At 45.4% G+C, this 505,213-nt stretch overlaps 1 protein-coding gene across 2 annotated transcripts; it reads right to left on the bottom strand.

Annotated features, from left to right (window-relative positions):
* Positions 1–17,831: 17,831 nt before the first annotated feature.
* On the bottom strand, positions 17,832–280,519 carry SHISA6 (shisa family member 6). 2 transcript variants are annotated; one of them, XM_070389507.1, is made up of 7 exons: positions 280,395–280,519; positions 279,082–280,108; positions 255,485–255,645; positions 148,725–148,820; positions 30,249–30,305; positions 25,808–25,960; positions 17,832–23,980 (listed from the first exon to the last, which is right to left on the bottom strand). In XM_070389507.1, the coding sequence occupies exons 2-7, from the start codon at positions 279,720–279,722 to the stop codon at positions 23,430–23,432; spliced, it is 1,659 nt and encodes a 552-aa protein (XP_070245608.1). In that variant the 5' UTR covers positions 279,723–280,108; positions 280,395–280,519; the 3' UTR covers positions 17,832–23,429. The 2 variants fall into 2 exon arrangements, with proteins under 2 accessions (XP_070245608.1, XP_070245607.1); XM_070389506.1 differs by lacking the exon at positions 30,249–30,305.
* Positions 280,520–505,213: the final 224,694 nt, after the last annotated feature.

Raw genomic sequence — 505,213 nt, 5'->3', positions numbered from 1 at the left:
TCAGATATATATATGTAGTCATCTAGAGAAAAGGGAAGGAGTGATTATTACAAAATTTAGATTTTGATCCCTTCTTGTTAGGGTCAAAGAGACATGGGATAGTAGAGCTTTTATGTTCCTGGTAATGTTTTATTTCTTAACCTGGCTTACGTGTTTTCATTTTATCATTCTACGTAAACTGTACATCCTAATTCTGTACTTCTTTGTAAGTATGATATACTTCACAATTATAAACAATAGAAATGTGTCACGCGAGTGTATGTTCCTCGGTTCTTTGTCTCGTCACAACAAAGATTTGGAGCAACGGACATTAAAGCCCTCGGCGCGTCACAGCTCTCAGGTCTTGGACAAACCGTGCTACAGCTCTTAGGCAAATCAGTGTTACAGCTCTATTTTATTTATAAGATAGGAGGAGAATCCAAGACTCAAAGAGAAGAGAGTGGAGAAGTGCGTGGGGAGGGAGAAAGAGAGAGAGAGAAAGAGAGAGAGAGAGAGCGCATGCACGAGGGAGAGAGAGTCAGAGAGAAAGCGCTTTGGCTCCTCCTTTATTATGTTTTTTCCTCCACCTGGGCCTGCCCTATGCAAATTGGGCTTAGCCAGGAGTGCTGTTTGTTCTGTTTGTTCTACCTGAAGTCTTCACACTGGTCCTCGGACCTTCCTTGTCTTTTAGCCGCCGCCATTTTGGACTCGTTTTCCCTATTCTACCTACCTAACAAAAGGATGTGTCATTTCTTGTACTCTGAGTATTGTGGGGCAGTTCATTTCAGTTGTTGTTTAGTCGCTGAGTCGTCTCCAACTCTTTTTCGATCCCATGGACTGTAGCCCTCCAGGTTCCTCTATCCATGGGACTTTGGGAATAAATGCTTATAATTCATTAGATTTCTAAGATTAAATATCAAATATTTTTAAAATGTTAATTGATCAATTTTACAAATTTTTACTTAGGTCTATTACTGGTGACTTCTTTCTCATCAGATCTATCTTACTTGACTTCTTGGCTCCGTTCAACCCAGGAGAGTTCAGATTCACTGATCTCTTTGCTTCCATGACAGCAATCTCTTGTCAGCCACTTCCTCTCGTACTCTTTTTTTGCCCATCCCTTCCATGTAGGTGTTGCTGTGGCATCTTTCAGAGCTCCTAGTCCTCTCACTTTAAAATCTCTCCTTGTATGAACTTGTATGCAATTCTTCCCTTTATGCTGCTGCTGCTGCTGCTAAGTCGCGGCAGTCGTGTCCGACTCTGTGTGACCCCATAGACGGCAGCCCACCAGGCTCCCCCATCCCTGGGATTCTCCAGGCAAGAACACTGGAGTGGGTTGCCATTTCCTTCTCCAATGCATGAAAGTGAAAAGTGAAAATGAAGTCGCTCAGTCGTGCCCGACTTTTCGCGACCCCATGGACTGCCGCCTACCAGGCTCCTTCATCCATGGGATTTTCCAGGCAAGAGTACTGGAGTGGGGTGCCATTGCCTTGCTAATGGCCCCCAAACCCACATCTCCAGCCCAGAATTAGAGAGGTATACCATTGTAGGATAATACCCATGTTCTGTTCAAAGCTATATAGAAATTATCCCACAGTTTCCTAAAGCTCATTGTTGGAGAGAATTCTGAAGCCAGCTTGATTTTTGATCCTTTGTAGGTAACATTTTGAAACACAGGATTGTTTAAGGAAGTTTTTGTCCTCCCTTTTTTTGTGATTTTTAAAAATGTTTTAGGATATAGATAATGTCCCATTGAATGGATTTTTGCCTGAAATTATGACAGCTTGTTTGGTTCTCATAATGACGGGTTTCTTCACAGCACGATTTATTGTTGCAGGGAATCTTTGACTCCGTTGGCACTCTCTGGTCTGGTTTTCTGATCATGTAAACCGATAGCGTGTGCTAACAATTGCAAGTAGGGGGTGCATTTTGAAATACTAATTGAGGTTTTCTATTCCTGTGTGTTTGGATGTTGCCCTGTGGCTCTTTTACTTGGTGAGTTAGTGACATTTAATGCCTCGGGGAGTGTGACCGCAGCCTGAAACAGTCCATTGAATTTCTCAATCGTTTTTAAACACAGAGCAGAGACAGTAGCGATGAAAGCCATGCTACTTCTTCTCTTTTATTGTGAAAGCCAAGCATTTAAGGGGGAGAAAAGGTTTATGTTGTGTTGCTCCTTTGGTTTAATTCCAAGAGCTTGGCTTTGAATACACAGGGCAGTCTGGAGGAATGAGAGGTTAGAATGTGAATGCTAAGCTGTAGATGGATAAAAGCCAGTGGTGACTTGATAAGCAGATTTCCTTAAAAGGAGAAATGAGAATTCTTGCTAGGATTGGAGTAGGGGGACTTCCCCATAGCTCAATGGGTAAAGAATCTATGTGATTTGGCTTAAGCTAACAGGATTATTCCATTCCCTCGGGGCAGTCACCAGTTTTGCAATGGACATGTGACTCCACTGGGGCTTCCCAGGTGGCTCAGTGGTAAAGAATTCATCTGCCCATGTAGGAGACACAAGAGATGTGGGTTCAATCCCCTGATTGGGAAGATCCCCCAGAGAAGGAAATGGCAACCCACTCCAGTATTCTCGCCTGGGAAATCCCATGGAGAGAGGAGCCTGGTGGGCTGTAATCCATGGGGCAGCAAAAGAGTTAGACACAACTTAAGCAACTAAACAACATGTGACTCCATCAAAAGAGCAGAGTCAGACCCAAGGCTTTGGTTTGACTGTTGGGATAAATAATGTCTTTCTAATTCCTCCTGGACTTGAACCTAGAAGGATAAGGGCAGGGCTTCACACCAGTCAATCCTAAAGGAAATGAATCCTGAATATTCATTGGAAGGACTGAGGCTGAAGCTGAAGTTCCAATACTTTGGCCACCTGATGCAAAGAGCTGACTCTTTAGAGAAGATCCTGAGGGAAGAACTAAATGATTAGAGAAGATCCTGATGCTGGAAAGGATTGAAGGCAGGAGGAGAAGGGGACAGAGGATGAGATGGTTAGATGGCATCACTGACTCAATGGACATGAGTTTAAGCGAACTCCGGGAGATGGTGAAGGACAGGGAAGCCTGGCATGCTGCAGTCCATGGGGTTGCAAAGAGTCAGATACGACTTAGCAACTGAACTGACTTGAATGGGACCCCCTTGGTACCATGAGGGGAAGAGTCATCTGAAAATGGAGCAAAAAGGAATTCCCTGGGGGTCCAGTGGTTAAGACTCCACACTTCCACAGCAGGGGCCATGGGTTCAGTCCCTGGGGAACTAAGATCCCACATGCTGCACTGCATAGCCAAAAAGTTAAAAAATTTTAAAAAAGAAAAAGGAAAATGGAGCAAGAAATGAAGATGGACGGCAAAGGGATTCAGCCATGAATCCCTATTACAACATTGTTAATTGGCTATACTCCAGTATAAAATAAAGAGTTTTAAAACGTCTACTTATCTATTTTGCCTGTTTGTTAATCCAGCATTAAAACAGTTTTTAAAAGCCTGTCAAAGGGTGCCCATCGAAGCAATAAACTTTAAAAAGAAAGAAAGAAATGGAGAAGAGAAAGCAGTTGCTGACAACACTGTTTGAGTCCACACTGGACTCTTCATTGACGTGAGCAAAGACATCCCCTCCCCAGGAAGCCAGTTGCTGTCCCTCTTACTTACGAGTCACACCGAAGCAACTGTCAGGGAAAGAAACATTTCTCCAGGAAAGAGGAGAGATGAAGATATATTTTGGAATCCATCAGGGAGACACTTGAGGAGAGAAAACACAAAAGGGCCTCTTCCTGGAACAGTTCCTACAGGACACGTGAAGGGTGAAACTTCAATTGCTTCGTTTGTCATATAAGGACTCCAGATCACGGACTCCGTTCTTGATTTTCACCCTGCTTTTAAATCGAGGCAGTGAACCAGAAATTAATACGGGCACATTTCCCTGTGTTTATTCACCATTCAATGTTTAATTCCCAGAAGGGTGAAAGAAATACTTACTTAATTAAACGTGCTGAACAATAACCATCCTCACTTGCTTTTCACGTAGACTTGTCTCACAGAAATACGCCATGAAGAGTCGATGAAGCTATTTTTAAAGAAACGAATTTCGCACACCACTTAATTATAATAATCTATAGAGTGTAACTGTACATTTTCCACCCCAGGAAACAGGTGGGCAGAACAAGGAAAGCTGCAGAAAGCACACATTCTCAGCTCTTTTTTTGTGTGTGTGATTGCGAGAATTCTTAGGGCTTGGCATTCACTTTAGTCCTCGGCTATGAGCCTCTTGATTTCGAAAGAAATAGTATATTTCAGATGCCTGGGGTACTAACCCTTCCGGTGGGGTGATTACATATTTTCTAAATATATATCTTCAGTCGTGACTGCATCATGAAATGAAGTAGGACATGTATTATCAAACATCTGAAAATTTCTGTTCATCCCTGAGCTGCTCATGTGGGTGGGTGTAGAATGAGGAGGGGGCTGGAAAAGAGTTGTGATTAGAAAATGAAGTCTATTCTTCATGGTGCCTGGAACTAAGGAGAAGAGAAAAGATCCTTGAGTCTTTATCTCATTGTTATCTGCTGTCATATGCAAAGATAACTTTCCTGATTTTTCTCCAGTAAAGATGAAGTTCTCAGTTCTTTTCCACTCTCTTCCTCTTCTTCAGGGGACAACACCCTTCCTAACAGGAGACACAAAACTAGATGGACCAAGTTACTTCTAGGATATAACAGATATCCCCAAGAAGAATTTTCCAAGGGGTTACATAGGTCTGTCTAGTCAAAGCTGTGGTTTTTTTACAGTAGTCACATACGGATGTGAGAGTTGGACTATCAAGAAAGCTGAGTGCCGAAAAATTGATGCTTTTGAACTGTGGTGTTGGAGAAGACTCTTGAGAGTCTCTTGGACTGCAAGGAGATCCAACCAGTCCATCCTAAAGGAAATAAGTTCTAAATATTCATTGGAAGGACTAATGGCTGAAGCTGAAGCTCCAATACTTTGGCTGCCTGATGCAAAGAACTGACTCATTTGAAAAGACCTGGTTGCTGGGAAAAATTAAAGGCAGGAGGAGAAGGGGACAACAGAGGATGAGATGGTTGGACGGCATCACCGACTCAATGGACATGAGTTTGAATAAGCTCCAGGAGTTGGTGATGGACAGGGAAGTCTGGTGTGCTGCAGTCCATGGGGTCACAAAGAGTCGGACACAACTGAGCGACTGAACTGAGCTGAACAGATGAGTTGGAGCTTCCCTGGTGACTCAGTGGTAAAGAGTTCAGTTCAGTTGCTCAGTGGTAAAGAATCTGCCTGCCAACGCAGAAGACAAGCATTTGGTTTGATCCCTGGGTCAGGAAGACCTCCAGGTGAGGAAATGGTAACCCACTCCAATATTCTTGCCTGGAGAATCCCTATGGATGGAGGCATCTGGTGGGCTACCATCCATGGAGTCGTAAGAGTCAGACATGACTTAATGACTAAGCCATTACGCTAAGCCATAGATGTATGAGGGTAAGGAAGCCCAGCTCTGACTGACTGACTTGGAACTTCTGTATTTTTAGTTGAGCAACCAAACCATGGTTCACAGACATGTTGTGTTTAGCCAGAACACACTGGCCCAGAGAGTGTTTTCATTTTAAATGAATTGCTGCGTTTAAAAATCAGTGTACTTTTCATCCTTTAACGTATTAAAGACAGGCCATTCTGGGCCGGCATTTTTATGTCATAGCGACTCACTGGAGGTGTGCTGTGCTGTCTGGTTTCATAATCATCTCTCCCTCCTAAGGGGTCTCACTTGTCTATATTGGGCCAACATTACAGATAGTCTAGAAATTGTGTCTCCTTGAAGGCAGGAGTTATTGTCTTATAAGGGATAAAGCAGGGAGTGAGGGGGACTAGGAGAACCAGAGAGGGTGTGCTTTTACCAAGGGGAAGAGCAGCCACTCATTCTGCCCACCCGACCCCTGTGGCAACTGTCGATTCACCAATTCCTCAGTTGCGAGCGGGACTGATGGACTCTGCCTATCAGAGAGCTGTCAAAGCTGGGTCCAGGAAAGGAAGAAAAAGGGGGACAAAGGTCAGAGCAGGTGATGCTCGACTCTTCCCCTTAAGGTGTGTGCCCAGTACACCTTCTCCCTTTGGTGCTTGAATCTACCACGTTTAAGCCAAACCCTGGATGAGCAATGGGGCTCCCTTGTAAAGGAGGTTCTGCTGGAGGATGGTTATGTTTGCTACTTTGTTTTCTGGAAACATGTGGCATCTTTATTCCAACTGAGTCCTCCAGTCCCACTTATTTTAAAAATTAAAAGGATAAATTTTACTTTTTCCATAATAAAAGGAATGCATGTTCACTATGGAAAATTGGGAAGATGCATGCAAGTAAAAGGAAATTTAAAAATTACCTAGACTCACCACCAATAGTTAAGAGTAACTCACTCTTAAAAGTTAAGAGTAAGTCACTCTTAATAGTTAAGAGTAACTTTCTTCCAGTCATTTTGCTACACACACACACACACACACACACGGAGATACATTTATATACAAAATGATCTTATGATGTTTATAACATTGCCTATGCTGATTATGTTCTGATTATAAAAGTAATGTATGCTCATTCAGTTCAGTTCAGTTCAGTCCCTCAGTCGTGTCTGACTCTTTGCGGCCCCATGAATCGCAGCACGCCAGGCCTCCCTGTCCATCACCAGCTCCCGGAGTTCACTCAGACTCACATCCATCGAGTCAGTGATGCCATCCAGCCATCTCATCCTCTGTCGTCCCCTTCTCCTCCTGCCCCCAATCCCTCCCAGCATCAGAGTCTTTTCCAATTATAGAAAACTAGAAATTATCAAGAATTTAAAGAAATAACTATAAATCAAATAGAGTCCCCACCACTTAGTGATGATTTGTTGCTATTATTTACTTACTCTTTTATCTATGCATTTTATACATACATATGATTCAGAGTTTTTTAAAGTATTGTATAAACATCACAGTGCTAGATGAATGATGACTAGAAAAGGGGGACTTGTCACAAATACTAGCTACTGCCAAGTAGTTTATTAGCTTATGTGTATGTATACATGTTTGTACAGGTACACTTGTATGCACACATATATATTTTGGCTCACTATGTGGCATGTAGGATCCTGAGTCCAAGGATCAAACCTGTGCCCCCTGCACTGGAAGGCAGAGTTTTAAGCACTGGACCACCACATAAGTCCTAATCTATAGATTTTTGTAAAAACCATTAATGATGTGGATAACTCAGTATGGTTTTTAATCATCAGAAAATGACTCAGTCCTCAAGAGACCCCTGTGTTGCCCTGTGCAGTTGAAATTTTGAGGACAGGGTGAAAGTTCTGGTTCAGCACAGGATCCACATGAGTCTCCCTGGTCTCCCTCCCTTCAGCATGAAGTCCTCCAATCCCTCCCTGCAGTAGAGTCCTAGGGATCCCTCTGAAATAGAGCCTTGATCTTGTCACCATGCTTCCTAGGGGCCTCAGTGCCGTCTCTTTCTTGGGATAAGGCCAGACCCCTTAACAGTGGGGGATGCAGTAGTTCCTGCTCACGAGGAGACAACAGGAGGGTTGAATGAGTTAATACATGCAAAGTGCTTGGGAATCATGCCTTGACTTAATGCCAACTATCACTGTTCTTCTTTTCTGCATTTTTTCTCCATACTGTGGGGGACAAGGGTACTCATAGCCCTAAATTCATATCATTAAGACCCATTCCTTGAGAAGGAGGGAATTTTCTCTCTTTAAGTTTTGGTTTAGAAACGAAAGAATCGGACTGGTGAGGGCTTCCCTTGTGGCTCAGCGGGGTAAAGAATCTGCCTGCAATGTGGGAGACCTGGGTTCGATCCCTGGGTTGGGAAGATCCCTTGGAGATGGGAACAGCTACCCACTCCAGTATTCTGGCCTGGAGAATTCCATGGACTGTATAGTCCATGGGATTGCAGAGTTGGACGCGACTGAATTGACTTTCACTTTCACTTTCAATTGGTCTGGTCTGCATTACGCACCTGTGCTGGGAGTTGGCATGTGGTGGTGTCTAATACCCAGAGGCGTGTGGGGCACCACATGGTGGCCAGGATGATGGAGGATGACGAATCACATGTCTGTGTGCCACCTTCTCCCTTCCCATGCTAGCTCTCTGTAGGATTTTTCTGCTCCTGACATTAAAGCCTTGTCTTCTTGTAGCCCATTGACGATGTCATGGTTTCTCATTCCTACAGCTTTATGATCCTCTTTTGAGGCTTTTCCATGAATGTTTCCTCTACTTTGATCCAAGACATTGTGCAAAGGTCCCATGCCAGATGTGTTTATCTATATAATCATTACATTGTTTATATAATATCAAGCAAGTAAGTCCTACAACTTAATTCCTTCCTTCTGTCCCCTACTTTCCAGGTTATTCTTAGAAAATAAGTCATTTGGTCACTTCACAGCTTAATAATTAATATGCCTAGTTCATTAGAACAGTAACAATTCCAAATTAATGCAACACTAAAGCATCTTCCTGGCCTAAGCTCAGGTATACTGGGGTTTGTCAGTGTCCCTTTGATAAGGGAGGGGCTGACCAGTGACAGTGGAGAAGGGGCAGCTTTTCCAGCCAGTTCCTCTGTGGGTGAGGTCATCCCTCTAGGTCACCCAGAGCACAGAGCTGAGATTCCTGTGCTTTAAAGCAGGTTTCCACTAGCTGTCTTACACATGGGAGTACATATGTGTCAATCCTCCACCTCCCCTACCTCTGAGGGGTGGTGTATAAAGTATCTGATAACTGCAGAAGCACGTATCAAAATCTAGATATCTTCTCATAAGTCAGATGCAAGGAAACGTGCAAAAGAGTGAAGTGATTCTACCCTTGTTACTGTATTTTTGGAAAGTAACAGTTATTTCTCACAGCAGAGTGTTATTATGTTGACACATCATGGATTTATTGTTTTTATTTTAAAATGACAATATATAACTTTTTAAATGGTCTCCATTTTTGATTTATAGTATAATAAATGTATATAGATATATCCCACCCAAAAAAAGTTCTTTGGGATCCTCAATACTTTTTTAAAAATTGGGATATTAGTGCTTTAAAATGTGTTAGTTTCTGCTGTACAATGAAGTGAATTGGCTATTATATATATATATATATTTTTTTTTTTTTTCCTTCCTCTTGACCTCCCTCCTAGCTCCCCATCCCATCCCGCTAGGTCACACAGAGCACAGAGCTGAGATTCTTGTGCTTTATAGCAGGTTCCCACTAGCTGTTTTACACGTGGTACTGTATATATGTCAATCCTTCTTAAGAAAATGAAGAGGTAAAATATGAACCACTCTTGAAAGTGGGTCTCAGGATATGGGTGTCCCAGGTTTAAAATTCATGACTGTAGCTCAGAAATACAGATATTTCTTCCTTTCTCTGTAACAGTGGTTCCATGCTGTCGTGGGATCTGAAATTCCTAATCTTCAGACATATCCTTCAGATTCCTAGCCAGGGCACTCATTGTCACCTGAGTGCCTCTGAGAGGTGGGAGCCTGGTGTTCAAGGTGGGGGAAGGGCTTGCTCGGGCAGGGTTTGCTCTATATAGATCTGTCTTGCTACCATTGCCAAGCTGCCATACCTGCCATATTTATCAGGAATTTTCCTCCCCGAAGCTGAGCAGAAGTCTATTCTGACCTCAGATCCTCCAATCTGTCTGGAGGATTCTGTTGTTCCCCACCCTTGTCCCCCCATCCATAGGAGCCCACCCAGTGGTGATGATCAGGACCCTCAGAAATACAAGTGTCTTGCTCTCTTGCTGTCTTCTGTGATTCTCCGTGAATCTCTTCTCTTGATGCAGAAAGGTATTTCTCCTGTCCTGTACAGCCGGGAAGGACTCTCCCTCCACATTCTATATGCAATCTACTGTGGTTTCTTATCAAGCAGGGCTCATTGATACTTAAAGGTCAGCTTTCAATATCATAGGAAACAATTTCTCTTTCCACTCTGTGGCTCTTGCAATTACATGACAAGCTTTGCTCCTGTGAGCTTGACAAAAGTCAATTTTGAGAGTCAAGGTTGAACAAGCCTTCTTCCTCTGGTCTCTAGCTTTTCTCTAGGAGCAGAGAGGTGGTGGGTAACTGTTGTTCGGACTGGTGGGAGATAGAGTAGGGGTAAAAGGAAACGGGGGCGGGGGGAACCATCAGTTTAAAATCATCACTCTGTTGTCAGGAAATATTTTAATGCAGTTTCACAGAATTCACTGTTATCACATCCTGTTCATTGTCTTCTCTGGAGTCTTAAGGTTGGAATTAAAGAGTAGATGCTATGTTTGTGGGCTGCTTTCTTAATATCTCAAGGATGTCCAATTGTAAAGACACTGCTCAGAGTATGGGCTCATCCTCCGCTTCTTTTTCAGAAAGCTGTCTACAACTCCAGGGGTGGTGGAGTATGTGATCCAAGGTTCCCTGACCACAGTGATGGGACCAGGGATAGATTCTTGACCCAAAAGGTGACAGATTGCATTTTCCAAGGATGATCATAGCCGTCCCTTCCATCAACATGCTTTTCTTACAATGAAACCTTGCTACAGTCTCTTTAGGTAGTGGAATCTGTGTCCCCTCTCCCTTGAACCTGGACAGAACTCCATGACTTAGCATACTATGTAACTTCTGAGGCTACAGCACATGACATGCTACAGCTTTTTACCTGACTTACTCTCTCCATATCTTCCCTATGCCCACTCCCTCTCTTTCATCCTATCTCTAGATACTTGCTCTGGGAACCCAGCTGCCATGTGGTAAGGAAGTCCAGGCCACATGGAGAGGATGCATGTAAGGGTTCCAATAGGTAATCCTGTTGAGGTCGTGACCAGTACCTAACAGCCAGACAGGTGAGTGAGGAAACCACAGAGATGCCTCCAATCCCAGCCACCACCCAACAGCAACCACATAAGGGACCCTTAGTGAGTCTTGTGTGGTTGATCTCACACAACCCTCAGAACCATGAGGGATTGCAACAGTAAAGAATTGTTGTTTACACTATTAAATTTGGGGAGCTTTGTCATGCAGCAGTGGATAACCAATACACAAGGGGAATTGTTTATAGAGATTTTTTGGATTTTTTCCCAGACTTTTTGGAACTGAGGTACAAAGAGACTGTGTCAGCTTGCTACATGGGTTAGATCTAGGAGATTATGCAGATAGGACTGCAGGTGTCACCTTAGTCAGGTTCAGCCATGTGTGAAGGGAAACACGAGAGAGGAATGGAAATTTGCAGAGAGAAGGAAATGAGATAGGGAGAGAGTGTTGCTAGGGTTTTGGATGACTTTCTGTCTCTTTTTCAAAGAATTTCACTGAAAGCTAGTATATTATTATTATTATTACATTTTGGCTGCACAGCTGGGCCTGTGGGATCTTAATTCTCTGACCAGGGATCGAACTCACACCCCCGAGATGGAAGTGCAGAGTCTTAACCACAAGACTGCTGGGGAAGTCCCTGGATGGCTTTCAACTTCTTAGCTTTGAATAGGCCCACTTATATATTCTGAAAGGAAATCAGTCCTGAATATTCATTAGAAGGACTGATGTTGAAGCTGAAACTCCAATACTTTGGCCTCCTGATGCAAAGAACTGACTCATTTGAAAAGACCTTAATGCTGGGAAAGATTGAAGGCAGGAAGCAAAGGGGACAACAGAGGATGAGATGGTTGGATGGCATCACTGACTCAGTGGACATGAGTTTGCACAAACTCCGGGAGTTGGTGATGGACAGGAAGGCCTGGCGTGCTGCAGTCTATGGGGTCACAAAGAGTTGGACACGACTGAGCGACTGAACTGAACTGACTGATACATTCAAGAATTAGATCCTGTGAGATGCTTTTATATCTAACAATGATAATTAGTATTAAATTTATTTTCATTTAGTGTAATAAATAATCATTATTAAATTAAATATTATTACTACTATTAAAATAATATTATCTTTTGCCTTGACTAATTTCAGTGACTTTTTGTTTCTTGTAACCAAATGACTCCTGATTAAAACATCTGCTAACCAATTTGAAATAGCTATGGACATACTGGGCTTCCCTTGTGGCTCAGTAAAGCCACCTGCAAATGTGGGGGATTCGAGTTCAATCCCTGGGTTGGGAAGCTTTCCTGGAGAATGAACTGGCAACTGACTCCAGTATTCTTGCCTGGGAAATTCCATTTACAGAGGAGCCTGGCCGTCTACAGTCCCTGGGGTCGCAAAGAGTTGGACACAACTTAGGGACTAAACAACAACGGACATGCCACTGGCTTTATATAGAATAAATCTGCTGCAGGAAAGTTTTACCTGCTTTAACCCTGAGGACATTTTGAGGGTTTTGCCACAGAGGAGGACCATTTGCCTCTGTAAATTCCCAGTCTTTGGCTGTCAGCACAGCATGGCATCTGTGATGGTCACTGATGCTACTCACTGGATACTTCCTGCTCCTCCTCTAGCTGGAAGGTCATAAAACCACACGTCCTGGCTCCTCTGGGGTGGGTGAGACTGTGTAAGCAGACCATAGTGGACTGATATGTGTCACTTCTGGCTGCCTTTTAAGGATCCTGGCCAGACCTTCCACAGCTCTCTTTTTTCTCGATGGGAGGTGGTGGGGGGTTGGGGGAGACGGGGAACATGACAGATAGTAAGGGCTCCAGCTGCTGCTGAGCCCTCGAATAAGGACAGGGCAGGACCACAGAACGAAGCCCCCGCTGATCTGCAGCAGAGTGCGAGTAGAAAATAACTTTTTGATAAAGGAGATTTGAGAGTTGTTTATCACTATAGCAGAATCCAGCCTATCCTGCCTGATTCAGTGATTCTGCATCATCCATCGCCAAAAAGACTAGGACCCTCCAGAGAAACCTCCCCGCACAGCCCCTCCCACTTCCTTCACCTTGGCCTCTGTCTTGCTTCCTTAAGAAGTTCCAGAGGAGCTGCTCTTCCTCCTCTGATCCTCCTACACCCCAGGGAATGGATCTGGTCCTGGGTCCCCATCCTCACCTGATTCTCCTTTCTCTTCAAATTTGAACACTCTCAGGTTTGTGCATTGGAGAAGGAAATCGCACCCCACTCCAGTGTTCTTGCCTGGAGAATCCCAGGGACAGCGGAGCCTGGCGGGCTGCCGTCTATGGGGTCGCACAGTCAGACACAACTGAAGCGACTTAGCAGCAGCAGCAGCAGGTTTGTGTGGTCTTGAAAACTTCTCATCAACCTATCTGTTCTTCTATTAAACTTTCCTACAAATAGTTTTGGGCTTCCCAGGTGGTGCTAGTGGTAAAGATCCCACTTCCCAGTGCAGAAGACATAAGAGATGGAGGTTTGATCCCTTGGTCAGGAAGATCCCCTGGAGGAGGGCATGGCAACCCATGGTCAGAGGAGCCTGGTGGGCTATGGTACATAGGGTTGCAAAGAGTCAGACACAGCTGAAGTGACTTAGCACGCATGCATGCACAGATGGTTTATACACCCTGCTTCAGTTTCTTATTTCCCAAACAGTTAATCCTCTGTAAATTCATTTTTTAAAAAAAGATTGAAGTATAGTTATTTTGCCTTATTGTATTAGTTTCAGGTGTACAGCCAAGTGATTCAGTTATATGTATGTATTTTTTCAGATTTTTTTTCCATTATAGGTTATTACAAGATATTAAATAGTTCCCTGTGCTATACAGTAAATGCTTGTGTAAACTCATCTTTGTTCTGACCTCTTCGCTGAAGCTGGTTGCCTGAAATTGTTTGGCTCCATAAATCAAGGCTGCTCTGATCCCCTGAATTCCAACTCGTTATTATCATAGGATTATAGAATTTCAAACTGAAAAAAAAAAAAAATGCCGAGAATGGGCTTCTCAAACTTTACTGTGCATAGAGTCACCTAGGAATCTTGTGGAAAAGCAAACTCTGGGGGCTCACCTAGAGATTTGGAATCAGTAGTTCTTGAGGAGGACTGGCAGTGTGCATTGCCATGAGCTCCCAATGGCACTGATGTTGCTGTGGACACACTGGGTTAAGTGACAGTGTTTTGTTTTTTTCTCCAAGTCTGAAATGAAGACCAATGTATGGACTAATATCATTTGGGTAGCGGGGGAGGTCTTTTCCATGGTTGCCATGGTGAACCAGCAGGAGTAGCTCTTATCCATGGCCCAAGAAAGAATCATTAGTGTACACACACTGGGGAACAGCGGTCCCAGTATTCTACACTGGATGCGTATCTCCAGAACTTGGCCTTGGGGTTGAGATTGAAGCTGGAGGCGAAACAACTTCTCGTCTCGGAGAGAGCTCTTGTCCTGAAACATACATCTGAGCTGTGTATCCATGGGCAAACACAAAAAAATAGTGAACTGTTGAGGACTTTCTGTGGAAATGCATTCTTTGGGATTTTCTTCTTTTAATAGACAGGTTGCTGGTTTTGGGAAATCACAATAAGTTAAGTTAAACAGAAGAGGTAGCTTTCTAAGAACCTCATTCTTCCAGAAGCTTAACATGTTCTTTTCCTCCGTAGCCGTCTTATTGACGCAGGGTAGCCATGCTTGTCACTGGGGAAATGCTATTTCATAAGTGATGGTTCCTGCCAGGGGTTCTCTTCTGTCATCCCATCACTCTGCCCTCCCACTGTACCCTTCTGCTGAGACTTATGCTACTTGAGCTTACCAGCTCCCTGCAGAGTCTTGACAAAGTCACAGAAACAGGCTAAAAAAGATGAGAAGGATTTTTAGGACTTTAGAGCGGTCTGGACCACTCGTTTTGTTTTAAATGAGAACACTGAGATTTGGAGAGGAGAAAGATGTCTTTCAAGGTAACAGGAAAATGCCGGCAGAGCTAATACAGTGAACCAGAACTTCTGATACCCAGTCTGGTACTCTTTGACTGCACTCTAGTCTCATGGGATGGGAAAACTGAGATGGCAAGGCCAAGCAGGATGGGATACTTCCAGTTCACTGGGCTACCAAGAAGCCCAGATGAAATTTGAGTATTGTGCTGTGCTAATTCAGTGATAGAATATATCAGGCATGGTTTTGTTTCATTTTGTTTTGTTCATCTAATATCCTAAATTTTACAGATGAGGACACCAAGGACCAGTGAAGACACTGGACCACATACCCCTGGTGTAAAAGTTACTGATTCACTCATTCTAGAACTTTCTAAGCATTCATTCCAACCTCTGCTCTTTCTGACTTTTCCACTCCTGACACATTTGTAGCCCTAACCATTAGTGCCATTGGATTTCTTCTTAGAATCTTGAAGGAAAATCTTTCTTATTCCTCCCTAGAGGTTTTGTGCTTCCTTCACGCTCAGCCAGAGGAGAAAGGTCAGTGTTCAAAGCGATGTGGAAGGTGAAAGCCTGGCTGAGACCCCTGGCATCTCAATGCTTCCAACATGAGTTTTCTCTGGCCTGGCTTATTAATGATGGTGTATTAAGACCTCATTTTTATCTCATTTTTATAGATCTCACCAGTTTGGGATTAGTGACAGTGGTGATAGAGGCCAAACTGAGGTTTATCTATGAGAATCAAAGAGGAGAATTTGAACAAATTGTTCATGTTAATGATATTTAAAAGTGGTTATTTATAGAGAACAGGCTATGGTTGCCAAGCGGGAGGAGAAGTAGGGAAGGGAAGGAAAGGAAGTTTGAGATTAACAAATGCAAACTATTTTATATAAGGTGAATAAATAATAAGATCCTACTTTATCATACAGGGAACTATTGGGTTGGCTAAAAAGTCTGGATTTTTTCCTTAATCTCTTACATATATATTCTATATACTGTGATAAAATCATAATGGAAAGAATATGAAAAAGAATGTGTGTATAAATATGTATAACTGAATCAGTTTGCTGTACAGCAGAAATTAACACAACATTGTAAATCAACTGTAATAAAATAAAATTTTTTGAAAAGTGGATGTTTAACCAGTTTAAGAGAAGAATCCTTCAAACACCATTATGTTAAGAACTCTCTGACTCAAATGTTTTGACTGTTTTTATATGAATTGCACATTATTCTTACCTATTCAGTAGGGAAGGTCTCCAGTGATTTTCTCTGAGGGAACATGTTGGTAGTCTAACTTAACCCTTCTGTGTATGTGAGGTAGTAGTACAGTGTTAGTTGCTCAGCCATATCTGACTCTTTGCGACCCCATGGACTGTTGCCTGCCAGGCTCCTCTGCCCATGGGATTCTTCAGGCAAGAATCCTGGAGTGGGTATCCATTCCTTTCTCCAGGGGATCTTCCCAACCCAGGGATCGAACCCAGGTCTCCTGCATTGCAGGCAGATTCTTTACCATCTGAGCCACCAGGAAACCCCATGTATGTGTAAACATTGTAATTAAATTTCACGTCTCTAAAAAATTTTTTTTCACCATCTCATAATTTTTTTTTCCCTTGGGTTTCCTTCCAGTAATGAACATAGAGTAATGAAGCTTTGCTAAACTTATAATGTGCGTGTGCTTGCTATGAGTCATCATGATTTAGAGACACCAGGACTTCAGACATAATCCCCTGTAATAATGATTGCATAGTGAGCAAAACAGGCTTTAGAATATGTGTGGTTATGTGTTACTATGTATTAGAATAGTAAACAGATTTGTAACTTTGTCCTAGGTAAAGAATGCCATTGGTGGGAGATAATAAAGGGGCTTTTGTGCTTTTTTTAAAGAGGACCATTTTTAAAAACTTTGTTGAATTTGTTGCAGTATTGCTTCCATTTTCTGTTTTGTTTTTTGACTGCAAGGCACATGGGGTTTAACCTCCCTGACCAGGAATCGAACCTGTACCCTCTGCGTTGGAAGGCAAAGTCTTAACCACTGGGCTTCCAGGGAAGTCCCAATAAAGAGATTTAAGGAGAAGGGTTTTGATTACAAAGGAATCAGGCAGTTGGTAAGTGAGTATGACTGACTGTGAATTCTAGGAAATACGGAGGTGCTGAAGTTGGCAATAAGTCATGTCCTGTTTGGCAATATTTTGTTTGCTGCAGCAGAGCCCACCAGTAACTAGGTTATGGAGAAAATTCAGAAACACAGAAGAACAGATGACCTTAGCAGCAAAAGCGAATATGGGCCAAAGAAAATAAAAATAGAAAATGAGTCCAGAGAAAGAGGTCTTGAGCAAGACTCCAAATCTAGATCAGTTTCACTGTACAACCTGATTCTCTGGTTAAAATGGCATGGATGTTTAGCCACCTTTACTCTGGTCACTTATGGCAACTACAAGCACTAACTCTAAAACTATGGATTCCACCCTAATAACGATTGTCATAGTGAGCAAAAGAGGCTTTAGAATATGTGTGGTTATGTGTTGTTATGTATGAGAATAGTAAACAGATTTGTATTCAACTAAAAAGCAAACTAAGAATAATAAGGCTAGAGTAGATGAATATGGATACAAAGTTGTGGGATCTTAGTTTCCCAACCAGGGATCCAGCCTTTGTTCCCTGCAGTGGAAGTGCAGAGTCTTAACCACTGGACCATGAGGGACATCCATACAAGACTGTAACTTCTGATTCTGTTTTGAGTTGGTGCACCTTATCCACTGGCATTTATCCTAAGCCTGCCTTCCCACGTTTCTTTTGTTCACCATTTTGAAAGCATTATTAAAGTCTAATTTGCACATCATACAATTCACCCATTGTTTTATACAATTTGATGACTTTTAGTGCATTTATACAGTTGTGAGCATCACCATAATCAGGTTTTACAGTGCTTCCATCGCCCTAAAATTTCCCTCATTCCCGCGGTCAATCCTTGTTTCTTCTCCCGTCAACGATCGTCTACATCCTTTTGTGATTTTTTTTAATTACCTTTGGCTCTGTGTTTGAAGGAGCAAACTATTTGGCTATTTTAAGAGACATAGATTATGTTGAAACGGCTTTATTGTTTTTTTTAATCCATAAATATCTGTTACTGACAAAAGTGGAAAAATCCTTAAGACTAAATCTTACTAAAGTGATACCTGTTTACAGTACATATAGAATGTGCTTTGACGGGTAAGTAGAACGATGAGATTTGTACAGAAGCGGCAGTTACAGGAGCACTGCTCACCATGAAGCTTACTTATGAGGATGAAGAAACGGGCAAAGGTACAGATAGAAAGGTACTTTTTGTCAGTACTACCATATGTAATAAACATGGAATCCATAAATTGGGCTAATGCATAAAAATGTTCATTAATCTCCCCTTAGGAAATTGTGTCCCAAACTAAAAATATTACAGTAAGAATTGCTTTTTTTTTTTTTTAATTAGAGAATTTTAAGAATTCTTTACTACAAAATGTCTAGTTGAGTTATAGAACTAGAGGAATATTTGCCACTACAAAGCAAATGACTGAGTCCTCCCAGGGAGTGGCATTCAAAGGTCATGGCAGGAGTGGGCAGCAGAGAGGAGCAGGGGTATTCCTCTCCCCCAGGAGGGAGGGCGTTAAGGAAACGCAGGATGTCCTTTCTCTGACTGATGGATGGTGGATGTGTTTGCTGATTTACAAGATGGGTTCGGTGGTACTGACTTGTACTCTCAATTCTGGCTTCTTCTCAGGCTTTCACCGGGAGGATGGTAGTGTCACGAGAGGAGGGGCTAGAGAGGTACTAGGATGGGGTAGGTGCCCACCTCTTAGCAGCCCAGGGTGGTGCCTCCCCCTCCTCCAGGTGGTGCAGAGCACCGTGTCGGGACTCAGTCTTCAGGACACAGGTTCTGGTGGGAGACATGACACCCCTCGCTGCAGAGTCCCTGCAGTGCATTCTGTCCCCGCCGTGGCTTGGAATGCATCACCGAGCTGATAGCAGATACAGACTTTGTGCCATCGTGGGCCCACCTCTGGATCTGTCTCCTCTAGCCCATGCCATCTCGGAAATCAGAACAGCCTCCCTCCAGCTCTAAGGACCACATCAAGATGAGCACTTCAGAATTCCCCAGTGACTCAGACACCTGGGGTGATACGGATGTGTCTATATGGGGTGGGGGTGGATTCCAGGACACACAGTTGGTAGCCCACTGAACGGGTGGGGCCCTCCGTCTTCAGATGGGAGAGTGTCCTGGGGCAGCCGTGACCACGGGGCCCACCCCGGGCTCTGGGAAGGAGTGCGGAGACTGCCCAGGGCACCTGACCATGTTGCCGTGGGCACGTGGAATGGGGTGTGTGTAGCCCAGCTGTGAGGGAAGGGATGCTGAGAAGAGGGGGTACTAATGGGGAATGGGAGCCCTACATGTACGAGTGGGATAGAACTTCAGAGCTCATCTGGTCCAAGCCCCTGCTTTACACATGGGAAAAGGAGGCGCTGAGGGAGAATGCAGCTGGTCCTCGGTCACGTGGCAAGACGGAGACAAAGCCAGCACAGAAGCCGACTCTCCAAGAGCCTCAGCCCCATGGTTTTTTCCTCCTGTAGTATGCTGCCTTCAGAAATCAAATTCAGAGTGCAGGAAGACACAGCTCTCATATCAAATCTGTCACTAAAATGCTGCATTTATATATAAAAAAATACATAGGAACCCTGAAAGATACATCACTGAAGCACAATGACCTTCCTAGAAAATACTCCAGAGCCAAGTTTCCCAGGTTTGGGGAGAAGGGTGGAGGATAGTGTGTGGGGAATACAGCAGGTGTTTCCTAGGATCTTGTTCACCAGCTGTACCTGAAGGTCAGGTTCACAGTTGCCTCTGACTGGAATCTGAGGCAGAAGGCTGGGGCAGACAGAGTATCTCTGAAGAAAGTAGACTGTTTGGTGGTAGGGTTACTGGGCTTGCTGGAATGGATATTTCTCCAAGCTCAGACAGTCATGAGGCTCTCATCTTTTGGAGACAAAGGGAGGTCTATGATACACACAAGCAGGACAGGCATAACTGAGATGAAATAGTGGCCGAGAGCCCTCAAGGATATGAATCTTTGGCCAGAGCAGGAGCCTCTGGGCTAGTGGCAAGCCGGGGCAGGGGCTTCAGGGACATGCCAGCTGCAGGAACCAAAGCCAGTCTTTGCCCAGGATGCCTCTGACAGAGTAGCTTCCATCCTTTATCTCATGGGGGCAGGAGGTGAAGGATAAACCAATGAGGCCAACAGACACCTGAAGAATGTCTCATTCTGGGACTGTCTTCATTGAGAGCTCCACATTTTAGAACCAGGGGGTAGTGCAGCAGGACCAGGGAAAAGAAATTGGGGATGGAGAAGACCAGGGCCAGGGAGATGAGGGGAGGAAGGGCTGAAGGGCATGGAAGAGTGAGGTCAGTTTTGGGCTGAGAGTGGAAAGAGGGGAGGAGACATCTGAATGAAGAGAGGGATGGGAGCTTTGTAGAAGGCAAGCCCATCGCCCAAGACACTGGGGAGCCCTGTGGGTAAAAGTCCATTTAGGGGGTTAAAGGAATTCTTGGGAAAGCATTTGTGACTTACGAGCTCCCAGAGCCAGGAGTTCATTGGAGGAAGTGAGGCAGGAAAGGTGGAAGGGCATGACAGACAGTGAGAGCTCAGCTGCCATCAAAGGCCAAGCTGACCAGCACAAACCTTCAGGGCAGGAGAGAAACCATGCAGACCTCAGTGTTTCCCCAGCAGAGCAGTGGAGACTCAGAGAGCCAGACAAGCTGAGGCAAACATCGGGCTTGGGGCTACCTTTAGTGGGAGAGCAGGGCTTCCATTGTGGAGGAAGGGCCAGCCCTTCCATGTGGGTAGTGGCCACCAGCCTGGTGGTGCTGGAAGTCTGGACACCCGTGTTCCAGCCCCAGAACTCTCTCCTCTCTGCTAAAAGAACTTGTCCAGTAATGCAGCTTTGCTCTTCCTACAAACATGGATGGCACGACTGATAAACAAGATATTGCTGTGTCCTAGTTAAGACATCATTGTATGGATCCTGAAATGAGGGGACTGAATTGGAGCTTGTCTGTAGACCTCTTTCTCTTATTTTTTTCCTTCCTTCCCTCCCTCCTTCCAGACTCAAGGGTGAATCAGAAGAATCATTACAAAGAAGTAAAGGGGTCAGATAGAAATTTTTTGATCCAGCCGACAACCAGAGGTTTTAAACTGGGCAGCAGAAACGCTGGGATGAGAAATGGTTCAGAATCAACCTACCAAACAGACCCCAGACAGACACACAGGGCTAGGGAGAAGCATCATTGCTCTGAGGGCTGGAGAACTTGGTGCAGAGAGGATGCTGCAGACATGAATGAGAACCAGTTTCGGTTCAGGTCTATGTTTGTATAGATTCACATCCACCCACGTCCTTTCCCCGCTCTGCACCAGCCTTCAAGGGGAGTGGCCAAGGACTGGATTAGAGAGCAGTGGGCAGAGGGGAGCGGCTGTGACAGACACGTGTTCCTTTCCAGGAGTAGCTGATTCCTTCCAGCCCAGCCCTCTTAGCTTCATCTTCTGGAGCAAACTCTTCATAAACCCTTAGGGACCAGCCCTTGAGATGGTTTATGTGTTTGTCAAGCACGGAAGCAGAGTGTTATCCCTGACCTCACAGCCTCACAGCCCCAGTGACACTGCTCCCTTGGGGACCTCAGGGCAGTGTCCATCACCCCCAGCCTCAGTCCCCCTCGTGATTCATGTGATGGTGAGCACTGTGGTAGGGAGGGGAGGACAAGAGCTTTGGAATTCTTGAAAAAGTAGGAGGAATCAGTCAATTGATTTCTCTGTGGATTAGATTAAAAATTCCCAGGGCTGACCCTGGGGTGTTCTCCCTGCCCCATGCCTGCTTTTTAAAGGGTCATACATGTTGTATGCGGAACTGGGGAATCTAAAAGCTAGTTTAAAGTCGTTGCTTTTGGAGTCTGACTGTGGCGGCTGTCATATTTGTAGTATTATACCTTTGCCCAATAGTCTGAAGCCAGTTCCCCCAGCTTCAGCCCAGGGAGGTATCCTGGCCCAGAGAATGGAGCCTTCTCTCCCCCCACCCCCCACCAGGCTCTGGTCTCTGGGTAGTAGATTCTACTTTGTTCACTGTCTGCTCTCCAGGTGGGTGCCACACCCTGTCCACCCCACCTACCCCCTGCTACCCCCCGTACCCTTTGGAGGCAGAGAAGAGGCTGAGATGGGCTGCGGGGGAGGGGGCAACCCCCCCAATAGAGCTGAGGGCATGGATGTGCCTGAGGCTGGACGCCCCCTGCAGGGGAGCACTGTGGAGGTACCCAGTTAGCCCCCAGACCAATAGCCTGGAGTACCATTATTTGCGTCTGCTAATTGATCTCTGTCAGGTAGATCCAAAGGAGACACTGGAGAAAGAAGCAGCAGCCAGGAGAGAGTCCTGAAGCTGCAGGAAGATGGGAGATGTGAGGCGAGGGGGACAGGGTGGCGGCAGGAGGGGAAACTGGCAGAGAGCAGGTTCTAAACAGAGACAGGGCCAAGCACAGGGGTCGGGGGTCGTGGGGTGGGGAGTCAGTGATGCAGAGAGTGGAGAGGTTGAGGTGCAGAACAACTAGAACAACCGCCTGGGGTCCTCCTTTGCCTGGGGCTGGGCTGTCCACCTAGTAGCCACCGCCTATGTCCTGCCTGGTGAGTGTGGCGGAAGCCCTGGGCTAGTGGAATGGCCAGCCTTCGAGGCCCAAGGTGTCACAGTGGCCTCCCCACAGCTGCTCTTGAGCCAGGGGGCAGAGCCTCTTGGGAGAAGAGCCAGGGAGGGGAAGGCAGGCCAGAGTGGCAGGTCACGGTTCAGACAGACCTGGAGGCCTGGAGGAAGTGTGGAGATCATTGGGTTGCTGGGGAGAGCCACCCCAAAAGCCCCTGCACCCCATCCCTACTCTGTTCTAGAATGACCAGAGGGAAGCCCCAGAGAACCCAGGGATGGCCTCTAGGGCTGGGGGCGGGGCAGGGCCTTGTGGGCAGGTCAGCCAGCCGGAAAGGGGCGGGGTTCCCAACCTTGGGGCGGCAGCTGAAGGAAGGGAACACCTGCCAGGTCCTGGGGCTTGGGGGAGGGGCACAGGGGAGTCAGCAGAGAGAAGGGCCACCCAGTGGGGATCAGAGAGTTCCAGCGGGCAGAAGAGAATCATTATTGTGCTTATGGACACAGCAGCTCCCTGGCTCTGAGAGAGCGAGCAGGCAGTTTTTAGGCACTAAGATTTCTGTGATGCGGTTTTAGGTGAATGAGAGACCGTGGAGCCTATTCCGTCAGCCCATCGGCCAAGTCAAATCCGGGCAGGCAGCTTCCGGCCAGGGTCAGGCCAGGGTCTCTTGGCGGACGGACCTGCAGCTGAGCCCCCAGGAGGAGGAGGGGGACGTGGGACTGAAAGGGACTTGGTGACAGTAGGGGAGGGGAGGGAGACCCGGGCCTCACCCCTCTCCTCCTTCCCCTCCGATTCTTCTGGAACAGTGAGGGTGACCCCTCTAGATCCCAGGTCTGCGCACGCGCTGTGGCAGGCCACCGGCCGAGTCCCAGGAGTATGGCTTTCTGGGACAGGCGGCCCACCCCCGGCCCCAACAAGAGAGGACGAGGGGAGGGGACCCGTCCAGGCCTGGAAGCTGCAGCCCAGGCCCCTGCCGACCCCGGGCCCCCGCCGGTCACACGGTCACTTCTGTCTTGCTGGCTGTGTAGCAGGTGTGGTGGCCCGGGATGTAGTGCAGCTGTTCCACGGTGTTGTGTCTGCGCGAGGCGAAGGCCTGGCGCTTGGCCGCCGTGCGGCTCTGGCCCAGGGTGGCGTACGAGTTATCCGAGGCACTGGGATGCGAGTGCATCTTGGTCATGCGGTAGCGGTCCAGCACAGGCGTGGACACGAAGACATCCGTGTGCGAGATGGCCCGCGCCAGGGACTGCTCCGGGAAGGCCGTCCGCTCCGGGGACAGCAGCGGGTCCTGGGAGTGCAGGCGCTCCGTGGAGAGCAGCTGCTCGTCCGAGAGGAGGCGGTCGTAGGGCAGGCCGAAGTCGTCAGGCAGGCCTCGCTCCAGGGAAAGGACCCGGTCCTGCGACATGGCCCGGAGGGGCCGGCGGGGTCGCTCGCGAGGCAGCGGCTTCTGTTGGGACATCTGGATGACGTTGAGGGGGAGGGTGCCGCGGGCCGCCAAGTCAGGCAGGTGCCGCCGCCTCATGTAGTACTCGTCAGCCTCCTTGTCGGCTGCAGGGGAGAGACAGGGTGAGAGCAAGAGAGAAAGCAGTGAGCCGAGGGGGACACTGCAGTGCTGCAGCCAGGAACGCGCTGGAGTGATGCAGCCCAGAGGGGTCGACGCTGTGCTTCTCCACTGCCCCTGCAAGTTAGTCTTCGGGCTGGCTTGGTTGAGTCGCTCGGTTGGGTCCAACTCTTTGCAGTCCTATGAACTAGCCCACCAGGCCCGTCTGTTCATGGGATTCTCCAGGCAAGAATACTGGAGTGGATTGCCATCTCCTTCTCCAGGAGATCTTCCTGACCCAGGGATTGAGCCAGGTCTCCTGCATTGCAGGCAGATTCTTTACTGATGGAGGGACCAGGGAAGCCCTCCGGGGTCTTGTTAAATGCAGAGTCAGATTCAGACCTGGCTCTGGGGTGGGTCTGCAAGTCAGCCTACTTCTCCAACAAGCTCCCAGGCGATGCTGATGCCCCTACTTCTTGGACCCACTCTGGGGTTAAGGGATTCCCTCAAGGTCCCCGTGGAGTTCAGGGCCAACTCCACGGCAAGCCCATGACCCTGAACTCCTGCTCCAGGACTGCTTCTGTCACACCATGGTCCCAAAAAAGAATAGCTCCCGGGATCTTGCTGAAACTCCCAGGTAGCAGCTGGCAGCTTTCTGATGAGGTTCAGAACCTCTGTCCAAGGAAACAGGGTTGAGAACCAGCCTCCTACTAGAATAAAGCAGGATGCTCCATCCAGGAAGCACTTGTGAAAATGCTTCCTGGTTACTTAGGAACATACCAACACCTTCTCTGGAGTAACAGCCTATGCCTGGGAAGCCAACACATGGCACAGGTTCAAGTCTACACATGCTTCGCCTGTACCTGCAGCACGAGCAGGCCAGGGCAACCCCATATATGCACCTTGTTCAGATGCTGCGCCTTTCCCTGGATCCTGAAGCTCACCCTTGAACTCACCCAGGATGAACCTGCCTTACCCCACAGTTGAGGAGTGAGGCTTCCTACAGACAGCCTTCCAGATCTCTGCAGAATGTGGGATTCCCCACATTTAACCATAGAAACTCACTGTGCCACTTTGGAGGTGGCCAATGTTGTCTCCTGAGCTGAACTGCTATCACAGTAGGTCACTCTGTACCTTCAAGTGCATGCTCGGCCCTGTAGCTGGGTGGTCATCAAAACAGACTCACCGGGCAGTGGGGGCAAAATGTCCAAGGGTTGGAAAGCTAGAAGAGAAGACTCCTCCTACCATATACCTTCTTGATATTGTAACGTCTGAAACATGTCAGTCTCAATCGCCTCCCCAGACTCAAATGGCAGATCTGGGATCGTGGGGCTCAACCTGGGCTCAACTCACGAAATGGGATGTGTGCACGGAGTGAGGGGTCTCAGGTTCCCAAGACAGAACTGATGGAGTTAGGGAGAGAGCTGGTTTATAGGCCCTTCCATAAGCCCAGGTCTCTGGGAAGAGCCTCAGAGAAAGCTCTGGCTTACTCCAAGACAGAGAGCAAGGGAGGCCCAGGGTTTGAAGAAGGTAGGTGCGGGGTGAGGTTGGGGGAAGGCTTTCTCTTGCAGTTAGTGTAGTTCATGAGCTAAACCACTGCCTCCCATGGGAATGTGGGTCTGAGGATCCCTTGGCCTCCACTCTACCGAGGGAGAAGATGGACTCATGCTCTAAAGAACAAAAACGAGGGGCTCGTCTGTTCTCTCCTTCCACTTTCTGTTTGTTCTTGGGACCCCACCCCATGCCCTCAGGTGCGGGGCAAGAGAGTGAGACACCAGAAGATGTCATGGAGGCCTTGGAAGCAGCCCCCAGCCCTGAGAAAATATCCCACTTACTTAGCCTCTTCAGGGATGAGTACTTGCTGGGGTGGGTCTTCACTGCAGACTCATAGGATGGGGGCAGGTGGGCCAGGTTCTGGAAGGAGCGTGAGAAGGAGAGGTCATAGGGCTCGGTGGCCGATGTCAGGATGTTGTTCATCCGAGGCTTCTCTGCAAAAGAAGAGAGGGGTCGTGGTGTTAGTGGGGATGAAGTTTTGCAGGGGCAGGCAGGAGGAATGTGTCCAGGTTTCAGCTCTTGAGCCCATCCTGCTTTCCTGGGACCCTGTGCTAGGGCACAGGCGATTCTGGTGACTTGATTTCCCTCTGCTCAGCTCCAGTTGCCAGCAAGCCGGGGGGGCAGGAACTTTTGGCTGCACTGGCCATAATGGCAGGTTACCCTTCCTTGAATGGCAGACTCTTTCCTCAAGTACATCACTGGGCTGTCAGATGAAAATGGAAGCCCAGTGGAGCTGATGAGTTGGGTCATAAAATCATTCATTTTGGTGTGAATAGTATTAGGCAAACTAGTTCTCAGGCTCAGAAAAATCTAAGTTTGAAGGAGAAAGAGGGAGAGTGACTGATCTCATCTGTGTACCCCTAGGACTGGGTCCAGGACCTAGCTCCACTGAGACTCCAACCCACGCTGTCCATGGGTCATTTCACCTCTCACCCGCCCCTTCCACCTTTAGCTCCTCCAAGCCCTGCTCCTGACAAGGCACTGTGAGCTGCAAAGCTATTTCCTCTTATTCCAGTTCCTTCCTCTGAATCTCCCTTAACCATCTCTCAACTGCTGGAGGAAAGAATGTAGGCAAAATGTCTAGCCCGTTATTCTGTTTTTCTTCCTCCATCCCTTGAGACAGAACCTTGAGATTCCAAAGTCTAAGAGAGAGAAGGGAGATTGTTCAATGCCAGACCTGCAGAAAAGAAGGAGGGGAAGACATGGGGGGAAAAGACCGAAGAGAAGTGAGATGAATGACTAACGAGGTGAATGAGCTGGTCTGGGTTCTGGGGGCCAGATTAGGAATAATACAGGAGTCAGGGGATGGGGGAGAGAAAATGCAGGTATAGGTGATGAGTGGCCATGAAGATGGGGAGCAAAAAGGAATGGAGAGCCCGGACAGGAAGACAAGCATGCCTTGGTGCTTGGATGACTTGATGTACAGCAAGAAGTCAACAGGGAGTGCTGGAGAAACAGTGGTACCGTTCCCAGAAATGAGGCAGCTGGGTGGCTCTCGAATCATTCCTTCTGGTTTGGGACTCCCAAGTAGGGGCAGACTCTAACTTTGGACAAGTGTATCAGAGGACTGTGGTTCCCCATCCCCAGCAAAGGGAATGCTATGAACCTTGAGACAAACAGAAACTCTTCTAGGCTTTGTTCAAGGACAATCTCAATACAGGAAACTCCTGGCTTCTCTATCCTTTCCTGCCCTCATGGTACCCTCAACTCTGGGGATGGAGCCAGGGAAGCCCAACCAATGATCAGGTATTCACGCCAGCTCAGTACATATGTGAGGGGGTGGGGGGATGCTCTACATCCCTGGGTGATCAGAACATGCTGTACAGAAAGAGCCTCCCTTGCATGGATGAGGCTGGTGCCAGGGAGTGGAGTGGGTAGCGAGCCAGGAGCACTGCTATCCAGAGCTGGGCAGGAGCTACCAGCCCCTTAGCTCTTGTGTCTTCACTTTGGGCCATGCTCGAGAAAAACGAACTTCCTCTGCTTGTGGGCATCTTTCTTCTACTGAGGGCATCACGCAGCTCACCCACTTCCAAATGCAACGTTGCTGGATATTCTTACCCCTCACTGTTCTCCAAAACCTGCCATGGAGCCAAGGCCAACCCTTCCTTGCTTTCTGCCTCCACCGTGATTGATTGCTTCTGCCCCCTCGCTCACGCTGTCTCTCCTCTCACAATTGTTTCCTTACTCTTCCTCTATCCAAATTCTCCCCTCCCTTAAGACTCTTTGCTGTGACAATATGACATCTTTTCAGCCCAGAGTGGTATCTGGTCTTCAAGCCCCTGTTGCTCTTCTGGTCAGTTCCACCCAGTTTAGTGTCTGTGTGGTCTCTCATCATCTGACTCTAGCTGGTCTTGTTGATCTCCAAAGATTGCCATCTCCTTGACAGCAGAAGTTTTGCTTTCCAGTTTTCCTGATGCCTTCACAGTGCTTGGCCCAAAATAAGAATTCAGTTAATGCCCGTTGGCTAATCAAGTAGACACAGGCCGCCTCCTCTCTTGAGAGTTGCTCTGCCAGCTCCTGGGAAAAGTGAAACATCCAAGGAAGGAATGAAGGGAAAACCCTGCTTCCACTGAGCTGCGAGTTGTTCAAGTACAGGTACTGGGTCTCATCTATCCTCAAGCTTCTCACATCAGGTGCCAAAAGAAGACAGGAAGAGGAAGAGGAAAGGAAGGTTCCTCCTTAAGTCCATTCTCTTCATCTGCATCTCCATTCCTTCCCTGAAAATAGGTTCATCAATACTGTTTTTCTATATTCTGTATGTATGTGTTAGTATCAAGAGGGAGATATATATAATTAAGGCATATATATATATAAAAACTATGTCTGATTCTCGTTGTATGGCAGAAACCAACACAACACTATAAAGATTATCCTCCAATTAAAAAGCAATAAATCAATAAATAAAATTTCACATGGATCACAGCTTTGAGTAACTCAATGAAACCATGAGCCCTGCCATGCAGGGCCACTCAGGACAGATGGGTTATGGTGGAGAGTTCTGACTGACAGACTGTGGTTCACTGGAGGAAGGGAATGGCAAACCACTTCAGCAGTCACTCTGTCCTTGAGAACCCCATGAACAGTATGAAAAGGCAAAAGTAAATTAAATAAAGGCAAAAAACCCCAAAAGATTGGGTCCTCCATTTGTATTCAGGAGGCTGTGCTTGTGTAGGCTTCTTCTGGGGAATATCAACTCAGAGTTAGTCTTTCAGAATGATACTGAGCAAGCAGACATCCTCGCTTGCCTTTTCTGGATCCTCTTCCTGCTGCTGCTTCATCACCACGGGTGTCCCCCAGGCTTTCTGCTTCTGCCTTCTGCTTTTCTCTTTCAGCCTTCTCGCACAGATTGCCCCTACTCCCAAGACTTCTGTTGCTGCTTCCAAAGCATAACTTACATCTTCGGCTGTTATCTCCCTCCAGACTTCATGTCTGTATTTCTAACTGCCTTATTGAATGATTTTCCTTGCAGATCCTATAGTCATATCCAGCTCTCGATGTCCGGATCCAAACTCACCATCCACAGCTCCATCCTACCAGCAACACTGGCTGCTTTCCTGATTTCTTAGATTGCTTTCATAAGACCTTTCATCCTCTCATTGATCGTGACTCTCCATTTCACTCATAATTGACTCTTATCAGCCATATTCAGTTAGTAACTAAGACTTCCCAATTCTTTCTCCCAAATACTTCTTAGCTGAACCCTTCTTCCTATTCCTACTGTCAACATCACTGGTGGTACCAGCTTCTTTTAGCTGATCAGTGTGATCAGTCTGACTTCCCCCAGTTCTACTTTTTCCTAGACCCTGCAACTTGAAACACCTTATTAAACTGTTGCTTTCATCACATATTTTCATTAGGAGCCTAGCACTGGAGGGGGACCTCAAGATAGTTCACTTTTGTTCTCCAAATTCTGCTGCAGAAACAGAGCATAGTCCGACATGAGAGGTGTAGATCTCTCTGCCAGGTGAGCTGCAGAATTTATCTTTGTTTTGAGTTTCTCTCTCACTAAAATTTAGTGATGTTTTCATTTTTTAGCAGCAAAGACAGAAGAATGACTGATAGCTCATAATTTACATGGCTGTCTTGTGTTCTATCAAGTTTTAAGCATGCACCGAAAATAGTTTTTCACTGCAGTTCCAAATGATAAGTTGTGATCTGACGGGAGGATGTTAACACGTAAGAGGGAAACATGGTTTTGTAACTCTTTGGCACTTTGCTGACACACACAGGCTCTGCAGCTTTCAGGTTCTTCCTCTGTTGGGAGCTAAAGCTCAAGTCATCCAGTTTGGTTTTGAGTTTTATCCAATCTTAATTAGTTTGGGGGAGAATCGATAGAGTTTTCCACATCTCATGTCATTCCTAAATGGCACCACAAGTAGCCCTGGGCAAAGAAGAGTGTTCACTCCTTGCTGTGGACACATGAAATTTATGGCTGCAAGAAGTGATCAAGATTGTAAATGAAATGGATTAAGAAAGGGGCTTTCTCTTCCCCTTTCATGGCAGAAGATCACTTTGATATCAGAGACAGACATTAGGGGGGCAATGATCTAAAAGTGAGAGTGAGTCACTGTGGCCCTAGAAGAGGGCGGATACCCGGCTCCTTACACCACCCTAGCTTCAGTGAGCCAGTGACCATGCTTGATGCCGTAATCGGCATCAGTAGCTAGGATGGAGCCACTTGGGATGAGGATGGAATGCAGAACGCTCTCAATCATCTCTCACCATGTGTAGGGGTCTGGGTAGCGCTGCTTAAAATCGGATGGTTATACTGATGATCACCTGAAAATCACAGAAAAAAATTTTTTAAAGAAGAGTTCAGGAATTGCGTAGTCTCTTCAACACAGCAGCACCTCTGTTGACCTCTGCTATGCTTCTCTGAGTCAAAGGAAGCACTTCCAAGAAACTCAGGCCTTTGCATACCCTAGAAACAAGGCAGGGTCCTTCCTCTGATGCTTCTGTTTCTCTTTTTCTGCATTAGGGCTTCCTCTGTCATCACGGCAACCCACCTACACCTGTAGATCTGGCTGACCAGCATCAGAAGCTTTGTTGGGGTGGAGGAGGAGAAGAATGGAGACTAGGGGACATTTGGCAAATATGCATACATGGGATAGAGAACTGAGCAGAGGAAGTAGATCTTTTTGGGGGGAGGAGGGTGTTCAGGCATGGTTGGCCAGGAAAGGGATGCCCTAATGTAAGGTGCTTGCATCTTATAGAGCTTTAATTTGTCCCGGGTCTTTATACACAAGTATCTGGGTGTGTCCTGAGAGGTAGTAAGCTGACATGAACTATCTACCGCCTGGGATCCAGAGTCCTGGATCCTGGTCGCTGTCCTGCCTATAAGTGACACAGCCCGCTATTTCAAAAGCATTGGTTTTAATTAATGCAAAAGTCCACATTGATTGAACAAGCCACACAATGAATAGAGTCATAGTTGCTAAAGTCAGGAGTTCAGGGCTTCTAAAACTGAATGAAGATTTGGCTTACCACCAAAGCACAGTTCAATATAGTATTATTGCTTCAGTTCAACATTGTATGTTTGCTTTTTGTTGGTATGTGCATCTTATTTCAACCAAAGCAAAGGAAGGAGGAGGCATGAGGGCTTAGCTTGAGTTTATCTAAACCATGGGTCACAGCCCTGCCACCCTCTTAGGTCTAGATTTGCTTCCATTTCCTGGATGAAATCATCTTTCCTATCTTTGGTATTATACCCTCTTGTTACTCATCCTTAAGCTCTTTCACTAGATCCCCTTTTCTCTTTAATTCTCTAAATACTAGCATGTCATGAGGCTCGGGGTCTATCTTCTTACCCAAGTTGAGAGGTTTCAAGTCTACACCTCTGACCTGAGATCTATCTGGTCTGTGGGGTTAGATTTTAAGCTGCTTATGTCTGTCACCATGAAATTCCTGCTCTTAACCCAAACCATTGCATCCTAAAGGGAGCTCATCATGTTATTCTCTGCTGCTCAAGCCCTGTCCATGGTACTAATGTTCCATGGGATTGGAAAGCTAAAGTGAAACTTCAGTTCTCATTCACCATTTCCCTCCCTTCATCTTCCATATCCATCCAGTGAATGCCCAAATTCTCCTCATATGGCAACCTCCTAAATCCAGGCCCACAGTATATCTTTTTTCCAGATTTCTCTTAGTTCTAGTCTCTAGCTATTTCCAAGACAAACCGTCTTATGTACTACCACCAGACAAAATTTCCCATACCAATGGAATTATTTATATCATTCCTTTGGTTCAGAGCAAGGTCTTTAAGGACTCTATCCAGTGGAATATAGTTTGGGGCAGGAAGCCACCATTTCTCACACAAAGACCCTCTACCTTCTCAAAGCAGAATATTAAGTTATTTCCAAGGAAAAACTATTTGACAGACACTGAACCAGTTCTACCCTGGATCTGGATTTTAACCAAGAAGAGAGAATCCAGGAGGAGAGATAAAGGGTAGTTTGTTCTGCTTGTCCTCTGGAGGCGAGGAGAAAACCAACTTCACTGTTTTTTGTTGTTATTGTCATTTATTTATTTGTTTTTAAACAATATGGCAGCAGCAAATAAAGCAGTTGCAAGTAATGAGAGAACTCAGATTAAACAGTGGAGAGTGGCAGAGAGAAATACTTCTTTTTTTCTCACTTTTTAAAAAAGTTTTGGCTGCATTGAACAGCATGTGGGATCTTAGTTCCCTGACTAGGGATTGAACCTGCACCCCCTGCATTGGAAGCATGGAATCCTAACCACTGGATCACCAGGGAAGTCCCAGAGAGAAGCACTTCTAATCTTCCATTTAAGAATCCAGGTGTTTCTAGGAAAGGGAGATGATTCAGGTTCATTTAATAATTCCTGGTACCCAGCTATGCCCCAGGCTATGTGCTAAACACTTTCATATACCTTTAAAAACTAATCTTTGCAATGATTTTCATTGCAATATATCAATATTGATATATTATTGACTTGCTGATTTCCAGACACTGTGAAAAACCCCTCAAATATCTTATTTGAAGTAATTATCTTTTTTTTTTTTTTTTTACACATGAGTTTACAAACAGGATAAATGTCTTGAATTTAGATAGTTTGTTTACAAGGGCAGGGCTTTTCCTTTTGTTTGAATCTCACTTCAGGTATTTTGCTAACATTTGATTTTTTTTCACATACTGAAATTAAGCAAAAGCATCTACAGAGGTAGAAAATTAAACCATCGTAAAATAGTCATGATATTTTGTTATCTTTTCTTTTGTTTCCCTCCCCCAATACATTACTAATGTATTACTACATTACTATTACTATTACATACACACATATACACACCCAAACTTAAATCGCAATGAATAGCAATTTGCATTTTTCATTTGCACAAGTGAGAATCAGATTATGGTGCTTAAAATAGAGAAAAATATGGTGATTTGATCATTACAGTTTCATTGAATAACAAATGCATAAGGTTATTATTCCCTGTACCATTTTTACAGTAACAAAAGAAACAACCCTTAATGTTCATACATACATGTACATATACATATATACACACAAAAATAAATATGTGTAGTTTCCACATATGTAAGTATTTTCTATTTTTAATCAGTTTCTTTTATACTCAATGGACAACATATCTTGAATATATTTTCATGTTTTCAAATAGTCTGAAATATTTTATATAGTTTCACAATAGCCCTTTCTATAGAATAACCTATAGTGTATTTCTACATATGACTTAAACATAATGTTTATATACATATATATATACATAAACATTCCCTTATTAATGTGTATTTAGATTATTTAAAGTTCAATAAATTTACACCAAACAACCTTGAACACAACTCTTTGTCCATGTCTTACTTCTTTAGGCAAATAATTAAAAATGGCATTTCTTGGTCAACACAATGACAGTTGCCTTGTGATGTGATGAAGTGGGTTAGTGGACTGCTTCCTATTGAACTATTCGTCTATTCCTAGGAAATACATTATTTCATTTTTGTGCCTCATTCTTTCCTTACAACATTGGATCCCATCTTATTTAATTCCTATGTATTCATAAAGAAAATTTGCACTTTTGTGCGAACATGGCAGGGCTTTTTGTATCAAGATAATGATTCTGTAAAATCAAGTGCACTTGTTCATCTTTCTGTATGCCTTGGAACTATTAATAGAGCATATGAAAGATGTGTTCTTTGAAAGTTTGAAAGACTGCAATAAGAAAAATGCCTGCTATCTTTTGGGGAGTCTGGTTTGCACAGTGGTAGGGAATTGGCTTGTCATTTTACTGACTTCACAACAACAACTTTGAGAGATAGACGTTGTTATCATCACAGATTTAGTGTTAAGGAAACTGAGGTTTGGAGAGGCTGAATAATTTGCCAAACAGGTGAAACTGGGATTCAAGTCCAGGCAGGCTGGTACTAGAGCCCACATCCTTATGTACTCTGCCTCTCAGGCTTGGCAACATTTTCCTTACATATTGATTCCTTCACATTTTCTAATTCTAATTTCAGTTTGTAATTTCCATTTTTTATAAGTCCATTGAACATTTGAAACTTTATTAGCTTAAAAGTGTAACATACTCTCAGAAAATCTCCATACAGGAAACTATATTTCTTTTCTTAGTCTCAACATCCTGTCTTAATATTTTTCGGATCATCAACGTATTCCCATCATTCTTCTTTTTCAAATAACTACTTCTTTACATATCAGAGCTTTTTATCCCTTCATATCTTTATTTTATGCTTTTGGATCTGTTCATTTCTGCCTCCTAATTTTCTTTGGTTTGGTTCGTTATTCTTTTCTAATTTTCGAGCTTGAATCTTTTGTCTGTTTATTTTTACTCTTTTCTATCAACAATATCGGGTCTCTAGCTCTGAATTTGTCTCTGACACAATCCCCTGAGTGCTGATATGCAATGTTCTTCTTGCTGTTAAGCCCTAAATGATCTGTAATTACAGCTTTGATTTTTCTCTCTGACCCAAGATTTCTGTAGCAGAGTTGTTAAATTTCAAAGTGTTTGGGTTTGTCGGTTTGAACTTTTGCCGTTAATTTTCTGTTTTATTGTATTGCGGCCAGAGAATGGAGCCTGTACAATTTCTGCCTTGGAGACTTCACTTAGGTTTCCTTTGTGGGCTAATATATGATCAATTTTTGTGAATGTTTCCTGAATTCTTTAAGAAAAGGTATTATTTTCTTCTCATAGAGTATAAAATTGACATATATCTATTAAATCAGACATATGAAATATATTATTCAGCTCCTCCCTACCCTAACTCATTCTTTGCCTGCTTAGTCTGTCGAAGACTGAGGGTGGTGTCTCCACTCTCCCACTATTGTTGGAAGTGAAAGTGAAAGTCGCTCAGTCGTGTCCGACTCTTTGTGACCCCATGGACTATACAGTCCATGAAATTCTCCAGGCCAGAATACTGAGGTCGGCAGCCTTTCCCTTCTCCAGGGGATCTTCCCAACCCAGGGATCGAACCCAGGTCTCCTGCATTACAGGAGGATTCTTTACCAGCTGAGCCACAAGGGAAGCCCAAGAATACTGGAGTGGGCAGCCTATCCCTTCTCCAGCGGATCTTCCCAACCCAGAAATTGAACTGGGGTCTCCTGCGCTGCAGGCAGATTCTATACCAACTGAGCTACCAGGGAAGCCCCCACTATCGTTGAGTTCCTGTCATTTTCTGTCTGCATCTGTTATAATCCTGGTTTTACATATTTCACAGGTATCTTGTTCAGCACAAAAAAACCTCATGGTGCTTATGTCTTCTTTGTGGCTTGTACCCTTTATCAACATTAAAGAACCCTTTCTGTCCTATTTAATGCCTTTTTTTTTTTTTTGCCTGTACGTCTGCTTGATCTGATATTTATATTGCCAACCCAGCTTTCTCTTTGTTTGCATTTGCCTGATAAACTTTGCCCATCCTTTTGTATCTAACCTTTCTGTGTCATGTTATTTTATCCTTGTCTCTTGACAAGAGCATAATTTTAAGAAAATTTACCTATGTGCTTTGGTGTGTTCTGGGTTGCCTTGATGGTGAAACGTGAGTCCTCCTGGCTCAGAAAAATTGTCCTTCCTTCTACTGTCATATCCTCATCTCCCTATTATACATGCATGTGTATGATATGACTGCCCTCCACATGGCTCAAACTCTAGGTCATGGTTAATTTGGCTAGGTATGAATACTTGACTCACTTGGGCCCATTGGAGCTCCTTCTCCAGAAATCAGGAACCATTAAAAAAGAGAGATGTGGTCTCTCTGCATGGCTGGACACATGACTTTTAAGCTAGGTAGCTATGGCCAGTCTTGTCGATTTGGAAGAGAGAAAGTCAGTCTTCAGAGACGGTGCTGCATCATATTTTATAAAAAAATAAAAATGGTGACATTATATTTCTCGTCCCACACACTCTCCTGAAACCTTCCCGTTCCCCCACTGGATAGAATATATTCTTTTTCTTGAAACTGGAGGGCGCTCCTGACTTCCTCAATGAGCATGGTGCAGCAGAAATAACACCGCATGCCTCCCAGAGCTAGGCTGCAGAAGATGATAAGGCTTCACCTCGCTCACTCTTTCAATACTCGCACTTCAATCCCAGCCACCATATTGTGAAGAAGTCCAGACCATGTGCAAAATCTGACTTCAGAGGCTGGCCTAAGGTTTCCATCAATAACCAGCATCAACTTCCAGATGCGTGAGTGAGGAAGACTTCAGATGATTCCAGCCCTCAGCCTCATAGGTGTCCAGGTTAACAGAAGTGGGTCAGAGACGAACTATACCCAGTGAAGTGAAGTGAAGTGAAGTTGCTCAGTCGTGTCTGATTCTTTGCAACCCCATGGACTGTAGCCTACAACACTCCTCCGTCCATGGGATTTTCCAGGCAAGAGTACTGGAGTCGGTTGCCATTTCCTTCTCCAGAGGATATTCCCAACCCAGGGATCGAACCTGGGTCTCCCACATTGTAGGCAGATGCTTTACCATCTGAGCCACCTAAATCCCCCATACCCACTGAGCCCTGCCCAAATTGGAGATTTATAAGCAAAATAAATGTTGCCTTTACTGTACTGTTTTCTAAAATTAAAATTTTAAGGGACTTCTCTGGTGGCCCAGTGGCTAAGACTCTGAGCTCCCAGTGCAGGGGGTCTGGGTTTGATGCCTGGTCAGGGAACTAGATCCCACACGCCACAACTAAGAGTTCACATGCCATGAAATAAAACCCAATGCTGCCAGATAAATAAATAAAAAATCTAAAACTTACAATCATTGTTGATTCACAAACAATACAGATGTTTTGTATATTGTTTAGCCAGTTTCCCCAGTAGTAACATTTTGCAAAAATATAGTACTCTATCAGAATATTGACATGGATACAGTCAAGATATGGAAGGTTTCCATCACTAGGTAAATTCCTCATGTTGCCACATCCACTTCCTTCCTGCATCCACCCCCGCACTAGCCCCTGGCAACCACTGAAGTGAAATTGAAGTCGCTCAGTCATATATGACTCTTTGTGACCCTCATGGACCGTAGCCTACCAGGCTCCTCTATCCTTGGGGATTCTCCAGGCAAGAATACTGGAGTGGGTTGCCATGCCCTTCTCCAGGGGTTCTTCCCAACTCAGATATCAAACCCAGGTTTCCCACATTGCAGGCAGACTCTTTATTCTCTGAGGCACCAGGGAAGTTTGGCAACCATTAACCTATCCATCATTTCTAATTTTGTCATTTCAAGACTGCTATGAATGGATTCATACAGTATGTAGTCTTTGAGACTGGATTTTTTTTTTTGTCAAGCATAATTCTCTGGAGGCACATTCAGGAATGCATCAATACTTCATTCCTTTTTATTTCTCAGTAGTAAATATTCCATGGTGTAGATGTACCACAGTACCAACTGTTCAACTGTTGAAGGACATCTGGATTCTTTTCAGCTTTCTGAGATTATGAATAGAGCTGCTGTAAACATTCACGTGAAGGTCTTTGTGTCTAGGTCTTCTCTTATCTGGGATAAATGCTTAGGAGTGCAGTTGTTAATTGTTTAGTAACTGCATGGCTTGTTTGTTTGTTTTTAAGAATCTACCAAACTGTTTTCCAGAATGGCTGTACCATTTTACATTCCACCAGCAGTGAGTGAGTGCTCCAGTTCCTCCACATCCTTGCCAGCATTTGGTGTTGTCACTGTTTTCTATTTTAGCCATTCTTAACCATGATAGTTATGGAGTGATATCTCATTGTGGCTTTAATTTGCATTTCTCTAATGACTAATGATGTTAAACATCTTTTCATGTGCTTATTTTTCATTTGTTTATCTTCTTCAATGAAACGTCTCTTGATTACTTTTGCTTACTTTCTAATCAGATTGTTTACATTTTTCCTGTTAAATTTTGAGAATTCTTTTTATATGGCAGATGATAGTTATCTGTAGGATATATGGTTTGTAAATATTTTCTCCCTGACTGAAGCCTATCTTGTCATCCTTTTAACTGAGTCTTTTGCAGAACAAAACTTTACATTTTGATGAAGTCTAATTTGTCAATTTTTTTTCTTTGATGGATTGTGCTTTTAGTGCCAAGTCTAAAACATCATTTTCTAGCCCTAGGTCAGAAGATTTTTCTCCTTTCTTTCTAGATGTTATATAGTTTCATGTTTACATTTAAGTCCATGAACCATTCGGCATTAATTTCTATGAAAGGTATGAGACTCAAGTTGAGGGGTTTTGTTGTTTGTCTTTTTGCTTGCTATCCGATGTCCAGTTGCTTCAGCATTGTATTTGAAAATACTCCTTTCCTCCATATAATTGCTTTTACACATTTGTCAAAAAATCAGCTGGACATGTTTGTGTGGGCCTACTTCTGGGTTTTGTCTTCTGTTCCATTGAGCTACATGTCCGTTCCTCTACCAATAACCAGATAGTCTTGCTTCCTGTGGCTACATGATATTTCTTGAGTTGAGTAGACCGATCGCTTCCGCTTTATTTTTCCTTTTCTAAAATGTTTATTTATTTATTTTTGTATGTGCTGGGTATTCTTTGCTCCGTGTGCTTTCCCTGGTTGCAGGGCGGATGCTCCTCTCCACTTGCAGCGCTTGGGCTCCATCACAGTGGCTTCTCTTGTTGCAGAGCACAGGCTCAGTAGTTGCAGCATGCAGGCTAAGTGGCTGTGGATCACGGGCTCTGTGCGGGTCATAGAGCGCGGACTCTGTCCCACATAATGTGAAATCTTCCCAGTCCAGGGATTGAACCCATGTCCCCTGCATTGGCAGGTGGATTCTTATCTATCGTACCACCAGAGAAGTCCTATTTCTCCTTTTAAAAGGTGTTTTAACTATTCTAGGTTGTTTTTTTTTTTTTTTTGCCTTTCTGTATACCTTTTAGAATAATTTGTCTGTATCTTAAAAAAATCTTGTGGAGATGTTGATAGGAATTTTGTTAAATCTGTGTACTATTTGTGTGTGTGTGTGTGGGGGGGAGTTAAATGGAAAAACTGTCCAACACAGATGCACTCACTCACTGTGACCAGTGCTACTCTATTATGAATACATCTTGAAGACGGTGGAGGGCGAGGGGGTGGGAGGAGGTGGGCAGATGTTGCTCTAGATAATATGGAGTTGTGGGGTGTGTGGGCAGCTCGGTGTTAATATGGAAGGGTCAAAGGCAGAACTTGTGACGTACAAAGAGTTGTTGTTCAGTCGATAAGTCATGTTCGACTCTTGGCAACCCCAGGGACTGCAGCACACCAGGCTCCCCTGTCCTTCACCATCTCCTGGAGCTTGCTCAAACTCATGTTCATTGAATCAGTGATGCCATCCAACAACCTCATCCTCTGCTGCCCATTTCTCCTCCTGCCCTCAATCTTTCCCAGCATCAGGGTCTTTTCCAATGAGTCAGGTCTTTGCATCAGGTGGCCAGAGTATTGGAGCTTCAGCTTCAGCATCAGTCCTTCTAATGACTGTTTCGGGTTGATTTCCTTAAGGATTGAGAGTAGGAAGGCTAACGATTCCAGAAATCAGTCTGGAGCATCCTCTCTGCAGCGACGCGTATACAGTCTGTTAGAACAGGCATCCTGTCTCCCCTTGGACTTATCCACAGATCACATCTCCACTCCCTCAATTACTGGTCTCCCCTGTCCCTCCTCCTCAGGGAGTCCTGGGCCTTGGCACAGTGCCCAGTCAGGGCCATCGGCCTTCTGATGAATCGAGCTGGATAACATAACAATTAATTAGCGCTTAGGACTCACAGATCGATATGCTGACAAGACCACAAAGTGACAAAACAATCTCTATCAGAGCTCCAAGGCTGCTTGAAGGAAGCCAAGAAGCAAGGCGGAGCCCTCTGCCCACTGAGAGCATTGACGTGGACCATCTGTGGTGAACAGGCCGCTTAGAATCAGAAGATTCTGCAGCCGCCTGGCCTCTGCAGCCATGGAAGTTTCTGGAGCTGGCAGAATGAGTTTCCCCCCATTGGTGTCTGGTTTAGCTGCTAAGGAGAGTGGCTCGTTTTCTCTGGGGAGCAAATCAACTGTGTGCTTACACGTGTGTGTTTGCAGTTCTGTGTTTGTATGCTTGCTTACACGCATGGTTGGAAGGGGGAGAAGGTGAAAGAAAAGAGTGATTTGCTTGGTGTTGGACATTTCTGGTATGAATTCAATGAGAGATGTAGCAACAGTAATTTCTGTTTAGTGAGTCACAGGAAGGTTGCAGGGTATGAATAGTACCCAAGTGATGTGAGCAATGGGATCCTGAGAATACAAAACAAAGAGATAATATGCATATTGGTTATAGACCCTCATATCTCGGGTCTCATCACCACACCCTGGGTGAGATTTCCTCCCTGCCTCCAATCTTTGCCCCTATGGATCCACCTTGTGCGCTACTGCTAGAATAGTCTTTTTTTTTTTAATTTGTTTATTTTTAATTGGAGGATAATTGCTTTATACTATTGTGTTGGTCTCTGCCGTATATCAACGTGAATCAGCCACAGGTATACATATGTCCCCTCCATCTCGAACCTCTTTCCTACCTGCCACCCTTTCCCACCCCTCTAGGTTGTCACAGAGCACCAGACCTGTACTCCTTGCATCATACCGCAAATTCCCACTGGTTATCTATTTTACATACAGTAATGTATATGTTTCCATGCTACTCTCCCAGTTCATCCCACCCTCTCCTTCCCCCACCATATCCACAAGCCTGTTCTCTAGGTCTGCATCTCCATTGCTGCCCTGCAGATAGATTCATCAGCGATGGTGGTGGTGAAGTTGCTAAGTCCTGTCTGACTCTTGTGATCACATGGACTGCAGCCCACCAGTCTCCTCTGTCCATGTCATTCCCAGGCAAGAATACTGGAGTGGGTTGCCATTTCCTTCTCCAGGAGATCTTCCCGACCCAGGGATTGAATCTACATCTGCTGCATTGCAGGCGATTCTTTACCACTGAGCCACCAGAGAAGCCCCAGGTTCATCAGCCCCATCTTTCTAGATTCCATATATATGTGTTAATATACGATATTTTTCTTTTTTCAAAAATGAGTTTTATACAATTTTAAAAGGTTACTTTCCATTTACAGTTATTATGAAATATTGGCTATATTCCCCTATGTTGTACAATATATCCTTGAGTCCATACTGTACCCAATGGTTTGTATCTCCCATTCCCCCACCCCTATCTTGCCCCTCTCCACCTCCCCACTGTAAGCACTAAGTTCTCTGTATCCGTGAGTACGCTTCTGTTACGTTCTATTCACTAGTTTGTTGTATTTTTTGGATGCCACATATAAGCAGTATCATACAGTATTTATCTTTCTCTGTCTGACTTATTTCACTTAGCATAATGCCCTCCAAGTCCATCCACATTGCGGCAAATGGCAAAATTCCATTCTTTATTATGGCCAAGTAGGCTAGTCTTTCTTCAATGCCAATTTCACCCTGGCCTTTAGCCTCTAAGTATTACAAACTACCAATAGACTAAAGCTTAGATGCCTAACAGCAAAGACCTTTGAACTGCTATACCTAAGAGTGATCTGGAATCCATTAAAAAAAATTGAGCCCTTCTCTCATCCCATAAATTATGAGTTAGGTGACCTGAGACAGGCCAGAGGAATTAGCTTTTTTGAAAGCTTCCTGCATCTGCAACTGGAATCTGGACCACATTTTGAAAAATGCAGGAGATATCACTGCATTTTCAGAGCTGCCCATGATTTAGGCCTATTTCATCTCACCCAACAAACCAGTGAATTCTATTGACTGGTTTCCTCTCCACTATTCCCAACCCACATCAACACCTCAAAAACATCTTCTACCTGGCACTTCCCTGGCAGTCCAGTGGTTAAGGCTTCGCCTTCCATTGCAGGGAGTACAAGTTCGATCCCTGGTCCGGGAGCTAAGATTCCCATGTGCCTCACAGCCAGAGAAGCAAACCATTTAAAAAAAGAAGAAGAAGCAATATTGTAACAAATTCAACAAAGACTTTAAAAATGGTCCACATCAAAACAAACAAACAAAAAATAAAACACACACAAAAAAAACCCCCACAGAAATGTCTTCCACCTAGATCACTCTTTCGCTCCTCTCTTCCTCCAAACCCTCCCAATCCTTGATGATAAAACTCCAGTTTCATCTGCATAAAGTCGTCCTCAGGCCCCGCAGTGCTGGAGCCTTTCTGGCCACACCCACTTGCTTTTGGTGCCGAATTGCATATCATTTTGCTTTTTCACTTCTCTGTAGCGTTCTTTCCCTCTTTCCAAGACGATTAAATACTTCTGCAGGCAGGGCACTTCTACGCGGCTGTGAATACGTTGAACCTTGCTGGAGGTGGAGAAGGATTGTACTTCTTTTGTGTTTACTTTAACACAGTCCTCCCCAAGGCTGGGCCCCCGGGGTGGAGGGGGACGCTTGTACAATTCGCAGAATGATGAATGGAAGTGTCAGTGAATCCTCTCTTGAAGTGGCGGAGAATGGGCAAGAGGCCTTGGCGATGAGATTTGATCGCCTGTCCTCCTTTCTCCCTTCTTCGGCTCAGAGTGGCAGATTTTCTGGGCCCGTAGCCAAGCGTGTGGGCTGCAATATTTTGTACGCGTCTGAATATGAGTGTGTGTGGAGGAATAAGGCACCCTTGCCTCCCCACCTCAAATCCAGCCCACATTTCACGCTTCTTCTTGAGGATTAGTCGCCATTCTGATGCACCCCAGCACGATGCTCATCATTTTGGTGGCATGGTAAGGTCAATGCAGAGAGGCAGGCCTGTGAGTCACAGTGTCCGAAGGTGGAATTCCTCCCAAGACAACTGGTTGGTTGCCAATGACACCACGAGGTCATCCATGCCTGTGTCATTCTTTCCTCCTCTTCAGAGGCTTTGATTCGGGGTCCCCTCCGGGGAGTCCCACCCCTGGAGTCTGGCTTCATATCAGCTCCTACCCCTGCTCTGCTTCTCCATGTCTGGCAACAATTGTCATTTTCATTGCTGCCTGAAAACACGGGTTGTCATGCCACACAGGAAAACAATGTGTCTTCTGCCAGAGTCACTTAAAAAGACAAACGTGGGGCTCCGCGGGAGAGCTGCCTGACACCTGCTGGGATCTGTTTTTCCAGGAGAACTCCGGTTCATCCAGGCCTGGAGACACCTGAGTGGTGTGCTCTGCTAGCAGTTATGGTCACATCACCATGAGAAGGAGTCCGACTCCAGCGGACTGATGGTCCACCTGGTAATAAAGACTGGAGCGCATCCCCCAGAGCTATTTGAATCATACCCACGGGAAGTCAACCCTGGATGCCATGGGGTTACCTGGAGCGGGATAGGGTATGAGCTCCAGGTATGTGATGCGGTGGCTCTAGGGGAGAGTGGGACGGTCTTAGCCTCTGATACTGGGCCAAGCTGGCCCATCAGGTGGGCTTCCTAAGGGGGCGCTACGATTGCTGGGAGACTGAATGGCAAATTCCAGATTCTCCTCACCCCCAGCTGTAGGCACCCTGTCCTACAATTTCCTGAGCTTGATCTAGGCACCCAGCATGTCTCCTGGGTGATACAAAGCAGCTCAGTATTGCAAAAGGTGACTCCAGTTGAAATAACTAGAACAGAGGGATGACTGATATTTAGAGGGCCTGTAGTCTGTGGGGAAACCCCAAAATATCCCAAAGAAAAAGTAGGTCACTGGAGGATCTGCATCCTGTAACTACTGTGAGCCATGAGTGTACCTGACATGGAGCTGTATTTCCCTTTATGAAGTGCCGTTTTTGTGTGTGTGATCTGGGTCTGTATTTTAATTTTTTTTAATTAAAAAAAAGGGTATAATTGCTTTACAATGCTGTGTTAGTTTCTGCCATATGACAATGTGAATCAGCTACAAATATACATATATCCCCTCGCTCTGGAGCCTCCGTCCGCTCCCTCATCCCAGCCCCCTAGGTCATTGCAGAGCACAGAGCTGAGCCCCCCGTGCTGTGCAGCAGCTCCCCACTAGCGGCCTGTTCCACACATGGTAGTGGCTACATGTCAGTCCCGTCTCCCATTCATCCCAGCCTCCCCCCTCCACCTCCATGTCCACATGTCCATCCCCCACATCTTTGACTCTATTCCTGCCCTGAAAATAGGGTCACCTGCACCGTTTTTCTAGACGCTACATATATGCGTTAATATACAATGTTTGTGTTTCTCTTTCTGGCTTACTTTACTCTGTATGACAGACCCCGAGTTCATCCACACCACTACACATGACTCGATTTCATTCTTCTTTATGGCTGAGTAATATTCCATTGTCCGTTTTTAATCGACACATTTGCTCTCTAAGTTACAATACCGACTGGAGGACATTTTAAGCCTCATGCCTGGCCCAAGAAACCACACTGGCATTGTTAAAATTCCCAGTATAAATGGAGTCTTACTGGATTGGGCAAAGACAATCATCTTTTCCCTATCATTTACCATTTGTTGCGTCAGGCACTTACAGTGCTAACTGACAAGTATCATGTCACTGAAACCTTGCATTATTCTATGAGGTCATTCACATTTCATTGGTGGCACGGAGTTGCCCAGGATGGCACAGAATATATGTGGCTGACCCCAGATTTAAGCTCACATCTAAAGAATCGAAACACAGTGTCCTTTAACTCTACCCTGTGCTGCTCTCTTGCTAGAACAAGCAAGCAGAGATTCATCTGCAGCATCAGTTGCAGAGCTGGATGGAGTTTCTAGGGGGATCTAGGTTCTCTTGTTTTTATTTTAATCACTGTGTTGTGTCTGACTCTTTACGACCCCATGGACTATAGACTGCCAGGTTCCTCTGTCCACGAAATTTCCCAGGCCAGAATACTGGAGTGGGTTGACATTTCCTTCTCTAGGGGATCTTCTTGATGCCAGGGGCTGGAATAAAATGAAAAACAAACAAAAAAAAGCATTTATAGGATGGGGAAGATCATGGAGCCGTTGATGAATGCCAATGTCATAAATGTAAACGACTTCGTAAAGGGACTAAGTTCTTTGCATGTAATACTCTATCTAATCTCTTAGGGCCTCCCTGATGGCTCAGTGGGTAAAAAATTTGCCTGAAGTGCAGGAAACACAGGAGATGCAGCTTCGATCCCTGGGTTGGGACAATCCCCTGGAGGAGGGCCCACTCTAGTATTTCTAACTGGAGAATCCCATGGACAAAGGAGCCTGGTGGGCTACAGTCCAAAGGGCGCTAAGAGTCAGATATGATTGAGCAACTGCACACACAGGACATAGGAAATTATATTATTCCCATTTTATAGGTGAGAAAACTGAGGCAGACAGTGGTAACGTGCCCAGGTCATGGCTACTGGTCAGGGCACAGGCTGATGAACCTCAGCAGAAGGCCCTCACCAACTGGATCTGAGCTGCCGTTGTATTCCCCAATCCATCACAGTTGATCTTGTCACAGGCACATTCTACTCAAATCAGTTACTAAGACAACTGAACAGACTTTATTGGTCTCCCGGGAATCCTGGCCATATGAATATTACAGTAAAATAACAAACATCCGCTGATATCCCCAATGGGGAAGAAAGGACGATTAATAGATTTGCCATTTGCTGTACAATTCCACTGTGAATCTGGTTTGCCTGTTAGGTTGAGAGACATCTACCTTCATCACAGAGGTCAGCTCCCTTGCTAGAAAGCATTGCCTTTGTTTGCTTGTGAAAAATGCACATGCTGCTTCTTTTCCTGATGTGTACAGAGAACCTTCTGCCAAGAAGAACATCATAAATAAATGACCAGCCTCGAAAACAGACGTGTCAGCGATGCTACTTGATGCCTTGGTGTTCTGAGACTTTCCTTCAGGTGTGATAAAGCTCAGACGCCGTGGAGGAGTCATCCCACCCCTTGCCCCTTTCCTGGGCTCCAGGAAGACTCTGAGACTATAGCTGTCTCCCCACTGAAGACAACTCTGTTATTGGTGGTCCAGTGGCTAAGACTCCACACTCACAATGCAGGAGACCTGGGTTCAATCCCTGGTTGGGGAACTAGATCTTTCATGCCACAATTAAGACCTGGTGCAACCAAATAAATACATTTTTACAAACCTATATAATTAACAAGGCTTCCCAGGTGGCACTAGTGGTAGAGAACCCACCTGCCAATGTAGGAGATGTAAGAGACGCGGGTTCAATCCCTGGGTTGGGAAGATCCCCTGGAGCGGGGCATGGTGACCCACACCAGTACTCTTGCCTCATGGACAGAGGAGCTTGGAGGGCTATGGTCCATAGGGTCGAAAAGAGTTGGACATGACTGAAGTGACTTAGTATGTATGCATATAATTAACATGTCATTGTTGAAAAACTAGAAAATAAAAATGAACTAAAAAATGTCTAATTTGTCCACCAAAAACAAAAGCTGAACAAACTTTTGGGACACGACTTTTCAGTGACAAAATGCTGTGGATATTTTTCAAAGTCAATAATGAACTCTTCCATGACCACTGTAAATAGTCCCTTAGCATTCCGCCGTATAGAAGAGCATCAAAATCTAATGGGTGGCAGTTTGTTTGCTTCACCATTTCCCTGTTATTAGATATTTAAGTTGTTTCCATCTCAGTGGTATCATAAACAATACTTTATATCTCTATACAACTCTGTGCTGGTCTTGTTTTCCGTAGGAAAAATTCTAGAATCAGAGTTTCTAGGTTAGAGGGAATGTAATTCTTAAGATTTTGGTTTAATTTCTTGTCAGAAATGTTGTGCTGATTCATATATCTTTTGATTGCTAATTTCCCCTCACTTTGTATATCACAAGTATTATTTTTTGGTGGTGGAGAGTAGTTTTTGCCAAGTTAAAATGTTGTATTTCATTGATTCCTACGGATGTTATTCACTTTTTAAATTTCCCCTATGTTTCGCAGTGGAAATATCTTTAATATATGTTTGACTGTGTTTGATAGTGACTTATTTTTATTCTTTAAAACTATTTGAGACTTCCCTGGCTGCCCAGTGGTTAAGACTACACACTTCCAATGCAGAGGACATGGGGCCGATCCCTGGTCGGGTAACTAAGATCTCACATACTGTGCAGCACGGCCAAGAAAATTTTTAAAATTAAAAAAACAAATTCTGCATATAGAGTTGATTGCTCTCACATCTATCACACATCCATTTTTTAAAAAGCATTTGCCTTTTAATTTTTTGACTCATAAATATCTTAAATTCAAATGCAGTCAGACTTGGGTGTATTTTCTTCTCTGTTTTGTCTCTTTGGCAATTTATTAATTTATAATTCAAAAAGCAATATCAGGGCACAGACTCTGGGCTTCGTATTGAGATCTGCTCAAACAGATCATTCCTATTCCCAGATGGCACAAATATTGGTTTTTCTCTTCTTTTCTGGTTTCAATTTTGGTATTTTAGCCTTCAGTATACATGAAATTTATTGTGTTAGGTCAGGAGATAAGAATTTAATTTATTTTAAAGTGATTAACTATTAAGTCCAACACAGCCTTTCCTCACTTTTATGCAAATCCATCTTAATCTTATACCAAAGAATTATCTATCTAGGAAGCCCACGTCTTTGGCGGCTGAGTGCACAGGCTATTTAGATAAAGCGATTGTAAGGGAAGGTTGTCCAGTGAGAGGTATGCAGGGCGAACTGCCTATGATCTTATGTCCGGAAATGATCCAGTAGTTTTGAGGCTATTTTGATAATAGAGGAGCAACTAGGGAAATCAAGATTTTGTCTAGGAATCTATCTTGTAAAATATTAAGTAACAGTTGATTATAAAAGAAAATGAAGAGCTGGGCTAGGTCATCAGGCAAAGCTGGCCTCACGCAGGCTGCAGGGTCTCTATTATTAAGTGGGCGCTTGCTTCCACCAAAAGGCTGAGTTTCAGCGCTCTCCATGTTGACCACAATCCATCCCATGCGAAATTCCGAGCTGCTTCTTCTGTCACGTTGCTCCCACTCTCACACCATTCTAACTGTTAAATTTTCATGTTGCCTTTATTTTTTAAAATTCATCATCATGGTGGGTTAATTTAATATACCTTTCCCAGGAAATGATAGTTCAATCATGTTCCCTTTAAATATCTAAATCTCTAACAGTACAAATGCCCACCTATATTTCTCATGTGTGTATATACACATTAGTCTCAAGCATTTAGGCTTTCAGAGGTATTTTAGTATTATGTTGTGAAACTAACAAGTTTAGATTTTTGTTTGGAATTACATGACATTTATAGATTAATTTGAAGATAACTGGTGTTTTTTTTTCCCATTTAGGGGGACAGTATATATTCCCCATTTATCTTTTACTGTGTACCTTGCTTCCCTGGTGGCTCAGACAGTTAAGAATCTGCATGCAATGCAGGAGACCGCGGTTTGATCCCTGGGACCGGAAGATCCCCTGGAGCAGGGAATGGCTATCCACTCCAGTATTCTTGCCTGGAGAATTCCATAGACAGAGGACCCCGGCAGGTCCATGAGGTCGCAAAGAGTTGGACACGACTGAGCGATTAACACTATGTACCTTACTTAGTAAATATATATTGTATTCTTTATGTAGATCCTGCAAATTTTATTTTTACTAATTTTAAAAATTTTATTGATGTATAGTTGATTTGCAATGTTGTGTTAATTTCTGCTGCATGGCAAAGTGATTCAATTATACATATATATGTAGTCCTTTTCATATTCTTTTCCACTATGGAATATCACAGAATATTGAATATAGTTCCCTGTGTTATACAGTAGGAACTTATTGTTTATGTCCATTTTAAAAAGAACATCTATTTGTAATTATTTCATATTGTTCAAGTACAGTGGATATAAGTGCCTAGATTGGTAAATCAAGTAGCCAGAAACAACTTAGGAGGTTATGACTTCCCCAAAAAACTAAAACTTGGAAGTATCTCATGGCACTTTGGACTTCCCTGATAGCTCAGTTGGTAAAGAATCCGCCTGCAATGCAGGATCTGCTGGAGAAGGAATAGGCTACCCACTCCAGTATTCTTGGGCTTGTCTTGTGGCTCAGCTGGTAAACAACCCACCTGCAGTGCAGGAGGCCTGGTTCGATCCCTGGGTTGGGAAGATCCCCTAGAGAAGGGAAAGGCTACCCACTCCAGTATTCTGGCCTGGAGAATTCCATGGACTGTATAGTTCATGGGGTTGCAAAGAGTCAGACACGACTGAGGCCTTTATATATTTAAAGTTAATGTAAAAGTTCTTCATCTTTGAAAAGAAAACTGATGAACCAGCCACCACGTAGTTGTGAATAAACCTATTAGGAAGGGGCTTGCTAATAGATTTGGCAACTGGATCAAAGTTGTCCAACACAGAGGTGTAAAGTGACCTGTGGATGCTCACATTCCAGATGACACCAGGGGGCGCCCACCTGTCTCTCTAAAACCAAGTCACTGCTCTGATGTTGAACCTCAGGCTCCTTTTCACTTGGAGTCCAGCAGCTGAGTTTTAAAAACAAGCTAGAATGGAGCATTCCAGAAAGGTGTCTACCTCCAGGGCTGCTCCAGGGGCATCTGGCATGATGGGCTCCATGCCTCACTGGCTTCTTGACCTTAACAAGCATGCAGGTGAGTTGCTACCTGCCTGGATCTCAGGTGGAGATCTTATCTTCCAAAAGGGCAACCCTTCACCACTGCACACTGCAGGACCTATTTGTTTCCTGGACATTTTACCCAAAAAATTAGCTTCTCACTCAATTAGCTGTGATTTTGGGTTTCACCAGGGCAAGGTGTCTTATGCCGGATGGTAGATGTTAATCTTGGCTATCCCCATAAAGACATAAAGAATGTGTCTTCTGGGTTAGTGAGGAAATCTGTGCAGAATACAAATAGACCCCATAAAGATTTGATAGGCGCATGGCTAGGAATCAGGTAAGGGTTATGCTGTAAGAGTCCCACATAGATCGATGGTTTGGATGGAAGTATAAAAACTGCACTACAATTTTACTATCAGATCCGGTGAGATTCTCCAGCTGAGTAGATTGGTTTGAATTTGGTTTTGTTTGTTATTTCTGAGTCTACTGTTGGATGACTTGCACATAGCATTTTTACACATATTGAGATGAGAAGGATAGTCAATCTTTTAAAATTGAATGAATTTTTATATTGCTTATTTTATTAGATGATTAAATTAGGAATAACCTGATGAGAGAGCAAGTCTTTCTGGGTAATTACTGCCGAGAATGACATAGATCCAATGTTGGCAAACTGTGGTTTGTGGACCAAATCTGACTTCCAATCAACACTGGAAACAAAGTTGGTGGTTTGTTGTTGTTGTTTTAGTATAGTTGCTTTACAATAATGTGTTAGTTTCTGCTGTACAGCAAGGTGAATCAGCTACATGCATACATATATCCTCCCTTCCTTGGATTTCCTTCCCATTTTGGTCACCACAGAGCACTGTGTAGATTCCCCTGTGCTATACAGTTGGTTCTCATTAGTTACCTATTTTATACATAGTAGCAAAAGTGTGTATATGTCAACCTCCCAATCCATCCTACCACTCCCCTTCCTCTCTTGGGACCCATACACTTGTTCTCTACGTCTGTGTCTCATATATGCAGTGGAATATTACTCAGCCATGAAAGGAATGAAATTGTGCCATTTGCAGAGACGTGGGGGGACCTGGAGACCGTCATACAGAGAGAAGTAAGTCAGAAAGAGAAAAACAAATATCATATATTAATACATGCATGTAGAAACTAGAAAAATGGTACTGATGATTTATTTGCAAAGGAAGCAAGGTTTTATTGGAGCCCAGCTGCACCACTTGTTTGAGGAATGTTTGTGACTCTTTCATGCTAGAACAGAAGACTTGAGTAGTGAAGAGAGGTACTGTATATCTCGCAAAACCGGAAATATTTACTCTCTTTTTCGTTACCAAAAAAAAAAAAAAAAAGGTTTCTCAATCCCTGACACAGGTCACTTTCCAGACAGCTGAAATTACTATTTTGATAGTCCCTAGCTTTTCTCTAGTTTGTGTAAAATCTCATGAGTTACCTTATTCATTTTGCATGTTGTTTATCCCTGAAGGTGTCACGATGTGGCAGCGTTCAAACTAGAAATTCCGTGTTGGGAGTTTTATTTACCCAGAGTGGGCATGTGGTCAAAGATGTCCAAAAGTCAAAATGGTTTTGTCCCTGCTCTGGGGGGTGGGGAGTGGGCAGTGCAGATATAATGCTCTGGTCGCCCATATGTATCCACGAGGAGCAGGTGGAAAACAATGGTGTCCATGGCAATAGTCTGGGGGCATCTTTTCTTTAAAAGCGCCTTTGTGGAATGCTTTGAATTTTTTGCAGTTTTTGTGTTTTTGTTGTTGTTGTTGTTTTCTGTTGGCTGTGCCAGGCCAGTTGTGGTATGTAGGACCTTTATCTGTGGCATGTAAATGCTTAGTTGTGACATGTGGCATCTAGTTCCCTGACCAGGGATTGAACCTGGGTCCCCTGCATTGGGAGTGTGGAGTCTTAGCCACTGGACAACCAGGGAAGTCCCTTGGCGCATCTCTGACTCAAGTCTTTCTAACAAAGAGTCAGGCATTCTTGCCAGGCTTTTTCCTTTTCGCAAGCAGATGGGAACTGCTCTCAGATTCATCGTCTGTTACACAATGTAAAGTATTTGCTCTGCCTGGGAGCACAGTCTCCAGCTCTACCATGCAATATTTATCAGTAGTTTGGTTGGAAGAGACAATAGCCAGGGAGAATTGTAGGAAAGAAACATAGGCCCCTGACGCATCTGGGTCAATTGGGTCAGCAGAGAGCAGGGTGCTCCCAGCACTTTGTAACGTGGTCATCATTTTTCACTGACATTCACTCTGAAGTCTGTTGAAGGCTGGGTCTGTGAACCTCATTGTTCAGGATAGCGTGGTGTGTTACATGGTTCAGTTCAGTTAAGTCGCTCAGTCATGTCCGACTCTTGGTGACCCCATGAACTGCAGCACTGCAGGCCTCCCTGTCCATCACCAAGTCCCAGAGTTTACTCAAGCTTATGTCCTTTGAGTCGGTGATGCCATCCAACCATCTCATCCTCAGTCATCCCCTTCTCCTCCTGCCCTCAATCTTTTCCAGCATCAGGGTCTTTTCAAATGAGTCAGCTCTTTGCATCAGGTGGCCAAAGTATTGAGTTTCAGATTCAACATCAGTCCTTCCAATGAACACACAGGACTGATCTCCTTTAGGATGGACTGGTTGGATCTCCTTGCAGTCCAAGGGACTCTCAAGAGTCTTCTCCAGCAACACAGTACAAAAGCATCAATTCTAAAGCGCTCAGCTTTCTTCACAGTCCAACTCTCACATCCATACATGACCACTGGAAAAACCATAGCCTTGACTAGACAGACATTTGTTGACAAAGTAATGTCTCTGCTTTTTAATATGCTGTCTAGGTTGGTCATAACTTTCCTTCCAAGGAGTAAGCGTCTTTTAATTTCATGGCTACAGTCACCATCTGCAGTGATTTTGGAGCCCAGAAAAATAAAGTCAGCCACTATTTCCACTGTTTCCCCATCTATTTCCCATGAAGTGATGGGACCAGATGCCATGATCTTAGTTTTATGAATGTTGAACTTTAAGCCAACTTTTTCACTCTCCTCTTTCACTTTCATCAAGAGGCTTTTTAGTTCCTCTTCACTTTCTGCCATAAGGGTGGTGTCATCTGCATATCTGAGGTTATTGATATTTCTCCCAGCAATCTTGATTCCAGCTTGTGCTTCTTCCAGTCCAGCGTTTCTCATGATGTACTCTGCATATAAGTTAAATAAACAGGGTGACAATATACAGCCTTGACGAACTCCCTTTCCTATTTGGAACCAGTCTGTTATTCCATGTCTAGTTCTAACTGTTGCTTCCTGACCTGCATTTGGTTTCTCAAGAGGCAGGTCAGGTGGTCTGGTATTCCCATCTCTTTCAGAATTTTCCACAGTTTGTTGTGATCCACACAGTCAAAGGCTTTGGCATAGTCAATAAAGCAGAAATAGATGTTTTCTGGAACTCTCTTGCTTTTTCGATGACCCAGTGGATGTTGGCAATTTTATCTCTGATTCCTCTGCCTTTTCTAAAACCAGCTTGAACATCTGGAAGTTCATGGTTCACGAGCTGCTGAAGCCTGGCTTGGAGAATTTTGAGCATTACTTTACTAGCGTGTGAGATGAGTGCAATTATGAGGTAGTTTGAGCATTCTTTGGCATTGCCTTTCTTTGGGATTGGAATGAAAACTGACCTTTTCCAGTCCTGTGGCCACTGGTGAGTTTTCCAAATTTGCTGGAATGTTGAGTGCAGCACTTTCACAGCATCATCTTTTAGGATTTGAAATAGCTCAACTGGAATTCCATCACCTCCACTAGCTTTGTTCATAGTGATACTTCCTAAGGCCCACTTGACTTCACATTCCAGGATGTCTGGCTCTAGGTGAGTGATCACACCATCGTGATTATCTGGGTCATGAAGATCTTTTTTGTACAGTTCTTCTGTGTATTCTTGCCACCTCTTCTTAATATCTTGTGCTTCTGTTAGGCCCATACCATTTCTGTCCTTTATCGAGCCCATCTTTGTATGAAATGTTCCCTTGGTATCTCTAATTTTCTTGAAGAGATCTCTAGTCTTTCCCATTCTGTTGTTTTCCTCTATTTCTTTGCATTGATCGCTGAGGAAGGCTTTCTTATCCCTCCTTGCTATTCTTTGGAACTCTGCATTCAAATGGGTGTATCTTTCCTTTTCTCCTTTGCTTTTCACTTCCCTTCTTTTCACAGCTATTTGTAAGGCCTCCTCAGACAGCCATTTTGCTTTTTTGCATTTCTTTTTCTTGGGGATGGTCTTGATCCCTGTCTCCTGTACAATGTCATGAACCTCCGTCCATAGTTTATCAGGCAGTCTGTCTATCAGATCTAGTCCCTTAAATCTATTTCTCATTTCCACTGTATAATCATAAGGGATTTGATTTAGTTCATGCCTGAATGGTTTAGTGGTTTTCCCTACTTTCTTCAATTTAAGTCTGAATCTGGCAATAAGGAGTTCATGGTCTGAGCCACAGTCAACTCCCCATCTTGTTTTTGCTGACTGTATAGAACGATTCAACTTCAGCTTCTTCAGCATTACTGGTTGTGGCATAGACTTGGATTACTGTGATATTGAATGGTTTGCCTTGGAAATGAACAGAGATCATTCTGTTGTTTTTGAGATTGCATCCAAGTACTGCATTTTGGACTCTTTTGTTGACTATGATGGCTACTCCATTTCTTCTGAGGGATTCCTGCCCACAGTAGTAGATATAATGGTCATCTGAGTTAAATTTGCCCATTCCAGTCCTTTTAGTTCACCGATTCCTAGAATGTAGACGTTCATTCTTGCCATCTTCTGTTTGACCACTTCCAATTTGCCTTGATTCATGGACCTGACATTCCAGGTTCCTATGCAATATTGCTCTTTACAGCATCAGACCTTGCTTCTATCACCAGTCACATCCACAACTGGATGTGTGGATCCATCCAGTTGCTTTTTGCTTTGGCTCCATCCCTTCATTCTTTCTGGAGTTATTTCTTCGCTGATCTCCAGGAGCATATTGGGCACCTACCAACCTGGGGAGTTCATCTTTCAGTGTCCTATATATTTGCCTTTTCATACTGTTCATGGGGTTCTCAAGGCAAGAATACCGAAGTGGTTTGCCATTCCCTTCTCCAGTGGTGTTACATGGCAATGCCCGCTTTAAGAAAACCACTGGGACAAAGAAGACTGATCTTCATACCAAGAAGTAGGCATCTTTTAGCTGAGGGAGTTGTTTTCTTCTTCTAGACACTTTGAGTTGCATACCAGAGAAGACTCCATGTCTCTGGCTGGCTCTTACTATAGAACAGCCATGTCAAATACATGGGTGAGTTCAGTTTAACTTAATTCCTGCTTTACTTTGTCTCTACCTGTGTGTTACTCTCTCCCCTTCTAAAGTCCTCCTTTGCCTTGGAAAGTGAAAGTTGCTCTGTTATGTCCAACTCTTTCCGACCCCGTGGACTGTAGCCCACCAGGCTCCTCTGTCCATGAAATTCTCCAGGCAAGAATACTGGAGTGGGTTGCCGTTCCCTTCTCCAGGAGATCTTCCGGAGCCAGGGATCGAACACAGGTGTCCTGCATTGCAGGTGTGTTCTTTACTGTTTGAGCCGCCAGAGAAGCCCTTGTTTGCCTTGGAAAGTCTCCTTTAACCCCTTCTGAGGCAAGGTGAGAGATAGATGAACAGAAAAAGTCAGATAAAACAGTAGCTACCAAACTCTGCTGCTCTTGCCTGTGTTACGTACAAGCGAATCTTCCACTTCTGTTCCAAGGTTTTTGAACATGTATGAGTTACTTTTCAGGATACTGATCTAAAAGTCAGAAAGCCAAACCACTTCCAACCTCTTCTTTTTGAAAATGGAGATTTACCGCCCCCCCAAAAAAATCAGATTACAGCAGTAATTGATGTTGTGGCAAAACATCAGAAATTACAGAAAAATAACTACACTCAAATAAAACTACCTACAAGCCCACTACTCAGAGAAGTGTCTTGTTTCTAAAAGACATATCTAGATCTCATCTGTAATCCATACCCTCCAGAAGCCAGCCTCCTCCAGAGCATTTTCCTTATAATTCTGGAGCATATTAATCTTTGGGGCTTCCCTGATGGCTCAATTGGTAAAGAATCTGCCTGCAATGCAGGAGACCCAGGTTCAGTCCCTGGATTGGGAAGATCCCCTGGAGAAGGGAATGGCTGCCCACTCCAGTATTCTTGCCTGGAGAATTCCATGGACAGAGGAGCCTGATGGGCTACAGTCCATGGGGTTGCAAAGAGTCAGACTATTAATCTTTAGAGGGGGAAAAAACCCACCAACTTGTCTTTCTTAAAGGGTCATTTTTATGCCCCACTTTGCCACGAGTTGTTATCATATGATTCCGTTAATAACGATTATCAGTTTCATAACCCAAAAGGCAGGATCCAGTCTCTTGCTCAGGAGTTTTGGAGGCCCTGTTACCACATGGCACAAGTGTGACCTCATTGTATGGTTCAGACTTCAGAGACTGTAACTGGTAAATAACTGTGTAGAGAATACAGCAGATCCATAGAAGCACATTTTAAGTGAACATCGGTGCATTGCACACAAGCAGGCATACACACCACGTTAGAACATCCTAGTTTGTGTAATTAACATCGGCCTGACTCTTGGCTGGTGGCCAAACCCCAGGTGCTACCTTCGACGTCTCATCAAGCACTGAGCAAACGCTCTCTTTCCTGTTTCAGGTCTATCTGCCTGGCCCACGAGAGACAGCTGCCTGCCTCTGCAGTGATCTTTCAGCATGTTTATTTAGCTACACTTTTCGATGTTTTGTCAGATTCCCTTTGCAGACTTGAATCCTCCCACAGACAACATCAGGAATAAATTGCCAGAAATGAAGACGAGGGAGCAGCAACCTTTGAGCAGTGGCAGCAGATCCGACCAGAGCAAACAGGATGCCTTTCTCATTTCTCTTTCCTCATCTTTTTTCATCTCTCCGACTTCTCGGTTCAGCTCTAGAACATGTCTGTACACACCGTCTGTGCCGGTTCACTAACACGCTTGCCTGGTGGCTCCCAGAAAACTCACCACTGGGGTTGTTTTGTTTTTGTTTTATTATTTAGAGGCCCAGGGAACACTCACTGCCAATATGCGAGATGAAACCGGTGTAAACATCTGTTGAGAGACTGTTTAAAATATTCTTTGAAAAAGTCTCTTCAAGCAAAGGGTACCAGTTGTTTTGGAAAATGGCTCTGGAAACAGGGAACCTGAGGCAATCTGTGATCTCAGGGCACGTCTGGGGACTTGATAAGGCAGAGAAGCTTCCAGAAGCCCATGCGTAAAGTATGATTTCCTGCCACTCAGTAGAAAGAGGTGCTTGTTGGAAAGACTTCACTGGAGTGAGGAACAAAAGCACAGTCCGAACAATGTGAACCGTGTCATCCGTTAATGAGACAGATCTCGGTGGTGACCCTTGGATTTATTTTAAACACTCAACGTACAAAGCACATCTTTTCCTAAGTAGATTTTCCCTCTTCACTCTTCCTCTTCTGCCTCTTCAAGGAAAGAAAAGATAAGCTGGGGGAGAAGAGCTAATGTCTAGCTGGTGTCTTCATAACTATTTTTTGAAAGCCAGCCATTACACGAAATAACCTCTGAAGTTTCATAGCCAAAAAGCCTCAAATGAGCTTCAAATATTGTTAAAGTCAGGCTGATCTGAAGCCTTAAGTCCTAAGAGGGTTTTGCCTGAAGCTAAGCATGAAGAGAAGTTGATATTAGGGATTTCTGAAATGGATACCAAATAAAATCTTATTTTTATAAAAATTTCACTTTACCAACAAGAACCTACTGTATAGCACGGGGAACTGTACTCAGTATTTTATAATAACCTAAAAGGGAAAGAGGACTTCCCAGGTACTTCAGTGGGTAAAAAATCTGCCTGTAATGCAGGAGATGCAGGAGAAGGGGGTTTGATCCCTGGGTCAGGAAGGTCCCCTGGAGGAGGGCATGGCAACCCACTCCAGTATTCTTGCCTGGAGAATCCCATGGACAGAGGGGCCTAGTGGGCTACGGTGCATAGGGTCACAAAGAGTCGGACATGACTGAAGTGTCTGAGCAAGCATGCAAGCACCTAAGGGAAGGAATCTAAAAAGATTTAAACATATATAAATAAATTAATCACTTTGCTGTACATCTGAAATTAACATAACATTGTAAATAACTATAATTTTAAAAATCTTGCTTAGTACAAAACATAAATGGAATTATTACCCTCAAAATCTTGCTTTAAAGAGAAATATAATACATTGGTTCATATGGTTTGAGATCAGCTGTCTTAATGCATTAAATTTTTATTAGTCAATAAATAACTAGGGGGAACTTCCTTGGTGGTCCAGTGGTTAGGACTTTGCCTTCCAATGCAAGGGGTACAGATTTGATCCCTGGCTGGGGAGCTGAGATCATGGGGAGCTGGGGAGCTGAGGCATGTGGGCATGCCTCATGGCCAAAAATCCAAAACATAAAACAGAAGCAATATTGTAACAAATTTAATAAAGACACAAAAAAATGGTCCATATTAAAAAGACCTTAAAAGGAAATAAATAGGGAAAATTCAGGATTATAAATTTCTGAAACATGACCAGAAAAGTTAACCTCAGTATAAACCCAAGCTTTAAATATAAGGCATCATGTTACATGATGACCCTATACCATAATCTTAATAAATGAACTTATTAAGTCCCTTTTCCCTTAAAGACTTAATGAGTGAACCATGCATGTCCCAGTTCAGTTCAGTTGCTCAGTCACGTCTGATTATTTGTGATCCCATGGACTGTAGCATGCCAGGCTTCCTTGTCCATCACCAACTCCCGGAGCTTACTCAAACTCATGTCCGTTGAGTCAGTGATGCCATCCAACCATCTCATCCTCTGTCGTCCCCTTCTCCTCCTGCCTTCAAACTTTCCCAGCATCAGGGTCTTTTCCAATGAGTCAGTTCATCACATTAGGTGGCCAAAGTATTGGAGCTTCAGCTTCAGCATCAGTCCTTCCAATGAATATTCTTTGATTTCTTGAATGAATATTCTATTGATTTCCTTTAGGATGGACTGATTTGATCTCCTTGCAGTCCAAGGGACTCTCAAGAGTCTTCTCCAACAACACAATTCAAAAGCATCAATTCTTTGGCACTCAGCTATCTTTATGGTCCAACTCTCACATCCATACATGACTACAGGAAAAACCATTACTTTGACTAGACAGACCTTTGTCGCAAAGTAATGTCTCTGCTTTTTAATATGCTGTCTAGGTTGGCCATAGCTTTCCTTCCAAAGAGTAAGCATCTTTTAATTTCATGGCTGAAGTCACCATCTTGCAGTGATTTTGGAGCCCAAGAAAATAAAGTCTGTCACTGTTTCCACTGTTTCCCCATCTATTGCCATGAAGTGATGGGAGCAGATTCCATGATCTTAGTCTTTTGAATATTGAGTTTTAAGCCAGCTTTTTCACTCTCCTCTTTCACTTTCATCAAGAAGCTCTTTAGTTCCTCTTGACTTTCTGCCATAGGGGTGGTGTCATTTGCGTATCTGAGGTTAATTGAAGAGGACACTATTGGTGGGTCTCTGGAAACACAGTGGTAAGTCCAACAGACACAGAGCCTGTGCTCGTGGAGTCCAGTATTTATTAGCAGTGATAGGTAATAAAGAGTTAACAAGTAGGCAAATTGTTGATGGTGATAACGTCTAAAATAGTAACAACTGGATGTAAGAAATGGATGTTGACAGAAGGTGATGCCTGTTTATTGCATGTGACCAAGAAAGGTGTGCTTCTCTGCAGAATCAACATTTATGCAGAGATCTTAAGGATGAGAGGGACCCACCATGTGCATGGACAGGGAGTGAAGAGGAGGGTTGTAAGGGAAGGAAGAGCGTGTGCTTGCATACTGTGTGTGTAAAGGCACTCGGGTGGAAAGAGTTAAACTGGGTTGAGCACATGCATGGTGGCAAAACTGAAGTGACCCGTTGTGGCTGAGGGCAAAGAGCAGAGAGGCTTGAGATAAGCTTGAAGGATAACAGTCAGTCAGGACCCTAGACCAGCAAAGAAGCTACTGCTAGAAAAATGATATAGCTGTTCTTATATGCAAAGCAGAAATTGAGACACAGATGTAGAGATCAAAATATATGGATACCAAGGGGTACTAGAGGGGTTAGGATGAATTGGGAAATTGGGATTGACATATATACACTACTGATACTATATATAAAATAGATAGCTAATGAGAACCTTCAGTGTTGCACAGGAAACTCTACTCAGTGCTCTATGGGTGACCTAAATGGGAAGAAAATCCAAAAAAGAGGGGACACGTGTATATGATAACTGATTCTTTTGCTGTACAGTAGAAACTAACACAACATTGTAAAGCAGCTATACTCCAATAAAAATTAATTTTTTAAAAACGAAGCTACTGCAATAATCTAACAGAAAAGAGAAGGTGACTTAAAGAGGTGATGGACACATAGAGAAGTGGGCAGATTCCAGACACATGTTGAAGGGAGAGCTGTCAGGATTTGCTAATGGACTGGAGATGGGAGAGGAGGGAAGGAGAGAAATGAGGTATGCTACTCAAATGTGGAGAACCCAACCTCTGCTGAGGTGGGGGAGAATGTTGGATGCACCATTTGGGAGCAGGAGGTAGCATCAAGAGTTCCCTTGTGAACACAGTGTATGCACACTGAAATAGTGTGGAGTTTAGGAGTCTGGAGTTCCGAGAGAAAGTTGAGGCTGGAGATGAAGCTGTGAGAGTCATCAACCTCAATAAACATATGTAAAATGATGAGAGGAGATGCGTTCCCCTGGAGAAATAACAGATTGGAGACAGAAGATTCAAGAGGGGACAGAGGAAACCCTTAATTCTATGACCTCAGCCTGGGGCTTGGGGTTTTGGCATGGGGGGCAGATAGGAGGAGAAAAATGAGAGCGTGTAATGTCATGGAAACCAGGAGAGTGGAGCATCTCAGGAAGACAGCTGGGTACTTCAGCAAGGTTAAGTGAGGGGGGGAATGGGAAGGTGGTTGCTGGCTTTGTGAAAAAGCATGTCAAGGTGACCTTGGCCAGAGCAGGATTAGTGGAGTGCGAGAAGCAGAACCCGGAGTGGTTGTGGTTTGAAGAACACATGCGAGGTTAGAGTGAGGACAGTATGTGTATATAGCTATTATTATTAATTGTGGCAAATATGCATGATGTGAATTTTGCCATCTTAACCATGTGCAAGAGCACAGTTCAATGGCGTTAAGTACGTCCATCGTGCTGATCAACCGTCACCACCACCCATCTACAGAACTCCTTTTTCATCTTCGCAAACTGAAATTCTGCACCAGTTAAGCCCTACTTCTCCCTTGCTTTTCCCACCCAGCCCCAGGCAATCATTTTTCTACTTTCTGATTCTGTGCATTTGAGTGGAATTCAGCCGGTATTTGGCTTTTTGTGACTGGCTTATTTCCCCTGGCATATCGGCCTCATAGTATCATCCATGTCGTAGCCCATGTCAAATTAGCACGTATCAAAATCGCACATTTTCTTTATCTGTGCTTCCATCGATGGACACCTGAGTCGTTTCCACCCCTTGGCTGCTGTGAACCTGAACCACGCTCTGGCTCTTTGGTGGAGGGATGAGAGGGTGAGAGCTGGAGGGGGTACAAAGTCAAGGAGAAGGCTTGGTTTTGATTGTGGTGTTGTTCTTCCCTAAGCTGAGGGAAACCAGGGGATGCTGTGTGCCTTTGGCAGTGATTCTGTGGAGAGGAAGAGGCAAATGCTGAGCAGAGAGGGAGGGCAACTGAGGAAGGGGGAGGGGAAGAGCTCAGACTCTAATGGCACGTGGGCAGTTGGACCCCTTTCGTCTGTCGAGAAGGAGGAAGACTTGGCTTCACAGGCAGGGGCTTCAGTGGTTTTGGCAATGGCAGTATAAGGACAGCTCCTGCAAATGGCTTTGGTTTTCTCCGTGATGGAGGAAGCAAGCATATCAGCTGGTAGTTGAAAGGAGAAGAGAAGATGGAAGGATTAGAGGAGAGAGAGATCTGAAATGATCACCTTTAAGGAATGTCTTTTCACCTCAGTTGCACTTTAGAATCACCTGCAGGACTTTCCAAATATTTTCACACCTGCTCCCTGTTCCCTATCTGATCACAATTTAGTTGGTCTTGGGTGGGTTTGGGGTAGCCATAGTTTTAACTATAGTTTAGTTAAAAACAACGTAATTTTAGAGTTTAAAGTTAGTATAACTTTAAGTGAGTTATACTCGCTCATGTACCACCCGGGTTGAGAACAGTTTACGAAGAAAAATATTAGGATTGCTGAGAGAGTCAGACCCTCATTTGAGATGTGTAATCATAAATTTCAAATGAGATGAATTTGTACAGGTTACACATGTGGATTTGTGCATGTGTGTGTGTGTTTCTAGCTTAATAAGTTAAACTGCTTCTCAGCCTTTTTTCTTTTTAAGCTCACACGCTTGAGTCCATCAATTTCTCATCGATGATATCTAGCAATAATGGGAATAATCACTGTCACCCCGTGCCAGGCACAGTTCTGAGCATCTTAGTTCTCTTCATTTGTTCAGCCTCACAATACCGACATCTCCATTTTACAAAGAAGCAATGATGCACACAAATAAAATCAGGCAGCTGCCAATATTCACATAATTAATGTGTGATACACAGTGGGACCTGAGACCAGGAAACTTAGACCAAGAACCTGTCCCCTTGACCATGGCCCCATGCCACTTCTGTGCGCATAATCGAAAAGACCTAGTTCCAGCCCTGCCCTTCCTATGACATGAAACAGAGATGAAGCCAGTTGTTGGCGGATACCTCACAAGGTTTGAAGAAATACTTGGATATAAACCTTCTGGTTTATCACATACTCTGAGGATGTGAGTAGCAGAACCAGAATTGCAATGTAAGACCTTAAATGAAAAGTCTGAACGTGTGGAATTAGGCCCTGAGGTTTCATCATGAGGAGCTGTTTTGACATCTGCTGCCAACACCCGGGCTGGCCGGGCAGATGCCTCCCGAGTTTTCCATCGTGGATCCCTGCAGCAGGGGCAGCACTTCTACTTCTGCGGTGCTGCGACTCTGGAGGAAGGCCCTCGATTTTCCACATGCAGCCCTGGAGGGGAGGATGGAGACTTGGGAGCATCTTCCTGCTGAAGACCTGGGATGAGGTCACAGCATTGACAAATCTGTAATTGGAAAGGATCCCTGGCACTGCCCTGACCTCTCAGTTGGAACTTTGTTTCAGATGAAGATGGGAGGGATGGTAGCTCCTAAAGACTAAACAGAGAGCTCTGGCCAAGGAACGTTTCGGAGCACACAGCCAGAGCAGAAGTCTCTGCATCAGGAAGGGAAGATGGTCACAATATCTTCCCTTAATTGGCCACATCCAGTATAAAATAGGAGAAGGCAGTGGCACCCCACTCCAGTGCTCTTGCCTGGAAAATCCCATGGACGGAGGAGCCTAGTGGGCTGCAGTCCATGGGGTCGCTAAGAGCCGGACACGACTGAGCGACTTCACTTTCACTTTTCACTTTCATGCACTGGAGAAGGAAATGGCAACCCACTCCAGTGTTCTTGCCTGGAGAATCCCAGGGACGGGGGAGCCTGGTGGGCTGCCGTCTATGGGGTCACACAGAGTCGGACACGACTGAAGCGACTTAGCAGCAGCAGCAGCAGCAGTATGAAATAAAAAACATAATAAAAGTTCTTAAAAGAACTTATATCTATATTAACAAGAAATTCATAGGAGAAATTCTAGAAGAATGCTTTGCACTTAGAAGGTGATTCATAAATATTTGTCGAATGAACGAAATAAAAGTCATTAATGAACATATAGTAAAATATCCAGCCTCAGTGATCAAAGAAATGCCTATATAATAGATACCATTTTCCTCCTCTTAGGTTTAAAAAATTAAGAAAAATACATAATATAAAATAATGCATGTTTCTTTGAAAAGGGAAAGGAAAAAGGTACTCTGATGTAATTACTACATAATTTCTCGAAATAAATCCAGTGATGTGCATCAAAAATCTCAAAAGTATATAGACCATTTTGTCTAGCCATTTCATTAATAGGAATAGATCCCAAGAAAATAATTGACCATGTTCTCTGTAAAATGTTGAGAACAGCAAAAAATTGGAAACAACTTCAGTGTCTAGCAATAGCAGATTTGTCAAACAAAATACAGAAGTCCAAGCAATGGAACTTTACCATCCAGCCTTTACAATACATAATGTAGATAATTAAAAAATTTTATACAGGTTAAGTGAAAAAAATGCAGATTGAAAAGAGCATAATACAATTCTCTGTTTTAGTTATATGAATTATTTGGATGGAAAGTAATCTGGAAGGCTAGATAATAAAAGGTTATCTTTGGTAAGATTGTTGGCATTTTTATTTGCTTTTCCAACTAATTCATATTCTCTAATTTGTCCAAAATCTACGTATATTGTTGGAATACTGAAAATTACTTAGAATGAAAAATGAAAGTGAAATAAATTTTGTCAGTTTCCATATGGACTTGATTCAACTTATAAGGTATAAACAAACAGTTACAAAGTTAGACATGTAAGTTTACCAAAGAATTCACTACAAAAAGTAGAAGCGTGAGCAGTTAGTGGGTGTGCGAGGTGAGCTAGGTAATTGGGTGCTGCATTTATTTATCTGTGAGTGTCTTGGTAGCAAGGGCAAAAAGAACCCAGAAGGTGGGACCATTTTTATTTTCATGAAAGGAAGGCAAACAGATTCACCTGAAGGGTTTATTCCTCAGGGCTCAAAGGTGGGAGAGGATGTATTCTGTGTGAACAGCGCAAATAAGGCAGTGGTGCTTTATCATGTAGATCATCAAAACCTCCTTCAAGGAGGTGATTTCTGAATAGAGCTTTCTTTAAAAACAGCGTGTAATGTTAAATTGTACTTTGAAATCACCGAGTGTCCAAATTGAATGAGAGTCACCTCAGGGGATCAAACTCTATTACGGAGGAAGAAACCGAGGGTCAGAGTGGTGACGTATTAGAATTTGCTCAGTGAGCAGGAGAAGGGGGACTAGGATTCCTGTGTCTTGATTCCTAACTCAGGGCTCTTCGTACCAGATTCCAAAGTCTCCATCCTCTGTGCCTCTGGTCGGTCTGTCCCTTCGGGACTGGATGGGCTGTTACCAGCCGTGAGTCAGTTGTGTTTGTGTCTGACCCACCCTCTGGATTAGGATGGTCTCTAAGCAGAAATCTCTTCCTTCGCTGGTACCTCCTTCACAGGGCTCTGCCCCGGGTGGGGGGTGGTGCTGGGCTGGGCTGGGATCCTGCACAAGATGGAAGTGTTGGAACATAGTTTTGCTTTTTTGTAACCTACTTGTACATAGCTTTGGGCTTCGCTGGTGGCTCAGACAGTAAAGAATCTGCCTGCAATGCGGGAGACCCAGGTTCGATCCCTGGGTCAAGAAGATTCCCTGGAAAAGGGACTGGCTACATGGAACAACAGACTGGTTCCAAATAGGCAAAGGAGTACGTCAAGGCTGTCTATTGTCACCCTGCTTATTTAACTTATATGCAGAGTACATCATGAGAAACGCTGGACTGGAAGAAACACAAGCTGGAATCAAGATTGCTGGGAGAAATATCAATAACCTCAGATATGCAGATGACACCACCCTTATGGCAGAAAGTGAAGAGGAACTCAAAAGCCTCTTGATGAAAGTGAAAGTGGAGAGTGAAAAAGTTGGCTTAAAGCTCAACTCAGAAAACGAAGATCATGGCATCTGGTCCCATCACTTCATGGGAAATAGATGGGGAAACAGTGGAAACAGTGTCAGACTTTATTTTTTGGGCTCCAAAATCACTGCAGATGGTGATTGCAGCCATGAAATTAAAAGACGCTTACTCCTTGGAAGGAAAGATATGACCAACCTAGATAGCATATTCAAAAGCAGAGACATTGCTTTGCCAACAAAGGTTCATCCAGTCAAGGCTATGGTTTTCCTGTGGTCATGTATGGATGTGAGAGTTGGACTGTGAAGAAGGCTGAGCGCTGAAGAATTGATGCCTTTGAACTGTGGTGTTGGAGAAGACTCTTGAGAGTCCCTTGGACTGCAAGGAGATCCAACCAGTCCATTCTGAAGGAGATCAGCCCTGGGATTTCTTTGGAAGGAATGATGCTAAAGCTGAAACTCCAGTACTTTGGCCACCTCATGCGAAGAGTTGACTCATTGGAAAAGACTCTGATGCTGGGAGGGATTAGGGGCAGGAGGAGAAGGGGACGACAGAGGATGAGATGGCTGGATGGCATCACTGACTCGATGGACGTGAGTCTGGGTGAACTCTGGGAGTTGGTGATGAACAGGGAGGCCTGGCGTGCTGCGATTCATGGGGTCGCAAAGAGTCGGACACGACTGAGCGACTGAACTGAGCTGACCCACTCCAGTATTCTTGCCTGGAGAATCCTATGGACAGAGCAGCCTGGCAGGCTACAGTCCACGGGGTCACAAAGAGTCGGACATGACTGGGCGACTTTCACTTTCTTTCACTTTGAATGTTTAGGTAACATTAACAGGTGACAGTAACAGGCATGGCAGTATGAGTTGCACCGTTACTGAGTTCTTGCTGAAAACCAGGCAAGCTCCTAAGACCTGTTCATACATACACCCTCTCATTTTATGGTCCCAACTCCATGGTGGGGGTTACTGTTCCTACCTCCATTTAACCGGTGAGAACACCGAGGCACAGAGCAGGAGACAACACGTCTAGAAGACGACACAACTGCGGTGGGAACCCAGGTGGAATATTCAAGAGACCCAGGCTCAGGTACCAACCACACTGACTCTCCATCAGTAGCGAGAATGATGGCGCCTTGTTATCTGGTGAGACGGTTCATGGTCCACGCACTGAGCAGGGTGAATGCTAACATACAATGCTTTTTCGAACTTGATTTGGAGACAGACGTGAGTTATTTACCCCAGTCCAAGACAGGCAAGTGGTGAGACTCGGATGGAAAGCCACCTCTCCTAAATGTCTACACTATTTTTTGCTGTGTCCTCCACAGCAGACAGGGTCCCGCGATAGGACACGTTCTGAATCTCTGCATGCGAGCCAGGTGAACAAAGATTTAACTCACCTCGTGGATGGAGCCTGGGATCTGTGGCTTAAGCATTGCCAAGACAGTCACAGGGATATGAGGAACTTGCCTCACTGTGGGCCAACCCCATCACTAGGCAAGGTCGACTGTGTGACTGTTTCTGCATTTTGAGGCCTGGGAAAATTCTTGTCCAACCCAGAAGGCCTTTGACTGAAGCAAGGATAGAATCTGATTCCTTTCTTCCCCACTCAGGCCTCACTGAGCACTCGGGCACTCCATGGTGCTGTGAACAGATCGCTCTGTAGTGTCCTAGTGGGGGAACCAGGGGAATGCATCAGAGAAGGCTTCCTGGAGATGGTGATATCTAAACCTGTGATACCAAGGAAGAGTCAGAGGCATGAGCTCTGGGAAGGGGGCAGCAAGCGACGTGAAGAGGGACAGGGCTCCCCCAGGCTGGGAAGATGCCAAGTTACCAGTATCCCTGGAGGGTTCCAATCTGTACAGAGCTTCAGACAGACAGGGGGTACTACCCTCCCCCCACCTCCCACCTCAAGTCTGCTTCTTCCTTCATGGATCTCTGCTCTCAAAGCTCCTCTCCCCAAGACATAAGTGGTCAGTGGAATGCCACACTTTCCTCCTCCCAGGACAGTTGGCACAGAGCATCTCTCCCATGTAGAGCTGTGTGTCGTCCCCTCATCCTGCCATCCTTCCCCTGATACCTCAGCTTTCTCTCTTCTATCCCAGGGTGGGACCCCCCCTGTCGGACTCACCCCATTCCATCTGGGGTGTCGGTGTGCTTGCCCTGGTCTCTCTGAGTCTGGATGACCTTAAGGGGAAGGAGTTGCCAGGCCAAGCAGAGCTGCAGAGGATGTGAGTGAGGACTCTTTGCTACCCAGTAAACAGCTCTCCAGGTGGCTCAGTGGTAAAGAACCCACCTGCCAGTGCAGGAGATGCGGGTTCGATCCCTGGGTTGGAAAGATCCCCTGGAGAAGGAAATGGCAACCCGCTCCAGTATTCTTGCCTGGGGAATCCCATGGACAGAGGAGCATGGTGGGCTACAGTCCCTGGGGTTGCAGGGTTGGACACAATTGAGCACACAAGCTCTCTGGTTCTGGCAGGGTGCTGGTTCTGACTCCACCCCCAGGAAACAAGGGAACCTGGGACATGACTCTGAGGTTCCATGTCCCATCTGCATGGTCACTGCTTTGAGAAGTCAGGGGAGGTCGAACATGCTTTGTAGATGGTAAAGTCCATCGTGTAGGTATGGGCCGTGTGCAATGCTGTGGTTGACCATGAATGTGTGCTTTTTGAGGGCTTCACCCTCAGTCTGGCCTCCCCATCCCAGGATTACTAACAGGCTTTGGGTGAAGTCTGAGGAGCAGGCTCTCCTCACAATATCTGAGCAACTTCTTCTGCCTACGCCCACGGTCTGTATAAACCTCCAGCTAAAGAATTGGATTTTCTAAAGAAGAGGGGAGATATATACACACACATCTGATTCACTTTGCTGTACAGCAGAAGCCAACACCACATTGTAAATCAACTCTACTCCAATAAAAATGAACTAAAAAACAACTGTTTAAAAATAAACCATCAAAAAGAAAAAAAGAATTGGGTTTTCACACCCTGCTTTGAGCCGGAGGGTCTGAGACTGGGGTTGTGTAGGCGTGGTGTCTGCATCCACTCCGCCCGGCCCACCTTTGAGACTCAATCAATGCTTGATGCCAGCAAACCTTCCTGGGAGGATTTTAACACGGCATTATTATCCCATTCAAGTATAAAATCTTGTCCCCAAAGCTCATTATTCCTATAAATGAGAATGATTGATTTAGACTCTTTTAATGTAATACTCAGACAAATGAGTGCTTTGTTGAAACTTAATAAATATGATCACCTGGAAAGGAAATTCCCTCCTGAGAGGCAAGGAGCCAGACAGACTGCAAGAGAGACAGTAGGAGAGAAAGCCCTGTGGGAAAGGTTCAGGTCTCTCCCCGCCCTCCCTCCATCCCTCCCACCTTCCCTCCCACTCATGTGTGTGTGACAGATGGGGAGAGAACAGTAAGGGGACTAGGGGTGGGCACGTGGTGTCTGAAGTCTGAGTCAGGGAGGTGAGAGGATGTATTGACTCATCAGCCCCATTTTTCATCCAGTCGCCTAGACCAAAATCTTAGGGTCAACCTTGACTCTTCTCCTTCCTTCACACCTCACATCCACTTTTTCAAACAAATTGTCAGCTCCAAGTATAAATGCAGCCTGTTTGGGGGAGGGTCAGCATTCTCCTGTGGTGTCTCCTTGCGCTCAGAATAACACCCGGACTCTCTCTGGGGCTCTGTCTTCCTCTCTGAACCCAGCTCTCCTCTCTGATCCATGTCTCCAGCCCAATGAGCCCCATTTTTATTCTTCAAGCACAGCAAGTCCATTCTCACCTCAAAGCGTTTGTCCAGTGGTGTACCTCTGCCTGGAATTGTCAAGGCTAACTTTTCCCCATCATTCTAAAAACACGTGTTTCTTCCTTGGGCAGGGCAGTGTTTTTTTGATCTCCCATCTAAAGCGTGTACCGACTGTCCCTCCTTTGTATCCAGTTGCCTTATGACCCTTATCATAGTTCACATCTGTCTTATTTACATGCTTAGTCATTGATGGTTTCTTTCTGGAAGATAAACTTTGGAAGGAAGAGACCATTTTTGCCTTGTTCATGTTAGTATCACTGTAACTAAAAGAGTGCCTGGTGTATCGTAGGGAACTCAATAAATATTTACTGGATGAATGAGAAGGAAGCCATAAGATCGCACAGCCAAGGAGGCAGCGGAGAAGGATGCTGTGTGATCCTCTCGTACATGGCACCCACCTGTGAGTACCACCTGAGGGCTGTGACCAAGGAGCCTCACTTGGCAGGGTGCACATCGTGATGTCCAGAAGGGCTGGCTCAACCCCGGTGGACCAAAGTCAGGGATGCTGGCTTCAGTTCTTTACAACAGACCACATCAAAACTTGGAATAGGTCTCCCAAATGGATCAAATTCTCTTTGGGCTTCTGTGTCCAGGGTGGAAAGGGCAAGGGAAGAGGGAGGGACAGCTTTCTCATGACATCTGGAAGGGCAATTTCTCAAGGTCAGATTTTGCAGAAGCATTTAAAGCTTCTACTCAAGACCCAGGGCCAGGGAGCTTCCACGGACACCAGGAGACTCAGTCTGCTCGCAGCTGCCTCGTTCCTGAAATTGAGATTTCACACAGAATGCTCTGGATCAGAACAGTTCACCTGCAAGGCTTGTGAGGTCAGCCCGCCACTCTTCTTCCTCATACGTGAGCCCCTTCTCACCTGCCGACCTTCAACAGAGGGCTGAGAGGTTCAGGGACCCTTCCAAGGTCGATGGGAAGTTTTATCCACCCCGCTGCCTTTCGGTAATAGCTCGAGCATCCATCCCAGATAAATGAACATCTCCCTTAGGTTTAAAAATCGCCAGAAGGCGTTGCGTTCTTTTGGTTCTGTTTTTATTACATCGTGAACATCAGTACAAGGTTAAATACACACAGAGACATCAGAAGGCTGCAGAGAGAGTTCACATTAACATACTTGTACAGAGAGAGACCGACAGAGCACACACATACATGGAGAATAGAGATCCCAGCCGCCGGAGAGCTGGCTACATCTGGGGTGCATTCCTACACAGAGATACAGAGAGTAGATGTCGGTTGATAAACGTCATCAATTAAACTCCAGCCATTTGTGTTACAGTTGACAATGACAGGGGTATACAGAGCCTTATTACATCTCCGAGGGTGAAAGGTCCAGGGAACCTCAAAGAGCTTACCAGAAGCATCTCAGAGGCCAGGCTCTGAGGGGAGGAAAGAAGCCAGTGGTGACCACAGAGATAACGAGGGGAAGAAAATGGACCATCAGTCGCAGGAGCCACGGGGCAAGCCATGGGACACTGGAGGTGTCATTTGGTGACATTGAGACAATCGAAGGCCCTCCTCCGCCTAGAGCCTCAGGGCCAGCCCCACCTCCATTCTCCAGAGGTTGAAAATGGCCCCACAGGAGCCTGTTTCTGCTTTGTTCGAGTTACATTTGGTGACTAAATTTCCAGAGCTGAATACAAGGCAAAGGGCATCACTCCTGCATGATGAGAACTGCCATCAAAACCTCCAGCTGTCAGCCTTGGGGTCTGGCCCTACCTATTCCGCTGACTAGCTGGGTGATCTGGACAAGCCACTTAACCTCTCTGAGTCTCAGTTTCTTCACTTGTGATATAATGGTCCTGGCTAGTTGCCCTCTAGACTCCTGCTAGCTCTTATAGAGGGAAATTCAGGGGACTTTTAATAGCATCTTTTTCTTTATCAACTTTTTATTTTGTACTGGGGTATAACAGATAAACAATGGTGTGATAGTTTCAGCTGAACAGCAAAGGGACTCAGCCATAAATATACATGTATCCATTCCCCTCTAAAGGAGAAGGCAATGGCACCCCACTCCAGTACTCTTGCCTGGAAAATACCATGGACGGAGGAGCCTGGTGGGCTGCAGTCCATGGGGTCTCGAAGAGTCAGACACGACTGAGCGACTTCACTTTCACTTTTCACTTTCATGCATTGGAGAAGGAAATGGCAACCCACTCCAGTGTTCTTGCCTGGAGAATCCTAGGGATGGGGGAGCCTGGTGGGCTGCCGTCTATGGGGTCGCACAGAGTCGGACACGACTGAAGCGACTTAGCAGTAGCAGCAGCATTCCCCTCTAAAATACCCTCCCATCCAGGCTGCCACATAACCTTGATCGGAGTTCCCTGTGCATAATAGCACCTTTTTCTGAAGAAATAAAACATACAGGAAATGATTGAAAGAAGGTAATTGATATTCACAGACACCCGCCTACCCACACCCCACTGTCACCCCCAGACCCAAAGCCAGCAACCAGACAGCTTGAGACCCGGCTCTGTGCCCAAAGCCATCACAAGGCACTCAGGGCAGACTTCTCAGAATTAGGAGCCACTAGTGCCTGCTCCTCAAAGGCAGAGGTGACATCACATTTGCTTTATAGACCCCAACCCCCAACCTGGTGCCCAGCTCGTAGAAGATGTGTTGTCTTAGCCTCCTACAGCTTTATCAGAGCGATTGGACTGAAGTTCCGCAAGGTTCAAGTCCAAACATTTCAGCCTCTTCCTTTGTTTCTGAGGCTCAACTACAGGGACTTCAAAACACCAAAGTGGAAACTGGGAAAAATAAAGTGATGTGTATCAAGGAACTGGCCACTGCCTGGCAAAGTAGTGGCCGGGGAACACGGCAATTCCTCCATCATCTCTGCCTTTCCCTCTCTTTTCCTCTCCGTTTCCACCATCAGGAGAGGGAACAAGACCCCTTATGTTCTTGTCCCCTGTCTGCGAGTTACCACTGAGACTTGGAAGGGTCTGAGACAGGAGATTCTGTTCTCTGAATGTCTCTAGGTGGCCACTGTCATCACTCTCTCTGTTTTCTCGACTGCCCAGTGCTCAAGAAGCACTCACCTTGGGACCATCTGAATTCTCTTCGCTCCTTGGAGGAGTCACTTCACCTCTCTGAGCCTGAGTCCTTTCATCTGTACTAGGCTGGCTGGAGAATGCGGTGAAGTGACGGATCTGATGTGCTCAGCACTGAGCCTGGCAGAGTCACTCAATAAACCCTTGTAGTTTCACTTCATTGTTATCATTACTGTTACAAAGCAGGAGGAGGGTTGGGAGAGGGTGGATGTGGCAGTGACACTATCCTGCTGTCACAAGCGTGCCCTGTGGGCCTCCGGGGCTTTGGCTGCAAACAGCTGGGGCTGCACCCTGAGCAGCAGCAACACACGGCTGGCTTCCTAAGGATGCATAATTAACATCCAGCCAGCGGAAGCTTCTCTTCTGAAAAGAAGGACAAAGACACAAACCCCAGGGTCCACCCTGGAGCAGGACGTCCACGGGGCCTAGAATTCATTGCCTCCCTGAACTGGGAGGAAATGGAGGACCCTGGGAAGAGGTGGTGGGAGCAGCATCGTTGTCCAAGGTGTTGGGGGAGAGCCCTGGCAGAAAGGGCTGCCCAAGAAATGGGCGAGGAGTACCACTGTCCCTTCTTTTAGGACCTTTCATCCCCCTACAGCACTTTTGCATGTACCCACCCCCCACCCCACAATACACACATATGTGCCTTTCAGCTTCACCCCCCCCACCAGGTCCTACAAAGTCTCCTTCTCTAGGCAATGACAGGCTCCAAATAGCTCTCTGCCTTAGCAAGACATCCCTCAGCTATTTAGCGCCTTAGGACAGGCTCATTTGTGCACTAAGGCTGCCTGTCTACGAGCAATGCCTCACATTAGTCCCTGTTAAATAGTGGCTACAAACACGTGCAGCATGTCTCTGGAGGCTGAGACCAAGGCAGAGCGTTGAGTCATTGGTCCAGGCAGTATTGACCAAGGGAATCTGACTGAACGCCTGACGCAGGCACTCTTTCCCTCCTGCCCAGATTGCATTCTGAAGTGGCCTGAAAGCCCCTTGCAGGAGGTCTCCAAAGAGACGGTCTGGAAAAGCAGCCTTGTCAAGCCCCAGCATATTTAGGGATAGAAGCAAGCTGTGAAGTCGCACAACTCCAGGGGGCACCCTTCACACTGCTGCCTCAGTGCGTGGAACCGCTTGTCTGCAGCAGCGCTGGGCACAGCCCATGTGCTCATTCAGCAGCCCTGGATGGAGGAGTCCTGGAACAGTGGTCAACCAGCCAACTTTTATAGGTGACGAAACTGAGGCACGAAGGTGAAATGACCTGCCCAAGGTTCCCTCCTAAGGGGAGACCCCCCCATACCCAGCCCAAGACATATTTTATACCACACTTTCCCTGGTTTGCTCAAAAGACCAGCCCTTCCCTCCTACAGAGCAAAGATGTATCTATCCATAGGTCACCACTGGCCCAGATATGTTTATATATACATAGACACACATATATATAGGATATATCCAATATGGTAGCCATGGAGCACACATGGCAATTTAAATTTAAATTAATTCAAATGAAATTTAAAATTTCATTTTCTGTGTTACACCCATCATGTTTGAAGTATCCAGTAGCTATATGTGGCTTGTGGCTACCATATTGGGAATTTCCATGATCTCAGAAAGTTCTACTGGGTCGGTTATAGATTATACTGGGTCCACAAAGAGACTGGGAGGTGGGGCAGAAAGAGTTGTGGTTTTCCTGTTTATCTGTGTTTCATTCATTGCCCGGTGTGCCAAGCACGGTGGTAGCACTTCGCCTGCCTGACCTCATTCATTCTTCACAAGCTCTGTGATGTAGGTATTTTCACAAATCCCTTTTCACAGTTGAACTCAACAAGGTTAAGTAACTCGCCATGATCACACAGCCCATAAATGATGAGCCAAGGCTCTGACTCAAGTCTGTTTGATTTCAGAGGCCAGGTACTTAAATACTAATCTCTCCTGTTTCCAGTGGATAGAAAAGGATATAGACCCAAATGCTGCTATTAGAGGCAAGCAAACAGATGCTATTTGCAGGATGGCAAAGACAAGGAAGGGGCTCAGAACCAATTACAGGAATTAATGAGGCTTGTTGGGTCCTAGAAGAGAAGATCAAGGGGTGAGTTCATCCTGTCCTCTAAGAATGGGAGACGGCCATGCAGGCAGTAGCCCTCCGTGGGTACCAAAAGCCAGGTGTGGAAAACAGCTTACCCAGTGCAGCTCAACCTATGACCTGCAGGGAGAGAGACCAGGTGGTGAAGTGCTCCGGGGAGAAGTCAGCCCCCCAAGGTCACAGGGCTCCAAAGTGCTGAACCCTGAGGCTCGTGCTGGGTGATTAATACCCAGAACAGGCTCGACCTTGGACCAGACAGCATCACCCTGGGGCTTGGGTTTCCCGCAGGTAGAGCCCTGCAAAGTGGCCACAGGCAGAGGCAGCTGCTTGTCCCATTTGCCTGAAACTTCCCTGGTTTTAGCCTTGAATTTCTCACCTCCCAGGAACCCCACATTCCTGGGAACCCTCAGAATGGCTGGTCACCCTCATCAGAAGGTAAGTCATCCTCCCATGGTCCTTGATTTGACTGCATATCGGATGCTTTGAACAATCTTAATGACCGACTCCAGACATTTTGATTTAATTGGTCTAGACGTCAGCCTGAGAACTGAGCCTTTTAAAAGCTTCCCAGGTGATTCTAATGCACAGTCGAGGTAGAGAGCCACCAGCTAAGCCTGAGGAATCTGGCCTGATCCTGTTGCCAGGTTAACCTATCACGGCTGAGCTTTGTCTGTATCCCTCTGTGATGTTGTGATTTATAATAAGAAATACACATTTCATCTCTGCCTCGTTTCTGGCATAGAACTCCTAAAACCCTTGGAATTCCTAAGCGAGGAGTGCAATCAGGGTGTCTTTTGTTATGCTAATGAAGCGAGTTTTTGGACCCCCCCCACCCACAGCCGGGGGCTGGTTACCAGGGAAACTGTTATAGTCATTAGATGGTTGGAACTTTCAGTCCTGCTCCCAGACCTCCAGGGTGGGGAAAGGGGGCCGGAGGTTGAACCAATCGCCAATGGTCAATTATTTACTCAATCATGCCTATGTAGTGAAGCTTCCAGAAAAACCCCAAAGGCTGGGTTCTGAGTGTTCTGTGAGCCCATGGAGGTGCTGGGCGAGGGATGCACTCAGAGGACGTGGGAGCTCTGAGCCCCTACACACCGTGCCCTGTGCCGCTCTTCCATCTGGTTGCTCCTGATATCATTGATGATTTCCCTGTATAATTTGTGTGTGTGTGTTTAGTCACTCAGTCATGTCTGACTTGCAACCCCATGGACTGTAGCCCACCAGGCTCCACTGTCCATGGAATTTTCCAGGAAAGAACACTGGGTCAGTTGCCATTTCCTACTCCAGGGGATCTTCCCATCCCAGGGATCGAACCCATGTCTCCTGCACCGGCAGGCAGATTCTTCATGACTAGCCACCTGGGTTGCCCGCATTCGTTTATAATAAACTGATATAAAACAAGTAGAAAGGTAGAAAAAGAAGTAATCCAGTAAGTAAAATATTTTTCTCTAGGTTCTGTGAGCCGCTGTAGCAAATTCATTGGACCTTAAGGAGAGGTCAGAGGAACCTCCCACCTATAGCCAGAAGCCTGGGTGACAGCCTGGACTTGGGAGTAGGTCTGAGGTGGAGAGGGGAGGGGCAGCCTTGTAGGACTCAGCCCTTATTAACCTGGGGAATCTGACATCATCCACAGTCTCTGGGTAGGGAGCATCAGAAGTGAGTTGAATTGTAGACACCCAGCTGGTATCAGAGGATGGCTTAGAGTGGGGGAAAACCCACACACTGAGTGTCAGATACTACCCTCCAACCAGGCCCAATATAAACCCAGCCTGGCATCCGAGAGCTTGCACACCGTGGCTCCAATTTAATTTTCTAGCCACTTCATCCTAGCTAGTGAAGCCAGCTAATGTCGCTCAGTTGTGTCTGAGGCTTTGTGACCTCGTGGACTGTAGTCCGCCAGGCTCTACTGTCTATGAGATTCTCTAGGCAAGAATACTGGAGTGGGTTGCCATGCCCTCCTCCAGGGGATCTTTCTGACCCAGGGATCAAACCCAGGTCTCCTGCACTGCAGGCAGATTCTTTACCGTCTGAGCCACCAGGGAAGTCTCATCCCAGCTAAGCGCCCCATTATCTTAAGCAGTCACTCTGGGAACCCCTGATGCAAGGAGTCAATAGATCATACTTGGAGAAACTCTGTTCTCACCTCCACCTTCTGAAGCCCCCTGTTGACTGGACCGTTCTGTGTGGATGCAGAGGTGGTGCGTTTTTGCCTATATGCGCTCTAGCTGGTAAGTAACTAGAAATTGAGGTAACAGTTTCAGGGAATGCAGGGCTAGGTCTGGGCAGCGACACGGTGGTGGGGATCTGGGCAAGCACAGTAAGCAATGGACAGGCAAGACAGAGACAAGGACAGGATTGAGGGGTGGGTCTGTGTTGGCAGGCACTTTAATTCTGGGGTGGAATTCTGACGAAATAGGAAGGGGGAGGGATGAGGCAGCTGTTCGAGGGTGCGGGGAGACAAAGCCTCTGCTCCTGCCACGGCCCCCTTGGCTCCGCTGGGATAAAGCCCCACATCCATTCAGCTCATGGACGTGATCCCGGTTGGGGGACGGGGGGCCCTGGCTGTGCCCCAGTCTCCAGTATCTTCATGGGGAAGGTCTGCCCACTTGCCCAGCCTGACTTAATTGGTATTTCTCCTAATTATCAGATTTAGTCACTACCTCTCCAGTGAAATAATTTTTGACTCAAATGAGAAATTAGTATAAAAAAAGGACAAGTAGTCAAAGAAATACAAGGGAGAACAGAATTCAGTACAGAAAGCATTTTTAAATGGCGTGTGTGTGTGCGTGTAGTGAAACATTATTTCCTGTTCATCGCTGTCCATCTGACAGGAGCCCTGAGGCAGGGTCTCTGAGGGGCTCCTGGACTTGGCAGCTGTCTCGGGCTGGGCGGGGGGAGACCAGGGGCTCTGAGGCTGGCGAGACTAGGAATCTGGAATTCAAATATGGCTCTCTGGCTTCGGGGCAATCCGGACAGCACCCCTGTGCCTGGCCCCTTGCTGAGGGTGGGAGGTGAAGCACCTGTGGCCTTTCTTGAACCAGAGGTTGGAGGGGTGGGCAGGTGGGGGGAGGGGGAGCGAGGAAGAGGGTGAAAAGGTGTGTGTGTGTGTGTGTGTGTGTATGAGAATTGTATCTGGCTGACCACTGAAATGGCCACAGTGATCAGAGGTGACCCTGCTCTATGGGTGAGGAAGCTCCCATGAGCTCATAGTAACCCTGACTCAAAGCTTCTTGAACATTCTTTATACTCCTGGAACACTTACCTATTAGTGTTTAGAGCATCTGGGAAAGGTCCCCATTTGCCAGAAGGCTGCCCTCCAGGGTCCCTTCCTATTGCTGTAGGAATTCTGGTGTGGAGGTTGGGAAAGAGACTGAGAGAGAGGAGCAGAGAGGCGTGGAACCTGTGAAGAGAGCTGACTCTGTGACCATAAAGAAGCAGAGGGGAGCAGGGCTTGGGGACCCCAGGAGCGCCAGAACACAGGGAGACCTGGGGCTGGGGTCCACCCTCAGGAGGAGGCTGCCCTCACCTTGACCTGTCATCCGGTGACTAGCTGAGACTTCCAGAGAATTCCAGTGCTGGGGAGACTTTTCCTGGGGAGACTGTTTCCTAGGGAGACAGTGGAACCAGGCAGAAGGGCCACCAGAGGATCCCAGATCCCTAGAGGGTCTCTGTCCTCTGTTCACAGTCAGGCTGGGATCTGGCGTGAGACCCAAGTTTGAGGCCCACAGCTGCGCTTGTCCCACTTCTGCTGGGAGGTCCAGACAGGCTCACAAAGCTGCAGGTGGATGGAAGAGGCCCTTGAGCTGAAAACGCCCCTGTGGACGGACACTTTTCCCTGGGCCTCTTAGCCCCCCATGGATTCATCAACAGACCCTCCTCTTGCACTCCTCCTACACCACCACTCTGGAGGAAACGAGACAGGAAACGTCAAGGAAGGCCTCTGGCCCAGGTCTGAGCACAGGCGGCTGGGAGTCTGGCCACCTGCCCTTCCTTCTGCAGCGAGTCAGGACCCGACACCACCAGTGGCTGCACCTCTCCAGAGGGTAGTGGAGCGTGTGGGCTCAGAAGCTGCTGGAGCAGAGTGTGAATAATGGAAACTGCTTCTGCCTTCATTAGGCTCACATTAAAATCTCACTCCCTGAAGCTTCAGAGGTGGCAGGGAGGCCCCTCCCTCCTCCATGGCCCTGGATGCCCGGGTCTCCTTCCGCCCAAGTGCACACATCCACGCATCCCTCCCACTCTCCCCTTCTCCTTCATCCTCCCCGGGCTCACCATCTGCTCCACGGTGACCGTCACTTGCCGTTGTCCCCTCCCCCTCCTCCTGCCTCCGTTCCCTTGGGCACCCCACAGCCCTGAGCAAAGCAGCTACTCCAGCTCTCTGCCCAGTAACTAGGAGCGCAGGCCAAAGCCTTGGCACGCGATGGTCCTGTGAAAACAAGGGTGGATGGTGGGCAGAGGGGGTCCTTCATTTGTGTCCGACTCTTTGAGACCCCTGTGGACTGTAGCCTGCCAGGCTCCTCTGTCCGTGGGATTTTTCAGGCAAGAATACTGGAGTGGGTTGCCATTTCCTTCTCCAGGGGATCTTCCCGACCCAGGGGTCGAACCCCAGTCTCCTGCACTGGCAGGCGAATTCTTTACCACTGAGCCACCTGGGAAACTCTACCCCCACCCCCCACCCCCAACCCCCACTTTGGCTTCTTGTACTGGCCTGTATATTCCCAACCTCCTTCCGATAATGAAGAAAGAATGGTAGTGGCTGATTTGCTTTGTGTATGACTGAGAACAGAAGGGAAAGCCCTTAGGAGATGTGGATGGAAACTTTTATTTTCAGATATTCCTAAGCCACGGTTTCTCAGACTTGGGAATACTCCCATTTGGAGGCCAGATAATTCTTTGTTGTGTGTGTGGGTGGGGAGAGTTGAGGAGGGACTGTTCTGTGCATCGTATGAGGTTTAGCAGCATCTCTGGTTTTGACTCAATGAGGCCAATAAACTGGCTTCCTTCTGCCCATCTGGCTGTCCCTGGGGAGCAAAACTGTCCCAGCTTGAGAACCACTGTGTAAGACTGGGTTCTCATTTAGGCATCCGTGTGGCCCTGGTGTGTGTGTCTTGGATCTACCACCACCCATCCCACCCCCAGCTGCCACCCTTACTTCCTACCATCTACCCTTGAGCATCCTGGAGCTCTCAGAGTTGCTTTTTCTTTCATTTGACAGATGAGGACGCTGCCAACTTTGCAGATGGATGTGAAGAACACGAGATAAAAACTCCAGAAAATATATTTAAGCACTACACTCTGTTATTATTATATGCAAATAAAACTAAGTCTATATACTCAAGGGAGAGTTAATTTTAAGTGATGATGGATAAGGGCACTTCAGAAACTCAGTATGATTAGATTGGGAGATTTGTGAAAATAGTTTAAAAGGAGGAAGGGACTCAAGAGTCAGGGTGAGAGAAGGAGAAAAATGTGGGAGCAGGTGCCAAGAGAAATATTGCCATAAAAACCAGGGTCTTGGAAAACACGGGAAGTCGCAGTTGGTCTGGGGGTAAACAGAGGGGCTGATACGGGGATTCAAGGAAGGAATGTGTAGGTTAGGGTTGGAGGAGGTGTGTGATTATGCTAGGATGAGGATTTAGGAACTTGGAAGCTAGCCAAAGAGGGTGAGCAAAGAGGAGAGCCTGCACAAGCAAGATTTAAAGCAGGAGACCGACCCACTCCACAGTAGAAAATAAGACAGCTTCAGAGACAGAGTTAGGGATGGGCAAATAACCAAGTGAGGCTGGTCAGGGCCAGTGAGCCTCAGCCTGCATTGCTGGAAAGAATATACTCTCTTTCTCCTGAGGTTGGTAACCTGGAAGAATGTAAAGGAACCTGTCTGAGGAGGCAGCAATGCAGAACAGAGAGACAAGAGATAGATGGCTGATGATACCATCTGTACACCTGGATCCAGCCATGCCTGAACTCCAGAATCCCAGGCTCTTTCAGCAAAATAAAAGATCCCTTTCACTAGTGAATGTGTTGATTCCGACCAGTGTATTACCAATAATTGCTGCCTACAAATAGTGAGCACCACAAAGTCCTTTGTGCCAGTTTCTGGACACTGTTGAGCTATTATGTGCTGATTTAGTTATCCATTTGCCCACTGAGAGCTCACAGGACCGGCCTTGGACAAAGCTAAGTCAGGAAAGTTAGCTCTTCTCTTCTAGCATCACAAAGCTCCAGGTTCTTTAGTCCCGGTAAAAGTGAAAGTGTTGGTCGCTCAGTCATGTCGCTTAGTTGGGTCCAACTCTTTTGCAACTCCATGGACTATAGCTCGTAGCCCACCAGGCTTCTTAGTCTATGGAATTCTCCAGGCAAGAAGAATACTAGAGTGAATAGCCATTCCCTTCTTCCGGGATCTTCCCGACCCAAGGATCGAACCTGGATCTCCTGCACTGCAGATGAATTCTTTACCATCTGAGCTGTCAGGGAAGTTCTTAGTCCGGATGCTTTCAGCCAAAACAAAAACTGACCTGATGATAGATTTCTTTTTTTGCCCTTTAGTCTGAATGAGATTTGAACAGGTTTTTGCCTTTTAAAGAAATTTAGGCAAACATTTGTTTGGGCTCCCAATAATCTTTGCTGAGAGGCACTTTAGGGCCCTCAGGGCAGCTGGCCAGAAGGTGAGTTGTCACGGGTGACTTGCTATCAAGAAGAGTCACATCCCTAAGACTAGACCCCAGGTTCTCAGGAGGGGGCAGTGCAAGCTAATTTCATTCCAAGCTGGAATTCAAAAGAGTCAGGCAGGCCAGAGACAGGATATTTACAATAGGGTCTTGGCATTAGCAAATTGCTAAATTGAAATGTTTCCAGCCTTAGAAAGAGTCAGGGGCATTAGGACACTCTGGCTGAAGCTAATCCTATTATTTGGAACTCTATCAGCACCAGCTTCTGGCTGGAGCCTAATCTCAGCGGTGGATTACTGAGTGGGGGCTGCTTTTCTTTTCTGTTCTCTTGGCTTTCATGATATTTCCTGGGTATGTGGCTGGATTAGGACGAAGACTGTGGCTGGTCCTTCCCTTGCTCCCGTCCTCCTCCTAGCCAAATCCAACAACTCCCTGGGAACGGGGTTTGTGGTTAAGAGTGATAAGCTAGTAAGAAACTTTATTTCGCAAACAGTGAAAAACAACAAAGGAAATCGACTTTTCGCTCTAACTTGCAGGCTGGACTCAGCACAGTGATTGTCATATCCTCTGAATGCCCAAGAGAAGAAGAGAGAACTTTGCTAAAACTGAGAGCTTCCTTCCTTCCTTCCTTCTTTCATTCATTTGATTGTCCACTCATCCATTCATTCATCCATCTGTTCATTCCTTCATTGCGGCGGCCCTTTGTGCCTCCTGAGGGTAGGCATGGTCATGAGCCATCAGTGCTCATACAAACCTAGACATGTGCATGAATGGGGCTGCCTGTGTATTTCTGAGATCAGGGACTCAGTAAACTTCTTCTGTGAGGGGCTGGAGTGTAGGCTATGTGTTCTGTGTCACAACTATTCAACTTTGCCATTGTGGCCTAAAAGCACTGCAGATAATAGATTACAAATAGCATGGCTATGGTCTAATAAAACTTGTGAAGGCAGATGGCACCAGATGTGTGGCCTGAAGTGGTAGTTGGCTGACACTTGGGCTAGCCACCAACTGTACTACTGACTCAGTTTCCTTGTGTGAACTTAGTAACCACAGTCTGCCTATTTCTCTGCACCCTTTCTGTGGTGGGTGTTGGAGACTGATCTTCCTGTGTGTTAGTACAAGGATGGGTCAGGAAGGCAAGCAAGGTAGACCAGATGGCCCTTGAGATTCCTCCCGGTGTCTACATGCCAAGTTTTAGGGTGAATGAAGACTATGAAAAATCACTTGTTAAATGTGTCTGTTTATGGTCTGACTGTGGGTGGTGTTCTGACTGACCTGGAAAGGGTCCTCAAAGATAAAGGGGCACAGTGCCCACCCAGGGCTGGGGTCTTTGCAACCCATCTTTTGGATCTGTTGGTTGGGTGGTTTATATTGTATATGGCATATTGATTCATTCAACTCTTTGTTCTTCTCTGTAGCTGAGCTTAGTGGAGGTGTCTCACAATTATTTTTTGATTATCTCCTAACTCCATGTGCAGCCTTTTGCATGACATTCTGATTTCAGAGGAAAAAGACTTGGGAGCTCACAGAGTAGCAGGGAAAAAGAAAAATTAGCAATTAAGAGTCCAATGTGCTAAGTGTGGTGAGAGCAGTAAGCAGTCATGTAGAAGGACAAGTTGGTTCCAGGGCTATATCAGAGGAAGGTGGGGTAATACCATGTCTCTTTCTGGGGCTGCATTCCAGAGCACAAAGAGCCTCTTGGAAGAAAGAACTCGCCTCTCGGGGGCCACCCAAGGACCACTGCGCCCTTCACCTGCTTAGGACTCCAGAGCGCGGCGGCTGAGGTCTGGGGAGCCCGTTTGTAGGAATAAAGAGCGGCCCATTCAAGGCAAAAACTTCCCCTATTTGCTTCTTACAGCAGTTTTTGTTTATCTCATTATCTCCCAACCTGAAGAACAGGACCATCTGGCATGCGGGCATGTTAACAAGATCATAAATTAGGAGGAGAAATGAAGCCAGATTTCCATAATGGTCGCAAGACAGAAATCAACAGCGCTGGGAAGGAATTTGCCGGGAAGGTAGGGTGGGAGGGAGCCGAATGAAAAACGCCTCAGCACATCCAGCCTGAATGAAAAACACAGATCCAGAGCCATTTAGGCTTGTTTTTCAAAAAGTGCTGGCGCAGCAGTTGCCCCTCCCCGTCTTTCTCTCCCTCCTCTGTCTTCTGGGTCCTGCCTTCGGAAGGGGGCCAGCTTGAACCCCCTCGCTCTCCTAGGTCATTAGTGCAATTACTGTAATAATTGTTTGAAGACTCCCTCTGCATCTCACCCAGTGCCCAAGGCCTCACGCGCTTGGACCAGCGCTCAGGCCACTGGTATTTCCATAGGCTCTGCCTCCTTCCAGGGATCCTGGGCCAAGACAGCGACGGCGATTAAGTGATAAGAGAGGACACTGCCCATCCAGGACCCAGATGTTAAGAGTGCCCCAGTGCCTGTGCACAGAGCCTTGCCTGGTGTCACCATCAGACTGCCCTCGGCTTTTTGGCAGAAAGCCCCTCCCCGTTCCCTGAGTGCCTTAAAGAAGCATAAGAGCAGACATCCAAGATTTTGGGTCGGGTTCCAGAATCACTGCGAGCAAGTCACATGAATCCTTTGGTTTCCCAGTGTCTATAAAATTTATATTTACGTTATACTGTAGTCTTTTAGGGGCTTCCCTGGTGGCTCAGATGGTAAAGAATCTGCCTGCAATGCAGGAGACCCAGGTTCGATCTCTGGGTCCAGAAGATCCCCTGGAGAAGGGAATATGGTCTATTAAGTGTTCGATTGAGTTATGTCTAAAAAGATGTGACACCTTAATTGAAAAATACTTTATTGCTGAAAAACGTTCACCATCATTGGGGCCTTCATTGAGTTGTAACCTTTTTGCCATAGTAACAACAAAGATTACTGATCACAACTCATCATAACAAGTATAGTAATAATGAAAAAGTTTGAAATATTGTGAGAATTAACAAAATATTTCAAACTTTTGTTCCACTGATTACCCATCAGGGAGAATGGTTTCTCCTTTTCAAAAATCAAAAGCACGCTTGATAGAATGAGGCTGAAGAAACCAAAAGGATGATCATTTTTAAGTTACCTGATGGAAGAGGAGGCTGATATTGTGAGGGTAAAATAACAAACTTCTGTTTTTTTTTTTTTTTTCCAGCTGGGGAAGTAATATCATAATAGATACACCTCATGAATGTGTTGATGTTAGGTAGCACAAGGCTCTAATACCACCTGCAAATTTATCTCTACTCAGTTTCTTCTCTTAAAACTATTTCCATTTATTTATTTATCTTGGCTGCGCCGGGTCTTAGCTGCAGCATGCAGGGTCTTCGGTCTTCATTGCAGCATGGAGACTTTTTATCTGGGGCATGTAGAATCTAGTTCCCTGACCAGGGATCAAACTCAGGTCCCCACTTTGCAAGCGTGAGGTCTTAGCCACTGGATCACCAAGGAAGCCCCTCTGCTCAGTTCCTTTTCAAGGGGCAGTTCACCGACAAATTTTTCACTCTCTGCCATGACTTTTCACCCATTCAAGCCTCTACATTTTTAAACAAGTCAATTTTGATCATTTAATGTTTCCTATAAAATTGCTGTTTTTGTAAGTATCTTCTGTATCTATGGTTTCTTCCCCTATCTTGGTGCTTATTTTGTGTCTTTCTCTCTCTCTCTCTCTCTCTAGCTCTTTCTCATCAGTGGACACTTTCTTTGTATATTTTATTTGTATTCTGTTTCAGCCATAATTCTTGAATTGACCAATCCCTTCTGTTTGTAATCTATTCACTTCTGCTTTTATCAGTTATACCCTGCAAGTTTCCAAGGATTATTTAATTGGATCTTTCTACACTCTGAGGTGAATGAGTAGTTCGTTTGTTTTCATTCATTTTTATTCAGTAAATTCACTGACCTTTTCTTTATAGCCCAATATATGTCACATATTGTAAATGTCCCACGGCCACTAGAAAAGAAAATATTTTGACTTCTTTGTAGGTTAGTGATGTAAATATTTAATTATTGAATATTTATGCAGATAACTATGGCTTTATTTATTCTTTGAATTCTAGATTTCTTAAGAAATGCTCTCCTTTATTGTTTCTGGCAGTTTTTTTTTTTCAATTATGTTTGGGCTTTAGGTATTTTGATATAATATTGTTATGTACATGAAGATATAGGTCTATTAGATCTTTATTATGGATTATTTATTTCATGAGTAAAAAATGACTATCCTGTAAATGATTTATCTCTTGAATTTTATGCACCACTGCTTTTTTTCCATCATCTGGTATTTTTCTGTCCAGCTCTTAACTTTAAAATTTTTGGAGTAATTATGCTTCAGGTGTATTTCTTGTAGGTAATACAAAACTAAGTTTTATTTCTTGAACCATTTTGAAAGTCTGTATTTTAACAATGGAGTTGAATCTATTTATCTTTTTTTTTATGTACATGACCTGTTCTTATTTTTGCATTATTATTGTTATTATCATTTTGGTTTTTTGCGTTTTATGTTTCCTTGATGCTTATTTCATACCATTAGCTTTATGGGACCATGTTTATAATCCTATAACGTTATTTTTAGTTCTACTGGTAGTTACTGGGCTTCCCTGATAGCTCAGTTGGTAAAGAATCCACCTGCAATGCAGGAGACCCCAGTTTGATTCCTGGGTCGGGAAGATCCACTACAGAAGGGATAGGCTACCCACTCCAGTATTCTTGGACTTCCCTTGTGGCTCAGCTGGTAAAGAATCCACCTGCAATGCAGGAGACCTGGGTTCAATCCCTGGGCTGGGAAGAACCCCTGGAGAAGGGAACGGCTACCCACTCCAGTATTCTTGGGCTTGCCTTGTGGCTCAGCTGGTAAAGAATCTTCCCGCAATGAGGGAGTACTTTCAATTTTACAAATATTGTCAAACTTGTATTGTTTTATTTTATCAAAATCAATAATGCAACAGTGCCTCATGACTTATGTATAAATAGGAGAAAAATATTATCACATATTTATATCTTTTCCTCTCTTCTTCCCAGATTGACTTGGTATGCTGTCAAATTTTGGGCCCTGTTTAACACTGATAAATGATTATCCTTACATTCTGCTTTTTTTCCCCTTCAAGAATATTTGCACTGTTCTGTCAACCATTTTCCAGGCCTGTTTAAATGATCTCTGTGGTCAGTACCAGAGCCATGGTCTTCTCTTGTGAACCCTTGACTCAGCTTCTGGTTGTTAGGTATACATCTCGGTGCACTTTTTTTAAGGATAAAACTGCATAGTATACTTTTGGAATCTTTGCATCTCTGAGAAAGCCATGGTATTGAAGAGTAAACACCACCTTGATTGTTAGACGTGTTCTTGGTCTTGGATCAAAACCTCTCCTTCTCTGTGCAGCATCCAGCTCTGTCTCCTTGCCTCCCACCTGCCTCTATCTTTCCTCTTTCTTGCTCTCTCTCTCTTTTGCTTTCCAGCTGCTTTCTTCTGGAATTTACACCATTCTGTGTTACAGAGGTCTCTGCACCAAATTGAAGTAGTGCTCCTTTGTGGATAGCTTTGTTCTTCTTTAAATCCTTTGCTTGGACATTTGTCAAGTTCTTTATGCTTGAAATGAAAGAAGCATCATCACTGTTTGCCTATGCATTGGATTACTTTCAATTCATTGGACCTGGAGAGTTCACTCCATCTACCCATTCTAGTGTTTCTAAATTCAGGAACTTTTCCTTCTACTCTGTCCTATTTTATCTTCTGTTTCCTTTTTTAAAAAAATTGAATTTCTCTTCTTTAAGAATTCTTTAAGAATTTCCTTTATCTCAGTGTTGGGTTTTACTCTCAAAGGTCCAACTCCCAGGCCTTCCCTCTGCCCATTTCCATCTCTTCCTCCTTTTTCCTTTAACATCTGGGGAACATCCCTTGACCTTCACTATCTCTGTTGTTTGGTATTTTTTGTTGTTTGCTTGTTTTGGTCACACTGCACAACATCTGGGATCTTAGTTTCCCAACCAGGGACTGAACCCACATCCCCTGCCTTGGAAGTCAGGTGTCAGGAGTCTTAACCACTGAAGCACCAGGGAAGTCCCCTGTTGATGCTTTTTTATGGAATCTGTTTTTCTCCCTGCCATCTCCAAAGACATCATTTGCTTCCAAGTGTTTTCCCCTTAACCCGCCTTGCTCTTAGAAACACCTGCAGGCCATCATCCTAGTCCTCTTGGTTTAGCTCCTATTTTATCAAATGTGTGGCCTCTTATATTTCCATGAAATTAGATGCCATCTGATATTTACATATGTTTCTAAATACTTAAAAAATATTTTTTCTAATTCTTGAATACTGTGTTTGTCTTTTCATATTTCTTGTGTGTGTGCTCAGTCGTGTCTGACTCTTTATGACCCCATGGACTGTAGCTCACAGGCTCCTCTGTCCATGGGATTCTCCAGGCACGAATACTCAAGTGGATAGCCATTCCCTTGTCCAGAAGATCTTCCTGACCCAGGGATCAAACCCAGGTCTCCTGCATTGCAGGCAGATTCTTTACGGCTGAGCCACCTGGGAAGCCCTACCTTTTCACACTTGTCAGGGCAAATGGAAATCTCCACCCTCCACCACACATTCCCTGAAGGCCAAGTCATGACTTTGGTGCTGACCGAATAGAACCACTGTCTCCCTCGTGTCTGCCCTGTTATTCATTTTAATCCTGTTTCACCTGCTTTTGGGGGAGAATGAGGAGAGAAGACCCCTCTGGAAGGCTGGATCCTAGCTGCTCCCTAGGACCATGTCTCCTAATCCTGGTTGAAAGAGAATCCAAACAGGAGGGTGGGGTGACCTTGGAGTCACCTTAAGGGGGACACTGTTTCTCAGTAGGAGAAGGGTGGGGAGTGTCACGTTTTTATGTATGTGCCTCTGGGGACTGAGCTCTGTAAGAAGCCTTCCCTACAGACCTCCTGGAACCCCCTCACACTAAGTGCTCGTAATTGGCCATGAAATGAAGAAAACAGAAAAGGTGCTCTGAGGTAGCCCAGCACCATGAACAGAGGCTTTCAAGTAGAGGCAACACCTTGACCATCCAGGATGAGGGAAGCCAGAGCTGGAAGGGCTGGCTGTGGAGGTCAGACAGGAACTCCAAGAAGAGAGACCTGCTTCCCCACGATGCAGTTTAGTCTAGATCAGCAGCTCTGCTGGGCACCAAAGAGGTGGCGGAGACAGAGGAGGGGGAGGAGGAGGGCAGGGGCCGGGGACACAGGTCCAGCAGGGCAGAGATGCTGGGAACCCTCCCGTGGGGCCCATATGAACCAGGGAACCCAAAATGGTGGCCCACGGGCATCGCCTGCTGTTTTCTTCCTTCTTAGGGGCTGTACTGGGGCTTCTCAGGTGGCTCAGTGGTAAAGCATCCTCCTGCCAAAGCAGGGGATGTGGGTTCAATCCCTGGGTTGGGAAGATCCCCTGCAGAAGGGAATGGTAACCCACTTCAGTATTCTTGCCTGAAGACTCCCATGGACAAAAGAGCCTGTAGGGCTACAGTCCATAGGGTCACAAAGAGTCAGACATGACTGAGAGACTAAATAACAGCAACAACAAAGGGCCCTATTAGCTGCTCATTGGGGCTATAACAAATAACCACAAACTCTGATGTTTGAAACAGGTCTTGCTGGGCTGAAACTGAGGTGTCATGTGGCTGTGTTCCTTCTGAGGTTCCAGGGGAGAATCCGTTCTCTTGTCCTGGAAGCCGCCTGCATTCTTGGCTCATGGCCCCTTCCTCTGTCTTCCAACCTAGCCATATAGCATCTTCCAGCCTCTCCCTGACACGCACTCTCCCACCTCCTTATATGAGGACCCTTGTGAGCACATTAAACCCACCCAGATAATCCAGGGTTGTCTTCCAGTCCTAAATCCCCTTTGCTATGTAAACACCATATACAAGGTTTCAGGGCGTGCGATGTGGGCATCTTTGGGACCATCATTCTGCCTGTGCTGAAAGCTTCCTTCTCTCTGGACCCCAAGTATCATCTTCAGAGGAAATGGGAGAAGCCATGACGTCTCAGGCAGGACAGGGTGCAGGTTGAGGCCTCTTCAGGGACAACCTTTCCCAATCAGGTGGGTTTGGAAGGGAGGGCAATACTGGCCTGATGAAGGTGAACCAGGATTTGGTGGGCGACAGCAGCAGACACGTCAGGAGGTGTCCTCCCCAGATTCAGCCCCCGATTCTGGGAGGGCTGGCTGCCCCCAGTCAAATGCATTCTCAGCCCTACAATGAATGCAAAGCTAGGGGTGGAACCCACCCCACCCCCACCCTGGGCTGCACAGCCCGTGTGGGTTCTGACCGCATTGGGCTAGTACAGAAAATTAAGGTCTTCCATGGCGAGCTCAGGGAAGCCCCAAGCCCTTCCCAAGACACCCACCTGCACTGGCCGAGCCTAGGGGAGGGGGCCTTGGGCAGTCTGTGGCTGCAGCTCCTAGCACCATGCCAGGCTTCCAGCTTCCCCTTTTGGGAATCGGGCTTGGCCCAGCTGGTATGCTGACCAATCCAGGCACTGTCTTGGTATTCCTCCCTCTGGGAATGACCTTGGGGTAACAGGGCCCCCCCCCTAAGGTGAGTGTACAGATGAAAATGGGCCTCCAGCCCTCCTGAGTTCTCACTGTCCTAACAGAAATCAGGCACAGTAGCCCACTTTCTTGCAAGCCTTTGCGTGCGGGCTTCACCCTGGAGGATGCCCCTGGTGCATCCCATCCCAAACCTGTCTTATGAAATCTGGGCCTTTCTGTGTGCAGCTTGTCCCTTCGCAACCCAGTTACGGTGCCCGAAGCCAAAAGGAGTTCAGCTGCACTTGAACCACAGACAGAGAATCTCCAGCACCCATGTAGACAGTGTGTCAGGGAAGCGAGGAGTATGAGAGAGCTCAAGGCGAGAGCCGCTCTGAGAGCGGGTTGGGGGCGGGAGGCCCCAGGGGTGAGTGGACCGTGAGTGGAAGCCGGGGGAGCAGAGGGAAGCTGTGATGGATAAACTCATCTCACCCAAGATGCTGAACTGGGAAAATTAAAAATATAAATTAAATAGTGCATCTGTTCTCCTAGGTCCCCTCCAGCTTTAAAATTTTATGCTTCCATAAGCTTTGGGGGAAAAGAATAAACCAACCACTAATAGCAAGGAGATTTTGAAAGCTTTAAAGGTTTTAGATGCTGTTCGGATCAGGAGCAAAGATGCTGGCTGCACACACACTGGAGGTCTGAGGGGAGAGATGGGGCTTGACTCTCCATTCTCTGAAGGGAGGCTTACGCAGAGCAAAGCTCGCTTTCAGAAACTCACATGGCATCTATTCTGCCGAACGAAGCCCTTGGAACACGGATACTGTTTTCCTCTTCTACCAACAGAGGCTGCAAGAAGAGGCTTTGTAACCCACCAGGTAGTTCCCACTCCCCAAAGAAGTACACACTGGTTAAGACAGGATGCAAAGGCATCCCTTGTTAGAAGTCCTGACGCGGGCTGGACGGAGGCTCTGAACTATGTTACGTCTGACCATGAGGATCCTGGGGAAACGCCCCTCTCCTGCCCCACCTTCCTTCACTTCCCTGCATTCGTGTGGAGACACAGTCAGCTGGCATGGCTTTTTGCCATCTAATGAAAAGCAGAAGAGACTGGGGAGTCTTTGAGCTCAGGGTCTTAATGGGGTCAAAGTGAAAAAAATTAGAGATGATCTTTGTTTTTCATAAAGGGAAGTGTGGTCTCTACTTGAAGTTGAATGTATGCGAGTGTGTGTGTGTGTATGTACATAGCTTGCTAGTCCATAAATGCTCTAAGGGCAGAGACCATCTGTAGCTTGTTCATCATTATAACCCTGAGGCCAAGAGCAGTACCTGGACAGAATAGATTCCCTGGTGGCTCACTGGTAAAGAATCCACCTGCCAATGCAGGAGACTGGGTTCGATCCCTGAGTCGGGAAGATCCCCTGGACAAGGAAGTGGCAACTCGCATCAGTATTCTTGCCTGGAAAATCCCATGGACTGAGGATCCTGGTGGGCTACAGTTCATGGGATCGCAAGAGTCAGACATGACTTAACGACTGAACAACAACAAATACATACTCATTGAATGAATGAATGAAATTAGGAGGGAAATAAATCTTCCTACCCATGGTGGTGATTTAGTTGCTAAGTCGTGCCCAACTCTTGCCCGTCAGGCTCCTCTGTCCCTGGGATTTTCCAGGCAAGAATACCAGAGTGGATTTCTGTTTCCTTCTCCAGGGGATCTTCTCAACCTAGGAATTGAAGCCAGGTCTCCTGCATTGCAGGCAGATTCTTTACCAACTAAGCTCTGAGGGAAGCCTACCCATAAGAACTCACTTTGATTCGCTTGCACATATATCTTGGTAATGTCCCCACGAAACCACTGAAATTAGCCAGAGGGATAGTCCATGTTGAAGAAAAATCTGTAATTTTTTCAAGTTCTGGGGTTTCCTTATGGCTGCTGAAAGGGAAGACCTAGAGATGTAGTCCTCTGTTTAGAAGGCATTTCGTAATATCCAGGCCATCCTAAAGGAGATCAGTCCTGGGTGTTCATTGAAAGGACTGATGTTGAAGCTGAAACTCCAATACTTTGGCCACCTGATGCGAAGAGCTGACTCATTTGAAAAGACCCTGATGCTGGGAAAGATTGAGGGTAGGAGGAGAAGGGGGTGACAAAGGATGAGATGGCTGGATAGCATCACCGACTCAATGGACATGAGTTTGGGTAAACTCTGAGAGTTGGTGATGGACAGGGAGGCCTGGTGTGCTGCAGTTCATGGGGTCGCAAAGAGTTGGACACGACTGAGCGACTGAACTGAACTTACTGAATATCCAGGAAGTGAAAAAAGTAAGCCTACAAGGGACAGATGGGGATGAAGAACTGAACCTGCATCAATCCGTCATAAATGAGCAGAAGGAAAAAGCACAGGCAGGTCGCAGAAGGCCAGCTCAGGGGAAGCGTGGGCCGGAAGAAGATCTCTGTGGAGGGCAGTGGTCAATGAATTTCGAGGATCGACAATGTCTGACATCAGCTTAGAAACTGTTTCCTGCTCTCCGCTTTTATTTTACCCTCCTAACCTCACATTTTTCAGAACAAGTGCTTATAAAACCTCTCATGTAAGGGGATGCTTTAGCAAATGAACCGAAAAGAAGGATGGGGTCTGGGGTGCGTGGTCTGGAGAAAGAGGATGCCTGATGGAGGAGAGAAGGGACAGACACATAAACGTGTAAACTGTAGTGTGACTCAGGAATGGACGTGGGGGGATGCAAACACAGCCACCGGCAGGCTGAAGAGTGGCCCCCAAACCTGTGAAAAGTCACCTGCATGACAAGAAGGGGCTTGGCAAATGTGGCCAGGTTAAGGGTCTTTTTATTTTAACTGAACTATAGTTGACTTTCAATGTTATATTAGTTGCAGGTGTACAACCTAGTGATTCAGTATTTTTATGGATTATACTCCATATCAATTCATTATTTAATTTTTGCTATATTCCCTGTGCTGAACATCACATCCTTATGTCTTATTTATTTTATATCCAGTAGTTTGTACCACTTAATATCGTATTTTTCCACAGAGAGCTAGGAAAAGCTCACTCTTCAGAAAAGGAGACAGATGAGTGTATGCGGGGGGGGGGGGGCGGGTACTAAGTTCTGATCACTTGAGCATTTTGGTTCAGTAATAGGCAGTTCAAGGAGGGGAGGGATATTCCACCCCATGGGACTCTGAGCTTTCTGGCTCCTTTTCCAGGAGACACCACACATTAATGTCAAGGAAGTGAGCATGTGATGGTGGGCGGGGGGTAGTGGGGGTTACATGCCAAGGAAAACTATGACCAGGGAGAGGGGGTTGGTTTTACCTTGTTCCATAGGATTGAAAATCACTCAGGCAAGATGGAAGATGCCATCTCTCCACCATGCGTGCATGCTAAGTCACTTCAGGTCTGTTCAACTATGTACAACCCTGTGAAATGTAGCCCATCAGGTTTCTCCGTCCATGGGATTTCCCAGGCAAGAATACTGGAGTGGGTTGGCATGCCCTCCTGCAGGGGATCCTCCTGACCCAGGGATCGAACCCATGTCTCTTTTGTCTCCTGCATGGGCAGGTGCATTCCTTACCACTAGCGCCAGCTGGGAAGCCTGCCATCTCTCCTCTCTAACACCCCACATCCATGAGAAGCAGGTTCTCCTCTGAGCAATTCTAGGGCCCAGGTGGGCAGGGGACTGAACTAATCATGATGTTGACAATGAGTCCATACAAACAGGAAGAAAACTCTACCAGATCTACTGATCGTATGGCTTAGCGTGCCTTGTAAATTTAAACAAAATCTTCTGAACCATCTTTAATGCAACAGCTCTTTCCCAGATGCCTTACAGGTAGGTGCTTGGCATGTATTTACCGAACATAGAAGGAAAAGATTTCTTGCATAATATCACACTCAAGATCTGTGAGGATTATGACCTAAATGTCCATCTACAAGAGACTGGATAAATAAATGTTGGCATATTTATACTGTGAAGTACTATGTAGCCATGAAAACAAGAACATACTTGAACTGAATGAGCTGACCAAGGACGTTCTCCATGACATAACCTCCCATAACACATTCCAGACCAACAAGGATAGTATGCTTTCGCTTTCGTATGAAAATGTGTGTATAGACACACCTAGATAAGTGGCAAATCATGGCAAAATATCACAAAAAATTCTCTTGGAGGCATTTTAAGTAATAGAGGGTGGGACTGGAGGAGAAGGGGCTGAAATTTCCACTTTGTCTTTTAATCATTATAAAGGGTGCGATGTAAGCAACTTTTATTTTCTTCTTATTCTTCTGTATTTTTAAAAAACAAAAACCCTTTAAAAGATTCCTTAAGGGTTTTCACTATTTAAAGGAGTCATTTCGTAAAGTGAAGAAAAATAACAGCTATTATTTGCTGAGAGCTTGCTGTCTGCCAAGCCCTGTGTCAAGAGCTTTACGACATTATCTCGTTGATCCGGTCCCCTTTGGAAGTAGATACCTTATTATCTCACTTTGTGGATGCGGAGACAGGCTCATACAGGTGACGAGACTTGTTGGAGGTCCCACCGCAACAGGTGGTAGAGACAGCATTTCATCTGTGGTGTGGTGGCCGCAGAGCACCCCAGTCCCCCTGCCACCCAGGGCACTCTGTTGACTACTCCATTCAACAGCCTCCTAGCTGATGGCTCTGCTCCCCGTCTTCCTCCCTGAAATTCAGTCTCCTTAGAGCTGCCAAACCAATCTTTTAAAACCCATGAATTGGACTTCCCTGGTAGTTCAGTAGTTAAGACTCTGAACTTCCACGGCAGGGGGCATGGTTTCCATCCCTGGTCGGAGAAGATCCCACATGCTGCCTGGTGCTGCCAATGAAAAAATTGAAAAAAATAAATTAAAAAGCCCATTAATTTAGAGAAGTCCTTGGTGGTCCAATAGTTAGGACTCTGCGCTTTCACTGCCAACAGCATGGGTTCAATCCCTGCTTAGAGAACTAAGATCCTGTAAATCACACAGTGTGACTAAAAATACAAAACAAAGCAAAAAAGCCTTCCCCACCAACCCCATTAATGTAATCACAATCCCCTGCTTCGAATCCTCCCACTGCCCATGGAATGAAATTTCAGTTCCCTGATGCTCCTCAGAGTTCAGTTCCTGGAATAAGCGATGCTCTTCCTGCACCGGGGTCTCTGCTTTCAGCTCCATCCGTGTAGAAAGCACTGACTCTGCCTTGCAGGCTGCCTTCCTCTCAGCTTTCCCATCTCCATTTCATTTGGCCCCTCAGAAAGGCCAACCTGATCTCTCCAAATAGGCCCACCTTATTATTCTCCTCCACACACCCCTGTTGATTTCTGTCACTGCAGTTACACAATGTGTAATTAACTAAACTAATTATTTTGTTTACTTATCATCTCTCTCCCTCTACTAAACAAGGGCACAACCCCTGTTTCTCATTTTTTTGTTGTTGTTGTTGTGTCCCCAGCACCTTGCACACAATGCCTGCATCTAGCAGGTGTTCAACAAATTCAAGGTCACGTGAATGAGCTGCCTCCAAAAATGACATAGGGTGTTGTGGTTGACAAAACACTGTCGGCTGTATTTATTATCTCTGGAAGGAGGGACGTCAGAGGAAGCTCTCGTGCAGGCTACAGAGACGATGCTGCCGGTAACATATCCCATCGGCCTCCAAACAGCTCTTCATCCTGGGTCCAGCTGTGGGTAGTTTCGTTGGTTGTCTGTCCACTCCCAGAGGCTACTTGGTAGACAGCTGGGTAAAGATGAGGATCATCTGTGATCCTGAAACAGCTCTTGGCCCACCCTGGGGACAAACCCTTCCTGGTGGCCTCCTCAGTCAGCATGCATTCTTAGCTAGCACGCATCCTCACTGGATAAGCCATTCTTCCTCCAGGGCATGCTTCGCAGAACATAGGGCACAGAGTCTTAACCACTGGACCACCGGGGAAGTCCCCTTATTTTCTGTATACTGGATACTCTGGCAGCTGGGGCCATGCTGACCTGTGTTTGCGAATTCTTAGTAATAGTGAGTGACTCGCCTGTGGACACACGTTTCCTGTGCAAACTAACCAATTCAGAGTCCTTATCCCCCTCCCCCATCTCCTCCATGTGTCTTACAGTCTGGACCACTACCCACCTGCCTTACTCACTGGACAGACAGCTAAGGACAGCCTCTGTGCCTCAGAGCCTACTGAAATTATTCAAATTATTCAAATTATTCAAACCCATTTGCCTTGCCTTGCCTGCAGAAATTACATGCTTCCCCATCATTCTGCCTGCCTCCTGACCGACCCTGGCGCTTCTCCTTGTAGCCTTTTTTGCCTTCCGATTCTAAGGGTCTGAGAATATCAGAACTTCCTCCTTCATGATAGCTATTTCCATATCTCTGTGTCTTACTGTGTTGCTGTTTTTTTAGTCACTAAATCATGTCTGACTTTTTGCAACCCCTGTAACCCGCCAAGCTTCTCTGTCCATGTGACTCTCAGGCAAGAATACTGGAGTGGGTTGCCATTTCCTCCTCTAGAAGGTGTCTTACTATACCTTACTATAAAACAAATCCTAAGCAAACGTTAAAATGAGAGTGTTTTCTATTGAACTGTGTGTCCAAAGATGCTTTTTATATCTATTGTCAGTGTTTTTATTTTTAACAGATTCAGTTATTTATAACAGCTGCAATACACACTCTGTGTATACTAACAGTTCCTGATGAAGACAGAAACCATGTGATATTCATTCACAAATCAATTGATTAAACTGATGCTAAAAACAAACAATGCCTCTGTGTGGAGAGCATATTCCTTATCCCAGCCACAGTCCATTGATTTTGGCTGTCAGTCACTAACTGATTAAGACATAGTCAAAGGTTTGTCACCTCTCTGCAGACTCTCCCATGCCCCGGGGCTGGAATCAGGACCCCCATCAAGAGATGGGCTTTGTTCCATCAGAAATTAGGTATCTGGGATTCTCTCTGGACCCTCTTCCCCTTACATCCTGTCTAGTGGATTATCCGAGTCCTGGAACGGCTCAGAAGGAAGTATAAAAGCTCAGCACTCTCTTTATTCAGCCCCAGATGCAAACATTGTTGGGTTTCTCTGCTAGACTTGGTTCCATCATTTTTGCCAAGAAAATCAGATTATAAGGCTGCTTCTTGGAGGCCATCGTGGCGCCTAACTGTGCCGACTGTCGGGCAGTGGAAAAGTCCTTCCTGTGTCTGAACGAACCCCCCATATGGCCCGCCGCGCCCTTCTCTTCTGTCCTGGCCTCATCCTGCCGGGTGTCTCCATCCTTCTTGCAGACAGTTTCCACCGGCTTGCTCATTGTTATTTGTTCTCCTTCACAATATATCAAACAGATGGCTTCATCCTTTCCTCACAGGTCCTATTTTCTGGCCTTTAATCATGTTTGTGGCTTAATGTGGACCGATCCGCCGGGCAGCCATTTGTCTGAGACCTCTGTGGCCGAGGCCGTCCACGGTGCCTCCTGAGCTCGTCTGGGTTCTGGGGTTGGATGGGCAATCGCTCTTATCCGCGGGCTGGATATTAAACAGCTGGGACTCTTTGCAGCCATTTCAGGGATTTGCGCATAAGACGAGGAAGCAATTTCAGGGATGAGAAGCAATTGCTTCAAAGACTCCATCCAGTTCCCTCAAAGTGATGATGGCAGGAAGGAGCTGGGGTCGTGTTTTCAACTCCTCTACCGTTCCTGTTATTGGGTTGGCCAAAAAGTTCATTGGAGTTTTTCTGTAAGATCGTGCAGAAAAACTCGAACAAACCAATATTTTCCATTCACATCACCAGCTTGCTTGACTGGGGCTCCTGAGTGTGAACCCTACCACACCTTCTTCCTCCTCCAGACTCTGAATAGCATGTGAAAGATAACACATGCTTCTGAGTCCAGGCAGAAAAGGGTCTTCATTTTTCATTCTCTGGACATTCTCCAAGCATTTCTCATGTGCCTGGCCTTGTGCTCCTCATGGGAAAGTGAAGATGAAGGATGAGTAAGATCCAGCTGCCGCCCGCCTGCCCCATTGACACGGATCTGGTGGACAGATACTAGTGAATAACTCTTTACTATCCAGGGAAGACAGTGAGAAATGAGATAATGGGGCGGGTTGTTAAGATTCAGGAGGCAGTGCACTGGAGTACATGGGTCTTCCCGCGTGGGAGGGGAAGGCCTCATGATGGATGGATGGAGCTTTGGGAGTTGGTCTACTATTCACAGCATCTTTCACACAAGACTCCATTCAGTTTTAATGTCAACCCAGTGATGCAGGCAAGGGTTACAGCCATTTGTCAAGTGGGATATCAGGGTTCAGGGCAGTTGGGTGACCAACCAAAGGCCACCCAGAGGGAAGGCTGGGGATCTTCAGGGAGCCCGTCTAAGTCTGGGGGCATCACTGTGCCATCTTGCTCCTCAGGGGACTCAGGCAGGCCAGGTAAGGGCATTGCACCTGGGGCTGGTTGTCCAGTGGATGCCCAGCTGGTACAAGGGCACAAGGTGGTTTTAGCTCTAAACAAGGGGGCCTGGTCCAGCCTATGATTTTGCAGAGGGGACTCCTCATCCCAGCTGACAGGACTGTCTATGTCTGTGGTGCATTTCCCCCGAGACTGCAGATCCTCCCAGCACATGGCCTCATCCATCCTCACTAGCTCATGGTCGACCACGATCAACAGGGCAACCACAGAAACATCTGCTGTTCCCTCCATGTCTGCTTCAGAGCTCACACTTGGCTCCCTTGACCTTTTATATTCCCTGGCACTAAATCCAGAGGAGGGAGAGAGATGGGCAGCCGATGAGGGTCGTGCCCACCGACTAGCCCCGCAAGGCTTGCATTCTTTCCTCATTTCATCCATGTAACATCACAACGGGCAGCCAGTCTCTCCAGCTTATGGAGGAGAAAAGGGAAGCCCGAGGGAGTTCTTTGATTACTCAAGAGATACTCATTTGACTTAAGAAAGATAAGCCTTGTCAAGAATCTATAATACGTCTTACTTAACACATGGTACGTGCTCAATGAATGCTACTTGTTTTGTTGACGATGTAACTTTGGGGAAGCATCAGTATCTCCTCTATTAGTACCTCCTCTATTGTTACCACACTGGACATCATTGGAAAGCTGGAGTCTCTTCGTGCAGAAACTAGTCTCATGAAATTCACAGAAAGCTTCTATTAATATTCTACAAGGGGGGTGGTGCTTAACCTGAGTTGTAACTGTGGTCTCTGCGAGTGGGAGCATCATTCAGAAAAGTGGAATGTGATTCTGGGAGGGGTGGAGGTGGGCTAAGGCATAAAAGATTGATGGTTTGGGATTAATGCCCATGGTAGAGAGAGGACTGACCAGAACAGTGCTAGGGGCCGAAGCCACAGCCCAAGGAAGGCTGCACGCATTAGAATGACCGCTTGTCGATAAGGGAGAAGACAGGACCCTGTGGCGTTTTCCTGGCATAATAAATATTTAGCCAGTCACCATGAATATTCAGTGGGGCAGAGATTTGCAGGGAAGACCCTTGAGAGAGCCTGAACTGACAGGGGGACAGACTTCTGTTAAGAATCTCCCAATATCGGGGGAGCGTATGCCAACAGCGGAGGAATGGACAGGCTCACAGGTGGAGGCAAAGAGCTAGAAGCTTCAGCGAAGACAGGTAGGTGAGTGACAGCTGGCAGGAGCTGAGGGTCTGCAGGAATGGCTTGGAAAGCCTCGCTCAGTTGGATGGCCAGGCCACAGAGCAGAAACACAGGTCTTATTATTTTCATTTGTGTGCAGCTCTCTACCATCTCTAGGGGATATTTTCGTGCTGGGAAGGTTCTCAGAAAGTCACAGGAACATAGCTCTAAAGACAAAGTTAAAGACAGATATCAGCCCCCATGGTCCTTAACCATGTAAGTGTGCAGAGGGGATGGCAGGCCCCTACCTGCCTCCCAGAGGACATCCTCAAGGTCATTTCCTTGACTTACTGGCTTTGAGAACAATTTCCTCCAGGGACACGGCTCTACAGCTACAAAATGGAATTTGTGAGAAACAGCTCTGGCCTCCGCATGTATCATTTGACAGTGGTGGATGCCGGGACCAGAGGAGGGAAGACTCTGGTTTCAGTGACAGAACCCAGGCTGAGACACAGCTCCGCTCACTCCCAGTCCAGTTTCTGCTGTTTTCCATCTGCAAAGGAGGGTGTTCGTGGAGCCACTGCCAGCTCACTTGGTGCCTTTGGGTGAATTAGGAACAGGGAGGGTGGTCACCGCCCCAGGGAGCCAAAAAAAAAACCAAAACACCTCTCTTCCAGGTGCTTCTGTGTTGAGCACAGCCTGTAGGACTCTGTGTGATGAGAGACTAGAAGTGGGACCAGGGGGTTGCTGACTCAGCCTCTGTCTGCCCTCTGGTCTCCCACTCACTCATTTTTTAAAAATGTGTGCTTCCATCTTTTCAATGTCATATGGAACAAACGCTACCGAAGGACTGTTTAGTGAATGTAGTTAGTTCTGCTCACTGTTTACTATTGATTAAATGTATTAACTGTCCCAGAAAAAAAAAAAAGTACAGTTAGTAAATGCCTCCTGTATGCACAGTAACACCTTCCTGACTCATCTGGTACAAAATTCCACTGGAAAGGTAAAGAAATGGGTTTATATTGATGAAGGGTTTTCCAACTATGACAACTTTACACCAAGATGAAGGTATGAGACTGGTAGGAATCGTGGTACTCAGAGGATGTGACTGAGGGGACGGGTGTTTTTAAGATAACATGGACTCCTCTCTCTGGATTTCTGCTGTCAAACCGCAATCCTTCATGCTTGGTAGGAGAAAGCGGGGTTAGCTCTGAACAGCAGTGATTTAGAGAATATCTTCAAATGATGTTTATGGGTTTGAGGGCAGGAGTGTGTTAAGAACTTTCTGATGATGAGAACAGTTTAGAAGTGGTCCATCATCAGAGACTGGAACAGGCCCCGATGCACTGCCCTGTTGGGGGAGGAGTAGACCCTTCAAAAATGAAATGCAAGACCCTCTCATGGTTTCTTTGCAAGGTGGATGAGAATCATCACTTCTGGGCTATTCTGGGGGCAAACTATGGAGGTCCGTGTGCTGTTCTCATGAAGAACACCATTGGGTGCAATGCATCTGTGTGTGCATTCATTCATTGAATATTCTTAAAACACCTACTAAGTGCCAGCAGCTAGAGACGGCCTAGATGAGATCCCTGCTTTAAAGTTTGCACAGCTTCAGTTGGGGCTTCCCATGTGGCACAGTGGTAAAGAATCTCCCTGCAATGTAGGAGGCCCGGGTTCAGTCCTGGGTCAGGAAGATCCGCTGGAGGAGGAAATGGCAACCCACTCCAGTATTCTTGCCTGGGAAATCCCATGGACAGAGGAGCCTGGTGAGTTACAGTCCATGGGGGTCACACAGTTGGACATGACTTAGCAACTGAACAACAGCAACACAGTGGCTTTACAGTGTTGTGTTAGTTTCTGTGGTACAACAGAAATATAACAACACTGTAAATCAACTATAACTCAATTAAAAAATAAATAAATGAAGGAGTTATTATATTTCCATTGTGTGTCTCAACATACCAAGCATCATGGGGAACACACAACAGACCATCACATCAGAGTCCAAAGTGTCATTAGAAAGTAAGAAGCACTGTTATCCTATGCCCAGGACCACTGCCCACTTCTGTCTTTTTGCTTGATAAGCCTTCTGTTGGCTAATCAGCCCTTCATCATCAGAATTTAGCCCCCTCGTACTCTATGGGGGCATTCCATCCATCCCAGATCATGCCAACCATGGAACACTGGGGTTGAGAGCGGAAGAAAATGCGAAGAAGAACAATTCATCGAGGAGATAATGACAAAACTTGTGATAAGGACTTAAGTAACAAGGCTGCTCTCCTGTGAACCCATCACAGAGGACCAAGGAGAAACATGACAAGTCAGCAGATTATTATATATGGAGACATGAAATGCCTACCTTCTCTCTGAAAACATTTAGCCGGAAGAAGAAAAAAAAAACCTCACAGAGGCTGGAGTGGGGTGAGTTGCTGATGGGTCTGGCATTGAGAGATCTGTATTAACTGGAGGGAGGTGGCTCCATCCCCAGGTTTGATTCAGCCCATTCTGGGGAGCAGTTGGGGGTCTTCTCTGAGGTCAGCATAGTTAAGCTAAAACATTCAACTGCTCATTATTTCCACAGATTATACCACTTTCCTCAGAGTATTTTAGAAACAAGACAACAGCTCCGTGCTGGGTGAGTTAGTCCAACCCTAAATTTTTGAGGATTTCATCCTTCATTCAGAGATCCTTCCTTCTCCTTAATTTCCTTCCCTCCCCAGAAAACCACGTGCTGTAGGTGACTCTGGTTCTGAATGTCACCTCGACACTGTTTCTCATGCTGAAAAGCGCATGCCTTGTTTTTCACACCTGTGACTTTATTTACATCAGAAGTTGGTTCTTCATTATTACTGAGGCACAAGCCATGGTCCTCTGCTGCCACTGGAAGAGGCAAGATGGCGCCCAACCTCAGAGAACGCTCAGATGGGGCTCCAAGAGTCTGAACAGAAGCAAGCTCACAGTTTGAAGACTTTTAAGGAGGCAAGGGTTGGGGATGAGACTGTCCCTGCCCCTTCGGGGCTCTGACCAAAAGAAGTAGAAAGTTCTGGAAGTCCTATCTTCCTGGCTTTCTCTCACTTCTGTGGGAGGGGAGCAGGCACATGTATTCCTATTTGCAAGACAAGGAACCTGCAGCTCAGACTTTCAGTGTCTTGCATAAGATCACAAAGACAAACACAGGGTGAAAATCTCATGAGCTCCATGAACGGAAGCTAGATCAGGTTTGACTGGTCAGAGATGTTCAGATAGTAAAACCAAGACTTTCTCCTGGGCTGGACACAGCAGGACACCACATCAGACACGGCATCTGCCCGTGTGTGGATTTCATTTTTACTGGCCTGCTGCAGTTTCCTTTCACTCAACGTTTGTCTAAGAGTGTTTTGTTGACAGCTGCCTTTCCAGGGCTTGGGTTGAGGAACTGGATTAGGAACATTGTATGCTAAAGGTCAGAGTCACAGTAATTAGCGCAACAGGCTTGAAGAGCGGCAGCAACCAGGACGGAGAGCTGCTGAGTCTCCGGAGTTCCTAAGGCTCTGAATCTTTGTTTTGGAAAAGGTCCCAGCATAGACGGAAGCCCAGTGAATGTGTGTGTGTGTGTGTGTGTGTGTGTGTGTGTTGTTTGGGTCTATGTGTTTGTTTTGTTTTGTTTTGTTTTGGGTTTTCTTTTTTGGCTGCACTGCATGTGGGATCTTTGTTCCCCGACCACGGATGGAACTTATGCTCCCTGCACTGGAAGCATGAAGTCTTAACCACTGGGCTGCCAGAGAAGTCCCTGATCTATGTGTCTTTATCACACATAGATTCATGGGACCACCCCACAAAAGACATACAGGGTGGGATGAATTGTTACCACATGTAACATAGATAACCAGGGCGAGTTCAATGCGTGAAGCAGGGCACCCAAAGCTGGTGCTCCATGACAACCTAGAAGGAGACGGTGGGGAGAGGTGTGCTGGGTGGAGGGCACGCTTGTATACCTATGGCCGATTCATACTGCTTTATGGCAAAAACCAGTACAATATTGGAAAGTAATCATCCTCCAATTAAATAAATAAAATTTTAAAAAAGACACGCAGATTCATCCAAGCACACCTCTCTTTGGTCCAGGCTGTCCCCTCCACATACAGCATTGTTTCTCACTCACTGTTCCTTGGTTTGGCCATGTGCTCAGTCGCTCAGTCGTGTCTGACTCTTTTGCAACCCTATGGACTGTAGCCTGCCAGACTCCTCTGTCCATGGTATTCTCCAGGCAAGAATACTGGAGTGGGTCACCATTTTGTATCTCAGGGGACTTTCCCAACCCAGGGATCGAACCTGCGTCTCTTGCATCTGTTGCATTGGCAGATGCATTCTTTACCACTGTGCCATATAGGAAGCCCTCGGTTTGGCCAACTCCTGCCCATTTATCAAGACTCAGGCTGCAGGTCATCTCCTTTAAAAAGCCTTCTCCAATCCCCTGTCTACTTGTGGATAAGAGATCTGGTTTCCTTTACCTGGGACCCTGTGGCTTCCACTGCTTACCTGGCTAGAACTTTCCTTGTCTACTGTCATCTCTTCTCCTGGCCTTTGTGCTCTTAGAGGTTAAGGGGGTGTCCTTTCTACCTCCACATCACCAGCACTTAGCATACACACGGTAGGGCCTCAGTCACTGTTTGCTGAATGTAATCAAATTTAAAAAGGATAAATATCCCATGACCGAGGGCAAAAAACCATTCACAAGCAAAACTGTTGTGTAATTGGGATTTAATATACTTAATTAATACTGGTATACATGCATTGCTAAAACATTAATTTTTAATTAATTTGAGTTATTTTGTAAGAATTTATGTGCGAGTATGCACGGTGATGCTTTGCATACAATTACGTCTCTTCTTTCAGGAGTATTAAGTGCTATGAAGATCTTTTCAATAATTTCACTGAGTTTCATTTTAGTGTTACACTTCTAGCCTCACCGTTTTGAAAAAGTCTTATTAAAAACCACATCTCTACACCTGTGTTTTCTATAAAATTGTTACTCACACTGCCTTCTACACAACTTACCTGCATCATGCACTACATTTATTTGAGAATTTGACACTGAGAAATTCATGTTCTCCTCCATGGAACTGGTAAGCTTCTATCTTTCCTGTCTGTATATGTGTTAGTCATTCAGTCGTGTCCAACTCTTTGCAATCCCATGGACTGTAGCCCGACAGGCTCCTCTGACCATGGGATTTTCCAGGCAAGAATACTGGAGTGGGTTGCCATTTCCTTCTCCAGGGGTCATTTACAATAAGTTGTTGCAAATCCTTTACAGAAGGAAAAGTGCCTCTACATGCAACACAAACGTCATAGATTCTGTGCATCTTTTCTGGCCTAACCCTCCCCGACTCGCGTCAACAGGAGAAATGGACACCTCCATTCTCTTTGATCTGAGGACAGTTTTATCTGTTATTGTTTCTGTTGTGGCATAGATAATATCATATTGCAATTATGATGGCGGAGAATCACCCTAGACTCTGAGCTTCTTGAAAGTGAGTGATGGACCCCATTATCTTTGTGTTTCATGGGCATGGATGTAGGCAAGTGACACATACTTTTTTGAGCTTCAGTTTCTCTATCTAAAAAATAGACGTAATAATAGCATCCTCTGTATAGGGTAGATGTGAGGATTAACAGAGATAAGCCAAGTAAGGCTGGCATATAGATAACCGCTGAATTAATGCTAGTGGATATTTATTATTATTAGGAGAAGTAGTAGGACCATAAGGTCTAATATGCCTAGTATTAGGAGTGCCTGCCTCAAGGTAAAGAATCTGCCTGCCAATGCATTAGACATGAGTTCAATCCCTGGATCAGGAAGATCCCCTGGATAGGGGAATGGCTATCTGCTCTAGTATTCTTGTTTGGAGAATCCCATGGACACAGAAGCCTGGTGGATTACAGTCTATGGGATTGCAAAGAATCAGACACGACTGAGTGACTAACATTAATACATAGCTTGCTGCTGCTGCCAAGTCGCTTCAGTCGTGTCCGACTCTGCGCGACCCCATAGACGGCAGCCCACCAGACTCCCCCGTCCCTGGGATTCTCCAGGCAAGAACACCGGAGTGGGTTGCCATTTCCTTCTCCAGTGCATGAAAGTGAAAAGTGAAAGTGAAGTCACTCAGTCGTGTCCGACTCTTCTCGACCCCATGGACTGCAGCCTACCAGGCTCCTCCGTCCATGGGATTTTCCAGGCAAGAGTACTGGAGTGGGGTGCCATTGCCTTCTTCGAATACATAGCTTAAAGCTCAATAAATATTTGCAAAGTAGATGCTGGGTGAGGAATAGACACCAATATGCTATCCCTCTCCTGGTGAGGGTCACCATGCTGCCCGTTTCTGAGAAGGGGATGTGGAAACAGAGATTTAAAAAAAGATGGAGCCGAAACCAGAAACCAGGTGTGCAAGTTCCTGGCCATCACTTTCAGCCAGCGTATGCAGCTTTGTCTGAGGGCTTGCGAATCTGCAGGAGAAAAGAAAACCTTCAAATCCCAGGCTGTCGTCCTTCGAGGCTCCAAAAGACGAGGCTTCTCAGGCCGGATCAAGTGCAATGTGTCAGAACTGTCAAATGCAGCCTACACTCAAAGACCCAAGACTGAAGAGAGAGCACCGCAGACCTCAGCGTAATCGCAGGCTCTTCAACTTCAACCCAACTTTGATCTGGTTCTTAGCTTTCTCTTTCTACTAAGAAGTACTGAGATGGACAGGATTTAGCCTGACCTCCTCCCCCTTCCTTGCCTGAGGTGCTAACGAGCTCAGCTAAAAGGAAGATGGCAGATGGCAAGTGAGGCATCATTAGTCTAGATGCTCACTGGTGCCCAGGACCCCTGTGCTAAGGGCTCCAAGGCTCCCCACCTCCAAAGCTCCCTCCCAGCACGTTCATATGTGGGGAGAACGCTGTCTGTAGGATATGCCTTTCAGAGGTGAACTTCTATCGCTGGACTCTACTAGCAAAGGCAACTAGTACTGAGCCTTTAGCAGGGGATTCCCTGGTAACTCGGACGATTAAAGAATCTGCCAGCAATGCAGGAGATCCGGTTTCGATCCCTGGGTTGGGAAGATCCTCCTAGAGAAGGGAATGGCAACCCACTCCAGTATTCTTGCCTGGAGAATCCCATGGACAGAGGAGCTGGCCGGCTACAGTCCATTGGGTTGCAAGGAGTCGGACACGACTAAGCGAGTAATACTTAACACTCTTCAGCATATGTCAGGCACTGCGATAAGTATTTTAAGTGTATTATTTAATCTTGGCAACAGCCTTCTGAGGGAGTTACTATTATTGGTCCCACTGGAAGGTGAGGGAACCGAGGCTTCAAGAGGTTAAGTACTTTGTCCAAGGTCACACAGCTGGGGAAGGCTGAGCTGGGACTAGGGCTCAGGTCCCCCTGGACCCACAGACTCTGCTCTTCATGGCACAGGTTTCTCTCTGCTACTCTCTCAAGAGCAGGGCTGCGACAGAACGACAAGAAGGATAGGTAGGCTTATGAGTCGGGGGCGAGGGGAAGATGGGGATGCACGGAAGAAGAAAAGGCCGGAAGCTTGGGAGGCTCTGCTGATGGGCGGATCCGAGTGGATCAGCTTCAGACTGACCCCTGCTGGAAAGTTCCACCTCCCTGACTGACCAGTGGTCACATACCACCCCTGTGACTTCGAGTCTGAAGCTCCATTTCTTTAGCTACAAGATCAGGATGACAGCAACACTGAGACATAACAGCATGCCAAGCTTCAGATGCCAGCATGTTGATGAGCAACCCCAAAGCATGGTACTGGTGTTGTGAAGGTGACGATGGCCATGAAGAAGGCACGGAATGACCAAAAAGGGGACGGGGGAGGAAGGAGGGCCTTCCTACAGGAGGTGGACTGGTGACAGATTTTCCGTTTAGCTTTGCCCCGTCTGTGCTGAGGACTTGCTCTGGGCATGTACTTGTTAGGAACAGAAAGCCTGCAGCATTCTCTCATTTAGCAAGGGCGAGATGTCCACAGAGCAGCTCTCTGCTCACAGAAGGCTCTCTTCGACGTTTCTAATACATGGGCCCCAGCGCTGAGTCATTGGCGTTCATCCTGGGAGCAGACACGGGTCACTGTCCACCCAAAAGAAGTTAGTGTGAAGAAGTGGCAGGACTCAGAATATATGTCAACTTAGTGTAGGTGAAAATGTCTAACACTAAGACTCGTGGGCTTCCCAGGTGGTAAAGAACCCGCCTGCCAATGCAGGAGACTCGGATTTGATCCCTGGGTCAGGAAGTTCTCCTGGAGGAGGAAATGGCAACCCACCCCAGTACACTTACCTGGGAAATCCCATGGACAGAGGAGCCTGGCCGGCTACAGTCCACTGGGTTGCAAAAGGGTCAGACACGACTGAGTGACTGAACAACAACAATGAGACTCACAGTGGGGATGAAAGTATTTTGGGTTTGAATCTTGACTCTCTGATGCTGTTTTTGTCTCCACTCCCCACCATATACATAACACCACGGGGCACATTTTGGACAGCAACTCGAGTCTTTTTTCCCTCAAATAAGAAGTGACTCTTAGAAAATCTTTGATGCCTTTCCCCACGAGAATCTCACCAAGCTTAAGCTCTGGGATGTCTGCCGATAGTGTTTCACTCCTGTGGTTTAGATGTCTTCACACCTTTCTTACTCGAAAGAATTCAGACATGTTCCTGTCCCTGATGGGTTCTTTTTTTTTTTTTTTTAAGGTGAGTCTTTTTTTTTTTTTTTTTTAAGAAAATTGAATTTCTCATCTGAGTGAAAGATTATCACATATCTATCCCTATAGACATCTCTTTTCAACCCTTCCCCATGAGAGTAGTTTGAAATCTTCACTCTTTGCTCTGCTGAATTTACCTTGTGTGCTAAATCTCTTCAGTCATGTCTGACTCTTTGCGACCCTATGGACCGTAGCCTACCAGGCTCTTCTGTCCATGGGATTCTCCAGACAAGAATACTGGAGTGGGTTGCCATGCCCTCTTCCAGGGGATCTTCCCGACCCAGGGATCAAACCTGTGTCTCTTATGTCTCCTGCATTGCCAGGTGGGTCTTTACCACTAGTGCCATGGTGGCTATTTCAGGGAAGGTGGCCTTGGGGACACACTCGCTGTGCCTCCAGCCTGGCTTCCTGATAGCAGAGGGACTGGGAAGGGTCCGAGATGGGTGTGGAGTGGGTTTCCTGAGTGGGGAAGCTCCTTTGTTCACTGAAGGGCCTGAAGGTTTATGGGAAGATGGCGGTGAGGGATTCAGCTTCTCCTCTGCTCGTTCCCCTTTTCTCATATTCCACTGTTGTCCTCCCCTTTATCAAGTAGTTCCCTCTTCTTCCTGCCTCCTGATTGGTCCTTTCTCCCTGGACCCAGGCAGTTTTTATCCCACCCCCACAGATTTTCCGTTTCTCCATGGAATAAGGCGAGCATGCTTGAGGCTGTCTGGGGTAGGAAGGACCAAAGCCAAAACTCTGGTCATTACCTACATTGGGTACTAGACACAGATTAGGAGTAGCAAAGGCAGCTGCAGTAAGAACGCAAAAGAACCTCCATTTGTTAAAGGGCTACTATTACAATCCGACTTCCCAGGGCTTCCCAGTTGACTCAGTAAAGAAACCTCCTGCCAATGCAGGAAACTCAGGTTCGATCCCTGGAGGAAAAAATGGCAACCCACTCAGTATTCTTGCTTGGGAAATCTCAGGGACGGAGGAAGCTGGCAGGCTACAGTCCATGGGGTCACAAAGAGTTGGACACAACTGAGTCACTGAGTATGCATGCTCTATATTTCAGGACTTCCCAGATGGCCCTAGTGGTAAAGAACCCGTCTGCCAGTGCAGGAGACTCTAAGAGACATAGGTTCAATCCCTGGGTCAGGAAGATCCCCTGAAGAGGGGCATGGCTACCTGTTCCAGTATTCTCCCCTGGAGGATCCCATGGACAGAGGAGGCTGGTGGATTATAGTCCATGGGGTCACAGAGAGTCAGACATGACTGAAGTACCTAGCACTCACGCCATATTTCAGGCACTTGCTCTACATTATCCCTGATTCTTACAGCCAGTAAAGATGTGCAAACTGATGCTTATTCAAACCCACAGAGAGGTAAATACTATAGCAACATTTAAATAAATAGCCCCAAGACTACTTAGATCCGATTCCAAAGTCTCCTTGCTACCATGCTTCTCTGCTTCTTCATTTGCTTCTGGAGTCAAGTTCAGTTCTGACAGGAGTGCACAGAGAGTAAGGAGGAAGGAGAAGGTGGGAATCAAGGACTAGTAGGTTCTCCTGTTACAAACTGGATTTGCCCTCATCCTTCTTCCACATCCCCTCTCTCCTGAAGGAAACCCACAAAAGTACCTGGATGACGGGAATTGTTGGCTAGTGTTTGGTGTGGATGATGAATTAGCGAATTTTTGCTTTGGACTGCCACCAGTCTCCTATTTCTACACCTCCTTCCCCTTTCTGTGGCTCCTAAAGAAGAGAAGCTTCTTATAGGGCAGATTCCCAGTCTTGCTCCTTCTTGCTTCCTGGGGACTTGGTAGAGTGTGCAGCACTGAGAGAGTACTAGATGGATATGGAATGAATGGATGAATGAATGAATTCTCCATGCCAGCAAACTCAGGACCCATAGGCTGCCTCCTGCTTACTTGGGATGCACCTTACTATGCCCCACCTGGGTTATCTTCCCCTTTCCTCCATCAAAGTACAAAGAGGGTTGATCTCAGTAGGTTCTGAATCATAAAAATGGATGAATCTCCTCTCTTCTCCGTGAAGGATCAGAAAGCATGACTGTCAAACCATAAATCCCTCTCTCCTCAAAGTGCTGAAAAACTTCAGACCAAAACAGAGATAGAAGGAGACAGAGTTGCCTTCTGATGATTCAGGAAGCAGGTGTGTGATTACTCAGAATAAAGGGAAGATGACAGTGGAAGGGAAACTAATGTTTCTTCTTCTTTTTTTTAATGTGGACCATTTAAAAAGTCTTTATTGAATTTGTTACAACGTTGCTTCTGTTCATGTTTTGATTTTTTGGCCACCAGACATGGGGGATCTTAGCTCCCTGACAAGGGATTGAACTCACTATCCCTGCATTGAAAGGCAAAGTTTTAACCACTGGACTGCCAGGGAAGTTCTCTTACTGTTTCTCAATTGTTCCTAAGTGTCCAGTAACCTCCCAGGCGCATTATTTATGTGTGATCCCGTCTTACAGATGACATTAGGATTAGTGCCCTTTTACTTAACTTGAGCAGTGGCATCACCTGCTTAAGTTACCCAGTCTTGTAAGGTGTGGTTCCAGGATTCACCTCGAATACACAGGACTCCAGTCCACACTGTTTATTTTTCAAGAGTCTAGTAAGAGGCCTCTAGTTTTTGAAGTTTCTACTCACGAAGTATGTCTCTCTCCACTGCTGTATACTGGGGCTTTAATCGAGGGGCAGGAATGGTTGGTTAGGTCAGTCATATTTCAACTCAGTGTAGCAACAGAAGCAGTTCTTCAAATGCTGTCCAAGGGGGACACTGAAAACACACGTTAGGTCAGGGAAGAGCTGTTCTGTATTTGTTCTTCACTTAAAGTACCTAAATCTCCCTTGGAAGATGGTGCGCCACACACCCAGGGAACAGGTGCTCTTGGGCTGCTGCAGGGTGGATACAAACTCATGTGATGGAAATTTGAAGATGAAATTGCTAGGGGAAAAAATGTCTTGGATTTGAGGACAAAGAAGTAAAATTCAGAGCTGGGGATGTCCATGTCGTCACTCCCTCAGGAAAGAGGGCTTTTTCCCTTAGACCAAGGGGAAAGACTAGCTCTTGTATGTCATTGAAAATGATCCTTCTTTGACTCAGTTGATACACTGAGATCTTTGAACCAAGTCCGAGGCAGCCATAGGACCCTGTGTGGTGGGATGTTTGGGGGGTGGGGTGGGTATGGACCGATAGGACAGAGACGTAAGGGAGAGTGCCTCTCTGCTATTGCCTATATGGAGGATGCTGCCACCTCCCAAGGGAGCTGCATCCATCCAGGAGTCGTGCGTGGATGAGCCTGTGAAATTCCTCAGTGGTACTCAAGACAGTGGAGAGGAGCACATGGCTGGAAGGAATCAAGCTGCCAGGCTGACAATGGGAGAGACGAGTTCCCAGTGCAAGAACGTGCGAGTGGCTGATGCTCGGTTCGCACGTTAATCTGTGCTTCCGCCCCTCCCCAGACCATCTCCGATTTTGACATCGCAATCCCGTGCGAACCAGCCCCCAGCCCAGCCGAAGGGAGACTTGTTCAGCAAACGCCAGCCCCAGCCACCTAGGCCCCTCGGTGACAAGCCGGTGACAAGCTGCGTTGTGAAGATATGGCTCCCTTCATCCTCTCTCGAAAGCCTCTTCCCGCTCTGTGTGCGTCGCAACAGGCTCAGGCAGTGGTAACAGGCTCCGGCTCTGTTCCTGCTCTTTGCTGCGTTCAGAGTGAACGTGGCGGCCGGGTTCACAGCCTGCCTCGGAGCGATGCTGTCAGTCACTCTGGTTATTCTACAGAGGTGTGTCCGGAAATAGAAGCCGGTCTCTATGCAGGCAATATGGAGTGCAGGTAACTGAGGCGAGGGTGTGTACCGTGGACGCCCCGCTGCAGGCCCTAAGACAGCACTGAGCCCCTCTTCAGGCAGCCTCACACCCCCAACTCTGTTCCTTCATCTTCTGTGTGACACATCGGCCAGGAGACTGCATCCCACCTGCTCCAAGCCACAGGGCCTCAAACAACACAGGTTTATTTTTTGTTGGTGCCAGGTGCCCACCGGGGGCTGCTGCTGGGGTGGATGAGAGGGTCCATTCATCAGAGTCACTCAGGGAATCAAACTTGACTGATAGTAGAGGGTAAAGAGGCCTCCGAAGGGTCCTGCAATTAAAAGCTTGGGCCTGGAGGGAGGGGACACATGTATGCCTGTGGCCGATTCATGTTGACATATGGCAAAAACCATCCCAATATTGTAAGACTTTTTACTCCTACTCACGATACATGGCCAGAAGTGGCCTCCTGCCCACCCCCCACCCACCCACATCACACTAAGGCCAGAAAGTGCTGTGTCCTCTTAGTGGGCAGAATGGAAAATATTGGACAGATAGCGCTAATGACAGAGCTAAGTGGAAAGAATGTGCCTTTTAAAAAAAATTTATTTATTTTAATTGGAGGATAATTACTTTACAATATTGTGATGGTTTACTCTGTGTAAGAGAGGGGTTCCCTGGTAGCTCAGCTGGTAAAGAATCTGCCTGCAATGCAGGAGACCCTGGTTCGATTCCTGGGTCAGAAAGATCCCCTGGAGAAGGGATAGGCTACCCACTCCAGTATTCTTGGCCTTCCCTGGTGGCTCACATGGTAAATAAACCATCTGCAATACAGGAGACCTGGGTTCAATCCCTGGGTTGGAAAGATCCCCCAGAGAAGTGAAAGGCTACCCACTCCAGTATTCTTGCATAGAGAATTCCATGGACAGAAGCCTGGTCGGTTACAGTCCATGGCTTTGCAAAGAGTCGGACACGACTGAGCAACTTTCACTTCAGTTACCTTGTGTAAACATAACTTTTTTTAAGTTTAAATTATTAAAATTTATCTATTTTGATGTATTAAGTTGTGAGAGTGATCCAAAAATAAATGTATTCTTTTCTTGCAATGCTATGAAGACAAATGGTTTTCAGAATCTCCCTTTCTATTTCTGATGGCACGTGCTGTCTTCTAAAAATCTACGTAACCCGTTCTTCAACCACTTATGTTTCATTTTTACTAATGGACAATATTGCATGGCCTGTAATGTTCATCATTCTCGTCTGTAGTTCTAATTAGAACTTATTTGACTGATCCTAAAACTACATATTTCAAGCAAATAAGTCTCTGATCATGAATACTGGAATTTGGAAGCCAAAGATGTGCTTATCTCTGCATGGCTCCTTTTTACAATTAGAATGCTCCTTACTTTTAAGATTTCCCTCTCACCTTCCATCTTCCGTATGAAAAGAGACTGTCTACTCCGTGAAGCTATTTTCAAGCTTCTAACTTATTTCTTAAAAAAAAAAAAAAGGTACAAGGAAATTCCCTGGCAATCCAGTGGTTAGGACTTGTCACTCTCATTGCATGGGTTCAATCCCTGGTTGGGGAAGTAAAATTCCACAAGACTCGTTGCAGAGAAAAAAAATAGAATGAGACCATGGAGCGTAAGAGGTGGGGTCTGGGGACTCTGCTCCACTCTGCTCAGTTGTGCTGTAAACCCAAAGCGACCCCCCGAATTAAAATCTATTTGAAACATTAAAAAAAAGAGAGGCTGAAATTTCTCAGACTGTCCTTATTGGGAAATCCTACATTTTGCTGGTTATTAAGCAATTTGGGCTGAATTTCCTGTCACTTGAAGCTAAGGGAGTTTTAAGTAATACAGTTGCAATAGTGAAAGCCACTGTTATATCCAAGAGCATGGCATCTGAAAACTTGAAGGGAGTGGAGCAAAGGAGTGCTGGAAATGGAAAGGATCTTGTTGAATAATCAGCTCCAACCGCGATTCCTTCAAAGATGGGGAGACCGAGATTCAGAGAGGGGACATCTGGGCATGTGCTCGGCAGCAAGAGTGGGAACGGGACCTGGACTTGACATCCACTTCTCTCTCTCTCGCCTCTTCCCACTTAGATTGGGACGGACTCTCTTCTTCTACAATAGTGAATGTCCTCTCTGCTTTGTTCTTCCCATTCTCCCTCTTCGTCCTCGTTGATGTAGATTTATTTCTTAAAAAAAAATTCTATTTTGAAAATATTGCAAGCACACAAAAAATACAGAAGTAAAATAGACACTATGACCCTCCATCTAGTTTGAATCAATGTTTTCCAGTTTTCCTGCAGATTTTTCTTTTATTACAAAAAAAAATCTAAGACATTTCTGTTATAGCTGAAGTCCGACTGCCTTCTCCATGCCTTCTGCATCCTGTCTAGCCTACCAGGCAGGAACTGCTATCTTACATGTGGTTGTATGTTTCTCAATATTACTTTGCACTTTAAATAAAAAACATGGATACTTCAAGGCTGGCTTTTATAATTTTATGTCAATCATAATGTACATATCCTATTGGAGCTTGCTTTTCTCACTCACTATTGTGTTTTGAGATTTATGTTGATAGAGGTAGATTTCTTAACCTTGAATTCTGCAAAAATGTGTTTATTTTGTCTCACTTCCTGAATGATAGTTTAGCTGGTTACATATGACCTACATACAACCCTTCAAGTTGTGAACTTTCAAAGATATGAACATATTATAAACCTATTACAGTGTAGTACTATACAGCTGATTGTGTTAGTTGGGTACCTAGCCTATGTTGACCTTATAAACAAACTGGGATTATGAACAAGCTCTCAGAACACAGTTTGTTCCAATGTAGGGGACTTGGTTGTATAGCCCCTTAGTTCAGTTCAGTTCAGTTCAGTCGCTCAGTCGTGTCTGACTCTTCGTGACCCCATGAATCGCAGCACGCCAGGCCTCCCTGTCCATCATCAACTCCTGGAGTCTACCCAAACCCATGTCCATAGAGTTGGCGATGCCATCCAACCATCTCATCATCTGTCGTCCCCTTCTCCTCCTGCCCCTGATCCTTCTCAGCATCAGGGTCTTTTCCAGTGAGTCAACTCTTCTCATGAGGTGGCCAAAGTATTGGAGTTTCAGCTTCCCCTTAAGTTGATGGTAATTTTGCTTCATCACAGAATTATTTGGCACAAGTGTGTATGTTGAGAAGTCTTCGCCAGTTCAAATTTGTTCCTGAGTAAAGAATCTGTCATTAATTTCTATCTGCTTTATAATGTTACTCGTGATTTTGGGGTTTTGGTTATTTCACCTGATGAAGGTCACTGTGTTTCTTGAAATCATGGATTCAGGTCATTCACTAATGCTGGAAAAACACTTTACCATTATTTATCCAAATACTGTTTCTCCCATATTTTCTCTTTTCTCCCATAATTATCTTTTCCTTTGGAATATACATTAGATACAGGTGGGATCTATACATTTTAAGCTATTTAACCTAATTTTTTCTTTTTATATTTTCTCTCTGTATAATTTTGTATAATTTCCTCAGAATTATTTCTAATGTATTAATTCCCTCTTTGGTGGTGTTTAATCTATTATTTAGTCTCTCTACTCAGCTTTAAATTTTAGTTTATGCCTTTCTCCATGTCCAGAAGTTGTATGTGGTTCTTTTTCAAAGTTTCCTGTTCTTTTTCATATGATCCTCATCTTTTATTTGTGGGACAAATCCTTTTCTTTATATTTTCAGTAATTTTAAGTACACTTTTAATATTCTTTTTCCAAATGCTCTGTTCAAGTTCAGAAAGTCTAGTTATCAGATAGTTGGTGTGGCCGTATGGTGAAATGGTCTTCTGTAAGATGTTCTTTTTACTTTCAGAAATCCTGCAATATGCCTTTCCACTCTATTTCTGTTTGTGCTTCTACTGAGCACCCTAGGAGTAACACTATCTCAGGATCAATTTTTATGCTTTATGCTATATTTCACCTTGATGGTTTCCTGTACCTTTTCAGCAACATAAAATCAGACCTTAAACCTCTAAGAAATACAGTCCTGGTTTTTATTTTTCCAAAGAAATTTTTTTTTTTTTTTGCCAAATGCAGGCAGAGAGAGAAGAGCTTCTTTCTTGCTGCCTCATGCTGATGAGAACATGTTTTCTAGTTTTTCGAGGGATGGGGTCCTTTGAGAGTCATGAGTCTATGCTTCTCACTTTGCTCAGGCCTGAGGTTTTGTGTCCTTTCTCCCATAGGTTACTGGTATCAAAACCCATTCTTTCCCAACCTCTAAGACTAGCCAGAAAACCAGTCTCTACGTTGACTAATCTTGTTTTAATTTCCTTGTTTTTTTCTGGGACTAAGTATTTTCCCCTTCTTTCAAGTTCAGCCGTGAATTTTAATTCATTTGTGTTCTATCCAGTGTGGTGAAAGGATTTTCAAGTTGACTTAGTGTATGTAACCCAGTTGATTTACCTCTCCAGACACGCTTGGTTGTGTTTTCCTGTTGATGGTGAAGCCTCCTGGCCCAACTGCTTTCTTGTAGATGCAGAGGGACTATTTGTGCCTCTTTCATTGCATTCCACTCACTTGGCTGACTGGGGTCTCCTTAGTGACTGCTTCCAGGTCCCCCATGCCAGTCACAGGCACGTCTGATTCCTCCATGTGCGTGCCTATTGCTTCTCACTTCTGGGCTCTCCTGTTGCTACTGAGGCATGAGACAGCCTGGCCCTTTGCGACACATGCGATGTCTTGCCCAGAGGATGCAGGTGGAGGGATGGGAGGACCACTGGCTCACTTTGATCACGGACTCAGCCTGAGGACTGTGGCTTGTGCCATGGTCGCTGCCCTCCTGGGTCCCAGGGTCCCAGCCACTCCTAGGTGGCTACTCAAGGGCCTCGGAGGTAAACCCAGAAGTACAGGAGACTCCATGTCACACGGGACAACTTTCACCAAAGAGAGACAAGAAAAAGCATAAAAATCCTCTTCCCTTCCACCCTAAGGTGGACTATTAAAGCATGCAGTGTTGGGGAGGAGTAAACAAGGAGTTTGGGACTAGCAGATAAACTGCTATGTATAAAATAAATAAACAACGAGGTCCTGCTGTAGACATTGGGTTGGCCCCAAAGTTCATTTGAGTTCTTCTGTAACATATATATTATAGAGCATAAGGAACTATATTCAAATCTTGCCATAAAAAATAATGGAAAATAATCTAAAAAGACTATATATATATATGTATATATATAAATGAATAACTTTGCTGTACACCAGAAATGAACAGAACATTGTAAGTCAACTATGTTTCAATTAACAAACAAGCAAAAATAAAGCAAAAAGAAAAAAGCAAAACCATGCCATGGTTTCAGGTGACCTCTCTGAACACATCCTAAGAAACTGAGCAATCAACTACGCTTCTTGTAAAATCCACAACACAATCCCTTAAATTGGCCTTCCTATCTTTCCTGATTCACTCCTGTTTTTTCTGGCACTCTCTTGTCCGCCCCCTGGGGTTGTACTTCCCCACATACTAATACCTAACAACCTGCTCCAAGCTCCACTTTCTAGAGAATTCAGCCTAAGATACTTCTTTGCCATCCTATAGGAATCTGCAAGTGGTAAAGAACCTGTCTGTCAATGCAGAAGATGCAGGAGATGCGGGTTCAATTCCCGGGTTGGGAAGATCTCCTGGAGGAGGGCATGGCAACCCACTCCAGTGTTCTTGCCTGGAGAATCCCATGGACAGAGAAACCTGGTGGGCTACAGTCCATGGGGTTGCAAAGAATCGGACACGACTAAAGCGACACACACACATTCAGGAATCTGCAGCCCCTCTATTTCTTATCCAGCAACAACTACGGGAAGGCAGAAAGCCTCTTGAGAAAGAGGAACGTTCCTTCCACTGTTTATTTACTGGTTTATGGATATCAGCTTTGAACTGACTCTCAGAGCACCCACTCTTTCTACCTCTCGGTGCTGGACACAGGCAAAGTGGAGACGGTGTATGGAAATGGCTTGTTATGGGCTATAAGTCCTTGACTCGTGTGACCTCTGTTTTGATTTATAGATTGAAGTGGGACAGTGGACATTGATGGAACCTGAGAAGTCCCCCTGGTGCTGTTATTCCCTCTTCCTTTTGGTTGAGCGAATTATCTTTTCCAGCCTTGCCTCTCTGCTGAATCTGCAGGATCCTTCTGATAGTAATCTTCATTTTAAATTTCAGGCTCTCTAAAATTTCATCATGAAAACAATGTTCTCACCATAGTGCTTTATCACCAGGGGAATGCTGCATGGAAACATTTCATCATAAAATCTCAAAATAGGAGAGCTGGAGACACCTCACCGCAGTGCATGATTGGTGGGAGAGATTCAATATTCATTCAAAGACTGAACACATCTATAGGAGGAAACAAGATGGTAGAAAGGTCTAGGAGGCTGGAAATGATGAGAGGTGGGATTTAGTCCAATCGTTTGCGGCCCTAGGGTAGGTCATTTAATCCAAAGGGGCCTCAGAGTGACTTCTGAACACCTTTCCTATGCGGGGAGAAACTCCAGGAGAGGTAAGAGACAGAATCTTGCCTCCTAGTTTAGAAGACAACTATAGAAGGGTTTCCATGTCTCAGCATCTTGGCAGTCAGAGTGCAAGCAGTAATCTGAACTTGGCCAATCGACTGGTCCACCCACGTCTAGAGCAGATGATGCTATAAGGCACTGACTACTTAGAATTCATTTGCGTGGTGGCCGTGTCAACTTCTTCGGTGGTAGCAGCAGTGGGACCAACTGTGAAACAGCCTGACTACACTCTCCTAGGGTCCTGTTAGAGCGGCAGCTCTGTCTCCTGGCCTCTCACTGATTCCTGGATCCTGTATGAGCCTGCATCTTCAGCTTTGCTATCGAGTCTGTGGATTACCTGATGGTACTCCAATGTATTCCTTTCCTGCTTAACTTATAGACTTGGTTTCCATTGCTTACCACCAAAACCCTACAAGTGGAAAGTCTAAACTTCTTCCCTGGTTCCTAACATCCCATAAACTTCTCTGTGGTGCTTTGGGCTTTGCAAAGCACTTTTATACACATTGTCTTATTTCACCCTCAAAATGCCCACATGGGAATTTATCATGTGCGTTCCATGTGCGTGAACAGATGGACATCACAAGGGTTAGTGGTTTGCTGAAACTGACACAGTCGGGGACTTCCCTGGAGGTCCAGTGGTTAAGAATCCGCCTGCCAATGCAGGGGGCATGGGTTCAGTCCCTGGTCCGGGAAGATCCCACATGCCACAGAGCAACGAAGCCCGTGTCCCACAACTTCTAAAGCCCGTGTGCCCTTGAGCCCTTGAGACACAACAGGAGAAGCCGCTGCAATGAGAGGCCCTTGCACTGCAACTCGAGAGTAACCCCCACTCGCCTCAACTAGAGAAAAAGCCCATGCACAGCAACAAAAACCTGGCACAGTCAAAAATAAATCCATGGAGAATTTATAATAATTAAAATTATTAGAATAAATAATAATTCTGTTAAAAAAAAGAAATGTTTACTCTCAGCGAATATAACATAAATTCTCAGAGGAAAATAAAAAGCGACACAATTGGTTCAGAAGAGTCGAATCCCATGCGCTTGTTTTACGTCACCAGTGGACTGTGGCCAGGTTCAAACGGGATGATGAACGTGGGGGTGTGCTCTGGCCTGCAGAGAGATGTATGATTATTATTCCTGATTAATTACCTAGGAAGAAGGTGGCGGGAATAGGAGATAAGACAGAACTGAGCTCCAGCCCAGTGCTATTTTTTATTAACTCTCCCTTCAAAGGATGCTTTAATTACATTTATAGCTTACTTTTGGGGGGGGTGCTTATTTTTTACAGGTGGTTTTGGGATAGAAATAAGAAAATCTCTTGGTTACGTTTAAAGAATTTAAGAAGTCTTCACACAGTGTTTTCAAAAGCCATGTAAAAATGTCTCCACTCCATCTGAATCCCTAATGGTTTTCACTCAAGGTCATCTAACAGTGATTTAATCACACCTCTAAAGTGAGTTGATGATAACAATGGAGGACCAGTTCTGGAATTATTCCGATACCATCCAAATTGTCCTCACAGTGTTCCTTTCTCAGTTCTCGTCTCTTTTACCCTCTCTTCTCCTTTTAATTTTTTTTTAACTTTTTATTTTGTATTGGAGTATAGCTGATTAACAAACAATGTTGTGATAGTTTCAGGTGAACAGCATAGGGACTCAGTCATACATATACAAGTATCCATTCTCTCCCAAATTCCCCTCCCATCCAGGCTGCCACGTAACATTGAGCAGACTTCCCTGTGCTACACAGTAGGTCCTTGTTGGCTACCTGTCTTAAACATAGCAGTGTGCACATGTCCATCCCAAACTCCCCAACTATCCCTTCCCTCATCCCTCCAACCCCGTCTTCCTTTTAAGCCTTGTGACTCCCAGGACCTTGGGCACTCATGGCAGCCTCGCATCTCCAGGTAGGGAGGAAGAAAGCCAGGTTACAGAGGAATGGAAACACAAGCACGCCACACTAAGTTGTACCTGCTGAACAAATGGAAACAGCATAGAAATGGAATGGTCTCCACTGACCAGAGAAACAGGACTCAAGTCATCAAAAGGGAAAAGCACAAATCCGTCATAAACCCAAGAATGTGATGGCAAAAGTAGGTGGGTGGGGCGGGGGGAGAGGAGTGCCTTCCCCATCAGCCTTTCCAGTAATCACAATGACTGACAGCCTCTCCTGGGACACTTACGCTCTAGTGGAGAAGGCGGGGTAGAATATTAATAATCACAACAACAAGCTTATATTAGCACTTTACAGCGGGCAAAGTGACGTGAGCAGGGCAGTTATTACTTCTCGATTATATACAAGGAAATAGCCTCCAAGAAGTTAAGAGACTTGTCAAACATTATATAGCCACTGGGGAGTAGAGCTAGAAATCAAGCCAAAGTGTGTGTGTGTGTGTATTTTAGAGGAGGGGGGAGATGAAAAAAGAACAAAGAAATAAGGGAAGTTGATGGTTGTGAAGGGTAGGTGGGAGAAAATGTGTCAAAGAGAGGCCTCCAACCAGATGGAACTAAGAAGAATAAAGTGATAAAATGTCTACCAAGATAAAATGTCATACCCTGTATGAAACTGAGAGAGAAAATTCCAGCCGAGTAACAGAGATGGTGCGACATGCCTTCATGATTTGGATGCCAGGATGTGGACATTAAAAAGAGTCCTCTGTTGATAATGACTTAAAAGAAAAAAATCTGCCCTATTACAGATCACGGAGAACCATGACTTACATTTCACATTTTTGTTTTTTTGTGGTGATATTTTGGACATATTTGGTCCTACTTTGAACATTCTGAAGGTCCTATTTTTAACATCCTGAAGTTCAAGGGTTAAGGAGGGGCACATATGGCCTGTATTGCACACGCACACCTGTTCACAAGACAGGCTAATGTACATTTCTTGAATACCTCTCTTTGCTGCCCTTTCCTGAAAATGGACCAAGCTAATTCCTGGATCTCTTCCCTGATGATAATAATAGATGATTAATTTATTCAGATAGAAGCATACATTCTGACCTCTGATCTGTTCATCAGTTTACTTCTTAAAGATGTAGACTCTAAGGAATGGATAAAGAAATCACGGTACAGATATACAATGGAATATTACTCATCCCTAAAAAAGAACACATTTGAGGCAGTTCTAGGGAGGCGGATGAACCTAGAGCTTATTATACAGAGTGAAGTAAGTCATAAAGAGAAAAACAAGTTTCGTATATTAACACATATATAAGGCATCTAGAAAAACGGTACAGATGAACCTATTTGCAGGGCAGGAGTAGAGAGGCAGAGAATAGACTTTGGACACAGCAAAGGAGGGAGAGGGTGGGATGAACTGAGAGAGCAGCATCGACATATATACGTTACCATAAGCAAACCAGATAGCCAGTGGGAGGCTGCTGTATGTGCAGGGGGCTCAGCCTGGTGCTCTGTGACAGCCTAGAGGGAGCCCCAGAGGGCGGGGATATATGTATACTTATGGATGATTCACATTGTTGTATGGCAGAAGCCAACATAATACTGTAAAGCAATTATCTTCCAATTAAAAATAAATTGAAGGGAAGACCCACACTCTAGCTCAGTTTCTAGAAGCTCTGCTTCTACCATGACCAAAATGCCAGCAGTGACTTTGCTTAGAAGAGGATCTGAAACATCTTAGCTGAGCCCTAATAGAAGTGAAGGTTATTCTCCGAACTGGTCCCCCATCTATGAAAGGCCAGAGCTGTCCCAGAGAGTCTCATCGATTTTTGCCAACACCCCGAGGTGAATCTACAAGGTGCCATTTTACTGAACAGACTGTCTAGCTGGCCACCGGGTGGTACCCAAGGGCACGATCTGCCTGAGCATCACTGTCTTACATAGTCTTGCAATCAGAAGCCCCAAACAAAAATCACTCACTAACACATCCATTTACTCCTTCAGCCTATCTACGTTCTTAGAATAAACCATCTCTTAGTGGTAATAGAGTTAATAATTTTATCACCTATTTTGTGAATTAGTAGTTTGACCTTTCAGAAAATAACCCTTGTCAAGCTTTCAGGGCTATTCTCTAATTTTCAAGTCTCGTGAACAGAATAGATTGGTTTCTTAGTCACTTTTCTTGGTTTGAAAGTGAAAGTCCCTCAGCTGTGTCTGACTCTTTGCAACCTCATGGACTATACAGTCCATTGGAATTCTCCAGGCCAGCATACTGGAGTGGGTAGCCATTCCCTTCTCCAGGGGATCTTCCCAACCCAGGGATCGAACCCAGGTCTCTCACACTGCAGGTGGATTCTTTGCCAACTGAGCCACCGGGAAAGACTAGGAATACTGGAGTGGGTAGCCTCTCCCTTTTCCAGGGGATCTTTCCCACCCAGGAATCAAACTGGGTTTTTCTGCACTGCAGGCAGATTCTTTACCAACTGAGCTACCAGGGAAGCCCACAACAAAAATTGATTACAATCCCTTTTAGCCTATTCTGTCACAAGGAAGTAATACAGCTGTTGCCATTACTATTATTATTAGTTTGCCAATCAGATCTCTTTTCAAATGGTAGCTTTTCTATCATTTTATTTTAAATCCTTTTGCTTTGTTTTTTGTAATAAATAGAATGTAAGTTTTGGAGTCACATAGGTTTGGATTCAAACCCTAAGTGATTTGCTTGCTGTGTGAAGTTAAATAGTTTGATGTATGTGAGATGCAGGCTTTGCATTTGAAAAAAACCTCAAAGGGTTTTGAAAGGATTAAGTCAGACATAAAAGTGACTTTCAAAAATGTTAGTTTCCTCCCACAATTCAGTTTACTCATGTCTTTCTTGAATTTAGCACCAGAAATACAAAATAATACCCAAGTGAAGGTACATCTTATTTTGTACATAATCAATAAACATAAACAGTATAATGAATATTTTCTTTGATGTTTTAAAAGTCGACACATACGTGCCATTTTTATTGGTCTTTAGGTAAATAAACATGAGGAGTCCTAAATATTTAAAAGCAAAGTAATGTTCACTGAAAATGAAAATCACTTTGGGACTTCCCTGATGGTTCAGTGGCTAAAACTCCGCACTCCCAATGCAGAGGGGTGTGGGTTCAGTCCCTGGTCAGGGAACTAGAACTGTGTGACCCAACTAAGACTCAGTGCAGCCAACTAACTAAATAAAAAATAAAAATAAATATTTTAAAATAAAATTTAAAAATGAACATCATTTTTAGGAGAATGAGAAGCAAATAATCCCAAAACACATGAAATATTATGATATTCACCAGTGGAACTGGCGATCTAGACAGTTGAGCTGACACTATGAACTCTGTTCATCCACAATGAGACCAGGTTAACTAGCAATTAAATAGTCAGGATTTCTCATCATGCAGTAAGACCGACAAAGCGGACTGTACTGCTCTCTTGGAAACCCACAACATGCAGATGACAATATGCAAAAGAACCTTTATAATAAACCTTGCAGGAAACAAACTTTAAATGTTAGTGAGTCCTACATTTTACAACTGTATTTGATTCATAGAACCCGTACAAACATAGAACAGAGCTAATATTCTGTGGACCATAGTTTGGGAAACACTAATCTCTTGGATCATACCAAAATCCTATAGCACAAAAAATCAAACAATAAACAACAATCACAAAGCCGACAATAAAACCCAGGCCTGTTAAGTGTGGTTTAATGTATATAAATGACATAGCTAGTGAACAACTTCATTAATAAGGCTCTTGTTTACACCTTTTAAAACTATCAATAATTCTCTGACTTAATATATTCTGCTTCATTCAACAACACAATGGTCATTAGAATCCATGAGTAACTGCACGTTCATTTGAGTTTTAATCATTTTGGCTCTCAGTCAGTCAAGACTGTCAGCTGAAACCTACAAAGCGTAAATTATTTTCTAGGCTTACTCATAATTACTTTTGCTCCATGGCTGATAAATAAACAGAACGCAGAGTGTTCTAATAGCCAGGAGCCAGGGCTTGAGGCTAGATGCAGGTGAATTTGCACCCTGATTCTCCAATCCCTGATCTTGGAGAAGACATCTAAACTCTCTGTGCCTCAGTCTCACCATCTGTGAAATGGAGCTATTTCCTACTTTCTTAAATGGTTCGAGGGTTAAATGAGATTATATAACATGGTTTGCATATTACCAGGCATGTAGTAAGTGCTCAATAAATGTTCATTATTATTTCATGAACTTGAGAACCTGAGTCGATCCATTATTTTTTTTCCTTTTGTGGATAATAACCTTCTTTATCCTTGGGGTATATATAGCTATTGGAACACCAATGTAGCCAGCACATTTCTGCCTCCAGACTGATATTTACCTACATGCCACTTACAAATTGTTCGGCTTTCAAATAAGAATCCATAGGGAGCGTTATTACTATATGCGGGTATTTGAAAGTCTGCTTCATACTTTCTCTGAGTGTGTGTTCCTGAGCTAATAAACTAGCAGGGAGCCAAGGCGGCCCTTCCATGCTCTGTTGCTTTGCAAGAGTTTGCACTGACTGGCGTTTCAATGGCAGGGAGGGGCAGGGAAAGAAAAGAGGCATATTTTCTGTATCACTCACCCTGCTCCAGCACTGCAGTGGGACCCCAATGCCATTTCAAAGGCTGCTTGGGTATAAATGAGTGTGTCTAGGGATATACTGATAGGAGTGCGTTGGAACTGAGGTCTCTGACAGTCTAATGGGGATGCTGGTCCAAGAAGTTTATTAGCAAAGTCAAGGATGAGGGTTAAATGATAGGGTGGGTGCTGCAAAGTGATTTATCCCAATACTCTTTCCCTGCAAACTTTTCCCTGGCCAGTCTCTATTATAGTGTCTGGTAAAGCTTATAAAAAAGAAAGAGAAGATGGAGGAGGAGGAAGAAGAAGAGGGGAGGGAGGAAGGCAAAGCCAGGCCCTCACTTGGTCAGTTCAACTTTGGCTAATGAGTCTGCGGTAGATGATGGCCTCCTTTCTCCAGCCTGCCCTGTATGCACATCTCTTCTGCAGCCAGAACCAGCCCAGGTGAGGCTGCAGCATCATCCTAGACACGTGGGCAGACGCCCCATCCACAGAAACTGATCCACCCCACTGACCACAACCAACCGCGGACACGTGAGAAAACCCCACCAACAAACAAACAGTCTGGTTGAGCCGCCCCAAAATGCCTCCCGCATGGATGTCAGTTACATATTAACACATGGCTGTTGTCCACGCCCACTGTGGGCATGGCTTCTTAGCTGCAATAGAGAAGTGCTACAGAGGCAGGTTTCTTGTGGTCCTCCTCTCCTCTGTCTTCACTTTTCTATCCTTGGAATGCGACAGCTGAAACTTTCCAGCCCTGGAGCAGCCATGAGGGAAAGAACCAATTGCTTGGCTTGTGAGGTCAACAGACTCCTTTTGCTTTAAGCCAAGTTTTCCGTTTTTCAGCTTAACACAATCCCAGCTGAAAAGGAGTGTTACTCAAAGTCTGGCAGGAGTTAGGGGGATCAGTGATGACAGGTTGTAGAATGGCATACTGAAAGAGGGAGTGACCTTGGGGCTGTAAAAGCCATGTGCATTCATTCATTCATTCTTCTCAGTCATTTAAAGGTGCCCTAGTACCTCTCTGCAGACCTGGGAGTGCGGAGAAGCATAGCCCCCAGGCTCTTGTGGTTGGGAAGGATGTGACAGGAAGCTAAGTCCTGTCTCTTTGCAAAATCCCCTGCACAAGATCTCTGGCAGGCTCCTCACTGCATGCAGACCCCTCTAATTGTCACATCCACTTAAAACATAATCTGCCTACTTGTTACCTTCACCCCCGGCACAGTTGTGCTTCCCAGTTCTTTCCAGATTATTCCTGTGAAATACGGCTAAGAGTAAAGGGAACAGATACAATACATGGGGGCTGGGGGGGGGTGCTCCAGAGGGAGGTGATCTATATACACATATAGCTGATTCATGTTGTTGTACAGCAGAAACTAACACAACAATGTAAAGCATTTTAAATCCTCCAGTTTAAGAAAATCCTATGATAAACCATTATGAAAAGAATATTTTTTAAAAAGGGGAGTTTGGGGGGAGAATGGATACATGTATAAGTATGACGGAGTCCTTTTGCCATTCACTTGAAACTGTTACATTGTTTGTTAATCGGCTATAGCAGTGTAGTCACTCAGTCGTGTCCCACTCTTTGAGATCCCATGGACTGTAGCCCACCAAGCTCTCTATCCATGGAAGTCTGTAGGCAAGAATACTGGACTGGATTGCCATTTCCTTCTCCAAGGGATCTTCCCAACCCAGGGACTGAACCTGGGTCTCCTGCATTGCAGGCAGATTCTTTATTGTCTGAATCAAAAGGATGCCCTAATCTGCTAAACCCCAGCACAAAATAAAAAGTTTAAATATATTAAAAAAAAAATTGCACTGCAGACAAGATAAAGAAATAAATCCAAACAAAATCAGCAAAACCAAATCACTTTGCTGTAGCACAGAAATTAATGACATTGTAAATCAACTATATTTCAATAAAAATAAATAAGAAAAAATATATCCAAGGGTGGGGCTGGTGGATCATCCAGAATACAGAGCAATGAAGTGAGTTTATTCAAGTCTAAATTTCCGCCAAAATCATGCTTTATCTTAAAAATTCAAAAACATGTCGGAGAGAGTAAACAGAATTTTAATATAGAATATTAATGTTAATAGAGTGTTAATATAGAAATCACATGTATATTCCTTACCATGGAACCAATTTGGTCCTTAAGGAACATACATCACATTTATCAGGTGGCTTCCTTACCTCTACGCCTGAGGAAATAAAGCCATTTCATTCTCCACGGTAATAGTCATCATTGTTATTTATTTGACACCTACGACATGCCAACCACTTCACTCTCATACTTTGTAATTCTCACACAGCCCTATGCGGTATTATTTTCTCCATGTTAAAAATAAAAAGGAATGTTCAGAGATTTTAACTGATTTTTTTCCCCAAGGCTTCAAAGCTGGTAAAGTGGAAATGACATTTAAACTCAGTTTCATGGATTCCAAAACTCATCTTTTCTACTACATCTTTCAGTTAATAAGCAACAGCCTCACATATTCAGAGACAAGATTTTCTTATCTTCTCCAAGTATCCCTTAGAGGGAAAAGGTAACTAAAAGAAGATCACGTTCTCGTTTCAAAAAGGAATTATAAAATGCTAGGCACTCATTAGATAAAACAGAGGGGAAAGGCAGAGTTCTTGCTTTGTTTTATTTTGTTTATCGAGTCACTGTACCCTAGGAAGTCTGGGGACCATTTAAACACACACATTAGAATCCTGTTTCCCAGGTGGCTCAGTGGTAAAAACCTGCCTGTCAATGTAGGAGACACAAGGGTTGTAGGTTTGATCAGGAAGGGTCAGGAAGATCCCCTGGAGGAGGGCATGGCAACCCACTCCAGTATTCTGGTCTGGAGAATTCCATGGATGGAGGAGCCTGGCAGGCTACAGTCCATGGAGTAGCAAAGAGTTGGACATGACTGAGCACACACATATGCGTGCACACGCACACACACACACACACATATTGGAATCCTAGGTGCATGTGTGTGGTGAGTAAATCTCTAGGTACCCACAAGAAAATCCAAAGTGGGGGAAAATCCAAAGAGACCCTTTTCTGCAGGATGGAGAGGTTCTCCCTGTTGGGCCCGGGAGTTCCGTGATAGCCTTAGTGAATTAGAAGTGATTTTTTTTTTTAATTTCATTGGAGTACAGTTGCTTTATGATGCTGTATTACTTTCTGCTGTGCAGCAAAGTGAATCAGCTATGTATACATATACACATAGCCCCTCCTCCTTTTTTGGTATTTCTTCCCATTTAAGTCACCAAAGAGCATAGATTAGAGTTCCCTGTGCTATACAGAGATGTGGATGGACCTAAAGCCTGTCATACAGGGTGAGGTAAGTCAGGAAGAGAAAAACAAATAGCATATATTAATGCACATATGTGAAACCTAGAAAAATGATGAACCTATTTGCAAAGCAGAAATAGAGATGGAGATGTAGAAGTGATTTTGGCAAAACAAAAACCAATATGAGAGGTTTCAAAGTCAATCTAAGAAATTTCTGAAATACATGAAAGACAGAAAATTAGTGAGGGAGCAAATAGGAGAGGCCAAGGAGACCAAATTTAGCCTCTGTTTTCGCCTGTATGAAGGGATACATTAGACCAATGGTTCTCAGACCTTGCTCAAAGCAGGAGAACCACTCGGAGGAGGTGTTAAAACCCAGCCTGTTGGGTGCCACCACCAGAGTCTCTGATTCAGTAGCTCTGGGGCCAGGGCTGATAATTTGCTTTTTTTTTAATTTATTTATTGTAATTTATATTGGAGCACAGTTGATTAAGAATGCTGTGTTAGTTTCAGGTGTATAGCAGTGATTCAGTTATACATATTCATGTAAGTTGTTTATAGGTGGTATGGATGCTGTAGGTCCAAAGACCAGACTCTGACAACCACTCCCTCCTAAACTATTCCTGGAGCCAATCAATCAGTGTGGAATAGAGGATGCCTGGGGCATCCTGGACCTAAGGGATGGGCCAGGGAAGATGCTAAAGTCAGCATCTGCCCACTGAATGTCCACCTTATCACTCAGCCAGGTTATCAGAGGGCAGTTTACTGGGTTGACCCACTTTCATAAAAATGACCAGGGAAGGAGAGTTAGATAGACCTTGCTAACTTAACTGAGTTCAAATACTAGCTCTGCAGTGCAATAGTCAGGCAAAGATGGGCAAAGGCACTTATTCTCTTTAACTTTCCTTTTCTGCATCAGCACCAGGGAAGTTGTAGAACCTACCTTGTAGAATTGTTATGGGAACAAAAGGAGACAGAGGTGAAGGATCTGCTGGCAAAACATGATGTTCAAGGATTAATACTGCTTCAGGGCATTGGATCAACGCATCCGACTTCTGCAGGTTGTCAACTGGGGACATTAACACTGCACAGAGGAGGTTTGAGCCAACCTGAGTTACTCTTCCTTGCTGGAGCTGGGCCCTATGGATTGCACCTTCAGAGCATCAAGGCTGATTTAAAGAGGGGTCTAAGAATCAGGGCTGGTTCTTAGACTCCCGGGAGACTGAAAGGCATCTCAGTCTTAACCCCCAGCTTGTGTCTGCTGCCAATGGGAGGGTTGGTGGAGAGCTGAACTCCTCCACCAATGCAAATAATTCTGGAAGCCTTGTAAATTTTTACCACTCTGTTTCCAGTGACATAGAAACATTTCGTTTTTGGTGCCTCTGAACTCAGAGAAAGGAAAATGACCCAATATCTGTGTATCAGAAACAACATATTAGGTCACACCAGTAGTCTACCCAGGTAAACTGTGGTTGTGTCCCCCAAGGGAGCCTTGAATTGCTGATTCTTTATGATGTTACCCATGTGGGGCTTCCCTGGTTGCTCAGACTGCCTGCAATGCAGAAGACCTGGATTCAACCCCCTGGAGAAGGGGATGGCTACTCACTCCAGTATTCTTGCTTAGGAAATCCCATGGACAGAAGAGCCTGGTGGGCTACAGTCCATGGATTGCAAAGAGTTAGACATGCCTATCACAATGGATGAGGTGATATTCCCCAAACGACTAACTTTATCAAACAGACAGGACATGTCAGTTACTTACAAAGACAGCCCTGGACAATAGACCTGGAACTATGGATCCCGTGAACATGATGACCTTCAATTTCATCTTTTTAAAATTTATTTATTAAGGTAAAAATAAATTGTATTGGTTTATAAAGTTCATGTGTGCAACATGGATGGAATACTTGCTTTTTAAAAAACGTTTTATTTTATATTGGAGTATAACCAATTAACAATATTGTGACAGTTTCAGGTGGACAGCAAAGAGACTCAGCCCTTTGGCTATACATAGATATACATGTATCCATTCTCTCTTAAACTCCCCTCCTATCCGGGCTGCCACATAACACTGAGCAGAGTTCCCTGTGCTACACAGTACGTCCTTGTTGGTTATCCATTTTAAATATAGCAGTGTGTACATGTCCATCCTAATCTTGCATTGAACCCATGTTCAATTCTTCCTTCCTTTCTTTCTTTCTTCCTCCCCCCACTCTTCTTTCTTTCCTTCTTTTTTTAGAGAGGGTAATTATAACTAGTATTCTCCATAGAACTGTATTGGAAAGGCAAGTTACTTAGTACCTGACCTAATTAGGCACATAACTTTTAGAAGCTGTACTGGCTTCCTCGAAAAGAAAAGCTAAAAGTTATTTTAGACACTGAAGTTATAATGACACAATGATACATGGGTCTAATGAGTAATTTTATCAAATTAATTATTTCTGAAAGGATAAATTTTTATGCTCAGAAAAAAAAATATCACTCCCGCTTTTTAATGTTTTCATCTTTGTAACTAATTTGAAAGATTGCAGTGAGCCCATTCCATTTGCTCTGTGAGTCTTGCAATGGCCCCCGTCAAAAGCGATAACATTCGAAATTGACCGAAGCCCCGGTCTTTACAGTTTCTCAGCATGTCCTGTCACCCTGGGTGATTAAAGTCGGTTGGTTAAATTAGCTTTCAGAAATTTTCACCGTTTTAATATCACAGCTTCAATAAGGCAGCTGTGAGCGAGGAAGACAGCTGAGCTCTTCCAAGTCAGAACCATCTGAATTAATCATCAGCCTCCAACCACATCCCACCTGCCTTGATCAATGGGGAAATAATGGTTTGTACAGTGGGGAGGTATTTTTCTGGGGTTAGTAATGAATGGATGGCTTCAGTTCCCCAGCAGTTAATGCCTAGCCCCTTAGAATTTGATGGAAGCTTCACGCCTGGTACAGAACTCCATTTCTAGGTAACACCCGCTGAGATCTGCTCTAAGGACTTGATACTTGAGTGACGGATTCTTTGCATCCATCTACTTGGGTGAGGTCATCAATTAAGAAGCATATCTTAACATTATATATCTTAATTCTTTATGACAGTGGCTCTCCAACTTGAAAGTGCATCGGAATCACCCAAGCATTTTTTAGAGCACACACTGTTGATCCTCACACCCAGCGTTTCCCATTCAGTGGGGCAGAGGCCAAGAATTTGCGTTCCTTTGTCTGTGTGTGTGATATGGACCATTTTAAAAGTCTTTATTGAGTGTGTTACAATATCACTTCTGTTTTATGTTTTGGGTTTTTGGGCCGTGAAGCATATAGGATCTTAGCTCCTTGACTAGGGATTGAACTCTCGCCCCCTGCATGGGAAGGTGAAGTCTTAACCACTGGACCCATAAGGAAGTCCCAAGGACTTGCATTTCTAACAAATTCCCAGGTGAAGCTGAGGCTGCTGGTATGGGGGCCACACTTTGAGAATCATTGTTCTAGAGACATTGATGCTTTAGTTGATGTTTTAATTTTTAAAAATTAAGTCCCATGGGGCGGAAAGAGGACTGAGAATACAGACGCTATTGTGATGTTCTTACCTTGCTGGATTTTTTTTCTTTGGCAGAAGAAGAGTCTGCTGTAGAGAACCTGGTGAAAATCATCAGCTCCCTGTTTCTCCCACTGACCTCAGAGGTGGGAAGAGGCAGTGTGTCTACCTGGTCTGGGCACAGCAGGTCCCATTTGTTTATAGATGTTAGGGAGAGCCCATCTTGAAAGAAATGACCATGCAGAAATATCAATGCCAAATCTTGGCTTTTTCAAATGTGAGGTCACCAGTGAAATGGTACACATAAACGGTGAGAAACCCAGGAATGAGGGCAGATTCATTTCACAGAAAGGTCCTTGAATGTGTGCAAAGGACCCAGAACTCTCATTTTCCTCCTGGAGGAAGGGGACTGGAGGGGACTGGAGGGGACCCTAGGTTCCTGCTTGGCCCCCTAAAAGTCAAGTGAGGCAAAGAGTGGTATCATTCACAGGAGAAATTCAGACTCAGAAACTGTCAAACTCCTGATCCTATTACCCCAGTCTTACATCCAAAAACAGATAAAATTCTAGGGGAGCAATTGTACTGTTCTCATTCTGAGTAAATTGGAGTTTATAGATAAGTTGTCCACAGAAGGTTCCTAAGTCTCTTATTTCCCTAGAGATGGTTGTGTGTATGTGTGTGTGTGTATTTAAAGAGAGAGAAAAAATAAACTTTATATTCCTAAAACTTGAGGATTGATAATTAGGGTTTCCCAGGTGACTCAGTGGTAAAGAATCTGCCTGTAATGCAGGAAACCTGGGTTTGATCCCTGGGTCGGGAAGATCCCCTGGAGAACGGAATGACAACCCACTCCAGTATTCTTGCCTGGAGAATCCCATCGACAGAGGAGCCTGGCAGGCTACCATCCATGGGGTTGCAAAGAGTCGGACACGGCTGAGCAGCTAACACTTTCACTCTAATAAGATGGAGACCCCTAATGGTCCATTCTGCTTTCAGGGGGCAAGTGAGATATCTTACTAACACATGAACGATGTGGGAATATTAGCAGTCATACTGAGAAATTTGATTCAAGTTGTATCTTAGAAAAACTTGGGACTTGCCTGGTGGTCCAGTGGTTAAGAGTCCACCTGCCAAAGCAGGGGACATGGGTTCGGTCTCTGGTCCAGGAAGATCCCACATGCCTCAGGGCAGCTAAGCTCATGTGCCACAGCTATTTAGCCCATGCACCCTGGAGCCTGTGCTCAACAACAGGAGAAGCCACCCCGATGAGAAGCCAGGACACTGCAACAAAGGGTAGCCCGTGCTCACTACGACTAGAGAAAGCCCACATGCAGCAAATAAATAAAAATATTTAACTAAATAAAAGAAAAAAAAATCTGCTATCCCCATGAATAACACAGGCCTGATGCTAGACAACCTGGTCCCAGTAGAGACTCTTCCACTTACCAATACTAGCTAGATAATCTTGGCCAAGTTTCCTAATGTCTCCGTGTGTCACCTATAGAGCTGAGGCACTAACTGTACTTCTCTCCTCCCATCACTGTTATGTTAAATAAATGAATTAATACATGTAAACCACTTAGGGGAGTGCCAGGCACATAGGAAATGCTCTATAAGCTCTAGCTGTTATTATTTATGTCCAAATACCGAACCATCCTTCTCCTTTTGTTCTATGCTAATTCCTCATGCTAATGCCATTTAGATTGGCTAACACCCAAAATTTAGACTTCTGCCGTAATTATCTACATATGGCAGCGGGATCATTCCAGAGCCACCCTAATGACTTTGATTAGAACCAATCACCTGTGCCTATTCACACAAAAGAATGATTGGCAGGGTTTTGGAAGGATTGGGCAGTCCAATTAGACTCTTGTTGGGTATGAACCAGTTCGAGCGAATATGCCAGTCTTGCTGAAACAGATCCATTTCTGTATGTTTTATACAATCCAATAGAGAAACCAGAAAAAAAAAAAAAAGAAATAGAGAAACCATTGATTCTTTCAATAAAAATGGTTGGAGCTTCTGCTGTGTTCTGAGCAGCGTGCAAGATGATGCAGATTGAGAGGTGAGCAAGCCACCCCCGCTCTCAAGGAGCTCATCGTCCAGTGGGCGAAACTGATTAGAAAATCAAGTAATGCCCAAGAGACTAAGGCTGATAATAGACACTCATGGGCTGCTGGAAGAGTGCAGAAGAATTGCCTAGAACTGCAGTGCTGATCCTGGTCTGGGTGAACTGAAAGCCAAGAGGGTCCCCATCATGCCAGCAAGGTGGGAAGGGCATTCTGAGCCATGAGGGGTACAAAAGCCCAGAGGTACAAAAGAAGATGGAAGAAGGTGGAAGAGGTAGGGAAAGTGTCAATCACTCAGTCATGTTCAAATCTTTGTGGACTATAGCCTGCCAGGCTGCTCTGTCCATGGAATTCTCCAGGCAACAATACTGGAGAAGCTAACAAGACACTAATTCTTTAGACCTCTTAAGGATGGAGGGGGGGAGGATAGAAAAAGACAGGACGACAAAGATGAAGGGACAGCGATTGATCATCATATGCATGTGGGCCTCCCAAATGGTGCTAGTGGTAAAGAACCCGCCTGCCAATGCAGGAGACATGAGATGAGGGTTCAATCCCTGCGTTGGGAAGATTCCCTGGAGTAGGAAATGGCAACCCACCCCAGTATTCTTGCCTGGAGAATCTCATGGACAGAGGAGCCTGGCGGGCTACAGTCCATGGAGTTGCAGAGAGTTGGATACGACTGAAGCAACTGAGCATGCACACATACATGTGGTGGGTCTCTGTACCACGTGCCTCTGTGGTTGTGTAAGTGTGCAACACAGATTGCTCTTGGAGAAGGAGAGAAGCCAAGGAATCATTAACCAACAATTGGGAATTACTTTTCTGTGCGCAGGGAATATACTGAACGTACCAGCTTTGGTAAGGTCGCTGTTGGTTATCTTAGAAACAGATACGTTTCCTCGAGCTCTTCTGTGATGATATGTATTGTCTAGCCGGCTGGAAAGAAAATGCAGTGCCCAGCTGGTGGGAAATGGATTCTGGAGAGTGGTTGGGATGGGGAATAAGGAGCAGAATCACAGACCCACTCTGGCAGGAAACAGCTCCCAGACCAGCCCTTCTCAGCAGGGCTCATGCAGTTATAACCTGGGAAGGTGTAGACATGACTCAGATACTATGACTCAGGGGATTGGTCGGGGGTTCAGCCTGGACAATGGGTGTGCATGCTAAGTTGCTTGAGTCATGTCCAACTCTTTGCAACCCTATAGACTGTAGCCCACATGGTTCTTCTGTCCATGGGATTTCCCAGGCAAGAATGCTGGAGTGGGTTGCCACGCCCTCCTTTAGGGGATCTTCCCAACCCAGGGATCGAACCTGTGTCTCTTATGGCTCCTGCATCAGCATACGGGTTCTTTACCACTAGAGCCACCTGGGATCCCCAGGGGATTCTAAGATGTGCCCAAAGTTGAGAAGCTTAACTCTCTACCTTTGTCACCTAAAGCTTGTTCCCAGACCAGCATTAACCCCAGGAGCTTGTCAGAAATGTTGTATCACAAGCCCCGCCCCAGACCTATTGGGTCAGAATCTGCATTTTAACAACATCTCCAGGTGAATCAGATGCACATGGGAGTTTGTGTTGCACTGACCACAGCAGAGCATCAGAATCACCTGAGAAGCTTCTCAGAGTTACAGATTTGCACTTCTGACAATGATGAGTCAAGAGGTTTCGGATGTAGCCTTCCATCTGCAACTCTTTTTTTAAGCTTTGGTGAGTCTGATAAGCAAGTGGAGATGAGGACCACTGCCCTACTCTGCAGAGAGAGTTGAACGAGGGTCCAGCGTGGAAAGATCTGGGGAAGACTGCTCTTATGCAGAAAGTGGGGAGCAGGTGAGGTGAGAGCTCCCCATTCTCACATAAAAGGAGCCCACCTTGGGAGGAAGAGCAGCCCGTAATTCAGAGATTTTGTACGAGGGCTGTCCAGCCCCTTGTAGTCGCAGAAGGAAGAGATGGGGATAATGAACAGGCCCAGAGGTTTACATCCTTGTTGTGCTATTAAACGATTCAACTTCAGTGTGACTCTCCAGAAAGAAAGTCTAGGGACAGAGAGCTTACATCTGCTGTGCTTATCTGCACGTGTCTACACATGTGTGTGCATATGTGTGTGTAGTGCCTCCCTGGTGCCCGTCCTTGGCATCTTTAGTTCTTTTAAGAAAGTCTCTCCACTGAGGAGTCCTTGTGAGTGCCCGCTGCACTGTCAGAAGGGAGAGGACAAACAGGTGACGGGCCAGAGAGAAATAAAAATGTGACTTAACCACAGGCATTTTCTCTCCTCTTCCTCTGTTGGGATGGAGTGGGAAACACTTTAGTGTCTGGGCCACCAGGGTATTGGGACTCTGCTCCACCCTCATTCTGATCTTCAGTGCAGACGAGGGCCCTGATGTCATGCCCTGCCCAGTGAGATTCTTGCCAATAGATGTTCCAGTACCTGGCACTGGGTCAAATGCATAGAATGAATGAATGAATGGGTGGATGAATGAATGAACGAACAAATGAATGAATGAATGGGTGAATAGATGAATGAATGAATTGTTAGCTAAGTAGATGAATGTATAAAAAGTCTGTTATTCCTATTGCAACTATTCTGTTCATTCAGAAGAACAAAGGAGAGCGTCTCAGAATCACCTGTGCCAGGAGTTTTCACTGAGTCAGGCTCTGATCTCCCTGGAAGCTTCTAATATTTTTCTTTTCCTTTTGACAGAACACCTCGCTTCTTTGGCTGAAGTGTATAATTTCCTACCTAGGACTTGAGTGGTGCCTCAGTCCTCATCAGCAAGAACAAGACAAGAGGTGTGAGGGTTTCCTGAGCCCAGGGTGTGGCCTTGGGGCGGCAAGGCCTGCCCCCTTCGCCCCCACCCCAAGATTTCCCAGGGTTGGTGCCCCTGAGTGGCCCCAGTGGGACCTCCCTGGGACTGACTGACAAGGCCTCTGGGAATACCTCCAGCCCTCCTTCTCCTCTGCCTCCAGTCACCCAGGGAGGGGAGCGGATTGAGAACATATTTAGAAGATGTGTTCATTGTTGCTTTAAAAAATCTCCTCTGTAATTAGGTACTCTGGGGGTAGTCAACCACGAAAAGCCACAACCAGTGCTGTCAAGTCCCATAAAACAAAAGAGAAACCAATTAATCAAAATGAAGAAGAAGCTGGCTGAGTCTCAGCACCTGTCTGAGCCACTCACGCCTCCAGCCACCCAAATGGCAACCTCGACTCTCAGGCAAGCCCCCCTCCACTTGCGCTTTCCCAGAGCCTGTGTTGTGTTGACGCAAGGACACTAGGTCCTTGACCACTCTCCCAAAAATCCAACTCATCAATTTTGGGGCCAGCGGCTTTGTTGTATTCCCCCAGTAAAACTTCCAGAATGGGCCCTTGAACCTGTCTGTGGCAAGCAAAGTAAAACAATCAGGTTCTTAGTCTTTTTGCATCATAGTGGCTCCTAGGACATATCTGAATCCACAGGAAGAGACTGAGGTACAAAGACTTGCTTGGCCTCCATCCGGTGACCTGATAGCTTTTGAACTTTCTCCAGTCAAAGGTGAGTCTTAGGAGTGATGGCTAACAAATTGAGTGATTCCAGAGAGTGTGGGTTTTGGTGAGAATGCTTCATGAAGCCTCAGCTGTATTAGCATAACCGCCAAGAAGCATGGTCTCTCGTGGCCACTGAGCAATCCCAAGCCACAAGGGATGAATTCTCTCTCAGCCCTGCCTCTTCATGAAGGAGATGCTTCTGGGTACCAAGGACCAAAGACAGGAGGAGGCTGTGAGGCAGTCAATCCAGGCAGAGTACCACAGTGCTCTCCACCGAGTGCAATCACCAAGTATTGTCTGACCCTGACCCAATGGAAGGACCTGCACCTCCCTGCATCTTCCAAACGACACCCCTTCTCATTGCCTTATGGGAGGGAGTCAGTCTCAACTGCCTAGCCTACAGCTTCCACTGAGCAGCAACACACCCCAGACTAGTGAGTATCTGATTGCCTCTCCCAGTGCAGGAAGGACACCTCTCTCTGCTCTCTTGAAGTCTAGCATGCCCCCGTGGCTAACTCTGGCCAGTGATGTGAGTGGAGGTCCCATGCATCACATCGAAGTGGGAGTATTTACAGGCTGCTGTGCTGTTTCTCCCGCTGCTGTTCCCCTCCCATGTCAGCTGAGGAGATCCGCATTTTAACTGCATACAGTGACTCCGGGGACTTCCCTGGTGGTCCAGTGGTTAAGACTCCGTGATTCCACTGCAGGGGGCATGGGTTCAGTCTCTGGTCAGGGAACTCAGATCCTGCATGCCTTGAGATGCAGCCAAAAACAAATAAAAGCTCTTTTAAAAAATTATTTTAAATAGAAGTGACTCAGAGTAAAGTTAGGGTATGTCTCCCCCCAACAGTGAATCTGGTGGGCTCAGAACACCTCTCTTAAGTGGGAGAAAGAGGTCTGGGGCAAAGGGAACAGCACTTCTGAGGACTGAGAGTCAAGGACAGTGTACTTTTACTAGCCCTTGGAGTCGATGCGAATCGATTAGGTAAGAAACCTCCTGCTTACAGAGTGAACTTCTAGAGGAACAGGGATCCTCTACTTAAGCCAGCCTTCCCCAACCTTTTTGAGACCATGAAACCAGGGACCGGTTTCATGGGAGACAATTTTTCCACGAACCTAGAGGGGGTGGAGGGATGGTTTGGGGATGATTCAAGTGCATTACACTTATTATGCACTTTATGTCTACTATTATTACATCAGCTCCACCTCAGATCATGAGGCATTAGATCCCAGAGGTTGGAAACCTCTGCTTTAAACAGTCTTTGAGAGCTCTGACTCTCTCTGGGAAATGGTGGACTAAGAAAGCTGGATCATTCTCAAGACATATTCCTCCACACCCACTTCCGATATGGCCAAGAGAGATCATGGGAAATGGGGAAACTTCTGGAGGGTGGAACCAGCGAGCCAGAGCAAACACTGAATGAGCAAGTGCCCCCCACCCCATCCTCCTCATCTGCCTCTCTAGGATGACGACAGAATTCTATTGTCAATGACATAAGATTTAGTTCTCTATCCGTTAGAACTCATGATCACCAGCTAGGTTTTCCTCAGTCAGTGGCAAAAGCAGAAAGTCACTCTTGCATCACATACAACATAAGGCCATGTGCTACGGTTGATCAACTAAGACTTTATCACATGTGTGTAGCTTTATGCATTTGCCAGGATATTCCACAAACCCTCTCCATCTCTCTGTTGTATAATACAGTCAAAAGCATCATAATCAGAGAGCCTTGGCCTTCATTCTAGCTCTGTTATTTCTAGCTGTGTGTTCAACATAACCAGAACCTGCCCAGATTTTAAATTACATTTAACGAAAGAAGATGAAATGGTTGGATGGCATCACTGACTCGATGGACATGAGTCTGAGTAAGCTCCGGGAGTTGGTGATGGATAGGGAAGCCTGGCATCCTGCAGTCCATGGAGTCGCAAAGAGTTGGACACGAGTGAGCGCCTGAACTGAACGAAAGAAGAAAAAGTAACAAATCTCAGCAAATTATCTTTCTAGTCCCCTCTACAAGCCTTGTGGTGAACAAGGTCAGCCTGGAAATAAAATAAACTATATGAAAGAGAGCAGAGAAGGAGATAGCAGCAAGCCTAGGAATGATCTAAAACTCCTGTCAAAATGAGAAAGTTCACCCTAAGAATGCAAACACAGGAAAAATGTTCTGGTAGGTCAGAGTACTGACTACACGCAATTCAAAGCGACAGTCTTCTGAAATATTGCATCTGGGTGAGAAGAAGGTAAAAGTTAAGGAAGAATCTTTGGAGATTGGCTGATAAAAAGAACAACCACAGCAAGGCGGGAATGGGGCCCTATAAGACAAAAGAACACAAAAATGTCTAAGGACATTCATCTCCTTCCTAATAATAATATGTTAGATAAATTGCATTTTCTATACTAGTAGAAAAGATACCATTTCAATAGGAATCTGATCACTTCCACCAGTCATAAAATAGATAAGAGACTTCCCTGGTGGTCCAGTGGTTAAGAATTCACCTTGAAATGCAGAGGACTCCAGTTCTATCCCTGGTCAGGGAACTAAGATCCCACATGCCTCGGAGAAGTAGAGCCTGCCTGCTGCTACTAAGATCCAGTGCAGCCAAACAGATAAAGAAAACAGACAGAAGGAATAGGAATAAACACACAGGAATCTACCGTTAAAAAACATAAGATGAGACTTCAAACACCTCTGCTAATAACAATTTTCTTCCAATCCCGCACAAAAATAAACATGAAGCAAAAGAAAACTGAACACGACACTCTGAACTGAGTTAGATTTAAAAACGCATTTGTGGTTATTTAAAAAAAAAAAACCACCTTGAAACAGAACTTCAAAACATTAAAAACAAGTGGCAAAAGGGAGACAGAAATTTAGAGAGAATTCACTGAACACACAAAAGATGTGAGAGAAAAAGACAAAATGAAGACTAAAGTACAAGATGCCTAGGAAAGAAGAGAGCCAAAACAAAACGTATTAAAGGCATGGTTGAAAAAGGCACGAGGCGAACGAGAGAATAAAAAGGAACTAGTGAAAGCAAAACAAGTCACATAAAACGTGGCGGCACGGGAAGACAGGAAGGGAAAAACAGCGTCCCTATATTTAGAGCCCATTCAAGAGAAAAACAAAACTGTGGAAGATAACTAATACACAAAAATGTAATTCAGCCAAACTTGCTTTAAATTAAAAGAAGGTTGGATGGTACCTATCAAGACAGTCCACCAGGTACCTGGAAGATGTACTCAGCATGATCATCTCTGATGTCCTTGAAGAACTCACAGACTTCAAAAATAAAAATTATCAAGGCTTTCAAGCAAAGAGATAACTTACAAAATCAGAAGAATAAACTGTCAGGCTTCAAAAGAAATAAGATTTCTAAAAAAAAAAAAAAAAAAATACCATACAGAGCAAGGCGACGCTGGAACAGCATTTCCAAAAATCTCAAGAAAATAAAGGGCATCTTGCAGAAAAGTTTACAGGTAGGCAGAGGCAGATGCAAAGAAGCAAACTGATTCTCCCCAAGATCACATTCACCTGCAACAACATCTCAGGGCTCCCCACCCCCAGGTTAGTGCTGTTTCAATCCATTCGTTCATTCATTCACTTGTATATTGGCAAAAATCCACTAATCTTGAAGACAGAAGAGGAGAAAGGAGGAAGGGAAGGGGGTGGCTGGTGACCATCAGCTAGAATTTCGAACTCAGTCTGTGTCTATCCTGTGCCTGGGAAACTCAGGACTCTGCCTCCCCCCAGCCTTTCTAGTTTCCTTTCCTGCCGTGCCGTTACAGATGTGCTATGACCCCATCACTCTCCTGCCTCCCACTACAGGTGTGGTATGGCCCATCACTTTCCTGCACGCCCATGGAGGTGAGCTATGGCCCCTGAACCCCTGTGTGGTATCATCACCCACCATCACACTGGCGTTTCTACATCCATGCCTTTGTTCCAGAAGCACCCACCCACACACAAAGTGTCTTCCCTGTCCCAGTCTTGGCTCACGTTCTTCCAGCCCTGCAAGGATCATCTCCACTCCTGTCTCCAACAGGTGGCCGTTTAGGACTCCTTCATTCAGAGGCAATGGTTTCCTCTTTTAAACCCCTTCTGCTTTTCTCAGGATCAGGATTCTTGGCACCTCTCAATTGTTTGCTTGGCAGGAATCACTGCCTGGTTTCTGGAAGGCAGGCACCATTGTACTTATCTTTGCTCAACTAATACTTAAGTTTCATTGAAGTGGATAAATCCCTATGACTCAGACTTCTGAGCAGGTCACTGGAGTCTTAGGAGGTCCTTTTGCCTCACCCTCAAAGCTTAGGTGTGGGCATGCGTGCTCAGTTGCTCATTGGTATCCAACTCTTTGCGACCCCATAGACTGTGGCCCTCTAAGCTCCTCTGTCCTTAGGATTCTCCAGGCAAGAATAGTGGAGTGGATTGCCATTTCCTCCTCCAGGGGATCTTCCTGACCTAGGGATTGAATGCCAGTCTCCTGCATTGCAGGCAGATTCTTTACCACTGAGCCACTTGGGAAAGCCCTAATTAGCAGTCCTCAAGTTTTAGGAATATGCAGTTGCCGTGAAGTCCTGATAGCTGTTGATTGAGAAGCATCCTCTCCTGGTGACAGACTCCAGCTGGCAGAGATAGCATTGCCACCGCCTTTCCAGGACTGGACGGCCCAACAGCTTAGCTGTCAGGGTTCCTAAGACTTGGCAATGAGCAGCAGAGAGGGAGGAAAGCCATTGCCAAGGGCTGGCTCCTGGGAAGGGGAGATTCCTAACTTGGATGACCAGTCAGTGCCAAGATCAGTGCCAGGAAGAGACTGTACTGGCCTGGGGTCATCTTGAGCTATGGGTCACAGCAAGAGAAACCTTGGACCTGGCACCAGCAGGAGACAGAAAAATAAGAACAGAGCTCAGAGCTGCAAGACCTCTGGCTGGGCCAGCTGGCCTCTGCGAACAAAGAACTTGATCTTCCTTCTCTCTCAAGGTCACTCATTCGTATCCTACTCTTTGCAACCCCATGGACTGTAGCCCGCCAGTTCCTCTGTCCATGGAATTTTCCAGGCAAGAACACTGGAGTAGTAGCTATTCCCTTCCCCAGGGGATCTTCCCAATCCAGGGACTGAACCTGAGTCTCCTGCACTGCAGGCAGATTCTTTACTGTCTGAGCCACGGGAGAAGCCCCCTTGACCTTCTGTCTTCTCCCAATGAGGCTGAAAGAGACTATTAAAGAGTCAGGGTGCTAAAGGCATCCTGTATGCCTCCTCCTCCTCCTGTTTGAGCAGAAAAGGAGTCAGGCTGGCAGAAGCCCAGGAGTGAGGGGTGTTTCCTTGACCCCAGTGTACCAGTGAGACTTCTCTCTTGCCCCACTGGTAGAGACTAAGACCTCACTCTACCTGGGTTACTTCTCCCTGGAGAACACCCTACAGGTAAGAGATGAAACTTCCCAAGGCAAGATTTACAGTGCATCCTTCTCCTTGGTTCTGTAACACCCCCCCTCTCCTTACATCAGCCCAGCAGACTGTCCCAGTGGACTGGCCATGTATCCGACGTGGGCTGACTGTGGTGCCCACAAACAAGCATTAAACACAGACACGTGCAGTCCAGGACTCAGCCAATGGCCTGATGGATGGGAATCTTTCTCTGTGTCACCTTTACCAAGTTAGTGTGAATTGGTGATACTTTCAACCTAAGAACTGCTCTTGTGAAAGTGTTAGTTGCTCAGTCATGTCCAGCCCTCTGCGACCCCATGGACTGTAGCCCACCAGGCTTCTCTGTCCATGGGATTTTCCAGGCAAGAATACTGGAGTGGGTTGCCATTACCTTCTCCAGGGAATCTTCCCAACCCAGGGATTGAACCCAGATCTACTGCACTGCAGATGGATTCTTTACTATCTGAACTACCAGGGAAGCCCAGAACAGCCCTGAAAAGGATGGAAAACTTGTGGACTGATGTCTTGATGCCTTGAGTGAGTCTCTCAGTGGTAAACTGGGTAGTCCCACCTCAGAGGTGGAATTGTGGGCAACTCAGGAAGTGGGCCCAGGGCACCATGCTTCTCAGATTGACTTGCAAGGCTTTAACTGCTGCTAAAACTAGTCTCAGTGGAGAGGGAGTCCTGGGCCACACTGAGGAGGGACATAGAGCCATTACTTCTTCCTGGAGAGTCAGGGGTGTGCTTGTCAGTAAGACTAACATGGAAAAGACGGTCCTGTGGAAAAGCTGCCTTTAGGCAAAATGGCTAAGTTTGCAAGTGGAAGTGGTCCATTGAGCAGCTCTCAGAGGGACCACCCTGGGTTTTGCATTGTCTTATTTTCTTTTCTTCTGTCTGAACAGCAGTTACATTGAGAAAGGGATTCACTGGGTGAGTGCCAAATTCAACATTCATGCAGATCCATCCTTGCTTCTGATGCAATCAATTCTGACCAATTAGCCACCAGGTGAGGTTGGCTCAATTCTAACAAAACACGGCAGCACACTGATGCTATGCGTTTATTTCCCTGAGTGTGAGGCTTAGAGGTGGTCTGTGTGTGCTGACTCCGAGCGAGCAAAGTACCACTGAGTAAAGCTGAGCACACCGAGGCCTGGTTCTCAGTGTTCAGTGGTTAATCAGGAGTCAGTAGGCAGAGGAAACCAAGAGAGTGGATCAGAACCATCAGTAGGCAGCTTAGAGCTTTGTTGCCCTCAGCCCAGAATTCCAGAGGTTCTCTGGCCTCCTCCCACTCCATCCTGGATCCCCCAGCCTACGGAAAGGCACAGGATAGAACACTGCCAGGTGGTGCTGGCTTCTCAGAGGCCGGTCTCCGGCAAGCCAGGCCCACCTTCATCCGCTTTCACTATAGCTCCCAGTTAATTGTTGCCATGGCAACCGGACGCCTTCTGAGCTCTTGGAGTCCAGCCCTTAAACACCTTGGTGTAGTCAAGCCCACTTGCTCCCCTGGCTCCCCAGAGTGTGGAAATATCTAAGCTGGATTTCTGGAGCCAAATGGCACAGGGGTCTCCTTGCCACAGTCCACAGGGTGTTCAGATCCTGGTGCGGGGGTGGTGATCTCTGGTTCAGCAGAGGCCGATGCACCTGTTCTGTCATTTCCAGAAGAGCAGATCTAACTTCAAACCTTGCGTTACAGGCGACCATGGCAGCAGCTGGGAGGGGTGAGCATGGGCCCATGAGTGCCTGGGGTTCAGGCCAGCAGCGGGGCTCAGACCAGGGCTGCGGGCAGACAACACAGCAGAACAGTGCTGGCGGTGGAGGACCACAAAGCCCACCCGGAACCAGAGAGCCGAAGCAGGACTCCTGCAACTGACCCGCCGCTCCATTCAGTCACCCACTCCCACTGTTACCCCTCAGACCTCATCATCACAGGAAGCTCATGCCTCCTGTGTCCACCCATCACGCTGATCACAAGGCTCTAGGCCTCTGCCCTGATGTTTTGGCCCTGGTAGACCTTTTTCTCAGACTCCTCACTGGCTGACACATGTGCCTTTGTGAGTGCTAGAATCCATATCTGGCCTTGTTCTCTTCTTGGGGAGCAGGTGCCACTGGCCCAGCCTCTAGAATTCCCCCAAGCCCCCTGCCCCCAGCTGCCGTTGTTCCTCTTCCTCTTTGGATTTGGGGGTTGAGCAGCTGGGGTGCCACCTCTGCCACTGCCCTCCTTGCTGAGCCCCCCAAAACTGGTATCAGGATGGTCACTTCTCCAGTTCTGATCTCAGCACCAGCTCCAACACCCCCCACCCCCATAGCATTTACACACCTCGCCTTATTCTCTGCCTGAGACCCAATGGAGAGTGTGCTCTGCGGCAGGAATGGGCACTCCCAGCCTAGTCCCAGGGAATGCCATCTACACAGAATGAAGCGATCCATCCAGGGTCTTTCTGTGGGTCTGGGATGCACCCCACAGGGCTCTGGCCTTGTCTCCATCTTGTTGAGGGGGATCCCAAGGCCTCTGAGGCTGTGTGGGTACCAGCAGCATTCTCATCCCACTTCTCTGAACTCTAGAGATGGGTGTGGAAGATGCTCTGAAACCAGACAGGCTGCGCCTGCTCACACATCCTCATGAAGGGTGACCAACTGACCTCATCTGCCCTGGACAGAGGGGTTTCTTAGGACACAGGCTTTTCTGAGCTAAAACTGGAACAGCCCTGGGCAAACTGGGATGTCTGGTCACCCTAATACACTGGATGACCCTGCTTCCTGAATCACTGAGCAGGGATCACATACGCCCATCTGCGTGCATCTGTGACTGAATATCCCACCTGAAGTCTGTGACTCTGGGCGGATTTTGCTCCTAGACAAGGCCAGCCCCTCCCCTGCCGGGTGACAAATGCCACTTGTTCTCGCCTATTAAAGATGTCACTTCTAAAATACATCCCTCCCACTCCGGCATAATCAGTTTGCCCTTTGTTACTGGACCATTCCTATCAGCATACGAATATCACATGTATTGTGATTTCCCACATCAGAAAAAAAAGAAGACTCTTTACATCACACTCCTTTCTAGCTTCCTCCCTCATTCTCCACTCCCCTTCACTTTAGAACTCTGGAGGGTTGTCTGTTCCTGCAGTCTCCTTTTCCTCTTCACCCTTTTTTAAATAATGAAAGATTATTTTCACAATCCTTTTTAACTTTTATTAGGGAACATTTCAAACATCTCCCCGAATAGTGAGACAAGCGTAATGAACCTTCATCTTCCCATCACTCAGTCTGCTCAGATCCTGTAGCAGCACAACGCAGGCATCAGTCATTCTCTCTTGCATCCATCAGTCGAAAAGCCTTCCCCAGATCGCCCCTGCCAAGCTCACATGACCTCCACGTTGTGGGTCACACTGTGGTCACTTCTCAGGCTTCATCTCCTCCTTCATCTCACACCTTATCACAGCTGATGACTCTCTCCCAGAAACATGTTTTTTTTTTTTCCTCCCACTTGATTTTCAAGATGCCACCCAGCCCTGCTTTTCTTGCTTCCTGGCTGCCCGCTCCTGACTGGTCTCCTCTGCAGGTCCCTCCTCACCTTCCCACCGTCATCTCTCTCCCGGAGCCTCTGCTCCCCTGGGAAGCCTCGCTCACCCTGGGGAACCCATGTCACCAGCGTCCGGCTTCCTGTACCAGAAACTCCCACGGTTACATCCCCAGCCAGGACATCTCCCCTGAACTTGTCCACATGGTTGATTAAGAAGCCTCTAAAACTTACTATGAAGCCAGAGTGAATTCGCATCAGCCCCAGCCTCTGTCAAGACCCTGGTCCTCCCACTGACATCGTCTTCCTAACGCCTCAGGGCACAAGTGTTATGTTTTCATTCCACCTGGATTGGCAACCAGATCCCTAAGTGGTCCCCAGGCCCTGGGTGGTCCAGCCCCGCTCTGACCTCACCCCCTCCCGCCCGCAGCCTGGCCCCATCTGCTCCAGCCTCACAGCTATCCCTGTGCCAGCTGGTAGGGTGGGGGCAGTGGGCAGCTGTTCCCGCCACCTGGGAGACCCTCCCCCCAAATCCCAGAGGACTTGACCTTTGACCTCCTTCGGTCTTTGCTCAAATGCCACTTTTATTCTCGAGCATCTGGATGTTCTTTTCAACAACTCCAGCTCCTCCCGCATTCCCTGCCTCATTTTGCCCCATAGCTTTTAACTCCCTGACATGCTTCGTAGATGTACTCCTTTACATCTATCATCTCTCTCTGGCATGTAAGTCTATCGGCTGCATCCTCAGGCCTAGAGGAGTAGCTGGCATGCAGCAGGTGCTCAGCTTACGTGCTGACCTGGGCAGCAGTGCCTGCCTCTTCCAAAGGGGACTCACTTTGAGGCACCTATCTGTCAGCAAAGAATCTATCAGTCCATCTTTCTCTTCACACACACACACACACACACACACACACACACGGGTGGAAAGGACCGAGGACAGTGCGGGTTGGCACAGGTGTACCTGCTGTCACTGCCGCTCAGAAGGACTCTAGGCCTGGTGTGGCCTGGGCTACCCTGGTGGAGGCCATAGTAATACAGTATGGTCATGTGGGGCTTTTGGAAAAGAGTCTTCAGGGTCTCTCCTGCAGACTTAAAAAGAACCACCCTGCTTGAGATCTTTCACCAAACTGCCCAAATAGCAGAGGGTCTCCATAGGGGTGTTCATTGAGACAGACTTTGAAAAATTATCTAAGAGGAGGCTGAGCTTCCTCTCTGGAAGGACAGACCCTACTCATCTGGAGTAAATGCTCCAACTCCTGATTTGTGTTCCTTTTAAAAAAAAAATTAAAAGTATATATGAAGTATGCCATATATGTGTATTACATACTTTACATATATTACCATTTTAAATTGACTTACAGTGTGCTGTCAGATTCTGACCCATCTTCTCTTTATGGCTTCCTCTATTGCAATATGTGTCTTCTATGAAAGAGCCATCGCTCACCAAGTGCTCACGACGTGTGGGTCTCACCGACCCACCACCCACACGCCACCTCAGCCCCCTCCATCCTCACGAGGCAGGATGCGTGGGGCTTGAGCAGCATCTTTAGAAGCAGGTATGAATGTAACCTCACGAAGACACCCCGAGCCAGAAGCACCCAATTGAGCTGCTCCCCAGTTCCTGACCCGCAGAAACTTTGTGAGATAAGAAATGTTTATTATGGGTTGAAAATGCTCCCTTCTAATTTCTTTCAGAGTGATGGGTATTTATCCCAAAGCAGATGACACGGAGGTCGCACATCACAGCCTTGAGTTGATATGAGTGTGTCTAGGATGTCTAGGTTTGTATCTTTTACCAGAAAACCCCTTCCCAAGTCATCTGGTCCCAATTTGATTCTGCAACTCTCAGGAGCCACAAATGCCACCTGAATCCTCAATAAACTTTATTTAGACACAAAGAGACACAACAGAAAATACATACACAGATACAGATTTTTTTTTTCTCTATAGGATGAACAAACATCACATAGGGAATTTAAAAATTGGGTGCACGGAACGTAAGAAAAAAAATCGCAAAGTTCCTTGTTCACTCACACTTGGAACAAACACATATTTCAGAGGAAGACAGGGATACACCATCCCTACAACAGAATTCACAGTTGTCTATCACAGTACACAGGTGTTAGGAAGGTAATCAAAGGGCGGGGGATCCAGTTACTCTTGGTATGACAGGATGCTCACAAGACTAGTAGAACTCTGTTGAAACAAAAGACAGGATGGAGGATGCCACACCCCCTGCACAGATGCTCTGCAAGCTGTCGGCTAGGTCATAAAGCAGCTCAGCAGAAATGCCACGTTAGAGTTCAGCTTGTGGCTGGAAGGTCTGTGTAACCTCTACCTTCGTGTCCCCATCACAGAGAGTTTACATAGACACACTTAGGACGCTGAAACTCTCGACATGCGTGCCGGCTTCAACAGCCCCCAGGACAGAACATTGACATCGAGGTGTTAAATGTGGCTTTCAAACGGAAGAGGAATAATAGCCAAGAGGAGAAGGAACACTTTGCGTCCGTCAGCAGTGTTTCCCGCCATGCTGCCTGTGGCCCCATCCCACGGGGAGCCACGGGCATCTGTGTCCTGCTCCACGCCATGGGCGGGCCAGGACGCATGCCTCTTGGGAGTCTATTATTGCCTTCTAAAGTCACACCTGTGAAGCCACGCATGTCATCAGGGTAAGCAGCCATGGAACCACCCCACTTATCCTGTCCCGGACCAGCCTCTGGCCTCCACACCATCTTCGCCTTTCAGATCGGGGTTCCCTAGGCAACCTCTGTATTTTAGTAAAAAATGGTTTCCACTGTACCCTTCGTGTGTCCTCTTCCTAATGTGACAAATCCAGATGAGATGAAGTTATGGAGATCAGGTCCTCCACTTCGGTAAGCATCCTTCCCATAATGTCCTGCAAGAAGATGGGGCAGAATTACCTGGCACATCCATGACACCAACAAGAAGACAAAGGCTGCTGTTCCAGTTCACTCGAAAATGGCGGTGAACTTAATTTCAAATCAGCAGCTAAGTCAGAAGGTAGAAGCAATCAAGGAAGATATATATATATATAAAATATTATTTCATAAATTTATATATAATATATATTATAAATATATAAAGTATATATGAAGTATGCCATATATAATATATATTACATACTCTATATATTAAAATTTTAAATATATACACATATATTGTGTATATATCTATACACACACACACACACACATACACACACATATAACTGCAACAAAGAAGAAAGTTCTGGGAAGCTTATGTTGGAAGCAGAGGTGGGGGAAAGCACTTGACTTTGGCATTTCTGACTGAGCACATCAGCACTTCAGTCTGAACTGAACTTGGCCTACCATCCTGTGCTTTGTCCCAGCTTCCTCCTTTCTTTTTCTTGTCTTATTCCTTTGGTTTCTTTCTTCCTGGAGCATAGAAATGTGGTTCTGATCGAAATGCTCCATGTGTGTGCATGTTTATGAATCATACCTCATCCTATGAACTATAGCCTTGGGGCTTAGGAGAAATCCAACGTCACTGAGGCTGACAAGTAGGGCGGTGGCTCTGAAACACTGGGAAAATATTTATGTGCTTTTCTCTTTCAACTTTCTGCAGTAAGATTTTATCCCTCGTCAGCCTCCTCTCTCCGTCTACCTGTGGGGTTGGGGGTGAAGAAAAGTCTTAGACCCTGGGAGAAGACATGCAAAGAGAAAAATAGTTACTGTTCTGCTTCTGACATTTGATGTAGGATTTCACAGTACCCCTGAAGTACAGGCCTTAAAAAGAAAGAAAGACCTCTCTAAATGCCATCTTGAAGTATGTACATGTGAAAGTGGAGAAAGCCACACATATGTCATGTTGCCACAAGAGCATGTTAAAAACTGTACTTAACAATTAAACACTGAGAAGACTACCTAAGATGTAAAGTTAAGTAAAAAAGTGGAAGAAAATACTATAGTAAGTATGACCACAATTCTGTAAAAAGTGCAAACCAGTGTAGTTTAAAACAACAACAACAAAAGAACAAGATTGAAAGAAAACACACTGATACCGACCACCACCTTTAGATGGTTGGAACACGAGTTTTATTTCTTCTCTGCTTTCAGCTTTTCTGTATTTTCCAAGTTTTTTCCTATAATGAGCATGTCACTATAAATAGGTGAAATACATTTCTAATGGAAAAATGTACAATAAATGTAGATAACCTAAATCACATTTTTTTCTTAGCAATGCATCCTCTGCATTAGATATCAAAAAATGGGTGCATGTTGGATTCATCCAGAAGCTTTTAAAAATACAAATGTCCTAACACTGCTCCAGGGATTCTGATTCAGTTGATCAGGAGGTGTTTTTTTGTGTTTTTTTTTTTAAAGGAGGTCTCCAGGTGGTTCTCATGTGGCTCATATAATAAAGAATCTGTCTGCAATGTGGGAGGCCTGGGTTTGATCCCTGGGTTGGGAAGATCCCCTGGAGAAGGGAATGGCAACCCACTCCAGTATTCTTGCCTGGAGAATTTCATGGACAGAGGAGCCTGGTGGGCTACAGTCCATGGGGTTGCAAAGAGTTGAACATGACTGAGTGACTGACATTTTCACACAGGGAAGAAGAACCACTGCCCTAGAGTAAACGTATAAACAACCGAGGTTCAGTTTGCTCGTGGGGGTCGGGGGGGCAGTGAGCATTTGCTGGAGTCCTCGTGGGTGCCTTGCCCTGCCCTCTATTTAGGTCCTGGACTCCAGCATCCTTCCTCTGAAGAGTGGAGTCTGGCTGGACTAGTTTCTGCCTTCTCCCAGATCAGAGGGTCTCAACCCTGAGTGTGCGTCAGAAAAAACAGGAGGGCAGGTTAAAGCCTGCTGGGCCCCACCCCCAGAATTTCTGAGTCATTTGATCTGGGATGGGCCTCAAGAGCTTGCATTTCTATCTAGTCACCCTGATGATACTGCTGCTTGAGTCTGAGATCTGTAATCCAAGTGTATCAGGAATATAAAAGAATTTTACCACTGTCTCCCATATGTCCTCCACTCTGGAATAAATACCTCCTTCCTTGGGGCACACAGCTTTCCACGAGGAACTTTCTGGCTGTAAAAGACTGTAGTCACAACCCAGAATTTTATAGAAAAGAATTATTGGAGCTGAACTAAGAGGCTTCTAACCGTATCCCAAGCCATGTCACGACTCCAGAAACCCAACTCTCATCCCAGAAAAATGCAACTTCATTGAGGGATGAAGGAGAGAAGGACAAGGGAGTGTGGAGGGGTACAGTACAAGCCCCAAGAAGAGGGGGACCCTTGTCCTGTAACGAGTTACTTCCCCCTACTGCCCCTCCCAACAGAAGAGTAAGAAATGGAAGTAGCAATTCCGAAATCTCATAAATTTGGACCTCGTTAATTCAGAACCTCCGATACATCCTTCAGAGTTTGGTTTATTTTTGTGCTCCTTATAAATAAGATTTTTGATAAACCAATCAATACCGAGAGAGATGGCACAATAAACAGTACCTTTGCTACTTGAAATCATTCTTATCTGTCAGCTGGAACAAGGTCCCTCAGGGCTAAGTGCTGCTTACTGCTTTGGGGCTGAGCTGACTGAAAGCCAACTCAATCACCCGATCCCTACTGTGGGCCAGACAGAGGCACAGAGCCTCTGAAAACAGGGTTTCATCTGTATGACACAACAGCAAACATTCCGTAGCATTATGCAGTTTACAAAGATCGTTCATACACAATTTTCTTAAAGTTTTAATCATTACTGCATTGTAAGTTCTGTATTATTAAAATATTATTCTCCCATTTTATTGGTAGAAAAACTGAGGCCAAGGGTGGGAAGTTGGAAGATGACTGAGCCATCACTAGCATCCCAGTCTTCTTTTTTTTTTTACTTTTTATTTTGTATTGGACTATAGCCAAATAACAGCGTTGTCATAGTTGCGGGTGAACAGCGAAGGGATTCAGCCATACATATGCATGTATCCATTCTCCCCAAACCCCCTCCCATTCAGGCTGCCACATAATACTGAGCAGAGTTCCCTGTGCTATACAGTAGATCCTTACTGGTTATCCATTTAAAATATACCAGTGTGTACATGACCATCTCAAGCTCTCTAATTATCTCTCCCCCCTCAACCTTACCCCCTGGCAACCATAAACTCATTCTCTAAGTCTGTGAGTCTGTTTGGTAAATAAGTTCATTTGTATCATTTCTTTTTAGATTTTCCACATAGCATCCTGGTCTTCTGACTCCAAACCCCCTTGTCAGTTCTCTCTTGCACACCTGGCTTCATTTCCTCCTCACAAGAGCCCTATGTAACAATGGTCAGTTTTCTAAGTTCATGGAGCTAGGCAGTGGCAGACCCTGGATCCCAACCACGTGTACCCATCCCTACACCCACAATCTTTCTATAGCTCTCCCCAAGCCAGCTCACCCCTCGGTCTGAACACGTGTCGACATGACTCTTCTCTGAGACTTGAGCCAGGACCCAGGGGAATCGCTTCTCTTTTCTGCAGCCTTGACCCCATGCTTGACCCCATGACTTGATGCTGGGCCTCAAGGTAGGCCACAGCAGCACAAATTTTGCCCAAGTTGCAGTTCCAGAGAAACAGCCCTATACCCAGCAGAGCTCCAAATAGAGGCTAGGGGGCGCTCTGTGAGCACACTCAAGTAGTGTGGATTATCCACGTGTCAACACCACACACACACAGCCCCCGATCAGGTCCCACAAAGGTGGGGCTTCCCTGGTGGTCCAGTGGTTAAGAATTCACCTGCCAAGGCAGGGGACACAGATTGTATCCCTGGTCCAGAAAGATGCCACTTTCCTCCGGGCAGCTAGGCCCGTGCAGAACAACTACTGAAGCTTGCACACCCCCAACCCGTGCTCGGCAAGAGGAGCCCCCACAGTGAGAGAAAGCCTACATGCAGCAACAAAGGCTCAGCAGAGCCGGAGTAAATAAGTTATATGTATTTTTTCTTTTTTTAAAAGAAAGCAGCTTTGAGTAAACAGAAAGTTTCTCTGTAAAAGAGATGTGCTATAAAAAATAGGAGGGGGAAAATGAGGCAATATCTGAATGACTTCAATAAAATTTATGAGAATTTTGCATTGGTTAAATTCCACCCACAGCTATGGGAGTGAAAGAAAGTAACCTAGGCAGTTTGCCTGAGTTGTAAATATGGACAAGAGTGTGCATACTGAAGAAACTGGTGAAGTCAATTCCAATGAGAGAGGCCCACTGGGTACTCAGTGGGGAAGGAGAGAGAAAGGAGAAAAGATGAGAAAAAAAAAAAAAAGGACAACTCTAGAAGTTACTATCTGTTTAAAATAAGATGCCCAGGAGAGAAACAGAAGAGATAATTCAGAAGCAATAATTACAAGTTAATAGACTTTTTTTGAGCAGATAGAAGACTTTAATCTTTAGTCAAATATCAGACATACATTAGAAGGATCGATATCTAGATATATTCACTAGTGAAATGCCATTTAAGAAAAAAAGGGAGAAATGCAAACCAACTTCATAAAATACTAAACCTACAGAAAGTAAAGCAACCTTTTAAAGACTTTTGAGACCATTATTTCAGTAGACAGGAGAGGATGGAGGAGAGACAAAACGGATGAAGGAGATGGAGAAGCACAAACTTCCAGTTATAAAATAAATAAATCATGGGGGTATATAGTTCAGCCTGGGGAAAGTAGTCAATAATATTGTATTATGTTTGCATGGTGACAGATGGTAACTAGGCTGACTACAACGATCATTTTGCAGTGCATTATACACAAATGTCAAATACTAATATAATTTTGTATATCAATTATACCTCAATAAAAAAATTCAAGAAGTGTTTTTTTCTTGTTTTGTTGAGTTTGTTTCTTTGTTTCTGGTTAAATCACCTTCTAAAAGCAAAGGTACACTTCTTTTTGTTGAACTTTAACTAAAGTTGAGACTTCTGTATTAACCAGGAATGAAAATAAAACCTGTGCTCATTCATAAACCAGAAAGAGTTAAACTATGATACTTCAAAAGCAATCATGAAACTATAAGTCAATGGATAGAAACGTATGTTTATATTAATATCCAGAAAACACAAATAACTTCAAATTAATAAGAAAGTAAGACAACTCAATAGGAAAAATCAGGCCAAAGAGATGAAAAGGTAAGTCACAGAAGAGAAAATTCAAAGGTCCAATATGCATAAAGTGGTGTTCCATCTCAAAAGTAATCAGGGAAATTCAAATTAAAACTATAATGAGGTAATATTTCGCACCCAGTAGACTGGCAAAAATAAAAATTCCTGGGACTCTGGGCATGTAGAGGCAGAAACAAGAACTCTTGCACACTTCTGGTGGGAGTGTAAACTGGTGCAAGTGCTTTGGAAGGAACCCTGGTGATGGCTAATAAAGTTGATGATAGATGTACCACAGAACCAGCAATTTCACCTTCAGGTCTGTGCCTGAGATAAATCCTCAAATGTGTGCATAAGGAGATACATGCAAGGATGTTCATGAGCAATACTGTTTCTAATAAACTGGGGAAAGAACTCCTGGGATAAATCAGTTCAGTTCAGTCGCTCAGTTGTGTCTGACTCTTTATGACCCCATGAGTCACAGCACGCCAGGCCTCCCTGTCCATCACCAACTCCCGGAGTTCACTCAAACTCATGTCCATTGAGTTGGTGATGCCATCCAGCCATCTCATCCTCTGCCATCCCCTTCTCCTTCTGCCCCCAATCCCTACCAGCATCAGGGTCTTTTCCAATGAGCCAACTCGAGGTATATTCATATAATGTAACCCTACTCAACTCTGTACAGTTGAAATGAACCAGAGCTCTAAGTATCAACATGGAGCATTCTTAGTTGCAGTGTTAAGGACCACACTCAACTAGCTGAAGGTAAACAGGATGACATCATAGAGAGAGAGTTTTAAAACCTGCAACACCCTCTCCTTCCCCTGCTGTATCCACAAGTCCCTTCTCTATGTCTGCATCCCTATTCCTGCCCAGGATGAATTGAGAGAATAACATCAACATACATATACTGTGTGCTCAGTCACTCAGTTGTGTCTGACTCTTTTGCAACCCATGAACTGTGGCCCACCAGGCTCCTCTCTCCATGGGATTTCCCAGGCAAGAATACTGGAGTGGGTTACCATTTCCTTCGGGAGGGGATCTTCCGGACTCAGAGATCAAATCCGCGTCTCCTGCGTTGGCAGGTGGATTCTTTACCACTGAGCCACCTGGGAAACCCCAACATAAATATACTACCATGTGTAAAACAGATAGTTGATGCAAAGCTGCTATATAATATAGGGGGTTCAGTTTGGTGCTCTGCGATGACCTAGAGGATGGGATGGGGGAGGCAGGAGGAAGGTGTGAGAGGGAGGGGATATATGTATACTTACAGCTGATTCACGTGTTGTACACCAGAAACCAATACAACATTGTAAAGCAATTATTGTTCAGTTAAAAATAAATTAAAAAAAAAAACAAAACATATAACATACCACTGCTGCTGCTGCTGCTGCTAAGTCGCTTCAGTTGTGTCTGACTCTGTGCGACCCCATAGACAGCAGCCCACCAGGCTCCCCCATCCCTGGGATTCTCCAGGCAAGAACACAAGAGTGGGTTGCCATTTCCTTCTCCAATGCATGAAAGTGAAAAGTGAAAGTGAAGTCGCTCAGTCGTGTCCAACTCTTCGAGACCCCATGGACTGCAGCCTACCAGGCTCCTCCGTCCGTGGGATTTTCCAGGCAAGAGTACTGGAGTGGGGTGCCATTGCCTTCTCCGATAACACACCACTACATTGTTTAAATATATGCATATATAGTGTTATATATATTGGAGAAGGAAATGGCACCCCACTCCAGTACTCTTGCCTAGAAAATCCCACGGACGGAGGAGCCTGGTGGGCTGCAGTCCATGGGGTCACGAAGAGTCGGACACGACTGAGCAACTTCACGATGACGATAGTGTTATATAAGTACCAAGAAATTCTTGGACGTGATCAATACTGATATTAGGAAACCAGATACTTCTGTGGACATGTCTGACTCAAATAAGTATTTTATTTTGTTTCTAAGATAGCTATAGATAGACACATTGATGGATGATGGATGAATACACAGATTATATAGACGATGGATAGATACAAAGATGGAACTGTTGCCCAAGTATTTAATTCACTGCCAAATTATTCTCCAACAATAAAGGAAATAAAGAGTTTCCAGTTTTTAAAAACTCAGAGACTAAAATATCCTCCAGTCTTCACTAGGAGAAGGAAAAAAGCTGCCTGATGATGAAATCTGTCAAGCAAGAAGTAAAACTATAGAATTTCTAAAGTCATGGATGTGCTTATTTGTAATCTATACAGTACACAAATCCAAAAATTCATTAAGAAAAGACTGGTGAATTAGATTATACATAACATTTAACAAATTGTCTTTATTGACAGAAATAAATTTGAGTAATACTGGAGTTGCCCTGGAAAATCTGGTATGCAAATGGGGCAATAAAATACATTACTGTGATAAAATAAAACCAGAACTAGCTTCCTTCATCGGGGGAACAATGCTCCATCGTTAGAGCCTGCTTCCAAAGGACTGCTTTGCTCAGAACAGACGGGGGAGCTGGTCTCTGGCAAGTTGGAAGGAAGCTTGACGGTGCTGGCCAGGACCCTGCTCTGTAGCCATTCCACTGGTGATCTTCTTCACAGAAAACAGGCCATAGACCAACATCAAAACACATGTAATATCCTACGGTCTAATGTGTGAGAAAGGGGTTTCCCTTCATTTACAAAAAGCTCCATCATATCAATAATCCTGCGTGCGTGCGTGCTAAGTCGCTTCAGTCATGTCCGACTCTTTGCAACCCAATGGACCACTGTAGCCCACCAGGATCCTTTATCCATGGGGATTCTCCAGGCACTAATACTAGAGTGAGTTACCATGCCCTCCTCCAGGGAATCTTCCCAACTCAAGGATCAAACCCGCATCTCTTACATCTACCTGCGTTGGCAGGCAGGTTCTTTACCCACTGGCACCATATGGGAAGCCCATCAATAATCATCAGTTCAGTTTAGTTCAGTTGCTCAGACTCTTTGCGACCCCATGAAGTGCAGTACGCCAGGTCTCCCTGTCCATCACCAACTCCCAGAGTTTACTCAAACACATGTCCATCGAGTTGGTGATGCCATCCAGCCATCTCATCCTCTGTCATCCCCTTCTCCTCCTGCCCCCAATCCCTCCCAGCATCAGGGTCTTTTCCAATGAGTCAACTCTTCGCATGAGGTGGCCAAAGTACTGGAGTTTCAGCTTTAGCGTTAGGCCTTCCAATGAACACCCAGGACTGATCTCCTTTAGGATGGACTGATTGGACCTCCTTGCAGTTCAAGGGACTCTCAAGAGTCTTCTCCAACACCACAGTTCAAAAGCATCAATTCTTGGTGCTCAGCTTTCTTCACAGTCCAACTCTCACATCCATACATGACCACTGGAAAAACCATAGCCTTGACTAGACGGACCTTTGTTGGCAAAGTAATGTCTCTGCTTTGGAATATGCTGTCTAGGTTGGTCATAACTTTCCTTCCAAGGAGTAAGCGTCTTTTAATTTCATGGCTGCAATCACCATCTGCAGTGATTTTGGAGCCCAGAAAAATAAAGTCTGACATTGTTTCCACTGTTTCCCCATCTATTTCCCATGAAGTGATGGGACCAGATGCCATGATCTTAGTTTTCTGAACGTTGAGCTTTAAGCCAACTTTTTCACTCTCCACTTTCACTTTCATCAAGAGGCTTTTTAGTTCCTCTTCACTTTCTGCCATAAAGGTGGCATCATCCGCATATCTGAGGTTATTGATATTTCTCCCAGCAATCTCAATTCCAGCTTGTGCTTCTTCCAGCTCAGCGTTTCTCATGATGTACTCTGCATACAAGTTAAATAAGCAGGGTGACAATATACAGCCTTGACGTACTCCTTTTCCTATTTGGAATCAGTCTGTTGTTCCATGTCCAGTTCTAACTGTTGCTTCCTGCCCTGCATACATATTTCTCAGGAGGCAGGTCAGGTGGTCTGGTATTTCCATCTCTTTCAGAATTTTCCACAGTTTATTGTGATCCACACAGTCAAAGGCTTTGGCATAGTCAATAAAACAGAAATAGATGTTTTTCTGGAATTCTCTTGCTTTTTCAATGATCCAGCAGATATTGGCAATTTGATCTCTGATTCCTCTGCCTTTTCTAAAACCAGCTTGAACATCTGGAAGTTCATGGTTCATGTATTGTTGAAGCCTGGCTTGGAGAATTTTTAGCATTACTATAATCATAACCACCAAAAATAATGATAATAATAAAAATATATGAGGGAAAATGAACAAGGAATATGAATAGGAAATTACCCTAATCCCCCCCCAAAAATTTAAAAGTCAATGGAGATATAAAAATGTGATTAACCCTAACTCATCATTAACTGGGCTTCCTTAGTGGCTCAGCTGGTAAAGAATCTGCCTGCAATGCGGGAGACCTGGGTTCGATCCCTGGGTTGGGAAGATCCCCTGGAGAATGAAATGGCTACCTACTCCAGTATCCTGGCCTGGAGAATTCCACGGACTGTACAGTCCATGGGGTTGCAAAGAGTCGGACATGATTGAGTGACTTTCACTTTCATTATTAAGAAAATGCAAATCAAAACATGAGCTATTTTTTTCAAAAAAAAAAAAAAAAAAACAGAAATCAATTTGGCAAAACTGAAGCATTCAAGGAGACTCAGTGCCAGGGGAATGAGCTCTCTCATTGCTGCCAGTGGGAGGATACATTAGTGATGTCCCTTTGAAGGACAGGCCATTGACTCAGTATCTCAGTGCTAGGAATTTCCCCTACATGTGTGCTCTCAAGTTTTTCCATAATATATGAATTAGGCTAGACACGTGGCAGTGGTTTAGTCACTAAGTCGTGTCTGACTCCATAGACTATAGCCCACGGAATTTCCCAGGCAAGAGTACTGGTGTGGGTTGCCATTTCTTCTTCCAGGGGATCTTCCTGACTCGGGGATTGAACCCAGGTCTCCTGAATTGCAGGCAGATTGTTTATCAACTGAGCCACCAGTGAAGCCCCAGGTAGGGCTGTGAACCGCTGATTACAGTAGTCTCTGTCAATAGGAGGAATCATCCAAGTGATAGAATAGTACTTAGCTATTAAAAAGGATAAGGGAGGGCTGCATTACATGCCCATGTGGGAAGAGCTTTAAGGTACAAAAAGTGGAGGAAAAAAACCCAAAGGGTAGGGCAATGTTTCAGTATCATTTCTTTTATATAATGGGCTTCCCAGGTGGTTCAGTGGTAAAGAATCCACCTTCGGATGCAGGAAAAGATCCCCTGGAGAAGGAAATGGCAACCCGCTCCTTGCCCGAGGAATCCCTTGGGCAGAGGAGCCTGGAGGGCTACAGTCCATGAGATCCCAAAAGCTGACTTAGAGACTAAAGGACAACAACACAACAAAATAAAAATGAAAATACTATACTCAGAGAGTCTATACAGAGACCCATTACAGGTAGTCTGCTTTATACTAAATTTTTTTTTTCCTGCAAATAATCATGAAGCCAAAATACTAAAACTTTCTTTCCTTTGGGGAGAGAGTTTGGAAGGAAGGGATGTCTTTACCTTTGAATTTTTTTAAGATTTTTTTTATACGGACCACTTCTTAACATCTTTATTCATTACAATATTGCTTCTGTTTTTGGTTTGTTTGTTTGTTTTGTTTTTGGCCACGAGGCATGTGGGATCTCAGCTCCCTGGCCGGGGACTGAATCTGTACCCTCTACTTTGGAAGACAAAGTGTCAGCCACTGGACCAGCAGGAAAGTCCCTACCTCTGAGCTTTATCACTTCCTTTACTGTCTGAATTTCCTAAACACGTATATGTGTTATTTTTATTTTTGTACTATTGACAGAGGTTATCTGGTATTAGGGAGTGAGATCACAGGTCATTCTTTGTTTTTCTCTTTGTACTTCCTCATACGAAAAAAAAAAAACCCACGTCTTATAAATGTCATTTATAAAAAGAAGTATAGGGGCCAGGATGTGAGGGGGGCCACTTTTCCTTGTGTAAATGACAAGGCATTTATCCAACACAGACACTAATACCCACCTGGCAGGAGGGTGGTGAGGATTAAACGAGATCCTGTGTGTCAATCGTTTTGTCTGATTCTCTGCACCAATAAGCCTCAATATATGGGAGCTGCTACTCACGTCAAGACCATGGTCTTTCCTTTATCCCCTGCAGGGAACTCCCTGGGGTCCTCTTGTTCTGCATGTGCCTCAGGCTGACCTCAGGACAGAGAGAGTCAAGGGCAGACTGCAGAGAGCTTGAGTTTTACTATTTGGCCCGAGAGCTCTTCTCCAGGAAATCCTAGGGCTCTTCTAGTTCCCAAGAGCCCACACCCACGGCTCCACGAGGGATCTGGGGCTGAGAGTCCCGAGGCCTGCGTTCCTCCATGCAGTACCTTTGGTTGAGTGAATAAAGTGGCTCTAAGCTCATTGTACCAGTGTAAACTGGGGGCAGGCCAGGTCTAATTGCAGCTTGAACTGACAATGACTATTTACTAGTTTAAAAGTCTCTGGAGAACAGCTACTGGGAATGCTTTGTTTTATGTGACAATTCAAGTGCTCACATAAGCACATGGGGGCTGTTTCCTCCAGAGTCTGTGCAGTCAGTGGAGCTGTTGGTAAATACTCCAGGCAAACCCGAAGATTTCCCCTCTGGCATCTACCTCTGCTGACTCTGTAGCCCGGAGACCTGGGGAGGGGGCCAGGTGTGCAGCCCAGCTGGTGAAGGCCAGCTGGTGAAGGCCAGCTGGTGAAGGTGTTCACAGCTATGAAGGCTGAGGTAAGCAATTCTAGATTGCCAGAAGAGTATGGGAACCACCTTGCCCGATACGCTCATTGGAAAAAAGAAGAAATGTAAAACAGAGAGAGGGGAAAGAGACATTGTCAAGGTCACATTGGTAGACAACTTTGGAAACGAACCCCTGACCTTGACTTTTGGTTTGGTGCTTTTCATCCTATTATCGTTGGGCCCTAGGAAAACATGGGATTCTCATCAAATGCAGATGAAAGAGAATCTCAAGCAGGGTGGGGGTGGGGGCAGAAGCTAGACTACAGGTTGGCAACCATGGCACTAGGCTTCCAGGTGGCTCAGTGATGAAAAAATCCACCTGCCAAGGCAGGAGACACAGGTTCAATCCCTGGGTGGGCAAGATCCCCTGGAGAAGGAAATGGCTACCCACTCCAGTATTCTTGCCTGGAGAATCCCATGGACAGAGGGGCCTGGTGGACTACAGTCCATGGAGACGCAAAAAAGTTGGACACAACTGAGTGACTAAACTATAACAACAACCATGGCATTAGTGAGAAATCTTACAGAAAGTCATTCATAAAAGGACCATTTCCATTCAGATAAATGTCCTCTGAATCATCGGTTTTGCTGGTTTGTATTTACGAAAACCGGTACTTTGTGCTTGAAACCAAACCAACCAAACAAAAAACATCAATATGTACGTTGTGTGAAGTGAAAGTGTTAGTTGCTCAGCCGTGTCCAACTGTCTGCACTCCCATGGACTGTAACCCACCAGGCTCCTCTGCCGATGGGATTCTCCAGCAAGAACATTGGAGCAGGTAGTCATTTCCTTCTCCAGGGGCTCTTCCTGACCCAGGGATCAAACCCAGGTCTCCTGGATTGCAGGCAGATTCTTTACTGTCTGAGCCACCAGGGAAGCCCCATATACTCTGCATAGGTCTCTATATTTGTCAAGGGCAAACTCTAGGTCAACTTCATCCACTGTAATAGGTGGGCTTTGCTGTGCTCTCTTGTATATTACTCTCTTGTATATTATGTATGTTTTAGGGTTTTTTTTTTAAGAAAGCATCACATGGCTCAAAATTAAAGTTTAAAAACCATATCTCTAGTGCATCCTAATTATTTACCAAGGGAGTAAGAGAGAGTGAGAGTATTTACTGGTGGTGGCATTAATTTTCAGGGTTTTTAGAAGGATGAAGCCCTCCTCCTCCCAGGATACAATCAGGGAATCTTAGAACTGGAGGAGGGTTCAAGGTCACCTTTTCTAGCCTCGAGATTTACAGATGAGGAAACTGGGGCTTGGGAGGGAGAACGAACAGTCCAAGGTCATTGCCAGCTGTGACAAAAATCCGCACATTTCCAGATCAGAGCTCTCCCCGATGCCCATGCAGCCCATGGCCTCCTCTGTACCTAGGAAGGTACAGAGATGGATTTCTATTTCAGGAGACCCCAGTGTGCCACTTATTTTTTCTTCAGATGTGCTAGCTGTAATCCCCTTGGAAAGATGCCCAGCATCTAACCAAAACTTCCCGTCTCTGACTATGACACCATTTCACTTCTGTCTCATTGAAAGCCAGGACCCTGGCCAAGAGGAGATCTGAAGCAGGCCTGGGGAGAAGGGGCAAAGGATGCAGGCAGGCAAGACTCCTACGATGTCCCAAACCTTTTAGGAGATTAGGAGAGACGCAGGGGTCAACCAGGAAATCTGTGAATCACTCAGACTCTCTCTTCATATTTAAAATAAATTTCTTGTGATGTGAACCATTTTTAAAGTCTTTATTGAATTTGTGACAACACTGCTTCTGTTTTATGTTTTATTTTAGGTTTTGGGGCCACGAGGCACGTGGGAATCTTAGCTCCCTGGCCAGGGATCGAACTCGCACCCCCTACATTGGAAGGGGAAGTCCTAACCACTGGACCACCAGGGTCTCTTTTGTTATCACAATGCAGATTTATAGGCAGTGACTTAGCCATGGGGTGATGGGGTCTGTTTTCCCCTCTGTCTCTTGACTTCTCTCAACAAAAACACTGAGCTTCTTTCTGAGTGCATCCAGATTAGTGGGGGGTCAATGGAAGGATGCTGAAAACCTCTAAATCTTATAGAGTTTTATCAGGTGGCATTCCATGGAGACGTTGGCAATGAATGCCTTTTATTATCTACAGAAAATATCTGAAGACCATATTAATATTATCTCCTTTCTGCAGATGAATCAACAGTCTCAGAGAGGTTCAATAATTATACAAAGTCCCAGCATGACTCACCAGTGATTTAGGACAGAACCTAAATATTCTTGGGGTTCCATTCATTCAATCATGCTTCTAGGAAAGCCATGCTTCCTCCCTCTGCTCAAGGGACTTCATCTCTTCTGAAACATGCAAGAGAGACCCATGTGTCCAACAGACACAGAGCAAAAGGAGCAACTGGAGAGGCAAGAATTGCAGGGTGGGGGGCTATCATCTTTTTTCTGACTCTATCTCCCAATGGGAAGGCAATTTAATGTGCAAACTAGTGTGTATATCCTAGAAGTTATCAATGAGAATAGATTTATATTCATATACCCCAGACATGTCTCAATAACAGATAGGTGGTAAAAGCACAGACTTCCAAAAAATCAGCCTGGCTCTGACACAGGCCATATGGCTCTGGACAAACCATTAGCCTCAGATAGCCTCATCCATAAAATGGGAATGCTGCTGGCCTCATAAGGATGTTAGGAGTTTGAAGTTAAATGCATGAACACATATAAAGCACAGAGCATTTTACACTTCTTTGATAAGTCATTACTATAATAATAATTATTACTAGAGGTCCAAACCTTCTCTACTGTACTGAATATTTCCAAATACTCCAGGCAGAAAGGAAAGAAACAGTCTTAGGTTCACAATTATCCAAAACTCCAGAAAGGTCTTTCTGCTCCCCATTATTTGGGGAGAATTTCAAGGTTCACGCTGGTAATATTGTCATCCCTTGGCAGTTTAGGGTACTGTCTGCAATCGTTAGCCATGTGTTGGAAAATGGGGCTTCCCACGTAGCTCGGTGGTAAAGAATCCACCTGCCAATGCAGGAGACGCTAGAGTTGAGGTTTCGATCCTTGGTTTGGGAAGATCCCCTGGAGAAGGAAATGGTAATACAATCTGGTATTCTTGCCTGGGAAATTCCATGGACAGAGGCAAGCCAGGCGGGCTACAGTCCGCGGGGGTCACAAAGAGTCGGACTGAGTGACTGAGCATGTGCTTTGGAAAAGACAGCCTTGTGAAGATCTAGCCAGAGGAAACCACGTGACATCAAGAGGAAGCCACTCTGTCTCCCCTCAGGCGGCACTGGTTCCTCTGCGAGTCTGCTTCCACCCCACAGAATGTTCTCTTTCACTTTCCAGTGTCTTTTCTGGTTTCTCCTCATTCCTGGAACCTCCAACACTTCCGGCTCCCCATCGCCTCCATCTGATGACCGGGCTTCCTACTCCATGAAGAGATTGGAGTGGTAAGAAAGAAATCTCTCATTCATAGGAAATGGACATCCACCCTTTCCCTCTGTCTCCCCCCCTACTGAAGCGGGTGAAACACCCTTGTCAATACCCACCCCCTCTCACCTTCTCAAGGACTTAGTTCCTCAAAGCACCCCACTCCTTCCCAGTCACCAGGCTGCCTCCCTCGACAGGCTCAGCCACACTTCAACTCCTCCAGACACTCACAGCTGTAGACACAATGCTCTCCTGACCCCAGGCCTCCCGGCCCAGTCACTGCCCCGCTTCTCTGCTGCCCTGCAGAAGATAATTCGCTAAGAGCTGCTGAGAGTCACTTTCTTCCCCTCATGCTTTGTTTTCAGTTCCTTTCTGCCAGCTTATATTTCCATCTCTCTACTCAGCTATTCCTATAGCATCAGCCGCTGTAATGGACAGAGCTTCGCCCTTCCTTCACTGTGACCTCACTGTCACTTGCTTACATTTGCAAAAATCCTATTTCCAAATAAGGCCACGTTTACAAGGACTCAGGCTTTAGCAGATCTTTCTGAACTTTTTATTTTGTATTGGGGTGTAGCCAATTAACAATGTTGTGATCATTTCAGGTGAACAGTGAAGGGACTCAGCCATATACATGTATCCATTCTCCCTGAAGTCCCCTCCCATTCAGGCCGCCACATAACATTGAGCAGAGTTCCATGTGCTCTACAACAGGTCCCTTTGGTTATCCATTTAAAATATAGCAGTGTGTGCATGACTATCCCAAACCCCCTAACTTATCCACCCGACACCAACATCCGCCCCCGGCCGTCATAAGTTTGTTCTCTAAGTCTATGAATCTGTTTCTGTTTTGTAAGTAAATTCATTTACATCATTTCTTTTTAGATTCCACATGTAAGGGATGTCATACAATATTTCTTCTCTGTCTGACTTAACTTCACTCAGTATGACACTCTCTAGGTTCATTCTTGTTGCTGCAAATGGCATGATTTTATTCTTTTTAATGGCTGAGTAATATTCCATTGTGTATATGTACCACATCTTCTTTATCCATTCCTCTGTTGATGGACATTCAGGTTGCTTCCATGTCCTGGCTATTGTAAAAAGTTAGGCAGATCTTTTTGAAGCACTCTATTCAATCCATAACAACCATCAGAAGAAACCTTGACTTCTATAGCTCCCGGAATAGTTTCTACCTACTCTTCCTCACCACACTTACCCAGTCCTAGAGCCTTGATTCCTCTCTTTATTTCATCTTCCCATCATCACTGAGCCCTCTGAGGACTACCTGCAAAATGCATCTGATACCCACCCAACTGCTCTCCATCTCACTTTCTAGTCAAAGCCACCACCACCTCTCGTCTGAGTCCAAGGCAGCCTGCCTCCAAGTCTAGCTAATTTCCTTCTCTACACAGCACTGCTCAGAAAAATGGCCTCTGCCATTCTCCTGCAAGCAAGACCGTTCATTGAAATTGAGAAAGTAACTCTGGGAGAGCCGACCCCAGGATAATGAACAGCCCAGCAGGCTCCTTTCAAAGAAAAATAATGCATCCTGGAGCCGGCCAGGAAGAAGGGATGAGACAGGATTCAGGGTGAAGACTGTGGAGTGAACAGGCTTCAGAGCCAAGGCTTGAGCTCTACCTCTAATAAAGCTGTAGCATCTGAACTGGCTGATGCCGGCCGAACCACAAGGGAGACGGATTCCAAAGTAGCAATGAACATGCTGGGAAGCAGGGAGTATTCATCTTAGCAGCTGGCCCGAAGACACTGATTCCACTAATAAACTCAGTGCAACAGCTGACAAGGCGTTTGAGCCCAGAACTCCTACTGAAGTAGCGATTTAAGTAAAAAAAATGATTTTCACTGAGAGGTGAAGTCAGGCAAAACCCCAAAGAAATGGATAAGTCTCTAGGTTTAGAAAAAGAAAATTTTATGGACAGAGGAGCCTGGTGGGCTACAGTCCATGGGGTTGCAAAAGAATCAGACACAACTGAGTGACTAAGAGAAGGCTGACTATTAATAAAAGGGTCGCCACATCTAAGGTGACACTTGACTATTTGCTTTAGATAAAATCTCATTTAATGGAATCCTTGAAACAACCCCACATTCACTACCTTTGTACAGCATGTAAATAGAATAAAATCTTCCTTGCTTTAAATAATCTGTCCCAAACTGCACAGCTTATCATGTAAATAGGAAAGATTTGAGCAAAACACTGTTTTATCCCAGGCCTGTGGCCTTTCAGCAGCCTCAGGCTGCCGTGAGAAATAAAGACATATTAAACTGTAAGAAAGGGAAATTCATGAAAAACATCAGAAAGGAGGTCAGTGGAGACTGTGTTCACAAGAACTGGGTCCAGGAATATGGGATCAAGATTTCAGCTCAATGGTGAGAAGTGAAAAAGAATATGGTGTCAATCATGAAAGTTTTGCACCTTGTTTTATGTCCCTGGATATGTTCCAGGGTCTCCCAGTTTATAGTCTATAGGAACTTGAATAGAATTTGTATCTGACTGTTGTGCGAAAACTGTATACATCTTAATTATGTTGAATTGATTCATAGTACTCTTCAGGTCTACTCCATCCTTCTACTGTATATTCATTCTATTAATTTTTGAGAGTTTGATATTGAAACCCCACTTAGAATCTTAATTTATCTACTTAAAAAATAATTGTACTATATAGTGGAACTATATGAAACTTTGTTTTGTATTTTCCAAGTCTCCTGTACATGTGTTATCATATGTTCATAATTGAAAAAAAAAAGAATATTGTGTCCAATATCCTGGCCCTGAGCAATTCTTTGGTCAGTCCTGCAGATAACATAAAACATAGTTTAAAAATAATTCTCACGAGAACCACGCATACATGAACTAAAAAGCTGACAAGTTGAGTCTAACATCTATCTGGGAAACACTAATGCAAGAGAAGAGCCAAGACATTTTGCAAAAGGATGTGCTGAGAGGATATTCTGTATTATAACAGAATAAAGCAGATATTCTGTATTATAACATTACTAAACAGTATATTTACTATCACCAGGGACTTCCCTGGTGGTCCAGTGGCTAAGACTCCATGATCCCAAAGCAAGGAGCCTGAATTTAATCCCTGGTCAGGGAACTAGATCCCACAGGCCACAGCTAAAGATCCCACTTGCTGCAACTGAGACCCAGCACAGCCAAATAAATAAGTATATTAAAAAAAGTATGGCATAAATATAAGAGTAGATAAGTGGAAGCAAATGGAAAACCCAGAAGAAAGATCTAGTAAATTTAACAAATGAGTCTATGATAAAGTCAGCTTCCAAATCGGTGGAGAAAAAAAAGGAGGTGGGGGAGATATTGGATGGCTGATCCAAAATGCTGCACAGCAGAAATTCATACAACATTGTGGGACAATTATAGTCAAATAAAAAAAGAAAAAGAAAAAAGGTGGAAAAGAAACCAGAGTGACATCTACAGTGTCTCTTCCTATAGACTTACTGAGGTGATCGGCCCAGCCATGCATCCCTTCGTAAGACCCACACTAATTTTCTGATAGAGAGGGTGGACCTGGAAGCCTTGTTTTTGTTTGTTCGGGGTATTTTGTATCACACGACTTTTTCCACTTTCCTGGCCAGAGCTCATTGAACCAGAAATGAAAAAAACAGACACAGGGAAACCAACCCAGGAACTGTGTTAAACTCGTCAGTTTCTTGCTCTCAAGAATGTAAAGTAAGAGTCAGCAGCACTCCCAGTCAGGGTATTTGGATGTGTCAAATCACTGAGTCAGTGCTGGTGTCAAGACACTCCAAGGCTCTGTCAGTCCGTTCAGTTGCTCAGTCGTGTCCGACTCTTTGCGACCCCCTGGACGGCAGCACGCCAGACTTCCCTGTCCATCACCAACTCCCGGAGCCTGCTCAAACTCCTGTTCATCAAGTTGGTGATGCCACTCCCACGCAAGGTTCTGCACACTCCCAAACCACGTGTGACCACAAAGACCTGGCCCAGAGACAGGAGCGTCATTGGGAAGAGGAAGGCCCCAGAGAGGGGCTTTCGGCTCCGCTCTCACGAGGCCCAGGAGTTTCTGCAGCCTCAAGACACCCCTGTGTTGTTGAATAAGCTTCCTTTCATTCGAGGTATTCTGAGTGGGTTGGTGCTTCTTGCAAACAAAAATACTCTGAGCAGAACATACGCCATTCATCAAAACACGTTTCAGTTAAGAGTCTAGAATTTAATAGGGAAAGATGAGTTAGTAAAAGAAGGCGAAAAAATTGTTAAGATTTTTCTCCACCTTGGCTGAGCAAGACAGGAGGGCCCAAGGAAAGGAAAGACGGATGGATCAGACTTTATGACAATGTTTAGAGGTTAAAAATCTGCCTTGCAATGCAGGGGACGTGGTTTCCATCCCTGGCCAGGGATAACATCCCACTTACTGTGGAGCAACTAAGTCTGTGTGCCACAATTAAGACCCGACACAGCCAAATAAATAAAACAAAAAAACTGTTTAGAATCACATGTGTCAAAAAGCATCACTAATGTACATCTATGTTCAGAGCAGCGTTATTCAAAATGGCCAAGATGCAGAAGCAAAGTAGCTGACAATCAAGGAATGAATAGAGAGGACGTTATGCTGAGTGAAACAAACCAGTTATTAAAACAAACCAGTCAATACAAACAGTATATGATTTCATGTACAGGAGGTGGCTAGAGGGGTGAAATTTATAGAGACACAAGGTTGGGTGATGAGTGCCAGGCACTGGAGGTGTGGGAATGGGGAATTGTTTAATGGGGACAGAGTTTTCATTCTCCAAAATGAGTAAGTTCTAGAGATGGATGGTGGTAGCAATCTGCACAATAATGTGAGTATACATAACATTTCTGAACTGTACACTTAAGAATGGTTAAGATCATAACTTTTATGTTGCGTATCTGCCCATAATTAACAATTAAAAAACAACAGTTTCAGTGTACATAAAAAAGTTCCTGCAAGTAAAGAAGAGATGAACTTTCTCAGGAAGAGGCAAAAAACAAAACAAAAACAGGCTGTGGACATGAAGAGGCAATTCAGAAGAGAAGTATCCATGAGGTTGAAAAAGAGTTGGACATGACTTAGCTACTTACTAAAACAACAACAATCTCTTTAGGGCAATTAGTGATGTAATTGACATAAGATATGATAAGATATTTAAAACATGCACCTCTTTCTACTTAGTTATTCCACTCATAGCAATCTATCTAAGGGAAATAATTACAGACACAGCAGAGATTTATGTATAATGATTATCATCACAGTATTATTTATAATAGTATCAAATGAGAACCAAGCTCAATGTGATTAATGGGGGGAGGGGGGCACTAAATAAATCATGTCGCTTCCCAAGGCTGGATGCCATGGAGTCATTCAGTGTGATCTTTTGAAGAGTATTTTTATTCTGCGGAAAATTCTCATGAAGTAACATTATAACATCTTCATAAGAAAATAAAGTGGGGTGGGGGATATGCACGGGGTTGCTCTCAAAAGGTTTATGGGGATTATGAGTCATTTCCTATACTATTTTGTGTTCCCAGGTGGCTGGTAAAGAATCTGTCTGCAGTGTGGGAGACCCGGGTTCAATCCGTGGGTCGGCAAGGTCCTCTGGAGAAGGGAATGGCTACCCACCCCAGGGGAGGCTTCCCAGGTGGTACTAGTGGTAAAACAACCCGCCTGCCTGTGCAGGTAGATGTAAGAGACGTGGGTTTGATCCCTGGGTCAGGAAGAGTCCCCTGGAGGAGGAAATGGCAACCGACTCCAGTATTCTTGCCTGGAGAATCCCCTGGACAGAGGAGCCTGGAGGGCTACAGCCCCCTTGGTCACAAAGAGTTGGACATGACTGAGTGACTAACACTTCTGTCTTTTTCAAACTTTCTTTCATGGACAGGTATTCCTCTTATAATCCGAAATACTCTATATTAGAAAGAGAGTGCATTTCGACGGGAGGGGGTTACTAGCAAAAAAAGTCGCAATGCAAGATGGGCTCGCCCACAGCATCATCTAGCCACCTTGGGCCTCCAAATCTGTGCAGCGTCTCTTCTGCTTGTTCTCTTCCCTTCTCTCACACCAGCAGAGAGGGAAGGCAACAACCCTACTCCAGCCAGGTCTCTGCAGCCTCCACACCCCTAAACCTTCTTCTTGTTCCACGAAGATGGCTTTCCTGGAGTGACATTTAAAGGAACAGAACAAGACTGACACGAGCCCCACCCTCGCCCAATAGGGATGACTTCTCTGCAACTTTAAGGGGACACCACGGGGGCTTGCGTACCGAAGCAGCAGCTGGTGCGCCGCTCTCCTTGAATGAACAGGGGCTGCTGTGAGTCAGTGGCTCGCCCGCGGTGGTCCTCCACCCACAGGCTGCTTCAGGACCAGTGGGGCTGGACAGATGTACACAGACCCCACAGCTGTCAGCCAAGGGGAAGAGGCCGCGCGATTTTCTGCTCATTTAGGGGCAATTAGCCATCAACCCCCTCGTCTCCTTGAGTGTGAACTTTAAATAAGATGTTCCAGCTGAAGTGGGGAGAGGAAGCAGCTCTGCTGTGACTGGGGAGAGAATCATTGTGTTGCGTGTTTGCATCTGCTCAACGGCAGCTCTGGGAGCCGGCTTCATGCAAGTGAGACAGACGGAGGAGGGGAGTCTGGGGGAGCCGGGCTGGAGGCAGCTGCCTTCGCCCCGGCTGACGGAGCAGGGCTTCGGTTATCCCTTCTAACTCACGTGATGTGTGTAACGCAGACTGGTGCCTGAGCCTCTGAGAGCCCCAAGGGCACAGCTGCTGTTGCTTTGGTTGCTCTGTCGTGTCGGGCTCTTTGTGAGCCCACGTACTGTAGCCCGCCAGGCTTCTCTGTCTGCGCAATTTTCCAGGCAAGAATACTAGAGTGGGTTGTCGTTTCCTTCTCCAGAGGATCTTCCCGACCCAGAGATGGAACCTGTGTCCCCTGCATTGGCAAGTGGATTCTCAATCACTGAACCATCAGGGAAGTCCCAGCCTCATTTTCGAAGTTAAAAAAAAAAAAAAAAAAAAAAAGGAATAAAAATAGCGAAGACCAGCAAAGAGAAGCCCACACCTGGGTTTCCAGTTGGGAAGGGCCTCGATTTGGTGGAAGGACGTCTCAGGATAACAAACAAGCCCATCTCAGGCCTTCGGGGCTTGAGGACAGATGGGCCTGCAAAGGGCGCTCGGCTGACTCTCCCTAAGCTCTGGGTGCAGAGGCCTGGAATACAGGCTCTCAACCAGTCTTTCTGTGTTTTAACCCTAATGTGTTAATACTTAAGTGCTTGATACATGACACTCTCTGTAATTATTTGCATTTAATGGGAAATAATGCCTCGTCTAGGAATCCATTTCTCCAGGGTGGGTGAAAGGGAAGGTGCATGCCTGCATGCTTAGTTCTTCAGTCTTGTCCGACTCTTGGCGACTCATGGACTGCAGCTCACCAGGCTCCTCTGTCCATGGGATTCTCCAGGCAAGAATACTGGAGTGGGTTGCCATGCCCTCCTCAAGGGGATCTTCCCAACCCAGGGATCAAACTGGCATCTTCTGCATCTCCTGCATTGACAGGTGGATTCTTTACCTGCCGAGCAATCGGGAAGCCTGAAAGTGGGGAGTAGGTATCTTTTCATTTTGCTTCAAATCACGACCCTCCTTGGTTTCCTAATAAAGCCAGCTGCTCGGACTTTTAAAGAAATTTCTGTGATTAAACGTATTCACATCGGAAGGCTCAATGGCGCGCGGACTGGAAAGAAAGAGAGCCTTCAGTGCTATTTCATTTAAAAATGGCCATTCTGTTTCCGGAGGGAAGGGACAAATGTGGAAATGGCTGTGTGAGGGTGGGGGATGCACGTGCCTACAAACAAGGCAAGACCATCTGGTCCCATTAGCTGCCGTGCCCTCCGACCTGCACCCCGCGGACTGACTCGCAGCTGCCTTGGCTGGTGTGTGAGCAGCTCTGGGCCTCTCCAAGGCTTCCGGGGGGACACTGGAGGCATGACAATACAGCTAGGGTGTGCCTCCTTAATTTCCTCCATGCCTCTCCAACCGAGAATTTGGAGAACAGGACAAGGAGTAGGAGGGCCCCTGCATGGTGAAGGTCCTTGCTGAGAGGAGAAGGAGGGGTCCTGGGAGGACCCCCGCTGCCCCCCAGTCTCCACACTGTGTGGTGGGAGGATTTGTTGGAGAAAAGTCAGGCAGAGGGAAGACCTTGCTGCCCAAGGTGAGGTCCTTAGGGCACCAGCATGGTCATCACCTGGGAGTTTGTAGGGAATACAGAGTCTCTGCTCCAGAACTACTGAGTCAGAACCTATATTATTTAAAAAAAAAAAAAACTTTTTGGGACCATTTTTAAAGTCTTTATTGAATTTCTTATAATATATTGTTTTGTGTTGTTTTAGGCATCTGGTCCCATCACTTCATGGGGAACAGATGGGGAAACAGTGGAAACAGTGTCAGACTTTATTTGGGGGGGGCTCCAAAATCACTGCAGATGGTGATTGCAGCCATGAAATTAAAAGATGCTTACCCCTTGGAAGGAAAGTTATGACCAACCTAGACAGCATATTCCAAAGCAGAGACATTACTTTGCCAACAAAGGTCCGTCTAGTCAAGGCTATGGTTTTTCCAGTGGTCATGTATGGATGTGAGAGTTGGACTGTGAAGAAGGCTGAGCGCCGAAGAATTGATGCTTTTGAACTGTGGTGTTGGAGAAGACTCTTGAGAGTCCCTTGGACTGCAAGGAGATCCAACCAGTCCATTCTGAAGGAGATCAGTCCTGGGTGTTCATTGGAAGGACTGATACTAAAGCTGAAGCTCTAGTACTTTGGCCACCTCATGTGAAGAGGCTGACTCATTGGAAAAGACTCTGATGCTGGGAGGGATTGGGGGCAGGAGGAGAAGGGGACGACAGAGGATGAGATGGCTGGATGGCATCACCGACTCGATGGACATGAGTCTGAGTGAACTCCGGAAGTTGGTGATGGACAGGGAGACTTGGTGTGCTGCGATTCATGGGGTCACAGAGAGTCGGACACGACTGAGCGACTGAGCGACTGAACTGAACTGATGTTCTGGTTTTGTGGCCCTGAGGCATGTGGGATCTTAGTTCTCCAACCAGGGACTGAACCTACACCCCTGCATTGGAAGATGAAGTTTTAACCACTGAACTGCCAAGAAGTCCCCAGAATTTGAACGAGGTGCCTGGGTGATCCTTAGGCACCTTGAAATTTGAGAAACACTGAAATGTAGAGCAATGGTTCTATACTGGAGTGATTCTGCCCCTCCAGGTGACATTTGTCAATTTCTGGAGACATCCCTGCTCATCACAATGGGGGTGGGGGTGCCCTGGGTAGAGGCCAGAGATATTGACAAATATTTGGCAATATACAAGACCAGACCCTCAACAACGAAGAAGTATCCAGTCCAACATGTCTAAGTACTGAGGTTGAGAAATCCCTGGGTTCGAGAGTTTTCTTAGGAAAGGGAAAAATACAATGGGATCTGTTCTCTTTCTCTGTGTTTCTTGCAGTTCACCTGAAATCGTTACTTAAACATGAATTTATCCAACATGCCCAAGACAACTCTAACCAGATGTCTCTTTTCAGCATCTGGTCCCAGAAGGCAGGAAGGCTGTCTTCCATTTCAAAGCAACATCAAAATCTAAATTAGGAGCAGATAAATTATCTTCCCTTCATTCCTCAAAGCATCTGTCTTTTCCTTGTGTTTATCACGGTGCCCTCTGAGTTCCTGTATGACAATGTTTGTGGGGGGGGGGGTCCCTGTGGCTGTGGGCAGACCTAAGCCTTGGTTTTTGCTAGAGCTGGAGGTTGAACTGTGTGAACTCAATTTATGTATCACCTCTATCCAGGCACTTGTTGGTCAGGGTCACCAACACTGGCTTAAGCCAAGAAGACAGTTTTCTGTTCCAGATGGTGAGGACCCTTTTCAAGGCCAGATTCTCAAGGAACCAAGCCAAGGTCCTCACCAGGTATCTAATCAGTCATCAATCTTATAGATTCTTCCTTCTTTATCTCGGCTCTATGCTCCCTCCCCGCAAGCCTCTCTTGGATGCGTATGTATGTCTTCAGTTGCTTCAGTCGTGTCTGACACTTTGCAGACTCCTACGGACTGTAGCTTGCTAGGCTCCTCTGTCCATGGGATTCTCCAGGCAAGAATACTGGAGAGGGTTGCCATGCCCTCCTCCAGGGGATCTTCCCAACCCAGGGTTCAAACCAGCAACTCACGCGTCTCCTGCACTTTCTCTACCACTGAGCCACCAAGGAAGCCCCAATCCTCTCTTACTGTACCACTAAAATATTGTGCCTACTGTTTCTTCTGTCTTTAGTCTAACCCTTCTCCTTACTTAATCATCATAGAGTGACCAGAGAAATCTTTCTAGCACATAAATCTGGTCATATCACTCCCTTATTCCAAATGCTTTAATGGTTTCTCACTGACTAAAGTGCCAAAGTCCCTAGCATAACATAAAATACTATCCTGCCTTCACCGCCTGTCCTGCTTATCTTTGCATATCATGCTAATGTCATATGTACTGGCCTGAAAACAATGATAATATCTTGAGTGTCTCTACATACTGTTACATGTTTTTTTCTTTTTCCCAGGAGATCTGCTTCCCAAAGCGCCTACACAGTAAAATTCTACTCGTCCTTCATGTTTCAACTCGAGCACCACCTCCTCTGTGAAACCTACCCTAATCCTTCCAGCAGATACAATTTTTCTGCCCTTTCATCTTTTCCTAACCATGTCCTGTAGCCGGTTCCACTGCTGCAAGCAGAAAGGTCTTTTTCTAAAGAGCAATTCTAGTCAAGTTTCCCTTCTCCCAATCAGTACCAACCATTTCTGTGGACAGCAAATTCTATTTGTCTATTGTCATATCTTGGTGATGTTATAATTCCTCTTTTGATAAACACTGATGTTTGGAACAGTTCTTGCTCACAGGATCCACAGTCTCATGATTTTCAGATTCTGATCATGTCCTGCCCTGACCTTTGTCTTTCCCAAACTGAAGGACATGCTTGTCTCCACATGGCAATCCCCAATCTCCATTCCATCAATTATTTTCATGTTCTTCCTTCTTGATTGGTGTTAATCAGAGCCACATAGAGCTGCTTAGCTGGCAATGAATAATAGTTGTGAAAAAAAGGGGACACAGTTTTAGTAAATAACTAGTTACCATGTTGGGTAGCAAAGCAAATGTGAAAAAAAAAAAAGTTGTAAAAAAATTTCATTAGATGAGCAAAGTACATTTGAACTCTACTTTTGACTGCTCTGAGTCTTGTAGGGCTCCATTCACTTCTATTACAAGAAGGCCCAGGACTTCCCTGGTCCAGTGGTTAAGAATCTGCCTGCCAATGCACACGACATGAGTTTGATCCCTGGTCCTGCAAGATCCCACATGCCTCAGAGTAACTAAGCCCGTGTGCCACTCCCGAAGCCCACTCCTCCTAGAGCCTGTGCTCCGAAACAAGAGAAGCCACCGCAATGGTAAGCCCGCAACCACAACCAACAAGTAGCCCCCACTTGCCTAAACTAGAGAAAGCCTGTAGGCAGTAATGAAGACCCAGTGCAATCAAAAATAAAGAAAGAAAATTGTTTGTAAAAAAATAATTATTTTGGTACAGGGAGTTTTAACCCTGAGTTCATGCAAGTTCCATGCTTGTTTATATTGACTTTCTACATGCTTCCTTTTGGTTTTTTTTTTTTTTTCCAGCCATGCCATGCAGCTTGCAGGAATCTTAGTTCCCCCACCAGGGATTGAACCTGGGCCCTCGGCAGTGAGAGCATGGAGTCCTAATCACTGGACCGCCTGGGAATTCCTGTGATTCTACAGGCTTCCTTTTCACCTGCCTCAAAGCTACTGATTTGAAATTTTTCATTTGAATAATAACTACTTTTTTTTTTAACTTCATTCCATTACTTCTTTCCCATCAGTCATCAGACTAGCAGACAATTGAAGCTGACTAACAGTCAGAACACTGCTGAGACCTTTGGAAAGCCCTGGATCTTTGTAAACAAAGCAGCTGCCTTTACATAAAGACCTGCGAATCCCCCTAGGATGCTTAACTAGGGACTCAGCCCAGGGAGGCAGAGTAGCTGGCATTTACAGTCTCCTTCCAAAGTGTTGCCCAATAAAATCCACACCAGAAATAGCTTGCATTGTTACCATGGAGGTGGGTGACAAAAGCCTGACTCCAAGGACTCTGTGCCAACCAAGCACAGACAACAATGCCAAATAATTCTGTACTGGTGTATTTACTCCAAAACGAGGAATTTGAGAGGTGTTAACCTGTGAGGCTATAGGTCTAAGCCACAAGCTGATAAATAGTGTCCTTCTGAGCCAATTGGAGCTACAACTTGAACAAAATAATGTAGAGAGACGATTAGCTTAGGGACAGTTCTTTTAAAATTTTTTTAATTAGTTTATTTATTTATTTTGGCTGTGCTGGGTCTTTGTTGCTGCACTTGGGCTTTTCTCTAGTTTCGGCGAGTGGGGCCTCCCGTCTAGCTGTGGTAGGAGGGCTTCTCATTGCCGCGGCGTCTCTTGTTGCAGGAGCACGGGCTCTAGGGGATGTGGCCTCAGAATTTGCAGCCCATGGGCTTAGTTGCTCCACAGCATGTGGGATCTTCCCAGACTGAGGATCAAACCTGTGTTCCCTGCATTGGCCTGTGGATTCCTACCCACTGGACCACCAGGGAAGTCCCTTAGGCATGGATCCGCTGATGATCCACGATGGAGACATGTGGGGGAGGATCTGTGGCAGTTCAGTTGCTCAGTCGTGTCTGACTCTTTGCGACCCCGTGGACTGCAGCAAGCCAGGCTTCCCTGTCCTGCACCGTCTCCCGGAGCCTGCTCAAACTCAAGTCCATTGAGTTGGTGATGTCATCCAACCATCTCATCCTCTGCCACCGCCTTCTCCTCCTGCCCTATGGGGTGGTACCGTTGGCAAAATTATCACAGCCAGCCAAGGTTTTATACATCTTTGCAAAGCATAAACAACACAGACGTGTGTGGCTGACAGTGTGCTTTTTCTGTGGCATAAAATTTAACCAAAGGCTCCCAAGCCACACGTGGCCCTCAGCTCCTCTGGGAGCGTGGTACAGAGCCCCTTTCTTCTTAATGTCTCAGTCTCCATGCGATCGGTGCACCTAATCCTCACCCCTGGCACCAGGGAAGCCAGATGGGTAGGAGGAGCCAGAAAACGATGGCCAAGTGTCCCGATTTCAGTTCTGTTATTTATTTCTATGTTTGCTCAACTCTTTTCATCACTGTGAAGAATGAGATAATTATGTGGTTTGGAAATGAGCACTCTTGATACAAACATGAAATATATATTCTATTTTACTACTTAGGATCTTGAGCGTTAAAATATACAGATTGGGTACAGTGCTAAATATAGGCCCCAAAGGAACTATTTCTTTAAAAAGAGAAAAAAGAAGAAAGCTTGATCAGATGTTGCTGAGTACCAACAGAATAAAAGGAATAAAACTTCATTCACCATTTCAGATCAACAGTGAGGGGGCCCCCACTGGGCTCATAGAATATGTGAAAAGATGAGATTTCCCTCGTGGCCCAGTGGTTAAGACTCCAGGCTCCCAATTCAGGTGGCCAGGGTTCAATCCCTGGTCAGGGAACTGGATCCCACATGCTACAACTAAGAGAATGCATGCCACAACTGATTTTAAAAAAAATGAAAGAAAAGAAAAGATCTCACGTGCTGCAACTAAGACCTGGAGCAGCTAAATAAATAAATAAAAATTTTAAAAATGAATATGTGAAAATAAATTACATACGTATTTAATTAACTGGCTGTGTTGTTGTTGTTGTTGTTGTTGTTTTTAACTCAAAGGGTGGTAAGTGTCATTAACTAACCAAGAATTGTCAAGAACTTGCCTTTGGGAGACCTGCTTTAACAACAGAAAAAATGTTTATAGTTGGCATATCCCTGATGGTGCATGGTTATTGTTAAGTTCCTAAGAATCATGTAGGTTCTCTTAAGGAGCTATGATATCCCTTTCCTTGTTTATATAAACAAATAACAAATTCTTTTTTATTCCCATGAACAGGGCAAAGCTAAGCTTCAGCCAAGCTCCTGTCCAGACCTTCACAAATGTCAAAGCAACGGGGCCCAATTAAATGCAGTTTCATCATCTCAATGCGTGCATGAAAGAGGGGCTGGTTAATTCAACTAGAACACACTTCTTACAGTGCTACTATAAGCACTGTGTGCTAAACCACTGCATACTAAACAACTATACTCTACTAAATCACTCTGTTCTGCAAACAACATAGAATTTGACATCTTGTTAAAGATCACCGATTAGCTCTGCTAGTCTGAAAACAATCTTGCTTACTCTCAGAACTTAGCTCTGAGTTTTGGTTTTACACAATTCCATGTATCTCTCTTTCTACGTCAAGTCAGTTTGTGAAGAAGGGGCGGAGTGGGTGATGGGGGCCAAGCCCCCCAAGCTCCAGGCTAGATGCAGCATGGAGCATCCTCTGCTGCTACCCAATACGGCTCTCAAGGAAAGGAGTCCACTTCCCCTTGGGGCACAGCTCTCTCTTCTCTGAATCCCCTTCCATCTTGGCCGATGGGTTCTGGACCACTCCTCTGGGTACCTACACCACTTTTATTTCCTTTACCACTTGCTTCTCCTTTAGAATCTGATTGGGTTTGAATTCTAGATACAGTTTACTTTCTTTTTGACCTCAAGGCAGTTTAACTTAAGATTTCCGAGCTATTGTTTTTTCATCTATGAAGTGGACATAATCACATCTAGTTTATAAAGTTGTGAGCATTATGATGACAATGTGTGGGGCATATGTCGTCTAGGTTCTAGCACCTGTTAGGTTCTCCAGCAGAGGTACCATTGCACACACGTTCCCTAAAGTTACCACGTGACCTGCCTGGTTGGAAATCTGAAGGCCTGTCCTCAGCCATTTACTATTTTTTTTCCACAAAGATTTTTTCATGTGGACCATTTTCAAAATCTTTATTGAGTTTGCTACAATATTGCTTCTGTTTTATGTTTTGAGTTTTTGGCCTCATGGCATATAGGATCTTAGCTCCTCAACCAAGGTTCAAACCCACATTCCTGCATCAGAAGGTGAAGTCTACCTCCCTATCAGGGAAGACCGGTCTCTCTGCTGACCATCCTGACTTTTCTCAACCATCCTGGTTCTTCTCCCTTTCTGACTGCTCTTGCTTTATCAGCTACGCTATTTCTTTCTGCTTTCCTCTTGCCAACATTGATATCCCTCCAGGCTCAGTCCTCACTCCCGTGCTTCTTTTCCATGTTTTCCCCCTAAAAGATGACACACAACTCTTCATTCCAGCCCTGATCTCTGCCCTCAGTTAAGTCCTACTTTCCTGCTCTCCTTGTGACAATCTACACACTGAAGATGTATCACCACCATCCTAAACTCAGTGTGTTCACACACAGGAACTTGATGGTTATAATATGATTTAAGTTGCAGCTTCACCTTTCAACCATGCAATGCAGGTGCCTATAAGCTCCATAAAACGGAAAGATTCCACTGCTTCTCGGAGAATAACTCATTACCTCAACTGATCTATATCACCTAAGTATTCAGGAGAAGACCATCAGTTTATTGATTACCCCATGAGTATATTATTGAATACCAATGAGTATATCAATTTGTTACATAAAATTATATATATATCATGTGAGTATTCATGAATAGGTCATCATCAGTATACTGAGTAGATCACTGAGGCTCAAATAAACATTTCTACTCTTCTTTTAAACATTTTTCGCTGTACCATGCAGCATGTGGGATCTAACCTTGACCAGGATGGAACCCACAACCCGCAGCCCCCTGCAGTGGAAGTTGAGAATCTTAACCACTGGACCACCTGGAAAGTCCCAAACATTTCTACTCATTATATCAAGTAATAAACTCTTATGGGCATAAGTGATAATTATTTCATCCTAACAAAAATATTATTCTAGACTACAAAAGACAAGCACAGAATGGTGTATTATTTGGGGAAATTATTTTCAGTTTTCTCTATCTCCAGAAATACTGATTTATTAGATTACCTCGGAGGATTCCATCTCAGGATGGATCAACAGTTTACGAATCTAGAATTTCCAGTACTCTCAGAGAGACTCATATTTTCAAAGTAAAATTAATGTTTCAAGCAATCATCTAGCTTTGAATCTCTGAGAGCTCATTTTAAATGGTTCTTTGGATCTTAAAATGATTTCAGAGAGGTAAAACTTCTTAGATATTTCTGAATATAGAAAATCCTTCATAGAAAACTAGCAAACCAAATCCAGCAACATATAAAAAGGATTATATACACAATGACCAAGTGGGATTTACCCCAGAAATGCAAGGTTTGTGTAACATCTGAAAATCAATTAATGTAACATGGCACATTATATTAAAGAAAAAAGACCAAGAACCCACACGATCATCTAACAGATACAGAAAAAAAGCATTTGAAAATATCCCACACCCTAAGATACAAAACATTTCCCAAACTAGGAATCAAAGGGAACATGCTCACCTGATAAAGAACATTTTTTAAAAACTCACAGGAACATTATACTTAAGGATAAAAGACTGAATGCTTGCCCCCTCAGATCAGAAATAAGATATAATATACACTCATAACATACATTGTACTGGAGATTCTACCCATGACAACTAGACAAGACAAAGAAATAAAAGGCACCCAGATTGAAGATAAAGAAATCAAACTATTTCCGTATGACATGATCTTGTATAAAAGAATCCACTAAAAAGATTAAATGAATTCAGCAAAAATGCAGGATATAAGATCAACATACAAAAATCAGCTGTGTTTCAATACACTAGCAACTTTGACCCTTGGGCAAGTTGCTTAACATTTCTGAGCCACTGTTTCCTCAAATAATCTGAAAATAAAATTTTAAAAATCAATTTAGTTTATAATAACATCAAAAATAATAAATTTAACAAAGAAATGTACAAAGTTTACCCTGAAAACTACAAATACTGTAGAAAGAAATTAAAGAAGACTTAGATAAGTAGAGAGACATCCTAAGTTTAGGGACTGGAAGACTTAATGTTGTTAAAATGGCCACATTTCCCAAATTGATTACAGCTTCAATGTACCTCCTATCAAAATTCCAGCTAACTTTTATTTTTTTTTAATGAAAACCTTTCTTTAAAATACATGTGAATATGCAAGTAAGCCAGAATAGCTAACCCAATCCTGAATGAATTAAAAAAGAAAAAGTTCAAGGACTTAGACTTCCCAGTTTCAAAACATATTATAGAGAAGCAAATGAGACAGTGTGATACTAGGAAAGAGTTGAGAAATAAATCTTTACATTTATGGCCAATTGATTTTCAACAAGATGTCAAGAAAATTATATAAGGGGAAAATAGACTCTTTAATAATAAATGGTGCTGATACCTCTGGATATCCACATTCCATTCAGAAGAATGAGGTTGGCTCAGAAACCTGAATAAAAAAGCTACAACTATAAAACTCTTAGAAGAAAATACAGGAGTAAATCTTAATGAGCTTGCACTAGGCAAAGGCTTCTAAGATATAGAACCAAAAGCATAAGCAACAAAAGAAAAAAGATAAAATATATTTCAGCATGTTTAGAAACTTTTGCACTTCAAAAGATAGCCTCAGAAAAGTTAAAAGGCAACACACAGGATGGGAGAAGATACTGCAAATCCTACATCTGATAAGGGGCTTGTATCCAGTTCATAAAACCCCTTTCAACTCAGAAATAAAATGACAAATAGCCCAATTAAAAACTAGACAAAGGATTTAAAGATTTATTTCCAAATAAGATTTCTTTCCAAATAAGATATACAAATAGCTAATAAGCATATGAAGAGATGCTCAATGTCACAAGCCACTGGGAAAATGCAAACTGAAGCTGAAATGAGACACTACCCACCAGGACACAATGATCAAAAGGACAGATTAACAGCAAATATTAAAGAAGATGTGGAGAAATCAGAAATCTCACTCACTGCTGGGGATACAGCCACCTTGAATAGCAGTTGAACTGTTCCTAAAAATGTCAACGACAGAGCTCTGTAGGACCCAGCAATTCCAATCTCATTCATCTACATTTGGCAACTGAAAGCTGTATGCGTGTTAAGTTGCTCAGTTGTGTTCGACTCTTAGCAACCCCTTGGACTGTAGCCTTCCAGGCTCCTCTGTCCACGAGATTCTCCAGGCAAGTATACTGGAGCGCGTTGCCATGCCCTCCTCCAGGGGGTCTTTTCAACCCAGAGATGGAACCCCTGTCTCCTTCATCTCCTGCATTGGCAGGCAGATTCTTTACCACTGCGCCACCTGGGAAGCCCAACTGAAAGCATGTTTGGACAAAAAGCTGTTCACAAATGTTCATAACAGCATTATTCATACAAGCCCCAAAGTTGAAACAACCCAAATGTTCCTCAACTGACAGATCAATAAAGAGTGGTGTATACAAACGATGGAAGATTCTTGGGATTGAACTCGGAACACATTATGTGAAGGGAAAGAAGCCACTCGCAAGAGACTTTGTATTGCTTGAATCCATTCATAGGCAAGTCCAGAATGCACAAATCTATATAAAGACAGAAACCCTAGGACTGGAAGGAGGGGAAGCTGGAGGAAATGGAGAAAGAGATTGCTAATGGGGACCGGGTTTCTTTGGGGAGTAAAGGAATTGTTCTAAAGTTGACCGTGGTGACAATAGCTCAACTCTGAATATATTAACCACTGAATTATCCACTTTCAATCAGAGAACCACATGATATATAAACTGTATCTTGATAAAACTGTTTTTAAAAAATGCTGGAGACCTTATTTACCCATCACATCAAATCTGCAGAGTCAAAACCAGCATCTGTTGCCAAAAAGATGTGATAGAAGATGCTGAGAGGATGATTTCTTTTCTATTATGGGTGGGTGGGTGTAAAATTGAAGTCTGGGACACTGATTGGTGGTACTATGGCCAGAAATGCTAAAATCCTGCCCCATCCCATCTACCCTTCGATTCCATATGAGTGGGGTTCAAGATGGATACATGGAGAAAAGGCACTGCTTTATTAAGTAGGCTTATGCCAGAAGTGGCACTAGTGGTAAAGAATCCACCTGCCAATGCAGGGGACGAAAGAGATGTGGGTTCAATCCCTGGGTCGGGAAGATCCCCTGGAGAAGGAAATGGCAACCACTCTGGTATTCTTGCCTAGACAATCCCGTGGACAGAGGAACCTGGCAGGCTACATTCCATGGGGTTGCAAGACTTGGACACAACTTAGCAACTAAATCACCAGTAAGCAGAGCTGAGACTAATCACAGAGCCCAGTGATTCTTCTACTGTGGTTCTCAGACCAGTAGCGCCAGCATCACAGGGGAATTTGGTAGACATGTAAATTCTCAGGTCCATCAAGTCTTAAGGGATGAGAAACTCTAGTATGAAGCCCAGTCATACAGGGTTTAACAAGCCCTCCAGGGAATTCTGATACAGCTCAAGTCTGAGAACCACTGCTTTAGCCTAAAGTCGAGGGGACCCAGATCTCAGGATCTCACAAACCCTGGCCAGATTTCGGCTACAGGAGGACAAAGAAAATGAAAGCAATGCTCTCACTTTTATGCGTGAATGTATCAACCATTTCTCATGCCCCCACCCTGCTTTTTCTCATCGTCATTTCTGCTCTGGTCGTGACGATGCAGCTGGCTGGCCGCACACAGGTGTATCTGGAGAGCCTCTCACTGCAGCTGCACCTGGCACCTCTTCCTTTGTGCCCCGGGGCTTTTTGAGCTGTTGTGGGAGCCTGCTCAGCCATTCCAGCCCATGTGCAAATCTGGAGTGAGGCGATTTAACCACCTCTGAATTTGGGATTCGGGAGATAAACGCACCCTGGTTCGGCATCGCAGGCAGGCAATTTCAGGGTCCTTTCCCACGTTCTCAGCAGGACTGAGTTCCCATTATCCACAGTTATCACCAGCTCATTAACCACTGGATTAGCTTCCTCGCCTTCCTGTTTATTCTCTCAATCCTCCACCCGTTGGGATCATGTCCCCAGATGAACCACCCCATGTAAACCCTGGTTTCAGACTCTGCTTTCTGGAGGGGCCCAGGCTAAGTCAGCCTCGTGAACACTGGATGAAAATGCCCAGCAGTTGGAACAATTGTATCAGTTCCCTGCCTCCTAAAGAGGACCCAGGAAATTGATTTGGAGGCTGAGCCCGGCTCGAGACAAGGAGGGGAGGGCTCCTCTCTCCCTCTTGCAGATGCTACGTCAGGATGACGCATGGTTTTCAGTTACTATCCTAAATAAATTATTAATTTGGCTCCAAGCTAGAATCACACACAAGCTACAGGAGGGAAAAGAGGAATTTGAATGAGTCGAGAGTTCCAGCCGTGTGAGTCTAGGCACGCTTTCGTAACCAAGCGTCAAGTCAGCTCCTGTGTTCTCTCCTCTGCCGCTCACAGTTGTGGGTGGGGGCACTTCGTTCTCCCGGGTCTGTTAAGCAAGAGGCTTCCACAGGAGGCCCCAAGGTTCTCACCCAGCCCCAGCTGTCCCTGGTTCTGTTTCCAGAGAGATGCGGAAGGTGCAGAGCTTGAAAAATACATCGGGAGTGGGGCAAGGAGTCCTCAAAACCAGCATCAGAGGGGGGCTTGCTCTGCAAGGTGAGCTTTCCAGAAGCACGACCTTCCTGTGGCATTCACAGCTAAGATTTGTGGCCCACTCCTGCATGGAACAGCCCTTCTATAAATGTTTCTGCCAGGAATGTGTCTCTTCTCATGAGGAAAAAAAAAAAATTAACAGGGCTGTATGGTGGGGATGGTGGGGTTGATGGTGACCTCCAGGAGGACTTAGGCCAGGGGGCTCTTTCTGGGACTGCTGCTGCTGGGGTCTCCATCCCCATGGTGAGCTGCTGCCAACCCACGCCTCCAAGGGAGATCCTCCAACACTAGCAGGTACTGTCTGGCTCTTACTAAGCAATCCTGTCTGGATTGGGACTCAAGAAAACAACACAAGATACGTGAAAAATCACTCGTTCTGTATGTACCCAGTCGTGCAAATAGGCAAGGGGAGTCCCAGGTACAGTTCATCCTGATCCAAGACTGAACAGCAAGTAACAGCAGGACCAGACCTCCCAATGCCCAGCCCCGTGTGGTTGCCAGGACGTTGCCCTGTCAGTCACCATGCACGCATTCACCCCCAAATCTGAACCTCACCTAAACGCCTTCTAGGGCTCTTACCTTTGTCATTCAGAACATGATTTTTAAAAATGGAAAACACTGTGGATTCTCTGGCTTTCAAAAAAAATTAACAAAATTCCTACCAGAATCCAGGTCCATCTTAGACTCTAGGAGGTAGGGGATTGGTTGTTTCTTTTGGGGGGCAACCCCATAACCTGTACTCACTAGTACAGAGATGTTACTCTTCTGCTGATGGGGAATGAGGTTTTGAAAAATCATCTGTGTCTTTGGAACGTTCCAGTCCTCTGCCTTCATCATCAGAGATCATATCCTGGACACCGATGGTTGACTGAGTCCTTCCTCCCTGAATCCCCGGCACCCCGGCTGGGCCTGGCCGTTCGATGGACTGAGAGCTGCCCAGGCCTTGAGCACTTGCCTTCTTCTTCCACTCTTTCCCCCCAGATCTCAGCATCCTCGTGATGGATGGCTCACCCTCCCCTCACAGGCTGCCCCTCCCTGCGGATTTTGGCTCTTCAGTGATTTAATATTTTATGGCTTAAGGCTGCAGCTCTGTGGATCCAGCTTTTCCGGAAGACACCTTGGGCTCTCTGGGCCCTGGGGTGGCTGCAGGACCTCTGGGGTGGGGGTGGGGGGTCTGGAGTTGGCAAGGAAAGAACAAAGCAGGAAGGGAGTCCCCACTCCAGCAGTGATTTCAGTGGGGAGCTCATTCAAGAGGCTGGATGACAATTAGCCAGAGAGACAGGATGGTCTGGTGATGCATGCTGGCCTCTTGGAGGCTTTGGGCAGGATGGGAGAGGGCAGAGCCAGCTCGTTGCAGGAGTCCCCAGCCTCCATCCTTCCCCTATGGCTCAGGTTGGTTCAGGACTCCCAGAGCTCTTCTCTATAGCTGGGCCAGGAAGCTGGGGGAGGTGGCAGAGCCTGTTGGGGTGGTACCCACTGCCTGCCCTCCAGAAACACTGGTGGAACATGGGCTGTGAGGGGGTGGGAGCAGGGAAACCATGGAAGTCACCTCACCCACCCCTATGGATTGAGGGCCAGCCAGGCTGATAAAACACAGTCCATTGGTTTGTCCTCATGCATGAACCCTTGGTAACCTGCCTCCAGGGCCCAAGACTCTGACTTCCTGATGGGTAGTTTGGGGCTCAGCACCCTGCTGCCCTCAAATCTATTTCCGTTTATTCTAGACTCAGTAGTGACTGCTATGTACTTAGTCACTCAGTCATGTCTGACTCTTTGTGACCCTATGGACTGTAGCCGCCAGGCTCCTCTGTCCTTGGGGATTCTCCAGGCAAGAATACTGGAGTGGGTTGCCATGCCCTCCTTTCAGCGGATCTTCCCAACCCAGGGATCGAACCCAGGTCTCCTGCATTGCAGGCAGATTCTTTACCATCTGAGCCACCAGACTCATTAATACCACCCCCAGAGGATGCAGCGAATTCTTTTTGGGAGAAACCCGTGTAAGCAACAGCTCCGTCACTAGTCTTCCTCATGATGGTCTGTTGTTAATGAGATTGCCAAGAGCATCCTATGAGCAAAAGCACTGGGACCACAAAATTGGGGAGAGTAAGACCTTGACTGTTAGTGGGCACAGACTCCGGAGCCAGGAGGTTCGGGTTAAAAGTGCAGCACCATCTTAACATTAAGGTTACTTAAGCTCTCTGTGCCTCGGTTTTCTCATTTGTCAAATGGGCCTCCCAGGAGTATCTTCTTTATAGGGTTGTTTTGAGGATTCCAAGAGTCAAGACATATGCAGCCGCCACCACCACCACCACCACCATCATCAATCACCATTACTGTTTGTTGTTGCAATAATACCATAGAATTCTGCGGTCATGGACCCTGAGACAAAACCAGCCCTTGGTCCCCAAAAGACCTCCCCATCCCTGTTGCCTGTATCTGAGCGCATCTCAGCAACCTGACCATCACCACTCTCCTCCAGGACGTGGGGCAGATCGGCTGCCGCCATTCACCAAGTCTTATCCACAGGTGAGACTTCAGAGGAGTCTCAGGGCAGCATCCCACCTGGCTGAGAGGCACGCTGGACCAGCCCTGCTTACCAGCAGTGTTCCAGGGGCCCCAGTCTTTATAACACCAGCACCTTTCTCTTTTTTCATTTTTATCCCCATGAGGACTAGTTGGGACTAGTCCTGGATATGCAGGACTACTGCATATCCAGTAGTCCAGTGATGTGCCGCCAAAGAATTCCATGAGCCCAGCCTTGTTAGGGGACCTTCTTGTAACTGGGGTGTCATCTCTTAGCAATGGACATGATCTTGGAGGCTATCTGCGCTGGATGGTCTGTAAAGATGATCACCAACAATCCCTCCCTTTCCTTTACCTGCACTGTTGACTCCATCAAGATGGAGCATCAGCTTTCCCTCCCCCTGAACCTGGGCTGGCCTCATAACATGGTTGGGGCAACACGGTGAAGCAGAAGCAACACTCTGCTGGGTCTGATCTGGGCTTTCAGTGGCTTGGAAGCTTCACTTTAGCCTTTTCTGGGCTCTTTAGCCACTCTGTAAGGGTTTCTCTGATGGTTCAGACAGTAAAGAATCCACCTGCAATGCAGGAGACCAGGGTTCAATCCCTGGGTCAAGAAGATCCCCTGGAGAAGGAAATAGCAACCCACTCCAGTATTCTTGCCTCGAGAATCCCATGGACAGAGGAGCCTGGGGCCACGAAGAGTTGGACACAACTGAGTGACTAACACTTTCATTTTCAAGGAAACTTAAACAGGCCTAAATTTGAATGGTGGGATCACAGGAAAGACAAGCTCAGCCCCTAACCACCCTGCCAGCCGATGCAACCACAGGGGTGAGCGCAGGCAAAAGCCATCCAGCAACCTCAGTACCGCAAAAAACAATAACGTGCTGTTGTTTTAATTCACTACGTCATGGGATTGCCTGTCACCCAGCAATAGATAACAGATACACTTCACAAATCCCCAAGCCACTGCTCATTCCCAATCCATCTGTGCTCAAGCTTATATCCTCATGCTTATGGAATCAACGAGAATTCACATGCTCTCAAGGTTTAAAATGGTAAAGGGAGCTACGTACAGGCAGGCAAAACCCAGGTACCCAGTTACATTACTTAATTAGCTTGACACAATTAGAGTAGCAATTAGCTTCTAGCAGGGTGTGCCTTTGTCTCTCTCTAGAGCCTTCTTTACTAGCAACTCTGGAACTTTCCTGACTTTTCTGGCAAGTCCTGTCTTACTTCTACCCAAGCTCCAGCTTGAATATCTTTCTCTGCTTCCTGAACCCACAAAGGCCTTTGAACCCGGGTCCCAGGTCCACATCCCCAAGCCAGAACTTCTCCCTCTCCATGGCCATCAAATACCAAGAGGGAAAACGTCCTCCTTGGACCTCCCCCAACTTCCACCCGCACCCTTAATCCCTACACTCTCCTGAAATACAGGGGAGAAGAGGGCTGGGAAGGAATCCTGGCAGAAAGTCTTTCTGGCTGTGGCAGCTGTTAGACTTTTTTATCTTATTGCAGGGTGAGCAGAATGTAACTAGATCATACTCTGTAAACATTGAGAGGACTGCTAATTTTCAGTTATCCCCCAAAACTTTTTAAAAATTATTATAAGCACAAAGGAAACATAATTTATGTAGAAAAAAATAGAAACCACAGACCACCCCCACACACAAAAGGGGGTGAATCGCTCATAATCCTATTGAAATAACTCCAGTAAACATTTGGAGATGATTATTCTAGATCTTTTCACTCACATTGAAATAATTATAGTGACAACAATTTGATCATGGTGTGTGTACTAATTCCTAATTTGCTCATTTCATTCAGTATATTATGAACAGACGTTCGTGTCAACACATACACATGTCAACGTGTTTAATGGGATGGGGGCGTAACTTGGTGCCTCATTATTTTCTACTGTCTGGATGGGACCATGCACATCTGGGGGTTGGTTTGTTTTAGTGAATCCCTTATTGTTGGGTATCTATATTGCCCCTATTTAAAAAAATATTTTAGGAGACATCACTGGCAGTCCGGTGGTTAAGAGTCTGCCCTTCTACTGCAATGGGCACAAGTTTGATCCTTGGTTGAGGAACTAAGATTCTGCATGGTGTGGCCAAAAAAAATAAAGAAAAAAATTTTTTAAACAGTATTGTAAGTAATACACATCGATGTTTTTACTTTTATGTACGTCATTCAATTAATTCACTAATCCCTGTCATTACAGTTTTAGGTTATTCCCAGTTTTTCAGTCATTTAATCAGCTCACCATCTCTTCATGTATCTCTTTGCAGTTTCTGTACTAGTTTGTAAGGGAACAAGACTGGCACTGTCTGTTAAAATTCAAAGTCACCTTGAACCTCAATTCACAGAACAGCCAATTAAAACACAGGGTCTGGATTGCTTTTCCACTAGTGGTTGCTTCCTGGCTCATCACACTGGGGCCAGAGGCCCAAAGAATTATGGAGCTGGGAGGAGGAGAGCGCTGGTGACACCCCAATACCTGCAGAGCATCCCCGGCAGCTCAGACGGTAAAGAATCTGCCTGCAATGCATGAGACCCAGGTTCAATCCCTGGGTCAGGAAGATCCCCTGGAGAAGGGAAGGGCTAGCCACTCTAGTATTCTTGCCTGGAGAATTCCGTGGACAGGGGAGCCTGGTGGGCTACAGTCCATGGGGTCACAAATAGTTGGACACGACTGAGCAACTAACACTTTAACTTTTCACAACATCTTGAACAGCAGAAGGACGCCACTCCACTGACTGGTCTGTGTGCAGCTGCCAGGGACCATGTAGCTGTGTCGTCTCCCCCTCTCCCCACCCCCCACTGCTAACCCTGTTACCCACATCAGATGCTGAGTCCAAAAGCATCTATCTCTCCTACATCATTCCTACCTGCACCTGGATGCCAGGTCTCGATTACCTCTTCTTCGGTCAATGCAGGGGTCCCCAATGGACACCTCTCTTCCAAAAGAGGTGGCCCAATGGCTCTCCATCAGTTCTCTTCCAAGGCTGCCCAAAACTCAGACCTTGCTACCTGCTGCTCAATCCATGGTCATGAGTAAAAGCACTTTCCGTCGTGGCTACTGCTGGATGCACCAGTGAATAAACACTGAACCAGCAATTTCTCTGAGCTCTCCAGGAGCTCAGGGAACAGCAGTGGTGCAGCAGTGATGGCTCCTTGTCCTCCAGGAGCCCATTTATAAGACAGACGGGCAGAGCAGCAGCAGGACGGCAGTGGGACACAGCTGTCCCAGAGCCCAGGTAGGAAAGTCACAAGAAGGTGTTCAGTGGCACCTCCCTGTCCCCAGCCAAGCAGAGCCAGCCTGGAACCCAGAACCCATGGGCTGATTCACAAAGGAAATCGGAGAGTCTGTGGGGAAAACGAAGGAGTCCTCCCCTCCCTGTGTCTAGATGGAGAAGCCGGGTGTCCCAGGAAGAACGCTGGCTCCCTGTCACTGATAATGTCTCACCCACCACACCGCATCTCCAGGCCCCTGTTCTCTGTGCCGCTGTGACAGACACATCTCAGAAGTGCCAGGCTCACACGTGAGCATGGCAGGTGTCTGCTTCCCTTACTGCCTTGGGGTTTTGCCCAATCACATGTGGGTGCGACCCAGAAGAGCCAGGAATGAATGCAGCAGGTACTAGTAACAGCTGGTCAAAGTCCCCTTCCACCTCCCATGGGAGCTGTCATGGGGCAAGTGCCAAGGGTCCCCAGGGGGCAGGAGTCCAGCTGTCTGTAGGACAACCTGCTCATCTCCACATTCTGTTCCCACTCATCACTCATCCCCCGGCACACATGCTAAGCCACTTTAGTTGTGTCTGACTCTTTGCATTCCATGGCTCCTCTGTCCATGGAATTTTTCCAGGCAGGAACACTGGTTTGGGTTGCCACGGCCTGCTCCAGGCAATCTTCCTGACCCAGGAATTAAACCTGCATCTCCTGCACTGGGAGGTGGGCTCTTTACCACTAGCGTCACATGGGAAGCCCCATCTGCCTGGACCCCCTCCCAAATAAATGACCTGAAGCCCATCTCTGGCCTCAGATACTGCTTTGGGTAAAACCTAAACTAGTCTGAGTGTGAGTGAAAGTAGCTCAGTGGTGTCTGACTCTTTGCGAACCCATGGACTATATAGTCTATGAAATTCTGCAGGCCAGAATACTGGAGTGGGTGGCCTTTCCTTTCTCCAGGGGATCTTCCCAACCCAGGGATCGAATCCAGGTCTCCTGCATTGCAGACAGATTCTTTACTAGCTGAGCCACAAGGGAAGCCCAAGAATACTGGAGTGGGTAGCCTATCCCTTCTCCAGTGAATCTTCCTGATCCAGGAATCGAACCAGGGTTTCCTGGATTGCAGGTGGAGTCTTCACCAACTGAGTTATGAGAGAAAAACCTATGCTAAGATGTGCTCTAATCCTCTGTGTGATTTGGGGTCCTTGGTAAGCTCTGGGGCTCAGCCTCAGATGAAGGAGCCATGGAGGAAAGAGAAGATGACTCCAAGTGGGTTTAAGTCTGACTCATCCTTTCTGACTCCACACACCTCCCGCCTTGCCATACACAGGCTCCGGCTCCCTTGAACTTGAGGAATCCTAGCGTGCTCTTACCACCTCTGCGCTCTTGCCCTGGAGGAAGTTTGCAGACGCTGGAGCAGCTCCCACACGGGTCTGTTTAATGACTTTCTGGAAGAAATCAGAGGTGACACGAGCACTGCAGAGTATCACAGTGTGCCAGCTCCGAATCCCTGCGCCCTGGGCGACAGGAGGAGGACAGGACAGATGGCACCTGTCAGGCCTTTAATTGCAGGATGGTCCTGGGAGACGGTCAGGGAAAGGCTTGCTCTCGGCTGGGCTCCTGTCTCACCCCCCAGCAGAACAGAAGGTGGAGGGGCTTCTCCCCTCCCCCATCTCATTGGCCCCTGCGAGTCCTGAGTGTGGGATGTGGAGAAGCTTTGTCACGGGGTCAAGGTGAGCGTGGACATCCCAGGGTGGCATCTGTAAGACATGCCTCGTGAGCCCTGGGGGTTCACTGTCTCCTCTCCCCCTCCCCTCCAATGACTTCCTTTGCTGCTCCTAAAGGTCCCAATATACTCTTCGGCAGGCTCCCCAGGTGTCACCGTGGTAAAGAATCCACCTGCCAATGCAGGAGATGCAAGACTCAGGTTTGGTCCCTGGGTCAGGAAGATCCTCTGGAGAAAGAAACGGCAACCCACTCCAGTCCCACTCCAGTATTCTTGCCTGGGACAGAGGAGTGTGGCAGGTTAGTCCATGGGATTGCAAAAGGGACACAACTCAGCGACTGAGCACGCATGCACTCTCTGCCTCAAGCTGTTTAGGTAAAATAAGTATGTAAGGACCACAGCCTTAAAACAGAGAAAGTCATGGAGCTAGCTATCACTGCAGAGCATCCACAGGTTTACAGGGTACTATCGACAGGCTCATTTAGACCTCCAAGTGGGTCCCAATGCTGGGTTGTAAACTATCTCAACTCTCATTTTAGAAATGAGGCAAAGGAAGCTCAGACAGGTTCCCTGACATACTCAAAGTCACCCAGCTAATGAGGAGTAGATAGAAAGGAGCCAAGTCTGCCCCTCTTTCCTCTGTGTTCACTGGAACCTTAGGTACCTGATAACTTTTGCAGAAAATCCCATTTTCTCTGGTCCTGTGCATTGAGATTCTCTGCCTCAAGAACATTTCTACAGAGCTGGCTTGGGGAAACGAGGGAAGAAGGAACCATGAACTTGGTACCTTTGGCGCTTCATCCATCACCCCTCATCATCAGCCCCACAGCACCAGGACCCCCACTCCACTGCCCACACGCCCTCACCATCAAGCATCAGAAGGAGCATTTCCACACCTCTTCTCATCTGTTCACTTGCTTACCTAACACCTGTCTGTCAGAGTCCCTCTGAGGTCAGCACTTTGCTATGGAGTAGAGTCCCCAGGGAGCAGCAAGTGTCCAAACAGATACCTGTTGCCTCCCTCCAGGATGGGTGTTCGGGCACATGAGGACCAGCCTGCAGGGTCAGCAGAGGATAGGGCTCAGTGATGGAGGAGAGAGCCCTGCACTCGAACTGCACCACCTGGTTACAAGACTATCACTGTTTCTGAGAAGCACGGACCACACTCCCCCTGCAGCCAGAGGGCAGATGTTGAAGAAGCCGCTGTCAGTGCCCACGGAAGGTTTACAGATCCGCTGGCAAGTCCTGCCTGGGCCAGGATTCCATCAGCACCGGCTCAGAGCACCAGAGCCTAGTGGTGGGCTTTCAGGAAGCTTCTGAGGGGCCCCTGGCAGGGGACACAGCACCACGCAGCCCTCCCCTCCCTGCCCTCGGACAGACCTAAAGGGAGAGCCAGTTCTGGCCAGGACTCCAGCTCAGCTCCAGTATCACAGCCAGTTTGTCCTGGGGACAGAGGGGGACGGCTGTGTGGTAGCCAAGGGGACACTGCTCCCCATGTAGCTGAGTTCCAGGACACGGCCACCCTGTGAGTCTGCTGCAGACAATGGCTTGCAGGCCCTGGAAAATGGTTCTCCCATGCTCTCAATGAGCTGTTTTTACTCACAACACTTCTACCACCAAGTATGTGGGTTTCCACCACCATGCTCTCTGTTTACCAACTGGGTGTCATCAATGCCCACCTGGAGCCCATGTCAGATCCCATGGGTAAAGGGCTGCCCCCACTGCAGATGCCAATGCCCCCCGCCCCGACTCCTAACCACTGGCTGTAAACACAGAGTTCCCATGACCCCTTCTCAGCTCAATAATTTGCCAGAACAGCTCACAGAACTCAGAAACATGTTTCAGTTACTGTCACCAGTTTATTATAAAGATGTAATTCAAGAACAGTCTTATAGGAGGCATGTACAGGTCAAGGGGGCGGGGGGTGGGGCTTCCCTGGTGGCTCAGCTGGTAAAGAATCCGCCTGCAATGCGGGAGACCTGAGTTCAATCCCTGGGTTGGGAAGATCCCCTGGAGAAGGGAAAAGCTACCCATTCCAGTATTCTGGCCTGCAGAATTTCATGGACTGTATAGCCCATGGGGTCACAAAGAGTCAGACATGACTGAGCAACTTTCACTTTCACAGGTCAAGGGGAGTGAAGGCAGAGATACAGGGAGCTTCCTGTCTGCTCTGGGCACACACCCTTACACCGTATCTCAGTGTGTGATACTGTATATCACACATCAACCCAGAAACTCTGGGTTTTGGGGGGTTTCATCACATTGGAACGATGGATAAAATCATCAGCTCATTGGCGACTGAACTCAGTCAGTCATCAGCCCTTCTCCCTTCTCTGGAGGTCAGGGCTGGTGATGTGAGGGTAGCAAAAGTTCCAAGCTTCAAATCGTGGTTTGGGCTTCCTGTGGACCAGTCCACATGCTAAGTTATCTATGGTCCCACCAAGTCTCTCTTTATTAAAATAAAAGCTGTTCCTGGGCTTCCCTGGCGGCTCAGTGGTAAAGAATCTGCCTGCCTATGCATGGGACAACTAAGCCCATGTGCCACAACTATTGAGCCTGTGCTCTAGAGCCCAGGAACCTCAACTACTGAACCCACACACCCGAGGGCTCCACAGCAAGAGAAACCACCGGGACGAGAAGCCCACGTCCCACAACCAGAGAGTAGCCCCTGCTCACTGCAACTAGAGAAAAACTTGCATAGCTGTGAGGATCCAGCACAGTCAAAAGCTGTTCCTATCACGCCTTGCCCTTAGGAAATTACAAGTTTTAGGAGCCCCATCTCAGGAACTAAGGACAAACCAAATACGTATCTCTTTATCAGGCCACTCTCTTCAACCCTTTGGATATCATGGGTCCCCTCACTGTGTGGACCGGGGAACCCCTCCATCCTCCAATCCTGAGCATCATGGCATGGGGCACAAATATTCCCTATAATGCAAGTCCAAGTCCAGAAGCAATACCAGGAGGGAGCAGTGACTGATGGGGTCCCATCACATAAGAAGCAAGCTACCCACGGGCAGTCGCTGCACACTCAGCTCCCTCTGAAGTTCACCTGAAGGTTCCTGCTCTCACCATCTCATTACACAGACGGCTTCTGGGCGCCATGCTGACCACACCGGTGTCCACCACCGCTGGGGAAGCAACAGCACCAAAACACTCCTGCAGGCTTCAGAGCCATGATTTTTCTAAAGCAACAAAAATGCCTTAACCACCAATCCTATACTGTCACAAAGCCCTGCATGGCACCCTTTATTGGCTTTGGTTGACAGCACTCTCAATCTGGAGGAGGGGGCTCCCAGAGGAATTTCATAGCGGCTGATCTACAGGAAAGGGGGAAAACAGCAAAGGCAACAGAAAGCAAATGCAAGACAAACAGGAGCAAGGGAGGCAGGCCTGGGCTCATCCCCTTCCATCAAACCTGGCCCTCGTCCACCCAGCATCATGGGAGGTGGGAGTTGGAGCTGGGTCTAGTTTCCAAATGACAAGGAACAAAAGAGCCCTTATAAAACTTTCTGGGGTCCACGGATCCACGCCAAGCTGCGGTCACAGTGCATGTTTATTCCTGAGTGCCCAGATAAAGAATTCATCATTTTACCCAGAGGGATGGACAAAAAGCAAGTTGTTCCCAGTCTCTGGTGCCCAGAGTGGTGGAGAGCTGGTGGAAAACCAGAGAAAGCCCACAGATAACTCTTCTAGCTGGTGGAAGGTAAGCACGTTACTGTCTTTTCATTTTTCCCCAGCCAATGAAACGGGTAACGTTTTAATGAGGATGCTCAATTGAAGGGGGTGGCGGGGACTGCGGTATTTGGATAATTGAATCCATAACTCCTGTGGTTGTGAGTGTATACAACTAATCAAGGAGAGTGTGTGCATGCACGGGGCGAGGGAAGGAGGTGAGTGAGATGGATGTGAACACAGGAAGACAGGAAGTGACTGAGGTCGGCTGGCAGCATGCGTGTCTGTGAATGAAAGAGACACAGAGTGTGAGAAGCAGCTACTGAAGGCTTACATTTGTGTGAGGAGTTCGGAGGGTCAGAGGGAGGAGGCAGAGAGATGAACCATGAGACTGGAGGTTTGTGTGTGTGAGAAACAGCTGAATGGAGAGAAAGACAGAAATAAAGAAGTGACCAAAATCTGTGTTTGTGTGTGTGTGAGAGAGAGAGAGTGAACTGTATATATATAAGCTATGTAAGGAAAACAGAGATACTGGAAGAGAAGAAATTTTTTAAAAGCTTGTACATGAAGGAGAAGGCAGGCAAGTCCATTGTATCTAAGTGTGACTTTATGTATGGCTGTGTGCTTCAGTCCATGCATTGGATTTAATGCATGCCATCTTTTCTATTTCAAGTGTATATGGTTTATTTTTACTTAAAAAGTAATACAGTCATTAGAAACAGGAATATATATAGAAAATTAAAGGGAGGAAAAACATCACCCACAGACCTACCTCTCCAGAACAAAAGAAGCAATCTTTGCATTTCTTTCTCAAGTGCAATTGTAAATCATATTTAATTGGGCTTCTGAATTCAGTGGCAAAATTAACCGGAAATAACTTACATTAAGCGTTTTGCAAAGGGCCCAACTGAGAGTAAGAGTGCAGTAAATGCTGGGCTTAGTTTATGTGGCCTGTTTTGGCCTGTGCTTTGCTGAGGAGAAAATTTTCTTAAAGGAATTTATGATATTCCATGACAGAGCCAACCAAATCAAGAAGGGTCATAATGGGGACTTCCCTGGTGGACCAGTGGTCAAAACTTCACCTCCCAATGCAGGGGTTTTGGGTTCGGTCCCTGGTCGGGGAGCTAAGATCCCAGATGCCTTGTGGCCAAAAAACCAAAATATAAAACCAAAATATAAAAAGATGGAATATTGTAAAAAAATTCACTAAGACTTTAAGAACGGTCCACATTAAAAAAAAAAATCTTTAAAAAAAAGAAGTATAATACCAAATTAAGAAATCCCTGCCTTTGAAGCTTCATCCAGATGCCACGGGGACAAGGTGACAGCCCAATGTCTCACACCCCTATGAGTGGCTCTTTGGGCTCGGGTGAGGGGTCTGCACAGGGGCTGCCGCCCTGGACCTCTAGAGGGAGGCTTGCCATCCTCATCATGAAGACTGCCTGCCTGTGTGCCCAATTTCAGGATCTCTCGGTTGGCTAGAACTTCATGTCTATTATTTCCCAAGACCATGCACATCCAAGAATGACTTCATATTGTCTCCAGACACGCAAAATGTTTTGTCTGGGTATAAAGTTCCTGGCTCACAAACTCAGAACAAAGAGACGCTTCTCCTTTGTCTTCTAGCCTTTGATATCAGACAGAAGGCAAAGGCCAGCCTGAGTTTTATTACTTTGAATATACAATCATTTGAACACTATCTTAAATAACGATGCTTCCTAAATTTTTAAACCTTGTCTGTATAGTCCAGTCACCTAGAAAGGTACTCTGGCAAGGGTCTTTCCCTCTGTGTTTGCCTGAAATGAGGACTAGTCTTTGAAGAAGGACCCCAAGGAAGCTCCCTGGTGGCTCAGGTGGTAAAGAATCTGCCTGCAATGCAGGAGACATGGGTTTGATTCCTGGGTCTGGAAGATCCCCTGGAGAGCAGAATGATTACCTACTCCAGTTTTCTTGTCTGGAGAATCTCATGGACAGAGGAGCCTGGTGGTCTGTCTACAGCCCATGGGGTTCCCAAAGCATCGGATACAACTGAATGACTAACACTTTTACTTTTTCCAAGGAAGCTTAGGGAGAGTGATCCATCTGTTATCTTTGATTCTTATGCCTCTAAAACTGTTGTGAAATTTCTTTATGAGCAGTTCAAAATTGTAGCCACTTTTCTGTCTTCTTTATCTATAATTTCTCTCATTCTCTTTCGCTCATCTCTAGCACTGCCTTCAGAATATTTGGAAAAATTCTCCATCTGCCATTCTCGTTACCATAGATTTTTCTGGATGTCAGTTTTACTTGCTCCCGTATGTCTCTAGCACAGGTGGAACCGCCAAGAGCTTTTCATCTGCTTTAGGAACCACATACCCTCTTTCCAGGGCACTTCCCCATCATCCTGGAGGCTCAGAGGGGTGTTTCCTCCTTCCCCAGGCCCCTGAACAGCAACCACATGATTGGTCTGACCAGTCAGAGAGCCCCCGTCCTCCTAAATTGGTTTAGATACAGGCCAAACCCAAGACAAGTCAACCAGGATTTTAGGCAGAATCTGCTTAAAATTTGCTGAAGATATAAGGAAAAGTCTCGCTTTCCTCTGAGACATGAAACTGTAAAGATGATGCAACTTGGGAGTTTCTGGGGTCACATTCCCCTGATATGGCAATCGCTTGCCTGGGAATGAAGTCAAGAAAGTTGGAGGGGAGAGAGAGGAGAAAACTGAGAAATGAAAACATCATTCCAGCACCTTAATCCAAGTGTGTCTGACACATTACACACAATGAGCCAATACAGTCCTATTTTAGGTTGTTTTTTCTACCCCTACAACCACTGAGAATCCAGACCAGGATGGCTGATTCTGCTGGGCTGCAGTGGGATTTTTCTCCTGCACCCACTGACAAGATTTTGAAGACTTCCTTAATGAAAACTACAAAAAAAGAATGGTAACAACCAGCATATGGGTTCCCGAGGCTCTTCCTAATTCCACCCCTAATTAAAACTTTTTCTTCGTGTGGACATCACAGCTTCCAAGATGCGTTGTTTCACTGAAATGAACGGAGCAGAACCCCATGGTCCATCCCCTCACCACCTCTTCCATGTGCTCAGCCTTCCTTTTGTCTGTGGAAAAACTTTAACCAAAGGATAAGTTTAATAAGAGAAGTGAGAAAATGCAGACACGAAAGAAAACAGAATAACAAGATTAAACAATAATAGTTTAGTCATTAAGCAAAGTCAGGGACCTTTAGTTCCTCCTCCAGGGCTATAGACAATATTCTGAGCCATATCCTGTGAGCTGTCTTACTGATATTGAAAACCCTACTAGGTGGGAGAAGTTAACTACATGATGATCAGACTGTAGCCATGACATAAGCTGACACAATTCCAAGAACTGGCCTCAAGGAAATGGGGACAAATTGACCCTGGAACTGAAGATTAACCATATTTAAAACAATCAAGATGACGCTGGTCTGTCCACTGATGACCAATTTCAAGATGACTGTCAGAGCTAACTGTGCTGTTTCTGCATGTAGCCACCTCCCTCAGCCTATAAAAGCTCTTGCCCACTTGTTGTATGTATGTGGCTGAGAGTTGACCCCTGGACAGGCATACATCCCCACCCCCATATCCTCCCCCTGCCCCAGTTGCTGGAATCCAAAATAAAGCAAGCTTTCTTTCCCACCAACCTGGCCTCTTTGTTGGCTTTTGAGTGCCAAGCAGCCGGATCCCATTTTCGGTTGCACCATCACCCATCTCTTTGCCTCCTTTCCTGTTTTCTGGAATCCGCACAGAAGAATCCAGAAGGGAAAGGCAAAAACTTGTCACTTGGAAAGAAGATGGGTGTCCAGCTTGTCTGATAACTATGATTTCTCAATAATAGGTAGCCACTGAAATAACAGTGAGTGCTAATCCTACATACATTCCTTGTGCCCACTTGATGCCAATGTACATTTTTAATCCCCTTTCAACAACTTTGTAATTAGTGGACATTCTTTCCAGAGTCTAATGGCAGGTTGACTCACAGTCTTTGCCTTCAGCCGTCCATGCTTGGTTATACTTCCTCGTATCTTCACAGGTCTCCTGATGGAACGTTGGAAGCGGCTGCACCAGGGGCCATTAGCCAGACAGCACTGAAAGCCGCAAGTCCTGCAATCTGTTCTTAATTCCTTCTTTGAAGACAGTCAACAGTGATTTTTAAAGCACATGTGGACAAGAATAACCTAGAGGACCATGAGAGGCAAACGTACTGAGCGATGTCCCAGCCCTCCGTTGAATCCAAGACGAGAGCACTGTTTTATATACTGTTGTGACTGTTATCATCACCATTATTATGAGCAGCAATATCACATTTCAGCATCAGGACTTTATGTTCACTGCTCTCCCCTCCAGGAACCCTGGGGACCACATGGACTCAGGCGCACTCCCTTCAGCTCTTTATTGAAAACGTCACCTCCTTCAGGATGACGATGGAATGAGACTCCCTCTCCATCACCCCTTCCTCTGCTCCACATTATTCAGCCCCATCAGATGTTATCTCTCCCTGACTTACTGCATGCAGACCCCAGAGATACTGTGGACTCAGCTCCGGATCACCTCAATAAAGCAAATATTTCAATACAGTGAGTCACACGAATCTTTCGGTTTCCCAGTGCATATAAAAATAGTGTGCTTAGTTGCTTCGTTGCTCAGTCTTGTCTGACTCTTTGTGACACCACAGACTGTAGCCCACGAGGCTTCTCTGTCCATGGAATTCTCCAGGCAGGAATATTGGAGTGGGTTGCTATGCCCTCCTCCAGGGGATCTTCCCAACCCAGGGATCAAACCCAGATCTTCTGCATTGCAGGTGGATTCTTTACCATCTGAGCCACCAGGGAATCCCATATAAAAGTTACATTTACACTATTCTGCAGTCTATAAGGTGTGCAATGAGAAGGCAATGGCACCCCACTCCAGTACTCTTGCCTGGAAACTCCCATGGATGGAGGAGCCTGGTAAGCTGCAGTCCATGGTGTCGAGAAGAGTCGGACACGACTGAGGGACTTCACTTTCACTTTTGACTTTCATGCATTGGAGAAGGAAATGGCAACCCACTCCAGCATTCTTGCCTGGAGAATCCCAGGGACGGGGGAGCCTGCTGGGCTGCCATCTATGGGGTCACACAGAGTCGGACACGACTGAAGTGACTTAGCAGCAGCATGAGGTGTGCAATAGCATTATATCTTAAAAAACAAAGTACGTACCTTAATTTAAAAATATTTTATTGCTAAAAATGCTAAACATCATCAAAGCCTTCAGCGAGTCAATCTTTTTGCAATAGCAGCATCAAAAATCACCAATCACAGATCACTCCAACGCCTACACTAATAAGGAAAAGGGAAATTTGAGAGAATTACCAAAATGTGACACAGAGACACTAAGTGGCATCGATGGATCGACTTGAAGCAGGGTTGCCAAAACCTTCAATTTGTTTAAAAAAAAAATGCAGAATCTGCAAAGCACAGTAAAGCAAGGTATGTATGTATTTAAGTAGCATCTGTCTTTGTCCTCTAGCATATAAACTCCATAAGAAGGAAAGTGAAAGTGTTAGTCACTCAGTCATGTCTGACCCTTTGGCACTCCATGGACTGTAGCCCACCAGGCTCTTCTGTCCATGGAATTCTCAAGGCAAAAATACTGGAGTGGGTAGCCATTCCCTTCTCCAGGGGATTGTCCCGACCCAGGGATCGAACCGGGTCTCCTGCATTGCAGGCAGTCTCTTTACCATCTGATCCACCAAGAAACACTGTTTTATGACATAATTCTTGTTTAATTTTTGTTAAATTACTCTTGTCAATTGTTTTTTACTTTATAACACACACACAATTTACTTATTGTTACCTAGGTACCAGGTACTGTTCTAGCACTTGGCATGTATTAACTTAATCCTCAAGAAAACCCTCTAAGACGGGTGTCACAATCACTCCCATTTTCAGATGGAGAAACCGAGGCACAGAAAGATTCACGAAACCGCCTGTGGTTATGGGACCAGAAAATGTCAGAACAGGGATTTGAACCCTTACATACCTAGTTTCGGAACTGTGGTCTGAATCACCTCACAGCAGTCCTCTGGGGTCTTTATTATTATTACCTATTATTGTCACTCTTTACTGATGGTGAGAACTGAACCCGAGGAGGTAAGGGCACCACCCTAGGGTCACACTGTGAAGACGCTATGCTCCCCACAGGCTGCCCGGGACCCAGTTTCCCAACCGATCTGCGGTACTTGTTGTACTTCATTGGCTGCCCACACTAATCCCTTGACACAGTTTTCATCAACTCCACCAGAGAGACGAAGAAATTGAGACTCAGAGCACTTAAAAGACAGTGTCAAGGTTGCAGAACTAGTAATTGACAAAGTTATTTTAAAATAAACTGTAAGTCTCACCAAGAAAAGTGAAAGAGTCTTTGATTTATTAAAAAAGATGCTTTTCGGACTTCCCTGGTGGTCCGGTTATTAGGACTTTTTGCTTCTACTGCAGGGGGTCAGAGTTTGATTTTTGGTCAGGGAACTAAAATTCCAAATGCCATGCAACATGGTCAAAAAAAATGTTTTTAAGTTTATTTTAAAAGATGCTTTTCCATGTATTAAAACAGCGGGTGTGCATGTGTGTGTGCGATGCTTCTGGAATAAGTCTGAATTGAAGAGTTGCGGCTTTTAATTGTCTTTGGTCACACGTTGATACTGCTTTACTGTAGCATCAGTGGATTCCTACTGGATTTAAAGCTGCCACAGATGACAAATTTCACCAGTAAGGTGGACAGAGATCCCCCCTCCTCTCCTCTCTAAGTGAGAGCACCAGGGGGTCACTTGGTCCCATCCCCTCATTTCTCTGATGGGGAAAGTGATCCTCAGGGCAGGGAAATGATCTGCCCAAGGTCATCAAGTAGTGACAGTAGAAACCCTTACTCTTAACTAGATAATGCAGTTGTGGACCCTCAGAGGAGGAAAGACCCCTAGAGACTACCTAAGTCGAACCTTTCATCGTGCCCCTGAAAAAATCAGGCTCTCAGAGGAAGTGATGTGTCCAAGTATAGCTATTCAAATCAATGTCTCTTGACATCAAGCTTTTCCTTTCACTCCTGACATGGCACACTTTCCTATAATTTTTTTGCCTCTCCAGACTACAAAACATAAAAGTAGATGGGAAAGATACATTGTCATTTCACTTCCTAATTCTGTCTTGTTCTAAGACAGTCAGAAAGCCTCTTTCCCTTCCTGTTTGGGATAAGCTTCCTCTAACAAGAATGGGCTTGATTCCCTTTGCTGTTGTAACGCTCGCTTCCACCTAAAGAGCCCGTCTTGTCAGCGCCCCGGAATTAGGGGCTGGAATTCCAGATGGAGCCGGACAAGGAGATGGCCATTTCTGGGTCACCCAGCTGCCCGATGCCCTCGGGTGGCCACAGCAGCGGGAGGGTAACCTAGTTTGCTTAGGAAATATTGCAGCTGTCCCAGTTTATCTGATGCAGTCCTAGAAAAGTATTGGCATTGTCCTGCTTCTGCAGCTCGTGCAGTTTAACCTGGCCAAGCCCCTTCAGTCTGAGCAGCTGAAACAGAGCCCAGAGCCCCTGACTACACATTCCCACCTGCCTCAATTTGCCCCTACATCTTCATTTCAATGCTGAGGTGATCCCAGTCTGGGTCAAGTATATCCTGACGTGTCAAAGCTGCCATCTGAGAATGATGGCAGGTTTCTCAGAAATATTTTCAGGGCCATTCGGACCCTGTTGGGTGAGGAGCTGGAGAGCCAGTAGCTAGGACTCTGGGGCTTGTGCCTGGATTGATCAGTCTGCTTGGCTTTGTGGAGCAAAACTGGTGGTAAATGGGGGAGATGGGGGGCTACAACGCCTAGGATCAGGGAGACCGGAAACTGGAGTTCCTATTCTGGCCATGCTACTAGTTGGCTGTGGCACTTTGGGTCACTCCCATTACCTTGCTGAGTTTCAACTTCCTCATCTGTAAACTAAGGAGCCTCTGACCTCTACTCTCCAAGCCGTCACCCAAAGGCATTTATGAATTTCAAGTAAAAAGGGTTCTATCCACCAGAGAGCTGGACACTTAATTTCCTGGGAGCTCTGCGAGAGCAGAGCTTTGGGCTGTGTCCACTCACTGCATCCCCTTGCAACCAGCACAGGCGGTGCTCAAGCACTGTTTACTGGACGAATTCACGCCAGTTCCTTCTGCTTTTTATGTCAAAGACAACGCAGATAACATTCCTTCTGGGCGCAGGGGAAAGGAAAGGTGTCAGAGACAGAAAAGGAGTTCTGGAAGCGGATCGGAAAGCTGCTTTTGTATACAGGCATCAGACTCGACAGCCTGCATGTGCCAGTCTGACACACTTCCACGAATCTAAGAGGAAAAACCCAGCACCAAAGCTGAGAAGAGCTACAGATGGGTGGGGAAAGACTTCCAAGAGATCTGGGTCCAGAAACTTAGCAATATGGGTCTGTGAGGTTGTCATTTCCAGGAAATACAAGGGCATCCACTTCTGGATACACACCTTGAGGTGCAAGGGCACACTCTCAGTTGTCTAACTGGAAACAGCCTTCCTTCTCTATTTGAAAAGCGTTCGTCCCTTAGTCGTGTCCAACTCTTTGTGACCCCATGGACAGGCTCCCCATGGACCGGCTCCCCCCACCAGGCTCCTCTGTCCATGGAATTCTCCAGGCAAGAACACTGGAGGGGGCAGCTGTTCCCTTCTCCAGGGATCTTCCTGACCCAGGGATTGAAGCTGAGTCTCTCACAGTGCAGGCAGACTCTTTACCATCTGAGATCCAGACTTCAGGAGGTGATAAAAGGTAAATTAAATATGGATGCTTGTAGAGTATGTAAATTATAGCTCAATAAAGCTGTGCAAAAATGTAAGGGAAACCTGTCAGAATGACTACCATCAAAAAAAATCTACAAACAATACATGCTGGAGAAGGTATAGAGAAAAGGCAATCCTTATGGAGAACAGTATGGAGATTCCTCAAAAAACTAGAAATAAAACTATCATACGACCCAGCGATCCCACTACTGGGCATATATACCCTGAGAAAACGATATCTGAAACAGACACATGCACTCCAATGTTCGTAGCAGCGCTATTTACAATAACTAGCACGCGGAGGCAACCTGGATGCCCATCAACAGATGAGTGGATAAAGAAGCTGTCGTACATATATATATAATGGAATATTACTCAGCCATAAAAAGGAATGAATTTGAGTCAGTTCTAATAAGGTGGATGAACCTAGAGTCTGTTATATAGAGTGAAGGAAGTCAGAAAGAGAAAAACAAATATCATATATTAACACACATATAAGAAATCTAGAAAACATTGGTACTGATGAACCTATTTGCAGGGCAGGAACAGACACAGAGAACTGACTTGTGGGCATACGGGGGAAGGAGAGGGTGGGATGAATTGAGAGAGCAGCAGCACCATATATACACGACTATGTGTAAATAGATAGCTAGTGGGAAGCTGTGGTATAACAGAGAGACCTCAACCTGGTGCTCTGTGACAACCTAGAGGCGTGGGATGAGGGAGAGGCTGGTGGTGAGGCACAAGAGGGAAGGTCCATATGTGTACTTATGGCTGATTCACGTTGTTGCATGGCAGAAGGCCACATGATGTTGTAAAGCAATTACCCTCCAATTAAAAATGGAAAAAAAAAAATACAGGTGAGGCCCAGGTAAAGCCAGGACCGTGCATCAGGGAACTGAATCCACGCTGAAGCCCCGGGAGTAAAAAGGAAAGATAGAAGAAGAGAGATGTTTGGTGCCTGCAGCACATGACACCCAGGATGGGAGAGAGCAAAGCCTGCAAGTTCAAGTCCCAGCCCGGCCACTTATGAGCACAATGACCTCGAGGATCCTCTCTAAAAGTCTCAGGTCCCTTATTACTGAAATAAAGGTGGTTGGATGTGATGAGTGCCAGTTTTCTATTATTCTTTGGCTTGGGAATTATTTTAAGACAAGCTAATGAAGTTTAGATAAAATTAGAACTGTGCATTTTAAAGACCTCACCCTGTTCTCAGAGAGAGATTAAGGAACAGAATGGAATTCCAAGTTCCTATGTGAACTTTCTTGATAAAGGACTTGTGAAACATTTGCTCCTGTGGGCATAGAGTGGAGAAGACTGGTTAACCTGACCTGAAAATATTTTTTTAAAAACAATACTGTCAGTGAGTCATTCCTCTTTTCTGGTCTAACTCTTTCTCCCTCAAACCTTCAAATGTTCCTGAAAATCTAAAGATAAACCTCAACTTTAATATCTAAAATAAGCATCCTACTGATACCACCCCCCTGCCCAATTTGCCTTTTAAAAAATGAATGCAATTCCACATTTGTACTAAAAGACTGAAAATCTTTAGGTAGGATACTTGATGAAAACATTCCAATAGAAACCTGTCATTTTACATTTGAATCAGCCCATTTATAAATACAGTAAATTCTCCCCAAGTGATCATATACACAGGACTAGTATCTCCAAGACGGAGAAGGCAATGGCACCCCACTCCAGGACTCTTGCCTGGAAAATCCCATGGATGGAGGAGCAGCCTGAAAGGCTGCAGTCCATGGAGTCACTGAGGGTCAGACATGACTGAGCGACTTCACTTTCACTTTTCACTTTCATGCATTGGAGAAGGAAATGGCAACCCACTCCAGTGTTCTTGCCTGGAGAATCCCAGGGACGGGGGAGCTGGTGGGCTTCCGTCTATGGGGTCGCACAGTCGGACGCAACTGAAGTGACTTAGCAGCAGTATCTCCAAGAAGATAATGACTTATTGCAAATCAATTAATAACAGTTGGGTTTTCAAATCTAGTGAAACTGTAATCACTAGAGCAACCACACACACAAAAAATTAATTGAAGACGTTTATCTGTAAAAACCAGAGAAGAAAACAGAATCTCTGAAAAGAGCAAAACAAAACCTTGATTAACCTAAAAAGGGACAGGAAAGGAAGAACACAACAACAAAACAGAAGCTAGAGGAGCCAGATAGAAAACAATCAGTAAGACAGAAGATTTACACTTCACTATGTAATTACACTAAATATGAGTAAATACTGCAATTAAAGTCAGAGACTGTCAGACTAGCTACAAGACAAGGCTCGTCTTATGCTGTTTGTACTGGTTGTCCTTTAAAGGTAAAATCATAGCCAGGTTGAAAGTTAAAGGATGGAGAAAGATCTACCTTGTAAACTATCAAATCCCTACCAATATTCATGGTTACCAACCCAGAGCTCATTCTTATTCCCTTTCTCATTTCCCTAACTGTCTTAAAGACGCTGGGAAAGCTAAGCATTCACATTCCCAGCCTCACTTGCATATTTTCTAGTTCTGGGCCATATTATCTAGCTCTGGGCTATGTGATGAAGAACGCAGTGGCAGGATGGGGCATGTGGAGAACAACATTCTAGGAAGAGGGAACCACCCTGTGACATGGTGTGTTTAGAAACTAAAAGAAGGCCAATGTGGTCAGAGCTCAGAAAATAAAGAGAAGCATGAAGTATGTGACTTCTAAAAATAAAAATCAAATAATGTCAGTTTCCAGAAAGCAAAAGTCAAATTTGTTTACAAAGAGTGCTTAGTAATATACTTCTCACCTGCAAAACGAGGTCTGAGAAAACAGTGGAGCAATGACTCTAGGGTATTGAAACTCAAATAATCTGAATCTAACTTGAATTCAATAAGGAAGCAGTGTTAAATTTTTTAGTAAGATAATGTCATTATGGTTGTTTCCAAGAGTGCTGTATTTTACTTTTCAGAAATGCATGCTAAAATGTTTATTATTTGTGGATGAAATGATATGATTTCTGGGACTAACTTCAAAATAGTCCAGGGTGAAGTATAAGTAGGAGTGAGGGCAGGTGAGATAAATAAGAACACTGGGAGAGATATACAAAGGGTCATCATGTTATTCTCTATCCATTTGTATATGTTTGAAATTTTCTGTTGCAAAAAGTATAAACAACATTTTTAACTGAAATAAATTAAAACCTGGAGTGGTAAAATACATTTTTCAGAAACACATAAGTTCATAGATTTGCCACTCAAATACTCAATCTGTTTTTTTACAAGGAAGGGAGACTCTACCAATACAAAAGCAAAACAAGAAAAGAAGATATGTTCGCAAAGAAATCAATAAAAATAAAGGAAAACCTAAATAATGATTTATATCGTGGTCATTGCACATGTGCGTGTGCTAAGTTGCTTCAGTCGTGTCCAACTCTGTGCAATCCCATGGACTGTGACCCACCACGCTCCTCTGTCCATGGGATTCTCCAGGCAAGAATACTGGAGTGGGTTGCCTTGCTGTCCTCCAGGGGATACACCTGACCCAGGGATCCAAGCCGTGCCTCTTATGTCTCCTGCGTTGGCAGGCGGGTTCTTTACCACTAGCGCCACCTGGGAAGCCCTACTGTGGTCATCAAATTCATTCAATGTTTTTCAAAAATTCCTAAGATGTAAAAACGAACTATATCTATCTATCTATACATATATACACACACACACATATGCACATAAATCGTCTATAAACAAAAAGATATAGAAAGGCAGAAAACAGAGAACTTAACAAAAATAAATAATACACTTATTTTAATAAGGAATCAGGACTAGAAATATTATTTCAGACAGATAATACAAAAAAATTAAAAAGCAGCAAAAAGAATAAAATGGAATACTGTGTTTTGGAAATGGTTCGGATGATAAAGAATCTGCCTGGAATGCTGGAGACCTGGGTTCAATCCCTGAGTTGGGAAGATCTCCTGGAGAAGGGAAGAGCTACCCACTCTAGTATTCTTGCCTAGAGAATTCCATGGATAGAGAAGCCTGGTGGCTTCTCATTTTTTCCCAAATACCCTTAAAGTATTTCAAAAATTCAATCACAAAGCTATAAATAAAAGCTGGATAAACCTCTTAAAGTAAAAATCATAAAAGAGGCTTATCTTCAAATCAGAATTATGTATTAACAAGTGAGCAATGGCCAAAACCATAACTATCTGGATTATTTTTAAATGCAAATGTGAAAATTCTTCTAAATAATTTTTGCTGTAAAAAGTGGAATTCAGACTACAAGTATACATTCTTTAGAAAATAACTTTTAAAACCATGATATTTAAAAAAATATTAGATGTGGTCAATACAAAAAGGCAAAATGGTTGTCTGAGAAGACCTTACAAATAGCTGAGAAAAGAAGGGAAGCTAAAGGCAAAGGAGAAAAGGAAAGATATACCCATTCGAATGCAGATTTCCAAAGAATAGCAAGAAGGGATAAGAAAGCCTTCCTCAGTGATCAATGCAAAGAAATAGAGGAAAACAATAGAATGGGAAAGACTAGAGATCTCTTCGAGATAATTAGAGATACCAAGAGAACATTTCATGCAAAGATGGGCTCGATAAAGGACAGAAACAGTATGGACCTAACAGAAGCAGAAGATATTAAGAAGCGGTGCCAAGAATACACAGAAGAACTATACAAAAAAGATCTTCACGACCCAGATAATCACGATAGTGTGATCACTCACCTAGAGCCAGACATACTGGAATGTGAAGTCAAGTGGGCCTTAGGAAGCACCACTACGAACAAAATTAGTGGAGGTGATCAAATTCCAGTTGAGCTATTTCAAATCCTAAAAGATGATGCTGTGAAAGTGCTGCACTCAATATGCCAGCAAATCTGGAAAACTCAGCAGTGGCCACAGGACTGGAAAAGGTCAGTTTTCATTCCAATCCCAAAGAAAGGCAATGCCAAAGAATGCTCTAACTACCGCACAATTGCACTCATCTCACACGCTAGTAATGCTCAAAATTCTTTAAGCCAGGCTTCAACAGTACGTGAAATGTGAACTTCCAGATGTTCAAGCTGGATTTAGAAAAGGCAGAGGAACCAGAGATCAAATTGCCAACATCGGTTGGATCATCAAAAAAGCAAGAGAGTTCCAGAAAAACATCGACTTCTGCTTTATTGACTATGCCAGTCTTTGACTGTGTGGATCATAACAAACTGTGGAAAATTCTGAAAGAGATGGGAATACCAGAACACCTTACCTCTCTCCTGAGAAATCTGTATGCACGTCAAGAAGCAACAGTTAGAACTGGACATGGAACAACAGGCTGGTTCCAAATTGGGAAAGGAGTACATCAAGGCTGTATATTGTCACCCTGCTTATTTAACTTCTATGCAGAGTACATCATGTGAAAATGCCAGGCTGGATGAAGCACAAGCTGGAATCAAGATTGCTGAGGAAATACCAATAACCTCAGATACACAAATGACACCACCCTTATGGCAGAAAGTGAAGAAGAACTAAACAGCCTCTTGATGAAAGTGAAAGAGGAGAGTGAACAAGTTGGCTTAAAACTCAACATTCAGAAAACGAAGATCATGGCATCCAGTCCCATCACTTCATGGAAAATAGATGGGGAAACAGTGGAAACAGTGACAGACTTTATTTTCTTGGGCTCCAAAATCACTGCAGATGGTGACTGCAGCCATGAATTTTAAAGATGCTTGCTCTTTGGAAGAAAAGCTATGACCAACCTAGACAGCATATTAAAAAGCAGACACATTACTTTGCCAACAAAGGTTCATCTAGTTAAAGTTGTGGTTTTAATAGTACTCATGTATGGATGTGAGAGTTGGACCATAAAGAAGGCTAAGTGCTGAAGAATTGATGCTTTTGAACTGTGGTGTTAGAGAAGACTCTTGAGAGTCGCTTGGACTGCAAGGAGATCCAATCAGTCAATCCTAAAGGAAATGAGTCCTGAATATTCATGGGAAGGACTGATGTTGAAGCTGAAACTTCAATACTTTGGCCACCTGATGCAAAGAACTGACTCATTGGAAAAGACCCTGATGCTGGGAAAGATTGAAGGCGGGAGGAGAAGGGGACAACAGAGGATGAGATGGTTGGATGGCATCACTGACACGATGGACATGAATTTGAGTAAGCTCTGGGAGTTGGTGATGGACAGGGAAGCCTGGCATGCTGCAATCCATGGAGTCGCAAAAAGTCAGACACAACTGAGTGACTGAATTTAACTGTGGTCAAAGTCTTACTCAGAGGAAAAGTGATACACTTAAATGCATATGTAAGAAAACAAGAGTGAACAAAACTGAACAAGCCTAAAGAAAAGGGAAGGATGTTACTAATACATACACAAGGAGAAAGCCTTGTGTGTTGAAAGTTAAAGTGTTGGTCGCTCAGCTGTGTCCGACTCTTTTAGACCCCATGGACTGTAACCCACCAGGCTCCTCTGTCCATGGACTTTTCCAGGAAAGAATACTGGAGGGTGTAGCCACTTCCTTCTCCAGAGGATCTTCCTGACTAAGGGATCAAACCTATGTCTCCTTCACTACAGGCAGATTCTTTAACATCTGAGCCACCAGGGAAGGTCCAAGGAGAAACTAATTGAATGCAAAAAAGCAGACCTGATAAATCCAAACCTCATTTATTGCAAAGCCCAATAAACAAAATGTTCCAAAATCTAGCCTTACTTGGAGAAAGTAAACCCACAAAAATCCGTAGTACATAAAGAATGCCAAAGGAAAAGTAACAAAAGCTACTATGAAAACTTTACAATTGATTTTTAAACATACTTATACCAATAAGTTTTGAAAAAGTAAATAAAGTAGACAAACTTGGCTCTAGATCACTGTAGAAGATAATGAACAGATAGCCAAAGAGACAGTTGCCTCAAAATTCACCATGCCCACATTACTTTATGACCGAGTTTGGTCAAACTTTTAAATAAGATACAATTTCCTTGCTATTTAAACCACACCAGAGCAGAGAAAAAGAGATTAAAATTTTTTGTAGGAATTGTTTGTGTCTGAATGATAAATGCCTTGTAATAAATACAAGAGAAGTATCAGATTCTGCTTGGTTTCCCATACCAAAGCCAAATACAGATATTAGGAAAAAATGAAAGCTCTAAACTAAACTTATTTATAATTTTAATGCAAAAAATCTAAATAAAATGTTAGCAAACTAAATTTCAGTGTAACAATATAATAAAGCACCATGGCCAAGGTAAATTTATTCCAGGCATACAGGAAAAGTTCAACAATTTAAAATTTAAATATTATAAAATTTCCAACATTACAGGAAAGAAAAAGCACATGATTGTCACCCCAAGGGCAGGAAAATGTCATTTTTTAAAAATTTGTTTTTAAAAAGTCATTTTTTTGTGAACCTGAAAAGCAAAAGTTTAACTTAATGTTGAATCCCCAAAGATATTTCTATAAAGAGTGCCTATTACCACTGTAATTGTTCATCTTTTTAAAGCGGTTATAATCAATGTGCTAAGGGGGGAAAAAAGGGTAAGAGAAACAAATACTGAATTGGAAGATATATAACTGTCATTATTTGTAGATGATATAATCATTTACTTATAAAATTTAAGGCAATTAACTGAACCACTATTAAAGCTAGTGAGAAAATTCAGTAAAGTGACCAGATAGAGGAAAATCACACAAAAATAAATAGCTTTCCTATACACTGGCAAACCAAATGAATTGCATCTATTTAATGATAAAAATAATACAATACATTGTAATATAAACACAAGAAAACTATCAGAACTCTATGATTAAAAACTATGAAAACTTTGCTAAAGGAAATAAAAGAAGGAAAGTCTGGATAACTAAAAAGATATACCATATTACTGGATAGGAAAACTTAAGTCAATTAAAATGTTACTTCTCCCCAGATTAAAACATAAATTCCATTCAGGCTTAAAGTCTCATTCTTTAAAAATAGAACCTGATTCTAAAAGTCATATAGATAAAGGAATGCATATGAACAGCCAGTAACATTCTGTAAAAGAATATGAGAGGATATCCATATCCAGACATCAAAATGTACTACACAACTTCAATTTAAAAAGCAGCATGGAATGATATAAAGATACACAGAAAAAAATATGAACAATAAAAGTTTCCTACTGTATTTATATACCAAAGAAATTACCATTTTAAAACCCATGCTTTTTTTTTTCCAATCTAAATACTAAAAGATATATGAAAACATATTTTACAAAACTGTGAAAGGGAAGATATTCCTAAATGCTACAAGCAAGCTCTGAAGTAATAAAGGAAAAGACCAACAAATCCAACTTCATAAAAATTTAAAACTTTGATACTTTGAATCATGAAATAGGTTATTACCAACTGTGAAAAAATATCTGCACCATATATAGTAACCAAAGTGTATCTATTATTTAAAAGACAGCCAAAAATCAACAAGGGGAAAGCAACTGATCCTTTCCATCCATAGGGATGCCAGTTACAGCAGAATATAGAATGCAGTCTGAACAGCACCTCCTACAGTTGTTCAGCTTGATCATTCTGATCTGGAACACGGCTACTTTTCACTTTGTGTGCTTAGTCGCTCAGTTGTGTCCGACTCCTTGCAACCCCATGGACCACAGCCTGCCAGGCTCCTCTGTCCATGGGGATTCTCCAAGCAAGAATACTGGAGTGGGTTGCCATGCCCTCCTCCAGGGGAATCTTCCCAACCCAGGGATCGAACCCAGATCTCCCACAATGCAGGCAGATTCTTTACCATCTGAGCTACTAGGGAAGCCCTTTTCACTAGGGTCAGTAACTCTTAACTGGCTCCCAGATTTCTCCTTTGCCTCCCTATAATTTTTTCATTGTACTGTAAAAGAGAGTTTTACATTTTTATTTTCAATGGGATTGCATCAACGTTCAAAAGACTTTAATAGATGACCACTCAGAATAAAATCCTGTCCAGCTCTGTGGTCCACAGGGTCCTGCGTGGTGGCCTGGTCCTTCCCTCTTCCTCTCACGTCATCTCCTTCGCCTCTCCTCCTTCATCACTAGGTTCTGGTTTCTCAGATCTTCCTCCCCACTCTCCCTGAATCCTCAGGAATTTTGCACATGCTGGTACTGTGGGCTCATCAACACCACCTGTAACTTCCATCCTTAACTCACCATTTGCCTGCCTGGCTCCTTCACATACTTACTGCTGCTGCTGCTAAGTCGCTTCAGTCGTGTCCGACTCTGTGCGACCCCATAGACAGCAGCCCCCTAGGCTCCTCTGTCCCTGGGGTTCTCCAGGCAAGAATACTGGAGTGGGTTGCCACTTCCTTCTCCATTCACACACTTAGGTCTCGGTATAAATGGTATCACTCCAGAGGGCCTTGGGCTTCCCAGGTGGCGCTAATGGTAAAGAACCTGCCTGCCAGTGCAGGAGACATAGAGACGTGGGTTCGATCCCTGGGTTGAGAAGATCCCCTGGAAAAGGAAAGGACAACCCACTTCAGTATTCCTGCCTGTAGAATCCTATGGACAGAGGAGCCTTTTGGGCTACAGTCCATGGGGTCGCACAGAGTCGGACACAACTGAAGAGACTTCACACGCACGCAGGGGGCCTCCCCAAGATGCTCAATCTAAGGAGACAGTTCTTTTATTTTCTAGCTTGGCTCTCAGGTTATTAATTTCATAGTTTGTTTTCAACTTGCAATAATTGTATCTGCTCTGTTCCCTAGAACATAAACTTCGCTAGTGCAGGAACAGAGTCTGCCTTATTCACTGCTGTATTCCCAGCAGCTGGAGGAATGCATAGTATAGAGAAGGTGTTCGATCAAAATGTTTTTGAATTAAGAACAAGGCAAATAATATGAATAGGCCATTCATAGAAGAAATAAAACTATTTAACACATGAAAAGAAATGCAAAGTAGCAAGAGTAAAATGCAATATTTTAATCTATCAGACTGGAAAAAAAAGGAAGATCTTAATATTCAGGGTTATTAAAGTTATAGAGAGAAGAATTACATATTGCATGACTCTGAGTTAACTCAGTAATTTTGGAGGCAATTTGCTTTATCCCAGTAGAATGCTGGAACTGGTTTGAACTGGCTTATACCAGCTCACAAGAGACCATAGTTAAATATTCAGGACTTTTTGGAGAATAGCTGCTTGTTTGAAATTGGCCATGGTGGCAGTGTTTACACCATAGAAATCAGCAAATGTTATAAATCAGATTGGGGTTTTTTTTTGCCATATTTGGTTTTTCTGACAGCCAGTTTATGAGCGCACCAATGCCTTTATATGTAAAAATAGAAAATGGGCATAATTTTGACCTAGAATTTCCACAGAAATTATTGTGCAAGTACGCAAAGAAAAAATAAATCTAAAAAACAGACAATCCAAACAGTTACATGCCCATCAGTAAGGGAATGATTAAATAAATTTATCCCATATTATAAAATGGCCATTTAAAAAAATGAGATACATATATTGCCATAGTTTATCATTGAATAAATTCAGAGCACATGTATACTATTTCATTTTAATGAACTCTATATGCTTATAGTATATTGTTTTTCATATATTGGACAAAATCTACTTAGATGCATGACAAACTGTTATAAGAAGTTATCCCTAGGACTGATATAGAAGTAGAAAAGGAGATTGGGATGGGTTTTGTTTTTCAATTTATGCATTTGTAAATTGTGTGCACTTTCAAAACAGCAGCAATTATTTTCAGAAAAATAATTCTTAAGTAACTTTTAGATTAGAGAGATAATCAAATTATAATTACAGACTATTTTAAAAATCATGACAATGAAAATAATACATAGCAAAAATTATGGATCATGGCAAAAGCAATAATAAAAAGCAACATCACAGCTTTGTATAGTTTCATCATTAAACAAAAAATTAACAAATTAACTAAGCTCTCAACTTAATATGTTAGAAAATAAAACTTGGAAAGCAAGATAAAAGGATTCACAGATAAAAGCAGCAATTAATGAATTTACAAATCATAAAAAGTACAAATAATAAAGAAGTCAGATACCTAATTCTATGCAAAAATAATCAATAAAACTGGTACATTTCCTCAACAAAAAAAATATATATGCAAACCAATGAGAAAGAGGATAAAACATGAAAATGTAAACATAATACATAAATGTAAAGCTATAATATAAAATATGAAGATTAAAATTCATGAGAGTGATACACTTGAAAACTGAGTCAATAAATTGGATGGGCTATTTAATTGTTTAAATTTTAATTTAAAAAAGAAAACAAAACACAACTCAAACAGGCTTACTGACTAATGAACTTTTTCCAACTTTGTTCCCCCTTAAATGAGACTTTGAAACTTGAACAAAGGTCTCATACCTATTCAAATTATTCTCACAATAGAAAAAAGGAGGTTAGTATCCCTGAGCATTTGACTAGTACTGTATGACAACGGACTGGCAATACAATGCATTAAGATGCTTTTACTTGGACAACCAAGACTCCAAAACCTGCTACTATCAGGTACGCATAAGAAAATCAGGAACCAAATCCCATATACATAAATGCAAAGATTCCCAAGAAGATACTTTTTAGTTGCCTCTCCATGTAGCAGCCAGAAGGGATCCTTTTAAAGCATAAATAAGACCATGTCTCTTCCTTGCTATGGATCCGCCATGAGCTTCCCAACTCAGAATAAACTCCTGGGCCCTTTCCCTGGCCCTTCATAAAGGGATCTGATGTCCTCTCTGACCTCATGCTCTCCCCATGCTCCCACCATCCAGAATTCCTTAATGTTCCCTGAACCCAACTGAAATCCATTCCCAGACCTCTTCGAGTCAAGGTAAATTTCATGAGGGCACGAACTTTTTGCAAATAGCCTCCATGATGGAGACCACTAGCTGTCCATCACAACCCACCCTCCCCGCGCTTCACAGGAGGAGACCTCCAGCCTGACACATAGTGGGAAGATGCACTCCATCCTTCAGCCTCCCTTGCCAGTAGGTGTGGCTATACAGCCATGATTTCACCTAAGGAAGGTGACAAGTGACCACGTGCCACTTCTGGTCAGAAGCCTGAAAGGTGGTAGACCTGCCTCTTCTCCCTTATGATCCCTTCATACACCCTGGACCACTGATGCCTGAGTCCCGCTTTGGCAATGCAGACGAAAACAGTATGTCTGAATGAGCCAAAGAACAAACGCCCTTTCCCGACCTTTCTGTACCAGATCTGGAGATGGGTACAAGAACTCCAAAGCCAAGACAAACCACAGGAACCTCTGCAGGGGAAGAATCGTAGAAGAGAAAGAAGCACTGTTTGTAAAGTGAATTCAGGACGTCATCGTGCAAATCCAAGACAGAGCAGATGCGTGTGTTGTGAGCATGCATACTCCCAGATTTAATGAAAAACGAACGTTATTGACAAACTGCTCTGTAAATTATTGACATTGCTTGAGGGCACAACCACTTAACAGAAGCCAGTGATCGCTCATGAGGGGGTAAAATCTAACATGAGGAGTTATCACATCCAGGAAACGTAGAAGGACAGAAGATGGGGGACATTAGGGAACGATTCTACCTGGGCACACAGCTGTTGTCCTGCCTCTGAAGAAGAAACACAACAGACAGACCAGTTATAAATGGGATCCAGGCAGAAAATATACAGGGTCAGGGTGAGACACAACCCAATGAATCAATTCAAGTTATTGCAGAAAGCAACTTGCAATTGGATCCAGCTAGCATCTTCTTCTCTCTAAAGGATGAAAGCCAGTAATGTATAGTCTGCAATCAAATGCTTGCTTTAAGGATGCTCCTGTGGATGACTTGGCTTCACCACCGGCATGACCCATCTCTGGGAGTTTAATATCCGGTGAAAGTATGAAATGGGTATCCTGCATCTTTACTGGACTCGTCTGTCACGGTGCCATGAGCTCCCACTCCAAAAGGCTGTCTCCTCTTTACATAACGAACATTCTCTTTACAGCCTTTGCCTCCAATGTAGCCACCAGGCAGGGAGAGGATCCCTGGTGGATACTTACCGAACACAACTCCAGGGCTGGCTGCAGCCTGAGCCCTGGGCAAAGATCAGCTGTGAGATCGCAGAGTTTCTTTATTAAAGAACAAATCATGCTGGACAAACCTGATTGCTTTTCGGATCAGCTTGTGAAATGAGGGGGCTTAGCAAACATGGGCGCACAAGGTATCTGGGGTGTTCAGTGCATTATGTAGTGAAACACTCTGGAAATGAGATTTGGGCAGCCTGTGATGGTTGGCCTTAGGTATGAGTGAGAGAGAGCCCACGATGGCCTTGGGTGTCGAAAGGAGAAAAGCCTGCTTCTGCCATGTTCAGGAAACGGCATTTTGCTACAATGGGTGTGCCTGCAAGCTGAGAGCAGGTGCCATGCATAGCAGGCAACTGTGTGTTTGTGGGGAGAGGTCACACCAGTGGAATTCCAGCAGACCTGTCTCTCTAGCTGTGCCCTTTCCTCCAGCACCTCTGCGCTCTGCCATCCTCTTGTACAGGAATTGGGAAAAGCCACACCCTTGGCTAAAATTCAGGGCAGACAATTCTTCCTTCCGGACTTCAGGTTTCTCCTCTGTAAACTCGAGGCTGGACCAGGCTTTCTGAGACTTGCTCTAACCCCACCTTTCATGATAAAAAAACTTAAGAATCTGAGTGTGTTCCTCTCGCATGTCAAGGTGGGCTCTCAACACGACAGCTCAGACATCGAACTCTGCTGCATTATCTGAAGGCACCAGGGAAAAAAACCTGCCTTTTTCCAAGGACTCTCCTTTTATTTGCTCACTGATAATAAAATTTTTAAGAGTTATTTTACCTTAAACATGCTCATCTGCTGAAGGAGGAGAAGGACTAGGTTTCTAAGAGTCCCGCAACCTTCTCCGAGGAACAATTTTGACTATTCCATATGCCTCCCCCACACTATTTTTCTTCAGAGCCTTACCATTATGAGGGGTTATATTGAGAATCTGCATATTTGTTCGCCTTCTCAAGGCCAGGTAAATTTTATGAGGACACGGTTGCTTTGCAAATGGCCTGTGTGATGGAGAACACACTAGCTGTCCCTTACAATCCATCCTTCTCAGCTTCCACGAGAGGAGACCTGCAGACCTACCCACAGGTGGGAAGATGCACTGCACCCCCCAGCACCCCTTGCCATTAGATGTGGACATGTACCCGTGAACTCACTAAGGAAGGTGACAAGATAACCATGTGCCACTTCTAGTCCAAATACTGAAAAACAGTCCCCTGCCTCCTCCATTCATCCATTCATTCCCAGAGGACCATTCATTCCCAGAGGACAGAGGGCTGTGACCCGGCTTCGATCACAGAGAAGATGCTCTAGGCTTAGCGAATGGCAGAGCCTCTGCCGCCCCCATACTTGAGAAGAGAGAAGGAAACTTCCATTCGGGGATGCATTTTGGGGTCTGTTAAAGCAGCTGACTGTGTCATCCTAAGGGGGTTCCACCAGCTGATCCTAGCTTGCTGTGCCTATGTCTGTGAGGCGACTTAGACCTTGCCACCACCTCCTACGTCAGGGGCTCCCCAGCACAACTTCTTTTTGTTTGGGGTTGATTTAGCTTTATTCTTTCTCTTCCTGTGCAATGCCTATTGATCTTAGAAATCTATTTACAGTCACAGAAATCTTGGTTTCCTTACCTGGAACTCCAGGAGCCCCGGAGGCTCCACCAGTTAGTATGTGGTACTTACATGAATATGAATTCATGGTTAATAGGGCTGTACAGAGATTCTTAAAACAGCTAGAGTTACTGAATGCTGGCCACATGCTAAGTGCTTGATAAACGCTTGCATACATAATGCAAACAGAGCTCTTTGGAGCTCCGTTTTCCATAGGAGGAAATGAGACACAAAAGATTCAAGAACTAGCCCAAGGGTACACCCCTGGCAAGCGTTATGGTTAACCAGGGACAAGATGTGAGGCGTGGGGAAACCCCTCAAAAGCCCCCAGCACCGCCAGCCAAGGAGACACCTCCGTGCTGTCCGTGGAAACACGTGGTCTGAGAACGTCCCTGTCTGGCCACTGATCCTGGTGCCATTTGGTCTTCAAGGTGTTGGTCCCCCAGCAGCCAAGCAGGATGGACAGGCCCTCTTGCTCGTAGCCAGGAGCAGGGGCGGCAGGTCCCAGGTCCGAGCTCCCCTGCACTCAGCCTGGAGTGCCCGGAAGGTTCCCGGAGTCACCATGTTCTCTGCTCTGCTCCACACCTCACCGGCCTCTTTCCTCTGCACCATGACTGAAGCACAGCCCTGAGGAGCAGGACTGAGTTGGGCTGTGTCTTCGCTCAGGGCCTTACTCTCCTCCTCTGATACCTCCATCCTCTGCCATCTAGCATGCCCTACTCACTTCCTCTCCAATCAGCTCAAAACACCTCTGAAAATCCATCCTCATCTCCCCAGCACGTGCATGCCCCTTGTCTCCTCTGCCCTCTCCCCCAGAGCACCCCAGGGACAGGCTCCCTGAGCACCATCCACCCCACCTCACAAAACCCCAAGGTGGAGGTTGGTGGTGGGGCAGCGGTGCTGCTGGGCCTCCCTCCGACTGCAAGCATCAGGCTCTGATCTGTAAGAGGAAAAGTAGGTCTTGCACAAAAGGCATCAGATGCCACGGGGTTTTCCACCAGACCCTCGCCTTTGTCTCATGTCCTTCTGATTCCCCTGACGTCACCTGCCCCCCTCACCCCACCACCACACCCAGCTTTCAACCAGCTCTGGGCACTGCCATCTCCTGAGGCCCTACCCTAGGGGCAGGACCACATCTGCAGAACAACGAGGCCTCTGGGCAAATCCCTACGAGGCTGAAACCCACAGCCAAGGGGTCTGTCACCAATCAGGTTTCTGCGTCCCTCTCAGGACCCCACTCCCCCCAGGAAAAAGACACATACCCAGTGCAAGAGTGGGTGGCGTTGCCAAGGGAGGGCTCCATCCCCAAGGGGGCATCTGACTGCTGAAAGCCCTCCATTCTCCTTTCTAGAAACAAGAAGGTCTGAGGAATTCATTACTTGGGCACTTACGGGAAGCCCTTCCTAGGCCTGCGCTCTGCTTCTGTGTCCACTTCCCTCTCTAAGAAACCCGACTGAATGCGACAGATGAGAGAGCTTGTCACCCCAACACTTCCCATCCCCACTTCTGTCTCAGAGGCTGGGGGCTCAACCCAGCACACTGCTCTGAGGGGAGCCCCACCCACCAGCTCTGCGTCCAGCCCTCAGCTTTGCAGGCATTTGAGGAAACAGGAGGGTCGTCTCAGGAGAATGGAAGGTCATCATGGATTTGACCATGACCCTCCTTGCCCGCTGAGTCCCGGAGACTATGACCACAGGCTCGGCCTCCAGGTATGGCCCTATGGGGCTCCCACAGATGGAGTTTTCTGACTGCTGTCTTTTGGGATGAGATGAAAGCACACTCATACACACCCACACACATAATCATACATTGTCACGGTCACACACGCACGTGCAACTGCACAATTATGTGCACACACAATAACACACATGATTATACACACCCACACCACACACACAGTCACACAGACTCATAATCACACAAGCGTGTAGGCAGATCACAGCAATGTACTGAGACGGGGACTGGCTCAGCATCTCAGCCGGACACCCTTTCCCTGGAAGCTCCTGAACCCATGCAGAGCCCCCTGATGCAGCCCACCTTGCTGAGAAATGACAGAGTCTCCAGCCTTCGACTAAACTCCAGCAGAACTTCCGGAAAGTTCCTGTTCCCACCAAGAAACCTATAATGCCAAACCTCTCCCTGGGTCCATCTCTGCTTTACCCCTCCCCCACTGTTTCTATGGCAACCTCCAGCCCCGGGGTACTGCCGCTGCTCTGACCCCTGGGGGCTGCTTCTATCTATAAAATGCGGGTTACGAGCCACGTATACATGTTCTAGGACCAGCTCTAGGACCCCAGAGCTGCCATGAGTGTTGGAAGCCAAAGAGGACTTGGACCTGCCCAGATGTTCTGGAGACCGTCAACCCACTCAGGCTAGCACCTCCGCATCTGTTTCTCTCTCTCTCTTTCTCTCAATCTCCTTACAAAAGCACATGCCTGGCAAAGAAACGCTCGCCTGTGCCAGGCACTTCTGAGTACAGAGACAGATGCACAGGTGCTCATGTGGAAGAGTTTGCAGAGCAAAGATCTGGGCGTCCTGGGATGCGGGTTCTGCCACTTGCTGGCTGCTGGTCTCTGGGCAAATTCCTCACCTATAAAAAATTAGGGGTTTACACAGGATAAACTTGGGACGTGCCTCCTCCTAACACTCCTAACACTCTGTGATCTGTTTCACTCTCTGCAACTTCTTAAATTTGGCTGGCAGGAAACCGAGCCTGACAAAAATGGGAATTCTTCCAGAAAACTCCAACCAGAGTCTTCAGGTTCAGCACGAAGCCCCCAAAGCCAGGTGCAGGCAATGGGCTGGGGGACGATCCCTTCAGCTCACAGCCTTCCATGTGGGACATTTTTCCTTGAAAATGCTGCACCTGCATTTCCATCCTTTCTACATGACCTTGACCTGGGGGCCCACAAGGACGCATCTAGACTACAGGAACCTTTCTGGGGGGCCCAAGAAGGTTGGAAGTCCCTCACTGGGAGGCACTGAAGCCTATGAAGACACAGCAAATGTGAGATGTGTCTGGAAGCCACCCCTGGCTGGATGAGGCAGGAAGGAGGGAGCCGCTGTGAGAGCAGACTGAGGGTGCTATTAGGAGGAGAGAGGATAATTCATGCCTGGTGTGACCCGAGGGTGGCAAGCCACCACTGCAGTCCTTGGGCCAGTACCCCTGCAAAAGAGTGAATTAGGAGATGCTGACCTCAAGGCCTACAATCATTTGGATCAGGATAGGAGACCATAGCAAAGCAGAGGGGCCCCCAAAGAAGTGGGAATTGGAAAGACAAGTAAGGGTCAATGGAGCATCCTCTCTTACTGAGATGGGGTTTTCTACCCAGCTGGGGAAAACAGTGCGCTGGGGAGCGTGTGCTCCGTGGTCCTGGAGGATACGGTGCATCCCGAGTGGGACTGCACAGCATCCCTTTTGGAACCCAACACACACAGCTTGACTCCAGCTCCCACAGGCTGGAGGGTTACAGGCTACAGAGGAAGAAGAGCTCTAGGGATGGTTCCCCTGTCCATTTTTAGGGTCTCATGTGGGGCTCATGGGAAGAGAACCCAGCACCAGCAGGGAGGCTCTGATACCCAGAAACATGAAGGCCCAAGCGGAGGCTGAGGACAGATTTCCAGGAGGCTCTGCTGGGGACTTCCTTTGGCTTCAGGCCTTTCAAATACCCTTTAAAACTGTCTCCCCCGCCCGATACCGATGGCTGTTTGTTTTCTCTTCTGGGTGAACATGTTGTGATTCTCCCTTTCCTCCTCAGGCAGGGCTCAGCAATTACAGTATGTTCTCGAAGCAAGGGCAGATGGCCGGGGAGGGTGGAGCCACCTTCTCCCCATGGCTTCCTCCTCCTTCCCCCATGCCCCAAGTTCTGAAACCACCAGCGAGCGTTTCAGGGAGAGCTGCGATTCCTGGCCAGCACGCCTGGAAATCAGGATAAGAAGACTGCTTTTCCTACAACCATCTCTTCTTCCAAAGTTCACGTTCACACCCACAGCTGGTGAGTTGACAACCAACGGCCTCTGAGTCTGCAGAAGGAGGAATCCTCTCCCAAGAAGAGCTTGCAGTCTGGCTACAGGGAACTCTCTAACTCTCACTGGAAACAGACATCTCAGATGTCAGATCCAGATGAGATCAAAGCTGAGAAGCCATAAAGGTTCCACCAGGAGTGAAAATTCAGATCAATGGATGGTGTTGAAAACAGTGTTGAGGAGGATTCTGAGGGTGCGTTTGGATACTGAGGGAAAGAAAGCTGCAGTCAATTGCTGACGCTTCATGGGTAAAAGAGTGGTGGCTCATGTGCTACGTGTTAGCCCTTTCTAAATGGGTGCCTGGGGCAAGGACCACTCTGGTTAGAATCCCCTGTCTTGGGCTTTCGTGGTGGGCAGAACAATAGCCCCCCAAATGTCCACCTTCTAAACCTTAACCCTGTGGATATGCCACTTTACGGGCAAAAGGAACTTTGCAGATGGGATGAAGGTAAGGATCTTGAGATGAGGAGATTATTCTGGGCTACATGGGTGGTCCAATATGATCACAGCATCCTTATAAGAGGGAAGCAGGAGGTTCAGAGTCAGAGAGAGGAGGTGATCAGATGGCAAAAGTAGAAACTGCAGGGATGCACTCTGAAGGGGGAAGAAGAGGCCACAAGCCAAGGAAAGCAGGCAGCCTCTCGAAGCTGGAAAAGGCAAGGGAGAGGATTCTCTTCCAAGAGCCTATAGAAGAACCAGATCTGCCAACATCCTGACTTTAACCAAGTAAAACTTATTTTGTATTCCTAGCCTCCAGAACTGTAAAAGAACACATTTAAGTTGCTTGAAGTCACTGAGTCTGTAGTAATTTGTTAGAATCCCAATAAGAAACTTCCCTGGTGCCTCAGACAGCAAAGAGCCTGCCTACAATGCAGGATACCTGGGTTCGATCCCTGGGTCAGGAAGATCCCCTGGAGAAGGAAATGTCAACCCACTCCAGTGTTCTTGCCTAGGAAATTCCATGAACAGACAAGCCCAGCGGGCTATAGCCCATGAGGCCACAAAGAGTCGGACGCTTCTGAGTGACTTTCGCTTACTCGCTCATAGTATGTTACTTATTCTCCTGTCTCAGACCCTTCTTTGGAAAAATGGGAATAATTCTGGTACCCACCTCAGATGGGGCTGTCGAGACAATAAAATGCAACGGGATCGATGCAAAGCGTTTAGAAGAGCATCTGGCACTCAGCAATTCTCAGCAAACATTAGCTGTGATTATCCTGGTCCAACTGCTTTATTTTACAGAAGAGAACATTAAAGTCGAGGAATATGAGGTACAAAAGGTCCCACCAACACAATGAGGCATTGTGGTCATTTCTGGTTGGTTACTACTGAGTGGCACTCTTATTTACAACAGTGGACATGGGGCCAGAGAAGATGCGACTCTCCTAGGTCATAGAAGGACCGAAGGACATGTGCCACATTTACTCGGATTTTCCACCATCCCCGGACAGATCAACTGCCCTCGGACAGCCGCCTTCAATAGGAGAAGCTAGGCTCCCTCCTCCCGCTCCAGCCCGGAACTGGGCTCCGTGCCCCTGAGCTGCCTGCCAGCAGTGAACCTGACACATCGTTTACCCACCAGGAGCCATTTCTCAGTGTTTGCAGTTCTCGCTGAGCCTCCCCCAAGACATCCACCCAGCCCTAGGCTCCTAACTCAAAGCCAGAATCTGTACCCCAACGTTCACCATTCAAACACCCCGCTGCACCACCTACTAGCAAGTCCTCTGCTTCAGTCTCTCTAGGTCCCTGGGACAAACCCCACTGCTTTCTCCCCAGCCATCACCCCCTTGCTCGAGGTCTCTCTGCCTGCTGGCCCAGCCTGGATTTCACCATCCATCACCATAAAACCTACATTTCAAAGCATCATGGGTGGAGCATTCTGATGATTATCAAATCTATCTCCTTTTCCCTACCTAAGCCCCACAGCTGAACATCCCCCGAGTCAGCTGCACAAATGGGTTTACTGGTTTCACTTTAAACTCATGTGCACAGAGCTCCAAGGGGCACTCACGTCTTGTCAAGCGACCCCTCTCGGTAGGTTTTCCTCTCTAGGAGTAGACCTCCCCAACCCTCTGTCTCCAGGCTAGAGGCGGTACACGCAGCACTTAGCTGTCCTCTTCTCTACTTGCTCGATAGTCTCCTCCAAAGAATCAACGCCATCACTCCCATTTCTCCACAGGTGCAGAAAAGTCATATTTGTATCTCAATGCAGGCTGCTCTGAGCACCACAGACCTTGACCCAACTGTGAACAGCACAGCTCCACTGGAATGTCTCAAATAGAACCATCCAAAATGGTCTCAGTGGAAATGCTATCTCCTGAGACAGGCTGTTCTGGGCTGAATTGTGTCTCTCCTCTCCCTCCCCCCAATTCATAATGCTTCCTGGGTGGCTCAGTGGTCAAGAACTCGCCTGCAATGCAGGAGCCACAGGAGACTGAGGTTTGATCCCTGGGTTGGGAAGATCCCCCAGAAGAGGAAAAGGCAACCCACTCCAGTATTCTTGCCTGGAGAATCCCATGGACAGAGAAGCCTGGCAGGCTATAGTCCCTGGGGTCGCAAAGAGTCAGACACGACTGAAGCAGCTTAGCACACTTCATATATTGAAAGCCTAACACCCTGTACCTCAGAATGTGACCGAGAAATAAGGTCATTAAAGACTTGAGTAAATTAAAATGAAGTCCTTAGGGTGGGCCCTCATCCAAATGACTGGTGACCTTATAAGAAGAGGAAATTTAGACACCAGACAACCATCACACAGCTTCCCTGGTGGCTCACACGGTAAAGAATCTGCCTGCAATGCAGGAGATGTAAGAGAAATGGGATCAGTTCCTGGGTAGGCAAGATCCCTGGAGAAGGAAATGGCAGTCCATTCCGGTATTCTTGCCTGGAGAATTCCGTAGACAAAGGGGCCTGGCAGGCTACACACTAGGGGTCACAGAGAGTCAGACAATACTGAGAGTGCATGCATTCAAGCATCACACACAGGGAAGGCCAGGAGAAGGCACAGGGAGAAAATGACCATACGCAAGCCAAGGAGAGGAGCCTCAGAAGAAACCGACCCTGCTGCACCTAGATCTTGAACTTCAGCTGTCGGAACCGTGAGAAAATTAATTTCCGTTTTTAAAAAAATTATTTACTTATTTATTTGGCTGTGCTGGGTCTTAGCTGCAGCATGTGGGATCTAGTTCCCTGACCAGGGATCAAACCCAGGCCCCCTGCATTGGGAGCTTGGAGTCTTAGCCACTGGACCATCAGGAAAGTCCCAGTTTCTGTTCTGTAAGCCACGTGGTCTGGACTATTTTGCTATGGCAATTCTGGCAAACTTATATGGAGGCCCTCCCTGAGCACCCAGCCTAAGAAGCCACTAATAACTTTCTGGCATGTCTTTTTACTCTAGTTATGTGCACAGGTATCACTCTGGTCACTTCCTGGCTTGCGTATTTATTCTCTCTCCCCTCATTAAAATATAAATGGTAAGAGCAGGGCTCTGGTCACCACTGACTCGCATTGCCTACCACTGTGCACGGCACACGGAAGTCCCATAATAAGTATCTACCGGATGAATGAATACAGGACTCCACACTCTTGTTTATTCTAAATAAAGCTGAAGAAGGAAGAGGAAGGGAGGAAGTGAAGGGGAGGCACCAGGAGAATAAAAATAAGCTGGATATCTTCCAAATCACTGGAGAATAAAAGAGGCAAAAATAGGGAACGAACTGAAGGCAAACAGTTAGGAAGGAATTTTAAAAATGGAAAGCAAACAAATTTAAAAATACAAGAACTAAGTATATTGGTTATCAAATGAATGCATAGGCTTAACACCTCTGTCATAATAAAAAGCTTTTCACATAGAGACACAAAACAAAATCTTATGATAAGCTGCGTAAAAGAGATGTACCTAAAATAAAGTTATATGAAAAGATTAAGAGGGACGAGTGAAGACGTATAAGGAAAATGCAAACAAGCAAAGAGACAGGGCTGGCAATAGTAATGTTACGGAGGGTGGAATTCAAGGCAAAGAACAGCAGAGGTGAGAGAGGGTATAATCCACTACCGATACGTAAGTCCAATGAACCCTTATGTACCAGACATGAAATATATTTTTAAAAATATGATATATTTAAAATACCATAAGTATAGGTTAAGTTATAAAAAATGCCACTATTTAACTGTCTTAATCAGTTAAAACCAGAAATTTCACATAATACAAGAAGCAACAAAACAGTCACAGCAGAAGTGAATATATCTCTACCAACTTTAATCAAACGAATAGAAATAAATAAGGATAGATTTTAATAACATAAAATTAATGATTAATATATATAAAACTGAATAATATATATATAACTGAATCACTTTTTGCTGTATATTCAAACATTGTAAATCAACTATACTTAATAAAGAATGAATTTTAAAATATTAAAAAAAGGAAACTAGAATCCAGACTAATTTGAAACGGATAACATACTTTTGGCCAGATTGGTTTTATATGCCAAGAATGAAGACTATATCAACACTAATACATCATCATATTAACAAATCAGAGAAAAAAATAAGCAATTAAATAAATGTTTCCAGAAAGGCAACAAAATCAACATCCATTCTTAATTTTAAAATCAATCTTAATGAAAGGAAATTAAGATATACCTCTTTTCATGATAAAACGTATAATAATAAATATAATAAAAACATCTGTTAAATGCTTACTATTTGAAAGGTTCCATATTAAATGTTTACAATATTTAAAAAAATTTTCAGTTGAGATCGATTACAAACCAACAGCCACCATCAAGCAGAAATTAACCATGAATAGAGCCATTTCCACTCAAGTTAGAAGTGATGCCAACCACCCTAGTCATCATTTAGCCTTATTTTGGGGTGCTAGCCAGTGTGGTAGTTACACACGAAATAGAAACAAAAGGTGAGACAGCTTCCCTGGTGGTCCGCTGGTTAGGATTCTGCGTTGCAATGCAGGGGACACCAGTCCAATCCCACAGCCTGTGGCTCAGCTAGAGTCCAGAAGCCACCACTACTGAGCCCAGATGCCCTTGAGCCCATACTCCACAAGAGAAGCCAGTGCACTGCGACCAGAGAGTAGCCCCCGCTCTCTACACCTAGAGAAAGCTCTCACGCAGCAATGAAGATCCAGAGCAGTCAAAAATAAATACATAAAACTTTTTAAAAAGAAAGAAAAATTAAGAATATTTAAAAGAAAGAGTCAAAATACCAGATGATGTGAATACAGATCTAGAAAATCCAAGAAGACTAATTGGGAGAAAAAAAAAAATCACTGAAACTAATAAGAAATTTCAGTCAGGTTGACAATTACCGAATAAATGTATAGTATTTATTCTGTAATTTATACCAGCAATAATTAGTTGGAGGATCAGGGAGAAAAAGAGAGAGGAGAAGGAAAGAAGTAAAAGCAATCCTATTCACCATTATGGAAAATTATATAAAATATATGGTCTTTTAAAAGAAGCGTGGGCAATGCAGATGAATAAAACTTACTATATTTCCTGAAGGACATGATATGGTTGTTCTTGGACAGGAATTCTTGGTATTATAATGCAAATTAATCTTTAAAATCTATTATAAAAATGCAATCAAAAATAAAAACCAGTTCTATTGCATTTTTATTTTTACAAAATAATTCTAAAGTTTATACAGAAGAATTAGAAAAACTTCAAGAACCATTAGACAGTCTCCTGTACTCTTCACCAGTTGAGTGAATGATTATTACGAACTAGAAGGAAATTTGACATTTTAAAATAAAAGACTTTAAAAACCTCCACAGCCTTTGACTCAGCAAGGACGCTTGTAGCAATTTATCCTAAGAAAATAATTAGAAAGCTATTAAAAAATCAAAGTTATTCACTGCAGCATTATTTGTAATAGTGAAAACAAGAAGACTATCATCTGTGGTCAGCACCAAGGTACCAGATGGATAAATGATGCTGTAGCTTTATGGAAAGGGTCTCTGCAGGTACAGAAGGAGATGTCCTATGTGGCTAGGTATTTGGTGATATTAGGCAGTACTGCTGATGTCTTTACATGAGGTAATGGTATTGCCGATCGCTTCTTAAGACTCCTTTTCTTTTAGACACTCAGTCCTAAATATTCACAGATGAAATACTTTTACATCTAGCATTTGCTTCATAATAATCTGATTAACAGTGGTTTTATGTGTGTGTGTGCATGTGTGTTGGGGTGGAGGGTAGTCAAGAAGCTAGGGATGAATGGGATTGGTGGTGAGTTGACAATTTTTAGAGCTAGGTGACGGTACATGGGGTTCATTGTATATATGGTTCTCTAGAGTCAGTGCTCTGTATTTGCAGGTTCTGCATCTTTGGATTCAACCAACCACAGACTGAAAGAGCTTTTTTAAATTCCAAAGGCAAAACATGAATTTGCCCTGTGTGGGTACCTATTTATATAGCATTTACACTGTATTCGGTATTAAAACTAACCTAGAGATGATTTAAAGTGTACAAGAGGATGTGTATAGGTTGTGCAAAAAAATACTACACTGTTTTATAAAAGAGACTTGAGCATACTCAGATTTTGATCTTTGAAGGGGTCCTAGAATCAGTCCCCAGATACCATGGGACGGTTATGCTTTTACATATGTTTGAAATTTTTTTCCCAAAAAAAAAAAAAAGCTGTTAAAAATTATATTCTTCTTGCATACTTATTAATATGTAAAGATATTTATGATATATGGTGAAATGAAAATAACAGGTTTTGAAACACTGTAGAGTCTCATTTTAAAATTTCAGATATATATGCAAATAAAGACCAAAATATAAATCGGTGACTAGGAATAAGATTATTTTTTCTTTTATTCACTGCATTTTCACATTTTTCTATAATGAAAATGTTTTACTTAAGTAATAAAAACTATTAAAGTAAAAGAAAAGAGAAAAATTCAACAGCAGCCATATCTATCAAGAGCACAGAATAGTCATGTCTGGCAGCTGAGGTTCCTGCACTCTCATAATAATAAACAATAGCCAAAATATTTATACTAGGCATTCAGGCTATCATCTCTTCTTTTCCATCATTCTAATAAGCACTTTCAAATTCTTTCTCCAGGATCCTGCTTGCAGTGGTATGTGCCGTGTTCTACGTTCTGAGAAGTTCCCAAATTCATGTCACCAAAGTGAATGAATTATGAAATTCTGGACACAACGTCCTGGGGTCCTATGGGATCTGAATAGACACTTTACCTTGTGAAAGAGCCTGTCCCCGGACTGGGTTCTGGTTCCTTTGAAGGGAAACTGATGTGAGTCTTCACTTTCATGGAAGAAAACCCTTCTTTGCCTCATCAGTAGTCTTTCCCTCTAACGGATATGATTTTCCCTGGAGATTTCCCAACAACATCCAGACACAGGACTGTGATAAAGGGCAGGATGACTGGAGTGCTAACTAGAGATATAAGTCAAAAGCCGTAGAGGAGTGGGAGGAGATAATGTGGATGAAGGGAGGAGTTGTATTCTAGAAGGCTTCCCAGAGGAAGTGGCATTTCAAGTAAGGCTTAGGAGAAGACAAGGACTCTATAGGTGGCTGAGAAGTAAAGAATCTACCTGCCAGTGCAGGAGACACAGAAGACATGCTTTGATCCCTGGGTAGGGAAGACCACCCTGGAGGAGGGCATGGCAACCCACTCTAGGATTCTTGCCTGGGAAATCCCATGGACAGAGGAAGCTGGTGGGCTGCAGTCCATGGGGTTGCAAAGAGTTGGACACAACTGAGAAAACATACAAAAAAAAGGATTCTACGGGTGGTCAAGTGGGAGAAGGGCTGTCCAAGCACAGGGAAGAAGCATAGATCTGTGTAAGCTCAGGATACTGGGATGTGTACCTTTTGTGCCTGTTCCTGAATCTTCAGTACAGAAGGATGCACACTTGTGCCTTGTCCCCTCGGCAGTGACAAGGCCTGGGCTGTGAAGCGTGGGGTGGGGGTGTGTGGTGAGGGGCATGGTGAGCGGTGACCACCAGGGACCTCCCTTATTGAGGTGCACTTGTTCCCACGGAGGCTTTGAGAGGCACAGCTCAAGTTCAAGGATGCATCTCCCACCTACAGCCTCACCTCAACCTGACAAAGATACACACTCGGTCATGGTGTACCACCCTCTCTTTCATTCCAGTTGTCACTGCAGCTGCCAGCTTCTACAAACCACCGAAGGGCCACTTTCCAGCCGCCCTCATCTCCATCTTGGCCACAGCTTTTTAAAATAGTAACAACAGACCCATGAAAGCCTGGGCCTGTGGGCTGCATGCACCCTGCAAAGGAAAGGGAGGTTCTTGGTCCATTGCCGTGTTGCTCTGTTGAGCTCTCATTAAATGTGTATTTATCAACCTGAATTAATTCCCCACCTAAAGCCCCTGAGTGGCCAGTTGAAGTCATTTTTCAAAAAGCGTCCACATCATTATTTCAGACAAAGGAACGATCCCCCTCTTTCCTTGTTAAGATACATGCTTCTCCAACTGCAAAGGAAGAGCTGCTCTTCTCAGGGCATAGAGGGTGTGGTGGTGGGGGGACATAGAGCATTGCCCCCTTGCCCCTGAATAGAGTTATTTGCAACAGGCTGAAGGGAAGGGATAAAATGGCAGCAACTCATGGAATCATCATGCCACTGCCTCCCAGCCTCGGGATGCGGAGTCTGTCCCCGTCTGTCTGGCACACCAAATGGGATGTGCAAACCTCATCCCACCTCAGACTTCTAACAACGCATCCAAAGTTCCTCAGATCAAACTGTAATGAACAGATGCCTTAGCCACAGCGCCTTCTCTGTGAAGATTTACAGGTGCCTGTGTATGTGGGACTGTGTGTGAATCCGTGAAACCTGAAACCTGGGCAATATTTTCCAGGATATTCTTCCCTGTCGATTTCCTGTTGGCAAAATGCTACATGCGTTTGCAAAATTGGAGGAGGAAATGGCATCCCACTCCAGTATTCTTGCCTGGAGAATCCCATGGATCAAGGAGCCTGGCAGGCTACAGTCCATGGGGTCAAAGAGTCAGATGTGACTGAGCTACTGAGCAAGCGTCTGCAAAATGGCACCAAGTCCAGTGTCCTGAGGTGAGTGGCAGGCCACTGAACCAGGTGGGTCAACCCAGGGCAGCATCTGCTCAGAGCCATGCCAACTGTGGTCAACAGAAGCAGAGGTGGAGCAGTGGGACAGAGCCCCGGACGAGAAGGACTAGGACTAACACATCATTCAATTTACGGGGTCTCAGTTTCCTCTCTTGAAGGATGCAGGTGATGGTATTCTATCTCATGACCTTTGTTGAGTTTAAATGGAACCACGTCAGTGAAACTGTAAAGTGCTATAGAAGAATAATACAGCAGTCACTAAAAACAAAAAAAATACTGCAGTCATAAAAAAAAATGAATTTCAACAAATGTCTAAATTATTTTATTGCAGAGAGATTTGTTAAAGTGAGCACAGAACCAGAAGCCACTCCTCAAAGAGGGGGTCCCTTACAGGGGGAGCCTGTAAGAAGAAGGAAGAAAGTATACCCAAAAGATAGGGCAGATACTGGGACTTAGCCACTCAGTAGTCAATTTGCCTCTCTCCTTCTTTGTAACGAAACACACATTATTTAGGGCAGCAATATGTACAGCTAAATAACCATCACTGGTGTTGCCCTTCCCCCTTTTTGGAATGTAAATATAAAGGCTGACGCTGTGGCAGCCATCTTGCAATCATGAGGTCATAACCATAAGGTGAAGCAAAAAAATGGGAAGGGGAAGATGGGAACCATGTGGTTCTTAGGAGGCATTGCTGCACAGCTGAACCAACTCCAGAAAAGGCCTACCACTGGACTTCTGACTACGAAGAAAATCGACCTTTATTGTTTCAGCTGCAGTTGGTCAGTTTTCTGTTACCTGAAGCTGAACATAATCTCTAAAGATACAAATGCCTCTGCCCACTCTTTACTAGGTAAGAGTGCGTATATTTGAATGTGTGTTTATGTGTTGTTGTTGTTCTGAGGTGATGAAATGGAAGTCAGAGTTTTCTAATGGAAGATTTTCTGTGCAGAAGCACAAGAATTTCTGAGTGAAGAAAGCTTAGGAGAACTAAAGAGAACAGGGGAATAGCCACCCACCAAGAAACCCATAAAGCCAAAACTGCAAACCTCACATAAAGCTCAGGCTATAGAATTCTATAGATTATTTTCCACTATGCTTCCCCAAGAGCAATAGAAATATGAGATAAGTCTCCCCACAGTGAAGGACAAAATTGGAATTTTCTTATTAGCCACTAGAGTTTTATACTATTGAAATCCAAAATGGCACCTTGCTGCCATTATACAACCCTTCCTTATTCCAACAGAACGTAAGTGTTGAGCAGCTGCATTATTATATGACATCTTTGCATGCAACAAATGGTCTGAGTTCCCCAAGTGTGCTGCTAGGGTTACATGACTTGTGCAGTACCCGCTGACACCATTTGAAAGTGACTAGCTTCTTTTCCTTAATTCAGATTCCAAAGAACAATAAGCATGTGCCTGAGTTTATCCAGCATGAGGCTTCGGACTTACTTGGTTTTAATTCTGTTACAGACAAATAAGTGGTTGAGCTATAATCAGGGTGGAATGGAGAAGGAGAAATAACAACAGACCTTGAATCAGAAGACCTGAGTTCAATTTTGGGCTTTAATACCTATAGGCTGTGTGACGACAGACACATTAACTAAACCTTCTGAATCTCAGACAGGATCACCTGTCAGATGAAAAGAGTTACTTCTTCCTCAAAAGATTGACAAGATGATTAACTGATATGTATATACTTATATCTATACATACATACTTATATGTTTGCTTTTGAAGAGTGCTATATGAATGCAATGAATTTTATTACATATATTGTCTAAAAGGACAGTAAGTAACAGCTAACATTTTTGTGGGGACACCTTACAGAGTTCAATAACTCTGAGAAGTAGAAAGTTTTATCAAATGAAAAATTTGGAGATCTGGTTGGGAAAAACACCCCAGATCTTCGGCTTCAAATTCAATGATTTTTGCACACCAATTAGACTGTCCTGGAGCAAATCACATATAAACAGCAGGACTGCTTTTTAATGAAAATCTGTGTTGAGCTCTCCATTCTATAAGCTTGTAGAAGGTGGCTCTGGGGAAAACCAAAGCAAATGTCTAAATTCCAGTTTGTAGACTTGGAGTCTGAGTCAGGCAGCATCTCCTTGCAATGGCGCTCAGTGGGTGCCTCTCGGCTTGTGGGGTGGGGAGATGCTCAACCATTTCTGGCGCTAGGTCACAATGGTAAGCGTGCAGGGTGATGGGACATCAGCAAGACTGCATCTAATCCAAACCATCTGTCCTCTTCCCCTTCCCCTCTTCTACTTTCTACCTCAGTGAGTCACTTCTAGAACTCTACTTTGATGTTCAAAGTCTTGGTAAAAGGAGAACAAGAGAATCCAAAGAACACATCAGTGTAAGCTGATTACAGAATCAAGGGGGCAGGGGGAGACCTGCAGAGGCCAGTTGGCTGAATTTGGGGGAGTGTTATGAGAAAGGAAAGTGCTGGGGGAAGCAGCTTCTGACGATACACAAGGAACTAAGAGTGAGAAAGATAAAAGTTTTTAAATTTTTAAATTCTCTTAATTTTTAAAATTTGTTGTATGCCACAATTGTTTCATAGATCCCTTTTTCTTCCAAAAGACCAATTAAAGATTCTAATTACTTTTTAATTATGTTTAGGTATTTGACTGTTGCCTCTTTGAATGTTAACACCATGTCAAGACAGCTGGCTGGTCACTCTGGCTTTTTATGAATTCTATTTTGAGGATGTTCTAGGATCAGTCACTTGAACCAAGTTTTAAAACATCTTTTAGCCATGCTTGGTTGTCTCAAAAATAAATAATTATCCTATATCTATTAAAGAAATTGAACTTTTAATTTAAAATCTTCCTATAAAAAGTAAACAAAACCCCAGACTCAGATAACCTCATAAGGGGATTTTACAAAAATTTTTCCATAAAATCAAGGAGGGAAAACTTCGAAATACATTTTATGAGATGAGAATTAACACTGGAACCAAACCAAAATGACAAAGAAATAAAACTACAGATCAATATCTTTCAGGAGCAATGACACAAAATGTTCTTAATCAAATTTCAGCAAATCAAATTCAATAATATATAAAAATGATAAGAAATCATGATGACCAAGTAGGATTTATGCCAGGAATGCAAGGTTTTTTGAACATCGAAAAACCAATCAATGTAATTCACCATATTAACAAAGAAAAAAGCCATATATGATCACCTCAACAGATACAGAAGAAGATACAGAAATAAACACAAACCAATATCCATTCCTGATTTTAAAAAAACTTTCCACAACCTAGCAATTATAGGAAATTTTCTCAACTTGATAAAGGGCATCTTTGAAAAATGTAGCACACACATCACCATGTAAAAGGCTGAATTTTTTTCTCCTTAAGATCAAGAACAAAGTTTTACCACTTTCATTCAAAATTGCAAAAGGGGTCCTAGCCAGTGCAATAAGGCAAGAAAAGAAATAAAATGTATCTAATAAAAGAGAAGTAAAACTATATTATAGATGATATAATTATGTAGCAAATCCTACAGAGTCTATGAAAAAACTAATAAAACTAATGGGAATTTGCAAGTTCGCAGGGTACAAGAGCATTAGATAAAAGTCGATAGTATTTTTATATAGTAGCCACAAACAATCAAAAATAGAAACAGCCAGCTGTTTTAGAATGTGAGTTTAAATGTGAATGCAGACACCACTATCATCATGGTGTTCCCTTCAGGAATTGCCCTTAGGAAAATACTGGCATTCAAGGCCTCCACATTCTGTTTCCAACCTTCTTGTCTAATCTGCTTTCTTACTATCCATCCCAGTATGAGCATGGCAGGCCTAATCTCTGTCCCACGAAGGCCACTCTTTTCACCCTGATAAGAACCTTTCCTTAATCCACCCCAAGGGATTACCTTGGACGATCCCTCCCCAGGTTTTAGACCATCCAGGTCTTACCCACCCTTCAAGGACATAGTATCCACCACCTTCACACTGCCTCCTTAGACCATTTCAGTCTTTGGCACAGGGCCTGGTATGCAGTAGGCACTCACTAAAGCCTAGAGTAGCAATGAACTTGCAGCCTGCTCCTTTTTCTGTGAATGCCCCTACACGACTTATGCATATCCCTCAACACAGGCTGGTTTGTACGCTGTATTTCAATCTCTCTCTCCATAGGCCTAAGGGCAGCACCTTATTCCTAAGGATGGCAAGTGAACATTTCTTTAATCATAGTTTTGTGCAGGTTTTAAACTCTCATACTGCTATGTAACTCTTCATGGGTACACATCTTATTTACTTAGACTGTACGTTCTCCCTGGGCACAGTACACCATCATTCATTCCACAATGCCTGGAATCAGGTCAGGACTCAATTAATAATAGACGACTAAGTGTGATTAATGAATCTCTCGATATACCTGGAGTGCGTTTCAATCATAGCAAGCAATCATACATCCCAGAGCAAGTTTCCCCTCACAAAAAAACAAAAACCTGCAAGGTGCTTACGCAAATCTTTACACAGCAACAACATAAACAAAATTGTTACCAAGGCTGGCATCTTCAGTGGCTCCTACTTAAGAACGTTTACATGGAAGAACATCTCACTCCTTCTTAGAGAACGACGAGGTTTAGCGTGCTCAGCCAGCCCTTCGGACTCATGTGAGCCCACCGGCCTGAGGCTGCTGACCAGCCTCAGGCAAACCTTCACGGCTCTGAAGGTCATCCTGAGCTTCCTTCGCAGGAAAATCTAAGGAGCCAGGTGTTTGCCCAACAGCCCTGGGAGCATGATCCTGCCAATGAAAACTGAAAATACAGGTCACTGGCCTGGCCCCGTCTCTCTCTCTGTCCTGTGATGTTCTTGGTCTCCGTGACCTTAGGGCTGTGAATGAAAACTACTAGGAGGGCTGGACACAATGTTCGCCCAGGAGGGCTGGGAGAGCCTGTCTTTTCAAGCTCTTGGAACCACTCGGGGTGCTGCACGGCCGCGTCCAAGCTGTGTGATCTTGAGCAAGTTAGTCAGCCTTTCTGAGCTTCAACCCTGTCATCTGCAGGTGACGAGAATCCTATCACTGACTTCCAAGGATTTCTATCATACTGCTGCTTAGGAAAGTGGGTTCACGTGACCCAAACCACAGAGCTGCCTGCTCTGAAAGTCGTGGAAGGAAAAGTCTAACGTTATTATGTGACACTGATCCAAACTCCAACACTGACTCGATGGACGTGAGTCTGAGTGAACTCCGGGAGTTGGTGATGGACAGGGAAGCCTGGCGTGCTGCGATTCATGGGGTCGTGAAGAGTCGGACACAACTGAGCGACTGAACTGATCCAAACTCCATACCAATAATGCCAATGCTCTCCCACGATTTCTCACCAACCATCATGCCTGGACTGTGCTAGTGGCCTTATATTCATTGCCTCTTATCTCCACAAGGATCATGTTAGTGGCTTGGTCATGTCCGACTCTGCGACCCCACGGACTGTAGCCCGCCAAGGTCCTCTGTCCATGAAATTCCCCGGCAAGAACACTGGAGTGGGTTGTCATTTCCTCCCCTAGGGATCTTCCCAACCCAGGGATCAAACCTGGGTCTCCTTCATCACAGGTAGATTCTTTACCATGTGAGCCACTAGGGCATGCACACAAAGATCATTCCAGGAGATATTCTCATAGAGAGAAAAGCAAACAAAGGTCCAGAGAGGTTAAGCCACATCTCTGCTCAAGGTCACATAGCTCACCCACACTTCCCACTACAGGTATATGCTTCTCTGGTTGCCCTGGAGCTGAGACCATGACCTGATAGAGCTCTGCTACCCCTGACCTCACACCCACATCCTTTCCAAAGGGTTACAGGAAGTGTCTTTGCAGCAGCACCAGAAGGAGGAGTCAAGCTGGGGACCCAAACTGCTCCCTCTAGGAAGGGCTCCATAGCAAGCCTAAGACTCTGCCGCTTATAGTTTCTTTCCTTGGGACACACAGGACTGTTCCTCTTACCACCTCCCTGTAAAAAGACCCCAAACTGTGCCCCAGGTTCCCTATCCCAGAGCCACTTGGACCGCAGTGTCTTCTGTAGCCCTGGCCATCCACCTCCACCTGCTGCCCCGCCCCACCTTGCCTCCTCCGAGGCCCCACTTCCTTTCATCTAATTCTTATGGGGAAAGAAATGCCACATTTATTAAAGTGAAGGCTTATCTATTTCATCACAGATCTAAGCTGCAGTGATAAATCCCTAAGCTAAGCACACACAAAGGGAAATACAAAGCTTGAATACAGATCAGAATCGAGAAGCCAGGGAGAGGGGGGTAAGGGTGGGCTCAGACCCAGCTGCTGGCTACCTCCCTCTCCCACTCAGGGGTCTCCATCTCGAAGACACTGCTCCTGCCTCATCTCACGGGGAGGTGGCTGGGCCAGAGCAATGGCCACATCAATACACTTTTCTAGATAGTTCTGGCAAAGCCTCCACAAATGTTCTGTTTAGGAAGAATCAGCTTTGTTGCATCTGGTAAAACTCCTGAATCATCTAAATTGATTTTTGTCTCTTCATTCAGCAGGCACAGGCTAGGATGCAGGGTGCAGGAGAGCCCAGCGTTCCTGGGGGTGAAGGTGCGGGGGCCCCAAGGTGAACAGGACAGTGCCTTGGACCACAAGGAGCTCACACAGCTGGGGACACAGAGGTGGGGACGCTCCACAGAGGTTGCCTAGAATGTGTTGGCTTTGCTATCAGGGTAAAGTTCTGGATTCCTAATCAGAGTCCAAGTAAGGAAACGCAACCCCTTCAGAGCTTTGACACACTTCTACAGGGCTGCCCAGTGGCTTCACTTGCCCTGTGCACTTACAGTCCACTAATTGTTGATACTGTGGAAGCAGGGATGGTAGCCACGGTGATTAACTGCCCCTAATAGCTTTTTATACCGATGGTTTGTGGAAGAAAGCATCACACAGCTCCAGGTGCCATCCAAGCCATGCAATGACTCTGATCACTAGTTGTCCCCTCACAAACCATTCTTTAGTAAAAGAATTCCCATATTTTAACTGATCACCTGGCCACCCAAAATAAAGACTACATTGGCTACCATGATGTAAGTGGGAATGGTATGGCAACTTCAAGCAAGCAGCCTCAAAAAAATGCAACATGATCTTCTTGGCCTTTACTTCCTCCTGATGCCTGGAATGCAGGCATGATGACATGAGCTGGAGCAGCCATCTTGAGCTATGATGTGGAAGCCACATGCTTAGAAAGCCAGAGCAATCAGATAAAAGAAGCTCCCTTATAACATAAAGCCAAACTATAACTGAGCTGATTTCTTTTATAGGAGAATATTGCTTTTGTATCAGAACTGTTATTTCAGGTATTCTGCAGGTATACAACCACAATTGCTGCCTCCTGTCTAGTGTATTAAGTAAGAGAATTCATTGTGTCATTTATTCAAGAAATAGCTATTGAATGACTGCTAAGGACCAAGATATGTACACCATGAATACGGTAAGCAAAGCAGACATGTCCCTGTCCTTGAGGCACTTAAGGTCAGGGTCATTACTGATGCTGCTTAGTTACGATGAGATCAAGTGTTAGTCGCTCAGTTGTGTCCAACTCTTTGCGACCCCCTGTCAGGCTGCTCTGTCCATGGGATTCTCCAGGCAAAAATACTGGAGTGGGCTGCCATTTTCTTCTCCAGGGGATCTTCCCAACCCAGGGATTTAACCTGGGTCTTTTCGCATTGCAGGCAGATACTTGACCATCTGAGCCACCAGGGATGGTGAGATAAATCTGGGGCTAAGTTCAGGTCTAGATCCCTGGGAGAAGAAAGTCTGTATATGGATGTATATCTATATATACTCTATGGAGTGTGTGAGTGTGTGTGTGCGTGTGTGTATACGAGAGACAGAAAGAAAGCCAGATTCTCTGACTTCCCTTATAACTGCTGGGGCAACATCCACTGGATAACTGGTCAGCCCAGCCCAGCTCAGCTCATCTGCCAACACTCAGATCCTTCCTATCTTTCCTTTGGGTAAGAGCTCTCAGCTCTTCATTCCAGGTCCTTGCACTGACCTGGCCATTCTCATTTGCTCTGGCCAAAATCTTTGACATCATCTATGATTCTTGCCTTCCCCGCCTACCTTCCGTATCATCCATTAGCAATGCTGTCATTTCTACTTTCAAATACATCACACACCCTCCTGGATCCTAGTATCGCAACAAAGCTGAATTGCATAAATCTAGTAGTTGTTTCATGGCAACCCATGAGAACATCCTTGAATTTAGAACATCCAGGGATAGAAGCACAGTGGGGAATGAAGAATCGTGATATCATATGTGCAACTTACTCTCACATGGTTCAGTTCTGAGGCTGCTGCTGGGGACAGTGAGGCTGACGGTGACCCTGACAATGGTGGGAATGATGATGGAGGTGAGGATGAAGACGGTGATGATGGAGGTGATGACGGTGACGGTGATGACGGTGAAGATGAGAAGAGGAGGAGGAGGAAAGACAGAGAGGCAGATGTCAACAACTGCTGAAGAGCATACAGGTGCTCACTGAATCATTCAATCACCTGAAAATTTTCCACTGGCTTAAAATTATTCAAGATACGACGTTCACAATAAATTAGCCGTGAGGCTGAGTCTTTCAAAGGTCCTCCTCTACCACCATCTTAGTCCAAGTCTCCATCTCTTTCTCATCTCCTCTGACTCCTCCCTCCATCCCTGCCCTTCCAGGGTCTATTCCGAGCAGAGCGATTCTGTAAAACACAAGTCAAATCACATCACTCCTCTGTTGCAATCCCCACGATGGCTCCCATCACACTCAGAACGAAACCCAAGATCCTCCTGTGGCCCACGGGGCCCCACCTCTCTGACTTCATCCACTGTCTTGTCTCTACCCCGGCTCTCTCCACCCCAGCCACTCTGGTCCTTCTGCTCCCCAGACACACCCGGCAGCACTCACTGCTGCCCAGCTCACGGTCACACGTGGCTTGTCCTCCACCATTCAGGTCTCTGCTTCAGTAATTCAACCAGTAATGAGGTCTCTTCTTCAAATTAGGCTTCTTTCCCCCCAACTCCCATCACTCACTACTCCCTTTTCCTGCCCTATTTCTCTCAAAGCACTTACCACTGCCATTTATGTTGTGTGTTTATGAGTTTCTTTTTTGTCTCTTCCATCTGAACGTAAGTGCTGTGCAACTTGGGACTTGGCTTTCTTCCCTCCCACATCCCTGGTGACTGGTACCCAGTGAAGGACTAAAGCTATTTGTTTATGAATGAAAGGGCCGGAGCATCTGAGTCCCACCCTGACCTCCCCTTTTCCTTCCTCCCAACGCGCTGCCAGGGGCCGTGATCCCCGTGCCTCTGGCTCTGTGAGCCTCTTATCTTAGACCCTCACAAGACCCCTTCCTGCAGGGTCCAACCCCCTACCCCATCCCCCAACATTAGCCCAACTGAGCCATATGGCACCTCCCCAGCAGGCACCCCCGCCCCTTCCCACATACCTCCTGCCCTCCAGGAACACAGCCCTTATGTTTAGAGAAGGAAAAAGAAGAGACTCCTGCTCAGAGCCAGCCTGCTCCGACGGCACACAGAGTTCCAGTTCCTCTGGCCTCGTACCCAGTTCCTTATCACCACTGCCTGCTTACAGAAAAGCCACACCAACTATTCCAAAGGCAGTGATCACCCTTAAGCAACCCTGCCTGCCAGGCTCTTGCTGCCCCCAGCTCACCGACCAGGAACACTCTCCACCATCCTGTTTAATCCCACCATCCTTCAAGGCACTGGCCCTAACCAGGCCCCTCCCTGAGAAGCTTCTGAACACATGGCTGATTCTGATGAGGCGTCTGTATGGCTGGTTATCTTTTCACTGTCTAGTCTGGTCTTTCTGCTCCTGGATTTAAGCTCCTGAGGCCAGTCTGTGTCTTATCCATTGCCTGGCTCAGCACATGATGGGTGCTTCACATCTAGGGATGGGTGGCTGGATATCATCTCCTCTTCCATCATCATTCTAAATATTCTTTACTGTGTTGAATGGGCTTGGAGCTCCTTGGGGGAAAAGAGCCCTGGCACCGGCCTGGAGAGAGGCTGGGCTCCCCTCACCCTAGGAGCTCTCACCCTTCGCGACCTTTGTGTCTGGCCATGCGCCCCCTCCCTCCAGGCCTGTGGCAGTTCGCCCTGCCTGCCTCGCACCTTCTTGCCCGTGTCCTCTCTGCACTGTGCTCAGACGGTCTTCGGTTTTGCCAACTCACCGCGGTCATTGTGAATTCTAACCCTGTCCGTAGCGCCTTCCCTCTCCCTGCACCTCGCTCTGGTAACAGCCGGAACGTATTTTAAATCCTCCTGCTTTCTGGGCGCAGTGAGTAATTAGAGGCCCAGCTCAGCGGCCCTGCTTGCTCCCTGGCCATATGGTGAGGTCAGGCCTCATCTGCCTCCCACACGGGCTGCCTCCCTGACCAGGCAGCCCAAGACCGTGCAGTTCCCAGGCAGGAGCAGGACCACGCCCTGGGGCTGGAAGGATGCGTCAGGCACAGCTGGCTTGACTAGGGTGAGGGTAGCTCCTTGGGCTTTTGGGGGCTCTGCTTCGGAGCACCCCCTCCCTTCTCAAGGCAACCCTGTGCTGGGAAAAGCCATCACCCACACCCCACCCAGGACTGGAACACAGCTCAGGACTCACTTTCTAAATGGCTTTAAATTTTGAAGCAGGAAAGAACTTTTCCGCTCATGACCTGTCCGGCCTTGAGGACAGATGGTGATCTGGCCAAGTCTGGGCTCTGACCCCAGGGTGCGGAGGATAGGGAGGGATCACAGAATCCCAAGAGGAAGATGAGTCGGTATAGCCACTAAGCGGGGCTTCCAAAGTGGCTCAGTGGGTAAAGAATCTGTCTGCAACACAGGAGACACAGGAGACACAGGTTCGATCCCTGGGTCAGAAAGATCCCTTGGAGGAGGGCATGATAACCCACTCCAGTATTCTTGCCCAGAGAATCCCATCAACAGAGGAACCTGGTGGGCTACAGTCCATAGAGTCCAAAGAGTCAGATATGACTGAAGTGACTGAGCACGCACGAGTGCAGCCACTAAGTGAGTGAGCTTGGAATCAGGCCTCCTGACTCACGTGCCAATGCCAGCCGGCCCCGGGTACTGGCTGTCCCACTGCCCCCAGCCCTGAGCCCCTGCCTGCTGGAGGATGGGAGGACCCGCAAGAGCATGCTCTGAGCAGGGTCAGCCCTCAAATGCCAGCTATGTCCTCTATGTTCTCAGAAAGGGAGAATCTTAAGAGATTCCAAGGCCAGCACCCACCCCTCATCCCCATTGACTCCCTGCTAAAAATGCCCAATAGCTCCTCCCAGTCCCCTTCCTCAAAGTATCCTGGGGTGAGTGCTCCCTTTGTGGCAGGGAGGTCCATCCTGGAGCTGAGAGCTCATGTCTTGAGACCATTAGCCTCCTCTAGGGTCCTCCTTGTAGCCGCAAGTCCATGCACTAGGCAGCCAGGATTGGGCGTGGACCCAGGGGCAGGGACAGGCTCCATGGAGCTGTAGGGGCTCCCGGGGCCCTGTCTGCACCTCCGCTCAGTCTGGCCTCAGGGTGTGGGCTGTGGGGTCAGACTACCCCTCCTTCAGAGCCCAGACCAGTGCCTCCTGGTGGTATGAGTCTGGACAGGCTTCTGAAGCCCCCGAGTCTCAGTCTCCCTGTCTACAAAGTGGGCCTGATCACAGGCTGCCTCACTGGGTTTCACAAGATTGAAATAATTTCACAAGATTGAAATAAGTCATCACGTGGAATGATGAAATATTACTCAGCCATCAGAAAGAATGAAGTAATGCCATTTGCAGCAACATGGATGGATCTAGAGACTGTCATATTAAGTGAAGTAAATCAGAAAGAAGAGGAGAAAGCTAAAAAGGAATGACACAAATGAATTTACAAGACAGAAAGAGACTCACACTTAGAGAATGAAGTGATGGTTAGTTGTGGGGTTGATGAGGGAAAGAGATAGTTAGGGAGCTTGAGATGGGCATGTACAGTCTGCTATATTTAAAATGGATAACCAACAAGGACCTACTGTGTAGCACAGGGAACTCTGCTCAACATTATGTGGCCGCCTGGATGGGAGGGGAGCTTGGGGGAGAATGGATACACGTGTATGTATGGCTGAGTCCCTTCGCTGCTCACCTGAAACTATCACAACATTGTTAACTGGCTATACTTCAATACAAAATAAAAAGATTTTTAAAATTATTTTAAAAGCACCATCTGTTGTGAATATCCTCTAAAGACCAGGGTGTTCAGGCTTCCTGGCAGCTATGTCCCTCCCTGGGGAGCACAAGCCATGGGTGTCTAAGGGCAGGACACACTAAGAAGACAGGGCAGTCACCTCCCAAGATCCGGACCCAAGGTTCCTTCAATGCAATCGGGAAATTGCTGTTTCCAGGCTACCGACTGATCTGCTCTGTCTGTTCACACCAAACACAGGGTCAACTACACCCCTGTGACTCTCTCGCATGACTGCTCCCCACCTCATGGGACACACGGGTTCTGACCCCCAAACACAAGACTGTTAGTGTGCTGTTCACAGCTCTCATGTACCTGGCCCTGAGATGGGCTGACAGCGGTCATGTCTTAGGGAGATGTCATAGGATAGAGGTCCAAGCTGAGACTCATTCCCTACACCCACGCCCCCGACTCCGCAGTGCCAGGCGCCCTGGGGAGGGGCTGACCCATCTAGGAGTCAGGACAGCAAGAGGGGAGCCGAGATCGGGAAGAACATGGAGGCTGAGAAAGAGTGGATATAAAGAATGTTCCAGAGGGAAGAGCAGAGCATCGTGGGAGCCTGTGAAGCCAGGGAGGACTTGCCGCCCAAAAACCCAGCAGGTCCAGGCGGCCAGAGCCTTGGCTTTGGTGGAAGGAGGGGTGGGAGGCCCATTCCAGCCACAGAGCCCAGCGGAGCCTGCTCCTGGGACCCCCACGGCCACCGAGGCGCAGGGACGAGGACGGAAGTCAGCAAGCCGGGAGCAGAGGCAGCAGGTGTAGACGACTGTTCTGCTTGGCTGTCAAGGAGAGAAGCAGGCAGCCAGGGGTGGGGAGCAGTGGTGAAATGGAGAAAGGGCTCCCCTCCTGCCTTAAGGTGGGGGAAGCACATTGACACCTAAAGGAACCGAGCTGGGAGAGACTGGGGCGGGGATGTGGATCCCGGGAGCAGGGCGTCTGAGGACCAGAAGTAAATGGGATCTGAGACACAATGGAAGGAGGCGCTCCCGGCAGTAGACATAACCTGCGGGTGTCCACACCCACGGAGACATTCGGAACCCTGAGTCTGCCATCATGGGGGTGCTGGGCACCCTCCTGGTGCTGCATGACTTTAGTCAGCACGCTTTCTACACCATTACCCGGGTGGTGAATATAACCACCAAAAAGGTCAGGCTGGGGACCCTGGTCCCCGCGTCTCCTCCTCCTATGCTCAGATGTCCAGTCATGTCCGACTCTTGGTGACCCCATGAACTGTAGCTCTCCAGGCTCCTCTATCCATGGGATTTCCCAGGCAAGAGTACTGGAGTCAGTTGCCATTTACTACTTCAGGGCATCTTCCCAACCCAGGAATTGAACCCACCTCTCCTGTGTCTCCTGCATTGGCAGGCGCGTTCTTTACCACTGAACCACCTTGGGGACCCTGGACTCTAGTGGGGCATGGTAATTCCTTAGCTCTCGTTAGGCCCCTTTCTACCTGCTGTAAAGCCAAGATCCAGCAACACCCTGACCAGAGTTGCAGGAAAGGGAGGCAGGGGAGTGGGACCTGACGTTTACGGGCCACTCCTGGGCTCACGACTCTGTGCTGGCCTCTGACTTGCTCACAGCATCCTGGTGAGGGATGTGTCCCCCCACTCACATGTCACACAAAAACAGAGGTTGCCTGGAAGGTGCCTGGGGCTTTCAGAGAGAAATTAAGAACAGGGGTCGACAAACAACAGCCATGGGCTCAGCCCATCCATTACTGTTATAAATAGCATTTCATGGAAACACAGCGGTGCTCACTCTTTTATGTATCTCTGTGGTCCAGCTGAGTAGCTACGACAGAGACCTTACGGCCATAGAGTCTGAAACATTTACAACCTGGACCTTTTCAGAAAAAGTCTGCCAAGCCCTGCTGAACAGCCCTGGACTAAGGTCTATCAGCTGGTCCAAGTTCAGGCAGGATCTGGGTCTTGGCTTGTCCGGTTCTGTCACTGCATTATCCTGCCTTCTTTACAGGGATGGCATCTTCATGCGGGACAAGTAGCCAGAGAAAGCTCTCCCATTAGCCCATCTTTCTATTAGAAATGCTAACTGGTTATCCTATGTGTCAGGATGACCGAGCTGTCTAAGGCACTATGTCCATGGGGTTGCAAAGAGTCAAACACGACTTAGCTACTGCTGCTGCTGCTGCTGCTAAGTCGCTTCAGTCGTGTCCGACTCTGTGCAACCCCACAGATGGCAGCCCATCAGGCTCCCCCGTCCCTGGGATTCTCCAGGTAAGAACACTGGACGCGGTTGTCATTTCCTTCTCCAGTGCATGAAAGTGAAAAGTGAAAGTGAAGTCACTCAGTCGTGTCCAACTCTTAGCAACCCCATGGACTGCAGCCTACCAGGCTCCTCCGTCCATGGGATTTTCCAGGCAAGAGCACTGGAGTGGGGTGCCATTGCTTCTTCGACTTAGCTAGTAAACTACAACAAAAACAGGTTATCCTGGTTTTCAACAGAGTCCACGTCCACTACTTGGCAACCAAGGCTATCTTACTATACCAGACATCAGATCAGCATAGTTAAATCGCATCCACACTCCCTACCATGGTCTCCAAGACCAAGCGTGACTGGCCCACGTCTACCCCTCCATTCTCATCACGCACCTGCCACTCCATCACTGACCACACTCAACACCTGTGCCTGCTTTCTGTTCCGTGAACAGCCAGGCGTGCTCCAGCCTCAAGGCCTTTGGACTTGCTGGTCCGTCTGCCTAGAATGTTCTTCCTCTGCATGTCCCCATGGCTGGCTCCTCCCTGTCAGTCAGGTGCCAGCTCAAATGCCACCTCCTAGGACCACACGATCACAAGTGCCAAGGGGAAGGGGGTGGGGAGGGATGGACTGGGAGTTTGGGATGAGCAGATACAAACTATTATATGTAGGATGGACAAACAACAAGGTCCTACCGTATAGCACAAGGGACTCTATTCAATATCCTGTGATAAACCATAATGTAAAAGAATATGGAGAAGAATGTACACACAGGTATAACTGAGTCACTTTGCCATACCGCAGAAGTTAACATAACATTTTAAATCAAGTATATTTCAAGAAAAATAAATTTTTTAGAAACAAGCCTCCCTTTCCCCAGCCTTCCTCTAACACATCACCTGCCTGCCTATGCCCGGAGCATTTAGCATTCGTTGAAATTATTTACCCGTTTACATCTCCTCCATTACAGTGTAAGCTCCCCAAATGGAGAGGATTTTTTGTTCAAGACCGAAACTTGAACTCAAGGAGATGCTCCACACCACTAACATTTGTAAAACTTTATTTATTTAATCTTTGGCCATGTGGCATGCAGGATCTTATTTCCCTGACCAGGGATCCAACCCATGCCCCCTGCATTGGAAGCACAGAGTCTTAACCACCGGACCATCGGGGATGGCCCCCACACCACTAATGTTTAAAGCAGCCTTGTCCAGTGTCAATGAGATGCAAATCATAGATATGATCCACATAGGTAAGTCCACATTTCTTAGTCATCATGTTAAAAAATGAAAAGAAATAGATGAAATTAATTTTAATAATAGATTCTATTTAACCTGATATATCCAAAATATTATCATTTCAAATGTAATCAATATAAAAAATTATGGAGCTATTTTAACATTCTTTCTTTTTTCAGACCTACTCTTGGAAATCTTGTCAGGCTCTGAAACATATTAAAAGCGTTCCACAAACAGCCACGCGTGGCCTGGTGACCACCAGAGGAAGAGGTGCAGGCCTGAAACAGTGTTTCTCGCTGTCAGATGCTGCTCTGATTGTATCAACACTCCTTTACTCCCCACAGCAGCCCTAGGTGGGAAGCACTACTATTAACCCATTCTACAGAGGGAAGCAAGCAAAGCTCCTACCCTCTGGCCACACTGAACCTGGAGTCCTGGGTCAGCCCCAGGATGGGAGGAGAAAGGCTGTGGGGTGAAGCCTGGGCACTGGAAACTGGCACCTCCTAGCTCAGCTCCCCACCATATAACCAGCCCACTGGGCTGTCAGTGTGGCCAACTCTATGCTAATTGTGCAGACAGGGCAGCAGAGGGTCACGCAACCTTGATGAGAGCTCTGCAGCATTCAGGCAGGTCACTAACGCCTGCGGTCTGGCTCCTCCATCTTTCCAAGTGAAGGACCATCTTGACACTCCCTGCAAATACTCACTGAGCTGTTACAATGAGCTGCCAGGGAATGCTCTTGGATCTAAGATGCCACAGAGAATAAGCCAAACCCTTGCCTACATGGAGCTTACATTCTGATAGGGACAGAGACAATAAACTAGTGATCTTCTCAATCTACGGCGTTAGCTGGTGTAGGTGCCCAGAAGAAAATGAAGCAGGGGACCGGCGCAGATGAGGAGATTAGGAAAGGTCGTCAGCCTCTTGTGAGCATGAACTTTCACAGCACAAATACCTGATGCTGGACAGTTTCCTGCCACCAAAGAGAAGGGGAAATACCTCAAGGCAAGAACATGCTGAGTAAGGAGGGTCAGGTGTCTGGATCCCAGAGAGAAAGGCAGAAGGTAATAGAGTCTGAGCTCAAGGAAGCACTGAGGGGCCGGGTCATGCAGCGCTGTAACTAACAGCCCCTCTGTCAACTGTCCAGCCCCATTCTTGGTCTCCATGAAGCTTGGAGGCATGCCCCTTGGCTCCCTTGGTCTGCCATTAATGCAGGCGGCTTTGACAGGAGGCAGAGGACTGATAACTCATGTACACAACTCTCACTGGTGTGGAGCCGGATTCCATCCAGCAGATGCCACTCTTGATGATGGTAAGTTGGTTATCAAGACTTTGGAACCCCAACACATGATATCCGAGGGATGGGTACCCCTCCTCTCCCCACGTTGTCCCAAGACAGGTTCTTTAGGAGTGAATCAGACCAGGTGAACACGCAAGGTCCCCACTCCTCCCCATTCCTGAAGGTCACGCAAGCCCACTGCAAGCCTCTGAGATCCTGGGCTCAGAGACCTGCAGTTCCAGACACAGTACATATCATGATGCCCAGCTCTTATTGGTCTGCCAATCAGCTCTGATGCAGTCAGCCCCTGGTATCCAAGGGATGGTTCCAGGAACTGCAAGGGAAGCCAAATTCCATGGATACTTGAGTCCCAAAGTCAACCCTCTGCACCTGCAGCTTCCACATCCAAGGATTCAGCCAACCATGGATGGTAAACACAGAACAAGATCTGAGCTTGGTTGAATCTGTGGATGGGGAGCCTGCTGTATTTTTACTCACATCTACTTCTGCCCAGGGGACTCCACTCATAGCTATAGACTGACCTCTCCCTCTCTCAGATGAGCCCAAATCCCCTGCTCCTTCAGCTCACCTGCCATGGAGAAGACTTACCCCTGCAGCTCACTAAGAAGAGCAGCCAAGCTCCATCTTTGTGAGTCTTGATGTGAATTTAGACTCTGCAGTCCTTGAGGACATTTTTCTTATTTGACAATCTTCCTTTAGCTCTGGTTCTTGGTTTGTTAAACAATGGAATTGTGTGGGAAGTTTTTGAAAAATACTAACATCCGGGTTCTATCCCAGACCAATTCAGTCAGAATCCTGGGAGGTAAGGGCCAGGCATTAGTGTTATCAGAATTGCTTACATCATTCCAGTATGTCATCAGGGCTGAGGCTTGTGGTGCTAATGGCATCTTCTCCAACTTTAATATGTGCACAAATTGCCTAAAGATCTTGTTAAAATGCAGATTCTGAATCACTAGGTCAGGGTTAGTTGAGAGTCCCTTGGACTGCAAGAAGATCCAACCAGTCCATCCTAAAGGAAATCAGTCCTGGGTGTTCTTTGGAAGGACTGATGCTAAAGCTGAAACTCCAATACTTTGGCCACCTGATGCGAAGAGTTGACTCATTGGAAAAGACTCATGCTGGGAGGGATTGGGGGCAGGAGGAGAAGGGGATGACAGAGGATGAGATGGCTGGATGGTATCACCGACTCAATGGACATGAGTTTGAGTGAACTCTGGGAGTTGGTGATGGACCAGGAAGCCTGGTGTGCTGCAGTTCATGGGGTCACAAAGAGTCGGACACGACTGAGTGACTGAACTGAACTGACTGAGGTCAGGGGAAGGGCCCAAGAGTCTGCACTTCTAACAAGCTCTCATGGGATGCAGTCACTACTGGTCTATAGACCACACCTGGAGTAGTGAGAGTCTAGAAGCAGCCAGACTTGAGAAGTGGGAGATGGAAATGGGCTTCACTGATTTTCCGTGTCCAAAGTAACTGTCCAATATTAAAGCTCCCTTTAAAACTGGAGAGGGATTTCTAGAAGAGTTAGGATAAAGAGCTCTTATGGAAGGAAAGAGGAATTTTCTGCCAATATGGAAATAAGAGATGTTATAGCTATGAAATTGTTGCAGGATCCCCTTTGCATTGTAAATAAAGTAACTAACAGACTAGCCAGAAAGAGTGGGTACTCCATATTCGTGGTATCATTGCTTTTACTATTATTAAGGCAGGACCCTCATTCCACTCCCTAAACCAAACAAGCCTGTGCTTTCGACATTCAAGAGCCCTCCAAAGCCCCTTCATCCTCAGAGGATGTGCTACAGGCAGGGGCAAGCACAGAAGGCTTAAGGCCAGGGGCTTTCATCCTGGATAAAACCCCATGGATCCTTCCTGGTCTAAGGACACCAATGCCTATATTTCTCTCATTAATTTGATTTATTTGCCTTGAGTTGGGAATATACTTCCATAGCCCCACTATGGCTGATATAGAGGTTTGCTATGTTCAGGATCTATTTTAAGTGATCTCTTCAGTTTAACTCACTGAACAACTCTACACATTCAGAAAACTAAGATCATGGCATCCGGTCCCATCACTTCATGGCAAATAGATGGGGAAACAGTGGAAACAGTGACAGACTTTATTTTGGGGGGCTCCAAAATCACTGGAGATGGTGACTGCAGCCATGAAATTAAAAGACGCTTACTCCTTGGAAGAAAAGTTATGACCAACCTAGATTGCATATTAAAAAGCAGAGACATTACTTTGCCAACAAAGGCCCGTCTAGTCAAGGCTATGGTTTTTCCAGTGGTCATGTACAGATGTGAACGTTGGACTATAAAGAAAGCTGAGCAACGTAGAATTGATGCTTTTGAACTGTGGTGTTGGAGAAGACTCTTGAGAGTCCCTTGGACTGCAAGGAGATCCAACCAGTCCATCCTAAAGGAAATCAGTCCTGAATGTTTATTGGAAGGACTGATGTTGAAGCTGAAACTCCAACACTTTGGCCACCTGATGCGAAGACCTGACTCTTTTGAAAAGACCCTGATTCTGGGAAAGATTGAAGGTGAGAGGAGAAGGGGATGACAGAAGATGAGATGGTTGGGTGGCATCACCAACTCAATGGACACGAGTTTGAGTCAACTCCAGGAGTTGGTGATGGACAGAGAATCCTGGCATGCTGCAGTCCATGGGGTCACAAAGAGTCAGACACGACTGAGCTGACACAGCGGTACTTGAGGCTAACAGAGCCTCAAGGCAGATGAAGAAACTTAGAAAGGCAAAGAAACTTGCCAAAGTCACATATGCAGCATGTGAAAGGGGAAGAAAAGGAAAAAATACTGAGAGGCATTCATGTCACAGCCCATGTTATATCAGGGCTTTTTAAATGTTACTTGCTATGTGAGCTCATGAAAATGCAAATTCTCCTCAAGCAGGTGATATGGGAGTCTAAGATTCTGCATTTCTCAAAAACTCTCAAGTGATGCTGATGTGGCTGATCCAGACTCATAGGCTATGATGCCTCCTGAGATTTCTGGATGTCTTTCTCAAGATCCCCCAACAAGACTCTTGCCACAATACTCCTCTGATCAGTGATCTGTTGATTTGACCAGTGGTGAAACCACAACAAGTCTCCACTTTGAACACGTACACAAAGTTCTATTTAAACTTCTGCTCAAAACGCAGTCTTCTGTGGCAAAGGATCAGCTATTCGGAAAAGCAGTTGCATCCATTAGAAGTTGTAGACATTGCAGATGGTTATGAAATTGCTTTTAAATCTAAGTATCACCATTGAGAATGCATTCTGGGCCAGGGAACAATTCCCATCTCTAAAAGCCAAGTGAAGAGTTCCAAACTGAGAAATACAGGGAGGGATTTCTCAAAACAAAGAAGTGAATCATTTGACTATAAGCTTCTCTTCTCAGATCAACAGAGGAAAGGATATGTACAGAAACCAGCAGAAATAACAGATCTTCACGACCAGTGAAAGGCATTTAAGGGCAAATCAAGACTGTCCACTTAGTCTAGACTCAGTGACTGGGAACTATCTGGTTTGTGAATGAGACAGAGAAAAGCGAAACAGAGAGGGATGAAGATAAACTTCCAGGAATGCTTTGGGTACCAGAGTGACCTGAAGTTCCAAAATCATAGACAAGATTCTGGAAGAGCCTGACTTCAAACCATGAGTCTTTGGAGAAACAGAAAGGCCCCCTTGCAGATGGTCACAATACCAAGTTTAAATTAGACAATCAACAATAAGTTAGAATGGCACCTTTCTGCAATTTTCACAGCTCAGTGATTCCCCAAACTTTGCTCCATATTAAAATCACCTGTGGTGCTGGAGAAGACTCTTGAGAGTCTCTTGGACTGCAAAGAGACCAAACCAGTCAATCCTAAAGGAAATCAACCCTGAATATTCACTGGAAGGACTGATGCTGAAGCTGAAGCTCCAATACTTTAGCCAGCTGAGCCAACTCACTGGAAAAGACCCTGATGCTAGGAAAGATTGAAGGTAGAAGTGCAGGGACAGAGAAGAGATGATTGGATGGCATCATTGACTCAAAAGACATGAATTTGAGCAAACTCCGGGAGATAGTAAAGGACAGCGAAGCCTGGGTGATGCAGTCCACAGGGTCGCAAAGAGTTGGACACGACTGAACGATGACAACCTATTAGAAAGAAACATGCCCCCCACCTCCTGCTCAGGCCACACCCCCACATGAATTAAATTATAATCTCTGGGGTGAGGCCTAGGTACTCTTAATTTTTAAAGCTCCCAAGGTGATTCCAATGTGCAGCCAAATTTGAGAACGACTGGCACAGCCTTTCAGTGTCTTCATTCATAAAATAAAGGAATCCATCTGGACAAGTTGTTCTTTATTCTGTCTGTGTGTTAGAATCACTTTCGAGTGATTTTTTAAAATACTGCTGCCAGCAGCATCCCCAGAAACTCTGGTTAATTGGTGGGACCCAGACACCAGCATCATCAGCATTTTTAAGAGCTTCCCCAGGTGATTCTAATATGCAGCAAGGGAGATAATCACTGGTCTCGAGGTTTTTGCCAGTTCCTTCTATTACTTACATTTTAAACATTTATGATATTCAGGCTAAAAATGCATCTTAGAATTTTTGCAAGGGTGGATTTCTCACCTTTAATTTTAAATCAGAGACTTTTAACTTTGGAAGAACCTCGTAAACCCTACACAACATGTTGGATCAAATATATATTCATATGTGTACATTGGGGGAGGTGAATGTCCTTGATTTTTATCAGACTCTCAAAAGACTTAACTCTGTTACCTCAAAGGCAAGTATGTGATTTCTGATTTAATAAATTTGGTCTCAATAGCATGTCTGCTACAGTTTGAATTCACAACAGACCTATTGCCCCCTAGTGACTGCATATCTTTATTGCAGGTTTAGTTCAGACCCTACAGCCTCTGAGGAGCTATAGGGTTAGATCTGAGATCTCACGATTTCAGATCCAAGTATCAACACAGAAGCCATGTCTGAGGCTGGGGACAGTAGTAGGCTGTCTGGTAAAGCTCACAATGAGAGATGACCTTCCCAGCTGCTCTTGTAAGGGGACAGTCCTCTCAGAAACTCTGAGAAAGTAATGTCCCAACCTGGATTAGGATACTAGGGTTTTCTAGACCTGACTGTTGTTACCTACATGCCTCAGTTTGAATCCAGGCTTGCTTTTATACTGACCATATGTCCTTGGAAAAATTATTGAGCCTTTCTGTTCCATATATAAAAAGGGGATAATACAAGCACTTCAAAGGCTGCTGCGAAAAATAAGTAAGACAATACATGTAAAATGATCAGCATAACACATGGCACACAGCAAGATTCCCATACATGTGAGGTTATATTATTCATTGTTATTCCCTTGTTTTGTTTATTGTTCCATATGGGTTACAGTGAGGACCAAGTAGAAGAACACCAGCATGTTGCTATTACACAGCAACTCATATATCCAGAGAATCCACAGAGCACAGGAAAGGGTTATCCTAAACACAGACGTAATCCCTACCCACAGGAAATGCTTTTTGAGATTCCAACAGTTGAGCAGTCTCTGATTGCAGCCACTTCTTGTCAAATATCTGCCTTCCCACCACGTGGGCAAGACAGTGACTATCCCTTACCCCCAAGGCTGCCGCAAGTTCCTTTCAGGGAAGAGAATTACGCAGACACAAGATCCCAGAGGCCCTAAACAATCAGCTCTCCTCCAGCCAAGACACTCACTGGCGGCAGTCTCCCACACCACTCTCTCCCCAGGGGGGACAGTCCCCAGACTCTTCCACAAGCCCACCACGTCAGGGCTCCACGACCTGCCTGGCTGAAGCAGAAACACCACAGAACCCTCTCACCAGCCTCAGCAGAGACGCAAAGTGATCAGCACTCACTTACCTGGAGTCTGCTTGGCCGTGCGCACGGGGGTGTAGTGGTTTTTGGAGGACGATCGGACCGGCGTGTTCTCTTTGGGAGAGCTATCGATGGCCGAGATAGTTTCTCTTTCACAGTGTGCTATGGGGATTGGTCCCTGTTGTCTTAGGATGTCAGCCAGAGCCCTGAAAGAGAAAGAGATCACACAGTGAGATTCACCAAACCAGTGAGCAAGCTGGCTGGGCGACTTTCACTGGCCCTTTGATGGATGGAGACCCAGTATTCAGTTACAGCCACAGCATCATCTGGTGTTGGGCCCAGTGGGGATATAGAGGATAGGCTGCCATGCCTGGCGGGACAGGTATTAAAAGATTGTGGTTGTGATTTCTTTCTGCGATTCATTTCATACCAATGAACTCCGAGCCCTTTCAAAATGCAGGCTCCCCAAGTAGGCCCCTATGCCAGGCAGATACTACAGGAGGTGCCGTGAGGAATGTCACTGCAGTGAAAAGTGGTCACTGTTGGCCCCCAGTTCAGTGGCAAGTAATTAATATCAGGGGGATCAACCTCCCCATCGAAAGACACACACCAAGGAGAGTGTATCTATACAGGTGGCCCAAATAAGTACAAAACACAGCTCCCATGGTCAAATAAAGGGGTGCTTTAGCTGCAAAGGCAGGATGTACAGACAAAATGATAAATATCAGAATACAAGGTCGGTGCAGGCAGTGAATGCAGCTGGAGTTTAGAGGATGGAGCAATCATAAACATAGAGAGAGAAAAATACACGAGAGGAAAGAGACATGTACAGAGATGCTGCTGTAGCTGGAGAGGTCCACGCTCTCTGCAAGGGCCCCAGTACCACAAGAGCAGGTTTCATTCACTCAACACCAAATGTGCATTAATTAAGGACTCAGCATGCCTCAGTCACGGCAGAGACCCGGGTAAAGAGAACACTGTTCCTACCGTCTAGGGGCTCAGCATTTAGGGGAAATCTCTCCCGAACCTGGTTTGGAACAAGACTCCTTCTGCAGGTTAATATCACAGATGATGCTACTGTTGGTAGAAAACAGGGACACACAGGATGTTCTGAGGAGACCCAAGGGACCACCATCGGACATGGTCATTTCAGGGTCAGGTGCCCAGTTCTTTGCATGAGCGAGGCAAGGACTCTTCCGTGTACCTGGGCTGTCCCTCAGGCATGGGTGAGGCAGTGTGCTTCCAGTCCTCTCCCAGCCAGTCCAGCCCACCTGAGATCTGGCCACACCCAGCCCACCCCGAGGCTTCCTTCTAGCTCCCCGCACTCTGCCCCCTTCCTTGAAAGTGACAACCACAGCAGTTTAAAAAGGAGTCTGAGAGTGAATTGTTCCCTTTCATTATTCTGCCTCTGACATGCTGAACCTTCCTAGGAGAGAAGCAGCAAGCTGGCAATCTTATCATTTAGTGGCATTTATACAGCAATTTCAGATTTTCCAAATGCTTTCCCCGTGCTGGCTTGCTTTTTTTTTTCTCAGGCTCTAGGAGGAAAAGCACACACACGTCACCACCTCATTCACTTCTGTGGACCAAGAAGTGAGAGAGGCGAAGACAGAACCTCACTAGTCTGGTAAAAGAACTTCGGGCAGACCTGAGGCCTAGGAATAAGAAAAAAAACTGCCCTACAAAATCGAGAGATTTGGGTTCTAGTACCAGCTCTGCCGCTGATGAGCTGTGAATGTTCAGACAGATTTGTTAGCCTCTGAAATTGAAATTTAACCTTTTTATTCCCCAGCAGCAAAACAAATGGTTTAAACTAAAATGACCTCGAAGATCCCTTTTAATTCCAAAATGTGATCAATATTATATATATATATATTTTTTTTTTAACCACATATCCACACAAATTACCTAGATTCCTTTACCCTATTTATGAAAGACACTTTCCTACCATTTTTCCATGGTAAGGAAGTAGCGAGTCAACAGTTAAACAACAGAAGTACAGACCAATGGAATCAAATTCAAGAGTCCAGAAATAAACCTATACATCTATGTTCAACTGATTTTCGACAAGGATACCATGATCACTGGAAAAGAAGTTTCTTCAACAAATGGACATCCACACGCAGAGAATAAAACTGCACCCTCACCTCATACCATATGTAGCAATTAATTAAAAATGGATCATAAACCCAAATATTAGAGCTAAAACTATATTCTCTCAGAAGAAAATTGAGAAGTTAGTCTCTGTAACCTCGGATTTGGCAAAGGTTTCTTAGATATGACACCCAAGCAGGAGAAACAAAAGAAAAAATTTGCAGACTCGACTTCATCAAAACTAAAAACATTTCTACATCAGAAAATAGCACCAAGAAAATGAAAGCCAACCCAGAGAATGGGAGAAAATACTTGCAAATCATGTTTCTGCTAAGAGATTTGCATTCAGAACATTTAAAGAACTCTTATAATTCAGCAATAAAAAACATACACCACAATTTAAAAATGGACAAGATAGAATTAGACATTGCTCCAAAGAAGGTACACATGAAAAGTAGCTCAACATCACTAGTCAACAGGAAAGCACAAATCAAAAACATGGTGTGATATATGTTCACACCCACCAGGATAGCTTTGACCAAAAGACAAGTCCAAATGTTGGCACAGAGGTGGAGAAGTTGGAGCTTTCACTCACTACCGGTGGGAATGCAAAACGGTGCAGGCCCTTTGGTAAACAGTTTGGCAGCTCCTCGAAATATTAAACATAGAGTTGCCATATGGCCCAGCAATTAGAATACTCCTAGGTATGTGCCCAACAGAAATGAAAACATATGCCTACACAAACTTTGTATATGAAAGTTCATAGCAGCGACATTAACAATAGCCAAAAGGTGGAAATAACCGAAATGCCCATCAACTGATGAATGGATTAATAAAATATTGTGTAGTCACACAAAGTACTATTATTCAGCCTTAAAAAAGCACGATGCTTTGATATATGCTACAACATGAATGACCTTGAAAACAACATGCTACCTGAAAGAAGCCAGTCACAAAAGACCACAGGTTATGATTCTACGCATATAAAGTACCCAGATTCGGCAGATCGATAGAGGTAGAAAATAGACTGGTGGTTACCAGGGCCTGTTACTGCTGTTTAGCTGCTCACTTGTGTCCAACTCTTTGTGACCCCATGCACTGTAGCCCGCCAGGCTCCTCTGTCCACGTGATTTCCCAGGCAAGAATACTGGAGTGGGTTGCCATTTCCTTCTCCAAGGGATCTTCTCGACCAGGGATCAAACCGGTGTCTCCTGCACTGGCAGGTGGATTCATTACCTCTTGGCCACCAGGGAAGCCCTGCTGCTGCTGCTGCTGCTGCTGCTGCTCAGTCGCTTCAGCCGTGTCCGACTCTGTGCGGCCTCATAGACGGCAGCCCACCAAGCTCCCCCATCCCTGGGATTCTCCAGGCAAGAACACTGGAGTGGGTTGCCATTTCCTTCTCCAATGCATGAAAGTGAAAAGTGAAAGTGAAGTCGCTCAGTCGTGTCCGACTCTTAGTGACCCCATGGACTGCAGCCCACCAGGCTCCTCCATCCATGGGATTCTCTAGGCAAGAGTACTGGAGTGGGGTGCCATTGCCTTCTCCGAGGGAAGCCCTACTAGGAGCTAATGGAGGGGTTAATGGAGAATGACTATCAATAGGTACAGGTTTTCTTTGGGGGATGATGAAAATATTCTAAAACCAGACAGTGGTGATAGTTGGAGAACTCTGAAAATGTACAAAAATCACTGAACTGGACACTTCTAAATTTCAGGATGAATTTTATAGTAGGTGAATTTCATCTCAATAAAGCGACTATTACCAAAAAAAAAAAAAAAGTTTACATTCTTTTTCTGTGTTTATCTTGCCTCTCAAGTTCTTATCTACGAAGGAAATCTATGAAGAAGAAACAGAGTCAAGTGGTTAAGTCCATGTTTTCGGAAAGTCAAGACTAAATCTACGTGAATGACAGTGATTTTGCCCCTTAGGGGACATGTGGCAATGTCTGGTGACATTTTTTGATTGTCACACAACTGGGGAGGGAAGTCGATTGGCAACTGGTGGGCGGAAGCCGAGGATGTTGCTAAACATCCCACACTGCATAAGACAGCCTCCCCCCACCCACCCCCACAAAGAATTATCCCACCCAAAGTGCTGGCGAGGTTGAGAAACTCTGAGCCACATGTACATAGCACTATGTGAAGTAGGTCTTTGATTAACGCTCAATGCAATCTAGTTCCTGCAATATCTACCAAGATGGGACACTGGACTGGGCTCTGGGACAAGCAGGGCTGGCAACACTGAGACGAACATCTTGAAATTCAGGGGATCTTGTGTGTCTGACCCGTTCAGTGTATCTCTGGGTCTTGGCACATTGCTCGGCCATTATTCAAAGACAGAAAGGAGCGAAGAGTATCTCCGTCCCAGCCTTTGTAGGGCTTTCAACCCAGCATCCTTTCGGTCCATATGGACAGTGTAAATGGCAAACCCACAGCAGATTCACTCCAGGCTTATTGGCCAAGGAGGACCTGGCCAAGAAGAGATGTTCAACCTGCAATCAGGACTCTTGGGATTTGTTGGGGGTGGGTAAGGGGTGGCTCTTGGTACTCAATCCTGAGAAGCCATGCTGATGCTGAGGGCTGAGAAGTGAAGGGCAAGATGCCTCTCTGGAGAACATCAGGCGCCCCAGAGCATCCCTGCTTGCTGCTGGAGGAGTTCTAACTGGGTTACAGCCAAGCTGTCTCCTCCTGAAGGTAATGACTTGCGTGATACCCTCTCCAGGTGGCCTGTTGGCAGGGCTGCGTTGGGCTGCCCAGTCAAAGGAGAAGGACGTGTGCTGAACAGACAGGCTAGCTAGGCTGCAGGGACCCAGCCCTGTGTGGTTCCGAGGAGGCCACGCCCACAGCAGGCTTCTCTGCCTCCTGAGCACCGCCCCTACTAGGGTTCCCCCCTGCCCGGCGTCCTCGGGCAGTCAGAAAGGTGGTCCTTGTTCCTGGATGGTGCTGGGCCCCCGTCCACCACCTCACACCCCCTTGTCTCAGCTCCTCAGATCGGTGACCTCCCTCCTCACTCCTGTTCCTCTCCACTTTCCATCTCCTTCTCTCCAGGGTGCTCAATAAATATTACTCTAATTCTGAAATGTGCGATCCCAGCCTCACCTAATTAATTTGGATACGCCGGAGGAAATGGGTTAAGGCCTGAGCTACTTTCTCACCGTAGGAAAGAAAATTGGTCACTGAGGAAGAATGAAGGGGATTTTGCGATAGAGCGGCCGTTTCTTTCAGGGATCGGAGGAAGGGGCAGAGACTCAGAAGAAGGGGAGAGAGAAGGTCAGACAGTGAGAGAGAGAGAGCAAGGGAGCAACAGAGGGACAGAGGTAGAGACAGAGAGGGAAAGGAAGTGGGGGTCGGGGAGAGATGGACAGAAAGGGAGCCAAATAGATGGGAAGAGAGTCAGAGCCTCAGAGCCAGAGAGAGGCAGAGGGCAAGATTCAGAGATGAGGGAGTAAACAGAGACAGTGAGACAGGGAGCAGGGCAGGGAATGGAATCAAAGGGTCAGAAACAGGCAGGCAGACAGAGCCAGAGAGAAAATGGGACACAGAGTCAAAGAGAAACTCAGAGAAAGAAAGAGATCCAGAAGGCAAGAGATGGGGAGAAGGGATCAGAGAGACCTTCCCGGGGAAAGAGAATCTAGGGGGGAGAGAGAGACTGGCCAGTGAGGACTGAAGCCAGTTCCCAGCCAAGGGCAGCCCCACCCCCCGCCCCCCATGCCGACTACAGAGGTTCTAATTTAAGAACTTGAAGAATCTGGTTCTCTGTCCTGCTCATCCCAACTCCCCAACCTCCCCCTCCCCCAGAGCCACTTCACTGCAGTATCTGGATACAGGAAACAAAGCGATGCTTTTTGCCTGAATTATCTACCTAATTGTTTTGGTTCGCCGCACATGGATTCCTTGGCGTCTGTGAATGTGTGGCAAGCAGGGGAGAGTTAATTAATTGGGCAGCAAATCTGAGCAGGGAAAACAGTCATTCTGATCACTCAAGCCAGGAAATGTTCATGTTCTTCAGGACTCATTGTTTGTGTGTTAACCATCTGCTGAACTGAGTTGCATCTTACACGTGGAGAACACTGAACGGGTTCTAAGGGCCTCACCTGCCTCATCCAGCATCGTGCCTTTACCAAACCTGGAACCTTCGCAGCTACGGTTACCCCAATTTTAAACACGAAACTGAGGCTCAGGCTAATTCTAGGACCGAAACATTGATGGAACTGAAATTTCAACTCAGGGCTTCTTTGCTGGAGTCCTGATGTCCTTCTGCTCACTTTCCCAGGAATTGTCAGCTTGAATGAGTTCTCCCAGTCTTTCTAGCTGAGTCTGCTAATTTAGCAAATGCCAGTTAATATTTGGGCGTGGAGAAACAATTAGTCTATGAGTGGTTCAGGTCAAGACCAATTATTCATTCGCTTAACACCTTGGTTAATGTTGTCAGTGGTCTCAAGGAAGGAAAGTGAGTTTGCATTTTCCTAAGTATTGAGTTATCACAACCCCTGTAGGGACCAAGCCCAGTCAACATTCTGATATGTGCTACTTGCATTCAAGACATGAAATCTGTCTCAAAATGGCAAATGATTTCCTAACATTAGAAAAGTAAAGAAAACCTTGGTTATAACTCTGCTTCATAGTCCCGCCAGCTTGGGAAATTAAAGGCTTTAATTTACTGAGCAATTACTATGTGCCAGACATAGTGCTAAACTCTCTGATGTGTGATCTTATATAATCCTCAAAAGGACCCTATAGAGTAGGTGCTATTGGTAACCATAGTTTACTGATGAGAAAATTAAGACTAAGAGATGTTAGATATCTTGCCCAAGGTCACACAGCTTGAAGGAAAGTTACATGGCTCAAGGTAGCCTGGAGTTAAAACTCCCCTGCAGGTCCTCCCCACCATTCTAGGCAAAACAAAGAACTTTCTCACCCAAAGAAAAAAATAGACTTTAGGTTGATTACGCCCAGCTCCAAGCCAGCCCAGCCTCTGGCTGATCTCCAGAACTCCTTGCCCCAGCTGTTTAAGAGATAACTACTCCCAGCAACCTTGGAGAAGAACAGGCCCCCTTAAGACAGGAGCTTTCTACATACATCCCTATATATACTTACTCTTTTCTTAGATAAGTACAGCAGCTCGCTAATCTGACTGCTGCCCCTTCTCACCTCATTAAAGGTGATCTGTTCCTGTAGAATGCCAGTCTCGTTCTTTTTCTGAACCTCTCCTACTCTAACTCTGAACGTTACACAGCTAATAAGCGGTAAATCCAGATTTCAAATGTAAATGGGTTCAACTACAGAGGCTGACTTTATACCACTGAAGTATCCATTCACCCATTTGTCTGTCTATTCATTCATCCATCCATCCCATCCATCTACCCAAACATCAACCTACCTATCCTTCCATCAGTTCATCCATCCATCCTTCCATCTATCCATCCTCCATCCATCCATCTTCCTTCCAATCCTCCATCACTTAATCATACTTATTTTTTCACCTACTACTTACTTTTTCCTACAATGGTCTCTGAATATGACATTGTACAGTGTTCAATCTTTAGTAGAAAAATCTACCCAGACAGAACTCAGTGGTCACCCAACTGCCCGTTTCTATTCACCTCAGTGAGTCATCACCATCAAAATCAACAGCAATGGAAGGTTTTACATTGTGCTAGCAGGCAATCTTCCACCAAATGAAACCCTTGAGTAGAACACCAGTACACTTCATTAGACCCCTGCTCTGCACAAGCCCTACTCTACAGAGTTCTTGCCCTCCATCCAGAAGTCCCAGGACTTTGCGGAGTTTCCAAGTTTGAAAACAAACGTGGCAAAAGAGTGCCCTATAAAATACCTGGAACTGTTTTGTCCTGATCATCACTCACTGAGCAGAAAGGAAAACTTAGGTTCCCCTTAGATGAAGTGGGGAAGCTAGGAACACTTAGTTTATCTCAAAAGTCTTTTTGATCTCAATTCACATACTTTCCATGAAGATCCCATGTATATTTCTGCTTGCTGAAGCAGAACAAATGGAGGCCAGCCTTCTGCCTCTGCCATGTCTCTGGCTCTCAGGGCCACATAAACACCACGGAAGGGGGGAAATCAGTCTAGCTGGTGTTCAGTACATTATTCAGTACCAAGAGCAAGGCAAGCCGGAGAGTTGAGACTCTTAATCAGGACCTTTCTCTTTTCCGGAGGAGCAGGAAAAAAAAAAAATTATGCTTTCGGATAGGGATGATAAAAGGCCAAACAGATGAACTATTCCATGAATAAGCTATTCTGGTTAACGTTTTTTTATTCCTAGCGACTAATGAGAACACTCTTGTTTTTGAAGAATTTTCTAAAAGCATTCCTGCCTAATTAAGTAGAGTATACTGAATATAATTACTTATAAAAAATGCAAGGTTCTTCCATGAGAGGGCCACCAACCTAATCTTTAGTTCTCTTCACAGAGAAGACTCAGTGGGATGGAGACAAGCTGGGAAATGGAATTCCTATAAAAACTGCGGAACGAACCATGGACAATTCTGATTGCTACTTCTGCGCTATTTCTCCTAAAAGTAGAGGGTAGACGCTCTACTCTGGTTAAATGAAATATCCTGGTTATTTGAGTCCTGGATGACTGAGCTTTTACTCGACCCTGCCACTCAGGAAATAGCCAGCATCCTCTCTCCCCTCAGCTTCATCCTTATCTGCTGGGCAGCCAGGGTGCTTTTATCCTCTGAAACACACACTCCAGACAACTGAAGTGAATATATTTTTAATAAACATGGACCAAGGAGAATGGCTTGATTCAGTTCTCCTTTTCCTGGTTCTCTCACAGTCCACTTGAAAAACACAGCTGCCAGCTTTGTGTGTGCACAAGACTGCTCTCCACATACACAGAGGCTCCGAATGGATAGCGAGAATCTCTTTTGTTGTGATAACAATGTTTGTGCATCTGCGCCCAGCCGTTCCCCAGGTCCGAGTTGTCCCCGGCCCAGTCGGAATTCATCACGGCCAATAACCACGGCCGAACTTAGCAAGGGAAAGCTCAGCTGGCCTGCTTTGCTTTTCAGGCCAGCAGGGCAATCCCTGCAACCCCGTGGGCACCTGTCCCCCACGGCCAGCCTCAGGCCCGGCACAGAGTCGACGCACATCCCAGGGAACCGTGATTCATCCGTAATAGTGTCTCCTCCCCACGCACCACCCTTGTCTCACGAATCACGTGAAAATCTACCCAGGCCTAGGAAATTCGGTAGCATCTACACTACGTGCAGACTTTTTCGGAAACATTTAGGATTGTCTGAGCATCCATCAAAGATCTGAATGGGTGAAGGGCAGCTACCCTTAGGAAATGGGAAAGTGGAAATGCTACCAAGATCTGTTAGCAGGACCACTTGGGCAGCCAGGTGATAGACGAGCTAATAAATGAACCTGCCGCTGCTCTTATTGTTGATACTGCTGGAGTCATCTTCTCGATTTGCTATAAGCACAGGCATAAATCTACAGGAGAGGCAAGAGGAAGCTAGTATAACCTACTAGCTAAATATGGGAGTCTGGAGCCAGACTACCTGGGTCAGAATTCTGACAACTCAGGATATTGGTGGGTCTTCCCTGCTGGTTCAGACGGTAAAGAATCTGCCTGCAATGCAGGGGAACCAGGTTCGATCCCTGGGTCAGGAAGATTCCCCTGGAGAAGGGAACGGCTACCCACACTAGTATTTTTGCCTGGAGAATTCCAAGGACAGATGAGCCTGGAGGGCTCTAGTCCATGGGGTCACAAAGAGTCAGACATGACTGAGTGACTAACACTTTTCACTTCACTTTCAGGATACTGGTGATCATGAGGTGGCTGCTTAAGTGCCCTGAGGTTCTGTGTCCTTATTGAAAAACTAAGGCCAAAATACTAAGGTCTCAAAATAACGTCCACCTCTTAGGGTTATTACAAGGATTAAATAAGTTTGTATTTGTAGGGCACTTAGAACAGAACCCGGCACCTTGTAAGTACTACTTAAATACTTGACTAATAAATAAATCCAAATACAACCTCCCAGGGTCTACAGAGCCTCAGCCAACAGAACCACAAGGAAAGCACGTGTATACAGGTGGAAGAGAGGAGCCGGGCAGCTGACTCAGGCAAGCCAGACGGCAAAACGCCTGCCGTGGAGAGGGAGCCACATGGCGGGCCTGTGGCCGCGGGTCATTCTGGAAGGGACCACCTACAGCCCGTATTTTCCACTCAGGCCTGAGGTCAGAAATGCACCTGGTCACACACCAGCTTTGCCAAACTCTGAACTTGGATTCTGCAAGCCAAGTGCTGAGTGCCCATTCCTCCCTGCGAGACCATCACAAGTCAGGCTTGCACTAGGGTGCAAAAAGCAAAACGAGGATTCTGTCCAGGCATTAAAAGGGCAAATGGGTTAGACGGACCAGGGCAACATTTTCTGCAAAAGATTCGGTTATTCTTTTTCTTTCTTCTTCCTACATCCCTTTTTCTTTGTTTTCTTTTCTCTTTCTTCTTTCCTTCTTTCTTAAAAAAAAAATTATAAACATTATTGCCATTTCCAAGTTCAAGTTCACATCAATGCAACTATTGAAAGGGTGGGGTACCCAAGGGTGGAGGTTGCTCCACTGTGCTTAGTCACTCAGTCGTGTCCAACTGTTTGTGACCCCATGGACTGTAGCCCACCAGGCTCCTCTGTCCTTGGGGATTCTTCAGGGAAGAATACTAGAGTGGGTTGCCAGGCTCTCCTGCAGGGGAATCTTCCCAACCCAGGGATTGAACCTAGGTCTCCTGCATTGCAGACAGATTCTTTACTGACTGAGACTCCAGGAAAGCCCAAGAACACTGGAGTGGGTAGTCTATCCCTTCCAGGGGATCTTCCTGACCCAGGAATCAAACTGGGGTCTCCTGCATTGAAGGTGGATTCTTTATCAGCTGAGCCACCAGGGAAGCCCATGCTCCAGTGGGCAGACCTCAGAAGGAAGTCAATACTGGCTTCCCACGAGAATTAACTGAACGAGAATTGCATCCGAGGAAGAGAACGTACCACCTCCAGGGGGAAAGGGAGCTCCAGCTCTAGACACATCTGGCGCCCACAGGGAGAGGCACTAAAATGTGTCATCTGCCCCTGGGAACCAAGAGGGTCCATGAGTTTAAGATGTTAAAGACAAGCATTCACAGGAGGCCACATGCAGAGAGCATTCTTATATGAGTGCAGTGTGCGAGGAAAATGCATTTTCTCCTTCAGCCCAGGGCTGCCGCGTGTTTAAGGACACGAGTTATCTCTGTGGACCTGAGCCTCTCAGGTGTGCTGAGAACAGAAGGGGCTGGAGAAGAACACGCCTCCACAACCGGAGAGTCTCCCACCCCAGAGCAGGGCAACAGGCCAGAGCAGCGCTAAGGGGCTCACCCATGGTCATGGGCACAGAAAGTGACAGAAGTTGTGATGAGCCTGCTTCCTATCTTCAGGAAACGCTCTAAGGCATAGAAAGACAGATGCTGACCTCCAGGAGTGAAAGGAAGGGGGCTTAGCTAGGGGTCCCTCGAGAGCCACCAAAGCAGGCCAAGGGAAAGAGGCCAAGGTCCTTTCCTGTAAGGATGCCTCTAAGGATATCCTTTCTCATACTGTCCATGGGGTTCTCGAGGCAAGAACACTGGAGTGGTGTGCCAAATGGACTCGAGTTTGAGCAAACTCTGGGATAGAGTGAAGGACAAGGAAGCCTGGCGTGCTGCAGTCCATGGAGTTTCAGAATGAGTCGGACAAGACTTAGCCACTGAACAATAACAGGGACATCCTATCTTGTCCTACAGTGGGTGCAATGCTGCCTGGTCAGTTCAAAGAGTGGTGTCGGGACGGAGATGCAGGAACAGATAATAGGGAAAGAACGGATGGAGGCAAGACAGAGATCTCTGTCCTCTTAAACCCAGAGACAGGGCCAGCCATCCTGTCTGCTTCTAGGTCCCTAACCTCTCATGCCCAGCTGGTCATCTTGTGGCCCAAGGGAGTGAGGGGAGCCCCACGTGGTGGCATAATCCATCAAAGCTGAGAGCGAGAGAGTTTACGGATTCTAAAACCTCAGGGAAATACAAAAGAACAGAAAACAAAAAGAAGGGAAATTAGTGGGAGCCCCCAGAGGGAATTCAAAAGGGAATCTGAAGCAGCTCGACGGGCAAGCATCACCAATCCAGCAGAAATGGGGGCAGGCTAGTAATCCCACTCAATAACACAGACGTGGAAATTATAACACACTTGAAAGGAAATGCATTTTTACTGCTTCCTGGGCCATTGCAGGATTACCAACTAGGCTAAAAAAAAAAAAAAATTGATCTTCGGAGAGCTACTTTATTGAAGAGATAAGAATGATTTGTAATTAGCATGCCGATTGTCTGCAGAAGAGCCCGCTTGAACACAGTCTGTCTTTCTGGCTGGTGGATGCACCCCGTACCATCCCTGTGGTCTCATCTGAGTTATTAATCTGTTCATCAGCTTTTTATCAGACAAGAGAAAAGAAAAGCAACTTCGCCGAGGTCCCATTTGGATAAATTTTGAATTAGCAGAGTCTGAATCGATGCAGTCTAATGAAGTTACAGCAGGACAGGACAAGTTTAAGAAGGAGGACTAGAGGAAGCAAGCAAAGGAATAAAAGGACTCTCAACAGAGGAGGAATCAAAAGAAGGACAGATGGAGACAGAGGCCGTGGTGGTCAAAGACACCGAAAGGAACAAGAAGCAACATTTTAATGATGTGACTTAAAAGACGGAGAAGCGGCAGATCCTCTGCTGAAAGCCGGGTTCTCTTCGCAGATGCCCGGGGTGGGGGAGGGGGCACTGGCCCAGAGGTGGGTAAGAAGCTGGCTGTTGAGGATCTGAGAACAGAAGAGCTGAGTGAGTTCCCTTAGCCTGAAGAGCCTTCCAAGCCAACGGGACAGCATTCTTGGGAATGTTCAGGCAGGCTTCTCAGGATACAGTAAAAAGGCAGAGAAGATCCAAGAGGGAGACTGGAGTCCAGATTCTTCCAAAAGTTCTGGAGCAGCTTCAGCACGTGGGCTGGTTAACATAGGGCCACCTTCAGTTGCCCAGACATGGGGGTGACCGAGGCCAGAGGCCCTACCGACAGGATCCGAGGCTGATCAGAGGACTGAGGGAGCAAAGCTCTCCTGGACACATCTTCTTTGCTAGTATGGGGTTCGGCCCCCTCCCTACCCCAGATCCCGGGGGTCTGTACCCCAGGACCTCAGAGTCCGGGGTAGGTGGGATGGTGGATGGGTTCTGGACATATTCCCCTCCTTCTCACTCTGGCCCCTACTCCCAGGGTTCAAATCCCTCTTCGTTGGACCAGCAGGATGGAAGGAAGAGGGAAGTGTTGACTGTCTGGGTGGGAAGCCTCCTTCCCAGAAGAGGATATTTGGCTGAGGGAATGGCGACTCTGTCCAGAGGACAGATGTCCTAAGTAATGAGACTTTAATGTCGGAGCTAATGGGAACAGTACACGAGACCAAATGCCAAAAAAGCAAGGAAGAATGAGAGTGTTTGTGAAGCCTGCAGAAAGCTGTGACTCCCCTTCCAAACGCTGGGGAACGGGGCCAAGTGCGTGGCCACCCAGAGCCCGGCTGGAACTCAGCTTCCACAGGTCCCGAGGTGGGGACAGTGGCTCCAGGGAAAGAGGGTCCAGGGTTCTCCTGCCCCTCTGACCAGGGTAGGGGCTGCAAACAGTGCCCAGAAACCTCCACGCTCCCACACCTGCCTTGATCAGAGGGTTAAGGACCTAAGCTGCAGACCCAGGAATGTGAGCTCTGCCAGGGACCACCACCATGGCTGTGACCATGACCATGACCACCGCCAGCGGTCAAGATGGCTGAAGCTAGAGAGCAAAACCCAGGGCTCTTTCCTTTTCATGGGCTTTTCAGGACAGAGGGCTTGAGGCCTGGAGAAGCAGAGAAACTCCAGTGAAGACTGAGGAATGAGAACGCAAGGCGCAGAACATCGAGACGAGAAAGAGCAGAAGTAGAGCGGGGAGGCAGGGTGAGCTGGCGGGATTCTGGGTCTGGCGAGTGCTGTGCTCGATGTTATAAATGGGGCAGAGTGGGGAGCTGTGATAAATGGAGCTGTTTGTGAGCTGTACATCTTTGTAATTAAAACTGAGAATGGCGCGAGGTCCATCCTCTCGCCCCTCAAATCGCTTCTTTCCTCTCAGGAGCCAGGACTCCTGCAGAATTGCTCTGGGGGCGTCCTTTCAATATTGCAATGGTTTAAGGGAGAAGTTGTTTTATGGTCTTTTTTTTTCCCAATTAAAACCAGTGTGTTTTTGTGTGTTTTTACTTTTTACCTTTTCTTGGTATTGTCTTCACAATCCTCCACCAGTATAATCCATTCTCGAAGAGAAGCCCTTTTCACTGCCTCGGGTGCCTTATGCCTGCATGCAATGCAAGTGAGGCCACCAGCCCAGGTTCGAGGTACCCCGGTCCTTAGGTCATTCATTCTCCAGTCCCTTACAGAAATGACACATCTCAGGGGACAAGACCCTGATGCTGGGAAAGATTGAGGGCAGGAAGAGAAGGGGGCGACAGAGGATAAGATGGTTGGATGGCATCATCAACTCAATGGACATGAGTTTGAGCAAACTCTGAGATAGTGAAGGACAGGGGAGTCTGGTGTGCTGCTGTCCATGGGGTCACAAAGAACTGGACACAGCTGAGTGACTGAATAACAACAGGGGACAATTTCTTTGCTTTCTCAAGTAGTCTAAGCATCACTGACTCATTTATGTTCAGGAAGGTGAGAGCCAGGTGACCTGCTGGCCCGCAAAGGAGACAGTGGCCAGCTAAGGACTAGCTGTATGATCTTGGGCAAGTTACTAAGCCTCTCTGAGTTGATTCTGTCATCTGTTAAACGGGCTCCAGACTCAGGGTGGTAAAAGGATGCAGTGAGCTCACACAGGATGCCAGGTACAGAGGGAAGTCCTGGAGGAGGGGTGCTCTTCTGAGTATTTCCCCATCCCCTGCAACCCCTGCTTCATCCACATGACCTTGAGTCCTCACCTAACTGAGCTCTCAGGTCCTCAACATCGGCTTTCTGGAGTGACGGGTGATGCGGTCGTGCGTCAGAAGCTCCAGGGAGACACTTCTGGATGCCTGAGCAGAGGGAGGGGCACGGCCAGCCGCAGAGCAGAACTGACCCCTCCCAGAGTGCTCCAGAGTGACCGTATGGAGCTGGTGGGAGCAGAGGCTTTGCCCCAGCCCCTCAGCACCCACTGGCTCCCAACTGAGAAGAAGGCACCCTGCCCCACCCACAGCAGCGCAGCCCACCACCTCCCCAGCACCAAAGAGAAACAAGACTTGACCACAACTGCTACACCTGGTGGCTCCTTGTCACCTGCCCTTAAACTCAGCCTGCCCCATCCTGGCTCCATTTCTGTGATCAACCCCATGGAACGAATGTACTTTTGGGGGTCTGGGGAGGCGCAGTTATCACGCGAGGACTCTCCCAGCAACGCTCACCGGAAACCCCATCTTTCTATGCTTGCAAACACTTCTGCTTCATCAGTGGCTGTGTAGCCCAAGCGGTGACCTCATCTGAGTGCCAAACTGCAGAGGTGCTGGCATTTCTGATGGAGGTGAGGGAAGTCAGAGCATGGCAGGCACCCGGCTCTGACTCCCATGCCTGGCCGCATGCATCCCAAAGAAATTGGGTCCCTTTACCCTCAGAATCAAACTAGGAAAGTTGGGCTACCTGTCTACTATCTCATGCAGAAATGTGAGACCATTTTTAATCTTTTCTGGGTGGTTATTTGAGCCCTTTGCTACACATTGAACCCCCTTTTTTCCCCTCTCCCAGCTCCTCTGCTGTCTGCTGAGACACATTGTGAGAACACAAAGCTGTTTTTCTTAAGGGCAGTAATCACCCTTCCATGTAGGGAGGGGCCCTTTCCTAGCAGTCATCACGAGCAGAGGACTCGAATGCATTTAGTACCGGGATGCCTCCTCTGGGAATCTGCCTTTGGAGGCAGCTGACGCAGCCCCTGGGCAAGCGGGTCTCCCTCCTTTCTGATCGGTAACCAGCCAAACACCTCTTTCATTCATCAGCCTCAGCCCCACGACATCGATGCTTATAACCATCTACCCTAGGAGGATAAAAATATGCTAGTGTGATGAAAAGTCAAAACAACACACATGGGCTCTGAAAGCACTTCCAAGAGAGGAACCGCGGCGAAAATTTCTGGGGAAGAATCAGCAGGTGGCTTCCCAAGGCGACCACCGAGAAGGATGACACACAAGGACAGGTACATCCTGCTTCTTTTCCAGGAGGACTTGGGCATGTTGTGGGCAAAAACCCCAAACTGCAAACCACAGAGGTGAATTTCAACAGAATGATGGAACCCAAGTTTCCAGCTTCATCAGTCATCCTCCTCAAAGCTTCTCTGGTCCCCTCAATTTATAAGCACCCTGGCCCTGTGGTGTCTCGGCCCAGAGCTGAGAAAGAGCAAGATGAGCACCAATGAAGGTGCTTCCGTGGCTCATAGAGCTGTCTTACATGCAGGAGCCGTCCTGGAGGACAGACCTGAAATCACCCACTTTGGGGGCCAAGGGATGTCTGGGGGCACTCTGAAAGTGAAAATCAATCAGTCGTGTCTGACTCTGTGCCACCCCATGGGCTATACAGTCCATGGAATTCTCCAAACCAGAATACTGGAGTGGGTTGCTATTCCCTTCTCCAGGGGATCTTCCAAACCCAGGGATCGAACCCAGGTCTCCTGCACTGCGGGCAGATTCTTTACCAGCTGAACCACAGGGGAAGCCCAAGAATACTGGAGTGGGTAGCCTATCCCTTCTCCAGCAGATCTTCCCAACCCAGGAATCAACCCGAGGTCTCCTGCATTGCAGGGGGATTCTTTACCAACTGAGCTATCAGGGGTGCTCTGGTCTCTGGCAAAAACTGAAACGTGCATCTACCTGGTGGGTTCCAGCATCCCCACCCATCGCTGGGAGAGATAGAAGGCATTTACAGCCCGTGTGTTTAATTACAGGTTTCTGCCCATAGTTTTATCCACGACCCATTGCTCTGGTTCACAACTCTTTGGCTTGTGCTGTATTTTCCTTCTTCAAATGGTCTGCATTACTCAGCTCTTATTAAAGGATCATAATAATAACCTCAGAGCAGGGTACTGCCCTTTACAAAGGAATTCGGAGAAACTGCCAGGGACCAAGGAAGTGAATGGAAGTCATTTTAGTGGATGGAAAAAAATGAATGAGAAAAGGGCTTGAAAAAAAAAAATGTAGGGAAGTAGGAGGAGGGAGAAGGCTGTCACTCACGTCTCTAAATATCTGAAAGTTATCTGGCGATGACTAAGACACACGTACATAAAGTAAAATAGAAGAGATTTTCCACTGGGTGAGAAGATAAGGCTTGACCTGGTGGCCCAGGACACCAGCACCTTCTAGTTCAAGATCATTCATTCCCTCCCTGGGGACCCTTGGCATTGTCATCTGGCCTCCCTGGTCTCCAGCTGCTTGGCTTACAAAATTAGAGAGCTAAGTTAAATGACTAGACTGCAATAAAAACTCTATGGTTCTGCGCCCATGGATGACAAAAGAAAAGAAAGTACTACTCTGACTTTTCAGAACATTTTGGTTTTACTTCCAGAAATTTAAAATATATATATATATATATAGATGAGGTTAGCAATGTGCCCTGAATGGGTGATAAATAAGCCTGCTCAAGCCCAAGGAACTGAGACCTTCTGAGAGGGCACTGATAAACCTTCCCACCAAGCCCCCGTCCCTGTCTGCAGCATCTGAAAATGAAGTCGCTGGCAGTGTGGAGTCATAAATGTGACCTGGGGAGAAATAAAAGGTAGGTGTTTCCTAAGATAGAGGTGGGGGGTGAGAATCACATTTTTAAATGTATTTCAAACATAAACTTGGGCTTAGTGGTAAAAGAATCCACTTGCCAGTGCAGGAAATACTGAAGACAGGAGTTTGATCCCTGGGTTGGCAAGATCCCCTGGAGAAGGAAATGGCAACCCACTCCAGTATTCTTGTCTGGAGAATTCCATGGGCAGAGAAGCCTGGTGGGCTACAGCCAGTGGGGTCACAAAGAATTGGACACGACTGAGAGACTGAGTACACGCACAAAAATGAACGCAACCCAGGCCCTCATCAAGTCCATTACAGTTCCGTTCCCCATCATCCATCTGAGATGGTCTTTACACTAGGAAGTTCAAACCATAACTCTGTGGGTCCATGGGATATATATTGTCAAGGGATGTAAGACAAAATGCACTTGAATTCATCCTAATTTCAAAAATAAGCTTCTGCGAGACTTTGAGCGGAGGGACGGGGGTGGCAGAGAAGGCCAGTGATGATACCCAGCAGCCAGGGGCTGGGAGCTCCTGCCACCACTCAGTGGGGATTCTCACTGATTCTAGGGAAGGAGCCAAACTGAAGACCTTGGGACCATCCCTTCAGACCATGGAGAACCAGGCAGAGGAGTTAGGAAGAGGAAGCTTCTTTCTGAGTAGTTCCCTTCTCTCCCAGACCCCAGGGCCTGTCCGTCTGGGATCATCTCTTGGTCAGCTCACTTTTTCAGCTCTTAAGCACTGCTTCCTGCACAGTTGATCTGAAATCACCTGCATACTCACTCTGATCTCTCATTAAAATAGGCTGAAAACAATGCACTGGGCTCTTTCTTCTCCTGTGTCCTAGCAGCCGGAAACTGTGGGTCAACTCTTAGGACCACAGTAGAAGGTTTCTCCAAATGAACGTGCTCTGAGTGTGGGCAGGAAAGGGGACATAAGTGCACGCCTTCCAGGGCTGAGGTGGGGGTGGAGCACCCAGGAAGACAGCAAACAACGCTCCAGGGAGGACTCCCCAAGTGCCAGGATTTTTGCATGGCTGACCCACTCCCTCAAGAAGGAACTCTGCTTAAGGACTTCCCTGGCGGTCCAGTAGTTAAGACTCTGAGCTCCCAATGCAGGGGGCCCAGGCTCGATCCTTGCTCAGGGAACTAGATCCCACATGCTGCAACTAAAACCCGGCATAGCCAAGACTGGCATGCTGCAGTCCATGGGGTCACAAAGAGTCGGACACGACTGAGCGACTGAATTGATATATATATATATTTAAGACTGAACTCTGCTTAGCCTCATGGGTCAAAGGTAACAGGCTTACATTTTATGATTTGAAATGCTCGGTGCCAATAGCCAGTGGGCAGGGCTCATCTGTTGACTGAACACACGCGCACGTGGCTGCAGGGGTCAGGAAGAAACTAAGAGCTGGGGATCTGGGCAACGCAATCCACCTCTGGCACCTGGTCACCTTCCTCCCTTTCCTATTTTTGCTCCTTTCTGTCTTCCTGGTATCCTTCCCCTGATCCCTCCTCCCATAAGCCTTCTTAAATTCTTCCACAATTTCACTTCTCTCTCTCTGCGTTTTTTTTTTTTTTTTAACTCCAAGAAAATGGAAAACATGCAAGGCTAAGACCTTCAGTCCAAGGCAAGATGCATTTTTTTTTTTCCTTTCCCTCAAACTGCTATATTTGAAGTTTAAAAAAATAAAAACAAAATACAAGTTGACTCTCGGTTTAGATCAATTCATTCTAGTCAGCCCACAGTGCTTCAAAAAATGGAGTGTTTGAAGCGATTTGACAATTCATTGACCAGGAACCTGGGAAGAGAACTCACTAAATCAGTTGGCAGAGTGGTCCCACTGCCGCAATTACGTGGCCTGTGCGGACAAAACAGGGCTCTTCGGGTTTGTAATTAATTTCTGTAGGCAGAAAAGGTAGGACACAGTGTTCCCTTGATGTTTCTAGAAATAAGCAGAAGAACTCAAGATGTAGGCCCATTTTGATTAGGTTACCTGGGGTCATGAATACGCTTCTTTTTCCCTAATGACATCAGCTCAGGTTTTTTTTCCCATAGCCCTGAGCACTTCTCCACGCCCATCTGCATCTTAAATTCCTCCATCCTTCATCCCTGGGCAGGCAAGTGAAGACCCCGGGCATCTCTGGCCTCACCCACTGCACCTACAGCATCCTAAAAGCTTCCTGACCCATCTGTTCACTAGCCATTAAAAAAAAAAAAAAAAGCCACACTGTTCCTCAGAATGATTCTCATCTCCAAGACTCTAATGAATCAACACAGGGTGAGGAGGAGGAAGGAACCAGTTGGAATGTGAGCGGGCTGGTTCAGAACTGAATGTCAACAGGGAGCCCTTCCCTGAAGCCATGTTCTGGGCAGAGCCCCTGCCCCTGGAGGCCTCGGCAGGCCCTCACTGAACAGACAGCCCCAGGGAAGCGTTGCCAAAGCTGTTTGGGAACACTGAGCTCAGCGGGGACCCGGGGACAACCTATGGTCCGGCAGCTTGAGTCTCAGCCTGGGCAGGTACAAAGGAAAGGGCCAGATGAGGCTGAGATCCTGGTGGGAAGTGGGATCCAGGTGGGAAAGGCAGGCGCGTGATGTCCAGGGCTCTCCAGAACCAGAGCCCGGCTCCATCTTTGGTCCCCAAGGCCACCTCTCTGCCCGCCCTGGGGTCCAGCTGAGAGTCCGTGCTCACATGCTTCGGTGTGAGAGCTGGTGGGTTCCCTGCAGATTCGGGGCGCAAGGGGATGGCTCACACAGACGGCAAGGTCTAACCACTTCTGGAAAAGACTAAATCTGTTCCTCCCTGCAGGGGCTGGAGAAGGGAGAGGGAGGCCCACCCTGAGGGGTGCGCGCAGGGCAGGCGGAGGGCCAGCCAGGCTTGGACACCCGAGGAGGCAGATGGCCCATCTTGAGGCACATCCTTCTTTTGACCCTTCTATCGCTCCCACAAACGTCCCTCCCGTTCAGCCCGTCTGCCCATCTACCATCTTCACAGAGGCTCATACGCTGGAACAAGTCAAATAACCTTTGCCGTCTCAGAAAGGAAATGCCTTTCCTGAACTATTTCAAGGAGTACGGAACAGAGCCCACGTCCCACCTCCTCCTTGGACCTCTGAGGAGTACACATTCCTTCTCCCTCGCTTTCTCCAGGGAGGACTCATTACAGTGTGAATATTTATCTCTTTCTCCCCTGCCAAACAAGACAATCTACCCCAAACTCCCTGGGACAGCAAACAGTGACCTCCAAGCAAAGTGGGAGCATGGTGGTACCACGTGGGCACACCCAGGAGTCAGTGGGCATCTCCTGCTAATGTGCAAACTCACCCTGCCACGCCTGGTAAGGGAGAGGTTGGGGTGGGCTGCGATGTGCCTAAGTGGTCCAGAACTGAAAAATAAGTTTCTCTGATCTGCCCAAGGTCACTCGGGGAGTGTCCTAGATGGCTCGCTCATGCTCCATCCCCTCCCCCACCCCCTTAAACACAGAGACAGGCTCTGTCCCCTACCTAACAAGCATCAACACGACAGCTTCCCAAGCACTGATCAGGCGAGCCTGCAGCTGCTGGAAGAGGTGCTGTGAACTGAATAAAATCGGAGGTGAATTTGAGGGAGAAACAGCCCACATTTACATAATGGTCTGAGGGCCGAAACTCATCACCCTTCCCATGGCTACCTCTCTCCCCCAAGCTCGGAGAGAAACGGCCCCCACAGCATCACACTGAGCTGCACACCCCTATAAACAGTAGTCACCCTAGTTTGGAGTGGGTTGGGGATTCAGTGTGGTGAGGCAACAGGGATGTCTCCCTCCAAGGTCACAGCCCACAGGACAGAGGCCAGCGCCAGCCTCCTTGGGCCACCTGCATCCTCCCAGAGGATGATGAATAAACTCAGTAAGAGGTAGAGGAAAAGACAAGGGACAGGTTTCCCCAAGGGGTGCAGACAAGAACGGCCTGGGGACGAGAGAAACCCAAAGAAAGCTTCGTGGGAATCAGCCAGCCAGAGACCACAGCCAGCCTGGAAGGGGTGACGAGAGGCCAGAACAGTCAAAGAAAGCGGAGGTGGACAACCCTGGGAACCTGGAGGCAGAAGCAGAGGAATAAGGACCCCGCACACCTGCTTCAGGAAGGGGAGCCAAGAGAGAGGATTCTTTGCCAGATGAAACCCGAAGGACAGAATGCCTTGCCCTTATTTTGCTCTTCACCCCCCGGCCCTCTGCTTTTAAGAACCAGGACTGACCACAAACTATTTATCACAACTCCTCCATCATTTTCCCTCCAGCCACTGACTTATACCCTGAGAGACAAGGTTGGGGTGGGATGGAGCAACGGTGCTTCAGGATTAATGAGCGATGACGATAAACCCATCTCCTTTCGGAAGCTCAGTTCCAACACTCAAGTTTGTCAGTATTCAAGTACTCATACTTTGTGGATTTTGACTCAAAATCAGCCACAGAGCATCATCTTTTTTCAACACCCTCAGTATCCAGGGGGAAAAAAAGAGATGCCCAGAAATTTCTATCTGCCTTTCTCTCTCTTCATCAAGGTACAGGTGATTAATGTCCTCAGCAGTGAGGGAAGAAGGTTTTCAGGCTAAAAGGATAACAAGCCGAGTGCAGAGATGAGCTGAAGCTCTAGGACTCTGGGTGGGAGCCTTCAGGCAAACTCAGAAGGAGGGCTGGTCTGGGGGGTGGTCTCCATGACTAGGGCAGTGCCCACATCATGTGCCAGAAACGGAGGCACGTTCCAGGGCAGGGTTCGTTCCTTGAAAGACTCTGCTGAACCATGTCCAGCCATTTATCAGAGCTGAGCTTGTGTCCCCTGGGTGCATGGTTTCCTGAGTTGTAAAGAGAGCCTGGTTTCCCCATTCCCTCGGCTTGGACCTCCCAAGGGGTGCTCCGGAAGCTAGGGTGGTGGGGTGGGAGGCAGTCAGGGTGGAACGCTGGACAACCATATCTTGAGCCCTTGGCGTAAGTTTTGGCAGGAGGCAGCCCCCCACTGCCTCCCTGGTGTAAGCAGTGAAAGGTGCCCACCGGGTTGAACATAGCAAGCAGCATTCACTCTGAGTTCTGCCCACAGGGCTTAAAAGAACAAGTCCTCCAGTCTCAGCAGGGCAGATAAGCATCCTACTCGACAGGATGCAATGAAGAGAAACCATCTGCCCCTGGTCAAGACGGAATGCACAGATTTGAATTCCTGCTTACCCAGGAGGCTCCCTTTCCCTATCACCCCCATCTCTCTAAACACCCGGGAACATTCAGTCCACACTCTTTTCAGTAAGGTTCCAACACTGTTCAGCTCCCTATATCCAAGATGACTGCTCTGGCTTGATTCAGAAAACCAAATGCAATAAGCGCCTACAGCGAGGTGCCCACCTGCCATGAAACCTGCACCCTGGAACCCCACCCGGGATTATTGGAAGGTGCGCAATTCTTACACTCAAACTCTGGGATTCCACCAATATCTATTTGGCCCTGTAAATGTCCCTACCAACCAAAGCGTGCGTTCCCGGTTCTGAAGAAATGGAGCAGAGGGCGCCGAAGACTGATTTATTGCCCGTCAAAGAGGCAGGGGAGGGAAGTTGACTTAAGAGAGTGAAGGCAGCCCTGGGAGGGCGGTGGGTGAGATGCCAGGAGGACAGGGACGCCTGACAAGAGGGGTGAGCAGCCGGGAGAGAGGCTGGGGGGACGGGCGGGGCCCCCCACTCACCCCGGGCGGCCGCTCTCACCTGTGGATGTTCATCTCCCGCGGCGGGCGGTGGGCCTTGTCGTAGGAGACCTTGGCGAAGACGCCGGCCACGATGACGAAGGCGATCACCCCGCAGGTGATGTAGACGGTGAAGTTGGTCTTGTCCTTCTCCGGGTCGTACTTGTTCTCGGGCCCCGGCGACACCACCTTGGTGCTGGGCGTCTGCACCCACACCGGGCTCTGGTAGTTGGTGCACTGGCGCTGATCCAGCTTCTCGTGGCGCTTCTTGCAGCAGAAGCGGTAGTAGCAGGTGCCGCAGCAGTACAGGTAGCCGCTCTCGCTGTTGTTGCACTCGAACTCCTTGTCGTACTGGCCGCTCACGTCGTAGTAGCCCCAGCACGTCTCGTAGGTGACGGCCGCGCTGGCCGCCGCCACCGCCGCCGCTGGCTGTCCTCGCCGGCTCCCCGCCTCCGGGCTGCCGGGCGCCCGGACGGTGCCGTTCAGCTCGCGGCCGCCCCGGGCCAGGGCGCCCCCGGGCCGCCGGCCCCCGACGGCCGCGGCGCCGGCGCTCAGGGTCCGGTTGGCGGCACGGCCGCGGGCGCCCCAGGCTCCGGGCAGCAGGTCCAAGGGCTGGAGCGAGAGCAGCGGCAGCAGCAGCAGCAGGAGGCGCCGCAGCGCCATGGCGGGGCCGGGCGGGAGGGCGCGGGAGGCTTCCGCGGCAGGCCGCTCCCCGGGCCGGCCGGGCTCCGAGGGGGGCCGCGCGGGCCGGGCGGGCGGCGCGGGGCAGTCAGCGGCACCTGGGCGATGGCGCCATCGGGGCGCGGGCGGGCGGCGGCGGCGGCGGCAGCGCGCGGTGCGCACGGACCAGCCCAGCGCGGGCGGCCGGGGTTCAGGCTGCGCGCCGGCTCCGCGCTCCCCCCGCGGGCTCGGCGCGCCTCCTGGGCAGCCCCATCCCCCGCCGGCGGCGGCAGCGGCGGCCCCGCGCGCGGCTCGGCTCAGGCGGGACCCAAAACGCGGCTCCGGGCGGCGGCGGGAGCAGCGGCGGCGTGGCCCCGTCCGGGCGGATCCTGCGGGACAAGACGGAGAGCCGGTCACGGGGTGGGGCGACCGGGAGGCGGGCGGCGGGCGGGGAGGGAGCGCGCAGCCCTCGAGGAGCAAGGCTGGGGCCGGGAGGGGCGCGGAGCCCGCTCCCGAGACGGGGCCCGGCGGCCCCAGGGCGCACCGGCCGCCTGATCCCCGGCCGCCGGCCCCGCGCGCGCGCGCGCCCCCGCCGGCTCCCAGGGACGGAGCGGGCCGTGGCCGGGGTCGGGCAGCGAGCGGGGGAGCGCGCGGGGCCCGACCTCACTCACTCACCATGCCCGGCTGCGACTGCAGAGGCGGCGGCGCGGCGGCCGGAGCAGGCGGGCAGGCGAGCCGGAGCCGCCGCTGGCCGCCTGCACTAGTGCCGGAGCGTGTGCGAGAGGAGCGAGGGAGACACGCACTCACACACCCGCACACGCGGGAGCGCCGCGCGGGGAGGGGACGGCCGGGCCGACAGGGGAGGGGAGGGGAGGGGAGCGGAGGGGGGCCGCCGCTCGCCGCCGCCCACGTCTGCGCTCCCGGGCGCCCGGGGAGGGGGCGCTCCACTCCGTGGCTCCCCGCTCGCGGCGCGAGCTCCTCTCCGAAGCTCCGCGTCACCAGAGGCCAGGACGCCGGTTCGTTCCCACGGCGAAGAGGGGCCCGGGAGCCGGGGGTGTGAGGAGGGGGGCGTCACCTCTGGAGCCCGCCCGCTCCGGCCCGGCCCAGAGCTTGTGGCCGCTCCCACCCCTCCCCGGTCCGGGCGTGCGCGACCTGAGCGGGTGTTGGGGTGTCTGCGAACCTTTGCCTCTCCCTAGTGGCGACGCTCGCAGCTGAGGGACGCGGTCAGGCCCATTGCTACAGGTTCCTAAACTGAGACCTGGGGTCACGTGGCTCGCCTGAGGTTACCGGGCCACCGGCGAGCGGGCCCTACAGCTCCCCGCCTTGGCACTCTGCTCTCCCACCGGTTCCCCATCCTTCCTCGTGCATATAGGCAGCCCTGGGCAGGCCTCGTTTCCTCTTTCTGGGACTTTCCCCAGAGCGTCGGGGCAGAGTTAGAAAAAATCTCTGAGACTCAGCTTTGAAATGCCTTCGCTTTAGCTGATGGGGGCCGGGGGTGGGGGTGGTGGAGAAGGGGGCATTCCTGCGTGGTTACTAGTTGGGTCTGTAGAAAGCAGGCCTGGGTCTAACTTTCAAAGCCATGAAGCCACCCAAGGGGGAGTTAGAATCATCATCTGACCATGATGTCGGTGGCGGGGTGGGGGTGGGGGTGGGGGCAGTGGAGGAGGGGGGCAGGAAGGAAAATGAGAACGAAAAGTAACGTCCAAAATTCTGCCCCTGTCCCAGCCTTGTGAGCAAGTGCCCAGGTACTTAGGTTGAAGGCAGGAGACAGATCCTCCCTGTGTGGGCAGTAGAGATTGTCCCCAAAGCTGTCCATATAGTCCCAAGTGTGACCCGAACCAAGGACCCCCATGCAGGAGAGGCAGAGCGCCTCTTCCCCCATCCGGAATGCATCAACAGGTCTGAAACCCCGATCCCCAGACACTAGAGGGAAGTCTGGATTCTGGGATGGGGGGTTTCACAAACTCCCCTGGCAGCCCCACACTTGCTGCTATCTCTCCATCTCCTCCCTCTTCCTACACCCTGTGCCACCTACCTCACCCCCAATTCTCTCTACTCAGCCACCGCCTTCTTTTTGATGACTGTTCAAGGAGTGTTTATTTAGTCAGTCCTTACTCTCTACCCAGGCGCTAAGTGCTGAGATAAAAGATGGACAAGACAGTCTGTTTCCTCAAGGAGGAGGAGCTGGTAAACCATTGGGCAGGCAGGTAACAGGTTGAGGACCTTATCCCTGGTTATGTCCCATGACAAAGGGGGCACAGGGTGCTCCAGAAGGCACCCAGGAGAGGAAAGGTGGGTCAAAGGCAGCCTTTTCCATGAGCTTAGGAGCAGAGTCTCCAAGAAGGACTGAAAGTTAACACAGCCAACCAAAGTGTAAGGGCACTCCCTGTCAAAGGGACCATCGCTCGCAAAACCCAGCAGACAGGAAAGAATGAGGGTATGTGAGCCTGGGAGACAGCAGCTGAGCATAAACTTGGAGGGAGTCTTCCAAATAAAGCTGGCAGAAGGGGGTTGTATTCCCTGCCAAAGAACTTGAATTTATCCTCCAGTCGATGGGGAACTATTGGTGGGTTTTACTCAAAGCGAAGACTGTCAGATTTATGTGTTCCCTGGATCTCTAAGTCTGCTGGAGTAAGGAACACTCTATTCGTACTCTTCTGAGAAGAGAGATGTGAGAACCTTTCTGATAATCCAGGTAAAACATGATGAAGGGATGAAGTAGGTTTCTGGTAGTTGGTGATCAGAGGGCAGATTCAGGACAGCATTTAGGAATGGCCATGTTGATATGCCCTAAGAGCCATGTAAACAGCCCTAAGTGTTGCAATTCAGCACAAGGATTAAGCTCAAGAGAGCAGATAATAAAAGTATATACATTTGAGAATCATAACATATGCTTGTGCATTTGGGAATCATAAAAACATATTCTTTACTTTCAGATTATGTGTGATTTTAAAGCCAATCACTTCCTTTTCTCTTCCCTGAGCTTTCACCTGTCATTCCAAAACTGCCTCTTCCGTATCTGGGAGCTTCCTAGCAATGGATGAAAATGTGCCTTCCTCATGTGGGACTCTAACAAGATTTGATTAGTAGCACTTAGTAAGGAAAATGGCTTCATCTTTTCAGACCACCCTCACAAATATGTTCTGAACCCCTACACTCGTAGATGGTAGGTAGCATCAACAATCTCACAGAAAATAGTAGATCTCAGAATTGAACAGGATGTTAGGGATTATCTGTTCCAACTCTTGGGCCTCCCAGGTGGCTCAGTGGTAAAAAATCCACCTGCCAATGCAGGTGACACAGGTTTGATCCCTGGGTCAGGAAGATCCTCTGGAGAAGCAAATGACAGCTCACTCCAGTAACCTCACCCGGGAAATCACATGGACAGAGGAGCCTGGCAGGCTATAGTCCATGCGAATGCAAAAGAGCTGGACATGACTTGGTGACTAAACAACAGCAACAATTCCAACTCTTACCGCATGCAGTACACTTTACCTCTTACTGACACTTTGCCCTTTGCAGTTGACCAGGCTGGTGGTCCACCAACACTCATTACCCTCTTTCTCCTTCTAATTTCAACACCTGAGTCGTTGATAGTATGGAAACATCTTTCCTTTGTGGATGTATGTGACTTACTAAAAATCGCCTGAGAGGCATCATCTTCTTCAACACCTGTACCAACTTCAGACCGCTCATAGGCTCAGGAGACAGTGACCCAATCCCTGGCTCTAGAAGGTGGATCCCAGTTGCTGCTGCTGCTGCTAAGTAACTTCAGTTGTGTCTGACTCTGTGCGACCCCATAGACGGCAGCCCACCAGGCTCCCCCATCCCTGGGATTCTCCAGGCAAGAACACTGGAGTGGGTTGCCATTTCCTTCTCCAATGCATGAAAGTGAAAAGTGAAAGTGAAGTCGCTCAGTCGTGTCTGATTCTTAGCGACCCCATGGACTGCAGCCCACCAGGCTCCTCCGTCCATGGGATTTTCCGATGAGCCAACCATAATAATCCCACTCCTGTTACCAGATTGGTTAAGAATGGACATGTGATCCAGTTCTGGCCAATGTGAAGTGTGGGAACTGTTGGCAGATTCTGGGGACATTTTTCTTGCTCTACTTTTTGAAGTGTTGTTTCCATGGATGTTATGACCTTATGGGGGCAAGAGAGTGGACCAGGGAGGGACAGAAACCGGTTATTAGTTGAAATTGCTGTTCAGTTTGGTAGTCATTAGTGCTACTTATGAAATATCTCTGCCCTTCCAGGCAGATAGTAAGAATTGCAATTCCTGGCCCTTTAGTGAGTAGGAGGGGAGAGTGACTTAATATACCACTGGTCAAAAATCATGAGCATAGAGGGGTGGGATGGGGAGGGAGATGGGAGGGAGGTTCGAAAGGGAGGGGATTTATATATACCTATGGCTGATTCATGTTGAGATTTGACAGAAAACAGCAAAATCCTGTAAAGCAATTATCCTTCAATAAAAAGTAAGTAAATTTTTTAAAAAATCATGAGCAAAGATGGTGCATGTTAGTTCTGAACCAGAGCATCTGGTTACTGCTTTAAGATACCGTAGCGCTCTCGTTTTCTCCTGGTGTGATCAGCAGTGCTCCAGGTGGGAGTGGCTTTATTGTCCGGAAGTGATGTCAGTGAGGAGAGCCACATAGTTAATAAAAATAGTGCCCCACCGTGGATGTGCAGCTTGAGTGAAAATACACACTTTTTTTCTTAAACTGGAATTGGGTCTGTCATTGCAGTGTATCCTAACACATCCTGACTGATACACTGAAGCTCACAGAAGGGACGTCATGGAGCCATTCAGGGAGTTTTGCCCAGGGCTCTCGCAATGCCAGTCTTCCAATAACATGAGATAATTAAGCTTCCTGTGTCAAAGCATCTTTGAATCCAGAGTTCTTACTACAAGCAGGCAAAGGCAATCCTAATGGATATATCACGTATTTTCTGTCTCCACTCTGGCTTAGGGTTTCCACCTAGCTATGGCAGACAAACGATGGACACTTCTCTTCATGAGAAGACATGGCACCTGTTTGTCCTCCCTTTGAGGCTAGGCCAGCCTTGTGACTTGTCTTGACTGACAGCATGTGGCGGAAGTGATGCTCAGCCAGTCTGAGTTTAGCCATTACGAGGCCTGGCAACGTCTTCCTTTGCATTCTTGAGATTGAGCCGCTGTATGAGAAGCACCGGCTGCCTGTTACGTTCAATGATGAGGAGTGAGACCATCACGTAGAGAGAGACCCTGGGGAGACGAGATGCTTGCTACCTTTGGCATCTGATTCGCAACTGAGCTCCCAGTGGAGTGAAGAAAGGACTGGACCCAAGTGAGGCCAGAAGAAGAATCATCCATCTCAGCCCCAGACAACCCACGGAATCACGAGAAGTGACAGATTAAGTGCTGTTGTAGGTGTCTGAAGCCACTAAGTGCTGTGATGGTTTATTACAACACAACAAACAGCTAAGGAAATCCACATATCACAGCATAGACACTGAACAGGAATGTATGAGCTGCAACTTCTGGCCACTAGATGTCTGAAGCTATTTTTCATGAGCTGCTGTGTGAGTTTACTGGGGCTGCCTTCATAAAGGACCACAAACTGGGTGGCTGGCAGAACAGAAGATGATGAGTTCACAGTTCTGGAAGCTGGAAGTCTGAAATTAAGGTATGGGCAGGGTTGGTTCCTTCTAAGAGCTGTGAGGGAAGGATCTTTTCTAGATTGTAGATGGCTGTCTTGTACCCATGATGTTCTTGTATGCGTATGGGTCTCTGAGTTCCCCTCTTTTTATGAGGACATCAATCATTTTGGATTAGAGCCCACTCCAATTACTTCATTTTAACTTTATTACCTCTGTAAAGATCCTGTCTCCAAATAAGGTCACATTCTGAGTCACTGGAGGTGGGGACTTCAACTTATGAATTTGAGGGTGGAGGAAGGGAGGCACCATTCAGCCCACATATATGATGAATGGAAGGGTGATGTGTGCTGTACAACACAGGATGAAAATGTGTGTGCAAATGAAGACGGAAAGAAGAGAGGTCAGTCAGGTTTGCCATCTTTCATTAGAGAGGTGTTAGAGAATTGCAGTTCAGGCCGTGTTGGAGATGAGTACTCTTTTTCACACCCTCTTCAAGACTGAAAGCAATTACTCCAGTGAAAGAAGAGAGATTCCAAATAGGAAGCATGGGAAAGGGTGCTCTGCCTTCCCCTGGCAGTCCCCACCTAAAGGTGGAGTTAGGGAAGTTTGCATCCTGCTAGTTAGAACTCTAGAATTGTAGCATTTCAGAATTTGCAAGAATTCAGAGCCTCTAGACACTTTTTTCTAAGCAGACTTCTAGATGCCCAGACAAGTGAGGGCAAAAATGACTATCTCCATGGCTAGCTTGGCCCAGGATTAACTCACATGTGCATTCATTTATTCAATCTTTATCACTTATTGTCCCAATCTGCCTGCCCATGCAGGAGGCACCAGAGAGGCAGGTTCGATCCTTGGGTCAGAAAGATCCCCTGGAGGAGGAGATGGCAACCCGCTCCAGTATTCTTGCCTGGAAAATCCCATGGAGAGAGGAGTTTGGCAGGCTACTGTCCCTGGAGTCCCCAGAGAGCTAGACCCTTAGAGAAACAGCAAAGAAATGTTTCTCCCTTAGCTAAGTGTCTGGCAACTCCCTGGAACACAGACTCTTTTAGTTAGGTCGTGAGCTGCACAGCCAGGAGGATGCCTTAGCAGGTTCAAAGCAACGTCGGAGAGGCTCTGGAAACACAGTTGAAGAGTCTAACGTGTGAGCTGCTTGTGAACTCACTGTCTTAACACTGCTTGAGAAGAGGCTTTCCTTAAGGGGCTGCTTTCCCACTGTGGTTGTGTAGGGCTATCCAATGTGGTTTTCTCCACATTTGTTGCAAAATTATTAGCAAAAATAGGTGAGTATGCATACACTTTTCCACTTTTAAGCCCTAAATGTAGAACTCTACAGTCAGAATCAGTCTGGCTATTGTGACTGTCTTAAGAATAAGATCAGATTACAGCACTAAATGATTGAGAGTAGTTTGAGGTTTCCCCCTTTTCATGTATACAAAGCCGTTCTGTACTGATTGAGTCACAAAGCAACTCATTTTAGTCGTGTATTTCCTTGGTAAACATGTACTGAGCCATTTTCAAAGGACGCATGTAGCTGGATCTACGGAATGTGATTTCTCTGCATAGCATGGCATCCAGTCACTCCTTATGGTAGGACAGGCTATGACAGTGATCTCTGAGATGATGCCCTCCCTCTGTGCCCATGGCAGACATCACTAATCAATTATGGAACCCTTTCCTGCTGAGACCAGGCATAGCCTCAGAAAGCCCTTCCACACACAAAGCTCTAAAAAGCCAGCAGGGATTAACTATAGTTGGAATTAGTACAAGAAATAAATCCTATTTGCCTAACAGCTCAGTAAGAGGTGACAGTCTGGGTGGCTCAGGCATAGTTCTGTTACTTTCTGTAGACATGGATTTAGAATTCTATTCCAATTATACAGTTTTATGGCCCCAAACTGAAACATTTATGAAAGGAAGAGGGTGAGAATTGCAAGGGACACCGACGTCATTGGTCATTATGTGCTTTTTAGTGAAGGACGTCACTGATTTACAGCTCGAAGAAATGCACACTGGGTTAGCACTTCCTGAGAAGAGTGATAATGAAGAGTTTGCCAAGCGAATGCCAAAGATAATCATGTTACAGCCTCTCTCAGATACTCATGTGTAGAGTCTGTGCATCGCTGTTCCGTTTTTCTCTTCGGTTTCAATTTATTGATGTTTTATTCAAAACCACCATGAATTAACCTACAAAAGTATATTTCCCTATAAAACTAGGAGGCCTGTTATGAGCGCATGAAACATAGATGTGATATTTTCTTGGCATAGGGTTCTCATCAACTTGTGTTCTATGTCAGTATAAACTGTTTTTCATGCTTCTGTGTCCTACCTTCAGATCACGTCTTTTGTGTCTGTTGTCACGTGGGTCATCTTGAATTCTGTTTCTGACTTCTGGGAAGTTAAACCTGCCATAGACAGGGATATTTTCAGTAGAATAGGTACATGTGATAAAAAAAAAAAAAATACCCACTAAAAATGGTTGGTGTGGCTTTTTCTTTTAAAGGGAAAAATTTTTTGAATTAACTAATTGGATCTAACCCACTGATCTAATCCAACAGACTAGGCACAAATTGGCCATTAATACAGCCAAGTGAATAAATAGCAATTCTTGATTCTGTGTCAGGATGTAGACGGTATCTGGATGGACCATCTGTTGGGTGAGTGCCAAACTAAGGGTGAATCACCAAATCGACGGATGCCATCATTTAAATAACTGAGGTAACTGGGCTGAAAGGACCAATTTTGTTATTGTTAACTCCCGTCAGTTTTCAAAATTACTGACTTGATCCTGGAGTGACTTCTATGGACAGAGATCCATTCTAACATCTTCTGTCTCAATCAAGACATTGAATAACCCCATCTGCAGACATGACGAGGCAATGGCACCCCACTGCAGTACTCTTGCCTGGAAAATCCCATGGATGGAGAAGTCTGGTAGGCTGCAGTCCATGGGGTCGCTAAGAATCAGACACGACTGAGTGACTTCCCTTTCACATTTCACTTTGATGCATTGGAGAAGGAAATGGCAACCCACTCCAGTGTTCTTGCCTGGAGAATCCCAGGGACGGCAGAGCCTGATGGGCTGCCGTCTCTGGGGTCGCACAGAGTCAGACACGACTGAAGCAACTTAGCAGCAGCAGCAGCAAACATGATGAGTGTGGAGGTGGGTCCTGTAGGAGCCAGGGAGCAACTGAAGGAGGGAGGGCTGGCCTGAGACGTTTGGCAAGGGAATTTCTCGGGACAGTTGGCCAGCGAGCCTGATAACTATTTTTTGACCTTTGCTTGAGGGTCTGGTTTTCTAATTATTTTTCAAGTACTGGCTCAGCACCTGATGGTGCTTGTTCATTTCATCCTCATTTCCCAGCTCCAACTCCATCTCCTAGAAGCCCAAGATTAGGGAATGGAGATGAATTCCCTCCAAAGCCTTGTCTAGGAGAAAGTCACCTTGAAGAACAAGGTCCTGATAGTAATAGTATGGTGACAGGGGCAGCTCCCAGGCTGTAGACAGAACAGATCAAAGAGAGAAACTGGGACCAGGGTAATCCCGAGACTCTCAACACTGGGGTTGTGCTCAGGCTTTCTAGAACGAGCACAAACTCTGAAATTGCACATGAAGAGTGAAGCAGAGAGTTCGTTTAGCACCAGGCAGTCGGACCAGAGGGCTTCCCAGGTGTCTTAGTGGTGAAGAATCTGCCTGCCAATGCAAGAGATCTAGGAGACACAGGTTTGATCCCTGGGTCAGGAAGGTCCCCTGAAGAAGCAAATGGCAACCCACTACAGTATTCTTGCCTAGATAAGAATCCCATGGACGGAGGAGCCTGGTAGGCTACAGTTCATGGAGTTGCAAAGGAGTCAGACATGACCAAGTGACTGAACAACAACAGTGTCCTCCGTTACTTCCAACAGAGCACTACTCCCAGCGCAACATGCTTATTGCACAATGTTTATATTTAAAAATGCATAATTGACCATTATTTTTTTATTCCCTTTCATTTTACCCTTCCCTCTCTTGTTTCAGTTCAGGACCTTCTCAGGTTTTTATTTTCTGTCAATATCTTCCCATTTCTACAGAAATGCCCCCAGGGTATTTTTTAACATATTTAATTTCAAGACATGCCAGTCCCTCTGAGAGATAATATATTCCAGGAGGAGACAGAAAATTTGGCAAAAGAACTTATGAATTTGATCTTGTTTCTGATCTTCAAGTTGCTTGTTGTCCTGTCTCAGAATTCCTGGTTTTTTGCTCTGTCATTTTTCTGGAGATTGCACAGGGCAGGACAGTGATTCTCCACCTGGGGGTGGTGAGGAACCTCTTGAAATTACAGCAAAATTGTATGTGCATGCACATGTGCTATTTTTAGGAGACACTTCATCAGACAGTCAAATTAATTCAGACCCCAGAAGAAAAACAAAACCATTAGTAAAGAACAAAAACCCTAAGAACTAAGTTCAGAAGACCCAAATGCCAGTCCTCGGATTACTTTTTACCAGTTCAGTGACTAGTGCATGACCTCCTGGGGCACAGTTTCTTTGGCAGTAAAATAGGGAAGGTAATTCTCACCTTTCTTACAACACAGGGTCATGAGGATCAAATGAGACCATAAATGATAAAATATCAGAAACTCAGAAGTTCAATAAAAGCATTAATTTTTCTCATGCTGCCAAATCTTTCAGTTACGGGAAAACATAAGGGCCAGATCAGAAGTCAAACCAGTTCTGGCAACAAGGAACGTGCTGTTTTCAAAGCATGTTCATGTCCTCTAGTGATATTTAAGTCTTCCCGAATTCCTCACTAGTTCTGTATACAGATGCATGAGGAACACAGGCATTGTGGCAGTTATCCAGTTTATTCAGTCAATTATCTGAGCACTTGAACTAATATGATAATATATTCTTGCTCCACTATTTCTTTCTGGTCCTGCCTCTCCCTTCTGGTGAATGAACATTCCTGACGGCATAGCCCTTGTGTGATCAGCTGCCCTTTGCACAGTGACTCTTTTAAGAGGTTTCCAGAATTAGCTGTGTATGTGGTATTGACCGTGTGACCAGCTCCAGCGACAGTGATCTAGGAATAAAGGATGGAAGGGTTCGACATTTTCCCTCCAACAGCGAAGGGCTTTGACCTAAGTGGAGCCCTGGGTGGTTTCGGAGTCTGAGACCAGAGTGATGTCAGCTAGCAAATTAAACAAAGAGCCAGGTCAAAAGAGGCCAGAGTGAGGAGCCAGAGGGTGAGGATATACTTTATTACCAAGAGAGTGACACCTTTTAATTGGTGAACATGACAAATAAAGAGGTGGCAGTCCCAGCTTGCTTCGGATTTGCTCGTTCACCAAGTGGGTTTGTGACAACAGAAATCCTTTCCTCTCACTTTGTTTAGAAGTTGTGATTTTGATTAGGAAACAAAAGGCCACACAGGAGACAAACTGTGAAATGGAGGGTGGCTTCTAACTGATAAGGACTGAATTTATTTGAAAGTCCCCTGACATCCAGGCATAATATGAAATGAAAATAACTTCATAGTCAATAATTCAACATGAAATAAAAGTGAAAGTCGCTCAGTCGTGTCTGATTCTCTGCAACCCATGGGCTATACAGTCCAATGAATTCTCCAGGCCAGAATACTGGAGTGGGTAGCCTTTCCCTTCTTCAGGGGATCTTCCCAACCCAGGTCTCCTGCATTGCAGGCAGATTCTTTACCAGCTGAGCCACAAGGGAAGCCCAAGAATATTGGAGTGGGTAGCCTATCCCTTCTCCAGGGGATCTTCCTGACCCAGGAATCAAACCAGGGTCTCCTGCATTGCAGGCGGTCTCTTTACCAACTGAGCTACCAGGGAAGCCCTCATAACTCATATGTCTCCTGCTGCACCTTACAAAGTGTGTTTTTTCTTTTCCTGACTGACATCAACTTGAAGAGGAAAACGTTAGTCAGGAAAAGAAAAAACACACTTTGTAGGGTGCAGCAGGAGACATGTGAGTTTATGAGGACTGTTTAATTTTGAATAATACATGTGTCAACTCCATGGATCCTTCCCCAAATTTGCTTGTCTCCTGCTACAGTTCAGTCATCCTACTCTGTCAACAAGCCTAGAACAAATAAATCGGCATGCTGAAAATACTGCTTTCACTTCCAAAGGAGACTACCTGAAATTATAGGCATTTAGAATGGCATTAAATTTAAAAACCACAGCTTGCAGCCACCATAATTTTTTACAACTTAAGCATGGTTATGGAAGTGGTTGTGAAATCTCAGGGCTTGAATGGCACTTGGAAGAGTTTTCTTCTCAGTCTGGACCCAGTTTCTCATCGTAGTGGTCGCTGATGTTTCTAAGCAATGATACCAATACCTTGTTTTTAACTAAAGCCCATCCTTGATTTTGATTTCTTTAGTTTTTCCCCTAATGTCCTTTTTTTCTGTTCTAGGATCGCATCCATGGTATCACATGACATTTAGTCATCACATCTATTTAGGCTTCTCTGGTCTGTGGCACTTTCTCAGACATTCATTGTGTTTGATGACCTTGACAGACTTGGAGGAGTTTGGGACAGATATTCTGTGGAATGTTCTTCTACCTGGGTTTGTCTGATGATATTTCTCATGGTGAGACTGGAGTTATGGGTTTGAGGGAGGAAGGTCCCCTAGGTCAAGTATCATTCTCATCGTATCAAGGATCCAAGCTATTAACTATGATTTAACTATAATGACATTGACTTGATCGCCGCTGCTCAGGGAACCTTCATCAGGCTTTTCTCTCTCTTCATATCATTCTCTTGAGAAAGAAGTCACTAAGCAGGTCATGTGAAAGGAATGGAGGTCTACTCTTCACCCCATGAATGGGGTGCACATACATAAATTATTTGAAATTCTTCTGTCGAGAGATCTGTCTTTTCTCCTCCACTATTTTTTTTTTAATATTCAATCATTTACTTACATCAGTATGAACTTACGGCTATTTATACCTAAGGCTATAATCTGAAACTACAATTTTTCATTTTCTTGATCACATTGCCCCAGCTTTGCCCATGGGAGCTCTTTCAAGTTGGCTCTTGGGTACATTGGACATGCACACTGCCATTGGAATTTTTGGTTGTTTTTGAACACTTCCCTACTTTTCAGCCCCATAAGACCTTCTTATGAAGTTATATATTTCCTTCCCCAACCCTGGACTCAGCCACTTCTCCAAAGAGATCTCGGCCCTTTTCTTGAAGGATGGTACTAACTTCTCTTTATTATTACTATTTTTTAAATACCTGACTGCAGATAATATGTTAAATGATTTCTTTTTTCTTTTAAAGATTTTTGATGTGGGTCATTTTTAAAGTCTTTATTGAATTTGTTACAATATTGCTTCTGTTTTATTTATGTTTTTAGTTTTTTGGCTGTGAAGCAGGTGGGAGCTTAGCTCCCTGATCAGGGATGGAACCTGCACCCCTGCATTGGAAGGCAAAGTCTTAACCACTGGACTTCTCTTTATTATTTTTAAAGGTATCCATTTATATCACTTTCTCTGAGTCCTTCCATTGTCCTTCTAGCTTCAGGAATCCGATTATTTCCCCATTTTGATTTTGATTTGTTTGCTCTTCTCTTTTGTGCCTTCAACAATCTGCCTTACAGATGCTCTGAGATTGAAGTTTCTCATCACATTTGAAGCCCCCTCTCTAAAATCTCTCGCTCTTCTGTCGTCTTTCTACTGAACATCGTTTTCCCTCTCTGGCACCTCTAGAGCGTCAGCTTTATGTTGGAAGGAAAGGAATGGAGAGGAATACGAAGAGAAGGAGTGATCTCAAGCGATCTCCTGGGTGGCATATTATTTTTAATTAATGCCGCTGCCATCTCCTCACTTTCCCAGCCAAATTAATGCAGCAAGAATTGTGTTGGCATCTGTGACAGCAAATGGAGAGGAACAGCAGTTTCAAAGGAGGGGGGTGACTGCCCCCCACCCCCAATCTGGGCACACTCTGGAGCAAGGCACAATCCACACGCAGATTGCCAGAGCTCACCGGGCTATGGGGTGGAACTCGGCGGCTCCCAGGAACACATGTCCTCCTCCGTGACTGACAGCGATGCCCACTCTCCATCACACAGGGAGACTTTGAAGAAGACTGTTTGCTGATCGTTCCCTGCAGTCATGTGGGGAAGGCAGCTTACAGGGAGCTTGGGGGCAAGAAATAAGCACCCTAACAGCTGCCATTAGTGTCCAGAAAGAACAGGATCACAGAAAGAGCCCAGTTCTCTGTCTTCACTTCAGCCCAGTCGCCCCTTCCTCGCTCCCCATTCATCAGATCACCACCTCTAAGAAAAGTGATTGTTCTTTGCCTGTGGCTCAGCAAACGGTTCTCAGGGCCCACGCACCCCAGTGTCCATAGTTCTTGCTAGAGATGCAGAGGGGATCAGGACATGATTTCTGGTTCAAGGCAGACAAGATAAGCCTGTGAGCAGATCACATCAGACAGTGCATTATCTTTAGTATATATACCAATGTTCGTGCATTGTTATATGCATAGATTCTGTGGCTTTTATTAATTTTTTATTTTTCAAAAAAATTTACTTTCTGTTTATTATCTTTAAATTTCTAAATGTACATCAACAGATGAATGGATAAAGAAGATATGGAATGTGTATTAATACAATGGAATACTGTTGTTGTTTTGATTGCTAAGTAGTGTCTGACTCCTTTGCAACATCATGGACTACAGCCCACCAGGCTCCTTTGTCCATAGGATTTTCCAGGCAAGAATACTGGGGTAGGTTGCCATTTCCTACTCCAGGGATCTTCATGACCCAGCAATCAAACTTGCATCTCCTGCATTGGCAGGCAGATTCTTTACCACTGAGCCACCAGGGAAGCCCATAATGGAATACTACTCAGCCATAAAAAAGAATGAAATAATATCATTTGCATCAACATGGATAGACATAGAGATGATTATACTAAATGAAGTAAGCCAGGCAGAGAAAGGAAAATATCATATGATATTTTTATATGTGGAATCTGAAAAAAAATGATACAAATGAACTTATTTATGAAACAGACTTACAGACAATAGAAAACAAACTTATGGTTACAAAGGGGAGAGGGAGTCGGGGGTATAAATTAGGAGGTTGGAATTAATATACATATACTACTGTATATAAAATAGGGGAACAAAGACCTACAGTATAGCACAGGGAATTATACTCAGTATTTTGTAAAATCCTATAAAGGAAAAGAATCTGAAAGGAATACATACATATATATGTGTACATACACACATATACATATATGTATGTACATACATTTATATATATATAAAACTGAATCAATGTGCTGTACACCTGAAACTTATATAGGGTAAATCAACTATACTTTAATAAAAATTTTAATTACTAAGCTTATGATTTGTTATCTTTAACTTTCCCAAATAATGTGTGAATACTTCCTTCTTTAAAAAAAAAAAAAAACTAAATTAAAACATTACAGAAGAAGCTGAAGGTCTCTCTAACAAGCATACCAACTCCTCCCCAAACCCACTTTTACCTTCTCCTTCCCAAATCCCTAGGCAACCACTGTTTGAGGTTTGTTGCCTATTTTCCCAGAGAGAAGGTATGTTTTTTTTAAAAAGATACTCAGATTCAGGACTGTCTTGTTCAAAACGATACAGCTGACACATCACTGCCACATGGCTCCCTTTCCTTCCCTTCTTTTCTGGCTGTCACTTAGCCTGGGTTGGTGATAAAATTCCAGGCAATACTTGGAATGTGGACAAGCCGAGATGGCTCTTGTCAAAGCAGAATAATCAGAATGGACGAGAAAGGCTGGGCCTGGAGAAGCATGCAGATGTCCCCATTGATGAATCCAGGCTGGACCAGGTCAAGGGGCTGGACCCGGGAAATGAGCAAAGGCCAGCCATCAGTCACCAAGAGAAACAGAAGCGGCGGGGGCAGCGCACAACTAGAGGAAGGATCCAAACCAGGGTAGAGACATGCAGAAGGAGGAACACGGTCCTCAGGCCTGGGAGGGACAGGCGAAGCAGGGCCCTGCAGATAAAGCCATGGTCTTTGAGCAGAACCTTGGTGGCAGGCAGGAGACCGCATTGTACCCAGGGGAGAGTCCTGCCACGGACTTCTTCTTATACTTTTTATTAATCGTACCCAGACTGAGAAACACAACATCTCCAGGAGCAGAGAAGCCCCCTCTTCTTGTCCCCACTAAAGGACTGAGGTTTTCCTTGGCAACCCTATTCAAGTCTTTTTGTCTTGGTCTCTAAGAACCCCAGAGGGTTCAGCCAGATAGACAGCAGGTAGGTGTGTGCATGTGCATGTGTGTGTGCGTGTGTGTGTTTGTTGGTAGAAAAGAGTCTCCTTTTCTTGTGTAATAGGAACAAGACTTAAGACATTTATGTGCTTTTCTCTTTGGGAGAGAATGGACACATGTATATGTATGACTGAGTCCCTTTGCTGTTCACCTGAAACTATCACAACACTGTTAACTATACCCCAACACAAAATAAAAAGTTAAAAAAATTTAAAAGGATTTCAAAAAAAAAAAAGAAATCTAGGTATAATCTGTAAAATCATACAGACTCTAAATTCCAGTGTTCATTGGAGAAATACTATTTTGTATTTTGTTGAAAAATACTTGACTGAAACAATAAAAAAGCAATAAATTAAAAAATGTTTAAATTAATGTTCTCTTTTGTCCCTCTGCACCCACAACCTGCTTCCTGGTGGACTCAAGGTGTTAGCCCACCTGGGAAGCCAAAAGGCTGGTTCCATGGGGAGGAAATGCGTGAGGACTGTTTGGGCAGGGAGGCAAAGGGAAAGCTTCCTGGAGCTTCAGGACAGTGAGCTGGGCGAAGTAAACAGGAGGGTTGAGAGCAGGCTGTTTCTGGGAAAGGACTGATGTTCTAAATCCCCCAGTTTCCACTTAACACCCCGAGGGTAAGGCCAGCCAGCCAGCTCCTAGAGCTTTAAAAGGATGTTCGAACAGGTGGGAGTAAAGTTAAAGGAAAACTCACTCTTTCTGACCTCAGTGATATGGAGAGTTGAAGCAGAGAGAAAAGAGGAAACAGGCTAGAGACAGAGACTATTAAACAAACAGCCCTGTTTCCCCTTATCTAGATCATCTCTCCAAAATTATAATACACAGAATTAAAGGGGCGCAGCCCCACTGCCCAGCTAGGAAGGCCCTGGATGGGCTGTGGCAGGACTGGCTTGCTCCCCTGAGCTCCCTTGACCGCCTGGTGTATGTACACTGTCTCAGAGGCCATGAGGCCAGCCAGGGGGAGGGGGAGGTGACCCCCAGCAGAGGGCAAGAGCCAGACAGCCCCCACCAGGGCCCAGATGGAAGATGCAGTGAAGACGCAGGGAGGATTCAGCATCAGCAGGAGTGGAGAGGAGGCCAAGGCAGTGGTGATGGGCCTGGGTCCCACCCCAGCCAAGAAAGATAAGACCCTGAGTTTCAGCCACAGGCACTGGCGTCAGAAACCTGCCGGGCATCCAGAGACAGGATCCTGCCCTGAATGTGCTATGGGTTCCTTGGGGCAGACAGAGGTGCATCCAAGTCATGGATCTTTCTCTTTAGTACAAAAGTGGGGAGGGGGATTGCTGACCTGCTGTGTCTTCTGGGCCGCAAGTCACCGCAGCCTTGCAGGATGGGCCAGGCACACCTGCTCCCGTCCTCCCAGATGTCCTCTTCCTGGAATGAGAGGTACAAAGCCCTCTGGCCCTCTCCCAGGGGCTGCTGTCCTAACACACTCCAGGGACAGGTATTTTGGACAGCTTGGTATTTGGTGGCCTCTCCCAGGCTTGGGGCTCTTGGTCTAGATGAGCCCACTGTGTAGGGCAGCTCCACCAGTGGCCCTCAGTCTCCCAATTGCGTTGCAGGACCAGGAAAGAGAGAGCATCTGTCTGCTTTCTAACAAGTTTCCCGCAGAGCTGCCAGGATGGAGCAGAAGCCAGCCTGAGATGGCTCACTGGGGTGCAGCTGCCTGCCCTTTCGGGACCTGCCAGGTGGGCAGGACGCTTCTGCCTGAGCTAACTTGATAATCACAGGCCACAACACGGAGAAAGGTCCACTCTGAAAGGTGGCTTCCTCCAGAGTCTTCCCAGACCCCAGAGAAGCAGGTGCAAAGGCTCAGGTTCTTCCCCAAGCAAGAACCAACAGTGCGTGTGTGTGTATTCAGTCACTTCAGTTGTGTCTGACTCTTTGTGACCCTGTGGACTGCAGCCAGGCTCCTCTGTCCATGGGATTCTCCAAGCAAGAATAATGGAGTGGGTTGCAATGCCTTCCTTCAGGGGACCTTCCCAACCCAGAGATGGAACCTGTGTCTCCTGCAGCTCCTGCATTGCAGGCAGATTCTTTACTGCTGTGCCACCAGGGAAGTTCAAACAACCACGGGCCAGTCTAGAAACAGAATGGGCACTGCTGGCTTGGATGGCAGGTGTCCACTCTTTCTGTAGAAGAAGAGATAGGCTCAGACCTCAGGCTGGGGGTGCTAAGTCTGCTTGAACAATCCAAAACCATCCTGATTCCATATAATATTCTCTCTTTCCGTCCTCTTGACATAAAATCAAATGCAATTTCATATTCATATCTTTGAAGGCCTTTTATCTTTTAAGACATCCATGTGCTCAATTTGTGTATCTCAAAACCTTCCCATATCCATAGTTGCTAAGGCTGGGTTAGGTCAGCTGGGAGCCTTCAGCATCCAAACTTACTTATCAGATCACATCATAAATCATTTTAATGGGAGAATGTTAAGTGCCATTATCTTACAAAAGCAGGGGGAAGTGAGTTCAAAGGAAGGAAAGGTGCTATTGGCTTGGGGAATTGGGAAGGTTTTGCATGTCTTCTGACCAGAAGAATTATATATTGACCCGATTATACCATGTTGCCTAAATATACACAGAAATTCATTCACTCTGGGGTCATTAAAAGGTCATTGAACTAAAAGTGAAGGCAAGGTACAGTATTTTACAATCTGTAAAATGGGACCTGGTACCTAAAGTTCTCAATTTCTACTGACACTTTCCTATAGAATATGTGAAGAGCATACATTTTTCAACCATCACTTTGGGGTAGTATACGGGTCACATTTCCTGATTTTTTTTCTAACTAGAAAGATAAAACAATCAGGGGCTTCCCTAGTGGTCCAGTTGGTCAGACTCTGCACCCCTAATGCAGGGGACCCAGGTTCGATCCCTGGGTCAGGAAGATCCCCTGGAGAAGGAAATGGCAACCCACTCCAGTATTCTTGCCTGAGAATTGCCATGGACAGAGGAGCCTGGTGGGTGACAGTCCATGGGGTTGCCAAGAGTTGGACATGACTGAGAAACTGAGAACACACATCTGTGGAAACAGCGGCCAGAATGCACATTCCAAGTACCAGCAGGGGTGAGGAGCCCCCAATTGCCTGGGTCCAATTTGCAGGTCTACTGGTGATCATATCCAGTGATGTTTATGAGACATCTCTTGTTAATTTCTCCTTCACCATGGGAGTGTCTAAACAGCCAGGGAGGCTCCAAGAGGAACACTCCTTAGCTTCCAGGACTGCTTTGTCCTTCCTGCAGGGCTAGCCAGGTTTTACAGGGGGGCTCTGTAGCTTTCCTGTGGCTGGAAGCAAGAGACATTCGAGTCCCAACCCTCACCCAGAGTCTGGATTAAGATCGTGACATCCAGATGTGGCTATCTACATTACTAAGGTGAAAGTGAAGTCGCTCAGTCGTGTCTGACTCTGCAGCCCCATGGTATGTGACCTGCCAGGCTCCTCCATCCATGAGATTTTCTAGGCAAGAATACTGGAATGGGTTGCCATTTTCATCTCCAGGGATCTTCCTGATCCAGGGATCGAACCTGGGTCTTCCACACTGCAGGCGAACTCTTTATTGTCTGAGCTACCAGGGAATCCCTAGACATTATTAAGATGATCAAAGACAATTTCAAGCCAACAGCTGACTGCCAGAGTCTCCATCCTCATTCCTCTCCTATATGTTTTCTTTTTGTGTGAGACTCTGAAGCTATTTGCCCAGAAGTAATTTGTCTCTGGGCTTCCCTGTTTGGCTCGGATGGTTGAGAACCTGCCTACAATGTGGGAGGCCCAGGTTCAATCTCTTCTCCAGGGAAGATTCCCTGGAGAATGGAATGGCTACCCATTTCAGTATTCTTTCCTGGAGAATTCAATGGACAGAAGAGTCTGGGAGGCCACAGTCCATGGGGTCCCAAAGAATTGGACATGACAGAGCAATTAACACTTTGGCTTTGGTTTGTCTCTAGGTACTCCTTCTTGAACTGTCTTTAGGGAGCTTGCTATGGTTTCTGCTCTAATCTCCAAGGGGACTTTCTAGAGGTGTATTAGATCAAAGGTCTCTGCACCCACTTCTGGGGCTGCCTGGAAAGTTAGCTGAGCAGCTGTCTCCCCCTCACATGTGTAAATCTGTGATTTGATTTCATTATCCTGTTTTAGTCTTTGAGCAGCTAAGCTGTTACTGTGGTGGAAACAAGAAAGTGAAATATTCACCCATGTATTTACAGAAGATGTAATAAAATCTAGCCCCAGAGGTCAGACTGTTCATATCCGATGGAAAGTAATACATGCATGGGTGTTAGGATTAAATATATATATCATACTAGGGTTTCAGCTCATTTGCCTAATATATTTGAAAATGACTCAATTTATTGCAAACTAAGATTTAGGAAGCTCAGTTTACAGGTTGACAAATTAGCATTTGTCTGCACATATTTCACTATTTTGCATAATTAATTCCTCCCCGTAGTACACAGGCATTTTCCTCTACAACAAAACCAGCCTATTTCTCGTTCCCTTCCTGTGAGCATCATGCAAATGGTATTGATTCAGAAGATGCATATTCTTTCCCAAAGCATCCCTTGGAACATGACTGAGATTCTCATCCCAATCATTATCAGCTGTTTATTACCCAGCTTCCCAAACCTCATTCACACACACACACACGAAAAAAAAATAGAAAAGAAAAAGTTGAGTCATAAGAAACAAAGAAGGTGCTGATGAAATGGATTCTCCTGATTCACATAAACTAAGTGTATCAGCTAGCATTAGGAGGACCAGAGAAGAAAAATGCTAATTAAAACTGGCTTTAACAATAGAGAAGATACACTGATTCATTTGCCTGAAAAAATCTACAGGTAGAAGAGCTGAATAAAGTTTGGAGAAAGAAGTGGCAACCCACTCCAATATTCATGTCTGGACTATTCCATAGACAGAGGAACCTGGCAGGCTATACAGTCCATGGGGTCACAAAGAGTCGGATGTGACTTAGTGGCTCGCCATTACTATAGTGGGTAGCCATTCCCTTCTAAAGGGGATCTTCCCAAACCAGGAATCAAACCTGAGTGTCCTGCATTGTAGGAAGATTCTTCACCCTCTGAGCCATGAGGGAAGCCTAAACAACAACACAACAGCTGAATAATGTCACTAAGGGCTTTTTCCTTTTTTTTGTCTTTCACAATGTTTTCTTCAGAGTTGTATTCTCCTAACGCTGACTCTCTTCTTCATTCTACAATAGCTTTCAAGAGTTGCATAGTTCCAGCAAAAAAAGAAACATGCCATTTTTATTCCCAGCAAAAACCTAAACATCAGTCTAATTGGATGGCTATAATCACATGTCCAACACTGAGCCAGTCACTGTGATTGGTCAGTCATATGCTTTCTCCCTCCAACTGGGATGAGATCAGCTTCCTGAAATCAACATGCATCCCCCAACTAAAATTGGAATCTTTCAGGTGGCTCAGATGGTAAAGAATCTGCCTACAATGCAGGAGACCCAGGTTTGATCCAAGGAAGATCCCCAGGAAAACGGAATGCAACCCACTCCAGTATTCTTGTCTGGAGAATCCCATGGACAGAGGAGCCAGGTGGGCTACAGTCCATGGGGTCGCAGAGAGTCAGACAAGACTGAACGACTAACACTTTCACTTTATTTTCAGAAAGAAAGAAGTATTATGGAGAGGGGGTGGGATAGACAAGAAGGCTACCTGTGTGTGTGTGTGTGTGTGTGTGTGTGTATGTATATTTACTAAAGTAGAGACAGATAAATCTGAACTGGAGAAAAATCTGAAATTTTTAAAAAGTATTTTTTAGCACTGTTTCTTTCACACATATGCAGTAAGTCAAATGAGGCCAAGGAATTGTTGGCAGGCACTTGAATGAACAGACATGGCTGGTTGGCAATGATCCTCTCAATCATATATAAGCATACTAGTCTTTCTTGTTTTTTTTTCTATTTTTTTTTTCATTTATTTATTTATTTAGCTGTATTGGGTCTTAGTTGCACATGGGGGATCTAGTTCCCTAATCAGGGATTGAACCTGGGCCCCCTGCTTTGGGAGCGTGGAGTCTTAGCCACTGGACCACCAGGAAAGTCCCTCTTGCTTCTTAAAGTTATATTTATATAGAGTTTACTCTTTGAAGGCAGGCACATCAGACGTTTTAGGAAGTACTGCTCATTGGTTTGTGTTTGAAATCATGAGATCACAGGGGTTGGGGTGGAAATCCTTGGCAACTGAGGCCTTGAGTGGAATAGGAAAGAAGTATGACTGCTTACTGCTCTTCCTTCTCTCTTGTAAAATTCAGCAAAGCAAGGCGTAATGAGCACCTGGCTAAGAAAATCTGTGATGGAGAAAGCACAAAGACAGCAGGTCTAGATTTCTACCAGGGAAGTATTTGAGATCTTATAGCATTGTTGTTTCTCAGTCACTCAGCCGTGTCCAACTCTTTGTGACCCCATGGACTGCAGCACGCTGGCTTCCCTGTCCTTCACTGTCTCCTGGAGTTTGATCAGATTCATGTCCATTGAGTCAGGGATGCTATCTGACCATCTCATCCTCTGTTGTCCCCTTCTCATCCTTCCCTAAATCTTTCCCAACATCAGAGTCTTTTTCAATGAGTCAGTTCTCTGCATCAGGTAGCCAAAGTATTGGAGCTTCAGCTTCAGCATCAGTCCTTCCACTTAATATTCAGGGTTGATTTCCTTGAGAATTGACTGTTTTGATCTTGCAGTCCAGGACTCGCAAAAGTCTTATCCAGCACAAGTCAAAAACATCAGTTCTTTGATGCTCAGCCTTCTTTATTGTCCAATTCTCATGACCCTACCTGACTACTGGAAAAACCACAGCTTTGACTAAATGGACTTTAGTCAGCAAAGTGATGCCTCCTACTGGTGCCTCCTACTGGAGCATTTCTCCAAGGATTTATTTCTAAGCATACCCAATCGTCCCACTCCAGTGTTCTTGCCTGGAGAATCCCGGGGATGGGGGAGCCTGGTGGGCTGCCCTCTGTGGGGTCGCACAGAGTCGGACACGACTGAAGCGACTTAGCAGCAGTAGCAGCAGCAGCATACCCAATCGTCATCCCCAGCTCACTCCTTATTTTGTTCTCTATAACTGCCAGTAATTGACTGATTGGTCAGTTTTCTTTTGGTGGGGGTGGGGCGGGAGGGATGCGTAAGGGCCATTCACTTCTCTCTGAGGTTCTTTGCACTCCATTACAGAAAAGAATGCAGGTATATAATATCCCTTTAAAAAAAAATGCCCTCCTTAAACAAATACATCCAGCTTTTCAGGTCAAGTAAGGTTTATTTCACATAATTTGTACCTATTATTTCTTAGTGCGAAGTCAATATTCCACCTGAGTCAAAATTAACTAGGGGAAGGGTTCTTATTAGAAATGGTATTTCTGAGCCTCGCTCTAAAGCACAGTGAAGCAGAAATTCCAGTGAGTTAAGATTTTAGCCAGTTCCCGAGGTGACTCTTAGGCCCATTAAAGTTTGAAAAATAACTGCCTCAGGAAACAGGCAGGGGTTTGGGGGGAAATTGTGGTAAGCTTATCCAGACAGAAGGAGTCTTAAAGGTTTTTAACATAGATATCTCCTGAGCTCTATTGATTTTTAGGCGGAGCTATGTCTGATCCTTCTTAAGCTGTCACTGACTCATTTCTTATGATCCTTCCCTGAAAGTCAGACTAGAACACCAAATTAAGAGGCAGGCCAATGGAACATTTCTATGGGACATCAATCTAAGATTGTTGCTAAAACATCTCTGAAAATAAAGTGGAGAATACCATATTTACTGGAATGCTCTTAGGAAGACCACTGCATATGAGTAGGGAGGAATATTCTGATGAGTTGCTCTGGGAGCAAAATTACTACAAGCTTGTCTAAACAATAAAAATGACAATAATGATAATAATGATGATAATGATAGTCCATGGCCTTCTAAGGAGGTTGAGTGCAGTAAATGCTAAGGCTGTGTGGAATATTTGAGGTTTGGGCCACAGCTGAATGGTCTGGATGAGAGAACAGGTGAGGGCCCAGCCTGTGATTTTCCATCCCTGCTTTACTACCTATATGATCCGTCATGCTTATAAATAAATGGACCAACAAAAACTCAAATCATAACAGCTTTACGAGACACCCCATGTGTAACCCTCCTGGGAAACCTATTTCAGGATGGCTTGTCAGGACTATCCAATCCTTTTTTTTTTTTTTTTTTAATAAAGTTTCACTGTCCCCTCCCCCTCCCCCACACTTATTTGGCTGTGCCAGGTCTGTGCATGTGGGATCTAGTTCCCTGACCAGGGATCAAATTCTGGCCCTTTGCATTGGGAGCTTGGAATCTTAGCCACTGGACCACCAGGGAAGTGCCCAATTCTTTGATTTTCCATTTTCATTCTTGGGAATTTTTCCACCAGGTCTCCACTCCCTTGCTCACCAAAAGCAATCCCTCAGACTTCAGAGACCACTGGATTCATGCATTAAAAATAGAAACACAAGCCCCTGAAATCCCAAATAAGAGTTATTTGCATCTCTGAAGAAGCTTCTGATGAGCTTGACAAGCAACCAGAGTTAATGAAAGTCTCCAGGCTTCACACAGCAGTCATCTCAGGTGGTTTCCTAGTCACTGATCCACTCATCACTGGGGCCTTTGAACCTAGCATCCAACCCACAGTAAACTTGTAATGTAAAATACAAACTCTTCAAATTCACAGGAATATTAAAGATTTACCTCTAAGGTTTTCAGGCCATAAAATCCTGTTATTTTTTCCCTCCTGTCTGATGTTGCCCTGTGAAGTGAAGTGAAGTGAAGTCGCTCAGTCGTGTCCGACTCTTTGCAACCCCATGGACTGTAGCCTGTCAAGCTCCTCTGTCCGTGGGATTTTCCAGGCAAGAGTGCTGGAGTGGATTGCCATTTCCTTCTCCAGGGGATCTTCCCAACCCAGGAATCGAACCCGGGTCTCCTCATTGCGGGCAGACGCTTTACCATCTGAGCCACCAGGGAAGCCCGATGTTGCCCCGTAAGCTGCCCCAATGTGTTTGAGAGGTGAGAGGCCAGCCTGTGGTGACATGGAGAAGCCTACTACTCTCCTTTGGGAATGTTCATCTAAGTGTGTTTTTGCATGAATTTCCCCTATATAATTATTTTTATGGGGTATTAGCAGATGTATACCCTTCATTTGCCCAATACTGCTCAACTATCTAAAATAACAAGATTATGCATGCTGCAACAAAGATCAAATATCTCATGTGCTGCAACTAAGACCCAACACAGCCAAATAAATAAATGTTGTTATTGTTCAGTCGCTGTCACTTCCAACTCTTTGCAACCCCATGGACTGCAGCATGCCAGGCTCACCATCTCCCGGAGTTTGCTCAGATTCATGTCCATTGAGTGAGTGATGCTATATACCTGTCTCATCCTCTGTCCCTCCCCTTCTCCTTTTGCCTTCAATCTTTCCCAGCATCAGAGTCTTTTCCAATGAGTCAGCTCTTTGCATCAGGTGGCCAAAGTATCAGACCTTTAGCTTCAGCATCAATTCTTCCAATGAACATCCAGGGTTGATTTCCTTCAGGATTGACTGGTTTGATCTCCTTGCAGTCCAAGGGGCTCTCAAGGATCTTCTCCAGCACGAGAGTTTGAAAGCATCAATTCTTCAAAAAATAAAAAATGAAATACAAGATGAGCCCTCATCACTGAGTTCTATTTAGGGATTTACTAAGTTTCTAGTTCAATATAGAAACTTGAGCACATGGTGATACTTCCACATTCTTCGAAGTTTACATTGAAATTGCACATCCATGAACACACCCTACAGCAGAGCAGGAGAAAAGAAATAAATACCATCAGAAACTCTTTAAATTTTGAGGACTGTTTGGAGGATACAGTATAATCTTTATGTATCACAGAGAAAAACTAGAAGAAACCACAGCCCAAGGCATTGAAGTTAAACATCAGTCTTCTCAGAGGAGTCCAGAGAAAGTTCCTGTTAGCATCCCCAACTGTGAGCTTGGGCCAGAGGACATCTTCAAGGTTTTAACTGAAGAACTGCATTTTAAAGACCAAGTCTTTAATATGGGTCCTGTGCCCTTGAACAGAGTTGCTGGCCGCCACGGCTTCTTCCTTCAGGTAGAAAGCTGAAAGCTGCTTTCTAGAGAACATAGGATCATTGTGTGTTATCATCTCTCATCTTCCTGTGGGTTGACTGGGCTCAGGTCAATGGTCTGTCTCTCGCAGGGTTGGAGGGGAGGGCGGGCGAGGAGAGGGGTGCAGGAAGGTGGAGTCATCTGAAAGTTCCTGGGCAGGAAGGCATGCACATGACTTGGGGGTCTAGGGCCTGGTCAGGCATCCATCTCTCCAAAAATCTCTCCACGTGACTAGTGCTAGCTTCCTTACCATATGGTCATCTCAAGGGAGCTGGACTTCTTACATGCCCCATCTGACTTTCCCCAGACCTCATGCTCTAAGAAACAGGAAGTGACAGCTGGCCCAGACCCAGAACTGATTATGTCTCTTCAGTTAATAGTCTATGGATCCAAGTCATCATAGATCCCTACAGACTCAAGGAAAGTGAAGATCAAACTCACCTTTCAGTGGGAAAAGTGAGCAAATGATTTGTACCCATCCTACCCTAGGAGAGCTCCTGGTGAAAGTGTTGGGGATCTCAGAGAACCAGCAAAACTGAAGCACTCAAGGGCTCTGTGCTCAGAGGCCTTTGCACCGACAGTGACGGAGGTCCCTAACCTGCTTTCTTATTCCTAGTCCCTGAACATTAAAAGAGAGCCTGCCTATAATTATGCCTGCTGACTGAAACCTCACATTTGGTCCTTCTTTTTAACATAAAGGCCTATTATGAAAGAGACATACACACTGCTGAGAAAATGCACACCAATTATCTTCACATATCAAAGTAGCTTGTTAGTAAAAAAATGGAGTGAAGCGCTTGCAAACAAAGATTGCAAGGTATTTTAAAAACTCAAAAGCATGAAAGAAAAAGAAAAGGATTAGTAAACACAACTAAATAATCCCAGAGGCAGAAAAAAAGAGATAATCCAGGAAAAATGATGAGAACTATTTGAAAATATTCTGATTCCTGCCTACAGGTTTGGGCAGATGCTGTAAACACAAATTAAGAACAGTTTCTTTTGAAAAGGTATCAATCAGAACGCAAGAGAGAATTTTCCAAAGTGAAGATATAACTGCAAAAGTAAAGATTTCACTAGATAAGCTGAATAGTAAATTGGACAGAGATTAAGATTAAGTTTTTGATCTGAGAAATAAAATCAAAGAAGAAATCTCTCAGAACTGGGAGAAAAAGATAAATAAAATATATGGGAAAAGTTAAGAAACACACATGTCAAATCTAGGAGGCCTGACAGCAATCTAATAGGCTTCTTAGAAGGAGAAAGCAGAAGCATAAGAAGATAAAACATAATTACAGACATTAAAGAAAAAAATAAAAGTTTCTGAGATGAGAGTGGATATGACTCAATACTGAGCCTCTCCTGAGTATGGAGAAGAATAAATGAGGAAATAACTCACATAGAGATGTATCCTGCTGAAATTTCCTAAGTCAAAGCTTTAAGACGATGTCTCTAATGCTTCCAGAGAGAAAAGAGAGGTTGCTCCCAGAGAAAGCTAAGCATGTTAATATATACTTCTGGTCAGCAACACCAAGTCATGGTAAAGGAGCAATATATTCAAACTTCTATGGAAAAACAGTTTTGGAATTCTATACCCAGCTAAGCTATTAATTAAATGCAGAGATTAAAGCAAAGAAAGAAAGGAAAGGAAAGATGTTTATGGCCAAACAAGTGTATCACCTGTATTTCTAAAATGTGAAAATATTGTTCATCTTAAAAACTGCAGAACAACTGTGGCAATAAGGATGGCATGATACACACATTAAAGATGCAGTTGAGCATCATTTAGAAGTAGAGGAAGCAAGTCAGAAAGAGAAAAACAAGTCCTGTACATTATTAACTCATATATGTGGAATCTAGAAAACAGTACAAATGAACCTATTTCCAGGGAAGGAATAGAGATGCAGATTAGAGAACAGACACATGGGCACAGGGAGGAAAGGAGAGGATGGGACGAACTGAGAGAGCAGCATTGGCGTATATACACTACCAAATGTAAAACAGACAGCTGCTGGGAAGCTGCTGAACAGCACAGGGAGCTCAGCCTGGTGCTCTGTCACCTAGAGGGGTGGGGCCGGTGGGGGGGTGGGTGGTAAGGAAAAAGAGGGAGGTCCAAAAGGGAATCTAGGTATACATATAGCTGATTCACTTTGTTATACAGCAGAAACGAACACAACGTTGTAAAGTAATTATATTCCAGTAAAAAAAAGTAGAGGAAGCAAGAAAGACATTAACAGATAGTACACTGGAGTGGAATGCTTGGAAATTACCAAGAAAAGACGGATAAATGTAATTACCCAAACTTTTAAAAGTTTAAAACAACAAAAATAAGTTTGAAATTCGTATCGCAAACCAGAAAAAGATTTCTACCACATGTGACAACAGACTAATAGCCTTGGTATGGAAAATGCTTCTGTAAGACAATTTTTAAAAATGGAATAGAAATGGAAAAATGGCAAATATCATGAATAATAGGCAAGTCACAAAGGAAAGAAAGAAATGATGCCAGATAAAATGTGGCTGAATGTTTGTGTGTCCCCTTGAAACACACAGGTTGAAATGCTACACCCTCCCAAACATGGTGGAATTAATACGTGGGGTGTTTGGGAGGTAATAAAGTCAGGAAGGTGGACATCCATGATGGGATTTGCATCCTTAAAAAGGAGACTCCACCATAGCACAGCTGTATAGCATGGGAAACTATACTCAGTATTTTTTAATAACCTATAAGGTTATAAGGGCTTCCCTAGTGGCTCGGACAGTAAAAAAAATCTGCCTGCAATGCAGGAGACCCGATTTGACCTCTGAGTCGGGAAGATCCCCTGGAGAAGTGAATGGCTACCCACTTCAGTATTTTTGCCTGGAGAATTCCATGGACAGAGGAGCCTGTCAGGCTACAGTTCACAGGATTGCAAAGAGTTGGACATGATTTTCATATATATAAGTACATGTGTCTGCCTAATAATTATCACATTTATTCCTCATTATGACCTCCTGAAAAAAAAAACAGCTTGCTTAGAGATCAGACATGAGCATACTCTGAACATCCATCAACTTTGTTTTTCCCATTGGCGTTTCCAACCACCCACTCCCCATCCCTTCAGTCACACCTTGGGCCAGTTGTGTCACTTTCTGGGTGTCAAAATTCCATCCAGTTTAAGGCTTTACTCAAATCTCCTATTTTAAATTCTTTATCTCATCCAAAATCAGCTTTGGGTCCTTACTGTGGTGGATGTGGGGCCACTGTCTCCTCCCAGATTCTCTTTTCCCACCACATTTCCAGTCTTCATTCCCCTAGGAGGGCAGAGAGGAAGGAGAGGGACATTGGAGATGACTTGACATAGCTGTGAAGCAACCTGGTCTCGCTGAGTCCACCTCATTCCATCTGGTGTTTTTCAGTTTCCAGAAATGTGCTGGCATCTGCGTAGATTTAGGCAAGGTTTTCCTGGGATAGTGTGCAACTTCACCATTGCCTCTATTTTTAAAAATATTTATTTATTTATTTTGGTCACGCCGGGTCTTAGTTGTGGCACATGGGATCCAGTGGGATCTTCTATCCTTGTTGCAGCATGCAGGATCTTTAGTTGTGTGATGTGGGATCTAGTTCCCTGACCAGGAGATCAAATCTGGACCCCCTGCATTGGGAGCACAGAGTCTTAGCCACTGACCCGCCAGGGAAGTCCCCATCATAGCCTCTCTCATCACTGACCTCTTCCGTGTTTCCCTTTGCCCCTGCCAGTGGTCCACACCCTCTACCTTGCTCCCAGTGGGTTTCACCATTTTGCCAGGCTGAGCCCCGAGTGCATCCACAGCTTTTGCCTACTCTTCTAACTTGGGCAGTCTTCTGTGTGATGCCCTAGGATGGCGAGGTGCCTCTTCGCACTCCTGGGGGACCCTGGAGGTCTGGGGTGCAGCCCCTCTATCCTCTGGTGGGCACATGAGACCACAGTCCCTACTGTCCATCTGCTGAGAAGGCTTCTCCCACAAGCTTTGTGCCTTTAGAAGTGCCCATAGAAGGGGGTGTCTGTCACTGAGCTCATATCACTCCCAGGGACATGATCACATTCTCCCAAGAATTGTGTCATGATGCCCTGCTCCATGGGTAGCATCCAGCCTGGGAATGGTACACCTTTCTCTCCTTCTGCTGGGACTGGTGATCTCTCCCAGGGATGCTCGAGGAGCTGTCTTCCCTACCTCTCACTGGGTCTCACAGTTACTTGCACAGGAAGGAAATAAGCTCCCTGCACCCATGAGAAGGAGGAGTAATCACCACCCCTCACCACCACCCAGCCTAGACACTACTTCAAACTTCTGACCATTTTCCTGCCCATTCTCTTTTTTTAAATGTATTTATTTTTAATTGAAAGATAATTGCTCAGTGTGTATGCCCAGCAGTGGGATTGCTGGATCATAAGGCAGTTCTATTACCAGTTTTTTAAGGAATCTCCACACTGTTCTCCATAGTGGCTGCACTAGTTTGCATTCCCACCAACAGTATAAGAGGGTTCCCTTTTCTCCACACCCTCTCCAGCTTACTCAGCCATTAAAAAGAATACATTTGAATCAGCTCTAATGAGGTGGATGAAACTGGAGCTTATTATACAGAGTGAAGTAAGCCAGAAGGAAAAACATCAATACAGTATACTAACGCATATATATGGAATTTAGAAAGATGGTAACAATAACCCGGTGTACAAGACAGCAAAAGAGACACTGATGTATAGAACAGTCTTATGGACTCTGTGGGAGAGGGAGAGGGTGGGAAGATTTGGGAGAATGACATTGAAACATGTAAAATATCATGTAAGAAACGGGTCGCCAGTCCAGGTTCGATGCACAATACTGGATGCTTGGGGCTAGTGCACTGGGATGAACCAGAGGGATGGTATGGGGAGGGAGGAGGGAGGAGGGTTCAGGATGGGGAACACATGTATACCTGTGGCGAATTCATTTTGATATTTGGCAAAACTAATACAATTATGTAAAGTTTAAAAATAAAATAAAATAAAAAAAAAAAGAAAGATAATTGCTTTACAGTATTGTGTTGCTGTGCCTGTGCTAAGTCACTTCAGTACTGTCTGACCCTTTGCGACCCTATGGACTGTAGCCCATCAGGCTCCTCTGTCCATGGGATTCTCGAGGCAAGAATACTGAAACAGGTTGCCATGCCCTCCTCCAGGGAATCTTCCTGACCCAGGAATTGAACCCGAGTCTCTTAGGTCTCCTGCATTGGCAGGCGGGTTCTTTACCATTAGCACCACCTGGGAAACACAATATTTTGTTGGTTTCTACCAAACATCAGCATGAATCAGCCATAGGTTTACCTACGTCCCCTCGCACTTGAACATCCCTCCTGCCTCCCTCCCCATCCCACCCTCTAGGTTGTTACCGAGCCCCAGTTTGAGTTCCCTGAGTAATACAGAAAATTCCTATTGGTAATCCATTTTACATATGGTAACGTATGTTTCTTTGCTAACAGAGGTCCGTCTAGTCAAAGCTATGGTTTTTCTAGTAGTCATGTATGGATGTGAGAGTTGGACTGTAAAGAAAGTTGAGCGCCCAAGAATTGATGCTTTTGAACTGTGGTGTTGGAAAAGACTCTTGAGTGTCCCTTGGAGTGCAAGGAGATCCAAACAGCCCATCCTAAAGGAAATCAGTTCTGAATATTCATTGGAAGGACTGATATTGAAGCTGAAACTCAATATTGAAAGCTGAAGCTCAAACCCAATACTTTGGCCACCTGATATGAAGAACTGACTCATTGGAAAAGACCCTGATACTGGGAAAGATTGAAGGTGGGAGGGGAAGGGGACGACAGAGGATGAGATGGTTGGATGGCATCACCGACTCAATGGACATGAGTTTGAGAAAATTCTGGGAGTTGGTGATGGACAGGGAGGCCTGGTGTGCTGCAGTCTATGGGGTCGCAAAGAGTCGGACACAACTGAGCAACTGAACTGAATGTGTTTCCGTGTTACTCTCCACTCTGCCCATTTTTTTTTTTTTTTTTTTTGCTATATCTCCTGCTCACATACTTCAGCACGTCAGAGAGTTTCCAACTGTTCCCAGAGAATCTCCAAACCTCAGGACATCACCCAGCTCCCAGGCTGGGTCCTGCCTGCCAGTACCACCTTGCAGCTACCCATGGCTATACCAGGGATTTCTAAGGCAGGCTGTGGGGCTGTGGAAGAGAAAAGCCACACCCACCTCAGAAATGTCGGACTATTTTCTTGACTATGGCCATTCATGTGCTGAAAATGGTTTCATTCAGATTTTGTTTTCACCTCTCTTTACATTTGAAAAGACAAGAGCATTAATTAACATATATGACTCAATGGAAACACATAAATAGAAATCATAACAAAAGGCTAACCTTTAAAGGGTTCAAATTTAAAATCTCTGAGAAAGCAAGTGATTATTTTATTGATGTAGTTTTTCTACCAACTCTCAAAACCTGCAGGTGTTAAATTAGCTGCACAAGAATTTCTCTCTGCTTCCGAGTCTGCAGTAGAAACATGCTAATGAGAATTAGAGGAAATTAATGGGAGAGGGCCTAGGAGGCCACAGGAGAAGTTCAGCACAGCTTCCTGTGTGGTAAATTTTCAGAAAAGCTGCTGTAATTTATCACGACCCTGGACCTTATAAAAAGCAGAGATATCAATTTGTTGACAAAGGTCTGTATAGTCAAAGCTATGGTTTTTCCAGTAGTCATGTACATATGTCAGAGTTGGTCCATAAGAAAGGCTGAGCACCAAAGAACTGATGCTTTTAAACTGTGGTGCTGGAGAAGACTCTTGAGAGTCCCTTGGACAGCAAGGAGGTCAAACCAGTTAATCCTAAAGGAAATCAACCTTGAATTTTCACTGGAAGGATTTGCTGAAGCTGAAGCTCCAATGCTTTGACTACCTGATGCAAAGAGCTGATTCATTGGAACAGACCCTGATGCTGGGAAAGATTAAGGGCAGAAGGAGAGAGAGGCGACATAAGATGAGATGGTTGGATGGCATCACCAACTTAACAGACATGAGTTTGAGCAAACTCCGGGAGATAGTGAAGGACAGAGGAGCCTGGTGTGCTGTAGTACACGGGGTGGCAAAGAGTGGGACATGACTGAATGACTGAACAGCAAGGGGCTTATAAGTAAAAACAAAAAAAACAAAAAGCATGCAAAGCTACAGCCTTAACCAGTGCCCTTTTCCTAACACACGATTCTAAAAAATGCTAAAGATAACGTCAGTTTCAAAACAGCTATGGCCAAATCCACCTCCAAAAACTACAACAATAAAACAGGAGCAACTGTGAAGCAGAACCCATACGTTAGAGTTCCCAAAACTAAACAAACAGAGAGCAAGACTGATGTTAATGGTGATGGTGATATAATTATTATATAAATTTTGACTGCAGTATGAAAGATGGGGCAAATGCCACATGTTTAGCAAGCAAAAGGTTCAGAGTTTATTTGGTCCAAAAGTCTCATTTTACAGATAAAGTAACTGAGGCCCAAGACGTTAAGATTGTTAGGTAGTTAGAATAGGGAAAAGGAGTCCAAAGTCGCGGTGGCTAAAAGACAAGGAAGGGAAAAGCCCGCGAAAATAGAACAAAGGAAGGTCAAAGGAAGGTCCGAGGGCCGAGTGAAGACCTCAGGAAGAACAAACAGCACTCCTGGCTAAGCCCAATTTGCATAGGGCAGGCCCAGGGGGGAAAAAAAAACATATAAAAGGAGGAGCCAAAGCGCTCTTTCTCTCTCTCTCTCTCTCTATTCCCTCTTATTTTTCTGGTGCACGCTAGCGCGCTCCTCCACTGTCTTCCCTTCTTCAAGGATGGATTCTCCTGCTATCTTCTAAAAAAAAATAGAGCTGTAACACTGATTTGTCTAAGAGCTATGACATGGTTTGTTCAAGACCCAAGAGCTGTGACGTGCCGAGGGCTTTAATGTCCGTCGCCCCAAATCATTGTTTTGACGAGACAAGAACCGAGAAACATACACTCGCCTGACAAGATGATACTTAATTTTGTGAAAGTGTCCGTCGCTCAGTCTGGTCCACCTCTTTGCGGCCCCATGGAGACCACCTATGTCCATGGAATTCTCTAGGCAAGAATACTGGAGTTGGGTGCCATTCCCTTCTCCAGGGGACCTTGAATTCATACCTAGATGTCAAGTTATATTGATGGTGATACAGACATTGCCAGGAATGTTAATATTAGCTCTGATCCTGGTCCACTCATGTCAATGACCAAAACGGTGAGGTAAAAAATTAATAATCAGAATCCTCAACTAAGTAGAGTCAGGAGACCAGCAGGGGGAGCCCTCATGCCCTGTGAAGACAGCAGAGCCCAAGGGGAAGAAGAAAGACTTCTCTCCTTTCCTGGCCAGGACTCAGCCAATGACAAGACAGGAAAAACTACCTACTGACACCCTCCCAATTTCCTTTCCCCTCTGTAAAAGCATTCTCCTCCCCTTGCTTGCCATGGTGGCTGACCCTGAATTGCAATTCTCTGCTGATCTCAAATAAACCCATCTTTGCTGGAGAAATTCTGTTTCAGGTGAACGTGCGTGCTGTTACGCCAGTCATGTCTGACTCTTTGTGAAACCATGGACTGTAGCTTACCAGGCTCCTCTGTCCACGGGATTCTCCAGGCAAGAATACTGGAGTGGGTTTCCATTTCCTTCTCAAGGGGATCTTCCCGACCCAATGATCAAACGTGGGTCTCCTGCATTGCAGGCAGATTCTTTACCATCTAAGCCACCAGGGAAGCCCCAAACTGGCTCCTAAAAGATAAAGTGTTTCGGTCTTTCCTGGTGGCCCAGTGGTGAATACTGTGTTTCCAATGCTGGGGGCTCAAATTCAATCCTTAGTCAGGGATCTAAGATCCCACAAGCCATGCAACGTGGTGAAAATTAAAAAAAAAAAAAAAAATTAAAACAAGAAAAGTGTGGGAAGAGTTGGAAACGATGAACAAAAAGAGTTTTAACACAGGGGCTCTGGGAAATGGGAAGTGAGTCCAGTTGACAGAAAGGCTGAACACTCAGCTGGATCTAAGCTGCATTTGTATAACCTTCTGCACCTCACTGGTGATTTTGTTCTTCATGTTGAAAATGATGGAGAGGCAATGGAGGAGCTTTTCGTAGAATGAGTGAGATTGGATTTCTGTTTTAGAAAATGATTCTGTTGGTATTCCAAAGGATGGATGGCAGGGGTGGAGAGTCTAAAGGCAGGAAGATCAATGTACCAGCAACTGAAATAGTAGAAGCAAGAAATAAATGCCCAACCAAAGCTGTGCTGGTAGGGATGGAGAGGAAGGCTGGGTTCTGAGTGATGTGTCCAGAACTGACAGGACCCCTGAGGATTTCGTGGATCACTGGGCAGCTCTGACTTCCGGTGAGTGTGCCGGTGATGCTCTGTTTAAAGGAATGGTCACAGTGATGATGAAGCCGAACCCCACTTCCTCTCTGTGTTCCAACATTGACTGCTGGTCTGACTGTTGAAGATCGAACTTGTTTCTGCTTCTGCTTGGCCCTTTACCAGGAATGCTCAGCTCCAGGTTATTGTATAGCTGGATTCTCCTCCTTCCGGTCCTGTTAGAGCTGAATTACGTCCTCCCAAAATTCACAAGTTGAAGTCCTGACACCTACTATCTCCGAATGTGAGCTTATTTGGAGACAGAGTCATTGTAGATGCAGATAATTAAATTAGGATAAGGCCACACTGGACGAGGCTGGGCCCTAATGCAGTATAACTGGTGTCCTTACAGAAAGGGGCAATTGGGAAATACATGCACGTGGGGAGAATGCCACGTGAAGATGAAGGTGGAGGTTGGGGTGGTGCCTCTTCTAACCAAAGCATGGCAAAGACGGCCTGCAAACCACTGCCGAATTCTTGATCTTGAACTTCTGGCCTCCAAAACTGTGAGACGTTACATTTCTACTGTTTAACCCCCACTTCAGTCTGTGGTACTTTGTTACAGCAATTCCAGGTCTCAGTTCAAACTATAATCCCTGGGGCAGGTTGACCATGAAATAGGAAATCATGCCTCCCTCATCACATTCCTTTGCTTTATTGTTTCCATAACATTTAGCATGGCCTTAAGTTCTCTGATGGCTCACATGGTAAAGAATCTGCATGCAACGCAGGAGACTCAATCCCTGGGTCAGTAAGATCCCTTGGAGAAGGGAATGGCAACCCAGCCCAGTATTCTCACCTGGGACATCCCATGGACAGAGGAGCCTGGCAGGCTACAGTCCACGGTATCAAAAGAGTTGGACAGGACTGAGTGACTAACATTCTCTTTCACCTAAGCCATCCTGTTAATGTATTTATTTGTTTATTCCCCCCATGCCAGCCATGCTGTCTTCTGCCACCCTTAGAATGTATGGTCTGTGACCCTGGGGGATGCTTCTTGCACTTTGCTGCATCTCCAGGTTTTAGAGCAATCCAGCAATACCAGACAATCGATAAATGTTTCATTGAGTGGATAAATAGACAATCATCAGTGTTGACATTAAAGCTAACTCTAATGTCAATTACAACTCTAGCATTCTCGTCTGCCCTCTGGGATGTTAGATCTGGGATGTGTGTCTTAGAGGGGAGAATCACCTGGAGGCTCCTTCACTCCAGTGTCTGGGTACGGGGTAACTTAAAGAGCAGTGCTGCCCCAGACCACCTGTGTGGGTCTCCCCAGGTGACCTTGCTTCCTCACTGCCGGGCAGCCTCTGCTTAGCTGAACTTAGAGGGCAGCCTAGGACTCCAAATATGAGTGCTCCAGAGAACGAACTAGAAACAGCATCACCTTTTATGCTCCAGCCTCAGAAGTCACACAATGTTCAGAAAATAGAGTTGGACACAGATTCCAATTCAAAGCCCGATTCTTGGGTCTTGTTCCAAGAGATTCTGATTTCTGCATCTCAGTTCAAGACTGGAAGACCTTTGTGGGGATCCCCGGAATGACATACTTTTAAAAAAATATTTATTCATTTATTTATTTGGCTGTATCAGGTCTTAGTTGCAGTACACAGGGATCTTTCATGTTCATTGCCACAAGTGGGATCTTTACTTGCCTGTCCAGGGTTGGAACCTGGCCTTCTGCAGTGGAAGTGTCTGAATCACCTGACCATCGGGAAGTCTCTCCACATCTAGGTTGAAATGCACAAGCCAGTTCACTGTTGTGCTGTCCCCAGAATGGAAAATGTAGAGAGATACAAGAAGCCCAAATGGTTCCTAAATCCATATAAACAAGCTTTTTAATATAACAATAGACATTGAGATTTAAAATGACCATAAATTTTAAAATAGCATTGGAAAAATACTATGGAATGAAAAAAAAAACCTACACCAAATTTTATGCTCTTACTAATACAACTCTTTCTGCCTAATAAAATTCTTCGAGTCCTAAATCAAGAATTCATAGTAAATTCCTTTCCGATAAGACAGACTTTCTTGAGGGTATACTTGTCCTTTCTGAAATTACTCTCCTCCAGTTGCTTTATAAAAAAATCTGTTTATTATCTTTAGCCGAACTACACAGCTTATAGGATCTAAGCTCCCCTGCACGGGGACTGAACCCGGGCCATTAGCAGTGAAAGCGTGGCATCCTAATCACTGGACCATCAGAGAATTCCTTAGTTGACTTTTTTTTTTTTCAGAATAGCTACCTGAATTCTCACCTTAGCTTTTGGGTTAATACAGGTTTTTCTTGCTCTTTGTTCTCTGATTCATATGCACCCCCTGTCCTTCAGACAGAGTCAAGACACCCCACACCAATACTACCTCTCTGATTACAGTCCCTCGGATTATCTTATTTTGAATTTGGCCTTTTTTGTAACAAGTTATGGGCTTCCCAGGTGGCGCTAGTGGTAAAGAACCCATCTGCCAATGCAGGAGACATAAGAGATTCAGTTCGATCCCTGTGTTGGAAGATCCCCTAGAGGAGGGCATGGCAACCCACTCCAGTATTCTTGCCCAGAGAATTCCATGGACAGAGGAGCATGGAGTACTACAGTCCATGGGTCACAAAGAGTAGGACACAACTGAAATGACTTAGCAGGCATACATGCCTGCTACAGGTTATAAACCAATCCCAAATCAACCTGCAGGCCTTTGTAAGAAATTATATTGTCTGGCATCACATAAAAAAAATTTTTAAGTGCTGCTAATTCCTTGAAAAGATTTGAACCATAGATTTCTTTCCATAAAGTGTCTGCCTACTCACCCCCCTCTCTACCATTCTTAATCTTGTGGACATAGTCTGAACATAGCAGTGAAGACCGTAAGATTTAGAATGGATTCCCTACAGTTTGGTAAGAGCTCTGGGCCATGGACCACGCTTCCCAGGTGGCCCAGTGGTAAAGAACCTGCCTGTTGATGGAGGAGATGCAGGAGATGCAGGAGACCTGGTGTTCAATCCCTGGGTAGGGAAGATTCCCCTGGAGAAGGAAATGGCAACCCACTCCAGTATTCGAACCTGGGAATTCCCATGGGTAGAAAAGTCTGGTGGGCTACAGTCCATGGGGCCACAAAGAGTTGGACAGGACTGAACATATGCACGCACTGGGCCGGATACCAGCAGTTACTGATACCAGTTTTTAGGGGACTCAGGTAGATTCACAGAGCTCTGGAGATCAGAGCAGGGAAAGGAAAGGAGCTGGGTCAGTTCTGAGACAATTTGAAGGGAGGGGGATACAGGATCAGAGAGCAGACACACTCTAGGGACCAGAAGAGGCAGAGCTGAGCAATAATGTCTGTTAGCAGAGTTGCAGCACACCAAGGGAGAAGGAGAATAGAACCAGGTAGCCAGGGAAGTCACGAGTGGTCCTTCTATGGACAAGAAGCCTTTGGAATGTGGCCCTGTCTTTAGGGAGTAGCTGGGGAGTCCTCGATGGTTTGGGGTGACTTGGAGGCTGATGCTGGTGGTGGAGACTCAGATCATGTGGGTGTCGGGACCCTGTCTCTGCAAGACAACCTGGGCTGGGTGTCCTTAGGCTGCCCTGGGAGACTCAATGCCGGATGGCCAGACTCAGAGCCCACAGGTTTCCCTCGTCCTCTGCTTTGGCTCCCAGATGATGGACTCAGGAAGGAGGGATCCTCCTGGGCTCTAGAGAGGAGGGTGGGGAGTGGGGGTGGGGGGGGTTGCATTCCTGAGTCACTTGCAGGAAGCTGCCCTTTCGGAAGCTAATTAGTACTTGGTTGTTTATGATAACAATTGTCATCGTGATTACTTACATGAGGAATACCTTCGGCAAATCTGTGTCGTGTTCTTCTCTATTGTGGCAGTCTTCCTCATTTCCCTCTTTTCTTTTCCAAGAAGCCTCATCCACCTGCTTTCCACCTTCTTCTCTTCTTCCATTTCCTCCTTTTCTCCACCCTTCCTGCTTAGAATAATTGAGTCACAGGACACTGGAGGCGAAGGGAAGTCGAACCAAGACCACCTTGTCAAACCTGGAACCTTTGCACCCCAAGCAAACTGCATCCAGAGACAGGAGGTGACAGCTGTGGCCGTGCGGCTGGCTGGTGACAGATCCGAGCTGAATACCCAGCACTCCTGGGGCATCTGATGTTCTCTGTGTTGCTCTGAACAGCTGCATCTTCCTGTTTTCCTTTCTTCTCACTGCCTGCTTGTCTCCCTCCTCCTTCTGACTCTAAGAATGAACGATGGGTACGCTCCTGAGAACTCCCAGAACAAGGAAAGCTATGTGTTTGTAGTGTGAAGAGCTTGTAAGTGGCAAGAACCGCAGGCCAGAACCAGCCTTCCGAGGCCCCTGTGGGCTCTGTGCCCAGGCGTGTCCCAACAGAGATCCACATCTCCTTTCCCCTCCTGGAGGGGTCATTGTGACTTGCAGAGTGAAAATTGGTTGTTTGGTGATGGCTCAAGCCAGGAGCCACTGAATCCCAACTGTCAGTTACTGACATTATATTGCAAATAGCAGCGTCCCTGCTGCAAATGAAGCTGCTGATGAAACCCTGGATTCCAGCAGAGAACCTCCAACTGCGTGTGAATTGTCTGTAGGCATGCACACCGCTAGCCTGGCCCTTTCCCATTATTTGTTTTTCCTGTCTTTGCCTGGGTCATGGTCGATGCTGTGTATCACCCCAGCAACCCAGCTCTACTGGCCAGAGTCACAGAAATCCCAGCCTCTACAGCTCCTTCTCTGTGTGGTGCAAAAAGAAGGACTCCTAAAAATGCTTGAATTAAAAGGAAGCCCAGCAATCACCTATTCTTTTATTTGACAGATAATGAAATCAAGGCTTGGGCTTCTCTGGTGGTTCAGACAGTAAACAATCTGCCTACAATGCAGGAGACTGGGGTTTGATCCCTGGATCGGGAAGATCCCCTGGAGAAGCGAATGGTTACCCACTCTTGTTTTCTTGCCTGGAGAATTCCATGGACAGAGGAGCCTGGAGGGCTACAATCCATGGGGTCGCAGAGTCTGATACAATTGAGCGACTAACACTCAGTCATACTTGAAAATAAAGAGCTTCAGGACAAAGACTTCTCCTCTCTTTGGGAAATACCCAAGAGAAACTTAGAAATTTTGGATTTTGTTCTAGAACAGACCCATGACCATTGATGAGTTTTGTTTATAGACGAGAAGAAAACCCCAAAGTTGTGGGTTACTTGGCCAGTTGTAAGATTGAACGGTTTGTACTCGTTGGAATGTCAGTGTCTGGATTGTGTCTCCTTGGCTTCATTTAGGAAAAGCCCTGACGACCCTGGAGTGAAGTCTAAAGACCCCTTGCTTTTCTTCGTTTGCGTCTCCATGGTGCCCCTGCATCCCCTTTGAGCCGCTCATTCTAGCGTTATATCACCATAATTAACACTGCCGTGTGGAAATAACAAGCATGGAGGAAACCAGGGGGGAGAGAACTCAGGTACTAATGAGCACATCAGTTACAATAACGATAAACTCACCGTCATCCCAACCATCGATCTTCGCGTCACTCAGCTGCTGATTTTGCAAACGAGCAGACGGAAAGGGAAAATCTGCTGTTATCCTACCACCCATTTAATCACCATTAACTTCCAGGTGTACGTTCTTTGAAGCTTTATGCTGTCCATATGTTCGACATGATTTTGATCATATGTTATAGTGCTAATTGTACAGACTTATTGTTCGAAATTCCACCTATTTTCTGACATGAAAAGGAGTAGATACCCTCTGTAGACAACTTTGGAAAGTACAAAAATAAAATGAAGAAAACTTTAAAACCATCCAAATGTCCATCACTTAGACGTAACATCCAAATGTCCGTCACTTAGACGTTAGCACTGGGTGAATAGCAGATAGTATTAAAAATCTTTGTTGTCTTTGCTGATTCTAACAGGTTTATAATCAGGTTACAACGGGTTTATAATCATATTCAGACAACAAAAATAAATAAAGCCAAAGGTGAAGTCCCTTGCTGTACACCCTGCCCCCCAATAACCACTGAGAGGAGCATTCTGTCTATTCTCTCAGAATTTTTCCTAAGCATAGACATATACGCTTATTTCTCTACTAAGTTTTTACAAAGTTGGATTACAGTATATCTTCACTTCTTCCATCTTTTTTTTATGTTTTTGTATTTAGCACCATGATGTGTCAACGCACCTATTTATTTTAGAAAGGTTCCAACTGTTTCATATTTAGGTTTCTTCCCATATTTCTATTATCAACAAACCTGTATCTTCATATTTGCTTAAGTATCTTTACCTTTACCCGTGTATCTTCATATTTGCTTAAGTATCTCTGTAGGAATCATAGGTTAAAAGGCTCACAATTTTAATGTGTTGGAAAAATGTGCTTTTTTAATCTGAAGAAATATTGCCCACAAAGGAAGAGTTCCGGCCCAAGTCGTCAATAATAAGATCACCTGTTTGTACAATATTGGATATTTAAAATTTTTTTAATATTTGAAAATATAATCACTGAAGAATCTTAGTGTTATTTTAATTGGCCTTGATTTCATTACTGGTGAGGCATTGCATCATATATTTATGGTCATTTTCACTTATTTTGTAACTGTTATTCTTACTCTTTCTCCACTTTCTTTTAGACTGTTTCCTGTTATCTAACCCATGTAGAAACACTTTCTACATTATAGATGTCAACTTCAATATAAATTTTAAATAAAGATAAAATTTCCACTCAAGTTCCTGGTCAATGAAAATATCAGCATATTGCTTCACGGATAATTCTTTTGGTAGCAAAAAGTAGAGGTTTTTGATTTAGTAGTTCTGGCATGATGTGCCAAATGTGTAAATAATTTAGTGAACAAATGGCATAAGAAAACAACACCAGATACCATTTTACATGATCAACAAACTCATCAGGAATTGTGAGGTGGATAATACGGCAAGAGAAAACACCCTTTCTGGAAAAATACATCTCCAAGAAGGAAAATATGTTCCAAGGGAAGCTCTGTAGAGCCAAAATTTCCCCATAGGATTCAGAATCCACCTGAACATAGGTTAAGAAGCAAATTTCTAGTTTAGAAACCAGATGGGGTAAGGGAATACTTTCAAGTCCCTTTTATACTGTAACAGCATTAGTGATGGGAGGAAGGGACAGACCCTCCTCACCCCCTACATGTGGGCACACGCATGCACACACACACACACACGCACATGCCCGTGCATACACACGCTGGAGCAAGGACCAGAACTCAGTGTTCCTTAGATGCAGAACTTGAGTTTCTAAGCCAGAGTAAAGATATTGAAGGGCTTCCAAGGTGGCTCTGTGGTAAAGAATTTAACTGCCAATGCAGGAGACATAGGAGACACAGGTTCCATCCCTGGGTCCGGAAGATCCCATGGAGAAGGAAGTGGTAAACCACACTCCAGTATTCTTGCCTGGGAAATCCCATGGGCAGAGGAACCTGCTGGGCTACAGTCCACGAGGTCGTAAACAGTGGGCCATGACTGAACGCATGCAAAGATAGTAAAGGAGGAAGAAAGGCATTTCTACTATTTTCAGGTGGACAGACTCACCCACAGCATCACATGGGTGGTCTGCCAACATGACTGTCCATCCCTTACAACTAGCCCTGGGGCACAGGGGAAGCTTCCTCCCATGCTGCCAACAGGGTTGACTGCCAAACTCGGATGGCTTTTCTGCCATCTCCATAGGCATTTCTGGGAGGACATTAGAGTGTCTGTTCACGACTGCCATCCAGAAGCCATTCAGTTTTTGGAGAGGCAGGGAGAATGAAGCTGTGTCAGGGGTGGTGTCTGAGTGAACTTGCAGTTAAAGTATAATTCATTTTCAGAAAAGCATGACAATGATATAAATCAATGAATTTTCACAAACCTTACACTGTGATGTAACCAGCACCTGAATCAAGAAACAGATCATCACCAGCACCCCAGAAGTCTACCATGCGCCTCACTATCCTGACGGCTAACAGCATCACTTAGTTTGCCTGGTTTCGATTCTATATAAATGAAACTATATACTGTATAATAACAAATATTGCATATAATATTATAATAATCTATATTATATAATAATAATTTATATAGTATATTTTATATAATATTATATAATTATATAATATATATTTTTCTTTTTAAATTTACTTTTTAAAATATTTATTTTTTTATTTTAATTGGAAGCTAATTACTTTACAATATTGTGGTGGTTTTTGCCATACATTGACATGCATCCGTCATGGGTGCACATGTATCCCCATATCCTGGACCCCTCCCACCTCCCTCCATCCCCATCCCTCTGGGTTGTCCCAGAGCACCAGCTTTGGGTGCCCTGCTTTGTGCATGGAATTTGCATTGGTCATCTATCTTACATATGGTAATATACGTTTCAATGCTATTCTCTCTTATCATCCCACCCTCGCCTTCTCCCACATAGTCCAAAATTCTGTTCTTTACATCTGTGTCTCTTTCGCTATCTTGCATACAGGGTCATCGTTAATTAACTGGAGAATCATTGCTTTATAATGTTGTGTCAATCGACATGAGTTTGAGCAAGCCCGGGGAGATGGTGAAGGACTGGGAGTCTGGCAAGCTGCAGTCCATAGGGTCGCAAAGAATCGGACACGACTATGCGACTGAACAACAACAATAATGTGTTGGTTTCTGCTGTTCAACAAAGAATTTATATGTTTTGGTTTGGCTTTTACTCAACATTAAGTTTGTGAATACATCTGTATTGCTGGTATTTTGTTCATTCTCATCACTGTAGAGTATTCCATTGTGTGAACGTGCTACTATCTATCCATTCTATTGACACTGGGCATTTGGTAACTTTTTACTTATGAACAGCGCTGCTGTGAACATTCTGCTCTAAGCCTTTTGATGAAAAACATGTATGCCCAGGAGTGGGATTACTGGGTCACAGGCTATGCACATATTCACCTTTACTCAGTTCAGTTCATTCACTCAGTCATGTCCAACTCTTTGCAACCCCATGAACCGCAGCATGCCAGGCCCCCCGTCCATCACCAACTCCCAGAGTCCACCCAAACCCATGTTCATTGAGTCAGTGATGCCATCCAACCATCTCATCCTCTGTTGTTCCCTTCTCCTCCTGCTCTCAATCTTTCCCAGCATCAGGGTCTTTTCAAATGAGTCAGCTTTTCACATCAGGTGGCCAAAGTATTGGAGTTTCAGCTTCAAAATCAGTCCTACTGATGAACACCCAGGACTGATCTCCTTTAGGATGGACTGGTTGGATCTCCTTGCAGTCCAAGGGACTCTCAAGAGTCTTCTCCAACACCACAGATCAAAAGCATCAATTCTTTGGCACTCAGCTATCTTTATAGTCCAACTTTTACATCCAAACATGACCACTGGAAAAACCATAGCCTTGACTAAATGGACCTTTGTTGGCAAAGTAATGTCTCTGCTTTTTAAGATGCTGTCTAGGTTGGTCATAACTTTCCTTTCAAGGAGTAAACGACTTTTAATTTCATGGCTGCAGTCACTATCTGCAGTGATTTTGGAGCACCCCCAAAATAAAGTCAGCCACTATTTCCACTGCTTCCCCATCTATTTGCCATGAAGTGCTGGGACCGGATGCCATGATCTTCGTTTTCTGAATGTTGAGCTTTAAGCCAACTTTTTCACTCTCCTCTTTCACTTTCATCAAGAGGCTCTTTAGTTCTTCTTCACTTTCTGCCATAAGGGTGGTGTCATCTGTGTATCTGAGGTTATTGATATTTCTCCCAGCAATCTTGATTCCAGCTTGTGCTTCCTCCAGCCCAGCATTTCTCATGATGTACTCTGCATATAAGTTAAATAAGCAGGGTGACAATATACAGCCTTGATGTACTCCTTTTCCTATTTGGAACCAGTCTGTTGTTCCATGTCCACTTCTAACTATTGCTTCCTGACCTGCATACAGGTTTCTCAAGAGGCAGGTCAGGTGGTCTGGTATTCCCATCTCTTGAAGAATTTTCCACAGTTTATTGTGATCCACACAGTCAAAGGCTTTGGCATAGTCAATAAAGCAGAAATAGATGTTTTTCTGGAACTCTCTTGCTTTTTCGATGATCCAACAGATGTTGGCAATTTGATTTCTTGTTCCTCTGCCTTTTCTAAAACCAGCTTGTACATCTGGAAGTTAACAGTTCACGTATTTCTGAAACTTGGCTTGGAGAATTTTGAGCATTACTTTACTAGCGTGTGAGATGAGTGCAATTGTGCGGTAGTTTGAGCATTCTTTGGCATTGCCTTTCTTTGGGATTGGAATGAAAACTGACCTTTTCCAGTCCTGTGGCCACTGCTGAGTTTTCCAATTTTGCTGGCATATTGAGTGCAGCACTTTCACAGCATCATCTTCCAGGATTTGAAAGAGCTCAACTGGAATTCCATCACCTCCACTAGCTTTGTTCATAGTGATGCTTTCTAAGGCCCACTTGACTTCACATTCCAGGATGTCTGGCTCTAGGTCAGTGATCACACCATCGTGATTATCTGGGTCATGAAGGTCTTTTTTGTATAGTTCTTCTGTGTATTCTTGCCACCTCTTCTTAATGTCTTCTGCTTCTGTTAGGTCCCTACCATTTCTGTCCTTTATTGAGCCCATCTTTGCATGAAATGTCCCCTTGGAATCTCTAATTTTCTTGAAGAGATCTCTAGTCTTTCCCATTCTATTGTTTTCCTCTATTTCTTTGCATTGATCACTGAGGAAGGCTTTCTTATCTCTCCTTGCTATTCTTTGAAACTCAGCATTCAAATGGGTATATCTTTTCTTTTCTCCTTTGCTTTTCACTTCTCTTCTTTTCACAGCTATTTGTAAGCCCTCCCCAGACAGCCATTTGCTTTTTGCATTTCTTTTTCTTGGGAATGGTCTTAATTCCTGTCTCCTGTACAATGTCACAAACCTCCATCCATAGTTCATCAAGCACTCTGTCTATCAGATCTAGTCCCTTAAATCTATTTCTCACTTCCACTGTATAGTCATAAGGGATTTGATTTAGGTCATACCTGAATGTTGTAGTGGTTTTCTCCACTTTCTTCAATTTCAGTCTGAATTTGGCAATAAGGAGTTCATAATCTGAGCCACGGTCTGCTCCCAGTCTTATTTTTGCTGAGTGTATAGAACTTCTCCATCTGTGGCTGCAAAGAATATAATCAATCTGATTTCAGTGTCGACCATCTGGTGATGTCCATGTGTAGAGTCTTCTCTTGTGTTGTTGGAAGAGGGTGTTTGCTACGACTAATGCGTTCTCTTGGCAGAACTCTATTAGCCTTTGCTCTGCTTCATTCTGTACTCCAAGGCCAAATCTGCCTGTTATTCCAGGTGTTTCTTGACTTCCTACTTTTGCATTCCAGTCCCCTATAATGAAAAGGACATCTTTTTTGGTGTTAGTTCTAGAAGGTCTTGTAGGTCTTCATAAAACTGTTCAACTTCAGCTTCTTCAGCGTTACTGGTCAGGGCATAGACTTGGATTACCATGATATTTAATGGTTTGCCTTGGAAATTAACCTTTACTAGATAATGGCAAAAGATTTTCCCAAGCAGTACCATTTTGCATTCTCATCAGCCATGTATGAGTTCAACTGCTCCCCATCCTCACTAAGTCGTAGTAGGTTTTGTCTTTTTTATGTTAGCAATTGTGGTGGGTTTGTGGTAGGATCTCAGGGTGGCTTCAACTCATATTTTCCTAAAAAATTTTTTTTGCCCCTGGGGAAATTTTCCCCTCCCCTCTACCCTCTCAGGCTTCACTGTGAGAGGAAGAGGAATAACTGAATAATAAATAAGAACCCTAGCATGCTTAGCTCAGCCCCTTCTCTCTGCTCCTATGAGAGCTGATCTGCCTGCCAGAGCACACATTTTCTGCCTTTCCATGCTTCCAATAATTCATTAACAGACAGTCCCCAGTGGGGAAGACCATGGTTGAAAATCCGTGCCCATGATTAGGAGTTCTTGTATCATATAAAGAGGGGACATATTATGGTCATCATTGCATGGGCTTCCCTGGTGGTCCAGTGGTTAAGAATCCACCTTGCAATGCGGGGGACACCGGTTTGATCCCTAGTAGTGGGATCTTCCTAGATCCCCCATGCCGTGGAGAAACTAAGCCTGTGACCACAACTACTGAGTCTGCCCTCTGGAGCCCCTGAGCCATAACTACTGTGTCCATGTGCCCTGGAGCCCCTGCTCCATAACAAGAGAAGCCACCACAATGAGAAATAGCCTCCGCTCCCCACAACTAGAGAAAGCCCTCCTGCAGCAGTGACGACCCGGCACAGCCAAAAATAAATAAATAAATATTATTTTTTTAAAAAGATGATTGCTGCAGACAAACAGAAGCATTTCCCTCCAGCCCAGGCAAACGGGGTGCCCTTACTGCAAAGGAGGGTCGTCAAAGCAGAAATAGACAATACAAACAGATTTTTGACTTTTGGATTTCTAAACTCAGGATTCAGGGTTTGAGAACAATAGATTTAGAAGAATATATAAAACAGGCTTTCCCACTCCCAGACGAGACAGAGATACCATGGGTTCGGACCAAACAGGAGCTGAACCATTCAGAGGGGACTGTCCATCCTATGCCTAAGGAGTACCCCCTCTGTCCCTGGTGCTAGAGTGGCACGTAAGAGCTGAATCACCACCTGAAGCTCTTACCATCCCATTCCTGTGAGAATCAAACATCCCAAGAGCCAAGGAGAGCCACAGAGCTGTGACAATTGCCATCTCTTCGCCATCCTGAGTAATTTTCACAGGCAGCTGCCAGAACGTTGCCTGCTGACTAGGAGTGATGTTCAGGTGCATTTACTCTCTCAGGCTTCCTCCATCTCGCGATGTGGGTAAGCCTCCTAGAATGACCGGGGACCCTTGGAAGCTCTCTAAGATGGAGATGATGCTGGCTAGACACATAAAGGTATGATGGCGTAGAAGCCAAACCCTTTATTCTTAGTAGAATTCTAAGCAAAAACAAGACCGGGAGCTGACTGTGGCTCAGATCATGAACTCCTTATTGCCAAATTCAGACTTAAATTGAAGAAAGTATGGAAAACCACTAGACCATTCAGGTATGACCTAAATCAAATCCCTTATGATTATACACTGGAAGTGAGAAATAGATTTAAGGGACTAGATCTGATAGATAGAGTGCCTGATGAACTATGGACAGAGGTTCATGACATTCTACAGGAGACAGGGATCAAGACCATCCCCATGGAAAGCAAAAAAGCAAAATGGCTGTCTGGGGAGGGCTTACAAATAGCTGTGAAAAGAAGAGAAGTGAAAAGCAAAAGAGAAAAGGAAAGATATAAGCATCTGAATGCAGAGTTCCAAAGAATAGCAAGGAGAGATAAGAAAGCCTTCCTCAGTGATCAATGCAAAGAAATAGAAGAAAACAACAGAATGGAAAAGACTAGAGATCTCGTCAAGAAAATTAGAAATACCAAGGAAACATTTCATGCAAAGATGGGCTCAATGGTAGGGACCTAACAGAAGCAGAAGATATTTAGAAGAGGTGGCAAGAATACACAGAAGAACTAAACAAAAAAGAACTTCATGACCCAGATAATCACGATGGTGTGATCACTCGCTTAGAGCCAGACATCCTGGAATGTGAAGTCAAGTGGGCCTTAGAAAGCATCCCTATGAACAAAGCTAGTGGAGGTGATGGAATTCCAGTTGAGCTATTCCAAATCCTAAAAGATGATGCTGTGAAAGTGCTGCACTCAGTATGCCAGCAAATTTGGAAAACTCAGCAGTGGTCACAGGACTGGAAAAGGTCAGTTTTCATTCCAATCCCAAAGAAAGGCAATGCCAAAGAATGCTCAAACTACCACACAATTGCACTCATCTCACATGCTAGTAAAGTAATGCTCAAAATTCTCCAAGCCAGGCTTCAGCAATACATGAACCGTGAAATTCCTGATGTTCAAGCTGGTCTTAGAAAAGGCAGAGGAAACAGAGAACAAATTGCCAACATCTGCTGGATCATCAAAAAAGCAAGAGAGTTCCAAGAAAACATCTATTTCTGCTTTATTGACTATGCCAAAGCCTTTGACTGTGTGGATCACAACAAACTGTGGAAAATTCTTCAAGAGATGGGAATACCAGACCACCTGACCTGCCTCTTGAGAAACCTGTATGCAGGTCAGGAAGCAATAGTTAGAAGTGGACATGGAACAACAGACTGGTTCCAAATAGGAAAACGAGTACGTCAAGGCTGTATATTGTCACCCTGCTTATTTAACTTATATGCAGAGTACATCATGAGAAACGCTGGGCTGGAAGAAGTACAAGCTGGAATCAAGATAGCCTCAGATATGCAGATGACACCACCCTTATGGCAGAAAGTGAAGAGGAACTAAAAAACCTCTTGATGAAAGTGAAAGAGGAGAGTGAAAAAGTTGGCTTAAAGCTCAACATTCAGAAAACGAAGATCATGGCATCCGGTCTCAGCACTTCATGGGAAATAGATGGGGAAACAGTGGAAACAGTGTCAGACTTTATTTTTTGGGGCTCCAAAATCACTGCAGATGGTGATTACAGCCATGGAATTAAAAGACGCTTACTCCTTGGAAGGAAATTTATGACCAACTTGGATAGCATCTTAAAAGCAGAGACACTACTTTGCCAACAAAGGTCTGTCTAGTCAAGGCTATGGTTTTTCCAGTGGTCATGTATGGATGTGAAAGTTGGACTGTGAAGAAAGCTGAGCACCGAAGAATTGATGCTTTTGAACTGTGGTGTTGGAGAAGACTCTTGAGAGTCCCTTGGACAGCAAGGAGATCCAACCAGTCCATTCTAAAGGAGATCAGTCCTGGGTGTTCTTTGGCAGGACTGATGCTAAAGCTGGAATTCCAACACTTTGGCCACCTCACGTGAAGAGTTGACTCATTGGAAAAGACTCTGATGCTGGGAGGGATTGGGGGCAGGAGGAGAAGGGGATGATAGAGGATGAGATGGCTGGATGGCATCACCGACTCAATGGACATGAGTTTGAGTGAACTCTGGGAGTTGGTGATGGACAGGGAGGCCTGGCATGCTGCAATTCATGGGGTCTCAAAGAGTTGGACACGACTGAGTGACTGAACTGAACTGACTGATATTTTTAGTAAAAGTGGGGCTGAATTTGGACCAATTGAAGATTCATTCCTATTGGCTTCCTTGGTGGCTCAGCGGTAAAGAATCCACCTGCCAATGCAGGAGACCTGGGTTCAATTCCTGGGTCAAGAATATCCCCTGGGGAAGGAAATGGCATCCCACTCTAGTATTCTTGCCTGGGAAATAGCATGGACAGAGAAGCCTGGCAGGCTATAGTCCACGGGTTTGAAAAAGAGTCAGACATAACTGAGTAACTAAACAACAAGGTTTATCCCTATTCATTCTGGGAATAAAGTACTCATCACACCTTGTTAAACTTCTTTACATCCTTTGAATCGTCAAATCCAAGGAGCTATGGATTTAGACGATCCTTGATGGAATACATCTTGTTGGGCTTAATAGCATATGTTTGAAATGTAATGGTTCTCTGCCTATCTAATCAATGGGCCCGTGACTATTACTGACCATGTTCTAATACTTAGTTCCTTAGTTCAACTCTGGCCAAGCCTAGAAGTTGTCTCTGTATTTTGGTTTCAGATACTGAGGTTTTTATGTTAGGAAACTTAATTACTTTTTTTAAAAGAAGGAACCAAACTTTAGAAATCCTCCCCAAACACAGCCAGGTATAGTGATGCGTGGTGATACGTGCCTTCAACTCGCAGATTAGGATATATTTGGAGACTGAAAGTCACAGACATGTCAACACAGCACATAGTTAAGTTACTAAGCACTCTGAAGTTTGACACTTGCTGCCTATAAGATACTGAATAGTTCATTAACTTCTCTATCCCTCGATTTTTCATCTGGGCAATGGGGATAACAAAGCTTCTATCACAAAGAGTTCTGAAATTCCATGAGACGGTGTCTATAAAGGGCTTAAAAAAGTCTCTAGCACAAAAAACATAATCAATATATGGTGGTTACAATTTTGGAGAGTTAAGTCAAATGCTGCTGCTGCTGCTAAGCTGCTTCAGTCATGTCTGACTCTGTGCGACCCCATGGACGGCAGGCCACCAGGCTCCCCCGGCCCTGGGATTCTCCAGGCAAGAACACTGAAGTAGGCTGCCATTTCCTTCTCCAATGCATGAAAGTGAAAAGTGAAAGTGAAGTCATTCAGTCGTGTCCGACTCTTCAAGACCCATGGACTGCAGCCCACCAGGCTCCTCCATCCATGGGATTTTTCTAAACCTAAACCATCACCACTTATTGAACTGAAGCTGTGAAGGCATATCTTGCTAGAAAGCTGGACTATGAACCACTTGATTGCATGGCTTCTTTCCAGAGGCTAGAAGAGAAGAGGGTGTGATGAGCCGCTGGAAGACTACCCTGTGAATCAGAATCTGAAAGTTCAAGTCCAGGTTCCTCCCTTTAGAGCCACAGCAAGTCTGGGCCAAACCTGAATGGCTTTGGACAGAAGTGGTGGTCACTGTGCTGAAACCATCACCATCTTGGAAAGCCTATGGAGGAGGTGACATAGTCTGTTGAGCATCCTGGCACTACTCCGGGAAGAACCCACAGTCCGGAGGGGTTTGGTGACCTGAAGCTGGGAAGGGGCTTGTGGCAGGCAGCAGACTGCAGAAAGAGCTTGCTTCACTTCAGGCTCGTTAGCACCACCTGTTATGGCCGTCTTGGTCGGCTGGAGAGGACTCCTAGGTTACTGACACCATGGGGACTTTTCAGGTTATTTTCCTGCTGTTCAGCGATCACCACTCTATGGGAAGGACTTCCACAAGGTGATAGCCATTATCTTCCTTGATTAGAAGGAGGCAGTCATTTACGTGTTATAACTTGGAGTATGTTGCAAGCATGCCCCCCACCTCGCCTTAAAGCCTTCAGTTTCCCCCAGTTCCACACCATCTAGCCACTGTACCTGCCTCCTACCTGTCCTATATTTCTTTTTTAAGTTTTTTTTATGTGAACCATTTTTTAAGTCATTATTGATTTTGTTACAGTGTTGCTTCTGTTTTATGTTTTGGTTCTTTGGCCCCAAGGCATGTGGGATCTTAGCTCTCCCACCAGCAATAGAACCCATACCCCCTACATTGAAAGATGAAGTTTTAACCACTGAACCACCAGGGAAGTCCCAACTGGTCCCATATTTCTAATAACTCTGTCATTATTTTAAGTGAAAGGATAAAAATACGGAACTAGTTCTGAGAGGTCACAGAAAGCATCCTTACTATTTCCTTATCTAGAAGTATCATACCTCTAAGCTTCTTTCTCTATGCACTCTCTTTGCCCCCAGCTCTCACTCAAAATGTATTGGGTTGGCCAAAAAGTTCATTTGGGTTTTTCTGTAAGGTGTTATGGAAAAACCACAACAAATTTTTTGGCTAACCCAATATTTTCTGAGGGTATCCTATATGCCAGATGCTGGAGATACAGTGGTGACCGAGAGAGGCAGGGTCCCTGTTCCTGTGGACCACATATTCTAGAGCAAGGAGAATGAAACATGTCAGTGTATGGACGAGATCAGTTGGGATGGTGAGAGAGGCAGGCAGTGTAGAGTCGTGGATACAAGCTGGGTCTCTAGACTAAGAACAGTTGAGGTTCAGCTCTTGGCAACTTTCCCGTTAGTTGTGTGACCTTAGGTCAGTTCCTTAGCCAGTACAGCATGGGTCCTTATTTGTGAAGTGGGGATTTTAATAGGGTCCCTCTGGTATAAAGCATCAGAGCTGAGACTTAAATGCTCACCAGGAGGCAGCCGCATGAAAAACTCAGGGAATGATTTAACCAGAGGGAACAGCCAGTACAAATGTCTTGTGATAGAAACAAACAACCTTCAAGGCTTCTCATCCATGTGTCTGGCATACACTGAGGAAGGGGAAAAGTGACAGGAACTGGACAGGACGTAGGCACCAGACTGTGGTGACTGATAAGTCTGCTAGAGAACTTTGGGTTTTATTCTAATTAATTAGGTTTTAACCTCTGCTGGGAGAGATTTCTGCCTTCCCAGGTGGCTCAGGGGTAAAGAACCTGCCTGCCAGTGCAGGGGATATGGGTTTGATCCCTGGGTCAGGAAGAATCCCCTGGAGAAGGGAATGGCTACCCACTCCAATATTCTTGCCTGGAGAATCCCATAGGCAGAGGAGCCTGGAGGGCTACAGTCCATGAGATCACAAAGAGTCAGACAACTGAACAACCGAGCGCAGAGGGATTTCTTCTTACCTAGCCCCACATTTTAGAAAAAGAATGTACTGAAATCCCATCTATCTTTCGAACTCTGTTCTAATGGCATGCTTTCTATGACATCTTTATTCCTATGCCCACCAGAAAAATTAGTTCCCTACCTGGCACTCGGATCGTCCTGTTTATTGTATGTTTGCTTCCTGTATCCATTAGGAGTGTCTGAGAACAGGGATCAAGTCCCATTCACTTCAGAATCACCTATCGAAGTGCATGGCACAGATAAATCTTCTTTAGATGACTGAGTAGATGAATAAATGCACCAGTGAATGCATGAATGAAAAATACCAGCTTGGGTCTTTTGGCCAGGTTTGCTCATTGAAAATCTGGACCCAAAGGGGATGATCTGCAGCCCAGGTAGATTTCACCTAGAGCAAAATGAGACCCTGGAAACAAAAGGGAGAATGAGAGGGCACAGAAGGGAAGCGGTTTTGAGTGGGACTTCGATGGAGGCTACATCTGCTTTTCTCAGCTCTAACCCTTACTGCTTTTGTGTGAACTTGGGAAATTACTCAGCGAAAAGTACCATGCTCCACTAATCCCAAGGTAGACTTCTGACCACTCCAATCTCTTTAGCATGGACAAAACAAAACAAGACAAAGACCCCAAATGAAAACAGAACCAAATAAACCAAAATCTCCAAACAGAAGTTAAAGGAAAACAATCTTAGTTCGAAGAAGTAATCATAAAACCTAAGACCTGGGACTTCCCTGGTGGTCCAGTGGTTAAGACTCTGTACTTTCCAATGCAGGACGTGTGGGTTCAATCCCTGGTCAGGGAATTAAGATCCCACATGCCTTGGGGGCCAAAAAAACAAAACATAAAACAGAATCAATGTTGTAACAAATTCAATAAAGGCTTTAGAAATGGTCCGTGTCAAAATAAATCTTAAAAAAAAAAAGTCCCAAAACTTAAGACTTTAGAGCGAGAGTGACTTCAGGTAACAGCCTGTTTATTTCCTTTTTCTTCCTTCCTTTATCTCTCCTTTTCCCTCAAATATTTACCAAGCACCTACCAACTGTCAAACAAGGAGACGCCGCTGGGGCAAAAACAGTACACACAACAGACGAGTCCTTGTTCTCAGGAGTTTCTTTTCCTTTCCTTCCTGCCTCCCTGCTCTCCTCCTTGTCTGCATTTCTTCCTTGCAGGCTTCCCTTATTCACTGCAGTAAGAGAAAGACTCTGAAATCACAGTTTTAGGGTCAAACTCTGACTGTGCCTGATGAAGGAAATGGCAACCCATGCCAGTATTCTTGCCTGGGAAATCCCATGGACAGAGGAAAGTCAGACATGGCTTAGCCACTGAGCCTGCGTGCATGCATGGGACTGTGCCAGCTAGTGATTGCTCACTTTGATGATTTTCCCATCCCCAAATTTTGAAAGGTCTCGGTCAAAACCTGCCCCAGGTATGAGAAGTCATTAGGAAAACCTGAAAGTGGAGGGAACCAGAATACTGGAGACCTAGGCTGAAGTCTTGGCTCTGACATTCTGACCTTGGGCAGACCACGTAGCTTATCCATCTCCCCATCTTTATGGAGCAATGATTGTCCTTTTCAACATTATCTGACTCTGGACAGCATTTTTCAAAGCGATAAGTCAGCTAGTATCCTCACCTCCAATGCTGGGTATCTGATACAGATGGCAGATGCCACATCTGCCAGCCTGTTACCACACCTCCAGGGAGAGAGCTTTAGAGATTCTCACAAAAAACAGATCTTTTTCATTTCTCTGATGAAGAGACTTACTTTAAAGCCAGAAAGAGAGAACTATGTGCAATTTGATAGGACTCAGAACATCAAAGGCAGTTGAGTTGGTGTTTGGAACAATCTCTCAGGTCAAATCTAATTTTATCTGAGCTGATGTTTCCAAGCTTTGGTAATTGCTCCCAGCGTAACTGCCGATTCCTTGTTCTAAGCCTGTGAGCAGGGCCTCCAGCAGGCGGTTCAGCTGATGGCTTTCGCCTCTGTTGTTTTTGGGGTGGGGGTGGTGCAGTCTAGGTCCCGAGACTAGATTTCAGTCCTGGGAGCTGTAGGTAGACAAAGCAGAAAGGACACTGGACTTGAATTCAGGACCCCTGTCTGCAAATCTTGGCTCTACAAGAGAGCCCCGAGAGAGTCTCCTTCTCAAGGGCTTTTCCACTTGAACTTGACAATTTTGTGCACTGGCTTTCAGAAGACTTGGTGACAGAAGAAGGATGGAGAGAAGTGTGGGGTTGTGGAGAGTGGGGTGCTACTTAGGGAGGACAGAGTTGACAGGCAGAGGCTCAAATGGCACAGTGGCTCTGCACACAGTCATCCCCCTGACATAAAGGTGTGAGCCTAGAAGCTGGGGTCACTGAGAATTGCAGGAAGCTGCTGGTGTTGGGGGCTTCCCAGGTGGCGCTAGTGGTAAAGAACCCACCTCCCACTGCAGGTGATGTAAGGAATACAGGTTCAATCCCTAGGTTGGGAAGATCCCCTGGAGAGGGGGCATGGCAACCCACTCCAGTACTTTTGCCTGGAGAATCCCATGGACAGAGGAGCCTGGCGGGCTACAGCCCATAGTGTTGGAAAGAGTCAAACACGACTGAAGTGACTGAGCAGGCATGCACGCTGGTGTTGGGGACAAGAATGTAACTTGGGGGAGAAAGGATCTGAGATGGTTCATTTTGTCAAACTTTATTCTGGGTGTTTCTATCAGGATGTCTTTGGATGAAATTAACATTTAAATAAGTAGACTGAATAAAGAAGATTGCCCTCCCTAATGTCAGTGGGCTTCGTCCGATCAGTTGAAGGTATACATAGAACAAAAATCTAATCCTTCCCAGAGTGAGAGAATTCTCCAGCTGACACTTTTGAACTGGGTCATCTGCTTTTCCTGGTTCTATAGCAGCCTGATGGCCTTTGGATTTAGACTGGGACATTGGCTCTGCAGATTTTGGACTTGTCACCCTCCATAATGATGTAAGCAATTTTTATTATTCCTTATAATAAATCTTACAAAACAACTTTCTGTGGAATTCAATTCTGCCTGACTAAAACAGCACTCTATATCTGGAGCAGACTCTCTTACATTCAATGAGGAAAGTGGGAAGAGAAGTCCAAGTGAATACATTCCAAGTCCAAGGCCACCCTTCACTCGACCATCTGTCTTGAGTCTGGCAGATTCTATCTCCAAACCTCTTGCCAGATGTAGAAGGGAGGAGGTAAGCATAGTAGAGTGGCCTCTAACTTGGAAGACTTTCTCATCCTTTATCCATATGTTCTGGCCCTTCCTGGGTAATGAGGCCTTTGGTTTTCCCATCACAGGCATTCCTAGCTCATCATCCTAGCTCAGAAACAAGCACGACAGATGACCACCCTAACTCTCCTCTCGTGCACATTCCAGGTTCCACTTGGGACACCCTGTGACTCTCATCTGGTCCCTGGATTTTTGAGCGAAACATCCACAAAGTACATGGGGATGTCTGGGCTAACACTGGGCTGTAGCCAGAAGCCATGAGCAGAAGTAATTTTAGAAGTAATGTGCAGGAAGTATTAATAAAATTTTGATACCAATGTGTGTGATTTAGTTTGATTTTTTATTTTTCTTACCCTCTGCCTTTCCCTTCATCATTGAAGAATAAGCTTTTCATATACACTGCTCATAAGGTACTGATATATGAAGTGAAAAAAAGAGTCAGATTCAGGGCTTTGGAACCCCTGATTAATCTAAAGCAGATATAATAACCTTGAGTACCGACATCATTATTTCAAGAACCAGGTGCTTGAAAAAAAAAAGAAAACAGATGTTTTGAATTCTACAAAGCCTGGTTAAAAGATCAAGAGGTGAAGTCTGGAGAAAGAAGGCAAATTTTATTCACAAACAAGAGATGACAAAGAGGAGCTTGGACGGAGAGTGAAATCCTGCCTGAAAAGGGGTCAGAGCAATTGAGCTAGAGGAGAGAAGGCAGACACATCAAAGCATCATAGATGCAGGAAAGCCTGCGTGGCAGAACACGCCTCGGGGAGGAGTGATGGCCACTTGGCAGCCACATCAGTGAGTCCTGGAGGGTCAGATGTGGATGTCCAAGGCTGGGGATGGCCAGCTGCACCTCAGCCATCCCCAAGGTGGGCCTCTGCTCAGGTGAGGAGGGTACCCGCCCCATCCTCATCCCCTCTGTCCTTCTCATGACATCACCCTTCTGTCCAGAAAGATGAGAAGGGATGAGGGATAACCCTAAAATTAACTGAGCATTTACGGAAGTGAGATTAACTTTTAAACAGCAGTGAATGCATTGCCTTAAATCAGAAAGATTACATTTTCTACCATTGAGGGGGATGGGAGTCTGAAACATAAACTAAATCATTTTATTGATAAAGTTTTGTCTTCCCACCCTTGTTTTGTTTGTTTGTTCTCCTTTTTTACTATGATACATACTCTTGTCTCTATGCCATTGGTGGGAACAGCTGTCTTCTGCTGGTTTGTATGGGCTTGTGAATCACTCTCAGATGCTAAGATCATCTCCAGGAGGGAAGAAGAGATGTGGTTGAAGAGATCTGACAGACTTGAGGCTGCCCTTCAGAAGCCAGCATTGTACGCCCACTATTTCCCCTCTTAGGATTGCCTTTGCTCGTGTTAACATTATTATTGCCACTGGTTACTGTCATTGGAGAGTGGGCTGTTTCCCAGCCGTTGTGCTGAGTGCTGTGCTTAGATGCTTTTACTTTTGTTTGGGTTCCATCAGACTTGGTTGAGGTGAATGTTACCACCTCCAGTCTACAAATGTGTAAACTAATGAACATATTAACTGTGACTTTTTGTGATTCTACAGCTAGGGGCTGGTAGAGGTGGGATTGAAATTCAAGCATCTCTGACTCTATCTTGCTCAAAGATGACTCGATTACAGTGAAGTGAATTGAATAACAGGGACACTAGCAGAACTGTCTGAAGGACCCTCCCCTGAATCATTCTAATCATTAGAAATGTAATGAACAACTGTCACTGGTTCTGTCTGCCCGTTGTCTACATCTGTTACTATGTTTGTCAGATTTCGCGCTTTGAGAGCTTGGTGGAGAGAAGTACTGGCGTAGTTGTAGTTGAACATCACAAGCATCACTTGGAACAAGCTGAGATTCAAGGGCAAAAGAGTCAGCAGCTCTGCAAGTCTCCCATCCTCCCGTTCCCCTACAGAGCAGGACTGAGACTTGTCCAAGACCTGTTGGGTGCACTATGGGATGCTGTACCAGGAAAGGGACCCTACTTCTGTTTCTCTTTAATTGTATAGGGCCGGCATGAGGGTGGTTTTGCAGACAACAAATAAACATTATGGACTCAGGAATGAACCAGGTCGGAATTTAATTGGCAAACAGAGAGATGCTCTCATGTTTAGAGGAAGAAACATGCTGAGAGCTGGGTACCCAGGTGCTGTGCTTAATCACTCAGTTTTTTCCAACTCTTTGCGATGTTATGGACTGCATCCCGCCAGGCTCCTCTGTCCATGGAGATTCTCCAGGCAAGAATAGTGGGGTGGGTAGCCTATCCCTTCTCCAGGGGATCTTTCCAACCCAGGAATTGAACCAGGGTCTCCTGCATTACAGACAGATTCTTTACCAGCTGAGCCACCAGGGAAGCCCAGTGTATTAAGGTATGGCTTCCCAAAGATGTGAGCCAGGAGATGGACCTTGAAAAATGACTCACTTTTATTAAGGAGATGTTCAGTGCATCATAGACTCGATGGAATGAGTTCGAGCAAGCTCTGGGAGTTGGTGATAGACAGGGAAGTCTGGCGTCCTGCAGTCCATGGGGTTGCAAAGAGTCGGACACGACTGAGTGACTGAACTGAACTGAGGTGGATCATAGAATATCAACTTCATGGAACATTATGGGGTCATTAAGATTATAATTAGAAATACTGAGTAGCAACTTGGAAACATGATATTCTATTAAGTGAGCATGGCAGAATAAAACTCTCTGCTATGATCATGACCATGTAAACTCCACATTTTGGAAGTGGAAATGATCACAACCATGTAAACTCCACACTTATAAAAGTAAGATGAAAAGAAAGCTGGAAAATAAATACAAAGGACATGTTTTTGTGGTGCAGGTCCAGGCGAATTTTCTTTCCAATTTCCATTTCCTTTGGGATTTTTTGTTATTATTACAAAACCATTTTTAAAGCAATGGGGGCTGGGAAGGAAATGAACATTCCTAGCCAGAAAAACAACCTTGTCCCAGACTTGAGAATATGAAGGTAGTTCGCTTGTATCCTAGGGTTTCCGCAGTTGAATTTTTGTCTGTTGAACAGCTGAGCACCACTAGACCAAAAACCAGGATGGAATGTGCCCGACAGGCCCAAACTCAGACAGGCAGCCACTCCTTGACTTAGCGATAGACACACCAAAATCCTAGCAGGTCCGTTCTCCCTAGGAGGTGCAGGAGAAAGAGCGGCTTTTGGTGTGCGAATGTTGGTGGGAGGGTATTTGAGGGGCTGAGAGGATGCAACCTGAGTCAACCGTCTTTGCTCTGATGGTTTTGGCAGCAGTCAAACCCGTTGTCCAGCACCCAGCACCACTTTCTCCAGAAAAAACTAAGGAGTGGAGAGCTGTCTATCAACTAAGCTGTTCATTTTACTTTAATTGGTCCTGAACTGGTCAACATGGACATGGAGATGCTTGCTCTTCTCACATCCTGTGCTCTGGTCCATGGCATCCAGTGAAAGCCCAAACGTCCCAGCAGCTCAAACAGGGGTGCCCAGCTGCCTTCCAGACCCAAGAGATAAGCAACTCATTTGCAAATGAATTATGGGCCAGCAGAGGCTGTGAGGCACCCTCATTTTTCTTACAGAGAGCAACCTTGGGAGAGTATCCTGAGGGGTGGAAGAATATGGAAATTCAAGAAGTCTCAGGTACTGAGGCTGCCTTTCTTTTCCTGGCTCACAAGTCTGAGAACAGGCGGAAGGAAGAACTGTCAGGGCTGTCTCAGTTCCTTGCTTCTGTCCCCAGATGTCCCAACCTGAGGTTATAAATGAGGCTGCCTTCCTGGGACCTGGATACCTGGAGATGCTGACTCCTGCTCTCCATCTGCTTGCTCCCTGAGACTTCCCCAAAGCCTCACTGGGTCCCTAGGGTGCTTGCGATAAGCCCTCTCAAGTCCTTCCACCCTGAGCTTCCACGTGGCAGCTTGAATGAAGCTCCATCCCTCCCATCTCCTGCCTCCTGCTGAGTCTTCCATGGATTTCCGGAGTGTGGCGATCCTGCCCAGCAGCTGCCTGCAGGTTCAGCAGAGCTGCAGGGCCCTCAAGGCAGTACATCCACCTGAGCTCCTGATTCCCTACATTGGTCCTCAGCCTGAGAGCTGGGCTGGCTTCTACCCGGAAGCGGGGGGCACACCCACCAAACTGTCTGTCCTCCTTTGTCATTCGTGTCTCCAAGCAGTCTTGGATGTACCTGGAATAATCCAGAAGAGCAGTTGCCTCTCTATTTAGCTTCAATCTCTCTTTTTAGGCTTAGACACAGACCAGAGAGCAGGGAGAGGGAATGAACACGTGGACAAATCCACAGTATGCCTCCTGTCACATCCTGCCCTCCCAAGAAGGTCCTCCTGCACCTCGAAGGCACTTTCCATGCAGTTTCTGCTAAGATACGCAAGTATCACCTGTCCCACACCCAGAAGGGTTTCCTGGTGGCTTTGTGGTAAAGAATCTGCCTGCAGTGCAAGAGACCCTGGTTCAATCCCTGGATCAGGAAGATCCCCTGGAGAAGGGAATGGCAACCCACTCTAGTATTCTTGCCTGAAAAATCTCATCAATAGAAGAGCCTGGTGTGCTCTAGTCCATAGAGTAACGAGAGTCTAAAGAGCCCACATTGGTCACATTAGTTAGTTTGCGTATGAAAGGTGCACTTACTGAAGATGTTTGCTGTCTCTAGGAATCGGCCAGCCCTGGGAGGGGCAATCTCTGTGGCCAGCAAGGCCCCAGACATCGAAGGATCAGAATAGAAAGGCATGATCTACAAGCTGTCGTACAGTTTTATCATAAGGGTTTAACTGTCAAACAACTTTGCATCCTAGTTCCACAGCCTACAAGTTTCCAAAAGGATCAAAACAAACAGGAAGGCAGAGATTCAAAGAGTGAAGATAACCCTGAGCCATCATGGAACACCACTGGTGACCTTGAAGGAGTCAGAGGCCACCAAAGGGCAGCCCAAGGAGTGTGTGGACAGAGAACAGGCTGGCAGCATGGGCTGCAGGATGTGGACTAAAGGTCTGTGATACAGCAGCCTGTTATCCAGCGGCCCAATTGCTGAGTTGCTAACAGGAAGTGAGCAGTTCTCCTAAGGATGGAGCTTGAATCCCAGGATGCTCTCCCCTGAATCACTGTTCTCAACATCCTTTTCTCTCAGTCCTTTCAATACCCAGTCTCTTTGATGTAACTTAGTTTAATGAGACACTGCTACATTGCTTTCCAGCTGTATAACTCACTCCCCAAGTGTCTTGGTATTCAGTAACCTCTCTGCACCTCTGTTTCCTAGGCTGTAAAATGGGAATAACATTGCTGTTGTAGGCTCATCCCGAGAATTCAGTGATGTGGGTTGGATCCCTGGCTTGGGAAGATCCCCTGGAGGAGGAAATGGCAACCGACTCCCTGGGAAGTCCCAAAGACAGTGGAACCTGACGGGCTACTGTCCATAGGGTCTCAAAGAGTTTGGGCACGACTTACTGACCAAACAACAATAGTTCATTCACTTCTTACTACAGCAGAAACTAACACAACATTGTAAAGCAATTATGCTCCCATTAAAAAAATTTTTTTTTGATGCCCCTAAACACACTTCTTTTGCAATCAGCAAAACAAGACTTCATAATTTGTGTCTCTGGCTTTGCAAGCCATGGTTCTTTCAATGAACATCTAGATGTGGGGGAGGGGTGCGTGTGGTCATTAGACCCTTGTGTTCTCACCATGGCCCCGAGAAGTGCCTTGCTCCTTCTGATCATTTTCTGTTTCATGTACCATTTAGCACCCTGCATTTATGCTTACGCTTATGATCTTTTGAAGATCTAAGCTCATGAATCTCTGTAAAGGTCAAAGAAATCTCATTTAATGTTATCTCCACGCCCTGGGTGATTTTTTTCCCACTTGATAATAAAGATTTTGTTTTTAACAATAAGAAAAAATGTCTTTGATATCCTAACTTTGAGAAATCCTTTCAAGTATGTTATCACATGTGCACATATATTTTATGTCAGACTATGTGACTTTGAAGTGGGCCTGAATGTGTGCATTCGTGCATGTTGTGTGTGTGTGTGTGTGTGTGTGTGTGTGTGTCTGTTAGCCGCTCAGTCATGTCCAACTCTTTGAGACCCACCAGGCCCCTCTGTTCATGGAGTTCTCCAGACAAGAATACTGGAGTGAGTAGCTATGTCCTTCTCCAGGGCATCTTCCTGACCCAGGGATTGAACCTGGGTCTCCCACATTGCAGGCAGATTCTTTACCATCTGAACCACCAGGAAAGCCAGTGGGTATACACACTTATGTGTATATTATGAACTGTTGCTATGAAGTGGTGATCCTGGCTTGTGTAACGTGAGTGCTGAGATGTCAAGAGGAGCTAACATCTAGGGCAGTGAATCTCATCTGGGAGTGATTTTGCTTCCTAGTGGGAGGGGTGCATTTAGCAATGTCTACACACATTTTTGGTTGCCTCAATTGGGGTTGGGGTGCTTCTGGCATCTCGTCACAGAGGCCAGGGATGCTCCAGAGCACCCTATAGTGCACAGGACAGCCCCTCCTCCAAGAGTTATTTGTCCCCAAGTGTCAAAAGTGCCGAGGCTGAGAAGCTCAGTTCCAGAAGCAGAGAGATCGAGTATTGAACAAATGCTTATTGGGCACCCAGAATAGTCAAGACTCTATTTTAGCCTTGGTTCAGAAATAAGCATAATGCAAACCTCTGTAGGTATGCTCTCAGATTATTTAGTAAGGGAGAGTATCGGGCAGGTCTTGACTGGAAACATTTGGTGCACAGATTAAGATAAGCTGAAGAACTAGTCACAAAGGCCTGAATGTTGGCGGTGGGGAGCACGAGGGAGAGCGTGGTGGCCCTGGCTCATAGCAGCCCAGGTTTCCATCTCCCCGGGACCCCAGAGCTAAGGTATGCGGTGGATGCTGGAGCAGTGGGGAGTATGAGGGAGAGCGTGGTGGTCCTGGCTCGTAGCAGCCCAGGTTTCCATCTCCCCAGGACCCCAGAGCTAAGGTATGCGGTGGATGCTGGAGCCTGGAAGGAGATGGAGTCTTCTAGTGCAGCCCGCTTGCTAGGAGTGACCTGAAGTTGAGAGAGTTAACCTCGAGGTGACCCCCAAGGGGAAGAACTGGGGGACTAGTTATCCCAACCTCCCTCACACCTACTGTAAGGGACCCCCCATGGGAAAACAGAAGCCAGAGGGTAGGGGTGGGTATCTGTCTGTGGGGCGTACAGCTCAGCATCCCACAGGTAGCAGGATGGAGAAGCATGAGGGGTGGGGTGGGCACCAGGGAACATGAAGGCGAGCAGATGTATCTGGCCAAAGACTTGGTAAAGGACTCTTCCTGAAAGCGGATACTGGTAAGAGCCATAAGGGAGGCCTGCACCCAGGGCACTCAGCTTTCGGAGGCGTGAGGGCTTCGTTCTAGCTTGGATGAGCTTGGGGAGGGCTCAGTAAAGGATGCGGCATTTGAAAGACAGCCTTGGGGAGTGACTAGAGGAACCGGCACGTCAGCCTCTTCCCACTCTGAAAGGTCATCTTCTCCTCTCACAGGCAGGGAAGAGGGGAGCGTTGGGCTGCAGGCCCCCCCAACCCCAGCCTCCCCAGCCTGCTCTTCGGCCCACGGATCCCAGCCCCACTGCTGTTCTGGGAACATTCTGCTGGAAAGCATTTTCCATTTAGAGTGTGTCTCCCTGGGAGGGGGCATCAGGCAGGCCCCGCTTCCCTTCATTAGTCATTTCTTTGTTCTTCACAACTCCACTATCTTACATATAGAAGCATATCTATCTGTGTATATAATGCTTTCCTATATGTGTGTGTGTGTGTGTGTGTGTGTGTGTATCAACTGTTACATAGAATTGCAGTAACCAAAGGACATTTAGATAATAGAGGAGTGTGCATGTGCTCTCAGTCACGTCCGACTCTTTGCGACTCCATGGGCTGTAGCCTGCCAGGCTCCTCCGTCCATGGGATTCTCCAGGCAGGAATACTGGAGTGAGTTGCCATGTCCTCCTCCAAGGGATCTTCCTGACCCAGGGACGGAATCTGTGTCTCCTGTGTCTCCTGCATTGGCAGGAAGATTCTTTACCACTGTGCTAGGATTTCCACCGTAGTACAAGGGAAAAACACCTACCAAGTTAAACCCACACAGGGAATGCCCTCGTGGGCTCCCTCAGTTCCTAGCCATGCCCTCCTGTTTGTGGGTCCACTCCTCACTGGGAATCCTCTTCTGCTCTCCCTTCTAAGAGTGTTCACAGAGGTCTTCCTACAGAGATGGATCTCAACCGAGGAACAGACTCCCTCCCTGCCAATACAATGCTTGCCCAGCTCTGAGTGGTTCCTCTTAAGACAATATCTACCGGAGACTTGTAGTGGCCTTTAGCATCCCATGTCCCACAGAGCATCCAGGTTTGATTTTGACACTCCTCTTCTAGCCCCCAGGGGCCTCTGTACGGGCTGAGTTGCCCATCCTCCTTGCTCTGTTGATAGCTCATTGGAAAGCTGTGGGATTTCTTTCCAATTCTGCCCCCACCACTGCACATCCACATTTCCCAAGGATAAATATTAATTATCAGAGATATTACAGTCTAAACCCAGAAAGTGGAAGAGAAGTATTTACCTGGCATCCCCAGTGTTTTCAAAGCCTGCTCTCCATATGTAATTAATACCTTATATCATTTACTTTCGAACAGTGTAGGTGCCTCCACTCTTTGAAACTCAGACCCCTAGAGCCTGCTGGAAATAAGAAATGGGCCCATTTTCCAGCTTTATGCCTCTTAAGAACAGCTCTCCTGACTACACAAAGACCAGACAGGGGCTTTGTAATTACTTCTTGAAAGAGCGAGATTAAATTCCTAGCCAAGGGCAGTCTCTCCCCCAGACTCTGAAGGGAGAAAGAAAGGATGGTTTTGTTTCTCTAGTAACGTAAGATTTTAACACTGAGGGATGGGAGTTGGAGCGTGAGGTGTGACATTCAAGGTGGAAAGAACAATGTGAGCTGGAGCACAGAGGTTGGAAATAATGCACAGAACCTACGGTTTCAATGAACGTCATTTAAAAATGTGACAGCGATGAATTGTGGGTATATACACAGCAGGTACCAAATTATAGGTGATGTTTAATTATTTCCCTTAAAGATCAATTTTGGATTTTTAAGAATTCCATGTAGCTGATTTAGAGAAAGATATTATTAACTCACTGAAATAGAAACACAAAAATCCATTTGTTTTTCCAGTTTCTGCGATTACTTAAGTTGACTCCTTTCCCCTTCCACCTGACTGGATTCCCTTCATGACATCAGAGTTGAATTCCAAAACGTTGGTCCCTTTGGGCTATTCTGTCAGTCTGGTTTCTTTTCTCAGAATTGCCAGTTTCACAATCATCCCAAAGCCCTCCTCGCCCATCGCCCAGCTCTTCCCCCAAATCTAGGGTCCAGACCGGATGCTAGTGGCTTAGAACAGGGTGGATGGTACATACCAAACTGATGCAAGGGCCCGGGGAGGTAGGGGCGGAGCATCTTCTTCCTGGCTGTCCGGAGGTTAAGTTCATTCTTTCTGTTGGCTGCTGTTTCCTCTCTAACACTAAGTAGCCAGTAGCCCTTGGTTCTGCTGGGTGTCAAGTTTCCAAAACACCGTTGGTAAGGAGGATGTCTTGCTGGTGTTTCAGAGAGCCCTGTGGCCCTGCCCACTGCACGTTAGCTTGGACTCGTCTCTTACTTGTGATGTTTTCCATCTCCTCCTCCCAGGAGGACACTCCAGACTGTCTACCCATCCCATCTTGTTTCCAGGGCCCCAGTCTTCAAGCTGTCTGGAGCTTCCTACTGCACTCCTGCTTGGAAAACACATGTCTTCCCCACGTGAAATGATGAGGGTCACTGGCTCCCCCGGTGGCACAGCCTTCTGTCCCCCACCCCTCTAACGGTAGGCCTCTTCTTGTCGCCTTTCAGCCAGGAGGATCTCCAGTCCCCAACCTAGGGGAGAGAGACAAGGTCTGGGCTCTTTGATTCTCTTGGTTGCTCTCTCTCCAGGAAGAGCTGCTTTTCACATGACAACACGACACTCCTTCCAAATGCCACCTCCGCTCCCTCTCGCCTCCCTTTCACGTTTCGGTTGTCTGTGCGGAGGGGGTAGGTGGTACCCTCTTTACTGAATGGCATCCTTCTACATGCCCTAAAGGAAGGGGGCTGGCCGCAGAGCTGGTGATCCTCGCGAGTGAGAAGGTGGAGTACTTCCCAACGCTTGTTTTTTTAAGTCGTGGACCTAAGGAGAAAATTCCAGTATGTAGCAACTGACAATACTGTGTTACCATCATGACCACCCTTCAGAGATCCGTGTACCACCTCCCAAAACTTGGTTCAGATGTCAGAACTTATGATTCCACGCATTCACCAAGAAGGTATGAAAAATTATTACTTAGAGAATTGAGGTCTCTAGGGAGAGCAGAGCAGGCGGCTCAAGTAGGTCCAAAATAACTTGAGAGATGGAGGAAGGGAGCCTGGCCTGGGGTTTTACGGTAGTTAAGGAATGGGGACAGAGTGAGGGGTCTCAGCAAGGGGCAGAGGCTAACAGGGTTTCAATCTCCTGCTGGTGCCACAGAGGCTGGCGTGTTGCAGTCCATGGGGTCACAAAGAGTCCGACGCGATTCAGCGACTGAACAACAACATGATCCAGCAATCCTACTCCTGGGCATATATCCCGAGAAAACCATCATTTGAAAAGATACCTGCACCTCAGTGTTCATTGCAGCACTATTTACAATAGCCAAGACATGGAAGCAACCGAATGTGCATTGGTAGATTAATGGCTAAAGAAGATGTATCCACAGTGGAATACTACTCAGCCGTAAAAAGGATGAAATACTGCCATTTACAGCAACAGGAATGAACCTAGAGATTGTCATGCTAAGTGAAGTCAGTCAGACAGAGAAAGACAAGTATATATGATATTGCTTATATGTGGGATCTAGAATATGATATAAATGAACTTATCTTTGAAACAGAAACAGACTCATGGACATACAAAACAATCTTATGTTTTCCAAAGAGAAAAGGAAGGAGGGATAAATTAGGAGTTTTATTAATCAGGTACATACTAGTATATGTAAAATAGATGAACAAGGACCTACCACATGGCATGGGGAGCTATATTCAATATACTGTAATAACCCATAAAGAAAAAGAATCTGAAAAATAATATATATACATATATATGAATCACTTTGGGGCATTCCCTGGAGGTCCAGTGATTAAAACTCTGAGCTTCCAATGCTGGGGCCCCAGGTTTGATCCCTGGTCAGGAACTAGGATCCTGTAAGCTGTGCAGTATGTCCCCCCCTGCAGCCCCCGCACCAAATAAAACCCAAACTGAATCACTTTGCTGTACACCTGAAACTAACACAACATTGTAACTCAACTGTACTTCAATTAAAAATGTTGTAAAAGAATGGGGTCAGATGCTTTATCACAGTTACTTATAGATTAGAGGAAACTCAGGCAGTGCTGCTCTTCCAAGTCTTCACTGCAGAGAGCCGGGTCTGATCCTCCAAGAAGCAGAAAGCAAAATGGGAAGGTTAACTGTGCAAAGATTTTTAGGAACAGCGCCTGTGAGAGGATGAAATAAGGAGGAGACCAGGCAATCCAGAAGAGTCATCAGACTGTGGCATGAATGTTTGACCTTGAGCGAAGGACAGAAAAAGAGATGGTTTGATGGAAATGCCCCAGGAAGCCATGTCGTCTACAAAAGGATCAGCAAAGGCTGGGATGTTCTCTGTGCTGAAGTCACATCCCAGGAGTCCCTGCCAGGAAGGGTTCTGGTCTGGGAGCTGCCTCTGGGCATCTGGCCTTCTTGTGAACAAGTGGCTTCGCCAACTCCACAGCTGAGCCCCGGTTGATCGTCCTTCTTATAAAGGAAAGCCTGGGAGGTAGTCTCACGGCCACTTCATGCAGACACCTAGTCCAATGATGGTTTCATTGCTAAAATCACTGTGCACTTCCTTTGCAGGGAAATGTCCTCACAGGATATGACAGAAGCAACGAAAGGGCAGAAGAGTTTGATAGCTTTTAAAAAGATCCTTTGCTCTTAAGCCAAACCAGCTTCAGCCAGCCAGAGTACCCCTCCTAGTACTTGTTCTTGTTGCTTAGATGCTAAGTTGTGCCCAGCTCTTTTGTGAGTCCATGGACTGTAGCCCTCCAGGCTTGTCTGTCCCTGGGGTTTCTCCAGGCAAGAACACTGGAGTGGGTTGCCATTTGCTCCTCCAGGGGATCTTTCCTACCCAGGGATTGAACTTTTGTCTCCTGCACTGGTAGGCAGGTTCTTTACTGCTGAGCCACCAGGGAAGACCCTCTTAGCACTTATCTGTGTGGGTCTGGTTATTGCATACACATACACAAAGAACCTGAACTTAAATGATAAAAGTCACCATTAATGACATTCCAAGGAATATGCCACAGTGTCTGAAGGCGATTAAAAGGAACAATCCCAGACACATTTAGAACAATAGTCACATCGTGAGAATAATTCTACAGCCTTCCAAGGTGACTTGACTGAGGCGGACCATTCTTAGTGTCTACAGGATTTTAGGGACAATAGTGAAAATTAAAAATAGCTCTGCTTTATATCATCATTTCCTCTCCATGTGTGCACCGGCAGATGGGTATGTGCGAGAATTATTTGCCATGAAATGGATGAATTGTTGTCCTCCAAAGCTCTGTGCTTGATTTTGTACTTTTCTGTTATTTTTTTTTTCCAAAGGAGATCCCCAAGTTGTATAACTTTTAGGATCCCCCACAAAGCCTTCATCCACCCCAGGGATGTGTATCTGTGGCCTCACATCCTGGCTGTGTTTGTGTCTGTTTCTATGACTTCCTTTCCCCGCATCCTCACACTTGGGTACATATGGTTCTCCAGATGGGGTAATGCTCTCCTTCACACGTGTTTCTAAATGTCTTTGGATTGTTTAACAAAAAGAAGTTAACGGGTAAAAGAGGGAAAAAAAAAAACCTGGTTAGACAAATCTCTGAACCAAAGTGAGGGATGGAGGAAGGCCCTTTTCTTTGCCTCCCAGGGGTTTGAGCTTCCTCTGTCGTCAGGTTTAGGGAAAGGATGTCTTTCTTCATACCACTAGAGGGCATCAGTGTGCAGACAATTGTCACATTTGGGCAGGGTGCTGAGCTCCAGGGAGTAAGAGGGACAGTGACTCTCCCATTCCTATAACCAAGAGCCTTTTTTTTTTTTCTTTTCAAAGCACCTCTTCCTCCACTTGGGATGTTTCTTCCTGAATCTGAATCATCCCAGTATTTTCTCTTCGCCTACTCACCTATATGGAGTAGGAAATGGCAACCCACTCCAGTATTTTTGCCTGGAAAATTCCACGGATAGAGGAGCCTGGCGGGCTGGAGTCTGTGGGGTTGCAAAGAATTGGACACAACTGATGGAGTGATTGAACACGAGCACACACCCTTCTACAAGGTCGCACACACCCCCTCCCCCAGGTTATTTGTTGTCATGACGATCATCTCTATGAATGAAGGCTAGAGGACCCCCACCAGCATAGACCAGGGAGACACAGGGCCCTGGAGAGAACACTGAACTTATCATCAGGACACCTGGACTCAAGCCCCAGATTTGTCATTGGCTGTGTGATCTTGAGAAAATCACTCTACGTCTCTGAACCTTCATGTACTTATCTGCAAAAGGCAGAGTCCTCTAAAGTTCTTTGTGTCTGAGGGGAAAAGACTAGCTCTAGCTAAATATCCTCCTTTGAAGGCAAAAACCTCTTTCTTTTCTGTCATCCTTAAAACCTCTCCTTCTAAAATTCTAAAACCAGCTTCCTTAATATCCTTTATCAGCTCCTGATAAATAAAATTCCAAATTAAGGACTTCTTTGGGGTTTCCAGGCCAACCTAGGAGGAGCTTGGAAGTCATCTCTCCCATCCACACAACAGGAGAAAAGATGAACAAACTGAAAATCAACAACTCGTCTTAGATTCATCAGAAAACTGACATCGCAGGGCAAGCTGCTCCCCACCCCACCCGCACTGCCACCAATGAAAGAAACGGACAGGTAGACCAAGGATCACACATCAGACAAAGTTCACGCACAGCTGAAGATCAGGAGGAGGAAACTGCAGGAACCAGCTCTGGGTTCCTTTTATCTAGTTTATCACGTCGGACTTGCAGCAACAAGTATGACAAGGCATACTAAAAGACAGAAAAACAGAACAATAACTACTACAAGAACAAAAATCCCCACTGGTTGAAGAGACAGGGAAAACATCGGAACTAAACTCAAATGTGGCAGAGATGTTGCAATTAGCAGACTGGGAATTTAAAGTTACTACGATTAGTATTCTAAGCGCTCTAATGGAAAAAGTTGACAACATGCAAGAACAGATTGGCAGATTGGTAGTGGAAGCAGTGAGATGGAAACTCTTAGAAAGAATCAAAAAGAAGGGCTAGAGATCAAAACACCATGACAGAAATGAAGAGTGCCCTTGATCGACTCATCAGTAAACTGGACTCGGCTGAGGAAAGAATCAATGAGCTTGAAGACATCAATAGAAACTTCAAAAACTGAGACTCGAAGAGGAAAAAGAACAGAAAAAATAGAACGAAGTACTCTAATGACCATAGGACATTAATAGAAGGTGCAATGTGTGTATATGAAGAATATCAAATTAACAATGTCCTCTCTCGTCTATTCTAACCACATCACTTACATAACTGCATCACTCTTACCTGCAAAATTCAGAGCTGAACTAAGAAACCATGTTTTTGCTGTAACTCCTAACACTGCCATATCTTATTAAATCATCTCTGTTTAAAAGATGAAAGACTTCACAAGGGATGGGTGAGAAACCCAAAGAAGTCCTCAATTTGGAATTTTATTTATCAGGAGCTGATAACGAATATTAAGGAAGCCGGTTTTAGAATTTCAGAAGGAGAGGTTTTAAGGATCACAGAAAAGAAAAAGGTTTTTGCCTTCAAAGGAGGATATTTAGCTAGATCCAGTCTTTTCCCCTCAGACACAAAGAACTTTAGGAGACTCTGCCTTTTGCAGATAAGTACATGAAGGTTCAGAGAGGTAGAGTGATTTTCTCAAGATCACACAGCCAGTGACAAATCTGGGGCTTGAGGCAGGGAAAAGAGGCTTACCTAGTTTCTCTGTAACCTCATTGGCCTCATTAAATTGGGTTTGAAGTGACTTCTCTCTTCTCCCATCTTCTGCCTGAATCTCCTACTCCTCAGAAGACAGCTCATTCAAAACATTGGACCGTGACCAATGAGACCTCAAAGCTGATATTTTTTCATGGTAGAAACTGGAAAGTCTTACTCCATTTCCAATGAAGATTTGCCTGGAGCTGGAGAAAAATTGGACCAGAGAGTTTGGAGTACCACATGGAGAGGTGACCCCCTTTTTGCCCCTCCACTGTCACAGACTTGAGGTCTCTTGAATACTCTCTTATCTCCTGTTCCATCACTTGCTCTTTATTTTAATCACCTTCATTATAAATGTCCTCAAAAAGGGCCTGCCACCTTCCATCCCTGTTCCTACCTTCATCCTGTCCCATTTGCATCCTGCTTAGGATTCTTCAGTAGCATCCTTCTTGAGAGGGACCTTCAAGGCCATTTATGACCTTGTGAGCGGACCTCTCGCTCTACCCCTGACCCTATCCTTTCTCACCAGCCACCATGTTTGTGCAACCCTGAGCTGTTTGTATTCAAGGCATCTTCTTACTTCCTTGTCTTTACATATGCTGTTCCTTCTGCTAGAAAGATCTCTCCCCACTCTTGTACTCACTAATCAACATCATGCTCTAAGATTCAGTTCAAGTGCCCCCTCCACCAGGAAGCCTTCCCTGAGAAGCTGGTCCAGGTTGCCAAGCCTCTCCTAGTTTCTCCCCTATGACCTGGGCACACCTCTGCTCTGCCACTTTCCTGGACTACCACTGCTTCCCTAGTCACCTTCAAGTGCCTGGAGGGCAAGATGTATTCCATCGCTAAGCTTATTATCTAGTACAATATATGGAGCATGGTTTGCTACATGAATAAAAGTATGAATGACTCAACAGAATGTAAAAATCTCAAACATACGTTGTGAAAGGAAAATGAAAGTAGATCATAAGGGAGAAGAAAAGAAAAAGAACAGAAAAGCAGAACAGAAAAGAGGCAAGAAAGTTCTATGTATTTTTTCAAACAAAGTAATTGAAGGAATTAACGTTTCAGTCCTGGTTCAGACTGTTAAGGAAACACAGTTTAATAAATGCCTTTGAAATGCATTTTTGAAAAACCTTAAAGATAAGAATCAGTAAAGCTTAAAATGAAATACATCTCTCAAAATGCTAAATCCATTTATCAAGCCAGAAAGCAAAGAAAACATGAAAAGGTGGAAAGCATAGAAAAAGATGACAGAACAAAGATCAAACAGAGGAGCTGTATCAATAAAAGCAAACGGATCAAGCTTTTCTATTAAAAGACAAGACCAATGGGGTCAAAACCCCAAAGCTGAGTATGTACTGTCTACAATTTACACACCTAAAATAAAATGATCCAAATAGAGTAAGATAAAAGCATGAGGAAAAGACATGCCTGAAATATTAAAAAGGGAAAAACATGGAACATGGAAGCAAGCATATTCAGAGAAGACAAAGTAAAAATCTACAGTAGAAGACAGATAAAGCTTTTTGTTTTACCTTTTAATTAATTTTAATGTTTTAATCAAAAAAGTTGAACATGGGCACAGTCTCATTTTTTTTTAATTCTAAAAGGAGACTACAAATATGTCAGTTCCTTATCCCCCACCCCATCCAATATTCTAAAGGCAGCATTTTTAGCTCTTTGGGCTGTTTCTTATAGGTAAGAAACATGTTAAAATTAATGGATGTAAACAGACTTCAGCTGATCAGTAATATTAGCTTCTTAAAATGCTAGCAAAGGGTTTCTTTAACACCCATCTTACCCTGCTCTCATTCTTCTGATGTAGTTAAATCGGTTTGTAGATTTGTCCACATCCAGTATTGTATGAACTAGGAAAGTGCCTGGCTGAAAGAAGTAGGAACCACACCTAACACCGACTTTCAGGCAGTCAAAAGCTGACGTGACCATTTTATGGTTTCTTTAGGGGCCTAGGCTCTTTTTATTTCTCTCTTCTCCCATTTCAGTCTTGTACTTTGGTCCTCATGGTCGCAAGACAGCTGCTGCACCTCTGATGTTGCACCCACGTTTCAGGGAAGGAGAAGAAGGAAGGAAGAAGGAAGCTAGAGGAGAAAGAAGAAAAAGTTTCCTAGGAACCTTTCTCATCAGCAGGCATGTCACAAACCTTCAATTGTGAGGCAATATAGAATTACAAGTACTTCTAGCTAGGCACATTGCTACTTGAACAAAATTGAGGTTTGGATATGAGGAAGAAAGGAAGGCAGGCACTAGCAAGAGAATCCATAGTGTTTTTGTTATTATCTCTATGTAAATAGTGCTAACTTCTTAATCAGGAAATGTTATGAGTATTTTCTTTCTTGTACATTGTTTTGTTTTTCCTGGAGTCAAAGCTTGCCTCATTATTTTTCATTTGCTTAAGTTTTTTCTTTTCCACCTTGAACTGTGGCTAACTTTCCCCATAAGTATCAAGAGCTCTGAAAGATATCTCTTAACATTATTTCCATGTGTTTAAATCCATCAGATAAACTATCATTTCAAACCTTTTTCAGGAGACATCACTACTCATCTGCATTCATCTGCTCCATCTCTAGGTTTGAAGACACGCTGTCAGCTGGGACATATCTTTGTCACCATTCCAGGAAGTCCCTCCATCCCGTTTTCCCACTTTTCTGAATTTTCATCTTTCATTTTCTTGAATTTCTATCTAATTTTGTTGGAGTATATCCTTTAGTTGCTTTCCGGAAGGGAAAAAAGAGAGAAAGACAAACATTAGCTTTGTTTTTAGACTTTTGCATTCCTACCCTGACACTTAATTGCAGACCTTGTGTGCGTGCTAAGTCACTTTTAGTCATGTCCAACTCTTTGCAAACCTATGAACTGTAGCCCGCCAGGCTCCTCTGTTCATGCAATTGTCCAGGCAAGAATACTGGAATCGGTTGCCAAGATCCTCCAGAGGATCTTTCCGACCCAAGGATTGAACCCAAGTCTCTTATGTTTCCTGCACTGGCAGGTGGATTCTTTACCACTAGCACCACCTGAAAATTCTAGGTTGGAATTGGTGGCTTTCCATTTTTTATTAAAATCTTTGCTTCATTGCTTTCTATCTCCTGCTTTCTTGAAGTCCATCCAATGCCATTCTGATGACTGATTTTTGCTTGTGCCCCGGTTCCCACCAACCTTTCATGCTTTAAGCTCTTCTCTTTATCCCAGTATTCTGAAATTTCACTATTGTGTGTATTATTGTATTTTATCACCCATTGTGCTGAGCATCTGGTAGGAACTGATCTGGAACCATTTATCCATTCTGGGAAGGTTAATTTTATTGTTCTTTTAATAATGTCTCCCCCTACGCTTTCCTGATTTTTGTTTTCAGAAACCGTGAGATTTTAGGAACTGGATTCTTTGGTCTATTTCTTTATAATTTTATTCTAATTTCTTGAAGACTTTTCAACTGTATTTTCCAAACTCTACTGAATTTTTCATCATAGGTTTGACATTTTTAATTTCCAAAGTCTGTTTCTGGTTCTCTGACTGCTGCCCCCTGTCCCTTTTATAAATATACTTGTTTCACAGTTGCACGATATTTTACCATTTCTGAAGAGACTAATTACAATTTCTTTAAAGCTTAAAGAAATTAATCTTTAAAACTCTGCGTTATTTTCAGTCATGCTGATTTTGTTTGTTTTGATTCTTTTTTTTGTATCGGGAGTTTTCTTTGGAGGTCTGGTGGCTCTCTGCTGTTCATATCTGAGACTAAAGCACTAAAAAACTAACTGAAATCTACATCCAAGGAAGCTGCTGACTTCACTGTAAACACGTGGCCATGGAGCTTTTCTTCGGGAACCAAAGGTCAGTGTGGGCAGGTTCTTTCTTTGGCTGTGCATAGAAGGATGTGGTTTCTCCCGCTTATCTCCCAGAATTCTGCAGCTGATAGGAGATGTTCCCATCATTCTATGAATAGGCTTTGACTTTATTTCCCTGTGGTCAAACTCCATCTCACCTGGCCCTACTCTGTGGTCAATGTATATGTTATAAGGCTCTCACATTCAATTTTTGAAAAGTTATTTGTCTCTTGCATTATATTGGGGAATAACTGCTGAGTATACAGGATACTGGTGGGCAAGGTAGGGGACATTGGATCTAATTGCTTCTTATAAAGACTTTCCCATAATCCTCTGGTTGTCAGCCTTACCTCTCCCCTGGTTTCTTTGCTATTTGCTTTCTCCAATTCCTAAGGCTTTCCGGCTCTCAGCCAGGAAATGTCACCTGCTTCTCCTCAGTCTCCCGCTCTGCTGTAAGTCATGTCAACCTTACCCTCAGTGCTACACCATTTAGCATCATCCATTCACGCTCCCTTTTCACATAAAGCTACATTGCTTGGTGCCGTAGAAGTCTTCTGATTTCATGAAAGATGAAATTTTGGTTTCAGTTTCTCTTTGTTGTTTGGAATGCTTTTGAAAAGAAATGGAAACCAAACCATCTTTTCTCTATGATTTTAAAACCAGAAGCCTCATTTTGCTTTGACAAAAGTTGTAACTCACAGTGACTACATCGCAGATAACAAACTTTTATCCGGCAATAATGTTGCATCAAAATATATAAAAGCAAAATATTTGCTATTCATGAAGAAATTGACAGAATTAGAATGGTGGTGAGGAAACTGTTATATTTTTTTAAATCTCTGACAGATCACTAGGCAAAAATAGGGAGGTTGAAGATCTGAATAATGTAATTAATTCACTTGATTTAAAAAATATGTTTCAAACTCTGTACTTCACAGAGAATAACAAGAAACAAAATACAAAACCTCAGTAATAGATCCAAGACCATATGAGAATGTGTTTCATGACGAAGTTGGCATTTCAGATCAGTAAGTAAGGGGTAGATTATCCAACAAATGGTGTTGGGAAAACTGGCAAATGATCTGGAAATAAAGAGAAAGAGACTAATGACTTCAGTCTTTCAGTTATCGCTGCCAATTCTTGGCAGGCAGTTTGACTACTGGGGCTTTTCCCAAAGAGCCCTCATTCCCTGTTCTTTAGCATGCCTCTCTAGAGTACTTTCTAGGCATTCCAAAGAATAATCAGAATTAAGCCACTTGACTTCCTCTGGTGACTTTAATGGCTGCACTACTTTGAAAGCCAAGAGGTCCTTCACACTTGGCCCTCTTAATGGGTTGCCCTGCATACATTTGATAGCATGGAACTACATATTAGATTCTTACATCCTGGGGTTTGGAAGGGCTAGCACATGGGTTGAGAAGGCTGGGATCCTCATTATTGAGAAGCATAACTTTCTGTAGTCAAGCCTTCCCAAAACCTCTGATGCTGTCCAAGGACCCGTGTGGGGCTCCTCCAGCTGTTCTATTGCCTTCTGAATGCTCCCAGCTCTAAAAGCCCTTAAAGAGATCTTGCCTTCTTCCCACATGCCCTCTCCCCTCATCCAGGAGGGAAGTGCAAAATATTTATCAGCTGTCATTGTGTCATTGGCATCGACCCATCAAAGATATGCAACATCAGTCAGTCTAGAAATGAGGTGTAATCAATCAGCCAGATTGGTGCCAAGTAGGTGAACATCAGCTCTCTCTCTGCTACAGGCAGTCCCACAATTCTCCCAAGAGCATTTTCTCCAAACTTCATTTTGTTTGAGGTGCTGGGTTGTGCTGTTTAGTCACTAACTGGTCTCCGACTGAATGTGACCCCATGGACTATATATAGCCTGCCAGGTTCCTCTGTCCATGGGATTCTCCAAAGAATACTGAAATGGGTTGCTGTTTCCTACTCCAAGGGATCTTCCAGACCGAGGGATCAAACCCATGTCTCCTGCTTAGCAGGTGGGTTCTTTACCACTGAGCCCCCTGGGAAACCCTTGAGGGGTTACATTATCTCTTAATTTTTACCTCCTTTATAGTTTTGAATTTGTAGCAAATTCAAAACAACTCTATGGCTGTCCTTTCCTTCTCTGTTATGTCTGTCTGACAATATTTTTCCTGGTTTGATTTACTATGAAGATCTCTTGAGCCAAGACATTTCTGGAGAGGGCAGAAGTAGAGACAGATGTCTTTACTGGCAGAATAGAGAGGGGTGTGGCCAAACACATCTCCAGTGGTTTCCCCATTTTAGAAGCATCTTCCCCTTGCTTTTCCTGAGCTAGAGCTCTCTGCGAACAGGGCTTTCTCTCTTCCCAGCTATTCAAAATCCTCTCCCATCTGATTACACCGTCCCTAAGCCCTGCTGGGAAAGTCTGAGGGCAAGAGGAGAAGAGGGAGACAGAGAATGAAATGGTTGGATGGCATCACTGACTCAGTGGACATGAGTTTGAGCAAACTCCAGGAGATGGTGAAGGACAGGGAAGCCTGGCATGCCGAAGTCCATGGGGCTGTAAAGAGTCAGACATGACTTAGCAACTGAACAACAACTCTTAACCCCAAGAACCCATCTGGATGTTCTGTGTTCTGATGGCTGAAGAGTAAAGAGGGTAAGAGTGGAGGTTTCCACAGAGGATTTTTAGCCAAGCTCATATGTGGCCATATTCTTTCTGCCCACATGTCACTGGCCAGAACTCAATAGCTCGTCCTCTCACCAGTCAGGAAGGCTGGAAAATGTCATTTAACTTATTGACAGAAGGAAGAAGTGGGTTCGTGGTGAGCATCTCACAGTCTCTGCCTCACTATTTTCTCCAACCTGTAGGATGTGGTACATGTTCTAAATTGGTGACCAATCTGTGTTAGTTCTTTTTTCCTTTTTACGTAAAGGAGAATTTTCATAAGAGTAGCCATGCTCTTCTTTCAGGTTCAGTTCAGTTCAGTTGCTCAGTCGTGTTCGACTCTTTGCGACCCCATGAATCACAGCACGCCAGGCCTCCCTGTCCATCACCAACTCCTGGAGTTCACCCAAACTCTTGTCCATCGAGTCAGTGATGCCATCCAGCCATCTCATCCTCTGTCGTCCCCTTCTCTCCTACCCCCAATCCCTCCCAGCATCAGAGTCTTTTCCAATGAGTCAACTCTTCGCAGGAGGTGGCCAAAGTACTGGAGTTTCAGCTTTAGCATCAATCCTTCCAAAGAACACCCAGGACTGATATCCTTTAGAATGGACTGGTTGGATCTCTTTGCAGTCCAAGGGACTCTCAAGAGTCTTCTCCAACACCACAATTCAAAAGCATCAATTCTTCGGCACTCAGCTTTCTTCACAGTCCAACTCTCACATCCATACATGACGACAGGAAAAACCATAGCCTTGACTAGACAGACCTTTGTTGGCAAAGTAATGTCTCTGCTTTTGAATATGCTATCTAGATTGGTCATAGCTTCCTTCCAAGGAGTAAGCGTCTTTTAATTTCATGGCTGCAATCAACATCTGCAGTGATTTTGGAGCCCCCAAAAATAAAGTCTGACACTGTTTCCACTGTTTCCCCATCTATTTCCCATGAAATGCTGGAACCAGATGCCATGATCTTCGTTTTCTGAATGTTGAGCTTTAAGCCAACTTCACTCCCGTCTTTCACTTTCATCAAGAGGCTTTTTTGTTCCTGTTCACTTTCTACCGTAAGGGTGGTATCATCTGAATACCTGAGGTTATTGATATTTCTTCCAGCAATCTTGATTCTAGCTTGTGCTTCCTCTAGCCCAGTGTTTCTCATGATGTACTCTGCATATAAGTTAAATAAGCAGAGTGACAATATACAGCCTTGACATACTTCTTTTCGTAATTGGAAACAATCTGTTGTTACATGTCCAGTTCTAACTGTTGCTTCCTGACCCGCATATAGGTTTCTCAAGAGGCAGATCAGGTGGTCTGGTATTCCCATCTCTTGAAGAATTTTCCACAGTTTGTTGTGATCCACACAGTCAAAGGCTTTGGCATAGTCAATAAAACAGAAATAGATGTTTTTCTGGAACTCTCTTGCTTTTTCCATGATCCAGCGGATGTTGGCAATTTGATCTCTGGTTCCTCTGCCTTTTCTAAAACCAGCTTGAACATCTGGAAGTTAACGGTTCACGTATTTCTGAAACCTGGCTTGGAGAATTTTGAGCATTACTTTACTAGCATGTGAGATGAGTGCAATTGTGTGGTAGTTTGAGCATTCTTTGGCATTGCCTTTCTTTGGGATTGGAATGAAAACTGACCTTTTCCAGTCCTGTGGCCAATGCTGAGTTTTCCAATTTTGCTGGCATATTGAGTGTAGCACTTTCACAGCATCATCTTCCAGGATTTGAAATAGCTCAACTGGAATTTCATCACCTCCACTAGCTTTGTTCATAGTGATGCTTTCTAAGGCCCACTTGACTTCACATTCCAGGATGTCTGGCTCTAGGTCAGTGATCACACCATCATGATTATCTGGGTCATGAAGGTCTTTTTGTATAGTTCTTCTGTGTATTCTTGCCACCTCTTCTTAATATCTTCTGCTTCTGTTAGGTCCATACCATTTCTGTCCTTTATCAAGCCCATCTTTGCATGAAGTGTTCCTTTGGTATCTCTAATTTTCTTGAAGAGATCTCTAGTCTTCCCCATTCTGTTGTTTTCCTCTATTTCTTTGCATTGATCACTGAGGAAGGCTTTCTTATCTCTCCTTGCTATTCTTTGGAACTCTGCATTCAGATGCTTATATCTTTCCTTTTCTCCTTTGCTTTTAGCTTCTCTTCTTTTCACAGGTATTTGTAAGGCCTCCCCAGACAGCCATTTTGCTTTTTTGCATTTCTTTTCCATGGGGATGGTCTTGATCCCTGTCTCCTGTGGAATGTCATGAAGCTCCGTTCATAGTTCATTAGACACTCTATCTATCAGATCTAGTGCCTTAAATCTATTTCTCACTTCCACTGTATAATCATAAGGAATTTGATTTAGGTCATACCTGAATGGTCTAGTGGTTTTCCCTACCTTCTTCAATTTAAGTCTGAATTTGGCAATAAGGAGTTCATGATTTGAGCCACAGTCAGCTCCCGGTCTTATTTTTGCTGACTGTTATAGAGCTTCTCCATCTTTGGCTGCAAAGAATATAATCAATCTGATTTCGGTGTTGACCGTCTGGTGATGTCCATGTGTAGAGTCTTCTCTTGTGTTGTTGGAAGAGGGTGTTTGTTATGACCAGTGCGTTCTCTTGGCAGAACTCTATTAGTCTTTGCCCTGCTTCATTCCGTATTCCAAGGTCAAATTTGCCTGTTACCCCAGGTGTTTCTTGACTTCCTACTTTTGCATTCCAGTCCCCTGTAATGAAAAGGACATCTTTTGGGGTGTTAGTTCTAAAAGGTCTTGTAGGTCTTCATAGAACTGTTCAACTTCAGCTTCTTCAGCGTTACTGGTTGGGGCATAGACTTGGATTACTGTGATATTGAATGGTTTGCCTTGGAAACGAACAGAGATCATTCTGTTGTTTCTGAGATTTTATCCAAGTACTGCATTTTGGACTCTTTTGTTGACCATGATGGCTACTCCATTTCTTCTAAGGGATTCCTTCCCACAGTAGCAGATATAATGGTCATCTGAGTTCAATTCACCCATTCCAGTCCATTTTAGTTCGCTGATTCCTAGAAATTCAACATTCACTCTTGCCATCTTCTGTTTGACTACTTCCAATTTGCCTTGATTCATGGACCTAACATTCCATGTTCCTATGCAACATTGCTCTTTACAACATTGGACCTTGCTTCTGTCACCAGTCACATCCACAACTGGGTATTGTTTTTGCTTTGGCTCCATCCCTTCATTCTTTCTGGAGTTATTTCTCCATTGATCTCCAGTAGCATATTGGGCACCTATCGACCTGGGGAGTTCCTCTTTCAATATCCTATCATTTTGCCTTTTCATACTGTTCATGGGGTTTTCAAGGCAAGAATACTGAAGTGGTTTGCCATTCCCTTCTCCAGTGGACCACATTCTGTCAGACCTCTCCACCATAACCCACCCATCTTGGGTGGCCCCACACGGCATGGCTTAGTTTCATTGAGTTAGATAAGGCTGTGGTCCCTTTGATTAGATTGACTAGTTTTCTGTGATTATGGTTTGTATGTCTGCCCTCTGATGCCTCTCGCAACACCTACCATCTTACTTGGGTTTCTCTTACCTTGGACGTGGGGTATCTCTTCAACGGCTGCTCCAGCAAAGCACAGCTGCTGCTTCTTACCTTGGATGAGGGGTATCTCCTCATGGTGGCCCCTCCTGACCTTGAACGTGGAGTAGATCCTCTCGGCCCTCCTCCTGCACCTACTCATCTGCGGCTCCTTGGACGTTGTGTTGCTTCTCTCAGCCGCCACCCCTGACCTCAGGCGTGGGGTGGCTCCTCTTGGCCATGCTTCTGTGCCAGGGAGAATTCTTTCAGGTTGCTTGACCTTAAACCTTGACATGAACTGGAATTGCCTGGAGAGGCTTGTTAAAAATGCAGATTGCCTGCCAAGGAAGGGGAGACGGGTTTGAGCCTAGATCTGGGAAGATCCCACACTCTGTGGAGCAGTTAAGCCCGTGTACCACAACTACTGAGCCCAGGCTCTAGAGCCCATGCTTTGCAACAAGATAAGCCACCACAATGAAAAGCCTGTACATCACAACCAGAGAGTAACCCCTGCTCTTTGCAATTACAGAAAGCCTGTATGCAGCAACAAAGACCCAGCACAGCCCAAAAATAAAATTAATAAATAATTTTAACATGCAGATTTCTGGTGCCACATCCAGAAATTCTTTTTTTTTCCCATAAAAGTTTGGAAATATGTAGCCAGAGTGTCACAAAAGTTTTCAAAGTTTACACTAGCTAAAATGTTAATGGTGGTTGTCTTTGGATAATGTACCACATGAGGAATAGAGCCAATGTTTTATAATAACTATAAATGGAGTATAACCTTTAAACATTGTGAATCACTATATTGTACACCTGTAACTTACATAATATTGTACAGCAACTATACATCAATAAACTAAATGAAAACCCATAATTTTAATTATGAACATCCTAAATTTACTTGACAAACTCTCCAGTCCCTATCTTTACCCCAAATTCTAGATCTGAATATGAGTGATTGAAAGTTGCTCAGTTGTGTCTGACTCTTTGCGACCCCATGGACTATACAGTCCTTGGAATTCTCCAGACCAGAATAATGGAGCGGGTAGCCTTTCCCTTCTCCAAGGGATCTTCCCAACCCGGGGATTGAACCTAGGTCTCTCGCATTGCAGGCAGATTCTTTACCAGCTGAGCCACAAGGGAAGCCCAAGAATACTGGAATGGGTAGCCTATCCCTTCTCCAGCTGATCTTCCCAACCCAGGAATCAAACTGGGGTCTCCTGCATTGCAGGAGGATTCTTTACCAGCTGAGATATCAGGGAAGCCTTTGATTTGAATATACAACTGCCCAAACAATGGGTTTCCTGCCTGCCAAGAAAAGAACCTGCCTGCCAATGTAGGAGACATAAAAGATGTGGATTCAGTCCCTAGATCAGGAAGATTCCATGGCTACCCACTTCAGTATTCTTGCCTGGAGAATCCCATGGACAGAGGAGTCTGGGGGCTATGGTCTATAGGGTCGCAAAGAGTTGGACACGACTGAATTACTTAGCATGCACACATGCCAAACAACACTTCTCCTCTCATACCTAATAAGCTGCTGAGAGTTAAAATGTCCAAAGCACGTGCTTAATTTTCACCCCCCTTCCATGGTGCACTGCCCCCCAATAAAGGGTAACATCATTTACCCATTTGCTCAGGACACAGATATTGGATTATTTTTCACTCATGTCTTTCTCTCAGACCCTCATCCCATTCAACAGAGACTCCTTCCAACCTGCTTCAAATGCACTCTTAATCCAACCACATCTCATATTCTGCAGCACTGGCATCTCAGTCTGTGCTGTGCTCACGTCACACAGACCGGTAACACTCTCCTTACTGGTGTCCCTGCTGCACCTCTCCTCTCTTCTCCCACTACGGAAGCCAGAGCAACCCTTTGAAAACGTCAACCAAGCACGTCCCTCCTTGCCCTCAATCTTCCAAAGGTTTCCCTTGACCCAACAGCATTCAAAGTCCTCACCATGGCCCCCCAGGCCTACAGGGTCTCAGCTCTGGCCACTTGTCTGCTCTCGTTTCTCACCATTCCTGCTCATGGTGTGTGGCCCCACTGGCCTCCTTGTCCTTCCTTGAAGATATCAAGGTCTCGGCCCTTGCTCTCCATTTCCTGGCTTGTTATTTCCCTAAATATTGATATTTGTAGGGCCTCTGCTATCATTTCAATCTGGTCTCTGAACAAAGTTCATTTCTTCAAAGAGGCTTTTCCTGATTATCCCTTGTTAATAGTACCCCCTGCCCCATCAGCACGATCGTTTCACTTGCCCTTTCTTTTCCACCTCAGCTCTTATCATTATCTGACCCAACACAGTAGACTTGTTTGTCTGTTTTCCCCCAATCTTGTCCCATGATAGCACATTGTCTTTTCTGCTTATTTCTCTAGTCCCCGGCACCTAGAAGAGTGCCTAGTCTCCTAAGATTTTATATTATTAACATCTTTTTTTTAATGATAGGCATTCTCTGTTGGTCCAGTGGTTAGGACTCAGTACTTTCACTGCCATGGCCTGGCTTCAGTTCCTGGTTGAGGAACTAAGACCCCGCAAGCCATGCAGCATGGTCATGTAAATAAATAAACAAATAAATTTTTTTAATTAAAAAAAAATTAAAAATTTTGAGACTCCCAAATAGTTTACTCTATGACGTAGTAGCCCTTGTCACATATTAATAAAAGGTTCCCCTCTTTTTGTTTAAGGCAGAGTTTTTACTTTCTGGTTACATATTTGATATTCATCAAACAAAATGTCCATCTAAGCCCAGTGTCCTGACATGGTGAACTCCTTTCTCTGTTAGTACTTGAAACATCTCCCGGGTCATCGCTTCGCTCTGTTCTTCCCGCCTGAAGGCATTGGCAGGACAGCGCTGGTTTCCCAGCCTCTACCTTGATCTGCTTTCAGGCACAGATCTGTGCCCTGCAGTGAGAGACGGGGAGTCCCAGGAGTGCTAAATTAGGAGCCTGGCTTCATTATTATGCATCCCCAGTAAATCCGAAGCATGACTTACGAGACTCCTTTTAGGATGATTAAAAGAAAGAAAGAAACTAATGAGAAGATCACACACTTCATTTGTAGCAAACATTTCAGGCAGTTTTCTTCCAAGATGTTTACAAAAGAAACCCGGGGGAGTGAGATGGGGCTCTACCTCTTGACACCCCACATCAGGAAATTCAAGAGGCCATGTATCTTAGAGAAGGATGGGGGACATCCAGAGGGGTTGAAACACAGAAATAGTGTGAGGTGGTTGTGTGTGTGGTATGTGTGTGTGCGTGGTGGATAGTTTGGTGTGTGTGTATGTGTGTGGTGTGTGCATGGTAGGTGTGTGTGGTATTATGGAGTGGTGTGTGTGTGTGTGTAGTACTGTGAGGTGGTTGTGTGTGTGTCTGTGTGTGTGGTGGGTGTGGTGGGGTATGTGTGGTGTGTGTGTGGGTGGTGGGTGTGTGTGGTGTGTGTGTGTGGTATTATGGGGTGGTGTGTGTGTGTATGGGGTGTGTCTGTGGTATTATGGGGAGTGTGTTCTGTGTGGGGTGGGTATGTGTGGTATTGTGGAGTGTGTATGTGTGTGGTGTGTGTTCTGTGTGGGGTGTGTGTGTGGGGTGGGTGTGGTATTGTTGAGTGTGTGTGTGTGGTGTGTGTGTGTGGTATTGTGGGGTGGTGTGTGTATATGTGTGTGTGGTATGTGTGTGTGGGTGTGGTGTGCTGGGTGTGTGTGGTATTGTAGGGTGTGTGTTCTGTGTGGGGGGTGACACACCCTACAATACCACCCCATAATATGTGGTGTGTGTGTGTGGTATTGTGGGGTGGTGTGTATATATGTGTGTGTGGTATGTGTGTGTGGGTGTGGTGTGCTGGGTGTGTGTGGTATTGTAGGGTGTGTGTTCTGTGGAGGTGTGTGTGTGGTGGGTGTGGTATTGTGGAGTGTGTGTGTGTGTGTGTGTGTGCGTGGTATTGTGGGGTGGTGTGTGTATATGTATGTGTGGTATGTGTGTGTGGTTGTGGTGTGCTGGGTGTGTGTGGTATTGTAGGGTGTGTGTTCTGTGTGGGAGGTGTGTGTGTGGTGGGTGTGGTATTGTGGAGTGTGTGTGTGTGGTGTGTGTGCGTGGTATTGTGGGGTGGTGTGTGTATATGTATGTGTGGTATGTGGGTGTGGGTGTGGTGTGGTGGGTGTGTGTGGTATTGTAGGGTGTGTGTTCTGTGTAGGGTGTGTGTGTGTATGGTGGGTGTGGTATTGTGGAGTGTGTGTGTGGTGTGTGTGTGGTATTATGTGTATATGTGTGTGTGGTGTGTGTGTGGTATGTGTATGTGGGTGTGGTGTGATGGGTGTGTGTGGTACTGTAGAGTATGTGTTCTGTGTAGGGTGTGTGTGGTATGGTGTGTGGTATTATGTGTATATGTGTGTGTGGTATGTGTGTGGGGGTGTGGTGTGATGGGTGTGTGTGGTATTGTAGAGTGTGTGTTCTGTGTAGGGTGTGTGTGTGTATGGTGGGTGTAGTATTGTGGAGTGTGTGTGTGTGTGTGGTATGGTGTGTGGTATTGTATGTATATGTGTGTGTGGTATGTGTGTGGGGGTGTGGTGTGGTGGGTGTGTGTGGTATTGTAGGGTGTGTATTCTGTGTGGGGGTGTGTGTGTGTGGTGGGTGTGGTATTGTGGAGTGTGTGTGTGTGGTGTGTGTGGTATTGTGGGGTGTGTGTTCTGTGTTGGGTGTGTGTTTGGGGGGGTTGTATGTGGCATTGTGGGGTGTGTGTGGTGGGTGTGTGTGGTATTGTAGGGTGTGTGTTCTGTGTTGGGTGTGTGTGTGTGTGTGTGTGGTGGGTGTGGTATTGTGGAGTGTGTGTGTGGTGGGTGTGTGTGGTATTGTAGAGTGTGTGTTCTGTGTGGTGTGTGTGTGTGGTGGGTGTGGATTGTGGAGTGTGTGTGTGTGTGGTGTGTGTGGTATTGTGGGGTGTGTGTTCTGTGTTGGGTATGTGTTTGGGGGGTTGTGTGTGGCATTGTGGGATGTGTGTTCTGTGTGGGTGTGTGTGTGCGGTGGGCGTGGTATTGTGGAGTGTGTGTGTGGTGGGTGCATGTGCTATTGTGGGGTGGTGTGTGTATACATGTGTGTGGTATTGTGTTCTGTGTGGGGTGTGTGTTCGGGGGGGGTTGTATGTGGCATTGTGGGGTGATGTGTGTACCGGGTGGAGAGCTGATGTCAAGGAAAGATGAGAATGAGAGTAGGCGGTGACCACGGGTAAAGCATCTACTAGAATCTTCAAAGGTGAACTATTGAAGGGTTTTAAACAACATGCTTTAATGAAACTTGCATTTTGGAAAAATCCCTCTGGTTACACTGGGGAGATAAAGGAATACACCAAAGACATCAAAACCAGTGACAAGGGACTTCCCTGTGATTCAGTGGCTAAGTCTCCGAGCTCCCAATGCAGAAGGCCTGAGTTTGATCCCTGGTCAGAGAACTGGGTCCCACATGCAACAGCTGAGAGTTTGTGTGTCTCAACTAAATATTCTCTGCGCCACAACTAAGACCTGGCACAGTCATATAAATGAACAAGGATTTTTTAAAAACCAACAAACCAGTGACAAGGCCATGGTAGTAATTCAGGGGAGACATACAGGTAGCAAGGACAGAAAGAGGTATATTAAAGTGCTAGAAATGACTTCCTACCCTGCAAAGCAAAGGTACTTCTTTCTGTACACTTGAAAGGGTACTAGCCTTCCAAGAAGAGCACACTGTCCTCCCTGGGAGAGTGCACAGAAGATGGAGGATTATAACTCTAGAACTTTAGTTACCTTTGCAAACTCTAAGAACTTTCTCAGGGCACTGAGGTCTGCTCTCTGCAGACAAAATGAGCTTCTCTTCCTTCTTCGGTTCTGACAACATGGATGGCCTGTGTGGCCTCATTGGGACCATGACCTATTAAGGAGAGCTTTCCAGCATGAGACAGAAAGTTGAATTTTCCAAACCTGCTCAGTAAGCCCTGCCTTCACCAGCTTCCCTCCGTGGTAGTGACGAGGGCGGTGAGCTGGGGTGAGACAGAAGCCCAGAGAATCCTTTAGGACCCTGTCAAGCAGGGCGGACCAAAGTGGGGAGGACAGAAAGTCAGATGCAGACAGGTCACAGATCGTGTTAGAAGCCTGGCCGCAAACCTACCATGGCACTTCCTTCAGATACGCCTCACTAGCCCCTCCTCCTCCAGGGCCACGCCCAGGACCTTGGACCGATCTCCTTCTGAGCCGCGACTTCCTGCCAGCCAGTCTTTCCTAGCGTGTGTCTGCTGGAATAATCTGTCCCGAGCCCACACGTTGGAGACAACTGAGTTTTTTTTTTTCTTTTTAAGATGAGAACTTCTTACCAGACAGCAGCCCGTGTGATTATTCTCCGTCTGTCAATTCCTCTCCATCGACCTCCAAAGGATTCACTCTCCACATTTCTCTGCTCTGTTCTGGGTCCCCTGTGGCCCTAGGCTCTCTTCCATAAGGTTTCTGATTGGGCTCAACTGAAGGGAAATCTGGGCAGGAGGTTGGAAAGTGGAGGAAAGGGAGATCAGCGTACATCTCCCCTTCCTCCTTGCACGGCTTTATCTTTGACTTTTCCCCTCTGACTCACCCTCCTGCCACCAGGCGGTCCCTCCTCTACAGGTCCAACTCCTTGGTGTCCGACATTTATGACCACATGGGCTGTATGTAGCCCACCAGGATCCTCTGTCTGTGGGATTTCCCAGGCAAGTATATTGAAGTGGGTTGCCATTTCCTTCTCCAGGGGACCTTCCCAACCCAGGGATCAAGGCTGCGTCTCCTGCATTGGCAGGCGAGTTCTTTACCACTGAGCCACCAGGAGGTGTGAGGTCCAGCTCCTAAGGCTCCATAAACATCTTTTCTGCCCATGTTGCTTCAGCCCAGGGGTGGTCACGGCTTCCCTCTGCTGCTGATCTCTGGGTGACTCCTCCTCCCTTTCTATCCCCTGAGCCTAGACTGGCTGTCTCTGAGTGGTCTCTTCATGGATTTCTGTTCATCTGAACCATCTCAGTTCCTGCGAAGACTCTGACAGAAGGACAGTTGCAGCGACTCATGCCTGTGATCCGCACAGCCCAGGGCACATCCTGTCCTGTTGAACTTGGGCAACGTGGAAACTACAGATAAGCATTCTTACTCATGTTGGGATTCACACGCTTCTTCTGGGTGTCCCACTGTAAAGGTTGGTCTTAAGCCCTTAAACATACACATGTGCCTCCTTGGCGATGCCTCAGTGGTTTTGCATCTTTTCTTGGCTAAAAGGATTGGCCTCAGGGGGATCTTCACAACTTCCCTTTTGAATCTGAGATGGACTCCCCAGTCCCATAGCAAGCCATACCTTCTTCTGTCGAAAAGTTTAACATCCAAGGTGAGGACGCAGTTTAGGTCTATTCTAGGGGGACGATTTAGTCTGAGATGAGCTGGGAGTTCAGTTCAGTCACTCAGTCATGTCTGACTCTTTGCAACCCCATGGAAGACAGCATGCCAGGCTTCCCTGTCCATCACCAACTCCCAGAGCTTGCTCAAACTCATGTCCATTGAGTCAGCGATGCCATTCAACCATCTCATCCTCTGTCATCCCCTTCTCCTCCCGCCTTCAATCTTTCCCAGCATCAAGGTCTTTTCCAGTGGGTCAGTTCTTCACATCAGGTAGCCAAAGTATTGGCCAGCTTCAGCATCAGTCCTTCCAATGAACATTCAGGACTGATTTCCTTTAGGATGGACTGGTTGGATCTCCTTGCAGTCCAAGGGACTCTCAAGGGTCTTCTCCAACATCACAGTTCAAAAGCATCAATTCTTTGGCACTCAACTTTCTTTACAGTCCACCTCTCACATCCATACATGACCACTGGAAAAACCATAGCTTTGACTAGTTGGACCTTTGTTGGCAAAGTAATGTCTCTACTTTTAAATATGCCATCTAGGTTGGTCATAGCTTTTCTTCCAAGGAGCAAGCGTCTTTTAATTTCCTGGCTGCCGTCACCATCTGCAGTGATTTTGGTCACCATCTGCAGATGAGCTGGGAGGTTGCACCCTAATATGAACTCTGCAGAAAAGTGGCAACAGATGGAACTCAGATCCTGACTGGAAATCCCTTGTCTGAGGACCTGACTGAGATGTCTGACTCCAGTGTCAACAGGATACAAAAATCAGACCCTAACTTGTCTCCGCAGGAAATTTCATCAGCCCACATTTCACGATGCATATAGACTTAGCTAGTATTTTGGGGAGTCACTGAAAGCAATAGCATCTCATTGTACTTGCGATCTACCCTCTCCCTCATCTTCTTTCATCTCCATAATTTCTTCCTCCCACTTTCCCCCCAGAGGCCCACGGTTCCCTTTACTAAGGCAGAGTGACTTTCCTCTTCTAAGATTTAGCCCTTGTCGTTGGTTGGGTTTCCAGGATACAGACTCTGAGACAGAGAATTGTAGGCAGGGTTTTCAGGGAGTAGACTTGAGAGACACAAAAGAGTGAGGAAGGAAAGAGGCAGTGGGTAGGGGGAGACTGAGGAAAGGAAAGGGGCTCAATTCCTCTCTGACAGGGAGTCAGTAGTAACTGTTGCCTTATTCATGTTGAAGCTTCAGGAAATACGGATTTTAAGCATATTGTTGAAAGACTGAGCAGTGGCTATCAGTAGAATAAAAAGAGACAGCAGGTCTTCCATGTGACATGAGGGACAGCAGATTAAAGACAACACAGATGCTCTCTAAAGACCACCTTTTCAAACTGCAGCATTCATGCAAACCACCTGAGATCCTTTTTTGGTTTTGTTTTTTAATTAATTCACTTTTAACTGGAGGATAATTGCTTTACAATATTGCATAGGTTTCTGCCATACATCAATGGGCATCAGCCGTAGGTATACGTGTATCCCCTCCCTCTTGAGCCCCCCACCCCATCCCACCCCTCTAGGTTGTCACAGAGCACCAGATCTTTGAAAATGCAGGTTCTGACTCAGCAAGTCTGGGGCGGGGCCTGAGACTCTGCATTTCTAGCTAACTGCAGGCGCTGCTGCTGCAGCCACATTTGTAGGAAGACACGGATGGCAACAGTGAGACCACAGCCCCGTAAGCCAGGCAAACCCTGCTCACGGCAGGTTCGAACGCACTGGGCTCCTCAGAGTCTCCAATCACACTATGCAGCTTCCAACCTCTATCCCTTGAGTCACACCATGAGTCACACACACAATAAGGATCTCCTTATTGAGAATGCCTTTCAGGGCACTGCCCTACTGTCAAAATTCTACCACAGGAGCAAGGGTAAGGTCTATTCAACTCACACTTGCCTGTAAAGCCTCCCAGGTCCCCTAAACTAATTATTCCCTTTCACTAGATCCTAGCCTTATGGAACTGCCCACGTTCTGCCACGTCTCAAGCTGTCTGTGCACCACTCTGTCCCAGTTCCCAAGGGAATGTAAGGACCTCAAGGTAGGAGATCTGTTCTCTTCGATGCTGTTTACTCGTAATGTCAAACACAGGGCTCCACTAACTTGCAATGTTCCACATCTTTCGTTAATTGAGAAAGACTCACAGCACTGGCGAGAAGGTCACAGAAGCAGGAAAAACTTGAAGTGCCTTCTCCAGTAATATCTTTTTCGGCCACTTGATCTATTATTGCCTCTGAGGTCTCAAAGGAGAGCTGGCTAATTAAGGCAGTAAATCTAGAGCCAACTGATAAATCTAGACCGTTTGCCCTGCATGCCAACCAAAGTCACACAACCCACCAATACGCAGAATGTAGGGGGTGGGGTGTGGAGCATTCTGCTGATTAACTGAATTCCTCACCTGGAAACCATTTGTTTTGGCTTGATGTATATACACAATACATGTCTGTCCAAAAAGAATCAATTTCCTTAAAATTTATGAGTCATTTCTTCTATTCCCTTACCCATTTTCATTTTTCTCTGTCCAATTTCTGGGGCAAATCTAAGCCTATATTTAAAAAGAGCTGAGAAATGAAAACATATAGCCCCAGATATAAAAATCATTCAAATGAATTCAGAGTTTATTTTAATTACATTTAATCAGACTACTTGGGGACAGATGCTATTATATCAACTGATGAAAGGGGAAAAAGGCTATTCAACTTCTATTTTGTTCTTTTCTTTTCTCCATTAGAGAAATTATCTTCAAACCAGGAAGGCTAGACTAACCATGAGTAGGAGACAGCTAAAGCCCCCAATAGGAAGAAAGCTAGCTAGAGGACTCCTCACCAGACTCAGTGCATCCGAGGGACTAGCACCTTAGAAACTGCAGCCTTGAAACCAAAGGTGTGTGCAGGTGTTACTGAAGAATCCACCCTTTCTCTGAAAAATGATGAAAGATGAGTCAGGTGACAGAATACCGAGAATGTGCAAACACTGACCTGGTTTTGGTTTTTGTTTTTTGGGGTTTTTTTTTGGAAACAGGAGAAACCAAACCCTTTAAAACAGAGATTTGCTCCCTGACAAAAATCCCATCATAGATTATTTACAGGTAATTTATTCTTTACATTGAAATGATTGGTGAGTTGTTGTTAAAGAAATTGAAAATAATTGAGAGTCGGGATAAGATCCCCTTAGAATTGGGCAGAACAAATCTCATTTTCCTTTGGGTACAATCGGTGGTCTGGAAAATCAAGGAACTAAAAGACTAAATAAATATGTTATCTCAGGAAAATATGTAGCTTAGAGTTGATTATATTTTGGAGGCTGATAAACTCAACCAAATTACTGCTGGTTAATGCAGCAATGTCAAAATTGTCATTCAACATGCCCCCTGTCCATATGCCTTCATTGCATTATGCAATGTCTAGAAATCAATCCTGAATATTCATTGGAAGGACGGATGCTGAAGCTGAAGCTCCTAATATTCTGGCCACCTGACTTGAAGCGTTGACTCATTGGAAAAGACCCTGATGCTGGGAAAGATTGAAGGCAGGAGGAGACGGGGCAACAGAGGAGGAGATGGTTGGATGGCATCATTGACTCAATGGACATGAGTTTGAGCAAGCTCTGGGAGACGGTGAAGGACAGGGAAGCCTGGCATGCTGCAGTCCATGGTGTTGCAAAGAGCTGAACGTGGCTGAGTGACTGAACAATAAAACTCTGTTTTGTGAAGCCTTCTCAAGATTTCTTTTCTTTATCAAATACTTTCCATCAGATCTTCAGAATCTTCTTCCTCAGGATCTGTGGGTTTATCAGGGTGCCAGACTGTCAGTGCTGACACGGAGGAAGTCCTGAGTGAACTGGGGTGAGTCTGTCACTGTAACCTAAGGAATCCTTTCCTCCTCATTTGCTGTTATAAAAAACCAATAAAAGTTAATAATCCTCCAAAAACTGAAGTTTAGTATTTTGTGAGTTCCTTAAGTAGCTTTGTTAAATCTAAGTGAGAAATAGATTTAAGGGCCTAGATCTGATAGATAACGTGCCTGATGAACTATGGAATGAGGTTCGTGACATTGTACAGGAGACAGGGATCAAGACCATCCCCATGGAAAAGAAATGCAAAAAAGCAAAATGGCTGTCTGGGGAGGCCTTACAAATACCTGTGAAAAGAAGAGAAGCTAAAAGCAAAGGAGAAAAGGAAAGATATAAGCATCTGAATGCAGAGTTCCAAAGAATAGCAAGAAGAGATAAGAAAGCCTTCCTCAGCCATCAGTGCAAAGAAATAGAGGAAAACAACAGAATGGGAAAGACTAGAGCTCTCTTCAAGAAAATTAGAGATACCAAGGGAACATTTCATACAAAGATGGGCTCAATAAAGGACAGAAATGGTATGGACCTAACAGAAGCAGAAGATATTAAGAAGAGGTGGCAAGAATACACAGAAGAACTGTACAAAAAAGGTCTTCATGACCCAGATAATCACAATGGTGTGATCACTGACCTAGAACCAGACATCCTGGAATGTGAAGTCAAGTGGGCCTTAGAAAGCATCACTATGAACAAAGCTAGTGGAGGTGATGGAATTCCAGTTGAGCTATTTCAAATCCTGAAAGATGATGCTGTGAAAGTGCTGCACTCAACATGCCAGCAAATTTGGAAAACTCAGCAGTGGCCACAGGACTGGAAAAGGTCAGTTTTCATTCCAATCCCAAAGAAAGGCAATGCCAAAGAATGCTCAAAGTACTGCACAATTGCACTCATCTCACATGCTAGTAAAGTAATGCTCAAAATTCTCCAAGCCAGGCTTCAGCAATATGTGAACCCTGAACTTCCAGATGTTCAAGCTGGTTTTAGAAAAGGCAGAGGAACCAGAGATCAAATTGCCAACATCCGCTGGATCATGGAAAAAGCAAGAGAGTTCCAGAAAAACATCTATTTCTGCTTTATTGACTATGCCAAAGCCTTTGACTGTGTGGATCACAATAAACTGTGGAAAATTCTGAAAGAGATGGGAATACCAGACCACCTGATCTGCCTCTTGAGAAATCTGTATGCAGGTCAGGAAGCAACAGTTAGAACTGGACATGGAACAACAGACTGGTTCCAAATAGGAAAAGGAGTACGTCAAGGCTGTATATTGTCACCCTGCTTATTTAACTTATATGCAGAGGAGTACATCATGAGAAATGCTGGACTGGAAGAAGTGCAAGCTGGAATCAAGATTGCTGGGAGAAATATCAATAACCTCAGATATGCAGATGACACCACCCTTATGGCGGAAAGTGAAGAGGAACTCAAAAGCCTCTTGATGAAAGTGAAAGTGCAGATGGTGACTGCAGCCATGAAATTAAAAGACGCTTACTCCTTGGAAGGAAAGTTATGACCAACCTAGATAGCATATTCAAAAGCAGAGACATACTTGCCAACAAAGGTCCGTCTAGTCAAGGCTATGGCTTTTCCTGTGGTCATGTATGGATGTGAGAGTTGGATTGTGAAGAAGGCTGAGCGCCGAAGAATTGATGCTTTTGAACTGTGGTGTTGGAGAAGACTCTTGAGAGTCCCTTGGACTGCAAGGAGATCCAACCAGTCCAATCTGAAGGAGATCAGCCCTGGGATTTCTTTGGAAGGAATGATGCTAAAGCTGAAGCTCCAGTACTTTGGCCACCTCATGTGAAGAGTTGACTCATTGGAAAAGACTTTGATGCTGGGAGGGATTGGGGGCAGGAGAAGAAGGGGACAGCAGAGGATGAGATGGCTGGATGAGTCTGAGTGAACTCCGGGAGTTGGTGATGGACAGGGAGGCCTGGCGTGCTGTGATTCATGGGGTCACAAAGAGTCGGACGACTGAACTGAACTAAGTAGCTTTGTTAGGGGAAAAAAAAGAGCTATTTGTTTAATTTACCATGTGTTTCAAAACAACTCTAGAGGGCTATTATCATTCCCCAGTCCAAAACTGACCTGGCACATACGAAATTTAGGGTTTCCCGGGTGGTTCAATGGTAAGGAATCTGCCTGACAATGCGGGAGATTCGGGTTTGGTCCCTGGGTTGGGAAGATACCCTAGAGAAGGAAATGGCAACCCACTCCAGTATTCGTGCCTGGGAAATCCCATGGACAGAGGAGCCTGGCGGGCTACAGTCCATGTGGTTGCAAAGAGTTGAACATGACTGAACACACACACACATACAAAATTTAAGGCATTACGCTTTATTATCAGTTTAATAGCTCTTCCTCTACACTTTAGTTATTGCTAAAAGATGCACAAATTTGTTGGGGTTGTACTATACCAAGCCCAGGTAAATCATGGATCCAGTCTACTGGGAAGGTTTTGTAAAAAGTTGTTTCTTCAATGAACCACTGGGAACTTCCCTGGTGGTCCAGTGGTTAAGAATCTGCCTTGCAATGCAGAGGACATGAGTTTGATCCCTGGATGGGGAACTAAGATCTCACATGCCATGGGTCAACTAAGCCCCACCACTACTGAGCCCCTGCACACCACAATGAAAGGTCCTGCATGATACAACTAAGACCCGACAGAGCAAAATAAAATAAATATATATATTTTAAAGTGAACCATTGGAGGAAAAGGTCTTTTGTTTGTTTTTTCTTCTACCTTGGCTTTCTCTGTTTCTCCCAGCCTCTGCCTCCTACCTGTGAAAATAGTCATGCTGCTCATAGCTGCATCAGCCATTTCGTAAGCGCTTAAATGACAAGCCACATGCTGGGGTTGGCAGAGCAGAAAGATAGAAAGAGTTTGGGGCTTGTCAAGATGGTTGAGCAGCTGAATCAGTCCTGGGCTTCCCACCGGCAGACTCTGTGCTCTGAGATAACCACGTGTCTTCAGGCATCAACCTCTGTAAACCAGGCAGCCTGTGATTTGCAGCCAAAACCACTCCTAGCTTACAAAGGCCCCCAACCCTACCGAGCAGACCCATGACTCAAGTAACTCCCGTGTAGAACTTGACTTCACCGGTTCTAAGTGCTGGACTCCATCCTTCCTCAAGGCTATTGTCTGTTTTCTGTTTTCAATAATAAGATTATTTCAAGTTCTGTATTTGATCTATGCATTTGGTAAAATATTTTCTGCATAAACCACACATATTTATCATAAGGGAAGCAATCGCTTCATAGGGATACCAAGGAAAGTGTCATCAGACGTGATACTTAATGTATTGATAACAATCAGTTCCAAACAAAGAATCAGTTCTTCCATGGAATTACTACTATGTGGTGGGATAGTCACTAAGTCATGTCTGATTCTTTTGTGACCCCATGGACTGTAGGCTGCCAGGCTCATCTGTGCATGGGATTTCTCAGGAAAGAACACTGGAGTGGGTTGCCATTTCCTTGTCCAGGGGATCTTATTGACCTAGGGACTGAATATGTATCTCCTGCATTGCAGACAGGAGCCACTAGGGAAGCCCCAGTAACTGGAATGTGTGTGCTTGAATGAAGTTTATGCTTCAGTCATGTCCGACTCTTTGTGACCCCATGGACTATAGACCACCAGACTCCTCTGTCCATGGGATTTTCCAGGCAAGAATACTGGAGTGGATTGCCATTTCCTCCTCCAGGGGATCTTCCCAGGGATCGAACCCCTGTCTATTATGTCTCCTGCGTTAGCAGATGGGTTCTTTACCACTAGCGCCACCTGGGGAGCCCAATAACTAGAATACATAAAGTTTAAATGCATGCAATGAAATCACAGATCCAGCCATAGCAATTGTGCACTAGCAGGGAATGTACTTGTAAAGATAAGTTACATCCACTTTTAAAGAATTAAATCAGAACAGACCAAAACAAGAAAAAAAAAAAAACTATCATATGAACCAAGCAAACCCCCCAAGGTTGACAAAAACAAGGCTTGCCAGTTTATACCAACTCTTTGCAAAAAGTTCCATGGTTCATTTTTCTGACAGCTGGTACAATAGAGACTTACTCTGAATGGGAGGGAGGAGGTGGTTTCCATCTGTGGTCATTACCTGATCTCGCTCATTTCAACTGCCAAGACTAACTCCATGGGGCACTTATTTTTTTTTCCTTTTGATTTTTAAAAATCATTTATTATAGAACATTTCAAACCCAGAGAAGAGCGCACACATTCATGTACTCAGTGCTGATATTTGACAAATGTTAGCATTTTGCCATTTGCTTTGGGTGTTTTAAAAATAAAACTTTACAGAAACTCGAAAGTATCTGTGAGGATCCCACACAATCCTGTCTCCTTATTTTTAAAAAATTTGTTTTTCATGGTGCCTGTCTTTGCAAAAGGAGACCACCTGCATGTCTCATATTCAAGAAGCTGCCATATAGAAATCTGTCTTCATAACACACTTTAGTGAGTAGAATGAAGCAGACCTGCTGCTTGGCCTCTGCGACTCCCTTGGCCCCCTTGGAATACCTGATAATCCACATTTTTGCGTAACTGCCCAAGTCATTAAGACCACCGCTTTCTTTCTTTGTCTCAGCAACCTGCCAACTAACGGTGGGTCTGGCAAGTTTTAAGTGACTATTCAGATTCCTAAAAACAATGCCTAAGGCAACTCTCAAGGCTAGTTAAGATTCTGCTTGCCGATGTCAAGGTGTGTGCTCTGGGGGGTGGGCGTCCAAGCAATTCTCCAGCTCCAGGTAAGTGTCCTGCAATTCAACTCAGTTCCAACACTGTCCACGTGGAGATGGCATCAGATCCCACAGTTCAGTCCTACCTGAACTGTAAGACTGCCAAGGGCATCAGAGGGCTTTCCAGGTGGCTCAATGGGTAAAGAATCTGCCTGTGATGCAGGTTCCACCCTTGGGTCGGAGGGTTCCCTTGAAGAAGGTAATGACAACCCACTCCAGTATTCTTGCCTGGAGAATCCCATGGACAGAGGAGCCTGGAAGGCTACAGTCCATGGGGCTACAAAGAGTTGGACATGACTGACCATGCATGCACAAAGGCGTTAGTGGTGACCCTCCTCACCCACCCTGTTTCTTTTGGGAATACTTTTAATTACATGCTTGTTACCTTCCCAGAGCCATGCAGGTTGTAAAGTGTCCTCTGAAGGACCTGGAGACTTAGGGTTTGGGTTTTTTTTTGGTCTTTAAAAATTTTTTTCTTTGGTCCTTTGGGTGGATCCACTTTGGGTGGATCAATGAGGGACCATTTGGAGAAGCACCACCACTAGTACACGAATATAGGTAGATGATAGATAGAATATAGAAGATAGAGAGCTTTCTCTCTATAACATTTCATAACTCTGTCTCTGTCTCTCTCTACATACACCCATACCCACAGAAACAGGGCATGACTCTGGTAAGAGACAAGCATAAACTGGGCCCACGAGGATGAAGAGAAACCCACAGCAGTGCTCTTGGTCTCTGAGCTGGGTTGGGTGGATGTCTGCAGAAGCCGGATCACTACCAGGGAACCAAGTACTCACCCCTGGCCCAGGAGCCGGCAAAGCTGCACAGGGTCCAGGGAGGGAAGAACAGCTATGTCCCCAAGCCTCCAGAGCTACAGGGACATATCTCTGTGACAGAGAATTGGAAGACCTGATTTTCGCAGGTAGAAGATGTCCTAATCAGAAAATTGACCCTTCTGGCTGATGTCTTTTTTCAAAAAGAAGGGCTACAGACCCGGATTCAAAGTTGTTAATTTCATGAGTGCATGTTATGTGCCAAATGCTGGGCTGAACATTTCCTATAGAACAGCCTCCTCGCTGGCCTCCCTGCCTCCACTCTCAGGCCTCTACCACCCACCCTCCACAGTGATTTAAAAACATCAATCAGATTGTGCTCCACTGCTGAACCCCACCCCCACCCCGCGGCAAGGCCCCCCTTTATGCATGAAACAAAGTCCAGGCCACTTCCGCTGGGGCCAGAGCTTGGCCAGAACCTCTGGCCCTCCTTCTCCTACTCTCTTTCCATGGATTCATTTCCATTAATTCATTTTAATTATTCTAGAATTTCATCTAAATAACATCACCAAGCCATTCTTTTGCCTGACTATTTTGCTCCTTTGTTGTCTCCAAAAGTAGCTCATTCCTCTTTTCTGAAATAGGTTGTGTAAACTTGGTCTTATTTCTTCCCTGAGTATTCAGTGAAATTTTGTGGTGAAGCCACTTGGGACTGAAGTTTTCCTTATGTTGAAATTTTAGGTTATCAGTTTAGGCTTTTTGGTAGACAGAAGGCTGTTGTGTGACAGTTTCATTGATTAAAAGTTTTTCAAGGAACTGGCCCATTTCATCTGCATTGTCAATTTTGTTGACTTCAAGCTATTCATAGCATCCCGTTTTAATTCTTTTGATACTTATACAATCTGTAATGATAATCCCAGTCTTATGTCTGATACTGATTGTCATTAATTAATCATTAATGATTAAGAGTCATTCTCTCTTTTTTCTTAATCAGCCTTGTTTGGGGATTTAACAGTTTTGTTAATCTTTTGATCAAAAGATCTAACTTTCAGCTTTATTGTTTTCCAATTTCATTGTTTTCTGCTCTGACCTCAATTACTCCTTTCCTTATACTTATTTTCAGTCTATTTTCCAAGCTTTTATGTCATTTCTGAGAGTGGGTGATAGAGCCTCAATGGGGCTCATGATTGAAATGGCTCATTATGTTGACCTTGCAAACAAAGAATAAAGTCACAGTGACCCTTGAGACTGACCAAGTTGCCCAAACAACTTTGTTTTCCTTCTGGCATCTACCTTCTCAAAGCTAAGAGGGCACTAGATTCCAGACCTCCGGCTATGTAATCACAGGACTCAGCTACAGGCTTAAAACTTCACCATCCCTTCAGAGAATTTTTCATTGGTGGGGTATAAGAAAGACCCTGTCAGAAAAGGGGGACACTGGTTCTTCTCAAGGGCCAGTCACCCTCTCATTCTCCCTCTAATAAATTTCTTTTTCTTGCCTGACTGCCCGGCTCACTCTTTTTCTCCTCAATCGTCTTACAGGGGACACTTAGTTATTTGAGACCTTTCTTCATGTCTTATATAAGTTTTTTTTTTTTAGAAGACTTTTTTTAAAAAAAAAAATTTATTTATTTGGCTGTGCTGGGTTTAGTTGTGGCATGCAGGCTTTTTAGTTGGAGCTTGTGGGATCTTAGTTCCCTGACTGGGGATCAAGCCCCTGTGCTCCCTGCATTCAGAGCTCAGAGTCTCAGCCACTGGACCACCACAGAAGTCCCTAATATAAGCATTTAAAGCAATAGATTTCCCTCCAGAAAGACCTGTAATGAGGGACAGAGAAAGGAAAGCTGAAGTAGTGAGTTCTTAGGGTAAGCAAAAAGGAAGGGCACTCAGGCCAGCAGTGGAAGGATTCAATTTGTGCTAGAGGTGAAATGCATTCTTCTTCACAAAAGAAAGAGAAAAGGAAAAGGTGGGTAAAAATAAAGACTGACAGATTGGCTGATGGGAAATTGAGAGCATTTTTGCCTAATGGCTTACATTTTCTCAGTAAGCACAGGAGCTCACCAACAGAGAGTGTGGGAGAGGAGAGGGTGGGGAAGTTGTGAGCAATAAGGAAACTATGGAATAGTTATCTCAGGGTGCGGAGAAGGGCACTCAGCAGAGAAGGGGAACACAGGCATCAGCCCCCTCCCCCTGTCCAGGGCTCCCGTGGGGATAACAGCTGTGACTTTTAGAGCAAAGACGGTAGCCAGGATTTGTGATTTTTTTACACAAAGTTCAGCTGTTCTCATGATGGAGTGGAGAAGGCAGAAACATGTGGGTTCCACTACAGCTGGAATTTACCAAGTGAGCAAGACAGTGAGCTGAGGGGAGAGGTCAAGGGATCGAGAATATTTGCAAAGCCGAGACTATTCAACTAATGAACTGTGGTTTTGTACCTGGGTGATTAGAAAAGTGAGGATAAGATTTTAGAGTGCTCATGAAATAAAAGGTTTGTAGTGCCAGAGTAAAAGACCCATAAATGTGGATCAAAGGCTGAACTCAAAGTTTGAGTTCTGAAGGAGATATGGTTCCTGGGGGTGACAAGGACTAGGTGTGATGTGAAGTTGAAAAACACCTTTGGAGGTGATGACTCAAGGGACTGAGAGGCAGGCCAGGGTGCTGTTCAGGCTGCTGCCATGGATGTTCCTCTCATGAAGAAGGTTGGCAGGGTAGTGGGGACCGAAAGAGTGTGACGTGACGCCTTCAGTGAATGATGGGGCCTGGCCGGCAGGCCAAACAGATGGCAGGGATGAGAAGGGAGAAAGAGTAAGACATCAGCGCAGCCGAGCTTGAAATAAGAAAGGATTTTTGCAGAAGGGAGAGGAGCACATGGTCCGGAGGTGGCCATGGTGAATTAGGAAGGCAGAGAAATTACTTCCTGACCCCAAGGTCCTCAGATTGTGAGAGAAAACTCAGCTCCTGCTTGGGCGGCCTTCAGAGATACCAGGATCTTTAGAGGGTGTCCAGCATCAGATAAGGAATGTTTCAAGAGAAGACTGAAGTTAGAGGGGAGATGGTTGGTCTTAGAGTGGGTGTTTCAGAAAACAAAGCAACAGGGTGTAGGCAAAGCATGGGGGCGGAGACTTTAAGGATGGAAGCATGTTGTGATGACCTGGTTCTCAAACTTTACTCAGCATCCAAGTCACCTGCAGGGGGTGTTAAAAACACAAAGGGGTTTACCCTCCCCACATTTCTGACTCAAGAAGTCGGAGGTGAACCTATCATTTTTTAAAAAACGAAAATAAATTTTATTTCTTTGTCTGCACCGGGTCTTAATTGCAGCATGTGGGATCTAGTTCCCAGACCAAGGATTGAACCCTAGCCCCTTGCGTTGGGAGGGAGTAGTCTTAGCCACTGGACCATCAGGGAAATCCCTACAATCTGCATTTATGTTTGTAGGTGATGCTAATGCTGCTGGTCCTGGAGCTACATGTTGAGAACCATGACCCTAATGTGCTCTTACATCAAAAATTCTGTAATTCAAGGTAATTTGTGTGTCTGTTGTGTTTTTATTGGGGGTTCAGAACATGGATTACAGAACTCATCTTCAACTCCAGCTCTCCACTGATCTACCATGTGACCTTGCTAGTCCTCAGTCTCCACATCTGTAAAATGGGGAGAATGATAGTATCCACTTCATGGGGCAAGCTATGGTGATCAAATGAATATTTGATATGATTTGTAAAGCAATACAAATGATATTGTAAAGCATGCACGAATGCCATAAAAGCACTAGCTTTTATTTAAGATCTTTATCAGTTCTTAGGAAAACTAAGAAAAACTTTCTCAAAAAAAGAGGAAGAACTAGAGGTCCTTAAAACAGAGGGAGTTATATTCAGGGAATTGGTTATGCAGGTGATAGAAGAGCTGGCATGCCAAGATTAGCATCAGTGAAGGTCACTGCTACCTTAGGTAATGTTGGGGGATGGTGGCATGCAAGAACATGTTTCCAGAGCTCAGAGACTGGGGCATCGTGGGGGCCGTCCAGTGGGAGCAGAGTAGGGGGGAAGGCGGGAATAGGTGGGTCAGCATACAGTCCAGGAACCTACTCATAGATCCCAGTTAGGGACAAAAAGAGCAAAAGGAAAACTCTTCCTGCAGAATCCTATAATCCTAGTTAAGTGATTTGTTTCAGCTCGAGTGTAGTTCAGGCAATCCCCATTCATTTCCCTCTTGGAACGAGGAACTCGGAAACAGCATTTTGAGCAGACACCAAGAGAACATCTCCTCCCACGTACAATCTGTCCCTAGCCTCGGATCTGCAAAGAAGTCTTCGTTAGACCCCAAACGCATACCCGCATCCTCCTGGGACTCTGAGAGTGTGCTGGGGCTCCCAGCGGGAGGCCCTCGCTGGACGTGGAAGAGGCCAAAAGGTGCTCAGTGAGATGTGGCACAGGAAACCCACCCAAGGACAACGGGGAAAGAGACAGATTCGGGATGTGTCTGGGGTTGGGGGAATTGCAAGTGTCTATCTCGCTGGCTTTCTTGAATCTGCCTCAGGAAGATCATTTCTCCCTGGAGGGCTCTGCTGTATTTCCCGAGCAAAGTGCCCCTTGTGTCATTATGATGAGTCACCATCACAGGCAGCGTGGCATCTTTTATAGAGGCCATCATTCCTGATGCTAGAGGCTTGTGTCAGAAAACAGAGCCGTGAGAATGGCACTTGGAGAAATGAAGACATTGGCATTGAGAACACTGTCCTCATGGTTGTTGATGTTGTTCAGTTGCTAAGTCATGTCTCACTGTATGCCACCCCATGGACTGCAGCACACCAGGCTCCTCTGTCCTCCACTGTCTCCTGAAGTTTGCTCAAATTCATGCCCATTAAGTCAGTGATGCTTTCTAACCATCTCATCCTCTGCTGCCTCCTTCTCCTTTTGTCTTCAATCTTTCCCAATATCAGGGTCTTTTCCTCACGGGCAGCTGCCCAGGAACCTGAGTGAGCTGGATCTGGATCTGGAATTGGGTAGACCTCTGGGTATGATCCACAGGGTCTCTGAGAGTCGGACACGACTGAGCGACTTCACTTTCACTTTTCATTTTCATGCACTGGAGAAGGAAATGGCAGCCCACCAGGTTCCCCCGTCCCTGGGATTCTCCAGGCAAGAACACTGGAGTGGGTTGCCATTTCCTTCTATGGGGTCGCACATCTATGGGGTCGCACAGAGTCGGACACGACTGAAGCGACTTAGCAGCAGCAGCAGCAGCTGGGTATGATCCAGACCAGACAGGGGTCAGGAGGTCAGAACAAAGGATCATGTGGGGCATGTGGGCATTTGACACATGGATGAACACACACTGGGGGCACTAATCAAGCATGTGATCGGAGGGTTGGAACTATCCGCTTCCCATTCCTTCTCCATCCTGACCTTCTGGGAGAGGAGAGGGGCTGGAGTTCAATTACCTAATAGACAGTGATTTAACCAATCATCCCCATGTAAAGAAGCCTCTGTGAAAAATCTGAATGGAGGGTTTTGGAGAGCTTCCAGCTTGGTGAATTGTGGAGGTTTCGGGAGGGCGTGAGAGCAGAGAGGGTGTGGACTCTTCGGCCCTTCCCACACATCTTGCTCTCTGTCTCTCTTCCATCTGATTGTTCCTGACTTACATCCTTTGAAATAAACCAGAAATCTAGTAGGCAAGGGCTTCCCAGGTGGCTCAGTGGTAAAAAAAAAAAAGAAAAATCTGCCTGCCAATGCAGGAGACACAGGTTCGATCCCTGGGTCGGGAAGATCCCCTGGAGAAGGAACTGGCAGCCCACTCTAGTATTCTTGCCTGGAGAAGCTCATGGACAGAGGATCCTGGAGGGCTACAGTCCATGGGGTCAAGAAGAGTCAAACAGGACTTAGTGACCAAACAACAATAACAGCTAGTAGGCAAACTGTCTTCCTGAGTCTGTGAACCGTTCTAGAGAGGACTGTACCCTGGGAGGAATTTATGGGAACCTGTGATATATAGCTAGTTGGTGACAACCGTGACTTGCAAAAGGATCCGAAGTAAGAGCAGTCTTTGGGGACTGAGCCCTTAACCTGTGGACTTTGTGCAAAGTCCAGATAGATAGCTTCTGAATTGAGTTAGATTGGTGTCAGAGAATTGGAGGATTGCTTAGTGTGGGAAAAACCTACCCACATTTGGTAGGTCTGCCAAGCCAGAGGTAATTGAGGGTCTACTGTGAGCAGACAGAACACAGAGGAGTTTTCTCTTTATGTGTCTCTTTACAACAACGGAAAATTCTGTTTGGCTCGTGTTTTTAAAGATCTCTAAATTTCTTTTTTTTTTTTTGATTATGGGAATTTATTTTGTTTTTTTAAATTTGTTTATTTTAATTAGAGGCTAATTACTTTACAATATTGTATTGGTTTTGCCATACATCAACATAAATCCGCCACGGGTGTACACGTGTTCCCAATCCCGAACCCCCCTCCCACCTCCTTCCCCATACCATCCCTCTGGGTCATCCCAGTGCACCAGCCCCAAGCATCCTGTATCCTGCATCAAACCTGGACTGGCAATTCGTTTCTTGTGTGATATTATACAAGTATTTCTAACCAGCATCTCGTCTATCCTGTAATCTGTTGTGAAAGTACTTTCTTTCACTCCATAGATTCTGGAATCAACCTTGTCCTTAAAGAGACTAGATAGAGGAATTCCTTCTCAGTATTTCTTTAAATCCCATCCATTTTATTTTTGCTTATCTCTCCAGGCCCTTCATCTTCCCCTGTGATGGAGCTGCTGGCTGGAAACAGTGGAAACAGTGTTTCCTGCACTTGGAAACAGTGACAGACTTTATTTTCTTGGGCTCCAAAATCACTGTGGATGGTGACTGCAGCCATGAAATTAAAAGACAGTTGTCCCTTAGAAGAAAAGCAACGACAAACCTAGACAGTATATTAAAAAGCAGAGACATTACTTTGCCTACAAAGGCCCATATAGTCAAAGCTATGGTTTTTCCAGTAGTCACGTAAGGATGTGAGAGCTGGACAATAAAAAAGGCTGAGCACTGAAGAAGTGATGCCTTCAAACTATGGTGCTGGAGAAGACTCTTGAGAATCCCTTGGACAGCAAGATCAAACCAGTCAATCCTAAAGGAAATCAACCCTGAATACTCACTGGAAGGACTGATGCTGAAGTTGAAGGGCCAATATTTTGATCACCTGATGCGAAGAACCTTCTCATTGGAAAAGACCCTGATGCTGGGAAAGATTGAAGGCAGGAGGAGAAGGGGACGACAGAGGATGAGATGGTTGAATGGAATCACAACTCACTTGACATGAGTTTGAGCAAACTCTAGAAGATGGTGAAGGACAGGGAAGCCTGGCATGCTGCAGTCCATGGGATCACAGAGTCAGACACAACTGAACGATTGGCAACAACAACCGCACTTGGATGGTCTAAGTTTCCTGTACTTGGTCCTAGGTGACCATGGCTGGCTACAGCTAGACCACCTCACAGCATCCTGGACCTCCACGGCTCCATGCCCTGTCTCCCTACATATATTGATCCTAATTCTGAAGCTGCTATTTTTAAAACTGGATGTGTTGCCTGTAGGTTGCATACATTATCAGTGTTTTTAGGCAATGGCATGGCCACCAGTGGATTCCGGCGCCCAGTTGGTACCAACACTGGGCTGCCTTGGTTCTTCCCTAACCCACTGGAGCAGAGCAGACGCTGAACCCGCCCCCTGCCTTCCTATGCAGCTCGTGATGGCTTTCACGTGGATGCTGTCCCTAATTTTATAATCTTTCTCTGCTCGACTCTGGGCTTTCTCATTTGACCACATTTTTCTCTCCACACACAGAAGCCTTCTTGCACAACCCCCCTCCAAAAAAACAGTACTTATAACTGCCTCTCCTGAGACCAATGGAATTCCCAGGTGGCTCAGTAGTAAAGAATCAGCCTGCCAATGCAGGAGACACAGTTCAATCCCAGGTTGGGGAAGATCCCCTGGAGGAGGAAATGGCAATCCACTCCAGCATTCTCGCCTGGAAAATCCCATGGACAGAGGAGCCTGGTGGACTACTGTCCATAGGGTTGCAAAGAGTCAGACATGACTGAGCAAGTAACACACACACACAAGGGACAAGCTGGACACAACTGAGCATGTGCACACCCGAGACCAATACTGTAACCTCATATCCAGTTCACTGTCTCCTTTTCCATTTCTCTGTCTGCTTCATTCTACTCTTGCCCTGAGCCCATCCTCCCCTCTGAACATGGGCCATTTCTCCAAATATGCCAAGCTGGTCATAAACCCCTTCCCGCCTGTATAATCTGAGCCTCCTCTTTCTCTGCCTGTTATTAGCTTCTTTATCCGGGAGCACATCCCATTTATTATTAAATTTCATTTATACAGAAAAGAAACAACAATCAGATGTGTAAAAAAATCTGAGTTTGGCGCCAGCAGGCCTTTGAGCTAATGGATCTCAGCCGACACTGAAGGAACAACCTAGTGAGCAACGCACAGAGGTCATCTTTGGCCCATTCAGTATCACAGAGGGCCAAGACGATCGCTTCCTGGCTCTGTCACTTTGGAAGATTTCCTCAATGTCTGTGAGGCATGGGTTTCTTCGTCCATTGATGGGTAGCAACTACCTTGAATATCTACTGAAAATTAAAATCAAGGATCCAAACCCAAGAATTTAAAGCAACTTCACAGCTACTCATTTTTTTTTCTTTTTAAAGTTAAATTATAACTGACATAAATATTATATTAGTTTCAGGTGTAGAGGTTTTAGAAGTGCTGGCTAAGGGCTGCACCTCTGTGATATTTTCTCTGTGATATTTCTAAGACCCCTATCAGAGGTGAGCACTCCTTCCTGAAAATTTTTAGAGCACTTTGCCCCTTTGTCAAATTCCCTTTCTTATTGCAGTAGTTTGTGCATCACCCGTGGGAGTGAAAGCTCTAATAGCATCATCATCATCACCATCGTGGATCTTTAAATCCTCGGGGAACCTAGCCCAGTGCCTGAAACACAGTCCCCCGGTGAGTTACTGTTGGACCAGCATGGGTTCCATTCTCTCCCCGTTCTTGTTGGTTTTGTGGTAAGCAGTGCTCAGTCTCATTCTCCCCCACCTCCAAGTCCCCAGCTCTCACAGTCCTGGCAGAGAGGTGGACCTGGTTCTTGAATTAGCGTATCTCCTTGATGCTCTTGACCTGCCCATGTCTGGTGGCTGCAAACCTCCACAAAGTCTCCACCTGCCAGAGGAAAACAGCTGTATTTCCATGGAGCCAGAACCCCACGGTTTCTGAAAAGGTGGCTTTGCATTGTGGGCCAGCCAGCACAGGTGATTAAAAAACATTTTTCAGCAGAATCTAGAGCCCTGATGTCCCCAGCCCACCTGCAGGGTTCTCTCCCTACACAGCTTTCTTCCTATTGGCAGGGGAGAGAAAATGAGAAACATGGAAATTTAATATCTTCGCATTATGCAGATCTGATTTAATCAGAGATGAGGGTGAAGTGCAATAAAAACTATAGTTTCATTAAGTTTATGACTTTCACACTGTTATGTCAATTATTCTGTTTCCATGGCCACCAGCAGTAACAGCCTCAGCATGACTGTTCCCCCACAGAAGTGAAAGCAGGAGGAAATGGTAAGAGTCGGGATTGAATTTCTCACTGACAACCTTTTCCTGTTTCTGGAAAGGTTTCTGGAGGTTTCTGGAAAGGAGTAAATCAAGTTGGAAGAGTCTTGAGGGTTCCTTCCCAGTGGAAAACCAGGCAGAGAATGGGAAGCTAGGAGAGAGGCTGTGCGTATCTTCGGGTTTTCATTTGTTCAAAAAAACTCTTAATAGGCCCTTATCTTACTGGAGTGACTCAACCAGGATATTGCCTTGAGTCACTGGAGTGACTGAGTCACTGGAGTCACTGGAGTGACTCAACCAGGGATATTATAAACAAGGATGTCTTGTTTATAAATATGGCCATCAGTGATTCTGTCTCTCTCAATGTAAATTTCTGAACTGGAGGGCACCCAGGAAAAACAACACCCGCAATCTGCTGACAGCTGCTGCCATTCCCTACTACACTCCCTATGGTGAGAGAGGAACTAAGCTAAGGATGTGAAAAATCAAGTCTCAGGATGCTGGCCGCAGATAGGATGGAAGTCATTCAGTCACGTCCGACTCTTTGTGACCCCATGGACTGTATAGTCCGTGGAATTCTCCAGGCCAGAATACTGGAGTGGGTAGCCTTTCCCTTCTCCAGGGAATCTTCCCAAACCAGGGATTAAACCCAGGTCTCCCACATTGCTAGCAGATTTTTTACCAGTTGAGCCACAAGGGAAGCCCAAGAATACTGGAGTGGGTAGCATATCCCTTCTCCAGTGGATCTTCCCAACCTAGGAATAGAACTGGGGTCTCCTGCAGGTGGATTCTTTACCAGCTGAGCTATGAGGCCCCAGATAATTGGAATGCATATGCAAGGGATGATGTCAGTGAGACTCTTGCATCTTCCCACGCACAGAAAAACACCAAGTTCTTTAACTTGAGATACCTGATTGTCCTTAATTAACAATAATTTTTTGCTGTTCAGACTACCTGCCCCTTGTTGCAAACTTCTATATATGTTGACTCCCCACCATCTCCTTGGAACAGTTCTCTCAGGGTTACTTGAGATGCTGTCTCCCATGCTTGAAGTCCTAAAAATTTCAACCAAATAAAACATAACTTTCAACTTTGGGGTTGTGACTATTTAAGTTGACAGTGCCAAGTAGTCAAGTAGCAAAACGGAAGGGCGAGAGCTTGGCCCATGGCTTGCCAACAGGATGAGCCATCCAGTACCTTGTGTTCTTCTCAAGAATTACAACATGAAGCTAAATTTGTGGAAGAGGGTGAATGGCAGTGGTGCCAATGATAGATTATGTGGCTGCTACACCTTCCAAGTAGTGCATGGGGCACGAGGGCGGAGGAATCACCAAAGCAAAATGTTTACAAGCTGCTGGTGGGAAGTTTGGCTGGTAGATCCCAGCATACCTGCCTCCACATTGCATGACTCATGGATATTTTCAAGGAGCCAGCGGCGGAGGCGGGGGGTGTGGTGAGGGGGTCAGTTCTATACAGGGGAGGAGAAGACAGTGGCTACTTTTTCAGATGTGACACTGGGCGAGCTGTGCTAGTTACCTGCCCAATCCCCATTCCCATTCCGCCCTTACTCACACACCACCCCACTAAGACTGCTCACCCCTCACGTTCCCTTCCAGCTCCAGGCAGTGATGAGACACATTTCTGGCTGATGACAATTAAATGGAGGGTACAGAAGATAGTAGAAGTGCCTGTATGTGATTTCTGAGGCTAGATTATAAAGATATTGAATTCCTCATCTTGTCTCTCTCTTGGATTATTCACTCTGGAAAATGCCAGCTATAATGATGCAAAACATTAAAGCATCCCCTGAAGAAGACCCCATAATGAAAAACTCCATCCAAAAGCCAGCACTAACTTGCTGTCCACATGAGTGAGCCGTCTTGGACTCAAATCCTTTAACCTCGGTCAGGTTTTCAGAGGATGCAGCCCCGGCTGATGTCTTGACTATGACCTCATAAGAGGTCCTGAGCCAGAAGTAACCTATTAAGCAACTTGTAAATGCCTGACCTAGGAACTATGCCAGATGATACGTGTTTTATTTATTATTTTATGCCTCTAAGCTTTGGAATAATTTGTTTGGGAACAATAGAAAGTTAACATACCACTTATGTTGGTAGTATCAAAGAGTTCCTTATAAGCCTTCATTTCCTTATTTGCAAAATGAGAGCAATTGTGGTACTTACCCTAGTGTGTTAAGAGGATGTTATGAGCTACTACATGCATAGCATTTTTAAACGTGCTTTGCACATAGGAGTGCTCAGTAATAGTAGTGCTTTTATTGATTTAAAAATTTTATCAACATTTTATTGATAAATATTTCCTGACCCTATTGGCCTATGACACTGGCTATTGAAGTGCATTAAGAAACTGACCTCTTGTTTACAGTGAATTTTGTCTACAACAGAAGGAGCATTCATCACAAAATACACAGCCACTAGCTGATTCAGGAATAATCTCAGCTCCAAGGATTCTGGACCAAGAATCTCTGGGAAGATATAAGAAGCAGGGATTCTGCTGGTCCAGTGGCTAGGACTCTGTGCTCCCAATGCAGGGGGCCTGGGTTTGATCTCAAGTTAGGGAACTAGATCCCACATGCGGCAACTAAGACCCAGCACAGCCAAAAAACAAAAAGGATGTAAGAGGCAAAATGCTCAATTGTTTTTGACTTGTTATTATACCTGTATGTGTGCTTAGTCACTCAGTCATGTCCAGCCCTTTGGGATCCCATGGACTATAGCCCACCAGGCTCTTCCAGGCAGGAATACTAGTGTGAGCAGCCATTCCTTTCTCCAGGGGATCCTCCTGTGCCAGGGATTGATCCCAGGTCTACCTGCATTGTAGGCAAATTCTTTACCGTCTGAGCCACCAGGGAAGCAGGCGCCATCAGTCTGCCAGTGCAAGAGAAGTAAGAGACTTGGTTTCAATCACTGGGTTGGGAAGATCCCCTAGAGGAGGGAATGACAACCCATCCCAGTATTCTTGCCTGGAAAAATAGGAAACCTCCATGTATTATGCCTGTAGAGCGCAGATGAAGCCCTGTGATGGTAGATTAATCCCCTATGAATTCTACCGTATAAAGGTCTGAGACAGCCCAGGAGTTAAATTTTCTTCAGGCTTAAAGAACTGTAGAAAGCAGAAATACCCTGACAAATCTTCACTCACTTTTTAATAAAAAGGACAGTCTTTTGGTTTAATAATGGGCACAGCTAAAATATAACCCTAGGTTTTTATAGACAGCAAATTGCACAGCACAACAACATTTAGCGAGCATTCATTTGGAACTCCTCTTTACAGGGTAATCTGTAATTTAGCTGATTACTGAGAAGTGTTTAAAGAGCTGCCCCCCCTTGTCAACTTAGCTTGTGCAGATACCCAGCTGGCTCCTAGGTGCAGCTTGTCTATGGTTGCCCTTCAGAAGTGCAGTGCTAATTATTTCATTAGCTCTCCTACCCTCAGAATTCCTTAAGAAATTTAAGAGCTCTTAAGATGTCTTTGGCTGTTGAGGCTCCCACCTCACCTGCCCTACGCAGCTTCATGTACAACATGGAGAAATGAATACCTTACTCCCATCTCTACTACAAACTGGCTTCTGAGGACACCCCTCCTTGTGCAGATACCCCCTTCATCATCAAAATTTTGACTCACTAAGACACATACACAATTTGATTCATGAACATGTTGTGATGTGTGTACTCAATTGCTCAGTCCTGTCTGATTCTGTGTGATCCTATGGACCACAGCCCGTCTGGCTCCTCTGTCCATTGGATGATCCCAGGCAAGAATACTGGAGTGGGTCATCATTTCCTCCTCCAGGTCTTCTCCCCAAACCAGGGATCGAACCCACATCTCCTGCATTGGCAGGAGGATTCTTTACCACTGAGCCACCTGGAAGTAATGATACATGTTATAATACACATCCATAGTAGCATCTCCAGACCTGAAGGTCAGAGACTTCTGCTTGCCATTTACTGGACTGATATTGAGGAGGACAGGAAGGGTGACGAGATAAGTAAAGCCCAAAGGTTCTTGGGTCACCAGGTGCACAGCTCATTGCAGAGCTACAGCTTGACCTTCAAGAAGCCTAATATAGCCTGTGCTTTCGGGCTCTGTGAACCACCTGCTCTCTGATCCACCTCTTACCATGCCATCACAAGACATGGAAACCTGAGATAATGAATTGTCTCTGCACTTGTGGGTACCACACAAGGAGCACCCATCGTGTCATCTTCTGGTGCCAGGAGGTCTGTGCTCTTGTCTCCCCTCTGCTTCTAACCAGCCAGTCATTTACTTCTGAGTTCTTGTTAGCATTTTATGTAGAAACAAAATGGAAACCTCTACCTGCAGTTTCTCAGCTTCTGGTCTGAGTCAGAGGAAGGAGAAAAGCACTCGGATTTAAAAGGCACTACGTGCCAGGCTTTTTATAGATACGATTTCACTTCATCTGGATGCAATCTGCGAGATAAGTGTTTAGTCACTATGTCACAGACGAGAGACTGAGGTTCAGCGTCCAGTCACCTGACTGTTCGCCTCACTCCAGATGGCACAGTCCCAGTTCACTCTGACCACCCAAGACAAGAGTCTTCACAATTCTCCAATTGGAGCTTTTCATATTCTGGTTCTTTAGTGCTCCCATCGCACCTGTGCTCATTTCTTCATTACATCATAGCGTTTTATGATATCCTGCTTGATTATACATATGTCTCACTCCTTCTGGGCAGATACTCTTAACTACCTTTGTGTGACCACGTTTCAGGTACTGCCAAGCACATAGTAAGTGTTCAGTAAACATTTTAAGACGCTGACCTCAAGATCTCCAGCTGGGTCACCAAAGGTTCTATAGGAAGCAGAAACAGTTCAGACTTCTGACAGAACTGGGGAAAGCAGGAAGCAGAAAGGCGTGGAGAGCTGAAGACCAACTTGGGGCTCAGGTTGAGGGTGCAATCCAGGAGCTAGAAAGGGCAATGAATTTGGGCCACCTCCCCCGGCCCCACCAGTCCAGATTCCCTCCTCCACCGTCCAGCACTGGGCCACCGAAATATGATTTCTCCAACCTCGTGCTTGATCCTGAAAGAAGAACTATATACAAAAAAAAATCTTAATGATCCAGATAACCATGATGGTGTGATCACTCACCTAGAGCCAGACATCCTGGAGTCCAAAGTCAAATGGGCCTTAGGAAGCATCACTATGAACAACCCTAGTGGAGGTGATGGAATTCCAGCTGAACTATTTCAAGTCTTAAAAGATGATGCTGTGAAAGTGCTGCACTCAGTATGCCAGCAAATTTGGAAAACTCAGCAATGGTCACAGGACTGGAAAAAGTCAGTTTTTATTCCAATACCAAAGAAAGGCAATGCCAAAGAATGTTCAAACTACCACACAATTGCACTCATCTCACATGCTAGCAAAGTAATGCTCAAAATTCTCCAAGCAAGGCTTCAAAAGTACATGAACCGAGAACTTCCAGATGTTCAAGCTGGATTTAGAAAAGGCAGAGGAACCAGATTATCAATGCCAACATCCACTGGATCATAGAAAAAGCAAGAGAGTTCCAGAAAAGCACCTACTTCTGCTTTATTGACTATGCCAAAGCCTTTGACTGTGTGGATCACAACAAACTGTGGAAAATTCTTCAAGAGATGGGAATACCAGACCACCTTACCTGCCTCCTGAGTAATCTATATGCAGGTCAAGATGCAACAGTTAGAACCAGACACGGAACAACAGACTGGTTCCAAATTGGGAAAGGAGTATGTCCAGGCTGTATACTGTCATCCTGATTATTTAACTTATATGCAGAGTACATCATGCGAAATGCCAGGCTGGATGAAGCACAAGCTGAAATCCCGGAGAAATTGCCAGGAGAAATATCAATAACCTTAGATATGCAGATGATACCATCCTCATGGCAGAAAGCAAAGAGGAACTGAAGAACCTCTGATGAACGTGAAAGAAGAGAGTGACAAGCTGGCTTAAAACTCAATATTCAAAAAACTAAGATCATGGCATCCGGTCCCATCATTTCATGGCAAATAGATGGGGAAACAATGGAAACAGTGACAGACTTTATTTTGGGGGGCTCCAAAATCACTGTAGATAGTGATTGAAGCCATGAAATTAAAAGACGCTTGCTCCTTTGACGAAAGGAGCATATAAAAAGCAGAGACATTACTTTGCTAACAAAGGTCTGCCTAGTCAAAGTTATGGTTTTTCCAGTAGTCATGTGTGAATGTGAAAGTTGGACCATAAAGAAAGCTGAATGCTGAAGAATTGATGTTTTTGAACTGTGGCATTTGAGAAGACTCTTGAGTCCCTTGGACTGCAAGATCAAACCAGTCAATCCTAAAGTAAATCAGTCCCGAATATTCATTGGAAGGACTGATGCTAAAGCTGGATCTCCAATACTCTGGCCACCTGATGCAAAGACCTGACTCATTGGAAGAGACCCTGACACTGGGAAAGATTGAAGGCAGGAGGAGAAGGGGACGACAGAGGATGAGATGATTGAATGGCATCGCCGATTTGATAGACATGAGTTTGAGTACATTCCGGGAGTTGGTGACGGACTGGGAAGACTGACGTGCTGCAGTCCATGGGATCACAAAGAGTCAGACACGACTAAATGACTGAAATGAACTGAACTGAACTGACAGATACACAGGCCCAATGTTACAAATGTTCTAGCACTCAATATAGACATATTTCAAGCACTCAGGTCAAGAGGATTACCTTTTCTTATGCTTCATCAATAGCTTAAATCTATGCTTCATTTTACTTAACTTCTTATCTGGATTATGGTTTGTTTTTATGTTTGCTTTCCCTAAAGTCTCTAATGGACTTTCTTTTCTCTTGCTGAGAAAAGAAATACATACTTTCTTTACCATGTTGTTATAACCATCCAGCCACTTTAATCATTCTACTGCTTAATTCATTTTGTTCTCTTTCAGGAAAACATTCTTTTTGCAATTCTTTGCGTATTTCTGTTGAATTTTGGCCTGCTGCACAGCTGTCATCCTGGAATGTCTTATTTACATTTCTCCATTTCTTGTTACTTACCTCTTCTTTCTTGGCTTCTACTCATGTTTTTCTGGAGTAAATATTCAGCCTCCTCACAAAGGGACCATAGGAGGTAAATTCTAAGTTTCAGAAGGTTTCAGAATGCCTTTTCCTGTCTGTCTCCACTTGACTGATATTATAATTGACCATAGAATTTAGGTTCAAAGTAATTCCCCCCACCAAAAAACTTTGCCTTCTAACATTGGGTGTTGCCAATAAGAAGTCTGTTAAATGGCTAGCTCGGTTATCTACGACTTTTTTAATACGATGTCTTTAAGAATTGTCTGTGTACCTTCAGTTTTCTGGAGTTTCACATGATAAATGTTCATATGGATCTTTCAGGGAACTTACATGATATGTGTCAGTGTGGCTCTTTCTAGAACTTTGCATAATTTGTGTCAGTCTAGATTTTCTTCATTTACTCTAGTCTGCACTAGAAAGGCCCTTGACCTTCTCTTTACAGCCTTGGAAAGGCTGGTACTTCTATGTATGATTGTCTTATTTCCTCCCTTTTCTCCAGCAGGTTCTTTGTGGGACTCTATCTACTTGGAAAGTGAGACTCTTGAACCCTCTTTATTCTCAGGCTCCTTATCCTCTCACTCAGATTCTCCACATCTTTGATTTCTTGCTCTGTGGCCTGCCAGGTATCATTAATGGTTTCTAACAGTCCTTTTTTGAGTTTTAAATTGTAGTCACCATGCGTTTGCTTTTCAAGAGCTTTCACATATTTAAAAATACTATTTTTTATAACACACTTTTGTGGTCTCATGATTACAGTATCTTCCCAAATGACTATGAGATTACTCATTGGAGCTATTTTTTTAAGTTTTTTTGTTGTTGTTGTTGTTGTTACTTATTGTCGTTGTCTTATTTTTGATACTCATTGTTTTACTGGATCATCTCGGTCTTTCTCTTTAGCGCTGCTTTTTTTATCATGTTTAGTAAATGAGGGGCTGGGTTGATTTTTCTAAAGGGCTATCAGTTGCTGCTATTCATATGGGTCATGTTTCCACTGGGTCTGTTCCATGGATGGGAAGGCTAACTGGGAGTGTATGATGGGTCAGACTCACAGGTGAGCAGGCTGCTATAGCGTGAGCAGGTAAGAAACCATATTTCTCTAGTCCATCCACTTTCTCGATTCTCCTAGATGATTATTTCAAACGTTTCCCTATTTTCTCAAACCTCTGAGCCCTCCTTCCTCATCCTACTATGGGCTGGTGACCTTGTTTCCTTTCTCATTGAGAATAGAGCAGCACAGAAAAGAATATTCATAGGCTTTTCCTAACGTCACTTCTACATACCTGTGGGTTCTCATGCTCTTCACTTACATCTTTTCTCCAGTTTTTATGGATGAGCGTCTACTCCTCAGCTGAGACCAACTCCTCCACTTGTGAAAATCCTGTTGGTGCTAATGTCACTATATATTTAGAATCTGACCACTTCTCACCACCCCCACAGCTACCACCCTTGTCCAAGCCACCATCATGGTTTGTATCAAGAGCCCCTTTTTAGTTTGTGGTTTCTTCCTTATCACTCGGAGCCTATTCTCAGAAGACAGAAGACAACATGATGCTTGTCAAAATTCAATTATAGTGTGGCATTTCTCCATCGAAAAGCCTCCAGGGGCTTGCCATGTCATAGTAAAACCCCCAGTCTTTACTATGGGTGTATGGTGTATGATGATTTAATTCTCCATCACCTCTCTGAGATCATCTTCCACTATTTCCCCCTCATTTACTCCAGTTAGCAGAAGTAGCCTTCCAGCTATTTCTGGAACATTCCTGGTGGATTCCTGCTCTATACCTGCTCTTTGCCCACATGTATGAATGGCTTACTCCTTAACTTTTATCAGATCTTTATTGAAAATTTACTTTTTAAAGATGAGTTTCTTGCATCACGTTGGGGTTTCGGATCCTCACAATATAAACATTTTTTTTTTAAATTTTAATAGGTAAATGTTTACCACTAGCTTTTATTTTCTTGGAGGATCTTGGCTTGTGTGTTTTCTATGTATTTGTCTTCTGTTTGTATAAATCCTGATTCATTCAGGGGGATAATTAGCATCATCCCACCATTCTGTTTTTTCTGGTCTCTGGTGGGACCACGGAGGTGGTGAGGCGTCTCTTTCCTCCACCCTTACACACCTATCCCCTGGAATGATGACATAGCTCTCAATCTGCCTCTCCCCACTCTAAAGGCAATGAGTAAATTTTGTAGGTGTGCTTCATTTGTCCTTCCTTTTATCCCTTCCCCACCTCAAGTGGTATTTCTGGGAAAAGGATGAACATGGAGGGCTTTCTGATCCCATCATAATGCACCAAGCTAAGTAGAATCTTGGGATCTTCCATCTTCTTTCTCTGATGGCACTTTTAATCTTTCCATTTATATAAATCTTAAATCTTTTTATTATAACTTTTCAATTGTTCCTCCCAAGGTAAGTCTTGTTAGAGAGGTGAGGGAGGGCCTCAGTCTTAGTTTGGGCTTGAAAACAAAAATTTGCCTAACAGCCCAAACACGGGGAAAGAAATGCAGCCTAGATGAGACAGAGTCCAACCTAAACTAAGTGTGTTGAGAAATGGCTTTATCTAAGTTCCTAGTTCTACATATCGTTCACCTACTGAAATTCTGTCACAAAGCATTCAAGTCATTTGCAGCCTAAAGAGCTGACTTGCCCATCTGACTATATGCTCTCTGTTGTAGTACAGGGGAGTGTAACATGTGATCCAGGCTGCACGAAGGCTGTAAAAAATGACACACCCAGCCTACCCAGATTCTCCCGTCAGTCTGGCTGTGTGACCTTGTGTAAGTTAGACAATCTCTCTGAGCATGGATTAGTTCAATCCATATAATGCAGGTGTTTGCTCCAAAGCCCCTTCCAGCCCTCAGGTTTTAGGTTTCAGGTGTATAAATGTAAAGAGAGATGAGATGGGAGATACCAGCATGTCTCAAAAGACAGCACAACAAATGTGTTTGGAGGAGCCTTTTCAGTGCGTAAAAAAGAGCTTAAAAGGAGCTAGTGATTTCTGCAGCAAGCAGCCCCACCTGCTCTCTACCCTGAGCCACCTGAGTCAGTTCCTGTCGCTGCCAACACATCCCAGTGGGTCCCTTGAATTTCTGGGGGATGTAAAAGAGACATGCACACATTCCAGCCCCTTTCTGCTGACTCTGGGATTGCACAGCAAGCTGCAGCCATTATTTTTATTGCTGATGCCACTTCCTATCGAAACAATTTGGTGCTAATAAGCCCCTATAATAGTAAGCAATGGTTTGGCTGAATAATTGTCACTAAATACCATTCAAGCCTTTGTTGCTTCTTGGGCATATTGCTAATTATTCTGCATCTGAAATAACACCCAGAGGCCCACTGAATGCTAGTAACTAGGGTTTCTTCTTGCTCCTGAAGCCCGACGCTGGGTGTGATTAGGAATGCCAAGTCTCTAATCCAGTAAACAATGGCTTCCTCACAGTCTCAACTTCGACAAAATCATAGCCTTTTGCAAATTGTACCAGAGCTCAGACAAATCAAGGCGTCCGTTTCATGCCAGAATTGTGGAGGAGCATGGTGTGGGTGAGGGTCTCCTTGGAGCTTCCCAGGAGGGCTTCTAGGGTGAATAGGGAGGTGGCATTTGGGTGGGGGTTGGAGGGAAACTGTGAGGTCTGGCTGGCCCACCTCACAACTGGATGGATGCTACAGTGCCAGCAAGTAAAAGCAAGGCTGGTAATACAGGGGAGTAAATAAACCCTGGGTGCAGGATGGAGGTGGGGAGATTAGAATGTCTGCCTCCAGAGCAGTCTACGCGACTTTGTTTTCACCTGATCGAGGAAGCAGGTGGTTGTGGCTTCCATCCCCTGACATGGTACCACCTGAACCCTCAGTTTCCCCGGGACTCAAGGAGTGTAGTGCCCACTCCTCCTCATTCTCAGGATGCTTCAGCTGGCCAAAGGCCATGCTGGGTCTCACAGGTCTCTGAGCATGCTGGGAACCACAGGGAACTAAGGCAAGATCCCACGGAGGAGCACAGGGTCATGGAATGAACACATGCTGCTATATGTGTCCTCTGGACATCTTACTTCTCAGTTTACATATTTTTTCCCTGAATGGTCTCAAACACTCCTATTACTTTATTTACCATCTGTATGCTGACAGCTTTCCAATCTCTGTCTTTAGCCCAGCTTTCTCTCCTGAACCACAAACTCAAAAACCCAGTTTCTACTCTGTGAGCAAAAATTAAATGCAGTACTGGTGAAGCCACAGGAATCCTTTTAGGGAGTGTTCAGTTCAGTCCAGTTCAGTCGCTCAGTCGTGTCCGACTCTGTGACCCCATGAACCGCAGCATGCCAGGCCTCCCTGTCCATCACCATCTCCTGGAGTTCATTCAAATTCACGTCCATCGAGTCAGTGATGCCATCCAGCCATCTCATCCTCTGTCATCCCCTTCTCCTCCTGCCCCCAATCCCTCCCAGCATCAGAGTCTTTTCCAATGAGTCAACTCTTCGCATGAGGTGGCCAAAGTACTGGAGTTTCAGCTTTAGCATCATTCCTTCCAAAGAAATCCCAGGGCTGATCTCCTTCAGAATGGATTGGTTGGATCTCCTTGAGGTCCAAGAGACTCTCAAGAGTCTTCCCCAACACCACAGTTCAAAAGCATCAATTCTTCAGCGCTCAGCTTTCTTCACAGTCCAACTCTCACATCCATACATGACCACTGGAAAAACCATAGCCTTGACTAGATGGACCTTTTTTGGCAAAGTAATGTCTCTGCTTTTGAATATGCTATCTAGGTTGGTCATAACTTTTCTTCCAAGGAGTAAGCGTCTTTTAATTTCATGGCTGCAGTCACCATCTGCAGTGATTTTGGAGCCCCCCAAAATAAAGTCTGACACTGTTTCCACTGTTTCCCGTCTATTTCCCATGTAGTGATGGGACCAGATGCCATGATCTTCATTTTCTGAATGTTGAGCTTTAAGCCAACTTTTTCACTCTCTTTTTTCACCTTCATCAATAGGCTCTTCAGTTCCTCTTCACTTTCTGCCATAAGGGTGGTGTCATCTGCATATCTGAGGTTATTGATATTTCTCCCGGCAATCTTGATTCCAGCTTGTGCTTCTTCCAGCCCGGCGTTTCTCATGATGTACTCTGCATATAAGTTAAATAAGAAGAGGTGGCAAGAATGCACAGAAGAACTGTACCAAAAGATCTTCATGACCAAGATAATCACGATGGTGTGATCACTCACCTAGAGCCAGACATCCTGGAGTGTGAAGTCAAGTGGGCCTTAGAAAGCATCACTACGAACAAAGCTAGTGGAGGTGATGGAATTCCAGTTGAGCTATTTCAAATCCTGAAAACTGATGCTGTGAAAGTGCTGCACTCAGTATGCCAGAAAATCTGGAAAACTCAGCAGTGGCCACAGGACTAGAAAAAACCAGTTTTCATTCCAATCCCAAAGAAAGGCAATGCCAAAGAATGCTCAAACTACTGCACAATTGCACTCATCTCACACGCTAGTAAAGTAAAGCTCAAAATTCTCCAAGCCAGCCTTCAGTAATACATGAACCGTGAACTTCCAGATGTTCAAGCTGGTTTCAGAAAAGGCAGAGGAACCAGAGATCAAATTGCCAACATCCACTGGATCATGGAAAAAGCAAGAGAGTTCCAGAAAAACATCTATTTCTGCTTTATTGACTATGCCAAAGCCTTTGACTGTGTGGATCACAATAAACTGTGGAAAATTCTGAAAGAGATGGGAATACCAGACCACCTGACCTGCCTCTTGAGAAACCTATATGCAGGTGAGGAAGCAACACTTAGAACTGGACATGGAACAACAGACTGGTTCCAAATAGGAAAACGAGTACGTCAAGGCTGTATATTGTCACCCGGCTTATTTATTTAGGGAATGTAAATGTGTATAATCTTGGAGGTTAATCTAACCATACTACCCTATCTAAAATTATGCATCATACTGGGACCTAACTTTCTATTTTTAAGTATCTATTCTATAAAACAATTCATTTATATGACACAGCTAAAGTAATCAAACTTGGAGTGAGGAAGGGATAAATTACTACTGTATATAAAATAGATAAATGACAAGGTCTTACTGTATAGTGCAGGGAACTGTATTCAATATCCTGTAATAAGCCGTAATAGGAAAGAATATGTATATTCTTCTTATATATATGACTGAATTACTATGTTGTACACCAGAAACTAATACAACCTTGTAAATCAACTATACTTCAATTAAAAAGATAAACTTAAGAAAGTAGAAAATAAAATGGTGGTTTCCAAGGGATGCGGGAGGGGGAGGGGTTGCTCAACAGGTATAAAGTTACACTTATACAAGAGGAATAAATTCTAGAGAATTGCTATTCAGGGCTTCCCTGCTGGCTCAGCAGTAAAGAATCTGCTGCCAATGCAGGAGACAATGTGTTTGATCCCTGGGTTGGGAAGATCCCCTGGAGAAGGAAATGGCAACCCACTCCAGTATTCTTGCCTAGGAAATCCCAAGGACAGTGGAGCCTGGTGGGCTACAGTCCATGGGGTCACAAAGTGTCAGACACAACTGAGCAATGAAGCACAGGACAGTTTTTCTCACACCCAATCTTCTGCCCTTGTAGTTGGAAGGCAACCATAGATGAAATACAAATGAATGGACTTGACTGTATTCTAATGAAACTTTATTTACAAAAGAAAAAAACAGGAGATGGAGTGAAGTTTACCTGAAGGCTGAAGATTGCTGACCTCTGATCTAAGGGCTTACTTTCAACCCCCAGACAGGGCAGGCCAAAGTGCCTGACAGTTAATGCTACCAGGCACAACCATCATCCAACACTCAAGACAGTTCAGAGGATAAATACTCCAGGTTCCCTGCTGTTTGGAGGGGAAACAATTTTGAGGCTCCTGTTAGGCCTGAGTCTGAGTCACCTACGGCAGCAACTTGCCCATTGACGTAACCTCAACTGGCCTTTCCCCCTTCCTGCCTCCTTCCTCACTCCCCGAGGAGACTTTCTGAGATCATCTCTTAATGAACCACTGGAACTCAAATGTTCATCCCAGAATTTGTTTCTGCAGGAAACCCAGCCCAACACGGTGGATAAAAGAAGTAGTCCTAGGAAGCAGTCCCTCAGGATGGCTCCCTCTCCACCCATATGACAACAAGGACTCTAAATCTGTTTCTGATGTTAAGGAGATGTGGTCAAAACCATCCACCTGGGATAGAATCACATTTACTAAGATTCTTATGTATGCTTTGTCTGGATAGGATAATAGGTAGAAGGGGGTGTACATGGTTATGCAATAGCTCTGGTGCTTGAAAAAATGTGGGCGCAGTGGTAATTATAAGGATTACAGAGTTGAGTGTTTACTGCCATAGAAGCTCTATGGGAAGAAAATAACAGAATCGGGTCAACTAATTATCAACTTAGGGCATGGGGAGAATGCCAGAAATTACCCACGACAATATTTAAAAGGACTTTCATCTCCTGCAGGCAGAGGGCAGACTGTGCTGAGAATCAGACCCAAGACATCGTAAAAGTGGGAGAATTATGAAGAGGTTGAATGCATGACCCAGTATGTCTCCTGTGCTGATTACTGAGAACTTTGAGCCACAGGAGTCTTCTGAATTCCATGGGTCAACAGAAGTGGCTTTCTCCTCTTGCTAGAGGAGATGGACCTTATTACCTGGAGATCAGCAAAGGGAACTTAAGAGGAGCAGTCGCCTTAGAAGAGAGTGAGCTTGTCCTTCTCAAAATCTGCCTCTGCTTTTTCTCATTATTTCAAGACCAATAAAAAGGGTCACAATTCAGCATACCTCGGGTAGGGAAGTGCCAATTCTGCTGTGAGAAGAAAGCCGATTGTTTTCTAAAAGAGCTGCAGGGTATGTCTTATGTGGGCTGGAATGATTTGAGAGAACATAGCTGGGCACCAGAGGGTGTTGGACCAAAGAATTTTGTTTTTGTTGTTTAGTCCCTAAGTTGTGCCTGACTCTTTTGTGACCCCATAGATTGTAGTCACCAGGCTCCTCTGTCCATGGGATTTCCTAGGCAAGAATACTGGAGTGGGTTGCCATTCCCTTCTCCAGGGGATCTTCCCAGCCCAGAGATAGAACCTGTACCTCCTGCACTGGCAGGTGGATTCTTTACTGCTGAGCCCCTAGGACCAAAGAAGCTGACATTTAAAGTTGAGAGTACAAAGTTTATTGGTATTAGTATACTCTCCACAGACTGTAGACTTAACATTCTGGTGAGGATGCCTGGAACTGAGGGAAAAAATATTGTTGGTGGTTTCTTGAAGCTTTGAGACAATGATGTTTGACAGAAAAATGAACCAAAGAGATTAGAATTGCTTTGGCAAAGTTTTAAGGAAGCTATCACTAGGCTCTAGGCATGCATGCTGGAATGGATCTTTAGGGAAGACCCAGAAAACTCCTCTGTTGACTATGTTCCCTGGGAAGGTCCAAAGAAGAGGACTCTCAGTAAGGAAATAAGGAATGTGCTAGGTTCAGTTCAGTTCAGTTCAGTTGCTCAGTCGTGTCCGACTCTTTGTGACCCCATGAATCGCAGCACGCCAGGCCTCCCTGTCCATCACCAACTCCCGGAGTTCACTCAGACTCACATCCATCAAGTCAGTGATGCCATCCAGCCATCTCATCCTCTGTCGTCCCCTTCTCCTCCTGCCCCCAATCCCTCCCAGCATCAGAGTCTTTTCCAATGAGTCAACTCTTCACATGAGGTAGCCAAAGTACCAGAGTTTCAGCTTTAGCATCATTCCTTCCAAAGAAATCCCAGGGCTGATCTCCTTCAGAATGGATTGGTTGGATCTCCTTGCAGTCCAAGGGACTCTCAAGAGTCTTCTCCAACACCACAGTTCAAAGCATCAATTCTTCGGCACTCAGCCTTCTTCACAGTCCAACTCTCACATCCATACGTGACCACAGGAAAAACCATAGCCTTGACTAGACGGACCTTTGTTGGCAAAGTAATGTCTCTGCTTTTGAATATGCTAGGGTAGGGACCACCAACTTTGGTAAGAAGCTCAATGGTAGCTTCCTCCACAGCCCAGGGTTGATAGTTGGAGATGCTGCAGTAGTACTAGGCTCCCCAGTATCCATGGAAATGATAGGATTTCTGAATAATGGATGCAAGGTGGTGGCTGGTAAGCATCAGAGGCATGGTGGATTTAATGATCATAGTGAACCACAATGCTGGAGTAGCAACTAGGAGGCCTCAAACCGCAGGGCTCTGTGGCAGAGACTAATAGACTGTGCTATTATTAAGTGAAGCTTGTTGGGGATCCAACAAGGGTATTTCCTGGCTTGTATAACCAAACTGGACCAGGGGCAGATGATCAGAAGGCTGAAGTTGGCTGCCTAGGGAAATGTAATAATCCCTCATCCCACTTCCAGTTCTGAGCCAGTTCTCAGATCCAGAATCCTGTGACTGAGAGAGAGAGAGACTAGATCCTCTTGCAGAAAATCCTACAAAGACTCAGAAAGAATATATAGTACTAACTGTCCCAGTCCTTCTGAGGGATCAACACTGCAGAAAGGGAAGGACCCACATATCTCAAGAGGTCTTCAACCCAGGGTTTGAGCTGATGCTAATGTTAGAGAAACCAAATCACCATCATGATGACCTCGTTAGGAGTGGGTGAGTGACCCTAGGTGACAGATGAAGTCTTGGCCCAAGTCCATTTCATAAATGCGCATTGAGTCTGCCAACCCACACTGTGATAATTTTCATAGGTTCTGAGTGCTTAATTGGGTTGGATACACTTAGCAGCTGGAATAACCCCCACATTGGTCCCTGACCTGCAGAGTGAATGCTATTACAGTAGAAAGGGCCAAGTGGAAGCTCTGAAACTGCTCACCATTCCAGCCCAGATGGTAAATGAGAAGCAGTAACTCATCCCAGCTGAGGTGGTAGAAACTAGAACTGCACTAGGAGAAAGTTTGCAGAGGTGGTTGTCCCCGTTGGTGGTGGTGGTTGTTTCATTGCTAAGTCGTGTCCGACTCTTTGTGACCCCATGGACCGTAGCCCAGCAGGCTCCTCTGTCCATGGGATTTCCCAGGGAAGAATAGTGGAGCAGGTTGCCATTTCCTTCTCCAGGGGTTCTTCCTGACCCAGGGATCAAATCTGAGTCTCCTGCTTGGCAGGCAGATTCTTTACTGATGAGCCACCAGGGAAGCCTTCGGTTGTCCCCACATTTCCCTTTAATTCACTGGTAAGGCTTCTGCAAAAGCCAGATGGATCATAAAGGAGGAAGATAAACCAATGTAAACACAATTCACTAAACAGTAGATACAATTACAGCTGCTTTGTCAGGTGGTCCCAGTATCTTTATTGAAACAGATCTATACAAATGGAGGCCCTTGGAGTGTAGCTTTTGTGTTATATTGTGTCAAGGGATTGGTTCAACATGTTGATGTGGACAAAATTAGAGAGTTGAAACAGTAAACCCAACACTGCTGCTGCTGCTAAGTCCTTTCAGTCGTGTCCGACTCTGTGCGACCCCATAGATGGCAGCCCAGCAGGCTCCGCCGTCCCTGGGATTCTCCAGGCAAGAACACTGGAGTGGGTGGCCATTTCCTTCTCCAATGCATGAAAGTGAAAAGTGAAAGTGAAGTCGCTCAGTCGTGCCGGACTCTTAGCAACCCCATGGACTGCAACCTACCAGGCTCCTCCATCCATGGGATTTTCCAGGCAAGAGTACTGGAGTGGGGTGCCATTGCCTTCTGCAACACAGGAGGTCCTAAAACATTGGTAGGGGAAATCCTCTCATGGGGAGTGGGGTGTGTGTTTGAGTATAGAGCTTAGAGCGGTACACCAGGTCATCAAAGAGCGAAGGGTGTACCCAGATTCCTTGGTAGCGGCAAACGTCCAAGTGGACATAGAAAGACTAGTTTTAAAACACTGGTAATAAACACTTGTGCTATGTGCTTAGTTGCTCAGTCGTGTCTGACTCTTGCGACCCCGTGGACTTTAACCTGCCAGGCTCCTCTGTCCGTGGAATTCTCCAGGAAAGAACACTGGAGTGGGTTGCCATTTTCTTCTCCAGGGGATCTTCCTGAGCCAGGAATTGAACCCAGGTCTCCTGCCTTGCAGGCAGACTCTTTACCGACTGAGCTACGAATAAACACTTGGGAATTACCTTTTCTAAAAAACACCATTCACTATGAAATGCCTTTGGCTACATTTAAGAAGAAAGGCACATCACTTGCACCTTAAAATTTATCAAATCTTAACGAAAAACATAAAACAAGATTCAAATATTTGAAAATAACCATGACAAGAAGAAGAAGGTGTGTGTGCGTGTGCTCAGTCGTGTCCAAATTTGCAACCCCAAGGACCATGCCCTCCAGGCTTCTCTGTCCATGGGATTTCCCAGGCAAGAATACTGGAATGGGTTGCCATTTCCTCCTCCAGGGGAATAATAACAACTAGCACTAATATATAGAATTTATATGGCAGATATTAGAGTAAATGCTTTACTCATTGTGGTTTGGATGGGAATACTTCATGTCACCCGATGTCCATTTTCCCTAAATTAATCTTTAAATTTACTGCAATATAATCAGGATCCCCACAGGCACTTCTACTACTTTAAATTTTCATGTGGCAGAATAAATTCCCAAGAACAGACAATAAACAAATAAAAGAAGCTTAGTGAGGAGAGTTGTTTTAACAGTCACTGTAATCAAATCAACATTGGTTTGTATAGAAACACACAAGCAAAGAAGTGAAAGAGAACTGAGAATGAAGCGTGTGTGTATGTATAGTATATATACTATATACATAATAAATTTTTATATATAAATATATAATATATTAACATATGTAGTAACGCATGCAGGGGGCTTCCAGATAGCTCAGTTGGTAAAGAATCCGCCTACAGTACAGAAGACCCCGGTTCAATTCCTGGGCCAGGAAGATCCCCTGGAGAAGGGATAGGTTACCCACTCCAGTATTCTTGGGCTTCCCTTATGGCTCAGCTGGTAAAGAATCTGCCTGCAGTGCAGGAGACCTGGATTTGATCTCTGGGTTGGGAAGATCCCCTGGAGAAGGGAAAGGCTACCCACTCCAGTATTCTGGCCTGGAGAATTTCAGGGACTGTGTAGACCATGGGGTCGCAAAGAGTTGGACACAACTGAGCGACTTTCACTTTCAGTAATAAATGCAGTATTTTAATTTGGTTTATTTTATCAGTATGCTTCATGAAGTTTGAGTACAGAGAAGTAGGATGGGGAATACCTAAACAGATCCACCCCAAGATGGGTGCTCTTACAGTGGCTTGTTTATCCAACGGGGAGAGGGAGCAGGGAGAGAATGACCACGAAGGCATGAAGAACTTTAACACAGTGACATTCCCACTAATATTTGTGGACCAAGAAGTATCTCCAGGGATTGTTTAACTAGATTAGGAATTCTATCACCTATGTGGGAAGAGAGACCTGAGGGAGCAAGAGGAGAAAAGCCACTAAGAGGGTTGTCAGAAGGGCAAGCATGAAGCAGGTGCTAAAGTCTGGCTTTCCCGTGAGAAGAGGAGGCAGGCTTGGCACAGTGGCAAAGCCTTCCCCTCCACTTCAACCTGCACTGTTTTTCTTCCTTTAACACAGTGGCTCAGACACATGCAAAGTATTAGAACCAATCAATGAATTCAATGAAGTTGGCAGGATATGGACTCAACATACAAAAATCAGTTGCATATAAGTTATCCAAGGAGCAAATTTAAAAAAAGAATCTCATTTGCAATAGCATCAAAAAGGATAAAAGGCTTCAGTTCAGTTCAGTTCGGTCGCTCAGTTGTGTTCAACTTTTGTGACATTGTGGATTGCAGCACACCAGGCTTCCCTGTCCATCACTAACTCCCAGAGCTTGCTCAAACTCATGTCCATTGAGTCAGCGATGCCATCCAACCATCTCATCCTCTGTCATTCCCTTCTCCTCCTGTCTTCAATCTTTCCCAGCATCAGGGTCTTTTCCAATGAGTCAGTTCTTTGCATCAGGTGGCCAAAGTATTGGAGTTTCAGCTTCAGCATCAGTCCTTCCAATGAATATTCAGGACTGATTTCCTTGAGGATTGACTGGTTTGCTAGACTTAACCAAGGAGGCAAAAGACGTGTACCATAAAAACTACATCACACCAATGCAAGGAATTAAAGAAGACACAGACGTTGTGTGTTCATGCAGTGGAAGGCTCACTATGGTTAAAACTTTGAGCCTGGGCTGACTAATACATCACCTGGGTGGATAATATCAGAGGTTAGAATGCGATGTTACACAACTTGTGTTAATCAACTTTCATTTCACCACTGGAACAATTCACGCTGGTTTCCCTGCAGGAATCTCTCCCTTTCTCTCCTCCTTTCTTACTCTCTTTGGTGTGTTACGGCTCCCATTTCCCCGCTACACCATCCCTGCTTTTGTTTATTTCCCCTTCCGGCTCATCATCTTTATTTACTTAAGGCACCCGTGTCTGCACATGCACACGTGTGCTCAGTCGTTTTCGACTCTTTGCGACCCCATGGACTGGACTCCATGGCAGCCAAAATCTTTACCACTGGTACCTCCTGGGAAGCCCAAGGCATCCATGACTGATCTTTTTTTTTTTTTTTAACTTTTCCATAGAAAGGGAAAGGATGGAGTTCAAATGATGTGAGACGTGCAGGGGTGGGAAGACTTGGGGAGTGAGAGGAAGAAGAGGAACATTGCTTCCTGGGGTGTACAGGCAGCCAAGAGGAGGTATGGCTCTGGATAGGTGAAATTATGTACCAAAGTCATCTCATAGATGAGTGCTTTCTTATGCCTGAGAACTGGCTTGCCCAGGGAGGGGCAGTCTTTTCCTCGGAAAGAAAGGTTATTTAAGATGTCAAAACATCATAATATACAGAAAACAAAAACATGATTAATATACCATGAAACTAGATAGAGTGGATAGAGCTGGGATTCAAGCTCAGGTCTTCTTACGCTAACTTCTTGATCTTACGAGGTTGCCAGTGTCAGCACCAGGATCGGTTCACAGACAGTTCCCTGAAGCTGAATTTGGCTGAGACTGAGCAATTGCGCAGGTGGGCCTGAAGGACAGGTCAGAGTTGGCCAGTAATGAGCACTACTACCATGGGCAGATGAACAACTACAGGACGTCTGTGCTTGTCCATTCAAGAAAATCTCCAAAATGGCTGAACTGGAAGGGAAGAACTACCCAGAACTTGTGTCCATTGGGAACTCGCTTTCCCTAGTATCTGAGGTTTCCTGTGGTTTACCTGGGGCAGATCCAGGGTTAGAGGAACTCCTGAGGGTCCTCAAGGAGAGAACCGTGCAGGCATGGCTTGTGCAAGAAGTCTTTAGCAGCTTCAGATGAGCCAAATTTGACATGAGTAGGGAGATGGGGAAGGCAAATTAAGCCAGCTTGTGAAGACTTCCAAAGGGTGGGTTGCTAGCATCTTCCTCTTTTCTATTCTGACTGTAATGAGGATAGAAAGTAGGTAGTTGTACAGATGAAAAGAATCAGAACTTGCTGCCAACCCCTTCACAGTTAAAGGACCCGTGAAATAGTCCTAGTTAGAGAAAGATTGAACTAAGTTTCAAGGGGGTCATTAGCAGATGCTGTCTGGTATAAGCAGCAGATAAGGAAGGGCCTTTAAGTTTTCTTTTGTGATTTTAGACTCAAGTAGAAGAGGTCCAGACAGACAAATAACATTAATCTAAAGGTGCACACATTCATACACACACACACACCTCACACACACACACCTCACACACACCTCCCACACACACACGTCACACACACACACGTCACACACACACACATCACACACACACGTCACACACATACACACACATCACACACACACACACGTCACACACACACACGTTACACACACACACGTCACACACACACGTCACACACACCTCACACACACACACGTCACACACACACACCTCACACACACACACACACGTCACACACACACACACCTCACACACACACACACACCTCACACACACACACTCACACTTACATGCACTGAGACCGCCATTCTTACCAACCCAGGCTCTACAGTACCATGGAGGGCCGATCAAGGTTAGACCACATTGTTTGGACTAGCTGACACAGGCAGCTTGAGAATAACATGTTTCTGTCCATCTTCTCTTTTTTGTTATTTTCTGTTATATATTTCTTTTTGACACTTCTCACTTTGTGTAGACAGCATCTATTTGTTCTGTGCTCTATTCGTTTGCTCATTCATTTATTCTAAACACCAAATGAGTTTCTTCTCCTGTTTCAGGACTCACGTTAGAACTGAAAAGACAAGATGGAGTGTTCTTCCATGACTGGGATACAGTGTTTGAGTCCGGGAATACTCTACTTTCTGTCATGCTGGCGTGATTCTAATTGGTAGATGCTGTGTTATTTGTCATGTGAAGTGATTTTACTTTGAGCAGGATTGAAAACTGATAACTGAACAATTTTTTAATCATAAAAGCACACACACACACACACACACACCTGTTTTTTCCATCACCAAACTCAGGCATCCTGCCAAACATTGATGAGGATGGCCATTCTATTTTGAAATTATGAAAAACACTTATAATTAAATAAACCTGATTTATAGACATATTTTTTCTAATGCCAGGATTGACTTTCACGGTTTGGCTTTTCTTCCTTTCCTTTTATTTTGGCATCATATTATGCTTTGGGGTTCTGAAGTGACAGAAGAGCTCGGATATCGATGGCTGATATTTAAGAAGCACTTTATTTTCTGCCAGGCGCTGCTCTAAACACTTCTGGTGCATTGCTTCATCTAGTCCTTACTGTTGTACAGTATAAAGCTGGTGGCTATACACTGTATTACCTCTGTTTAATCGATGAGGAAACTGAGTCACAGAGGGGTTAACTTGCTTGAGGCCACACAACTAGTCATCGGGCACAGCTGAGCATCAAACACGTGCTGCCTAGCTCTGAGAGTCCACTGCTTGGCTACACCACATCACAGAGTGAAAGTCAACACTTTGGAAATGAAAAATGGAAAGATTGAAGGGTAAAATTCTGCCCCAGGCAGGCAGAATTGAAAAAAAATCTCAACCTCACATGGACAGAAAACTGAAATTAGACTAATTTGACAAATAGGGCTGAAGCTTAGTGGGAACTTATTTTTGCTCATCAAAAGAAAATGCCTCCCTCCCCACCCTACACATGCTTACTACAACTACACACAGTACACAAACCTATACATAATCTTTCCATGTATATAAGTCTTTTACAATGATAAAATTTAGAAATTAAGACCAAAACATAGAATTAATCTCAAATTACTAACATAAATGTCATGGGCTAGGGAACGCCTTGGGCTTCCCTGATAGTTCAGCTGGTAGAGAATCTGCCTGCAATCCAAGAGACCCCAGTTCGATTACTGGGTTGGGAAGATCCCTTGGAGAAGGGATAGGCTGCCCACTCCAGTATTCTTGGGCTTCCCTGGTGGCTCAGAGTGTAAAGAATCCATCTGCAATGTGGGAGACCTGGGTTCGATCCCTGGATTGGGAAGATTCCCTGGAGGAGGGCATGGCAACCCACTCCAGTATTCTTGCCTGGAAAATCCCATGGGCAGAGGAGCCTAGCAGGCTACAGCCCATGGGGTTGCAAAGAGTAGGACAAAACTGAGCGACTAAGCACAGCACAGGAGACACCTTGCTGAAACTAAATTCCTGTATCAAGTGTGACAATGGTCCCAAGAGCCACAGAAAGGGCCCTTTGAACACATGCATCTGGACCACCTTGTGCTTTGTGACTGCTCAGTCCTTCTACCTACCCCCTACCCTAAGGCTTTGGCAAAACCTTCCTTCACACAAGAGAGCCAGGGCACTAAGTGGCCTCACTTGCTGGGAGGCCTCCATTCTGTATGGAAGTAAACCATTGTTCTTTACTTAGTAAGCTACAGGACTAAAGAAACACTACTTATAGGGGCACTGAAATAGCATTGTTCCTAAAAATAGGGAAAACCAATGTAACAAAATGAGCTTTTCTCAGGTTCTCATTGGGGCTCGTTTTATTGTTTGCCACAGAGTTTTAACAAACTTAGTTATCTGGTTTCTCAATCTATAGCAAAATGGAAGCAGCAAATTAAAAGGAGAGAGAGATATCTCCACAGGCAAGAAGAGTGAAAATAGTAAAAAAAAGAAAAAAAGAAAATGCCAGCTGAAGGCAAGAAAGAACAATATCAATCATGGGGCCACTTAGCGTCAGCTCAAATTGGCCCAACTACAACTGGTCCCCTTATAGAACAATACAATAACTGATGCTCCCAGTGACGACTCTGAGTCATAAAGGAAGGCTTAAATGGCTCCCTTCATTCTACAGAAGATGTCAGAAAACGTGAAATGCAGTTGTCAAAGATGTTCAATGAAAATGATTGAAGTAAGAAAAGGTTTCCACATTTGAAGGGCAAGCTTCCTAAACAGGCCCATTCAAAACAGACTAGCTCCTGAGACATCGTAATTGTGGAGAATTGTTAGAATTATAATATTTCATCTGCACATGTTCTCTTGTGTTAGAATATAAGGAACTTGAGAGTGGGGACTGGGGGGTATATTTCTGGCTTCCGTGATACCTAAAATAGCCTGGCTTTCACAGTGGCAACCACATGTTGTCATCGTCATAATCACACTCAAGTGTCCTCAGAACAAGCCTGCAGACTGGTCCTGTGCTTACCCCTACTCTGTGGCTCTATGAGCTCCCTCCTGGCTAGGCAGGACTACATTTCCCAGAATTCCCTTCACAGAGTGTTTCCTGTTGGGATGGGTCACAGGGTTTGAGGGCAGAAGTGAAGGAGGGTCTGCCATTTTGTTTTTACGCTCCCATCTAGCACTAGTCTTGGGGGAGCCTGAGGGTCTTGTGGCTGCTGTGCCTTTCCCTGGACCTTCTGCCAGCTCTGCCATTTCCTGGGATTGGCGTGTATTTAGTTATGTGATGAAGGGGGACAACTTCTCCTGCCGGACAGCCACTTCACTGAAGTTGGAGGCAGCTTAAACGGATATGGGTTCAAGCTGGTTCTGGTGGATTCCTGTTCATGTCCAAGTTTTCCAACTTATCTCTGTTCTTCTCTACATGCATCTGTCTGCCTACTCTGCAGATCTCAAGTAATAGCATTGGAAAGGAAGGCAAGGGCTTTGCAGAAATGGTTTACCCAGGTACCATGACTGAATAACATCAAATCCTTGATATAAAGGTGGATAGATAGAACTCCTTGTGTGGTTCTGCCTCTTTTGAGTCTTAACTGACCAATAGTCCCCATTTTACAGATGAGGAATGTGAGGCTCAGGGAGCATCAGTAACTTGTGTGAGGCCACAAAGCAAGTGAAGGGGGAGAGGCAGTCTTAGAATTTAATCTGACTCCAGTGCTTCTGTTCTTACTCATTAGGCTATAGGGTCTTTCTGATAAAAATTCACTAAATATACGAATCCAAAGAAATAAAACTTCGGAAGTGGTAGGAGCTTCCAAGTCAGGAAATTTTTTCATTTTCTTGAGCACTTACTTGGTGCCCAGAGAGCCCAGTCCTGGCACTGGGTAAACCACCCACTCTAGAATCTAGTTTATGAACTATCACCATGGGCCCTTTCAGTCTCATCTATGATTAAACAGCCACCAGTCAAATCTAGCTAGAGCTGGAAGCATGGCTTTCTCCTCCTTTGGAAACACTCTTAGAAACATTCTCACAGACACAACTGTCTAGTAGAATGTGAAGGCAAAGATAAACATGCATACATTAGTGTCAGAAAGGGCTCTGGGGCAGGGATTTTATTTTCCATTCAATGTGGTTCAGTTAGTGAAATACATGACTAGTCATTTCTACTTAAAGTAACAATAGAGAAGATTAATCCAGACATGCCGTATCTTCTGAATAGAAGCATGCAATTTGCATACACCAGTGTTGCTAAACTCTAAAAAACAACTTGACATTTCCTTAGGATTTCTCAGTGGAGATGTGCCTCCCTTATCCTACTATGAGAACTTCTAATGTCGAGGTAAATGCTCTAATCTGTCTGTCAGAATATCTCAGGTCTCATCCTGGATGTACCATTAATAGCTGTGTAACCCTAGGTAAACAAATTCCCTTCTCTGGTTCTTGATTGGCACATTATGAAAGGAGGGTCTCTAAATTACATCCATTGGCCTTTCTGATTCTTTGCAACATCTTCCAAGTTGGCTGATCGTTAGCATTTTCCATCTAGGTGTAGGACAATCAAATGAGATCTTAAAGTTTTACAACATATGCTCCTTCCAGGAAGTATGTAAAAATCAAATAAAAACTATTTGGCCATGTGTAAATCTGATCCCAATGTGATAAGAGTACTAATTCTTTGTATGGACCTGACTCTTTTAAGGACTGCTCCCCCACCTGGAGATCTTGCAAAATCTTTTTTTTTTTTTTTAAACTGAGTAAAATCTGATCTGATTAGGTCTTGAATGTCAAGGAAGGCCCAGGATGGGCAAGATATAAAAGAGATGTCTGGGGACTTCCCAGGTGGTCCAGTGGTCGGGACCCTGTGCTTCCTGTGCAGCGGGTATGGTTCCATCCCTGGTCAGGGAACTGAAATCTCACATGCCACATGATTCAGTCAAAAAAAAGAAAGAAAGAATTTGTCTTGACTACTGAATTTTTTGGCTCCCCTAACATTTTATGCCCAGGGCCAGTGCCTCACTTGCCTTTTCTGAGTCTCAGTTCTCCACATCTTCCAAATCTCTATTCCTAGTCCTTTTCCACTTCCATTGGTGACCCTGAAGTCAACCTAGCTCTCTCCATCTCTCGCTCTCTGCCCCCCAACCATGTCTCTTCATCTTCCAATACACTAAGTTCTCCTTGAAAGTTGTTCAATTCTGTTACCTCTTTCAGCCTTTGCCAGACTATGTTTCAGGAACAAAACACAGAGCAAATCATGTTATGAGTACCACACCTACAGAGGCTACCCACTGCAAGGTGATTTCCAAGCCCCAGCAGATAATCTGCTTGTCTCAAGCAGTATTTGTAAAGCTATTTTTATGGTCTCTTGGAGAAATAACTCTGTCCTATAAAAGACCATGGTGCTGGGAAAGATTGAAGGTAGGAGGAGAAGGGGATGACAGAGGACAAGATGGTTGGATGGCATCACTGACTCAATGAACATGAGTTTGAGCAAGCGCTGGGAGATGGTGAAGGATAGGGAAGCCTGGAGTGCTGCAGTCCATGGGGTCGCAGAGAGGTGGACACAACTGAGTGAACAGCAGAAAATTCATCAAACAAATGATCTGGAGGTAATTTAGAGACCCTATGATTCTTACTGAATTTCCAGTATTCCATCTGGAAAATTGAAATGAATAGTCCCTTGCGAACCCAGGAAATCTGAGTGACAACTTCCTGTTTTGAGTTACAATGCTGTCAGTTCTGTGCTCTGATTAAACCTATGTGATAAACTTCATACTGAAACGAAGCAGAGCTCTGCAGTCTTTGCCCCCCACTCCCATATCCTCTGCCTGTGGAAAACTTTAGTCAAAGAATAACCTTAATCAGACAAATGAGAGCATACAGAAACAAAGGAAAACAGTAAAAGGAGACCAAATAATAATCACGTAGTCCTTAAGCAAAGTCAAGGGCCTTCAGTTCCTTCTCAAGAACTGTAGATAAGATTCTGAGCCATAACCTGTGAGCTGTCTTATAAGTGTTAAAGCCTCAGGTGGGAGAAGTTAAGTACATGATGACCACACTGTACCCACGATATGAGCTGCTACAATTCTGAGAAGTGGCTTCAGAGAAATGGGAACACATGGACCCTGGAACTGAAGATTAACTGTACCTAAAATGATCAAGATGATGCTGGTCAGCCCACTGATGACCAATTTGAAGATGACTGTCAGAGCTGACTGTGCTGTTCCTGCATGCGATCTCCCCCCAATCCCTACCAGTCACTGGCATTTGAAATGAAACAAACATTCCTTTCCACCAACCTGGCCTGTTTATTAGCTTTTGAGCAGTGAGCAGCTGGACCCTACCACATTCTTTCGATAACAATATCATCCAAACTTACCTTTTTTTTTTATGCTTTTGCTTTATGAACATACAACACTTACAATCTCAGTGCTCAACAGAAAATGAAAACACATGTGTTAAAGCAAGTTCAGCTCAAGAAACTTGCCAGAAAGCTAGCAGAAACCCAAGGACCCTGCAGTTACCATGGTCACTGAATGAAGAAATTGACTCAGAGGAAGGTAGAGTCATGAAGACCTGGGAAGGATTCAGTGAGAGAGGAGATGTGGTAGAAATACTCACTTAACATTCACATGGTTGGGGTCCTGGCCAGAACCTGAGAGAGGGGATCCCCAGGGAAGTCTCTAGAAGGTTTGGCTACTTAGAGGACTGTGATTCCATGAGTAGGGCAGACTCACAGAGGATGAGATGGCTCTTCCCATCACACACAATGTCAGTGGCTGCTAACAAACCAGCATCAGGTTCAAGAGGAAACAAAAATCACCCCACTACTGGCCATTATTGTAGCAGAAAAAATGGCACCTGAGGAGTTTAAAAGGCCAGGAGGCAAAAAACAATGTCTGCAACAGGTGAAAACTGACAACATTTTATTAGCTGTTATGGATGTAGAACCCTTATTCCTGATGGAATATAAACCCACAGGGTTTGTACAGATTTATGTATGTTATTCCCATTGTGGTAGTGCTCCATAGGTGTATGAAAGTTTGTCACTGAGTCTTGTCTGACTCTTTGCAACCCCATGGAATTCTCCAGGCAAGAATATTGGAGTGGGTAGGGATTCCCTTCTCCAGGGGATCTTCCTGACCCAGTGATCAAACCCAGGTCTCCTGCACTGCAGGCAAATTCTTTACCGCTGTGCCACTTCAGAAGCTCACTGTATATACATACATCAAAATTTGTCAGATTGTATACTACATGTGCCGTTTTTCATGTATATGAAACAAATATACCTCAATAAAGCCACGCACACGCATGCAAAAAAAAAAAAAGCACACAGATTGGATCCAAAAAAATGTAACTTTTGTTGAACAGAGGTAGCTCTTGAGCATACCCCTCAATTCTAGGGAAAGGAAGAACAAAATTACCACCCAGTCTCATCTCAGTTTTTCTTCCAAAACCAATAGACAGGATTTTTCTTAAATGAAATAAATTTGTTTGTCTCTTTGACATTTGGTTGAAATACTGAAAATAAAGTACATCTAGCAGACAGTGATTGACATATTCCGTTCTCTGTTTCTGTCAGGAAATAAAACAGGCACCTCACTACAGAGTGTGATTTATAGCAAGGAGAACATGAGAAAGTGTGTTGTCTTCTTAGTCAAGTTAAAGGCCTCTTCCAATTATCAGAAAACACAGCCCATTTCTGAAGAGTCGGGGACAGGAAGCAGTGGTTGCAAACACCAGGTCCCCAGGAGGAGTGGAAGGCAACGTGTTGGGAGCTGTGGCTGTTCCATGGTTTTACAAACCAGAAGGACCATCATGGATCAGACACACAGCACAGAAAAGGGAGCAGAAGAGAACTGTAGTTCCCATATTCCATCAAGACTGAGAAGCCAAGCAGGTCACCATGCTTTTTCTTAAAGCAAAGATAAAGTGCCTTAAGTTTTAAAAATGTTGTCTTTGTCCATGTGTAAGTATCCTCACTCAATTAGTTCATTTACAAGCACTTACTGAACTGTCTGTTGGATGTCAAGAACACAGACGGGCTAATAGAGATAAGTAGAACACATCCTTGACAACTTAGAACTTATATGCTCACTGGGGAGACAGAGGAATAAGCAATTAAAAGACAACTTACCAGATGGTAAAACAGAGTCACCTATAAAGCACAATAGGAGAAATGACTCTAGTTGGAGAAACCCAAATGTGCTTCGCATGAAAGATGACCTTTGATCACTGACTCATGGATGAGTCAGAAAGAATCAAGAAGACATATTGATATATTCTCAGCACATGAAAGAGCACTGGGTTGACATATGGAGGCTTATGTGTGAACTATGTGTGATACGATAGTCGCTCAGTCGTTTCTGACTCTTTGGGACCCCATGGACTGTAGCCTACCAGTCTGCTCTGTTCTTGGCATTCTCCAGGCAAGAATACTGGAATGGATAGCCATTCCTTCCTCCAGGGGATCTTCCCGACCCAGGGATTGAACTCAAGTCTCCTGCATTGCAAGCAGATTCTTTACTGTCTGAGTCACCAGAGGCACGTGTTATGTGTGGGTAAATGCAAAACAAATGAAATGGGATGAACGACAGGGAGTTCTTTTGTTCTGTTTGTCAAGTGTAACCCAAATGGTAAGTTAGAGGTTTCTTCTTGACGTGGAGGGCACCAGGATCTGGAGGTGCAACGGAGAATTTCAAGGGCAACCACCTGGATAGACCAGGGCATGGAGTGGCACCAAACGATGGGCTGGAGACTGCAACAAATGCCCCGTCACCCCACAGAACAACATGGTTCATCCAGACATGGTGGACCTGAAATGGGATAATTTGACAACCAAGTGCCCAGCTCAGCAGCTTTATCCAGAAAAGACACTGCTCATGCATGAAACTGCCCTTCTGGTACTGCCTGCAACTGTAGTTCTCAAGTCCTCAGGCTACCCCTCAAGCTTATGACCTCGATATCAGATGATTTCAGAAGAATCTACTCATCTGGCTTGGTGAACAAATTCTAGATTCAGATAGACACTTTATTGTTCAAAGATGAAAAAAATAGAAACAAAATAATATGGGACCTATGAAAAGATCCTAAACACAGATGGATAGGATAATACTTACAAAGCAATAGAAGGACATTTTTAAAAAAGATTTACCACAGGAGACAGACATAAATTTTAGACATTTGTCTTGTATTGTCAACAATGTTAAAACAAAAGACAACACAGTGAGATCAAAAGGCAGCTGCCAAGAGGGAGTTATAAAAAGGCAACCAAGGAGATAAGCAGAGAATGTTACTTTTAAGTAAGTGAAAAGGGATTTTTTTTAATGCATAGAAAATAAAAGAATCAATGGTACAAAAAAACATATTAGCAATGTGGAGGACAATTCTGAGGAACTCATAATCAAGAGGAAAAGGAAAAACAAAAATCATAAAAGGGACAATGCCACAAACAGATAGCAGAAAAGAGAGATCCAAAATACAGTTTAATGGTATATTCAATGGAAGAAATAAGACAAACAGAGCAGAAGCAAATACCAATGATTAAATAAAAGAAAAATCTCCTTTCACCAAAGACGTGAGCTGCAGAGCAAAGTCTTCAATGGATATTAACGTTCCCACCAGATACAGGTGCATCCTGAACTTAAGGGGAAATAAGATAGATTTAACAGGTGATCTGCCTTTCTACTTTCTAAAAACAGACTAACTTCAAAATTATCCATTGAGACTTTAATGCCAATGGTAATTGGCCAAGTTGTGGAGGCGAAGGGGTGAGATCGAAATACTCTGTACCAGTTTCAGTTAAATCCTTCATATTACAAGAGACAGAAGCCCTGCAAAAGAGGAAGAATTGTGCTCGCTCCCTAGTATTTCTCCCGCAGACTCTCCCAGGACTCTCCTCAACTTGGTGATGTAAATGAGAAGATTTGTGGTGTCTAAGGTGTGGAAGAGTTGACCCCATTAATCATGTCCTCCTTCTTGAAGTATTTTTATAACTTGGCTTCTGGGAGCTGTTACTCTGCTGATGTTCCTCCTATTTCACTGGCTATTTCTAAATCTTCGCTACTGCTTCCCTCTTTTCTTTTTAACCTTTAACCTTTGAAGTTCCCTAAGGCTAAGTCCTTGGACCATCTTTCTTCTCCCTCCTCACTTATTCCCACTCCCCGGCGATCCCATCCAATCCTGTGATTTTAGACATTATTTATAACCTGACGATCCCCTGGTCCATATCTCTAGCTTCAATACCTCCCTTAGTTATCCAGTTGCTTTCTTACTGAAGCCTAATGTGTTTAAACCTGAGTGCTTGATTTCCTGCCATCCCCCACCCATTTTCTCTCCACTGGCCTCCCTACCTCAGTTCATGGTAACACCATTCATCCGGCTTTATTGACACCAAGAGCATCCTCATCACCTCAGTGTGGTCTGTGAGCAACCACCGTCAGCTCTACCTTCAATGTGGTTTGTGGACAGCCACCATCAGCTCTACCTTCAAGGTTTGTCTCGAATCCACTCACTTCTCTAGAGCCTTCCACCAGTACCATTCTGTCCAGTGGACCACTGTCTTTCTTGGACCTCTGTCACGGCCTCCTCATGGAACTCTCTGCTTCCATTTCTGCTTGTTCTCAGTTCTTCACCCAGGAATCAGAGTGATCCGGATAAGACATGAATTGGCTCTTGTCCCTCCCTGCTTTTCACTGTCCAGTGAGTCTCAACCTACTTAGATCAACTGCAGAGTCTGACTGTGACCTCAGAGGCCCTCAGCTCACCTGTCCAGCCTCATCTCCTACCCCATGCCCCATCACTCACCAGGCTCAGCCTTACTGGCCTCCTCTGTGTTCCTTGAACATCCCAAGCACCCTCCCACCTTTGGACTTTCACACGTGGTGCTTCTTCCTCCCCCAAGAAGGTCTGGCTGCCTCCTTCAGGTCTCTGCCTCAACCTCACTGCCTAAAAGTGGCCTCCTTAACTATTAAAAAAAAAAGTACCCAGCCCCTGATACTCTTTACAACCTTACTCTGCTTTATTTTCCTTGAGAGCATATATCACTATCTGACAATGATTTTCCAGTCATTTAAATCTTTATTAGTCTCTCCTATAAAAACGTGAAATCTTAAGGGCAGGGAATATACCTTCCTTCACTCATTGCTGTATCCCCAGTGTCTAGTATATAGTAGGTGCTCAACAAACACTGGTGGAATGTTTGAATGAATGAGTGAATGAATGCCTGGTTCTATTTTAAGAGAGTTGAGGGAAGAAATACCCGTAGAACCCAAAGACAGTACACAGGAAAACACTGGCCATCTGAAAATGTTACATGAGTTTTGGAACAAGTGGAGAAATATCGAGGGGAAGGCAGGCTGGGGTGGAAAAAAGCAAGCTGCAATTTTTTTTAAAGAAAGTGTTTTACAGCGCCTTGTTGAAAGGAAAGAGGGTAAAACAAGAACAAAGAATAAGACTATTGGACTACAATGCTTCTTAGAAGAGTCGGAACCCTGAAGTGGGAATGCATATAATATAATCAGGGTAAAACATATTATGGGAAAGCAAGGGGGAGAAAGAGGAGATACAAAAGAATAAAACTACAACCCTATTTTGTCTACAAAAACCCGTGATGTCTTTAACTGAATGTTTGTGTAAATGGTTTTGGTTTTCCTGGTGGTAGGAAAGGAATTGCAAATACTGTATGCACACTATGGAAATTCATTTTGCAATTTTTGAAAAGCCTGTGAGAACTGAATGCAAGAATAGATGTGAAAGTATAAAGGGTTCTGCAAATGAAAGGTATTGTCATGAAAAGAATAAAAAGCAACACTGTTAGGATGTGAGAGTTAACTTTGGGGAGCCTGCTTTGAATTCCAAGTAGCTCAGGATCCAGGGCCATGAACAGGCCCAAAACTCCTGTTGCTGGATAAGTGAGGCAGTCAGTGATGACTTTCCAATGGAGCTGCTGTTAGTGGGAGGTGAGCAAGGAAGAGAGGGAGCTGTACCCCCCAGAGAAGCCTTGGCCCTTCAGAACGCTCAGAGCTAATCCAGCTTACAATATAAATATGTTTTCCATGCTTCTGTGGAAGGAAGGCACCCCTTTAGCAGTAACGGTTGTGAACCACACAGGTGAACAGATGCAGGCAGGTGGACTCAGGGATGTGACTCAGAAAACGCCTGAGCAGGGAGACGGTGTTCCTGAACGACCAGCAAATGACAGTGACAGCTCCTGCCAGAAGGACGACTTCTGTCCTTGATCTAAACGCCCTCGTCCTAGATAATAGGGGAGAGCTGTCCTTCCGGCCTTCTTCCTCAAGTTTTGGCATTGAACTCCAAAAGGCACAGCCTGTAGCCCTGCTGGAAACGTAGCCTGAGAGCTTTACAGCAGTGGTGTAGGCACTTTGAAGAAGGGTTCTTCGTCTGGTTCTGAAATCCTGCAACGCCAATGTCAACCACCATCTGCTTGTCCGTCATGTGCATCTTTAAAGCGATCTCGAGGTGGAGCTGAGATAGAAGCACCAGTCTTGATGCTCTCCATGCTGGAGAGAAGGAACCATCCTTTACCCAACAGGGGACATTCCCTGCCAAGGATCAGGGCTGGGACAACCAGAGAAGTCCCAGCCTCAGCCATGTGTTGGCATTTTCCTTCCCCTCATGTCTGAAAGCAGCACCCTGGGCAGCCTCTGTGGTGGGATATGGGGTGATGCCTCCCTCCTCTGTATCACTTCCCACTGATGCAGATATGTGTGTCCCCCCACACTCGTGCAAGTCCAGCCTCCAAGCCACCAGTGGAGGCTAGAGACGGAAGCTGCCCTCTGGAGGAACACTGGGTGACCTTGTGTCCTCATCCAAACTCTCTGGGCCAGTGCTACAGACACAGCCCCACCGTATGTCCTTGTCCCATGCTGGGCGCATTTTCTGGACACGTTTCCAGGATGAGCAAAAGAAACAGCAGTCACACCTCCACTTGGGTACTGAGACAACACCAACAGCTTCCTCTGGCCAGCTTTCCAGCCCAAGAGCAGAAGCCTCCCCCAGCTCTGCCTGGGAATGAATACCGTGGGGCCAAGCAAAATACTGTCTTTCCTTGTGTGCTAGGATTCTCCCGGAGACCTCCCAGAAATCTCTCCAGGGCTGAAAAAAAAAAAAAAACAAAACTGAAAGGGCAGCTTATATTCCTGCTGCAAAGTTTATATAGTTCTTTTAGATGCCTGGGGCAGGAAAGGAGGAGGATCAGCTTGGTATCTGCTCCTTCTCTCAAATATCTCAGCAATTTGAAGCCTGTATTAGTCAGCATAGGTTAGGTTATGCAGCAGTAGCAACAACAACAAATCCCCCCCGCCCCTCAAATTTCATTAGGTTCAAACAGTAAAAGTGTATTTTGTCTCATGCTCCGTGTCCACTGAATAGGGCTCAATTCACTGGAGTCACTTAGGAACCAGGCTAACAGAGGAGCCAGTACACTAAATGGTATCAAAAGAGAGATCTGCAGAGGATCTTTCAGCAGTTAAATGCTTCAGTCTAAAAGTGACACGTGTCACTTCTGTTCACAGTGTATCCGTCAGAACTATTAAATTAGGTGTTTCCAATCAGAGGGGGTTAGGAGCTACAATCCTATCCAGCTCTGGAAGTAATGAGAACCAGAAATGTTCAGGAAACAGCACCAGCGGTGACAGGTGACAAAGGACATGAGGCTAGGAAGCCAGCTCCTGGATGCCAGCACTCCAGGAAGAAGACCCCCCACTTTGTTCCAAGCTCAGAAACAGGCCCTCCCTCATCTTTTGCTATTAAATTTGAAGCCAGGAGAGGCCCTGTGATGATCCTAGTGGGAGGGTCACAAGAGGGAGTGATGGCCTGAGGGCCTTCTGGAGGAGAGGGTTTGTTACTCTCTGGTGACATTTATTGAACAACATTTACTATGACGGATGGCTCCTGGAAGCATGACATTTAAGTGTTTATCGATCCCATAGTACACTGGAGAGGATCCAGGAGATGCTCTGAACCAGGCACAGCGCCAGGATGGCCAGCTGCACCAAATCAACTGGGGCGGACAGATGCCCCAGAATCCAGCCTGCTAAGGACACAGCATCTTCCTTAGCCCTGCAGACACGTGTGAAACCTTAAAGTTCACCTCTCCCCACATAAAGGCCAGGCTGCATCAGCCCAGAAGGATGATCCTGTGAGGAGTCCTTCTCTTGTTTCCTTCAAATTCACACCAAGGGTTTCTTTCCTTGCTCACTTTTCAACTGCACTTGAATGTCAGTGGTAATGGGGACAATGCCTTCTATCCAGCGCCTCCTGTGTCACTTTCCCACGGCTGGGAGCACGTGCCAACTCCAGCCTCCTTGCTAGAGCTTTCCCCTTGCTCCTCTGGAGCCTCTGGGAACCAGGGCCTCACTGCTAGCAAATTCTCTCTTCTTTCTAAGTGATGCCAAGGACTCAAGGAAGCCAGAATGTGAATGTGACAATTAAATAGGTACAGTGGAGCGTGGGGTTCTGAAGCCAGGGTGGTTTGGAAACAGGAAAACAAGGAGCTCTGCAGAACTGAGGCTGAAAGGGAAGAGTCCCTTTGAGATCTCTTGTGAGTCAGGGTGAAGCCCTTGGGAGAAGAGGCTGGAGCTGGGCAAGACTCACACATGGACCCACAGGGAGACTTCGAAAGGTGTCATATACGGATCAGCCAGCATCACAGGTCAGACCCTGGGAACCATGCCAAAGCCAGCCTGGTCACCTCACAGCAAGGAAACACAGACAGAAGGTAGCAGTGTGCCCTTCTCAAGAGCACGCAGCCAGCCAGTCGTGGGCAGAATATGGGCAGAACAGCACCCTCGGCATTGTTGCCAAGTGGGAGCGGATGCTGTGGACACCAGGCAGCCCAGATGCAGCCTCTTCTTCTCTGGACTTGGAAGTGCCTGAGGCTAGCAGCTCCAAGGTCACTGCTCAGATTCTTGAGGATTCTGAAGAAAAAGGCTACAGGTGCTCAGGGGCAGTGGGGGAACAAAGGTAAAGATGCAAGTTGTTCTCTCTATAAGATTAAGAAACACCACTAAAGTATATCAACACATATATATGGAATTTAGAAAGATGGTAATGACGACCCTATAATGCAAGACAGCCACAGAGACACAGGTGTAACGAACAGACTTATGAACTATGTGGGAGAAGGCGAGGGTGGGACGATATGAGAGAATAACACTGAAACATGTATATTACCATATGTAAAACAGATGACCAGTGTAAGTTCAGTGCATGAAGCAGGGCACTCAAGACTGGTGCTCTGGGAAAACCCAGAGGGATGAGATGAGGAGGGAGGTGGGAGGGGAGTTCAGGATGGGGGCACACATGTGTACCCGTGGATGATTCATGTTGATGTATGGCAAAACCACCACAATATTGTAAAGTAATTAGCCTCCAATTAAAATAAATTAATTAATTAAAAAAATATTAAGCATACCTTGATCCATCATTCCTGCTCTCGAGGGTGCTTCCATGGAAACAGGGTTTTACTGCTCACATAGGTTGATAATAAATAGTTAAGTCCCAATTTTTGACCTTGTAAACCTCTACCTGTAATACTACATTTGTAAGAACTCTTGGAGTTGTGACACACACATACACACACACACACACACACACACACAAATCAAATAGGATTAAGGAGGGGAAACAGGAATTATCGGCAAAATAACTGAAAAGTCGAAGACATAGGGTGCCGTGGCTGCTGCTGCTGCTAAGTCGCTTCAGTCGTGTCCGACTCCGTGCGACCCCATGGACTGCAGCCCACCAGGCTCCCCCGTCCCTGGGATTCTCCAGGCAAGAACACTGGAGTGGGTTGCCATTTCCTTCTCCAATGCATGAAAGTGAAAAGTGAAAGTGAAGTCGCTCAGTCGTGTCCGACTTAGCGACCCCATGGACTGCAGCCTACCAGGCTCCTCCGTCCATGGGATTTTCCAGGCAAGAGTACTGGAGTGGGGTGCCATTGCCTTCTCTGGGGTGCCGTGGGTATCAACTCAATTGCTGGCATCAGGACAACTCCTCTCCCCTCTGTTTATCTCTGTCTCTCTCAATATCTCCCTCTCTCTCCTCTGTTTTCCCCTCCTTCTTATGAAGCAGCAACACAGCTGTTGACAGGACAGGCTGCTCCTTCTTAAAAACTCTAGCACCACATTGCCCTTACCCCACAGTCCTAGAAAACAGGGCATGATGACCCTCCTGGGCTCAGCCTTGTCCATCCCAAAACAAAAGTGTAAATCGCTCAGTCATGTTCCATTCTTTGTGACCCCATGGACTGTAGCCCGCCAGGCTCCTCTGTCCATGGGATTGTCCAAGAAAGAATACTGGAGTGGGTTACCATTTCCTCCTCCAGGGGATTTTCCCGACCCAGGGATTGAGCTCAGGTCTCCTGCATTGCAGGTGGATTCTTTACCATCTGAGCCACAAGGGAAGACCATGTCCATCCCAAGCCAACAACTGTGGTCAGACAGTGGAGGACAGCTGACAAGCCAGCTCAATCTGGAGCTGGGTGTTAGGGCTCAGCCTCTCTGGATGAGAAAAGAAAATAAGTCTGCTCCTTCCCAGAGGGAGAACAGACAGAAACACCAGCCACCTGCTCCCAACGCCCGCCGACCCCTCCGTAGAACTCATCTGTGAAACTCCTGCTGCATCTTGGTCCCTCCCTAGGTAGCCACGAGTTACTATTAAAGGTCTGTTTCATTTAATTCAGTGAGTCTATTGCTGGGTCTGAAGAAGTTGAACTCAAATAAAACACACACTGTCCCCTCCCTAGCTTCTCTTTTGTGCTCCATGGTGGTCAAAAAACAAACGAAAGGGCAAGTTTCCCTCTGTGGTGACCCACGTGTCTGCTCCCTGGGAGTGTGATTCTAGTCACTTTAGAAGAAGATGCAGAGGAACTCCCCTGGTGGTCCAGTGGTTTAGACTCTGCACTCCCAACGCAGGGGGCCTGGGTTCAATCCCAAGTCAGGGGACTAGATCTCACATGCTGCAATTCAGAGTTTGAACACCACAATTAAAGATCCTTCATGCTTCAACGGAGACCTGATGCAGCCAAATAAATCCATAAATAAGGTTTTTAAAAAAAGAAGGCAGAGATGTAGGATCTATGCTAACTACTGTCTATGGAACTCAACTGAGGTTTCTAAAACCTTCGAGGTCTTTACAAAATACAGTTGCTTTGTCCAACTTTGTGACATTCAAATTAAAACCTCTGTTTATCTACTTGTTTACTGAAACCATAGCAAATGAGATTAACATTAAAAAAAAGGAAAAGACAACAAGATAATTAAGTTTGATTGCTCCAGAGCAGGTTGGTGACAGCCCTGGAAACGTGCCAACACTAATTGACTGGAGCTATTTCCCACACAGTTAATTGCAATTGGTCATTGAAAGCCCTTGAAATTCTCTCAGGTCCCCTTGGCTGAAGTGTGGAGAAGGGATTTAGAAGTGTGAAGGAGACTGGGGCTTGGAAAGGGACCTACCAGGGACATCTGGTCCTTCCTCTCCTAGAGTGCTGTTAATGTCGTGGACACTGAGATGGCTATGTTCACTGAGGATGCAGAGGCTATGCCAGAGAGGCATACGTGATCAGACCTTCTCTGATCTCCCCCAACTTTGACTAAATGTTGACCATGTTCAAGTCCTGTGCTGGAAATTGCAAGGACACATCTCTTTAAGTTGCCTGAACTGACCTGCAGTGGGTAACTTTAAAAATGGCAGAACAGATGTATATGTATGGCTGAGTCCCTTTGCTGTCTACTTGAAACCATTACAACATTGTTAATCGGCTATCCTCCAATATGAAATAAAAAATTTTTTTAAATGACAGAATAGAATGCAGTGGGCTGCCAGTAGCAGAATGCTGGCTCTAGTAGGGGAAAGATGGATTAACCAAGCAGGGAGGAAGAGCAGGAGAAATCAAGTAACGCTTAATGAGAAAGATCCCTGTAAGTAAGGTCTTAAAGAATAAGATTTAGATGCATGGAGGAGAGGAAGGGGAGACCTGTCTGAGCAGAGAGACAGTAGGGTTAAGGGAAGACGACACGTGAGTGAGGCTGGAGTGCTCTGTCCATTGAAGGTGTGCTCCAGTCTTCTAGTGCCAGGGAACGGATGCCCCATCCTGGTTACTGGTAGGACTCTCATGGGACCAGGAATCTTGCAGGGACCTGGGGCTCCCCAGACTGAGGGGGCAGACGTGTTTCAGGGCACAAAGCAGCTTGTGATCAAGTCTCCCTGCAGCTCTTTCATGGAGCTTCTTCTGACCTCTACCCTCTGCTGACTGTTAATGCACTCAGCTCTCCTCTGCCTCTGGGCCCCTCCCTGGAACCCTGGGCTTCAGCTGTTGCCCATCAGCCTCACAATTTCAGCATACCCATGGCTTCTGCCTCCCCACATCTCTGCCTCTTGAAAGCTGGGTACTATCCTCTCTCTCTGCACTTCTTTTTTTCCACTTTGGCCCCCCGCAGCAATAAATGATTTCCTACCTACATATCCAGTTGAAATCCTCACAAAGGTGAACCTCATTAGCCTTGGACATATGACAAATACCTGTCGCCAATAAGATTTTGATCATGTGTCCAGTACTCGTCAAATTGGACACACTTGAAACAGTGTGTGGATACCTGACAGTAATTCACTGGAGCCATTTGCTTGAACAAGCAGCTATAGGAAAGGACTTCTCATAGGGGGTTTGGGGTGGTGTTAAACTTGGCCAAGCAAAAAGATATAGTAGGAAAAACATGCTGATGGTTACCAAAAGGGGAAGGGGGAGGGATAAATTAAGAGTATGGGATTAGCCGATACAAACTGCTATATATAAAATGAAATAGCCAACAAGGTCCTACTGTGTAGCACAGGGAAGTATATTCAATATCTTGGAATAAACTATTACGGGAAGAATCTGAAAAAGAATGTATGTACTTTGCTGCACACCCGAAAGTAACTCAACATGGCAACTACGTGCCTGTGTGTGCTAACTTGCCTCTGTTGCCTCCGACTCTGGGTGACCCTATGGACTGCAGCCTGCTGATCTCCTCTGTCCATGTGATTCACCAGGCAAGAATACTGGAGTGGGTTCCCATGCCCTCCTCTGGGGGATCTTCCCAATCCAGGGATGGAATCCGAGTCTTTTAAGTCTACCTGCATTGGCATGCAGGTTCTTTAACACTAGTACCACCTGTGAAGCCCTAAGTAACTATGTGCTTAGTCGCTCAGTCGTGTCCAACTCTTTGCAACACCATGGACTGTAGCCTGCCAGGCTCCTCTATCCATGCGGATTCTTCAGGCAAGAATACTGGAGGGGATTGCCATTTTCTTCTCCAGGGGATCTTCCAAACCCAAGGATCGAACCTAGGTCTCCCATATTGCAGGTGGATTCTTTACCATCTGAGCCACCAGGGAAGCCCACTGTTCAACTAAAAAAAGATATAGAGGGATAAAAGGCAGGAAAATTGGCTTAGAGTAAGTTCATGGAAGAACCTGAATTCTAGACCAAAGATTCTCAAACTTGATCATTAATCAGAACCACCTGTACCCCCAGTTTCTGATGCAGTAGGTCCAGGTTGAACCCAAAAAATCTCACTTCTGACAGGCTCCCATGCTTGTCCAGACACTGTGCTTTGAAAACTGCTGACCTGGACTGATTTAGACTCCCTCCTTCAGGGCCCATCTGGCCTGCTGCCGATGTGTGTATGACCCTGAATGAAAAAATGGTTTTCACATTTTAAATGGTTGGAGAAAAATGAAAAAAAAATTTCTGTGACCTGAATACTATATGAAATCCAAATTTCAGTGTCCATAAATGAAGTTATATTGGAACACAGCATGCTCGTTTGCTTATGTATTGTCTATCGCTACTTTCAGAAGGAGTGGCAGAATAGAAAAGAAACCACAGAACTCACAAAATATTTGCTATCTGGATTTTTTTTTAATTTATTTATGTATTTGGCTGTGCCAGGTTTTAGTTGCAGCACGTGGGATATAGTTCTCTGACCAGGGATTGAACCTGGGCTGCCTGCATTGGGAGTGTGGAGTTTTAGACACCCTAGAGCACCAGGGAAGTCCCTTATTTATTATTATTATTATTTTTTTAATGATTTTATTTTATTTGGCCATGCTGTGCAGCATAAGGGATCCTAGCTCCCTGACTAGGGATCAAACCCGTGTCCCTTGCATTGAGAGTACAGAATCTTAACCACTGGACTGCCAGGCAAACCCCAATTTGGATTTTCGTAGGTGAAGCTTGCCAACCTCTGTTATGGACTAAAGGGTATAGTAATACTCTAAATGTGCCAAAGGTTATTTGCAGAAAAGAGACATATATAACTCTAGAAATCCTCTTGGGGTATTCTTTGACTCACTAAATGACCTGGTCCTCGAATTTCTGCTTCCTGGGCTCAGGGTGGAGAGCCTGCACCCCCTCATCCCCACCCCCAGGACCATCCCTGGACAAAATGTCCCAGCCCCCAATGAGCATCCACCTCCTGGAAGCTGGGTCCTGGGACCTGAGTTTCTGGATTGTCAGCAGGGCTGACTCTGCCCCAAACCACAGCTGCTCTTTATAGTCACTGGCTTAATAGATCATCATCTATTTCCTGCTTAAAATAATTAGTGGGATTGTGGCCTGCTCCTGGGCCAATCCTGGGGGAGGGGATAAATGTGGGTAGGATGCTTCCTGGCCATCTGGGCATTGATACCCCTCATTCCCACAGTGGGCTTCTTGGAAACTTCTGGCTCTTACACTGACAGTCTAGGATCTGTGAAAAGATGCATAGGGATGCGTGCCTTTCTACTCCTTGTTCTCCGCCCTCTCCAACATTTGCAACACTGATTCCCCTCCTCCTCCCCATCCCCTACCTCCCCTCCCCCAACTCCACTTAACTTGTTAAATTAAGCCAAATAATAATAATACTAACTAACCCTAAGTAATGGGCTTCCCAGGTGGCTCAGTGGTAAAGAATCTGCCTGCCTACACAGAAAATACAAGAGACTCGGTTTGATCCCTGGGTTGGGAAGATCCCCTGGAGAAGGGAATGGCAACCCACTCCCGTATTCCTGGATGGGAAATCCCAAGGACAGAGAAGCCTGGTGGGTTACAGTCCATGGGATCCCAAAGAGTCAGACACGACTGAAAGGCTAAACAACAACAACCCTAAGTGAATGATTATTTTCTGTCAGCTGCTGTTCTCAGCCTTGAGTGTAGATTGTCATAATTAGTCCTCACAAGAAAGACATCAGAAAGACAAGATTATTACCCCTGAAAAAAATGAGGCACAGAGAGGTTTAGCAACTGTCTAAAGTCAAATAGCTGGTAATTGGAAGACTCTGTAGATCCCTGCTCCGCTCATTACAAGGCATTGCCCCTCAGCCACACTATAGAGTCACTGGCCCTGAGAAAAATTATCTCTAAGAGATGGAAAGAAGCTTACATCCGTCTCTATTTGAAATGTGAAAGCTAAAAATTAATAAAGCTTTTCAAGGAAAACATCTTTGTGACCTTGAATAACAAAGATTTCTTAAACAGGATATGAAAGAGTTCACAATAAAGAAGAAAGATAAATTGGTGAATGTTAAAGTTAACAACTTCTATTTATCAAAAGACAGCATTAACAGAGTGAAAAGATAACCTTTTTTATAAGCAAAAGTATTTGAATAGACTCTTCAGAGAAAAGGATATTCTAATGGCCATTAAATATACAAAAAAGTGCCCAACTTCATTAGCCATCAGGAAAATGCAAATTAAAACAGTGATGTGATACATTACACCTCCACCAGATGCAAAACAAAACTAAACTTCTGTCTTTTGACATCCAAGTATTGGGAAGGATGCGGAGCAGTCAGAACACTCATACACTCCTGGTGGGAATATAAATTCATGCAATTGCTTTGGCCAACTGGCAGCAGCTACAAGAGCTTAACTAAGGCCCAGCCCATGACCCATCCATTCCATTCCCAAAGAAAGGTGTACATATGTTCATCAGAAGAAATCTACCGAAAATCTCATAGCAGCACCAAGTGTGATAACCCCCAAATGGAAAATACCTAAATGGGCATCAATAGTAGGACGGATAAGTAGGGTTATATACACACAATGGAATACTACGTAGCAGTGATACACTAGCACAACTTCTCACAACATATTTAATCCATCTTACCAGCAATGTTGAGCAAAGGAAGCCAGACACAATACTTGTATGAAGGAAGGTAATCTATGCTGTTGGCAGTTAGGACAGAAGTTGCTCTGGTGGGATTGGGGTGGGGCAGGTGTCAGTAACTGGAAAAGGGGGCTTGAGGGGCTCCTGGTCATGTTCTTTCTTGATTTATGTGCTGTTAAACAAGTATGTTCAGTTTGTGAACATTTTTGTCTGCTGTTTTTATGTACACTTTCCTATATGCAGACTGTATGCACATTTCCTGTATGAATGTTGATACAACATTTACAAAATATCTCTATTGGACATCCAGTGAATGACAGTTTGTACCTGATCCACCTGTCCTATGGTCTCGACATGCTTGGTTTCCTAATGTTTTGTGTATGTAGATTGTTGTTTACAAAAAGTCATGTTGACTCTGTAACCCCATGGACTGTAGCCTGCCAGGCTTCTGTGTCCATGAGATTTTCCAGGCAAGTATATTGGAGTGGGCTGCCATTTCCTCCTCCAGAGGATCTTTCCAACCCAGGGCTCCAACCCACGTCTCCTGCATTGGCAGGCAGATTCTTTACCACTGCATCACATGGAAAGCCCATGGAGGTAGATATGAGGATCCACTTATGGATTTCCCATTAAGGGAGCAATTGAGCTCAGGAAAATCCCATCACCCGCCTTGTAGTAACAAAGATACCCACTCTGAAGGCAATTTCCAAGCACATTCCCAGATGAGTTAAATCTCCCAAGCACCTTTTCTTATTCTGAAGAGTCTTCTGTAGTCTGATCCATCGCCCACATCTTGGTTGTCAGTAAACTTTCCTGCTTTGCTCAAGGAAGAAATTCTTTCTGACTAAGCTAAAAGGGAGAGTGTTTCCTGAGCCTTGACTCTGCATAGTGACATCCAAATAGACATGAACTGGTATCAGTTGTCAGTCCCTGACACTCACGAAGATTACAAGCTGGAAACCGGCAAGCGTACCTGCCTTAGCAACTTGTCTTCTTGGGTTTCATGGTTCTCTGCGTTAAGTTTGAATTAGTTGTCAATACTCAAAAATCTGATTTCACCTAAAACTCTAGGGTTTGGGCTTTTCTGGGAAAAAAAAAGAAGTCTAGTGTCATCTGTCTCACTGTGGCCATGTTATGTCCTGGTCCTGCCGATAAGAGGCTGCAACTCCCAGTGTAGAAAGTTGGAAAATAGAAGCAGAAGGCCCCTGTTCTGAAGGACTTGATAAGATACGACACTGGACGTTTCATCAATCCGGTCAACAATTATTGACGGGTCAGACCCCGTGTTAGGGGCTAAGCCGGTTATTTAAGCATTTTGACCTTAAGTTTTATCCTCTCTAAAAGAGGAGATTGAACTAGAGATTTTGCACACTCCCCTCTAGCTTTAAATTTTGATCCTTCTCTGACTTCAGTTAAACTCTGAAGAAGCATGACGTATACGTAGGTCTTACATGTAGGTAGGTGAATCATTTCAATATAACATGAGTAAGTCCCTGTAGGCACACCCAACCCCTCCATCGTCACTGGGGTACAGCACGGCCTTTCTTTGAGTATTAACATCCAGGAGTCTCTGAAAAAAGACCTAGTAAAAGCCTCTTGGTCTTCCCCCAGTGCCTCAGTGGTAAAGAAACCCCCTGCCAATGCAGGAGACGCGTGTTCAACCCTTGGGTTAGGAAGATTCCCTGAAGAAGGAAATGGCAACCCACTCCAGTATTCTTGCCACAGACAGAGGAGCCTTGTGGGCTACAGTCCATGGGATCACAAGGAGTTGAACACAACTTAGCAACTAAAAAGCAAAAAACCTCTTCGTGGCCTTGGGAAAAGAAATCATGAAAGAAAACATCTATCCTCTAGACTTCTACCTAAAAATGGCACTTGATACTTTTCTTCTAGAGGATTCACTGAATTTCCCATTTTTCATACCAGTATCTGAATATTGTTGTATACCCAGATACTGGTGTGGAAGATACCCCACACACGCTGAATCAAAGTCTGAATTTTAGCAAGATAACCCGGGTTCCTTACGAATCCATCATCATCCCAGCCAACCATCAGACGGAAGGACAGATGGCAGTTCTGGTCTCAATCTTCCTTCACTAGCCTCAGACACCAAGATGACATTACCCATACATCCCTGTAGTGGGCTGGCTCCCCAGGCCCCCTGCCCCGCCATCCACCCCTACTCAAGAAAGCATCTTGGGATTCTAGCAAATGGAAATGATTGTTTCAATTCATTATGCATTTTCAAAAGCGAATCATGCACATGCTTTCCTCCCATCACCGCTATCAAATGACAAATGGCCATGACCCTCTTCACAACTGCTCACGACACACCCGTGAGGGAGACACACGGTGGAGAAGGGCTAGCATGTGGCCTGGAAAGGAGAGACCAACTCAAGAATGGGAAGAGCAGGGCTTCCCAGTTTACTCCAGGCAGATGCTAATGAGCCTCACCAGCCCTTAACCTCCCTGCCAGAGAAGCAAGTCCGTAATGTGATGAGCTGTCACAGTTCATTATGGGGACAGCCGCTGGGTCCAGAGGTATCCACAGGCATAAGAGGGGGCAGAGGGCCTGAAGGAGGGGGTCAGGGGATACAGAGAGCCCCCCACCCCAGGTCAGTCTCTGCCCTGCATGTCTGCTGGGCAACTTTTTCTCACACAGGCTCTGAGGAAAGCCTGCTCGATAAGAGGACTTGCTCCCTCCTGGGTGGCATGGCAGGGTTGGGCACTGCCCAGCCAGGAGCATCACTCAGGGAGGCACTTGGGCCACATCAGCAGCTCCAGGACAGGGGCTACTGGAGAGGAGAGGTAACAGAATAAGCATGTGGGCTGGGGAGGGAGGACCCAAGCTTTTCTGCTGGTTCTCACGAGGATTCCACTTTCCTCCAGGTAAAACAGACCCTCCTCACCCCCCATATAACAGGTCAGTCACTGAGTCCTGGATCTAAGGATAGGACACAACCACAAGTTTGATCTGTTCCAGATTCCCATTACTAGGAAAAGAATCAGTATCCCCTTATCACAGATGAGGCCACCAAGCCCCAAATGATCAAACAGCACACCCAAGGTCATTGAACCAAGACTGTTTGGAAATGGAGGACCTGGGTACTGTTTGCATTTCTGTCTCTCTCTCCCCATATCCACACCCTCAATCTCATAGCAGGTCACTGGATCACCGTGAATGGGACTCTGTGTTGGAGTTCCATGTCCTCTGGCTCCATTTGGGGAGGGTCCTGGGGGTGAAGCCCCTGCAGGGGGCTCAGCTGGAGAAGGCAGCTCATGTCTGGATGCTAATGGAAGGCCCTGAGCCAGAGTAGGACAGGGCTTGTTGGCAGCACAAACCTGGGCCTCCTGACAGGGAGGAGAAGGCTGAGAAGTCTCCAGGCAACCATCTAAATGCATGAGGGTGAATGTCAAGAGGGCTGAGGAGCCTGAAAGACTCCAGGAGCCCTCAGGCCTGAAGTTAAAGGCAGACAAAATCCCAGATGTTATCTGGGGCAGGACGTGTCTCCCTGGGGACAGTGCCTGAAATTTCAGACTCCAAGTCCCTGAAATTAGAGGTGGCAGGAGCCGCAGTGGGTAGGACCACAGAGGCAAAGTCAAAGCTGTGGTCTTTCCCCCAGGTGCTGGAGGAAGGTGGGGCAGAACAGAGCTGCCTCTAGGTCGGATTCCACAGCCGAGGTCTCAGCATCTGTAAACATGAGACAGGGGAGGTGTCTGAGAAAATGAGACTCAGACAGGGATATACTGACTAGAGAAAGAGCATTCCTAGCTTAACAGCACACAGAGTGTAAGTCGGCAGGGGTGGTGGGAGTGGGGTATCCGAGTGGAAGAGGAGAGTCTGATGGGAACACGTTTTGTTGTGATGGAACAAAACACAGCTCTCAGTATGTAAAGTACGGAGCCATCTGGATGGTTAAAGTGCTTCTTCATAATGAAGTTGAGGGACTTCCTTGGTGTTCCCATGGTTAAAACTTTGTGCTCCTAAAGTAAGGGGACCAGATCCGATCCCTAGCTGGGGGAACTAGATCCCGTGTGCCACAACTGAAGATCCCACATGTGGCAACTAAAACCTGGAGTGGAAAATTTTTTTAAAAAAGAATGAAGTTGAAAAAGAGCCTAGAACTTTGTCAGCCCTGATTTCCATGGAAGGGGCTTACATGGATAGTGAATATAGGGATACTGTTTAAAGACTGATTTTCTAAAAGCACTCTGGCTGACAGAGTAGAAAGAAAAGAGTTTGGCTAGATTAGGGCAAAAATAAATGAGTATAAATTATGTGTTGGGTAGTTTATCAGTGTGAGCGGGAGAATTAATCGGCGACGCGCGTGTCTCTGGATGTGTGTGGAGGTGTAATTCAGAAATGGCAGCTAGGCAGCATTAAGGCTGAGAAATGGTGCAATTAAAAGAGTCAAAAATCACCTCTGTGACAGCTCCTGCATCACCATTAATTCAGCCACATTACTTTCTGTAAACATCTTGCGTAGTCCCGCTTAGAGCTCCCAGCAGCTCACAGAGGAGGACCAGCTGCCGGCGGTACCGCCCAGGCTCCTTGGGGAAATTAGTGATTTTCCTATTTGACCAGCCTCTAGGTTAACTAAGAGTCCTGCCCAGCACAGCTGCAACCATTTATTTCATATCATCCTGCAGGTGCCAGCGGGAGAAAGAGGTGAGATGGCCATCAGCCACCCATTGGTGGCCAAGGTCTCTGGGACAGGGCCTGAGACACTGCATTTTTAACAAAGTCCTAGCAGTGCTGACCCTGCTGGTCCCGGGCTGCTTTTGAGTGGCAAGGGTCTAGAAAATATGGATCAGAAGCACTGAGGTCACTCGGGAACTTTTAGAAATACTGGTCTCGAGTCCCACCCCAGACTTCCTGAGTTGGGATCCCCATTCAAACAAGATTCCCAGTGCCCATTCGTGTTTGAGAAGCGCTGACTTAGAGCACCTCCTTGGTTTCCTTAGATTGGTGGTTTCCCTGCAATGAGAGACAGAAGTGCTCGTGTGCACTTGTGAGTGTTTGGGGGCACAGATGGCATTCCAGTCCTTGAATCCTGCCACTCATGTCTCCTTCCTTCTGGCTTCTCAACTGAAGGAGACTTAGTTGAGGAAAAGTAGTGAAACAGGGAACTCAATGCAGAAAAAAAAAAAAAAGCCTATAAACATGAACTTGTGAGCCAGCACCTGAGTCTTCCCAATGCAGAGCTCCTGGGATGATGCAGGCTGATGAACCAGTCCGGAGAGCCCAGGACGATTCCTCATCTTACAGAAATACTGGGTTTCTGGGGCACACCGAGCTCGCTCACCCCATCAGGCGCAGGAGCAAGGACCACCCACCTGCCTCACCTCCCAGGCGCAGGTGGAGATGCTGGAGCAGATGTGAGGGTCTGGCCAGCCAGTCTGGAAAGGCAGAAGGGTCTTATATTTGACTCACAGTGATGAGGTGGGGTGTGTGATCCATCTCGCCAGGTGCCAGAAATAAAAGAAGAAAGTGATCTCGGCTCCTGTCAGGACAGTCATTAAACACCCAGAGTGGATTCCCAGGTGGTTCAGCCATAAAGAATCTGTCTGCCAATGCAGGAGATGCAGGTTCGATCCCTGGGTCGAGAAGATCCCTTGGAGGAGGAAATGGCAACCCACTCCAGTATTCTTGCCTGGGACATTCCATGGACAGAGGAACCTGGTCGGCTAATAGTCCATTGTGTAGCAAAGAATCAGACACACTGAACACTGAATGGGGCCATCAGACTGGCAACTCCTCTTGCCTCTGTGAGAAGTCTGTAGGTGGGGTTGGCAGAGTGATGGAGTCCCTTCAACCACTCTTGGGACCAAGGGACTGAGTGCAGCCTCTTAGGTTGCTCCTCCCACAGCGGCTGCCAGACGGTGTGGAAGCGGACGGTGTGATGAAGGGCAGAGGTCACTCCTCCTGGCCTGATGCTCGGTAGGGGAGGGGGCAGCAGGAGGAGTGGCGATCAAGAGTTGTCTGCCTTTTTTCAGGGAAGACTGTGACATGGATGCTTCACTGGGAATAAGGAGTAAGACCTCTTACTACACACTGTGAGGGAGCAGAGCAATGCTTACCCTGGAGAAGCGAAGAAGGCGAGACACAGTGCTGCCTTCTGGGCACAACCATTGCTCACAGTTGCCCTCAGAGCCACCAATTCACAGAAGGCTAGTGTGTGTGTTCTAAGGGACAGGGCTGTGAAACAGAAGGGGATTTGTTCTCTGTTTCTCCAGAGAATGGATGTGGACCAGTGAAGAGAAGTCACAGGGAAGGTTAGTTTTTGGCAAGCATCAAAGATAGGAGAAGAGGACCTACTGTGTGAGCTTTGGAGTCAACCAACTGTATGACCTGAGCATGTCATTGGACGTTCTATACCCCAGTTTCCTCATCTATAAAGTGGAGATAAAGTAATTTGCAGTGTTTAGCATTGTGTGAGAACATATTATCTTTGTTTTCATTAGGATTAAAAGAGGATGTTTAACAGTGTTCTCTGACAGCTGGCAAGACAGCGAGGTCAGTAGTCTGTCTCTGAGTGGGTGAAGCTTTGAGTTGTCTGACAAGGAAGAAAGACCTCAGCGCAGAGATGGGCCCTGTCTAACCCTCATCTGGGCAGTGCTTTTCTGGGCAGCTCACCAACTGCAGGTTCCCTCTAGAGTTTATTTTCTAGAACAGAGGTCTTGTTTCATTTTGCTTTGCTTTGTTTCCCAGAAGAAAAAGGGCAGGAAAATGTACCAGAAGTGTAGAAATTCTTTCACATGAATCCTCAGGACAGAAATTTTCGAGGTCTCTAAATGGAAGAAGAAAAGAGCAGGGCGGCCGTCTTCAGCATCATGCCTGCTTTAGGCTGAGCAAGGAGAGGCCACCTGGTACCCTTGCCTATAGTACTGAGTATCGTAGGATGGTCTCTATGGCAACCCATGGCTAAGAGAACACAGTCAGGCACAATTAGCACCCCACTCCAGTACTCTTGCCTGGAAAATCCCATGGACGGAGGAGCCTGGTAGGCTGCAGGCCATGGGGTCGCTAAGAGTCGGACACGACTGAGCGACTTCACTTTCACTTTTCACTTTCATGCATTGGAGAAGGAAATGGCCACCCACTCCAGTGTTCTTGCCTGGAGAAGCCCAGGGACGGGGGAGCCTGGTGGGCTGCCGTCTATGGGGTCGCACAGAGTCAGACATGACTGAAGTGACTTAGCAGCAGCAGCAGCACCTATGTCAGGAGAGTCAGCCACCCCCGTGGATGCAAAACCTTGGTCTCCACTCCTTCAGGACTAAAGTATCTGAGGATATACTTCAGACTGTCGAAATAGTTAGCTGAGATAAAAACTGCTATATAACATTAGTTTCAGGTGTACAGCATAATAATTCATTATTTATATATGCTCGAAAGTAATCCCCACCACAAGTCTAGTTACCATTCATCACCATAAATTGACCCCCTTCCCCCATTTCTGTCCCCACAACTCCCTTCCCCTCTGGTCAGCCAACAATCTGTTCTCTATCCAATAATCTATGCTCTGGGTCTATGAACTTTGTTTTGTTTTGTTTGTTTCAATATTTTTTTAATTACACACACACACAAGTGAAATTCTATGGTATCTGTCTTTCTATGTCTGATTTGTTTCACTTAGCATAATACCTTCAAGGTACATCCATGTTGTTGTAAATGGCCAGCTTTCATTCTTTTCATGGCTGAGTAGTATTCCAGTGTGTGTGGGTAAACCCCTCAGATATTCGGATGACACCACCCTTATGGCAGAAAGCAAAGAGGAACTAAAGAGCCTCTTGATGAAAGTGAAAGAGGAGAGTGAAAAAGCTGACTTAAAACTCAACATTCAGAAAATAAAGATCAGGGCATCCAGTCCCATCACTTTATGGCTAATAGATGGGGAAACAATGCAAACAGTGAGAGACTTTATTTTGGGGGGGGCTCCAAAATCACTGCAGATGGTGATTGCAGCCATGAAATTAAGAGACACTTGCTCCTTGGAAGAAAAGTTATGACCAGCCTAGACTGCATATTAAAAAGCAGAGACATTACTTTGCCAGCAAAGGTCCAACTAGTCAAAGCTATGGTTTTTCCAGTGGTCATGTATGGATGTGAAAATTGGATTATAAGGAAAGCTGAGCACCAAAAAATTGATGCTTTTAAACTGTGGTGTTGGAGAAGACTCTTGAGAGTCCCTTGGACTGCAAGGAAACCAAACCAGTGCATCCTAAAGGAAATCAGTCTTGAATATTCATTGGAAGGACTGATGCTGAAGCTGAAACTCCAATACTCTGGCCCCCTGATACAAAGAACCTACTCATTGGAAAAGACCCTGATGCTGGGGAAGATTGAAGGCAGGAGGAGAAGGGGATGACAGAGGATGAGATGGTTGGATGGCATCACTGATTCAATGGACATGAGTTTGAGTAAGCTCTGGGAGTTGGTGATGGACAGGGAAGCCTAGCATGCTGTAGTTCATGGGGTCGCAAATAGGTGGACACAACTGAACAACTGAACTGAACTGAACTGAACTGATATACCACATCTTTATCCATTCATCTATCAATGGATAATTAGGCTATTTCCATATCTTGGCTGCTGTAAATAAAGCTGCAATGAACATAGGAAACCATATATATATATATATATATATATATGCTTTGTTATATATAATATATATATATATATTGCATTACTATTTTTAAATTCTTAAGGTAATACCCAGAAGTGGAAGATCTGGGTCATATGATAGTTCTATCTTTATGAGTGCTATCAATTGATTTGAAAAAATAAGCAATAATCAATCAATCAATCTCTCCCCTCTCCTGCCCACCCCTCCCATGTAGCAGGATTGATGAGTGAATTCGGAACCTGCTTGAGACTGACAAAATTTCCTCCCTTCCACACATCTGAGCACTCATCCTTGCCATGTTGAGAGGGGCTAAGACCCCAGGACTTGGATGCTAGCTCTGGGAGGAGATGGAAGCCCAATTTGAGTTTTGAGCTCAGTTTTGTAATTCAATTATGCTCATTTAGAGAGCTCTGCATTAGAGCCTGGGGTACACAGGGGTTGTTTGTTCCCCATAAAGCTTCTCCTTGCATGGACCTCTTCAGGGTAAAGGGATCGGAAGATTAGAACTTGGGCAGTGCAGGGACTCTTGCCCAGAACAACATCAAAACCTACACTTGACCTAACAATAAGCCATTCGGAGATGAGCGAAGGCATCACTAACGGGTGGCATTGGATCTGGGTCTTGGAGGATGGATAGAAATCTGACAGGAGGAGGAAGGTATTTATTCCTCAGGCTCCCTGAGAGGTAGGGAGGGGAGTGCATGGGGCAAGGTTGCCCAGGAAAGCTTTCCCACAGCCACGGAAGCATTCGCTACTTCTTTGATGTTCTCACTATCTAATTTGAGTTGTCTAAGTGATGGATGGGCTGGGAGGGCTGTTTCTCAGTGGGTAAGGGATTCTGAGTCTGCTGGGTCGGCATGTTTTTGGCAGGCTGTCTGTCTTGATTTGTTTCTTTGAAGGGCCATTGCTCAGAAAGCCTTTGTGATCAGCAGAGCCTGGGGCTACTAGGTCGTGTCTGTTTCTGTGCTCTAGCAGGCATCCTATCCCAGGCTGAAAGCTCTGTTATCTTTATAGTTCAGCCTCTAGTAATTCCCCCCTGGAGGAGGGATAGCTCCAGCTGATCCCTGGGCAACTCTGTCCATTCAGTGTTCAGTGGGATGGGGATTCTGAGATGGGGTGGGATCTTTGGCTTCACTGCTAGAGACCTGTTGAGTAGTTTGTGAACTCAGGTGGAGAATGAGATGACGTAATAGCAAGTAGGATAGGTCATGTGTCGTATTACAACCATGCGTCCAGTCACTCATGCAGCCTATATTCACCAGGCTCTTATTTTGTCTCAGGTACTGGGTGCAGATAAGACATGGTGCCTATTTTCCCCAGGAATAAGCCAATGAACATAGCATGTGAACATGCCATGTCAGAGGGAAGTTCAGGAACTCTCTGGAGCATGGAGGAGTGTTTCTGCCTTAGCCTAAGATGGGGCATGGTCAGGGAAGATTCAACCTCTAAGCACCCAGCACCCCAGATAAGACTGCCATAAGGACCAATGACTATTTTAAGGATGCATGAACATCGTGTAGATGGTTAAGTAAAAGAGAAAAACAGGTTTTATTGTTTTTATTGCTATGTCTGGCTCCACAGCATGACAGAATCCTTCCAATAACTGTGGTGCTGAAAGATTTGACTCAGATCACCTTTGCCTCTAAACCCCAGCATCCAGCATTTTCCCACCTCATTTCGTCTCAATGTTTTTCTCCCAATCTTCTTCTCTACCAATCCCCAAACCACATTTTTCCAATACTATACTTTAGGTGGTATGGTGGTAAAGAATCCACCTGCCAATGCAGGAGGCGCAAGAGATGTGGGTTCAATCCCTAGGTTGGGAAGATGCCCTGGAGAAGGAAATACTCCAGTATTCTTGCCTGGAAAATTCCATAGACAGAGGAGCCTGGTGGGCCACAAAGTCCATGGGGCCACAAAGAGTTGGACACGACTGAGCAAGGATGCACACACACTTTACCCAGTTTCATGTGGAAAACTTCTCTGAGCGTGCTAATTTCATTGTCTTCCTCCTGCCTCCCACCCTGGATTCCAGGTGACCCCACCTTCCAACAGTGCTTCTAGGAGAGAGGGCAGGCTGTGAGAGGGGACCTGCTTGCACTCCTCTGGCCTCAAGCCCCAGCAATTCAAATGCCTGCTGCAACCAACAGGACTTCCCAATGGTCTTTTTTTTTTTTTAATTTACATTGTCTTTGGTGTTGAAGCTTTGTCATATGTTTATTGGCTATTTGATGTCCTCTTTTTAAAAAGCAATTTTATTTATTTATTTTTGACTGCACTGGGTCTTTGTTGCTTTGCATGGGCTTTCTCTAGTTCAGAGAGCAGGGGCTACTCTCTAGTTGGGGTGCGTGGGCTCCTCATTGCACTGGCTTCTCCTGCTGTGGAGCACAGGCTCTAGGGTGAGTGGGCTTCAGTAATTGTGGTGCAGGGGCTGCGCGGCATGGAGGATCTTCCCAGACCAGGGATCGAACCTGTGTCCCCTGCATTGACAGGTGGCTTCTTATCCACTGTACCACCGTGGAAGTCCTACAACTTTCTTAATGTTGTCCTCTTATCACTTTGTAAATGGAAGTCTTATCTTTCCCACTCTATTATAATCTACTGAAGGCCAGGACCAACGCCCTTGAAAGCTTTTCCATGCTCCACACAGGCTGGCATTGTGAGAAGAACTCAGTGTTTGTCATCACTTTATCAAGAGGTTGATAAAAATGAGGCTGTTAATTCCATCTCTGGGACTTCATTTGCAATTAAATGGGTGGTGATGCCTTGGTTATGGCTTAATTAATAAATTCAATAAACGTGAATTAAGGATCTATGATGAGTCAGACACCACATACAGGCTCTGCAGAGATGAATGGCAGGTCTCTGCTCTCAAGAAGTTCATAGGAGAGACGAACATGTGCAAACAGATATTTATAATACCATGGGTAATTGCTACAGAATAGGTTTGTTTAAAGGACTGTGAAAACCCAAAGGAGGGAGCGAGAGACTATGCTTGCTGACATGATGGATTATCTTCGTTCTGAAGGATGCAAACAAGATTTCCAAAAGGGTAGCAGGGAACATTCCAGGCAGAATAAAAGAGGGTACAAAGATCCAGAAGCACAGTGGAGTGGGAAGCTTCTTTGGAAGAATTTGGGCATCTCAGTGTGTGTAGGACATGGGTGCTGTGTCGGGGAATGGTGTCAGCTTGTGCAAACCCTTTTGTACCAGCTCAGGGATTGAGACTCTATGTGGTACTCACAGAGGGCCAAAGGAGGTTTCCAGACATGTGAGTCAGTGCCATGATCCTGTTCAGAAGACACCCTTTGGTCTCTTTCTGTCTGGAGTGCCAGGAAGGGCTACCCAGAGGCCAAGAGAGGCCAAAGGATCGAATGGATTTAGGAAGAGAAGCTGATGGCAGAGGTCAGTTTACAAGGAAACTCTAATTATTCCCTAACATATTAAGACTACTTTGGTGGTAGAGAGAACCCATCGACTGTAAGAAGAGGGATGGAAGAAATGGGGAACCATTAACAAAGAAAGAGGGATATTTTTAACTGACTTTTTAAAAGGCTTTTCTAAAACATATATATATATATATATGATAGCTATATCATTCATGATATAGACATTAGTATCAATTAGATTTGTTGTAGATACAAGGAAAAAACAATTTAGAGAGTAAGTGGTTAAGGACAACTTAACGCTTTTTCTGTTAATGCTTAACTATCGTGGATGATTGCATGGTTTGTTCTGGTCTCCTAGTCATATGTAAAATTAATCCATATCAAACCTTTTTTGCATAGCATGTGAACAGACAAGCCAGACCTGCAGGCTTGTCCACAGCTGTCCAGCTGTGTACCCCGTTTACCTCGGCAGCTTCCTTCCATCCTGGACATCCTTTCCCTAGCCTTCCTGACAGCGAGACCCTCCCCTGATTCTGCACTGTGAGTGGAGATGGGACGGATAGTATGAAGTGTGCCAAGGGGCTTCCCAGAGTGGTGCCACTTTGCCTGAGTCACCAGAATCTGAATTCTCATCCTTAGTTTTACAAGATCCCCAAAGCCCAGTTCCTCAGTGTTCCAACGTTAATTAAGTTCAGAAAGGCTGAGCTAACAAAATTCTACCAATTCATTAATTTACCATGAGAAACATAACTGCCAGAGGGGATAGTCACTTGTGTCCTCCAGACCAGTGAGCACATTTACTCTGCTTTGACATTTCCGCACGAAGCCAAATTTCAGCTTGGAAGTTGCGTGGTGAGTAAGGAGTCCCAACAACTGGAGATAGACATGTGCTGGAATAATGGATGCTGCTAGAGTTGTCAGAGAAGGCAAGGGCACCGAACTCCAGTACTCTTGCCTGGAAAATCCCGTGGATGGAGGAGCCTGGTGGGCTGCAGTCCATGGGGTCACTAGGAGTCGGACACGACTGAAGCGACTTAGCAGAGTTGTCTGATGCCTCCATGTCCCCCCAGAGGAATTTTCCCACCCAGACACTCAAGCAACACCAGTCTCCCGGTGGCAATTTCCCTGAACTTGTAGACAAAACTTTCAGGAAAAATGTTATTTGAGATGCTTGTGTTACTGGTGGTGAAATCAGGAAAGGACTGGGCAATAACAACCTCTGGTTTCAAATCAGAAGTTCCCACAACCTCCTCTTAAGATTTGATTAATTTACTAGAGCAGCTCATGGAACTTGGGGAAATGCTTACATTTCCTAGTTTATTAAAGGGCTTCATAAAGGATGGGCTTCCCAGGTGGCTTAGCAATGAAGAATCCACCTGCCAGTGCAAGAGATACAGGTTCCTTCCCTGGGTCGGGAAAACCCACTGGAGAAGGAAATGGAAGCCCACTCCAGTATTTTTGCCAGGGAAATGCCATGGACACAGGAGCCTGGCAGGCTACAGTCCATGGCATTGCAAACAGTCGGAAATGACTGAGCGACTAAACAGCAACAACAGCATCATAAAGGATGAAGATGAACAGCGAGATGAGGAAACACCTCAGGCAAGATCCAGGAGGGTCTCAGGCACAGGAGGTCTGTCTCCACAGGGCTGGGGGCTCCCTTCCAGGGCGGAAGTATGTGCCAACCTGGAGGCTCCCAAACCCTCTGCAGTTGGGATTTTATGGAGGCTTCCTCACAAGAGCACAATCAATTATTAACTCCATTTCCAACCCCCCTCCCCTCTATGGAAGATGGAGCATGGAGATGGGACTTAAAACTGAACATTCTTCATCATGGCTTGGCTTCCTGGTGACCAGCTCCCAGCCAGAAGCCCACCTGAAGTCACCTCCATAGGACAAAAGACCATCCTAGTGCTCTTATGACTCAGAAATTTACAAGAGTTTTAGGAGCCCATGTGTCAGAGAAGAGATCAAAGTCAAATGTGAGAATATGAGATGCTCCTAGCATTGTTATCACTTAGCAACTTACAAGGGTTTTAGGAGCTCTGTGACAGGAACTGGGCACAGAGTCCAATATGCATATGTTCTGTTATTTTCTATTCTTTCACACAGTCTACTGAGTCAAACTCTAATCTCTTCTGGAAACACCCTCACAGACACACCCAGAAATAATGTTTAGGAAAATATCTGGGGACCCGGTGACCAAGTCAAGTTGATGCAGAAAATGAACCATCACAACATTGAAGGTCGAGAAAGGTTAAGTAGATTATGGTACATTCTTAAGAGGCTGTCATGTTCTGTGATGGCCTCTTTTTTTCTTTCTGAAGTTTGCTTTTTCTGGCTCAGTTGGGCCTCACCACACGTCTCACTGGCAGGTAAGCTGTAGCTTTCCTTTATTCAGTTCAGTCTATACCCTAGGAGAGTGAAAAAGTTGGCTTAAATCTCAACATTCAGAAAACTAAGATCATGGCATCTGGGCCCATCACTTCATGGGAAATAGATGGGGAAACAGTGGAAACAGTGTCAGACTTTATTTTGAGGGGCTCCAAAATCACTGCAGATGGTGTTTGTAGCCATGAAATTAAAAGACGCTTACTCCTTGGAAGGAAAGTTATGACCAACCTAGATAGCATATTCAAAAGCAGAGATATTACTTTGCCAACAAAGGTCCGTCTAGTCAAGGCTATGGTTTTTCCAGTGGTCGTGTATGGATGTGAGAGTTGGACTGTGAAGAAAGCTGAGCGCCAAAGAATCGATGCTTTTGAACTGTGGTATTGGAGAAGACTCTTGAGAGTCCCTTGGACTGCAAGGAGATCAAACCAGTCCATCCTAAAGGAGATCAGTCCTGGGTGTTTATTGGAAGGACTGATGTTGAAACTGAAACTCCAATACTTTGGCCATCTCATGTGAAGAGTTGACTCATTGGAAAAGACCCTGATGCTGGGAGGGATTGGGGCAGGAGGAGAAGGGGACGACAGAGGATGAGATGTCTGGATGGCATCACCAACTCAGTGGACATGAGTTTGAGTGAACTCCAGGAGTTGTTGATGGACAGGGAGGCCTGGCGTGCTGTGATTCATGGGGTCACAAAGAGTCGGACGCGACTGAGCGACTGAACTGACTGACCTTGGGTCTTCCAAACAGGTACTTTTCCATCTGCCAGCAGAGTAGGATCTGAGGAGAAAGAAGAGAGAAACACGTGTGGTCAGTCTGCACTATTTAATTGGAAGGACATTGCTCTCTAAGTAAAAAACTAAGGTAAGAGTAACAAAAACACTCATGTATTCCATTCATCCAGGAATTCCACTTAATGTAAGTAAACTATTTTAAAAAAAAAATAGGAAGAGCTAAAACTAGAGCTAAAAATTCCATGGACAGAGGAGCGGGACAGGCTATAGTCCATGGAATCGAAAAGAGTCGGACATGACTGTGCAACTCTCTTTCACTTTCACTTTCACTTTCATCACACTGCAAAATCGATGGCAATGCAAAGTCTGACAATATGGAATCACTGATTTAAAATACAGTGAGTGTATGTAAGACAGTACCGGGTAGCTTAAAAAAGTACGTGATAGGACTGAAATGAATCCTGGAAACATTTTTCTGTTATAATGCTAAGTAAAAAGACTGGCTACAACTGTGCAAAAATTTATTAGCACAAGAAAAAACAAAGAGATCTGGTATAAAGACAAATCCTAGAAACTGTATAAGACCTGTGGTATTTCGAGTGATGTGTTTCCTTCGGTTCTGAAAAAGTTCTCTAATGTTGTCACACTGGTTTTGCAATTAAAAATAAAGACATGCTACCAACACTGGCCTTTATAACATGTGATTTTTGTGTACTGAGACACTGAATGAACTATATTTGAAGGTAGCCATTGCGTGCCTTCCAGGCTTGGGGTTGGAGGCCAAGGAGCCTGGCACCCGAGGCTGGCCTGTCCTCGCCGTGACAGCGTTTCCCCACCTGCAGGCAGCAGGAGCGTGAGAGACGAGCCCAGCAGACAGTGGCTTTGTGCCTGTGAGTCGGTTGTGTCAAAATACATTGTACTTCATGCCCTTTCTGACTCCCAGCCCTGAGAGACACACAGTTCTTTCCTCGCAACTTGCTCAAAGCTTTCCGGTTTTGTTGCTTTGTAAATATGAAATTCATCCCTAAATTTGGAGTTTCTCATGACCTGAGGGACCCTGCCAGCTCTGCTCCAAGCATGCACAGAAGGGAAAACATGGTTCTTGTTTTCCATTCCACAGCCTGCACCCCATGATGTAGTCAAGCAAAGCATCCAAGGACTAGATGCCATGACGGACATGCACGTGACAAGCAGCTCCAGGTAATGCTCTGATGAGTGGCTCTGAGCACAGCACAGACCAAAAACCAGTGCTCGAGACCAGCTAACCAGCTTAAGAACCGGTGGCTGGAACGTGAGCACGTCAGGTGGAGGTGGAAAGGACTAGAAAGGTTCTCTAAGCCTACCTCCTGCACTTGGCACAAACCCTCCCACCCTCCCATCCCTGTGAAGCTGTCAGCCAGCTGCGGCCTGACTGCAGCCATGAGAACACATTCTCAGAGGGCAAGCAGGTATCAGAATCACTTTCCATGCCTTGTATTTCATGCTGCTCTCAGGGAGCACCACTTCTAAGTCCCATAACACAGGAACACCTATGACATGCCCAGCACTGCTCTAAATGTTTTGTATATATTAACTGATTTCAGTGGCTTCCTGGATGGCAAAGTGGTAAAGAATCCACCTGCCTATGCAGGAGATGCAAGACATACGAGTTCTACCCCTGGGTTGGAAAGATCCTCTGGAGAAGAAAAAGGCAACCTGCCCCAATATTCTTGCCTGGAAAAATCCCATGGATGGAGGAGCCTGGGGGTCCTCCATGGGGTCACAAAGAGTCAGACACTACTGAATCAACTTATCACTAACACTAGCTATTGGGCTTCCCTGGTGGCTCAGATGGTAAAGAATCTGCCTGCAATGCTGGAGACCCGGCTTTTGATCCCTGGGTAGGGAAGATACCCTGGAGAAGGGAATGGCTACCCACTCCAGTTGACAGAGGAGGACACCGAATAGTTTAAGTAACTTGTTCAGGGTCAAAGTTAACAGCTGGTGAGCAGTGATGACTCCATCCCAGTCTGCCTGGCTCCAGAGGCCAAACTCATAGCTCTGCTATATTGCCCATTGAATGTACATCCAGCAGTGAGACCCTCTTCTGCCTTCTGGAGTCATACCACACGGAGGGCTTGACTCTCCTTTCACATGCTAAGTGTTCAAACATAGTCATTCTACATCTCTCCCTCAGTCGCTTTCCCCAGGCCACTAAGCCCTCCACACACCAAGCCCTGCATCTGCTGAGTCTCACCACTTTACTGCTCCTCGGAGCGTCACCAAGCAGAAGCTCAATTGTTTTCTTATGTAGAACTGTTGCACACGGGGGCCTCTGACAGCCAAGTCTCCCAGGGGTCAACCAGATGTATGATTCTCCACTGTCTCCATCTCAGCCCTTTTCAGGGTATTAGAGGGTCTGAAATTATTCAGAAAAGGAGGTGAGGGCTGTTAGTGCATGAAGACAGGATTCCTCAATCTGATTTTCAAAGGAGACTGGCTATTCATTTCCCCAGAGACTTAATAAAACTACCAAGTGCGGAGGAAAAGAAAAAGAGAGGAGTAACTGTAAAGTTCAAAACCAGGAAAAGAGCCACTGCCATTTCTATTTTCCATATCACCACTATAAACTCTGGCGCCTGACGGAAGTGGTAGGGGTGGTAGTTCTGACTGTACAAAGTGTCAGATGCTGCTGATAAACTCTGAGCTATTAGCAAGAGCATCTCTGCTAGAGCTAAGTTTACACTGTCCATGGAAAGAATCAACGTGAAGGAAAACAGAAGCCAGCAGCCAATCAGAGCAGACACGTGGCCTATCAGAAAGGATGCTGGCCAATAGGATGCAGTGTTTCTACCAACGAAATGCCATCCAGCACAGACCTTCTAATGAATCAGTTTGGTCAACATTCAGACCAATAATGTTTACTAAAAATTTTTAAATTACCACAGTTTTCCCCACACAATTGAAACAGAAAGTATATTTTACATCAGTGACATCGTTTGGTATCTCTCACCTTTCTTCCTTGCTCCCTCCCTTCCTCCCTCCCTCCCTCTGTCCCACCTTATAGCAACCTCTCTCTCTTTCCTGTGTATTTTAAAAATTAATATGATGAGAGATCTTTCATTTTTTAAAGATCCATTGAGATAGTTGCTGAGTTTGCCTTTGCAGTCTGAAAACTCATACACTTCGGATGTGGAAATTCTATTGAAATATTCTTCCCCAAATTCTTCCATGCATTTCCTCTGTGCTTTGCTGCTAAGTCACTTCAGTCGTGTCCGACTCTGTGCGACCCCATAGACAGCAGCCCACCAGGCTTCCCCGTCCCTGGGATTCTCCAGGCAAGAACACTGGAGTGGGTTGCCATTTCCTTCTCCAATGCATGAAAGTGAAAAGTGAAAGTGAAGTCGCTCAGTCGTGTCCGACTCTAGCGACCCCATGGACTGCAGCCTACCAGGCTCCTCTGTCCATGGGATTTTCTAGGCAAAAGTACTGGAGTGGGGTGCCATTGCCTTCCCTCTTAAAATTAATTACCTAATTTTTGGCTGTGCTGGGTCTTCAGTGCTGCATGCGGGCTTTCTCTAGTTTCTCTAGAGCAAGGGGGCTACCCTTCACTGCGACACATGGGCTTCTTATTGCGGTGGCTTCTCTTGTTATGGAGCACCGGCTCTCAGGCACATGGTCCTCAGTCCTTGCGGCACGTGGACTCCTTGCGGCAGGTGGACTCAGTATTTGCCCCAGGGCACATGGAATCTTCCCAGACCAGGCATCGAACCTGTGTCCCCTGCATGGCAGGCAGATTCCCAACCTCTGGACCACCAGAGAAGTCCCTCTGCTATTAATATTCTTAATCAAACTGATCCCCTATATTTCTTGTTTCTTTTGTTTTTTCACACCGTTTGTGAGGGAATCTCCCAAAATCATCTTCCAAAATCTACGTGGAGTTTCTCACCTTCTATCAAATTTTTAACTCCCCACAAACTTTTTCTCATCTAATATTCCTTTTTTCTTATAGCATCCTATTTCTGTTTTACTATACAATATTTTCTCTTATTTTTATGGACATAAATAAAAGGATTTTTAAATTTATTTTTTAATTGAAGGATAATTGCTTTACAGAATTTTGCTGTTTTCTGACAAACCTCAACAGACATCAGTCATAGTTATACATACATATATCCCCTCCCTCTTGAACCTTCCTCCCATCTCCTGACCCATCCCACCCCTCTAGGTTAATACAGAGCCCCTGCTTGAGTTTCCTGAGACATATAGCAAATTCCCATTGGCTATCTATTTTACATATGGTAATATAAGTTTCCATGTCACTCTCTCCATACATCTTACCCTCTCCTCCCCTCTCCGCATGTCCATAAGTCTGTTCTCTATGTCTCTTTCTCCATTGCTGACCTGCAAATAAATTATTCGGTACTATCTCTCTAGATTCCATATATATGCGTTAATATATGATATGTATCTCTGTCTTTCTGACTTACTTCACTCCGTATAAAAGGATTTTTAAAGTTCGCTTCTCCTGCTTCCTTTCAAAGTCTCATTTCCTGCCCCATCACATCACTCACGAAAGAGATTTTCTTTGCTTCTTGGTGGTCGTCACTGCCAAGACACCACTAAGCTAATAGGAATCTGTGTGCCTGAGGAGAGCTTTTGACTCACACAGTTCAGTTAAGGTTGTTTGATTGAGAGAATCCCAGATATTTACATCAGAACATCTTTTCTCTTGGCTAATCCATGTTCCTGAGAAATGATTTTGCCATCGCCTTCCTGAAAGCGTAGCCTGACTGACAGCCTTCCACAAGCCAAGGAGAATGATCTAATCATTCAATATATATGTTTCTATACTTTCCCTCAATACTCTACCACCTGACTCATTGGAAAAGACCTTGATGCTGGGAAGGATTGAAGGCAAAAAGAGAAGGGAGTGGCAGAGAATGAGATGGTTAGATAGCATCATCAACTCAATGGACAGGAGTTTGAGCAAATTCCAGGAGATAGTAAAGGACAGGGAAGCCTGACATGCTGCACTCCATGGGGTCACAAAACTTTGGACATGATTTAGTGACTGAATAACATTCTTTCCCCTGTTTTCAGTAAGTACCCAATCTACAGTTGTTCCTAGATTTTCTGAGTCCAGAATCCCTCTGGTTCAACTCTCCAAGAAGGAAACCCCTAATCCTCCTTCTAGGATGTTGGGTGATGTCTCCTGGCAGTACAGCTTTGGGAAGGACGCTTGCCTAACTGCATCTTACACAGAAATCTAACTGCTTCTCCCGTTTTCAGCATCCCCTGCCTTCCCACTGTCAGAGGGCCTGATACCTCCTGAGCTTCTGGAGCGCTGCATGGCTGATGGTTTCAGATTTCTCTGTCCTGAAAAATTTGCCACCACCCACTTGTTCTCCGGGTTTCAAAATTTGTGCTACTGCTATTTTCTTTCCCAATTTCTTTGTTCCTTGGGTCCATGCCTTTGTGCCCCCTGTATTTTTGTTTCTGAGGGGCTTCAGGAGGAAAATGTGATCAAAAAGCATACTCCACCTGATATATAATGAGAAGTCACAAGCATCAAGTCTTTATCTCTCCCTTCATGTCAACAACTTATAGGAAGAAAATGACAATATGTTTGCCCCTAGAGAAGGAAGACAAGAAGGAGAGGACTGCAGAGTTTTCTCTGTAGACCCTCTTGGACAGTTCAAATTTTCACCATGTACTATAGCCCAGTGTTCACTGTTGCACTATTTACAACAACCAAGACATGGAAGTAATCTAAATGTCCATCAACAGAGGAATGGATAAGGAAGACGTGGTACATTTTTACAATGGAATACTACTTTAGCCTAAAAAAGAATGAAATCGTGCCGCTTGCAGCGACATGGATGGACCTAGAGATTATCATACTAAGTAAAGTAAGTCAGACAGAGAAAGACAATATCTTACGATATCCCTTATAGGCACAGTCTTAAAAGAAATGATACAAATGAACTTATTTACAAAAAAGAAACAGTCTCTCAGGATTAGAGAATGAATTTATGGTTACCATCGGGGGAAGGGTAGTTAGGGAATTTGGGATCGACATGCACACACTGCTGTGTTTAAAACGGATAACCAACAAGGACCTACTGTAGGGCACAGGGAGCTCTGCTCAATGTTATGTGGCAGCCTGGATGGGAGGGGAGTCTGGGGGAGAATGGATACAGGTATAGGTATGGCTGAGTCCCTCTGCTATGGACCTGAAACGATCACAACTTTGCCCATAGAAAACAAAAAGTTAGAAAAGTTTTCACCGTGTGCAAAAATTACCTTTGCAAACCTAATCAGCAAATATAACAAAACAAAAAAAGCTTCTGTGAACATCTTTCTATTTACAACTAGCCTGTGTTAGGAAAGAATATTGTCACTGCTCATTCCTTGGTTCAGTTTGCTGCAAAGACATAACCCCAAATTGCATTATTTTATAATCTGCATAATTTATGCAATTTCCTTCAACCTTGAATCAAGGTTAGAGGGAAGGTTATTGATCACCGAAGGCTGTCGGTGGCTAATATCCAAGGGTGGCATACAGATGGGTTGACATCTAAGTCTGACCTCTCTTAGTTAATGACCAGTGTCTGACCTGGCTGCGGCCATTGATCCTCCCTGACTCGAACACACTCTGCAGTCTCTGGCAGGGCTCATGGAGTAATGGTTAATTGAATAAAAATTGTATCTTCCATGACATGAGTTTTCAGTAATCAATAGGAAAACAATGTTGAACGTACCTCCATCCTACATAACACATGTTGGCCAAGAATCAGTTAATACTCAGCTGACCAGTGATTTTGTGCAACAGTAGGGTAAATGTCAGTTGGCTTACAAGTGAGAGAACAGTAGGGGTTCCATGTGTTATTCACTGAGAACCTACAACCACAAGGAGGGTCGTCTAAGGAAGGAATCTTGCCACAGTTTGTTCTGCTTTCTCTCTGTAAGCGTAAGATTTGTCATTACTTTTGCATCTGCTTTTACGAGATTCTCAGGAGCAGTGTGACTTGTACCTGTTTTTGCTATCATAGATGCAGTCTTGAATGATGCCTCTGCAATGTTAGCCTTTTTTATTTTCCCTTTAAAAATAAGATTCACATACCACCAGCCTGGAATATATTCTTTTATGCTTGTTCTTTAAACATTCAATTAATATAGTGAAAAGCTTTGTTTGCAAACGACACAAGAGCTCTGATAGCTTCACAACATGCTTTGTGACAGAACTGAGATGAAGCACAGGAGACTGGAATTCACTGGAGTGACAGTTCAATAAAATCCAACTTTCAGAGAGTTACCATCATGCTTCCTCTTCACCTTTTCCTTCTTCAGTGCCTTGTCCAAAATAATTGAATTCACAGAGCCTTGGTTACTATTTTTTTTAATAATTTTATTTATTTTTCACTGTGCTGGGTCTTTGTTGCTGTGCAGGCTTTTCTCGAGTTGCATCGAGTGTAGGCTACTCCCTAGTCATGGTGTGTGGGCTTCTCATGGGGGCGGCTTCTCTCGTTGCAGAGCTCAGGCTCTAGGACTCGCAGGCTTCAGTAGTTACAGCACACGGGCTCAGTAGTTGTGGGGTATGGGCTCAGCGGTTGCAGCTCCCAGGCTCTAGAACACAGGCTCGATAGTTGAGGTGCATAGGCTTAGTTGCCCGGCAGCATGTGGGATCTTCCTGGACCAGGGATGAAACCCGTTATCTCCTGCACTGGCAGGCGGATTCTTTGCCACAGAGCTACCAGGGAAGCCCTCTATTTATTTTTATGACATTACTTTGAGACCTAGAGTATTTCTATTTTCCTCATTACTATGTTTTAATTTTTTTAATTTATTTTTATTTTTTGGCCATGCCACACAACACGTGGGAACTAGTTCCCAGACAGGGATTAAACCCGTGCCCTCTGCATTGAAAGCGCAGAGTCTTAACCACTGGACTGTCAGGGAAATCCCTCTTTGTGGAAAGTCCTTTTCATTACTATTTTTAATTACCTTTTCTAAGAATGCTGCTGCTGCTGCTAAGTCACTTCAGTTGTGTCCGACTTTGTGCGACCCCGTAGACAGCAGCCCACTAGGCTCCACCATCCCTAGGATTTTCCAGGCAAGAACACTGGAGTGGGTTGCCATTTCCTTCTCCAAGGCATGGAAGTGGAAAGAATAGTTTTAGATTTACAGAAAAGTTGTAAACAGGGAGTTCCCATATATTATTACACACCCAGTTTCCCTTATTGCCAGCATCTTATGTTGCTATGGTTCATTTGGCGCAACTAATGAACCAATGTTGATTCCTAATTGTTAGCTAAAGTGCATACTTTATTCAGATTTCCTTAGGTTTTGCCACATTACATTTTGTTGTCGTGTCTCCTTTGGCTCCTCTTGTCAGTAACAAGTTTCTCAGGCTTTGCTTATCTTTGGTGACCTTGACAGTTTCAAGGAATGCTGATCAGGTATTTTGTTAAAAAAAAAAAAAAAAAAAACATCCCTCAATTGGGGGTTGTTGTTTCTCATACTTTTACCAGGGTTATGTGTTTGGGGGAGGAAGTCCGCAGAGGTAAAATCCTATTCTCATCACACTCTATCAAGAATTCATGCTATTAACATTACTTGTCACTCATCACTGTGGTTGTTAACTTTGATCATTTGGTTGGAGGTAGTGTTTCCAGGCATTTCCACTGTCAGGTTACTCCTTTTCCTTCCCTTTCCACAGTGCCTCCACACTCAACCTCCAACAATGTGTCAACTTGATCATTTAAATACTCCTGTTGCTCTATGGCTCAAGATTCTGTTCCAAGTTAGCAGGTCTCAGGTACTGTGTCTCCCTGGACGTGCCTGACTCACCAGGTTTGGGGATGATGGTTTGCTCTAAGGCCTCAGCTCTTTGATGGATCCAAGAAAAGTCATTCATTTCTTTGTCTTTCTTTTTCTTATTTTAAGGATGACAGTGACAGTTTTCAGACATTTTACAAATTAGAGCTAAAACTGGAAGTCTCTTTACACTATTTTTACACCTTAATGAATCACCATGAGTCACTAATCCACTTTTGTGCATCTGGGATAAACACAATACGACGTGACCAGGCAAGGCAAGAGGAATGAACATAAATACAATTGTCCCTCAGGATCTGTGGGGGATTGATTTCAGGGGCCCCCAGGATACCAAACCTTGCAGACATTCCAGTCTCTTATATGACATGGCACAGCATTTGATGTAACCTATGCACATCCTCCCGTACACTTTAGATCATCTCTAGATTCTTCCATACACTGTAAATATTATCTAAATAGTTTCTCTCATGCAACTATTTCAAGTTTTGCTTTCTAGAAATTTCTGGACTCTTTAAAAAATATTTTCAATCTGTAGTTGGTTGAATCCGCATATGGAAAACCCACAACAGGCCAACTGTAATCACAAATACCATGAAGCCACGGTACTGAGATAACCTGACTCTGTGAATGGCGTTACAGCCGAGATGGACTGGGGCACAGGCTGTGAGGCGCTCGTGCAGCCTTCAAGGGTTTAATGACTTATAAAGAAACAGGGCTTCTGAGAAAAATCATAAATCACACATATATATTCAGTAGGTATAACTGAATCATTTTGCTGTAACCTGAAGCTAGCACAACATTGTAAATCAACTATACGTCAGTAAAAAAAATAGATTGATATTTAAGTTGGAGGCATAAGTTGGAGGCACCAATGACGGCATAAAGTTAAGAGCACTTTTATGTATATTGATCTTATTATAATGTCACTATTAAAAGTTGTGTCAGTGGACAGTTTGGTGATCCAATCACTGCAAAATCAAAAAAGAAAACTTGACACTCATTGCTTTTTTTTTTTTTTTTGAACTTTCTATTTTGTATTGGGATATAACCCAATATTCATTGGAAGGACTGATGCTGAAGCTAAAGCTCTAATACTTTGGCCACCTGATGCAAGGAGCCAACTCATCGGAACAGACCCTGATGCTGGGAAAGAGTGAAGGCAGGAGGAGAAGGGAATGACAGAGGATGAGATGATTGGATGGCATCACCAATTCAATGGACATGAGTTTGAGCAAACTTTGAGAGATGGTAAAGGATAAGGAAGCCTGGTGTGTTGCAGTCCTGCTGCTGCTGCTAAGTCACTTCAGTCGTGTCCGACTCTGTGTGACCCCATAGACGGAAGCCCACCAGGCTTCCCTGTCCCTGGGATTCTCCAGGCAAGAACACTGGAGTGGGTTGCCATTTCCTTCTCCAATGCACGAAAGTGAAAAGTGAAAGTGAAGTCGCTCAGTCGTGTCCAACCCTCAGCAACCCCATGGATTGCAGCCTACCAAGGTCCTCCGTCCATGGGATTTTCCAGGCAGGAGTACTGGAGTGGGGTGCCATTGCCTTCTCCGTGTTGCAGTCCATGGGGTCACAAAGAGTCGAATACAACTGAGTGACTGAACAACAACAACACAGCTGATTAACAGTGTTGTGATAATTTCAGGGGAATGATGAAGGGATTCAGCCATACATATACATGTATACATTCTCCCCCAAACTCCCCTTCCATCCAGGCTGCCACATAACATTGAGCAGAGTTCCCTGTGCTATACAGTAGGTCCTTGCTGGTTATCCATTTTAAAAAATAGTAGAGTGTACATGTCCATGCCAAACTCCCTAACTATCCCTTCCCCACAGGTGACCATAAGCTTGTTTTCTAAGTCTGTGAGTCTCTGTTTTATTAGTAAGTTCATTTGTATCATTTCTTTTTAGATTCCACATATAAGGTATGTCATACTATATTTCCCTTTCTCTGTCTGACTTACTTCACTCAGCATGACAATTTCTAGATCCATCCATGTTTCTGCAAATGGCATGATTTCACTCTTTTTTATGACTGAGTAATATTCCATATTTTTTTCTTTATCCAGTCATCTGTTGACAGGCATTTAGGTTATTTCCATGTCTTGGCTAGTGTAAACAGTGCTGCAATGTACATGGGAGTGCATGCATTGATTCAGATCAAGCTTTTTCTCCAGATATATGACCAAGACTGGGATTGCAGGATTATATGGTTGCTTTTTTATATGCACTGATCTTGTTATAATGTCAGCTACTAAAAGTGGTCTCAGGGGACAGTCTGGTAATCTAATCATTGTCAAATCACAAAAGGAAGCTTGACACCCATTGCTTTCAAATCAAAATCCTCACCTTGGGAAAATTTGCTTCCACTTATTTGGATTATCCCCAACACTTTTATTCAAAATTTCAATATTGACTTACCCTTGTGTAATTTACAACTAATTTATCCCAGAGGCTCACCATACAGCTACATTGCTAAATATTAGATTGCTTTGGAGGAAATATATATTAGTAGTGAAAGGAATCAGTTTTATAAAGACTTATTATAAAGCTATGATAATTAAGGCAGACGGATATTTCCATAGAATACTCAGAACAATGGGACAGAACAGAAAGTTCAGAAACAAGTCTACACATGTTAAGAAATTTTATATGTAATAGTCACAGATTGGTGAATTAATGAAGGATGGTTATTAATTATAAGCAGGGCTGATCTATTGATTTTTCATAGTTAAAAAATGAAAGTGGAACCCAACTCACATCATTCACATAGATTGGCAGAAATCAGCTGAGGCCAAGTATTAGTGCAGATGTGGAATGACAAATCATCCCTCAAATACACTGCTGGTAGCATGATTTTTTTTTAATTGCTATAAAAAATATTTTTTCCAAGTAAATTTGAGGATGCATGCACTACTATCATGCATTGGAAAAGGAAATGGCAACCCACTCAAGTGTTCTTGCCTGGAGAATCCCAGGGACAGAGGAGCCTGGTGGGCTGCCGTCTATGGGGTCGCACAGAGTCGGACACGACTGAAGCGACTTAGCAGCAGCAGCAGCAGCAGGGCTATCAGAAATACCACTCCCAACCATCCACCCTAGAGTGGTAGCTCACAATTCTCTCAGACCAATAAATAGTTTATAACATACTCTTTGTTATCCCTATGAAATTCATAGATAATAAAACTTACCTACACACATAATAATTTCAGAAGTCAAGATAAACCAGACAATCAAGGCTCTACTGTGAAGCAAACTAAATTGTGGCATAATTCTGAGCAAATGATCAAGAATAAGAAAGGAATTTTGTTTTCCCTTGGGGGTAGAAACATTCCGCTTTGAGGAGTGTTAAATCCATGGCATCACCAGCTCAAAGGACATGAGTGAGTAAGCTCCGGGAGTTGGTGATGGACAGGGAAGCCTGGCGTGCTGCAGTCTGAGGGGTCGCAAAGAGTTGGACACAACTGAGCAACTGAACTGAACTGAAATCCATGAAGAAGGGAAGATAATTCTAGAACATTACTTCATTCTTCCATTAAAGATATCTACAGGGCTTCCCTGGTGGTCCAGTGGTTAAAAATCCACCTTGCATTGCAAGAGTCACAAATGGGATCCGTGGTCCGGGACGATCCCACACACTTCGGAGCAATTAAGTCGGGGGGTCCCAACCACTGAGCCTGTGCTCTAGAGCCCGTGAGCCCGAACTACTGAAGCCCGCAAGGCTAGAGCCTGTGCTTCACAATAGGAGAAACCACCGCAACGAGAAGCCTGAGCACCACAACAGAGTAGCTAGCCCCTGCTCTCAGCAACTAGAGAAAAGCCCACATGCAGCAGCAAAGACCCACCACAGCCAAAATGATAATAATAAAATAAACAAATGTTAAAAAAAGATATTTACAAAGTCATTAAAAAAAAATCAACAAGAGGGAATTCCTTGATGGTCCAGCAGTTAGGAGTCTGCACTTTCAATGCCGAGTGTGCAGGTTCAATACCTGGTCAGGGAACTAAGATCCCATAAGCAGCACAGTCTGGTGATAAATAAATTTTAAAAGGATAGATTTTTTTAAAATCAACACAATGCCAAACTGTCATTTAATGGGAAATAGAGTATAACCATCTGAGGCTGGTTTATTTCATCCCGTTGTAGATCCATTCATCTACTGATGGACACATGGGTTGCTTTAATTTTTTGGCCTTGTGAATAACGTCACTGTGAACGTGGGTATAGAAATGTCTGTTTGAGTTTCTGTTTTCAGTTCTTTTAGATATGTACCCAGGAATGGACTTGTTGGATTATTGGTAATTCTGTTTAATTTTTTTTTTTTTGAGGAACCCACATACCATTTTCCACAGTGGCTGTAACATTTTACATTCCCACAAGCAATGCACAAGAGCTCCAACTTCTCCACATTCTCACCAATACTTATTTTTTGCTTTTTTGATGAGAGCTATCCTAATGGGCATGACATGATGTCTCACTGTGGCTTTGATTTGCACATCCCTAATTATTAACAACATGGAGCCTCTTTTCATGTACTTGTTTTTCTCTTCTTTGGAGGAAGGTCTATGCAAACGGCCTTTGCTTGTTTCTAATAGAGTTGTTTGGTTATTAATGTTGTTGAGTTGTAGAAGTTCTTTATCTGTCCTATATGTACATATATTCTTACAACTATGATTTGCAATCATACATGACTGCAAGTATTTTCTCCCATTCCACGGGAAATACTTCAAAAGAGCAGAACCACCACAAACGAACCAGTGACTAAGGCACGCTGACACAGGTTGTTGAGTAGCAAATTAAGTACCACCAGGGGAATTGCTGTTGGTGACATGATTTTCTGAAATGGTGAATACATGATCATCTTCTGAACCAAAATGCTTAAAAAAAAAAACAACCTCCACAGTAGTTACAGTCTTGAAAACCTCATTAAACTATGCAAAACACCTTGTGTATTTTCTGTAAAATAAAGTTATTTTCTAGATAATTATCAACTGATTTCTCACCTCAAGGTCAGGCAGGACACAGCAAAGTCACACGAGATGTCAAAGGTGAGTCTTCATTTGTAAGACAAAGAAGTAATTATAAAGCCATGCACGGGAATGACACCAGTTTCAAGGATGGTGCCTATCTTTGGGGGTGCGGTGGGCAAGAGGAGAATGAGACTAAGGAAGAGTGTGCAGGAGTGTAGACTTTATTCCTAATATTTTGTATCATAAACTGGGCAATAGCAACATGGGAGTCTAATATAAAATTTATATCCTTCGTGTCAAAAATGTTTTTGTTTTTATTTTTTTAAAGTGTACATTTTTAAAAAGTCTTTATTGAATTTGTTACAACATCTGTTACAACATAAAACAAGTTTTATATTTTGGTTTTTCGGCCAGGAGGCATGTGAGATCTTAGCTCCCCAACCAGGAGTCGAACCCACAACCTCTGCACTGGAAGGCAAAGTCTTAAACACTGGACTGCCAAGGAAAGTCCCCCAAATGTTTTTCAACAAAAAACAAGAATAAAGATTCATGCAGTCTCTGCTTCCAGAGAGACCTGGTTTTGAATCCTGGCTCTGTTACTTACAAGCTGTGTGATGCTGCATAAATCACTGAACTTGCCTGAATCTTAGTTTGCTTTTCCATAAAAGGAAGATAAAAACAGAAGCCTGTACATAGGAATGCTATAGAATATTGAAACCACAGGATACATTTAAAGCTCTTAGCATCCTGCCTCGTTTTACAATAAGTGTACCATTGTGCCAAAGAAAAACAATCTCTGTTTAAATATGCTTTAAATAGTCTCCATGATTTTTTATTAAATTTTGAAACAGAGTTTACCAGAGTAAACAAATATTTGCCTAATAACTGAAACAGAATACTGCTCACTGAAGCCAGTGAAAATTCCATTCAGTTATATAGTCAGCCCCTAATGCCTTTTTTTTTTTTCACTCCAAATATACCATTTTTACTTTTGTGGTTTTTAAAAATTCTGCACCATTCTTCTATTTATTTATTTATTTTTTGGGTAGCGGTGGTAGTGATTTTTTTTGCTATTTTTTAAATAAGAAATCATATCCTACCTTCTGTCTGATCAGTGTCAAAATGCACATACCAGCCCTTAATGCAAACACTGAAAAGGTGTACTCCAGTTACTTGTCAGATAACTCTATGTTGTCCAAATCTTACCAAAACTCTGTCTATGAGAATAGACAGTTATGGAGGAGTGCCTGAAGGACATGCTATTCATCCATTCTCTACAAATGATGAGCTTTACCCTGGGATCAAACCCTACCCTCTGAGAACCGTGTGTCTGAACGGCATCATTCTGGCTTTTGTCAAATTCACTTGACAGAATTGAACTTTGCTCGCTCTCCCAGTGTTGGCTCTAACTGAGGGATGCGGTAGGAGGCAGCCCGGCAGACTCTGCCCTTCCGTTTATAGCCGGGATGGAGGCCAGGGTGTTATTCTCTGGGTCAAAAAGTGTTTTCTTTATGAAGACCCAAGGGAGGGAATTTTTCTCAGGTCAGCAAGATGAAAACCTTGAGGAACTGGTTTGTCGTTATCTTGCGGACAGTATGGCTCTTTTAGCTGAGTTTATTTCTCTATTTATTTGAGTCTCCGGAAAATATACAGCCCAATCTTCAGCCCAGCTCTGGTGTCTCTATAAAACCATTTGGCACACATTCCTGAGAGGTGGGTCAACACACCTTTGGACTGTTTTCTGACTCATATTATCTCTTTGTCCCAACATTTTCAATGATTTATTTCCCCTGCATTTTTGGAAGCTGTCTTTTGTTTATGAAATGAGATAGGAAGAGAGGAAATGGAAAAACAGGGCTAGAATAAAGGAAAGTGAGGGCATAAATAAGTAATAAATCAAGTAGATAAAAGTATGTGTGGCTTATTTTTTTATATTTCCCAGAGCACCTTGCACTACACTTTACAACTAGTATATGGTTGGTAAATGTTAGAGTTAAAAAGAAAAAAAGATAAAATGTCTCAGCTTCTGGACCATTCTTTTTCCTGCTTGCACATAGCTATAAGTTTGGGCTAGATATAATAAAATCTTGATTAATCCCTGAGAAGCAAAAGAGAAAACTTTGATAACTTCTGAGTGATGTCTGATATTTCCTGAAGGCAATGTCCTAGCCATTCTCCAAAACTCACTGCAATGTCATTAATTTATGAAAATACCCCCAAATTGTAAACAAATACTCTCTATCTTCTCTGAACTCCTTCAGAACCTACTATCTTTCAACATTCATATAACTTACCTTGTGACATAGATTAAAAGCACATAGATGGTAGATAGATAGACAGATGGATGACAGGTAGATATTTGGAAAGGGAAGAAACATGCTTATAGATATTTCTTCATATTCATAAGCATATTAATGATCAGATATTTGTTGAATGAATACTTACATAGGTAAATGAAAGTTTATTTTATGGGTAGATATTTTTTTACAAACTTGCATTAAAACTCAGTTCCCACACAACAATATGAATGACTCTCAAAGGCATTGTGCTAAGTGAAAAAAGCCAGACGCAAATGGCCACATCCTTTTGGTTCCATTTGTATAAGATTCTTGCAAGAGCAAAACCATAAGGATTAGAAAACACATCAGCAGTTACCAAGAGCTGGGAGTGAGATGAGAAGTAGACCGCAAAGGGTGCAAGGGGATATGAGGGGTAATGAAACTCACGTGTGTCATGATTGTGTGGTAGGGGTTACGTAACTGGATACATTTGTCGAAACACTCAGAACTCTACTCCCAGAAGTATGGATTTTACTGTTTGTAAATTATGCATAAATTTAAAATAATGAGGACAAAATTTTGTTCAGCATCTGCTGAAAATACTAAGAAGATTTTTCATTTTCATTTATGCAGCAAGTTAATCCCATTCCCAGCCACCTAGACATGTAAAATCCTTCTTCTCTATGCCCACAGGAGATACTGCTCATCAATTAGGACATTTGTTTTCACTCTGAAGCAAGCAAGGGTCTCATGCAGAATCTTCAACAGAGCCCAGGCCCCAGACAGCCACCAACAATCTTTCAGAACTAACACGAGATAAAAATCTCTTTGCTGCCTGGGACTCGTGTCATGCCAAACAGACACTCTCATTTGCTTAGTTATGGCTGTTCTGATGGCACCCCACTCCAGTACTCTTGCCTGGAAAAATCCCATGGAGCCTGCTAGGCTACTCTCCATGGGGCCACTAAGAGTCGGACATGACTGAACGACTTCACTTTCACTTTTCACTTTCATGCATTGGAGAAGGAAATGGCAACCCACTCCAGTGTTCTTGCCTGGAGCATCCCAGGGACAGAGGAGCCTGGTGGGCTGCCGTCTCTGGGGTCACACAGAGTCGGACACGACTGACGTGATGTAGCAGCAGCAGAGGTGCAGGTGGAATGTTTTCACAAAGAGTGACTTTCAGGGAATTAACTTTGTCTTTACCTTAATTTAGTGTCTATTTTTTTAAAACTAGGATAAATATAAACGTCAGTGCAGAATCACAATTTGTCATCTATACCCAAACATAATTTTCAGAAAACATGTCTGCAACCATAAAAGTAGAAGATCAAATGATCTCAGGGTGTGATTGTGACACAAGGAAGGAGATTGGGGGGATCCAGGAAAGTTCTTTTTAGAGAAATTGCTTTTAATCTGAAGGCCACAAGGAGTAGAAGGGTTGGCTAGTGGGCTGGACAAAGATGTTCCAGGCAGAGGCCAGTGCTCACATCTTGAAGTGGGAGAAAGTATATAGATTTGGCTTAATGCAAGACCACCAGTGCTATAAGAAAAATCGTCCTCAGAATAGGGCAACTCAAGCTCAGGCAGAGCAGGTGGGCAAGGACCAGGCCCCCCCTAGTCCACTCCAAGGATTTAAAATGTATCTGAAAAGCACTAGAAAGCATCAAGTCACATCAAATCATCCTCAGTACTCTGGACCAATGGCCATGATGAAAAGTCAAGAAAAAAGAACTTTCAAGATACTCTCTAAAACGAAAAAAAAATTTTTCAAAACTCAGCAGCATGAGTTCCCCTAGTATTTTATGCCTATCATTTACATGTCATTGGTCACACTGTCTCAATAAGGGATCTACATTTGTCTTCTCTGCTCAGACAAGAGCTTCTGGCGGGCTTCCCTGGTGGTCCAGTGGTTAGGAATCCACCTGCCAATGTAGGGGACATGGGTTCCTTCCCTCGTCCAGGAAGATTTCACATTCTTTGGGGCAACTAGGCCCATGTGCCACAACCACAAAGCCCATGCGCTGCAACTGCTGAAGCCAGAGCTCCGTAGATCCCACACTCTGCAACAAGAGAAGCCACTGCGAAGAGAAGCCTGGGCACCGAAACTGGAGAGTAGCCCCCGATCTCTGCAACTAGAGAAAGCCCGTGCACATTAACAAAGACCCAGCACAGCCAAAAATTAATTAATTAATTGATAAAAGAGCTTCTGGTAATCAGTGACTACACCTAATGGGTTATATCCCCAAGTTTTGAAGCATAGTAGGTGCTCAATAAATTTTTGTTCAATTGAAATAAATATATAGCATTCTTAAGCCAGTTTCATCTATGAATTCCCTGCTATGGCCAAAAGCACTGAGAGATTCAAAGTTAGAGACACATCTGCCTAAGGGTAAACAGTTTTTTGGATCTGTCATAAATAGATGCTGATCGGAATTACGCTGAGAATTTTCTGTCATGGTTCCAGCAACGTGGAGAAAAACAAAAGAAAATGTGGAGATAAAATTACAGGTTACAAAGGATTATTTTTGGAATTCATTCAAAAGCCAAGACAGACACAGCAAGAACATAACAGCCAACTAGTGATAAAAATCTCCCCTCCGTGGATCAAGAAGGAGTCAGAAAAGGCAACAGTAGCCCAAGAGTGGAGAATAAATCAAGCCAAACTTCACAGAAAGGAGAAGGGACAGGAAGAGAGTGACTGAGTTTTACAGAGAATTTGGAGGTCTTTCAAACTAAGCATGGCAGAGAGCAAAATGGGGAAGAAGTAGCAGCAGAAAGAAGTTACAGGCAAGGTCATTGTTACAGGTTGAATGGAAAGTGAGTGTTAGTTGCTGTGTCATGCCTGACTCTTTGTGACCCCATGAACTGTAGCCTGCCAGGCTCCTCTGTCCATGGGGTTCTTCAGGCAAGAATACTGGAGTGGGTAGCCATTCCTTTCTCCAGGGCATCTTCCAAACCCAGGAATTGAATCCAGGTCTCCTGCATTGCAGGTGGATTCTTTACCATCTGAGCCACCAGAGAAGCCCTCAAAATTCATGTTTCTTATAAAAAGGGAACCTTTAGACAAAGCGATTTTCAAGGAGGGAAGATGCCTTATGCAGAAACATAAAGAGAAGACATCCATCTATGAGCCAAGGAGAGAGTCATGGATCACACCCCTTCCCTCGCAGCCCTCAGAAAGACCAGGCTGTTGCTTTCCAACATCGTCTTTTCTCCTCTTCAGATTCTATACACTCCAAACTGGCTGCACATCAAAATCACCTGAGGAACTTGAATGAAACACTAGACCCCACTCTGAATTTCACTTGGTCGGGGGCAGGGGTCCATGTGTCCATGCGTTTTCACTCTTCTGGGTGATGTACCTGATGAACCTCCAGGCTTGTGGATCACTGCCATAGATTCAATCCTCTCCTATGGGCGTATTTCCCTTTCAGAATTCTTACAGAATTAGACGGATGAGTCTGCAAATAGTTAACTCACCAATGCAGCCGGGTTTGTATGGCATCATAAAGGAATAAACTGCCCTATATTCATCAATTTATACAATCGGAGTCTCCGTTTTTTAATACAAAAGGTGTTTTTTTAGGTAAATCATTTCAGGTCTAAATCTTTCTAAAACATAATGCCACTATGGACTCTGTGGGAGAGGGAGAGGGTGGGGAGATTTGGGAGAATAGCATTGAAACATGTATAATATCATGTATGAAATGAGTTGCCAGTCCAGGTTCGATGCACGATACTGAATGCTTGGGGCTGGTGCACTGGGACGACCCAGAGGGAGGGTATGGGGAGGGAGGAAGGAGGAGGGTTCAGGATGGGGAACACAGGTATACCTGTGGCAGATTCATTTCGATATTTGGCAAAACTAATACAATATTGTAAAGTTTAAAAATAAAATAAAATTTAAAAAGTAAAAAAATAAAAAAAATAGTGTGTCCAGTGGATTGTAGCTTGTTTTTAATCCACATTCCTTCTTCTTCCCAGAATATCACATGTTGCCACTCATCCATTATGACTAAGCTCAGGGAGTCCCTTTCTTGGTCATCTTGTCCCCAAATCCAGCAGATTGGGAAAGGCTCCCCTCCCTCTACTCCCATGACATTTCTGAGCGTTTTTATTGTCATATGTTATCATGAGTGATGGGCTCAGCTTGCTCCCCTACTTTGCTGTAGGACCATTAATAAGGACTATTTTTGTTTCGAACGATAGAAGCCCATCTCTATTGATTTGTATGCGTAGGTATTGCATGAGTGCATGCTCAGTCGTGTCCAACTCTTTGCGACACAACTGACTGTAGTCCACCTGGCTCCTCAGCCCATGGAACTTCTCAGGCAAGAATACTGGAATGAGTTACCATTTCCTTCTCCAGGGGATCTTCCCAACCCAGGGACTGAACCCACATCTCCTGAGTCTCCTGCATTGGCAAGCGGATTCTTTACCACTGCACCACTTGGGAAGCCCTAATTGGTCTAAGGGGGAATAAAGACAATTGGATTGCTCTGTGTGATTGCAAAATTCTTGGGTAGATCTGTCACCCTGGCTCCAGGCACTCAAATGATGCATTCATAAATCTGATTCATCTCAACACTCAGTCCTATTCTCCTTTGTTCTGGATTCGTTCTCCAGCAGATCTCCCTAGATGGCCGAGAGGATGGCCCTCAGAATCTCCTGGTTTCTATTCTATCTTTTAGCAAGACTGGCAGAGGAACTCAGTGCCAAGAGTTCTAGCAGAAGTTCTAGGAATGACTGACTCTGGGGCTGACCTGGGTCATGTTCCCTCCCTGAACCAATCGCTATGGCTTGGAAGACATGACACTGTAGCCCAGCTGGCCACACCTGGCTCACCTGCATAGCCCTGGAGCCAGAGGTGGGGATCAGTATCTTCCTCCAAGAGGAGGTAAAAGTGTGATCATCAAAAGGAGAAGAAATAGACACAAGCACTAGAGGGACAGGGGCTTCCCAGGTGGCTCAGTGGTAAAGAACCCCACATGCCAATGCAGGAGATGCGGGTTCGATCCCTGCGTCAGGAAGATCCCCTGGAACAGGAAAGGGCAGCCCGCTCCAGTATTCTGGGCCTGAAAAATCCCATGGACAGAGGAGCCTGGTGGGCTACAGTCCATGGCATTCCAAAGAGTCACACACGACTGAATGACTAAACAACGACAACAGAGATCCAGGACAACCGGGCTCCTTGAGAGATGGCACCCTGCCTTCTCGCACATCCACACACCTTCATCTCCTAACATGGTGCCAAACAACACATGAGGCAGTGTGTGTTCCATAAAACGATCACAAGTTAAACAAGTGAACGCAGTCTGGGTTCTCATGAAAACCATCCACTGCTACCCTGGGTCATTGTGCATGGAATGTGGGCAACCTTACTGTATGGAACATAGGCCTCTTGGACAGATACACAGATGCTATTTTAATTTAAATTTTTGTTGCAGAGACACAATACTCGGCTCCAAATAGGCCTATGGGTAAAAACACTGTCAGTCCTTTAATTAGGTATCCCTGGAGACCGGGCCCGGGAAGTTGCAGGATGACAAAGCCAACAGGAGGGGAAGTGGAAATGTCACCCTCGTTAGTGGGGTTATACACAGGCCCCCCAGGGCCCTGGTGAGTGCCAGAGGTCAGGTTCCTGCCGAGAACCTGGAGTGAGTGTGGGAGATGGGAGACAGAGCAGCAGCCAGGCCTGGGGGACGGGGACGGGGGAAGAGTTCAATTCAGGAGTGAGACAGAGGGAGGGAGCCACACCTCCCGGGCAGACTCTAGCCCTACCTACTGCCACAACCCCCTGGGAGACCCAAGGACTTTCTTCCAAGGTGATCCAGGAGTTGGCATGTTGTGGTTATTGCTTATTTATTTCCCATTTATATTAATGGACTCTTTGGTGCAACTTCTAATGATTACAGATGTGAACCCTCTGAGCAAGCAGAAGGGCAGGTGAAGGTGGTTTCTGGATAGCACTCCCTCCCCCCTGCCCCACACCCCAACCCATCTGCACTGCCTGGCCACACTGTTGACCCCAGGTGACTCTAACTGCTCCCAGCCACAGTTTCCAGAAAGTTCCACTGAGAAATATGTGGGCTTGTAGCAGGAAGAACAGGGTCTCCACTGAAGTTCTGAGTTCAAGTCCCTGCCCTGTCATTAACCAGCCGTGGAAACTTGGGCTGGTCAACCCAAGTCTCACCTCTTGGTTTTCCCTTTGTTAAAAAAAAAAATCAAATGAAAAAAAAACTTGAAGGGTTCTGTATCTATAAAGTCCCTGCCCTGGCACTGGTAAAAACTGATGAATTAATAAGAGCCTTTAGAGACAAGGCCAGACCCAGACCTTTTGGGTGATCAAGTTTTCTAGCTGTAGGACACAGAATCCGATTCTGGCTGAGTTCAGGTCAAAGGATATTGAGGTCTCATAGGATTAAAAGGAACTGGGAGACAGCAGAAACCAGAGCAGATCCAGAGCAGGATCCAGCACCACCTGGTCCCATAACAAGAATCTGGCCAGGACCCTACTGCTGGGTGGGAACACAGCCACTGTGTGGAGTCCTGGCTCTTTGCCGAGGAGGAATCACGGACTTGGTCCCACCTGGGTCATGGGATGGCTGGACCCTGATGATGTTTCTATTAGATTGTATCTAACACGGAGAGACAATTCCTCTAAAGACATTAGAGGATCCTTGGGAATGCGAACGGATCCCTAGCATCTAGAAGATGTTAGTGAAGATAAGAGACAAAGGCTGCCTTTATAGGAGGAGCTCCTCTTTCTCCATGAATCTAGAATCCCAAAAGGTCTGGACCACACGAACACCCATGGAGAGCATCCAAGGTCACAGTCTGCTGACTTGGCCTCAGACAGTACCTTTATCTCTACCTGGTTCTTCACTGCCCTTGGCAGTTTCTCCATGAAGACCAAGAGTCCCTTAGTCATAAACCCTCTACCAAGTAACCTCAGGAGAAACCTTCTGATTTAGCACAGTTAATGAATTCACCTGGGCTTCTCCCCAAGTGGCTCAGTGAGTAAAAAAATCCACCTGCAATGGCGGAGATGCAAGAGATGTGGGTTTGATCCCTGGGTCAGGAAGATGTCCTGGAGAAGGGCAATGGCAACCCACTCCAGTATTTTTGCCTGGAGAATCCCATGGACAGAAGAGCCTGGTGGGCTACAGTCCATGGGATTGCAAAGAGTCAGACATGACTAAAGTGACTGAGCACAATAAGCTTATCTACACAGACATCACAGGTAATACTGGTGGTCTACCAAACTGCACTGACAAATAATACATTCAATGGTGGTCCCTGTTGACTAGGGACAGTACCTCTGGAATTTGCAGAAGAGGTGTAGGGTATAAGATCAAGGACTCAGATGTGAGTCCTCACTGGGGTTCTTCTGCTTCTTAGCCCCCAAGCTGGGTAGCAGTTCTACTTTGCCTTCCACTCTCCACTTCCCCCCCATGGCCCCCGACTCCTAAACTATCCCTTGCTCCCCACCACACACACCTTCACCCTCCACGATATTTTTCAGCCTGTCTGAGCACAGCATCCATCTCTGAGGCTGAGCCGAGGACCTCCATCTCTGGGTTGATGAGAACAGACACTCCCTACCTCCCTCTCTCCACCCCGTGGTGTCTGAGGCTGCCCATGGCCCCTGCAGGTTAAGCAGAGTGGAGATTAGAAATTATCTAAATCACAACAATTCCCTGGCAGCTTTTGTATGATTGCAGGCTCTGGTGCACTAAACTGTCCAGCTGGGTAATTGAAGGAAACATATTTATTGAAATTCACATGCTTACAGTTATACTTAGCCCCTGGATATCAGCAAAGCTGACCTGAAAGAGAATAAAAAGCTCCTTCAGCATTCCAAGTAATCATTCCATACAGGCCCTTTGGGGCTTAACTCTCTGGTGGCAAGAGAGAGCTTTGATTCTTCCACCTTCCTGGAACCTCTCAGCTGCCACCAGCCACCAGCTGGGCTGCCAGGGCTCAGGCGGGATATGAAAATGAGACCCACCAACGCCGACCTTCCCCGCTCATAAAAGGCTTTGCCTGAAAGGTGACAACATCACGGCGTTCCTTTTCAGATTTCATTTTCTATTCAGGAAGAGGGGAACTTTGATCAGCTGGTGAGTTTCACTCTGAGTGACAGCTGCAGTTAGCAGCAGATGGGTCTATAGTGTAAGCACCTGATGCAGAAGAGCTGACCTGGGCAAATCACCCTGGACACAGCACAGCTTCACAGAGATAAGCTGGAAAAATATGAGGCTCAGGCTGAGTGTGGCTCCTACAAACAGATGGATCTTTTTTTCATGTAAAGCAGGACTCACCCTGACCTTGCTGCAACCAAGTTTTGTTGTTATTGTTCACTTGCCAAGTCATGTCCAACTCTTTGCAACCCCATGGACTGCAGCACGCCAGGCTTCCCTGTCCTTCACCATCTCCTGGAGTTTGCTCAAACTCATGTCCATTGAGTCGATGATACCATCCAACCATCTCATCCTCTGTCACCCCCTTCTCCTCCTGCCCTCAGTCTTTCTCAGCACCAGGGTCTTTTCCAGTTAGTCGGCTCCTCATCAGGTGGCCAAAGTATTGGAGCTTCAGCATCAGTCCTTCCAATGAATATTCAAGGATTTCCTTTAGGATAGACTGGCTTGATCTCCTTGCTGTCCAAGGGACTGTCAAGAATCTTCTCCAGCACCACGGTTCAAAAGCATCAGTTCTTCAGCATTCAGGCTTCTTTATGGCCCAACGAAAGGAGCAGTGACCCTCACAAGAGACTGAGCCGACCAAGTTAGAGAATAACAAAAACACTCAAAGTCATCAGAACTTATCTTCCGCTAGAGGTTGTCCTCTTCCTAAGCCCCCATGATCTAAACCAGGGTTGAATTGGGCTTTTTTAAAAAGAAATTATTTATTTATTGGTTGCACTGGGTCTTCACAGCTGCCGCAGGCTTTCTCCAGTTACAGCAAGCAGGAACTACTCTATGGTTGCAGCATGAGGGCACCTCACTGTGGTGCCTTCTCTTGTCACAGAGCACAGGCTCTAGGGCATGCGGGCTTCAGTAGCTGCAGCTCAAGGGCTTAGTCATTCCACAGCATGTGGGATCTTCCCAGACTAGCGATCGAACCTGTGTCCCCCGCATTGGTAGGTGGATTCTTTACCACTCAACCACCAAGGAAGTCCCTGGGATTTAGGCCCATCCGAAATCAGTGGGGTTCCCTGGAGCTGAGGTCTGGGAAGTCACATTTGAGCTCATCAAGAAAGAAGACAGTGTGAAATGTCAGGCTAGGGCTCTGGCAGAGCAGCTGCAACATTTCTGCAAGGTATTGGTTCTCTCTAAGCTCAGCTGCCAGCAGTGTTGCAAGATGAGAACTCTTCCTGCTAAAGGGGCCAGGCCCCTCAAGCCACCAGGATGACACATGACAGGAACCAGCCTGAACAGAGAGTTGTTAATGTTCTTCTGGACCCTTGGTCAGCAGCTTAGAAGTAATAGGACATCTCAAGTCCAGCAATCAGAAATGTCTTGACAACGGTTTATGTAAATCTTATGTCCCAAACTTTTTTCAAGGAGATATTTTTTCTTTGAATCCCATCCAATAATCTCATCTTCCTGTTATGGGTTTTGTGGCATATTATTGCACCAAACCGTAAGCAATGGAAAAGTCTGGAAGGATCCAGAATCTTGGCACTGGAGCCCATTTTCTGGATCCATGCACAATCCTCCAAAACAAGCAACCAAAGACAAAGCAAATGCCAAATGACACAAATCCTACTTATTAGGGGATGGTGAAAGTAAGTATTGTGAGATCAGGAGGAACGTAGGCTGGAGTCACTAGGCTCATCTGGACACAAGGAAAAGATGCAGAATTTCTTGCGCAGCAGCAGGATCTAACCCAAAGGAAAAAGAGGAATGACACATGAGCCAAGGAGACAACTTCAGACAGCTGCCCCTTAATGGGAGCCCAGGGTGGCTTGCTCCAGATCAGTCTGGGGGGTCCTGGGAAGCAGCACACAGGCCCTGGGACTGGAAAGTCCATGGACTGCTATTTGAAACTATACCTTGACCTTGTCAGTCAGGTTTCTCAACTGGGAGTAAAGTTCATGCCTGCACTCCGTGCAACAAAAGGGTTTGCAAAGTAAAATAGACTGCATAAATCCTATTTAAGGGAATTACAAGAACCAACTGATTTTAAGGACTCTGGGACATTAATCTTTGGAATGAAGATGGATGCCACCAATTACCAGTGGGCTTCAGAGTTTCCACAGTGGTCCTCCAGGGCCTCTTTGGAAACATGTTGTCAGCAATTAGTGGTGGCGTGTGTGTCTGAAATTTGGTGTAAGAAGTTAAGGGATTTTTCATAAAAAGGAACACATTTGAGTCAGTTCTAATGAGCTGGATGAACCTAGAGCCTACTTTGCAGAGTGAAGTAAGTCAGAAAGAGAAAATCAGATATTGCATATTAACCCACATGTATATGGAATCTCGGAGAAGGCGATGGCACCCCACTCCAGGACTCTTGCCTGGAAAATCCCATGGATGGAGGAGCCTGGTAGGCTGCAGTCCACGGGTCTCGAAGAGTCGAACACAGCTGAGCGACTTCACTTTCACTTTTCACTTTCATGCATTGGAGAAGGAAATGGCAACCCACTCCAGTGTTCTTGCCTGGAGAATCCCAGGGACAGGGGAGCCTGGTGGGCTGCTGTCTCTGGGGTCGCACAGAGTCGGACACGACTGAAGTGACTTAGCAGCAGCAGCATATGGAATCTAGAAGGATGGTACTAGTGAATATATTTGCAGGGCAGCCACGGAGACACAGAGAGGACAGACTTGTGGGCACAATGGGGGAAGGAGAGGGCAGGACGAATGAGAGAGCAGGACTGGAACATAGACATCGCCACGTGAAAAACAGAGAGCCTGTGGGAATTTGCTATGTGACCCAGGGAGCTCAACCGAGTGTCCTGTGACAACCTGGAGGGGTGGGATGGGGTGGACGGTGGGAGGTTCCAGAGGGAGGGGACACGTATACACCTATGGTGATTCATGTTGCTGTTTGGCAGAAACCAACACAATTTTGTAAATCAATTACCCTTCAATTAAAAAAATAAATTTAAATAAGAAAAACAAAAAAAAGAAGTTAAGGGTTTTTTAAGAAAGTAACTCAGGTTAGCCTACCCCCCACCAACAGGGGGTTTATTCTGCTTTAAACAACTCTAATCTAACAAATAAAACCTAGATTTATAAAGCAAATAATATACTCTAAAAGAATTTTCTGTGACATTCCTATAAATATTAAGTTCCCCTACTAAATCTAAAGTTTGACTTTTTCCAAAAAATAGGCTTAAGGACATCTTCTTAAAAAGATGTCAGTTTTGTAAAGTGATCCATATCTCTGGGGCAGATTTATGTCAGCAAGTCTGGGACATTTCACAGGCTCTCCTGTGGGACCAACCCTGTGAAGATGACTCTGTGGGTTTTCATGGACAGGTGGTTGCCCCTCGTTTCTGTGCGGATAACAGCCCAGCATGCTGGCTGCTCGCTGGAGTGTGTGCACCTCTGCACAAGTTCTGATCCATTTACACATCCAACAGGTGTGTACTGAGCACTTGTTGCTGCTGTTTGACTCTTTCTCAACCCCATGGACCATAGCCCGCCAGACTTCTCTGTCCATGGAATTTCCCAGGCACCTACAAGTTATTCAAGTAGAGCTGCTCTGTGCTGGCACTTTAGACTCTACCTGTTCCAAGGTGAATCCTCACTCTGCTCACAAACAGCACTTTCCCAGGCAGGTGGGCACTGCTGCATTGGCGTTGGAGGTGACACACCCAGATGGCAATGTGACAGTAAATTCTGACATTTTTAATATGCACACCCAATTCAGAGAAGGCTTCCCTGGTGGGTCAGTCAGGAAAGAATCCGCCTGCAATGCAAGGCAGGGGTCGGGAAGATCCCCTGCAGAAGGAAATGGCAACCTACTCCAGTATTCTTGCTTGAAGAATCCCATGGACAGAGGAGCCTGGTGGGCCCCAGTCCAGGAGGTTGCAATCGTCAGACACAATTGAGCGACTGAACCACCACCACCACCCATTCAAAGAAACACTTGAACGTGTATACAGGAAGCAAATACAACAGTGTTCGTCAAAAATGGAAACTAGCCCATAGTATCTCAATAGAGAGAAGCATATAAATCAACTGTGGTAGACCCCTACTGTGGAATCCCATGCTGCAATTACAAAGAACAATTGTTGACTCATACAGGGCTTCCTATGTTGGGTCACTGTTCCCAATTCTCATGTATAGAGAGAAAGGCCTAGAAAAATATATATTAAAATAGTAACTGTATTTATCTCTAAGAAGGGAATTGGGAAGTAATCAATAATAACTATAAAGTATTCGTGCATTACTCAGAGTAACATTTGCATGTATTATTTAAGCAAAAAAAAATTATTTTAAAAAAGTGATTCTGCCACTCAACTCCCCGATAGCACCTAACATTACATTGCCATTCTTTTTAATCACTGACTCAAATCCACCATATTATAGTCTCTGACACTTCCCTTTCCTTTATTTCTTCTCTGTAATCAAAGAGTTTTCAAGCACCATCAAATTCTTCTTGAGATCAATGTTGGGATCAATGTGCTGGAAATTGCTGTTGATAGGCAAATGTTACTTGAAAGGAAAAGCAGATTAGATGTGTAAACATGCAAATCAATAACAAATACCTGGCTTGGAATTAGTTTGTCCCATGGGCACCCATAGAGTCAGAAATGGCATGAAGGAGAGCCCCCTGTTCCTAGGGATCTGATAGGGGTGGGGAGGGGGCTTCAGAGGATAAAGAAGGAAGCACGGGGGTCAGCAGGACATTTGCTAAGCACCTGGAGAGAGAGGGTGTTCTCAGGAGGGTTCTTAAAGCTCAGAACCTGGCAAATAATATGCACCTGGGAAGGTCTTAGAGGCCATCTCATCTGACCCACCGTTGGGTGCAAACTTGAAGCTAAGCGCTGTGCCCATTTCTTGGTGTTCCTAACACTTGGCATTCATGTTGCATGCTAAGTTGCTTCAGTCGTGTCTGACTCTTTGCGATCCTATGGACTATAGCCCACTAGGCTTCTCTGTCCATGGGATTCTCCAGGCAAGAATACTGGAGTGGATTGCCATGCCCTCTTCCAGGGGATCTTCCCAACCCAGGGATCGAATGTCTCCTGCATTGGCAGGCAGGTTCTTTACCACTAGTGCCACCTACAAGCCCTGGCAAAGACAGGGAGCTTGATAAATGTGGGTTGAATGGATAAAATATACAGATGAGGAAACCAAGACACAAAAGGTGTAGTCATTGGCCGGGGCTCCCAGAGCCACAGAAGGTGGAGTTGGGAATCACCCCTTCTTGGTCTCCCATTCCCTGATCCAAGCCCCCATCCCACTCTGATGCACTCAGCCGCATCCCCTGGAGCTGCCAGCCTGCCTTCTACGTACAAATCCTTGGCAGTCTCAAGGCATACCCACACAATTGTTTCCACTCCGCTGTCTTAGGATTCATTTGTAAAGCGTGAGTGTTCTCCACCCGTCTCAGTAGCCAAATGCCAGGCCTGCAGCTGCTCCCCCTGCTCCTTGCAGAGGGAGAGGGCCGTGTGCTCTGTTATGCTCTATGAGTATCACATGCAAAGCTTCCAGAATCCACATGACTCCCTCTGACTGCATGCAAGTTTCCCCAAGGGCCCTGGGGTGACAGGAAATTAGAAAGTATATTAATTCAGTGAAATAAAACAGTCCTTCTCACTTTGCCTTCAGCTCTGGTCTCCAGGCAGAGACTAGGGGACAAGAGGCACAAAGACCCCCAAACAACATAAAGTGTGCTTGACTGTTCTCCCTGTTTCTGAACCCCATCAGGTCTCTCCTTTCAGAATCCATGGAGAGATTGCTATTCAGATTTAGGGCTGCTCCTTCCTAAGAAGCCCTCTCTGCTTCCCCTCAAAGCCAAATGCAGTTGCTCTGCCTGAGAACTGCCAGAGAACATCTGAGTTTTCTGGAGGCAGGATCTATGTATCCCAGGGCTTATCATGCAATCCACTTGCATTTTTCATGAGGTACAAGTGGGCATCATTCCTTAAAACCCTCCCATGAGAGAAGAGTAGGAATTTCTGTGTTATATTGAATTCTGAGGGCTTCCCGGTGTGACTCAATGGTAAAGAATCCACCTGCAATGCATGAGACATGGGTTCAACCCCTGAATCCAGAAGATCCCCTGGAGAAGGAAATGGCAACCCACTCCAGTATTCTTGCCTGGGAAATCCCATGGACAGAGGAGCCTGGTGGGCTCCAGTCTATGAGTCAGACGTGACTTAGTAACCAAACAGCAGCAGCAGCAGCAGCATCTGTGGGGTTTACATCACTTCCACGTACAGGACAGCAGCTAGCCATCCCAACATGGGGGTGGCTTCCCTGTGTCCACCCAGGTCCTGACACTGCATAACAGGGTGCAGGACTGGAATTATGCAGAACGTATCCTTCATCTCACAACAGACAAAGCACCAAAGAGTGGAGGAAAGACATGAAATATTTGGAGCCATAAGCCAGTCTGTGGGACATTCTCCCCATTCCATCACACTTCGTAAGCGGAAGATTTATTTTCCGTCAATTTCTAGTCAAGACAGAAGTCCTCTCTTCAGAGAGATATAATCAGAATAAAGGAAAGTGCATTTCCTAGCAGAAGAGGACGTTCTTTCTCTCAAAGCCAGGCCTCAACTTTAGGTGCCTGGCAGGGACAACTCTTCTCGTCCCTCCACTCTCTTTATCTGGAACAGGGTTGCTCAGCTTTGCTACTATTGACAATTGGGGCCATAACACATTCGCTGAAAAGTTCGTTTGGAAAACAGATGAGAATAGCCAGGACAACTTTGAAGAAGCAAAACATAACCAGGCATGAGAAGAAAAGAGAAAATCCTCAATAATGAAAGCAGTATGGTATTGGTCCTTGAACAGACAGGAAGACCAAGCAATGGAAGTGGAGACTCAGCAACGGAAGGGTCTTCAGGCGGCAGAAGAAGCCCTAATACCTGCTTACGCTCAACAGATGACTCGGATCCATCCCTTTTCCCCTTGAGCTGGGTTTCTGCCCTCCTGCATAGGAGTTTGAAGTTTAACAGAGGCACTGAATGTCATGAGGACCCTTAGACCTAATTGATCATAATCCTGTCATCTTCGGGATTCTCAGGTGGTACTAGTGGTAAAGAACCTGCCTGCTGATGCAGGAGATGCAAAAGACTTATGTTTGATCCCTAAGCCAGGAAGATCCCCTGGAGGAGGAAATGGCAACCCACTCCAGTATTCTTGCCTGGAGAATCCCATGGACAGAGGAGCCTGTGGGCTATAATCCATAGGGTTACAGAGTCGGACACAACTGAAGCAACTTGGCATGCACAAAACCCTCTCATCTGAGAGATGAGGCAGCTGAAATCCAGAGAGTTGCTCCCTTTTCCCACTACTATTGGTGGTGAGATGACATTTCAAAGGATTAGTCAATATTACATTTACTGCTACACACCAGACACATGGTAGAACCCCTGTGTGGGCATGTTTTTCTTATTCAGAATTGTCCTGGATATTCTGATGTGTTTTATATTTTTCATATGAACTTTTCAATCAGATGAGTTAAAAAATTGACTTGATTTCAGTTCTGATCTTGAAGCTTGAACCTGATCCCTCTTAATACTGACTTGTCTGTAAATTAAGATTATAATGTTCCTCTTGCAAAGTTGTTGTTAGAATCCCATGAGCTGATACACTGAAGGGTCCTCCGCAGGACCCAGCAGGCATTAGATGTTCAATTGTTTGTTGCTTAGTTGCTAAGTCATGTCTGACTCTTTGCAACCCCATAGACTGTAGCCCGCCAGGCTCCTCTGTCCATGAGATTTCCCAGGCAAGAATACTGGAGTGGGTTGCCACAAACAAGCTATTAGTTCTTTGATGTACAAATAAAGCCAAAACCATCAAGCATTGCTGTAATAATTTCACCTAAAAGCAAGTCACTTCTAAGATACAGTTTCCATATCTGCATTGTATCCAAAAGTGGGACATTCTGTACCATCGAATGTGGTTAAATATCACGTCCCAGCAGAAGCACTGAACTGTAGGGAAGAAACCCTGAAAAACTTTCTGCGGATGTGGTTAAAATTCCAGGCGCAGGAGGAAGAGGCAGAAAATTGTCCATACATTTCCTCTGATTCAGAAAAATATGAGCTAAAGCAGGAAGCTCAGTTCCTATTGCTGGGAGCAGCAGGGACTATTAGGGCTGTGTGTGCTGAATATATTTTTTGCGTATTATCTTGTAAAGAGTGGCAAATTTGGCTTCATAACAGTGAGATCAAGCATAGCAAATTTACTTAAATTCTTGGAGTGCATTACAGAATTGCACAGCCTTTCTATGTATTTCACCCCTAGAAAAGGCTTTAATAACCTCTCTGCTGCATTCTTTGTCTGAGTAAAAAGCAATGGGAAAAGAGTGTGAGTGGATTTGATGAATTACAACTTGTCTTGAGTGTAGGACAACTCTTTCAGTTACTGTAAAAGGCGAAAACTGGCAACTCCTGTGAGTGAAAAGTCGGGTCTAGCTTGGGAAATACAGGTGAGCTTGCCCTCTTGCCTAAGAAGACTTAACAACCCTGCCTGTGGGATCCAGTGCTCACCTGAACAGGTGCCCATGGGATTGGAGAGTGGGGAGTGTTCTATGCAAACAGAAGGAATAAAGACAGATTTCTGAACCTCAGCTTTGAGTGACTGTGGGGCACGAGTGGGGGCCCAGCCCATTGGCAGAGCTTAATGCGTCCTTGAGTCATTGGAGTTTAGGATGGGCTAGGCTGTAATCTCCAGCACGTCACTTCTGACCTCTCTCCAGATGAAAATGAGATCTAAAGTATGTGAGAGCCAGAATGCAGGCAGACATGAAATACTGACTCAGAGGAATTTTTTAAAAATATCTACTTATTTGGCTGTGCCAGGTCTTAGTTATGACACATGAAATCTCTAGTCGTGGCATGTGGAATCTTTAGCTGTGGCATGTGGGATCTAGTTCCCTGACCAAGGATCGCACCTGAGCCTCTTTCATTGGGAACTTGGAGTCTTAGCTACTGGATCATCAGGGAAGTCCATGGCCGAGAGGAATCTTCACAGAGGCATGCACATGGCAGAACCCGAGTCCCTGGGACTTTATTGCCAAAGGTTTGCTGGCATCTTCGTCCGGACCCTTTAAATAGCAATGTGGCCCTCTTTAGAGAGGATGAACTGCCCAAGCAGCCAGAGGTCAAAGGGAGGTCCAGCAGACCAGCCTGGATATCATTGTCCTGGTCCTCCCTGACTTCTTCCATTCGGATAAAGGATACTTTAGCTTATCCTACAACTGGAAGACTCTGGGATTAAAAAAAAATAAAAAGAAATCACTTTCTCTATCACTGTTGACAATGGCTCAAGGTTTGCAGGAATTTTCCATTTAGGGAGGACTGGTTTTTTTTAACTTGGTGAAGGTGAATCACTCAGGGAACTTGAGGCTGCCTAGGTCAGTAGTTCATAGTCCTGATGACACACTAGAAGATCCTGGGGAGCTTTAAAAAAAAATGCCATTGCCTATGGAGATGCAGATATAGAGAGTAGACTTTGGACACGGTGCAAGAGGGAGAAGGTGGGATGATTTGAGAGAGTAGCATTGAAATATATACAGTACTGAATGTACACTAGCCAGGGGGGATTTGCTGTATGACACAGGGGACTGAAAGCCAGTGTTCGTGACAGCCTAGAGGGGCGGGGGTGGGGGTTTGCAGGAGGGAGTTTTAAGAAGGAGGAGATGTACGTATACCTATGGCTTATTCATGTTGATGCATGGCAGAAATCATCACAATATTGTAATTATCCTCCAATTAAAACTAAAATTAAAAAAAAATTTAAATACCATTGCCTGCAGGGCTCTACCATGGGAGATTCTGATTTCGACCGATGACGGTGGGGCCCAGAGCAGCCAGAGCTTCTGAAAGTTCTGCAGGGATTTCCAGTGCACATTGACTGGCTAGATAAAGGGTGATGAGAGCCTCTGGAGGGAGAGAGAGGGAAGCACTGCTCACCACATGTGTAAACACCAGCCCAGCAGCCCCTCATCTGCAGCGCCAGGGAAATGTGTTTATTTTGCAGCTAATGGAGACAATCGATGATCCCTGAAATTTTTACTTAGAAGCCCTGAGTGTCCCCATTTACTGAGAACCAACCAGTGCCATTTAAGGCTGTAGCCTGAGAATACAGGGTGAGCAGGGGGGAAGGAAATGGCAACCCACTCCAATGTTCTTGCCTGGAGAATCCCAGGGATGGGGGAGCCTGGTGGGCTGCCGTCTATGGGGTCTCACAGAGTCAGACACGACTGAAACAACTTAGCAGCAGCAGCAGCAAGGGGGAAGGAAGGTCAGAGAGAAGTGATGTCTGGGGAGGAGTGTTCAGTAATCAACATGTCGTCCCCAGCCCAGTGACTCAAAAGACAAACGGGACCTCCATATTCACCAAATACTCTTCCCTAGGGCAGCGTGCTCCCCCACTGTCCACACAGACTCGTTCAAGCAGCTTCTCCTGGTCTTCCTTCTAATCCGTTGTCCATACTTTCTCAGACTCTGTTGCTTCCCTTCTCTCTTTCTGAGCCTCAAAGTCTGAATCAGCTTAGATGAACAACAGATGGGAACCACAACATTAACTCTTTGTGGTAAGTTGCATGGGGAAAGAATCTGTGTCTTTCTTCCATGATGATTACCCCTACCGCTGCCATGGAAAACACCTCCTGGGTCCACTTTAGGTCTCCTTCTCCCCTACCTTCCCCTCACACACTGGGGAGGGAGGCAAGGTATTTACTGCACAGAGGGAAAAGGATGTACACAAACCAGTATCTAAGAGAGAAGCTAGGAGACCGAACTACTCAGGCCAACTTTCTCCATTTTCAGCGTTTGGATATGTTGCTCCTTCCTCCCTGGAGAAGAAACAGCCATGAGGCTGAAAAGAAGGATGGGAAGTTTACTTCCAATAATAAGAAAGAGGCAGTGGTCCCCTCCTACAGTAGCAGCTCTGTTCACTGTGCTTTGCCCAGAGGGCTGTCTTGGGGGCAAGTGGAAGCCGATCCCAAAGCATCTGCTGGAAGAACAGAAGGAACAGACTCCTGAGGGATTTGCATGAGAAGAAAAGAATATAAATCCCACTCCTGGTCATATACCCAAAGAAAATCATAATTCAAAAAGATGCTTGCACCCCAAATGTTCACTGTATACCGTAGCCAGGACACAAAAGCAAGCTATATGTCCACCAAACAGAGGGAAGGATAAAGAAGATGTGTTGTGTATATACAATGGAATATTACTCAGCCATAAGAAGGAATGAAACTGGGTCATCTGTAGAGACGTGGATGGACCTAGAGACGATCATACAGAATGAAGTAAGTCACAAAGGGAAAAACAAATATCCTGTATTAACACATATATGTGAAGTCTAGAAAAATGGTACAGATGATCTTATTTGCAAAGCAGAAATAGAAACACAGACGTAGAGATGAGACATATGGATACCAAGGAAGAAGGGGCGCTGGTGGGAGGAACTGGGAGACTGGGATTAACACACGTACACTATTAACACTATGCATAAAACAGATAACTAACGAGAACATACTGTGTGGCTCAGGGAGCTCTACCTGAATGGGAAGGAAGTTCAAAAGGGAGGGGATATATGTATAACTATGGCTGATTCACCTGATGGCTCAGATGGTAAAGAATCTGCCTACAATGCAGGAGATTTCTGGATTGGAAAGATCCCCTGGAGAAGAGAATGACAACCTATTCCAGTATTCCTGCCTGGAGAATCGCATGGACAGAGGAGCCTGGTGGGCTACAGTCCATGGGGTCGAAAAGTGTCAGACGCAAGTGAGCAACTAACAACCCCTGGCTGATTCATTTTGCTGCACAGTAGAAACCATCACAACATTGTAAAGCAATTATACTCCAATAAAAATGAATTTAAAAAAAAAGAAAGGAAGATCTAAATATCGGCAGCAGGAAAAGAGAGAAAAAAAAAAAGATTATATTACTGTTCTTCCCAGGACAGAATAGCAGTCCCTGCTCTTGATGGAGAGGGTGCATAACATCTGCTAGTAAGTGGTGCTTCTAGCAATGGGGTACCCACGAGTGAGATAAACCGAAAGAACTCCGTCTGCGCTCGGAGTTCAGTAGCCCTCCATTCATTCAGCTCCAGAAACATCTATGTTGGGGAGGGGGCTGGGGTGAGGGAGCTGTAGCAACTCTCAGGAACCATCGTCTGTGGCCACAAAGAGAAAGCCAACTTCACAGCACCCATTGGTTGGCCGTTCAGCATGACTGCACGACAAGCCGTTTTTCCTTTCTCCAGTTTCAGAGCCAGTGTGATATTAACTCAACCTTTAAATCATCATTTGGGGCTTTAAATGGTACGGTCGTTCTTAAAGAAACGTTTCATTTTTCTGTTCCTAAATGACTTCTCTGGCTCAAGACTGAAACTGCCACGTTACTAAAACCACTTCTTTCCAGATGGGAGGGGAACTATGGATTTTAACAGAAAGGAGGCTGCCTAATCGTTCAGCAGTTAAGAATCTATCTATCTATATAATTCTGTGCAGGCTTTCCCTTCCCCCTTTCCCTGTGTCTTTGGTATAAGAGAAAGGCTGGAGCTGGTATTCAACACCCTCCTTCTCAAAACAAGGGCTTCCCTTGTGACTCAGATGATAAAGAATTTGCCTTCAATGCAGGAGAACAGGGTTCGATCCCTGTGTTGGGAAGATCCCCTGGAGAAGGGACTGGCAACCCATTCCAGTATTCTTGCCTGGAAAATCCCATGGATGGAGGAGCCTGATTGGCTACAGTCCATGGGGTCACAAAGAGTTTGGACACGAATGAGCAACTAATGCTCTCAAAACAAAAGTCTTTGTCATACACAAAGCTTTACATGTGGGGGCAGCTCCCACAGACCCGGACCCTACTCCGCTTCTCTCACTCATCCCTTCTCTCTCTTTTTTCCTTCCTTCCTTCTTTTTTCTGCCCTCAAAACAGTACTTTTTGAACTGTGTGCCAGTAGCCATGCTGAGCCTCGTGATTTCACCCCTTGACTTCATGGAGGTTCAGTTTAGGGACCAGAGATTAAGTTTCTTGGCAAAGTCATCAAAGCCTTTCAATTCTCTCTTTACTTAGAAGAGCAGTTTGGAGACGGTGGGAAGCCCTGCCCCTCACCAGAACCAAACGTGCAGGCCTCTCTCCTCCCACAAAGCAAATGCCAGTGCAGGCTCAGTTGAAAGTCCCACTGATGCAGTGGCTGGTGGAGGGAAGGCAGCAGTGGAGTATGGCAGGAGGTCGGCAGCCCTCTCCAGAGCCCTCTAACCCCATCCTCTGTCCCTGTGATTCCAGGTGAGGTGGACTTGACCTCGCAGATGTGTCTCAGGACCTGGCTCCCGTCGGCAACTAGACTCCCTGCCTCCCTTGGCACACATCCTCCTCACCTTCACCCCTTCCTTTCTCCACCCCCTGCAAGCCAACTTGCCCTCCAACAGCATCAAGCCCAAGGCCACCCTAGCTGGTGTTCCCACACCCACAGAGGCTGCGATGCTGACATGGGTGCCACCATTAACCTATGCCCCCATCACAAGAATCCAGAAGCTCACAGCATTGCTGAGCCAACTTCTCGTGAGCTGGTTTCTCAGTGTTCTGGAAACGTCGCTGTGAATCTTCCTCCATGCTTCTCACTAGGCAACTGACCCACGAGGGTGCTAATTATGAAAAGCCCCATCTTCACTCTCCCAGGTGTCTCTGACAGCAGGGGTGACATCTAGTTTCCAGGGTGTGGTGCTGAAATACGGACCCAGGAGGGCACCTGGGCAAGGTCTCAGGTAGACACAGGGCTAGAGGGACAGTGAGGAGGCCACCCTGGGGACAAACAGACCCAGACAAAGGACAGCAAGGTGGTGGGACATCTGCCCAGGACCAAACTCATCCCCCACTCATATTTTGTTTGCCGTGCAGTGTTTGGGGAGGTTTTGAATTACATTTCAGTGTTTAAAAATCAGAAGGTCTCCCTTAAAACTTTGAATTTCCAGCATCTTTTGAAAACTCAGAAGATGGGTCATTTTGTAAAGCGGTCTTTGGCTCCCTGCCGACAGACACATGCTCTCCAGTTTGCTGCTGTCCGCACCCAGCCCTTTTACCTACCCAAGCTGTAGGCTGCACTTAGCATAGGCTGCACTTAGCTTGCCCATGAAAACTGTCAGCTGTAGGGACTGTTCTGATTCCTCCTAATGCCGGATGTTAGTAGTGAGTTATTAATGGTGGTTAGAGCACCAGTGTTTGTAAGTGCTTTACTCTTAAAACTCTCAGAGGGACTTCCCTGGTGGTCCAGTGGTTAAGAATTCACCTTGTAATGCAGGGGACATGGGTTTGATCCCTGGTCAGGGAACTAGATCGCACATGCCGTGGAGCGACTAAGCCCATTCACCACAACCAGCAAAGCCCACGTGCTCTGCAGCCTATTCTTAGCAACTAGAGAGTCCAGACATCGAAACACAAGATCCCACATGATGCCACAGAAATCCCACATGCTGCAACTAAGACCCAATGCTGCCAAATAAATAAATATTTAAAAAAACTAATCAGAGTAGCACCAAAGTTCTCCTTGAACTAACTTTGTATTATTCTCAGTTACTCGTATTCTAATATGCTTTCAAAGGGAGAGAGGACAGGGGTGAGTTAAAGCCAGGATGTAGGATGGGCACAGGTATTTCAGTAGCATCTGCTATATTACAACAGGTGCAGGGTTGAGACCTACAGGTATAAAGAGCTTGTTCCATTCCCTGAATGGAGAAGAATATTCCTAACAACTTCAGGGGCAAGCAGAGCGGGTTGGTTGGACTCCCAGGAGACAGTACCAGGAGACGAGGGGAGCCAATTCCACCATAAGAATCCAAGATTGGAGTTGTGAGAGCAGGAGAAAGGTGGCTCCATTTCACACAGGACTAGGTCTGCCCTTAGGTGAGTCCCACACATGATCTGTCTGAGAACATGCAGTCCAGCTCAGGTGAGGTTAAGAGCAAGAAAGTCAAGGATCTGTATATTGAGGTCCTCAGGCAGATAAAGGCAGAGTAAGGCCCCCATCTGGTTGTCAGCAGCCATCAAGTCCCCATCTTGCTCCATCTGTCCTGTTCACCTCACTGTTTCTCCTGCTCAGCCAAAACTCTTTGAGAGAAGGAACAAACTTCTGTATCGGTCTGCAAACATCTGCCTCCCAGTCCTGTGAACATACCTGGCTTCTAGCGAGCATCAGATCAATATTAACCTACTTTCCTGGCTTCATTTCCTGTAACTTTAACTCACTCAATTTCAACTCACTTCGACTGCTGGTATAAGAGGAGGTCTACTGCTTCCCTTTTCAGCAAACTCCTTGAAAGAATAGTCTAGACTCACTGGCTCTGATGTCTCGTCTCCTTTTTCCTCTTAAACCCACTCCAGTGAGGTTTTGCCCCAATCATGGCATCAAACCTCTTCTGATCAAAGTTATTGCTAAATCCAAAAGGGAGCAGGGAAAGTAGATGGTTACTGGTGGGAAGCTTGGGGCAAACAGGAGGTTCTGTCATTAAGATGGACTAAGATACAGTAGGCTTGTCTGCTAATGGAAGTGATCCACTAGAGAAGGATGGAAAGAGAGGGTCCAGGATTGCTGTGTGATGTCAGAGTTTAGGGGAAGGGGTAGAATGAATGTGCGAGGCCATGATTGGCACGTAGGGCTTACGGGCAGGTCCTCTATACACACAGGCAAGGAGGCAGAGCATACCTATACCAGGCAAATGCTGGGGAGTGAGTGACTTAGGGATGGGAGGCTGAGGAAACCCTCTTCCTATTGCTTCATTTTCCCTGGGAGAGAGGAAGCAAGATATGGACAGGTGAGGGAGGTTGGGAGACTCTGAGGGAAGAGAAGGTTTCAAATAGAATCTTGGATGAAGGAGAGTGAAAAACTAGGGAAATGCGGTGGGACTGCTGGAGGCATTAAGTTTGCGGCTATGCATCAAAATAAGAGTGATTCAGCTTTGTTGTGACTGTGGTTTTATTTAACTCACAGCTGATGGCTGCAGGCACAGAGCGGAGAAAGTAACACGAGGTGAAATGACAAGGCTGTCAAGGGCACATGCGAGGGAGTGAAAATAATGTTCAGCCATGGAGTTTACACCAGATGGGAGGGAAGCAGTAACAACAAAAGGGTAAGGGCCGAGAGAAGGGGTGGGATCAATGGACGGAGTGTCCTTGTGAGATAGAAGAATTGCTAGAACTGGAGACTAGACAGAGTGGGTGGAAAACAGGAGGTGGTGGTCAGAGAGAGTTGTATGAAACTGAGATTATGGAAAGCTGCAGAGATTGGGAATGTCAAGGCCATGAGAGTCAACAGTCAAAGGAGGGTGGAAGAGAAGCTCGAAGGGAGGAGAACTTCAGAGCTGAGAGTATTATCCCAGGGTATGTGGATATCACCAAGAATTGAGATGAGAGTTGGAGAGGATGCAGGACACAAAACTGTCAAGAAAAGAGCAGAGAGCCCAGAGGGGCTGGCAGAGGAAAGGAGCACTGGAGGGCGGGGACTGATGCAGCCTAATGGCAGGAAAACAAAACTGGGCTCGTAATGACCATGGGAGGAGGGCTGGTCTGGAAGCAAACACTGGGACCCAGAGGCCCAGAGTTAGGAGGGAGAAGAACAGAGGAGAAAATAGTCATCAGCAAGGAAGCTGCAGAGGGAAATGGCCTCAGCGAGAGCCAGGTTCCCATCAGAGCAAGAAGAAAGAGCCACCCTCCCTCTCCCCACATCCAGAGAAGATGCTGAGGGTTTTGCTGATGATGAACCAGGAATTCTAGAAATCACAGTAGACAGTTTCTATGAGTGGGGGAGGGGTACGAGATATAGTAAGTCCCCTACATATGGAACGAGTTCCATTCTGAAAACACGTTCACAAGACCACTTTGTTCATAAGTCCAACAGAGTTAGCCTAGTTACCCAATTTTACAGATAATGCCAGACTTGTGAATTAACTTATATGACTAGACGTGTGAATGCATGTTAGCATCTTTGAAAGTTCGAAACTTGAAGGCTTGTATGCAAGGACTTACTGTACAATAGTGAAGTAGAGCATCTTTAGGGATTCCATGAGCTAGGGGTAAGATCTGGGAACCTAGGCTTTGTGTATGATGGATGTGATCAGAGAAAGGAAGAGAGGAGATGAGTATGAAGGACTCAGGCAGTAGTAGCGGGATCCAAAGTGCTGACACCTAGAGAAGGATGGGTCTGGGGCTAACTCTGGATTCTATCATTGGACATGAGAGGTTTAGGGAAGCCTTACTCTAGAACCTGAAGCCTCCTCCTGAGCCCCCATCACTGCCTGATAGGTCTCCTGGGAAGATGAGGTCTTAGATGCCACGTGTGGAACTCACCTGGGACTCCCACTGAAGGAGACTGTGGCCTTGCCTCATTTTCCTCATGTGAAAAATGAGGCATAATCATAACTATGTCATGAAGTTGTTATGAGAAGAAATGCAAAAATAATGAATGTAAAAAGCTTGGCACATTTTCGAGTCTCTGATGGTTCTCCTATCCTCAACCACAGCTCCATCAAAAAAAAAAAAGCATTAAGAAATGATGGAAGAGTTATGTTTAGTGAGGACAACGTGGAGCTGAGTGGACCCTGGGCTAAGTGCCTGCTTTCTCCTGGTACACTTGGACGGCCAAGGAGCTGGCTCCATCCACAGGCTCCTGGTCTCCGAATGGAAGCTAATCAAAGTGCCCAGGAGGAATTAGTCGGTCTTTATAGGACTGGTCAAAGAACCCACACTTTTAAAGTGACATAAATTCCAACTGGTGGCTTACTAAATCTTGTTGATTGATTGGGAAGGCGGCAAGGGGCTGGAGCCTGGCTGATGGCTCTGTATTGATTGTGGCTTTTAGCCAAGTTATTAAGTGGCTGGAGAAAAGGGGTTGGATGGCAGAGACCCACATTCCCTCTCCACCCTCTCCTTCCCTGACATTTCAGCTTAAATCACAGCATTTCCCAAAAGGGGGTTAGCTCTTGCGGACTGCATTAAAGCAAGATGGCCTTTAGTGCATGGATCAAATTTTCACGCGCCATGTGGGGTGCCTGGGCTGGTACTCAGAGCAGCTCTCCCTTCACTTAGAAACTTGAGAGGAGCCTGTGTGGCTTGTGCACTTTGAGAAAGAACAAAGAAGTCACCTTCAGAAAGCACTCCCTGGATCTTTGGCCTCCGGGAGTCTGGAAATTAAGATATACAAAATGCTGTGCCCAGAAAGTCCCTCTTTCTGGGTCAGGAGGAAATCAATTTATCCTTGGGATTTTCCCTTCAACAGCGCCGGCTTCTGTTCACTTGAGTGCATGCATGCATCAATCGCTCCATGACTCACTCCAAGAGTCATGTCTGACTCTGCAACCCCATGCACTGTAGCCCACCAGGCTCCTCTGTCCATGGGACTATCTAGGCAAGAATACTGGAGTAGGCTACCATTTTCTTCCTCCAAGGGATCTTCCCGACCGAGGGATCAAACCTGTGTCTCCTGTGTTCCCTGCATTGCAGGCGGATTCTTTACCTAATGAGCCATCAGGGAATGTCTACTTAGCATTGATAAAATCTATATATCCATCAGGAAATGAACAAAGGGATAAATATCATTGCATGTGAAGTAGAAGCTAGGACTGGCTTGGACACTTTCACACACAGGCTATCAAGTTGGTCTCCGCAGTAGTCATTAGGACAGTTTCACACTTCTGATAAACTCCTCGGGCTTGTTATCTTGTTTCCTCAGGGCTTTCTGGTTTATTCGGATGGAGAGAGCATGTCCAGATCCTCTCCTATAATCACAGTGAGTCTGCCATCTAGACTAACAGAGCTACAAAGCATCTTGCCCCCAGGGTCTCCTCATGGGGAGTGAGCCCTCCACCCGTTGCAGGAAGATTGCTCCTTTGCTGAGGGTGAGCGTGTAAGGAAAAGATGAAAAGTGTTCACACAAAGGACTGTGAATGGGACCCTGCTCATCTGGGAGAGGGAGCCAGGGGCCCAAGCACGAGAGGATACCCTTCTCCAAGCCCCTGCCTCTTTGTCCAGGTTGAAAGACCCTTGAGCTCCACATGTAGAGCAGTTGTGTGTGTGCATGCTCAGCCACTCAGTCACGTCTGACTCTTTGCGACCCCATAGACTGTAGCCTGCCAGGCTCCTCTGTCCATGGGATTTCCCAGGCAAGAATACTGGAGTGGGCTGCCATTTCCTCCTCCAGAGAATCTTCCTTACCCAGGGATTGAACCCAAGTCTCCTGCATTGGCAGGCAGATTCTTTACCACTGAGCCACCTGGGAAACCCTTGTAGAGTGGTCACTTGGAGATGAATCCCAACTCGTCCCTTGTCATGCTGAGTCCAGCCCCCAGGGACAACTTTACAGGCCCAGAGGATAGAGTGGAAAGGAGGTGATACACACTCAGGAAAATTCAGATGGAAGAAGATGGAAAAGAGTTGGGGCTGAACAGCAGGTGGACTTGGGGATTAAAGCCTTAGCTATTTCAACTGCACAGTCTGCCCTTTGGATTTCCAGTCATTTATGGTCTCACAAGGCTCCTGGAGCTAAGGGTAATGGGGAAAAAAATACAGAGGGATTAAGTCACTGCGCCCAGAACATTCTCCAGGATAGATCGCACCTTGGGTCACAGATCAAGCCTCAGCTAATTTAATAAAATTGAAATCGTATCAACCATCTTTTCTTACCACAACACTGTGAGATTAAGATATCAGTTATAGAAAAAAAACTGAAAACCACAAACACACGGAGGCTAAACAATATGCTGCCAGGTAACCTGCCAGGTAACCAAGAGATCACGGAGGAAATCAGAAAAATACCTAGAAACAAGTAACAACAGAAACAGTGACCCAAAGCCTATGGAATGCAGCAAAAGCAGTTCTAAGAGGGCACTTAATAGCAATACAAGCCTACCTCAAGAAACAAGAAAAATAGTCTTAAACAACCTAACTTTACACCTAAACCAATTAGAGAAAAAAACAAGAACAAAAACAAAAAACCAAACTTAGTAGAAGAAAAGGAATTGTAAAGATCAGAGCAGAAATAAGTGAAAAAGAAATGAAGAAAACTAATAGTAAAGATCAATAAAACCAAAAGGGAGGAGAGGGTCACAAAAGCTTTTAGGAGGGACAGCATCGAGCAGTGGATGTCTGCTGCTGCTGCTAAGTAGCTTCAGTCGTGTCCGACTCTGTGCAACCCCAGAGACAGCAGCCCACCAGGCTCCCCTGTCCCTAGGATTCTCCAGGAAAGAACACTGGAGTGGGTTGCCATTTCCTTCTCCAAGTGGATGTCTACTGCTGAGCAAACGCCCACCCAACTTTCTCTCATGGCAGGCAACCTAAATTCAGGGGTTCTTAGGTTCTGTTCTTAGGAGAGAATTGGGATTAGAAGAACAAAGACCTTCAGGGTGACCACTTGCTGACAGGAGAGAGTCTTCCAACTGGCAGAGGAGGGAGGCGGGGCTGGAGGGCGTGGCAGAGCCGTATCCTACCAGGAAGGGTTAGGGCCAGAGCCCTGAGTAGCCCGGGTCTCCGTGTGCCCAGTGTCACCACACCAGCCTAGCACGGAGTCGACCAGTCAGAGCTGTTGTCACCAGGAACACGGGGGTGATGGTGTAGCTTAGAGTCACAGAGCTCGTCCTGCACCTGCTGGCACAGCCCAGGCAGGGGGAAAACCAGTAAAGTCAGGAAGGGAGGCTCGGTGGAGAGGCAGAGGAAAGGGCCGTGCCCTTCATTTCTCTACTTTCTGTATCCTCAGTGCTTAGTGCCCAACTGGCCTGATCAGACGGATCCAGTTCGACCCTTGCTCTGATGGTCTCTCTATGTGAGCCTGGATTGAGTCTTTACATATCTGAGACTCAGTTTTCCCACCTGTGCGATGGGACTGACATTTCATGTGTGTGATAAAATACACATAGCATAATATTTACCATTTTAAAGTGTACCTATAATCCAATGGCATTTAGTACGTTTACAGTATGGTACAATTATTCCAACTATTTCAGTCCAGAACATTTCACATCAGGTGGCCATGATTACAGTGGATGGCTACATGTATATGAAACTCTAGACCCAGTAACACAAGTCTCTGGGGACAGAGATCAGAGCAGGAATTGCTGTGAGGCAGAATTGACTCGATGGAGCACAGAGAACCTGCTGACATGAAGGAAATGTTCTCTGTCTTGCTGAGATGTGGGCTCCATGAGTAGATACAGGTTCAAAACTCAGGCTAAGATCTGTATATTCACTGTTGGTAAATTTTATCTGAGTGCAAAATAAAAAGCAAGGACAAAGAATTATAAAGAAGCATCTGATGGGGAAGTAGGAGACATTTCCTGGAAAAAATGTCAGATTTCTAGTTGGTTCCACAGGATGAAGGAGGCAGAGACACCATCAAAAGTTTGCCTGCCTATCAGCCTAGTTTGCTTCCATCTGTGTCCATATAAGGCAATGAGACCTCAAGAAAGAAAGAAAGAAGTGACTCAGCCATGTCCGACTCTTTGCGACCCCATGAACTATAGCCTGCCAGATCCTCTGTCCATGGAAGTCTCCAGGCAAGAATACTGGAGTGGGATGCCATTCCCTTCTCCAGGGGATCTTCCCAACCCAGGGATTGAACCCAGGTCTCCCACATTGCAGGCGGATTCTTTACCATCTGAGCCACCAGGAAAGCCCTCTACAAGGTTAATAATCGCTCTCGGTAATACTGGGGGTTCCCAGGTGGCACTAGTGGTAAAGAACCCGCCTGCCAATGGAGGAGATCCCTTGGAAGAGGGCATGGCAACCAACTCCAGTATACTTGCCTGGAGCATCCAATGGACAGAGGAGCCTGGAGGGCTACAGACCATGGGGTCACAGAGAGTCAGACACAACTGATGTGACTTAGCATGTGCGTATTCTGTAACAGCAGGTCCTGGGAACCACCATCCACTCATTAGCAGAGACTGTAGAGGCTTATGCAAGTCTGGCTCACAGGACATCAGCCATTCCTGAAACACATCCACCAGCACCACTCTGGAATGAGGGCAGATGGCGTTCTGCTGATGAAAGTGCAAGACGTCAAGAAGGAAACTGCCAGATCTGACATCATCCATCTAAGAAGGTGTAAAGTAAATAAATGAATAACAATAACATCAATGGGAGCAAGACGGAAGTAGACAAGGTGCTGATTTCATGTGAATTTCCCAGCAGCAGAAAAGTGAGATTAGAAAGAACATCATTTAAGAGCCGGCGCACAAACGCACCTCCACATCAGCACATCACAGCCCCAGCCTCGCCCCGGGGGCCGTGCGGGGAATGGTGATGCCTCATTCCTATTCTCTGAGGCTCCAAAGCGGCTCAGGAAGAGGCTGGAACAAACACCAGCTGCTCAGACTCTGCCCCCACCCCTCTTGTCCTCATCCTCGTGTCTTTGCTCAAAAGTTGCAATCGAGATTACAATATCATGACCCTGTCTGTAAGCTCCAATGGTAGTTATTCTTACCTTAAAAAGAAAGACCATTTAAATAAAATTGCAAAAGTGAACTTTTCCCTAGGAAACCTACCGAACTGGTGAGCTTGCTAGGTACAAGGTCAAAACAGAGAATCTGAAAACAGCCCACATAGGTGGAGGCTGGTCCTGAGCCAGAATTTCAGACTCCCTGAGACCAGTGCCCACTCCGCTCCCTGTTGCCCACTTTCACATCCTGAAGGCGTCTCCATGACACTCCAAGGTAGAGCTACCGTTTGCTTATTCCTGAACTATCAGCACAACTATACATGTATCTGGTGCTCATAAAATATGATATCTGCTTCCAGTGCCAACTAAAAATATATCTATTAGTGCATTCTAAGTTACTTCAGTCATGTCTGACTCTTTGTGACCCCATGGACTGTAGCCTGCCAGGTTCCTCTGTCCATGGGATTGTCCAGGCAAGAATACTGGAGTGGGTTGCCATTTCCTCCTCCAGGGAATCTTCCCAACCCATGAATCAAACTCACACTTCTTATGTCTCCTTCATTGGCAGGCAGGTTTTTTTTTTTGTTCTGTTTTGTTTTGTGTTGTTTTGAGCCACCAGGAAAGCCCCTGAATATATATTTGAGGAACTCCCAAGAATCAAGGCAACTTGAGCTCAAACATGTAACTGTACAGCTGTCTTCTTCCTCATCACTGGTCTCCCAAATCTCAATTACAAGTATCAAAGAAATACCAAGTATAGGGAAATAAACCCTGAAAATTCATTGGGAGGACTGATGCTGAAGCTCCAATCCTTTGGCCACCTGATGCAAAGAGCTGACTCATTGGAAAAGACCCTGATGCTGGGAAGATTGACTGCAAAAGGAGAGGAGGGTGGCAGGGTATGGTTAGAGGTAGAAGAAGATGGTTAGATAGCATCACTGACTCAATGAACATTAATTTGAGCAAATTCCAGGAGATAGTGGAGGACAGAGGAGCCTGGCATGCTGCGGTCCATGTGGTCACAAAGAGTTGGACACAACTTAGACTGAAGAACAACAACAAAAGGAAAATTATATCTGGAAGGTGAGAGGGAATGTCACACACATGCCACTCACTCCGTAAGTTGCAGGCATTGAGTGAAGTACTGTGCTGTGTATTGAAAATATTCTGATATTCCTGCTAGATGTGTAGAGAAAACATGAGCCATGTGGATATGCCTGGGATCTGCTAATGCACAGTGATTTTGACATACTTTCATCCATTGTGAGCTCCCTGACAAGCAGTATGCATACTTACACAGAGTCTAACAATTTTTTACTGTCTCACTTTAAAAAAAATACATGAAAATAATTGAAAGCAGGGATTCAAATAGATGTGTATACATGCATGTTCATGGCAGCATTATTCATAGAAGTAAAACATGGAAGCAACCCAGGTGTCCATCAACGTGTAAATGGATAAACAAAATGTGGTGTAGACAGCCAATGGATTATTGATTATTCAGTTTTGCAAGGCATGAAATTCTGACCCCTGCTACAACATGGATGAACCTTAAAATAATTGTGTAGGTGTTGTTGTTCAGTTGCTAAGTTGTAGTTTTGTCCAACTATTTACAATCCCATGAACTGCAACACGTCAGGCTTCCCTGTCCTTCACTGTGCCCCAGAGTTTGCTCAAACTCATGTCTATTGAGTCACTGATGCTATCTAACATCTCATCCTCTACTGCCCTCTTCTTCTGCCTTCAATCTTTCCCAACATCAGGATCATTATATGATTTATGTATGATTATAAAATCATTATACTAAGTGAAATAAGCCAAACACAAGAGGGCAAACATTTATGATTCCACTTATATGCCGTATTTAGAACAGTCAAATTAATCAGAAAACAAAGTTGAATAATGGTGACAGGGGCTGAGGAGGGAGTTATGGTTTAACAGGTACAGAATTTCAGTTTGGGGTGATGGAAGAGTTCAGGAGATGCCTAGTAGTGATGGTTGCCCAACAACGTGAATTTACTCAATTCCACTGAATTGTATACTTTAAAAAATAGCTAATATGGTACATTTTATATTAAGTATATTTGCCACCATAAAAAGACATGGCCAGCAGAGGATAAGCAGACACTCGAGAAAGGCCTCTAAAAGAAAAAGAGCAAAACGAATAAATATAAACAAGAAACCTGGATGATACAGAGATGACTCAAGGAGCAGAAGAAAAACCTATAAATAGTATCTTTAGTGGAATGAAAGGAGACATCACCCCTATAAGCTGCATATTACAGATAGAATAGCATACTACCCAAATGATCATTTCAAAAACAAAGAACAAACTTTTAGAAATCAAAATATTTGATAACAAAAATTTAATAACAGTATGTAAAGTTGGGGAAATAGTCAAGAAATGGACCAAAAGATCAAGAGGTAGAAAATAGTGGAGAAGGAAAAGAGTATTTTTTCAGAAATTATGATATCTAAATAATTGGACTTTGAAACAACAGAGAAAACAAAGAAAAGGAAATCATCAAAGGAAATAATAGGAAAGCATTTTTCAGAACTGAAAGCTCTAAGTGTCCAGATTGAAGGGGCTCATAAAATACTCTGCAAGATGAATAATAAAAAGCCAACTAAGACACACTGTTTTGAAATTTCAGAACTTCAGGGATAAAGAGTCTAAAAATACCCAGAAAGAAAAAACTAATATGTCATATGATAAGGACAAGAAATCAGAACCACAACAGGACTCTTAAAAGCAATATCAGACACTAAGACACTAGAATATAATGGAGCAAAACCTTCAGAATTTGGGGGGAAATTTTACTGTCAACCTGGAGTTTTATACCCATCTAAATCATAAATTCAATATGAGAAACAGTGCAAAAGCTTTAAGACATGTATAAAGACTCAAAGCTTGCTCTTGCCTTTAAGTCTTTCTTAGAAATCTACAAGAATAGAAGGAAAGCAGTAAACATAACACAGGAATGGAAGGAGCCCCAGGATAACAGCTGTGCTTCACCATTTAATGCAGGCTCACGTTCTGCAAGCAGACTTTTATGTCCCCATTTTTCTTGACATCTAAGCAGCAACCAGTTGCATTACCTCATCTAATCTTCTCAATGGACCTTATAAAGAAGACATGATTTTTCAGTCCACATGGCTTAAAGTGTAGATAGGCTGCTGCTGTTGCTGCTAAGTCACTTCAGTCGTGTCCGACTCTGTGTGACCCCATAGACAGCAGCCCACCAGGCTCCCCCGTCCCTGGGATTCTCCAGGCAAGAACACTGGAGTGGGTTGCCATTTCCTTCTCCAATGCATGAAAGTGAAAAGTGAAAGTGAGGTCGCTCAGTCGTGTCCAACCCTCAGCAACCCCATGGACTGCAGCCCACCAGGCTCCTCCATCCATGGGATTTTCCAGGCAGGAGTACTGGAGTGGGGTGCCATTGCCTTCTCTGATAAATGCATACATTTATATGAACTTTGCTGTATACGTGGAACTAACACAACATTGTAAATTAACTACTTAAATTTTTAAAAATAAACAATAAATACAACAAAGTAATTTTTTGAAAAGAACTTTTTGATACACTAAACTTGACAACAACTGGATATGTGTTTCTGAAGCTTAGGGCAGAGGTCTAGGCAGAGACATGGATTTTCGGAGGAAAATGAAAGTATGAGAGGTGATGAAACAACCTATGGAAATCAACATATTTTTAAAACAAAGTGTTGAAAACTTTAAGAGAAATAATAGTAAATCAGAGAACAGATCAGAACTAATGGAATAGTAACAGTAATCAATGATGTATCAGGAGAAAGAATCCATGACTCATAGAGATACCAAAAGCTAGCAAAGAAAAGGCTTTCTGCATGTAAATGGAAAGGTCGATGAAAAGAAACCAAGATCAAGAGTTTTCTTGGTTAAATGTGTGACATGAGAGAGAGAAGAGAAGAAAGAGGAGGTGGAGAGTGAGGGGAGTGTGAGGCGGAAGGGAAGTTTCCAGAGATAAAATGTCGGTTACTACTGAGGGAACCAACCTCCCTGCTAGTCTCGTGCTTCAGTGAAGAGGAACATCTGTCAGGATAACACCTCTAGCTTCTCCCTCCATTTCTACTAATTTCTTCCCATAAGAGGAACAGTGATGTATCTGATATTTTATTTTGAAAGAGAGAACTGAACTTGCTTGGTTCAGCCCCTAACTCCTGTCTGGTCAAACTCATCAGCTATAAAGCGTATGCACCCATCTCCTTACCTGCCAGGTGGTAGAGGCCAGCTCTCAGGTAGGGACATGCAATTGCAGGGTGACTGTGTCCCTAGTTTGGGCAAAATCAGGAGACGAGATTGTAAGTCCTTTCGGCCACAGACCTAAAACCACTTTCAGCTTCACTTAAACCCATCAGCTTTAAGGTAATGCAACTGATTTCTGATCTTCCTCTTCTGTCCCCTGTGTTCTCAAGTTAATCCCTAAGCTTGTCACCCAAGGTAGTCTTAATTTGAGAGGGAAAGAGGAAATAACTCAAAATACCATTGTTACCCACATAAAATTATGCATCACATTAAGGATTAGAAGACAAGAGCAAAGTTCACAAACTGCTAGTTCTTGAGCAAAATATAGCCCAGGCGTATGTTTTGTTTGATTTTGTATGGCATATATGATGTTTTCTATGGCCGTGCAGTTAGGCAGGCATCTGATATTTGATTATAACACATCTTCCTCCAAGGCTGCCTCACATGCAGGTATCCTGCACAATCTCTGGAGAACTTGAGTTTGCTACCCCTGCAACAAAGCAATGACCCAAGAATCCAAAGCAAAATAGGACAGCTGGTGATCTCTAAGTGCCAATATGGCTAGACCCCCAAGCCAACTCTTGGCTGAACAAGCAAGGTGAGATATTGGCGGCATTAAGTCCATTCACAGTGTTCTGCAACCCCCACAGCCATCTCTTTCCAGACCTTGTTCATCACCCCAAACAGAAACATGGTACCCACCAAGCAATGATTCCCATTTCCCCTTTCCTCCAGCCCCTGGTAACCTCAAATCCACATTCTGTCTTACTGAATTCGCCTATTCTAGGTATTTCGTATGAGGCCTTGTGCAATATTTACCTTTTGGGTTGGCTTATTTCATTTAGCATAATGTTTTTGAGACTCACCTGCATCGTACCATGTATCAGAATTCCATCTCTTTTCATGGCTGAATAATGTTCCATTTTATAATAACTACATTTTGTGTAACCCATCCAGACACTGATGGACACATGCGTTGCTTCCACCTTTTGGCTGCTGTGAATAATGCAGCAGGGAGGCAAGGCTCCCTTCCAATGCTCACCTCTCTCTCTCTAACTTTCCATCACATCACCCTGCTTTATTTTCTTCAGAAAACATAAAGCCACATGACATTAATTCTTCGAATTTTTTTTCTTCCTTCCCCTCATTCTCCTCCCGAAGGTACAGTCCATGGGAGCGAGAACATATTCATTTCCCATTTTCATGCCTTAACCTAGTATCCTAGTATAAGGGCTGGAATAGAGCAGACACTAAAAAAAATATCTGTTGAATGAATTAATAAAAAAGACAATAATGAGATGCATAGGTTGGGCAGGTGACCAGACTCACTAACTTGCTAAGCCCTGCCGTCCCATCACAGAGCAGGTCATACAGACTCATACTTTAGCAACATGACAAATTGCTCCATTCCATGGTTCTTTGGAATATGATGCATAAAATAGGAATGACTAGTGTTAAATCCTCAAAGCCGAATATCTATGACACTACATGGTTGAAAGTTGCTGTAACGGCAATGTGGGCAAAAACTCCAAGACATGGAAGGGTCGGTGAGTAAAAAGAAGTGGGAAGAAAAAGGGAATGAAGCTTTGTGTAGCTTTGTGCCACTGGGTCCCTCTTCCGCCAGGAAAGAGTCTCATTTGCATAATTGGCTAGAGAGGCACGTGGGAAAGTGGTCCAACCTTTGGGGCTTTGCCACTGCCTTCTGCCCTGAAAGTTCCCAAAGTCAGAACCTGACTTAACAGGTCTCTCTTTATCCCCAAGGTTGCCACACACCTTCTCCCTGAAAGAGAATTCTTCACACCACTCTTGTCCCCGGGAGGCTATGGAGAATTTCAGTTCGTGCACGTTGATCCTATTACCGCTCACTACAAGGCTATTTCCTGGGGCGAGGAGATAATCCAATTCTGCTCCTTCCCAGCACACAAGCATAAAGCCATAATATATAGCATATTATGTCAGACACAGGCGCTGCCCAGCTCAGCATTCTGTCCCTGACACCAGGAGCAAGGAAGATTTTGTGAGCAGCTCCACTACCTACTTTGGCTTCCCAGGTGGCTCTGTAGTAAAGAATCTGCCTGCCAATGCAGGACATGCGGTTTCAATCCCTAGGTCAAGAAGATCCCTTGGAGGAGGAAATAGCAACCCCCTCCAGTATCCTTGCCTGAAGAATCCCATGGACCAAGGAGCCTAGTGGGCTGCAGTCCATGGGGTGGCAAAGAGTCGGGCATGACTTGGCTACTGAGCACAAGGGCACACGTGCCACCACTTGCTTCCTGTGACACAAACTCCAGGTCCTCCTCCCCCTCCACAGAGCCCCATCATATCCCTGCTTCCTGCTCATCCTTTTGATCTGGACCACCTGCACACCATCCTCCATCCATCATCCTGCATATGCCTCCCACTGGCATCTTTCATTGTTCCAGGATGGATGTTGAGGAACGGAAATTTAAAAATGAAGGACTCATGGCCCCTGTAGGATTTCACTAGGCAGCAAAATCAAGGACCACTTGACAAGAGCAAGTAGGAACTTCTTAAGCAGTGGAAAGATAGGGAGATCTCGAAAGAAAAGCAAATCAAAAGACAAGAGAAAAGGAAGAGGAAGAGGAAATATGGACATACTTGGACACCAGGGAGAAAAGCCTGAGTGCAGAAGAAAGAGAGATGGAATATATGAGAGAGGGAATGAAGTTTTTCCTAGAGAAAAAAATAGGAAGCAAAGGAATCAGCATTTACTTCTAGAAAGGTTAGCTTTAATGATGAGTAAGAACTCCTTCAAATAGAACCATGAAGGAAGCAAATATAGGTAAAAAATACAGATGGATCTGGGCTTTCCAAGTGGCACCAATGGTAAAGAACCCACCTGCCAATGCAGGAGACATAAGAAATGTGGGTTCGATCCTTGGGTCATGAAGATCCCCTGCAGGAGGGCATGACAACCCACTCCAGTATTCTTGTCTGGAGAAGCCCATGGACAGAGGAGACTGGTGGACTATGGTCCATGGGGTTGCAACATGACTGAAGTGACTTAAGCAAGCACACATAGATGAATTTAGAAGACCAAGGGGGCACCCATGAGATAGATCATCTCTGAGGGCCTCCATTATCTCTGAGCCCCAGCTGCCCCTGAAGGTAATGATGGTGGGTTGGGTGGAGTGAATGGAGGTCAGGGGCAGCCGCTGAAGGAAAGTGAGAGAAGGTCGACCGGAGAATTAAAAGACGACTGAGTGGCAGTGGCTGCCCCGCAGAGGCTGAATGGTTCATAAATGTGTAATGGAACCAATCTGCCATGGTGATGCAATTTTCCCCAAGTATCATCCTGCAGCACTGGGCCAAGGAGAGAGAAGAACGAATGATTGGGTTGACACAGCACTGGGGACAGAGGCACAGCTGCAGAAGGAAGACCAGGAAATGAGGGTGAGGAGGACTTGATGAGAGGGTCCTTGAAGGGATGGGTGATGAAACCCAGCCAAAGAAGGGGAGATGGGCAAGCCCAAGTGAGGTCTGACAGCCTGCAAAATCAGGTGTCAAATATATCCAGTGTGTAGTCAGCCATGAGGCTTTGTGTTAGTCAATGTCCTCTGGATAAACAGAACCAATTCCTTGTAAGTCTCATTACAAGGAATTGACTCACAATTCCAAGATTATGGAAGCTAAGGAGCTCCAGGACCTGCTGTCCTCAAGCTGCAGATCCATGAAAACAGTGCTGTGGTTCCATTCCAAGTCCAAAAGCCCGAGAACCAGGAGAGCCAGACTTGTAAGGACAAGTCCACATGTCTGGGAGGAGACAAATGTCTTAGTTTAAGCAGTCAGGCAGAGAGAAAAAAGGCCACCTTCCTCTGCCTTTTTGTTCTAATCAGGCCAATGAATCAACACCCACGGGCACTGGATGATGCCCACCCATACTGAGGAAGGCCATCTGCTTTACCGAGTCCACAGATACAAATGCTGATCTCTTCTGAAAACACTCTCCCAGACAGAAATGATGTTTAACCAGATATCTGGGCATCCCACAGTCCAGCCAAGTTAGCACATAGATTAACCATCCCAAACTTGATAACAGTAGCTCTGATCCTAATCCCTGGCATGTACGCAGTGGGCACTCACAAAGAGCTTTACATGTGCGGTTTCATCGAGTCCTCTCTCAGTTTACAGAAGAGTAACTGCAGCTCCAGGAAGCTAAGTCACTCTGGACTTCACTCATGCCAAAGCTTATGCTCTTAAACATACGGCCAGTGAGATTTCTGAGCATGTGGTTTCATAGTTTGAAGCATCCCAAGGGATGAACAAGGAATAGGAGGCGGCAGTGGGTGTGGATTGCAGAAGTGAATGGAGGTTGAGTCATTGAGGCTGAGCACATCAGAGCAGTCTGCGACTGTGAAGTTGAACAGCTCACTAGGATGTGGAAGTTGTGTCAGGGGGCCAGGTCAGGGACCTTGGAGTCATAGGAAAATTTGACTGCCCAGAAGGGTTCATGTGAGGAAGAGCCAGCCTGAAGCCAACTGGAAACTCAAAACTTGGCATCTCTCCCTTTGAAAATCTCCCAGTTGGGTCAGGGGGTCCCCACGGCCATCCTGAGACTCAGCAATTTCACCAGGAGGACTCAGAGAACTCAGAAAATCTCTTACACTCATGGTTATGGTGTGTGACGGTGAAAGGATACAGCCTCAGATGTGCAAAGGCAATGGGTCCACAGGGCAGAGTCCAGGAGAAGCCAGATGTGGCCTTCCAGCTGTCCTCTCTCTGCAGAGTACTACAGACAGGACATATTCCTCCCAGTAATGACATATGATAGCTCAGAGGAAGCACTGCCAGCCAGGGAAGCTTTCCTGAGCTTTCCCATCCAAGATTTTTTAGGGGGTCCATCACAAAGGCAATGAAATACCTGCATGATTGTACCTGTCTCCAGCACTTCTAGAGGTCAAATTGATACAGCATGGCTCAGAGCCCCAGGCAAATAAAGGCACAGAGTCATTGTAAGTCATGTGACAGCCATAAACTGGGCTTCCCCTATGGTTCAGCAGTAAAGAATCCACCTGCAATGCAGGGGCCACAGGAGATGCAGGTTCTATCCCTGGGTTGGGAAGATCCCCTGAAGGAGGACATGGCTGCCCACTCCTTCTTGCCTGGAGAGTCCCATGGACACAGGAGCCTGGCGGGCTACAGTCCATGGGGTCGCAAAGAGTCACACACAGCTGCAGTGACTCAGCACTCACACACACACAGCCATAAACTCTCTGGGGTGGCTGACGGCTCCAGGCATGAACACTTTAAGGACGTAGAAGGTCTCTCTGGTTAAGGGCCAGTCCTTCCTCTGGAATGTGCAGGACTTAAGCCATCCAAGCAAGAACTCCAGATTAACTCTTTGCAGCACACAAGCCCCAGAGACCAATAAACCTGATTTATGATGCAAGACACCCATTTGGGCCCTGAACAGCCCAGAAGCTTCCAGAGATCAAGGCTGTCCCAGTCACTTGAAGGTAATCTCTTCATTGAAAGCTAGAATGTCATCCTTTGAGCTTGGAGTTCACGATGAGCTGAAACTCTGAGGCTGGTCCAAGGACTCTTCTACTTTAGATCATCTGATGCTCTCTCTGTTCACGGCTAAACTCTCCCAGGTGACATTAAAAAGAAGCAAGCAAATAAACAGACAGCACTAATGTCCAACCTTGGAAAACGAGTGAAAAAGAGTCTCTGATACCCATTGTTGTTGTTGTTTAATTGCTGAGTTGTGTTCAACTCTTTGTGACCCCATAGCTGTAGCCTGCCAGACTCCTCAGGAGATTCCCAAGGCAAGAATGCTGGAATGGCTTGCCATTTCCTTCTACAAGGGATCTTCCCGACCCAAGGATCAAACCTGTGTCTCCTGCATTGGCAGGTGGATTCTTTACCACTGAGCCACCTGGAAGGCCCCCTGATACCCATTAAGCATCTGCAAACACACTGCAATGAGGACCAGGAGATTTCCTTCTCTGCACTGGGCACTGAGATTCTGTTCCTGAGAGCCCTAGCTCCCAGAATCCAAGCAGCAGGCTGAGGGGCAACCAGGAAGCAGCTGCTATGCTTTCGTCTAACCTTGCAGCAGGTTCGCCGGACACCTCTGGGGTGGCCGTCCTTCTGTGTCTAGAAGGCACAATAAGCAGCAGCTATCACCTTCTCCTGGGTGCACAGGCTTATAAAGAGTTGAATAGAGATGGAAGTAGAGACAGAGACAGAGGTAGAAATAGAGGTCTGAGCGGATGTTTTTGTTAACATAGCAGTTTCTGTCATTCACTTGCATTCTGATATGCCTTTTGTTTTCATTTATGTGAAATTTGATTCTTTTTTATTGAAGCACAGTTGATTTACAATATCGCGTAAGTTTCAGATGTACAGCATAGTGATTCAGGGGGGTTTGGGGGCAGATTTTATTCCATTATAGTTTATTACAAGATATTGGATGTGATCCCCTGTGCTACGCAGTACATCTTTGTTGCTTATCTATTTTATGTATAGTGGTTTGCGCAGGGAAAAAAGTAAATGGATCCTTTACCCTTGGTGGTGGAGAGCATGGACAGCGCTCAGCTCTTCCTCTTCCTGCCATAGTCCACTTTCACATCTCAGAGCAGATAAGAGCTCCTTGTTTATGACACACAATGGGTAATCCTTCTGTAAAAGGATGCTCTACTATTGGGGTAATCCATGAGTTTAGCCCCTTTATCTCTATCTTCCACTCACCAACAGTAAAACTGTTCTGTTCCAGTTGTCTTTGGGGAAGGTTGTCACAATGGTAAAGAAGGGAGAAAAAAAACGCATGCTCAGCTTTCATGTTTCAAAATGAACATTTGAACCCAAGGCAGAAGCAAGAGCCTAATGGAAAGGGATATCAGAGTTCCAAAGAGAGTCCAAAGAGACCCAGCACAGAAAATTATTTCCAGAAAAGGAGGCAAAAAGGATTTGGGATTGGTTAGAGCCAGTTTTACTACCATTCATATTATATTAAAATCCC

Source organism: Bos mutus, chromosome 19 (genome assembly GCF_027580195.1).
Source record: "Bos mutus isolate GX-2022 chromosome 19, NWIPB_WYAK_1.1, whole genome shotgun sequence".
In the NCBI taxonomy this organism is placed as follows: domain Eukaryota; kingdom Metazoa; phylum Chordata; class Mammalia; order Artiodactyla; family Bovidae; genus Bos; species Bos mutus.
This window is presented reverse-complemented; position numbering and strand designations above follow the sequence as displayed.

Bases quoted from the DNA above. Each gene is read 5' to 3' on its own strand.
- SHISA6 (XM_070389507.1), bottom strand. From the start codon at position 279,722: ATGGCGCTGCGGCGCCTCCTGCTGCTGCTGCTGCCGCTGCTCTCGCTC. The intron at 255,646-279,081 runs GTGAGAGCGGCC...TTTCTCTTTCAG, and splicing joins CGGGAGATGAACATCCACAG to GGCTCTGGCTGACATCCTAA. The intron at 23,981-25,807 runs GTAAGTGGGATA...TCTCCCCTGCAG, and splicing joins CTCATCCCTGAAGAGGCTAA to CCGACAAGGAGGCTGACGAG.